Genomic DNA, 576716 nt, shown 5'->3' with positions numbered 1-576716 from the left:
TAGGCTATGGTTCTCGTGTGTTCTACATTCGAATATGTAGTAGACATTTGATATTTGTGGAATGAATAAATGAATGAACAAATATGATTCTAAATCTATCAATAACTATAATAATATTACTTTTCATCACAATATAATACATCTTTAGTGGCAAGAGATTTTGGTTTGATCATTTGTTGTTTTATTGACCTTGTTCTTGGTTTTCATAGCTTCAAAGATCAGTAATTATAGATCCTCAGGCATTAAATGAAAGAAGCAAATGCAATGCCAACCATGGCCTGGGACATAACAGTTGGGTATAAAAAATTAAACTGCCAGAATCCTAATCAAACATTCTGTACAAACATTAATGAGAGATTAAGCAAATGAAGGTGTGGGGGCCATGAGAATGCTCTTCCCAGATCCCCAGCTGAGCGAGCTAATGAACTAACAGCCTCAGTGTTAAAGCCCTGAGACCCATTATTGCTACGGAGTTCAGGCCTACCACGGGCTGCTCCAAAGTTTGGCTGAGTAAAAAGCACACCATGGCATGCCTGTTCCTGAAAGTACTGGGGCTTCTTGGAGGTAAATTTCTCTCTAGGACTTTCCATAGGTCTTTCTGAACTCTCATGACACTGCATTATTTTCTTTGACTCTTCCTCCCAACCAGCTTTCCTTCCTTCCCTCTTTCCTTCCGAGGATCGGATGAACTTCGTAATCTGATGGCTCTCCCAGTTTCCCTCAGATCCCACCCATTTTCACTCATAGGTATTTCTCTTAATAAACCTTTGGAAGTCTAACCCCAAATTAGGGGCTGGGTCTCTGAGGAGCCAAAATAATAAGGGGATATGTGTCTAATCTGCTACCAAGCTACCCAGCAAGAGCCCATGTAACCCTGCAAGAACCAGACCTAGTGCTGCAAGACATCTCCAGAGAAATTGAACAATCTATGTTTTCATGTCAAATCTGAAATTTTGAAATGTTGGTTCAAATTTTCCTTAAAAAACTGTGCCAGGCAAACAATACATCTGCCATGTAGAGTCTCCCACAGGCAGCCAGTTTGTCACCTCCACTGCATAGTGCAGTTATCAATGTAATTATTTTAACCACCATATCTTGGATTTGCCTTATTCTTCTTTATTGTTGTCGATGTTACTTGCTGTCGAGCCGGCTCCGACTCATAGTGACCTTATGTATAACACAATGAAACTGCCCCGTCCTGTGCCATCTTCATGATCTTTGAGGCTGTGTCAGTCCATCTCACTGAGGGTTTCCCTTGTTTTCATTGACCCTCTACTTTACCAAAAATATTCTTTTTCAGCAGTTGGCCTTCCTGATGATATGTACAAAGTAGGCAAGATGAAGTCTCAGAATCCTTGCTTCTAAGGAGCATTCTGGTTATATTTCTTTAAGGCAGATTTGTTTATTCTTCTGGAAGTCCATGATATATTCAATAGTCTTCACAACACCACAATTCAAATATATCAATTCTACTGCCTTTTTTTTCTTCATTGTCCAGCTTCTGCATGCTTACGAGGCAACTGACGAGCCTATGGCTTAGGTCAGGCGCAGCTTAGTCATCAAAGTGACATGTTTGCTTTCTAGAACTTTTAAGAGGTCTTTTGCAGCAGATTTGCCAAATGTAATAAATACATCATTTGATTTCTTGACTGCTGCTTCCATGGGTATTGATTATTGATCCAAGTAGAATGAAATTCTTCCTTTACATTGTTTTAAACCCTCCACAAAAATCAGAGGACTCCAAGAGTTCAAACAAAGGCAGGAGTTCTAAGTAAACGTCTAGCTTAGGGCGGGGGAGGAGATCTCACACTACTGAGAAAACTCCTGAGATGTGGATATGGCTCAAAGGTGGCTGCGGCAAGTTCTCTGAGAAATGTTCGTAGGAACCAGCTGCATTTAAAACAACAGAAATAGAGTGAATACGCATTTTTCCACGAGTTCAAAAATAAATCTTAGACAGCCCTGCCTCCATCAGGGGGTTGTGCCTGAACTAGCATTTAAATGTGCTTTCAGTTGGCCTTTGAAATTCAAGAAGACCATATAATACCCTTGCAATAAAGTCCTTGCTTAGCCTGGAAAGAATGTCTTTAATGGCAGCCTAATAACCTTGGGACAGCTACTGTGAGCCTTCCCAGTAAATCACTACTGCTTATGGGTTTAAATTCTATCATGGTCCAGTAAGTCTTTATCAGTATGAGAAGCTGATTTATTTGGTTTTCAAATTCAAAGTTTCTGTCTTTTTAGAAGACTCAATTAATATTTTTATTTGTCCTCCCCATAAGGCCAGTAATTAGAGCTCTCCAAGTACACATTCCTAGGCATTAGTGAGCTGAAATGGACTGGTATTGGCCATTTTGAATCAGACAATCATATAGCTTACTATGCCCAGAATGACAACTTGAAGAGGAATGGTGTGGCATTCATTGTCAAAAAGAACATTTCAAGATCTACCCTGACATACAACACTGTCAGTGACTGGATAATATCCATACGCCTACAAGGAAGACCAGCTAATACGACTATTATTCAAATTTATGCACCAACCACTAAGGCCAAAGATGAAGAAATTAAAGATTTTTATCGGCTTCTGCAGTCTGAAATTGACCAAACATGCAATTAGGATACATTGATAATTGCTGGTGATTGGAATCCGAAAGTCAGAAACAAAGAAGAAGAATCAGTAGCTGGAAAATATGGCCTCGGTGACAGAAAAAATGTGAGAGATCGAATGATAGAATTTTGCAAGACCAATGACTTCTTCATTGCAAATACCTTTTTTCACCAACATAAGCAGTGACTATACACATGGACCTTGCCAGGTGGAATACACAGGAACAAAATCAACTACATCTGTGGAAATAGACGATAGAAAAGCTCAATATTATCAGTCAGAACAAGGCCAGGGGCCGTCTATGGAACAGACCATCATTGCTCATATGGAAGTTCAAGCTGAAAATGAAGAAAATCAGAGCAAGTCCATGAGAGACAAAATACAACCTTGAGTATCTATCAAGAATAGATTTGACACTTTGAACACTAATGAAGACCAGATGAGTTGTGGAAATGACATCAAGGACATCATACATGAAGAAAGCAAGAGGTCATTGAAAAAACAGGAAAGAAAGAAAAGACCAAGATGCATGTCAGAGGAGACCCTGAAACTTGCTCTCGAACGTCAAGCAGCTAAAGCAAAAGGAAGAAATGATGAAATAAAACAACTGAACAGAAGATTTCAAAGATCGTCTCGAAAAGACGAAGTAAAGTATTATGATGACATGTGCAAAGAGCTGGAGATAGAAAACCAAAAGGGAAGAACAGGCTTGGCGTTTCTCAAGCTGAAAGAACTGAAGAAAAAATTCAAGTCTTGAGTTTCAATAGTGAAGGATTCTATGGGGAAAATAGTAAAAGATGCATGAAGTATCAAAAGAAGATGAAAGGAATACACAGAGTCATTATACCAAAAAGAATTAGTTGACGTTCAGCCATTTCAACAGGTAGCATATGATCAGGAACCAATGGTACCGAAGGAAGAAGTTCAAGCTGCACTGAAGGCACTGGCAAAGAACAAGGCTCCAGGAATTGACAAAATATCAGTTGAGATGTTTCAACAAACAGATGCAGCACTGGAAGTGCTCACTCATCTATGCCAAGAAATTTGGAAGACAGCTTCCTGGCCAACCGACTGGAAGAGATCCATATTTATGCCTATTCCCAAGAAAGGTGATCCAACCAAATGTGGAAATTATTGAACAATATCATTAATATCACATCCAAGCAAAATTTTGCTGATGTTCATTCAAAAGCGGCTGCAGCAGTATATCAACAAGGAACTGCCAGAATTTCAGGCAGGATTCAGAAAAGGACGTGGAACAGGGGATATTATTGCTGATGTCAGATGGATCCTGGCTGAAAGCAGAGAATACCAGAAGGATGTTTACCTATGTTTTATTGACTATGCAAAGGCATTCAATTGTGTGGATCGTAACAAATTATGGATAACATTGAGAAGAATGGGAATTCCAGAACACTTAATTGTGCTCATAAGAAACCTGTACATAGATCAAGAGGCAGTTGTTCAGACAGAACAAGGGGATACTGATTGGTTTAAAGTCAGGAAAGGTGTGCGTCAGGGTTGTATTCTTTCACCATACCTATTCAATCTGTATGCTGAGCAAATAATCCAAGAACCTGTATTATAGGAAGAAGAATAGGGCAACAAGACTGAAGGAAGACTCATTAGCAACCTGTGTTGTGCACATGACACAACCTGCTTGTTGAAAGAGGACTTGAAGCACTTACTGATGAAGATCAAAGACCACAGCCTTCAATATGGATTGCACCTCAACATAAAGAAAACAAAAATCCTCACAACTAGACCAATAAGCAACATCACGATAAACGGAAACAAGATCGAGGTTGTCAAGGATTTCATTTTACTTGGATCCACAGTCACCACCCACGGAAGCAGCAGTCAAGAAATCAAAAGATGCATTTCATTGGGCAAATCTGTTGCAAAGGACCTCTTTAAAGTGTTGAAAAGCAAAGATGTCACCTTGCAGATTAAGGTACTCCTGACCCAAGCCATGGTATTTTCAATCGCATCATATGCATGTAAAAGCTGGACAATGAATAAAGAAGACCAAAGAAGAATTGACACCTTTGAATTGTGGTGTTGGTGAAGAATATTGAATATACCATGGACTTCCAAAACAACAAACAAATCTGTCTTGGAAGAGTACAACCTGAATGCTCCTTAGAAGCAAGAATAGCGAGACTGCATCTTACATACTTTGGATGTGTTGTAGGGGGGAATCAGTCCCTGAAGAAGGACATCATGCTTGGTAAAGTGCAGGGTCAGAGGAAAAGAGGAAGACCCTCAATGAGAAGGATTGACGCAGTGGGTTCAACAATAGGCTCAAGAATAACAACGGTCATGAGGATGGCACAGGATCAAGCAATGCTTTATTCTGTTGTGCATAGGGTCGCTAAGAGTCTCCTAACAACAACAACACAATCATTGTAGTTGTAGTGATGGTTACAGAATATAATTAAAATGGATTCATCAGATCACATTTGTCGTGAGATTGTAACGACAGACATGAATTAATGAAATTCTCTCTCACCCTCCAAGCTCTGAAGCATTTACTGGCTGTCTGTGTGCATCATTCAGAGAGAATTCAGCCTTAGGGAAAATGAACACAAGCCACACTGTACTAACCAGTAATAAACAAGTCTCACATTGTCTAGCTCCTTCCTGCTTTATTCAACAATCCTCTTGAACTTCCTTTGGAATTGCATCTCTAAGTTTCAGAGTGCCAGGGCCAACACTGCTGGGACATCCTGGCTGGTGAGAATCAGTAGAACCATAAAGTGGTACACCTTATTTCTAGCCACTTTGACAACATGCCTCTTTCTCAAGGAAATCCGTACTCTACTGTGTAGATATTTTTTCTGCATAATCTCCCTATCTGCCAAAACAAAAACAAAACGTACTGCTGTTGAGTCAATTCCAACTCACAGTGATTTCATAGGATAGAGTGGAACTGCCCTGTAGAATTTCGAAAGAGCAGCTGGTGGATTTGAACTGCAAACCTTTTGGTTAGCGGGTGAACGCTTAACTATTGGGTCACCAGGGCTCCTCCTTATCTACAGTGGACTTTAAATCCTAGAGGTCAGCTACACAATGCTGTTTTCTTGGCTAAAATTCTAGGTATAGATCTGTAAATACAGAGAAATTAATTATTCTATTCATGGGTTGGAAACCCTGGTGGCATAGTGGCTAAGAGCTACAGCTGGTAACCAAAAGGTTAGCAGTTCAAATCCACCAGGCACTCCTTGGAAACCCTATGGGGCAGTTCTACTCTGTCCTATAGGATTGGTATTAGTCAGAATCGACTCAACTGCAACAGGTATTCATGAATTAATAGTGAGCGATTTGATAACCTGCTCAGGGGCCTGGACTATTCTTGTAATTCTGCCTTAGCTTGTGATTCCAAGAAGTAATAAATTATTTCTGGGTCCTATTGCTGTTCTATATAGTAAGAGGTTACACCAAATAATAGCTAGGTCCAGGTACATATCTAGGTATTACAAGGCCTGAATTATATACAATTTGGGACCCTTACTAAAAAAAAAAAATGCAAAATTATGAGCACCAAAATAGATATAAAGGAAAACATCTATTTGTATAAGAAAATATTTAAAATTACTAATTTTAAAGGCTGACAAATACTACAGACATCAAAAAATACAGAATAACAGTATATTTTTATTAAGTATCTAGTGTATCTCTAAAAAGCAACCCTGGTGGAGTAGTGGTTAAGCTCTCTGCTGCTAACTGAAAAGTAGGCAGTTTGAACCTACCAGCTGCTCCACAGGAGAAAGATGTAGCAGTCTGCTTCCATAAAGATTACAGCCTTGGAAACCTTATGGGGCAGTTCTATCTGTCGTATACGGTCTTTATGAGTCAGAATCAACTTGATGGCAATGGGTTTGAGATATCTCTAAAATATGTATTTCCCTTTATAATTTGGCTGCATACTTTTGATTGTCTCTTCATTTGACAACAATTTTGTAATATCATTGTATACAGACAGAAGAAAAAAATCTTCTAGCAAGGCTTATCAATATTTTTTGTATCATTTGTAGTTTAAACAAGTTTTTTTTAGTTTCACAACTCATTAAAGGGGACCTCAAGTAAATAAATAATATCTTGTCAAATCTCAGAAAAACTCTATGTAGCATTTTTGTATACAGTCCAAGATTTAGAAGAACTTTTCCTAGAGCAGCTTCTGGCTTCATGTATTTGAAAGCTTGTTTTTTCTTCATTATCCACACTCTTCTGAAGCCAGACTCCATAGACAATTCCTAATGCACCAGGATTTCCAGCACCTCTGTAACATGACACTGGGTGAGTCCAAAAGAATAGCTGGCAGGAGTATTCCTGAAAGTCATTCCTATAATGAGACGGCTAGCAATAACTTAATAATACATGGAAAAGACTGAAAACCACATAAATATAGATCATAAAATCCAAACTAAATTGATTACAGTTAAAAATCTTACTTTTTCAAATTTTATGAAAAGATATAACCATGTGAACATATTGCCAGGGCTTCTCTCAGGATCTTGGAAAGAACCCATCTAAATAAGAAGCCCTAAAGTGTAGACTTCAGTATCTTAACGGCAAATCCACCTAAGTCTAAGATTTTTATAATTCCAATAATAGTTCTGAGAAATTAAAATACGTAAAACGTAACCCAGTGTGTTTATCAAAAGAAAAAAAAAATGAGGAAGGAAAAGAAATTGAGGAAGAGTAAGAAATCAGACCATGGTTTAAATTGTTGTCGTCGTTAGGTGCTGTCAAGTTGGTTTCAACCCACAGGGAACCTACGTACAACAGAAGGAAACACTGCCTGGTCCTGTGCCAGCCTCATAATTGTTACTATGTTTGAGCCCATTGTTGTGGCCACTGTATAAATCCATCTGGTTGAGGATCTTCCTCTTTTTCACTGACCCTCTACTTTACCAAACATGGTATCCTTCTCCAGGGACTTGTTCTTCCTGATAACATGTTCAAAGAACATGAGATGAAGTCTGGCCAACCTTGCTTCTAAGGAGCATTCTGACTATACTTCTTCCAAGACAGATTTTTTATACTTCTGGCAGTCCATCGTATATCCAATATTCTTCACCAACACCATAATTCAAAGGCATCAGTTCTTCCTCACTCTTCCTTATCGTTGTACAACTTGTGAATGCATATGAGGCGATTGAAAATACTATGGCTTGGGTCAGGCTCACCTTAGATCTCAAAGTGACATCTTTGCTTTTTAACACTTTGAAGAGGTTTTTTGCTTCAAATTTGCCCAATGCCATATGTCATTTGATTTCCTGACTGCTACTTCCATGGCGCTCCTTGAAAACTCTATGGGGCAGTTCTACTCTGTCCTATAGGGTCACTACGAGTAGGAATCGACTCGACGGCACTGGTTTTGGTTTTTTTTTTTACTTCCATGGACATTGATTGTGGCTCCAAGTGAAATGAAATTCCTGACAACTTCAATCTTTTCTCTTTTTATCATGGTGTTGCTTACTGGTTTAGTTGTGAGGATTTTTTGCTTTCTTTATGTTAAGGTATAATCCATACTGAAGGCTGTGGTCTTTGATCTTCATCAGTAAGTGCTTCAAGTTCTCTTCACTTTCAGCAAGCAAGGTTATGTCATCTGCATATAACAGGTTGTTAATGAGCCTTCCTCCAATCCTGATGCCCTATTCTTCATACAGTCCAGCTTCTCAAAAATTTTCTTTTCAGCTCTTTTCTTCACCATTTCTTTCACTCTCCTCAGCTACTCTACATTCAAGAGCAACTTTCAGAGTCTCTTCTGACATCCGTTTTGATCTTTTCTTTCTTTCCGGTCTTTTTAATAACCTTTTGCTTTCTTCATGTTTGATGTCCTTGATGTCATCCTACAACTGATCTGGCCTTTGGTCATTAGTGTTCAATGTGTCAAATCTACTCTTGAGATGGTCTCTAAATTCAGGTGGGATAACTTCAAGGCTGTATTTCCAATGAATAGGTCGTCGGTCTTGTAAAATTCTATCATGCAATCTCCAGTGTCATTTCCATCACCAAACCAAATTTTCTAACTACTGATCCTTCTTTGTTTCTAACTTTCATTTTCCAACCACCAGTAATTTTAATGCATTTTGAGCACATTTTTGATCAATTTCAGACTGCAAAAGTTGGTAAAAATCTTCAATTTCTTCATCTTTGGCATTAGCGGTTTGTAAAACAGTTAAGGGTATAAGCTGTCTTTTATTATTTGGGGATTGAGTTGACCCTGTTCTGAATTTAATTTTTTATAACTAAGCTATTTTTTTTATAGATTAGTAGCCTACATTTAGAAATTTAGTATTTTTCACTAAAGTTACAACCTTCAATTCTGTGTTACAAGATTCCAAAATCAAACCCATTGCCTTGGAGTCAATTCCAACTCACAACAACCCTATAGGACAGAGTAGAACTGCTCCATAGGGCTTCCAAGGCTGAAATCTTCATGGAAGCAGACTGCCACAACTTTCTCCCACAGAGTGGTTGGTGGGTTTGAACCACCAACCTTTTGGTTAGCAGCCAAGTGCTTAATCACTGTGCTACCAGGGCTCGTTATGACACAAGATAGAGTTAAAAATAGGCATCACAAAAAAGACCAGAATTATTGGTCTGACAAAGACTGGAGAAACCCCAAGAGTATGGCCCCTTGACACCCTTTTAACTCAGTACTGAAGTCACTCCTGAGGCTCACACTTTAGCCAAAGATTAGACAGGCCTATAAAATAAAATGAGATTAAATGGGCACACCAACCCAGGGGCAAGAACAAGAAGGCAGGAGAGGACAAGAAAGCTGGTAATGGGAAACCCGAGGTCAAGAAGGGGAGAGTGTTGACATGTCGTGATGTTGGCAACCAATGTCACAAAATGATATATGTATTAATTGTTTAATGAGAAACTAATCAGCTCTGTAAACCTTCATCTAAAGCACAATAAAAAAATAGGTATCAATGTGGCAGAGAAAGTTTCAGGGTTTTATGTTGTTGTTTGTTTTTGGGTTTGGTTTTTGGTGTCATTATTTAAATTTATAATACAAGTATAGCAGTAACCCATGAATTGATCCCAGCTCTGAAAACACAATCATAAGCTGAATTACCTGTCTGTAAAGATACTTTATTAATTAATGATAAAAGCCCTATACTCTGCATTTATTAGTCCATTCATTCAATGAACTTCTATTAATACTTATGATGTGACAGGCACTGTGCTAGGCAAAAGGATGTATATAATTTGTGACTCTGACAGCCTTTCCCTAATTTTTTGGGCACATTGATTACATTCTTGCCTCCCTACATGTACTGAGTTGGTTAGTGAGGAAAATTAACTGAAATAAAGACACTTGCTGATGCCTTGTGATCTTCTATCCATAGAACTGTAGTGGAAATGAGGTGTTGCAACCTGGAGTCAGAACACCTGGCTTCAAATGCCTTCTCTGCTTCCTACTACCTGTGTAAATTAGGTTGCTGGTCTTCAAAATATTTTATTTACATTTTCTCAAAAATTCACAGAATTTAGATGGATTTTTTTTAACTAAAAGTTTAAGTGGTTACAATGTATGTGACTTTTGATGTACTGTAAATATCAACCTTTTAAATGTGTCCAGTAAATTTAAATATGATAGTGATTGATACTTGCCATCATATGTATTAAAAAATATATATATGAACAAGATCTTCCTTATCGGTTAGAAATTTTACCCCATTTCTTTTTCTTCTTGAACCTAGTTCCCATTCCATTTCACTAAAAAAAAAAAAATTATATAGTGTAGTGCATTATTACATTGAAAATGTCACCTTACCATACTTCTATACAACAAAAATATTTACATAAACTTAAAACAAAGATTTTAGGCTCTGGGTACTAAGAAAGTATTTCTGGGTTCTGCCATAACTACAATTATTATTAGTCTGCAGTTGAATAAAACAGCAAATATATTAAAATTTTAATATATATTCCTTAAATGAAAAACTAATTTTTGGAATTTAATTCCATAATTTTATATTTATATATATATATTGCAATTAGCTCATGTGTCCATGAATGAATATTGCTTATCACTAGAAAGAGACAGGCTTCAATGTCATGTTTATTCCTATTTTTCATTTTTATAGATGTAAATTCTAAGAAAATTTGTTCTCATGACAAGTACAAGGGGATGGAGGAATTTTTCTACAGCAATCTCACCCATTTTTTTTTAATACCTTCCAAGTTATCTGCCAAAACTCATATAGTGATCTATCATCTAAAATTATTTTTAATAGTCTCTCAACTGACAACTTGGTCATTTCCTCCTTGAATTTTGTTGAAAGCCAAGAATTGGAAAATACCTCACTTGCAGAACGATTTGTTATCCAGTCATGAAAGTCATTCACTTTCTCAGTTTCTGGGAAATATACCAAAAAGATTTTACCAAGTCTTATTAAATGACTCTTGGTTTTTCACACAGCGGCACCTTGTTTAAACCAATATCCTCAGAAAGTCTTGAGAAAATCAGAATATTGCTATTTTCAATACACTTCTGGCAATACTAATTTTTAATAAAATACTTTTGTCTTATCATGTGGTTTAAATATATTTTCCTCAAAACCTAGAACTACAATTGAACTCAGTTTATGGAAAATAGCCAGTACATAAACTAACTGGCAATGTCAGCCCTCTTTATCTAACCAATTTGTTGATCTCAGACTTACTTTCTATAAGAAAATGTCTCACTTTAGTTATCAACTCAAATAAATTTACTAATGTATGCCCCTATAATCCCCAGCTGACTTTCAAATTACATTTCTAAATAAATAGATAGACAAATCATGGGGCTTGATCATATATTTTTTTAATGGCTTTCTCTTGGCTTTATGCTCATGAAACTCTCCGTCTAGAATAATGAATTTTTGACAATAGCCAGACACTTAATAGACTATCAAAACTTAGAAAACTGGCTAATGCCAAAGTGTGGTACAGGAGTCCTTGAGTCCTGCTGGTATAATTGTAAGACTAGTAGAGCCATTCTAGATGAATCTGATATAAAACCCAAAAACCAAACCCAGTGCCGTCGAGTCGATTCCAACTCATAGCGACCATATTATAGGACAGAGTAGATACAACTGAGTCAAATCACATACACATTTACCCAATGACTCAGAATTTCCAGTCTTGGATCTATGTGCAAAAGACATTGTCACTTATATGAGAACATGTGTGAAAATGGTTGTTGCACTGTTGTGATGGTGTCGCAGTGTTAGAGGCTATCCGATTACCTGTCACTGGTAGAGTAACCAAAAAAAATAAAAAACCCAGTGCCGTCGAGCAGATTCCAACTCATAGAGACCCTACAGGACAGAGTAGAAGTGCCCCGTAGAGTTTCCAAGGAGCACCTGGCGGATTTGAACTGTCAACCCTTTGGTTAGCAGCCGTAATACTTAACCACTAAGCCACCAGGGTTTCCTAGATAGATATAATGTGGGAAAGGCCCTCCATTAAATAATGTGCAGCAGTTCAGAGCCAATGGATGGATGTGAAAAACACTGTGCTTGTGAAAAAAAAGTAAGAAGCAAAATAACATATATTTCACAAAACCATTTATGTAAGTTAAAAACACAGGCACGTAAGGCAACAATACACATTCTGCAGGTGATGACAGACACTAAACTTACTAGAATTGTTGCCTTGGAATTTATTGAATGATGACAGATGGATATTTTATACATTTTATAAATATATGAAATATGGTCATCACACTCTGCCTTCAGATACTGCTCCACTTCAAACAGGAATGGCATCAACACTTAAGAGTACTGGGTTCTTCCTGCTTGGGTCTTTCCAAGTCAGATGATTGAGGAAAAACTTTCTGCATAAAATAAATTATCCCAAGGGAAGGGAGGATGAAGTCATTAAAGAAGGGTTTGGTCTTGGAGAAAAAAAGGAAGTGATGAAAAACTAGCCCTTGATGAAGGGTAGTGATTGGGTTCCATGGGAAAGACTAAGAATTGGGTTAAGAAATTCCCCTTCCTTCTATTATCTCCTAACCCTGCTATCACATCCTCCACTCACTTCTTTTATATATTCCCACACCAGGATTACTTCATCAAGGACCCTTGGAAGAAATACAAATGACTAATAAACAAAGAAAAGATCCTAAACCTCACTGGCAATTATGGTTTGCTTACTTTGGACATATCATCAGGAAAGATCAGTTGCTAGAAAAGGACATCTTGTTTGGTAGAGGGTCAGGGAAAACAAGGGATACCCCCAACGAGATGATCTTACACAATAGCTGCAGCAGTAGACTCAAACATATCAATGATTGTGAAGATAGTGCAGACCAGACAACATTTTATTCTGTTATATATAAGTCAGAGCCAACTGGATGGCAACTAACAACAACAATATGCCTTGAATGGAATTTAAAATTAGATGAACGTGGGTTGGATTGGTCTGTACAGAAATGTAGACAGATAGGTAAGCAGGTGGGTGGGTGGAAGGGTGGATGGGTGGAAGGGTGGATGGGTGGATGGATGGATGGATGGATGGATGGATGGATGGATGGATGGATGGATGGATGGATGGATGGATAAATACATTTGATTTAAAAGTTTAATTCAGTTTACAACTTTTTAACATCTTAAGATACACACATATATATATCAAGATATAAATGATTCCCCATGTAGATTTTTAAATACAAAAATAATGGGATATCAATAACAAAAATATATATCATTATTTAATTATTTTAAATTACTCTGTATACCAAAAGACTGAAAACACATAAAGCCAGTATTGCAATATTATACTCTTAGTGATTTAAAAACAGGACATGTAAGTTTCAAATTGTGGGAGGCAGAAGCTGAGGTAGAAACAAATCAAAATTCAGTCAATTCATTAATATTGAATAGAAGATTAATTTTCTTTATTAAAAAGAAGAGGTCATTGCATAGTGCCTGGGGTCTTAAAAGCTTGCAAGTGACCATCCAAAGCACAGCAATTAGTCTCTATTCATAGGATCAACAAAGGAAGAAAGAGTCAGGAATAGGAGGTTATGGAATGTGTGGCTAGTTGCCTCTATAAATAACTGCCTCCTTTGTCACGAGACCCAAAAACTGGATGATGCCTGGCTACTATTACTGAACATTTTGATCAAAGCTTCCATAGAAGAATCCAGATCAAATGGGGGAAAATGAAGAACAGGATTTCAGTTCTCATGGACTTCAGACTTTCTGGAGCCATAGGAGCTGGATGAACCCCCAAAACTATTGCCCTGAGATAATCTTTAAACCTTAAACCAAAAATATCCCCCAAAGTCTTCTTAAAACCAAACAATAGTTCGGCCTAAGTAGTAAAAAATATCTGCCTTGAGCATTATGCTTTTTTTTTTTTTATTAACTTTTATTAAGCTTCAAGTGAACGTTTACAAATCCAGTCTGTCACGTGTAAGTTTACATACGTCTTACTCCGTACTCCCACTTGCTCTCCCCCTATTGAGTCAGCCCTCTCAGTCTCTCCTTTTGTGACAATTTTGCCAGCTTCCCTCTCTCTCTATCCTCCCATCCCCCCTCCAGACAAGAGTTGCCAACACAATCTCAAGTGTCCACCTGATATAATTAGCTCACTCTTCATCAGCATCTCTCTCCCACCCGCTGACCAGTCCCTTTCATGTCTGATGAGTTGTCTTCGGGGATGGTTCCTGTCTTGTGCCAACAGAAGGTCTGGGGACCATGGCCGCCGGGATTCCTCTAGTCTCAGTCAGACCATTAAGTATGGTCTTTTTATGAGAATTTGGGGTCTGTATCCCACTGATCTTCTGCTCCCTCAGGGGTCCTCTGCTGTGCTCTCTGTCAGGGCAATCATGGATTGTGGCCGGGCACCAACTAGTTCTTCTGGTCTCAGGATGATGTAGGCCTGTGGTTCATGTGGCCCTTTCTGTCTCTTGGGCTCTTAGTTGTCGTGTGACCTTGGTGTTCTTCATTTTCCTTTGCTCCAGGTGGGTTGAGACCAATTGATGCATCTTAGATGGCCGCTTGTTAGCATTTAAGACCCCAGATGCCACATTTCAAAGTGGGATGCAGAATGTTTTCATAATAGAATTATTTTGCCAATTGACTTAGAAGTCCCCTCAAACCATGTTCTCCAGACCCCCGCCCTTGCTCCGCTGACCTTTGAAGTATTCATTTTATCCCAGAAACTTCTTTGCTTTTGGTCCAGTCCAATTGAGCTGACCTTCCATGTATTGAGTGTTGTCTTTCCCTTCACCTAAAGCAGTTCTTATCTACTGATTAATCAATAAAAAACTCTCTCCCTCCCTCCCTCCCTCCCCTCTTCGTAACCACAAAAGTATGTGTTCTCAGTTTTTACTATTTCTCAAGATCTTATAATAGTGGTCTTATACAATATTTGTCCTTTTGCCTCTGACTAATTTTGCTCAGCATAATGCCTTCCAGGTTCCTCCATGTTATGAAATGTTTCACAGATTCGTCACTGTTCTTTATCGATGCGTAGTATTCCATTGTGTGAATATACCACAATTTATTTACCCATTCATCCGTTGATGGACACCTTGGTTGCTTCCAGCTTTTTGTTATTGTAAAGAGAGCTGCAACAAACATGCGTGTGCATATATCTGTTTGTGTGAAGGCTCTTGCTTCTCTAGGGTATATTCCGAGGAGTGGGATTTCTGGGTTGTATGGTAGTTCTATTTCTAACTGTTTAAGATAACGCCAGATAGATTTCCAAAGTGGTTGTACCATTTTACATTCCCACCAGCAGTGTATAAGAGTTCCAATGTCTCCGCAGCCTCTCCAACATTTATTATTTTGTGTTTTTTGGATTAATGCCAGCCTTGTTGGTGTGAGATGGAATCTCATCGTGGTTTTAATTTGCATTTCTCTAATGGCTAATGATCGAGAGCATTTTCTCATGTATCTGTTGGCTGCCTGAATATCTTCTTTAGTGAAATGTGTGTTCATATCCTTTGCCCACTTCTTGACTGGGCTGTTTGTCTTTTTGTGGTTGAATTTTGACAGAATCATGTAGATTTTAGAGATCAGGCGCTGGTCGGAGATGTCATAGCTGAAAATTCTTTCCCAGTCTGTAGGTGGTCTTTTTACTCTTTTGGTGAAGTCTTTAGATGAGCATAGGTGTTTGATTTTTAGGAGCTCCCAGTTATGGGGTTTCTCTTCATCATTTTTGGTAATGTTTTGTATTCTGTTTATGCCTTGTATTAGGGCTCCTAGGGTTGTCCCTATTTTTTCTTCCATGATCTTTATCGTTTTAGTCTTTATGTTTAGGTCTTTGATCCACTTGGAGTTAGTTTTTGTGCATGGTGTGAGGTATGGGTCCTGTCCTTTTTTTTGCAAATGGATATCCAGTTATGCCAGCACCATTTGTTAAAAAGACTATCTTTTCCCCAATTAACTGACACTGGGCCTTTGTCAAATATCAGCTGCTCATACGTGGATGGATTTATATCTGGGTTCTCAATTCTGTTCCATTGGTCTATGTGCCTGTTGTTGTACCAGTACCAGGCTGTTTTGACTACTGTGGCTGTATAGTAGCTTCTGAAATCAGGTAGAGTGAGGCCTCCCGCTTTCTTCTTCTTTTTCAGTAATGCTTTGCTTATCCAGGGCTATTTTCCCTTCCATATGAAATTGGTGATTTGTTTCTCTATTCCCTTAAAATATGACATTGGAATTTGGATCGGAAGTGCGTTATATGTATAGATGGCTTTTGGTAGAATAGACATTTTTACTATGTTAAGTCTTCCTATCCATGAGCAAGGTATGTTTTTCCACTTAAGTATGTCCTTTTGAATTTCTTGTAGTAGAGCTTTGTAGTTTTCTTTGTATAGGTCTTTTACATCCTTGGTAAGATTTATTCCTAAGTATTTTATCTTCTTGGGGGCTACTGTGAATGGTATTGATTTGGTTATTTCCTCTTCGGTGTTCTTTTTGTTGATGTAGAGGAATCCAAGTGATTTTTGTATGTTTATTTTATAACCTGAGACTCTGCCAAACTCTTCTATTAGTTTCAGTAGTTTTCTGGAGGATTCCTTAGGGTTTTCTGTGTATAAGATCATGTCATCTGCAAATAGTGATAACTTTACTTCCTCCTTGCCAATCCGGATACCTTTTATTTCTTTGTCTAGCCTAATTGCCCTGGCTAGGACTTCCAGCATGATGTTGAATAAGAGCGGTGATAAAGGGCATCCTTGTCTGGTTCCCGTTCTCAAGGGAAATGCTTTCAGGTTCTCTCCATTTAGAGTGATATTGGCTAAAGATGCCCTTTATTATGTTGAGGAATTTTCCTTCAATTCCTATTTTGGTAAGAGTTTTTATCATGAATGGGTGTTGGACTTTGTCAAATGCCTTTTCTGCATCAATTGATAAGATCATGTGGTTTTTGTCTTTTGTTTTATTTATGTGATGGGTTACATTAATGGTTTTTCTGATATTAAACCAGCCTTGCATACCTGGTATAAATCCCACTTGATCATGGTTAATTATTTTTTTGATGTGTTGTTGGATTCTGTTGGCTAGAATTTTGTTGAGAATTTTTGCATCTATGTTCATGAGGGATATAGGTCTATAATTTTCTTTTTTTGTAATGTCTTTACCTGGTTTTGGTATCAGGGAGATGGTGGCTTCATAGAATGAGTTGGGTAGTATTCCGTCCTTTTCTATGCTTTGAAATACCTTTAGTAGTAGTGGTGTTAACTCTTCTCTGAAAGTCTGGTAGAACTTTGCAGTGAAGCCGTCCGGGCCAGGGCTTTTTTTTGTTGGAAGTTTTTTGATTACCGTTTCAATCTCTTTTTTTGTTATGGGTCTATTTAGTTTTTCTACTTCTGAATGTGTTAGTTTAGGTAGGTAGTGTTTTTCCAAGAATTCATCCATTTCTTCTAGGTTTTCAAATTTGTTAGAGTACAATTTTTCGTAGTAATCTGAAATGATTTTTTTAATTTCATTTGGTTCTGTTGTGATGTGGTCCTTCTCATTTCTTATTCGGGTTATTTGTTTCCTTTCCTGTATTGCTTTAGTCAGTCTAGCCAATGGTTTATCAATTTTGTTAATTTTTTCAAAGAACCAGCTTTTGGCTTTGTTAATTCTTTCAATTGTTTTTCTGTTCTCTAATTCATTTAGTTCAGCTCTAATTTTTATTATTTGTTTTCTTCTGGTGCCTGATGGGTTCTTTTGTTGCTCACTTTCTATTTGTTCAAGTTGTAGGGAGAGTTCTCTGATTTTGGCTCTTTCTTCTTTTTGTATGTGTGCATTTATCGATATAAATTGGCCTCTGAGCACTGCTTTTGCTGTGTCCCAGAGGTTTTGATAGGAAGTATTTTCATTCTCGTTGCATTCTACGAATTTCCTTATTCCCTTCTTGATGACTTCTATAACCCAGTCTTTTTTCAGGAGGGTATTGTTCATTTTCCAAGTATTTGATTTCTTTTCCCTAGTTTTTCTGTTATTGATTTCTAGTTTTATTGCCTTGTGGTCTGAGAAGATGCTTTGTAATATTTCGATGTTTTGGACTCTGCAAAGGTTTGTTTTATGACTTAATATGTGGTCTATTCTAGAGAATGTTCCATGTGCACTAGAAAAAAAAGTATACTTTGCAGCAGTTGGGTGGAGAGTTCTGTATAAGTCAATGAGGTCAAGTTGGTTGATTGTTGTAAGTAGGTCTTCTGTGTCTCTTTTGAGCTTCTTACTGGATGTCCTGTCCTTCTCCAAAAGTGGTGTGTTGAAATCTCCTACTATAATTCTGGAGGTGTCTATCTCACTTTTCAATTCTATTAAAATTTGATTTATGTATCTTGCAGCCCTGTCATTGGGTGCATAAATATTTAATATGGTTATGTCTTCCTGATCAATTGTCCCTTTTATCATTACATAGTGTCCTTATTTATCCTTTGTGGTGGATTTAAGTCTAAAGTCTATTTTGTCAGAAATTAATATTGCTACTCCTTTTTTGCTTATTGTTTGCTTGATATATTTTTTTCCATCCTTTGAGTTTTAGTTTGTTTGTGTCTCTAAGTCTAAGGTGTGTCTCTTGTAGGCAGCATATAGATGGATCGTGTTTCTTTATCCAGTCTGTGACTCTCTGTCTCTTTATTGGTGCATTTACTCCATTTACATTCAGCGTAATTATAGATAAATAAGTTTTTAGTGCTGTCATTTTGATGCCTTTTCATGTGTGTTGTTGGCAATTTCATTTTTCCACATACTTTTTTGTGCTGAGATGTTTTTCTTAGTAAATTGTGAGATTCTCATTTTCATAGAGTTTGACTTTATGTTAGTTGAGTCGTTACATTTTTCTTGGCTTTTATCTTGAGTTATGGAGTTGTTATACCTTTTTGTGGTTACCTTATTATTTACCCCTATTTTTCTAAGTAAAAACCTAACTTGTATCATTCTATATCGCCTTGTATCACTCTCCATCTGGCAGTTCAATGCCTCCTGTATTTAGTCCCTCTTTTTGATTATTGTGATCTTTTACCTATTGACTTCCATGATTCCCTGTTACGTATTTTTTTTTTAATTAATCTTAATTTGTTTGTTTTTGTGATTTCCCTATTTGAGTTGATATCAGGACGTTCTGTTTTGTGACCTTGTGTTGTGCTGGTACCTGATATTATTGGTTTTCTGACCAAACAATATCCTTTAGTATTTCTTGTAGCTTTGGTTTGGTTTTTGCAAATTCTCTAACCTTGTGTTTGTCTGTAAATATCTTAATTTCGCCTTCATGTTTCAGAGAGAGTTTTGCTGGATATATGATCCTTGGCTGGCTGTTTTTCTCCTTCAGTGCTCTGTATATGTCGTCCCATTCCCTTCTTGCCTGCATGGTTTCTGCTGAGTAGTCTGAACTTATTCTTATTGATTCTCCCTTGAAGGAAACCTTTCTTTTCTCCCTGGCTGCTTTTAAAATTTTCTGTTTATCTTTGGTTTTGGCGAGTTTGATGATAATATGTCTTGGTGTTTTTCTTTTTGGATCAATCTTAAATGGGGTTCGATGAGCATCTTGGATAGATATCCTTTCGTCTTTCATGATGTCAGGGAAGTTTTCTGTCAGGAGTTCTTCAACTATTTTCTCTGTGTTTTCTGTCCCCCCTCCCTGTCCTGGGACTCCAATCACCCGCAAGTTATCCTTCTTGATAGAGTCCCACATGATTCTTAGGGTTTCTTCATTTTTTTTAAATTCTTTTATCTGATTTTTTTCAGCTATGTTGGTGTTGATTCCCTGGTCCTCCAGATGTCCCAGTCTGCATTCTAATTGCTCGAGTCTACTCCTCTGACTTCCTATTGCGTTGTCTAATTCTGTAATTTTATTGTTAATCTTTTGGATTTCTACATGCTGTCTCTCTATGGATTCTTGCAACTTATTAATTTTTCCACTATGTTCTTGAATAATCTTTTTGAGTTCTTCAACAGTTTTATCAGTGTGTTCCTTGGCTTTTTCTGCAGTTTGCCTTATTTCATTTGTGATGTCTTGAAGCATTCTGTAAATTAGTTTTTTATATTCTGTATCTGATAATTCCAGGATTGTATCTTCATTTGGAAAAGATTTTAATTCTTTTGTTTGGGGGGTTGGAGAAGCTGTCATGGTCTGCTTCTTTATGTGGTTTGATATGGACTGCTGTCTCCGAGCCATCACTGGGAAACTAGTTTTTCCAGAAAATCCGCTAAAAAAAATGCGGTCAGATCCCTGTCAGAGTTCTCCCTCTGGCTCGGGCTATTTGGATGTTAATGGAGCCACCTGGGGAGGGTGGGGGAGGGATCAGAGAGATACGAGGGTAGCACCTCAGAATGTAGCCAGAGTTGCTTGTCTTGCTTGGAATGACTATTATATCTGAGATTCCCACGGGGCGCGTCGCCTATGTGTGCTGGCTGTGTGGAGATTGCCCCCGGGGGGTCTGGCCCGCTGGAGTCACGGTCAGATCCTCTGCTGCCAGCCACACACCCAACGTTAAGGTTCCCCCGCTGGGACGGTGCACTCTCGACTCCAAAATCAGTCGCTGCCTCCCGGGGACTTCTCGTCCTGCCAGCCACGTCGCCGTGCCACCCCCGAGAACCGGCTGGGCCCCCTCCCGGGGTTAGTTCAGGTGAGTGGAGCAGCTCCCCATGCTTGTGCTGTGACCGCGTGTCCCGGCTGGGACGCTGCTCTCCCCACTCCAAGACCAGTCGCTGTCTTCCAGGGACTTCTCCCACTGGCTGCGTCGCCACACCGTCCACGCGAACTGGCTGGGCTCCCTCCCGGGGTTAGTTCAGGGGGGTGGAGCAGCTCTCCGTGCTTATGCCGTGCCTGCACCCAGCCAAAATTCTGGTGGGACGGTTCCCCAGCTGGGACGCTGTTCTCCCTGCTCCAAGATCAGTCACTGCCTCCCGGGGACTTCTCCCACTGGCTGCGTCGCCACGCTGCCCGCACGAACCGGCTGGGCCCCCTCCCGGAGTGAGTTCGGGGGCTAGGGCTGGGTCCCTTGTTTGTGCCATCTGCTCCCCTGGGCTATGCCCCAAATTGGGTGCTGAAGGTTACCTGACTGTTACGCTGGCTCCAGACTCTGAAAACAATTGCTGCTTCCGTGTATTTGTTCGTTCTCCATCTCTAAATCTGTGTTTGTTGTTCAGGGTTCATAGATTGTTATGTATGTGATCAATTCACTTGTTTTTCCGAGCCTTTGTTGTAAGAGGGATCCGTGGTAGCGTCTACCTAGTCCGCCATCTTGGCCCCCTTCCGCATTATGCTCTTTTAAGAACTATTTTTATAGGACCAAAGTGACAACAGCAATTCGAAAATTAGATAGGAACCTTAGGGGCCAGTGAGTTTATGTTAATGTGGGAGGAACAACTCAGAAAAGGAGGGTAAGAATGGCTGCACAACCTGAAGAATGTTATCAGTGTCACCAAATTGCATGCGCAGAAACAGTTGAATTGTATGTTTTGCTGTGTATATTCTCAACAACAAAATAAATTAAAAAAAAAAAAGTAGAGCAGCAAATGGGCAAAAGGTTTGAACAGATATCCTCACAAAGAGGATATATGAATGGCCAATAAGCACATGAAAAGTTATTCAACATCATCAATCATCAGATAAATAAAAATTAAAAGCTAAATTATACACCTCTATATATCCAACATAATGACTGTTCCGGATTGAATTGTGTCCCCCCAAAACATGTGTCAACTTGGGTAGGCCATGATTCCCAGTATTGTCTGCGTGCCCTCCATTTTGTGATCTGATGTAATTATCCTATGTGTTGTAAATCCTAACCTCTATGACGTTAATGAGGCAGGATTAGAAGCAGTCACGTTAATGAAGCAGGACACAATCTACAGGATTATGTTGTATTTTGAGTCAGTGTCTTTTGAGATGTAAAAGACATAACAGAAAGGCTACAAACATTCATCAGTCTGTAAGGTCAGCTCAAAAAAAAAATATGCAATACAACACAATTCATTACTTAAAGTACATTCAGCTTATAGTGTTTTTGAACATGAACCCCAAACCAGCATCTGGGTAGGGGTGAAATCCAAGCTCATTATCAAGGATGTTAAGAATTAGGTTGAAACTTTGGTTTCCAAGAGTTAGATAAAATTATTAGCAGAGAGTTGACCTTCTAGGATTCCTCTGTAACAACCACGTGAAACCTGGTTTCATCTTTAATTCATTTTGCCAGGTACAGACCTAGTTTCTTATTTTAAAAATGTATTACTCTCCCTAATTAAAAAGCATTTTGAAGGGGCTACTGATTTTTTTAATTTTCTTTGGTCAGGTGATGTTAACCAGGAGCTGTCACCTCCCCCCGCAAATTGACATTACTTATTTTCTTGCAAGATTTGGCTATTCCCACCCAAATATGCACTGAAAATAAAAGCAAAGCACTATTCTCAATTACCTTAGAGGCAAAAAGCTGTGCAGAGCACTGTTTTTGGTCTTAATCTGAGTCACAAAAATCTAGAGAGGAATGCAGATTTGGACAGTGTTTTGCTTTGATAAATGTGTATCTTTGCTTCAAGAGTGTTTGCTTGAGGTGGCACGCAGCCTAGTGTTCTGGCCTATCTTGTGACCACCTTATCCTGTCACGGGAGTCTTTAATACTTGTAATGAGATCCAGTGACCACCCTAATGGCTTTTACTGGTCAACCTGTGCCCAAATTTTGCAATTTCTAGTGACCCAGGGCTCTTTGAAAGTAGAATTACCTCCACAGCTGCCAAGGTTTCAAGGACTAGAATAACCTCCTTCTAGATAAAATTGTGTGCCAATCTTAGGACAAATTAAAAAGCAAAGAAATCTGGACAAAAATGAAAGAGAAAGTAATTCTCAATGAAGCTTGGAGAACTCTACACAAAAAGGGCAGAGTTAGGATCCAAGAGTGGCTTACCTGATGCAACGACTGTGGAGGCCCAAGGAAGTGGCAAGCCAAGAGGCACCTGCTGGTACTAGGGCCTGAGTTCTCAAGCCTCCCAGCGGTCACTCCAGTAGCTCTCCTTCTGACACCAAGAAATGTCGTGGAGTAAAAATGGCAGAGTCAGGTTGAAATTAAAAGTCAAGAGCTTTTATTGAGAGGCAAGGCAATTTGCAAATTGGAAATCATAAGGTCCAGAGGATTCTGAACTAAGTGATCCAAGGAGGAGACAGTTCAGGGAGTTTTTATAATATAAGGAACTTCAGTAAAAATTCAGTGATTGGTTGACATTTAGGTAATGGTTACAAAATAGGGTGAGGGTGCATCTGATTGGTAAGAGATTACATGCGTTTCTTTTTTTTTTTTTTTTTAAGTTACAAACTAATCATTAAATTGGGTACATCCAGCATCGAAATAATCATAAGACCCTTCTTGTGTGAACGTAGGGAGGACATATGTAATTGTAAGGTCTATCTCAAGTAAGCATCTATCCTGAGAATTGTTTTGGATCTGGTTTCCTGAGCAGGATGCATTCTTCAGAAAGCAAAATCCTTAAGCAAAAAAATCACATTCTTCTCTAAAATTGTTTAACAAGTAATTTTTTCAGGGTACAGTGGAGAGTTACAGAAATGACAGGCTGCATTCTCAGCACAGGAGTTTTGATTCAAAATGGAGTTTTAGCCTCAGATATTAGCACAGCCACGATCTTATGTTGGGAGCTCTAATTTAATTTGGGATACTCTTACACTCTCTCTCTCTCTATATATATGTGTATATATACACATTTTTTAAACCCGTGTAAGACTAGACATGTTTTCACCGTGTTATGGTCACAAAAATCAAATATGAATTAAGCCACAAAAAAAGTTTCAACAAATTCCAAAAGACAGAAATCATACAAGCCACATTTTCTTATTACAATATAATGAAATTACAACAAAATAAAAGACAAAAAGTATCCCATTGTAAATATTAAGACACTCTTCTAAATAATTCTTCCTTAAAGAAGAAATAAACTGTGAAATCACAAGTCATTTAGACATGCCCAAAATAGGATAACTTCACATTAAAAGTGCTGGATACCATTAATATTTTTATTCAAAAAAAAAAAAAAAACCCACTGCCCTCGAGTCGATTCTGACTCATAGAGACCCTATAGGATGGAGTAGAACTGCCCCATAGAGTTTCCAAGGAGCGCCTGGCGGATCTGAACTGCTGACCCTTTGGTTAGCAGCCATAGCACTTAACCACTACACCACCAGGGTTTCCATATTTTTATTAGGACACAATAAATTTTGAAATGAAATATTTCAAGTCATAGTTCCATAAAAGGAATATTATTTTTAAATCCAAAAATATAGGTGAAAATATTAAAAGGTATAAAATCAACAACAAAGACACTTTTTAAAAAAGGAATATATTCAACTTTGACAAAATTAAAAAGCTGTCAGAAGACATTTAAACAAACGTTTAGGAGGAATATAAATTGAAAATAAGAAGTCTTAACTCTCCCTGTTGAAAATAACTTGTACTTAATTCTTTCTTTGTCCCTTCAAAAAATATGTAAATCTAGAGTGTTAACTCAAAGACCAAGAAATACTTCCCAGGCCAAGAAATGTTATCTTCACCTTTTAGGTTTTTACAATTCATAAATCTTAATCTTAAACCAGGATCAATTTTTGAGTTAGGGGAAGTTGCTATTTGGAATTCTCTATTTTCCTTGTCGCTATGAGTCAGAATCGACTCGACGCCAGTCGGTCAATGGATCAATTTCCCTTGTTAACACCCCTTACCACCACCATCAACACCATCGTTCCTCCTCCAGGATCCTAGCCAATGTCACATACTATTAGGCCTTACTTAGCTTAGTAGTAGGGTTGATAAAAACCCTACTAAACTAATCCCTTTATAAGACACTAGCTTCAGGTTTAAAAAAATTGACTCTTCCATTTTAGTTTGAAAATATTAAAACTTGTATAAGTTGTCCATTGCTACATATCAACCCCAAATTTATACAACGATTTATTATTTACCACAGTTCTGTCCATTGACTGTGCATCAGCCAGTAAACTGGTTGCATCAAGTAGACTCCAACTCACGACAACCCCATTTGTGGATTTTCAATGGCTGATTTTTTGGAAGTAGATGGCCAGATCTTTCTTTGAAGGTGCCTCTGGTGGACTCAAACCTCCAATGTTTTGGTTGGCATCTAAGCACATTAACCATTTGTACCGCCCAGGGATTCTATTTTTGTACACTTCCTCTGTTTCATGTGGCTTACTGATACAATTGCCCTCAGGAGGTGGGTCAGTTGGTCTTGAGGTCCTTGTTGGCTTCACTCATATGTATGACAATGGATGCTAGTTGTTGGCTGGATTGCTTCGGGTCTCCTCCACCTGGGGTCTTATATGTCAGGAGACTACAGCTGGCATCCTTACACAGCAGTCTCATGACAGCATTTCAAGAGGACAAAGGTACAAATTGCAAGGGCTCTTGAAAACTAGGCTCAGAAACTAACAAACTTCACCTCAACCACATTCTATTGGTAAAAGCAAGACACGAAGACTAGCCCAGACTAAGGGAGTGCTTCGCTCCTTTATGGAAAAGCTGCAAAATATTGTGGCCATGTTTTCAATCTACTGTAAACCCAACTATCTTTGTGGTAAGAACTAGCTAGATGCTCACAAACCCTACTTTTACTTTCTGGACATGAAACATGACTGCATTTCCCAGCCTCCCTATAGATAGGCTGAGGCCTAGTGCCTGCATTCTTGGCACAGCAGGTGCAGCATAAAACTCCTTGGGCAATACACTATGCTCTGACTTTCCTGACACAGCAATAATGATGACATTTGTTGAAGATAGCAACATGGCAAAATGGAAGGAGCATGGATCTCTCAATTTTTTGTTGTTGGTTTTGTTTTGAAAGAAATCCACCTGATTTTCATGGAACTGTAACATGAACAATAAACAAACTTGCATTATCTTAAGCCACTGAGGCTCAAACACAGCACAATCTAACCAATCTGAAATGATACAACCTTTGAGAACTAAAAGAATGAATCTCAAATGGCGAAATTTAGGACATGTCGGAAAGCCAGTGATTTAGATTTTTTGTTGCTGATTCTATTGGGGATTAGGAAGAAAATCCCCCTTCATTTTATACCATGTTAGCAGTCTTCTCTCTACTTACTAGAACATCTTCCCTGATGCGATCTACTAGTCTCTTGGGCTATCTTAATTCCCAAGAAAGCACAAACAATGACACTTCCTACTGTGGCAGAACTGACAGTGAATACATTTCTTACCATTAATCTCACAATTAAACCATCTACAATTCATGGTGAGGAGATTACTGCTAGCAGCATGGGGAAACATCTGGGAAGGTAAGCTCTTGACTACCTTAAAAAGACACCACCTTTGCTAATAGCTGTTGCCTTTGAGTCGGTTCCAACTCATAGCGACCCTGTAAGACCAAGTAGAACTGCCTCATAGGATTCCAAGCAGTGGCTCACAAATTCAAACTGCCCACCTATTGGCTACCAGCTGAGCTCTTAACCACTGAACTACCAGGGCTCCATCTTTTGCTAATAGCATCCAAAACTCATTTTGTCTCATTCTTAGTTCCTCTCATCGAACCCTCTTAGATAAATGCTTCTCTATTGGAATGACGTCTGTCAATTTGTCATACTGTGGGGGCTTGTGTGTTGCTGTGATGCTGGAAGCTATGCTACCGGTATTGAGATACCAGCAGGGTCACCCATGGAGGACAGGTTTCAGCTGAGCTTCCAGAATAAGACAAACTAGGAAGAAAGACCCAGCAGTCTACTTCTGAAAAGCATTAGTCAGTGAAAGCTTTATGAATAGCAGCAGAACATTGTCAGATATAGTGCTGGAAGTTGAGCCCCCCCCAGGTTGGAAGGCACTCAGAAGATGACTGGAGAAGAGCTGCCTCCTCAAAGTGGAGTCAACCTTAATGACGTGGATGGAGTAAAGCTTTTGGGATCTTCATTTGCTGATGTGGCACAACTCAAAATGAGAAGAAACAGCTGCAAACATCCATTAATAATCGGAGCCTGGGATGTACAAAGTATGAATCTAGGAAAATTGGAAATCGTCAAAAATGAAATGGAATGCATAAACATCGATATCCTAGGCATTAGTGAGCTGAAATGGACTGGTATTGGCCATTTTGAATCGGACAATCATGTAGTCTACTACGCTGGGAATGACAACTCGAAGAGGAATGGTGTTGCATTCATCGTCAAACAGAACATTTCAAGATCTATTCTGAAGTACAACGCTGTCAGTGATAGGATAATATCCATAATCCTACAAGGAAGACCAGTTAATACGACTATTATTCAAATTTACGCACCAACCACTAGGGGCAAAGATGAAGACACAGAAGATTTTTATCAGCTGCTGCAGTCTGAAATTGATTGAACATGCAAGCAAGATGCATTGACAATTACTGGCGATTGGAATGCAAAAGTTGGAAACAAAGAAGAAGGATGAGTAGTTGGAAAATATGGCCTTGGTGATAAAAACAATGCCAGAGATCGAATGATAGAATTTTGCAAGAGCAACGAATTCTTCATTGCAAATACCTTCTTTCACCAACATAAACGACGACTATACACATGGACCTTACCAGATGGAACACACAGAGTCGTTATACCAAAAAGAATTAGTCAATATTCAACCATTTCAAGCGGTGGCATATGATCAGGAACCGATGGTACTGAAGGAAGAAGTCCAAGCTGCTCTGAAGGCATTGGCGAAAAACAAGGCTTCAGGAATTGATGGAATATCAATTGAGATGTTTCGACAAACAGATGTGGCACTGGAGGTGCTCACTATTCTACGCCAAGAAATATGGAAGATAGCCTCCTGGCCAACTGACTGGAAGAGATCCATATTTATGCCTATTCCCAAGAAAGGTGATCCAACCAAATGTGGAAATTATAGAACAAAATCATTAATATCATACGCAAGCAAAATTTTGCTGAGGATCATTCAAAAATGGCTGCAGCAGTGTATCAACAGGGAACTGCCAGAAATTCAGGCCAGTTTCAGAAGAGGACGTGGAACCAGGGATATCATTGCTGATGTCAGATGGATCCTGGCTGAAAGCAGAGAATACCAGAAGGATGTTTACCTTTGTTTTATTGACTATGCAAAAGCATTTGACTGTGTGGATCATACAAACTATGGATAACAGCGCAAAGAATAGGAATTCCAGAAGACTTAATTGTGCTCATGAGGAACCTTTACATAGATCAAGAGGCAGTTCTTCGGACAGAACAAGGGATATTGCTTGGTTTAAAGTCAGGAAAGGTGTGCATCAGGGTTGTATTCTTTCACCATACCTATTCAATCTGTATGCTGAGCAGATAATACAAGAAGCTGCACTATATGAAGAAGAACGGGGCATCAGGATTGGAGGAAGACTCATTAACAACCTGCGTTATGCATGTGACACAACCTTGCTTGCTGAAAGTGAAGAGGACTTGAAGCACTTACTAATGAAGATCAAAGAGCACAGCCTTCAGTACGGATTACACCTCAACATAAAGAAAACAAAAATCCTCACAACTGGACCAATGAGCAACATCATGATAAATGGAGAAAAGATTGAAGTTGTCAAGGATTTCCTTTTACTTGGATCCCCAATCAACAGCCATGGAAGCAGCAGTCAAGAAATCAAAAGACACATTGCATTGGGTAAATCTGCTGGAAAGGGCCTCTTCAAAGTGTTGAAGAGCAAAGACGTCACCCTGAAGACTAAGTTGTGCTGACCCAAGCCATGGTATTTTCAGTCGCATCATATGCGTGTGAAAGCTGGACAATGAATAAGGAAGGCCAAAGAAGAGTTGATGCCTTTGAATTCTGGTGTTGGTGAAGAATATTGAATATACCATGGACTGCCAAAAGAACGAACAAGTCTGTCTTGGAGGAAGTGCATCCAGAATGCTCCTTAGAGGCAAGGATGGCGAGACTGTGTCTTACATACTTTGGACATGTTGTCAGGAGGGATCAGTCCCTGGAGAAGGACAGCATGCTAGGCAGAGGTACAGGGTCAGCGGAAAAGAGGAAGACCCTCAACGAGGTGGATTGACACAGTGGCTGCAACAATGACCTCAAGCATAATAATGATTGTAAGGATGGTGCAGGACTGGGTAGTGTTCTATTGTGCATAGGGTCGCTATGAGTCAGAACCGACTCGACAGCACCTAACAACATTGGGATGACATTCAGATAATTTTACCCTGAAAGAATTTGCCAACTTAGGATGCTAGTGTCTCCTTTGGTTGATACTGAGGTGACTCAGTATTACGATAAAGGATCAAATGATCACCAAGAAATTTTTATCCACTTTCTGGAGTAAAAACTCCTCCAAGTGTTTTAAAGATGTAAACCTGTACCTTTTCATGTCTGACAACAATGCTGATGATGAAAAAAACCTTCCCAGACCAAAAGGATCTATCCAACATCTATTTATTTTTCCATAATCCCTCTATTTATGTGTTCTCAAATGACTAATGAGGCAATCTGGAAGTGGCAGACTTTGCCACAATTTAGACAGATGGTTTCAGTACATATGCATAAGGGAAGTAATGTTGGAAATGTGAAAATAAAGATGTTTTGTACCATTCTGAGTTTTCCTAAGAGGAAAAAGATAAAATGGCAAGGGGGCGTGGAAAGATTTCAGAGTTACTAAGCCATATGATATGATCCTCTTAGAAACCTCTGGATGACTACCTAGAATCATTACACTAACATTAGATGGTTTCCTTACCCCAAACACTTGGGGAAGTCTAAACATACACTCTAGCATTGCTTCAGAAAGCTTGTATGAGCAATATTGAGTGAACTGTTGCTGATGAAAACATGCCCTCATTGCAAACCTGAGCTCTTCCTAGCATTGAAGCAAAACCAAATATTTTGGTCAATTTGAATATAAACAGAGCTGACCATTTGTCAGGTCTTTGCATAGATGACACACTTCTGAACCTTCCACTTTAACCCAGTTACCCAAATATTAGTGTGACTTCTCTAAGATGGGAAACTCTAGAAGTCTTAGTACATGTTCAATTTATTGCACAGAGCCATTCACTACATACACTCATTCATTCATTCATTTATGTACTCTCTATTAATACTAAGCATGTACTTTGTGTAAGATAAGGTAACTGCTGTTGCAAAATTCAAATATGAATACACCATTAGTCCAGTCCTCAAGAAACTCACAGATTTTATAGACATGTTACAATCTGTTAATTGTAAAGCTCCTTGGAGAACAAATGTATTTTCTGCTGCTAGCTGGCTGCAGTAGTAACAACAATGAGTAAGAAGAGGAGAAAAAGCAAAGTATAATAAGTTTCTTTGAATCATATTACCCAGAAATATGTGCCACACTAGAAACATTAATGATAATTTGCTAAGCATTTAAGCTGTTTACGGTGGTGGTAGTTGTAGAAGAGATAAGTAGGTGTGTATGAATCTGATGTGGGTGTAAGGAGTATGGTGTCTACATTTGCTTACAAGGCCCTTTGAAGCAGGATGGAAATAGGGCCGGGAAGAGAAGGGAGATGTGCTGAAGGCCATGAGTTGGCTATTCACATACTATTCATATTCTACATTCTAACTTAGATATCCAGGTCATTATGAAAATATATTTTTCAAGGTAGGAGGATAGAAAGATATTATTTAATATTTATTTTGCTAGCTAGATTTATCACATTTAAATGTCATGCTTCATAAGGACTCCTATTTATATGCTAGCTCCAGCCTACACACAGATTTGTAAGTTTGGGAGCTTAATCATCAGAGCCACAGACTTATACAGGCCAGGCTTGTGGTCTCTTGTTGTTGTTGTTAGGTGCCGTTGAGTCAGTTCCAACTCATAGTGACCCTATGCACAACAGAACGAAACACTGCCCAGTCCTGAGCCATCCTTACAACTCTTGTTATGCTTGAGCTCATTGTTGCAGCCACTGTGTCAATCCACCTCACTGAGGGTCTTCCTCTTTTCTGCTGACCCTGTACTCTGCCAAGCATGCTGTCCTTCTCCAGGGACTGATCCCTCCTGACAACATGGCCAAAGTATGTAAGACACAGTCTCACCATCCTTGCTTCTAAGGAGCATTCTGGTTGTATTTCTTCTAAGATTTGTTCATTCTTTTGGCAGTCCATGGTATATTCAATATTCTTTGCCAATGCCACAATTCAAAGGCGTCAATTCTTCTTCGGTCTTCCTTATTCATTGTCCAGCCCTTAAGTAGTAATATTCCCTAAAAATCTTTGTAGGTGTTTGCTCTGTATGCTTCCAGTTAATTCCAGTATAAATAATCGTAGTCAAAGGCCCACTGACTACATGCCTTTCTCTCATTTTAATTTTTCTATGTCAAGATCATCTGAAGTGATAGTACTGGGTGTTAACCTGATCTCTGGCATTGTGTTATCTCCCATTTTCTAGGTAAGAGCACATAATGAGAGATAGGTAATAAATGTTTGAGGCACCTCTCTTGTAAAAATTGCTTCTTCAGAGAAACTTCTAATAACTAGTCTGACTCCAAATCACTCTTGTTGGGCTTTGCTAAATGTGCTAAAAAAAAAAAAGGCCATCACACATCAGCACTATATGTTTTTCCAATGAATTTGACCAGACATAGACTCTGTTGGCACGTGGTCTACTTTCCAGTGTATCGTGGATGACAGTTTTATCACATGTTCTACTTTTGATCTATACAGAAGGATCAACAGCTTTCTAGCCTGCAGTGTCTGTGCCCTATGCCTTAAGTCCGAAAGTTAAGCAAATGGCATATATTTTGCATATCTGTGAGATAATGGTTCAATTCTAAGTATCAATTTCTATATTAATTGTAGGAAACAAATTCAACTGCTTGAGACCTAAAATGCAGTGCTTAAGTGAGAGATAAGTTTGTGTCTCTCTTTCATAGCAGTCCAAGATTAAAGGACAACTTTGACGTTCTCAATGTGCAGCTTCTGACTCTAAGTCCTAGGTGACTGCTATACCTCTCATCATGTACCCAATGGTGGGATGAAAGAAAGGGGCAAGGAGAGCACCAATTCACTCATTTTAATGATAAGAGCCCAGAAATAGCCAATCCTTTCTGTTCCCATCCACTGGGCACACCAAGCTGCAAGGGAAACTGGGAAATATAGTCCTTCTCCGGGTACCACATGTACAGCTAAAATTGGGGCATTCTTTTACTAAAGAAGAGGGAATTGATATTGACGAACAGTCAGCAGTCTCTATTACAATTACCCGTTCGTTCAGGATGACAGCTGGGAGACCAAAATGGAATAAAGAACTCACAGGAAGAAGCCATGTAAAGAATTAGGTAGGGACCTTTTCCTGGGCTATATCTTAAGTTTAATACTCTGAGGGTATTAGTTCCTTAGGAATAGATCACGTTAAGCTAAGCTCTCCTTTATGTCTTCTAAGACGATCCCCATTGCCATCAAGTCAATTCCAACTCAGTGACCATATAGGACAGACAAGAACTGCCCCATAGGATTTTCAAGGCTGTAATCTTTACGGAAGCAGACTGCCATCTTTTCCCATGAAGCGGCTGGTGTGTTTGAACCACTGACCTTTCAGTTAGCCAAGTGCTTAGCCACTGCACCACCAGGGCCTTCTTGAAATTATATGGAAGCACATCTGCCACTTGAAGATTTCTATGGTTATTGTCATTCTCTATTGTTTTGTTGGATACATTGACCACAAATAAGAAGGCTTTCCTGTATATGCACAGTAGGTGCTCCGAATTGCTAAGAGGGGAAAATAGCTCACATAGTCTGGAATAGTTTCACAGAAAAGATAGAACTTGAAGTGGACCCAGAGGGAACAATGAAGAAAGGATCAGGGCATCTGTGAGAATTGTTCAGAAAGAATCGTCTCTGCTAATCAGTATTTCCAGGTATGTACAACCTCAGAGAGAAAGACTTTTAGTCAGGTGGTTTAGAATGACTGCTTTCTATAATATAAACCCCAGACTGACCTTGAGCTAGCTACTTCAGAATTCTGTGCCTCGCTTTCCTCATCTATTAAAGAGAGCTAACACTTAACTCATAAGGTTGTTTAGAAAATGTAGGTGAGAAGGTAAATAAAGTGCTAAGGCACATGCCTTGCTCATAGTGAATGTTTAAAAACATTATCTAAAAACATGTAACTTTATGATGTTATTTAAATCATAATACATAAAGGATAGAATATATATATTTTAGTCACTGTAATATTTTTCACTGCCTTAACAGGCATTTGATGAATAAATGAATGAGTGAATGAAAACATTTTGAGGCCCATTAGAGTAACCAACCTACACAAGATTTCACTGGACTCTGAAGTTTTTAGCAGTTCTTAAATAGTAGCTGAAAAATGAAGAATTTATGTTATAAATGTGAGTCCAAGCCCATAATTCCATCAGAACAAAGAAAATCAAAACTGCTTATTAATTTACAGCAAGGCCATAACATCAGTCTGGCAGAGCCAAAACATACAGTAACACAGCAATTTTCTAAAACACCAAAAAAGCTTTAACTTTCTTTAAGAAAATGGAGCCATCTACAGGCCAAATCACTGTACCATCAAACAAGACTCATTCCTTGAGTTAACCATTTTAGAACAGGAAAGTATTCGTCTTTGATTTCCTATTACTCTTATTTTCGTTTCTCTTCTTCTTCTTCTTCTTCCAAATACATGGCTCTTGTTTCAAGGCATATGGAGACTATGACCACATTTTCTACCTCCACCACCCACCCCCTGGCCTGTCCACCACCACCCACTGCCATCGAGTCGATTCCAACTCATAGCGACCCTATAGGACAGAGCAGAATTGCCCCCATAGAGTTTCCAAGGAGCACCTGGAGGATTTGAACTGCCTACCTCTTGGTTAGCAGCCGTAGCACTTAACCACTATGCCATAAGGGTTTTCCACCATCAATTCTCCCCTGAATCAATGCAATAATCTAACTATCTTCAGCTTCTGTCTCTGACCCATTATAGTCTGTGCATAAAATCCAGAGGAATTATTTCAAATGTCAATCACTTATGTATCTGCCCATTAAATTTAAAAATTAATGAGTATCCGCAAATCATATGCAATTCTAAGTCTTGGTGATAAAGTGATTACAAAGACAGTGTGCTTATCTATGTAAAGAAAACAGAAAAGTTTGTGGAAAATTCATTTTATCAGCTATAATAATGTCTAAGAGCCAAGTGAATGATAAGGAAGGATACAATTAACTTCCTTAAAAATGAGATAGAATTTAAGCTGGTTCTTGAAGGACAAGTAGACTGAAACCTTACATTTGGCCTTCCTAGTCAAATAATGCTCCTTGGAAACTCTGTGGGGCAGTTCTACTCTGGCCTATAGGGTCGCTATGAGTTGGAATCGACTTGACGGCACTGGGTAGTCAAATAATAGAATACTAGGCATATCTAGTAACTGACTATCTTTCAGACACAATGCTAAGTGCTTAAATGCATAACCTCATTTAATTCTCACACCCACATAGATAGGTAAAAACTGATATTTAAAGAGATTAGCTAATTTCCTAGAGATATGCAGCTCGTCAGCAGTGGGCCTAAGACATGGTCCCAGCCTATCTGTTAAGGGAGTCTGCACTATTAAGCACTAGGCAATACTCCTTCTATGAAGGGCAGAGATCCTGGGACAAAGCTACTGCAACAGCAAGAAGATTCTCTGTGTCTACTCTGCAGGCCTCTCACAAGTCAGGTCCTGGAACTTTCAAGGTAACCATGCTTGTTTAAGTGAGTGTCCTGCCAATCCCTGCTTCAGCATGACTTTTGACATTCCAAACATACACATACACACATACACACCAACGAACACAGACGTACAGAGGCGGCATGAAACTGAAGTCCAGAGGCTAGAAGTCCCATAAGGCATAAGGGCAGGTTCAATGCCTTGCCTCCATCGTATGCCTAGTGCCTGGCACAGCACTTGGCATGTAACAGATGCTGAATAAATGAACGAGATGAACTTAGACTCCAACTGCATCTTAAAATATCCAGTTAAAAACTGAGAAGTAAAAAGTTCCATCAGTCGACAGATTGTGTAACAGATTGCATACGAGGCCAACAGTTGACTGCTTTTGTTTTCAAGTATCTGAGCCTTAAACAGGCAATTGAGAAAAGAATTCGAATTGGCAATATCAAATTATAGCTTGGCTTTGCCTTGTTCATTTTAAGTCGAATTTTATAATTGCACCTATTACCAACCATAGTTGGGGACATGCATAATTAATACCTGCTTTTAAAAAAAATTTTTTTTTTTTTATTTGGGTAGAGTCTGTGGGCTTCCATGCTGGAGGTACCACATACTGGCATCAGCAGACATCAAGTTCCTAAAGATTATGATGAAGAAAACAAAGACCCTGAATGTGAATGAATGGGACCTTACAGCGTTCATGAAGATCAGCCCCTTGGGCCCATGTTTTCATCAGGACTCTTTCAGTTTCAAGCAATAAAAATTATTCTCAAACTGGCTGAAACAATTACTGGCTCCTGTAATCAGCACATATGTTCAAGGGATGTGCACACCTTTAGAAACCAATAGACCCAGAGCCTCAAGACATTGCTTCTTCCTCAAGCTCCTGCATTCCTCTGTATTTGGCTTCATTTTCAGACAAGACTTTATTTTGAGCCATTAAAGATGGTTTCCAACAGTTTCTGACTTACTTTGTATCAGTTTAGCAAGCCCTGTGGATCAAGGGACCTCTTTCCAATAGTTCCAGCCAATAAATCCTTAGATTCACTTTCATTGGTCCTGCTGGGTCACTTTGCCCATCTCTGAACAACGTACTGTACCCAAGATTGTGCAACACTATGATTGGCTGAAGCCCGAAAGGTAAGATCATCTCTTCCCAAATGACACAGGGTGAGAGTAAAAGAGGATTGATTCTCTAAATAAAATTTGAGGGTTCTTTTGTGAGAACAAGGGGTGCTGGACAGGGAAAAGCAATAATAGAAAAGAGGGATACTAACAGTACAAGTTGAAGTAGGAAAACCACTAGCTGCCATCGAGTCAATTCCGACTCATGCTGACCTCATGTGTGTCAGTAGAACTATGCTCTATAGGGTTTTCAATGGCTGGTTTTTCAGACACCTTGGTTTTTCACCAGGCTTTTCTTTCAAGACACCTTGGTGTGGACCTGAACCTCCAACACTTCAGTTAGCAGCAAGAACATGAACCATTTGTACCACCCACGGACTCCTTGACAATAGCAAAAGTGACATTAAATCTGTTATGTGACCCACAAAGCAGTCACTAAGCATTAAGAGGAAAGTTTCATTGCATCAAGGAGGAAAGTTTGACCAAGTTGTAACTGGACTGGCTGACTGGTTGAGCTGAGAAAGAACATTGTTCATTCATTCATTATAGGTGATTAAATGAATGCATACATGTATGAAAGAATGGAGGAAGGAATAAACAAATGAAGAGTGGCATTTAATGCAGGCATCATTTTTTGTTCTTGTTTGTTTTTTTTTTTTATATTATCCTCCCATTTTATTATTAAGGGAAATGAGGCACAGAGGTTGAACAACTTAGTTAAGGTCTAGGAGCCAAGAATTTTAGCTAAGGACTCAATCTCTGGGGTACCCTTCCTATGTGCCCTAAAAATGAAGTGCATTACAATAGAAGTTTATTACTGTAAATAATCCATAATCCTAAAATTCAAAACTGTGACAGGGACTTTGATAATAAAAATATAGTTTAAATCTGTACTCTTGTCTTCTTCTAGCCAAGGGTTCTTGGATAATTTATTTCATCTCCCTTAGCCTTCATTTCCCCATCTGCAAAATAGTGATAATAACAAATCTCTTATTGTGGGGATTAAATGAGATAATATCCACATATCACCTAAATAATATATGTGAAATAAAATAATAAGAGTAATTAAATAAATGTGAGTTTGTTTTTAAATAAAATAGAAGCCATGGTCCATGCTTTAAAACAAAACAAAATAACAGCAGCAACAACAAGAACAAAAACCACAATTGGCTTTCACCCAAGCACAATTCCAAATCACCCTCATGTTGTTACGTAAGTTAATATAATTATGTAAAAAGAAAAGAAGTGTTTACTAAGCATAAAATGCATAAAAGCATGGCCCCAGATAATTCACTGAAAGCAATTTGGTTCGGTTGTACACCACCTGCAACCTTTCAGACTTCAGAAGCTTTGAATTATCACCGCATCACCTTGTCATAGATCAGGCACAAATACAAAAATTAAAATTAAAAAAAAAAAATCAAACCATGACTCTGGACTCTATCCAGAGTCTGGTCTTGAGGTCAGAGTTTAAAAAAAAAAAAAAATCTCTCTCTGCAAAATAAAGGAGTTATCATAACCTTTCCCATGTCAAAAAAAAAAAAAATTTTTTTTTTCCCATGTCAGACCTCCACAGTATCTTCAGTGCTTTTCTGATCTCTTTCTAATCCTTTTCTATGATCCCCATAGCCTTCGTGATGTTCTTCTCCCATGGCCTCAAAAGTATTTCCTCACTCCCTTCATTTCACTCAAATGCTTTCATCATGCCCCTTTTTATTTCCATCACCCATCAACAGCCATAGAAGCGTCTTACACATATCTGCTACTAGAGGCGGAGCCAAGATGGCAGAATACACAGATGCTTCCAGCAAGCCCTCTTTACAACAAAGACCTGAAAAAACAAGTGAAATGAGTATATTTATGACAAGCTAGGAGTTATGAGCATCAAAGGCAAGCTTAGAAAATGAACTGATGGGCGGAGGAGGAAGAGACTCTTCAGAAGTGGAAAGGACTTCCCAGACCTGAATCACGGGGAGGCCTCAGGCACCACTTCCGAGCAGCGGCGGCAGGCTGGTACTAGCATTCGGCCGCAGTTGCCTCAGGGAGAAGCAGCCAGCCACACAGCCTACTCACACCTCCAGAACCAGAGAAGAATGGCAGTCTTGGCAAAAGCTAAGTACTTGCATATATTTTACTGCGTCCACCCGTCCCCAAGTGGCTTCAGCAGTTGAATTCCCTGGGCCTGAGATAGGCCCTGTTGAGCACCTAGAGCCATCCTCCCAGCCTTGGAGAAGTAAAAAACTTGCAATTGGGGGAAAAGATAATTTGCCAGCTCCCCTAACCGGGGACTTTGAGTACCTTTCCCCTCTGCATGGACCTGTCTGGGCCTATTTCAGGAGAAAAGGCCCTTCTTGGCAGACTCCAACCGTTTCAGCTGTGCGGTGGAGAGGTGGGTGTTTGATGTTTGACATTGCTTTGCCTGTTAAACAGGGTCCTCACCTACTCACATCAGGGGCCTCAGGACTGGTAGCTCCACTCGGGTCACCCAGCCACCCATGACAGGGGTCTAAGGATAACCCCCCAGTCCTTACAACCAAAAATATTGGGTGCCCATGGTCCATCTGCAGAACCCACCCACCTGTACGCTCTAGGGATCAGGGACATGCTTTCTTCAGAGGCATGTGGGGGATGATTCTCAGCCCCCTGTCTTGTTCAGAGTGTGACCCCTCCTGCAACCAGATACCGCTACCTACACCAATCACCCCCAGCCCTCTAAGGCTATAGGACAGAATCTGTACCACATACTTGATGATCAGCTACCTGGACACCTGAGCTCAATTCATAAAAGAAAAGTGAATGGACTCCTTGACTGACACATCTGATAACAGCTGTAGCCATGGGGACAGGACGTCAGAGCTTCAAAGGCAAAAATAATCAAGAAAGCTCACTTAAGCAACCCATCTGGGCATATCAAAACAAAAGAAAGCAAGAAGCTACGATACAGTAAGCAAACACAAAATAAACTAATACAGTAACTTATAGATGGCTTCCAAACAACAGTTAATATCAAGTCACATAAAGAAACAGACCATGATGGCCTCAACAAGCTCTCAAAACAAAGAGTCAAGGGATCTTCTAGATGAAAGTGCATTCCTGGAATTACCAGAGGCGGAATACAGAAGTTTAATATACAGAACCCTTCAAGACATCAGGAAGGAAATCAGGCAATATGCAGAACAAGCCAAGGAACACACAGATAAAGCAGTGGAAGAAATTAAAAAAGGTTATTCAGCAACATAATGAAAAATTTAATAAGCTGGAAAAATCCATAGACAGACAGCAATCAGGAATTCAGAAGATCAACAATAAAATTACAGAAGTAGACAACTCAGTAGAAAGTCAGAGGAGCAGAATTGAGCAAGTGGAAGGCAGAATTTCTGAACTTGAAGATAAATCACTTGGCACTAATGTATTTGAAGAAAAATCAGATAAAAGAATTTTAAAAAATGAAGAAATAACCGACAAGTGATTGGAGTTCCAGAACAGGGAGGGATAACAGAAAATACAGAGAGAATTGTTGAAGATTTGTTGGTTGGCAGAAAACTTCCCTGATATCGTAAAAGATGAGAAGATATCTATCCAAGATGCTTATCGAACTCCACATAAGGTAGATGTTAAAAGAAAGTCACCAAGGCATAATCAAACTTGCCAAAACCAAAGACAGAGAATTTTAAGAGCAGCTAGGGTTAAATGAAGGGTCACCTACAGGGGAGCGCCAATAAGAATAAGGTCAGATTACTCGGCAGAAACCATGCAGGCAAGAAGGCAATGGGATGACTTATTTTAAAAATTGAAGGAAAAAAATTGCCAGCCAAGAATCATATATCCAGCAAAACTGTCTCTCAAATATGAAGGTGAAATTAGGACATTTCCAGATAAACAGAAGTTTAGGGAATTCGTAAAAACCAAACCTAAACTACAAGAAATACTAGAGGGAGTTCTTTGATTAGAAAATCAGGTATCAACTCAAGTCTAGAACACTGGGCTGAGCAATCAGAAGTCAACCCAGACAGGGAAATAAAAAAAAAAAAACAGAGCAAGATTAAAAAAAAAGTCCAAAACAGGGTAACAGCAATGTTATTATGTAAAAGAAGACAACATTAAAACAATAAAGAGGGACTAAGAAATGTAGTCATATTCCTCTTCCATATGGAGAGGAAAATAAGGTGATACAAAGAAATAAAAGTTAGGTTTAAATTTAGAAAAATAGGGGTAAATAATAAGGTAACCACAAAGGAGACAAACTATCCTACACATCAAAATAAAATACAAGAAAAAAATAGAGACTCAGCAGAAACAAAATTGACAACAACAAATATGAGGAAAGGACAATATATAATCTACTCAGCACAAAAAATTAAGTGGGAAAAAGAAATTGTCAACAACATACAAAAAAAGACATCAAAATGATAGCACTAAATTCAAACCTATCCATAATTATGCTGAATGTAAATGGACTGAACGCACCAATAAAGAGACAGAGAGTGGCAGAATGGATTAAAAAACACAATCCGTCTATATGCTGCCTACAAGAGACACACCTTAGACTTAGAGACACAAACAAACTAAAACTCAAAGGATGGAAAAAAATATATAAAGCAAACAACAATCAAAAAAGAGCAGGAGTGGCAATATTAATTTCTGACAAAATAAAGTTAAATCCATGAGGAAGGATAAGGAAGGACACTATATGATGACTAAAGGGACAATACACCAAGAAGATATAACCATATTAAATATTTATGCACCCAATGACAGGGCTGCAAGATACATAAACAAACTCTATCAGCATTGAAAAGTGAGATAGACAGCTCCACAATAATAGTAGGAGACTTCAACACACCACTTTCGGTGAAGGACAGGACATTCAGAAAGCAGCTCAATAAAGACACAGAAGATATAAATGTCACAGTCAACCAACTTGACCTCATAGACATACACGGAACACTCCACCCAACAGTGGCCAAGTATACTTTCTTTTCTAGTGCACATGGAACATTCTCTAGAATAGGCCACATATTAGGTCATAAAACAAGCCTTAGCAGAATCTAAAACATTGAAATATTTCAAAGCATCTTCTCTGACCATAAGGCCATAAAAGTGGAAATCAATAACAGGATAAGAAATCAAACACTGAAACTGAATAATACCCTGCTCAAAAAAGACTGGATTATAGAAGACATTAAGGATGGAATAAAGAAATTCAGAGAATCCAGTGAGAATGAAAACACTTCCTACCAGAACCTTTGGGACACACCAAAAGCAGTGCTCAGAGGTCAATTTATATCAATAAATGCACACATCCAAAAAGAAGAAAGGGCCAAAATCAAAGAACTATCTCTACAGCTTGAACAAATAGAAAGAGAGCAACAAAAGAAACCCTCAGGCACCAGAAGAAAATAATCATCTGCTACTTGGAGTATAAAATAGGACAAAAGAGCACTACGATAACGAAAATGTTCATAAATTGAACTTCAGTAAAATTAAGTAAGCACTTCTGTTCATCAAAAGATATCACTAAGAAAGTGAAAAGCCTGAAAAGTGGGAGAATATATTTCAGTACATAAATCTGATAAAGAACTTGTATTCAGGATTTATTTTTTTAAATCTAGATCTCACTAATAAAATATAATCTAATTTTTAAATAGGCAAAAGATTTACATAAAGAGTTCAAAAATGAGATAAACAAATAGCAATAAGCTCAACATGATGAAGCACTAGAAAACTGCTAATTAAAGCCACAATGAGATATTACGACACATCCACCACGATGCCAAAATTTTAAAAAATAATAACGGCGTACCAGTGTTAGAGAGTATATGGAATACTGGGACTCTCATATGTTGGTGGGAGTGTAAGGCAATACAACTACTTTGGAAACTATTTAATACTATCTTACTAAACTAAAAAAAAAAAAAATTTTTTTTTTTTTTTACTAAACTAAAAGCTGAGTAGATACATATTTTATAACCCAGGAATTTCTCTCTGGGTTTATTCCCAACAGAAATGCGTATGTGTGCACATGTGGGTTGAAAGCACATTCGAGAATGTTCAAAGCAGCTTTACTTGTAATAGCCAAGAATGGGAAACAACCTCAAAGTCCACCAGCAGATGAAAATAAAATTGTGGTGATATATTCGTGTAATAGAATATCATACAGCAGTAAAAAGAGAAAAACTATCACTGTACACAATGGTGTGTGTGAATTTCAAAACCATAATGCTGAGCAAAAATACATACTCTATGATTCCCTTTATGTAAAGTCAAAAGGGGCAAAACTAGTCTTTTATGATAGAACTCAATATGGTAGCTACCTTTGCTGGGCGGTAGGAATGACTGGGAAGGACAAAAGAGTTGTAGGGGCAGTATTCTTTAAAATATTCTATAACTTTATCTGGATGGAAGTTACTCAGTTGTGCTCACTTTGTAAAACTTCATCAAGTTGTACATTTAAGAATCGTTAAATTTATAGAATTTATACATCAGTGAAAAGGTAGAAAAAAGAAACCCACATCCTTCTTCATATCTCTAATTAGGACTTATGAGCTCCTTAGATCCAGCTTCTGTGATTTTAATTTATAAATATGACTCAAATCCACCCATTCACACTGAATGTTCTCATTGTCCACACCCACCGACTACATTTAAAAAAAAAAAAAATCCTCTATTTTTTTGGATCCAATTCAGCTTTTACTGTGAGATAGTTTGTGAGCTATTGTGTATATATACGGAAACCATGAAGTCAAGAGTTTTTAAAACAGTCATCACAATAATAGACAATATGTGTGAATTACTTACTTCATGCTAACCAGTGCACTGGAGACTTCAGACGTATTATTTCACTCAATACTCACAATAAGCGTTTGAAGTAAGTACCAATATCCCATTTTAGAGGCGAGGAACCTGAAGCCCAGAATAAACCCAATTATGTTAATTCACCATGTCAACTCCATATTAAACGCTATTAAAGATTATCCTGTCCTCCTTCTTAGGAGGTGGTGGACAGAAGTGGGAGGACATCTTCTCTCCTCCCTTTCTTCCTAGGGAAGAACTTCACAGGTAGCAGACGGACAGATAGAAAATCATGTAGACATTTCATCTTCAGCACTTCATTCTGGCTGGCAACATGTAGTCTGTTATGGGGCATGTCCTCTGTACAGGAGACATTTTTCTGTGTGGTGGAGTGGAGACAGGACACGCAGACTTTGGATCTGAGAGGTCTCACAGTTCTTCCTCTCTGTGTCCTAGGACAAGTCACTTAACCTGTCTCTACTTCCATTTCCAGGAGCCCTGATGGCGCCAATGGTTAAGCACTCGGCTGCTAACCAAAAAGTTAGCAGTATGAACTCACCCAGCGGCTCCACAAGAGAAAGACCTGATGATCTTTTCCCATAAAGATGAGAAAACCTACGGGGCAGTTCTACTCTGTCATATGGGGTCATTATGAGCTGGGATTTACTTGACATTGCACAACAACAACTTTCATTCCTCATCTATAAAATGAAGATGATCAATCTTTCTTGTAAGTTATTGAGTGGAGGAAAACATACATTGGCTGAAACCACTGCAATTTGGGGGATTATTTTATTTTTCTATTTATTTGTTTATTTTTACCACAGAGGAGCATGGTCTATGCTGTCTAATACACTTTACTTTCTGTCATCTCTTTTAGCTCACACAACAGTCCTGGGATGTCCTCTAGAGAGATGATGAACTTAAAGGTCACACAGTTTTAAGTATTGTCCACTGTAAAAAGGTACCCTGAATTTCTTTTCTCATTCTCACTTATGTAATCTGGGCTGGACAATTTGGAAGAGCTCTCAAGTCTATGTATTTCTCTCCTTTTAAATTAAGAATCCATCCTAACATGCTAAGTTCCTACTTTCTTCTTTTGAGATCTTACCATGACCCTTCTCGGCAACTGAGGATAAAATAATACTTATCCCTTAGGTGGTCCCTTCTTTGTGGCATCTCAAGTCTTCCATCACCTTTGCCCAAAACCTTGTTCCTCTTTCCATTCCCTTTTTCACACGCTGCTGCCATTATCCACCCAGTTCCCCAAGTTAGTATCCTCAGAGTCATCTTTGGTTCTTCTCTCCTCTTCGACCCAAAAAGTCGTCTGTCTCAAGATAGATTCTGGCTTTAGCATACCACCTCAAATCCCCCACACCACTGCCTTAGCTCTAGATGTCTTTTACCCAGAAAACTGTTACATCCCCCAACTGATCCTGCTTCCAATCTCTCTTTTTTCTTTGTTTAAAAATCTCTCATCTACCCTACCTATAGAATAAACTCCAAACTTCTTAAATGGCAAATAAAGCCTGGCACTCTCTAGACTTACCTTTCCAAGCATATATACCACCCTCTGTTATCTCATCCTATGCTTCCGCCACCCCAGAATTATCACCTTTCCCTTTCATAACCTTCTGTGCAAGTTTTTGGGGGTAGGGGTTGTTTTGTTTTGCTTTGGTCTGGAGTATCCTCCTCCAAACCCTACTCCACTTGGAAATCTCCCACACATCCTTCAAAATGCAGCCAGATGTAAAAGATTTCCTCTGTGAAAGCTTTCTCCCCACCCCAAACAGCATAACTGAATTACTTCTACTCTAAGTTCTCACAGCACTTAATATATTGAATTCTCTTATCTACTCTCTAATTCCCACTGTTCCTCAGGAGTAAACACTGTGTCATCTTTATCTTAGTTTCCCCAGTGCTTAGGACTATATCTGGCATATATATCTGGATTAGAAGAAATACCAGAAAAAGAAAGTACATATAATATGAATGAATGAGTGAATGGAGCTTTTTCAAATCCAAACCAAAGATTTGCAATTGAAGAGATAAACTACAATGTACAACGCTGCAAAGGAGAAGAGAATCTGAATGGATAAAGAGCACTGGATTGAGAACCCATACACCATGATATTACTCTGTCCCTACCATCACTAGCCATGTGGAGGTGAGCGTGTGATTTTCCCTCTCAGAGACTTTTAGACTCAATGATCTCTAGCATCTGTTCCTGCTTAAAGATTCTATAAGGCTTGAAAGAGGACAACGTGCTAACCAATCACTTAAACCTTTCTGTGTGTGTCATGAGTTAGCATATAGAGTACATGCTAATGAAATTCTATCATACGCTTATTCTTTTCCTAACCAAGATCACGAAAAAATAGCCACGACATTTCCAAACAAGAGTTTTAAAGACACTAGAACGAGGACTATTGGCTCAGAAGCAAAATAGAAAGGACGCTCTTTGGATGTGAGACAAACCACATGAAGAAAGAGGAAATGCTTTTTTTTTTTTATGAGATGATTCAAGCCAACCCCAACCCCCACCCAAAAAAAAGCAAACTGAACTCCCTTTATTATAGCCAGAAAAATTAAAAATCCATTCCAATGAAAAGCAGTTTCACTTAGGGGAAATTGAATGGTGCAAAGGCCTTGCTCAGTTGGACCCAGAAACTTCGAACCAAAATTAGGGAGAATTTTAACTTTGCCTATGTGCTTTGTGCTATTGCCAATTCGTGTAGTTTTTTCTGGGTTGCCCCTTCTGGCCTGTGTTAGAATTTGGGGGGTAGGAGAAGGGGAGTTAAGAACACAGATTACTCAGTTTATCTTTTTCGAATCCAAGGGAAGAGAAGGTTTGGTACTGAAATGATACATAGAAGGAAAGATGACAAGGATCTGAGCTGTGCTGTCAGCCTTAGGGAAGGCCAGTGGGGGAGGGGGAACACAAGTAAAGGTAGGAATAGACATCTGACGGCCTCACTAAAACCAGAATGTAATCTGGGAACACAACTTTCACTTAGCACTATCTCCAGTACCCAAATAAACAGTCCAAGTTTGTTGACCCACACTCAATTGTCCATTGTTAGAGGTGGACGAGTGGACGGGTGGACGGATGGATGGATGGATAGATGAGTGGGTGGATGCATGCCTTCGAGTTGATTCTGACTCATGGTGATCTTATGTACAACAGAACAAAATGTTGCCCAGTCCTGCATCATCCTCACATTTGCTGGCATGTTTGAGTCTATCATTGTGGCTACTGTGCCAATCCATCTCACCAAGGGTCTCCTTTGTTTTCATTGGTCTTCTACTTCACAAAATACGATGTCTTCCTCTAGTGATTGATCCCTCTCAATAAGGTGTCTAAAGCAAGCTAGTCAGACAGTAGCCTGTTGTGATTAGCTGTTTTCCAGACAGAATCTGAACACTCCAGTGTTAGCATCCTCGCTGATTGTTGGCATTTACACAAGGCTTTGGGTTGGGACCCAGTAGCCTCACAATTGGACCAATGAACAACATCATGATAAACAGAGAAGAGGCTGAATTTGTCAAGGATTTCATTTTACTTGGATCCACAATCAACAGCCATGGAAACAGCAGTCAAGAAATCAAAAGACACATTGCATTGGGTAAATCTGCTGCAAAGGACCTCTTCAAAGTGTTGAAGAGCAAAGACGTCACCCTGAAGACTAAGTTGTGCTGACCCAAGCCATGGTATTTTCAGTCGCATCATATGCATGTGAAAGCTGGACAATGAATAAGGAAGACCGAAGAAGAATTGACGCCTTTGAATTGTGGTGTTGGCGAAGAATATCGAATATACCATGGACTGCCAAAAGAGCGAAAAAATCTGTCTTAGAAGAAGTACAACCAGAATGCTCCTTAGAGGCAAGGATGGTGAGACTGCATCTTACATACTTTGGACATGTTGTCAGGAGGGATCAGTACCTGGAGAAGGACATCATGCTTGGCAGAGTACAGGGTCAGCAGAAGAGGAAGACCCTCAATGACCTGGATTGACACAGTGGCTGCAACAATGAGCTCAGGCATAACAACGATTGTAAGGATGGCTCAGGACAGGGCAGGGTTTCGTTCTGTTGTGCACAGGGTCACTATGAGTCGGAACTGACTCGATGGCACCTAACAACAACAACCCAGTAGGTTGCTAGCCAGCCTGGGAATTGTTCATACTTGGGCCCCCATCAGCTTTGGTCAGAGAAGAATGGTCAAATTAACCAACATTGGTATTTACAAAAGAAATTCCTTAGAAAGATGTTTTGGGTGAGACAGACTCTCTGAAATTTGACCTGTCTGGGACACAATCACAAGGCCCACTGGGATAGCAGAGAGTAGCTTTCTTTGTTTTAAGTTGGGAGAAGCTGCAAGCAACTTCTGAATATATCTTCAAGGTTTATCAGTCTCTTGAATGACCCACTTAGTTATGCCAGCACAAGACCATTTTTCAATGCATTTTCTGCACCAGTTAGCTCTATCAGTTAAATTTCTGTTGTCAGTTGGATAGATTAAGGTATAATAATAACAAGCACCAAATCTTAGTGGCTTACAAAGGGCTGCTTCTCTTTTATGTGTCCATCATGAGTTGGCTTGGGTTCTGTTGAATGTCTTCTTCACTTCAGGAAACAAGCTGACAAAATGACCCCTATCTGTAAGGTGACCATACATTCCAGTTTGCCCAAGACAGTTAGTTTATGCCTATTGTCCCAGAGTAATTATTAATCACATATCATTTCACCCATAATAGTATACCTTCTCACTTTCAAAAGTGCTTGGCTTGGATGATAAATTATGCTGCTACTTTTCCTATCTGGCTCATTGATGATTTCATGGCAAAGAGGAAAAAAAAAAAAAACATGAGGATAAAACACAAGCTGGCTCCAAAAAGATTCTGCTCAGAAATGACTCGAGGCATTTCTGCCCATATTCCATTGGCTAAATCCAGTCATATATCCACTCCCGGGTTCAATAGGGTGAGGAAGCATAATTGGTCCCAATGAGGGGCAGCAAATAATATGAACAAAATTCAATCGACCACAGTGAACAAGGCAAATATAAAGAGAAAATTAAGTGATATCAATGGCTTGCCATGTGAAAGGAGGGAAGAGATGGGCTTAGAGTCACTGCAAGTTAGGTCTTTTATAACTTTATCAGTTTTCTAGTCTTGTCCAATGCCTTCATTTTATAAGATGAGAAAACTGAAGGCCAGGGAAGAGAAGTAACTTGTCTTCTAAGTCTGTAGACCTGTCCATGACCTACTAATGTGGGAGCTTAGAAGTATGGTAGAAGTGAAAGAAGTTAGGTTATGATATAAATCATATATGGCCAAATGTAAAGCAACCCCACGATACTCAATTTGCATAGCATTAAGATAGATGTACAAAACAGGGTGTGCTTTAAAACACAGTAAAGGAGAGAATATCCAATAAATATGAGAGATTTCTTAGAACTTGAACATAATTTAATTCCTCTTTTATGAGACATGATTTTAGAGAGTGTTCTCATCTTATATTCAGACATTTATGGCTTGTAAGTGACAAGTCCAACTCCCAGCTAAAAACCCGTGTGATTTTTCAGGTCTGACCATAAGCAATTACAAAGGCGTTGCCTGGCCAGCTTCAGGGAGGAAAGCTTCTCTCTGAAAACGGAGTTGGCACACAGCTAATATATTAGTCTCTGAAGGGAGTCTGTGTCTGCTGACGCCTCCTTGTGGGGGTAGGAAGGTGTAGGAGGTTGAAGACACCTTCCCCCACTCTTTTCAGTTAAACCAGTTGCATTTCCTGGGGAAATATGGAATAGGGGAGCCAGGCATCATTCTCTGGGTTTGATTTCTTGCTCATATTATCACAGTAAGCGATCAAAGACTTGACTATCACTTTCTTTTTGGCTAGTTGTCTTCATGGGCTACTTTGGACACCTGGCAGCTCAGCGCAGCTCCCTGATGTTGAATCTCACCTCTTTCTTGTCACTAAGTGACAACACTATTCCTTTGCTCCAGGCCCAGCTGTACACAGATCAGTAACTCCTGAACTTGGTTACAAAGTTGAGGGTCCCCAATCCTCTGGATTCTGATTTATGTATTAAGGTATGGGGTGCTGGGAATCACCCCTTATTTAAAAGCTCCCAGGTTATTCTAATATGCATCCAGGATTGAGAGTCATAATATTCTGTGAACTACGGTGAGAGACCTGGTTGTTGGTCTAGCAAACACTCTGATAAGGAGATTCTCATACCATTTATCTTCAAAATTTCCTAGGTTCAACCTATCACCACTAGCATCACCCCAAACACCACACACACACACACACACACACACACTCCACATACATATATACGGCACACACAACACACACACACACACACCCCACACTCCACACCGCACATGCACACATACCCCCCCACACCACACATATACATACACTGCACACACACACACCACACATCACACGCATACCTATCTGGTTTATCTGTTTGCTTGTAATGCACATAGTTGATTGTTCAAGCCAGGTACTTTTGAAAGTGAGAGAGTATACTATTTTCTCCATGTAAGCGACTTCGGTGTTTTTGTTTGAAGAGTGAAAGTCTCTGTAACAAGTATTAGGCTAGGAGTTAAGAGACCTAAGGTCTAGTCTTTTTTCCACAACTCAGCTGGCCACTGGATGTTGACTGAGTAACGTCACCTCTCTAGATCTCAGCTTTATACACCGGAATCAAAATAGATGCTTTTCTAAGACCTTTCCTTCCATGTTAGGTGTCACAAAGGCAGTAGTTCTAACCCTCTTTTTAAAATGGGTTAAGCTTTTCAAAAAATGCCCAGGCCCAGGATCCTCCTCCTCACCCCCAGCCCAACCCGATTTAATTGGTCCAGATCAGGTGAGGCTGATGTACTGGTATTTTTAAAGATCTCCCTCACGGGATTCTCATGACCATCCGTGATTGAAAACCACTGAGCTATTTTGCAAAGTTGTACCAGTAAGCAAACAGATTCGGAAGGGTGAAGTTATTTGCCTAAAATCAAATAGCTTTTAAGTGGCAATGCCAGGACATGAACCCTGGTTGTCGAGCTGCAAAATTCCCTCTGCTGTGGGTGGTACAACTCTAAATCATAAAGCTGAGCTCTTGGCACATTATCAGCCCCTAGTGCCATTTCAAGAGCTTTGGCTTTTGGGTTTTTTGCTGCTTATATTTCGAAGTTTGTTTGACTGACTCATCAGCCACACTCAGCTATCAGCTGCTGCAGGTGCCAATGACTGCAACTTCGGCTTCACTGAGGATCCAGGAAAGGGGAATTTCTTCCATCTGAGCCCAGAAGAATGTACTGGTCCCCATAACTGGGTGTTAAAAGAAGGGTAAGATGTACTGAGATGAATTGTGATTTATAAATAGGAATGTTTATAGATTGCTTTGGTTTCTACATAGAGCCATTTCTGGGGCACGCCACTGGCATTTTGATTAGTGTTACACTCTTGGCTTGTTCTTCAGTTGCAGCAACATGAAGATTTCTGTCTACATGTAACATAACTGTCATCTGAGCTTCCCACTCAATGCAGCTGATAATTGTACATTCTGAACGTCAAGTGTCACAACCAACTAACTTGACAGGCTCTGTTGATTTGGGAAGAGATGGAGGCTGTACAAGTCTCTGTTGTGGCATCTAAGTATAAATAAGAGGCAATTAAGTGCAAGGACTACAATAAAATAACACTGGTCTGAATCCAGGCATGTGAGGACTGAGTAGGAAGATTTGGGGCTTTGGAGCCAAAGAGACCAAAGTTCAAATCCCATCTCTGCCACTTACTAACTGCATGGCCTTGGACAAGTTACTTGGCCCTACTTTTATTTTTAACTGTATGTTTACCAAAAAAAAGTATGTAAAAACATGTGTGTTCTTCTTAAAGAAAATAATAAAAACAAATATTTTTGCATTCATCAACCCAGCTTAAGGAATAGAACTGGCCAGCACTCTTGAAACACCCAGAAGCTCTACCTGGTCTCACATATCTTTTCTTCCCAAAGGTAAATCCAGCCCTTTAGTAATCATTCCCTTTATTTATTCTATAGTTTCACCACTCATATGTATACTCTTGGAGCCCCAGTGGTGCAGTGGTTAAGAGCTTAGCTACTAACCAAAAGGTCAGTAGTTCGAGTCCACCAGCTGCTCCTTGGAAACCCTATGGGGCAGAGGGTTGCTATGAGTAGGAATGAACTCAATGGCAACGGGTTAGGTTTGGTTTGGATATGTATCCCTAAATACATTTATATCACGCTTACCTGTTTTGAATTTTAGACTCATGTTGTATGTGTGTCTTCTGTGTCACGTTCAATGTGTTCCATACTTTGTCCAGCATTAGTTTACATTGATGTGTGTGGCTAGAAATCATTTATTTTAACAACTACATTAAAAAAAAAAAAAACCTGTTGCCATCGAATCGATTCTGATTCATAGCAACCCCACAGGACAGAGTAGAACTGTCCCAAAAGGGTTCCAAGAAGTAGCTGGTAGATTCAAACTGCCAACCTTTTGGTTAGCAGCCAAGCTCTTCACCACTGGTCACCAGGGCTCCAAGTATTCCATTAATTGAATATAAAGCAATGTATGCAACTATTCTGTTGGCAAAGACCATTTGAAATGCTTCATATTATGAACAATGTCAACAGACGTATTTCTGTAAAATTTCTCCTGGTGCACACTTACCAATTTCTCAAGAGCAGGGGTCAGCATACTATAGCTCATGAGCCACATCTAGCCTGCTGCCTGTTTTTGTAAATAAAGTTTTATTGAAAACAGCCACATCCATTCATTTATGTGTTTTTCTATGGCTGCTTCCCCACTTAAAAAAACAAACAAACAAAAGTTGCCATCAAGCCGATTCCAACTCATGGCAACCGCATATGTTACAGAGTAGAACTGCTCCATGGGGTTTTCATGGCTATAATCTTTACAAAAGCAATCCACCAGGTCTTTCTTCTGCAGAACCGCCAGGTGCATTTGAACTGCCAACCTTTCAGTTAGCAGCCATTTGCAAACTGCTTTCACCATGCAGGCTCCTGCTTTCCCACTGCAACAGCACAGTTGAGTAGTTGCTACAGAGACCCGATGGCCCGCAAAGTCTAAAATATTTACTTATTCTCTGGACCTTTAGAAAAAGTGTTCTAATCCTCACTGTAAATACTTGCTTAGGAGTAGAACTGTGTACATTTAAATGTATCAGAAAATTACAAATTTTTTTGAAGTGATATTACCAATTTTTATTCCTGTCAGGAATCTGACAAAATTCCCCTAGTTCCACATCTTCACTAAAACTTAGAACTGTCTGACTTTTTAGTTTTGCTAGTTTAGTGGGTCTTTACTTAAACTATCTAATCCTCCATTTCCTAACCTCCAATAATGTCGGCTTAGAAGGTTTCTTTGCCTTTTTGTGAATTAAAATAAATCACACTTGAAATGCACTTGATCTATCCCTGACATAGAGTAAAAGTCCAAGTGATATTAATATTATTCCTATCATTGCCAATTCACGTAAATAAAATAAATATGTCTGCTCTTACATAGCTACTTCTGTTGAGAGGTAACAGACTTCATCATGTCCTCCAAGTCTCAGAATGCCCCTCTCAACCTGCTTTCTTCCTGCATGGCTAGGTGAAACGACTATATTTAGGATCGGAGTTGGAAAGAATGTCACACAGAGACCCTTGGGTCAGTTTCCTAAACTTGCAGGTGAGCATTCTAAGACACAGGATGGAGAAATATTTTGCTCAAGGTCCTACAGCTCATTAGTTGCAGGACACATTGATCCAAGTTTAAAGATCTTCTAGCCCAGTTCCCACCACCTAGAATCCTCTGAAGGCTTGACAGAGAGCCTAAAGACAAAGGTTCTCATCTACTTGGAGGCTGGACAATCTCCTGGTAGGACTGAGAGCCAGAGATTTGGCTGTGGTTACTCTCCATATGGAGTCCCTGCATAGTACAACCAGCTAACAAATTTTGCTACTAACCAAATGGAGGTTTGAGTCCATCCAGAGGAACCCCAGAAGAAAAGCCTGGAGATCTCCTTCTGAAAAACCACCCATTGAAAATCCTATGGGGCACAGCTCTACTCTAATATACATGGGGTCACCATGAGTTGGAAGGAACTCGACGGCAACAGGTAAACTCTCCAATATCCTGTTCCTCTTCCCAGCCCACCTCCACATACTTCCTATATAGTTTCCTCAAGATTAGTTTCCACCCTGCATGGGAGTCTCTTTCCTCTCGTGAATGGCTTCTCCTTCTCCCAGTACTCAACCGCCAAATTCTTTATCTTTCACTCAGAATGCCCTAGTTTTCAACTCCTCTGACTTGGATCACAACACAGGGCCTCAGACAAAGCAGGAGGAAAAATATAAAATGAAAAATCAATTCACAGACTGATCTGTCTGACAGAGACTGGAGGAACCCCCGAGACTACGGTCCTAAGACACGCTTCTGACCTGAAACTGAAGCCATTTCCGGAGATCACCTTTCAGCCAAACAATAGACAGGCTCATAAAATAAACAATAACGCTCAAGAGGAACTGTTCTTGAAACATTCAGTTATATGAGATTAGAAGGACAGAATTTGCCCAAAAGCAAAGAAGAGAAGATAGGAAGGGGTAGAAAATCCTGACGACATAAAACAGGGAACCCAGGGCAGAAATGAGGAGAGGGCTGACACGCTGAGGGGGATACAACTAATATCACGGAACGCTTTATGTACAAACTACCAAATGAGAAACTAATTTGTTCTGTAAACTTTCACCTAAAGCACAATAATTTTTTTCAAAGCCCTAGTTTTCTCTTTTTTTTGCTTGTCTTTTTAAAATCATATCTTTAATGGTCCTATAAAGAAATAGCCTAAACTATTCGCAGCTGTTTTTAAAAAATAGTTTCCTTTCCTTGGAGGCAAGAAGGTTAAATTTCAAATACCCTGAAAGGTAAAAGGAAATCGTTGTGTTCAGTCGTGGAGATGGAATTTTAGTCCTGACTGGCAGGAAGAAGGGTAAAGAAAGCTGCTTGGAAATAAAAGCGCTGGTGCTTTTACAGTTTTCTCCTCCTGCTTCCTGTATTTCACGCCTGTTCTCTACTTAGCAGCAACCCTCCCCGGGGACAATCCCTTCCTTCTCCTCAGAACAACTCCGTCTAGAAATAACCAAAGATGATTCCATAAGAAACCAATGTGTGGGTGAATCTGGCCTCTGTGGCTACCACAAAAGAATGCCTAGAATCTCACATCATGTGCGTTTTTGGATGGGAATTCCTTGCCTCCCACCTTCACAGCAGATTCCAGTCTCATTCTTCAGAACTTCACTGGAAGTCCCGGAGGTAGCTTCACCCTGAAGCCTGGTATTTCCCGCTGGTAGAAATATGCCACTTCCCGATAAAGGAGTGACTGTGGTTTACGGCAGGTCCTTGAAACTTATTGCCATAGAGACAAGACCTTGGCAAATTTTATACTCCCAGATACCCAGACTTCTCAGATAGGTTCCAAACCTGGCTCTTGCCCTCACATGTTTTAATTAAGCAAGACATCTGGCTATTCATAGCCACTTTTTCGACAAGCACCTTACAAAAGGCAACAACTAGGTGAAAGACAGTGCTGGTTCAGGTAAAAGTGAAATTTAAATAACCTTTATCCTTAAGACAGGAAAAGCTACAAAATTTCTGGGGCCTGATACTGGTGAGGAGTGAACTTCTTGGCTCAAGTAGACACATGGGACCATGTGGGCAGCTCCTGTCTGGAGACGAGATGAGAAGGCAGAGTGGGACAGAAGCTGGTTGAATAGACACGGGAATACAGGGTGGAAAGGAGGAGTGTGCTATCTTATCAGTGGCAGAGCAGCTAGAATATAGCAAGGTGTGTATAAGCTTTTGTATGAGAGACTGACTTGATTTGTAAACTTTCACTTAAAGCACAATACATAAAAATAAAAATGTAAAGTTAAAATGCCAGTACACAAATTTAAAAACAAAAAAAAATTGTGGGACCCTAGTGCAAAACAAAAATCCAGGGCTACTTGTTCAAAAATTCTTAAAACTTCCAGGATTGTGAGAGCAGAACATTAAATCAAGTGCACAATCCTTCTAAACATGGAGTCCTGTGAAACTACCTTCAAAATAGAGTGGATATGATAGACACAAAAACAATTACCTTGTAAGTCAATAAAGAGCAACAAAAAAAAACACAAACCCATTTCCATCAAGTCAATTCCGACTCATAGCGACCCTATAGGACAGTGTAGAACTGTCGCATAGGGTTTCCAAGGAGTGGCTGGTGAATTCGATACACCAACCTTTTGGTTAGCAGATGTAGCTCTTAACCACTGCACCACTAGGGCTTCTAAAGAATGACAATTGTGTTAAATGTCAATACAAGTAATGTATCTTGGAAGAAGTACAGCCAGAATGTTCCTTAGCAGCGAGGATGGTGAGACTTCATCTCACTTACTTTAGATATGTTATCAGGAGGGACAAATCCCTGGAGACGGACATCATGCTTGGTAAATTAGAGGGTCAGTGAAAAACAGGAAGACCTTCAATGAGATGCACTGACGCAATGGCTATAACAATGGGCTCAGAGAAATGATTGTGAGGATGGTGCAGGCCCAGGCAAAGTTTTGTTTTGTTGTCTATAAGGCTGCTATGAGTTGGAACCAGCTGCACAGGACCTAACAACAATAATGTGTATGTAATTCTAAAGGATAATCAGGGTAAGCACCCCAAGGTAGGAGGTTATAAACTAGATTTTAAATGAGTGAAGACATTTATAGGTAGAGAATGTGACCAAATGAATTCTTGACTAGGAAACAGCATGAGAAAATTTGGTGATATTCGCTTTGGTAGAGAACAGGCAGGAAGGCCACAGGGGGCTGAGACAGAGGACGCTGAAGGGTGCTGAGGTGATGTGGTCCAGTGAACCTGCAAAGGTCACTTGAAGACAGTTACTAAGTGCTCTTGAGACCTTGAATTTGGACTTTATTTTGAATTGGATATACTTAGCTTTCCAAGGATTTTTTTTGTGATTTTAAGTGGTAGCATGACATGATCAGTCCTGGAATTCCTGAAAAAAATTCACTCCAGTTATAAGGTGGCAAATGGATTAGAGAAAGAAGAGACCACAGGTAGGGAGGAAATACCAGGAAATAGTTAACGTCCAGGGAGAGGAGACTTATCAGTCTGTGCTATAGATAGAAAAGAGACAGATAAAAGACACACAGCAGTGGTCCTTCCTCCTTGGGAAAAAAAAAAGGGAATTGTTGAGAATGCATGTATTTCTGAGACAGTAAGCTGAGGTGGGGTGGATGGGTTTTAAACATTCATTCTGCTGTCCTGGAAGACTTGATGCCAGGCTTGGGAAGAGAGGTGGTGTGCCCTATCAAGCATGAATAAACAGTCACCCACTCACACGCTCTAGGCAGGGGAGCTGTCAGCAAGGTAAGCCTGTGGCTGTCGTAGTCAGGGACATAAGGACCCACCTGGAACTGCCCACATCACTGTATGTTTGCTCCAAACTGCTGGGCTGTATTCAGGTCTGAAACGCTGAATCCTTACCAAAAGCTTAGATTCTGTAGAGCTGGCAAACTCAGGTAAACTCGCCCAGAAAAATCTTTTTACATATTTTCTATAAAAGGCCCTGAAAGCATAATTTTTTTTTTAAATTGGTGGATGGGTGGGAACCAGAAAAACCATTTTAAAAATGCTCCTTCAGGATCTTTCTAAATACCTAAAGCATCACTTTGCTAAGGAGACGTTTTTAACAAACTTTTTTTTATATAAAAATAGTTGACAGACACTAAAATATTGGTTTCTTGCCCTAATCCAAAATTGAGGCATCTGTAGGGTGTTAAAATGCTTGGGTAGAGAGCCTGGTTCAAGTCAAGGCTCTGCAGCTTACTGGTGGTCTGATCTCACACAAGTAATTTAGCTTCTCTGAGATTCTGTTTCCTCCTTTTGGTGAAAATAAACATGATATTACCTGCTTTGCAAGCCTCCTAAAATTATTATAATTGACAAAGAGAGAGCAGGTACACTAATAAGAGTTGAAGGATCCAAAACACCCTAGAAATCTAAGGTGTTTTTCGAAGTATTACAGACCTTAGTGGATTGGACAATTTTTGTTTAAGTTTTAATATACTTTCCTATAGTAAACAGGAGCCCCGGTGGCACAGTGGTTAAGAGCTCAGTTGCTGAACAAAAGGTCTGCAGTTTGAACCCACCAGATACTCCTTGGAAACCCTATGGGGCAGTTCTATTCTGTCCAATAGGGTCGCTATGAGTCAGAACCAACTTGACGGCACCCAACAACAACAACATAGCAAACAGGGTCCCAAGAAAACAATAGAAACTCGCTTGAGTTGCTGTTCTTGTTGCATATGTATTATTTTGGACAAACTTAGAAAGAAATATTAGCAAATATAATATTTGGTAATAAATATTATAACAGGAAAATGTATAAAACAAAGAGTAAATAGGTAGACCTGCCAGACCCTTCAGTATATAACTAAGAAAATAGGCCTCATGCATGTTGTCTTCTGAGCATATGGGAAATGTTAAAATAAGTGAACCCAGCAAATACTTGTAAATCACATTTCTCTCGCTTTCCTGCCCCCCAATGAAAAACACTCATAAATCACCCATTTTATGTAAAAACACAGTTATGACCTCCTACTTGGCTGCTTCTGACCATGCAAACTGGTCATGTTAAGTCCAACTATACCTGGCATGAAGAATTCAGCTGGCTTGTGCCCTGATATGTCTTAAGTTCAACTAAGTGGATGTGTCTCCTTCTACTGGATAGAAGGGCCTTGAGGGTAGGAACTGTCTTCTTCTCTGTTGTATCTTCAGTTCCTAGCTCAGTGCCTGACATACAATATGTGCTCAACAAATGGTAAGGGAATGGATGTGGATTAAAGACTTCTCTCAGCATTATGTAAAACAGGTTTTCTTTGCCTCCATTGTTGTTGTTGTTAGGTGCTGTCAAGCAGGTTCTGACTCATAGCGACCCTGTGTATAGCAGAACAAAACACTGACCGGTCCTGCACCATCCTCACAATTGTTATGGTTGAGCCCATTGTTGCAGCCACCATCTCAATCCATCTGGTTGAGAGCCTTCCTCTTTTTCACTGACCATCTCCTTTACCAAGCATGATGTCTTCTCTAGGGACTGATCCCTCCTGATAACACGTCCAAAATATGTGAGACACAGACTTGCCATCTTTGCTTCTAAGGAGCATTCTGGTTGTACTTCTTCCAAGGCAGATTTGTTTGTTCTTTTGGCAGTCCATGGTATATATTCGCCAACACCACAATTCAAAGGCATCAGTTCTCCATATGACTATCAAATTTTCATGGGTAGGTTTTCCCTCTGGTATGAGTATTTTTCCAAAGAGAATAAAGACTAAATAAGGCAGTCTTTTATGTTTTTTTAATACAATTCCACCTTATGTACAATTTCAACCTTTAGACGGTTGTATAAGGATTAAATGGGTTTACAAATGTAAAGGGCTTAGAGTTTTCATGATACGTCCTCAATAAATATTAAAGGTTACTATTATTCATTCATTTATGAGCACCAGTATAGTGACTCTGAAGCTAGATTACCTGGATTCACATCACAACTCTGCTTCTGCTTTGCTATAGGACCTCAAACATCTGACATAACTTCTCAGTGCCCCAGGGGCTGGGACACGGGAAGGGTGTTGGAGGTGATGTGGTCCAGTGAACCTGCAAAGGTCACTTGAGGGCAGTTATTGGCTGCTCTTGAGATCCTGAATTCCTTGAATTTGTACTTTATCTTGAATTGAATATACTGAGCCTTCCAATAATTTTTTTTTTTCTGTTTTTCCTGAGCCTTCCAAGGATTTTAAGTGGAACCATGACATGATCAGTTCTGGAATTCCTGAAAAAAGAAGTCCTACAATGAGGGTAATATAATAATACTGTTTACCTCATAACATTGCTGTGAGAATCATCCAATGTGAAAGAAATACAAGAAAATGGAATGTGTGCACACACAGTGCCAGGAACACGGTAAGTGTGCAATAAACATTAAAATATAGAGAAAGCCCAAGAGACATTTGCTAATCACCTACCATATATAAGACACTAGTTTAGTTGCTATGGGAGAGAGATGAGACCCAATCTCAACCCCTACAGACAGAGTTTAGAATCCAGGCAGAATGGGTCTCAGTGTAAACCTGCCAGAGGAGTAATTGGTAACAGGAGTAGGGGGACTTTTCCTTGACTGTTTGGAGCTCTCGATCAGCACATATTGAGAAAAATAGAATTTTATACAGCAGCCACATGAATGGACTGTCAAATGCTCCCCAACACTGTCTGTGCTGAGCATGTTGTATTTGCTCTAACTCATTCCTTACAATAAATTTGCAAAACAAATACAATTACTCCCATTTTAGGGAGCCCTGGAGGTGCAATGGTTAAGTGCTCAGTTGTTAACTAAAAGGTTGGTGGTTCAAACCTACCCAGTGGCTCTGTGGGAAAAAGACCTGGGGATCTGCTCCTATAAAAAATTACAGCCTAGAAAATCCTATGGGGCAGTTCTACTCTGTCATATGGGGTCACTATGAGTCATAATTGACTAGGCAGCACCTAACAACAACAACAACCCCCATTTTACAGATTGAAGTCCAAAGAAGACAAATAATTGCCCAGGGTTAAATATCAAGCATGACCATAGCTAACTACTCTAACGAATAAACCCAAAAATGTATGATGGCTCAAACACAACAGAAGCTTATTTCTTGCTTCTATAAGTAATCACTAAATGCAGTAATCACAATATGATGGCATTAGGCATGGACATCTAATGGCTCAGACACAATGGGAGTTTACTTCTTGCTTATGCAACAACACTGGGATGATGAACAAGTAGGCAGGGATGCCAGCTGCTGGAGGCGCTGCCACCTTCAACCTGTAGATTCTAGCAAAATCAAAAGGACATAATGCAGAAGAGTACATAGGTGGTTTTAATGGGCTGGACCTGGGAGTGGAGCAGATCACTTTTATTAACTTCCCATTGCCTAGAATTTAATAACATGGCCACATTCAACTCCAAGGAAAACTGGAATATGTAGCCCCTAGCTGTGCAGACACTTCCCAGCTCTAATTCTATATTATGGAATGGGGACACAAATATTTGTGAACAGGCACCCTTCTCTAGACTGAAAGTTAGTACCAAAGCCTTAATTCAAACCCAGGTCTGTCTGACTCCAGAGTTGAGGCTTTCCAACACTAATAACTGTAAGAACTGTCATGCCTTGAGCCCATGTGCCCAGTACTGCCCCTAAGTGCTGAGCATGTTTCAAGTCATTTGATCTTCAAAACAACTCTCTGAAATGGGTCCTGTTAACTGATATACAAAGAACACATGGCCCAGAGGGATTAAGCAGCTCATCTTAGTTCTTTCAGGACAATTAGGTGGCAGATTATGTGCTTGATCAGAGCCTGCATCATTCCAGTCCCTAATCTTCCCAGTACTGTTTCCGCTCTGTGTGCAACTGGCAAGCAAAGCTCTGAGACCAGCCTCAAAGAATGTCGTCTACCAGTTATCCCAGGAACAGGATAGAACCGCCTCCCCAGGATGCCACCAGGGGCCTGAGACATGCGATGAGCTATTATTTTGGCCTCTATGATGCCGTGGCTAAATTATCTAACAGTCCAGATAGTCCTTAGTGTGGGTTATACAGGAATCCCACAACAAAACACCCCACTGAGCGAAAAGGGTTTGGCTTTAACACAAAGATTTAATATGTTTGCAGCTTTTGGAATACAACATTTTTCCCAAAAGATTTTCCATGAAACGGTGACATTTGTCAAGACTGAAAACTATAATTCTATTCATGTATTACTTTGAAGTTGAAAACTGAAATTACATTTACTGGACATAGATTTAAAAACTTCTATTTTCAAAGTAACCACAAACCAATTATTTGTAACAGAGTTTTATATCAGAGCAAATTTCATAGTGGTTGCTCCTTCTAAAAAGATTTGATGGCATTGTGCTTATGAGCTCAGGCTTTGGAGCCAGGTTTCAAATGTTAGAAGCCCTGGCGGTGTGGTGGTTAAGTGCCAGGCTGCTAACCGAAAGGTTGGTAGTTGAAGCCCACTAGTCACTTGGCAGGAGAAAGATGCAGCAGTCTGCTCCTGTAAAAATGAGAGCCTTGGAAACTCTATGGGCCAGTTCTACTCTGTCCTGTAGAGTTGCTATGAGTAGGAATAGACTCGATGCCAATGGGTTTGGTTTTTGGGGGGGGTTGCAAATGTTTAAATCCCAGCACCATTACTTCTAGCTGTGTGACCACAGGAGAGGTAAATAACCTCTCTGAGTCAGTATTTCCCAATCTATAAAATGGGAACAATTCAAGTGCCTATTTCAGAGTGTTGTTATGAAGATGAAAGGCATTATGTCTAAAGTAATCACTCAGAAGAACGTCTGGTCTATGGTAAGCACTCTAGTTTGAGGAGGCAGCCTTTCTCCAGGCGTCAAGTGCCTTCCAACCTGAGGGGCTCATCTTCCGGCACTGTATCAGACAATGTTCCACTGCTATTCATAAGGTTTCCACTGGCAAAATCTTCTCAGGAGTATACTGCCAGCTCCTTCTTCCTCGTCTGTCTTAGTCTGTAAGCTCAGCTGAAACCTGTCCACCATGGGTGACCCTGCTGGTATTTGAATACTGTGGAATAGCTTCCAGCATCACAGCAACATGCAAGCCCCCACAGTTTGGCAAACCGACAAAGAACCCTTTAAAGTGTTGAAAAGCAAAGATGTCACCTTGAAGAGTAAGGTGCACCTGACCCAAGCCATGGTGTTTTCAATCACCTCCTATGTACGTGAAAGCCAAACAATGAATAAGGAAGACTGAAGAAGAATTGACACCTTTGAATTGTGGTGTTGGAGAAGAATATTGAATATACCATGTAGTGCCAAAAGAATGAACAAATCTGTCTTGGAAGCAATAAAACCAGAATGCTCCTTAGAAGCAAGGATGGCAAACATACTTTGGACATGTTGTCAGGAGGGACCAGGCCCTGGAGAAGGACATCATGCTTGGTAAAGTAGAGGGTGAGCGAAAAGGAGGAAGACCCTCAATGAGATGGATTGACACAGTGGCCGCAACAATGGACTTAAATATGACGATTGTGAGGGTGGCGCAGGGATTGGTCAGTGTTTCGTTCTGTCGTGCATGGGGTTGCTATGACTCGGAATCCACTCGATGGCACATAACAACAACAACAACGTGGTAAATACATGAGGGCATTGGTGCTTCAGTGGTGGAATTTGTCTGTGGAGGCTTGTGTGTTGTTATGATGCTGAACAGGTTTCAGCAGAGCTTCAGGCTAAGATGGACTAGGAAGAAAGGCCTGGCGATCTACTTCCGACAATCAGCCAATAAAAATCTATGAATCACAACAGTCTGATCTGTATCCAACCCCAAGGATGGCCCAGGATTGCACGGCATGTCCTTCCATTGTGCACGAGGCGGCCATGAGCTGTGGGCCAACTGGGTGGCAGCTAATAACCCCATGTCTTCTATCCACACTAAAGTATTATTAATCCAAAGAGAATTCTGAAAGGAATGTATTTTCCAATGGATAACCTGATTTCTCAAGAAAGGAATTCTAACCAAAGTTCTCAATACAGTGAAAAGGGAGAAACGACACAGAAGGAGACAGCATGATCCATCAAGGCACTAAGCTCGAGTACTTCAGCCTCCTGTGTGTGCTAAGCTGTACCTTGGCTGTTCCCTCCAGCTTTCAACTGGCTTCAATTACCTCTAGCTTTAGCTGCACCAAACAACAAAGTATTCAAAACCTCATTCTCCATTCTTCAAAGTGTATTACTAGAAAAAGTGAAATACAAGGCAACAAAGAACATTTAATCATTAGGATCTTGCCCCTTGCTGTGGTGAAACCACACAGCTTGGCCAATATCCAAGGCTAGAATTAATGAATGAATAAGGTTCTCAGGGAAAGCCTTTAGGTCCAGTCTGCTTGGCCCAGAGAGTGTGTCTCTTTATTGCTCTTGGCATGCCTCCTGCTGTTTCTAATGGATCACCTTCTCTTGGGATATGCACAAAGAGAAAGGTACAGCCTATGAATTCATGTTTCCATTTCTTTTCTTCTCTGTAGAAAGGAACTTAAGGAGATTGAATTATGCCAGAGCAGAAAAGTCTTGCATCTTAAGACTAAGACAGCAATCAGTTGTGTTCCTCCTCTGCTATTTCTCATCGGTGGGGAATTTAGCACTTGCTTGTGGCCGTGGTCCTGGGCTAGAGTATCTCAGACACTGAATCTGTGCTAAGATCCAACCTCATGGTGCACGACAGCATCAGCTCATGTACCCCTCTACCTTGCCACATTGGTCTGGAAGAGGTGGGTCACTGTTATAGGACAAGGTAAGGGCTAGGATGGGCTGGAGTCCTAGGGGTAGGGATTTATTAGACAAGCAAAGTTTAACACTATTTGACTTTTTTCCTAGAAGTCTTCCTTCCTGCTTGCTTCTTTCTCCTGGGCTCCTATAAAGCTACTAGAGGAAAACAGGCTGAAGCTACATTGCAACATTGTGGATGTTGTTGTCCTTGTTAGGAGCCCTGGAGTTGATTTTAACTTATAGCAACCCCATGCGGCTGAGTAGAACTGCCCGGTAGGCTATGATCTTTATCAAAGCAGATTGCCAGGTCTTTCTCCTAAGAAGCTGTGGAATGGGTTCCAACTGCCAACCTTCTGGTTAGCAGCCAAGGGTTTAACCATTGCACTATCAGGGCTCCTTTTGTGGATGTTGGCCACCCAATAATTATATCTTTCTTCTATGAATATCACCCCAATTTCCTTTTTAGGAATCCTCTCTACCCTCACTAGACACAGCCTGTCAATGAATCACTCTGCTCACCCCGAGGCAAGAGACATACATATGTACATAGCAACTGGGTGGCTGTGTATGTAAGCTGGGACCACACATGGGCTCCCCAAAATTTTAATCTTCCACAGAGTGATAAAAAAGACTGAGCAAGTTTAGATATCTTCCTCTGGGGAGGGGGGTTTAGGGGAACATATATTTTATCGGTTCCTACTATATAGAATCCACTCACCCACCTCCCACTGTCCCCAGTGCACGCAGGCAGCTGTTGGGGCACCTTGCTCTTTACTGCTCCCTTCTGTTCCATGAGTTCCATACCCTTCCAGTCAATTTCCTCTTTGCATAAGTTAACCAGAGTCATTTTCTGCTACTTGAAACCAAGCAGCTGCATAAGAGATTCCATTTTTTCTCAGTTTAATAAAACCAACTCAAGGATATATCTAAGAACCTGGTTTCGAAAGATGGACTATGCTTCCAATCCTTCAAGGAAATCTTGATAAATGTACCTTATACTTGTGTAGCACTTTATAGCACTAAGCTTGTGTATAGATAGAGATACATATACAGATATAGATATATATTCTGGTTGGTGCAAGCAGCTAACATACTCAGCTGCTAACCAAAAGGTTGATGGTACAAATTCAACCCGAGGTGCCTAAGAAGAAAGGCCTGGAGATCTACTTTCAACAAATCAGCTATGGAGCACACGCAATGGTCATGAGTTGAGGTCAAGTGCACGGCAACTTGGTGGCTATGTACATATGTATACATGTATGCACATCTATATGTATAAATAAATAAATTATAGACTTAAACAACTTTGTAATATAAGTAGCTATTCTTTACAGACAATATTAACTAAAGCACAAAGTAAAGGTCATTGCTCAAAAAACAGTGGCTTATAACAAGTCTTCAGATCCTCTGGCTCCTGGTCCAGAATGCTCTCAAATAGAATACAAAAGAACAAACTAAATGTTTTAACACTTAATAACGAGGCATTTATTACAGATGCCTTATTTCAATTTTATCCCCTTAGTAACCCCCTAAGATATCATTAGACCTATTTTACACTAGGAGGTGATTGAAGATTTTGAGTACATTGTCCTGATCCTCAGTTAGCACATTACAGAGGTACAAGCCTAGGTGGTTTGCCTGTGAAGTCTCTGTGCTTTACCCTGCACCCTACCAACTCTCCACAACAGAGGAAAACAACCAGCCCTTCACGGATCTGTATCTAAATAGAGTTGCATAAATGGTTTAACTAATAAATTTGGATAAATGGGAAGGGGGTCACATCTCTACCACTAAACAATTCAAAATTAATGCCGGGTAGTTTAAAGAGTTTAATGTTTAAAATGAAACAATAAACCAAGTAGAATTTTAAAAAGAGGGGAGGATTCCTTATGTCAGGGTAAAGAGAACATTTCTAGGCAGAAAAGCAAAAGAAGTATCTCAAAGGAAATCACTGATATATTTGCATACCAATTTAAAACATCTGTAGCGAAAAAAGTACCATAAATCGAAGGCAAAGACAAACAACAGGAAAAATATTGCAAATACATTACCCAAGACATCTTCATATATAAATATTTCTTCTACGACAAAAAGAAAAATATATAAACACTTCAATTTAAAAAAATGGGAGGGGGGAAGATGGTCATAATGAGCCAAGTCACAGAAGAATATATACGGCCTAGTAAAAATTTAGTTTTGTTAATAATAAAAGAAATATAAATTAAAGAAATTGTATGCTGCCATTTTTCATTTACCATATTGACAAAAGTTTTTATTAATATAAATATTATTATAGCCCTGAATATTGTCAAAGGTACAGGAACAGTATAAACCAGTAACATTTCCGTATCTAATGCCTTAAATGATGTCTATAAGACATGCCCCAACAGGCAGCAGTTTTTAATGCTTAATAAAATAACCGGGCCAAAACCAAACCCGTTACCATCGAAGCAATTCTGACTCATAGCAACCTCAGGTGTTACAGAATAGAAATTCTCCATAGGACTTTTTTTTGGCTGTAATCATAAGGAGACAGATGGCCTTTCTTCCACGGTGCTGCCGATTGGGTTCAAACAGCCAACCTTTCGGTCAGCACGGGAGCTCAAACCATTTGTGCCACCAAGGGATTTAAACAAATACTTAGCCCTACTCCTTTCTGAATTCACTTTAGATAACTTGTAATCGTAAATTATCTCTCTGTCTCTTTGAAAAGTAAATCGGACCTGACAGCCATCTCTTTGAAATGTTATTTCTTGTAATCCTACCCTATCTTGCAGCTTCCTGGAAGGAGATTAGCATAACCCAGGCCTGGGATCCAAACTGCAAATCTGTCCCTGGGCTTGAAGATGCTGGGAAGGTAGGAGTTTTATCTCGAAAGCATAAATGCACTAGGCTTTATTCATTCAGCTATGTAAGAGATTTTTTCTGTCTTTGCAGTCTCTTTAGTGGATTGCTGTGATGTACAAAGTTCTGATTTGTTGCTTATTCAATAATAAAGCTTTTCTTTCTCTTCTATTTTTGTGGAGAGGTTTTCTGGGTTGGAGTAGATTTTGCTTTTATTTATACTTCCCCAACAACAACCAGACTGCTGAGCAGTTTCCAAGTTAGGGGTTGTCTCACCTTCAGCATGGATATTTTGTCCCTGAATTCTAACTCACTTACTCTAGGCAGCCTGGTCAGCAGAGTTTCAACGGCCCAGCATCATCCTTTGTTCCAACCGGCTCCACTGAATCCTGCAGTTCACTGTACACCACGTTTTGTATGACTTAATGTTTTATCTGTAATTATAGGGCCTCCAGTGGAGTCCCTGGGTGGTGCAAAAGGTTAAGTACTGGGTTACTAACAGAAAGGTTGGAAGTTGGAACCCACCTGGAGTCTCCTAAGAAGAAAGGCCTGGTGACCTTCTCCTAAAAGGTCACAACCATGAAAACCCTGTGGAGCACAGGTCTACTTGGCACACATAGGGTCACCATGAGTTGGAATCCACTTGATAGCAACTGATTTGGTTTGGGGTTTTGCTTTTTTATCTTTCCCCTAAGCTTGTAAGTCATAACTTGGACCAAAAAAAATACACACGCATATATATATACACACACATTGCTTATATTTGGAGTTTCAAACCCTAAGCAATAGTAAACTGTAAAAACAGGTTTATATACATTTTTCAAGTGCTATTTATACATGGAATTTCTTCACACGTTTAGCAACGGCATCTGTAAAGGCCTCCAGGTGCTAGTATTGGCTCCCACACAGCAGCGCCTTGTGTTCATCCAGCTGATACTTCCCTAGTGCAGGCTGTCGGGGCACAGAATCATCTGACCCGCAGCTAATGTTGGGGCACTGGCATGCCGAGGGTAAGTGACTGGCCTCCCATTTGGAGACAGTTCACAGAGTGCTGAAAGACTCGCTCAGGCTGGGTCAGATGACTCTACAATAACCTGTCCAAAATCAGCCATCTCAGTGCAAAAAAAATTGCCCAGCTTTTAGAGGAATTTCAAGTAACAACCAGATGACTGTTTTGCTCCCTGCTTAACAGTCATGTTGTTTAACACAGGCCCAGACTTAAGAAAAATACCATTTAAACCAGGATATTAACCGTGAACATGATGCAAAGAGTTGGACCAGAGGGTCCTTTATGATTCCAGGGTTGGGAACAAAACTCAAACCATCTGCTGCGGGAGAACTACCTTTATCAGACTTTGGGTAGAACAAAGGAAATCATAATCATGATTGTCCCCACAGTAAAAGCTCTTCCATGTAATTACATCACACTATAGTGGGATTATGGTGGTTGTACGTAGGTTAAAGTATCACCTACATTGCTGGCAAGATTCTCTTAGGTTGTACTGTTAGTACAAAAAAAAAAAGAATTACTGTTTTATACAGTCAATTACAAAATAGCACAGGAAGTCCCTTGTTAACAGTTAACAAACTCAGCTGCTAATTGAAAGGTTAGAGATTCAAGTCCACCCAGAGACACCTCAAAAGAAAGGCCTGGCAATCTACTCCTGAGAAATCAGCCATTGAAAACTCTATGGAGTAAAGTTCTACTCTAACACAACAGGAGGTTCCTAGGAGTTGGAATTTGCTCAATGGCAACTGGTTATTAAATAGCACAGTTGATCTGATCAGCTGTGTCATATATAAAAACTAAAAAAAAAACTACGCCATTCACTAAAACCTACCTAGTCTGTTTATTCCAGCATAGAATTGATTTTAGATTAGATTCAAGTAACATAAAATATGAAGGAGAATTGAAAATGATATGGAGAGCCTTTATGCCAAAAGTATAGAATTTACATTAATCAAAGTACTGTATTGGAAAATTATTAATCCCCCCAGAAAGTCCTGAGACAGAAATACGAATGCTAGGTGGAAAAACTAACTAAAAACAGAGCCAGGTAGTGCGTTGCTTGTGTCAAGCAGGGCTTTCAACTTGTTCTTCCCAGTTCAGTCATGCCCAAGGAAGCCATACCAGAACAGACACAAATTTTTAGAATTTGGATGAAATGGAACTGTAACTAGAATGGGAAAAATCACAGGCTGAAGTCCTGCTAGAAACTTACTCTCCCTCTTAGAAAACAAGGGCAGCATATGTGTTGCATAGCAACAAAATCTCTTGCCAGTCGGACTTCATGCAGAGTAGGAAAGAGAAGTGCCCTGCTCAAAGGTGGCGGCCAGCCACTCTGCTTTGAATGCGTGTTGCTCTCCACAGTCCTGCCAATAATCCAGCCTCATACATTAGGATCCTGAAATGGCTCACTACTCCTTTTCCAAGTCTCCCACTCCAGAGCTTCCACCCGTAATTTTTTCAGTTTCGGTTACTCTTCCAGATCACCCACATTGTAAAAATTCGGGTCTGTTCTGGTTTTGCTTCGTCGGCCATAACTGAACCAAGAAGAACCAGTTCAAAGCTCTGCTGTCAAGAAAATAAAGACCCACAGGGGGGTCTCTGAAGAACCCACCAATGCCCCACCCACTAAAATAAAAACCTACATTTGAACACCTGCCAGGATAGAAAGCACTCGGTCAGATTAAAATAGCACCAAACACATGAGATATTTCCCCTTTCCTTATCCTCTCCTCCCTGACCCAACACACTGGAGAAGAAAAAAGGGAAACCCATGAGCAGGACACTGAGAGAGGGAGGGGCGCCTACACTTCAGCAGGACCGTGAACTACAGAGCAGACCTGAGCTTGACAGCGAAAAAATTATTTAGGTTGGAAGGTAGAAGCTGTGAGTCAGTGCAGAGTAGATATTTTAATACCTGAAATGGGACTTTTTTTTTTTTTTCCTGTTGAAAGTGTCATGGCAGCTACAGGATTTTCCTAAGATGTTATCAAGTGACAGGGAAGAGAGAGCCAACAGAACACAGAAGGCAGCAGTTAGCAAAAAGTAATATTATCATTCCTATTTGTACTCAATTATTAAAATCAAGAAAATGGTTTCACAATCTTTGATGGTTATGAGAGAGGGGAGGGATGGGAATGGAAAAACACTAAGTAGACAATAGGTAAGTGGTAACTTGGGTCAAGGGTAAGACTGGACACAATACTGGGGAAGTCAGCACAACTTGTATAAGGCAAGGTCATGGAGTCTCCATAGACACATCCAGACCCCCTGAGGGACCAAAATGCTGAACTGAAGGCTATGGGGACCACGGTCTCAGGGAACATCTAGTACAAGTAGCTGGTGCCCAGCTACCACCACCAATTGTTCTGACAGGGGTCATAATAGAGGGTCCCAGCCAGAGTTGGAAAAAAAATGTAGAACAAAATTCTAACTCAAAAAGAAAGGCCAGACTTGCTGGCCTGATAGAGAGTGAAGAAACCCTGAAAGTATGGTCCCCAGACACCCTTTCAGCTCAGTAATAAAGTCACTCCTGAGGTTCACCCTTCAGCCAAAGATTGGACAGGCCCATAAAACAAAACAAGACTAAAGAGGCACACCAGCCCTGCAACAAGGACTAGAAGGCAGGAGGGGACAGGAAAGCTGGTTATAGGGAATCCAGGGTTGAGAAGGGAGACAGTTGACATGTCGCGGGTTTGTTAACCAATGTCATAAAACAATATATGTACTAACTGTTTAATGAGAAACTAGTTTGTTCTGTAAACTTTCATCTAAAGTGCAATAAAAAAAATAATAAAAAGAGATAGAGAGCAATTATTTAAACTTTCTGAGCCTGTTTCCTCAAAAAAAAAAAAAATAGTTTCACTTGGTACTAGGAGTTTACAATACCACAGAAAGAGAGAAATCCTCTCTCATGCAATATTAATATCAATGACCCCAACACACCACACAGACACACGAAGTATTTCAATGGGTCATATGCTCTCCTTGGGCCAGTCACTGCCTCCAGGGAAAAACGTTTCTCTGTTCATCAGTCCAAGTTATGCACACATTCTCTCACTGACGGCGATCAAGCCACAAGATTGATGGTCCTTCGGGTCCTACTGGGAACAAGGGGGAAAGGATAAGGAATATTTTCCCAAAGGGAAGAATGCCAAAAATTGTTGTTAGATTCTTTCTGATGGATCCTGGCTCATGGTGGCCCATGTGTGCAGAGTAGAACTGCTCCATAAGGTTTTCAAGGAAACCTTTCAGAAGCAACTCTTTCAAGGTGCCTATGGGTAGATTTGAACCACCAACCTTTCGCCTAGTAGTCAAATGCTTAGCCATTTACGCCACCCAGGAACTTAGATGGACATTTCAACCAAACCCGTTGCCGTCAAGTCAATTCCGACTCATAGCAACCTTATAGGATAGAGTAGAGCTGCCCCAAAGGGTTTCCAAGGAGCAGCTGGTGGATTTGAACTGCTGACCTTTTGGTTAGCAGCCAAGCTCTTAACCACTGTGCCACCAGGGCCATAAAATTCATTGATCAAGTTATCTAGCTTTTTTTCATGTGAACATGTTCAGGGCACTCTTCTGGGTCCTTACCACATATCTCAGTGAAAAATGTGGGGCAAATTACATCAGCCAACCCCCAATTTCTGATTTTTGCCTCAGTTGTCAAGACGCATCTCCTGCCTTTTTAATTAATCTAATTTTTAAACTTTTTCTGAGAATTTTAGGAGTGATCAGAGGAATCAAGAAGCAGCATGTGAAAGGCAGAGTGAAAGTGGGGTGGACTGAAGGCCAGCTCGCCAAAATTCAATTCTGGGTTCATCCACGAACCTGTATTACTTGGGGCGAGTTGCTGCATATCTCCAAGTCTTATGTCTCCTAAAAATCTTACAAAATTAACCTAAAAGGGGAAAAATGTAGTCAGCTAATGGCCATATGAGTGACCTCAAAAAAACTTAATTAGGTATTTGGTTTTCCTGAGAGAAATAAATATCCATCCAATCACTGGATTGTAAAGAAAAATCATAGAACTAAAACTTACTTTATTAAACAATAAAGATGACAACTTCTGTTCATTATAATAATTTGTCCAGGTAAAGGGATAAATAAAAAGAAAAAAACAAGAATGTTAGAAAAAGAGATGGGAACAGATAACAAAAATCCCAAGAAAGAGTAAAAGATAAAGTCAATCAAATTAAAAAGAGAAATCCAGAAAGACTCAACAGGGTCACAAAAATGTGAAGGGGAAGTACAGAAAAACTGACTTCTTTAGAGAACGAGCGCCTCCTTGTGGAATTCAAGGATAATGCAGCTGAGTGCTTCCAAGGCCTTAGGCCATTTTCTCAACTGGGGCATATAAAAAAAAAAAAAAAATAGTCTTTGCAAATAGTTATCACTTTCTTGGTGCTTCTCCAATGGACCGAGTAAAATTAAACAGAAGGATATGCCCATTGTATGGATTTCAGGGTCTGTATTTCTTCTTGGGAGAAACAATGCGTCTTTCCAAACATTAAAAACATGAGATACACAGGAAAACATTCAAAACAGATCTAAAGACAATAAAGTTTTAAAGGAAAATTTTCTTTAAAAGTTTTGCATGTCTTACTTCTCTCTCATTTACCTCCATTAATTCATTTATTCATTCAATCCATGAATAGATATTGACCATATATACGTGCCCCAGACACCACTCTTGGTTCCCGGGATAAAGCAGGGAAAAATACAAAGTCCCTGCCCTTGTGGATAATCAAGAAATAAGCAGATGAATAAATCAGAGTATGGCAGACAGTAAGGATGGGCATGAGGTGGGAATGCCTATTTTATATGGGGCGGAGGAGGTGAAAATTGAGCAGTTATGAAATAAGTGAGGGAGTGAGCCTGGTGGGCACCTGGGGGAACAGAGTCAAAAGTCACTAGCAAATGTAGGCACTTGGGCTCTGGAGTCAGACCCCTGAGGCAGAATTCCAGTTCTGCCATTTACCAACTGCCTTGGTGTCACAGTGGTTAAGTGCTCAGATGCTAACCAAAAGGTTAGCGGTTTGAACCCACCCAGCAGTTCCACAGGAGAAAGACCTGGTGATCTCCTGTCGTGAAGATTACAGCCTAGAAAACACTACGCAGCAGTTCTACCCCATCACACGGGGTTGCTGTGAGTCGAAAACCAACCTGACTGCACCTAACAACAACAGCAGCAACGTTGGTTTTCTAAGCTTCAATTTCTTCATCCACAAAATGGGGGAAAAATATGTTTTCTTCCTTACAACACTGGAGAATTAAATGAGAAATGTTGTAAAGGCTGTTGTGGTCATGCACCTTCAAGTCGGTACCGACTCATAGAACCCTGTGTACAACAGAATTAAACTCTGCCCAGTACTGTGCCACCCTCACGATCGTTGCTGTATCTGAGTCCATTGTTACCACCACTGTCAAACCATCTCGTTGAGGGTCTTCTTCTTTTCCACTGACCCACTACTTTACCAAGCATGATGTTTTTCTCCAGGGACTGGTCCCTCCTGTTAACAGGTCCAAGTATGGGAGACAGTGTGCCGCCATCCCCACTTCTAAAGAGCGTTCTGGCTGTGCTCCTTTCAAGGCAGATTTGTTCGTTCTTCTGGCAGTCTACGGTATATTCAGCCTTCTTCACCAACACCATGATTCGAAGGCATCAATTCTCCAGTCTTCCTTGTTCGTTGTTGAGCTTTCACATGCATATGATTGAAAGTACTTTGGCTTGCATCACACGCGCCTTAGTCTTCAAGGTGACATCTTTGCTTTTCAACACTTTTAAGAGGTCTTTCCCAGCAGATTTGCCCAATGCACTGCATTGTTTGATTTCTTGACCGTTTGACTGCTGCTCCCATGGGCACTGATTATGGATCCAAGTAAAATGAAATCCTTGCCAGTTTCAATATTTTCTCCGTTTATCATGATGTTGCTTATTGGTCCAGTTGTGAGGATTTTTGTTTTCTTCAAGTTGAGGTGCAATTCATACTGAAGGCTGTAGTCTTTGATCTTCATCAGTAAGAGCTGCAAGTCCTCTTCACTTTCAACAAGCAACGTTGTGTCATCTGCATATTACGGGCTGTTAATGAGTCCTCCTCTAATCCTGATGCCCTGTTCTTCTTCATAGAGTCCAGCTTCTTGGGTTATTTGCTCAGCATACAGATTGAATATGGTGAAAAGACACAACCCTGACTCACACCTTTCATGACTTTAAACCATGCAGAATTCCCTTGTTCTGTTCAAACAACTGCCTCTTGGTCTATGTACAGGCTCCACATGAGCACAATTAAGTGTCCTGGAATTCCCATTTTTTTGCAATAAAATCGTTCTGGTATTCTCTGCTTTCAGCCAAGATCCATCTGACATCGGCAATGATATCTTTCATTCCATGTCCTCTTCTGAATCCAGCTTGAATTTCTGGCAGTTCTCTATCAATATACTGCTGCAACCACGTTTGAATTATCTTCAGCAGAATTTTACTTGAATGTGATATTAATTATTTTGTTCATTAATTTCTGCATTCTGTTGGGTCACCTTTCTTTAGAATGGGGACAAATATGGACTTCGTCCTGTCGGTTGACCAGGCAGCGTGCAAATTTCTTGGTACAGATGAGTGAGTGCTTCCAACACTGCATCAGTTTTCTGAAACAATCAGTAACCCATAAGCCCCTGGAGACTTGTTCTTCGCCAATACCTTCAGAGCAGCTTGGACTTCTTTCAGTGCCACTAGTTCTTGATCATACGCTACCTCTTGAAATGGCTGAACATCTTTTTGGTACAGTGACTCTGTATTCTTTCCATCTGCTTTTGTTGCTTCCTGCATTGTATGATTTTTGCCCATAGAATCCCTCAATATTCCAACTCGAAGACTGAATTTTCCTCCAGTTCTTTCAGCTTGAAAAATGCTAAGCATGTTTTTCCCTTTTGGTTTTCAAACTCCAAATCTTTGCACATTTCATTATAATACTTTGTCTTCTCAAGCTGCCCTTTGAAATCTTCTGTTCAGTTCCCTTACTTTATCATTTCTTCCTTTTGCTTCAGCTATTCTACATTCAAGAGCCAGTTTCAGAGTCTCTTCTGACATCCATTTTTGTCCCCCTTTTTTTTTCCCCCTGTCTTTTAATGATCTTCTACTTTCTTCACATAAGATGTCCTTGATGTCATCCCACAACTCATCTGGTCTTCGGTCATTAGTGTTCAATACATCAAATCTATTCTTGAGACGTTCTCTAAGTTCAGGTGGGGTATACTCAAGGTCATATTTTGGCTTTTGTGGACTTATTTTAGTTTTCTTCAGCTTTTACTTGAACTTGCATACGGCCAATTGATATTCTGATCCATAGTCGGCCCCTGACCTTGTTCTAATGATATTGAGCTTCTCCATAGTCTCTTTCCACAGACATAGTCAGTTTGATTCCTGTGTATTCCATCCAGCAAGGTCCATGTGAATAGCTGCCGGTTATGTTGGTGAAAAAAGGCATTTGGAATGAAGAAGTCGTTGGTCTTGCGATATTCTGTCATGTGATATCCTGCGTCATTTCTATTGCCAAGGCCATATTTTCCAACTACCGATCCTTCTTCTTTGTTTGCAACTTTCCCTCTCCAATCACCAGTAATTATCAATGCATCTCGATGGCATGTTTGATCAATTTCAGACTGCAGAAGTTGGTAAAAATCTTCAATTTCTTCACATTTGCCATTAGTGGTTGGTGCATAAATTTGAATAACAGTCGCATTAACTGGTCTTCCTTGTAGGCATATGGAATTATCCTATCACTGACAGTGTTGTATTTCAGCACAGATCTTGAAATGTTCCTTTTGACAATGAATGCGACACTGTTGCTGTTCAATTTGTCATTCCAGCATAGTAGACTATATAACTGTCTGATTCAAAATGCCCGGTACCAGTCCATTTCAGCTCACTAATGCCCAGATATCCAGCTTTATGCATTCCATTTCATTCTCGACAACTTCCCATTTTCCTAGATTCGTACTTCGTACATTCCACATTCCGATTATTAATGGATGTTTGCAGTTGTTTCTTCTCATTTTGAGTCATGTCACGTTTAGCAAATGAAGGTCCTGAAAGCTTGACTCCATCCATATCATTAAGGTCGACTCTACTTTGAGGTGGTAGCTCTCCTCCTGTCGTATTTTGAGTGCCTTCCAACCTGAGGGTTCATCTTACAATGTTCCACTGTTATACATAAGGTTTTCACTGGCCAATTTTTTCAAAAGTAGATTGCCAGGCAATCAGAGTGTCACTTAGATCAGTGTCTTTTAAAATATCTAGCTCAAGACCCACTGTAAGAAATACATTTCACATCGCAACACTGTCTTAGTAAAGGCTAAATGCATATAAATTGCTTTGCACAGTGCCCCAAAAAGGTTAAATGCATATAAATTGCTTTGCACAGTGCCCAGTACCTGACAATTATACAATAAGCACCAGCTACCACTTGTGACAGTTTTGACTAGGTTAATGTGTAGACACAGATATTTGAAAATATCTTCTTAATTCTTACCTTTTTATGGGACTTTTGGATAATAATAGCCAATATATCCCTAGTGCCATCGAGTCGATTCCGACTCATAGCAACCCTAGAGTACTTACTCGATGAGCCTTATATCACATCTTTATAATAAATCTAAGAAAGGGTATCATTATTTCCATTTTCCAGATAAGAAAAACGAGGCTCAAAGAAGTTAAGTAACTTCCCCAAGTTCATTCACACAGCCAGTGTGAGCCAGAACTCAGACCCAGGCAGTCTGACTATAGAGTCTATGCTGTTAACCTCAACCATATATGCGTACAAGGCAAGTGAGGAGCTGAAGCCAAAAAATTCAGACTTCTAATTTCTTCCCACTCCATTTAACTCTCATTCAGAATTACATGACTCAGTCATGCTGTGCTTCAAATTTAACAGTAACACCAAAACCTGCACCTATATGCTACCAAAACAATGGGTCAATGAAAAGTAAGATTTAAAATTTTATTGTTCACATTTATAGTTTTTTCCAACTATAGAGAGAAACCATTGGGGAGCTTCAAAATCAGATTAACGACTCGCATACAGAGGGCAGCGAGTTTCTGTTAAGCCTTATGGGAAACGTGGAAACAGTGGTAATGTTTGCCCCACGTGATGAACATTGTTGCTGTCGCTGAACTGTAATGTGTAAAAAGGTTGAAGTCACAGATTTTTTGTTTATATATATAAAATATATATATTCACCACAATAAAAATAAATATATATATATTTTTTAATAGATAAAACCTAAATTATTAGAGTAAGGAACACATACCAAGGAAAGGTTTTTTTTTTTTTTTAGTGTTTTATTTTTTGTTGCTATTGCTGTTGAGAATATTCACAGTAAAACATCAATTCAACAGTTTCTACATGTACAATTCAGCGATATCAGTTATATTCTTTGAGTTGTATTTTTAAGTAAACCTTTGTTTCAGTTGTGTGTGTGTGTGTCTCTGTATACGTATGCGTATGTAAATACTTATGCGTGCTCTGGGTTGTGATGTGAGATGCATTTCTGATAGTGGGTCTCCAGATAGGTATTTTAAAAGACACTGATCTAAGTGACACTCTGATCATGTCAGGATAAAATCCTTGGTGGTTCCATTATTCTTTTTGCTTTCCGGTCTACTCTGCTGAAATCTTGTATCGACATCATGAGATAAATCATCAAAACGGAGCTTTCATTCTTTGTTCAGACAGGTTGCTTTCATGGACAGACCAGGTTTTTACCTACATATTGTTAGCATGTCTGCAACAAGAGTAAAATTTTCACTCTTTTAGCGGTTAGGATTCTCCCCAAAAACCTGTAAGATTTTTTTCTTTCATTGAGGAGACAAGTTATTTTTTTATCAAACACATACAGACTCATTTTGCCAATTACAAAATTTATATCACACGGTGACAAAACCCTCATTTCAGGCCTTAAAAAGAAAGGCTGGATTTGCAGCCAGGAGGTGACTTTATGGACCATATGTTCAGCTGGCCCCAGGCATTTCTCAAAGTTGGCAACCTCAGGCATTTCTACGGTTTATTTTTTTTATTAACAATAATTGGAACATTATGGTCTGATTATTTGCTAAAGTAATTTAGACAATTCAAGCAGTTGAAAGCGAAGGGTGCAAAAAATATCACCTGATGCCAATAAAATTTTATTACTATTTTTGCACTTACATAATTTAGGAGCACCTATTAAAAATGAAAAACTAAATAGCTTCCTTCCTTATACAGAAATTTAATCTTAGCTCACACATTTCAGAACATGACATAGGCTTGATTATGTTAGAATTTTGATTCAGGGCTAAAAATATCAATAATCAGTTCTGGTATTAAGAACATCTGAGGGAAAAAGAAAAATAACAGAAAAGCTTAGATGTGTCTGGTATTTTAGTCCCATGCTTGGGTTGCCCTTGGTATCCTCCTAACATTGTCAGAGAAATTTCTAGAACAAAAGAACAGAGATGAACAGAAATCTTCTCCACTCATCCATTTGATGCTACCGCCATCTCTAATTCTACCATTTCTGCAATTGCCATACCTCCAATCTTCTCTGGATAAAGTGTGAGGACTTTAAAGTTTGCCATCAGCTCATCAGCCCTCTGTTATATTTCATTTGCTTCCTTCCTAGCCCCTGTAGCTTGACAATCCTATTCCTAAACCATGGCCTACTGTAGGACTCAATAAATATTTGTTTGATTAATACATGAGTGAATCAACAAATTCCATTCTGATGGAAACTTAAAACTTTTCTCTTTCTGCCTCCCAAACAATTCAAATGTAACAAGTTATTATTCTGAGTCCCTCTGTTTAAAACTGTTCAAATTTGAGATGTCAGAGTCATTGCTGTCTATGGTTCTATGACTCTTGCTAAGTTTTCTGTGTGCTGTAGCAAAATAAAAATGAACCGGTTGCCCTCGAGTTGATTCTGATTTCAGGGTGGCCCTTTTTTGGTCCACGCATGTCAAAGTAGAACTGTGTTCCATAGGATTTTCAGTGGTTGATTTTCCAGAAGCCGATCGCTAGGCCTTTCTTGCGAGGCACCTCTGGGTGGATTCAGACCTCCAACCTTTCGGTTAGTACCTAACACATTAACCATTTGTACCACACAGGGACCCCTTTCCTAAAATGACTTGCTAAAATCCTCTGTCAACAAACTGGAATTAGTCTTTGCCTCCCTTTGCGGGTTGTATGGAGATTTGTAAACACTTGGCAGATGCTCCAGAGAGAATAACTTCCAGATGCATTATGGGGAGTATCTTTCTCCTTAATGTTTAAAAAAAAAAAAAAAATTACTCCTTGATTAATTCCATTGTTGCTGTATTAAATCTTTCTCTCCTCCCTTCGTCCTCCTCAGCCCACCTCGCCACCACCTCCGAGGCCTAGAGTTTCATGACTCTGCTACTGGAGAACATCAGATTCCTTTTCAGATTGATAGCTAAGTACCTTTCATTTCTGTGTATTCCTTCCATCCTCTTTTGAAGCTTCCTGCATCTTTAATATTTTTCCCTGTAGAATCCTTCACTATTGTAACTAGAGGCTTGAACTTTTTCTTCAGTTCTTTCAGCTTGAGAAATGCCGAGCATGTTCTTCCCTTTTGGTTTGCTAACTTTGCTTGCTAAAAGTAAAGAGGACTTGAAGCACTTACTGGTGAAGATCAAAGACCACAGCCTTCAGAATGAATTACGCCTCAACATAAAGAAAACAAAAATCCTCACAACTGGACCAATAAGCAACATCATGATAAATGGGGAAAAGATTGAAGTTGTCAAGGATTTCCTTTTACTTGGATCCACAATCAACACCCATGGAAGCAGCAGCCAAGAAATTAAATCACACATTGCATTGCACAAGTCTGCTGCAAAAGGCCTCTTTAAAGTGTTCAAAAGCAAAGATGTCACCTTGAAGACTAAGGTACACCTGACCCAAGCCATGGTGTTTTCAATTGCATCGTATGCATGCGAAAGCTGCGCAAAGAATAAGAAAGAAGAATGTTGAATATACCGTGGACTGCCAAAACAACAAATAAATCTATCTTAGAAGAAGTACAGCCAGAATGTTCCTTAGATACGTGGATGGTGAGACTATGTTTCTCTCACCTCGGACATGTTATCAGGAGGGACCAGTCCCTGGAGAAGGACATCATGTTTGGTAAAGTAGAGGGTCAGCAAAAAAGAGGAAGACCCTCAAGGAGATGGACTGACACAGTGGCTGCAACAACGGGCTCAAGCATGACAACGATTGTGAGGCTGGAGCAGGACCGGGCAGTGTTTCGATCTGTTGTGCACAGGGCCTCTAAGAGCCGGAACCAACCTGACAGCACCTAACAATAACACCTTTTATTTCTAACCCCGTGGTCAGTATTTTTCTCATTTCATATTATTAATGACCCCCTTCCTGTCCTGTGCACAACGTGAAGCACTGCGCCTTTCTGTTGTTAATTTCCTTTGATACTGTCTTCTTTCATTGTCTTGCCCGCCACCCCCCATAAAAAAAATAAAAACTCTTCCTCTTTTACCGGATGACCATTTTTTGATGGCAAGAACCACAGCTTGATGCAAAGTACTCATGGCCTGTTCACTTGCCCCAGTGTTATTCCGTGAAAAAGAGGCCCCAGTAATTCTCTCTGGGTCAGAAAACGAGCTGCTGTTGTCCGAGCAGTAATTACAGGATTTTAATATGAGAGGCAAAACCAAGTTATTCCTTGGGGATATGGCAAAGGAATGCCTGTGACGAGGCTTAGGCTGTTCATGTGGAATTCTAGAGCTGGTTCTAAATCTCTAGAGCCAGGTCTGGATATATATGTGTGTGTGTGTATACACACACACACACACAGTAGCTTGGCTGAGATGATAACAGAAAATGAGAAGAAAAGGCCTATATGCTTGTAACTGGCCAGATTCTGTAGCCACCATCTTAGGGTAATTTCCACTGGCTCTGGTGGCAAAGTGGTTAAGCATTTGGCTGCCAACCAAAAGGTCAGCAGTTCAAATCCTACCAGCTGCTCCTTGGAAACCCTATGGGCAAATCTACTCTGTCCTATAGGATCGCTGTGAGTTGCATTCAACTTGAGGGCAACAGGTTTCAGTTTTTTTAGATTTTTTTAGTAGCAATTATGAATAGACAATTTGTCTCATTGCTTTTATGGATACTGAGTGCTAATAACATACCTGGACAAAGTTCAGGCTGAGAAGAAAACAACAGGGCCCCAACAACTAGGGATTATTTTTGAGAAATAAATCATTTAGATCCAAAATAGATTCAGTTAACAGCCAAGTGTGTTAACCCATTGCACCACTCAGGGACACCAGATAATAGGCAAAAAAAACCTGTTGCTGTTGAGTCAATTCCAACTCATGGCCATCCCATGTTTTATAGGGTAGAACTGCCCCACAGAGTTTTCTTGGCTGTAATCTTTACTTAAGTAGATCACCAGGCCTTTCTTGTGTGGTACCACTGGGTGGCTTGAACCTACAAACTTTTGGTTAGTACAAAAACCAAAACCAAACCATTGCCGTCGAGTCGATTCCAACTCATGGCAACCCTATGGTTAAGCACAAACAGTCTGTACCACCCAGGGACCTAGATGATCAGCAATGGTGATTAAGTCAAAGATCCATGAGAATCTGGCTTTGGTTCAGGGGATTACTCCAATGGAAGATTAAAAGGGCTTCTCAGGAAAAGAGTTTTAAAATAGAGTGAACAGGAAAAGAAGAGCCATAATCAATAAGCAAAGTTAGAAGACATAGAGAATTGTGGGAAATGGAGTGTGGCGCTCAGCCAACAATCAGGGCAGGGCAAAGGGAAAGCAACAGGGTCAAGGTTAAAATTACTCCTATTCCTCCTCCTACTACTAGTAATAATAGTAACATGTATTGATCACTGAATAAGTACTATGCATTGCTTCACTGGCTCTGCCTATATTAACTTATTTAATCCTCACACCAATCCTATGAGAAATATTATTTCCATTTTACAGATAAAGAAAAGGAGGCAAAGAGAGGCTAAGTAATTTGCCCAAGGTTACCTAAATTGTTCTGAAGAGTCAATGCCCCATCATCCATATAATCCAATTCAGTTACTTCTATGTCACCCACAACATAGAGTGCTGGCTCACGCTGAGCTTTGGCTAGAGCAGAAATTTGACCACTCTAAAGCCTCTGCTATGTGGAAAGCAATCCCACTACCAGTAAAGGCGCCCAGATTTAGAATCAGGCTGCTAGATTTCTAGTGCTGTCTCTGATTTGTTAGCTATGTGACCTGGGGTATCACTTACTCTCTCTTAAACTCAGTTCCCTTGTTTGTAAAATGGAGGTAATAAAGCCTGGTCCATAGTAAGCACTTAAAAAGTAAAATTGTGATGAGTACAGACGTGACCTACCTCACTTTGTTTATTATTCTGAGCATCAATAAGTTAGGACATAAAAGATGTGCTCAGGAAATTTGAGCATAAAACTCACTGTGTTGGTTATTGCTGCCATAGCAATAAACATCTTTTTAGCCTTTTAATTTGCCCAACGCATGCATGTTGACGTTTGCTACGTTATATTTGAACTTGACCAGATATCTAGTTAAAAGCAGAAACTTTAATCAACTATTGAGATATTCCCAGATACTAGAACCTGGTAGAATCATGCCTATTTGGTAGGATCTAGAAAATGAATTTTTACATTTTAACTTTATGAATTCCTAGTTAATACATCTCAAGAAATCTTTTTTTAATCTTCATGTTAATGAAATACGATTTGTAAGGAAAAAAGCTTGCTCTGGTTAGGGAAAAAAAACAACCTTCATTTAAGACCACATAGAACAACTCATGTATAGACAGATACAGACACAATGTATTTCATATTTTACGAACACACGGACACATATACTTTACACATACACACATATCTACACATCCTGCACTTCCTTTTACATTATTTAATAAAGTTTAACTTCACCTTGTGCCCACAATAATGTAGAACTCATAATACTTATCTTCTTGGAGAAGGCAATTAGCTTTGAACAATCAGCAAGAAAATGTTTACTCAGCACATTCCGTTACGAAGATTTGGAGAAGGGAACTATGGAAGACTGCTTTAACTATCCTATGTAAGAAAGCAAAATTTTTCACGTATTTTAGAAGCATCCATTTGAACACAAGGTGTTTTCATTTGCACGTAGAGAGTAAAATTACTCCGTAACTCAGTAAAATTACTCTGATTAGGAATATTCTGCAAAAAGATTTAGATAAAAAAAAAATATTTCATTGCTCTAATGCATTCATAAATATACTTGGCATAAACCAAAATATAAACAAGAAAAAACCTTGGGAAAAGCAACATTAAGACAGAACAAGTTACCTTTTACCTTTGGGTTATACACTCCAGCATTTTAACCTTGAGCTTTTTGTTGTTGTTCTTGTTTACCCTGCTAACCAGCACATCTGGACCAGGTACTCCTTTTCTTCTCTTAAGAGAACCAAAAAAAAAAAAAAAAAAACCAAACCCATTGCCGTCGAGTCGATTCCGACTCATAGCAACCCTATAGGACAGAGTAGCACTGCCCTGTAGAGTTTCCAAGGAGCGGCTGGTAGATTTGAACTGATGACATTTTGGTTAGCAGCTGTAGCACTTAACCACTACACCACTAGGGTTTCCTAGGACAACCCAGGGGGTGCAAATTCATTTTTGCAGAAGCCTAAGAAAATAATTAGAAATGGAGAATTTCCCCTGTCCAAATCATATAATATATTGCAGAAGCAATTATCAAAAACCTGGGTATTGTCTGCTATTTTCAATTAAATGCCCCATTACTTCCTTTCACTTTATGGATTACTGAGAGTAGGTGGTTTCACACTAATTTAGAACTTTTCTCAATATATAACGCCAGAGGCTTGGCCATTCTCGCTTGTGCTCTGAGGAATGTAATTCACTGACCTTTTTACAGATGGGAACAACTTACATGATTAATGATACCGTTTTCGTAATCTTGCTCAAGATCTCCATAAAAGGCACAGAACACCATTTGAAGAAAACATCTGCTGTACCCCAACATCGGCATTATGCTAAGAGACAACATTGTTTGAGTAGGTTTTAGATGTAGGGATAGTTTTAATTTAAAGAATGTTTTGTGCTTAGTTGATGGGAGGGAGTGAAGCAATTGGATATTCCTCCAATTAATAGCACAAAATGCAAGAAACTGATGTGATCCCCCAGCAGAATAAAAAGTTGCCATCGAGTCAACTCCGATTCTTGGTGACCCCATGTGTGTTAGAGTAGAACTGTGTTCCATAGCGTTTTCAAAGGCTGATTTTTTGGAAGTAGATCACCAGGCCTTTCTTCCAAGGCACCTCCGGGTGGACTCAAACCTCCAAACTTTCATTTAGCAGGAGAGCATGTTAACAGTTTGCTCCAGGTACTCAAAAATAAACACATCTCAGCCAAAGAACAGCTCTGCAACTTACACACTGTGTATTCTTGGTCAAGGCATTTAACCCATCTGAGTTTCAGTGCTTTCCTATTAAAATGGAGATAAAAGTTGTTGCTTTGAGAATTAGAGATAATGCACACAAAGGCACAAGCACGAAATAGATAGATGGCCATGAAATGGTGGCTTAGTAAAAAGGTCCTTAGTTAATCCATGCATACAAGGGTTGAACATACATGGGACAATCTAGAAGAAAGCATCCTTCCTCCACCACACTTCTTGGGATTTCTCAAGGCAACTTTGATATTTGGATGACAGTTGGAGTACTGAGCTGGAGTACAAGGTCTTTTTCCAAACCTTACCACACAGATATGTACATAAACTCAAAATGTTTGAATTTGTCCTTCTGAATTCCAAGGATGGCACATACGCCCTTCTCTTTTGGCTAGTAAAGGACCTTGTAATCAGCGTAATGTCCCTGGCCCTTAGCCTTAAAAACAGTGAAGTAGTTGTCGTTGTTAGGTGCTGCTGAGTCAGTTCCAACTTGTAGTGACCCTATGTACAACAGAACGAAACACTGCTGGATCTGCACCATCCTCACAATCGTTGCTATGTTTGAGCCCATTATTGCAGCCACTGTGTCAATTCATCTTGTTGAGGGTCTTCTTTTTCACTGACCCTCTACTTTATGAAGCATGATGTCTCTGATCGTTAAGATTGTGTGTCAACTTGGCTGGGCCATGATTCTCAGTGTTTATAGGTGATCACTCCCATGATTGGATCTGCTGTAAGTAGTCAATAAGTTGAAAGGGAGTTACCTTGGGCCATGTGACCTGTATCTGAATATAAGCGGGCATTCTGGCTTTTGCCTGCTCTGGATCCTGCAGCTGGCTCCTGTTCATCTGACCTCCAGTTCTTGGGACTTGCACTAGCAACTTGCCTGCCGATCTTGGGATTCATCAATTCTTCACAGACTGTAAGAGCCCTGCTTTCCAACCTGCCAATCTTGGGTCTACCTGTCGCTGTGGCTATGTGAACCAGGAGAAGCCTCTATCCTGAGCCTCGGACTTGGGACGTTCCAGCCTCTGTAATCCCATGAGCTGTTTCCTTGATGTTGTTGTTGTTGTTAGGTCCTGTCGAGTCGGTTCCAGCTCATAGCGACCCCATGCACAACAGAACAAAACACTGCCCGGTCCTGCGCCATCCTTACAATCATTGTTATGCTTGAGCTCATTGTTGCAGCCACTGCGTCAGCCCAGCTCATCGAGGGTCTTCCTCTTTTCCGCTGGCCCTGTACTCTGCCAAGCATGATGTCCTTCTCTAGGGACTGATCCCTCCTAACAACATGTCCAAAGTATGTAAGACGCAGTTTCATCATACTTGCCCCTAAGGAGAATTCTGCCTGCGCTTCTTCCAAGACAGATTTGTTCGTTCTTTTGGCAGTCCATGGTATATTCAATATTCTTCGCCAACACCACAATTCAAAGGCATCAACTCTTCTTCGGTCTTCGTTATTCGCTGTCCAGCTTTCACATGCATATGACGTCATTGAAAATACCATGGCTTAGTCTTCGGGGTGACGTCTTCGGTCTTCAACACTTTGAAGAGGTCCTTTGCAGCAGATTTACCCCGTCTTTTGATTTCTTGACTGCTGCTTCCATGGCTGTTGATCACTGAGTCGGAGTCAACTTGACGGCAGTGGGTTTGGTTTTTGCACCTCAACATAAAGAAAACAAAAATCCTCACAACTGGACCAATGAGCAACATCATGATAAATGGAGAAAAGATTGAAGTTGTCGAGAATTTCATTTTACTTGGATCCACAATCAACCGTTTCTTTGATATAAATCTCTATATATAGTCAGAATTGACTCAACGGCACTGGGTTTGGTTTTTTGGTATATGTATATTTATACACTTTGCTGGTTTTGGAAACCCTGACAGTGTAGTGGTTAACAGCTTGGCTGCTAACCAAAATGTCAGCGGTTCAAATCCACCAGTGCTCCTTGGAAACCCTATGGGGCATTTCTGCTCTGCCCTATAGGGTCTCTAGGAGTTGAAATCGACTCGACAGCAATGGCAATGAGGTTCCTTCCTTCCTTCCTTCCTTCCTTCCTTCCTTCCTTCCTTCCTTCCTTCCTTCCTTCCTTCCTTCCTTCCTTCCTTCCCTCCCTCCCTCCCTCCCTCCCTCCCTCTCTCCCTCCCTTCCTTCTTTCTTTTTTACTGGTTTTGTTTCTCTTGAGAACTCAGCCTAAGACAATGTCCTTCTTCAGGGAATGGTCACTCCTGGTAACATGTCCAAAGTACTTAAGACAAAGTCTTGCCATCCTCCCTTCTAAGGAGCGTTCTGGCTGTACTTCTTCCAAGACAGATTTATTCATTCTTCTGTAGCCCATGGCATACTCTTTACCAACACCGTAATTCAAAGGCATCAATTCTTCTTTGGTTTTCCGTGTTCATTGTACAGCTTTCACAGGCATATGAGGCGATTGAAAATATCATGGCTTGGATCAGGCTCACTTCGGTGCTCAAGATGACATCTTTGTTTTTTAACACTTTAAAGAGATCTTTTGCAGCAGATTTTCCCAACGCAGTAAGTCATTTGATTTCTTGACTGCAGCTTCCATGGACATTGATTGTGGATCCCAGTAAAATGAAATCCTTGACAACTCCAATATTTTCTCTGTTTATCATGATATTACTTATTGCTCCAGTTGTGAGGATTTTTTTTTTTCTTTATGTTGAGGTGTAATTCATATAAAGGCTGTGGTCTTTGATCTTCATCAGCAAGTGCTTCAAGTCCTCTTCACTTTCAGCAAGCAAAGTTGTGTCATCTGCATATTGCAGGTTGATAATGAGTCTCCCTCCAATCCTAATCCCATGTCTTCATAACAGCCTAGCTTCTTAGATTATTTGCTCAGCGTACAGACTGAATAAATATAGTGGAAGGATACAATCCTGACCCACACCTTTCCTGATTTTAAATCACTCAGTATCCCCTTGTTCTGTCCAAAAGACTGCTTCTTGATTTATGTACAGGTTCCACACGAGCACAATTAAGTGTTCTGGAATTCCTATTCTTTGCAATGCTATCCATAATTTCTTATGATCCACATAGTCAAATTCCTTTGCATAGTCAATAAAACACAGGTAAACATTGTTCTGATATCCTCTGCTTTCAGCCAAGATCCATTTGACATCAGCAATGATATCCCTGGTTACACATCCTCTTCTGGTTCCAGCTTAAATTTCTGGCAGTTCCCTGTAGATGTACTGCTACAGCTATTTTTGAATTATCTTCAGCATAATTTTACTTGGGTGTTGTATTAATGACACTGTTTGATAATTTTTGCATTCTGTTGAATCATTTTTCTTTTAGCATAGGCACATATATGGATCTCTTCCAGTCAGTTGGCCAAGTAGCTGCCTTCCAAATTTCTTGGAATAGAGGAGAGAGCACTTCCAGCGTTGGATCTGTTTGTTGAAACATCTCCATTGGCATTTGGTCAATTCCTGGAGCCTAGTTTTTCACCAATGCCTTCAGTGCAGCTTGGACTTCTTCCTTCAGTACCATGGGTTCATAATCATATGCTACCTTCTGAAATAGTTGAATGTCAGCCAGTTCTTTTTGGTACAGTGACTCTGTGTATCCCTTCCATCTTCTTTTGATGCTTCCTATGTCATTTAATATTTTGCACATAGAATCCTTCAATATTACAACTTGAGATTTGAATTTTTCTTCATTTCTTTCAGCTTGAGAAATGTTGAACATATTCTTCCCTTTTGGTTTTCTAACTGCAGGTCTCTGCACATGTCATTATAATACTTCATTTTGTCTTCTTGAGCCACCCTTGGAAATCTTCTGGTCAGCTCTTTTACTTCATCATTTCTTCAGTTTGCTTTAGCTATTCTATATTCTAGAGCAAGTTTTAAAGTCTCTTCTGACATCCATTTTTGTGATGAGGTATCTCAATAAAAAAAAGTTAAAGAATATAAACACATTATTCTTCAATCCCCTTGTTCAGTGCCTCTATTGACAATCAGGGCTACAATACCAATAGCTAACCCCAAACTTCGGATATTGCCGATGCCCCACCAATAGTTACTTAATCACCTCCTCCTTACTTGCTAATGTTTTCTTAAAAACATTTTATTGTGTTTTATGTGCAAGTTTACACAGCAAATTCAGTTCCCATTTAACAATTTTTATACAAATTGTTCCGTGACATTGGTGATAATTTTCAAAATGTGTCAGCATTTTCATTATTTCTGTTCTGTTTGTTCTGTTTTCATTGATCTAGCTTCCCTTGCTCTACTTGCCTTCTTATCTTTGCCTTTGGATAAATGTTGACCATTTGGTCTCATATAGTTGGTTGTTTAAGGGAGCACATTACTCACAGGTGATATTGTTTATTTCACAAGCCAATCCATTATCTGGCTGAAAGGTGAACTCCAAGAGTAGCTTCAGTGACAAGTTCAAAGTATATCTTAGGGCTATATTCTCAGGGGTTCCTCTAGTCTATTGGTCCAGTAGGTCTGACCTTTTTCAGGAATTTGAATTTTCTTCTACAGTTTTTTCCCATTCTATCCAGGGCCTTCTATTGTGTCCCTGGTCAGAACGGTCAGTAGTGGCAGCAAGGCACCATCTAGTTCTTCTGGTTTCAGGTTAGAATAGGATTGCTAACTTTTTTAAGGAAATGACTACAGAGTTTTCTTGGACTAATCTGTCGGTAAAAAAGGCAAGGGTCATTTCAGATGGCAACTCCTAATTACAACTGACTCCTTCAAAGAAACTCATAATCCATATGCCCTGTGACCAGCAGGACACCCGCCTCTGACTACTGCACCATTCACCAGAGTTTGGATGCCAGCTGCCTAACAACTGTACTGATCAGCCACTAGTCCCTTAACTGCAGCTGTCGTAGGTAGTTGAGAGGAGGTAGTCCTTCAGATGGCCCAGATGGCTATAATTACTCACCATTCCTGCTAGCATCTTTGGGCTTCAGAACAAACTATTGCACCTCCCCCTCTGAAGCCTACTGGTTTGTCTAAATAAGCAGCAGGACTAAAAGATACAATGCCAGCCTAACAATTCTAGATTGGCACCCCCAGATCTAACTACCCTCCTCTTCAGGTGACCAGGTGGGACTCTGTGCAGTGAAATATACAACTCCTGAAATTAAAAGAAAAACAGGTGAGGGAAGATCCTCAGGGTACATAGACAGGGGCACCCATGGATGTTTTTCATCCCGCCTGGACAGCTTTGAGCAAGGGAGGACTGCTCATGATGGAAAACTTTACTTGTTATACACTGTTGCTTTTACTATTGCCAACACTATGTACATGTCTCTTGTGTACAACCTGATCAGGGTAAGTGGATATAACACCCATGGAGTGATTGGTACCACTGGGTAGAATTCTCATCCCAGTGCTCTGGTGAGTAGTTGGGGCCTGGAGAGAGTCTTCAAGGCAACCAGCATGTGTAACACAGTAGTGTTCTTGTTATCATAAGTATCCTTCCAGTTAAAAGTAGTAAGTCTCCCCATGATAGTTCCGTTTCCAGCAAATACACTCCGCATGGAGTAGAAGGAATGCTACAAATACTAAATACTGTGGTAGTTGGGTAAGTGTTAAGGAAATGGATTCCACACTCCTGAACAGAAGTCATTCTGTGGATCCCACAGAAACATACCACATCAGTTGACCATATCTCAGAGTAACCAAAACGGCATCACCTTTTAGATTTAAAGCACATACCAGGTAACTAGGATAGTACCTAGTACATAACTAGTTGTTCAGCAAACATTTGCTATGCTGTTGTTGCTGTTGTTAGGTGCCATTGAGTTGCTTTTGTCATAGCAATCCTATGTACAACACAAAGAAACACTGCCCAGTCCTGCTCCATCCTCATAATTGTTGCTATGTTCGAGCCCATCATTGCAGCCACTGCGTCAATCCATCTCGTTAAGGCTCTTCCTCTCTGTTGCTCTTTTGCTAACGTCATTAAAATGGTGGGCAGAAAAAACAAATTTATCAAGTTCTTTTATTAAGATGGAAACCCTGGTGGCGTAGTGGTTAAGTGCTATGGCTGCTAACCAAGAGGTCGGCAGTTCAAATCCACCAGGCGCTCCTTAGAAACTCTATGGGGCAGCTCTACTCTGTCCTATAGGGTCGCTATGAGTTGGAATCAACTCGACAGCAGTGGGTTTGTTTTGGGGGGGGGGGTTTATTAAGATCGTTTCCAAATAAGAAAACTAAGGCAAGTGTTTTGATTAAATTTCCGGAATAATTCAACTATTTCAACATCATAGCCAGGGACAGATTACCCAATAAGCAAGTTATGCAAATACGCACAAGTTAGCCTGTGTGTACCTTGCTTACTGAAAGCCTCTTCGTGTCTTGCTTCCTGGTTAATCTGCCCCTGATCATAGATGGAACATTGTGCAAGTAAAAAATGCTATATATAAAAAAAAAAAAAACCCACAAGGAAAGTATGCAAAAATTGGAATTTCTTTTGCAGCACAGAATTGATTATCCATTTTAATTAACCATGGTAATAAAAAAAAAAACTTTAATTACTACTGCTCTGCATATTTGCAGCTTATGCTTCCCACAGCTTCTCACTTCTACCCGGAAATCCTCATTCCCACCTAGTGGCCAAATTGATGAAGTGATGCAGGCTAAATTGTTCTGAAAATAAAAATGCTACCTGGAAGAATATTATGTATTTTCAGTGTCGTTACCATCTCTAAATGAAAAATGACTGCCGTTTTACACACTTCACTCTCACTTTATTTGAAAGTATGGATGGTGTGATGAATGGAACTTTTAAAAGTTCAAGTTTCAGGGAATAGTAAAGCAAACACCCATGTGTTCACCACCCAGAACTCTGATTTGTTAATATGTTTATATTTTTTAAATATCATTGTTGTTAGCTGTTGCCAAGTCTGTCGCCAGCCCATGGCAACCCTGTGCACAACCGGATTGGACCATTGTGGTCCATAGGGTCTTCACTGGCTAATTTTCAGAAGCAGATTGCCAGGCCTTTCTTCCTAGTCCATCTTAGACTAGAAGCTCCATTGAAATCTGTTCAGCATCATAGCAACATGCAAGCCTCCAGGGACAGATGGGGGGTGACTGCACATAAGGTGCATTGTCTGGAAACCACACTGGGGTCCCCCATACAGAAAGTGAGAATTCTACCACTGAACTGCCAATGCCTTACACTTAATCCATCAGCTCTCTGAACAGAGTACACTTAAACTGCACTGGGAACATGTAAGGGCTTGACTGGACCTCCTTCTTTCCGTGGAACCCTCCTCTTTCCTTAGCACATCTCATGAACTGTGACAGGTAGAGCATGCGACAATCCACATGTTAAATATAGGCACTCCTTGCTTTGCACAGCAGCTCGGAATCATAAAAATGACTGTGCAAGCTGAACTCATGCAAAACAATCCTAATCATAATGGGAAAATTATTATTTTTCTATGAAATTTAAACATTTTTGTCAAAACTCTAAAAACTCTCATAAACCACCCCCCCTCCAAAAAAGTAAAACCATTGCCATCGTGTTGATTCTAACTCACAGAGACCCTATAGGACAGAGTAGAACTGACCCATAAGGTTTCCTAGTCTGTAATCTTTATGGGAGTAGATGTCACATTTTTCTCCCATGGCGTGACTGGTGGGTTCAAATCTCTGATCTTTCAGTTAACAGCTGAGCACTTAACCACCATGCTACCAGGGCTCCTTAAAAACTCTTATACTGTCAATTCAATTATAAATGTACAGGGAAATGAAAAGGAAAAAAAAACCTAACATTTAATTAGTACTCTGTCATGTGAAACATTAGAAACATTGAGAATTAAATGTTTATCTTTTGTAAAAAAAAAACTTAACAAGGCAGTTTGAACCGTGCTTGCCTTTTTCTTTCCTGATATGGAGTAAGCATCTTTCCTACGTCTTGGGGCAGAGTTACACAACTTTCCTAGTTCGGATCACCTTCCACTATCTCATCCTTTGTGCCTTCAAGGTTGTGAGATTCCTCAGAGTGTACTTGAATGTGAAGTTTTCTCACCAGCGTCACTTTCTCTGCAACATCTTCAACCTTTTAGTCACAGCCACCGTCTTCATTTATGCCAACAAATTCACCTTCGCTTATGTCAGTACGTTCCTCTGGCTGTAGACGCAGTGTCTCGTCAACAGCAGTAGTGTCAAGGCATTCACAGTCCGCTATTCACACTGGATCCGAATTTCCCTTCCAGCATTATTACTTTCTGTTCCTGTGTGGCACTTCCGCTCTCCTTGGCTGGTACTCTCTTTCGAGCCTGCCTTTTTGTAAAGCCACGTGGGTTTATCGCTGGGAGACAAAGAGGCCATCCAGCCCCACATTTGGCTGTTTGTGTGTGAGCTAAGTAGCAGGTGCACGGTGACAATTGCTGACACACTTTGAGATAAGTGACGTGATTCGTCAGTGGCCATGATGAGCATCTGTTATTTACTCTGTGGACCCCAGAGCTGGCAGCAAAGCTGGTTCTCTGTCCACCTGCTCACAGCCAGTATGCTGTGGGAACTGATAAAAGAACTGTGCTACTCGGGGGCTGGCGTTAACTACGCCGTCCTAACTGAAATAAATCCATGCGTATCAAAGCTGTGCAAAGTAAGGACTGGCCGTTGTTGAAGCTCGTTTTCATTCTTTTTGTTAGATTTTTTCCAAATAGAAATAGCCATGCTAGTATTTTTCCCTTGCCCCAAGTGCTGTCTTCTGCCCTTTTGGGGGCTATCTCATGTGCCTGTGGAACCACTGCAGTAGATACAGGAGTTCCTTCAGAACAGAACAGTGCCATACAGATCCCTGTGTCTCCAGTGACTAAAAAGTATTAAGAAATAATACATTCATGGCACTTACTATAAGCCAGAAGCTGTTCTAAGGGCTTTTGCCTGTACTGACTCATTCAAACCTCCCAACAACCCTATAAAGTGCATTCTGATATTGTTCCCCTTTCTCAGATGAAGAAACTGAGGTACTAAATGGTTACGTAATTTGCCCAAAATCACACAACTGAGGTCCAACCTCAACTAATCCACTAAAATCCAAACAGTAAATATTTATCAGGTAGCTGAATGGAAACAAAAAGGAGGCATGGCTCTGCAGATATATTAAAGACTGGAATGTTGGGTCAAGTAAAATTGGCATTGACCCTATTTTCCTGAGCAGAGTAGAGGAGAGTACGTGTGGACTGAGAAAATCTGGAGTAGGAGGAATAGTTCTGACTGTGCCGCCAAAGGGCTTTCATGAATCTTAAAGCTAAGGCAAAGCAAATTAGGAAGTCACCATGAGCCTTAAGCATAGATGGAAGAGTTTTAGCCTTGGGATACGTTAATAGAGTCTGGACAGAGACTCTGGCTACCTGAAGTAACAGTAAATTTATTGTACGTTAGCACTTTTGATAAGGAGGGAAAGAATCTTTACCACATGGTCCTACTGAGCCCCAGAGGGTCAACAGTGTCTCAGGTGGCACATGGGACTGTTCAGGCTGATTCTTCAGGACTCGTGTGTATTGATCCTACCCTAGTGGCCTGCCATTAAAGTAACTTACTCTCTTTGGCTAATATGAGTGCTCAGTAGATATGTTGGAGAAGAACTGGCTTAGGGTTATCCTCCCCAAACATAATGGGCTCAAAGAGCAGAGCTAAAGAAATAAAAGCCCAAGCTGATATCTCAATCACCAATCAGTGGGTGTTAATGATATTTGAGGGAGCTTCAAGCTTTCCTATTGCCTCTGAAGTCACATCACATAACAAATTATCTCCTCTTCCTAATGTACCTGGCCTCCTTCTAAGATCGCTGGTACTGCAGGGAACAGGAAACCACCTTGTCTTGACTTTGTCTTGACTTTTACCATCCGACACCATTAGATGGCAGCAATGGCAAATAACTGTGTAGTCAAGACAGTTACTTGGCAGCACAGAGCCACATCTGGGAAAGTAAAAAGGTTTGTACGGTGGAAAGTGAGAAGTACTCTACAGCAGCCTTTAGTGGCCTAAGATTTCATTTTCCTCCAGTATTTCTCACAAGATAGAGCCTTTTGTATACACCCTTCTACATTCAGGACTACTACCTGTCTGCCAGTTTGTCGTGCTGTGGTGTCTTGCACGTTGCTGTGATGCTGTAAGCTATACCACTGCTATTTCACATACCAGCAGGGTCACCTATGGTGGACAGGTTTCAGCGGTGCTTCCAGGCTAAGACACACTGGGAAGAAGGACCTGGCAATCTGCTTCTGAAAACACTGGCCAGCGAAAATCTTATAGACAACAGTGAAACACTGTCTAATACAATGCCCACAAATGAGCTCCTCAGGTTGAAAGTCACTCAAAACACAACTATGGAAGAGCTGCCTCCTCAAAGTAGAGTCAGCCTTAATGATGGAGTAAACCTTTTGGTACCTTCTTTGTTGACATGGCACAATTCAAAATTTGAAGAAACAGCTACAAATATCCATTAATAATTGGAATGTGGAATGTACAAAATACAAATCAAGGAAAGTTGGAACTCGACAAAAATGAAATGGAACACTTGAAGGTTGATATCCTAGGCATTAGTGAGCTGAAATGGACTGATATTGGACATTTTGAATTGGACAATCCTATGGTCTACCATGCAAGGAGTGATGAAAAAGAATGACATCAAATTCATCATCAAAAAGAACATTTCAAGATCTATCCTCAAACACAACGCTGGCAGTGATAGAATAATGTCTTAGTTATCTAGTGCTGCTATAACAGAAATACCAAAAGTGGATGGTTTTAACAAATAGAAATTCATTCTCTCACAGTCTGGTAGGCTAGAAGTCCAACTTCAGGGTGCCAGCTCCTGGTGGAAGCCTTTCCCTGTCTCTCTGCCATCTCTGGAGGAAGGTCCTTGTCATCAATCTTCCTCTGATCTAGGAACTTCTCACAGCAGGGACCCTAGGGTTACTTTCTTGGTGATATGAGGTCCCCATGTCTCTCTGCTCCCTACTCTCTTTTATATCTCAAAAGAGATGGACTTAAGATACAACATAATCTTATAGATTGAGTCCTACCTCATTAACATAACTGCCTGTAATCCTGCCTTATTAACATCATAGAAGTAGGATTTACAACACATTGGAAAATCACATCAGATGACAAAATGGTGGAAAATCACAGAATACTGGGAATCATGGCCTAGCCAAATTGAGACACATATTTTTGGGGGACATAATTCAAGCCATAACAGAAAATATCTATACACCTACATGGAAGACCAGTTAATATGACTATTATCCAAATTTATGTACCAATCACTAATGCCAAAAAAAAGATGAAGAAATTGAAGTTTTTTACCAACTTCTGCAGTCTGAAATCAACGTGCAATCAAGATGCATTAACAATCACTGGTGATTGGAATGTGAAATTTAGAAACAAAAAAGAAGAATAGGAGTTGGAAAATATGGCCTTGGTTATAGAAACAATGCTGGAGATTGTGTGATAGAATTTTGCAAGACCAACCATTTATTCTTTACAAATACGTTTTTTCAACAAAATAAACAGTGACTATACATGAGGACCTTACCAGGTGGAATACACAGGAATCCAATTCGCTGTATCTGTGGAAAGATATGATGGAAAAGCTCAATATCATCAGTCAGAACAAGGCCAGGCACCAACTGCAGAACAGATTATCAATTGCTCATGCAAGTTCAAGTAGAAGCTGAAGAAAATTAAAACAAATCCGCGGGAGCCAAAGTACAAACCTGAGTATATCCCACTTGAATTTAGATGCCATCTCAAAAATGGATGAACTGATGAAGTAAAAGAGCTGAACAGAAGATTCCAAAGGGCAGTTTGAGAAGACAAAGTAAAGTGTTATAATGAAATGTGCAAAGACCTGGAGTTAGAAAACCAAAAGAGAAGAACGTACTCAACATTTCTCAAGCTGAAAGAACTGAACAAAAAATTCAAGCCTTGAGTTGCAATTTTGAAGGATTCTATGGGCAAAAAAAATTGAATGATGCAGGAAGCATCAAAAGAAGATGGAAGGAATACAGAGACACTATAACAAAAAGTATTGGTCAATGTTCAACCACTTCAGAAGGTAGCATACGATCAAGAACCAATGGTTTTAAAGGAAGAAGTCCAAGCTGCGCTGAAGGCATTGATGAAAAACAAGGCTCCAGGAATTGCTGGAATACCAATTGAGATGTTTCAACAAACAAATGCAATGCTGGAAGTGCCCATTCTATGCCAAGAAATTTGGAAGACAGCTTCCTGGCCATCTGACTGGAAGAGATCCACATTTGTGCACATTCCAAAGAAAGGTGTTCCAACAGAGTGCAGACATTATGGAAAAATATCATTAATGTCTACATGAAAGTAAAATTATGCTGATGCTAATTAAAAAGTGATTGCAGCAGTACCTGGACAGGAAACTGCCAGAAATTCCAACTAGATTCAGAAGAGGATGTGGAAGGAGGGATATCATTGCTGATGTCAGATGGATCTTTACTTAAAGTAAGGAACACCAGAAAGATGTTTACCTGTGTTTTATTGATTATGCAAAGGCATTTGATTACATGGATCATAACAATTATGGGTAACACTGCAAAGAACAGGAATTCCAGAACACTGAATTGTGCTCATACAGACCCTGTACATAGACTAACAGGCAGTTGTTAAACAGAACAAGGAAATACTGCATGGTTTAAAATCAGGAAAGGCGTGTGTCAGGGTTGTATCCTTTCACAATATTTATTCAACCTGTATGCTCAGCAAATAATTTGAGAAGCCGAACTATATGAAGAAGAACACAGCATGAGAATCAGCCTGAGATATGCAGATGATACAACCTTGCTTGTTGAAAGTGAAGAGGACTTGGAAGAACTTAGTGATGAAGATCAAACACTAAAGCCTTCAGTACGGATTACACCTCAACATAAAGAAAACAAAAAACCTCACAACTGGACCAATAAGTAACATCATGATAAATGGAGAAAATATATTGAAGTTGTCAAGGATTTCACTTTACTTGGATATAGAATCAACACCCGTGGAAGCAGAAGCCAAGAAATCAAATGATGTATTGCACTGGGCAAATCTGCTGCAAAAAAAAAAAAAAAAAAAAAACTCTTTAAAATGTTAAAAAGCAAAGATGTCACCTTGAGGACTAAGGTGCACCTGACCCAAGCCGTCGTATTTTCAATCGCCTCATATGCATGCAAAAACTGGACAATGAATAAGAAAGACCAAAGAAGAATTGATGCGTTTGAATTATAGTGTTGCCAAAGACTATTGAATATACCATGGACTGTCAGGATAACAAACAAATCTGTCTAGGAAGAAGCAGAGCTAGAATGGTGAGACTTCATCTCATGTGCTTTGGACATATTATCAAGAGGGACCAGTCCCTGGAGAAGGACATCATGCTTAGTAAAGTAGAGGGTCAGTGAAAAAGAGGAAGACCCTCAACAAAATGGACTGACACAGTGGCTACAATGAGCTCAAACATAGTAATGATTGTGAGCACGCTCCAGGACCAGGCAGTGTTTCGTTCTGTTGTACATATGGTCATTATGAATGGGAACCAACTTGTCAGCACATAACAACAACAACATATTCTGAAGGACCAGGCAATGATACTTTCTGTTGTACACAGGGTCACCACGAATTGGAGCTGATTCTAGAGCAGCTAACAACAACAAATATTCTGGAAAAGACTACCTCTGGGTATTCAGTGTGTGAGGGTTCCAAAGAACAATACAGCATGCTATCCCCTGAAGAATAGAATTCTATAGTGTTTTTCCTTGCTGTAAGGTAGCCTTTTGACTATGCAAATGATACTGGATGTATCCATTATATTTATTTGGATGAAGCAAATATGATCTTGTAGTAGATCACGTAGGTTAAAGTAGATTTGATTTAAGGTGAGTCTAGCAATAATTATAGGTAAATCATCAATTCATTTGCTAAAAGCATTTCACCTAAGTAAAACTTTGATGTGACTAGCTTCACTAAACACGACTTAATTCTGCCCCACATGGAGCCAAGGGTGAGGTCACAACCCAGGTAGAGAGTCATTTTCAAAAGTAAAACTTGAACTAAACAAGGTGCTTTAACACCTCCTATGATATGAGCAATGACTAGTGTTAATAATAATAACAATAAATGTGAGGGATGTGCAAGAAAATAATTGGTAATTACCACTTCACTTTAGGAGTCTCTGGGCGGCACGAGGAAAGTTTGGAGGCTCAAATCCACCAGAGGTGCCTCAGAAGACAGCAGTGGTGATCTGCTTTCGAAGGCTCACTGTGAGTCTGAATCTACTTGATAGCAACTAACAACTTCACTTTTTCACCACTCATCTGTCAGTTTGTGTACTATGGTGGTTTGCTTGTTGCTATGACGCTGGAAGTTATTTCACTGGCGGACAAGTTTCAGCAGAGCTTCCAAACAAAGACAGACTAGGAAGAAAGGCCTCATGATCTACTTTTGAAAATCAGCCAATGAAAAACTTATGAATCACAACAGAATATTGTCTAATATAGTACTCGTGATGGTTAAGGTTGTATGTCAACTTGACTGGGCCATGATTCTCACAGGTTTGGCAGTTATAATGTAGTTTAGCAGTCTTATAATGACGTAATCCCCTCCATGATGAAATCTCCTATAATGTGACCACCTCCATCATGGGATCTCCTGTGAGTAGCCAATCAGTTGAAAGGGTGATTCCTAGGGGGTGTGGCCTGCATTCAATATAGGTGAACTTTCTGGCAAGTCTCATGGGCTTTTGCTTCCTCTGGATTCTACAGCTGGCTCCTGTTCATCTGACCTCCAGTTCTTGGGACTTGAGCTTGCAGCTTACCTGCCATCTTCCCTGCCAGTCTACAGCTATTTGAGTCAGAAAAAGCCTCCAGCCTGACCCACAGACTTGGGACTTTCCAGCCCCTACAACTGCTTGAGCCATTTCCTTGATATATATTTTTATACACTTTACTGGTTTTGCTTCTCTAGAGAGCCCAGCCTAAAATAGTACTGAAAGAGGAGACTTCCAGGTGGGAAGGCACTACCTAATGGCCACAACAATAGACTCAAACATGCCTATGAAAATGGCACAGAACTGGACATTATTTCGTTATATTTTACATAAGATCGCCATGAGTCAGAGCCAACTTAAGGGCAACTAACAACAACTTCACTTTTGCTGACCTGAATCTTTTAGCCAGGATTCTGCTCTCACTGACTAATCACAATTGTCTCTCCGACAATCGTCTCTCCGACAGAGAAGGAAGCAAGCAAATAATGACTTGTAGGAAACAACTACACAACCCCCAGGCTCCGACTGTCTTTGAGTAATGAGATCCACAAGTCGTTTTGTTATTAGGAAAAGTTCGTCAAGCACTTGGATAACGTTATCTCCTGTAGCACTCTAGCAAATTAGGAGGTAGGCAGTGTCATCATCCTCATTTTGTAGAAGAGGAAGCTGAGGCTCAGAGAGATTAAACATGCCCTTGACCCTACAATTACTAAGAGGTAGAAGACTGCAGATTCATAATTACCACACACCACAGCCTCCTCTGTGGTCAGACGTGGTAGAGCAGAAAGAGGCTCTAACAGGCACAGGACGAGGACTCTGACTGAATTCTGCCCAGGTCCTGCTCCCTGCACCCCCGGTCAGCTCCCCATCCTGCTCAGCTGATGGAAAAGATCAGAAGAGTAAGAGGTAGGGAAACGTGGTCCTTACCTCCTGCCATACTTGGTCCAGAAAGCCTACTAACCCCACCTCCACCCAAAGCAACTGGGTAAGCTTATGTCTGTATTCACAATGCAGAAATCCATTTTTATCCTACTACACTGTTTTTCTTGTAGTATTGAAATTGCCTTCTATTTACTTTGTTTTGGGCATTACATAATCAAAGTTTCCAATTTTGGGCCAAAACTAGGATTTACCTGCAGATGATGAACTTAAAGTTAATTCATCCCCATGGCACCCTTTCTCGTGATTGGTGATAACTACCAAATAGTTGCTTGTACTCGGATCTCACTCAGGGCGGTGAAGCCAGGGTATGGCTTCCGCAGTGACAGTCCCCCAGATGCCAGGCCCACAGTCTTAGAGCCTTATTGTTTTATGGCAGGCACCATCTCACAGAAAAACAATAGATTCTTTCAATGAACCTTCTGTTGCTATTCATCTTCTTGTGACCTTGATTATTCTTTACAAGAAAATGGGCAAAGTTTCAAACGCCCGGCAGCCTCCTATGTCTGATAGTACAAGGCAGGGTTTGGGACGTGTGAGAAGCTGAGGAAAGCTCTAATCTGTCAGAGGGAGCTGAAAAATCTTAGCTTCTATTTCCTTCTCTGAACTATTGGCATTGGGAGGGGAGGGGAGCACCTCGTATGGCTATACCATGTATGCCCTTCACAAAGGCTTCTGGGTAAAGGAATGAGGAGAAGCTGACATCTAGTCTGAGTCTCTCCCTCACTATGCACCCGGCAAGTCCTATTTGTAATTTGTACCCCGACACTCTATACACTTGCAGCAGCACCACATAGATGGCCAGTGAGAAAAACAACAAAGCCTGCACTTCAGCAGGCCCAGGCCCTCCCTCCTGTTCCGTTTCCACCCTTCTCCTTAAAAGCCACCTTTTCTCCTCATTTCTCTGGCTGCCCATATCAGGCTCAAAGTTTGCTCCCCATGCTTCTATGTGTTATTGAGGAAGAAAGTTTGATCTCGGAAACGCAATTTAGATTAAAAGATAAAAGGAAAGGAACTGATGTTAATACTGGCTGCTACACGTTAAAAAACAAATAGGTGCTATACTTACCTTTAATTTATCCACAAAAGAAGACTACAGATTAAACTCCCAGGTACTCATCCCCAGCTTCAACAATTTACAATATTCTGCCCGTTTTGTTTCCTATACGCCTCTCCCGCAGATTTTAAAAAGCATATTCCAGACCAGTGCTCCTGAGCCGGTCACTGCTTCTAAGCCTTTTTAGCAAATGTCACTAGGAAATCTGTAATTTTTAGAGAAAGAAAAATACGTCATAATTTCATACTGATATTACTAATTCAAATTAAAGATTACAGAGTTTTCACTTTAATGTTTTCATTTTAAATTTATCTTTTCATTATTCTGCAAATACTATCTCAAGTTTTGGGTTTAATGATATTCATTAATTCCTTAGTTGCTGTATCCCACTCTACATAATATTATTCAGATAATAACATCACCACTAAAAACTAGCCTACAGCATTCCAGTTAAGATCGTTTTGTACTTCTTATTGTCTTGAGGATTGTTGTTGGCGTTAGTTGCCATTAAGTCGATTCTAACTCATGGCAACCCATGTGTGCAGAAGAGAACCGCTCCATAGGGTTTTCACGGTTGTGACCTTTCAGAAGCAGATCACCAGGCCTGTCTTCTGAGGCTTCTCTGGGTAGATATGTACCCCCAAAAACAAAAAGCCAAATCAGTTCCTGTCAAGTTGATTCTGGCTCGTAGTAACTCCCTGTGTGTCAGAATAGAACTGTGCTCCACAGGGTTTTCAATGGCTGATTTTTTCAGAAGTAGATCAGCAAGCCTGTCTTCCGAATAGACTTAAACAGCTAACCAACCTTCTGGTTAGCACCTGAGTGCTTAATCATTTATGCCACCCGGGGATGTACGATCCAAAAATGTGTTTTAAAGTCGTCAAAATAATTCTTCTTCAGACGATTATATGCCATGAAATTGATATGCAGTTAGGTTTTTTTTTTCAGTTTGTTTTCAATTTTTATGGATTGTTGTGGTTTTGTTTTGTTTTGTTTTCTGTCTTCAATTTATCTTTGTTTTTAATTATGTAAAACATTTGCATGATTACTAAGACAAAAATATCATATAAGAGATACAGAGATGTCTGGTTCCCCATCCTACCCCCTACATCACTGTTTCCTCTATCCCCCCAAAGGTCCCCATTTTTTATTAGTTTTGGTTTATCCTGCCTTTGAAATTATAAATAAGTATGTATTGCCTATTTCCCCTCCTTTCTTATCCCAACTGTTAGCATACTATAAATACTGTTATATGGTTTGTTCTTGTTACTTAGCAATATATTCTGGACACCTTTCCATGTCAGCATATAGAAACCGTTCTCATTTATTTTACAGCTGTATAATATGGCATTGGGTGAACTCTTTAATTTATTTAACTAGTATGTCTTCAGAGCCTTGGTGGTATAGTGGTTAAGAGGTCGGCTACTAACCAAAAGGTCGGCAGTTCAAACCCACTATCTGCTCCTTGGAAACCCTATGGGGCAGTTCTACTCTGTCCTGTAGGGTCACTATGAGTTGGAATCAGCTCAGCAGCAGTGGGTTTGGTTTTGGTTTAGTTCGTTCTCTCTTTGATAGACATTCAGGCTCTTTCTGGCCTTTCATTATTGAAGTTCTACATCTGTCTTATTTAATCCTCCCAAGAGTCCTGCCAGTTTGGTTTATCATCATCATTTTTATAGAGGAGAAAACTGTCACATTTGCAGTTAAGACTTGACCAAAGTCATAGAGTTGATACAGAGAAGAGGGAACAAGGATTTTCCTACTTGTGTAATTTCCATTCATTGCATGTCTGTATATAATTCATACTGTTGTATAAATATCTGCTCACACCTTTATTTAGGGCTAAGGGAAGGAGGAGGAAGCACATGCTTTGGGGTAGATTGTGAAGGAAAATTTAGCCTTAAGTTCAAGGCTGGAATTTCAGGCATCAGCCAGCCTGGGGGAAGGGTATCTGAGGGAACAGCTGGCCTCTCTGGCTTTTTTTCCACTTAAAAGAATGCCAGACATCTACAAGCAGGTGGGTCTATTTTTGGCAGAAGGGCCTTCTCAGTGCCTGCTAAAATCACATCACGTCCCTTCTATTGCAGTGTGACTTCAGCCTCATTCTCCCATCATGGTAAACCCACCAAAGACTCCCGCTGAAGGGCCTAGAACAATCCATTCTCTCCCCTTCCACTCATGACTGACCACTCGCAGTCCCCCCTTCTGACTGAGTAGACCAGAGATCAGTTATATATACCAAACAAAACAGAGGAAGCACAGTTTAGATTTCATATTACAGTCTTTTTAGAGGAGAAATTCAGCTGCGTTCTGAAGAGGCCTTAGAACTTTTACCAGAATCTTTCATTAATTTCTCTTTTTTTCTTCACTCTATTTTTTTTTTTAAAGGAAGAAGTCAGTTCTGAAGGAAAATAAATGCATATCACCACATTATTTAATAAACAGGCATCAAAGCTAGGGCCTAGTCTCAGAACACTTTTAGCCCAAACCCGTCCCACACCCTCTTCTCCAAAATAATCATGTTTAGAATAAGGACCTGAAACCACTGTAAGATATTGGGATCATCACCTTTGCAATTTCAAGACACAAATCATATTGACTGCACAGTCCTTACTAAGGCAGAACAGAAGGCCACTACATTTTATAGAGATTTTCCAAAAGGGTTTAAACAAAGAAGCTTTCTTTCTCCGCCACAGTAGCTGGAATACTCCATTCTCTGGGCAGTCCCATTAATAAAGGTTTTATTGTCCCATTGCTGAGCTTCTGAGACCAAATGGCACAAACTAATTAGCCACAAGGTCATTGCTACTACCGACTGGGCTGCAGTGTGCCTGGCCAACCACGTGACAATCTGACCTCATCACAGAGATGGCCAGTTCACTAGACTGGCTCAGAACTCACCAAGTTCAGCTGTGCGGACCTGCTCGACAAAGCCAATACTCATAACTCCAGTCTTCATCTTGCCAAGACACGAGCTTCGAAATGCGAGTCAGAACCTGAGGATTCATTAACTCGGCATATAGTAATTTCCTTTTTGCAGTGTTCCAGGGACAGGGAAGAGTTATAAACAAGACACACTAGCTGTTGTCTGGGTTTAATAGAGGGAAATAGAAATATAAAAAAGAGTACTATACAAGTTAATAGTTATCCATCTATCAGTTTGTCATATTGTGGTGGCTTGCATGTTGCTGTCATCCTGGAAGCTATGCCACCAGTATTTCAAAAACCAGCAAGGTCACTCATGATGGACAGGTTTCAGTGAAACTTCCAGGCTAAGACAGACTACGTAGAAAGTTCTGGCAATCTACGTCCAAAAATTAGACAATAAAAACCCTATGGGAAAAAATGGCCAAATTAACAGGACCACTGAGACCAGAGGACTCCCTGAGACTATCACCCTGAGACACTTTTCAAATCTTAAACCAAAACTACACCCAGAGATCACCTTTAAACAGAAAAGCAGAGTGACACACAAAATAAAGAATTTTACCCATTAGATTGGTGCTGTGCTAAAAAAACATCTGTATGAGTCCAAAACACCACCATTTAATCCAAAGCAAAGATGAGAAGATAAGGGGGCAGGGAATCTAGAGTACTGGAAACAGAACAACTAGAATACAATTAATGAGAATGTTGACACAATGTGAAAAATGTAACTAATGTCATTGATCAATTCATACACAAACTGTCAAAGGGGAACCTCACTTGCTGTGTAAACTTTCATCAAAAACACAATAAAATATTAATTTTTAAAAAAACACCGTATGGAGTTCTTTCACAAAATGACAGCCAGCTCTCCCAAGAGTGGGTGATCCGAGAGAGAGAGACAAAGGACAACTATAAATGTAAAAGGTTGTAATGTTCTTTATGACCTAGTCTTTCTTGGAAGTCACACATCATCAACTCTGCCACATTCTATTCATTGAGCCCACACTCAAGGAGAGAGAAACTAACTTCCACCTCTTGAAGGGAGGTGTCTTTGTCATCTAGTGCTGCTATAACAGAAATACCACAAGTGGATGGCTTTAACAAAGAGAAGTTTATTCTCTCACAGGCCAGTAGGCTAGAAGTCTGAATTCAGGGCACCAGCTCCAGGTGAAGGCTTTCTCTCTGTCAGCTTTGGAGGAAGGTCCTTGTCATCAGTTTTCCCTTGGTCTGGGAGCATCTCAGCATGGGAACCTTAGGTCAAAAAGATGTGCTCTGCCCCGGCACTGCTTTTTTGGTAGTATGAGGTCCCCCTGTCTGTCTGCCTGCTTCTCTCTTTTATATCTCAAAAGAGATTGGCTTAAGACACTATCTAATCTTGTAGACCTCATCAGTATAACTGCTGCTAATCCATTTTATTATATCATAGTGATAGGATTTACAACATGTGGGGAAATCACATCAGATGATAAAATGGTAGATAATTACACAATACTGGGAATCATGACCTACCCAAGTTGACAAATATTTTGGGGGGACACAACTCAGTCCATGACAAGAGGCATATCAAATAATTTAACATATTTGGAAACGTCCACAGACCTTATTTTAGGGAGCATTGTAGGTGGATCACCCTGATGGTGATGTTGTTGTTGTTAGGTGCCATCGAGTCGGTTCCAACTCATAGCAACCCCATGCACAACAGAATGAAACACCGCCCGGTCCTGCACCATCCTTACAATTGTTGTTATGCTTGAGCTTATTGCTGCAGCCACTGTGTCAATCCACCTTGTTGAGGGTCTTCCTCTTTTCCGCTGACCCTGTACTCTGCCAAGCATGATGTCCTTCTCCAGGGAATGATCCCTCCTGACAACATGGCCAAAGTATGTAAGACGCAGTCTCGCCATCCTTGCCTCTAAGGAGCATTCTGGCCACACTTCCTCCAAGACAGATTTGTTCATTCTTTTGGCAGTCCAAGGTCTACTCAATATTTTTCACCAACACCACAATTCAAAGGTGTCAACTCTTCTTCAATGGCGATGTGCTGGATGGATATAAGAAGGGCAAGGCTGGCAGCAGGTAGACAAATTAGGAGAATTCTGAAGCAGTCCCAGGGAGAGAGCAAATGAGCCTACAGCAAGGTAGTAGGCAGTGACGATATAAAGGAAGAGATGGGTTTGAGAAAGAAGGTAAAATTGTGCTATGAGAAAAAGAAAGGTATCCCAAAAACGACATCATATTTCAGACAAGCATGTCTCATTAGTGATGGCAACTGAGAGAGAAAATCTCTGAGATAAGCAGGTTGAGGAATAAGAAGGTGAGTTCAGCACTGGACATTTTGAGTTTCCTGGTCTAGTGGATATTTGCTGCTTGCCATTGCAGCATTAATTCCTGCCGTATTTTCATAACAGCCTCCTTTTTGGAGGGTGACTTTCCCTTACTCACTTTCTGACTTTATGCTTGGGCAGGTCTGTACCAAGTGGTGTGCTGGTAAACCAGCACTGCAAAAGAAATAAATAAAGCTCTACTTCTTGGTGTTTGCTGATGTCTGTGGTGTAAATACTCCCACCATTTCCAATTTTCTGCTACCAATAGTTTAACAAACAGCTCAGAAAATTCCTGAACATGTAATAATTAGCTGACTCCAGCATGCCACAGACTATAGCAATGAATCACATGACCCAGACCTAAACCAACAGTGCTTTGACTCCCTTACAGTTGTGGTAACTGGTTAAGAGATGGACATGTAAGCCCATCATGATGAGAATCTCTCTATATGTCCTGGGAACAGACTTTTACTTTGCCCTGACACGTTTAAACAGGAGTTGGTGCAATAGCACCATCACACCATGTGAATTCAAAGACTCATGCCAACACTGTACAAAGCAGACTGAAAGATGGAAAGAAAGTAAACCTAGATGCCATTACTTGGGCTATAAATCTAAACGTAGCTAGAACTAGCTCTGCTCATTTAAAAAAAAAAAAAAATACTTGCCGTAGAGTAGATTCCAACTCATAGCGACCCTATAGGACAGGGTAGAACTGCCCTGTAGGGTTTCCAAGGAGCAGGTGGTAGACTCAAACTACCAAACTTTTGGTTAGCAGCCATATAGCTCTTAACCACTGAGCCACAGGGGCTGTCATAGACTTTTCAATTAAGTGAGCTAGTAAAGTTCCTTTTAGTTTTTTTGTTGTTGTTTAAATAACTTCTCTGTTGTCTTTCCTTTACATTCAGAGCTGATATACTGTGTCACATCCAGATAGTCGGTTATATGAATCTGAAGCTCAATGAACAAGTTCAGGATTGTAGTATTTAGTAATAATTTAATCCATGAGAGGGAACAAGCTCACCAAGGGAGAGACCAACCCTACTAAACTTAATTTTCTTAAAATATTATAGACTCAGAGAGCTAGGAGCAACGTTAGAGATTATCCAAACTCCTTCGTTTAACAAATGTGAAAACCTTCCCTAAAAGATTCCGTAACTTGTCCAAGGTCATACAATAGGTTACTTCAAGACAGAGAGATGACTAAAACCCTGGTTTTCCAAATCATCACAAATTCTGAGTTAAGAAGACTGAATTGAATTCAACAAATGTGTGTATTATGAATAATGAAATGTATACTGTAACATTTTACATTTTAATGGACAGCATTTTACTATTTCAAAGAACCTTGTATAATTTAATCTTCTTGCTAACCCTGTGAAATGGCTGGGACAGGTATTTTAGAAATGAGAAAATTTAGGCTTAGAGGGCTTGAATGACTTTTCCAAGGTCAAATAGCCAGTGAGTAGCAAAGCCAGTACTAGAATCTAGGACATGTAACTTCTTCCAAAGCCCTTCCCTCTGCCTGTCTTTCAACACAATGATGTTTCATTACAAGTGCTTACGGTGTAAACTAGACAGCACAACTGCCCAGGATTTGAGACGACTTCTCCGAAACTTCAGAAAACTATACTCCAAGACATTCTCCATACTATTCTCTAATTCTTCAGGCTGCTAAGCCTCAGACTGCTTAGTAGTCAACAAGCCAGCACAGATGGCTTCATAGAAGGTGTATTAGCTTCCTAGAGCTCCTATAACAAACTACCACAAATTTGGTGGCTAAAAAAAACAGAAATGTATTCTCACAGTTCTAGATATCTGAACCCTGAAATCAAGGTATCAGCAGGGCCAAACTCTCTACAGAGGCTCTGGGGAGACTCTATTCTATGCCTCTTCTAAGCTTCTGGTGGTTGTCGGCTCCCTTAGCTTATGACCACATCACTTTAATCTGTCTCCATCTTCACATCGCCTCCTCCTCAGTGTGTTTGTCCTCTGCGTGTCTCTTAGGGTACTTGTCAATGGGTTTAGCTAGTCAAAGATGATCTCCTCATCTCCAGGTTTTTAATTATATCTGTAAAGACCTTTTTTTCCAAATAAGGTCACATTCACAGGTTCCAGGGATTGTTGTTATGTGTGCCCCTGAGTTGATTCTGACTCAGTGATCTTATAGGACAGGGTAAAACTGCCCTATAGGGTCTCCAAAATTGTAATATTTATAGGAGCAGATCACTAGGTCTTTCTCCAGTAGAGTCCCTGGTGGGTTCGAACCACCAAACTTTTGGTTAGCAGGCAAGCACTTAACCATTGCATCACCAGGGCTCCTTCCTTCTGAGAATTAGAACATGGATGTATCTTTTTTTTTTTGGAGAATTATTTACTCAGAGCCCAAGAGTTTGCAAGTGGAGTGAATCAAATCTCAGCCCAAGGAGAGATAACTAAGCATTCACCATCCCGAAGGTGATCTTCAGCTTTGGCAACTAGCCGTGGGTCATGGTTTGGAGGGTGAGAATGTATCCAGCAAGTCGTGACTGGCTTAGATGCTTGGACAAGTGCCCTGTTCATATGACACCCTCTTCTAGAGTTAACTTCATGCCAAGAGGCAAACTTGAAAAGCCACTGTTGAAACAAGAGCTCTTGTTTATCTCTGACCAGCGTAGCAAGTTCTCAGTCTCTCATGGAGAGTCAGCCACTAAACTGGCTGAGCCTCTCCTGCTGCTTCTTTAAGTAAATAAAGTCTGATATATGCTCATTCTCACTCCAGAGTCTGTGATTTGTCACAATCTATAGAACTTAATATAAGGCACAGTTTTCAGAGACCAGTAACACAATTCTAAAATAACTAACCACCTACCGTTGATTCAATTCCAATTCATGGTGACACTGTGTGTGTAAGATTAGAACTGTGCTCCATACGTGTTTCAATGGCTATTTTTCAGAAGTAGATTGCCAAACTCTTCTTCTAAGGCACCTCTGGGGGAACTCGAACCTCCAATCTTTCAGTTAGCAGCCAAGCACATTAGCGGCACCATCCAAGGACTCCAACACCATTCTACAGTATGCTTGTTCTTGCATGTGAAAGACATCCTTTAGTTCATGTTATCGGAAGGAAATGAGGAGAAAGCTATTAACACTCATTGAGCGTGATGGATATGTTCAGTTTGCCCCTATCCTTCACTCGGCTCTGCGCCCCAGGAGGCTGACCTTACCGACTCTCTTGCCAAATGGCTTCAAGTTTAGCCAATAGATGACTCTCACGGTAACTGGCAGGAGGAAGGAAAGAAGAAGGGAGGTTGCGCTATTCATTTCCCAACCCCCATTGGTTGCCAAGAGCTGGTCTTATTCCTGCACAGCAGGTCTCAGCAACCCCTCTACAGAGCCTTCTCTGTCTCCAGGTCCCAGGAAACACTCCTTCTGTTTGATTCTTTGTTGTTGTTGTTGTTAGGTTCTGACTCACAAAGACCCTATGTACAACAGGACAAAACACTGCCCAGTCCTGCACCATCCTCACAATCGTTATGCTTGAGCCCGTTGTTGTAGCCACTGTGTCAGTCTGTCTTGTTGAGGGACTTCCTCTTTTTCACTGACCCTCTACTTTACCAAGCCTGATGTCCTGCTCCAGGGACTGGCTTCTCCTGGTAACATGTCCAAAATATGTAAGACAAAGTCTCACCATCCTTGCTTCTAAGGAGCGTTGTGGCTATACTTCTTCCAAGACAGACTTGTTCCTTCTTCTGGCAGTCCATGGTATATTCACTATTCTTCATCAACACCGTAATTCAAAGGCATCAATTCTTCTTTGGTCTTCCTTATTCACGGAATATTGTACTATCTTTTGCAGTTTTCTATACCCAGCCTATACCTTTTTTAAAAAAAATCCTGCTTAAAAAAAAAAAAAAAAAAGTCCTGCTATTACACTCGCCTTAAATTTTCCTAATCCGCATGGGTCATCTGTTTCGTAACGGGACTCAGACTGATGCATTGAGTCCCAGTCCTTTCAAGATCTCTTCCTAGGCATTTTATTTCTGTGGTCATAATAGCCCTACAGAGTAAATACTATTAACCCCATGTTTTAGATCAGAAAACTGAGACTTGTGGAGGTGATGCCAGTTGTTCAAGAAGACACAGCTAGAAAGTGAGGAGTCAGGTCTCAAACCCTGATTTGTCTAATTTCAAAGCCCTTGTATTTTCAGTCATTCCTTTCCATCATTGAAGAAACGTCTTAAAAGATGGCTGGAGAAATAGGGAGTTTTAAGGCACCAAGTGCCAAAACAGTTTAAGTGCTTTATTCAAAGTTAAACTTTATAAAGTCATTCGAAGTCCCCAACTCTCCCTATTGCACACAAAAAACATCTACCCAGCAGCCACAATAACTGGAATGTAATTTGCATCTTTACTATAGTTTCCTAAAAGAAGGCCAGGAGTAAGTTATATTTATACTGCAGAGTCAAACTTCTTTAAAAATCTCTTTTCCTCATCATTCTCTCTGTCTATACACCTCATATTTATATTTTTTGGGTGGCTAACCACAAAATCATTTTCCTAGCCAGCTCCAGTCTCTCAAGACCTCTCCTAACAGAGTCTCTCTACCTCCTGGTTCTTTCATCTTTTCTGGTTTTATTATTTTTTTCTCCTTCCAGTAAAAAATCTATCTGGTCTCTTCCAGGTTTCTCCAGATTTCCTTTTGGCGCCTTTACCCCAACTAACACAACTGAAGAGCTAGATTAATAGCTCCTGGGCAACACAAGCATCTTCTTGTGAGAGCAGACATGTTGCTAATATTTTAAAATATTTATTAATATTTTTCTGCTATATAATGCAGATTTCAATAATTCCAGTTATTCAAGGAAAAGAGATTTTGGTACCTCATATGAAATCATGCAAAGGATAAAACATAAATTATAAGCACCTGAAGCAAGAGAATGGTATTAGAAAAGAATGAAAGGAATATTCAATTTAAATCATATTTGTTACCTCAGTTTCTCAATGGGCTACTGTATAAATATTTGTTTAAACACAATTGTTTGAAGCTGCAGATATATTTTCCTTGAGAACTGGTAAACTATATTTTTTAATCCATAATAAATGTCACTTACACTTAAAATTATAATTGTTAATTAATAATGGCATTGATTTTCCAATCAATAAATTCACCATCTATTTTCCTACATCCCAATCTTTCTAAAAAGACAATCACACAACCATTCTGACACCACGCCAGTACAAGCTCCACACACTGGAGAGTGGTTATAAGGAACACTGCATTTCAGTCTTTCTTAAACACCTTAATTTCAGATATCCAGTAAAAGATAGACTATTTCAGTATACAGGACAAGCTAGAAAACACTGGTGGAGTAGTGGTTAAGTGCTAGGGCTACAATCCAAGAGGTCGGCAGTTCGAATCCTCCAGGTGCTCCTTGGAAACTCTAAGGGGCAGTTCTGCTCTGTCCTATAGGGTTGCTATGAGTCAGAATCAACTCAGTGGCAGTGGGTTGGGTTAGGACAAGCTACTGGCAGTAGTTTTGCTGTTTGTTTGTTTGTTTTTGTTTGTTTGTTTGTTTGTTTGTTTGTTTGTCTGTTTGTTTAATAGCATTGATGGGATAGGCCATGGATTGAATTGTGTCCCCCCAAAATATCTGTCAGTTTAGTTGGGCCATGAGTCCCAGTGCTGTGCGATTGTCCACCATTTTAGGTGATTTCCCTATGTGTTGTAAATCCTATCACTATGATGAAATGAGATGGATTAGTGACAGTTATATTGTTGAGATATACAAGATTAGATAGTGTCTTAACCCAATCTCTTTGAGGTACAAAAGAGAGAAGCGAGCAGAGAGACCTCATACCACCAAGAAAGCAGTGCTGGGAGCAGAGCACGTCCTTTGGACCTGAGTTTCCCGTGCTGAGATGTTTCCAAACCGAGGGAAGATTGATTACAAGGACCTTCCTCCAGAGCCAACGGAGAGAGAAGCCTTCCTCTGGAGCTGATACCCTGAATTTGGACTTGTAGCCTACTAGACAGTGAGAGAATAAATTTCTCTTTGTTAAAGCCATCTACTTGTGGTATTTCTGTTATAGCAGCACTAGATGACTAAAACAGGATGGAAGTAGATTATCCGTAAGCTTCTCTTTGGCAAGGCAAAATGGGGAGTAAAAAAGATAAGAGGTTGCTTGGCTCTGAGACTTGAAGGATAGGCCCTCACAGGAAAGTTAGGCAATGAAGTCAGCTCATCCTGAATCTACCTATGGTTCATAATGATGACAAGTATTTTCATCTTTCTGGCCTGAGGAGAAGCATCGACCAAAACTGAGAAGGAGCTTGTTTGTTCTTTTTCTAGAGCCCTGCAGAGTGGAAAGTACAGAGGCCAGGATATGAAGAATATGTTTATTGTCTGGCCCATCTGCCTCCGCTTTCCAACTAAATTGTAATGCCAATGGGAACAAGTTGCTTGTCAGTCCATTGCTGAATCCCCAAAGCCTAACACAGAAGGAGCTCAATAGAAATACATGGAATTATGCCCCAAAGCAAAGACGAGACAGCAGGAAGAGACAGGAAAGTGGAACGGATGGAAACGGGGAAACTGGGATGAAGGGGAAAGTGTTGACATATCTCAGGAATTGGCACCAATGTCACAAAAGAATCAATGTATGAATTGTTGAATGAGAAACTAATTTGCTCTGTAAACTTTCACCTGAAGCCCAATAAAAGAAATATACTGAATTAAAGGATAAGCAAATGAGTTCTTTCTGACTTTAAAGCCCAGGGTTATTCCACTCCACTTTGCTTGTGGCCAGAAAAACAAAAGGCAAAAAGAGGGAGCCCTTAGATTTTGCGATGTCTCCACTGAAGCTTCTCGGTGCCAGGATAGGGTTTCTTCCTTTATAAACCAAACCACCGGTCCATATAAGTTACCGTTGAAAACTACTCAGTGTCATCAAATTAGATATGCAATCACAATTCCTGTTAGCAAATAAACCCATCACCCTTGATGATGATGTGTCCACTCAACCTCTTCCCCTACAGTTAACTTGGAAGCAAATTGGAAAGCCTAAAGAAAGTTTAGCAGAGACAATTACATCATATGAGAATTCTTGTGAAAGCCTCATGCTGTTTTAGGGTCACTTTGGCTGTGTTTCCAGCCAAAACCCAGTCATTCAACCAATTGTTGGCCTTACGCTACACCAAACAAGTGCTTTGTCTCATTTTTTTTTTTTTTTTTCCTTTTCTTTTTGTCACGGAATTGATGAATTGCTCTGGCATCAGGTAGCCAGCTTCTATCTTGGGAAATAATCTTCTACTGAGAGAGCGATTCAGCTGTGTGGCAGGGCTTTATCACCGGCGGTGCACAAGTGGTGCAGTTCACAACTTGATAAACGCGCACTCTGAGGCTCAGAGGTCCCCACACACAAGACTGATATGTAAACACAATCAAATCATGCTGTTAACCAGGGGACCCGACTGTGATTGCCTATCCTTCTCTGTCTTTTGTGACTCCTCGGGAAAAGTCCTCCCTCATTCCTCGTTCAGCACAAGAAAAGCACCGGGCATTTTTCAGTCTTGGGTAGCACTAGGATGAGTGTCAAATATTTCCCATATTTTGTAAACTGAATTTTCACCTGGAGAAAACCACATCAAAACGATTTCATAAGAAACCAGTGCACTTTCGAAGGTTTGAAGACCGTTTCAGAATCCTGGGGAGTCCCTAAGGAATGCAGAAAAGTAGCTAATTTTTTCAACTTTTCTTCACCAAAGCTTGTGGAGTCATAGAACTTCAGGTAAGTAGGGGCCAGGTAAGTACAGACAGACAGACAGACAGACACACACACACACACATGAAAGAACTGTACAGTATATATCATTATCTCCACTTTAAACTTTATGAAACTGAAGCAAAAGATTAAGCAACTTGTTGTAGGTCATACATTTGCTAAGTGCCCGAGCCAAAATTGGAATTCAGTTCCATCTCTAAGTCTTAACTACTACACTGCACTGCCTCATCTTGACAGTGTTCCTGCTAGCCTATGCTTGAATCCCTTGTCATCAGCCCAGCCCACACTCAGACACCTCTGCTGGAGTTTTCTGCTCTATGGGGTGAATTAAAAGTTGTCTTTCTATAACTCCTACCTACCAATCCTAGGTCTGGCCAGGAGCTTTACTAAATAAGTGTAATTCTTCTTCCAACTGACAGACTCGTGAATATTTAAAGGGTAATGATATCACCTGGAATTTTCTTTCTTGTCGGTAAACACTCCCAGATCCATCAACCATTTTTTCACATAACACGGTTTCACTTTCATGATTGCCTCCTATTTTATGTGTTCCTCTCAAAATGTGACACAGAACTACACAAAAGATTTCTGGAATCATCTGGCCTCAAGGAGAAGACCAGAAAATTCACCATCCTCAATCTATTAATGTAGGAAAGAACAAATTACAATCTTTTCAGACATTGATTCATTAGACATTAAGTGCTCATGGTATCCAGGCTCCCTGAAGCCCCGCTAGTTCTCCACTGATCCTCTGGTTTTAAACTTATGCCCCATGGGCACTCATCTTTGACTCACAGTCCCCCAACTCTCTCACATGATGCCAGACTTTTATCACTGCTCTTCTAAAAATGCTAAGCAAATTCTATGTGCAATTAATCAGAGCACCCATTCTGTGTTATGAAACCCAGTGCACTTAAATATCCGCTCTCCTCAAAACCACATGGCCCTTTATCATTGGGGGATTGAATTGAAAATAGCGTCTCAGAATGTTAGATAAGAAGCTTAGGGGGCAGTGACTTCACAGTGGCAGAATAATTTGGAAAAGGATGGCAAGAACGATTACACAACTTGAAGAATGTAAACAATGTCACTGAATTATATATGTGGAGTTTGTTGAAACAGTATATCCTTTGCTGTGGCACCATGCATTTTCTGTTTCTTCATTACTTTAGTTCACCATGGCCTCTCATGGCTTCGACTCTGTATCATGACTTTTCTTCCTGTAGGAAAAGTGGTTAAGAGTGTAGTGTCTGAGGTCAGATTAAAACCAAAAACCAAACTCATTGCTGTCAAGTCGATTCCGACTCATAGTGACCCTGTCAGATAGAGTAAAATTGCCTTATAGGAAAGCAAGTACTTTAAGAACCACTGACTATGGGACTGACACAATTTCAGGTTTGGAAACTATGGCTAGTATCATTTCATTACCGCTGGCAGCCACTGAAATGACTTTGGGACAACCTCTGAGCACTGCTTAGCCAGCATCCCTACGAGCTGGCGGCTAAAGGCAAGTGATATTTTAATACACCCTGATAGCCTAACCTAGACTTGAACTGAGCATTTAAAAAAAAAAAAGATGGGGACAGAAGAACAGCTCCGAGAGCATTGGATCAACCCCCTCCCACATCTTAGGCCATTCTTCTTCGCCCTAATGATGCCTGTTACAAAACACAGCAATAATAGGATCTCCTTGCCAAGCTACATGCTCCTTCTGGTCATCAGATAACCCGGAGGGGTGGATACCTCATGCTGGTAAAATTGGGCACTCATACTTTTTGTACTAGCACGTGCATGCTTTGGTCTTGAGAGACGCTATAGCTTGTGTTGAAAACACATTTTATAGGCCAAACCGGCGTCCACCTACCTGCCAACCATATGGCCTTAGGCAAATCACTTAATCTATTACAATTTTGATTTCTTCACCCACAAATTGTAGATAATAATATGCACCTCAGTCGATATGCTGAGAATTAAATGCAACAATGAGTGTACACTTCCTTCTTCACTCATTTAGGGTTCAAAATAACTTCCAAACCCAGCTACTTGAACAACTAAATTAAATTAACTTCACCTGCCTCAGCCCATCTTGCAATCATAAGAAGTTTATTCTGGCCTCTACCATGCTCCTGCTCCCCTGAGGGCCCTCTCCAATGCAAATACTTAGTCTTGGTTGTCCAGAGGAAACCCTGGTGGCACAGTGGCTAAGATCTACGGCTGATAACCAAAAGGTCGGCAGTTCACATCCACCAGGCACTCCTTGGAAACCCTATAGGACAGTTCTACTCAGTCCTATAGGGTCGCTAACTGAGTCGGAATTGACTCTAGGGCAGTGCGTTTGGTTTTTTGGTTTTTGGTTGTCCAGAGAGAGAAGCTGATCAACCTGACCAGTGGCTGCATTTTTCAACGCTACTGCAGCTGTCACCGTCTCAGGGTGAAAGCCACTTGACCTCCTTGGTGCAGTCACTGCCATAGCATCTCCCTGTGCTGCTGGGTGCCCCCAAACCACCAAACCCATGAGGCCAAAGAATCTGAAGGAATGGTCCAGCTCAGCGCAGCTGGTGTGGTCGGCAGACATCTCTCAGGGAGGCAGAGGGCAGCTCTGTGGATACAGGAGGTCTCTCTCCCCTGGAGGCATATTCTGCCACGGAAGCTTCGTCCCTTCATCTTGAGGGCTCAGTTATCAATATTACAGGTTTTAGGTTGCCCAGTTCCGTTAGCTAACACACACTCTCAGCCACTTTCCAAAAGCACACGGTGAATCCAGCATGGCCAAGTTGAAGGCATTTCCAGACTCAACGGCAACATGCAACTGAGCCATTCTCTCTGTAACGCCTTCTTAAGTCCCGAGGGCCCCCGACGGTAAAGAAACTCCCTCCCTCTCACCTCTCACACTCTCGAGGAAGAGAAAAACACTTTTTTTTTTTTCTGATTAAAAAAAACCATGTTATGACGCTTAAGCATGATTTCAACATGTAACAGCTTTCTGAACTTGAGGCAGTTCCTCAAGCTTTCTGAACTTCTGTTTTCTCACTTATAAAAGAGGGAACACTACTTATTTTGATGTATTGATTTGAGAAATAAGTGAGCTAATGTCTGTGAAGGTGTCTAGTATGTGCTAGTTAAAAGAAGGTATAAGGTATGCATTTTAAATCATTAACGTTCTGCCAATTGCTGTACTTTTGAGGGCTCCATTGGACTTCGTCCCAGGCTTCAGAGCCCTGAATTTACCTAAGAAGCATGGATTACGTCCACAACACAACTGCCAGACAGAAGAATTTCACTTGGGTCTCTTCCTACAAAACCACATCAAAGTGTGGGATGGATTCAATCTATCTTCCCGTGGTGGGCAACACAGGAGCACCCACACACTCACTGTTACAACTGCGGAGTCAACTGGCAGTAGAGCAGCTCACTGCTTGTCTGCAGTCTTGCTAATTACAAAAGGAAACATGAGCTTAAATAGCTTCCGAAAACACTATCACAATAAAGGATGAGGGAGTTTGCCTCAAAGTAGCTACCAAACAGTTTCCCTTTCATGATGAAAGAGAATGAACTTCCTGCATTGAGTTTCTAATTAAACTTCTCTGCAATTGAATAAGCTTTAGAGTCTCCCCATTACCCTGAGTCTTAGGATGCCAGGGCCTGCAATGTGACTTGGAGAGAAGGAAGGGTACAATTAGGGATGGAGCACCCAGACTCCTACATCTGCTTCCCTTGACCTGGAAACTGGCTTGTATGGGAGACAATGGCCCTCAGTGATGTACATTACCTGCAAAACAGCCAGGAGTGTAACTCCCAGCAATCTTTTTAAAGAGAATGTTGTGTATAACCTACCGCAGGAAAAAGATTATCTTAATATCTTTGAATTCTCACTCAGTACCAAGCATAGCCCATGATACATAGTAGGTAGTCATTGTTCGATGAAAGAATGAAAGAAAAATCAAATGAAGGAAGTTAAGTGGAAGTAGCTGAATTAATAACTGATCGAATGAGTAAATGAATGACAAACGACCAAACACCAGTTGCTGTCAAGTCAATTCTGACTCATAGCAACGTTTTAGGGCAAAGTAGAACTGTTCCATAGCGTTTTCAAGGCTCTAATATTTACAGAAGCAAATTGCTACATCTTTCTCCCACAGAGCGGCTGGTGGGTTTGAACTGCTGACCTTTCAGTTAGCAGCTGAGCACTTAACTCTACGCCACCAGGGATCCTTGACAATACACTAGAGAGTCTAAAAGGCTGCTCAGTAGGGCTTTTCAAAGAACCTAAACACCAGAGATGTGTGTGAACCTTGGGTTTACATACTCAGGAACTAGGTTTTATCTGGAGTTATGACATTGTCAGGGACTTAACTCTTGTTAATCAGAGTCATAAATCAGTGATTAATTAATCAAAGTGACAAATTATTAACTTAATATGAGAAAACTTAACTTTTAACAAACAAATGTGCAGAGCCCAATTTTTGACTCACAGTCAGCACACAAGAACTGTTGACAAGGTATAATATTTAATCAGCTCACAAATATTTAATGAGTCCATACTGTGAGCAAGGCACTGAGCTTAGCACAGGGAATACAGCGGTGAACAAATACAGAAATGTATGATGCACTCTGGTTGTTGGAGACCTGGTGGCACAGTGGTTAAGAATTCAGCGGCTAACCAAAAGGTCGGCAGTTCTAATCCACCAGCCACTCCTTGGAAGCCTTATGGGGCAGTTCTACTCTGTTCTGCAGAGTCACTATGAGTCAGCATCGACTCGGTGTTTTGGGTTTTTGGTTTTTGGCTCTTGTTATTAGCTTCCTTAAGTCAATTCTGACTGATGGTGACCCCATGTGCTACATGGTAATATTCTCCAATAGCAGTGGAACATTGTCTGATACAATACCAGAAGACGAGAACCTCGGATTGGAAAGCACTCAAAATACAACCACGGAAGAGCTGCCTCTTCAAAGTAGAGTTGACCGTAAAAACGTGTGATGATTAAGATTGTGTCAGCTTGGCTGGGTCATGATTCTCAAGTGGTTTCGTAGTTGTATGATGTTCTGATCACTTTCATTATGAGATCTGATATGTGATCACCTCCATGATGGGATCTGCTGTGAGTAGCCAATCAGCTGAAAGGGAGTTTCCTCGAGCATGTGGCCTTCATTGAATATAAGTGGACATTCTGGAAAGGTTTGTGGGCTTTTGCTCATTCTGGATCCTGCAGCTAGCTCCCGTTCATCTGACCTCCTATTCTTGGGACTTGAGCTAGCAGCTTACCTGCTGTCTTGCCTGCCAATCTTGGGATCCATTGATCTTCACAACCTGTGAGCAAGAGCCCTGTTCTCTGACCTGCCTATCTTGGATTAGTCAGCCGCTGCAGCTACATGAATCAGGAGAAGCCTCTATTCTGACCCACAAACTTAGGACATTCCAGCCTCCACAACTACGTGACCCATTTCCTTGAACCCAGTCTAAGACAACTTGTATGGAGTCAAGCTTTCAGGACCTTCATTTGCTGATGGGGTACCACTCATTTAAAAATGAGAAGAAACAGCTGCAAATGTCCGTTAATAATCGGAACATGAAATGTAAGAAGCATAAATCTAGGAAAACTGGAAACTATCAAAAATGAAATGGAATGCATAAAGATCAAGATCTTAGGCATTTGTGAACTGAAATGGACTGGTACTGGCCATTCTGAATCAGGCAATCATATAGTCTACTATGCCAGGAATGACAAATTGAAGACGAACGGTGTCACATTCATCTTCAAAAAGAACATTTCTAGGTCTATCCCAAAGTACAACACTGTCAGTGACAGGATAATACCCATACCTCTACAAGGAAGACCAGTTAATAAGACTACTATTCAAATTTATGCAACAACCACCAAGGCTGAAGACAAAGAAATTGAAGACTTTTACCAACTCCTGCAATCTGCAATTGATCAAAGATGCAATCAAGACACATCGATAATTACCGACAATTAGAATGAGAAAGTTGGAAACAAGGATTAAACCCAAACCCAAATCAGAAACCCTGGTGGTACAGTGGTTAAGTGCTACGGCTGCTAACCAAAGGGTCGGCAGTTCAAATCTGCCAGGCGCTCCTTAGAAACTCTATGGGTCAGTTCTACTCTGTCCTATAGGCGTTGGAAAATATGGCCTTGGTGATAAAAATGATGCCAGAGATCACATGATAGAATTCTGCAAGACCAAAGACTTCTTCATTGCAAATACCTTTTTTCAACAATATAAACAGCAACTACACACATGGACCTTGCCAGATGGAATACAAATCATTAAAAAGATAGGAAAGAAAGAAAATGGATGTCAGAGAAACTCTGAAAGTTGCTCATGAACTTAGAGTAGCTAAAGTGAAAGGAAGACATAATGAAACAAAAAAGGTTAACAGAAGATTTCAAAGGGCAGCTCATGAAGACAAAGTATTACAATGAAATGTGCAAACACCTGGAGACAGAAAACCAAAAAGGAAGAACACGCTGGGCATTTTTCAAGTTGAAAGAACTGAAGAAAAAATTCAAGCTTCGAATCACAATACTGAAGGATTCTATAAGGAAAATATTAGATGACGTGGGAGACATCAAAAGAAGATGGAAAGAATACACAGAGAAACTGTACCACAAAGAATTGGTCAACGTTCAACCATTTCAGCAGGCAGCATATAATCAAGAACCAATGAAGGCACTGGCAAAAAAACAAGGCTCCAGGAATTGACAGAATACCAAATGAATGTTTCAACAAACAAATTCAACATCGGAAGCACTCACTCATCTCTGCCAAGAAATTTGGAAGACAGCTACCTGGCCAAACAACTGGAAGAGATCCATATTTGTACCCATTCCAAAAAATTGTATTCCAACAGAATGCACAAATTATTAAACAATATCATTAATATCACATGCAAGTAAAATTTTGTTGAAGATCATTCAAAAATGATTGTAGCATTACATTGACAGAGAACAGTCAGAAATTCAAGCTGCATTCAGAAGAGAACATGAAACAAGGGATATCATTGCTGATGTCGGCTGAATCTTGGCTGAAAGCAGAGAATACCAGAATGATGTTTACCTGTGTTTTATTGACTTTACAAAGGCATTCAACTATGTGGATCATAACAAATTATGGATAATTTCGCAAAGACTGGGAATTTCAGAACACTTAATTGTGCTCCTGTGGAACCTGTAGATAGACCAAGAGGCAGTTGTTCAAATAGGACAAGGGGATATTGCATGGTTTAAAGTCAAGAAGGGCGTGCATCAGGGTTGTACCCTTTCACCATACTTATTCAATCTGTATACTGAGCAAGCAATCCAAGAAGCTGGACTATATGAAGAAGAATGCAGCATCAGAATTGGAGGAAGACTCATTAACAATCTTCCATATGCAGATGACTCAACCTTGGTTGCTGAAAATGAAGAGGACTTGAAGCACTTAACTGATGAAAATCAAAGACCACAGCCTTCAGTATGGATTACACCTCAACATAAAGAAAACAAAAATCCTCACAACTGGACCAATAAGCAACATCATGATAAACGGAGAAAAGACTGAAGTTGTCAAGGATTTTCATTTTACTTGGATCCACAATCAACACCCATGGAAGCAGCTGTCAAGAAATCAAATGACACATTGCATTGAGCAAATCTGCTGCAAAAGACCTCTTTAAAGTGTTGAAAAGCAAAGACGTCACTTTGAGGACTAAGGTGTGCCTGACCCAACCCATGGTGTTTTCAATCACCTCATATGCATGGGAAAGTTGGACAATGAATAAGGAAGACCGAAGAAGAATTGATGCCTCTGAATTATGGCGCTGATGAAGAATATTGAATATACTGTGGACTGCCAGAAGAATGAACAAGTCTGTCTTAGAAGAAGTACAGCCAGAATGCTCCTTGGAAGTAAGGATGGACATGTTATCAGGAGGGACCAGTCCCTGGAGCAGGACATCATGCTTGGTAAAGTAGAGGGTACGCAAAAAAAAGGAAGACCCTCAATGCGACGGTGGGCTAAAGCATGACAATGATGGTGAGGATGGCACAGGACCGGACAGCGTTTCGTTTTGTTGTACATAGGGTCGCTGTGAGTTGGAACCAACTAGACAGCATCTAACAACAACAACACTCATTTTGGCAGGGCATCTTATTTTAAGGAGAGTGGGCTCCAAGTACTCAGACCATGAGTATTGTATCTCATCCTGGGTTGTTCTTTTCCTGGAATCTCTTTAGTTCAAAGCAGAGTGTTACACATTATCTCCTTATTTTCCTCATCTCTATGTCCCCAAAAACCTTGCCCAGTGCTTGGCCTCCACTGGGTATCGAGTACACGCTGAAAAACCACAAAATGATGGCTATATATTCAGAACCAGAGATGCAGGCTCACAAGTATGGAAGGACTTATAAGGATAACAATACTATTCATGCAAAAAGGAAGCAGAAAAAGTTGTGATTCACAGTTAAAGAAATCAAATGGTAAATAAGAGAATATTACACATGTATCTATATCTACATATCGATATGCTATAATTCATAGAAAATTTTTGCACAAGTGCTAAAAAAATTTCAGCCTCTGGGGACTGGGACTCTGAGTTCAGGGGATCTTTATTTTTTGCTTTCTACCCCTCTTTACTATTGGCAGGAGTCCCTGAGTGGTGCAAACAGTTAAGTACTTGGCTACTAATCAAAAGGTTGGCAGTTCAAGCCCACCCAGAGGTGCCTTAGAAAAAGGGTGGAGATACGCTTCCCAAAAGTTGCAGCCTTGAAAACGTTATGGAGTGCAGTTCTACTCTGTTGCCATGATTTGAAATTGACTAGATGGCAACTGGTTTTGGTCTTATACTATCTGAAAATTTTAACTGTGAGCATATACCATTTTCCGGATTTAAAAAATTACAACCATTAGTGTCTTCTTGAGTTTTTCTTAATTATGTAATGAGAAATAGACAACAGATCGTTTAAGAGGGACTATATAACCCTCCCACACATTTTGTGTCTCAGACAAATACTTCAGGATTTGTATAACTCAGAGGAACTCTAGATTCTGTTTCTAGTGAACACAGTGTTTTACTAAGCCATATAATCAAGGTCGTAAACTGTCTGGACCTGGACTAATTTAATCCCATTTTGGACACAATGCCCAGTATGTTTTTGGCCCTCAATCTGGGCTGAAAAGCACTGTCTGTGACCCATTTTTGAGTCCCCACAGCTTATTGGCTAATATCAAACCACATCTCTTCTGTTCTTAAAAAATGGATTAACATGGAATTTGCTGTCTCTGCTAAGATCCCTTAAAAGAGCTGTGATCGCAGAGTCAAGGAAGGCCATCTGAGGCAGAGGCTCATTCTTGCTCCTTGTGTACTTGGCAGTTTTCTCTGAGCAGTTCCCCAGCGCCATGCCTCTAAGGCCACAAGTGGGTATCCAATGGTGCCAGCCAAGGAACTTCAGTACGTGCCTTTTGTTGGTGCATCCAAGGCCAACGCTGCACAAAGTGTATTTCAGCTGTCCTTTGGCTCAGTTCTCACTCCTACAGGGAGAAGAGTCAGCTAATGGAAGCCTCGGATTTCATCGTCAGTGTGAGTTCGTGTTGAAAGAAGAGATTTTTTCTTATGTAGAAATAGAACCTGTTCAGTTCATTAGTTAATCAACAACTTGTGTTTTCATTTAGATTTTTCTGAGAGGCTTGTAAATGCAATGACTAGTAATGTGGACATCAGAATCAGAACCACTTGGATCTGAGTACTGGCTCTGTCAAATATTTCAGGTTGAAACACATGGTATTTCCAGGATTCGATCATTCTGAAATATAACTTGAGGCAGTGAGGAGGCACATTCTCTCTTAGCATAGCAAAATCAGGTAATTTATAAGAAATGGGTCCAATATTACATTAATAGTAAGAAAATTACTTTCTCATGAAGGATAATAAAACTCTTCTGAATGAAAGTTATACTTTAGAGAAAAGTTATAGTGTACATTATTCTTTTTGCCTGCCCAGCACCTTTGAGCTCCTACACAATGACATTGTCAGAGATCAGGTTCTTTCTATTTCCTTGTCCCACCATCTTTATCACATGACTTTCATCTTCATGATGGCAGGGGAGCTGCCACACCTCCAGCCATCACACCTGCTTTCCAATCAGGAAGAAGGTAGGAGAGTCCATGCTTTCTAACTAATGGAAGCCCTACACGTCAGACCTAAGCTTATATTTCAGTGGCTAGAACTGTGTCACATGGTCACTGCTGGCTAAACTGTGGCTGGAAAAACTGAATACTTAGCTCTCTATCCTCTATGTTAGAGGAAAGCAAAGGAGACAGTGTTTGAGAATGAGAGGTGAAAGAACCAATCCTTGACCAAGGTGGACACGGGGGATAAGATGTCAGTTATTTAATGAACTATTTATATAAAATATTTTTATTTCCACATTAAGATGAGGAAAAGGGCGCTCAGGGATGTTATAACTGCCCAAGATGCAGAGGCAGGATTCAAGCCCCAGTTATCGTGTCTCCAAAGTTTTTGCTCTTAAGAGGAGCTTTGCTTGCTTTTGACAAGCATCTAGAGTCTCCCTTTTAGTATCTTAGGCCAGAGCAGTGTTCTGTATTAGAATGTAGGTGGAACAATCCCATCCACTGTTGGCAAAATATCTGGTTCACTGGCTTGAGGACACAGCAGGACTGACAATTCAGTTGATCATTCACGATAGAGGCTAGTAAACCCTACCAGGCCATTGCACCTGCTACTCTCTCAGTGCAGCAGGCAAAAATACATCCATTCTGTAGCCAGCAATAAGATCTCCAACTGCATTTACGTACCAGTAACTGTCACCATCTCTAGTAATTGACAAGTTAATATGCCTTTTACAGTCATTTTCTTTAAAGCAGTAGGCAGAATCATGTTTAAACCATTTTCCTCAAAGAAAAAAAAGCCAAAAAATAATATGGTTCTCAGAACTTATATAAGAAGGCGATCAGCAAGGCACTTATAAACTGATTGCTAAAGAGATTAGTGATGAGCAGGGCTGGAAGGGTTTGAGTTGGCTTCCTGATTCTGTTAACTGTGGGCAAACTGGTGCACAAAGACTATGAAGAATAAAATGTCAGATAGAAAATAAACCACAAGCAGCAAAGAGAGTCCGCATACCATTCAGGAGACGAGGTCTGCTGACAACAATGGCTGATCCTTTAGGTGGAAGGCTTATCGTCACAGTGTGTTGCCTAATGGTTAAGGCTATACTTCGTGGAATCCAGAGACGCATCATTTCAAGATAATATCTATCCTCAGAAGTTCCTGCATCAGAGCGCAGGCTGAGTCACTGACAAAAGCTCGACACTGACGTCCTTGAAAAAAGAAACTAAACTGCCTGGTACATAGAATCAGGTGTGCAGCTGCAGAGCCAGGAGCGCAAGTGACAGAATCAGAGAATCAGTTCTGGATATTGGGCCACAGTAAATGACTTATTCACCCAATGCACAAATCTTTATTGATCACTTACTGAGTTAACCACGGGGACCCTACTTGCTATAACCTGATCACAGGCTAAGGGAACAGCAGCTTGCTTTTGAATGAGGGCCCAGTTAAACAGGCAGGCACCATTTGACTTATTAAGAGCGACCTTGTGGACAAACTTATCTTATCACTCTTCTCAGGAACAAAGGGAAAATGAACCCACTATAACTGATAGCATGAAAGCTAATTCTTACGACAGCTTTTAAGGCATTAGAAGCCATAACAGGCAGGAACATTTTGTTAAATAATCAAAGAATTAGGAAATATCTGAGAATCACAGGAAGGCTTATCCCAAAGCAAGCAAACTAAAGCTTTAGTCGCCTGCTGGTTATCCAATTGTTTATTCAGCGCGGTCTTTGAAATAATCTAATGTATATAAACTAAACTTCGAAGGTATTAATCACCATGAAGTGTGACCTGGTGACCAATTTCCCATAGCAATTTTCTGAATTAAGCACTTGATGCCGGCTCCAGATTTGCCACTTCTTCGTGTGCACCAACACTCATCTCACCTAATAGCAAATTTCATATTGTTAGAGAGTCCCAGACAGAGCAGGAGAAAAATGCAGAACAAAATGCAAATGCACCAAAAAAGACCAGACTTACTGGCCTGACAAAGACTGGAGGAACTCCAAGAATATGGCCCCGGACACCCTTTCAACTCAGCACTGACAAAAAAAACCCAAAACCAAACCCAGTGCCGTCGAGTCAATTCCAACTCATAGTGACCCTGTAGGACAGAGTAGAACTGCCCCATGGAGTTTCCAAGGAGCGCCTGGCGGATTCGAACTGCCGACCTCTTGGTTAGCAGCCGTAGCACTTAACCACTATACCACCAGGGTTTCCCAGCACTGAAGTCACTCCCAAAGTTCACCCTTCAGCCGACGATTACACACATCTGTAAAATAAAAAATAACACACATGAAGAATGTACTTTGTAGTCCAATCATGTATGCAAGACTAAATGGGCACACCTGCCCAAAAGCGAAGACGAGAAGGCAGGAAAGGACAGGCAAACTAGAAGAATGGAAACAGAGAACCCGGGGTGACAAAGGGGAGAGTGCTGACACATTATGGGGATTGCAACCAATGTCACAAAACAGTTTGCATATTAATTGTTGAATGAGAAGCTAATTTGCTATATAAACTTTCATCTAAAGCACAATAAAAAAAGAAATAATCAGCAATTATGAAGACAATGCAAAATCAAATTAAGAAAATTTTGAAAATTAAAAAAAATTGTTTTCATATTGTATTGAAATTGGCTGAGATGAGTTCCTGGTGCCACAAATGCTTAAGCACTTGACTACTACTCAAGTTTGAACCTACCCAGAGGTCCCTCGGAAGATAGGCCTGTCAATTTGCTTCTGAAAGGTCTCAGCCTTGACAATCCTATAAAACAGTTCTCCTCTGTACACAGGGGATCAATTCAATGGCAACTAACAACAACAATAAAGGGCTGGGAACTTTGCTTATTTGCTTGTGTAGTTAACACAAAACCAAATATGTGGTAGATTCTCAATAATTCATCTTTTAAGACTCTCGATGAGACGGATTGACACAGGGCTGCAACAATGGGCTCAAGCATAGCAACAATTGTGGAGCTGGTGTAGGGACAGGCAGTGTTTTTTTCTGTTTTACACAGAGTCGCTGTGAGTCAGAACCAGCTCGAAGGAAGGCACCTAACAACAACAATGAGCTAAGGAGACCCAGTGGTGCAGTGGTTAAAACGCATGGCTGCTAACTGAAAGATTGGTGGTTGGAACCTCCCAGTGGCTCCCTGGGAGAAAAATATGGCAGTCTGCTTCCGTAAAGATTATAGCCTTGGAAACCCTACACTGTCCTATAGGGCCACTGTGAGTTGGAATTGACTTAAAGGCAAGAGGTTTGGTTATACATGATCTAGTTTCTCTCCCAAATGTAAAATGCATAATTGGTCTGAGAAATCGCTTGAATCAGAGATATATAAATAACTAATATTAAATTGACTTTAAGAGACAAAACATAATAATTTTATTTGAAACATGCTGGTATATTCTTCTTGAGGAGAACTCCCAAAATCCTTCCATATATTCACATGAAAGGGAGAAAGATTTTTCTAAGGTGAAGTCTTGAGTGGTGTCTTTTCTCCTAGGTACCCTAGACATGATTTACAACTCATACAATATAAACCTAGTCCACAAAACTTTGTCCCATTGCTTTACCACTTACTTATTAAATATTTATGCAGGGTCTCACCAAAACATGCAGGCACTCTCAGCAACTAATAATTCGGTATTGTTTCAAAATAGTGTTCAATATTTATTTAGTCTGGCAGGGAAAAACAGATTTTCCTCTAAATAAAATTTATACTGAAATAGAATCACTTATTAATCCAAATTCACTTGCCAGAGCACAGAAATAATTTGGCAAAATCATTTTCTTGTCTCTGCAGTTCATGTTTCTTTTTTGTTATCTTGTGATACTTAATGAACAAAATACCTTCTTGGGAGGCATATTAAAGGGTTGAAAATTTAGATAATAAAAATTCTAGGACACAGCACTATATAATGCATCATTCATTTTTAAAATTTCAGGAGACTTTCAACTATGGACACGGAAGTCACAACAACACTCATCAGAGGTGGGTGCCAACAAGGAAGCTTCTTCTCTTTTCCATTTGTGGAAGCTCTCTATTTTAGCAGGAGTAGAAGTAATTAAACCTCGTAAATTATGTGTTATAGAAATCCGAGACACCATAATTCCAATTTATTCTAAGGATACTGTCACCCTACCACCACCCCCACCCCCGCCCCCATGGATTCTGAGATGCTGCTTACTTAACGTGTCCCTTCAGTTTGGTTGATATCTGAGACAGATATTAAAGTGATGCCTCAAAGAACCCCATTCAGTCAAACCATAGAGCTTCTGAAGAGTTTAAGAGTGGTGTTCCTCAGTAGCCTCAGAAGAATCCCAGAAGAGAAAAGAACTTATCTCAAAGACATTTGTAGGTGTAACTTTTGTCTAGTAAAGCAAAGCCCAGTAAGATTCACAGGACACTCACAAAGTTTTTAAGAAAAGGAATTGGCAGAAATAACACCAGCCTGGGTTGAAAGGAACAGATACAGACAAAATGAAAGAGGTCTTTAGACCCCACTAGAAAACTACAAACCTAAAAGCATGGCTATGTTTCCTAAAAAAGGAAGAATTATTAAGAAGGTAGAAATAAGATCCCAGAAGGTAGAGTAAAGAGCCATAAGGAATTATTCCTAAGTCTTTATTTCTATTCAAGGAACTGCCAGTCTCTGTCCTGCTGGATTTCAGAATTGCTATGGACTAGTGACTCCTATTTGTCTCTTATTTTCCCCTTTTTCGAATAGGAGTAGGTACAGCAGCTATCCTATGGTATCTAACTGTTGTATGTTGATAAGTGCAGGGAATTATAATTTTTAGCTCACTGGTCTTCGACTTGATGGAGCTGTACTCAATAAAATGTACTTAAGGAACACCCTAGAAGGCCCTTTCATACTTGGACCTGATTTAGATGACAAGTTTCTGGGCTTTGAGCTGATGCTGTAATAGAATGAGACTTTTGTGGGCCTTGGGAGGGGTTAAGTGTATTTTGCACGTGGGGGAGTTATGCATCATTGGGAACGAGAAGATTGTGATTGTCAGCCTTCAAGATGACCACAAATGGATCTCACCTCCTGGTATTCAAGCCTTTATGTAATCCTTACCACATTTATAGGGCTGACTTGTTTAACCAATAGAATATTGCAGAAATGATGGCGCATGACTTCTGTGGTTTCTACCTTGCTCTTTCTTGAATCACTTACTCTGGGAGAAAGCAGCTAGCATGCTGTGAGGACATGCAAGGAGCCACATGGTGAGATCTACATGGCAAAGAATGGCTAACATCAATTTGCCAGCCATATAAGTGACAGACATCTCGGAAATGGATCCTCTATCTCCAGTCAACTTTTTAAATGACTTTTTAAAGACTGAGGCCTGGCTGGTATCTTGACCATAACCTCATAAGAGACAGCAAGTCAGACACACCCAGCTAATCTGCTCCTGAATTTCCAACCAACAAAACTGTGTGGGATAACATACATTTACTTTTGCTTTACACCCTAAATTTTAGGGCAATTGTTAGGCAGCAATAGATAATAAATGCAGGTTTTGGTGTACTCCAAAGTAGCGTGCTCTAGGTTTGTTTTAAAGTACAAAAGCCAACTGGCAGTGATCTCCAAAAACAGAATCTGAAGTATTTCAAAAGCCATTTTTATCTCATTTCCAAGAATTAAAATTTCCCCCCACATGAGACTGATTTGTGAAGAATATAAAGTTGGCATTAGAATTCACAATTATAAAATGTGAAGTACACTAACACACAAGAGATATATCATATTTGCTCCTACCTAAATGATTGGTGGAAAAGCTAATCAAATTAATCCCTTAATAGTTATCAATTTTAAAGTATTTAAATTAAAAATACACTCAATGCTAAAGATGAATGAAAGTACATTAATAATCACATCTTACATTTACATAATTTTTTATATTTTCAAAGTATTCCAGAGCCATGTGGTCCTTATAACAAGCTTAAAAAAAAAAAAAACAAACCCATCATTGTCCAGTGAGTTCTGACTCATAAAATAGGTGTGTCAGTAGGTTACCTAGGTTTTGCATCAGTAAATAAACAACCCCAAAATCTCAGTGAGATAAAACATACATTTCTCTGTCATACAAAGTCAACTACGAGGTCCAATAGCTTTTGAGCTTCTTTCTTCCAGGAGATAGCTCAATATTGTGATTCTATGTCAACATATGTCTCTAGGATTGCAATGTCATGGGGAGAAGGAACACAGGGAATTTGTGTCTTGTCTTACAGATTTTGCCTGGAAGTGAAGCACATTTAAAGGGTCAAAGCAAGTCACAGCCAATCTTATAACACTATAGCAAACCACTTCCTGTTGTCCCCACCAGCACTTTCTGAGCTGGAGCCTCAGAACAAGTGTTTACTTAAGGACTTCTGCAAAAGAGATTTTATCTCCAAACTTCTGTTAAGACAAACTAAACCAAAAGTTAAATGTCTTATAGATACAGCTCAATCTTTCCAAGAGTGCCAGCACTTGCCAAAGTACCTACCAACAACTGCTAATTTAATTCAATGGAGAAAATACCATCAGCAAAAATGGCGGAGCAGGGAATTCCGAAGTTTATCCCTTCACAAAAATAGTGAATAAAGTGGCAAAACTTTCAGAAACAACTTTATCAATACTCTGGAAAAATAGTCATAAGCTTACTGAAAACAGGGAAATATCAAGAAAAAACAGTTGAACTTTCATAAGAGCTTTGTTTCATTTTACCTTACTTCTTTTTCATATACCACTCCTCAACTCTGAAGCAACCTTGACAACTGCATCTTGCATTCCTGGTGCGGCTACCTAGAACCAGAAGGAGCAGAGGGAACCATATTGTCAAAGAATTGTAGTTGTTTGTTTTGATCTGTCTAGTGGCTCCCTGAAGAATCAGCTCAGAGAGCTTACCCTTTCATATAACTCATAACTTTCCCAAAACTGCGGCAGCTACCCAAGGGATGTTTGTCAAAGCATTTAAAGGCAAATATATTAGTCACTGACACTTAGGGCAAGGGATAACAATTGAGGCAAACAACAGACTAAACAAAAAGCTTTGGAAAAAAAGTCCAAGATATGAGATGCATTGGGGAATAAGAGCTTTGAAACCCCTCTGACATATTCCTGGGAATCTACAAGGCTGTTTCGGGGCTGGCATATCCTCAGAAAAACCTGAAAAGGCCCTAAGTTCTCACCTCTGGCTACTCTTCAGGCTCTGTGCAACCAGGAAGTAAAGGTTAAGACAGAGTTGTAAACTGCCAGGCTGAGTGTTGGAGGTGTACCCCAACACACAGAGCCCATCTGCAAAGACTAGAAAATGTTTGTTGCTGTTGTCTCAGGCATTTAAAGAAATGTGTATTGAATCACTATCTTATCACTAAGCTAATGGCAGAGTCTTTAGGGACACACGCACACAAAAATACAGACTTAAAATTAGTTCAAAACAGTCATGAAACAAAAAAACAGAAATAACTATAATAAGTAGCAACAACAAACTCTGAGGAGGAGGGAGAATCTGATTTCTAGAGTAGCCATATGATAATGTTCAAAATGTTCAGTTTTCAAAAACAATTACGAGGCTTGCAAAGGAATAAGAAAGTATGGCCATGTATGGGACAAAACAAAATTAACAGGAACTGTCCCTGGGGAAGCTCAGACATTGAACTTACTAGAAAAAGACTTGAGTTCAACTATTTTAAATATGCTCAGAGAGCTAAAGGGAACCATGGGCAAGGAACTAAAGAAAACCATGAGAATGATGCCTCACCAAATAGACAATATAAATGAAGAGAAAGTATAAAAAGGAACCAAATAGAAATTCTGGAGTTGAAAATAAAATAACTGAAATAAAAAATTTACTGCAGGGGCTCAACAGTAGTTTTGATAAGAAAAACATTAGTGAACTTGAAGGTTGATCAATAGAGATTACCCAGTCTGAAGACCAGAAAGCAAAGAGAATAAAGAAAATGAACAGAGACTAAGAGACCTATGGGACACCATCAAGCACGCCACCGTATGCAAAAAGGGAGTCCCAGATATAGGACAGAGAAAAACAGCAGAAAGAATATTTGAAGAAACAGTGGCTCCAAACTTCCCAAATTTGATGATAAATATGAATCTACACATCCAAGAAACTCAACAAACTCCAGTTAGAATAAACTCAAACACACCCCGAAATCCAAAGACAGAAAGAATCTTAAAGCAAGCAAGAGAAAAGCAACTGGTCACATACCAGGGATTCTCAATCATGTTACCTGATTTCTCATCAGAAATCATGGGGGACACAATATTAAAGAATGACATATTTAAATCACTTAAAGAAAAAAAAATTCAACCGAGAATTCCATATCCAGAAAAACTATCCTCCAAAATTGAAGAGAAATTTAGTGCAGTGGTAAAGAGCTCAGCTGCTAACCAAAAGGTCAGCAGTTCAAATCCACCAGTCACTCCTTGGAAACCCTATGGGGCAGTTCTACTCTGTCCCAGAGGGTTGCTATGAGTTGGAATCAATTCAGTGGCAAGGGGCTTGGTTTTTGGTTTTAAACAAGCAAAAACTGAGAGCTCATCACTAGTAAACATACCCTACAGGAAATGCTAAAGGGAGTCCTTCAGGTCAAAATGAAAGGATGCTAGATGGTAACTCAAATCTACATGAAGAAATAAAAAGCACCGATAGAGATAAGCACATAGATAAATATACATGTCAGTGTTAATGTATTTTGGGTTTGAACTCTTCTTTTTCCTGCATGAATTAAAAGACAACTGCATAAAAGAATACTCTAAATATGTTGATGGTCACACAATGTATAAAGATGTAATTTGTGAAAATAACACAAAGGGTGGATGGAGCTACAGAAGAGCCAAGTTTTATATACTATTGGATCTAAATTGGTATTAATTTGAACTATCCTGTTATAAATTAACATGTTATCTATAACCTCCAGGGAAAACAATAGAAAATCATTTTGAAATATACACCAAAAGAAATGAGAAGGGAACCAAAATGGTACACTAGAAGATACCTGACAAGAAAGAAGCCACTAATGGAGAAATTGAGGAACAAAAACAATGTAAGAAATATACGAAAATACATGTAGAAAACAAATAGCGAAATGACAAATCTAAGTCCTTCCTTATCAATAATTACAATATGGTACAATGTTAAATAGATAAAAAGATGCAATATATAGAGTATGATTTTAAATATGTAAAAATGCCTCTGTCCCAGCAAATAGTCCTTTGAGCCTATGCCTCACTCTCAACTCCATCTTCCCAGAACTGATGAGGATATTGTAGAAGTTAAATTAAAAGTTAAGAGATTTTAAAAATACATGTACAGATGTAATAAACTGAGATCACAGGCAAGTAATGTTTTCTTGCAATGGAGTATAACACAAGCATATGGAAGGAATGTTTTTCCCATTTCAGTGATTAATGTTGGAGCACGGAAGAGCTGTCAGAGGCGACCTCATATGCAATGCAGAACCAGCAGCTCAGTGGAGAACACTGGGTGTGAGGGCGTGATAGAGGTGGGGGAGGCCAGCAAACAGCAAGGAAGAAATCAATACCTAGGGACACACAAGTCATTGCGTTTTAATGTTTACATATTGAAAAAGATGGGAAGGTGATATACAGAAAATAAAAACCGTGTTTTAGGGTGAGGAGATTAGAGGTGTCCTTTTCCTTTCATTCAAAGATTTTTATGCCGTTATTATCAATTTATGACTTTTGATAATAATACTTTTAGCTCAAATGTTGCCAGCTGTATCAGTGTACAGTCAGAGAAGCAGAACCGCTAGAGGATATAAACATACACATATCTTGTCGTGGTTTTAGTTTTATGTACCATAACCTCGACCGTTAACTAGTTGCTGATTGTGTGGGTTCTGACTCACGGCAACCTCAAGTGTGTCAGAGTAGAACTGTGCTCCACAGTGTTTCCAATGCCTGATTTTTTTTGGAATAGATTTCCAGGCCTTTCTTCTAATGTACCTCTGGGTGAACTCATATCTGCAATCTCTCAGTTAGCAGCAGTGAGCATGTTAACTATTTTTACCACCCAGGGACTCCATGTGTATATCATACACATGTTCAAATATATCATATATGTACTTATATATATAGTACACAAAGACACACACACATTTGTTATAAGAATTTGACCTTCCGCAACTGTGGGTAACTGGCTAAATATACCATAAGGCTGTTGTTTTTCCGCCTGATAGTGGAGCTTGAAGCAAGATCAAACTGGAGCACACAAGCACAAGCTGGAACTCACAAGAACGAATTGAAACTCGTGTCAGTTCTTGTCAATGTGGGTGTTCTGCAAAAGCCAGGGTGTTCCCTCACAGGGCTAAACACACACACCTGACCCAAGAGTTGGAGAAACTGAAGGAAGATACAGCAGAAAGAAAAGTGGAGTAGTTCAGGCCATGCTTCTGCCTCGCACCAAAGAAGTGAGCCAGCCCTCCAGGGACAATACGTGTGTGAGCTACAAGATGGCTGCTGCCAGGTATTCATCCAAGAATCCCTCTTTTGCTCCACCCTAACCCGAAACATACACAAAACGGAAACTCTGGGAAATGTAGTTCAGCCTAGTCAAGTTGACACATGGCAAAACCACCACAAAATCAAAATGTGCTTTTTGTTGAGAACACAGATAGTTTTAATAACAACAACAAAAAAAAAATAACAAAAGATTGTAAAAATCTGGGCTAAAATGGATCTCTTCTTTTTTTTTTTTTTTCCAGGCTATCTTTAGTATTTATCCAGAGGCAATTTATTTAACCTCATTAAATTTCTTCCTTTATTGTAAAATGGGGTTAATATTATCAGTAGCTTTAGATAACATTCTTAGTTAAGAGCCACAGAAACTAACTCTAATACGGGCTTCTCAAGCTCAGCTCTATTGACAATTTGGATGAGATAATTCTCCATGGTTAAGACTATTCTGTGCATTGTAGGATACTTCATAGTATCCCTGGCCTCTAGCCACTAAGTACCACTATTCACTCCTCCCCTCACCCCAGTTGTGACAGCCAACAGTGTCTCCAGACATAGCCAAATGTCCCCTGAGGGGCAAAATCACACCCAGTTGAGAGTCACTGCTGTGCTGAAAGGGAATTTGTTATAAGAGTAAGTTGAGTAGTTCACAGACTTGCTGGAACAATAGTTAACCACGCTTGAACTAGAAAGCAAGGAACCTTTGCCCAAAAGTACGCCATGGAACCGTCCAGAGAAGAAAATATTGCTGCTGGTTTTAAACACTGCCCACTGCAGCCTGTACTACCAGCACCACTGGCCCTGGACGTCTTACCACCCCCTAGCTCCCTACCTCTGTTGCTCAGGGACCATCTGGCTTCCTCCACTGCTGCTCCACTTTAGTTTTCCAACTCCCGTCGCAAACCTTCAGAGGAGGCGTGTGACCAGAGAAGACTGGACTTATGCCATCTATCACCCTCCTGAACCTCATGAGCGGCAAATTTCCCACACATAGGATGGGTTTTCTAAAACTGGGGAGCCCAAGGGAATATCCACTAGCATATCAGGCTGATTGATCTGAGGATTGTCTCAGATGATGGATGTGAAGGGCTTAGCAAGCACCTGACTATAACTACAGGGGATCTACGCATGCCTAGCAGGATGCTAAGTACTGTGTTGGGTCCAAAGAGGAGAGGAATCCTGAGCTTTAAGGTATTACAATCAATCCCATAAATTCTCAAGATTTTGACCATTTGGTCAAGCTGAGGTCTTGAATATTATCCTGTGTCTTGGGAGAGCAAAGTCTACCTTTCAGTTTTGGAAGACTTAATTATTGTTATTGAAAAGATTTTCTGCCAGAGGTAAGCAATGGAATATTTCCACTTTCTTGTTGGGAAGAAGGAAGTGAATGAGCATGGGTGTGATGGCGATGTGATGGATGGGATAAGGAAAGGCTCTCACCATGCTGTGATGGCCCAGAAAAGGCAACAAACACATGCGTGATGCTCATTACTGCTAATGGGAGTTGGGCTCTGGCATCCAGAGAAGAACATGCCCTTGGAGTTGCACTTCCCTGGGGACAAATTGACATTGAGGGAACCTTTGCTATAAATAATCCCTGTTATTCAAGAGAACATTTAGCCCATTGCTGCAGAGGGAAGACAAAAGAGTCAACGAAGTTTTCAGAAGCAACTCACAGACTCGGAGCTCTCTTCAGGAAGACTAGCAAAGGCGTAACAGCCATCAGAAATGCAATGATGAATAAAGAAAAATAAAAAACCGGTGGTGAGTTACTGGGACACATGATGGGTATAGTATGTGCATAATGCCCAATATCCAGGTACAAAACAAAAAATTCAGTTACGAATCCCAAAACTGTATGCAATATTTCAAGTTACTTAAAAAAAAAAAAAATGCACAACAAAATAGTGACTCAGGGTCACAGTTCGTTCAACCAAGGATCCTATCCCTCCCAGAGCATTCAAAGGTGTATAGCAATATTGGCCCATGTTATATAAATGCATGCATACATACATTTATACATACATACCCAACAGCCCCATTGAACCTCTTTGCCCATCACCCACCTCCAAGAATCCTTCAGGGAGTTCATTTTAGACTCTTCTAAAAGAGTTGAAGATTAATGATCTAAACTCTTCCTGAAACTACTGAATTTTGAGAGTAAATTGCATGAGACTGTCAAGTACTGTACATAGTTCTTTTACACACACAAAAAAAAAGCAAGACCGCGTTTAAATCAAAGTTCAACAGCCTATACCAACCCTTCAGCCTCCTCTTGTCCCACATCCCTACCGCTTATTATGTTCTGACCACATTGGGCTTCCCTCTATTCCCTGAACACACTCATCTCCTGTCTGTCTCAGGAACTTTTAATATATATATATATATATATATTTTTTTAAATCAAACCAGTTGCTATCAAGTCAATTCCTACCCATGTGTGTCTCAAAAGCAGATAGCCAGGCCTTTCTTCAGAGGCATCTCTGGGCAGGTTTGAACAGCCAATCATTTGAGTGCTTAATTGTTTGTGCCACTCAGTGACTTGCTTTCACTGGCATGTACATCAGAAAATTCTAGGTGGAACTTGGTCTGTCTTGAAATGTCCCTCTCTCTCATCTATGGCTTGCATTTCCATTTGTGTTTTTGTTATCTCCCTGGAACTTAGTAGGTGAATGTGACATCTACTACCTAGGCCAAAAACCCTACACTGAGGCCAAAAGAATTATTCTGAAGATTATATTCCCTACTCATTGTGGTTAAAGCCTTCCCTAGCATTCTAATGCACATTTCTTGGACAGAAAAAGGAAGCCCACAGTGGAATATGCGGTGTTTTAGTCTGGGTTCTCTAGAGAAGGAAAACCAGTGAACTGTATATTTTTAGAGAGAGAGTTGTCTCCAAGAAATGGCTCATGCAGTTATAAAGGCTGGCAAATCCCAAGTCCATGGGTCAGATGCTAGGCTGGAGGCTTCTCCTGACTCATGTAGCTGCAGGGGCTGACAAACCCAAGACCCGCAGGTCAGAGGGCAGACTGCTGCCTCATAAACTGTAGGAGCTGGTGAATCCAAGACCAGCAGGTAAGATGGCAGACCTGCTGGCTCACAGGCTGTGTATGCCAACGAATCCCAAGTTTGGCAGGCAATACGACAGGCCAAGAGCTGGAGGTCAGATGATGACAAGTTATATGCAGAGTCTGGAGCAAACAAGTGAGTTTTGCCAGAATGTCCATACATATATATTGGGTGCAGGCCACACCCCCAAGGAAACTCCCCTAACAACTGATTGGCTAAACATATTAGATCACGTCACTAAGGATAACTACGTCATTACATGACTACCAATCTACATCTTTACATAACTGCCAAATCACTGAGAACCATGGCCCAATCAAGCTGACACACAACCTTAACCATCACATGCAGTATTTTGAGGTCATTGTGTATTTTGAAATTTATTTACAGTAAAGTAACATCTCTGTGTTCCGTACAGTTTGACTTCTATTTCCATTAAATCAGATTGCAAAATAGGGTTTGAGAGTCCTTTCCTCCTTTGTGCTGAATAGCCTAAAAAGATACCATATGCCCTCCTAATTCACAAAGAAAAGCAATCAGATTAGCATTTCTTTCACCTTCTTATCACCAAACATACAAACTCACCTGCATGTGTGTCCATCTCGTCTTGCTTTCATGTGGTTCACTCATCTTGTTTTAAGGCTCATTACTCCATGTGTGTGGTCAATGTTACCCCCCCCCCGCCCCACAGTGTCCTCTTGCATCCATTGATCTATAGATTATTCCTTCCATTTTCTTTATCTTCAGTCTCTTGTTCTTAAATGGCTCCTTCCCTGTGAAATTTAAAAACACTTGTGTATTTGTATTTAAGAAAAAAGATCATTTCACATGACCTTGCATCCTATTCTAACTTCACTTTATCTATCGCCTCTTTTTCATGAAGAAACTTCTTTTTTGTGTTTAGGGGAGGGATAGGCAGAGATTCTTTATTCTCTCATGCATTCCCTCTTCCTAAGGTATACTTCCTCTCCATTTTGATTTGGATTTTTTATTGTTGTTGTTGTTGTCGAGAACATATACAGCAAAACATACACCAAGTCAACCATTCAGTGACATTGATTACATGCTTTGGGTTGTGAAAACGTTCTTGCCCGCTTCTTGATGGAGTCAGTACTCTCCCTATTTCCTTAATTCCGTCTACAGTACACTTCTGCAATCTAGCTTCCTTCTTCTCCAATTAAAAACAAAATAAACAAAAACCCCACAGCTCATCAAAATTGTCACTAACCTCTTTATTCTTAGAATCAATCAAATATTCAGCTTTTTTATTACTTCAACTTTAATCAATTACATAATATTTGGGCAGCTCCTCCTTGCGGCGAACTCCTTTCCTGCTGTTGTCAAATACACATTATATGGTTTTGCTTACATCTTTCTAAGTTCCCCTTCGTGCGCTCCCCCTCCTCTGACATCCCTTAATTCCACGTATTTCTCAAGGTCTGCATCGAGGTCCTCTTCTCTTCGTCTTCTACATATTATCCGTAGGTGTTCTCAACCACCATAGCTTTGGTTTCCATCTTCATGCTGAAGACTACCAGACTTGTCGTTGTTGTTATTGTTAGGTGCTATCCAGTCGGTTCCAACTCATAATGACCCTATGTACAACAGAATGAAACACTGCCCAGTCCTGTGCCATCCTCACACTCATTGCTATGCTTGAGCCCATTGTTGCAGCCACTGTGTCAATCCATCTCAGTAAGGGTCTTCCTCTTTTTCACTGACCCTTTACCAAGCATGATGTCCTTCTCCAGGGACTAATCTCTCCTGATAACATGTCCAAAGTATGTGACACATAGTCTCACCATCCTTGCTTCTAAGGAGCATTCTGGTTGTACTCCTTCCGAGACCTATTTGTTCATTCTTTTGGGAGTTTATGGTATATTCAGTATTGTTTGCCAACACCATAATTCAAAGCCATCAATTCTTCTTTAGTCTTCCTTATTCATTGCCCAGCTTTTGCATGCATAAGAGGCGATTGAAAATACCGTGGCTTGGGTCAGGCGCGCTTCAGTCTTCAAGGTGACATCTTTGCTTTTCAACACTTTAAAAAGTTATTTTACAGCAGATCTGCCCAATGAAATACTTCCTTTGATTTCCTGATGGCTACTTTCACGGACTTTGATTGTGGATTCAAGTAAAATAAAATTCTTGACAAGTTCAATCTTTTCTCCGTTTATCATGATGTTGCTTATTGGTCAAGTTGTGAACATTTTTATTTCTTTATGTTGAGATGTAATCCATACTGAAGTCTGTGGTCTTTGTTCTTCTTCAGGAAGTGCTTCAAGTCCTCTTCACTTTCAGCAAGCAAGGTTGTATCATTTGCATAATGCAGATTTCCATCTTTGTGCTGATGACTCCCAGGCTGGGTCTATATTTTCAGCTCAAATCAATTTCTTCAGCTCTAGTCTCATACATCTAACTGCCTCATAGACATCTCTACTAGTCTGTGTCCTATAAGCACCATTTCTCAACATTTCCCAAACTCACACCATAATATCCCACTTTCCCACACCCAGCATCCAAGCAAAAAAATCGGACAGCATTCTTAGCTCCTTCCTCTCCTCACATTCCACATCCACTTAGTCACCATGACATATAAACTCTGCCTTCTTAAGTCCATACCTCTCAAATCTATTAACCTCTCTCCATCCCTATTCCACTGTTCCAGGCCACCATCATCTCTTGCCCAAATTCCTCAAACAACCTCACAGCTGTTTCCTGCCTCAATCAGGCCACACCCTAACCTGTTCCCTATATGGCAACAACCGTGGCATTTCTCAAATGCATGCTATGACCCTACTGGAAACCTTTCAGTGGCATCCCTTTGCCCTCAGAATAAACTAGAAAATCCTTATCATGGGCCTGTGTTCATATTAACACAGTGCCTGCTTACCTCTATGATTTTTATCTCTCACTTGCTACCTTTCTTCCCATACTATGCTCCTGCCATCCTGAAAATCTTTTAATTCATCAAGGTTAGCCTTTGTTCATTCTGTTCGTTTTGCCTGTAACATTCGGCTTCCCTCAAGACCACTCTGGTATTGGACATAGACTGAAGGGAAGTGTTTTAGAGATTTAGGAGATAAAAAAGAACAGTGCTTGGTGATGCATTAGATATAGGAGTAAAAGCAAAGAAATTCCCTAGAAGAGGACCTGTACGCTGCTTAAATGCCAAGGTCTGTTTTATTTGGTAAATTCTCTTGGCCATCATCTTCAGTAATAATGTATTTCTTCCAAACGCATATATGGGTCCAACCATAATGAAATAGACCTTGGTATTTCAGCAGTGTGAACTCAGAGTCCATTGCTGAAAATAGTCCTAAAAGCTGACTCATGTAATGAAATAAAAAAGAATAGATAACCTGTATTAATAATCACTCCGCTTTTTTTAACTGAAAGTGCTCAAACAAAACTCCCCCAAAACACAGTGAAGACTTGTTTCTAATACTGTATTAAGCTATTAAATGGACGAGCAGAAGGAGGAGAAAATTAGGAAACATACAATTTTGAACACATTTCCCAAAGCAGAGAGATCGTGGGTTCATGAAGTCATATCTAAAGATTATGAGCGCAAGCAAGCAATCTGATTACAGAAACAATTTGGACTAAAGAAAGCTGAAAGCAATAACCTAAACTAAATGACATTGGGAGAGAGACGAGAATACTATCATTAGGCTTTTGAGCTAAAAGATTCTTCAAATAAGAGCAGCAACTATATTCTAGACACTGAACTAAGCACATTACAAACATTATTCCATTTAATGCTCACAAACAACCCTTTCCATTTGACTGCTGAGCAAGAAGCAGAGAAAGGTTAAGTGACATGCCATTTAGTCCAACCTCTTGAACTTTCTCTTTGTTCCCACAGTGTTGGGGGTGGGCAAAGAAAAAACAAATTTCAGATCTCACTGAGAAAATCTGTGCTTGAATATAAAGGCAGAAGTATAAAGAAGCTTTTAGAAATGCCCACCTATCCCTTAAGACTAGATGACTTTTGTATTTTTTTAGTAATTAATATAATTGCTAACAATGTAATGTATTATTAACTGTAATATTTTATATTACCATATGCTAAATTTTCTATCCTTTTGATAAGAGGAAAAGTTTCCAATAATAATTCTGGCTAGGTGAAGCTCGAACCCTCATTGATATTTGAGTATGCTGAGTGTATCAGTAAGAGAATGATAGGCTCAAAAAGTTTAAATGAAGAGAATTCAATGAAGAAACTATTTGTAGAGGTGTGGGCAGGGTTGAAGAAAACCAAGAAGTTATGGTGAGGCCCCCAGGGCTAGCAGCACTTCAGACTAAGCAGTATTCTAAAGGGCAGCTTGAGGGGGCAGATGATGGATCTTGGGGAATGGAACATACCAACGAATTTGTCATATCTCCGCTACAAATGTTCTGAGGGCTAGAAACCTCATATGAAAGAGAACAACTTGGTACATGTTCCGAAAAAAGGACAACAAATCTAAAGCAGAAAGACCTGAGCGTCCTGGATTTTGGTGGGGACAGATTTTCCATGGAAAGATGGTATCTACCATCAATTCCACATTGTCATTAGAAAAATGATACACAAGTACAATCTGCCTGTGGTTGGCAATAACTGTTACGCAAAAACATTCTGGAGACTGGAGCATCTAAGCAGCTGAAGATGTGAGGAGCAGAGAAAGAACCCAGGAGAGACTGAACTGAGACCTTTTATGACCTGAAATATCCTCTACAATTCCTCACTTTATAGATGAGTAAACTGAGGCCTAGAGAACCAATGGTTTGCTAGGACACATTCATAAGTAGTGATCACCTAGGATGAAAATGCCATTACAAGATAGCCTGCCGCCCAGTCCACTAACCTTCTCATTAAAGCACCCTGTCTTGGCTTCCCAGTGTCATTTTGCCATTGCTAAGATAGTGACATTTTGTTTGAACTGTTTCGTCTGAACTGTTTTCAAACACACATATCATAATGAACAAGAAGTTGACACATAAGCCTGCGGCCCTTACATGTTCCCTTCACTACCATTCAAAACATAAATATCTTAATGCCTTCAATGATGTGTTTTAGTTGTATCTCCTTGAAACTTTAAACGTGAGCTACTAAGCAGTAGTTTTTATTGTAAACTACCTAGTTTTTCAATTAATTAAGATTTTTGTTTTTACCTAAAATCATTTTTAAAATGGCCTAACCAAAACCCGCTGTTGTTGAGTTGATTTCGACTCATAGCAACCCTATAGGGCAGAGTGGAACTGCCCCATAGGGTTCCCATGGCTGTAAACTTTATGGGAGCAGACTGCCACATCCTTCTCCCATGATTTTTGAAATAGTGTAACCCATAAAATCAGAAGCCCTGATGACACAGTGGTTATTTTATGGGCTTTTTAATACAAAAAATAAAATAAATAATTGAATAAAGAAATAATGGAGAAGAGACAGTTCGTTCTTACATTTACCATACACCATATTAAAAAAAAATTAACATAATGGATCATAGACATAAATAGAAGAGATAAAACTATGAAGCATCAAAAATAAAACATAGAAGAAAATCTTAGTGATTTTGGTTGAGGAAAAGATTAAATAGATTTAATAAATAGGATACAAAAGGCATGGAATATAAAAGGAAAAAGTGGAATAAATTTTTTGGTAAATTGGACTTCATTGAAATTTAAAGCTTTTCTCATCCAAAGTCTCTGTTAAAGAGTGACATCAGTGAAAATGGTGGTAGAGGGAACTCCAAAAGTCCATTCCTCCACAGAAGCAGTTAATAAACTGGCAAAAGCTCTCAGAATCAACTTTTTTGGAACTCTGGAAGCTAATCAAAAGCTTACCAAGGGGAACACTTAATCAAGAAAAAGTCACTAAATCTTGGTAAGAGAGCTTTGTGGCATTTTAACTTACCCGGGTACCATCATCCTTCACTCCCCAGCTCAGAAGTGACCTTGAAGACAACAGCCACATTCCAAGTGTAGGAACCTAGTACTCAAGGGAAGAGAAAAACCCTACTCTCAAAGAATTATGGCTATTTGTTTTGACCAGTCTGGTAGCTCCTAAGTTGCCCGGGCGGTGCAGTGCTTTCATGCTCAGTTGCTAACCAAAAGGTTTGCTATTTGAATCCACCAGTGGCTCCGTGGGAGAAAAATGTGGCAGTCTCCTTCTGTAAAGATTACAGCCTTGCAAACCCTATGCAGCAGTTCTGATGCGCTGGAATCTACTTGGCAGCAATGGGTTTGGTTTTTGATTTGGTAGCTTCTTGAAGGACCATTTCAAAGAGCTTGCATTTATTTTGCCTAATTTGTGTCAAAAACCTAAATGTTTAGAGAAACTCCAAAAATTAGTGTAACAGAATATATTTATTGTGCGTAGACACGATTAGAATCAGGTAGTGGCAACCTGAGCATATCTGGAAGGCTCTCAGAAGGCGGGACAGTGAAAGCAAGTAATATAGGTCAGTGTTATGTTAATTTCTCAGAAGATAGCATCAAAGCACAGGGCTGGGTTTCAGAATCTGTCAGTTACGGAAACTGAATCACCAAGAACATGCCGTACATCCTAAAACACAGCCTCCAGTCAGACCCTGGACTTCCTGCTTCTCAAAGCTAGCTGCACATAGATAATATCCCAAAAGAACACAATGCCTAAGGCCAAACAGTCTCTGCTTTTACTAGGCTATTGCTTACGGCTTACTAGGCTATTCTTTGACCTGAAAGTGACTCTAGGGACCCCAGTTCCTTCAAGGTTCAAAAGCACACCTAAGGGCAGATGGCCTGGATGGGTCACCCTAATTCCATGAACCTAGAAATCTGAACTCCAGGACAATCAAAACGATTGTGTCACTTAACTTAGAGCTCCCAGGGCTGAGATGGTTTCTGGGGGATTGGGGCATTTGTCAAAAACATTTAAAAGCAAATGTATCAGTTGCTGCTTTCTAGAGCAAGGGATAACAATTGAAGCAAACAATAGATGAAGAAAAATCTTGGGAGAAAAAGCTGGAAAATGAGATGCTTTGGGTAATAGAGCTTTGAAAGTCTTCCACATATTCCTCGGAATCGAGACGACCACACAGATATCCAGGTCTGGGAGTATGCTCATAAAAAAAAAGACCTGAAAAGGCCCCAGGCTTACACCTATGGCGGACCTTCAAGCTCTGCACAAGCAGGAAGTGAAGGCTAAGGCAGAGGTGTGAATTGCCTGGCTGAGTATTAAAGACACGGCTCAGTACACATACAGAACCCATCTGCAAAGACTGGGAGTTTTTTTGTTTGTTTTGTTTTGGGTTTTTTTTTTTTTTTTTTGTAACAGAAGTTTAAGGAAAACTCAGTAAAATCACAAGCTGACTAATAAGCTAGTAGAACAGAGACTTCAATAGCCATACATAATAAAGGTCTTGTGTCCAAATAAAATATACAAGAATTTCATAACTGCTTTTTTCATAATATCCCCAAACTGGAAACTAATTCAATACCCAAAAACAAAACATGGAGAAATAAATTGTGGTACATTCATAAAAAGGAACTCCTGAGTAATAAGAAATGGAATACTGCTATCCACAACAATACAGTTGAATCTCATAGACATAATATTGAGAGGAAAAAATACACACATACCAAAATCCATTCAAATGGCATTAAGAATAGGTAAAAGTAATCTAAGTTGATAGAAGTCAGAATGGTGCTACATTTGGTGGGGAGTATTGTCTGGGAGGGGGTATGAGGGAGCCTTCTGGAATGCTGGAAATAGTCTACCTTGAGCCCGGTTGTGGCAACATGGCTGTATATAAGTATACAAGTAAATACATGTAAGTATGTAAGTAACATAGCTGTATATAAGTAAAAATTCTTTGAAGTACGCACTTAAAATCCATGCACTTTATTGTGTACATATGAGACCATCATTTAAAAGTTTCAATCATGCTTTAAAAAAGGCTTAAGAGGAAAGTATCTAAATCTGAATGAAGGTTTTAAAAAATCATAATATGCATAGCCTTGGTGTACTACTTACCCTAGTTCTGTGGCTAAGTGGGGAGGGTAGATGTTTTTAGAACATTCTCTTTGTAAAAATCCTTGTGGAGGGTATCAGGAAATTCCCAGAATCAAATAAGATGAGCCTTCAGGCCATTTAAGAAATAAATTTTCAGTTAAGTAATTAAAATGTCAATACTTCTTCCTTATTGCTCCAGAGGTTATTTCTTCTTAGTGTTCTATAAGAATTAATAGTGGACAGACCCAGCCTGACTGGGAGTCGGCAGGTCTTAGTGTTCTATAAGAATTAATAGTGGACAGACCCAGCCTGACTGGGAGTCGGCAGGTCTTACTTTAAGGCCCCTCTCAGTTTCACTTCGGGAAGTCAGTTATCTGCCCTGTGATTTCAGATTCCCAACTGATAAAAATAATTTTAGGAATGATGAGAATAGCTTCTATCAGCTTGATATCTCTTTGAAGCTGGACACTGTGCTTAGTACTTTCCACACAGTATGTTCAATCTTATATGGCAGGCCTTGTAATTGAGAGGCACTATGCCATTGTGCTCTCTGGAGTTAGATTGCCTGAGTTAAAAGCCTGACTCTGCTCCCTCCTAGTTGTGTAGCCTTGGGCTTCAGTCTCTTCATCTGTAAAATGGGATAATAAAATTGTCTTCCTTCCAGGATTGTTATGAGAATTAAATAGACTGATATACATAAAAAAAAATACATAAAGCTTTGACAAAATGCCTGGCGTATGGTAAGGTTTGCTAAGTAAAATGAGGAAAATCATTTTAAAGGTAAAACTCAAAATCATAGAGGTAGTGGCATACCCAAGCTGGGGCAGTGGGAGCGGTACAGACACAGGAAATGAGGGAGTACATTGTCGGGATTTTTTTTTTTTTAATAAGAAAAATAACACTTTATTGTTACCAGGCACCAGCAATTAAAAACAATTTCAGAGATAAAATACTCTTCTGGGGTCGACTGTTCCTACACCTCACCCACTTTGGATACCAGTGCAACAAGGTTAAGTAACTTGCCCCAGGCCACATGACTACAGATGGTGGAGCAGGCATTCAAACCCACATTCATCAAATCCCCAACTCTATACTGAATAAATTGCTTTTAAGGTCCGTTGTTGTTCTTAAAACATATATCTTAGAATTCCTACTTAGCATGCAGACAGTCCAAGGCTTCTCCTTTGAAATACTTCTTTTATTCAAGAAATAAATAGGAGAACCTACCATGAACTGGGTTCTTCTCTAGCCACTGTCAATACAGCAGTGAACAAGATCATGTACTTCCAATCTTACAGCTTACATTCTAGTAGGTGAAACAGAAAATAAGGAAATAAATACCTGCTGCCGTCGAGTCAATTCTGACTTATAGTGACCCTATAGGACAGATTAGAACTGTCCAATAGAGTTTCCAAGGAGCGTCTGGTGGATTCAAACTGCTGACCTTTTGGTTAGCAGCCATAAAACTTAACCACTATGCTACCAGGGATTCCAAGGAAATAAATACCAACCTGTTATTTACAGATGACAAGATGTACTATAAGGAAATAATACTGACGGGCTAGTAGCTGCCCAATACAGTACCCATTAGCCACATGTGGCTATTGAGCACTTAAAATGTGACTAGTCCAGGTTGAAATGTAATGTCAGTGTAAAACACACATAGGATTTTAAAGCCTTAGTACTAAAAAGAGAATATAAAATATCTCATTAATAATTTTTATATTTTTATTACATGTTAATATGTGTCTTTTTTATTTAAGCACATATTCACTATTTCCAGTGCTTTTTATTCCTTGGTATAGTTTCAAGTTTCTACCTGGTATCATTTTTCTTCCACAAGAGAAACTTCCTTTTATGTAGGTCTGCTGGCGATGAATTCTTTCAGCTTTAGTTCATCTGAGAAAGTCTTTATTTTGTCTTTAATTTTTGAAGATCTCTTCACTGAAAAGAGAATTCTAGGTTGACAGGTTTTGTTTTCTTTCTTTTAGCATATTAAATATGCCATTCTATTGTCTTCTTGTGTATGGTTTCTGAGAAGTCTGTGGAATTATCTTTTTCCTCTGTATATAATGCATATTTTCTGTCTCTGACTGCTTTTAAGATTTTCTGTTTATCACCAGTTTTCAAAAATTTGATTATAATACACCTTGGTGTGGTTTTCTTTGTGTTTTTCTCTTGGGGTCCTATGCAGCAGCTTGGATGTATGGATTTATAGTTTCCATCAAAAAAAAAAAAATTTGCCAGTATTTCTTCAAATGATTTATTTCTGTTTCTCTCTTCACTTTCTCTAAAACTCTAATTACACTTGTGTTGACCACTTGATATTTAACGCTAGGTCACTGAGGCGCTGTTTATTTTATTCAGTTTTTCTCTCTCTCTGCTTCGGTTTGCATAGTTGCTACTGGTATGCTTCCAAGTTCAGAGATTGTTTTCCTTCTGAGTATCTGATCAGCTGTTAATAGTATCCAGTGAATTTTTCCATTTCAGATATTGTTTCATTTCTACAAGTTCCATTTTTTTATCATTCACCCCTCTCTTTGTTAAGATTATGATTCCCTTTAAATTCTTGAGGTATTTGTAACAGCTGTTTTAAGGTTTTCTGCAAATTCTGTTATCTCTGTCATTTCTGGTTCTATTTCTAATGACTGATATTTCTCCTTGTAATGAGTTGTATTTTTCCACTTCATCTGTTTAATAGTTTTTATTAGAGCCTGTACTTTGTAAAGAGGAGTGCTGGTTGCTCAGTGGTTAAAGCACTCATCTACTAACCAAAAGGTTGACAGTTCAAACCCACTAGCCATTCTGGGAGGAGAAAGATGTGGCACTCTACTTCCATAAAGATTTACAGCCTTGAAAACCCTATGAAGCCTTTCTTCTCTGTCCTACAGGGTTGCTATGAGTCGAAATCAACTCAGCAGCAGTGGGTTTGGATTTTGGATACGTTGTGAATTTTACATTACTGAGTGTTTGGTTTTTTTTATTATTATTATATTTCTGGGGAAAAAATTGGATTTTGGCAGCAGTTAACCTGTTGATCAACTTGAAGTTCTCAAAGTTTTCATCTAAGTCTTTTAGGGAAGGTTTAGAGTGTTCTTTACTCTAGAGCTAGTTTAGCCCTTCTCATAGGCATGACCCTCAAGTGTCTCTGCTGACGCCTCAGAGCTTCAAAAAGGACTCTTCACTCTGTTTGGCCAGACCTCAAACATCTCCCACCCCTAGGGATTCTTTGGTTTACAGCTCCTTAATTGTTCTTTGTCCAGCCCCATGGAGCCTCTCTTCATATCTATGGCTTAGTATTTAGTACAATACTCAAGGAGGTCTTTATGCAAATTTTGAAGCTCTTTTTTTTAGGCAGCTCCCTCCTCTCCAGTACTCTACCCCTCAAATTCCAGAGGCCTCACTCACCCCCAAATTCAATCTCTGTCTCCTCCTATGTTCTTCTTGATATCCTCTTCCCTGCATTGCAGCCTGGAAAGTGGCTTCAGACAGAAAGCCAGAATGAACATAGAGTTCACTTTTTTTTCCCTTCTGTTGTGAATCACAGTCCTGTACCAACTACTGTCTAATCTCCAAAAATAGTTGTCTCATATATCTCATCCAGTTTTCTAGTTGTTTGCTGTGAGAGGGTGCCTTAGTTATCTAGTGCTGCTACAGCAGAAATACCACAAGCGAAAGGCTTTAACAAACAGGATTTTATTCTCTCACAGTATAGAAGGCTAAAAGTCCAAATTCAGGGTGGCAGCTCCAGGGGAAGGCTTTCTTTCTTTGTTGGTTCTGAGGGAAGGTCCTTGTCATCAATCTTCCTTGATCGAGGAGCTTCACAGCCCAGGGACTCCAGGTCTGAAGAACATGCTATTCTCCTGGCTTTTGTTTCTTGGTGATATGAGTTCTCCTTGTCTTTCTGCTCACTTCTGTCTTTTATATCTCAAAAGAGATTGATTTAAGACACAACCTAATCTTGTAGATTGAGTTCTGCCTATTATCATAACTGCCTTTAATCCTGCCTCATTAACATCACAGAGGTAGGATTTATAACACTTAGGAAAATCACAGCAGATGACAAGATGGTGGACAATCACACAATACTGGGAATCATGGCCCAGCCAAGTTGACACACATTTTGGGGGGACACAATTTAATCCATAACAGAGGGTAAGTCCCATCACAGTTACTCCATCACAGTTAAAAGCAGAATAAGTCTGAAATTTGCAATGTATAAATATAAAAATGATTTCTTTAAAAAAAAGAAAATAGATTCCAAGGATATCACATCATAAGAAATACCTAGCCTGGTAAGCTGATTTTCAAATTTGGTTGTACAGTGGAATAACGTGGAGTCCCACTCCCACAGTTTCTGATATAAATGGTCTGGGATGTTGCTTGGACATCAAAATGGCTGTTCTACTCTGCAGCCAAGCTTGAGAACCACCAACTTGGTATACTGAAGTATTTGGTGGCTGCCATTTCACTACAAAGGGATGGATGCAGCATGTGTCGGGGTGAGGGGGAGGTGTTTATGTGTGCACAACTGGGTGTACACGTATACATGAAGTACACCCTCTGCCCAGCTCTCTAGATCCTTAGTTCTCAAGCATTACTGTTGGGAAAGCACTGCTCAAGATGAATGCCCAGCAAAGGATATTTTTCCAGCTCATGTGGCTAGTGGCTAGTGCCTGGCCAGCTCTAAGAACGGAGTAGGGAATGCTATTCAAGTGGTCGAAGGCTACTAGGAGCAGCTGTTTGTAAATGGTTAAGGGCCTACATGTCACAGTTTAACCATTTGACCATCTGCTTATTACCTTCAGTCGGAGTGGCTACAATTAAATCCTACCAGAGAAGCATATGTTTGACATGCCAGGGCTTACTGTAGAGCTCAGACCTTCTTTTTTACCCTCCAGTTGTTTCAGTTTTTCAGACCAAAACCAAGGAGTTACTGAGGGTTAATTCATCTCTGTTAAATCAGGGCTCGAATTGAAAGACTTCACAGGTGAATTGAATTTTATTCTCTGACTGTACTAAAAGAAGAATAAGGAAATGAAGGAGACATGTATTTATTTTATATATTCAGTCTCATTAATAGCACCAAGTCTATGGAGTAGGATAGACTCATTTTAAATAAGAAGAAATCAAGTAAAACTTCAGAACATTTACTCTCATGATACTATTTGGTAAACACAGAAAAAAGAACAATACAACTGACTAAAGTATATCTTCTCTCAATGAAGCAGGGGAGGAGGTGTAAGGCTACCCTAATATCTCATATTCTTCTCATGGGAATCCCACACTTTGATGTGGAGCCCTAGGCTCCACTAAGCACAACTTGAAAACTGTTTACAAAAAGAACTGTTCCAGGTCTAATGTCCTATGACACCCCAAGTCCAGCATCTTACCTAAGGTAGGTAGTCAGTGAATTTTTATAGAATATAACTTTTTCTTTCTTCACCCCACTGTAGGGTTCTTCTTAATTAAAATCATAAACCTCTTAATTTTCCATGAATACCCATGAAGCTTGATATTCTGCAAAAACATAGGTATTGGACAGACCTGGGTTCAAATCCCAGAAAAACCTGTTGCCAGCTGTGTCAATGTAGAAAGTTGCCTTAAAAATATCTAAAACTCAATTACTCCATCCGTTCATAGAAAACAAGATATTTATGGCACCCCTAAATTTGGTAATGGAGAACAATTTAATACAAGGATTATTTACTAGGTGTGAGCAGGGTGTGTGGGAACCAACAGTGAATACCTAGGCCTGAAGGGGCAGGGGAGGGTGCAGTTATTGAAACCAAGCTGCATGGAGTGGACTGCCTGTTAGGGCTGAACGTTTTGAGAGGGTGATGCAGCCAACTCATAGTGACCCAGAGAAATAAATACTCTGACCTCATTTTCCTCTCACCTTCTATTTTCCACCATTGCTTCCCATTGACCAAACCCAACAGGTCACTAGAGCACAAGGGAGTAGAATGGAGAAGGATAGAGGGCACACCCTTGACCCGGGGTGGGGGGGGTGGTTTGGGGAAGGGATAAAATTGCACAGCGACTACATAGTGCTGCTCTGAGGACTAAATGAAGTAACTGATTTAATGCCAGGTTATACTAGCCGTACTTAGGACTCTATAAAAACCAAAACCAAACCAATTGCCTTTTAGTCAGTTCTGATCCATGGCGTCCCCACATGTATCAGAGTAGAACTGTGCTCTGTAGGGTTTTTAATGGCTGATATTTTGCAAGTAGATCACCAAGGCTTTCTTCCAAAGCACCTCTGAGTGGACTCAAACCACCAACCTTTTGGTTAGCAGATGAGTACTTAATCTTTTGCACCACTCAGGATCTTAGTACTCTACGTTGTTGTTCGTTGCTGTCTAGTCAATTCCAATTCACACTCTATCGCACACTACAGGCAGTACTCTAAAAAAAAAAAAAAATAGTGGATGCATATATGGTAACTCACTTCCCTTTCCCCTCTGGCATCCATGATCCAATTTTATGGAGCAAGTTCAAAGTTCACCCCCCTCCTCCACATCATTCTGTTAAATATACATCAACCCATTCCCAATCTCATCAAAGGCTAGCCAGTATTCTTCATCTACTCACCACTGCTTCTTCTTCAGTTATTTACTCAGCAGCCACTTTCTAGCTCAAGCCATTTTTCCAGCAAAAATACAGAAGTACGTGAATTTAAACCTAATTGTCACACATTCTAGGTGCTTCAGGTGGCCTAAGTAAAATAAACCTAAAAGACATGTAGTCATAGGTGGCTTAAAATACACTACAGTGATGCCACCATATTTGTAGACAATTCACCTTTCCTACCGGAAATTGTGTCAACTTGCCATTTCTTTATGAGACATAAAGGGATGTCATAATCAATTGTCACTTTTTTCCGTTTGGCAATTGGTTTATTAATTTCCTTCTGACTCCATTATGTTCTTCTTGCTCGAGTATCTTTTGTCAGCAACTATTTTGAACAAGGCAATACCATCTGCTGTGGTAAAGAGAATTAAGGCTAATCCGTTGACAATTTAATCTTTGCTTCAGTTTCGTAAAGGAATGTGGAACGTGTGTGTTCCTCCTGTTTTAGAAGTTTAGATTTATTGGCTACTGCTACAGTCCACTCCAACTATTCCTTGGTAATGACAAGGACATAAAAATATTTTTAAAAGCCTTTCACATCATTTTCTCATTTAATACCTATATATATATAAAAAAAAGAATTATTAAAAGTTACATTTTATGCTGTAGAAGCCCAAATGAGGCTTATGTTTTTAATTCATTCTACAAACCCATGACATACCGGGGAGTTAAATCACTAGGGGTTAAGCCTTTCCCAATGAAGGACAGGAAACAAGAAGGAACCAGCAGATAAATTCATTCTACAAGCATGTGGTGAGCACCTGATACATCCCAGGCACTACATCAGCTTAATGATGTAGCATGGAACTTTGACATAGACCATATTGTTCTTTTTCATGGTCAAAAGGAAATTTTTTCTCCTTTATCCTGGAAGTTACTTAAACACTTAACTGGAACAAAATAAAAGGGCTGGCTATGCATAATGTCTTTCAAAAACAGCCATTTCACTTAACGATAGCAAGTCTTGGAAATTTTTTTTATTGGACATTAGGAGAAAGTTTACAGAGCAAATTAGTTTCCCGTTCAATAGCTTGTACATACAGCATTCCATGACATTGGTTTCATTCCCCACAATGTGTCAGCATGCCCCCCATTTCCATCCTAGTTTCCCATTTCCTTTCATTCTGAATTGCTACTCCTTCCTGCCTTCTCATCTTTGCTTTTGGGCAAATGTTGCCATTTTGATCTTTGTATAATTGCTTGTTCTAAAAAGCACATTCCTCTCAGGTGTTATTATTTATTTTATGTGCCTGTCTATGGTTTGGCTGAAGGGTGGTCTCCGGGAATGGCTTCAGTTCCAGTTCAGAAGGCGGTTTTAGGACCATATTCTCAGGGATTCCTCCAGTCTCTCTCAGAACAGTGACCCCAATCTTTTTTGTGAATTTGATTTTTTGTTCTGTAATTTTTCTCCTGCTCTGTCCTTGAGCCCTTTTTGTGATCCCAGTTAGAACGGTGGGTAGTGGTAGCCGGGCACCATCTAGTTATTTTGGTCTCAGAAGTTTTGGAAATCTTGTTGCATGCTACATGAGTCCATGAGTCTTCCGAAGTAAACAAAGATCTCATCTTTCCATAATGATAATATCAAGTGAAGAAGAAATTTTAGAGATCAAGTGTGCCACGAACATGTCTAAAAACTAGGAACTAACACAGAGATGCCAAATTTCCAAATTTTTTTTTAATTTCCAAATTTTTATTTTGCTAATGAAAGCATTCAGAAGCATATGAAACTGCTATTACCATAGTGTCGTAATACAAAGGACATTTTAAACCCAATATGAAGGAAAGTATCTCCAAATTCTAAAATTCTGGTATGAACTTCACTTTATGAAAAACTCATTAAATATTCTTATTTTCCTCTTTTCACTATAGACCTATGAAAATTTATCAGTACAACATTGGTGTGAGAACCAACATCAAGGAATGACTGAATTCAAACTTCGAAATATATATACTATATCATTTACTTTTTATATAGTGCGTATTATTTATGCTCTTTATCACCTTACCAGAATATAAGTTCCATAAAGGCAGGAATCATTGCCAGCTGTTTTAATGATGATTCCCAAATACCTAAAAGGGTGCCTAGCATAAAATAGATGTTCAGTAAGTATTTGCTGAACAAGGAAATTACTTTATGGATAAAAAGATGAAACCCTACATTAGTTTTTGTTTTTGTTTTTCTTTAATGGAACAGGAAAGAATTCAATACAGACCTTAACACTGTGCCTGGTAAATAGAAGGTGTTAATAAATGTTTATAGTAGAAGTAGAGAACAGTTGCTACCAACTAACCTTCAACTGTCCACATCAGGGTTCTTGCTGCATGAGAAAAATAAAGCCCTTCATTGTTAAAGAACCATCTAGATTCTTAATATATGTAGTCAAACTCAATGCCTAACTGATCATTGATACAGATGTGTCTTAAAAAATAAAGGATTGAAAATGCAGCTGTACATTGAGGAATTATAAGGTCATCAGGTAAAAAGACATTACAGTGTTTTGGATGTGCAAATGTAGGCACTGGGAAATATCGAGAGACGTAAGTAGGATGCTTTCTAAGGCGGAAAGATGGAGTGAGGGCAAGAGAAAAGGGAATACTGCAGTGAGTGGAGATAGGACAGATGATAGATAACAAAACTGAAAACAAGATCCTCAGTCCTCGGTGAACTAACATGAACTGGAGCCCTGGTAGGAGCCCTGGAGGCTCAGTGGATAAAAAGTCAGCTGTTAACCAAAAGGTCAGCAGTTCAAATCCACCAACTACTCCTTGGAAACTCTGTGGGGGCAGTTTTCCACCCTATAGTTTGCTATGAGTCCAAATCGACTCGATAGCCACAGGTTTGGTTTGGTTTTGGTTTTTGTTGTTTTTTTTTTTGGTTTTACTACATCTGTGGACAGATGGAGTCTTCCTACCCAAGTAAATCTAATAGAGCAGCATAAACTCTCCTCTCCTGATAGCACTCATCCGCTGAGTATAGTTCCCCAACATCTCCTCAAAATTATGTAGTTTAAGCGTAAGCCAAACCTTCTGTACATCTGGTGTGTAATAGAAAGATTGGGTCTGAACTTATCAATAAGGATACTAGAGAGTGGGTGAGTCAAAAGTTAGCAGGACTCTGGGTCCTCGGTCATTGAACAGACTCATTGAGTGTCTAGTATGTTCTAGGCACGGCTAGCAGAAGATGGAGGGCTCTAGGTGCTCTCAAAGTATGATTTTCAAAAAGTTAAAAACATGATTTACATATAAGAGAGAATAATCAGTTCATTTAATGATAGGTTTATTTAACCAACTAAGGGGCAAATCAGAGACTCATAAAACATTATCAAAGAGCATTTGAGAAACTGAGAATTTCTAGGAATTAAAGGAAGAATCTTGGAACAAAATTGTTAGCTTACACATGAAGCTAGTAAACTGCCCTCTGCAGTTAAATTGTCTACTAGAAAGAAATTATTTGCCTCTTTGTGGGACAAAAATCTCCAAGTTATAACATCGCAGAGTCAGAATCCTGACTAGTAGTAAATGGGATATCAAACACAGGCTTATTCCCCTAGATCATTAAGTAATAATAAATCCTTGGGTAGAATTATAAGTCAACACTCCAAAATGATACTGAAAGGACATAGAGTCCTCTTTGCCTAAGTACCAGATAATTTTTTCTTAAAAATGCATTAGCTGAGAACAAGAGCAGAGTCTATGGACTGATCTATTATTTCCCCAACTGCAGGTCAGGAAAAAAGGGACTAAAGAGAATTCACACTAAACCCTCAATGTAAAATACCCAGAACTTACATATGACACTTCATTTAATTCTCACCCAGCCAAATAAAGTGGTTGTCAGTAACCCAATTTTAGAAATGAAAAAATTGAAGCAGAAAGTATTGAGATCACACAGTAAGATTTGTATGTCTGTTTCCAATCTTCAAGCTCTTCCACTAGGTCACAGATTTGTTGAACCATTCAGTCCTTCATTAATTCCACAATGTTTATGAGAATTCACTACAAACCCAGCACTCGTTCAGGCGCTGGCAACACAGCAGTGACTTAAACATTTTCTACAGTCCAAACCCACCCAGCTGCTCCATGAAAGAAAGGCCTGGTGATCCGCTTCTGTTAAGATTACAGCCAAGAAAACACCGTGGAAGTGTTCTTTTCTGTACTATACAGGCTTTTCATGAGTCAGGAACTAAAACAACAGGCTTAACTCAGTTCACAACCTAAGGGGCACCGGACTTTCGTTTTACCCAGTCAACACCCCAAACATTTCTCCTGGACACATTTTTTAAAAAATTCTAACTTGAAGTGGTTCCTTTTTCTTTTTTAAAACCATGTTCCTCTTTCTGCCATCTCAGCCAAGAGATGCCTGCCCTTTTCACTCAGTGGCCTTTGCCTTTGCTTGCTCCAGAGAGTTCCTCATGAGTCAGATAGACATCTCAGACACTCTATTCAAAGGTTAACCTATTGCCATTGAGTTGACTCCAACAGATGCCTGAATGACTAGCAGCTGCTCTTGGGAAACTCCAGCCAGCAGCCCTTTCAAACAGATTGCTCCATGTAGCCCCTCCCCTCTGGCGATCAGTGCAGGCTGGGCGGGGGTGGACAGAAAGTCCATCCAGGATTGTTGGCCTTGGCTTTCACTTCAGACACATGTTCGAGGAAGCTGCTCCTTATTACAAAATGTCACAGCTCTGAGCTGCTGTGTGAGCATAATTTGGGCCAGTCCTCTTGGTGGTCATTCATAAGGCATTGTGTCACCAGTAAAACAGAACCCAAAGCCTCCCTCCTCCAGGGATTCAGGTGTGGAAAAGGTTCCCTAGGCATTCAACAAGAATGCAAAATAGCGAGAGAACAGTCTTCTTTAGCTCACGCAGATCTTTCCCTTATTGCTTGGAAATTGTGGTAAAAGTCATTTCCTGCCTTTGAGCTGCAGTGGCCTGTAATTGTGCAATGTTTAAGCAGCAGACCATAGAATCCTAAACATCTAGAGCTGTAAGCCTATACAAAAGCATGTCTGCTATTCCCCTGCACTCAGACAGTACCACGCCTGAACCAAAAAACCAAAACCCAAACCAATCCTGTTGCCATCAAGTAGATTCTGACTCATGGTGGCCCTATAGGACAGAGCAGAACTGCCTCATATGGTTTCCAAGGAGTACCTGGTGCATTTGAATTGCCGATGTTTTGGTGAGCAGCCGTAGTTCTTAACCACTACGCCACCAGGGTTTCCATATACCTGAACCAGTACATCCAAATCAGGGAAATCCAACCATAAGCCGAAGGGAGGGGAGGATGGCAGCTCCCACCATTTCGCTCAATCAGCCATTCCAACGGTTAAGAAGACCCCACTGCAAAACACGTTTTCCTGAGGGCATCTGCGAAATCCCTCAAACCACAGCTTAACAGCTTCTCCTTCCTCTCGTTCTATATTAGTGGAGATGTCAGGAGCGACTGGTCAGTGTCCACTGAAGTATATCCCGTCGCAAACATTATCTTCCCTATTCTAAATGTTCTCAGTCCCTGAATGCCTGGGGCTACATGGCTCTGACAGGTTAGCCGTGAGTTTGCATCTGAATCCAGTGAACTTGTCTCAGTTGAGCTCACTTGGGTTCTGAAACCGGAACTTCGTCCAGGAGAGATGGGGTCAGGTCTACTACTATCGCTTGTAGGACCAAAGGACAGGACAAATGGAGGCCCAGATACCGTATGTCAATATATTTTAAAGGTATAAATTATACTAAAGAATTGTTTGCTAAAATATATTCTATCCTTCTTCTTTGGAAAATGTACCTTCATAAAGAGTAAGTTGAAAGATATTTCTAATGCTATTGATTTTAAATAACTGAAAATCAGTATATTATCATAGATAACTGAATTTAAGTTGGGGTATATTGTTGGTAGGCTGGCAATGTTGGAATGAGTTCTAACATAAAGACAGAATTCAATTATTATATATTTCTTCCTCAAAAAAAATATATTTTCTTGGCTTTATTTCTGCACACCATGAATTACGTTACTACAGATTTTCACATAGTTTGTGTTCTATTGACAGCAACGTCAAATTAGTCAAAATTTCTTGAGTCATTGCAGTTCTTTAGTTTTTGGAATGAAATGAATTTCAATTTGGAGAAATTTTTCTCCTCTGAGGCAATAGTAATCAGAATTCTCAAAAAATTCCTTAAGCAATCTTAGATTTAGAAGTTAACCACAAATTTTACACATCATGTTCAAATGTTCTGATGCGGTCATGTAAAATAAATGATCATCACAGAAATGTCGTAAAATAACTTTATCACATAAATCGCAATTACCTTGCAATTTTACCATCTATGAAATATTCAAGGGCAAGCAGTATTTTTTAAGATCTTCAGTGTTTCATTTATCTCTTCTGTATGTGTGTGTGTTTTATGTCGTCGAGTCGATTCCGACTCGTGCTGACCCCGCAGGACAGAGTAGAACTACCACATTAGGCTGTGATCTTTAGGAAGGCAGGTCACCAGGTCTTTTCTCCTGTGGAGCTCCCGATGGGTTTGAACCGCCGACCTTTCTGTTAGCATCTGAGCACTTAGCCATTGCACCAGTAGGGCTCCTTTTTTTTTTTTTTTCTTTTTAATCCCTTCTGGTGACTCTTAGTATCTGTCTAAATTTAATCTAGTTGCTTGTTCAGCATTTCGTCAGTGTTCCCAGCATGTGCCAAACAGTGGTTGTGAGGTCAGACTTGATATGTATTTCATCAAGATGTCCCTCTTTGACTAGATCCAGAAAATACCACATACAACCTGAATTTTTTCCAATGTCACTGCTTCAGGCATAGTTGAGGCTATTCTCCAGTAACAAATTCAAACTCTGTATGTACCTTATATGGCACAAAAATCTGTATTCTCAGCCAAAGCTCTACTTTGCACACATTTTCCTTTACCTACCAAGTTAGTGCCATTATTCCAGGCTGGACCTCAGTGATCTTTTAGCTACTTAAATAACAAAGCTGGATGTTTTTATTTAATTTTTTGAACATTCATTAAAATATATTGAATATTTTTGGAAAAGTAAAACTACTTGCAATCCTAGCTTCAATACAAATACAATTGCTCATGTAAAAAACCAGTATCATGTTTCATATTTGTTACAACTAGACCAGTACTATCCAATAAAATTTTCTGCAATAATGGAAACTTCCTATACCTGCTTTGTCCACTACAGTAGTTCCCCACCACATTGTGCCTATTGGGCACCTAACATGTGGTGAGTGCAACTGAGGACCTGAATTTTTAATTTTGTTTAAGTTTAATTAATTTAATCATAAATAGCTACATGTGACTAGTGACTACCATATTGACAGCACAGATCCCAATCTACATATAAGCAAATTTAGGAGTCATATTAATTTTTCATAATGCAAAATATTTCACAGTTCCCAAATGCATCCACTACAAATACTGTGTGAATTAATGAATATCTACTTATCTCTACTGGGCAACTATAGTTCCTTATGCAAATTTTATCAACTTCATGCTGGGAGGAAGCACTTGTTAATTAATTCATCTTTCTCTTATTTAAGAGTACTGCCACTCAAATTTTTCCCATACTCTGATATAGTATCTGTCTCCATTACTTCCCCACCCAGGACAGAGATATGGAGAAGTGTTTTGCTGGGGTCTAACTGCTTTTGTGATATGAGGGACTTCCTAAAACAGAGTCCCAGGACTAGTGCCCATCTTGCCCCTAAAAGTAGGGTGAGGCGTGTGGATGAAAAGGAAGAATCTGAGTTGAAAAAGGAGGTGAGAAGTAAAGGAAGGGTAAGATGAGGATACCTAGACTGGTTTATCCTGTCCCTTCCTCTTGCTGTCTATAGTCAAGATGCCCAAAGATCGAGATAAATGGTAGTTGGGAATTTCAGATCAAATTTTCCCATGAAAAGTTTCGCTATTCTTAGAGAGGATGTCAGAACCATGTATAATAAGTGTTGAATATATAATCATTGATTAAATGAATGGATAAAACCCGCATTCCATATATACCACCCCCACCAACACCGGGGAGGGCTTTGCAATCATTCACTTTGGGGGGCCCAATAATTTAACGTATTAGCCATAGTTCTGAGCAGACTTTGGTAAACTATATCACCTCCCTGGGATTCAGCATCATCTGTACAATCAGGAAGTCCACATTAAAAAAAAAAAATCCATCTTCGCTAAGATATTATGCTCACTGTCTGGACATCTAACAGAATTATAGTATCTGTTGCGTGAGATGACTACAAAAATGACACAGAAACACCGCTTCAGGGACACATTCCAGATTTATCTATGTGTTTTCCGAACATTTCATGTATTTCCCAGGAGGATCGTGTATTATTTGCATTTCGAAGATGAAGTAAGAGGGGTAAAAAATAACCTTCCTAAGTTTACACAGTTATTTTCAACATTAATTTCCTAGCATTCTGATTTCTAGGCCAGTGATTTTACTCCAAGAGCAGATGCTATTACCTCTTCTCCATACAAGATTTATTTTTCTAAAGCCTCTTTTATTGCCCTTCTAATTCCCATCCAAAAGCCACTCAGTCTAACCTGATCTTTGTGCCCATAAAAATTCCAATCTGGTCCTTTGTTATTGTGTGTGGTCTGAAGAATAAGAACTCTTCACAGAGCTTGACTTTGGGTTTTGAGTTTACATGGAGGCAAATCAGATGGTTGGTGACCCTGAACCTCAAGGTGAGCTTGGATTCCTCAGAGTCACAGTAGTTTCCCAGGCAGCTGGCTCATGGAATTGCTGCACTTCCACAAGGACAAACCAGGGAATTGGTGGAAAAAGCTGAGGATCAGAAATCAGGCAGAACCTGCCAAAGGTTCTACCATGCCCACTTATGTCTGTGTGAACTTGGTTGGTCACAGAATATCTTAGACTTAACGATATGCCTCAAGAAAAAAATGGAGCCCATCAAAATGTATGTAAAAGCATTTTATAAATCATAAAGCATTATACAAGCGCTAGTTCTTTGTGTAGTAGATAGATATATTTCACCTCTGTCCCATCGAGCATTTGAGCTAATTATACTGGCCCCACCATGGTGGAGTATGAGGTGCTTTTCCTTCCACTACCACCTCCAACCTTCTAGGTTCTCAGACCACACCCCACACTTCCTGAGGCACCTGACTATGAAAAACGTGTTGTGCACCTGGGGTGGGTCAGAAAAGGGCTAGAGAAATCTGAGACATAGTTGGGCCCCACTCTTGTTGCATGGCCGGCATGTGTTGAGAGGGCTGCTATGGATGACAGGGCCTGTCCAGAGTAGATGGTCTGAAAATGATAACTGGGCCCCACACTGCTTCCTGGCATTAGCACCAGAGGCTCCTTGCTCAGGCCTGACGTTGTAACTCTACCTTATCCATGCCCTCCCTTCTTTCTCTCTCTCCTGCAAACTGTGGAATCTTCATCCAGTTAAGGGTAGGGAAGTTTTCAATACGGCCTGGAGAAGGAGACTGTATCAAATAACCTTCCAGCCCTTTCTGAAATTTTCAAAGCCAAAGAGCCAAGAGTTTGCTCTCTTTTCAGTTCTTCACTGATGAACTTCTCTTGAGTTAACAGATAGTTCATATTTAGATACCTGACAGTAGGAAGAACCTCAGGATCAAGAAAAGTAGACTGGGAGAAACATGTCCATTAGCTCTTTAAAATATTGTTAGTACTATCATTATTCAAAGTTCTGATCAATACATAATTCATATCGGTGACTCCTCTGACCCATTACAAGGCAGAATCACAGGGTCAGACTCACTCTGTGAAAGCCGTATAGTACAAAAGTAGTCAAAGAGGTTTACAGTGGGGAGCAGGAGCCAGGGGGCCATCCTGTGCTGCTATGATCAGCTGTGGAGTCTCCAGCTGGTCCCTTGACACCTATAGTAATAGATTGAAAAATGGACTCCGAAGACATCAGATCCTAATCCCTGGAATCTGGAAATGTTACCTTACTCGGGGCGGGGGGGGGGGGGGGAGATCTTTATCGATGTGATTAAATTGAGGAGGATCTTGAGATAAGGAGATTATGCTGGGTGATCTAGATGGGCTTTAAATGGAATCACAAGAGTCCTTATCAGAGAGAGGCAAGGGACAGAGAGGAAAAGATGATGGGAAGACTCTACAGAGAGATTTGAAGATGCTACACTACTGGCCTTGAAGCTGAAGGAAAGGTCCATGAGGCTGGGAATAGAAGAAATACGAGCAGCCACCAGAGCTGAAAAAGTCAAGGAAATGGCAGCCCTGTCAACACCTTGATTCTGGCCCAGTGATACTGATTTGGACTTCTGAACTCCAGAAGTTTTTTAAGCCACCCAGTTTATAGTAATTTGTGACAGGAGCCTTAGGAAACTAGTATAATACCTCTGGGTTCAAGTTTCCCATGTGTTAAGTTGAGCTGGAAAGGCAGGTAGATGGGGAGATAATAGATCAGTGTTTCTCAACTGTGGCTACACAATAGAATCCCCCGGGAAAGCTTTTCAATTGTTCTGATATGGGTCCTACTCCAGGGAGTCTGATTCAATAGTCTGAGGCCTGAGTGTTAGTATTTATAAAAGCTCTCTAAGCAGACAGATTTAGAAGCCGCTAGACTAGCTGGCCCTTCCCAAATCTAACATGCCCTGGTTCTTGATCTCCTCAATTTAACACAAATTAGCTATTTGAATGTGGGATAAGAGATCCCTGGAGAGGGCGGAAAGGAAGAAGATCCTCCCAGGAGAAACCAAGGGAATAGTGAGTGATATGTAGGAGAATCAGAGAGACATCACAATAAATTCTAGCATGTCCCCTTGGTGCTGAACAGCCTTCTTCTCCTGGGAAGGGTGAAATCACCCCCAGCAGCAAGATAGCACTTTAGAGGTGCCTGATTTTCAGAAAGCCTGTTCTAATAAAAGTCAAATTCTTTCTGTGCTCTGACAGGATGAAAATCAAAGGAGCAGCAGGAATTCAAGGGACTCCTCTTTCTTAAGTCATTCAATCCATTCAAAAGGTATTTATTGGTGTTAGTTTTACACCATTCAACACCCAGTCATTCACCAAACAGTTTCGGACATGTACTGTGTATTAGGCACTGTTCTAGGTACTGGAGAACTGCCAACCTTTTCGTTAGCAGCTATTAGTAGCTCTTGACTACTGCACCACCAGGGCTCCTGAGATCCAATAGTAAATAAAATTCAAAGACCCTACCTACGCTCCATGGGTGCTGGGAAGAAACAAGCTGTGATGAAAAATAATCAGGGGTCAGGGATAGAAAATGGGGCAGGGAGGGTATTGTGTGTATTTATGCAAAGAAAGGCTCAACCAAGAGATACTTGAGCCAAGCTGAAGAGAGTGAGGAAAAGAGCTATGGGCATCCATCTGGTTCAAGAGCTTTCCATGCAAAGAGGATAGCAAACACTCATGGCCACTTTTTCCAATAAATCTAAAAAATCATTTCTTTTCAGAGCTTGATTACTTAATTAAAGAATCAATGTATTCTCTTCTGCTTTCCTTTATTTCAAAATCATTTGGAAATGGAAAAAAATGAGAGTCCAACTGTATATAAAGCTTAAGTGTTGTGGGGGGAGGGATACTGCTTTGGGGAAAGATTTGTTCCACCGATAGGATTTTTATTTATTCTTTCTAGCAGTAAAGAGAGCCTTTTCAAGCAAAAATCTCCAAAATAAAAGTTAAAGCCTTGTGGGGCTTCAACCTCTCCAAAGGACAAATTCCTCAATGGAGGAAGAGTGACCGGGTGGCCAATGCCACTTAGCTCCACGCTGATTTCCAGGGCTGCGATGTGATTTCCCTTTTGTCATTTTTGGACCAGTCCCCTTTCCAATTAGGGACCACAGCTGCTAAGAAAAAAGTGGCGTCTGCTAACTGGCAGAAGGCACAATGGCCCACTCACACCATCAATGGGAGTCATTGTTCGCAAAATACTGCCACTGAGATTTTTCAAAATGCTAATGGAATTAATTTCTCTTTCAAAGCTGATTGTCTTCCAGTTTCTTTTTTTTAAGTGGAGGTTTTTTTTGTTTTGTTTTGTTTTAATTGTAGCAGACCAAAAACATTTCTCCCGAAAAAAGACAGAATTTTAAAATTGCCAGGGACCATTGATGCTCTCTAATTTAACCAATTCATTTATAGAGGAAAATATAGCCCAGAAAGGCTGAGTAACAGGCCTTAAACAACACTGCTCAGTGATGGCAGAGCCGGAACCAGAAATCAGTCTTCACTCACTATCCAGTGTTCTTTTCCCTATATCAGGTTGTACTACCAGAAATATTTTTGTTAGATCTGTCACTCATCATTTTCTTGTTATTAAGTCAGTTGTCATTTCATTTACTCAACTCCAACTCATGGACACCCTAGTGTGTCAGAGTAGAACCATGGTCCATAGGGTTTTCATTGAATGACTTTTCAGAGATAGATCACCAGCCCTTTCTTCTGGGCAGACTTGAACTACCAACCTTTCAGTTAGCAAGAGAACATGTTAAGCCTTTGTACCTCCCAGTGTCCCCTCTTTGCCATTAAAAAGTGCCAAGTAAGATTCTTGACCCAGCAATTTTTCTGAGCACTCAAATATGAAGTCCAGTAAGGTTTCTCATGGTCTTCTTCCTGAGTCAATGCCATATTTTCCATTCAAGGGAAGGAAATCCTTGTATACTGTCCCACCTAGAGGAATCAAAGGAATGCCTTCTTTCAGATAGAGGCAAGTTTCTTCATGCAGCATGCTCTGTGGTTTGTGCAGACTTCAGATCTCAAGACTAAAAGAATTCAAAGGTACTTTCCCTTCAAATGACCTCATCAGTGGTTTGTTATACGTAAATCACTCCATTTGGATAGCTGAGGGTGCTTCAGCCATCTGAATGTGGTGCCCTGATGATGGCACACACAGTGAGCTATGTTTTAAAAGGGGGTCCCTCTAACAGTCTGGAAAATATAATTATGATTCATTTCACAGTTACATTAAGCAAGTTCTACTCTATCTGACCATCGCCCATTTGTCAGTTTGTCATACTGTGGTGGTTTGCTTGTTGCTATGATGCTGGAAGAACTGCCACCAGTATTTGAAATACCAGCAGAATCACCCATGGTGGACAGATTTCAATGGAGCTTCCAGACTAAGACAGACTAAGAAGAAAAGCCCGACAATCTGCTTCCAAAAATCAGCCAATGAAAATCCTATGGATCACAACAGAACATTGTCTGATACAGTGCTGGAAGATGAGCCCCCTAGGTTGGAAGGCTTTCATAATACACATTGCCTAAAACAATGGACTTGAGCATACCAACCATCATGAAGATGCTGCAGGACCCAGCAATGTTTCCTTCTGATGTACATGGGGTTGCATGAGTCAGATGCAACTCAATGGCAACTAGCGACAAAAAGAACACTTTGTGTGGCTGTCCATAATTCCACCTCTATTAGCAGCAAGTACTTTTTTTTTTTACTACCCTGGTTTAGATATGCAGCAACAGTAAAAATAGCAATGAATTTGGAATTCAGAAAACACTGGTTTCAGTTACTTCATTCACTCATTTATTCAACAAGAATCTTATTAAGACCTACTCAAAGCCAAGCAGTAAGGAAAAATGTTTAGCTAAAACAGGTTTCTTGCTCTGCCATAATTTGCCTCAGTTTTCTCATCCATGAAATGGGAATTTTAATACTTGGCCTCAGCTCTTCACATACAAAAAATAGCAACACTTTATAAATTGTGAATCACTTTTCAAATATTTTAAATACAGTCCTTTTGGGATGCTAATTAATAGTAGTAATGTGCCAGGCACTGCTGGAATTGTTTAATCATTCCAATACCCTTCCAGGCAGACAATATTATTTCCTTATAACCAGTAGTAACTGACACCCAGGAAGATGAAGTGTTTGCCCAAGTTCCCAAGGCCACATCCTAAACCCTGACATGAAGGTCATGCATATAGGACCTCTACAAACCAGACCTCATTTCAAAAATTTAGCAAAAGAAAACAATTGGCTGTAAAACTCTTGGAGTAAACTGGCCAGACTGGTTTGTAAAATGTCAGGTGCTTACAGTGACTGTACATCACCCCCTCAAGCAACAGAAAATGTCTCCCAGGGCTAAATGGTTTATCTCCTGATACAAATTCCAGAACTATGAAAAGCAATAGTTGAAATCATACCTTCAAGTCAATCAGTCTACAAATTTGACGGCTTAATCAAGAGATATATGGTCTCTATTGTCTTTTTTTTTTTTTGGTCTAAACCTAAAAACCTAGTGCTGCTGAGTCGATTCCAACTCATAGCGACCCTATAGGACAGAGTAGAACTACCCTATAGGACAGAGTAGAACTGCCCCATAGAGTTTCCAAGGAGCGCCTGCCGGATTTGAACTGCCGACCTTTTGGTTAGCAGCTGTAGCACTTAACCACTACGCCACCAGGTTCCCTTTTTTGGTCTAGGGCCAGGCAATTTCAGTATTATAAATTCAGATAAAGTTTAACTGGGGCTCTTGCAAAGGATTTCAGGAACTGGCCTTCTTTACAGGTTTAGACACTTTTTTTTTTTTTTTTAAATCATAAGAAAAAGATAATTCTGACAACAACAAAAACTTCTAAGAACTGTTTTTTAGAATGTTAAACAGCCTGTTAAGAGTTATCGGGATCCAAGCTTGTCTGTGAATTTGCTCCCATTTTTCCTTTACGATGTCATTGGTGGCCATGCATACAAAAGTAGGCTGAAGTCCACTTCCCGTTTGGTTCATGTGGCCTGGGCAAATTTGCAGCTACGCTACTGTTCCCAAGCGATCATCCAAATCCTGACTGTGTCAGCCTTGAAATTTTAGTTCCTTTGTGTCTTAGATAGGAGACGTATGTTAGGGTAGATAAACCAACTCATCAAATGTGATTATCTGGCAAAGTGGCTTTCTCTAGGAGCCTGAAGCAAGTCAGTTGAGTTGAAAAGAGAAAAACAGAAAGCAAAGACCAATGCCGAGATCCAAGCCCGCAGAGCAATAGTTTTAGTGTTGTTGTTAGGTGCCATCAAGCTGATTTTGGACTCGTAGCAACACCATGTAACAGAGTAGACCTGCCCCATAGGGTTTTCTGGGCTGTAATCTTTACGGGAGCAGATCACCAGGTCTTTCTCCCACAGAGTCACTGGGTGGGTTCAAACCACCAACCTTTTGGTTAGCAGCCAAGTGCTTAATCATTGTGCCACCAGGGCTCCATTTAGAGTTTTACGGTACTCAGTTCCAATGACTCTCTAGAACAAAAATTTATTAACATCATCCTTTCTCGACTCTGAAAGTGATTTTTATTTAACTCAATCAAATAATTCAATTATAGCATTTTAAAAATTCCCATTTTTAAGGTTTTTTTTTTTTTTCCTGTTGCTTTTTTTGGGTACTCCATCTGCCAAACTGCAGGGAGAGTGCATCAGTTAAACACAAGCCCTCACTTGGGCTATATGTATGCAGCATGTATGTTATATTTACAATGCCAAGTAGTACAAAGCTGGACATAAAATGTATCCATTACTGTGCTATGAAATGTATAAAGACATCTGTATAGCTTTTCAGCCATAACAAGTCCCTGACATGTCATGTCTATTTCTTTTGAGCCTTAAAACAACCCTTCAAGGTTACAGAAGAAGGTGCCATTACTCTTGCTTCACAGATGAAAAAACTCAGGTTTTAAGAGATTAAGCTATCTCCATGATAAAGGCTAAAATCAACTCAGTGGGGTGGTGTAGGAAGAACTCAGATTTAGGAGCTGAGCTTTTACTTCCTCTCTTTCTCCTTTTCTCCAGTCCTTCCTTTCCCTGGTGTTCCATAACTACTGAACTCCTTGAATGAAGCTAGGCAGACATATGGTTCAGTCGTTGCTTGGCAAATTTGCGGCCATACTCCCATTCCAATAATCCAAAAGCAATAATCCAAAACCTGACCCGTGCCAAACTTAACATTTTAGTTCCATTACTTCTTCCAAAATCTGACCTTCGTTGTTGTTGCTGTTAGGTGTCACTGAGTCAATTTTCAACTCATAACAACTCCATGTGACAGAGTAGAACTGTCCTATAGGGTTTTTTAGACAGTAATCTTTATGAGAGCAGATTGTTAGGTCTTTCTCTTGCAGAGCCACTGGGTGACTTCGAACTGCCAACTTTTCGGTTAATAGCTAAGTGCTTAACCGTTGCACCACAGCTTAGCTATCACAAGTAAACCTGGCATTGTATTTTTGTTGACTAATATGGATACGGAAACCCTGGTGGCATAGTGGTTAAGAGCTACGGCTGCTAACCAAGAGGTCAGCAATTCAAATCCGCCAGGAGCTCCTTGGAAACTCTATGGGGCAGTTCTACTCGGTCCTATAGGGTCACTACGAGTCGGAATCGACTCGACGGCAGTGGGTTTAATATGAATACGTGCATATACTCTTTAATGGTACACATAATTTGCCCTACAACCTTATCTGTTGTGATCACAGAAACATTCGTTTGTCCCCAAGAATCCTTGAGAACAATGACTTAAACCGACAAAATTTGAGGGAAATGAAAAACTGAGCAGAGCCCCATCTGTGAGAATGGCAGACTCCAAGCTTAGAGAAGGAGGGGGTAGTGATTTTGCTCTCTCAGTGCCAGCAGGCCCGCCACCCTTTTAAACACCCTTACAACACAGCTGCTCCTTTTTGATTTCAGGGTTAGTGCCTTGTCCTTGCTCACACGACCTCAGGCAAGCTTCTGACGCCCTCATTTGTGAAGTGAAGACACATACCAGTTGCTTCATTGTAAGATTTGAATGAGACTATGTTTGAGAGCAATAGGCATTTTTATGATTAGTATCATTAGCAGGGGTCACCGGGCTCGGAAAATAGGAAATGGAGGGGAAAAGGAGAAGCAGTAGCATGGGAAAACTACAAAAATGTGCTTGTAAGTGAATTACCAATGACCGCATTTGGCTCTTCCTTGAAAGGAGGAAATGAGTCTTTCCCAGAGTATGTGTCAAGAAATGCTACTTCTGCAAGATGTTAACAAGTATTACCAGATTTTAAAAGGGTATGAGGGCCTATGACCAATACTGGGATGAATAAAAATTGAAAGCTCTATTTCAAAGAACGCTCTGTGGAACACACTTTGCTCAGGTATGTTTAAAAAAATAAATAAATAATGGAAGAGACACAATAGAGGGTCCTGGATGGAGCGGGAGAAAAATGTAGAAGAGAAAAATCAAATTCATAAAAAAAAAGGCCAGACTTACATGGCTGGTAGAGACTGGAGGAACCTCCGAGACTATGGTCCTAAGACACCCCTCTGACTTGGGACTGCAACCATTCCCGGAAACTACTTTCTAACCAAGCAGTAGACCAGCCTATAAAATAAACAATAACACCTGAAAAGAACGTCCTCTCCAGAACAAACAATTAGACGAAACCAAAAGGGTGACGTTTGCCCAAAAGTAAAGATGAAAAGGCAGGAAGGGATAGGAAAACCAGGCTAAAGGAAATGGGGAACCCTGGGCAGAAATGGGGAGAGTGTTGACACGGTATACAGTTTGCAACCAATGTCATGGATCATTTGAGCACAATTTGTTGAATGGGAAACTAATTTACTCTGTAAGTTTTCACCTAAAACACAATAAAATATTTTTTTTAAATGCAAGAGACGAGAACTACAGCTAAAAGTATAGATGAAATTGTCTCATTCACATAGTAATTTGCAGTTCAGCAAATACGTGACTGACATAATCTCATTACGTGATGTTTTTGTCTCATTGTCCCTTAAATTTTATCTAATTCCGTTATGACCCTCAACTGAAGTAGCTCATGACACATGTAAATAGCATCAGAATGCTTTTTCTGTCTCCTTCTTATTTCTCCCATTTTTGTCATTCTTATTTTCTTTAAAGATTGAATATAGGGCCAAAGGAAAAGTCACCCACTTCCTTCTGGACTCCTGCTCCAGCACCTTCCTCTCTTCCAGTAGGATCGGGGAGAGAAGGGGAGTTCTAGGAGCCCAACTAGTTATTAGTTCAACCGATATTTACTGAGTACCCAGTACTAAGCAATGCTGGAAAACTAACAAATCATGACTATCCATGTATAAAGATAATTTCAAGTTAGATTAATAGTCCATCTTCACTGCTTCACTCTTGCTGACCAAGAGAAGAAGACTTGTCTTCTGCCACTTTATATTATAGACATTGCTATTTGCTGTTTTCTCTGACTAAGGATAAAGCAGGTGAATGGAATTACCTGGTAACCTCTGTAGTTTTTACTAATGTGGCATCTGTAGGAAACAGCTAGCACTTTTTGTTTGGCCTCTCAGTGTCTTTCTTTGGACAGCCATGCCCCACCATGCCTCTACCCAGCTCTACATCCATTTGATTTGCTAAGAGTGATCCAGAGGTGGACACATGGCCTAAGAACTCCACCCCCTGGTCCAAGGGATCAGCTGAGGGACAGGCATGTGACATCAGCCAGGTCAGTGCCTGTTAACCCTTAGGACTTTGGCTGAAACCTAGAAAACAGGAGCTCTTTGTTTGCTATCATTGCCAGCTCTAAGAAGGATGTAAGCCTAAAAATTTGGGGGGCCATGTTAACTACCACACAAGAAGTGATTTCCTGAGAATGAAACCGAAATTGAGGAAGGCAGGGCAGAGAGAAAGAGAGGAAGAGAGAAAGAGAGCAATTTAGCAATGGCATTGTTTGAGCTAACTGGAGCCAGTCCTCCTGAAGCTAGAAACGCTTCTGAAGTTCCAAGTTTTACGAGCTAATCTTTTTTTTTTTTTTTTAACTCTGGAGAAGCTTGATTTGAGATTGTAACCAAAGGGATTTTGATTAAAAGAGTTTAGAATTTTAAAACTTTAGAAAGAAACCAAAGTATATATCATCATTTATATGATGATGATTCAAAGAGAAATCAAAATGTTTGCCTTCTTTAGAAACTTAATATAAAATACTTTAAAATTTAATGAAATTGTTGATTTGGAAAAATTATTTGGCTGTCATTGTAGAAACTGTTCATTTCCTTTTATTTTTAAAATTTACTGACCTACTAGGAAGCTTAGGGGGCAATGAATTTATGCTAACAGCGGGAGGGAACAACTTAGAGAAGGAGGGTGAGAATGGTTGCAGAACTCAAAGAATGCAATCAATGTCACTGAATTGTACACGTAGAAACTGTTGAGTTGGTGTACGTTTTGCTGTGTATATTCACAACAATAACAGCAGTAAAATATAAAAATATATATAGAAAAAATATATATATCCCCTGAAGCCTTATTAAAACCAAACAATAGTTTAGCTTAACTAGTAAAGAATGTTGTCTTGAGCATTATGCTCTTTTAAGATCAAATTCACAACAGCAACTCAAAAGATTAGATAAGAACCTTAGGGGGCAGGGAGTTTATGCTAATGGGGGAGAAACAACTCAGAAAAGGCGGGTGAGAATGGTCACACAACTCAAGGAACATGATCAGTGTCATGAAATTGTACATGTAGAAACGAACTGGTGTATGCTTTTGCTGTGTATATTCTCAACAACAGCAAGAACTAAAACAGATGATTAAAAAAAAAATTTACTGACCTAAAAATTTCATTTTTTAAATCTCCACCCTTTATAGTCAGTTTTATATATATTTGAGGCTATGTTATTAGCTGCATACACGTTTAAAAATGTTACATTTCCCTAGTAAATTGTTCTTTTCATCATTTCATTGTGACTATATCTCTACAAATGATTTCCTCCTTCAAGTTCTATTGGTCTAATATTAATCAAGATGTATCACCTTTTTTAAGTGGTAATTCACGAGTGTATTTTTTGACATTATTTTATTTTGAACCAGTCTATGTCGATTTTGTGTTTACCTCTTACAAAAAGAATCCATCTGAAATTTTAAATCGAACCTGAGAACCACTATCATTTAGCCTTTGATTTTACTCCAGATATATTTAGAGTAATTACAGAGATAATTTGTTTTATTTCAACCTTCTAATTTTGTGTCCTCTATTTATTCTTTTTTTTTTTTCCTTCGTACTTAAAGTTTTTTTCCTCCATTCAGATCTTCACTGAAGTGATCAAGTTTCCTTTAGGGCCTTTTTTGTCTCTTTATTCGCCTAGAAGTATACATTCCGCTTCTGTTATTTTAGCAGTTAGCCTTAGGTTTTTAACATGCATCCTTGTCTGAACATAGTCTAAAGCTAGTATCTCTTCCTTCCTTCCATAACACTAAGGAGACTTGAAAGCTTTCATGCTGATCGTGCCTCTCCTTTTTATATAGGTTAGTTTTCCACCATTTTCCTTCCCCTTTGTATTTATACCCCCAAATTAATCAAAAAAATTTTTTTTCTTTTTTTTTTATTGTTTTTTATAGCCATTGCCATTTAGATTTAACCACAATTTTATCTTCTTACTTTTTTTTTTTTTTTTTGCCTTCCTAACCTTTTGTATCACACTCCTTTCTTCTGTATTCGATTTTGTTTTACCTAAAGTTTATTAGGAAACCCTGGTGGCATAGTGGTTAAGTGCTACAGCTGTTAACCAAAAGGTTGGCAGTTTAAATCTACCAGGCGCTCCTTGGAAACTCTATGGGGCAGTTCTCCTCTGTCCTGTAGGGTCACTATGAGTTGGAATTGACTCAACAGCAGTGGGTTTGGCTTTTGGTTAAAGTTTTCTATGTCAGTTATTAATTTTTTAATAATATTTTTATTGTCTTTTTGGTGAAAGTGTACACAGAAAAAAAGATTCTTATTCAACAATTTCTACACGCAGTGCCTAGTGACATTGGCTATATTCTTCACATTATGCCAACATTCTCATTATTTCCATTGTAGTTGTTTCATTCCTATTAACCTAGTTTCACTGCTCTTCCTCACCCCCAACCTTCTCATCTATGCTTTGTAGTAGTTTTTGACCATTCGGTCTCATATAGATGATTATTTTAAAGAGCACAGTACTCAAGGGTGATATTCTTTATTTTATGAGCTAACTTGCTATTTAGCTAAAAGGTGACTTCAGGGGATAGTTTCAGTTCAAGGTTTAAAGTGTACCTCAATGCAATAGTCTTGAGTTCTCCAGTCTCAACCAGTCCAGTAAGTCTGGATTTTTTGAGAATTTGAAGTTCTGTTCCACATTTTTCTTCCTTTCTGTCAGGATGTATCTATTGTGGCCCTGATCAGAATGTTCGGTACTGATAGCTGGGCACTATCTAGTTCTCCTGGTCTCAGAGTAGAGGAGGCCTTGGTTCATGTAGACATCTAGTCCTGTAGACCAGTTCCTTCTCTGAATCTTGGATTTCTTTCTTTCTATTTTGCTCCAGATGTGTACAGAACAATAGTTATACCTTAGATGGCCACTTGCAAGTAGCCCCAGACACTACTCATCAAACTTGGATGTAGAACATAAACTTTATGAACTATACCATGCCAATTGGCCAAGTTGTCCCACAAGACTGTGACCCTAATTCTTATAACCAAGAGAACTAATCTCATGAGGTGATCAGTTATGTCTAAGAAATATCAGTATCTGTGACTTCTATTTGTTTTATTTTATATATGTATTATACCTAAATATATATTTATATTTTCTATATATTGGATCCTATAAGGTTGCTATGAGTCAGAACTGACTCGACGGCACTGGGTGGGTTTTTTATATATTGGAAAATTCTATACGACATAGCATTTATCAAAACATCCTAATTCTTGTGTACAACTTGATGGCATCAGTTATCTTGGTCAAGCTGTACACACTTCACCCACGTTCCATGCTACCTTTCCCATCACCATCAATAAAAAGTAACTACTATCTAGAGAATGGAGCCCTGGTGGCGCAGTGGTTAAGAGCTTGGCTGCTAAACGAAAGGTCGGCAGTTTGAATCCACCAGCCGCTCCTTGAAAACCCTATGAAGCAGTTCTACTCTGTCCTATAGGATCGCTATGGGTCAGAATTGACTCAACCGCAACTGGTTTGTTTTTTTTTGGTTTGATCTAGAGAATGATTCCCCCCTGCCCCCACACCTGGTAATCACCAATGAACGTTGGTCTCTGTATACATACCTATTCTTGTTATTTTATAAAAGTGATATCACGCAATATTTGTCCTTTCATGATTGACTAATTTCTCTCAGCATAGTGTCCTCCAGGTTCATGTACATTGCAAGATGTTTTGAGAACTCATCTTTCTTTATGGCTGCATCAGTTATTAACTTATTGGTTCTCAGCTACAAATTCACCCTTCGCCACTTGCTCTGTAAAAATGGATGAAATTCCTTTAAGCATTTCTTCTTATGGTTAGCATGATGTTAGGATTTCTTGGTAGAGGGCACTGGAGGGGCACTGCAGGAGAAAGGGGTTCTACTGCTGTTTCTGGATGCACCTTCAGTCATAGGTATGGGTGCGAGGACATCTGGTGGTGCTTTGCCCCAGAACATGTGGTCCCTTGGTGACCTTGCAGCCACAGCCTGGCCTGATGATCACCTTTTAATGGTACTCTCAGCCCTTACACTGTGAGCTCCACCTACATCAGCACTCTAGCTCCCTCTGCATGCCCCACTCTCAAGGTCTGTCTCCTATGGTCCTTCTGATGCTGTGGACTGTGCTTCACTCTTTCCACACAGACAGGTCCCTGACTCCCTCTATTTGCCCCTGCTCTGCGAAGCTTGTTTCCTGAGCCCTTCCAAGAAGGACAACACACAATGTGCTCCAGGCCCTCCTCAGTGCCCTCTGCAAACACGCATGCCTGGCCAGTATCTGTGGCGTGCTTCCACCTTGCCAGCACCCTGGAGGTTTGATTCTTGCCTGCCTAGAGGCTAGGGAAAAATCTGGCCTGAGCAAATCAGCAAAATTCTCTGCCTTGGCAAATCAGAAAATTCTGATCAGGGTGGCAATAGATGGATCCTGATAGAATAGAAAGGGAGAAAAACATGGAACAGAACTTCAAATGTTCAAAAAGAATCCAGATTTACTGGACTGCTTGAGACAGAGGGCTCCCTGAAATTATTGCCATGAGATACTCTTTAAACCTTGGACTGCTGCAAGTGCATCTCCAATGAGATTTGAACCTCAGTCTTGAAAATGTGGCCTTGGGAGAGCTCCCTTCCAAGTTTTCCTTTCCTAGTATTCTCCTCAGGTCCCTTTATATCTTAAAACTACTCTTTTTTTAATCGCAGTTTAGTAATTCTTTATTTAAACTCCTCCAGTTTAAATCACTGTGTGATTTCTGTCTTCTAATTTGACCAATAGTAATACACTTAGTAATTCTTTCAGCAAAGACCCGTGAATGACAAAATTTTTCAGTTGTGGTCTAAAAATGCCTTTATTTTACCATCACACTTGCATAACAGTATAGAATTCTAGATTAATTCTAGATTAATCATTATCTTGCACTTAGAAAGTATTCTTATTCCACCACATTCTGGCTTTATTTCTTGGAGGTGTGCTATCAACCTAACATAGTGCTGAGGGGGGAAACCCTGGTGGCGTAGTGCTTAAGTGCTAACCAAGAGGTCAGCAGTTCAGATCCACCAGGCGCTCCTTGGAAACTCTATGGGGCAGTTCTACTCTGTCCTATAGGGTCGCTATGAGTCAGAATCTACTCAACGGCTGTGGGTTTTTGTTTAGTGCTGAGGGGGCATTTTGTCTTTTTCACTCTTGTTGCTTTTAGGATCACCTCTTTATCTATGGTATTCTGCATTTGACAGTGATGTATTTGGTCCCCTCATTCCTCCATTACATTCTTCCCGTGCTTCCAATTATAAGGGTTCATGATGTTCATAATTCTGAAATATTCTCACCCATTATCTCTTCAAGTATTGCCTCTTTCTCACTCTATCCTTCCTGCAGGGACTCCTATAAGACATATCTTATGCCTCCTCATTCTAACTGCATCTCAGTAACCTCTTTTATGTTTTCTATTTATTTTTCTCTTTGTGCTGTACCTTCTTAATAATTTCCTCAGATCCATCTTCCTCTTTCCCCAATTCTCTCTTCTAATGTGTCTAATTTTCAATTTAATCCATCCATTGAGTTCCTAATACAAATTACTCCAGTTAGTTTACATTTACAAAAGTCCTATTTGATTCATTTTCATATTTGCCTGTTCATTTTTCATAGTTTCATGTTCTTTTATTAAATGTCTTTTGTAGTTCTCTAATCATTTTAGACATACTTATTCTATAGTTTTTATGCAACAATTGCATCATTTGAAGTTCCTGTTCTTCGTTGTGTCTGTTGATTGTCATCGTAAATTATTTCCTTAACTATTTTGTAAGTTTTCAGTTTAAATTTGTCTTCAGAAGGATTTATCTGTAAAAATCTTATGTATTACCCACCAACGAATGAATGAGAAGTAAAGTGTGGTGCATACACACAATGGTATACCACTCAGCAATAAAGTAAAAAGAGTCCCAAAATGTCTTGGAACATGGATGAACCTGGAGGACATTATATTGAGCAAAATAAATCAATCAGAAAATACATATATAAAATGTTCCCTCTTTTATGAAATGACCTGAACAGATAAATATATGGAAACTAATGTTCATTAGTGGTAACCAAGGATGGGGTAAGAGAGGGATATTCACTCTCTAGATAGTAAAAAAAGTAGACACTTGTTATTTTTGGTGATGGGAAAGGTTACACCACATGACACCACATGAGGGTGAAGTGTACAGAGCTGGACAAAGGTAAACGATGTCACTAAAATATACACAAGGAAAAAGGACCTCTGGGTAATTGCTATGGCATATATAATTTTGAAACAACAACAATACAACAATCAAAAAATATATGTGTAAGTATAGATGCGTGTATGCATGTATGTGTATAAGTATGTATATGTGAACATATATTTGTGTGTATATATATAGGTGTTTGCATAGGTATATGTGTATGCATGTATTCGACTGTATGTGCATATATTCATATATATATAACAAAGCATATGGGGGCACAGTTACAGATACTTTTTAGACATAACGAAATACCTCACATGATTGGTTTTCTGGGTTTGGAAGATTAAGATCATATTCCAGTGAGACATTTCAGTCAAATGGCATTAATATAGTTCATAAAGTTATATTCTGCATCCTAGTTTGGTGAGTAGTGTCTTAAAAGATTGTGAGATACAATTACTGATCTCTACTTATCCAGAGAAAAAGAGAAGGAAGAAAACCAAGGATTCAAAGAAGAAACTAGTCTATGGGACAGTCTACAGGAGCCATGACCTCTTCTACCAAGACTGGAAGAACTAGATGGTGCTTGGCTACCAATACCATTCATTCTAAACAAGGCAACGATAGATGGATCCTGATAGAATGGGAGAAAAATGTGAAACAGAACCTCAAATTCCAACAAAAAAAAGAAAGAAAAACCAGACCTACTGGACTGGTTGAGACTGGGGGACTCCCCAAGACTATTGCACTAAGAAGACAACACTTCAAACTTTGAACCAAAGCTAACCCCTGAGGTCACCTTATAGCTAAATAACAGATTGGCTCACAAAATATGAATATCACCCAAATAAGTACTGTGCTCATTTTAAAAATCACCTATGTAAGACCAAACAGTCGATAATTACTTTAAAACAAAGATGAGAATGTAGGGGGCAGGGAAACTAGACTAATGGAAATGGAAAAACCAGAAGAGAAATAAAGAGAACATTCACACATTGTGAAGAATATAATCAATTGAACAATTTGTGTAGAAATTGTTACATGGAAACCTAAACTGCTGTGTAAATATTCACCAAAAACACAATAAAGTATTATTTTAAAAAATTTTATGTTTGGCCTTTGCTTCCATCAGAACCAGTTTTTTAATCTGTTTTCATGAAATTCACAGACCGTGCAGATAGTAAAAAGTACAATCTCTTAGCCAGGTGATCACACAGTGGCTTGAATAAGAAAAAGGAACCCTGGTGGCGCAAACAGTTAAGCACTGGGCTGCTAACTGAAAGACAGGCGGTTCAAACCCACCCAGCAGCTCTGTGGGAGGAGCACCAGGAGATCTGCTTCCATAAAGATTACAGCCAAGAAAACCCTGTGCGGCAGTTCTGTTCTGACACATGAGATCACTGTGAGTCAAAAGCGGCTCAAAGGCACCTAACAACGACAATAAACTTATCAGAAAGATTTTTTTTTTCCACTCAGAGCCCAGGCCAAGACAGACAATCTTCTTTGTTATCTCACTGTGTCAATGGACCATTTTTGTCTAGTCTATCCTTTCACTAAATTTTAGCCATTGAAGGGTCCAGGCTTTATACAATGATCTCAGTTACCATCCTTTGTCTCATGTGCCCATTTTCTTCTGTCCTGATGTGGGCACCTAACACTCTAGGCAACCGCCCACCCCTAGAACTTGCACAGTTCCACAATATCAACTTACTTTTTATCGCTCACTTGGTACACAGTGTTTTCCTTTACTTATTTATAATCTAAGTTATGTATGCAGAAAGATGTCTCTATTTTAACTAGCTTTACAAGATGTTTTTGTTAGGAGAGTTTCAGGTTATCTATACCACCATGTTTCCAGTTGTAAAGTATGACTATTATTTTCAAATATGTTTTCCACAGTGAAATATAGGTTGTCCTCATTCCAACACTCTGTCATTAAAAGGTCGTATTGCAACTGGCAAAGGAGAAATGTAATTTTCCTGTCGATCACATTTCCCAAAGTGTCTCCGTTCAACTAAAAGTCTAAAAGCAGAGAACATATTTTTACTTGAATTTTTGAATCACATTAATTAGTCAGTGTTTTCAAAGTGCCTTTTGAGATGAAACCATTATTCATCATCAAACCCAAGTTTTTTGTTATCATAATGATGGCTCCTTTTAAAGATGCTAATTGGCTCACCTGCCATGAAAGAACAATTTTACCTTTGCATTAGTGACTGGAAACAACAAACCTAGGCATCCTGTTAATGAATTCAGAAGTTAAAACTTCATAGCAAATATATATACTTCGACTGTTACAATAGCAATGAAAAGGCACTGCGATAAAAGAGAACACTTGGGCAAATGCTACGCACCTGCTGAAAACAGAATGTTGCTTTTGTGGGACCCATAAGAGAAAACCTACTATTCTCGATGTTTCCATATCATCGTTTCTATATATATGAGAACTATCTCCTTATTTCTCAGCAGAGTAGACCTTATTGAAGTAGTCCATTCTCAACACCTGTCCTATGAATAATGTTTTATGCTATTTCTATTCTGTTTCTCTCGAGAGGGAAGAATTATTCAATTATATTATCAGCATTTAAATAAGGACTCAATCCATGAGAAAATAAATCAAAAAGAATATTAAAAACCAGCCTTAAAGAACCTGAGAAATGTTTATCAGTCTGAACAGTAATGAGAAGAAGGTTGCATTCAGGTTCTTTTCTGACATGCAAACAGAGAGTATTATTGCTCTATAATGTTATCTAACTATTGCTTGGCATTTTTTTCTGAATTGTCTTTTTATCCATGCTGTATTTCATTGGATATCAATTGTTTGATATTACTTAATTCTTTGCCAAGGGCTAAAATGATTTTTTATAAATCTTCCCTACAGAATGAAAACTATTTGGAAGGCAACATTCATAGTCATCAACTGACAAAAGTGAGAGGGATATAAAAATCTAGCATAGCTAAGCACACTACAACTCTCATAAACCTTAAATCTGAAAATAAACTTTTTCTATGACACTTGTTTAAAGAAGAGAGTTGTTCTAAATGAATATTCTAGAAATAAATTTAATTCAAATACCTCTTCTTTAAAAATGAGTTTTGAAGACTTTGTTCATTAATAAAATAGCCTAGTGCATGAGCAATTCTCTAAGAAGCCCTGGTGGCAAAACTGTTAAGATTCCACGGCACCAAACAACAAAACACGAGCAATTTGCTAGTTGTAAGGCAGGCATTTGGGGGCCCTGGGTTAACTCCTTTTGGATCAAGCTGCCCTTGGATGGGCTGAACTACTCATTTATTAAAATGGGGCCTTGAGGTCACAATAGCTACTGGAGCATGGAAAATCACCAGAATTATTGTCAGCAACCAGGTGCTATCCAGGGATAATCTGTCTGGTTCATATATAGAATGAGTCCAGCTGAAACTTTTTTAAACCTGATGATATTTCATGTTGAAAATCTATCTTCTAAACAGAAGTCTCACTTCTTAATTTAAAAAACTAATCAGGTTGCTTCATGAGCTTTCATACTATACATGCTGTCTTAGTCATCCAGTGCTGCTATAACAGAAATACCACAGTGGATGGTTTTAACAAAGAGAAACTTATTTCCTCACAGCAAAGTAGGCTAAAAGTCCAAATTCAGGGCTTCAGCTCCAGGGGAAGGCTTTCTCTCCCCGTCGGCTCTGGAGGAAGGTCTTTGTCCTCAGTCTTCTCCTGGTCGAGGAGCTTCTCAGGTGCAGGGACCCTGAGTCCAAGGGATGCACTCTGCTCCCAGTGCTGTTTTCTTCGTGGTATGAGTTCCCCATTCTCTGCTAGCTTCCCTTTCCTTTTATCTCTTGAGAGATAAAAGGTGGTGCAGGCCCCACCCGAGGGAAACTCCCTTTACATTGGATCAGGGATGTGACCTGGTAAGAGTATTACAATCCTACCTTAATCCTCTTTAACATAAAATTACAATCACAAAATGGACAACAACCATAGAATACTGGGAATCATGGCTTTGTTACAAAGTTGATACGCACACTTTTGGCGGGACATACTTCAATCCGTGACACATGCCTCCATATATCGAAAAAAGGAATTTGAAACATCTTAGCAAGGAAACTCTCTACCGTCCAGGAAGTCAATTAGATGCATCTGAGGGAGCTACAGGCGTGTTTGCAACTTAAGACTTTATACCTTTATCTGTGGTATGAGGTGTTGGGTATAATTATTCTGAATCTAGAGGGGAGGCAACCATGTAAACCCAGTTATGAGACAGAGTAATGTATACGAAGACAGAATACTCTCCTGAGTGGCTTTATGGCAGAAAGAAAAGAGCAATCAACTTCACTTGGGAGGCTCAGAGAAGACTTTAAGAGGAGATGTTTGTACTCGGATTGAAAGATGAGTCGGAGTTCTCTAGGTGGACAAGGACAATAAGGGGCATCCCAGTGCAGGAATGAAATATGATGGTGGATTTGGAAAGCAATGTAAGTTCACTATAATTGAAGCATTAAGCATACTCAGGGGAATGGCAGGAATCAAGGTTCTAAAGACATACACACACAAATATCTACAGTTTAATGTTTTAGTCATTTTAAAAAGTTGCCCAATGGTCAGAATATGTTAAGAGTAGTATATTAGTTTTCAATGGCTAGGTAACAAATTACCAACGACATAGAGGATTAAAACAAAAAACATTTGTTAGCTCACAGTTTTCATAGGTCAGGAGTCTGGCCACAGCTTAGCTGGGTCTTCTGCTCAGGGTCTCACAAGGCAACAGTCAAGGTGCAGATTGGGCTGCATTCTCACTTGGAGGCTTGCTTGGGGAAGGATTCACTTCTGAGCTCATTCGGGTTGTTGGTAGAACTAATTTCCTTTCGGTTGTCTAAGTGAGGGTTCCAGCTTTTGGTGGTTGTCAGCTAGAGGCCACCCCAGGTCCTGGAGTCTGCCTGTCATTCCCACCATGGGGCTTCTTCCAGAAGGGGTTCACAATATGGTAGTTTGCTTTTCCAAGGCTAGCAGGAGGGCCTTTCTTTCCAGTCTTCTAAGGCAGAGTCTTGTATAATGTAGCCTAATTAAGGGACACCAAGGCCAATCACCTGGCTGCTAACCTACACTTTAGCGGTTCTAACTGAGTGGCTCTGAGAAGAAAATACCTGGCAATCTACTCCTGTAAAGATTACTGCCTAGAAAACCCTATGAGGCAGCTCTACTCTGTCACACGGGGTCACTATGAGTGGGAATCAACTCAACAGCATCCAAAAACAGCAATAACTATCAAGGAAGTGACAGTCCAAAACCTTTGCCATATTCTATTTGGTTATAAGGCAGTCACTAGTTCTGCCTACACTCAAGGGGAGGGGTTTACACAAAAGTGTGACTTATTGGGGGTCACCTTAGGGTGTGCTCACCTCAGAGGGCTTGAAGGATTCTCAGTGCAATCAAATAGAAACTAAGTATCTAAATGATATATTCTTTTGATTATCTTTTTCAAATCCTAGTTTTCCAATGACTTGCATTATAAAACTGGAGGCATGCTCTTTTGGACAAATGTTTGGCACTAAGATATAATAACACGACACAGAGAGACACAGCAAACATTCTCAAATCAAAAATAATGAGAAAATAAAATCTTGATGAATAGTGCTCAAAATAAGCCATAAAAACTCAAACACAAAGTAGTATTAATTCTGTGTTTGATGTAGCAAACCAAATATCTAAAGGAAAAAATGACAGTGCCACACTGGATTCCATCACCCCAGCTCCTCTTCCCATGGCCCACAAGAAAGTCATAGGTGCTGAGTGCTATCCAACACTTTCTGGCAAGTATTTGGCCTCTGGGAATGATCAAGATTGAAAGGGGTACGAAATAAAGCAAGAGAAGTGACAATTCCAAATCCAAGAAGTGATTATGTGGGGTGACTTAGATGCTAAAATGAAAAGAGAAGGGAAACCTGAAAATTTTATGTATTCACCCAATAAAGATTGACACTTCCTACATGCCAGGCACTTTGTAAAGCACTGGGAACATGGTGGCAGTCAAAGCAGACTCAGTCCTTGCCTCAGGAGCTCTTGACCTTGTAATATGCAGGTATGAAGGAAGCTCCTCTAGACTTGCTCCGCCCAGTATGGTAGCCACAAGCTACATGTGGATATCGAATGCTCGAAACATAGCTAGTCAGACTTGGCATGTGTTGTAAGTGTAACATACACGCTAGATTTCAAAGATGTACTACAAAAGAAGAGAATGTAATCTCATTAATAATTTATTGAATACATATTAAAATGATATTTTTGAAATGTTGCCCTAGATAAAATATACGAAAATATATAAAATATATTTGAAATTAATTTCACCTGTTTCTTTTAATATGACTGCTAGAAAACTTAAAATTACATATGTGGCACACATTTATGGCTTACATTCCATTTTCATATCTTTCCATTGGACAGCATTCTAGACTATGGGTTTCTCACATCTGTATGCTTTCTGCTTAACTTCATATCTCTCCCATGAGGAGGCAGAGAAAAGAAACAGAAGGACCACCTTGGACACTGAAATACAGTAAAAGACAGTTGTTTTCAAATTATTTCTCTCTGAAAACTGGTATTCTTGGAACTAGATTGTGGTGGATCACTACTTTTGTTGTTGTTGGGTGCCGTCAAGTCAATTCTGACTTATAGCGACTCTATGAGACAGAGTAGATTGACCCATAGGGTTTTCTTGATTGTAATCTTTTTGGAAGCAGATTGCAGGTCTTTCTCTCACAGAGCTGTTGGGTTGGTTTAAACCATGAACCTTTAGATTAGCCACCAACTGCTAACCATTGCACCACCAGGCTCCTTATCCATCACTAAAAGATATTAATGATGGCCCCTTCTCACTTTTCAGGGGAGAGAAAGTTAAATCAAATAATTTTCTTTGACTATTATTTTTTCTTACTAATTTTCCTTAAGCTTTTGTTACCAGTTACTACTTTTATGCTATAAAAGAAATAAATAAGAACTTAGTGTAAGAAATGAAAGCACTGGAAGAGAACCCCCATTCACCAAACACTGAAAGCGTCCCCAGACAACATTTTTCCACACCTCTCTGTTAACTTATTTTCAAACATTTTCCAGTTTAGTCCAGTTTCCTCCTGGCTGCTGCACTTTGGTTTCATGCCTTGTTTTGGATCCTCTTCTGCCCTTTGAACAGAAGTCAATATTTGGTTTTCCTAGCTTTGAAGTTCCGTGTTACTATAGATTTTGGTCTGTCTCCCCACTGCCGGCCTTGGGCAGAAGGAACCATATGCCATTTCTGCCTCCTAGACTCCCCAGCTAATTCTTTGTACCCCAAAGAGGGGATTCAGAAACATAAGGTGTCAGACTGAGGAGACACCATTGTTTTGAGCTCTCTGCCTGGTAAGAGTCATTCTTTATGAAAGAGCATCATCTCTTACAGTACACTTGATATCAGGGATGAGATTGTCTTACTCCATACAAGACAGTAAAATTTTCTGCCCAGAAATTTATGGTATTTAAGTATTTGAAACACTGGTTAGCAGCTTTGGAAAGTCATAGAAAATCTAAAAAGTAGCCTGTCCTTCAGATTGCTGTTCAGAGTGGGATTCCGAGAAAGGAAACCTACATAGTGTAGAATGTGGAAACTAAAGGCTATAAGAAATACCACTTCTTTTATTTTCTTTAATTCAGATTTTGTGTCCCATCCTAACAGACTGCCGAAATACTTAATCTCAGGCACTATCAGGGTCCCTTTTCTGTCCCAGATTTGCACCAGAATATGAAATACATAAGCAAGATCTAAAATAACAGGGATTGCATTCTAATTCCCAGTCTATATAGTGACTACAGATGTGTCAGAGTCCAAGTCCAAAGTAGTCTCCCTCACATCTGACGGTTGTTGACTTCTGTGCTACCCACTGGTCTGGGAAGTTCTAAATTCTTGTCCCTTCCTCAGAGACTGCCACAGAGCAGAATATTCAGATCCCTGCTGGTCTGGGAACAGAGATCTCTCTCTTTCTCCCTTTCCTTGCCCTCAACGGCCTTTACCCTCTCACTTCCCCATCTAGGGCATGATATTTTTAAATGCCCTGTTGTTGTTGTTGTTGTTGTTAGCTGTAATTGGCAACCCCTTGCACAACAGAACAAAATGCTGCTCAGTCCTGCGCCATTCCCCGGATCAGACCATTGTGACCCATAGGGTTTTTACTGACTGTTTGTCAGAAGTAGGTCATCAGGACTTTCCTCCCAATACATCTTAGTCTGGAAGCTCCACTTAAATCTGTTCAGCATCCTAGCAGCACTGTAAACTTCCACTGACAGGCAGGTGGTGGTTGGGCCTGAGGCACATTGGCCAAGAACCAAACCCATGTCTCCCATATGGAAAGTGAGAATTCTTCCGCCGAGACACCACCAGCCCCATGACTGAGTGGGTAGATGTGTCTAATACTGTAGCTCAGTTTCAGGAAGCAACAGCCTCCAACCTAGCTACAAAAAAAAAAAAGTTGTCATCAAGTGGATTCCAACTCATGGTGACCCCAGATATGTCAGAGTAGAACTGTGCTCCATATGATTTTCAATGACTGATTTTTCAGAGGTAGATCACCAGGCCTTTATAGGACAACTATAACCCCAGCTGCAGAACAGGCCATCAATTGCTCATATACAAATTAATGTCGAAGCTGAAGAAAATTAAAAAAAAAAAAAAAAGTCTACAAGAGCCAAAATATGACCTTGAGTATATCCCACCTGAATTTAGAGACCATCTCAAGAATAGATTTGACACATTGGACACTAATAACCAAAGACTAGGTGAGTTGTGAGATAACATCAAGGACATTATATATGAAGAAGACAAAAAATCATTAAAAAGAAAGAAAGAAAAAAAAAAGACCAAAATGGATGTCATAAGAGACTCTGAAAGTTGCTCTTGAATGCAGAGTAGCTAAAGTGAACGGAAGAAATTATGAAGTAAAAAAACCAAACAGAAGATTTCAAAAGGTAGCTAGAGAAGACAAAGTATTGTAATGACATGTGCAAAGACCTGGAGTTAGAAAATCAAAAGGGAAGAAAACACTCAGCATTTGTCAAGCTGAAAGAACTGAAGAAAAAATTCAAGCCTCGAGTTTCAATATTGAAGGACCTATGGAGAACATATTGAATGATGCAGGAAGCATGAAAAGAAGATGGAAGAAATACACAGAGTCAGTGTACCAAAAAGTATTTGTCGACATTCAACCATTTCAAGAGGTATCAAGACCCAATGATACTGAAGAAACAAGTCCAAACTATACCGAAGGCATTGGTGAAAAACAAGGCTCCAGGAATTGGCAGAACACTAACCGAAATGTTTCAACAAACGAATGCAGCACTGGAAGCGCTCACTCATCTATGCCAAGAAATTTGGAAGACAGCTACCTGGCCAAGCAATGGAAGAAGTCCATATCTGTGCCAGTTCCAAAGAAAGGTGACTTGACAGAATGTGAAAATTATCGAAAGATATCATTAACATCACGCGCAAGTAAAATTTTGCTGAAGATAATTCCAAAAAATGGTTGCAGCAGTACATTGACAGGGAACTGCCAGAAATTCAAGCTGGATTCAGACAAGGACATGGAATCAGGGGTATCATCACCAATGTCACATGGATCTTGGCTGAAAGCAGAGAATACCAGAAGTATGTTTACCTGTATTTTATTGACTACACAAAGGCATCCGACTGTGTGGATCATAACAAATTATGAATAAAATTGAAGAGACTGGGAATTCCAGACCACTTAACTGTGCTCATGCAGAACCTGTACAGAGTACAACAGGTACTTGTTCAAACAGAACAAGGGACACTGTGTGGCTTAAAATCAGAAAAGATGTGTGTTAGGATTGTATCCTTTCACCATATTTATTCAATCTGTATGCTGAGCAAATAATCCGAGAAGCTGCACTGTATGAAGAAGAACAGGACATCAGGATTGAAGGAAGACTCATTAACAACCTGTGATATGCAGATGACACAACTTAATAGCTGAAAGTGAAGAGGACTTGAAACACTTCTGATGAAGATCAAAGGCTACAGACTTCAGTATAGATTACACCTCAGCATAAAGAAAATAAAAATCCTCACAGCTCAGTGGGCACACCATCCCAGGGGTGAGAAGGCAGGAGGGGACAGAAAAGCTAGTAATGGGGAAATCAAGGTCGAGAAGCGGAGAGTGTTGATGTGTCGTGGGATTGGCAACCAATGTTGCAAAACAATATGTATATTAACTGTTTAATGAGAAACTAATTTACTCTGTAAACTTTCACCTGAAGTACAATTTAAAAAAAAATCCTCACAACTCAATCAATAAGCAACATCATGATAAATGAAGAAAATATTAAAGTTGTTAAGGATTTCATTTAACATGGATCCTTAATCAATGCCCATGGAAGCAGTAGCCAAGAAATCAAACAATGTATTGCTTTGGGCAAATCTACTGCAAAAGATCTCTTTAAAGTATGGAAAAGCAAAGATGTCACTTTGAGGACGAAAGTACACCTGATTCAAGCTGTGGATATTTTCAATCTCCTCATATGCATGAGAAAGCTGCATAATGAATAAGGAAGACCAAAGAAGAATCGATGCATTTGAATTATGCTGTTAGCAAAGAATATCGAATTATGCCATGGACTGCCAAAAGAATGAACAAATTTGTCTTGGAAGTACAGCCAGAATGCTCCTTATAAGCAAGGGCAGCAAGACTTCACCTCCTGTACATTGGACCTGTTATAAGGAGGGACCAGTCCCTGGAGAAGGGAATCATGCTTGGTAAAATAGAGGGTCAGCGAAAAAGAGGAAGATCCTCAACAAAATGCACTGACACAGTGGCTGCAACAATGGACTCAAACATAGCAACCATTGTGAGTATGGTGTAGGACCACAGAGCATTTCGTTCTGTTGTACATGGAGTTGCTATGTGTCGGAACTGACTTAACGGCACCTAATAACGATAACAACATAACCTTGGCACCGCTGTGTAGTGTTCGTATTGAGGTCTTGGGAATACAAATACCAGTAAGTCATGGTCCTTTCTCTCAAGAAACTCATGGTCCATAATAGGGACCAGGCACATAAACTTATAAGTACGTTTTAATGCGCTCAGTAGTGACTAAGATAGGCTCTAGGTACCATGAGAACACAGAAAAAGGACACTTAATCCAACTTGAGAGGGTCAAGGAAAGCTCAAGCAGTAAGTTGAGTCCTAAATGAGAAGTGAAATTTAGCCACCAGGACAGTAAATAACTAAAATAACTACAGTTTACTGACTACTGACAATGTTCCAAGAAGTATATTAATACTTTATGGAAATCATCTCATTTTAATGCTCACAATAGTCTGTGAAATAGATCGGTATTACCCCCGTATGAACAATGAGGAAACTGAAGCTCAGAAAAAGTCGTTTTTTTTTTAGCTCATACAGCTAATAAGTGATAACGGTGGAGGTGTGCATTTTTGACCCTTTGAATCGGGGTGACCAGTGGTTTTTTTTTTTTTTTTTCTCTACTGGACCAGAAAGCAAATATTCCTGGGTTTGTGGACCTTGCAGTGTCTGTAGTAATTCTGCTGTTGTTAAGCAAAAACATCCATGGACCACATGTAAATGAATGGGTATAGCTGTGTTCCAATAAAACTTTATGGACACTGGAATTTGAATTTCATATAATTTTCCTGTGTCGCAAAATATTCTTCTTCTTCTGATATTTTCAACCATTTATAAATGTAAAAGTCCTCCTCAGTCACACAAAAGCATGTTGTTCACAAACAGGCGACGGGCCAGATTTGGCCCTCGGGCCATAGATTGCTGATCCCTGCGTTAAATCACTTTATGCCCTAGTTCCTAGCTATATTTTGCTTGTATTTTTTCACCTCCTTTGTGATTGCTTCATTATTTTTAACGAAGGGTGAGTTACTGGATTTTCTTTGATGTATTCTAAGGTAGAAAATAATTTCTCGCCTTTTCCAAGTGCCACTTAACTGAAAGTAAGAATGTTATGGCCTATGGAGGTGCCAGTTAGAACCCACTACAGTCTGTCTGCCCCGCTGTGACTCTGAAATATTTGTCAGAACTTTACTTCTTGTTCTTTCAGCCCATTTTACTTTTCCCTCCCTATTCTCCAGCACAGGAAACCCTGGTGGCATAGTGGTTGAGAGCTATGGCTGCTATCCAAAAGGCTGGCAGTTCAAATCCACCAGGTGCTCCTTGGAAACTCTATGGGGCAGTTCTACTTCGTCCTACGGGGTCACTCTGAGTCAGAATTGACTCAACAGCGAAGGTTTTTTTCAGTATTCACCAATGCATTCCTCTGAGTTAAGAAGTTCTTTCCATTATAAATCTGGATGGGAGGTCAATGATAACTGAAATAATGTATTCAGAAAATGACCCTTCATTCTTTACTATACGGAGGTGCTGGAGCCCTAGGACAATCCTGTGTTTTAAAGATGTGAAATTAAAGGCCGTCGTAGATGCTTTTGTGTGGAATCCTTCTTGTAGGAAAGTCCCAAATCAAGTGAAACTGACAAAATTCAAGTCTGACTCTTACAAAAATTGTGAAAGGAGAGGAACTTATTTTCTGCACATTTCCATCCTTTCTTAAGAGTCCTTTATGCCTGCTTAGCATCTGCTTACCTTCCCTGTACTCTTAGGTGCCCCATGTCCTCAAAACACCCTGTGTTCAGCTGCTCAGATCAAAGTCAGAAGCATAATGGCCTTCAACATTTCAAAACTATAAGAACTGTGTCCTTCCTGGCACCCAGGAAATGGGTAATTTTTGGCAGTTGATTTCTAGTTGCCTACCTGAAAATCTATTTTTCCCTTCTCCTTAGTAACAGAACCTCACATTGTTACCCAGGCAAAGGACTTTCTAGAATAAAAACATTTTCCCAACTTCTTTTCAGCCAGCTGTGAACATATTACTAAGTTTGAACAACAAGTGGAACTGCCGTTTAGCAGCTTTCAAGAAACATATTTAGGCAACTGGCAAGTACCCCCACTTCTCTTTCTTTTTGTCCCTTTTCTTCTTGAAATAAAGATGTGATACGTGATGAGTAAAGCTGTGATAGCCAGCTTGACCAGGAACATGGAGGCCACACACTACAGATGGGATGAAGACCTGGAAAAAGCTTTGGTTCCTGATTTTAAGCAGCCACCAAGATAGACCTGGAATTCCTCCGGATTCCTTTTCCATAGACAGAAAAATTTAACAAACCTTTATCTTATTTAAGTAATTCTTCTACTGGGCTCCTATTATGCACACATCTCCCTAACTCTAACTGAGCCAATAATCAAGTTAGCCAAGCTGACATGGGCAGACATGTTGTCTCCCTGTCTCTGGCATTTGGAGGCAGTTCAACTCATCCACTACTAGGTACCCAGTGGCTGATAAAGGTGAGCAGAGGTACTTGCGAGACAATTACAGCCATCACCTGGCTCATACTTGTCAGTTACAGATCAGTCCTCAGCTCAGCTTTGAGTTCAGGGGTCTTCCATCTTGCTTAGGGAGTCGGGGTCAGATTGAGGTCAAGAGCATAAACTCCAAACTTTCTAGGCTCATACTTGCTCAACCACTTACTAGCTGCGTGTCCTGGAGTAAGTTAACCTCTTTATCCATCAGTTTCTCATCACTAAAATGGTGATAGGAAAAGTAACTAACTCATATGATTATTGTAAAGTTTAAATGAGCTAATGTCTGTAGAGTGTTTAAAACACTGCCTAGCACCAAGAAATGTTATCATCATCATCACCATCATCATCATTATTATATCATTAGTACCTTCAATGCTTTGGACTTGATGTTGAGGGCACCTGATCTTCGTAATATGTGGCTATTCCTGCAATTGTTTTTAAATATTGTTTTAATCATACGAGAAATCTAATTCAATATTGAAAACATTTTTAAAAAATCAAAAGGCTCCTTACTACACTGACAGTAGTAGCTATCAAAGGCAGAAGCTCCATTGAGGGCCTTTTCTTGGCAGTGCTTTCAGAGGGGAGGGATCTAATTTATGCTTCTTTATATCATCAGGTCCTAGTCAGGTGCCTTTCTTGGAACAAATGATCCATGTTTGTTGAGTGACTTTCTAATGGAATAAATGAACAAATAAATCAGATGTTTCTTGGTAATCTCTGACTTTCTGGAGCATCTCTAAGATCTCTTGATAGCAAAACACCCAAGATTTCCCCTGAGTCCCTGTCTTCGGAACAGGGGTGAGCATAGACTCCTCAATGTGACCAGAAGCAAATAACTGCGGCCAATTAAAGATCATTTTAAGATGACCACCCAAAACCCAGTGCCATCGAGTTAAGATGACCATACAGTTAAAAAAAAAGAAAAAAAAAAAGCAGTCAGTGCTAGCCGCAAACTGTCCTGAAAGACAGCACAGTTCTGGGTTAGTGCTTGGACTTCAGAGCTATAATACCTCCCCAGTCGAGTCGCATCATCCCCTCCCTGTGCCTCAGTTACTTCCTCTGAAGAATGAGGATAACCATAATTTCTACCTCATATGCAAATGGTTAAGTGCTCGACTACTAGCCTCAAGGTTGGCAGTTCAAACCCATCCAGAGGCGTGGGTGTGGACAGGTCTGGCAGTTTGCTTCCAAAAGGTACAGCCTTGAAAATACTATGAAGCAGTTTTACTGCGCACATATGGGGTTGCCACGAGTTGGAATCAACCAGACAGCAACAAACAGCAAGAAGAGTGTACTTAGAATTCACGTACTTAGAACGCTGCCTGGAACATAATAGTGCTGCATAAATATAGCTACTGTTATTACGAGGGAATATAGGTCCAGAATTGCCAGATATCCTGATTTTATTTAAAGAAAGTAGAAATCCAGATTTTAGGTAAAATTTCCCAATTTTTCAACATAGGCAGAACAAGCAAAATACATGTATCTGTGGTTCACGAGTTTGAGAGGTACAAAATTTGAATCGCTTTTTCAAAGAATTTCTACAAAGCCCTGTGTTGTATACCATGTGTATGTAACATCCCCCAAGAGGCCACTTAAACTCTTTTTCACCATTCCCTAAGACCAGATAGGGCTCAACCCACTCTTCCTGACTCAGGGGAGCCCCTTCTCTGTGCTCCCACAGATGTTGAAAACCTTGCTTTTCATTCACCCTTGGGAGTACCTGAACTTAGGAAGCTAGGGCACTAAGCAAAAACAACAACTTCCCCTTTAGAAGAAAGAGGCACAGTTATGACTCCAGCTCCAAGAACACACCATGCCATCCTGTACCTCTCCAAGCCCGGTAAGCCATCTGACCTCTAACGGTGACTTTGGATTACACAACACTAACCAATCAACCAGTCATCACTCAAGTTTTCCCAACCCACCCATGTCCTTCTCACCACTGCCACTGGGCTTGCACCAATCCACACCCAACGTTTCTTTCAAGTTCCAACCCAACTCTCACTTCTCTGACCCGCCCTTCTCTGATGATGCCTCACTCCCACGTTCCCCGGGCACAGGTGTAGTTCTTTTCAAATCCAAATTGCACATCCCTTGAGAACAGTTAAATTCTATGTTCTTCTTAATCCCGTAAGTCTAGCACAGGCTGTTTACAGAGTGGTCAATAATTGTTCCTGAGATTACTGGACTGTTTACATAATACTGAGGTCTAAACGAGAGGGACATGTGAATCAGGTTTAAAAATTGATAGCCTCAGCAGAATTGGATCTGTATTGTATACAAAAGTGATTCTCAAGCCTGTCTACTAAACAAAAAGCACTCAAGTTTAAATTAGAAAACCTAGGTTATAGCAAAGTTGGGTAAACTTACATAGCCCTGCTAAGCATTTGTGTCCTTATGTAAATAAATCAGGTTTAACAGCACCTGACCTGCCTGTATTTCCTAGTTGGTTGAGGATCAATTGCCTTTATCTATACAAAAACATTTTGAAACAGTAACATAATGTAAAAATGGAAGACCTGAGAAGGTTGGATACTTTAGATTTCTAGCAATTACCTAAGAAAGGAAGAAAGAGGCAGCCTACTTCTCCTGAAGCATTGTTAGAATTTGAAGCCAAGGTTTGTGTACATAACCTGATCCTTCCTTGAATGACCGAGGGTCAGGCTGTACTCCCCAAGGCCACTCACAACCAGATCAGCTTGCTTCCAACACTCTACCTCTGGACCTGGGTTAACCCTGCTGCGGCTAAAGCTAATTTCTAAAATATTAGGGGCATCTATAGGGGGCAAGAAACCCTGGTGGTGTAAAAGGTCAGCAGTTCAAATCCACCAGGTGCTCTTTGGAAACTCTATGGGGCAATTCTACTCTGTCCTATAGGGTCACTGTGAGTCGGAATTGACTCGGTGGCAACAGGTTTGGTTTTTGGTTTTTTGTTTTTTATAGGGAGCAAGGAGTCCTGGTGATGTGGTGACTAAGAGCTCAGCTACTAACCAGAAGGTTGGAAGTTCAAATCTACCAGCCTATTCAGGCACTTACCCAGAAATATTCTCCTCTGGGTTGACTATATTTACAGAGCACACAAAGTACAGAGAATTTTGAAATCTGTATAGATGCAATTAACCTAAACCTCATCTCTATACAAGTCTGTCTTTTGGAGCATTTTTGGATAATGTTGTTTTGGTTTCATTTGTTTTTGTTACTAGTCTGTAAAAGTTTTTGTATCTTGAGAACTGGGAGTTTGGAAGGAGGTGGAAAATTGCTGTCTGACCACTGTTCCTTGCATTTTTTTTGAAAGAACCTGATATAAAGGCAGCTGATGTTAAACCATACAGCAGAAAGCAAAATGTCTACTATCTTATTTCTGTCAAGAATTTGGGAGCTGGTGTGGGCCAAAGGTGCATAGCAAGAGACAGAAGGAAGGTTCCCCTGCCTAATTGCTGAAAAACCTACCCTGCAGCATTACACTGATTGTGTGAGCAGATGTACCTCTTGGAGCTCAGAGACTTGATTCTATCAGAGCATTGAGCTTGGATGAGTACTGAGGATAGACTTACAACATATAAACAACCAGGACATTGATGTGTAAAACCAGACTTGCAGTAAAATTACTTATATGGGGGGCTGGAAGGGGGGAGGTGGGGAATACAAATTGGTGCTCCAAAGACCAAATCCATTTGCAGAAGCTTTTTGGTTTCCTTGTTTTATTTTATTTTATTTTATTTTTGGGACCAAATGATATTTTACACAAATTTGAAACAAATTAAAATATATATATATTTTTAAAGTATATATTTCTTGATTGTCTTGGAAAATTGGAAGATCTGTCTCCAGCGTTTTCCCGAATGGCAACAATCTGCTGACTAGGGCTGAGCAAGGCTGCCCCTTTACACAGTTTGCACTCTCCGGTTTTACACGTTCCTCACCACTTTCAAATACTACCCAATACTGGGATCGGAACATATTATTTGCTGTTTATCATGGCATTTGGACCATTTTTCTTGTAACAGAGAAATATCCCTTCTACAGTTACATCTCCAGCAAAATTTAGAAAATTAAATAGAGCGCTAAAGGGCAGAGTAATTCACAAAATTGAAAGAGGTCATACTTCCTTTTGGAGGAGAAGCATCGACAGCCTGATCAGAGACAGATATGCATGTGAGAAGCAGCTACAGAAGCAGAGAGAGCTGCCATCGTCCGATAGCTGCCATTGTCCTTCTCCTCCTGTGACCATTTCACGTCACTTTAGCTTTGAATTCAGAACTCCTTGATTTGTGACAGAATCAAAATTTGCTCTAAGCCAATTCTATTGGGCTCTTTCTTAAAAAAAGAAAAGAAGGAAGGAAAGGCAAAAAGAAGGAAGAAAAGAAAGAAGTCTCTAACAATCCCCAAATTTTTCAGTTGCTTGACTTTCTGGAAAGAAAATAAAAGGGAGTCAAGTGTTTTCCCTTTCAGCCTTGGCCTTCATACAAAAATAGGACTGTCTTGCTCTGGCTGTAACCTAAAGCTGCTTTTACTTGGGGGCATTAGTGTTGGCGACACTGAGAGGAACAGCCAGAGGTTTTTTTTTAACATTTTGGAAAGCCTGTGGGACAGAGTTTAAAACATAGCAACGTTAGGGCTGCCAAATACTCACTCTTTGGAAAAGAAGTTTGTCCTTTTGGGGGCTTCCCTTTAAAATGGTTCTAAAGGCCCTCATTCAGAGGACTATGGACATAAAATCTGAGTTTCAATCAGCTGAAGGCTGAAATGTGGCAAGGGTTGCAGGGTGGCCCCACAGCAGGGAAAGTCCATCAAATTTTAGTCTGAATTCCAATCCTTCAACCCACAATTTATGTGACCCTGAGCGGGTTTCTTTATTATTCTGTGTCCCAAATCTCTTCATTTTGGAAGCTTGGATAATTTCACAGAGTTGATGGGAAGATTGCATGAGAAAACACTGTAAACTGCCTGGCCCACTGAAGGCACTCTCAAAAGTTCGTTCTGACTCTCTTGTGTTTCTTTTTTATATAATAGTGAGAGCTACCATGGACTGGAATGCTTACCATTTGCCAGACCACTGCCCTTTACCCTGACTTCCAGTTTTCCCCTGCTTTGAAGAATTAAAAAAGAAAAAAAAATTTGCTTTTATTCTTGCTTGAAGTTACTCCAGTCCTTTTCCCAGCATCTTAATACATTGGATGAAGGGTCAGTCTTTTTCTATAAAGGGCCAGATAGTAAATATTTCAAGCTTTGCGGGCCATAGGGTCTCTGTCACCACTGTTCAGCTTTGCCTGCTGTTGTAGCCCAAAAGCACTCATAGACAATACATAAATGAATGTGTGTGGTTATGTTCTGATAAAACTTTATTGATAAAATCAGGCTGCTGGCCCGGGGACCACAGTTTGCCAACCCTTGCACTAGGCTATGGCTCTTCAGCATCCCGTACACAGTTCTTGCTATTTTCAAGCACTGTTATAAATTCAATTTGTTTTAGGAAGGAGGAAGGGAGGGAGACAGGTAGGAAGGAAAGAAACAGCTAGAGAATGCAAAATGAAATTTTAGGTTGTTCTGTTGTGTGCTATCAAGTCGATTCCAACTCATTACGACCCTATAGGACTGAGTAGAAATGCCCCCATAGGGTTTCCTAAGCTGTAATCCTTACAGAAGCAGATCACCAGGTCTTTTCTCCCACGGAGGTGCTCGTAGGTTCGAACTACCTACGTTTTGGTTAGCAGTCAAGTGCTTACCCACTGCACGGCAGGGCCCCTTGAAGTTATATGTAGTGCGCTATTATATTTAAATTTAGAGAGGAGCTCTGGTGCACAATGGTTAAGCAGATTCTCCTCACATTTGTCTTAAGCTGGATGTGTTAACTAGGATGTTTACCACTCACTAGCTCTGTGATCTCAAACACAGTAAGCCTTGTCAACATTTTTTGATCACTTAACTCTGTGTTGCTCTCACATCAAGTGCCTTACATTCACTATTTTATTTAATCCTTACAACAATCCTATGAGATAAAAATAATTTGTGAACATGTATTTTACAGGCGAGTAAACTGAAGCTTAAAAAGGTTAAATACTTTCCCCATATCACACAACCAGTAAGTTGGAGAGTTGAGCTCAAGCTTTTGCAGTTCGAAGTCACGGTTGCTTAACCTCTTAGCTTCAGTTTCTTTATACAAAAAAAAAAAAAAAAGGTTTCTCAATCTATGCCTGGCTGATTTCTCAGAAAGATTACAAAAGTTAGTGTCTGAAAGTGCCTGGGTCAGAATTAGGGGACACTAAGTCAATGACCTTTTTCTTTCTTTACCATACTGAGTGTTAGCAATTATCCAGCAGCTATTAAATATTTATTTAGTACCCAACATGCTCTGGGGTTGACTGACCTCGAGCCACCGACTACTAGGAGAAAGAAGTTTTAGTCCTGACATTACCCCCAAGTGATGTGTGAGCTTGCAGATTCTTTGGCCTTGGGTTTCCATATCTGTAAAATGAGATGTAATGGCTCAGTCTTTCTTACAGTGCTACCTTATCTGCATTAGATTCCTTGACAAAAATGTACATTTCCTGACCCTATCCAAGACCAGAATCGTCCAACTCTCTTTGGGTGAAGATTGGGTTTCTGCACTATTTTCCTCAACTCTATTTTGAGGAAATGTCAAGCCTACAAAAAAATTGAAAGACTCGTACAATGAATGCCCATTTACCCAAATGACACTTCATCTCTTGTTAATTTTGCAACATTTGCAGCATAGACCTCTTTCTCCTTCTCTTGCTCTCTCTCTATACCTGAAAGTCAGTTTATAGTTTGCCACATTGTCTTGACAGTTCTCTCTCCACGTGAAAGTCAGACATCATTTCACCCTTAAAACAACAGTCTTCCAAGACATTCTTCCAAAAATAATATCATCACACACAAGAAATTTAATTAACACTGATGCAATTATATTATCAAATACATAGTCAATATTTCAATTACTTTAGTTGCCACAAAAACAATCCTTGTATTCTGCTTTTATCCATGATTTAATTCACAATCCCTAGGTGGTGCAAATAGTTTGCAGTTATCTGCTGCCCTAAAGGTTGGTGGTTCTAACTCACCCAGCAGCACTGAGGAAGCAAGGCCTGGCAATCTGCTTCTATAAAGATTCCAGCCAAGGAAACCCTATGGGGCAGCCTACTCATCTCCTTCTATTCTGCAACATGGAGTCACCATGATCAGAATCAACTTGACAGCAATGGGTTTGGTTTTTGGTTTTTTGGTATGATCTAATTCAAGGCTTTGCATCATATATATACACATTTTTTTCCTATCAGATTTGGTTTTGATGTATCTTCAGGGTCCTTTTGTCTAGAACAATTCTACCCTCCTTTTGCCTTCTGGGATTTGACATCTTGGAATAGGCCAGGCCACTTGTTTTGTAGAATATCCCACAATCTGGATCTGCCTGCTTCCCTGTATTTAGGTGTTTGGATGGCAGATTTAGATCAAGCATCTCTACAGCATTTATATACCTTTATTGGAATATATCCTAAGAATAAAACAAACTACAAAGAAACTTAGTAGATTTGTTTTTGATAGTGCTATTGGATAACATTCCTGAAACAATTTCAGAATTGTGTGTATACTGTAGGATACAGCAAAGTAAGTAAATACATTGACATTTTTGAAAACTGGATTGCTCAATGTCGGAGAAAGGAGATTCAAACATGGAATAAAAGAAGGTGAGGAAGCGCCTATGGTTTTGGATTTCAATCAGAGATAAGAGTATGAACTCTATCTATCTACAGTATATCTATCTATGATCTATCCATCCATCCATCCATCCACCCACCCACCAATCAGAGATACTAGTATGAACTCTATCTATCTACAGTATATCTATCTATGATCCATCCATCCATCCATCCATCCATCCATCCATCCATCCATCCATCCATCCATCCATCCATCCACACACCCACCCACCCACCCATCCATCCATCCATCCATCCGTCTGCCTATCTACCCCAGTAGCAATGGGCACACTTAGTTCCAGATATTTATTTCTAAATATCATTCTCCACTAAAAGGATCCAGTGCTTCTTAAAGGAATGCCTGATCCCAGGGCTAGACAGATAAAATACAAGTCAGCCCTGGAATGGCTGGTTGTGCCAAAAACAAAACACAAAAAAAGTGCTCAAAGACAATGGGGACCTGTAAAAAGAACACAGGAGCCAGTTCGAAGGGGCTCATCCTGGCTGAATTTGAGACACCTAGGCAGCAAACAGAATACTGATGATAAGGATTATAGCACATTAAATAAAAATCTGTAAGTCACAGTGAAATGGAAAGACAACAGCTACAAAAATAACTGTGTATGGAAGCTCTTCATTATAGAAGTATGTCTGCTAATAAACATAGAAGGAACTACTGAATTAGATATCTGCATTTTTAACATGCACTCTAAAACCAAAGCAAACAAAAAGACACAAGTCATTGAGTTGATTCTGACTCCTAGCGACCCCACAGGATTTCCAAGGTTGCAGATCTTTATGGAAGCAGACTGCGAAGTCTTTATTCCGCTGAGCCACTGGTGGTTTTGAACCGCCAGCCCTTCAGTTAGCAACTGACCGCTTTAACCACTGCACCACCAGGGCTCCATAACATGCACCCCAGGTGAGTCTAATTCCCCCTAAAGTTTGGGAACCACTGTTAGATGTTACCTTGCATCTCCTTAATTGTTTAATGACTTTAATAGAATCTTAAACACAGCCCTTGTCCTTCAGAAACTAACATTTACCACAAATGTATAAAAACAGAAATTCTAGCCAGCCTGTGGCAATTCGTCTTTTCCTTGAAAATACCTCTGAAAGTATTTTTACTTAACGTTTTATAATCTTGCCATTCTTCTCTCTTGAATTCTCCTGAGAGAATCCCTTGTTTCTTATTTCCACGACAATTTCTCTCCCCTGCAATGCAGAATCTTTACACCCACAGAAATGGAGAAGGAAGCTGCTAGCTGGAACTATCTCTAGGCTCAGGCTTTTCCTTGTTCTAGTTTTCTTCGTTCACTGGGCAGACTAGAGCTTTTGGGCAAGCTGATTGCCTCCTTCAAGTTTAGTCCAGTGGACACTGTACATAAATGCAGTGTTTTCCGATAACTCAGAGTACTTGAATTTCCATTTCTGAAGTAGGACAGTAGCCCTTTGCTATAAAATGTGTCATCTGCCTCTGGGTCTCCAAGTGTTGTGGTTATTTGGGGCTATTTTTATATTTTAGTTTAATCACAACAGAAGAAATTCAAAAGTTAGCACATGCTTACATATTTCTCTCCTCAGAGCCAAGTTTTCCTCGCTGCCCACGTCCAAGTCCACTATCAGACCCTGTCCATTCTGCTTTCAACAGTTTTCAGGCATCATCCTTTAATTGTTCATTTTCTTGTCATCATTGTCCAAAAGCCACTGCTATTTTCTCTCTAAAGTTTCTCCCTTGATCACGTTGGTCTCTGACGTTGGATATGATCGAGTTGATTCTGAGTCATAGTGACCCTACAGGGCAAAGTAGAACTGCCCTATATGGTTTCCTAGGCTGCAGTCTTTACAGGAGCAGATTGCCACAACTTTCTACCACGGAGTGGCTGGTGGGTTCCAACCTCTGACCTTTCGGTTAGCACCCAAATGTTTAACCATTGGGCCACCTGGGATCCTATGTTAGTCTCTAGTCTGTGAAAATCATATGAAAATGTGCTTATCTCAGTCCTTAACTTCAACGTCTTTAGAATACTACATGTTATGTGCTCTACCATTCCCTCAAATTCAGCAAATCTAAGATGAACCTGTGCCACCTCCTGACCAGCTTGCTCATCTTCCTGGCCACCTAAGCTCATACCTAGTATATAAAAAAACAAAAACCCATTGCCATTGAGTTGATTCCAACTCATAAAAAAAACTCATAGTGACCCTATATATAAACCCAAAACGAAACCCACTGCCGTCGAGTTGATTCCGACTCACAGTGACCCTATAGGATAGAGTAGAACTGCCCCACAGAGTTTCTAAGGAGCGCCTGGCGGATTCGAACTGCCGACCTTTTGGTTAGCAGCCGTAGCACTTAACCACTACTCCACCAGGGTTTCCGACTCTATAGTCACAGTTAAACACCACGAGCTTTGGAGTCAAACAAATCTAAGTTAGAACTAGGTTTGAATTCCAACTCACACACTCACAAGCAGCGTGACCTTGTTGAGCTCGAGATTTTCATTTGTAATACGTGGATAGTATTTGTTGTTGTTAGATGCCGTCAGTTCGGCTGTGGCTTGTGATGACCTCATGTACAACAGAACAAAATACTGCCCAGTCCCATGCCATCCTCATGATTGCAGGCATGCTTGAATCTTTTACTGCCTTCCAACCTAGGAGGTTCGTCTTCAGCACTATACTGGACAAGATTCTGTTGCAATGCATCAGGTTTTCACTGGGTAATTTTCAGAAGTAGCTCTCCAGACCTTTCTTCCTAGTCTTAGTCTAGAAGCATTGCTGAAAACTGTCCACCAGGGGTGACTCTACTGGTATTTGAATTACTGGTGGCATAGCTTTGAGCATTATAGCAACATGCAAGTGACCACAGTACTGACAGATGGGTGGTAGGGAAATAATATTACCTACCTCAAGTGGTCACTGTTTTGAAATCAATGGCATGTGTTATGTATTTGAACTGCCAGCCTTTTAGTTAGTAGCCATAGCACTTAACCACTACACCACCAAGGGTTTTCAGATACAGGACCTAGCATAGTATAAAGATTTAATAAAAGCTAATTGTTATTTAATTGGCTTCTCCTCTTCTTCCTAGTTCTCCATTCAGGAAATTATCATAACCTGCTCAGTATTTAAGTCATCTTTCTTATTTCCACACAAATTCAAATTCTTAGCTATCCTTGCCTGGGCTAGCAGACAACCTTCCTAAATTGTTTTGCTGCCTTCAGTTCACCAATGATTTTATTCCTATTGTGTGCCAAGGAATCACGCTAAGGCACTTCGATCTTTCCCAATTAATCCATTCCTCATTCTGTCACCAAGTTAATCTTCCCCAGTATCTGTTTTCATTTCACCTCTGCCTTGATTAGGAAGAATCAAGGGCTTCCTAGTGTCTTTAGGATAAATCCTCAGTAAGGTCCCAATCTCTGTGGTGGAAAGTCATCATTTGGTCTGGTCCAGCCCTCTTTGTGCAGTTTCCTGGTGAACTGCTCACCATCCCCACTCCAGCCGTGGGGCCCTGGTGGGGCTGACAATCATGGTACCTATCTGCAGCCACCAGGGTGGACTTGTGACTCAATCTGAGCTGGCTGAGCTTTCTCTTCGTTTGGATTTTTTTCCCTAATTGAAAAAAAGGGAAAGAGTCCTTTCCTTCCCAGAAGCCAAGGTGTGCGCTGGGAATCTTGGAGCTTCCAGTGGCCATTGCCATGGTTTAGCCATGTATAGTCTGAAAGAATCAGGTGTGTCCATGTTACGTTCCAGCTGTGCTTGAGAGTAGCTTTTCCCTTGTCCTTCTAGTAAGTTGGCTATGTGGACCCGTGGATTTCCCTTTCCATCTAAGCTGAGGACAGTTGGGATTCTACCATTTGGAGCCAAGCATCCTGACTAACAGCACTACCTTCTCACCTGATTCCTCCTGTCTTACTTCTTTCCCAAAACCATCTAAGTTTGGAAAATCTGCACATTCTCTTCATCCTGCCTTTGACCAAGTCGATCTCCCTGCCATGAATGCTCTCTCTCGTCTCACTTTCCAAAGCCTGTACTCCCTTCAAGGCTCAACTCAAAAGCTAAGTCTTCCATAAAGATCAGTTTGTCTGCACAAGAGAGTACTTCCTTAGTTAAACGTCTAAACTTTAGATTCTGTAGCCTAAAAGTACAGGTCATTTGATATTTATTTAATTGGACCATTAACTCTTGCTAATTTCTAGTATGTAGTGGGATATCTTGTCTACTAGGATTGCAAGCAGCCGTTATGTTTGACGTGTTTTTAAAATAGGGTCTAACTTACCAACATATCGTTAAAAAAAGGATGAAACACATAGCCCCTTAGGAATAATGATTTAATATATACCATGAGATATAAAAAGACTAGCATATGGTTTGTTTCAATAACAGGCTGTTATAGACTAGATGTGAAAGAAATGGAATTCAAAAAGAGAAGGCAGAGGATAAACATCTAACTACTTGGGGCCACCATGAGTTGGAATCGACCCAATGGCAACCGTCAACAACAACAACTTGACTATTCTGCCTTGGCTTAGCCCTGCTCCCGCAAAAGTCCCCACTACAAAATTCTAAACACAGTGAGCCATGAAATAAATCCTCTCACCTGAATGACTGGCTGGTAGATAGTCTAGGCAATAGTCTTTCTAGTTTACCAAGGGCCCACCTGGGGAGTGGCAATGCAGAATGCTTCCCAACCAATTGATGATGGACCTCTTGGCTGTCTGGGGCACATCAGAGAAGAAAACATCTGCTCAGCCTTCCATTCATGCATTGTTCCTCAGCCTTAGAACTTCACCTCTAAAATAAGAATCATTACCTCAGTATTATGATTTAGAATCTGGAGGGTGGTGATTTCCATATGCCTTTCACACTCAGCACACTCTCTGTGAACGTATCTGTCTTCCTGTCTTAATCGTGTTTGCACTCCTGGGTGCACCTGCTTCCAGCACCTACCTTAGTCCTTTACGAGAGTAACCTGTTGCCGTCAAGTCGGTTCCAACTCATAGCAACCCTATGGGACAGAGTAGAGCTGCCGCACAGACTGCTGCATCTTTCCCCTGAGGAGCAGCTCGTGGGTTTAAACTGCCAAGTTTTTAATTAGCAGCTGAGCGATTAACCACTGTGCCACCAGGGCTCCTGGTAAAGGTTTAGTCAACAGGCAGGCCTTGCCTTAGGAGTTTTGCTTTCCAAGCATCCCTCCTGTTTTTTTCTCATGCTGTTCTCTAATTTACACCCAGCTATCCAAAAAAAAAAAAGTACTCCATTTCCTCTTCTGCGCTATTCACCTCGTATCCACTCTTCATACCATAGATTTGAAAAATCTCCCCTAAAGATGTTCAACCAACTCTTCATTCAAAAGTGCCAAAAGTACAATGATCATATTTTGCAAATCTAAGTACTGGAGGACATGTTCAAACCAGTAGAAGTTTACTTAAGGGCTAAGAGAAAGCAATATTTGAAGTCGGGACTGTCCCTGAAAATCCAGTGTGGTTGCTGAAGCTTGAAGGGAACAAGCAGATGGCCTGTGTGGTTATCCTACAAGGCATTATCTATGTGATCTGGTCCAGCCCATCTCCTGATCTCCTCTCCTGCCTTCATCCTCCTCCCATGGGCTGTCCTAGCTAGTCTGACCTCCTTTTGGTCCTTTAAACCAGACAAGGGTGGTTCTGTCTCAGCTGCTTTGCATTGGGTCTTCCTTCTCCCTGGAAGCCTCTTCTCTGGATTTCCACCAGACTTCCTTCAGCTTGTGATTCATGTCTCAGTCCAATGGCACTTTCTCATAAAGGCTTTCCTGACAGCCATAGCCCCCAGGAGCCCTTGCCCCCAGTCACTCTCGATCCTGTTACTCTGTTTTAGTTTCTTCATGGCATTTACTTCTACACGGAAGTATTTTATTTATGCATCTACAGTCTGTTCCACTTCCACTCTACCACCCACCGCAACGTGAGCTTCGGAGAGCAGGTTGTTGCCCATTTGTCTGCTGCCAAATCCCAGCACCTAAAACAGTACCTGGGACATGTAGGTGCACAACAGGACTGTGGAATAAATGGGTGTAGACTGCTCCTTCTGCCACATGCTGCTGTTCTCTCATGCACCCTCGGCCCCCGTGAAGCTGAGGATTGTGTGACCTGCTCCTCAAGTCTAAGTTCACCCAAAACCTGTGAGAAAATGTCTGTCCCACAGAAAAAGGTACAGCAGGATCCTGGTTCTGGCTGGATGGAAAGGGAAGTCAAAAGCTTAGGACAGAAGAAGGACACAGAATAGGAAACAGGCCTAAGCAAAAACAAACCTGGTTTAAAAAAGGGGGACAAAGGTGATTCCAGGTATATTTTTTGGAATAGTGAAGTTGGAGTGGTAGTCAGGGTAACCCAGACCTAGGCTTAGCTTTGCCACAAACATACCATGTGGCCTTGAGTTGGTATTGCCCTCTCTCATCATATATGCACACCTTATAAAATGAGGGAGTTGAGGTCTCTTAAGTTCTTTACAGTGACCATTTTTTAAAAGGAAAGAGCATTGTTAGCTGCTGTTGAATCACCCTGACTCATGGTGACCCCTTGAACAATGGAATAAAACACTGCCCGGTCCTGCATCATCCCATTGATTGTTTGGGAATCAGACTATTGTGGTCCATGAGGTTTTCATTGGCTGATTTTTTGGAAGTAGATCACCAAGCCTTTCTTCCTAGTCTGTCTCAGTTGAGAAACTCTGCTGACACCTGTTCAGCATCATAGCAACTTGCAAGCCTTCACTAACAGACAGGTGGTGGCTGTGCGTGAGGGGCGTGGGCTGGGAATTAAACCCAGGTCTCCTGCATGGATGGTGAGGATTCTACCACTGAACCACTAAGGCCTCACAAGAGAGTATAATCTGTCCTAAGTGTAAGTATCATGGGGCCACAGTGAAGCAGCCCCCCAAGAATTAAGAAATGAGGTAAATACTGTTTCCCTTTGAGAGTCGGTGTTAATAATCAGGGTCCAGATATGCAGAGTGGTCTGCAGGACAAGACATGGCCTCTAAGGCCAGAAGGACAGCAGTCGCCAGTATCAATGCATCAGCGTGTCTAAAAAAAAAAAAAAAAGTGTCAATAACGTGTCCTCTAATATTGGAAAGAAGAGGTCATGGAAACTGCTGGCTCTACTCTTCCACATACTGCCTGGAGAAGGGGATTTCGCCCGTGGTGCTTTGTCCCCAGCGGAAAGGCTGGCCTTGTGTACAGATGGACATAAAGGCTGTAGCTGACATGTTCTGAGTATTTTCAAGAAACAGCGTAGGACAATGGTGAAGAGTCCAGACTCTGGAGTCAGACTGACTGGCTTTAAACCTTGGCTTGCACTTGCTACACAACAGGGACAAGTTGTTAAACCTCTCCATATCTTCACTGGCAAAATGGGAGTGATGAAGGTAATAAGTACCTCCTGGGGTTGCTGGGAGGATTAAGTAAGTTAATATAACTATATGTATTAAGTTAATATAACTACACATATTAAGTTAATATAACTATACATACTAAGTAAGTTAAAAAAAAAAAAAAGGTAAGTTAGTACTTATTAACTTATTTAATCCTCCCTGGAACTCCAGGAGGTACTTACTATCTTCAGCACCTTGAACACTGGCAAAGCCATCTCTGGCTAAGATGCATGTCTCAGGCCTAATTTGTATTAAATAACAGACTCCCCTCATTCTGGTGCTACTTTCAATAAGCAACCTACCTCTTCCCATGCAGGTTTCCTTCCACAGGGGAAAAAAAATGTGTTAATCATAGAGATGCTGAGGATTTCCCAACCCAGAGCCTGTAATTTCTCATGACAAATCAATAAATTATCTCTGCTTGTGCCTAGGCCTCCCACATTGCTTGTCCACAGGGAGCAGATGCAGACACGACGTTGACGGCAGCTTTCTGGTCCAGGGTCGGCTTTCTTTGGATTTCTAAATAAACACACTGGCATTCTAGTGCCTACTCCCATCTTCCCTTGCTTTGGTTAGAAGACAAGCGCTCAGGCTTTAATTTTCCCTGAACAGTGATGTGTATGAGTCCGAAGCTTCTACGGCAAACCCTAGCTGACTTTCCCCGGACAGTGGTACTGCCTACATCAGCTCCCTGCTGATCCTGCACACGGAGGGCTAAAGGGTCCTTGTGGCTGCTGTCCCTGCTGTAGGGGGCCTTTGCACGAAAGAATAAAGAGCCTTGGAAAACCAGCTGGTTAAAAAGCTATAGAAAAGGTGGGAGCTCCAAGCAGAAGTAGCCATCCAAAGGCTCCTCCTTGTCAGTCTGCAGTGCTTCTCCCAGCTCAAAAAAAAAAAAGGTTCATTTTCTTCTGTGACCCTGCCTGCAACTCCATGCTTTAGAGATTCATCTCAGTTTTAAGCATCCTTGATTAAAAGAGTAACTCTTGGAAGGGTCCGAGAACGTCCAATGATGCTGCTACACGTCAATGTGAACCTGTTCTATGAGGCTTCTTCCTCCTGACACCTTGCTTCACCGGGTTTAACCCTGAGGAACTCACCGAATTGCGAGTTATGTTTTGTTATTGCAGAGAGGGGAGAGAAATGTAGGAAGGGGAGATAAATAAGAAGTGTGGAACACTTTGACAGGCCCACGAGGCTTGCTTTGGGTGGGTGGAGAACCAGAGAGGTTCAAGGTCCTGTGGCCCCCCTGCCAGGAGGACATTGAGAGGTTGGCTATAACATGGGTTATGTTGGCTTTTCTGGATTGGCCTGGAAAGGTAACCAATAATTATAATATTGTTACTCTAGAAAGACAATGGTTTAGCTCCAAGCAAGTAACCTGTAAAGGAACTTTTGAGATACAACCCACTGCAACTGAGTTCTTAAACTGGGAGACTTCCTGTACTGGATCTTGGGAAGAAAGTGAAAGCTCCAGAAGGCATTTGGTGTGGCCCTGGGGGGAAAACACAGATCAGAAGCGCAGACCATTTAATGTGTTAGAGATGGACGAGCATTTCTCCTTGGAGTCTGGGGCAGGCAGTGACCTGCTGGAGCCCAGGCCAGCAGAGACTCCTCTCCAGAGGCCGGGTAAGAAAGATATCCCACATCTAAGGAGAGGAGGCGTAGGACGCTCGATTCTACTGACGTTTCACTCTGGGTTCTTGGAATAGCCTTCTCTCCTTACATTTTTTTCCTTACTCTCAGAGAGCCGAGGGCCTCGGTTTGCCTTCCTCCTGACTCCTTGAGGAGAGACGAGCCAGGTAAGAACTTAGCAGAGGAGGCAAGCCTCGGTTTGAGGAAGTCAGAGATAGGAGACCGGTTCAGGTACACTTGGGGGAAGGAAAAAAAAACAAAAAACAAAACTAGGGAACAATTCCACATTGGTGTGAAAGGGAAGCGGGATCAGGAGGATGGAGTGAAAGTGCTCAGGCAGGACATACAGATCCGGCAAAGCTGCGAGGTGGGGGCCTGAGGAGAAGGGAGAGTTGAGGACAGAGGGCTGGGACCGGGCAGAGAGAAGTGGGACTGGGAAGGCGCGCGGGAAGCGGTCCTCGCCGTCACGCGGTCCGAAGGGGAGGCGGACCGAGTCGGAGCCGGCGGGCGACCGCTGAGCTGCGGCGCTGGAACAGGTGAGCGGCTGCCTGGCAGTCCCCGCCCTTCCGCGAGCGCGCCTCCTCCTGCCACTCTCCCCGCGCGCGCTTCACTGTGCCGCGGCGCCCCTGGGTTTGGGGTTTTGCAATTGAGAGCCGTTTTTTTCCCCCCGTCTCTTTCTCGCCTTCTTCGTTTAGAGGCTCCACCCCGCCCAGGATCAGGCGAGGGGAGTGAGCCCGGCTCCAGCTGCCAACTCGCGGAGCGCGTCTCCGAGCTCCCGGAGCGGAGTCCCGCGTCCCGCCTCCTGACCGCGGGCGCGCCCTCTGCGCTCCCCCAGGCCCAGAGTCCAGCCCCCGCCCCACCCTTCCCCACTTTTCCCCGCTTTGCAATCACATGGCATTTTAAGAATGCCGGAAAGATGGCGGTAGCGGCGGCGGCGGCGGCGGCGGTGACGACCGGGCCGGCGGGCGCGGGAAGCGGCCGGGCGCAGCGGAGCGGACTGCTGGAAGTTTTGGTGCGGGATCGCTGGCACAAAGTTCTGGTGAACTTGAGTGAGGACGCCCTGGTTCTGAGCTGCGAGGAGGGCGCGGCGGCATACAACGGCCCCGGGACCGCCACCAATGGCTCGTTCTGCAGGGGCGCCGGGCCCCCGGGCGCGGGCGGCGCGCAACCCCCGGACTCGCCAGCGGGGGTCCGCACTGCCTTCACCGACCTGCCCGAGCAGGTGCCCGAGGCTATATCGAACCAGAAGCGCGGCGTGAAGGTGCTGAAGCAGGAGTTGGGCGGACTGGGCATCAGCATCAAGGGGGGCAAGGAGAATAAGATGCCCATCCTCATCAGCAAGATCTTCAAGGGGCTGGCGGCGGACCAGACCCAAGCTCTGTACGTGGGCGACGCCATCCTGTCGGTAAACGGAGCTGACCTGCGGGACGCCACCCACGACGAGGCGGTGCAGGCGCTGAAGCGCGCGGGCAAAGAGGTGTTGCTGGAAGGTAAGGGGTTAACACGGCGTGGGATGCGCCAGGCGCGCCCACACCCACCGGCACACTCACACCACCCACAGGCTCTCACATCCCGGGAGCATGGGGAGGACAGGTGGCCAGGAGTTTCGACAACTTTTACCCACCTGGGGGTAACTTCTCCAGCGCCTGGAGTGGTGACAGGCTTTGACCCAGTGGGTGTGTATGAAAAGGCAAGGCTAGCAGGGTGTGCTGAGCCCCGACTGCGTGTCACGCACGGGCTGAGTGCTTAGTGAACGCTGTCTCATTTTACCTGGGAATAATCCGAGTGTAGCGGAGAGGCTGGGAACTGGAACGGGAAGCGAAGGGTAGACTCAGACACATTCACCCATCCACGTAGCAAAGTGGGTCCAACTTTTCCGCTTTAACGAAAATTTCCCCCTTAGAAGCCTGGGTAACCCAACTGAAAGAGGTTGAATCATAAAGAGGCCAGAGAGAGGTGGCAACGTTAGAATGCTAAAATTCCAATCACCCTTCTCCCTGTCTCTCCTGCAAATTGGACACTGGGGTTATGCCTAGGGAGTTGTGCCAAGGGCTGAGGAATACGGCGCAGTTTTATGCACCAGTTCACTTGTCCTGCAGGGTGCCGGGCCGGTCAGTCTGGATTCCAGGTTGCTCTGGCTGGAGAAGTGGTTTTTTTTTCTGCCTGCATTTTCCCCGGCTTGTTTTGGAGTGGTGTGGAAACAACATTGCATTTCTAAATAGCTTCCCCGACTTGTTAGGCGCCTTAGAAACTTCTGTCATGAGATCAGAGGCTCCCAGTCCCCTAAGGATTGAATATGGATAGGATAGGAATAACAGTTTCATGTTTGTGGATATGTGGAAGAGAAGGGCAATAGGGTAGTAAACCCATAATTCATTTTCCTTCTCTTTGCAGATACATTGCTCATTTGGAATCTGGCTCTCTGCTCCTCAGCTCTTTGTACATACCTTCTCTGTCAGCACTAACCTTGTATTCTTTTAGTTCCTTACCCAGCCACCCCCTAATTTGAGATTGAGTTGTCTGGGGGTCTTTTATCTGTTCTGGGCCTCCCTTGAGCTTACGTGCTCACCAGCATGCGTGCTGAGTGAGTGAATAAATGAATGCCTAGCCACGGAAATAGAACATGTCAGCAGCGACTTTGTAAACTGGTGGTTGATTGAAGTCCTGAACCAAGGACATAAATCAATTTCCTGCTCACCTCGTGGCAGTGCTGGTGTGTGAAACTGAGAAAGTTAAAAGTAGGGAAACCAACTTTGCTACGAGTGACAGCCAGTGCAACTCCCTGGTACATGGTGGCCCACCTCCAGGCCTAGAATACAGAGCTTTTTTGTTTGCTTGTTTTTTTTTTCCTTATTTGTCTAGAGGATTTGTGTTGTCTTCATATTTAATTGCCACCCCAGATCCAGAAAGTGGAAGGCAGTTTGCTTTGGCTTGATGATTAACATAAGTAAGCAGAAAAAAAAGTTTTCTGGGCTCAACTATGTGTTGGTTTATGTGGCAAGGGGCAGGTGGGATGTGGGGCAAGGGTAGCCTGAACTATAAACTCCTGGGCATCTTCCAGCTTGTGCTACTGGCTATAAAATATCAGGGGGGACCAAAGCCAGGTCATTTTTATTTCAGTCACTGTCCTCTGTTATGTCCCTTCTCTTCTTCCTCTCCTTGCTTCTAATTGAATGAATAATGACTTAACAGAGAGATAAAAAATCTCTCTCCCCAGAAAGAGGAAGGAAAGGTCACTCTGTGCGTTTGAGAATAAACATAGGCAAGGGGATACAACAACAGTTATGTGACTTTCTCTGAGACAGCCACTGAAAAGTGAGTTTTGTGAAAACCTCTAACAGGATATTCTTAGGATACATGTTACAGGCATTCCCTTTCCAGGAAGACCTTTGAGCATCCTAGACATGAACCATCTTGGCTCAGTGTGGTATCTGCTCCACACTAGTTTCCAGAAATCGACTGCTCTTAAGAGAAGCAAGTGGAGGTTTTGCTCAAAACAGTGTCCCTTGTTGTGAGTTAAGTGTTGGCCCTACCTGCTGCGGGAAAGATCATATACCATCAAGTCACATGTCACAGATCCTCTCTTTTGTAGCTTGGCCTAGTGCAGGGGTTCTCAGCTGGAGGGACTTATCAGAACCACCCAAAGGGCTTTTGAAAGTCATGCACATCTTTGGTATGTTCTCAAACCCAGCGTTGATTCAAGAGTTTCTGCATAGGAGAGGCTTTGGGCGTGTAAGGTGAGAGGGCTAAGGAAGATGTTTTAAAGTTATAGTCGTATAGCGAACACACTTTTTTTTACTTAGATTGCTTTTTTGGAAAGATTAGTCCCCCAACAGCTGCAGATATGCGCCCCATGATGTGATGTGCGCCGCCTTGTGGAAAGTCACTGCCACTACTAGTGGAACACCCCATGAAGTGAAATCCAGGACAGAAGAGTTAACACGCCTTCGTTGTAGTGGCAGATTCTGCCACAGAATTAATCTTATCTGAGCCTCAGTGTCTTCATCTGCAAAATGGGAATAAGGAAACCTGCTGGACCTGCTTACTTTACAGGGCTGCTATATGGGAGAGTATTCTGAGAAGAACACACATGTATCAAATTCTTGCTGTGATTAGTTATTTTTACAATTCAAATGAAACGAAGATTGCATTACCCTTTCTAAGGGATAACCTTTTCCTCTTCCTTTATTAGAGTTTATATTTAATTCAGCCCTATTTTTGTGTGGTATTTTAAAACCAATACTAGGAGACCATTCCTCTGGGAGCCACAGGAGTTATTAAATAGAATCTGGGGAAAGGGAATCATAACAATAGCTAACATTTCTTGAGTGCTTAATATGTCCAGGCTTTAGTTGCAGTTGTTCATGTTACATGAGGCCAGTAATATTATTGTTGTTAATTCTTCTGAGGAGAAAACTAAAGTTTCCTCATATACCAATTCAATAATTTTGGCATGTGTGATTCCATGACATTGATTACATTGTTCAAGTTATGCAATCATTCTTACCCTTCTTTTCTGAATCATTGCTCCCTCAATAACATAAACTCACTGCCTCGTAAGGTTCCTATCTAATGTTTTGAGTTGTTGTTGTCAATTTGGTCCCATATAGTTCTTAAAAGAGCATAATGCTCAAGGCAGACATTTTTAACTAGGAAGTTAAGCTGTGGTTTGGTTTTAAGAAGACTTCAGGGGATATTTTTGGTCTAAGGTTTAAAGATTATCTCAGGGCAATAGTTTTGGGGTTCATTCAGCCTCAGTGGCTCCAGGAAGTCTGGATTCGATGAGAATTTGGAATTTTATTCTGCATTTTCCCCCTTTTGATCAGGATTCTTCTATAGAATCTTTAATCAAAATGTTCAGTAATGGTAGCTGGGCACCATCCAACACCCACTTTTAGTAATGAATATCTCGTTACACCCCTTATTATCGTGAGACAAATTTTATAAATAATAGAACCTAATGCTGCAATGATTAAAAGTTGTGGGTGCTAACCAAAAGGTCAGCGGTTTGAATCCACCAGCCACTCCTTGGAAACACTATGGGGCATTTCTACTCTGTCCTATAGGGTCGCTATGAATCAGAATCAATGGCAGCAGGTTTTTAGGTTTTAATGCTAATTTAAGTTTAAAAATCAACATAATAATGCCCTAACAGTAATATAAAGGGAAAATAAAGTAAATTATACCTTTTTTAAAAGTGTTTCAGTCAATAAATGCACGAGCACAACTGTACCACAGGTCATAGTGTAGGAGTCAGAAGCTAGTCCCCGTCTGTAAATTCACCATCAATGCACAGCTACAGATGGAAGTGGATGGGGTATCATTTGGGATCTGGAAAAGTCTTGCCCTGTGAACGACCACCCGAGGGACTGCAGAATGCCTAGGATCCCTGGCTCCCATCACTAAATGCTGGTAGTGTGCCACCCTATCCGACCCCCCATTACTTGAACTCTAAAATGCCCCGTGCATTTCTGAACTGCCACTGGGGGCTGGAATTTGAACCTCCACTCTCTTGAGAACGAGTGTTTTATAAGAAATGCAAATTCTACCTAATGGCTTTATAAAGCCTAACCTTTCACAAACGTTTTACACATGTAATCATAGCTAACGCTTATATAATAGTGCTTTGTGCCAGAGCCTGTTCTAAGTGCTTTACACTGATTAACTCATCGAATCCTCACGATAATCCAATACTATCAGCATCCCTATTTTATAGACGAGAAACTGAGGCACAGAGGTTTTAAGTCATTTGCCAAAGACATAACAGTGATTAAGTGCTGAGGCTGAGATTCAAGCACAGGCCATATAGCTTTTGAGCCTCATCAACAGCCCTATGATAGAAGCAGATTAAGGATGATGTTGTTGTGTGTCGTCAAGTCGATTCCCACTCATAGCTTCCTGATAGGACAGAGTAGAACTGCCCCATAGGATTTTCTAGGCTGTAATCTTTACAGGAGCAGAACACCAGGTCTGGCAGCTGAGTGCTTAACTCTTGCACCACCAGGGCTCCTTAGATTAAGGATGCTTATCCCCAATTTGTTGATCAGGAAGGTGAAGCTCCAAGAAGTGGAATGCTTTGTCTTCATTAGGTCTGCTTTCTTGTCAGGTGTATTCATATTCATTTTCTGTTGCTGCTATAATGAATTACCACAAACTAGTACCTTAAAACAACACAGATTTGTTATCTTAGAGTTCTTTAGATCAGAAGTCTGCCTCGGATCTTACTGATTAAAATGAGGGTCTCACCAGGACTGCATTACCTTTTGGAGGCCCCAGGGGTGAATCTGTTTCCTGACCTTTTCCAGCTTCTAGAGATTGCCCACATGCCTTGGCGCATGGCCCCTTCCATCTGGAAAGCCAGCAGTGGCAGGTTATGTCCTTCTCACATCCTATTACTCCTACCTCTCTTCTGTCTCCTTCTTCGGCTTTTAAGAACCTTTGTAATTACATTGGGCCCACTCCGATAATCCAGGATAGTCTCCTTATTTTAAGGTCAGGTGATTAGCAACCCAGAAAAGAGCTTAGACATCAGCTGTAGCTCAGTGTGGCTAAGAGGGCGGAATGTAACCTTTGGACCTTGCTTAGAGGGAAGTGTGGGGAAAGACTAGGAAATTGAGCAGGGACTGAGGCATGTAGGCCTTGTTACAGAGCTGGGTTTCATTCTGAAGGTAAAGTGTTTTAAGCAGGGGAATGTCATACCCACTTTTGCATTTCAAGAAGGTAACTCTGTAGAGTCATGCCTCTAGCATGAGATTGGCAAGGTTCTAGTGAAATGCCCAGTGGCTCTGGGGATCAGCCACTCTACCATGAATATACTCAGGCATATAGTCCAGGTTTAGGTTTGTACAGTGGCTTCACCCACATTATGATATTGTCATCCGGTTGACCCTCTGTGGCTGCTCAGACTGGGGTCATGATTACCCTTTTGTACAGAGAAGGAAACTGAAGTGTCAGAGATTAGGTGATGTGCCTGAGGTCACCTTTTAAATGGTGGAGCTGGAGCTGGAATTGGATTATCTTACACAGCATCCAGTGCTTGTCACAGACCGAGACATTATGCAGTGGACAAAAGGGAGTGGAAGAAGTATAAGGTTCGGCCTCTGATTTCAGGGAGCATACAGTATTTGAGGAGGTAGGGTATTTGAGGCTGGTGGTGAAGCACTCAAGATTAGTGATATGTATTAGTGTGGTTTTTACTCCAGTATGTAACACAATACCTGGTAGACAGTAGGCTCTTCACATGTGATAGAAAGGAAAAAAGGAAGGAAAGAGGGAAGGAGGGAGAAGGAAAAGGAAAGGAGGGGGAGGGAAGGGAACAGAAGAGAGAAAAAGAAGGAATTTGGGGATTTAGTTGCTCTTTTTATGACTCCTGTCATCCACCACTCATGCTACTGAACTGTGATAATAAACATTAAACATAAGGAGCTCTGGTGGTGTGAAGGTTAAGTGCTTAGCTGCTAACTGAAAGGCTGGTGGTTGGAACCCACCCTGTGGCTCCGGGACAAAGACATGGCGATCTGCTTCTGTAAAATCCACCACCTAGAAAACTCTATGGGGCAGTTCTACTCTGTCACATGGGATCGCTATGAATCAAAAATCGACTCAGCAACACCTAACAACAACCATAGAAAGCTCACCTTGCTATATAGAGAAAAAAAAAGAGGAATGGAAAAATCGACTCTGTAGGTCTAAAAAGCACATACTTAACATAGACCAGTCTCGAAAGACAGTAAAAGAGGAGCCAGACATGGTTTTAAAAGTTATAGGAAAATGTAATTACCCATTTAACGTTGTATTTATCACCACCTTTCTTTTGCTCCGTGTGGCTCAGGGACCTACAAGTCTGAATATGCAAGAACCCTTTCTACGTGAGGAGATGAAAACTATCTGCTTAGATATTTTAATTGTTTCTTTTTTAAGCTTATGCATCATTCTGAGAATCCAGACAGAATTCCTGAAGTGGCGCTGATCTGAACGGTCCTTCAGTCCCTTATTTCTTCTGTGGTGGGGTAATGGTTTTCATGTTCAGCAGTGAGTTTTAGTAGTCCCCCCGTGGAGTGTGTATTAAAAATAACACACTGCACGCAGCTCCATGTTTGCGAAAGGCATGTAACCGAAGCTACCAGTGGTCTGTTCGGTGAAGGAAAATTAGGCTCCGACAGCTAGTGGCCTGCTAAGAGTTCTATTTCAAATGATGCATTTCAAAGCAGTTAATGCTAAAGAAAAGCCAGATTTGCCCCTGCGTTTATACCAAGTGTTTTATGTACCAAACCTCATTACCCACTTCACTGGCCTTGATCTATAATAATGCTTGCCTTTGGCTCTGGCCTGCAGAGTGAGACTTAAAAGAAAATATATAATATGCACCACAAAATAGAAATCCTAACAGACCCATGCAAATGAGCCCCATACCCAAATTGGAGTAGACAAGATGGAAAAGTTCACAATGAACAGTCAGTGATCATAATGGAAATTAAAATGATGAACCATGGCCACAATAGATGGACCCTGATTGAATGGGAGAAAATGTGGAACAGAGCCTCTAGTTCGTAAAAATAAAAGAAGAACCAGACTTACTGGGCTGATTGAGACTGGAGGACTCCCCAAGACTCTTGCTCTGAGATATTCTTCAGAGCTTGAACAGAAACTAACCCCTGAGTTTACCTTGTAGCTAATTAACAAATGGGTTCAAAAGATAATGACGGTCACCCAGAAGTACTGTGCCCCTTAAAAAAAAAAAATCACATGTATAAAACCAAATGGTTAACAGTACTTTAAAACAAAGATGAGAATGTAAGGGGGCAGGGAAACTAGACTAATGGAAACAGAACAACCAGAACGGGAATAGAGAATGTTCACGCACTGCGGAGAATGTAACCAGTGTCGCTGAACAACTTGTGTAGAAATTGTTGAATGGGAACCTAAACTGCTGTATAAACCTTCACCGAAAGCATAATAAAATATTCTTTAAAAAAAAAAAACAGATAAGCCATACTTCAGCCCAGTGAGACAGAGTTGACTTGACAGCTGCTAACAGCAACAACCAATTTTTAAATTACTATACTTCGCTGTGGTTGGAAGCATCTTAGTGTGTTGAGGAGTGTGGGAAAATCTACCTAAAATGTGATTAGTTGCTGAGTATTATGGCAGTTGACATAACCAGTTTATTTCCATTGCTGTTCAAATTGCCACTGTTCCTTCCACAGTCAAGTTTTTTTTTTTTTTTTCTTTTTCTCAAAGCACTATACTGTAGTGGTTTAGAGAGTGGGCCATAGATTTACTCCATCTGGGCTTAAATCCTTATTCCACCTCTGTGTAATCTTGGGTAAATTACTTAACTTCAAGCCTCAATTTCGTAATCAGTAAAGTAAGTCAACTCTTCATTGGTTTATTGTGAGGTTAAAAGCACTTAAGTATGTAAAGCAGCTTGCTCATTGCCTGATACTTAGAAAGCACTAAATAGTTACTAACTATAAGCGTCACAAGGAGCCTTGGTGGTGTAATGGTTAAGCCCTTGGCTGCTAATGGAAAGGTTGGTCACTTGAACTTACCAGCCACTCCACAGGAGAAAGATGTGGCAGTCGGCTTCCATAAAGATTTTCAGCATCGGAAAACCTATGCAGCAGTTCTGCTCCGTCTACTCGACGGCAGAGGGTTTGGTTTGGTTTGGATATGTGTCACATTCTATGCTGAGCTACGTATAGGTTTCAAATAGAGGGTTCTATCATATAAGTTTTAAAAAAAAGGCAAAATCATATAAGTTTTATGAAGTCTTTTGGGGGCACCAAGCTACGGTTTGAAGTCCGTAGGTGGTGCACGTGGTTAATATGCTCAGCTACTAACATAAAGGTCGAAGGTTGTAGTCCACCCTGAGGCACGCCTTGGAGGAAAGGCCTGGCTCTCTACTCCTGAAAAATTAGCCATTGAAAACCGTATGGAGCACAGTTCTGCACTGACACGTGGGGTTGCTGGGAGTTGGAGTCGACTCAGTGGCAACTGGCCTGGAAGGAACAATCTGGAATTTGCCATGTTGAGAAATTGCGTGGTCAGACCAATACTCAGGGGAGTTCATTTGCTTTGTATGGGGGAGGGTGTATTTTGTTGATGATTTTTAGCAGCATCGGATGTTTTTCATCAACGAGACCACGGTGTGGACTGCTGTGGATTGTGATGGGTAAATGAAATATGTCTTCAAACGCTAATCATGCAGGAACATGCAGAAAATTGTTTTGCAAAGAGCAAGTTGACAAGTGAGGATTTCACCTACACAGCAAAATTCAAAATGCTTTGAAAAATTTTCAAGTAATTCTAGGAATGTGGAGATCTTATTTGCCAAAAGCAACTAAAATGTCTCCTTTATGAAAAATGTAATGCATTTATGTAGCTGTTACTAAATCCACAAGACTTTAGCTTTTTACTCTATTATATTGTTCTGTATTTCACGCAGTCCAGAAACCATCCAGTGGAAGATACATCATTGTTTTATTTATCCTTAAGGTATTAAAGAAATGTCTAAGATGGCGAGTCTAACAGGATGCTTGCTTAACGTTGGGGCACCTTCCATGCCGGGATAAGTGGAAAATAAACTCATCAAGCAGAAAGGGACCAACAAAGAAACTCCAAAGTCTCAAACGTTGGTATCGGTAGAAGGAGGGAAAAATATCTCCCTTGAGATTTTAAGTCAAAAGACAATGCTAATCAATAGTTAGGTCTGGATTTATGGTATCAGGGTGATTAAAACAAAATGCTCAAGCAGATAATTTAAAGCACTCTCAGGCTGTCAGGCTGTCTCAGGTGACTGACAAGGTGTGGTAAACCCTCTGGGGAAGAACTTGATTTCCGTCCAGACCTCCAGTTACTTTAAGTCGCCGGCATTTTTAGGGCAGGTTCCTAAATTTGGAGATGATAAAATATAAAAGAAAACAGGCAATTTGGATTGATTAATTGTACTGTATAATACTTACATAATTATTAAAATAATTCATCTCAATGTTTGTAAGGCGGGATCTTGTTAGTAGATTAAAGCAAAAATCTGTAGAGGAGTGAGGTGGAATTTCTGTTCTTCTAAACTAAACCCACTGCCGTCGAGTCGATTCCGACTCATAGCGACCCTATAGGACAGAGTAGAACTGCCCCATAGAGTTTCCAAGGAGCACCTGGCGGATTTGAACTGCTGACCTCCTGGTTAGCAGCCATAGCATTAACCACTACGTCACCAGGGTTTCCTCTTCTAAACTAAAAAAAAAACTGGAACAGTCTAAAAGGGAGACAGATTACATTTACATAAATAGATTACATTTATGTAAATTATAAGTAAATGATATAATAATAAGAAATGATACAGGAATAAATCCTGTAAGAGAGTTTGTGGAATGACCAGAGAAATAGTTACTAAGGATATCTGAAGCTGAGAGGAATGCTTCGCAGAGAGGTGACGTGTAGGATTATAGACAGTGAAATTTAAAACGTTGGCAATTTCTTGGCTATTTGGGGCCCAAATACTTTTATCTGCAACATCCTTTCATCTGCAGTGAAAAGCAAAGTCAATGACTTCATCTTTGCTTGCAGTATGTATGTTTTCCACTGTTCTCTACTTGGTTTTTAGATTTTTTTTTCTAAATCACAAGGCTTATAGCATTCCTTTGCCCATCCTTCTCCACAGCCCCTCACGATGCCCAGAAGAAACCACTTCCAACTATTTTGGTGGTGGTTGTTCTAATAGTCTACGTAATGCGCTTATACTGCTACATCTTGTTAAATCAATTTTAGGCATTGTTGATTGAAAAAGGGAGCCCTGCTGGTACAACAGTTAAATGTTCGGCTGCTAACCGAAAGTTTGGCAGTTTGAACCCTCCTATAGCTCTGGAAACCCTCCTATAGCACTGGCAAGCCTGGTGGCGTAGTGGTTAAGTGCTACGGCTGCTGAATCAAAGGGTCAGCAGTTTGAATCCACCAGGCACTCCTTGGAAGCTCTATGGGGCAATTGTACTCTGTCCTATAGGGTCGCTATGAGTCGGAATTGACTTAACGGCACTGGTTTTCTTTTTTTTTTATAGCTCTGCAGGAGAAAGACCTGGCAGTCTTGCTTCTGTAAAGATTACAGCCAAGAAAACCCTGTGCTCTGTCACATGGGGTCAGTATGAATCAATATTGACTCTACAGCACCCAGCAACATTGACGACATGCTTTTAAAATTATGACCATTGTTCTCTTCCCAGCCAAATAATATCCTATGATTAGGTTTCCTGGAGTTACTGCTACTTTTTTTTTTTTTTTTCGCACATTTGCATAGTTTTCCTATACCTATATCAACAGTTTCTTTTCCCCTCCCAAATGTAACATTAAATTTATCAAATTCCTAGCAATAATTTTTTTTCAAATGCTCATAATATCAAATAGTGAACCCATTCATGTCTTTTTTTTTTTTTTTTTGGAGCCCTGGCACTCTTGCCTTGATGCATGGCAGTCTCCCTTGGGCTTTCCTTGACCATTCCTGGATCCACTGTTACCTTCAATCTTGGTTTACTCCCTGGTTTTGCTGGAGCACATTCTCCAGTAGCTTCCTGAGAAAGAATGCTTGAGAGGTAAATGCCTGAAAATATTGTTAATCTATCCCCTCACTGGATTGATAATTGGAGTGTGATATTCTAAACTCAGTATTGTTTTTCTTCAGCAGTCTCCAGAGTTGCTGGTGAGAAGTCTTCATGCCATTCCCATTCCCTTTCTGTTATATGTGGCCTGTTTCTTCTTTCTGGAAACTTTTAATAACTCCTTTTTACCAATTAATAGTCTCAGTTGTATACAGTGATTTGCCTTGGTGTGAGTCTTTTGCTAATCAATTTGCGGAGGATTTGATGGGCACTAATAGGCAAGAGGAAACCCTGGTGGTGTAGTGGTTAAGTGCTAAGCGGCTGCTAACCAAAGGGTCGGCAGTTCAAATCTGCCAGGCGCTCCTTGGAAACTCTATGGGGCAGTTATACTCTGTCCTATAGGGTCACTATGAGTCTGAATCGACTCGACGGCACTGGGTTTGGTTTTTGGTTTTTAATAGGCAAGAGCCATAGTTCCCATACTGTGCACCTAGGCACCCTGGAATGCTATGAAGTTCTTTTTATTATTATTGTTATTATTATTAATTTTCCAAGGAAAACATAGCAACATCTCTCAGACACCAGACAAATGCCAGTAACAATGTTAGCTTGCCATGTTCTCCTCAATGATGTCATATCTTTGCAAAACTGGGTTTTGTGATTTTAATAACCACTGTGATTAAAAAAAACAAAATACTACTTGAAAATTAGTGTGAAAGAGGGAATGAGAGTGTCAGTATCCGGTACGATTCCAAGGTTTAAGAAGTTGTCTAGTGCCCAACAGGCACTAAATTTTTAAGCCACAAATACTTATTACACTCTTTATATCTAATACTTAATAAATGAAACTGTTAAGTCTTGCTTTGAGTCGGGAAAAAATAACTTAGACACTCTAAGGATGTCATTTACTGAGAAGGTTTGTGATCTCTGCTCTGAAGACTTATACTTTAGTTCTAGAACATGTTCCTGTATTATTTCTTTGACAACTCTTTCCCTCCATTTTCTTTGCTCTCTGTCTGTAAAAATTCTTCTAGCTGGATGTTGGATCCCCTGTTTGGACACACTAATAAACTCTCTTATTTTTCCTCCAATTCTTTTCTTTTAATTGTTACTATTTTTTTAATGGAGAACTGCTAGATTTTTACCTACAATTCTTGTATTGATATATTTTTTTTTTTTTTTTTTACATTTTAGCTGTCTTGTCTCTTAAGTTCCAAGAGTATTTCCTTATTCTCTGATGGCTCATTTTTTCTAGCATCCTCTTGTTTTGTGGATGCAATATCTTTACTGTCTCTCTGAGCATAGTAACAATAGTTTTCTGAAGTTTTTTTTTTTAACCAGTATTGACTCAGGTATCTCCAAGTCCCTTTCTTTCCACTTCATTTTTGAGTGTGTTATGCATATCTGATAATTTCATCTGTTTTGAGATTTGTTCCAAGGTTATGTTCCCCCTGAGGTAGTGCCTGAGGATCTAAGTGCAAAGAAGCTTATTTAGGAGGTAATCCCAGGAAACACTGGTAGTGGAGTGGGGAGGCGAAACAGTTGCAGAATGAACCAATATGGTGCAGCAGTTAAGCATTCAGCTGCTAACTGGAAGGTTGGTGGTTTGAACCCACCCAGTAGCTCCTGGTGATCTGCTTCCATACAGATTATTGCCTTAATTATCTAGTGCTGCTATAACAGAAATACCACAAGTGGATGGTTTTAACAAAGAGAAATTTATTCTCTCACAGTCTAGGAGGCTTGAAATCCAAATTCAGGGTGCCAGCTCCAGGGGAAGGCTTTCTCCCACTGTTAGCTCTGGAGGAAGGTCCTTGGCATCAATCTTACCCAGTCAAGGAGCTTCTCAGCACAGGGTCCCTGGTTCCAGAGGATGCGCTATTCTCCTGGCTCTTGTTCCTTGGTGGTATGAGGCCCCCATGTCTCTCTGCTTGCTTTTTTCTTTTGTATCTCAAAAGAGATTGATTTAAGATACAACCTAATCTTGTAGATTGAATCCTGACTCATTATCATAACTACCTCTAATCCTGCCTCATTAACAACATCGAGGTAGGATTTACAACACAAAGAAAAATCACATCAGATGATAAAATGGTGGACTGTCACTCAGTACTGGGAATCATGGCCTAGCCAAGTTGACAGATATTTTTGGGGGGCACAATCAAATGCTTAACAGTTACCCAAACCAAAACCCTATAGGAGAGAGTAGAACTGCCCTATAGGGTTTCCAGGGCTGTAAATGTTTACAGAAGCAGACTGCTGTATCTTTCTTCCTCAGAGGGCTGGTGGATTTGATCCACTGACCTTTGGGTTGGCAGCTAAGCACTTAACCACTGTGCCACCAGGACTCCTCTGTAAAAATTACAGCCTAGAAAACTGTATGGGGCAGTTCTCCTCCATCGTCTAGAGTCTCTATGAATTGGAATCCAGTTGACAACAACTAACAACAGCATGAGAAACTCAGCCTCTCTGGAGTTCAGCATACCTTAGCTGAGGTAAGGGAGCCAGGTAAATTGATTCACCAACTCTCTGTCCTCATTTCGTTAAGAACTGCTTCTGGGGGAATCAACTCTCCGGTACTTCTCACTGGCCCTTTGTGTGCTGTTGTTCTTAGCTGCCGTTGAGTCTGCTGTCTCATGGCGACCTTACACATGAGCGAACAAAACGTTGCCTGGTCCTGTGGCATCCTCATCATCACCAGCGTGTTCTAGTCCATCGTCACAGCTGCAGCTATTGTGTCGTTCTGTCTCACTGAGGGTCTCTCTTGCCCTTGTAGGCCCTTGACTTCACCAAACACTATGTCCTCTCTAGTGATAGGTCTCTCCTGATGACATGTCCAAAGCAAGTAAGTTGGGCAGTGTTCTGTGGTTTTCATTGGCTGATTTTTGAAAGTACTTCACCAGGCCTTTCTGACTAGTCTGTGTTAGTCTGGAAGTTCCGCTGAAACCTGTCCAACGTGGTTGACCCTGCTGGTATTTGAAATAGTGATGGCCTAGCTTCCAGCATCATAGCAACAAGCAAGCCACCACAGTACGACAGGTGATGGAAACTGACAGATGGGCGATGAGATCCTCTGTGTACTCCCTGCCCCAAAGACGCCCTCAGGCAGAGAACTCCAGGTATTCAGTGTACTCAGCCTTCACCGAGTAGAGGTAAGTGCAGATACAGCCTGCTAACTTCACTCTTCATCATAAGCACATTTCCTCATTTAAAATGTTCAGAGGTAATCATGGTCAAAGGTGCGTTGCTCATATAGAAACCTTTCTCTCCCAAATCTTTTGTAAAAGGCTGATCGAGACATGATCAAGAGTGAGTACATTATCCTTGGGAAGCCTTGCAGGGCAAAATTTTTGGCCACCTAGACCTGATTTTTCATTTCTGTGACTGTGTGGGAGGCAGAGAATCTTTCAGATCTAGTTGCTAGTTGATTACACAGCTTCTGCTGATAGGTTACACACAAATTAGGTTAACTGAACTGAGTGAGGGTATTTTACACACAGCGCTTGTCTCAACTTTGGCACTGTTGTCATTTTGGACTGGGTTATTCTTGGCTGTGGGGGGATCTCTGTACATTGTAGGATATCTGGCAACATACCTGGCATCTACCCACTAGTTGCCAGTAGCACAACCCCAGTCCTGAAAACCAAAAATGCCTCCCAAACCCATTGCCGTCGAGTCAATTCCAAATGTCTCCTGGTTGACAAAATCGCCCCTGCCTGAGAACTGGTGGTATACAGCCTACAGTACTGGTTCTAGATCTTGACCATGCATTGGAGACACCTAAAGAGCTTTAAAAACTGCTCATAACTGGATCCCTCCCCCAGAGATCCTGATTTTAATGTGTCTGGGGTTCAGTTGGGGCGTGCGGCAGTCTAAAAGCTCTCCAGCCAAAAATATCTGGTCATTAACTGCAAAGTAGTGAAACATATGGAGTGTAAGACAGATAATTAGAAATGGTGGGGCCTGTGGTAGATTGGAGCGATCAGGGCTGTTCTAAGGGAGGCAGCTTAAGCTACTTGTTGCCATGTGAAAGATGTCACTTTTGTATGTGCCTAGAGTCTATGGGTCTTGTGGTTTGATTTACCTTTATTTGTGCTTTGGCATTTCTAGAAGATATTAACAGTATATTTCTCTTTTAGTAGTACTGTTCCTGGTAATAATACAACAAGAGAACTATTGAGTCTCAGAGTGACAGTCAAAAGCATGGACTAGACATGGAGCAAAGTAGACAAACTAGATTTGTGACCTTGGGCAATTGCCTTACCTGTCCAGGCCTCAGTTTTCTCATTGATAACATGGGAATAACAATAGTACTTTCCTTGTAGGGCTGGTATGAGAATTAAAAGACTTAATTCATGTGAAGGTTCAAGAGAAGGGATCAGGCCTTATCCATCTTAAATCTTCAGTGAGCTGAACAGAACTGACCCATTGACAGTTGTCTGTTGGTCACTAGCCATGGCCATCACGCAGCAGGATTGGGGCAAAAGTAAGAAACAAATGGCTTTGGCTGGTGCGATTTATCAAGTATGAAATAATGTATGTGGCCTTCTGTCAACAACTCTATTCAGGAATGTCCATAGGCCAAGGACTCTGTTATATCGATTCCTGGTTAAAGGGGGCCTAAATTAACACAGCCAGATGTGCTATCCAGATCCTTACTTCTAAAACCTGGAAAATCGAAATTGGCAATGGATTTACAGGCTTTCAAGTATTTTCTACACTTTAAAATTTTTTCCTGGGTAGATTTTATGTTAAATTACAACTTGTGCCACAGAATCGATGTCTCTCCGTTTTGCCAGTAAATATAAAACCGAACCAAACCAAACCTGTTGCCATCGAGTCAATTCTGACTCAGCAGCCCTGTAGGACAGAGTAGAACTGCCCCATAAAGTTTCCAAGGAGTGCCTGGTAGATTCAAACTGCTGACATTTTTTGGCTAGCAGCCATAGCTCTTAGCCATTGTGCCACCAGGGTTTCCAGAAAATATATTCTCCACAAATTCAACTTAACCTCAATAATTATGAAATGACAAGAGACCATATTCCTATTATGATATTTATCAGCCTGCACTGATCAGGGAAGGAAAATGAGAGCTTTGTTAACTGTTCCAAGGCATTGAATGAAGTTGCATATGCTTTGAAAATTCCTTAAGGCCTGGAGGAACTATCTGAAAGAAGAAACTTTTTAAAGAAGGGATCTCAGAAAAAAAAAATTTTTTTTTCTTTTTTAAATTCCATTTCAGCTACTTTACTCGTTTGGATGTGTGCGTATTTATATACTTATGTGTATACAATGTAAAATGTGCATAAAAAGATACTTTTCAAAAACTGAAACGTTTCCTGATACAGTTGTACAGATGGAACATACATGTAAAATATTCGTAAGACAAACACCTCATTAAATAAGTGTTACTGTTAGTAAATGCTGTGAGTATAAACAGGGAGGAAACCTGAAAGTTGGGGACAATAAGGAATGCTTCCTTGCAGAGCCAGGGCCCCTTTATATATTTACCCTGCTTTCTTCATAAGCACATGATAGAACATATCTTTCTGTTCTCTAGTATATAGAGAGAGAAAGCATACACTCTATACTGAAGTCCCTGAGTGGTACAAACGGTTAATGTGATCAGCTGCTAAGGAAAAGGTTGCAGGTTTGAGTCTACCGTGAGACACCATGGAAGAAAGTCCTGGCCGCTTACTTCCGAAAAATCAGCCATTGAAAACTCTATGGAGCACAGTTCTACTCTGTCACATACAGGATTGCCATGAATCAGAGTCAACTCAACAGCACCTGGAAAAACAGCTCCACCATATGCTTATCAGTTTCTTGTCTGTCTCCCCCTGTTCACAGCTATACTCCCAGTGCCTAGAGGAGTACTTGTAACTTAGTGGACACTCAATGAATATTTGTTCAATGGGTGAGTGAACAAAGAGCTTTCTTTAAGTAATTGAAGGCTTTACAGAAAACCCTCTAATTAGTCAATCCATAAGACAGGGCTTACCCTTTGCATTTTCCTTGTAAAGGTCTGAGAAATTTCAGCTGCTGTGACTTAACTTGGGCTGGTGGGGGGTGGAGGTGGTGTTGAAGGGAGTGTGGAGAGGGAAAGATCCTTTCGTCAGCAATTTCCAACATTCAGTTCTAAATTATGGAGATGTGTCATGCTTCAGGATAGCGTATGGTCTAAATGACTTCTCAGAGCCTCTGCAGTTTCTTGCCAACTGTTTGTGACGTTAACCTTCTTGATAACTGAATTCACCAGCTGTTTGCTCATCCTTCCAGTTTGATTTATGGGAGGAAAGGGAGCCACATGGAAAGAGAGCTTCATTTCCTGGATCTCACCCTATAACTGCCATAGCTAAACCAATTGCAGGATATTTTCTTTCCACAGCATAAAAAATATTCATGTCTGACCTATATTAAAAAATAAGTTGGAGCATATATTTATTATTGAGAAAGTCACACTTTTAAAAGTTCTTTCATGTGCTTCAAATAGCAAAAATATGAAGGAAAAAACCCAAAACCTTAATCATTTTTTTTTGTTGTTGTTCTTTGGCAGCAGCATTAAAATTCAGACTCAACTTTGATTGTTAGTGTGCTCTGGAGTCTTGTAAATAGGATTTTTTTTTTTTTAATCACCTTAGAAAACCTGTATTTGACTGGTTAAAACAATGTAAGGCTTGAAGTAGGCTGATTTGCAGTTGCATAACTCTTGGACCCTGACTGCCCAAATCTTCATAATTCCAGTTACAGCTGGAAGACAAACAGTTTTTGAACTAGAGTTAGTCCTTTGAGTGGAGTAACTGGTAGATTGTATACTGAGAGGTTTTGGGGAACAGTGTTTCTTCATGGGCAGCTGGTGTCCTGTCTTAGCTCTCAACTTGCCTTATCTCTTTAGCAACATGATTAGAAGTGGTTGCTGCAAAGGCTGTGGAAAAAATCCACCAGGAGGTTATTGAATTTAATGTTTCAGGAAACTTCCTTTTGAAGGCGATAACAGTATTTCTTAATCACGGTGCTGTTGGGCAAGCACAGGTGTGTTGCCTACCATTAAATCTCTCTGTCCTTAGGACATAATGTTGTTCTTTGAAAGTATTTGGCTCCTCTTCCATCACTCTTTCCTCCCACCCACTCTTGATGCCAAAGAAGGCACAGTTCCCAGACTTACTCTCCACACCCAACAAGGTAGTCTTTCAGAAATCCAGTGTGATTTTTTTTTTTAACCCATTCCACCCCAGTTGCATCTCCAAGCTCATGATGCGTATTTCTATTCCGTTCAGTCCTGCAGATATTTACTGAGAGCCTCCTATGTACTGAGTACTCAGTTAGGTTCCAGGGATAGGAATGTAGAACAAAACACCTGTCCTCCAGGTGCTTTACCAGGGGAAACAGGCGTATAGAGAGGCTACCTTCTTCCCTTCTGCTAGTGTTTGCTTTACTTTAGAATCAGAGGAAGCCATAGTATAACAGCCAGCTCAATTCTGATTTAAAAAAAAAAAAGTGAGTTTGAATTGTATGTCCGTTACTGTTGCTTACATTCAAAGTATGATTCTTGAAAGGCAAGCAGTGGTGAAAGAGAGGACTTCTTGATGTGAATCAGTCAGGAAACATTCTGTAAAACCAGCTACCTTTCAATTTTAACTACAGAAGAAAGCCGAAAAATCTTTGGTGTGCCATGGTAACCTGCCACAATCTTAGTGTCAACCTACGTTCCAACTTCTCACGTGAACAGTATGTTTTAGCCACATTACTGCTTATGTCCTAAAAACAGTGTATAATATAGGACCTGACACAATGCTTGGTTGGTAGCAGGCAATCAGTAAATATTTGGAGAAGGAATGAATGAGTAAATGAATGTATGCGAAGGTATGCATTTCTTATTCCATGCTTTTTTTTTTTTTTTAATTTTGTTAAGTATATATATAAAACATAAAAATTGTCATTTTGGTGCAATTCAGTAACATTAATTACATTCATAGCATTGTGCAACCACCACCACTGTTTCCAAATGTTTTTCACCACCCCAAACAGAAACTCAGTACCTCTCAAGTAATAACTCCCCAGTCCTCTCTCTCTTTAGCCCCTGGCAACCACTAATAAACTTTTGTCTCTATGCATTTGCCTAGTCCAGGTATTTCACATAAGTGGGATCATATCTTCCGTGCTGTTTTTTTTTTTTTTTTTTAATGCCATTTTTCACAGCATTCAACAACCAGACTGTTTCCTGGAATCTGATGCCAAGGCTGGGGTCAGCTGTCTCTCCTTTTCCCAGGAGGCTGTGTCTAGGAAATCAGCCACATGGCCAGGTGCTTACTCAGCAAGGATTCTGTGCACACTCTCTGAGAAGGGAATCATGGGTAAAGTATGGCTGCCACACCTCTGAGTAGCTTAAGGATCTGAGTCCATTGAGAGATTGTAGGCGCTCAAATATCTAGAAGAGGCTGTAGGGACCAAGGAGTCCACTGATTTTTTTTCTTCTTTTCCCTTGAAGTTGGACAGAGGTTAGAGGAGTAGTCAGAATTGGAATGGGTTACAAAAGAAGTGCCATTTTCAGGGGAAGGCCAGGCTTTCCTCAGGGCAAATAAGAGGAGGAGGAGGGAGTGTTTGAAGAAGAGATTAAAGATTAGGAGAAAGAATTTTTCATAAGAAAACATTGTTTTATTTTCTGCTCTAATTACTAGTATTGACATAATCGACATAATCATTATGATTAAATATGCATTTAGTGTGCACACAAGACCAAGTCTATATGTATAACATTGTTTTTATTTTAAACAATACATTCCAATTCTGAATAGCAGTATTATACATTGAAGGAAAACAACCAGTTTTTAGGTTGGGATTCACCTATGATCGCTGAATGAGTGGCTAAGTGAAAAAGTAAGAGAGCGAGTGAATGACTGAGTTAGTGAAGACAGATAAACTGAGAGTGAGAAGTAGATATATTTGGAAAATTATCAGTTTTGTATCAGGTATTCTCATGAGAAATATTTGCTGTCCTCTATTGGTTTGCTAATAAATGGAGCCCTGGTGATGCCGTGGTTAAGAGCTCAGCTGCTAACCAAAAGTTCGGCAGCTGGAATTCACCAACTGGAAACCCTACGGGACAGTACTACTCTATCTTATAGGGTCAATATGAGTCGGAATCGACTCAACGGCAACTTTTTTTTTTTTTTTTTAATTAGTTTGCTGGCAGAGCTTGCATTGAAAATTAACCCAGAATCATTATCCTAGGTTAGAGACCTACATTTGCAAAGGTTTTTTAGGTTAATATGTAATGGCATTTTATAGGAGAACTAGATAGATCTGATAAGAGGAACATTTCCCCCCCTTCACACTCCCTGTAAGAAGAAATGTCTTTGCTATAAAGATGTGCAGGGAGTTGACTGGAAATCAGAGGCAAACCTGTTACCCTTGTTTTTATTTGAGGGAAAAGCAAAGGTAAATATTGTAGTTGGATGGAAAAGTAAATTGGATATTAAATTCTTATGTGTATTTCCCCAGTTTGAGGTGCTCAGACTTCATTCAGCTGTACGGTTAAAATTGACAAGACCCCTTAAAATATGACATGTCCACTTGGGAGTTTAACTCTTCAGTGTAGCTATTGAGTGAGCTCTTATATTATTGGATGGTGACTTTGTTGTGTAACATTTGTTATGTGTAACATAACATAATTTTTATGTTTGTGTGTGTGTGTATCTGTTGTTCTTGTTAGTCGCCGTCTAGTCTTTTCCAATTCATAATGACCTCATATATCCAGAGTAAAACTCCTCCATAGGGCTGTCAAGGCTGTGACCTTTTAGAAGTGAAGCCTGTTTCCTGAGGTGCCACTGGGTGGGTTCAAACCGCCAACCTTTTGGCTGGTAAAATGGTAAAAAAAAAAAAAAAAAGGACCAAACCCATTGCCATCAAGTCAATTCCCACTCATATCAACCTTGCAGGACATAGTAGAACTGTTTCATAGAGTTTTCAAGGAGCACCTGGTGGATTCGAACTGCCAACCTTTTGTTGAGCAGCTGTAGCACTTAACCACTAAGCTACCAGGGTTTCCTTTGGCTGGTAAAAAAGCATGTTAACCATTTGTGCTACCCAGGTACCCACACACACACACATATAAAAAAAATTAGACATATGTAATACCAAATAAAATTGAGCTGTGATATAATAATTTGCCAGGAGGTCCTATAGTATCATCTGAAACTTCTTAAGAATGAATCAGTTTCCTGTTTTGTCAAATTCATACAAAGGGGCATCTTGGGGGTAAGTGGATAAAGCATGGGCCTAGCAGGGCAGTTGGATTCTCACGGTGCTCTACGATGCTTCCTGACCTTGGGTAGCTTACTTCACTTATCTGAGCCTCAGTCTTTTTCTTTGTAAAATAGAAGATAGCCTCTATGTTTTTGTGACTCTGTGAGTCTAAATTTAAAAATCTGTATCACTTAAGACAAAGTAAGCATATATGTATCAAAGTTACTAGTTTTTTTTTACTTTTGTAATTAACCAAGTAGAAAAAAAAATTGCAAAGCACAGAATGTCTTATGATGAAAAGCACAGTCTCCTGTCTCAGCCCTCCCCACCCTTCTCAACCCCCAGCTCACTTCCCAGAGGAAACCACTTTTAACAGTTTCCATATTTAGCTCCTTCAGCGGTTACCACCCTAACGTTAATAATACGCTTGTGCTACGTTTCCTTGATGATCAACTCCAGACATTATCTGTTTGCTGCCCACCACTTACTAGTTTTAAAGTGAAGAAGCACTGATTCAGCAGACCATCTTGATAGCCTGTAGGTCAGTGGACCTCTTTCTTTAGGACTTTCTGTGGATCTAATTTAAGGAAAGAGCTCTAGCTTCAGTGAAGAGAAACGAGGGATTAGATGAATTCCATGGGGTGTAATGCACGACCAGAAGGGGTTCAGTTTAATTACTCAAGTTCCAATTGGAATTGAGTAGTTAAATGCTTTTACTCTTTTATATTTTTCTGTCTGAGTATACTTATTTTAAATGAGATAAAATAAAAACTAAACCTAAAATATCATATGACTTAAAAAAAATCTTTCCCGAGAGTTGACAAGTAAAAGTAAAAAATAAATACTACTTATTAAGAGATGTTTGACAGGTGAGGTGCTTTTATTTGTCAATTTTAAAATCTAACCAAACTGCTATGAAGGTGTCTATTAATGTTTATCTGTGGTAATAATTTGTTTTGGTTTTGCAGCTTTCTCTTGCCAGGAAGTTGCAATTGGTTATCCAAAGAGTAAGACACAAGAGAGAAAACAAAGTTGAAGAAACTATTACTGTTCCTTGGAAACAGAGAATTTTGACAATTTTGATTTTTCTGGGTAGGTTATTACATAAATGACTTTGACTTATAATTTAGAAAACCTCTTTATCATCCATGATGACTATAAAATATGTTTTACAAAGGTTTTATGTTGATGTTGACCAATTGGGGTTCTTTGACCCTGTTCAGATGACCTGACACATATCTGGTACTCATTTTGAGTTCCTGATCACGTGGGGGTGTCTCATCAAAGTGGCGAGAGGAAACCCTGATGTTGATGGAGTTTATACACACACACCATAGCCACAAGTAAGTATTAAAGGCATAGCCTTTATTAAAGGATAGATTAAAAAGAAACATTAAAGGGTGTGTCAACAAATGAGGTAAATTTGGTGGTGGAATGGGGAAAAATGTAGAAGAGGTTGCGCTTGCAGCATTTTTGTTGCTTATCAGCCTCCTTTCTGCAAAGTCTCTCTTGCCTTGTTTTGTTTGCTTTATGATCCCACTCTTTCCTGGCTCTCCTGCTCAGCCACAGATCTCTTCTTATGAGATCACCTTTCCCCGTATGGCCCTAACAGACGTTTTTTAAGATTGCATCCTTAACCTACTTTTCTACTTCTGTGGTTTCAACTGTTGCTCGTTACCGACAGCTCTCGAATCTCTTTCTCTAGCCCTTGCCTCTATCCTGAACGTCAGGCTGCCCACTGGACCTTCTTGCATGGATGCCCCAGCAATGTCTGAAATCATTATCTTTCACCCTGCTGCTCAGGGTTCTCTCCTCCCAAGTCCTCTTAATTTGGTAGACTCACTGTCTTTTTACCCAAGCCTGAAAACTGAGGCTGGCCCCTATCCCTGCCCGCCCCTCAAGGTTCTGTTCGTTACACCCCAACGTTTTGCAACTCTTGTGTCTCTTTCACCTCCCTCACTGCTGTTGTGCTAGTCAGGTCTGATTGTCCTGATTCTAGATGTAGCATTACGGTAGTAATCGGACTCTCCATCCCTAGCTTCTTTAACCCTCCATTTTGTAATTTTCTTTTTGGCCAGAGCTACTTTACTGAAATGAAGTTCTGATCATGTCGTTTGCCTGCTGAAAAATCCTCAGTTAGATCCCTAGTGACTATCAGAATATGGTTGGAACACCCTAACAAACATCCCACCGGTTTTCCATCTGTTCCCCTGAGCCATTTCAATGTCGTATTTCCAGGGAGATATATGGGACCCAAAAACCCATGGCCATCGTTCTATTCCAACTCATAGCAAGTATACAGGATGGAGTAGAACTGCCCTGTATGGCTTCTGAGGCTGTAATCTTTACAAAAGCAGGCTGTCACATCTTTCTTCTGCAGAGCAGCTGGTGGGTTCAAACCTCCAATCTTTCAGTAAGCAGCTGAGTGCTCAATCACTGCACCACTTGGGCACCTTTGGCACACAGTAGAAGCCTGATAAATATGAATGAGTGATTGGTTGAATGAATGAATGTCTCAACAGGTATTGAGTCTACCAAACATACCCATGTCTTACATTGCTTGGAAAGCTATTTTCCTCTTTCTGAAATGGTTGAAGCTCTATTCAATATGTCATTTTTGTGACTTTTTCATGGCTATGGCAGTCTCATCCATTTTCTCCTAATTTATAATTCTGTGATATTTTACTCATACCACAATCACAGTAGTTAATATGTTGCTGTTGTTTGTTGTCATTAGTTGCCATTGAGTCGACTGCAAGTCCTGGTGACTGCAAGTGAAACATTGCCCGTTCCTGTGCCATCTTCATGATCATTGGTGTGTTTGAGTCCATTGATGTGGCTACTGGGAAGTGCCTTCCAACCTAGGAAGCACTATATCACACTATATCTGCTGTGATCCGTCAGGCTTTCACTGGCAGTTTTCAAAAGTAGATTGCCAGGGCTTTCTTCCTAGTGTCTCTTAGCCTTGAAGCTCTACCGAAACCTGTCCACTATGGGTGACCCTGCTGGTATTTCAGATACTGGGGCCATAGCTTCCAGCATCATGGCAACACGTAAACCACCACAGTACAATAAACTGACAGATGAGTGGTGGAGTTAATATGTGCCATGGTCATTTTTGTGTTGGTTGTGTGTTCAGAGACTGAGACTTTGATGGCAGTGAGGACCCAGCCTCTAACAAGCCTGGCACATAGTAGAACATCCATCCATGTTTGATTGAACTACCACCTACAGTTTCTTTCAGAACTTCATTATATTTCTCCTCAAGTTCTAAGGCAGCTTCCTAAGTGTTTTCCTCACCTCCGTTCTCTCATCCTAAAGTCTATTCTTCAGAGCCCTGCTTTTGTTCTGATAACGAAAATTTAGCAAAAATGCTAGAATGCCGATGAAACAGGGGCCAGGACTGTTGGTTTAGGGCCAGTTACAGTTAAGTGCTTGGCTGCTAACCAAGAGATTGGCAGTTCAAACCCACCCAGTGGCTCTGCAGGAGAAAGACCTGGTGATCTGCTTTTATAAACATTATAAAAAAAAGAAAACCCTGTTAGAGCAGTTCTCTTCTGGCACATGGGGTCACTATGAGACAAAGTTGACTTGATGGCACCTAACAACAACGACCTTATTTAAAGAATCCGAAATTTTCCCTTTTTGGTGACTCTGATCGTTTTAGAGTTTTGGGCACCTTAGCTGACAAAGTAAATACCTTTTGGTGGGGTAGGAGAGATCTTCCAATAAATTTAGCTGCCTAGCCATTTCACATCAACTTGTCCTTTGAGAGTAAATACAGAGTCAGGAAGAAATGTTCCTGGGAACAGGAAAGAGACATATCTCAGCCTGAAATGAAATTAATAACTCTTTTTTCCCTGCCAACAGGAGTCTTGGAAACTACCTGAGTTGTAGCAAATACAGTTACTGCAGTCTGACTAGGTCATGTTCACATGCACGTAAAGTTTGAATGTGGCCGGAGTAAATGACCGAACAGAACTGTAGTTTGCAAAACAGCTAAATCGGTTTTGAACTTGAGAGAGAGCGGGAGAGTACAGAGGGACGTCAGTCTCACCAGAGCATGTCTGCTGCTGCTGCTGCCACTGTTAAATGGAATTGCTTTTTACTGCGGTTACTTTCAGTAGTGCTTCGGGGAATACTGTTGCCTTAATGTTGTCTAAATCTGTCCCTGCCACCAGCGGCTGGACAACCTAGGGTGCTTTAACTGGCTGCTAGTTTCCTGTATTAGAAGTAGATATTTCTCCTGGGATTATAACCTTCTGTTCCAAGCTCGAACCACTTTGGTAGGAAAAATGTGGTCCTAATAACGTCTGCCAGTCACCTGTGGCTTGCCAAGGACTTAATGCTTATTAACTCATTAATCTTCTCCATGAAGCCGGTGAAGAAGTTAGATGTCAAGTAGTGTTTTCCAAGGGCTGTGCATTCGAAGCACAGACTTGCAGAGGCTGTTTGGGGTACACCCATGACGAATCCTGGGAAAGGACCCTGCCATTTTGAGGTTTTGAATACCAACATTTAGCAGATGATTCTTTTTTTCTTTGCTGCAACTCCAAGGCAGCTCTCCTCTCTACTGCCATCAATCAGAAGTCCTTATTGGGTAAACATAGCCAGAGGTATTGGCTAAAAACTCAAACCTGAAGGGCAGTAGCACACCCGCTCAGAATGCATACTTGTAACATCAAGGCCATGTGCGATCTTAGAGTTTTTCCAAATTCAGCATGTCGGTGGGTCTTTTGAGTCTCCCATTTACCTATGGGGTAAAGGTTTCCTTAATCAATTGTTTCCTCATCCCCTCCAGAGGCATTTAGGAAGCACACAACTGCGGACAAAACCGTGGTAGGTTCTCTTTCAAAGAACCTAGTCTCTGCCTTCTGGAAAGTGTTGTCCTTCTGAATGGTAGAAATGTTTCCTAGTTGAAGGTTGGTTTTAAGTGTTCATGGCTGAAACTGAAGTGTTATTCCTAATTCTAGTTAAGAGCCTCACTTCTGTCCCTTAGATCTATTGGTTCAGGGTGATTTGGGGGGATCTGGGAGTCCCTGGATGGTGCAAAACAGTTAACACACTTGGTTGCTAACTGAAAGGTTGGCAGTTCAAGTCCACCCAGAGGCATCTTGGAAGGAAGTCCTGATGATCTGCTTCTGAAAAATCGGCAGTTGAAAACCTTATGGAGCACAGTTCTACCCTAATACACATGGGGTTGCCTTGAGTCAGAATAGACTCGGTGGCGACTGGCCCAGCCTAACTCTAGTCACACGCTTCTCAGATAAGCATATTGCAACCTTGATTATTTTCCTAATGACCCCCACGTGTCTGTCAGTTTGTTGTACTGTGGGTGCTTGCGTGTTGCTGTGATGCTGGAAGCTATGCCACTGTTACTCAGATACCCGTAGGGTCACCCACAATGAAGTATGCGGAGCCCAAAGACATGTCGACTTTTTATTCATTCATGTGTGCATTTATTCATTTAGTAAGTACTTCTTTATTATCCACTATGGCAATGATGTGCTGAGCTCCTGGGGCTACCAGTATGGTCTGTCTTATGGGGAAAAGCAGGAGAAAGGCCTGGTGATCTGTTTCTGTAAAGATTACAGCCAAAAAAACCCCTATGGAGCAGTTCTACTCTGTATCACATGGGATCGTCATAAGTCAGAAACAACTCTAAGGCAAGGGGTCTGGCCTTTTTTTTTTTGGTTTTAAGAGTCGGCAGGTATGCTGTTTAGCCCTAGGTTTTCTTCATTTTCATAAAAGGCCTCAAATTGAGACTCTTGACATTGTTCCCGACTGAAGTGTGTGTGTGTGTGTGTGTGTGTGTGTGTGTGTATTTGTGTTTTGGTTGTAAATAAACGTGATTTCTGAAACATAATCATTTAAAACTATATGAGAATTGTGGTAATCCCGTTTTCGCATTTGTTAATTTCATAATATATTGGGAGTTTCTCAAAACAGAATTAACCTAGGCCCCTCACCACCTCCGAGAGTTTGGTGAAATGGCTCAGCTGCCTGCCCTGTGTCTCATTACCCACATAAAATCTGGCATCCTCCCCCACAAGAAAGAAAGAAAGAAGGTGGCATGCCAGGAGAAGAGACCAGCCCCTTGAGGCATCGTGGAATAGAAATGCTAGAAAACTAGACGGGGCTGACAGGGGCCCCCATGCCACCCCTTCATGTGTCAGGGGAATAGACCTGGACGGCTGCAGTGACATCCTAAGGCCACACAGGCAGCTTATGGCTCAGTGAGACTAGAATGGAGGTTCCCTAATCTGATGGGACTGTTTTTTCTCCATAGAACAGGACACTCAACAAGAGAACAGTGCCAATATTGTGCTTTTCCTCCCTACGCAGGCCTCCTGCGTCGCTCCTGGGACACAGGGTGATGGCAGTTTCTTTCCTTCTTTAATTGAGCACATCCTGGTTTTATACACATTGCCAATGTCTTTCTGCTATACTACCCCATTGTTCCTACCGACATTAGGGCTTGGCCCACATCAAAAACAGAAAGTTTGGTTTTAATTAGGACTCTGTTTGCATTACGAGCTTTGATCTTCACTCTCCTGCCCCCGGGCCAGAGCAGGACTTCACCACAACAGTAAACCCATGGCCTGGCTTCTCCTCTCTGGAGCTGGGAATGCCAGGATGCGGTTAGTGAGCTGCAGACTGAGTATCGCTTGGATTAAGAACGTGCTACCAGTTTTCCCTCAGTAAGTTCCAGCTAAATGAGGAAGAGGAGCAGAAAAAAAAAAAAAAAAAAATCCACACAGAAACAAACAACTCCCTCCTCCCCCACCCCCAAAACACCAAGAAGACAAACCAGGCCTAAGTAACTATTTACCTGGTTCCTCATGATTTTAGTACTTTTTTTTTTTTTTTCTCTGAGTTTTAGACAAGTGCAGAAAGGCAAAATTTTTACTGTGTACTTTCCTTGGAGTTCCAGAATTATCTTTGCTCTGCCTCGTGGATACCCTATGCCGTTGAGTCGATTCGTGATGGCACTGTTCAAACGTGCCAAAAGCTTTCAAATTCAGCACGGTAAGACTGAACTTACCATCTTCACCTGGAAACCTGCTCTTCTGTTTTCATAATCCAGCTCCAGGCTCCCAAGCTAGAAGCCTTGGGTTCATCCTACACTCCTCTCTTTCACTCCCTGCGTTCTGTCAGTTCTACCACCTAAATGTCAGGGAATTTAATCACTGCCTCCACGATGCCTCCCCTCCAATCCATATGCCACGTGGCTGCCACGGAGATCTGTCTGAAGTGCAGGTAGGATTGTGCCATCCTGCTTAAAAAGCTCCGAGGACCCCCAGACTCAGAGGATCCCGTGCATGCCCTTAAGCATTATATAGCCACGTGCTTCTTCACATCCTGTCTGCAGCCTCCCAAGCCAAGCACCATGTAAACCACACTGCAACCACACCAGATGCCCAGCCATGCCTTTATAGGGCGCGCCTTGATTGCCTCTGGGTCTTTGCTCCTGTTAGTTGCTCTACCTGGAATATTCTTTCCCTTTCTTTTACAACCAATCACATCCAGCTCTCCCAGATCCCACTCAACTGTCTCCAGTTTCATCAAGTCTTCTCAGGCTCCTCAGGGAGTAGGTTGCTTCATCCTTTTACCTGGAGTGTGGTTGACTGGAAAGAACATGGACTTCAAAGTTAGGCCAAACGTATCTGAATCACAGTTGCCTCATCCGTAACATAGGCATGGTACCAACTTCATAGTATTATTGAGAGAATTAAACTAAATAATACTGTTTCCAATAAATAAGTTTCCTCTCCCCAGCACATATTTCAGAGGAATAGCTGAAATGGTTAAGTGCTCAGCTCTTAACGAAAGGTTAATGCTTTGAACCCTCCTAGGAGCCATGATGGCACAGCAGTTAAGAGCTTGGCTGCTAAGCAAAAAAGGTCAGCAGTTCGAATCCACCCGCTGTTCCTTGAAAACCCTATGGAGCAGTTCTGTTCTGTCCTGTAGAGTTCTTATGAGTCAGAACCAACTAGACGGCAGTGGGTTTGGTTTTGGTTTTTTTAGTGGCACGATGGGAGAAAGACACGACGATCTGCTCCCGTAAATATTACAGCCTAGAAAACCTTATAGGGCAGTTCTTCTCTCTCACATGGGGTCACTGTGATTCGGAATCGACTCGATGGCATGTAACAAGAACAGCATTGTGGTTAAAAGAATATGGCCCTGAATCCAGAACTTGTTGTTATTAGTTGCTGTCAAATTGATTTTGACTTAATCCCAGCCCCACTGCTTACTTATATAGGTGACTTTGTGTAATTGCATTTGCTTGAGCAAATTGCTCTCCTTTTCAGTGTCCTCATCTGTGTAATAACAGTACCTACTACTTCACAGGGTGGTTGGGAACACTGAGTGAGATAAATGTAGATTTATTGCAGTAACGTTTGGTATGTGGTAATCACACACTGGTTGTTGGCGGTAGTCATTTTGTCCTGCACCTGCCGTTATCATATCGTAATTTTTTGTTTACATAGTTCTTTCCCTAGTAGCTTGAAAATTCCTAGAGGGGCCAGACCTTATCTTGCCATTGAGGCAGCATGTGACAGAGAACTGTCCCACAGAATTTTCTAGACTGTAATCTTTACAGGAGCAGATTGGCAGGCTTTTCTCCTGCAGAGCCACTGGGTGGGTTCGAACCACCAACCTTTCAGGTAGCCGCCAGGCTCTTAACTCATGCTTGTGTCCTCAACCACTACCGTGAAACGCATTGTGAGCGTTCAGAAGTTGTTTCTTCTGATGGATAAACCCAGAAGCATTTCATCTGAAGTTTTATTCCTTTACCACAGTTAAAAACACAATCTGAGTTTCTTCCAGGATACTGCCCATCATCATATCCATGTCAGTCACCCATTAAAATCCATTTCAAAATAGGCCTCTGTGGCAGCAGATTTTTTTTCTTCCCCTTCTTCTTTTTTCTCTTCCTTTTTCTTCAAAGGCCCCTCACCTTTGATTAATGTTGTTGATCTCTGTTTCAGGCCCTGGACCACTGAGACTATCAATTCCAGGTCTGTGTCTCCTCCCTCCTGCCTGTGGCGGGCCCAATTCAGAGTGTTCCCCACCCTTGTCATTTCAGCTTAGTTAATTTTGTGACCCAAGTATTTTTTTCCTCTTAATTTTTTGTCGATAGTATGTGTTTTCAGTAATGGAGGGCATGCTGAATCATTGAGTGTGTCTAAATTTTTGGTAGATAAAATTTTTTGTTGTTATTTTAGGCCTTATTCCACAAATCATACCGAGTCCAGAGGTACATGTATGTATCCCTTGTGAACACAGATTCTACCCCTATAGTCCAGAGGTACTTATGTGTACCAAATAAAAATTTTCAAAAATATTTTTCCTACCAAAAACTCAGTGATTCAGCACCAGCTCATATAATACCCTATAAAAACAGTAATCTGCTGCACACACCTGTTTGTTTGTTTTTTTTTTTTCCATTTCAAACTGTTATATAGGACCCTGCCTGCCAGCAGAATGTACTATCAGTGGAACAGCAGCTTCCCAATAAACCCCAGAGGTACAAAAAAGTAAGTGGTAGCTATTTATGCTACCTGTCCTGAAAGAGTTAACTTCAGCGGTATTGGATACCAGCAGACACTTACCTGCCTTCTTTGTTATATGGTATATTAAAAATAAAGAAGTGTGTCTATAGCCTCATCTCTGAGAGGCATTCCAGAGGATTCTGAACAGGACACAAAAAGAACAGAGATAAAATGTATGTTGAAATGTCATTTCCCAAAGGGACTCCTGAGAGCAGCGTATTTCAGAAGATTGCAGCGAGTGTGGCTAAACTCTGTTGAAAAGATGCTCAGAGAGCTCAACGTCAGTAAAAGTTCTTCGTGTGGGATTAAATTCCAAAAAGAATAACATGGTTAGGTTTTGTTTTGTTTTAAGCACGTTTTTCCATTGTTTCCAAGTCGGAGTCCTCAGCTGAAAATGATACTTGACTAGGAAGAAAACAGAAGCCAATTAAAGGTTTCTTCCATCCGAACTGATTGGCTGCTATAAAGAAGTATAAGCATGTCACACTTGTGTTTACATACCCTGAATTGCATTCATTTTCTTAGCAAAGAAATTTAAGCACTTGTGATTCAGTGGAACAGAAATTATACGTTTTCCCCTAAATCTGTCTTCTTCTTTACTTTTGTAAAGAAACAGAAAAGTTTCAGGTACATTTTCCTCAAGAATAATTGTTTCTGCACTCTTCAAATGAGAGAAATAGTGGAGTCTTAGAGAACACTACCCATTGTTTCCTTAAGTTGCATAAATTCTGATCATGTTTTATCTCATTCTCTCAATCCTGAGATTCTAATTATTGACTGAGTCCCTGGGCCTTTCTCTTTTTTCAAAACCTTGTTTACCTCCCTCCGGGACAGGGCGGTTTCCTTTCCTGGGGTTATTGGGCTGCTGGCTCCATTGCATTCCAGCCACAAATCCTTTATATGGCCTCCTCATATAATGACTTCTCTTATGTTCCCATTGAGTGACCGACCTCCTGGTTAAGAGAAGACAACCTGGAAATCCATGAGCCAAAGTAACCCTTCCTGAAGGTTGGGGAAGGGGAGACTGTGAGACTAGGTTAATGGGAACAGAAAACTAGAGAGGAAATAATGAGAATGTTGATACAATGTGAAGAATATAACCAATGTGACTGAACAATATATATGGAAATTGTTGAGTGAGAACATGTTTTGTTGTGTACACTTCCACCAAAAATACAATAAAATATTATTTAAAAAAAAAACAAAAACAAAGTGACCCTTTCTGTTAGAATTCCAGGGTCATTACTCCATACCTCTTACTTTTTTCCACTTCCCAGCAAAGGTAGATAAAGATTGGTACCAGAGAGAAATCAAACTACATAAGACAAGTTAACATGCTCAGCTGCTAGCTAAAAGGTTGAAGGTTTGTGTACATCCAGAGGCACCTTGGAAGAAAGCCCGGGTGATCTACTTCCAAAAAATCAGCTGTTAAAAATCCTGTGGGGCACAGTTCTCCTGTGATAGATGTGGGGTCACCAGGAGTCAGACGGGAACTTTTTTTTGTGTGTGTGTGTGTGTGGTTTGCATGTGTTCATTTTATTTAAGTTTGATGGTTCCACAGTTAAGGGTTTGAATTTTAGAGGGACATCTTGCTAACAGGATTTATATTTTCCCTAACCAAAGGGTCGGCAGTTTGAATCTGCCAGGCACTGGGTCTGGGTTCTATTAAGATTGAAAGTTAAACTGTTGAAAGGTCCAGATTTCAGCGAAGCACTTGATCAGGCAAATAAATGCCCTGTTATTGGGCCTGGCCCATATCATGAAGATGGGAATAGATGCAGCCTGGAGGGAAAGAGGTGAGAGAAGTTGAGGAAATGAGCCACACTGGGCCTTGTTTTCTGGGAAGTGAATGGTGGGTATTTGTTCCTGTCTCTGTGTCACTACTTGTTGGGAGGCAAAGCCACCTGGCAATGTAGGATTCATAGGAGAAGGCTTCCCAAGGGTGATTAGTCTGAAGTCAGGTGTTGAAACACCTATAGACATTAACTGGTACGAAGAGATGTGTTTCATGGTAGAACAGACAGATAGGCTGCATAGAACTGGTTCCTACAGAATACAGTGGCTGATTATAACCATGTGCCCACTGGTTGGTAAGAAGAACAGCTTCTTGAAGTGAAGAGGGCAACGGGTTAGGCATTCAAACCTGCCTGTGAATGTAGGCCTTGCCCAACAGCATATTTCCTGTAGGAATTTGGGTAAGTCATGTAACAATAGGAAATCCTGGTGGCGTAGTGGTTAAGTGCTATGGCTGCTAACCAAAGAGTCAGCAGTTGGAATGCACCAAGCGCTCCTTGGAAACACTGTGGGTCAGTTCTACTCTGTCCTATAGGGTCGCTATGAGTCGGAATCGACTCCACGGCACTGGGTTTGGTTTTTTTTTTTTTGGTTTATGTAACAATATCAGCATCATGTATTAGGCATGTTTTGTTAGTCATTTTATCTGTTCTGATTATCTGTTGTTGTGTAGCAAACAATCCGAAGCTGAGTAGCTTAAAAAATTATTATTCTGTCTCATGATTCTGGGAGTCGAGGTGATGAGCTGGGCAGTTTTTTGGGGGTCCCTCCATAAGGTTGCCCACCACTCGTCTGTCAGTTTGGCATACTGTGGTGGTTAGTGTGTTGCTCTGATGCTGTAAGCTACGCCACTGGTGTCTCAAATACAGCAGTGAACAGGTTTCAGCTGAGCTTCTGGAGTAAGACAGACTAGGAAGAAAAGCCTGGAGATCTACTTCTGAAAATCAGCTGATGAAACCCCTGTGGCTCACAACGGTCCGATCCACAACTTATCATGGGATGGCATAAGGCCAGGCAGAGTTTCATTCTGCGGTGCATGGGGTCAGCATGAGTTGGGGGCAGAGTTGACAGCAGCAGCTAACAACAACATGCATACACACACGCCAAAAAAAAAAAAAAAAAAGTTGCCATCAAATTGACTCCAATTCACTGAAACCCCATGTATGTGAGAGTGGAACTGTGCTACTTAAGGTTCTCAATGGCTGATTTTTTGGGAGTAGATCACCAGACTTTTCTTCTGAGGCTCTTCTGGGTTGACTTGAACCTTTAACCTTTTGGTTAATAGTCAACACATTAACCCTTTGTACCGCCCAAAGACTTTACACACACTCACACACACACACACACACAGAGAAAAGTCCCTAAAGTCCTCTCCTTATTTTTTGCCATATCGCTATTACCATCTGACATATTCTGTGTGCGCTTTTTCATCTGTTGGTTGTCTGCCACCCCGATCAGATGTAAATGATGTGGTTGGAATGTAGAGGAGGTGCAAATATGACTGGTATTATTTGCACACAGGACGTACCGCTGTGCACCCTGTAGTGCCCAGTCAATCCCTGCTGCTGTTTGGTGAAGTTCTGAGGATGTGGGGTGCTGTGAGTCAGTCGCTCCTGGCTTTAAGGTACTAGCACCCAACCAAAGGGCTAGTGATTGGTGCTGTTTTGCTGGAACTCAGTTGTGTGAGGGTGATGTGTTCTGTGGGAGACTGTGGTGCAGGATCTACAGGTGGGGTAGTTTCTATTTCAGGTACATTGTTCCTGGCTTCAGTGTCGTTTTCTGTGACTGGCCTGTTCACAGACAGGAACAGCTGCCTTTCTCTCCAGCATGGCACTTGGAACATCAGAACCACCATTGGGCTCTTGGACAGATGAACAATTCAGTTGAATGCAGTTGCATTTAAATGATCTGGGCCACAGAAAGAGTTGGGGCTGTGTTGTGTGGGTAATCCCTCCAGGGCTACTGGGGAGAGTGGGGAAATAGTAGCTCTCCTTTCATTCATCAGAATCATCATTTACTATTTTATCACAAAAGAGTTGGAAAGTGTCAGCGCATTGGAAAGAGCATATAGGCATAAACAGCAGTTGTTGTTGGGTGCCATGAAGTAGACTTTTGACTTATAACGACCCGATGTGACAGAGTAGAACTGCACCATCTGGTTTTATAGGCTGTAACAGAAGGAGGCCTGGTGGTACAGTGATTAAACACTCGGCAGCTAAACAGAAAGTCGACAATTCTAACCTACCAGCTGCTCCACGGAAGAAAGATGTGGCAGTTTGCTTCTATAAAGATTTACAGCATTGGAAACCTTATGGGGCAGTTCTACTCTGTCCTATAGAGTCAATATGAGTCAGTAACTTAGTTACCTAGTGCTGCTATAGCAGAAACAACACAAGTAGTTGGCTTTAACAAATTTATTCTCTCACAGTGTAGGAGGCTAGAAGTCCAAATTTAGAGCTTCAGCTCTAGGGGAAGGTTTTCTGTCTTTGTCAGCTCTAGGGGGAGGTCCTTGTCTCCTTTCAACATCTGTGAGCCTGGTGTTCCTTGGTGATCTCCGTGTGTCTTGGCATCAACCTTCCCCCGGGCTGGGAGGTTCTCAGTATAGGAAACATGGGTCTGTATGACACACTCTGCTCCTGCCTCTTCTTTCTTAGTTGATAGTGCAGTCCCTCTCCTTTCGGCTCTCTCCTCTCTCTTTCTATCTCTTGTAAGATTAAGAAGTGTGGCTCAGGCAAGGATGTGACTTGAGTTACACCCCACACTAATCCTGCCTCATTAACAGAGGATTAAGATTTACAGCCACAAAATGGAAGATAATTATGCATTACCACAAAATGGAGGACAATTATATCAGATCACAAAATGGAGGACAATTACCAACACTGGGAATCATGGCACAGCCAAAAATTGACACATATTTTGGGGGGGACACAGTTCTATCCATGATAGTAAGTATCTACTCAATGGCAACAGGTTTGGTTTTTTTGGTAATCTTTACGGGAGTAGATCTCCAGGTCTTTCTCCCACAGAGCCACTGAGTGGGTTTGAACCACCAACTTTTTGGTTAGCAGGTGAGTACTTAACCAGTGCACCACAAGAGCTCCTTACTAACAGATTGGCAGCAATGCCACTGTGCTAAAGAAACAATAAAGCATGGTAAAAGCTTAATAATAGAAGGGACTGAGATAATAGAAGGCTGAGAACAACCCTCCAAAGTATTGTTATTATCCCCAAATCACAGATGAGGAGGCTGAGGCACAGAGAGGCTAAGTGACTTGCCCAAGCTCACACAGCAATAAGTGTCAAAGCCCAGATTGAAACCAAGAGCCTGGCTCTAGAGACTGCGTTCTAAACAACTACACCAATAGATCCTCCGCTGCCTCTTTTTTTTTGTTTATTTATTTTTTTTTTTAGCATTTTCAAGGTACAAAGGATGTACAAGCAAGCCAAGGACTTCATTTAACATGAAAGCTCCTTGTATTATTGAAATATATATTTGGTGAGTATGTGAACGCTTTACGTCCTTTGTGTGCAGTTATAAAGTGCATTGGAGTGGGAAGGGATTTGAGAAGCAGTTATCCCAGCTTCCCACCCAATGCGGGGATCCCCAGAGAATCATCCTTCAGCTTGGCTTGAACTTTGAGGCCAAGTGGATAAAAATCCTTACAGCCAACATAGGAGCTGATGCTATTAATTGCTGTAACTATGGAAACAAAGCCAGAATACAAAGGACAAGCTTCTTAACGTAGAATTAAAACAAGAAGAAGAAGAAGGTAGGGACTAGGCTTGGGTAATGAAATAAATGAATGAAGGCTGGATAACAGAGGGGAGGAGGCTGAGACAAGTGTAAGCACTAAATTCCTGGTCATTTATAAAACATAGTCAAAGGCTTTTTTTGTTTGTTATTTTGTTTTGATTCGATAAATAAGATTTCTGTGTTTGTGGAAAAACTCTACGATAACCATTGCTATAATTAAAAATAGGTTGCCTGTCTTGTAAATTGGTATAGAATATAAAACATAGCCTGTACGGAAAAAAAAAAAAAAATTGTGGAAAGGAAACAAAAGTGCAAGAGCCGTAAACCCTGAAGTGTAAACATATGGCAAATATGTAAGTTTAAATTTTCTATTAAATGCAAAATGTTTCAGAGTAACTAAAAAACACAGTGCGTGCATTTGCATTCGTTATCCAGTGAAAAAATTTTCTAACCAATTATTGTACTGATAGTATTTCATTGGTTAATACCTTTAAATTACTTGAGCTTCTTGAAACCAAGCTCTTTGTCTTACTTGGTATCGCCAGTCTATGGTATGTCTATGGTTGGTGCGTGGGTACATTTGTTAAATGATTTAATGACTAGCACAGTAATCAGAAGATAACAATATGAGGAAAAAATAGTGTTTATTCAAAAGATATGTGCAAGAGAATGGGTGATTTTGTGTTGACAAATGGTGTAATCAATAGTGAAGACATAATAGATTTGAAACTTTATGTGCCAGTGAGCATCACTATAAAATATATGGAGCAAAACCTGTTGGAAATACAAAGATAAATTGGTTGTAAGAATATGGGCTTTGTAATCAGTCGTACTTGGATTTGAATCATGGTCCCGCCATTTATTAGCTCTAGCAAATAGTTTATTCTTTCTTAGCCTCATTGCCATCATTTGCAAAAATGGAAATGACCTCATTCTTGTGAGGATCAAGTGAGAGAAGATAAGTAAAAGTCCTGGCCCACGGTAGCCACTTTGCTTCCACATCACATCCTTTGACTTATTTTAAAAAAAGGAAGGAAGGAAGGGAAGGAGGGATGGAGGGAAGGAAGACCAGGTAAGCACCATTTCTAAGTCGTTTTTGCAGTCCCCCAGTGCCCAATAAAATACCTTGTTAAAGCAGACATTCAGATGTCTGCTGAATATTGAATAATTTAAAAAATGGATATTTAACTTAAACTATATTTGTTGGCTTAGTAACAAAGATCTGATCATAGTAGCTTAAAAAATTAAAGGCTTATTTTTTTACACAAAATTCGAGACATATGCAGTCCAGGAGTGGCTCCATGAAACTATCAAAGACTCAAGCTCCTTCTCTCCTTTAGTTCCACCAACCTTAGACTTTCCTTCCATCCTCAAGTTTACAAAATAGCAACTGAAGCTCAGCCATCACATCTACAATCTAGGTCAGAGGCTGGGAAAGGCAACAGTAAAAGGTACTTCTGCCACGTGAGTCATTTCCCTTTTAAAGCTCTCCTAGAATCCGTACTGGCAAATTCTGTTTGTATCTCATTGCATGCACTGCTCCCTACAAAGAAAGCAGAGAAATGTGGGATTTGTTTTTAAATCTGGGTTCATTGCTACTCTAAATAACATAGAGGTTAGTGGTACAAATGATTAAGCATTCGACCAATAGCCAAAAGTTTAATGGTTCAAACCCCCTCCAAGGCACCTCAGAAGACAGGCCAGGCAATCTGCTTGTGGAAGGTCGCAGCCTTGAGAACCCTATGGAGCAGTTCTGAACCCTATGGAGCACACATGGGGTCGCCATAGGTTGGAATCAACTTGACGGCAACTAACAACAGCAACAATATTGTTAGGGAAGAAATGGCGAATTGATATTAGGGAGCAACAAGCAGTTTCTGTTACAAGAATTAATGGTTTTCTTGGATGAAAACCTCATACATCAGTTATGAAACTCTACACTTACATTTTATTTATTTATTTTTTTTCTTATTGGTTTGCCTTCACATGAGTTTACTCCAGCTGGGTGGGGCTTGGGGTGAGCCCCAGAAGTGATCTCAGGTGCTTCCTGTTGTGGATTCCACCTGGTATATGTTCTGAAAGAGATTGAGTTTAGAGGTCAAAGGGCAGTTTAGGATGGCTAGGGATTATTATGGAAGGAGCCCTAGTGGTGCAACAGTTAAGCGCTTGGCTGTTAACCTAAACTGTTTGAACCCATCCAGTGGCTCTGGGGGACAAAGACCTGGTGATCTGCTTCCATAAAGATGACAGTAAAAAAAAAAAAACCCTATGGGGTAGTTCTGCTCTATCACATGGGGTCACTGTAAGTCCAAATTGACTCAACGGCACCTAACAACAACAACAACAGTAATTACTAAAAAAATGTTTATTAATTTATTTAACTGATACGACATGCATATGACACAAAGTTCAACAGGTGCAAAAGAAGTCCAAGTGAAAAGTAAGTTTCCCTCACCCTTGGTTTCCAGTCAGTCAGCCTTTTTCCTAGAAGTAAGCACTATTGCTATTAGATTTTTATATAGATTTCTGGACATATTTTCTGTATACTTGTGTGTGTGTATATATATATATACATTTTTATACATATAAGTATCTGTATTCTATTTTTTTAAGCAAATGAGCTCACACCGACACTGCTGAGTACAATTTTTCTTGAATACCTTTCCAAGTCATATTTGTAAAGCTACTTCTTTGTTTTTAACAGCTGACTGTATATCACTGCATATATGTGCTATTATGTATCTTTTGAAGAGTTTGTACATAATGTAATTTAACTAGAACTCTTCATATGGACTTTAAGTTGCTTCTAGTATTTTCCTGTTATAAACAAGACTAATGAATATTTTTGGAAATATGTCATTTGGCATAGGTGCAAAAGTACTTCAAGAATTATAATTTATCTTGAGACAAAAGGTATGTACTCTTTTGACTTTGAGAGACATTGCCAGATTAGTCTTTGTAAGTATGGTGACAGTTCACACTCCACTGAAAACGACAGAGAATGTGATTTCCCTCACATTCTAGCCCCTTACATTGGGTTTCCAAGCTTTTTGATCTTTGCTCATCTAATCAAGTGAAAACATGGTATCTTGTAGTTTTGATATACATTTCACTTATCTTGAATGAAGTTGAGGATCATCTTGTATGTTTAAGAACCTTTTAATTTCTTTTACTGTTTATATTCTTGGCCTTTTGTCTCTTAGGTCAATTAACTTTTTCTTATTGTAGATATTCTTTATAGTTTAAGGAAATTCATCTCTCATTAGTTGCAAATTTTTTCCCATTTGTCTTTTGACTTTGTTGATGTTGATTTTTTTTGTGAAGAAATTTTTTTTTAAGTTTGTGTATTCAAATGTATTAATCTCTTTTTAAGCAACATTCAAGTTTTATGTGAAAAATAGAAACACCTTACCTCAAGATTATTTTTAAAGGTCAATTTTCTTCTAATATTTTATGCTTCCATTATTTAAGTTTACATCTTGATCTATCTGTATTTTGTTGAAGGTACATGTTTTAAAATGACCTACAAATTTTATATCCTAAAAATCAATTGTACTATTAATACCATATCTATTGGTGTCTAAAACCAGATTGGAAGGATCAGGCAACTACCTAGCAGTATGGTGGTCAAAAAGGAGAGAGTCAGTTCTGTTTCTCCAGAGGGGAGAACAGAGACAGGCAGAAGTACAAGTTATGAGGAGGCAGATTTCAGCCCCTTCAGGAAGAAAGAACATTTTAACAATTAGAGAACCTAACAGTGGAAGTGGCTCCCTGAACTGCTGTTTTCTTCCTGGCTTAGTGAGTTAGCCTTTTTTCTGAGTATTCCAGGAAGCCTGCATTAATTCTACAGTTGTCTGTCTGCTTTTCAAGAAGAGCTTTACATTGTACAATGAGAGTCATTACCAAGCAGTTTTTTGGGAAATAAACACAAATAGTAATGGGATACAGAGAATTCATGATGTCTAAATATCAAAGGAAATTGTGTGGCCATCATGTAAATTATACAAGAGGGAAAAGTTCCTGAGATAGTTCAAAGTAGTGTTAAGACCCTGGACTTCAGAGTCAGAGGAGCTGTTTCAGTCCCAGCTGTGCCGAGCCTTATACCTCTGAGCCTCAGTTTCCTCATCGATAAAATGGGACTATCAATAGTACCTACCACATAGGATTAGGAGCCCTGGTAGCACAGTGGTTAAACACTCAGCTGCTAACTGAAAAGCCAAGCAGTTTGAACCCACCAGTGTTTCCATGAGAGAAAAGACCTGGCAACCTGCTCCCATAAAGATTACAGCCTAGGAAACCCTATGGGGCAGTTCTTCTCTGTCTTATAGGGTCGCAATGAGTCAGAATCAACTCGATGACAGCAACAATTATATAGGACTGTTGTCAGGCCCTGTCCTAAGTTTAAGTGCTTACATATCAGATGTTTTTATTATTGTTCTGCTTTGGTAAAATACCATTGCCTGGCATTTTTTTTTTCTTTTAACAAGCATTTATTGAGTACCCACAGTGTACTAGACGCTGTACCCTGAAGACCACAGCCTTAGGTTGTGGAGAAGTATTGGGGGGAAATCTTAATAAAATCCACTGTCAGATCAATAAAGCCAAAAGCACTACCCATTAATAGCCCAACTAGAAATGAATGGCACCTATGACAGGGAAGCTTATGTTGGCAACAAGCCTATGAATGAATAGCAGCTGGTTTGGACAATCAAGTGGAATCCTTTCCCCGAGCCCAAACAATCCCCTTTTCTCATGCTGGCACGAGAGTTGACAGCACAGGATCAGGTCCTAATGCGCAGCCTTTCGTGGCCCCAGCACCGAGTTGCATCCTAATTAGAGAATAAAGGAAATGGGTTTCCTGGCTGGTCTCATCCTGATAAACATTTTGCCTGCCTTGCAGAACCACCACCCTAGTTAAGTGCAATTTGCTGGACCTGCGTTGGTTGAACACAGCAGGGCCTTTGTGAGCGAGCAGAGCTGTAGTGACAGAGAGTACATTTATAAAAATCCTGGTGGATCCCGTGCCCTGTGCCAGCTGGTGCTATTCATGCTCTTTTATGTGACCCTTGAAACGCACTACAATCAATCCTCAAAGTTAAGCCAGGGCATAATGAGTAATCAAATTCCATTCTCTGGACTCCATAGTTGTGGTGGCTTCTGAACATAGGCATTGTCCCGCTGAAAGTGGAAAGTGGAAGCTGAGAAAAACAGGTTTTTCTTGAAAAATGCATCAGAGACATTTGGAGAAAAGAATCATTTTGGCTGTGTTCTGGTGACTTTATTTTTATTCAGTCCAGCAATATGTGAGCTGAAGTACTTGAATAGCTACAACGCAGCCTTTATGGGAATCCTTCATTGTGGACACTTGTTAACATTGGGATAAAGAGAAACACTGCTATTAAAGTCTCTCATTGCTCCGTGGACTACCCTATACCTATTCAGAATTATAATTACGAAGATTGCCCAGCAGCATGGAAATGTATGAGAAGGGATTGCTTAGAAGAGCTGACTCCGCTGCCATTCACCATATGATTGCCACTATATGCATATGGACAAGGGCTGGAAGAGATCTCGCCAGTAAAAAATAGTAATATGTTTGGGTAATGGAATGTATTCATAGTTTTCTCTCTTTCTCTTGTTTTCTTCATTTTATCTATTGTAAAAAAATAACACAAAGTGATTAAAAGTAAAAAAAAAAAAAAAAAAAAAACTGGATGGCTATGTCTACCGGCTACCCATTACTTTCCGTCTGGGCAGGACTCAGATCTGTTTGCTCATAGGGGCCTGAGCTTCCTCTTTGCTGCTGTGGAGTTGTTGTTGTAGTTGGGTGCCGTCGAGTCAGTTCTGACTCATAACAACCCTCTGCACAACAGAATGAAACACTGCCCAGTCCTGCGCCATCATTACAATCGTTATGCTTGAGCTCATTGTTGCAGCCACTGCGACAATCCACCTCGTTGAGGGTCTTCCTCTTTTCCGCTGACCCTGTACTCTGCCAAGCGTTATGTCCTTCTCCAGGGACTGATCCCTCCTGACAACATGTCCAAAGTATGTAAGACACAGTCTCGCCATCCTTGCCTCTAAGGAGCATTCTGGTCGCACTTCTTCCAAGACAAATTTGTTCGTTCTTCTGGCAGTCCATGGTATATTCAACATTCTTTGCCAACACCACAATTCAAAGGCGTCAACTCTTCTTCGATCTTCCTTATTCATTGTCCAGCTTTCACATGCGTATGATGGGATTCAAAATACCATAGCTTGGGTCAGGCACACCTTAGTCTTCAGGGCGACATCTTTGCTCTTCAACGCATTGGAGAGGTCCTTTGCAGCAGATTTGCGCAATGCAATGCATCTTTTGATTTCTTGACTGCTGCTTCCATGGCTGTTGATTGTGGATCCAAGTAAAATGAAATCCTTGACAACTTCAGTCTTTTCTCCCTTTATTGTGATGTTGCTCATTGGTCCAGTTGTGAGGATTTTTGTTTTGCTTACGTTGAGGTGTAATCCATACTGAAGGCTATGGTCTTTGATCTTCCTTAGTAAGTGCTTGAAGTCCTCTTCACTTTCTGCAAGCAAAGTTGTGTCATGTGCATAACGCAGGTTGTTAATGAGTCTTCCTCCAATCCTGATGCCCAGTTCTTCTTCATACAGTCTAACTTCTCGGATTATTTGTTCAGCATACAGATTAAATAGGTATGGTGAAAGAATACAGCCTTGACGCACACCTTTCCTGACTTTAAACCAATCGGCATCCCCTTGTTCTGTCTGAACAACTGCCTCTTGATCTATGTAAAGATTCCTCATGAGCAGAATTAAGTGTTCTGGAATTCCCGTTCTTCACAGTGTTATCCATAGTTTGTTATGATCCACACAGTTGAATGCCTGTCTTTTCAATGATCTCTTGCTTTCTTCATGTATGATGTCCTTGATGTCATTCCACAACTCGTCTGGTCTTCAGTTACTACTGTTCAACGCGTCAAAGCACAACTCGTCTGGTCTTCAGTTACTACTGTTCAACGCGTCAAATCTATTCTTGAGATGGTCTCTAAATTCAGGGGGGATATACTCAAGGTCATATTTTGGCTCTCGTGGACTTGCTCTGATTTTCTTCAGTTTCAACTTGAACTTGCATATGAGCAATTGATGATCTGTTCCACAGATGGCCTCTGGCCTTGTTCTGACTGATGATATCGAGCTTTTCCATCATCTGTTTCCGCAGATGTAGTCAGTTTGATTTCTGTGTGTTCCATCTGGCTAGGTCCATGTGTCTAGTCGCCATTTATGTTGGTGAAAGAAGGTATTGGCAATGAAGAAGTCGTTGCTCTTGGAAAATTCTATCATTCAATCTCTGGCATTGTTTCTATCACCAAGGCCATATTTTCCAACTACCGATCCTTCTTCTTTGTTTCCAACTTCCGCATTCCAATCGCCAGTAATTATCAATGCATCTTGGTTGCATCTTCGATCAATTTCAGACTGTAGCAGCTGATAAAAATCTTCTATTTCTTCATCTTTGACCCTAGTGGTTGGTGCGTAAATTTGAATAATAGTCGTATTAACTGGTCTTCCTTGTAGGCATATGGATATTAACCTATCACTGACAGCGATGTACTTCAGGATAGATCTTGAAACGCTCTTTTTGACGATGAATGCAACACCATTCCTCTTCGAGTTGTCATTCCCAGCATAGTAGACTATATGATTGTCTGATTCAAAATGTCCAATACCAGTCCATTTCAGCTCACTAATGCCTAGGATATCGATGTTTATGCGTTCCATTTCATTTTTGACGATTTCCAATTTTCCTAGATTCATACTTCGTTCATTCCAGGTTCCGATTATTAATGGATGTTTGCAGCTGTTTCTTCTCATTTTGAGTCGAGTCACAGCAGCAAATGAAGGCCCCGGAAGCTTTACTCCATCCACGTCATTAAGGTCGGGTCTACTTTGAGGAGGTATCTCTTCCCCAGTCATGTTTCGAGTGCCTTCCAACCTGGAGGGCTTATCGTCCAGCACTATTTATCAGACAATGTTCGCTGCTATTCATAAGGTTTCCATTGGCTAATGCGCTTCAGAAGTAGACTGCTGGGTCCTTCTTCCTAGTCTGTCTTAGTCTGGAAGCTCAGCTGAAACCTGTCCTCCATGGGTGACCCTGCTGGTATCTGAATACCGGTGGCATAGCTTCCAGCATCACAGTAACACACAAGCCCCCACAGTACGACAAACTGACAGACACGTGGGGGCTGCTATGGAGAGTAGTGTGGAATTACTAGAGCTGCTGGTGTGATGGGTTGGGGCTAGTAGGGTGTGTTGGGGGGGGCATGTAGCAAAACTGAGGGTGCTGGATCCAACTTAGAGTTTACAGAATGAGACATTGCCCAGTCCTGGGCCATCTTCGTGATCATTGGTATGTTTGAGTTCACTGTTGCGGCTATGTGTCAATCTTTGTCATTGAGGATTTCCTTCATTTTTGAGGACTTTTCCTGGTAATTCGTCTTTCTTGATAATGTATGCAGAGTAAACAAGCCGAAGTCTCAACATCCTTGCTTCTAAGGAGCATTCTGGTTCTATTTTTTCTAAGACTGATTTGTTTGTTCTTTTGGCAGTCCATAGTATATTCAGTATTCTTCGTCAGCACCACAATTCTAATGCATGAATTCTGTCTTCCCTTTTCATTATCTAGCTCTTGTATGCATATGAGGCAATTGAAGAGTTTAGCATGGTTTGTTGTTGAGTGCCATTGAGTCAGTTCTGACTCACAGCGACACCTACAATTGAACGAAACACTGCGCCATCCTCACAATGGTTGCTGTATTTAAGCCCAGTGTTGCAGCCATTGTATTGGTCCATCGCATTGAGGATCTTCCTCTTTTTTGCCGACCCTCTACTTTACCAAGCGTGGTGTCGTTCCTTCTCCAGGGACCGGCCCCTCCTGATAACATGTCCAAAGTACATGAGACAAAGTACATGGGCCAGGCACACCTTAGTCCTCAGGGTGATGTCTTTGCTTTTTAACACTTTAAAGAAAGCTTTCAAAGCAGATTTGCCCAGTGCAGTACGTTGTTTTATTTCTTGACTCCTGCTTCCATGGGTGTTGGTTGTCGATCCAAGTAAAATGAAATCCTTGACAACTTCAATATTTTCTCTGCTTATCAAGATGTTGCTTATTGATCAAGTTGTGAGGATTTTTTTTTTTTTTTTACTGTTAGGGTGTAATCATACTGAAGGCTGTAGTCTTTGATCTTCATTAGTAAGTGCTTCAAGTCCTCTTCACTTTCAGCAAGCAAGGTTATGTCATCTCTGTATCGCAGGTTGTTAATGAGTCTTCCGGTAGTCCTGATACCATGTTCTTTTTCATATAGTCCAGCTTCTTGGATTATTTGGTCAGCATACAGATTGAATAAGTATGGTGAAAGGATACAACCCTGCTTCACACTTTACCTGATTTTAAACGAAGCAGTATCCCCTTGTTCTGTTGGAATGACTGCCTCTTGGTCTATATACAAGTTCTGCGTAAGCACAATTAAGTGTTCTGGAATTCCCATTCGTTGCAGTGTTATCCATAATTTGTTATCATACACACATCAAATGCCTTTGCATAGTCAATGAAACACAAAACATCTTTCTGGTATTTTCTGCTTTCAGCTGAGATCTGTCTTATATCAGCAATGATAGCCCTCATTCCACGTCTTCTTAGGAATCCAGTTTGAATTTCTGGCAGTTCCCTGTTAATGTACTGCTGCAACCACTTTTGAATGATATTCAGCGAAATTTTACTTGCACATGATATTAATGATATTATTTGATAATTTCCATATTCTGTTGGATCACCTTTCTTTGGAGTGAACACAAATATGGATCTCTTCCAGTCGGTTGGCCAGGTAGCTGTCTTACAAATTTCTTGGCATAGAAGAGTGAGTGCTTCCAGTGTTGAGTCCGTTTGTTGGAACATCTCAATTGGTATTCCATCAGTTCTTGGAGCCTTGTTTTTTGCCAGCGCCTTCAGTGCAGCTTGGACTTCTTCCTTCACTACCAGTGGCTGTTGATCACATACTACCTCTTGAAATGGTTGAAAATTGACCATTTCTTTTTGGTACAGTGACTCTGTATATTCCTTCCATCTTCCTTTGATGCTTCCTGAGTCATTCAATATTTTGCTCATAGAATCTAATGTTGCAACTCGAGGCTTGAGTTTTTTCTTCAGTTCTTTTAGCTTGAGAAATGCTGATCTTTAAATTCAGGTGGAATCTACTCAAGGTCATACTTTGGCTGTTTTGGATTTGTTTTAATTTTCTTCAGCTTCAAGTTGAACTTGCATAAGAGCAATTGCTGGGCTGTACTGCAGTTGGCCCCTGGCCTTGTTCTGAGTAATGTTATTGAGCTTCTCCACCATCTCTTTCCACAGGTGTAGTGGATTTGATTTCTGTGTATTTCATCCGACGAGGTCCATGTGTAAAGTCACCCTTTATGTTGTTGAAAAAAGGTATTTGCATGGATAGGCCATTGGTCTTGCAAAATTCTATCATGGGATTTCCAGAGTTGTTTCTATCACCAAGGCCGTATTTTCCAATTACTGATGATTGTTATTTGTTTCCAACTTTTGCATTCCAATCACCAGTAATTATCAATTGATTGCTTGTTTGATTGCATGTTTGATCAATTTCAGACTGCAGAAGTTCGTAAAGATCTTCCATTTCTTTATCTTTGGCAATTGTGGTAGGTGTGTAAATTTGAATAATAGTCATATTAACTTTTTTTTCCTTGTAGACACGTGGGTATTATTCCATCACTGACAGCATTGTGTTTCAGGTTAAATCTAAATGTTCTTTTTGACAATGAATGTGATGTCGTTCCTCTTCAATTTGTTATTCCTGGCGTAGTAGACTATGTGATTGTCTGTTTCAGAACCGCCAGTGTCAGTCAACTTCAGCTCACTAATGCCTAGGTTATCGATCTGAAGCGTTCCATTTCATTTTTGACAACTTCCAATTTTCCTAGATTCATACTTTGTATATTCCATGTTCCTATTATTAATGGATGTTTGCATCTCTTTCTTCTCATTCTGAGTTGTGCCACATCAGCAAACTAAGGTCACAAAAGCTTTACTCCATCCGTGTCATTAAGGTTGACTCTACTTTGATGAGGCAGCTCTTCCCCAGTCGTATTTTGAGTACATTCCAACCAAGGGGCACTGAGTTTAGCATCCAAAAAAAAAAAAAAAAAAGCCAAACCCATTGCCGTTGAGTTGATTCCGACTCATAGTGACTCTTTAGAACAGAGTGGAACTGCCCCATAGAGTTTCGGAGGAGCACCTGGTGGATTTGAACTGCTGACCTTTTGGTTAACAGCCGTAGCTCTTAACCAGTACGCCACCAGGGTTTCTCAGTTTAGCATAGGGGTCAGCAAACTATGGAGGACTACGGACCAATTCCAACCTATCACCTGTTTTTGTACAGCCTGTGAGCTAAGATTGGTTTTTGCGTTATTAAATGATTGAAAAAAAAATCAAAAGAATAATATTTTGTGACATGTAAAAATTACATGAAATTCCAAGTTCAATTCTGTTGGAACACAGTCTCACTCGTTCATGTATCGCCTATGGCTGCCTTTTGCTACAATGGCAGAGTTGAGTAGGTACAACAGAGATCGTATGGCAGGCAAAACCTGAAATATTTACCATCTGGCCCTTTACCAAAAAAGTTTGCCAATCTCTAGATTAGCATACTCTGGACACAGGCTCTGATTAAGTTCACATCTCTTTGACACAGTGTGCTTCAGTTGGAAATCAACAGTTATTCAGCAGCTCTCAGATGCTGGAGAGGATCATCGCATTCAGAGATATATGAAGATGTAGGCCTGCCCTTAAGTTGCTTGCAGACTGTGGGGGACACAGGAAGGCTAACCAAATAAGCATTTACTGAACTGGTTGAGAAGGAAAGACACTGGAGTGAATCTTGGGCCATTGAGAGTCATTGGAGCTCACCCTATTTGGTGGAACAGCAAGTATTTGATGATGGGCTGAGGGAATGCTCTTCTTAGGAATGTCAAAGTCAGGAGGTCATCAGTGTGCTGCAGCTTCTGACTCAGCTTTGAACATTGTCCCGCAGTAATGAACACCCTGGAATCGACGGCAGTGGGTGGGCTAATGAACACCCAGGTGACTGCTTGGGCACCACAGTATTGTAATGCCACTTTCAAAATGCATATCGTGTTCATTGTGATTTTCAACTCTTAGTTACCAAGAAGTATATTAGTTTGGGAATTGAGTGAACTGCTTTAACAGAAAAGTGTTCCAAGGAAACCATCAACCTAATCTCAGGTGATATTGATCAGAGAGAATTTCCTAAACATTTATAAATGGGTGAATATGCTTGAGGAGTCCCTTGGTACAAATAGTTAAGCACTCAACTACTAGCCAAAAGCTTGATGGTTTGAACCCACCCAGAGGCTCCTCAGAAGACAGGCCTGGAAGCCTACTTCCAAAAAGTCACATTCTTGAAAACCCTACGGAGGAGTTCTACTCTGCACATGTGGGGTCGCCATGAGTCAGAATTAACTTGACAGCAACTAACAACAACGACAGACATGCTTGAACGATTCTGGGTTGGTCATTAACTCTCCTGGTAGTGTTTGCCTGCATGCTCAGTTCTCTGAAGCCTGCTTTGGATATCATGTAAAAAAGAAACTGAACCACAAGCTGCTTAGCTCATGTATATCCTGTAATGCTGAGTGAGTCTGTTATGACCCCTATGGAGAAGAGAAACTTCAGAACTCATGACCTCGACCTTTTGTAAACTCTTTCCATCCTTACTGTTGTGTGCAACAACTGTAAGACATCGGAAACACTCCCTTATCTAAAGTGGGTTGATACTGTTGAAGATCCACACAGGGCTTGTATACGTGTAATAGGATGAATGCAGACAACGGAAAATATACAGTCTGTATTTCCATGTTCATTAAAGATGAATTTTCTGAGACCCAGAGTCCTTAGAAAGGCCTAGAGGTAACCACACTAACCTCTTGGGCATCCTTTGGAGGCCACTATATTAAGGTCAGCTTAGTTCACAATTGAGTCAGGCTACGTCCCCAAACTGCAACTCTGATGGCACACTACGTAGTGGCTTGGCATGGAAATAAAGGTGTATTCCCTTGCCTTTTTCTTATATTCTTTATCGGAGTGCTTGTAAAATCCCCCCCAGGAGGTCTTGTAAGTGGACCATCAACAGATCACTTTGTATGTTAATGGAGTTCGAGAAATAGTGAAGCAAATGACCCATGCAGAAGTGACTGAGGCACAAATAGAGAGCATGTTCTTGCCTGTCTTGCAGTTCTCATAGGATTTAGACTTGATGAAGACCTCCAACTCAATGCAAAGTTCACCTTAATAAAACTTGTGTCATTATTATCATCACCCGAAAACTTGCTGCCGTTGAGTTGATTCTGACTCATAACAACCCTATAAGACAGAGTAAAACTGGCCCCATAGGGTTTCCAAGGAGCAGCTGGTGGATTTGAACTGCTGACCGTTTGGTTAGCAGCCGAGCTCTTAACCACTATACCACCAGGGCTCTGTTATCGTCACCCAGACCCCTGTTAAATGTGGCCAGAGGTGGGAATTCACACACTCACCCAACAACCCGTGAGCAAAAATGACAGTGAATTACTCAGGGATCTTGTGCTTACAAGTGACAGCATCCATCTCCAACTAGTTTAGGTAAAAAGCAACATTTATGAGCTCTCTTAACAAAATTTGGGAAGGGTTAGCTTCAAGGATGAGTAGAAACAGGGTTCGAATACTAGAAATCAGTCATTTTCTTTGTCTCTTCCCATTCGTTCCTTTCCTCCTTCCCTCTTTCCATCTCTGATTTTCTCTGTTCTTTGTCTTCGTTCCTTCAGATGGGCTTTGTCCTCTTAGTGGAAAACATGGCCTCCAGAAAACATGGCCTCCAGTCATTTCTCAAGCTCACAGGCCCCAGCTTCACAATTAGAAAGGGTTTGGGATTTGTTCCTTCTGTTTCCATGTTCCCCATGCGGAAGAGAATTCCAGTTAGCTTAGCTTCTGCGAGGTGTCTATATACCATGCAGTTACAGTGGCCAGGAAGGAAGGACACCTCCACTAGAACATTATGGTTGGAATAGGGGAAAGCGTTTTTCACAGAAGAAGAGAAGAATATTAGGTTGACAAAACTGGCGATGGCCATTAGAGACATCTTGGGTGATTAGAGATGGTTTCATAAATTAAAACTGAATGCTTTCTACTTCCTAGTTTTGCTTTCTCTTAAAATGCAAAGTGAATCAGCTCTCTCTTCCTTGTGACCTTTCAGATATTTAAATACAGTCTGGCCACTTGGCCTGTTACAGAAGTCTCTTGGCCTAGTTCTGTCTCTGAGGCACTCTCCATTTTTGGCTTTCAACTCCTAGAGGACCCTCTTAGACTTCTCTCCACTCTCTCCTTTTCTTTAACCTCCTCAATCACCTTCCACCTCATCCCATCTCACCCTGCTCCAGTCATCAGAGATCCCCTTACTCATTGCTCACCTGGCCTGACAGCTGCAGACCTATCACCAAGTATCACCAAGGAATGCAGTCCTTTCGGAAGAAAACAGGTTTGGGAACCTGGTAGATGTGTTTTGATTCCACTCTCTGCCACTGACTAAAAATGTGACCTTGAGAAATTAACTTAACCTTTTGCAGTGTTAGCGGAAGGATTGGAGACTAGTGATACCTAGCGCCAAGGAGCCCTGGTGGTGCAGTGGTTAAATCTCTCGGCTGCTAACCAAATAGTTAGGGGTTCTAACCTACCAGCTGCTCTGTGGGAGAAAGATGCACCAGCTGCTCCGCAGGAGAAATATGTGGCAGTCTGCTTCCATAAAGATTTAAAGCTTTGGAAACCCTACAGGGTAGTTCTACACTGTCCTATAGGGTGACTATGAGTTGGAACCAACTAAGCACCTCAGTGGCGGTGGGTTTTTTGGTTTGGTTGACCCTTGCCATTTACAGTCCTAACAGCCATTGTTGCCTTATTGTGTTTGTATCTAGTTCAAACCAAACCTAGACCTTGGGTGCTTTGGGGCAGGGATGGTGTCCCATCCTTTCCGCCCCCACTTTTTTTTTTAATAAGCCTCCGGCACTTGGCACAGAATCAGCATTTGCTACATAGCATTATTGAGTGTGCCCAAGGCCACTGACAATAGCAACCAGACTGGGTGAAATCGGAACAACTTGCTTCAGATCAAAAATGAGCTGGTTTTGGAATAGAATCTTTTATTATGTCAGCTTCTTCCATGTGCAAGCCAAAATTGTGTCTCCTTTTAATGTTCCTCCTGACTCATAATCTTGCTTATCATGTTTTCCCTCCTCATTTACAACTCTACAGACTGTCATTTATGAAATAATGGAGGTTTCTGGCCTAATGTTGGGGAAGGAAAGGAGTGACTGAATCCTTCGACTTTTGTACCCTTTTTTAGTCTTTGCGTGTGATATTGTTTATGCCCCAGCCACAGATGGTATATTGAAGAATAGGCCTTCAAACTAGCTTGCTAGCATTTTTGTTTTAACAGTAACGGCAAGTAGTGTTTATTGAGCACTCACTGTGTCTTTATGTATTCTATACGCATATACTTTACATGCATGATGTCATTTAATCTTTATAACTGCCCTATGAATTTGAAACAATTATTACAGCTTTTACAGATAAACAAAATTGAGATTTAGTTAAAGAATAGCAATCCCAGAGCTGGATTTCTTAACTACTCCCCTTATCTAGTGCCATAAGGACCTGTGTGGCAATGAGATTTTTAAGACTTTGTTTTCCATGGGATGTAGTCTCTAGCCACATAGTCACGGTTTCAAACAAGAAAGGAATTACTGCTGGCAGGCTGGAAGTAGAAGAATTTGAGAAGTTTGTGTCTTCTATTTATAGGGTCGCCATTATGAATTTTTTTTTTTTTATTATGAGTCGGAATTGACAGCAACGGGTATTTCATTGACTTACAAATTCTAGTTTTAGGTGTCTCTGCTTTAAGTAATATATCTTCAAAGTTAGGTTTATGAGACAAATTGTTGTTGTTGTTGTCATCAGATACCGTCAAGGTGGTTCTGACTCATGGTGACCCTATGTACAACAGAACAAAACACTGCCCGGTCCTGCACCATTCTCAGCATCTTTGCTATGCTTGAGCACATTGTTGCAGACACTGTGTCAATCCATCTCATTGAGGAGCTTCCTTTTTTTCGCTGACCTTCTACTTTACCAAGCATGATGTCCTTCTCCAGGGACTACTCCCTCCTGATAACATAACCAAAGTATGAGAGATGAAGTCTCCCCGTCCCTGCTTCTAAGGAGCCATTCTGGCTGTATTTTTTCCAAGACAGATTTGTCCATTCTTCTGGCAGTCCATAGTATATTTAATATTTTTCACTAAAACCGTAAGTAAAGGCATCAATTCTCCTTCGGTCTTCCTTATTCAGTGTCCAGCTTTTGCGTGCATATGAGGCGACTGAAAATACCATGGCTTGGGTCAGGCACACCTTAGTCTTCAAGGTGACAGCCTTACTTTTCAAAACTGTGAAAAGGCCTTTTGCAGCAGGTTTGCCCAGTGCAATATGTCATCTGATTCTTGATTCTTGCTTCCGTGGGTGTTGACTGTAGATCCAAGTAAAATGAAATCCTTGACAACTTCAATTTTTCTCCGTTTATCATGATTTGGCTTATTGGTCCAATTGTGAGGACTTTTGTTTTCTTTATGTTGAGGTGGAATCCATACTGAGGGCTGTAGTCTTTGATCTTCATCAGTAAGTGCTTCAAGTCCTCTTCACTTTCAACAAGCAAGGTTGTGTCATCTGCATATCACAGGTTGCTAATGAGTCTTCCTCCATTTCTGATGCCACATTCTTCTTCCTATAGTCCAGCTTCTCTGATTAGTTGCTCATGAGACAAATCGGGATGGCTGTATCTGCTATTGAGGGATTAATCGTAGGATACCCTTAAAAGAATACACTCTTCCCTATCTTTTAATATTTCAGTTTGACTTATAAAAATTCATGGTATACCTGAATTCCCAGATACATATCTGTTGCTTTGGTATCTATTGCATTAAAAAAAAAAAAAAAAAAAAGATACATATGTAGTTCCACTGGTTAAAAATGTTAAATGTGTAGCACATTTCATCATGCAGTCCTTCTGAGACATACTGCTGTTTGCTTTCCAGGACAAACTAATCTTTGTTCTGTTGACCCCGCAGACCTTCAACTCAACCTGATGCTCTCTGACCTTATCGCCTGCTGTTCTTTCCCTTGTTTATTCTTTTACAACCACATGTGTACAGCATTTGTTGCAAAGAGGTACTGAGTGAGCACTGTCAGAGTGAAGTGCTGTCCCTGCCCTCAGTGAGCTTCCATTTTAGATGGAGTGGCAAGATTTAACATCCTGGTGAGAAATGGGGCAGATCTTCAGCAAGAACTTGGAGGTATGAGATTTGAACTGGAGCTTGGATTTGATGGGTGGAGGGAGGGGATTGGAGTCCAGGTTTGGGGGGTGGAAAGATTTGGAGGAGGAGCTAAGACAAGATAAAGAAAGAGCTTTTTGAAGTAACTTAATTGTACTCTTCCATGTGTCAAAAAGTCTTGAAGGTGCTATGCTGGAAGGAACCTAGCTTGTAGGCGGGGCTGGTCTCATGCACTTGACCATCTTTTCTTCGGTGTGCAGTAGATGAGGTTCACGTTGTTCCTCAGGGATTCACATAGGACCTTTCTGGCCAATGACTGCCAATGCGTAGTGTTCCTGCAGTGGCCTCTGAGGCAGGCACACCCTGTGCCATCAGACTCAGTGAACCCAAAGACGATATTGGGAAATGAGCCTATATTATTTTAGTTCTGTATAATAATAACAAGTATTTAAAGATGGTCAGGAAAGTTATTTTCACTTAACTAAAGAGGAAATTAACATTCATATGTTGAGATATAAGGATGTTATTTTTAAAAGTTATATATGTATATGCGTATATACATACATACATACAGAAACCCAAACCCAAACCCAGTGCTGTCGAGCTGATTCCGACTCATAGCAACCCTATAGGACAGAGTAGAACTGTCCCAAAGAGTTTCCAAGGAGCGCCTGGTGGATTCGAACTGGCAACTCTTTGGTTAGCAGCCGTAGCACTTAGCCATTACACCACCAGGGTTTCCACATATATATAGAAGTTAAAAAATATATATAATTTGTTGTACTAACCCCAGGGTTCCTTGGGGGCTTCTGTGGATCGCTTAACTTAGCCAAATTGCCAGACCTGAGATTGAATTGGATTTTTCATTACCTTTTGGTCAAATGAACCAGGCAAACCTGTCCTTCTGTTAGTCTTGACTTTTGTTAATTACTTTCAATTTGGCATTCTTATTTTCTCATTGTGTATGTCGTTTTTAATGTGACAAATACATGAGGCAGTGTTTTGGGGAGATTTATGGGCAAGGAAAAAGATAAATAAATAAAAACCATCATCAACAACTGGTAGCAGGTTATAATACCAAGATTCCCTAAAGTATTTTAAATGATATGCTAAGCTGTGTGCTGGCTTGCACCATTCGTGGTTAACTGCTTTAAGCGAGAATCAGGTGGACACATGAAAATGGGCTGGAAAAGGCTGCCTGATCATAATAGGTGACATTCATTGGGCACCTGCTGTGTGTACACACTGTACTCAGCTGTACATGGTTTGTCTCTTTTAATCGCCATGACAGCATTATGAAATAGGTACTCTAGGTACTGTTATTATTCCCGTTTTACAGGAAAAGAAATTGAAACTTACATAGGCTAAGTAGGAAGCTCAAGGTGATATAATCAGTAAGTGATGGAGCTGCTTGGTGGGAAACTTTTTTTTTTAATAGTCAGTTGGACCACAAAGGAAGGAAGCTTTAATCATGAGCTAAATGCATAAGGGAAAAGCAAAAATAGAGGGTCAGCTGTAAGACCAGATGTTTGCTTCCAGTGCTAATAACAGTATTGCCACCACTGCAGGTGGGAACGTGGTAACAGGGACAGGGTGCTTTTATATAAAATCTAGCCTGTAAGATTTAAGTTCTATGGATGTCTGAAGACGCTATATAAAGAAACAGTGGAAATAGATATAAGTTAGCAGTGCCTTGAGGAGCATCATAAAATCCTCCTGTTCCAAATTGTCTCCTCTACCCAGTTGTCATGTCTGAATTTCCTTCATTAGTGATTAAAATCCTTGCATAGTGTTTCTCGGTGTCTGCTAATGTGGGCAACACATCCACTGCCTATCAGATTTCTTCACAGTTCAGAGTTTGTCTGTTCACATCCACACCCTGCCCTTCCGACGGTGAGATAGATTAGTGTCGTCATTTGGCTTTCTGCTTCTCCGCTGACTCTCACTTCATGGTGTCTTCTCCATCAGAATTCCTCTATTCTGTGACTCTTTCCCTCACCACCTTCTTCTCTACAGCTGACAGGGGTGATAAAGGGCCAGTTATTAGAGGGAATGTCTTAGCCTTAGCTAATGTGATTCCTCTCCTTCCTAGAAAACTGTGTTGTAATATTTAAGCAATGGGCTGATTCTATGAGTTTTCAACATCTGGATGGTAATATATTGGGTTCGGAGGAGATTCCAAGAAGGGAGCAGAATTTCTTTAAATTCACCAGAAGCCTTTCTACATACTGGAATTGCAGCACTCTTTGCTTATGCATAAGCTGGTTCTGCTTGGAAAATGGAAGCCAGAGCTTTATTTTCCTCCTGAGCTGAATGACAGATGGAAATGTCCCTTCTCCTTCTCATCCTTATCGCTCAGCATCCTTCTTCTCTGAACAAATGAGCATTCGTGACCCTTAGTGAGTCATTTCTATTTGAACAGAAGGCCAGATACAGCCTGGTATATTCAATTATTTTATAATCAGTTCCCTTCCCTTAAGCATCATTCTTCCAAGGGTCAGAGAGCACTTTACAAATGGAATTGGCAACATTATCACAACTCTAAGCACAGTGACCAGTATCTGAGGACAGTGATTTAGGAGAGATTGATTATGGGAAGACAAATTTCTATTTTAATGAATGAATTGATAGTCACTTTGTGGTGTTACCCACATAAAGTGGCACCTAGAGAAACACCTCAACAAATAAATCACCAATGAAGAATTTTAGGCATGCCAGTCCTGGTGGCACAATGGTTAAGTGCTTGGTTGCAAACTGAAAGGTTGGCCGTTCAAACCCACCGAGCTGCTCTGAGGGAGAAGGACCTGGCAATCTGCTCCTGTAAAGATTGCAGCCTAGGAAACCCTACGCGGAGGTTCTGCTCTGTCACATGGGCTTGCTCGAAGTCAAAATTGACTCAGTGGCACCTAACAACAGTTAGTGTCGGCAGCAGTTAGGAGCCCAGCAAGTCTAAATACTTAGTAAATTGGTATTGAATAAATGCATTAATTCAAAATATTTGTTGAGCTCCTGCTGTGTGCCAGACACTGGGCTCAGCCCTGGGGATACAGAGGTTTAAGGATTTGCCATGGATGAAGTGGAGAGTGAATACAGTGCGGTCCATGTCTTCAAGAAGCTTCCATGAAGATGCATGAGACAAATGAACATAATGAAGACTATTAGGACATATAAGAAGGATCACGATGAAGATTTATAATGCCTTGCTCAGAGTTTAAAAACAAGTGTTCTTTTGGGCCAATGTTGAAAAATTGGGAAAGTGCGTACCCATGCACAACACACAAACACACATGCCTCCCACAAACACTCTCAGATCTTGAGCTTCTTTTTAGTAGATTAAATCTTTTGTAACATGAGGCCCCTAATTCCCATCGTAACTGCTGGTTGAAGCTGAGTAGCCCTTTATGTAGGGCAGGTGGTCTCCGGTTAGTGACAGCCTCCACCATCACCTGGATGCAGGACAGCAAGTGAGCCCCTTTTGCAGATGCCTCCTTGCCACCTTAAGCATTTCAGCTTGAAGAAGCCTCTGTTGGGTGCAGTGGGAAATGGAGAAGGGAGCTGTCAGTCCTATTTTGAGAGGTGTCAAGGAGGAAGTGACTCTTGAGTATCGTTAAAAGCCGAAGTGTTAATTAGGTGGAAAGTAGTGAATGGACATTCCAAGCAGAGGAAGTTAAAAAAGGAAAGGCAAGCAAATAAGCAACTATTAGGGGAACCTTGAGTTCTTTGCCTGAAGCATAGTGTTGGAAAGAGTTTGGAGAGAGAGGGAAAGGCCAGATCTTGGGGGAACCTTACTTGGCAAGCTAAGAAATGTGTACACATTTATAGCCTCTTTCTGTCTGCCAACACTGAATTATAATTCTAAAAAGGAATGAAAGATAAAGCCACTTAGTTACGGAGGCCACAACTGTGAGCCCATCCTTCACTCTCCTGCCCTACCCCTTCATCAGTTTATTACCAAGCCCTGCCAATTTTACCCTCTAAATATTCCTAGAATTCCACTCTTCTCCTTCCTTAGCTCACACCTCTCTCACACACTGCATTCCTTCCATGGCCTTTCACGGTCGCTAGTTGTTTCTTTCACCTCAGGGCCTTCCTCTATTTTGTCTCCCTGCCTATTTCTTAAATTTTCCTCGGCAAGCTCTTACCTTTCAGGTCCCAGTTTAATTGTCTCGTACTCGGGATACCTGGCCCGACCTGTCCCTGCTTCTTCTTGAAGAAGGTTGTGGTTGTTGCTGTTAGATGCTGTAGAGTCGTCTCCAACTCGTGGAGACCTTACGTATCACAGAACGAAATGTCAGTAGGTCCTGCAGCCTTCTTCATGATCATTGTTATGTTTGAGAATATTGGGCAATATTCTGTTGCGATCCATAGGTTTTCATTAGCCTTTTCTTAAATTGTGCATTAGCTGAAAGTCAACAGAGCAAATTAGATTCCCGCCCAATAGTTTTTACATGAAGTGTTTCATTACCCTCAAAGTGTCAGCACTTTCCCCATTCCCCCCCGCCCCCGGCTCCCTGTTTCCTTTCTTCCTGATTTTCTACCCCTTTCTGCCTTGTCATCTTGGCTTTTGCGCAGTAGTGCCCTTTTGACCCCGTACGGTTGATTATACTAAGAAGCATGTCCCTTTCAGGTGTTCAGGTGTTACTGTTTATTTCATAGGCTTGTTTATTGTTTCACTGGAAGGCAGTCTCTGGGAATGGCTTCAGTTCCAGGTCAGAAGGTATCTTAGGACCATAGTTTTGGGGGGTTCCTCTAGTCTCTGTCATACCAGTAAGTCTGGTCTTATTGGCTAATTTTCGGAAGTAATCCACCAGGTCTGTCTTCTTAGTCTGGAAGCCCTGCTGAAACTTGTCCACCGTGGATGATCTCACTGGTATTTGAAATACCAGTGGTTCAGGGGCACTCACCATCATTCAACTGTAAGTTCCAAGAGGTCCAGGGTGGTGTCTGTCCTGTTGCCCACTGCATCTCTTCCCGAGCATAAAACATGGCGACTGCCACATTGTAGGGTGTGGTAATAACAGAGGGGCTGGCTGTATGATCTGAGGAACCTTGTTTATTCATTCATTTAAAGAGCTTATGTTGGAGGATCACTATGTGCCCACATTGTTTTAGGAACTAGGGACAGAGCAGTTGTGCCTTTGTAGAATGTACTTTGATGAATCCATAAATGAGGAAGGCAAGAAAGGATGAGTAGGAAGAGAGGGAGGGATGACAGGAGGGAAGGAAGATGGAAAGAAGGAAAGGAGAGTGGAAGAGGGAAAGGGAGGGAGGCAGAATTATTGTCTTAGTGATGGAATACTTGGTCTCTTAGGGAGAACTGCCCTTGAAAGCTTAGCTGAGCTTTCCTAATAATACATCTTAATAGTGAAAATAATGGTACTTGATGATTGAAAAAATTGGAGGTGAAAATTTTGTTCTCATCCCTTGTGATTGCTAGAGTATTTTAAAATTGAAAACTTTGAAACTTAGAAAGAACCATGTCAGAGCTTTAATTCAAAGGTTTGGACAACCTCATTGCCTGAAGAAGAACCAGAGTCTGGACTCACGAAGAGTTTGGGAAGTTCACAAATGGGCATTTGGCAGATGGGGATTCCAAAGACGAGCACAGACCTTTCCATACTAATGTTTCAGCCCGACCCAGGCTTTGCAGTTGCTGAGCCACACCTAGGCTTTCAGCGGAAATGTAGACGAGAAAGATGTTTGACGTCTCACTTCCCTGAAGTCAGTTTCAGTTTCCTTCTTTGCAAACCTTTATCAACATTTTTTCACAAGATTTTTCTAATAAGCAAAAAAACTCAGCAGGCAACCACAAGAGAGGGCCTCTTCACAGCATATGGGCAACGGCAGGATACGACCAGAGAAGTAGAATAAGATGTACTAGGTAGATACATAGATGAGCTGTAGTGATTTCTGTGCATTGACCCAGCTTCTAGACATGGAAAAATCAATACATTTAAGTAGTCTTTTAAGAAAAGATTTCACTTCTTAATAAGGGGTCTGGTCAACTACTAGCATAAAATGAAAAGAATAATTTAAGACTTAGCTTCAGCCACAACTGGGTTCTGCAAACATGTACAGAAGAAAGAGAACTCTTTTCCTTTCTCTTTTACTGTCTCCTGCAACCAGTGGACTATTGAAGGTTTACCTAACTAAGCAGGTAGTTGAAAAAGTTGGAGAAAACAAAATGGTAGAAGAACTAACTAGAAATAGACTACTGTCTTGACCTCCTAACTAATTTCTGGAAGGCTGACTGCTGATTATTTTTTAGGCCTTGCTTTGATTCTGAGTTTGAAAAATCAGGCAAATTAGATGATTATTATTATAACCAGTATTATAAGTAATAATAGCTAGCTTTTCCTATTTCCTCATTAGGTGCCAGGCACTGTACTACCCTTATGTATATAATTTCTAACAATAACAAAATCACTGTTGTGGTGGTGGTGATTTTTGTTAGCTGCCGTCAGGTCAGTCCCCAACTCATGGTGACTCCAAGCCCAGTCTTGAGTCATCCTCATGATTGGTTCCATACCATAGGTTATGATCCATAGGTTCTTCATTGGCTGGATTACCAGGCCTTTCTTCCTAGTCTGTCTTAGTCTGGTGCTCCACTGAAACCTGTTCAGTATCATAGCAACACACAAGCCTCCACTGACAGGTGGGTGGTGGCTATACTTGAGTTGCACTGGCTGGGAAATGAACTCAGGTCTTCCACATGGAAGGCAAGAATTCTGCTACTGAACCAGCCATTGCGCCCAAAACAAAATCACTACAAGGTTGGTAATATTATTTCAGTTTGTAGAAGAGGAAATTGAGGCCTAGAGAGGCACAAATTACTTACTCAGAGTTCTACAGCTGTGAAGTTGCATGGGTAGGATTTAAATGCTTGGTGTGTCTGGCTCCAAAGCCTGGGCTATTTCCATCCCACCATGCGTCATGGAAACAGAACACTGCCCTATACAGTGAAACAACGATATGTCATCAAGTCCATTCTAGTCTTCTGCTGGGCACTGAAGTGTTAACATTATCACTGGGAGAATTTTTCATATTTTATTTTCCTTTGGAATTCTCTGTCTTGAAGCTGCCCAATAAATTCAAGAGCTAACATGCCTCCCCTTCTTCTGGCAGCCCCAAAGTGTTCCTATGGGGTCAAAGACCCCTAATGCATGAATGTGGCTTTCCCAGTAGACAAATCACTTTCCCATCCCCCTTCCTCTCTAGGCTTTACAGTTCTTCCATGGGCCAGATGCTTCAGAAAGCAGATCTTTTGAATTTAATTTCCAGCCCACAATTCCCAGACCACAGAAGGATGAGGACCAAATTCATTGTATTCCGTCATCTCTATTTTTGTGGATAGATATATTTTTAGAGCATGTTAAAAAGGAGAAAAATAAACCCAACCTAGAACAAACAAGCCCCTGATCTAATACAGAGGATGCAGGAGTCTTCACGTTCAGTAGCACAGACAGGATGTCAGCTGTTGCTACAACAGACCTTGTTTGAACAGAGTCAGGCTGTAATTTATCTGAGAGAACGCACAATTGCACAGGAGAAAGGTGAGTGAGAGGTTTGGGATAATTACAGAAGCCAGTGGTTACTCTTCAGTGAGTATCAAACAGCTAAAACTCTAGCAAACAAGTTCATTCAGGATCTCATCAAATAGAAAATGACTGGTAATGTGTAAAATGTACTTCCTGTGGGGGGAAAAAAGTAGAAAAAGAAAAGGAAAAAAAAAATACACTTATTTTCCCACCCAGAGGCAACTATGTTTAAAAATTGCTATATATCATTCTAGATTGTTTTGTTTATATATGTACATATGTGTGCCTGTATATTTATTTTAAACAAAAATAGGCCGTAGTACATATTCTTTCTGCCACCTGTCTGTCACTTTGTCATACTGTGGTTGGTTGAGTGTTGCTGTGATGCTGGAGGCTATGCCACCAGTATTTCAAGTACCAGCAACGTCACTCATGGTGGACAGATTACAGCAGAGCTTCCACACTAAGTCAGACTAGAAAACAAAGGCCTGGGAATCTAGCTCTGAAAATTAGTCAATAAAAACCCTATGGATCACAAGAGAATATTGCCTGATATATTGCTGGAGGAGACCCTGGTGGCGTAGTGGCGTAGTGGTGTAGTGGAGGTCACCAGTTCGAGTCCGCCAGGCGCTTTTTGGAAACTCTATGGTGCAGTTCTACTCTGTCCTATAGGGTCGCTATGAGTCGGAATCGACTCAACAGCAGTGGGTATGGGTTTTGGTATATTGCTAGAAGATGAGCCCCCTAGGTTAGAACCTTAGAAGGCACTCAAAATACACTGTGGCCACAACAGGCGTCTTGAGCATAGCAATGATAATGAAGATGGCCCAGGACCGGGCAATATTTTTTCTCTTGTATGTGGGGTCTCCATGAATCTGAGCTGACTCAACATCAACTAACAACAATATGTATTCTCTATTTTTACTGTTTTTTTTTTTTTTTTTTACTTAAAAATACACTGGACATCTTTCTGTGGCAAAAAAAATAAAATAAATCTGTGTGATGACTTTTCATTGCCACTGAGTATTAATTGAATGGGCGTACAATAGTTGTTGGCTATATATGTTGCTTTCCATTTACCTGTTACAAGCTATCTTTTTAGCTGATTCTTTGTTCAATACTTAGTTTTCTTAGGATAAATTAATAAAAGTGGAATAAATGAGCTAAAAGCACAGCACGAATTCAAGATAATCAAACTGTCTCCCAGAAAGGTGGTTTCAGTTTACAGCCTGAATATAGGAATACTATTTCTCCAATCTTCACTGAGTATTTATGATCCTGAGTGATAAAAAGAAAAAAAATTATTTTAAAAGCTGGCTACATATTCATCTTGATATCCTGGTCAATGGCAAAATTAATCTGAGGGAAGACTGCAACTTTGATTGAGGAAAATACCTAACTGGCTTTTTTTAATTGTGAAAGGCTAGACTAGGGGGTGGCAAACTTTTTCTGTAAAGGGCCAGACAGTAAATATTTTAGACTCTGGGGGCCATACAGTCTTTGGCACAACTATTCAGCCCTGCTGTTGTACCATGAAAGCAGCCATAGATAATGAGCATGGCTGTGTTCCAATAAAACTTTATTTCCAAGAACAGGTGGATTTGACCTACTGGGCTGTAGTTTGCCAACCTCTGGGCTAGACACTTGGGCGTGGTCTTTAAAGATAAGACAGAGCAGTAGTACTGTGTATAGTGGAGTAACTGGTACTTGGAGAAACTCTTAGAAGAGGCAGCAGTTAGGTGGTGCAAAGGTTTGGGGAGAAGGGAGAAGATTTGGGGGTGAGAGAAGAGGTTCAGTGCCATGGCAGCTAATAAAGCTTAAGGAGAAACCTTCCAGAAATCCCCTATGGTGTGGTGGTATGGGTGGCTGAATAAATCTGGCCAAGGAATTTTACCCTATTAAGATTAATATTAACTTGTTTCCTGTTTTGCGCCAAATAGGATTCTCCTCCATCTTTCTCAAGCCTTCGGTACAAATTTTGCTAAAGAAAACACATTGTGGTTGCATCCTTTGGAGGAATGAGGGCGACAGGAACTGTTCCATGGTGAAAAGAAGAGAGCATAAGCGGGGGCATGATGGCTAATGGAGTCTTTGAGTATTAAGCTGGCAGAGGGCCTGCAGATCCAGTGGTGAGGGGAGAATGTCACCCTGCCTGTCCCAGAATCCTCAGAAGCACTGGAGGAGGGCTGGTCCCCTCTCAGTCTGTTGGAAGGGGCCATATCAGTCAGGGTCCTGGCAGCAGACAGATGGCATGCTGGAACAGAGGAAACATAGAGTTTAGGGAGCCAACCAGGGGTGGGGATGGGCCTAGGGACTAGCAAGAGTGAGGAGTCATCAGCGCCTCTAGGTGTGGGGAGGCAAGGACGAGAGTCTTGTCTCCAAAGACTGATGAGAGCTGGAGTCTAGGGAAAGGTGCCCCTGCAGCACTTGCAGCCAAGGTCAGAGCTACACCTCAGTGGGCGGGGCTGTTCAAACCATCACTCAGATCTCTTCCTTCCCTCCTTGATCCCCTGCAAGTGCCCAAGTACCTCCCAGTGACCAGACCCAAAGGTAGTCAGAGGGCAAGGGAGACCGGGTAATAGAGGCCACAGACGTCAGAGTGGATTTGGGGCCAAGGAGTTGCAATGGAGAATTGTCAGCCATTTTATGTGGATAGTTGAAGAAAGATTGTCATCACAAAGCTGGAGGGCTTGGGATATCTGGGTTAAAAATATATGCCAACAGCTTACTGGATAAATGAATCAGGAAAGAGGAAGGAAATTTCTTACTCTGAGAGGCAAATCCACACGAGGGTATCATTTAAAGCTCCTGAGAGGAACAGCTGAATAAAATGCCGGCCTTGTGGCTTGAAATAGTTAACAGATGTCCAGAAGATGGAGAACTTCTTCCCCCAGCAGTAGGAAGAAGCTCAGCCAGGAGTCACATAGCTGGGGTAGGGATGCTTAGGGGGTGCCCCATCCATTAGTCCTTCTGTACAACGTCTGTACAGCTGAAAACAAATCACCTCAGGCAAATGCCATGCATTGAGTTTGTCACAGCCTTCAGAACAGGGGGGCTAGTTGCCTCTCTCAATAATTTACCCCTAACTTAATAAACCTGGGTTAATAACACATTTCCTTATATCTCACAAAAATCTTTTTATTGCTGTTCAAACCAGTGTAACACAATGGCCAGGAGAGGCAGGAAAATGTTTTTTAAAGGTACAGTTTTCTTCCTCAAAATCCTTTCGCTTAAGCCAGTAGCCATAAACTGGCAGGCAGCGTTTCGCTTGGCTGGCAGAGGGCTGGGTCGTTATTATTACTTTTCAATGTCTTTGGTTCTGTTCTTATTTCTGTAGGCCCTCATTTCCTGTTGTTTTTCATCCATCCCATTCCTTTATACATTCTACCTGCCCAGCTTCTATAGATATTTGGGTTTGTGACTTGATTTCTCCACTTTGTTTATAGAAGACAACATTTATGTAGTTATCTCTGTGTCCCCTACCTCGGTACTGACCCTAGAATGCTTTTGGAGAGTGAGGAATTAACATGACATATTTTTCTCCCATATGTTTGGGTAAACTGTGGTAGTGTTTACCCATTTCCATGGTGCGAATACTCTCACCATGGCCTATTCCAGGCAACCAATGTGAAATCACTAAATGTTGATTTGGAAAGAAACGCGCATGGTTGGTTGTGCCAGCTCCCTCTAGCACACCACGTGTGGTTGCTGACATCCTGGCTGTGAGCTCTTTCTGATTTATTTCCTCAGATGTTGGCTAATCGGATGAAGAGGACTTTGCTCTGATTATGGCAAAGGAATGGAGAAGCATGCTCAGAGAAAATAAGAAACCAGTTTCTCTGGTGAACTTTAGATATGATATAGAACAAAAAAAAAAAACTAGTGCCAGGGATCAGTAAATTATTTTCTGTGAAGACCAAATAGTAAATATTTTAGGCCACATACATTTTTTATCTCTTCTTCTTCTCTTGTTCTTCCTTTTCCTCCTTCTTCCTCTGCTACCTCTTCCTCCTCTCCCTTCTTCTTTGTTGTTGTTATGTGCTGTCTAGTCAATTGTGACTTATAGCAACCCTACAGGACAGAGTAGAACTGCCCCATAGGGTTTCTTAGGTTGTAATCCTTACAGGAACAAATCACCAAGTCTTTCTCCAACAGAGCAGCTGTTGGGTTCTAACCAGGGCTCCTTTTCTTCTTCTTTACAACTTTTCAGAAATGGAAAAACTATTCTTAGCTTGCAGACCATACCAAAACAGGCCAAGGGCCAGATTTAGCACATGGACCATAGTTTGCCAACCCTGGATATACAAAAATAAAAGGGGAAGAGGCCCAGATTCATATTTTTTTTTTAATTAGGAAGGGGTAGACTACTATATTTCTGATTTATTTGTCTTTACTAGTACACAGAACATGAATCAAAGTAACCTAGAGAATTTTAATCAGGGAAGTAAAAATCAGTGAGTAATTGTTGCCAAAACTTGGTAGACTTGGACATACATCTGGGATATGATCGTGCAAGGATAACGGCTCACCGCAAAAGAAAAGAGCTACAAAGACTGGAGGTGGAGACACACTGAACACCAAGAAAATGCGTTGTTGTGTGCAAACTCACTGCCCAGCAATAGGGTATAGACGGAGGCAGATGTGAAGTCATTATGATGTTATTGCATGAGCTCTGGATTCAAATTCTTGCGCCATAGGCTTAAACTCTCTGAGCCTCAGTTTATATATCCATAAAATGGCAGTAATAATTTAACCACTTCATAGTGCTGCTGTGAGCACTAAATGAGTATATGAAGTGTTTAGAATGTGTCTGATACATAGTAAAAAACAAAAAACCAAACCCATTGCCATCGAGTCGATTCCAACTCATAGCGATCCTATAGGACAGAGTAGAACTGCCCCATAGAGTTTCCAAGGAGTGCTTGGTGGATATGAACTGCTAACTTTTTTTGGTTAGCAGCCGTAGCATTTAACCACTATACCACCAGGGTTTCCCTGATACATAGTAAATAACTATAAATATTAGTTATTATTATTGTGATAATTATCAGTATTTGACTGCCAATTGAAGGAAATGGACAGTGTCTTCCTGAGAGATCACAGTATAGAAGAAAGATGCGGTGGTGTTGGGGGACCTGAACCTGGATACTTCATTGTATGTAAAATATAACACATGCTGACTTCTCCATCATGACAGCTTCATGGCTCAGAGAAGCAATAAGAGCAGCAGCTCCTATGAACTTCATCTGTCTTTGGCCATACTTATAAGTGGTACATCACTCTCTTCCCTTCCTGCTCTCCTCATGTCATGAATTGAATTGTCCCCACAAAATATCCATGAGTTTGGCTAGGTCATGATTCCCAGTATTGTGTAATTGTCCACCATTTTTTCTTCTGATGTGATTTTCCTATGTGTTATAAATCCTATCTCTATGATGTCAATGAAGTGGGATTAGCAGCAGTTATATTAATGAGGCAGGACTCAATTTATAAGATTAGGTTGTGTCTTAAGTCAATCTCTTCTGAGACAGAAAAGAGAGAAGAAGCAAGCAGGGAGATAGGGGGCCCTCATACCACCACAGAAATAGTGCCAGGAGCAGAGTGCATCCTTCGGACCTGGGGTCCCTGTGCTGAGAAGCTCCTCTGCTGGGGAAGATTGATGACAAGGACCTTCCCCCAGAGCTGACAGAGAGAGAAAGCCTTTCCCTGGAGATGGCATCCTGAGTTTGGACTTCTATCCTCCTAGACTGTGAGAGAATAAATTTCTCTTTGCTAAAGTGATCTATTTGTGGTATCTCTGTTATAGCAGCACTAGATAACTAAGACACCTCATATCACTAAAATTAAAGAATCTAGTATCCTACCGGTGGCAAAAATAGATCATAGAAAGGATGCACGCAACTGATTTCCTGGTAAATTTCTTTTAGGACACTTGACCGATTTTCTTGAGTCCAGAGTGGTTACTCTCGGAGTATGAGTTCGTGCATAACCGTGTCATGTTCGCTAGTGGCAGCCTCAGTTCTCCCACTGCAGTTTTGAATTGCAGCTTTGCATTGCAGTTTTGAGTAAGTCACGTGGCATTTATGACCCTTCACTTCCTCACCAATAAAATAGGAGTAATAACATCACTTCCCCATCTGGGCAGAAGGCAAAAATTTAAAGAATAATTAGAAAGCACTCCGCCAGCCCAAGTGCTTTGTAAATATTTAATACTTAGTAGTTGAGGTAAATGTCAGGAGAGTGTGGAGCCCAGCCTTCATCTTTTTGTTATGACAGCTCTTTAGATGTGTTTAATTCCCTAGTCCAAACACTGGGACCCTGAACTTTTCTGACCCTTTTCCTTATTTTCCTTCTTCCGCTATGCCCAGACCTTTCCCTTCCAGTATCAGCAGTTCATACTAGTTCCTCCACACGGAGTAATTTTACTTCAGTTTTTTAGGAGCCCCAGTATACTGCTTCTCCATTTCTAGTTCCTGAGTGCATGCATAGAGGAGCTTAGGCTTCACTGGGAAATACCCGTTTTTTGACAAAAGTACCCCTTTGTGTCCTAGCCAGACTGAATGAATGCCTTTGTCCCAGAACAACCCCCACTGTTGGAAGTTGTCTCTACTTGTTAGGCTAGCTTGTTTCCACAGAAGGACAGCTAGAATGCTCATTAGAAACAAGGACGGCAAGACTTCGCCTCACATACATTGGACATGTTATCAGGAGAGACCAGTCCCTGGAGAAAGACATCATGCTTGGTAGAGTAGAGGGTCAGTGAAAAAGAGGAAGACCCTCAATGAAATGGATCGACACAGTGGCTGCAACGGTGGGCTCAAACATAGTAATAAATGTTAGGACGATGTAGGACAGGGCAGGGTTTCGTTCTGTCGTACATAGGGTCACTATGAGTCAGAACCCACGACGCGGCACCTAACAACAGTTCCACTGACGGGTTAAAGTAATTTCCCTTCAACTTCACAGTCCTCCTGGGACCTCTTAACTCAGGAGACACTGCATTTGGTACAGTTGGCAGGGTTCACTGATAGGAGGGTGTCGTAGTCAGTGCTGCCGTAACAGAAATACCCCAAGTGGATGGCTTTGCAAAGAGAAATTAATTTTCTCACAGTCTAGTAGGTTCCAAGTCCAAACTTGGGGCGTTGGTGCCAGGGGAAGGCCTTCTCTCTCTATCAGCTCTGGAGGAAGGTCCTTGTCCTCAATCTTCCCCTGGTCAAGGAGCTTCTCAGGTGTGGGGACCCCAAGTCCAAAGATGCGCACTGCTTCTGGTGCTGCCCCTCCTGGTGGTACGAGGTCCCCCAACTCTCCACTTGCTTTTCTTTCCTTTTATCTCTTGAGGGATAAAAGGTGGTGCAGGCCACACCCAGGGAAACTCTCTTTGCCTTGGATCAGGGAGATGACCTGAGTAAGGGTGGTGTTACAATCCCACCCTAATCCTCTAAACATAAAATTATAATCACAAAATGAAGGACAAGACAACCACACAATACTGGAAATCATGGCCTAACCAAGTTGATACACACATTTTTGCAGGGGCATAATTCAATCCATGGCAGAGGGCTATAGGCAGATTGGGGAGGGAGAGGGATTATTTTAAAAATACTTTTAAATATGCACGGAACACACGCTTGATTAACTTGGTTTTTTCTCTTGAAATTACAAGCATTTTACAGTAAACACTTGTCTGGACACAGTTTCACAGAATAAATTTGCTACACTCTAAGGACAGCTTAAGGAGCCCTTGTGGTGCAGTGGTTAAGCACTCAGCTGCTAACTGAAAGGTCAGCAGATCAAACCCACCAGTGGTTCTGAGGAGAAAAGAGCTAGTGATCTGCTTCCATAAAGATAACGGCCTAGGAAACCTTGTGGGGCAGTTCTACTCTGTCCTGTAGGGTCACTATGAGTCAGAATCAGCTCAACGGCCTACAACAACAAGGATAGCATTGGCTTCCCCTGGTCAATGCTATGCCTGTGCCACACCCACCTCAGCTACTAAACAGAAGAACAATTCTTATGAACAATGATTTGCTTTGCAGCTTTACTTTGTTCCTAAATCGCAGAAATGGTTGATGAGGGAAGTCTTCTGGCAGCTTTTTACTGAGACAGAGTGGAGCACAAAATTGGAAATTCCTGAATCTTCCATGCGTTTAGTAAAAATACTAGTAAATTACTTTAAAATTATTTACTATTATGAAATTGGAGCCCTGGTGGTACAATGGTTAAGAGCTGGGCTGCTAACCCAAAGGTCGGCAGTTTGAATCCATCAGCTGCCCCTTGGAAACCCTGTGAGGCAGTTCTGCTCTGTCCTGTAGGGTTGCTGTGAGTTGGAATTGACTTGACGGCACCAGGATTGGTTTTGGTATTATAAAGTTAAAATTAGAAATTTTGTCCCTTTCTGTTTTGCTTTTTTTTTTAACTTTATGATGATGTATGCAATTATCTGAAGCTAACCAGTTGCTGACACGTTGATTCTGCATGGCAACGGCATGTGTGTCAGAGTAGAGCTCTGTATGCTCCATGTGGTTTTCAATGGCTGATTTTCGGAAATAGATCACCAGGCCTTTCTTCTGAAGTGCCTCTGTGTGGACTCCAACCTCCTCTGTGTGGACTCCAGCCTCCTCTGTGTGGACTCCAGCCTCTTCTGTGTGGACTCTAACCTTCCGTCTTTTGGTTAGCAGCCGAGCATGTTAACCGTTCGCACCACCCAGAGACTCAGATCTCTGGATGTTGCATGTGATTAGATTTTTCTTCAGTTTTTTTTTTTTTTTCTTCTATGAAAAATTGCCAGCTTATAGGGGATCGTGTCAGGTTTGGACCTACGTTATCCTTTCCCTCTTAGAAAGTGCCAATTATAGGGACCATCTCAATAGAAGTCATGAGATTTGTTCTAACTGAGAATCAATGTATAGCTAACTGGCACTTCTTTGGTGTCCCATAGCTAAGAAGGTATTTTTTCACATATGTTGTATCATTTATTTAGAGCCTTAACGCTGTGAAGTGGGTATCTTCAGTATATTTGGGAAATGAAGGTAATAATACATACCAACATAAAAAAAATTGATAGGCTTGAGTGAAACAACATCTGTAAAGAATTTAGCATATACGTCCCCTGGTATGTAGAAAACATTTCTTTCTTTTTTTTTTTAATTGTGCTTTAAGTGAAAGTTTACAATTCTAGTCAGTTTCTCATACAAAAACTTATACACACGCTGTTATGTGACCCTAGTTGCTTTCCCTAAAATGGGACAGTATACTCCTTCTCTCCACGCTGTACTTCCCATGTCCATTCAACCAACTCCTGTCCCCCTCTGCCTTCTCATCTCAACTCCAGACAGGGGCTGCCCACACAGCCTCATGTGTCTACTTGAGCTAAGAAGCACACTTCTCACCAGTATCATTTTAGAAAACATTTATTTCTAATGTCTCTATTTTATGAATGAAAAAAACAATTCACGGAGGCAAAACTCTGTGGATAACAGTGATCCAATCTGCATCTGATCGTGGAGTTAGAGCAGAACCAGGCAGTGTTTCCTTCCGTTGTGCATGGGGTCACTACAAGTTGGGGGCCAACTTGACAGCCACCAGCATCAACAACAATGGTGTGCAAGGTCACAGGGTGAATAGAAGTTGTGTCCCTAACTCAGCTATCACTCCACCATGCTAACATGTCTATGAACAGTTAAACCATTTGATATTTTCAATTTGGATTGCATGATACAGAGAGAGGGAGAGAAGGAGAAACATTAAAATGGTGATGGGTTAAGACACAGGTGAGAGATAATGATTACCTCATCCAGGTGTGATTAGGATATTGTGTAAAAAGATATATGTGCCTGTGGTTTAGGTATGGTAATGTAATCAGAAGGATTTCTGGGAAGGAAATGCATTTAATTTTCCTCCAGCTTCCTGAATCTAAGGCTTCAAAGTTTTGGCCCTACCACATCAGCCTTTGCATATTAATGGATGGTTAGCAATCCCTGGGGAGCCTTGGACAAGGGAGAGGCTCTCTGTAATAAAATCCAGGCTGGTTCAGTTGAAGGTATTTGTGAAGCTTTTTTATATCTACTTTCTCCTTCTTGGCCTTCCAATATATATCATGAAAATGTTATTTCCAACCAGGGAATTGTGGGTCTTGTGCAAAATCAGCTCTTGATAGAATTCTGAGGTAGACAGATCCATGTGCATTGGCTCCTAGCTTTTCTTTATACTGCCCCCCTCCGCCATATGTTTGGAGTCCCTGGGTGGTGCAAATGATTGGTTAATGTGCTTGGCTACTAACTGAAAGTTTGGAGGTTCAGATCCACCCAGGGTTGCCTTGGAACCTTTTGAAAAATCAACCATTGAAAACCGTATGGAGCACAGTTGTACTCTGACAAATATGGTGTTGCCAGGAGTTGGAACTGACTTGACAGCAACTTTTTTTTTTTTTAAAACCATATTTATAGCATCTCCCCTGACATCTGCCACAGACATTCGACTGTGTGGATCATAACAAGTTATGGATAACATTGTGAAGAATGGGAATTCCAGAACACTTAATTGTGCTCATGAGGAACCTTTACAAAGATCAAGAGGCAGTTGTTCGGACAGAACAAGGGGATACCGATTGGTTTAAAGTCAGGAAAGGTGTGCGTCAGGGTTGTATTCTTTCACCATACCTATTTAATCTGTATACTGAACAAATAATCCGAGAAGCTGGACTATATGAAGAAGAACGGGGCATCAAGATTGGAGGAAGACTCATTAACAACCTGCGTTATGCAGATGACACAACTTTGCGTGCCGAAAGTGAAGAGGACTTGAAGCACTTACTAATGAAGATCAAAGACCACAGCCTTCAGTATGAATTGCACCTCAACATAAAGAAAACAAAAATCCTCACAACTGGACCAGTGAGCAACATCATGATAAACGGAGAAAAGATTGAAGTTGTCAAGGATTTCATTTTACTTGGATCCAAAATCAACAGCCATGGAAGCAGCAGTCAAGAAATCAAAAGACTCATTGCATTGGGCAAATCTGCTGCAAAGGACCTCTTCAAAGTGTTGAACAGCAAAGATGTCACCCTGAAGGCTAAGATGTGCCGGACCCAAGCTATGGTATTTTTAATCCCATCGTATGCATATGAAAGCTGGACAATGAATAAGGAAGACCGAAGAAGAGTTGACACCTTTGAATTGTGGTGTTGGCAAAGAATATTGAATATACCATGGACTGCCAAAAGAACGAACAAATCTGTCTTGGAAGAGATACAACCAGAATGCTCCTTAGAAGCAAGGATGGCGAGACTGTGTCTTACATACTTTGGACATGTTGTCAGGAGGGATCCGTCCCTGGAGAAGGACATCATGCCTGGCAGAGTACAGGGTCAGCAGAAAAGAGGAAGACCCTCAATGAGCTGGATTGACACAGTGGCTACAACAATGAGCTCAAGCATAACAACGATTGTAAGGATGGCTCAGGACCGGGCAGTGTTTCGGTCTGTTGTGCATAGGGTTGCTATGAATTGGAACCGACTCGACAGCACCTAATAACAACAACAACATACTTGAGGTCTCCATGAGTCTGGGGTTAACTCAACAGCAGCCGGTAGCAAACAGCAAGAGTTGGCGTCAGTTGCTAAGTAAGGTAACATACAGCCTGGCACATGGCAAGTGTTCAATAAGTGTTTGCGTTCATGATTTTTTTCCCCTGGTGTGCCAGACCCTGTGCCAAGTGGTTTATTTGTATTATGTCATTTAATACTTAAAGGAGCTGCATGAGGTAGGTACTAGTATTTTGGTAGAACAGGAAACTGAAGCTAGAAAGGCTCAATAACTTGTCCAAGGTCACACATCTGCTAAGTGGCCAAAGTGAGATACGAACCTGTTGTTGTTAGGTATCATGGAGTCGACTCTGACCCACAGCAACGCAGAGTAGATGGAGTAGAACTACCCTAGCTTTTATGATTATTATGCAAATAAAATTTGGTGAGAGACTTGAACTTCTTAAGTTATAAGCCTTCTTTCTTCTCTTTGCATGCCTCTATTATTTTTATTCAACAGAATTTTATTGAATATTGGTTATGTTCAAGGCACTGTGCTAAGGTCTTTGTGTTCATTGATCTTAGTTAATTCCTCACAGTAAGCCTTGAGGTTGGTATTATTCCTTACAGAAATCTACAATCCTGGGGATATAGTCTGAACAAGCCAGATATTGTATCCTCCTTTACAGAGCTTAAAGTCAGATGCTCAACCAGTGATTACAATAAAGTAATTATACAAGCCTACTCCTCCGTTAGGCAGTGCCTACTGCTCCATAGTGACTACTGGATCCTGGAGTTTAAACAGTTTGCGTTTGCTTTACTGTTGACAAGTGCTGTGTGTAGTGAAATTATACCATCATCTTCCTGCATTCCTTAGGTGTCTTATTTATGAAAATCCTGAAGGCTTAGGGATGGAAGCCTTCAGATGGGAGGGATGTGGTAGTTTGTATTTGCCTAACCTAACAAATAGTTCTAACCTAAACTAATTGTTTGTCATTACCTAGTTAACAAAAGATGCAGACCCATGCTCCATTCCCTCTTTAAAGTGACAAAATAGCTTGGGATGCCCACCCAGCAAATGCCTTATGGAAGGCATTTGAAGAAACAGAAAAGTTACTTGGTTGGTTAAATGGGAGTTTACACAAGACCTACTACTTAGAAATCAGAAAATCTGAGTTTGGACCTTGCGATTCAGTGGAGCTGTATGCTGAGGACAGAGCCAAGGTGGGGGAAAGTGGTGCAGACCCGTAGGCATGTACCACCAGGTGCCAGCCAAGGCTCCCTTGCCCGTCCCTCAGCTGAAAACCACAGCCCGAATTTTAACACGGGTAGACATTCTCCACCTTACAAAGTGACCCCTCAGGTTTGATGAGTCACTCCAGGAAGAGGAAAGGAACAGGCCACCCAATAATTCCCAAATAAATGAGCACACATATTTTTCATTTTGTGAGCGTTTCTCGGAGAAGACATTTGTCTACGTTATAGTTTGCATACATATAATTTTATTCCCAGTCGGGGCCTGTTGGATAAAATTGGTTTTCTCCTTCACTGCTGAGGGGTTTGTCACGTGGACTAGCGTTCTTGATAACTGCCTAATAGCTATTACTCTAATGAATACACTCCAGTAATGTTGCTGCTTGCAACAGATATGTTTACCCCCAAGTATCAGCTCCCTAAAGCATAGGCAGACAAAGTTGACTCATGACTGTTAGGTAAGCTGTGTTCCCTGTTGATAAAATATTCCTTTGTTCAATGTACGAATGATCAACTGAAGTGAATGGTATATTGATCTGAAGAGGAAAAGAAACCCTTTCATGCATAAGAACCCAGAACCCACATCCTCAGAGTGACATTTTTTTTTTCTGCTCTTCTGGTTAAACATGAGGAATAACCAGAAAAGTCTACTTTGAAGTGTAAGTAAACTCTGCTCGAGACAGCTAAAGTCATTCTGTCTGCCCCCCTTTTTTTTTAAGCCGTATGCTGTAATGCTGTCTTCCTCTTAGTGGCTCAGGTTGCAGAAGTGAGTGAAGTTAACCTAGGAAGATATTTAATAATCAAGAAAACTTAAAAAAAGTAGCTAATTTAGCAACTGGTCATTTCAGCACTTTGAAGAACACAGCCTCCATCTCCTGTTGAAAGTGTCAGTGATAAAACTCTTTACAAAGGTTTTGAGATTTCTAACTTTTAATTTCCATACCCTCGTGGAGAGATTAACATCTTGAAAACAACTTTTGAAAAGAGCCAAATTGCCACATATGGCTGTCAGAGGAGGCCTTGGTTTTGAAACACTGCTCAGTGCTTAAACGGTCCCCCCATTTTAATAAAATAAAATGGTTATACTCGTCCCCTCTGCAGAAATTATACAGCATTTGGGAACGCTGAGTGTTTTCAGTTATGTTCATTTTAGAGGAATTTAAAAATTCAACAAGTCATGATGGTAAGCTAGCATTAGGCCCATGGTAGCTAGTAACCACTGGGCTGCCCTGATAGAGATCTGCCGTGGGCATCTGTGGGCCTGGCATCTGGTTCCGGGTCTGCTACTAGCTTGCTGAGTGATTCATGGTCTCTCCTCTCAGTGGGCCCCAGTTTCCTCCCCCATGAAATGAGCCTGAGGTCTGGCCAATTGCTGAGGTCTTTTCCTGCATTGATATTCTATATCTCTTGGTAAGGGAAAGACTCTAACCTTTTCTAATGAAATATTAAGCAATCAGGACAAAAAGTCTCGGAAGTTGTCTCTTCCAAACCTGATCCGTCCAGAATTTCATAAATTGCCCCAGAGGGATGATATTGATCTTATTTCTAAAGCTCTGCTGTTGGCCACCTTTTGCCCCTGGGGGTCTCAAAATAAGGAGCTTCTCTCTTTTTATTGAACATGTGTGGTTCCTGAATATTGTGGTTTTATAGTGTCTTTGACTTGTGAAAGAAAAAAAAGACAGAGCTAAACATTGTCTTTTTTTTTTTTTCCCCCTTGAGCAAATTCAAAGAGTATCATTTGACTTGGGTTTATAAAAATGTAGTTTATTCATTTAACTGAAAACTTTTACATTTTCTTCTTAGCTATTGTTTTTTTAAGCAACCCCATGACAGGCACTGTGCTAAGTGCTATCTTTCTCTCTCTGTCTCTATATATACCATTTAAAATCTTCAAACACCGTGAAAGATAGGTGTCATTATTCCCACTTTTCAGAAATTAAAGTTCAGAGATATTTAGTAACTCGCCTAGGGTCACTTGACTTGTGATGAAACTGAGATTCCAGTCCACCCCAGTGATCCCAACCACAATGTACTACATATATGTTCATGTATATGTATGTGCGTGTGTGCAACATTAAGAGATGGAAGTAGGGGTACCATTTGTAAAACCATTTGTTGCAAAATTAAAAGACACATTTTGAGGTCTCTTTCCAGCTCACCTCTTAGAATTCAGTAGAACAGTTCCTGGCACTCAGTTCGGTTGAATAGGTTATACACTTGGGTTTATGAAATGGAATCTCTGTAAGGAACGTTGCTGTAGGGTTGGTGATAGCGTTGGCAGCACATTTGCTGTGTGGTGAGCTGGGGTGATTGTTTTTGCAATCTCTGTTGGGGCATGGTGTTTGCTGGGCTAGCAGGCACAGCATTCAGAGCCCCAGGATACTAAACCCCATTCTCTGCTTAAAAATGTTTTAGTGGAAAGGTTGTATTTAATAAACCAAGTTTCACTTTAGAGTAATGTTTTTCAGTAGGCCTGCTGTTCTGTGAGAGTGATGATAGCAGGCATGGTTCCTGCCCTGCTCCTGAGTCTGCTCCCAAAGCAGCAAGACTTTCATTTTTGGGCTCTTTGATAAGCATAGATTCATGCAGATGGAGCATAGAGCTAGTAAGCATAATTAATCATGATTATAATTTTAGCTACATAGCAAAATATGATTAAAAAATAATTTTAATGCATGCATGGTGTCCAAAATTGCACAAGTGCCAAAATCTCACTTCTGGTCCCCACTCTCATTCACCCAATTTCCCTTCCAGAAGCACCCACCATCACCAGTCACTTCTGTATACTTCCGGAGATATTCTAGGTATGTGTAAGCACTTATATACTTGTACATCTTTCCCGCAAAGTAACACACTACAGGATTCTGCACCTTGCTTGAAAAATAGAATTTTCTTTTAAAAAGACAGTGTCCAGCACATAAAAGGAAAAAAAAAAAAAAGATAAAAGATGTCCTTGAGTTGATTCATCCATCACATAGGAGTAAATATCTTCTGTAGCAAATTAATCCATAAAGGCAACAGGCAAGAAGAAGGGCAGGGGAGGGACGTGATTCTGTACGGTGATACCACCGCACACTAAAGCCCAGAAGTATTTGCCCAGAAAGCTGGAGTTCTTAATTCCCGTCTGTTCTTTTTTGCTAGAGTAGGAAACTCTGTATTGTAGCAAAAAGAGCACAGGACTTGGAATCAGACACACGCAGAATTTGTTAGCCATTAATTTGCCCAGTAATCAGCAAGCCTGAGGATTCTTATAGGAAGCCCCTGACTCATATAGAGGATTCTACATGGCAACAATAGAAGCCTCTGCTCTGTTATCTGTCGGAATCTCCTGTGCAGTCATTTGGTTCTACTTCATCTAGATGTTTCTGCAGTATTCTACATACTGGGAAAAAATCTGGTAGTAGTTTTCCTCTTCTCTAAAAGTGGCAATACTTAACGTGTACTGAGTGTTACTATATGCCAGGCACATGATCACATTTATAGCCATTATTTTTCAGGCTGTAAAGTAACTTGCACACAGGTAAACGTCAGCCATGGGACTTGAACCCTGACCCTTCAACACCAACGTGCATACTCCTAACACCACTGTCCTGGCTCTCGTTTGGATCAGGTCACTTGATACTCTGTACACACAGCCCATAGATACCACCGGGAAAACTATGAGCTTGTTACCATCTCAGCCCAGTTCTCTCTCAGTGCACGTCCCTGAAGCTTCATGTAGCTTTTTGCAAATTTTGACTTATTGTGAATACAAATAACAAGACTTGAATCTCTCTCTGCCCCCGCATGTCCAAGATCTCATGTTGTTCTATCCTGTGTTGGACCATTTGTATTGTACATTTTCTGATCTCTCCTACCCTGGCCTTCCAGCCTTGTGTCTAGGAGAACCTCTGTGCCTTTTTGTCTCTTGATCTCAGCAGGCTCCCCTACAATTCCTGCAGCGTAATGCAAAAAGAAGCGGAGAAAAGCGTTGACTGAGAGTTCTGGCAAACATTATTTAAGCTGAAGAGGAGCGCCGCAGATTGACTATGAGACTATTAGTGCTGGTAATGCCAGGACGCTTCATTGTCAGCATTCCAGTTTCAGATGTTTTTTGACTGTTTAATTTCCACCACTATTCCGCATGGCCAGCATGGGCCACTTGGATACAGGACTGCAGGACCATTGCCCATTACAACCAGCTACGTGCATTCCCATCACTGTCGCTCTTGAACAGATTTCTTCATTCCATAGCACTGCCAGAAATAGTCCAGATAACAGTTCTACTCTCCCTTTTAAAACTCATAAATTTTCCTTATGCGCCATGAAAAAAACTCTGATAGAACTGTTTTCTTTCTGCTGAAGAATGGATTTCCTTGTTAACGATTCTTTTAAAAAGGAGTCTGTTTCAAAATTCTCACCGTCAACTTCCATGGGATCTGAAATTAATTCATAAACTTATTCTGCCATTTGAATAATGTGGGGAGTTGCACAGATGACACCCGGGTTGAGAGAGGAATTGAATCCATGGAGGGTGAATTTATCAAGAGAATAGCTGTGTTCTAGAAATGTGTGGTTCTCTTTCTTTACGGAGCGAAAAACCGAATCCTCATCCAGTAGAATTTATACCCACTGATGTCCCTGGGAATCTGAGACTGGAATAAGATTCATGTGTTTAAATGGTAGCTAATGATTTTTTTAGAAACGTAGGTGTTCGCAAATAGATTTTGCAAACTGAATGAACACAGGGTTCTTAAGGGTGAGCAAAATAGTTTGGCTTATACTGCACCAGTGAGCAGGGAAAGCTTTATTTCCTGTCTTTTAAAAAAAAAAAAAAAACCCCATTGCTATAGTCCATTCCAACTCATAGTGACCCTATAGGACAGTGTAGAACTGCCCTGTAAGGTTTCCAAGGAGTGCCCAGTGGATTTGAACTTCTGACGTTTTGGTTAGCAGCCATAGCCCTTAACCACTACACCACCAGGGTTTCCACTAAGCACATGGTAAAAACAGAATCCCTTACTGATGTTGGGAAGGGAGAAAGGCGGTAGTTTCAATATAATGAGTAACTGACCTGAATTCTGGCATGCTCACCTCCCACATGGTTTCTATCAGATTGATGACATTGGTTTCTAATAACTCAATAGTGATATCTTTTTTTATGCTTTTGGCACCAGTAGTCTAATTTCATATCAGTGATAACGATAATTATTAGCTTCATAGATTTTGTTAATGGTATTGAGGAATTTTTACATAGCAATATTTAAGAAAGAGTCTCCTGCCTGGCATGATAAAGTAGCTGGCTTAAGGTAACAAGACTGACCAGACAGTGTCTTAGGATTCCTTTCAGCCTTATGTTACTATGATTAATTTTGTGTGTTGTAGAATTTTGTCATGGACATACAATCTGTTCTTTTTGTCTTGTGGCTGCTGCTGACACCAACTTACTTCCTTCAGTCCTCTTTTAGTTTGGATTTCCCCTGAAAGTAGAGTCTGAGACAAGGACCTAGGTGTGGGTATTTTATTTGGGAGGCGATCTCAAGAAGCTAGAATTAGGGACAGATGACTGATACAGGGTGAAAGCGTCAGTCCATACAGAGTGCACTATTAAGCTGTTGCCACGACAATGGACTCAGACATACCAGTGATCATGAGGATGGTGCAAGATTGGGCAACGTTTTGTTCTGTTATACAGAAGGTCGCTATGAGTTGGAGCCAACTTGATGAGAACTAACAACAGTTGAGCTGGTTACCATTTTGAGCAACTGGGGCTGAATATCATGGGAGACCCTTTGGGGAATTTCTCAGAATGCATCTATATGTCTCTCCATAAGTTTGAAGGCTGAAGTATTATCCACTAACTCCTGATCTTGCCACCACCCTCTCCTACCTCCCACGTCCTAGCCTTGCATCAATTCCTCTACCTTTGGCTGAATGAGTTTTGCAGCTTTGGAGAAAATTCTGAGGCAGAGGAGCTGAGAGGTCTTAAGATGGGCAGCTCTCAGTATGGAAACTGGCCACAACAGCTGCAGCTGAAGCCACAAGTGGCTCAAGTCAGAGGTGGTCGAAGGGATGTGGCTTGAAGCCCCATTAACAGCTGCCATGTCACTCTTAAGTCCTCTGACTTAGCTGCCCTTCGACTTCACCTCCTAGCTTGCTTTGCTGCCGTTCACACTTTCCCTTGAAATCTTCATCCCACTGGCTCCCGTGGTCCCTTTTCTAGCCTCCTTGCTGTTCTCTTCATCCCCATCTCTGTCTGCTATATTCCTAATTCAACGGAGCAATTCTGCCACTCTGCATTTCTCCCTAACTGATATCCAATTTCTTGAACCTTATCTTTCTTACCTGGTTTACATTTCATCAAAACAACACCAGCCAAAAAGAAAGTGGCTTCTGACACTCAAATCTTCCACTGAGCTAGAGATTTTGCAAGATATCGAGAGCTCATTTGCAGCTATGTCTTTAAAATCTAGTGCTTCCTTTCCATCAAATTACTCACATCTTCTCCCCACTCCCTGCTCCCTAGAAGAGATTCACTACTAAAAATATCTTTGAGAGTTTGAAGGCTGGAATGTGGTGTGGGATGAGGAGCTCAGCTTGATGCCTGTGTGTATGGAGAGAACTTTATTCTCAGAGTTACAGGAGACATGTCCTCCTGCTTAATTAAGAGGTGTCATGAGATGATGGGACTCCGTGTACTACAGCAGCACTGAAGAAATGTCCTCCAACTAGAGCTAATTAAAGCAGGCAGGCCTGAGCCCATGGCTCTCACTCATCTCTAAGCTTGAGCCATTGGCCACATCACTGTTCAGCATCCCCAAAACAGGGTGTCTTTGCAGGGTACCCATGCTGAACCTACAACAGAAAGACCAAAGGATCACCAAAGCCTTCTGCTCTCTGCTGTCTTCTGTAGGTTTCCTCTCCAGCTACAGGGACCCAAAAGCTCTTGACAGGGAGGGCCTGCAGTTATCACTTCCTTTCATGAGCATGTGTTTTAGACTCCTTAGTTCCATCAGATGCGCCTACTTTGAGTTCCAGAAAACATGTCCATGGTTCTAAATCAGTGATAACTGGGTTGGAGTATAATTTATCTGTTCATATGTCTGCCTTCCCTACTAGGTCAGGAGCACTTTGTAGCAGAATCGTTCCTAGTAATAGTAATACTGTTGCTGTTGTCAGCTGCCATTGAATCTGCTCTTACTCCTGGCAGTCTTTGTTAGTATGTTTCAATCCATTGTTGTGTCTCTTGTGTCAATCCAACTCATTGAGGGTTTCTCTTGTTTTCATTGGCCTTCTACCAAACATGATGTTCCTTTCTAGTTGTTGGTCTTTACTGATGACGTGTTCAAAATAAGCTAGCCAATGTCTCGGCATCCTTGCTTCCAAGGAACATTCAGGTTGTATTTCTTCTAAGACTGATTTGTTGGACATTCAGAATGCGCTCGGCATGATACTAGGGATTTAAGCACATTTCATTTTCTTTACAATAGGCCTGTTGGGTATGTATTAGTTTTCTTCATGTTGTAGATGAGAAAATTTTGAGTTTTGAGAGAGTCCATGTATCTTGCCCAAGGATATGCAGCTTTTGAGGGATAGAATGGGATTTGGACCCAGTTGCCTGCTTGTCTAAGGAGCCCTGGTGGCACAACAGTTAAGTGCTCGGCTGCTAACCAAAAGGTTGGTGGTTCGAATCTACCCAGCAGCTCCATGGCAGAAAGACCTGGTGATCTGCTTCCATAAATATTACAGCCAAGAAAGCCCTATGGGGCAGTTCTGCTCTGTCCTGTGGGATCACTGTGAGTCAGAACCAACTCGACAGCACCCAACGACAACAAGCCCACTTGTCTAAGCCAGTGCACATAACCAGAGAGCTGTGCAGCCACTTCACAGCTTATGTGCATGTGTCTCATTGCCAAGCAACCAGGGAGGCGTGGATGAAAGAATGCACGTAGTGCACTCAGCACACCCCAGGATCGTCTCACACATTACTTACTCTTCCATTCATTTACACCCGTCCTACTACATTGAGGAAATGTCATGTTTCTCTTGTTTTATTTTCTAAAAATAATTTTAATTGGCTTTTTGTATAGTTTATCATTGGCATATACACTTTTGGTCTTGTCTAAAAGTATATAATATGTGGGGTGTGTCTGTGTGTATCAAATATTATTCTGTATGTAGCTGTTTTGAACTTGATTTTTTTCATTTAACGATATAACCATGACTGCTTTTCCATATTAAAGTATTATTTCTCTGACATGATTGGAACAAAAGTAATAAAATAATCAGATCAGAAAGGTCTTTTTGAAGTCACCATCCACCTTTATCTAAACCAGTAGTTTCAAACATTTTTAACCATGACTTATTAAAAAAAAAAAAAAATCTATATAGAACATCAATAAATATCATAAATAAAAATGGCACTAAGGTTATATTTGTATAAATTTATTTTATAAGTGTGACTTTATCACATTTACTTATTAAGAAGTCAGCCAATTAGAGTAGAAGTCTGTTTTGGTTAGACAACAATTTTTAATTGGAAGTTAGGGATGGCAGGTGCAGGTTTATATAAGCCTCTGCATCTTGTTTTGAGTATATGGTAGTGAGAGGATCTGGGTCCACACAGGTACGTGTTTGTAAGTGGTCGTCATTATGAACGGATGGCACTGCAATTAGCTAAATACGTGCTTCAGGAGAAGCTTTCTTTCAGAGTCTGCCCAAGCATGAGTTAGTCTTGTAGCAGCAGTCAAAACCTTGGTGTGTTACAACATGGTAAAGTTTCATGTAAGACACTTTTATGTACGGATTGTGTATATATATGTGCCGCTTTTATTATTTTTAATAGTCGAAAGTAAATTTACACTAAAATATGTAATCTTTACCAAATATCTGCATCATCACATAAAACATGCTTTATAGAAATCTAGGGTTCCATGAAACCCTAGGGTGTTCCAGAATTCAGCTAGGAAACCACTGATTTAACATCCTCTGAAAGTCGAATCAGTCTGTAAGACCTGCAAAAAAAGGGAGGCTACCTGTCTTAGTTTACCTAGTGCTGCTGTACCAAAATTACCACAAATGGGTGACTTTGAAGAAGAGAAATTTATTTTTTTTTACAGTTCTTGAGGCAAGAAATCAATTCAGGTGCCAGCAGGGCTATGCTGTCTGACTAGAAGTCCAAATCAGTGCCTTGACTCTAGGGAAAGTTTCTTCCGTGTCTCTTTCAGCTTCTGACAGCCCCAGTCATCTCTTGGCATTTCTCGCCTTATAGGTGGATTCTCACATGGCCTCTTACCACTGTGCGTGTATGTCTTCATAGCATATCTGTTTTCTGTTTTTATAAGACACCACGCAAAAGGAATTAGGTTTAGGACCCACTGTACTCCCCATGACCTCATTAACATAACAAAAGAAATGCCTGTTTCCAAACAGGGTCATATTTACAAGTTGCTTCATGTTCTCGTGTGTGGATACCCCAACCTACATAGCTTTATCCACCCCTCCCCCGAAAACCTCTGTCCTTTGGCCACCCCTTGAGGCTAGAAGTGTGCAGACTGGGGTACAACCCACCCGCAGGAGGACAGGCAGGGAGCTGGGATCCTCACATGCCCTGGAGTTGGGATTGAGACCATTTGGGCAGGACATTCCAGGTACTGAGGGAGGGAACACACTCCAACTGGGCATGTCCCCTGGGACTGGAGGACTCCTCTCTCTGTAAGGAAGCCTGGGGCTGGAGAAGAGGCAGAGCAAACCCTCTGGTTGTGGAGCCTGGGCCGTGGCCTCTCTTGCCAGGTTCAGGGGCAGCAGTGGTCAGGATGGTGGATGGGAACATGTCTATCATCTCTTCCACCTCAAACCTGTCTCTCCTCAGTCACTTACTTTACTGCTCTCTTCTTTGAGCAATTTGAGGGAAGGGGACCCTGTTTTATGTTTTACTTTTGTTTTCTTTAAAAATGCCCGAGGTCTCACTGGGTAGTGCAAACAGTTAAGCACGCAACTACTAGCCAAAAGGTTGGTAGTTCGAACACACCAGAGGTGCCTCGGAAGACAGGCCTGGTGATCTGCTTCCAAAAGGACACACTACTCTGCACATGTGGAATCGCCATGAGTTGGAATTGACTCAGTAGCAGCTAACAGGAACAACAACAACAAAATTGCCCTGAAGATCCTCCTTTTAAATGTGGGGGTTCAATAAGCAACTTCTGCCCCGGCCCTGTTTCTGCGTCTGGGGCAAGACAATAAAACAACCATCTTGACCCTGGCTCCCTTCCCACCTACAGGGCACACTTGGCCACTTAACCTCTGCCCCATAGGAGGGACCAATCTGACAGTGCAAGTCAACTGTTCAGACTTCTCCCCGCCTCTCCAGCAGCTGGAAACGTCCGCATATGGAGAAAGGCAAACCTCGGTGCTCTGGAGGCTTAGCATGATTTACTAGTGGAGCATCCCCATCGGCAAAGCCCAGATTGGAGAGGGAGTGTTGTGGCAAAGTCGGAGCAGAAGAGCAGCTGAGGAGCAGGAACGTAGTCATGTGCTCTGGACGACTGGAGTCACCCAAGCATTCCTTTATCGTGGGCTGCCTCTCCGCAAGGGTTCGGTGGTGTAGTTCTCGACTTGTGCAGTGGGAGAACAGCCTTAATATAGAGCAGGCCCATCTGAGTGGGGCTCGGTGGGCTGCGTCCCAGGCTCTGTGATGATAGCAGGTGATACTTCATATCGTCTAGGCAGAGCTGAAAGGAACATGAAACTGCATTTCCATTATCAGCGAGGTCCTTAGTGGCCCGAGGATCAGAATGGGAGCATTCTAATCAGTCTGCCTGCTGTTTTCCTGGGCAGCCTCTTACAGGCGTGTGATGAGTTTGCACAGGAAGGCTGAAACACCTTTCAAGGGGAAACAGTGATCTGCCAGAATGCCTGAGGAGGGATGAGTCAGGTGACAAGCTAAAGGACCTTGTGCTATGAACAAAAGGATCATGTAAGGGAACCTAAGAATTTCTGTGAAAAGGATTGGCTCCCTTGGCTGGAGTATGAAAATCCACAGGAACCACAGGACCGCTGTGAGATGAGTGAGAAAACTGGCCTTCTGAGGAGCACGGGCTCCACTCCTCTTGGCGTTTGTCCCTCAGGTGAATTATTTGGTAGTCCCACAATTACTTAATAGTAGTAGTAAAAACTTTGCTTTCCAATTCTGCAGCATTAAATTATAGAATTTCAGGTGGAAGAGAAGGCCAGGGGCATCTAAACTGAACATCAATCTGATGCCCAGTTCCTCTACAACATGCTGCCAAACGTGCATCCACCCTCCATGGGAAACCTCCAATGAGAGGGGATTCATGGCTTGTAAGTGTGGGCATTTCTGAATGTTAAAAGTTCTCCTTGTTACCTACTGAAATCCTCAACTGTCCCAAAACAGAGACTTATGTCTTAACCTTCAGCGTCCTTCCCAAGTCAGGGAGGATGTGAAGTGTCATTGCAAAGCCAGCTGCTGCAGTAGATAAAAAAGCTTCTAGTATTGCCCTTCAGAAAATAGGATTTTTTGACAAAAATATTGACTACAGAATCAGTTTTGTGTGAGCGTGTGAAGAAAATAACACTTTATTTTATGTGAATAGTTTAAGTCGGGTTTAAAACTTAAGGTTACTAATACGTGAAAACACATTGAAGTGCGAGTGAAAATTGTCAATAATAATAGTAGTAATAATAATAATGGAATCCTGCACAGAATATGTTATTCATCCTTCATCCAGGCAGTCGGTCTGTGGCGGAATGGCCTTGAGATTAGAAAATGTATTCTTGATTCATTCATACATTTATTAAATGTTTACTGGGCACCAACTATGGGCTCAACAGGGATGAAACACCCAAGTTTCTTCCTCTAAAAAAGGAGCCCACAGTCTAGTAAACCATCCATTAGGACTCACCAAGAAATGTATGCCTGAGGTTCTCTGGAGACTAAGGAGTTGTCATCTGGATTAAACCTGAAGGAATTTCCCAAGGTAAATGGGAACTTCACAGATTACTATCAGCTGGTTCTCTTCATTGCTTCCCCCAGGAGCCCCAGCTTCTTGATAAGTTAGAGAGATTTGGCTTTTTGATTAGCCCAGACCTTGATTACTTTCTCAAAAAATTTCCCACATTGCTGTGCAAGCAGGACAGTATCATGAATAAAGGGGATGCTTAATAAATAAGAAAGGAGGAAGAAAGGAGAAGATTGCCACCTCTCCTACCTGTCATTTCAGCTCTGGCAATGGTACCCTGTGGTCTGAGCCAAGTAATTCCATTTCAGTCTTGGCATCGCAAGCAATCTTGCATAGAAATTTCAAGTCTTATTCACTGTCTTTGTCTGTCATGCCTTCTAGGCATCTTATTTTATCGCTCCTTTAATAGGGACACTTAAATCCTGAAACCCAAGTCTGTCTTTTTCTCTCTTTCAACCCCTTTTCTCCCCCAGATGCACAACTCCTGTGATGCAAACTGATTCGCTGTTGTTTTTTGGGCTCTGTTGAGTAACTACCACCTTTACATTTAAAAAAAATAAATAAATAAGAACCAAGAAATTTGAGTATTGGGTGAAAATAATGTGTGAAACACACTTAAATATAAACAATTTGTCCTTTATTAACAGTTAAGGTAATAAACCAAATTCTCTTCTTATTTCCCAAGGATACAAAAAAAAAAAAAACCAGGTGCCCTCAAGTCGGTTTTGACTCAAGGGAACCGCAGGTATTGTAGCGTGGAACTGCACTCCATAGGGTTTTCAAGGCTGTGACCTTTCAGAAGCAGATCACTAGACTTTTCCTCTGAGGCACCTCTGGGTGGGTTTCAGCTGCCAACCTTTCCGTTAGCAGTCAAGCGCTTAACTGTTCGAACCGCTCATGGACTCTTCCCAGGGATATCGTATGCTTAATAAGAGACGAAGGCATGTTTTGACTCTCATGCATTTAGGCTAAGTTTGTTTTGCGGAAGTGAATGGGTTAAAAATCAAGACTGAGTAACTTTGAATGACCTTGAGGTGGTGCAATGCAAGTAGAAGAAAAGGAAAAGAAAGCTGTAAGATAAAGGTTGGACATATTTTTTTTTTTACAACTTTTATGGGTGGGTGTTGAAGGAGAATTCCACAGTGATAGTGATTTATGTCTTTGGGACATGTTAAATTTCTCCAATTTGTGCTATTATATGGCTCATCTTTTCACAGAAATCCAAGACTGCTGACAGATCAAGAGGTTTAACATTTCAGATCCCTTCAGCATCCAGCAAATACAATAAATATCAGAGGTGGCTCGTGTTGAATGTAAGAACAGATGTTGCTTCTGCAGGAAGCAGGATGGAAACATACACCCACAGGCTTGCAGTAACCTGGAGAAGATTTCCTTCTATACCTTCTTCTACGTGTGACATGATACCTTCCTCTGTGATATCTTAATAAATTTTATATATCTTGATGCTTCCCTGTAGGCACCATTCTTGCCCAAGTTGCCACTTGGACGAGAGGTCATTTCCAAAGCTGATCTGTTAGTTTAGTTAACAAAGGCTCCTAAACCTTTTGCTTAAGGTTTTCAGAATTTATGTTTACACCTCACCCTCTAAGACTGAATCTTGGGAATAATCTTTCAGCATGGTGCCTGCTCCCAACTTAGACTTGCAGCTCCTGCTTTTAATGAAGATTGCCTTTGCCAGAAAGAAGGGACTTAACTATGTGGCTCGATGATTCTTTTTCCTTCTGGAGTATGGATTTGTGTTCTGTGGCCAAATTGCCTTCCGTGAAAAATGCAGTATTGGTATCATACTTGTGAGGGCCAGGCTCCAATTCCTTTGGAAAAATTGAATTACACAGCTGGCCAGAACTGAAAGCAAGAGCTTTGACTCCTATGGGAGGCAAGTGTTACAGATGGTTTTTTACCTGCTGGTCTCTCAAATATAATCTTCTGACGTAGTGTGGCTCCATCTCCATGGTGGGTAAAAGGGAGTATTTCATAAATATACTGAGAAGATGGACACTGTTATGGATTGAATTGTGTTCCCTCAAATTATCTGTTGTAAATCCTTACCCCTACACCTGTGCTTAGGAAACCCTGGTAGCATAGTGGTTAAGAGTTCAGCTGTTAACCAAAAGGTTGGCGGTTCAAATCCCCAGGCGCTCCTTGGAAACCCTGTGGGGCAGTATTACTCTGTTCTATAGAGTTGCTGTGAGTCAGAATCAGTGGCAGTTGGTTTGGTTTTTGGGTTTATACCTGTCTTTATAATCCCATTTAGGAATAGGTTTTCTTTGTTATGTTGATGAAATAGTATTTGTGTGTAGGGTGTGTCTTAAATCATTCTCTTTTGAGATGTAACCTTTTGCCTTCAAGTCTATTCCAACTCATAGCGACCCTATAGGACAGAGTAGAACTGTCCCATAGGGTTTCCAAGGCTGTAATCTTGGAAGCAGACTGCAAAATCTCTGTGGAGCGGCTGCTGGGCTCAAACTGCCTGCCGACTTTTCGGTTACCAGTCGAATGCTTAACCACTGCACCACCAGGACTCTTTTTTGAGATATGAGACATTAAACAAGCCAGTGAGCAAGCAGAGATAGAAGATAGGTGCCCAGCCACATGAAGATTACCCAGGAGCAGAAGCTCAAAGAGACAACGACCTTCCTCCAGAGCCAACAGAGAGAAAAAACCTTCCCCTAGAGCCAGCACCCTGCATTTGGACTTCTAGCCTCCTAAACTGTGGGAACATAAATTTCTGTTTGTTAAAGCCATCCACTAGTGGTATTTCGGTTCTAGCAGTACTAGATAACTAAGACATATACTTTTGGCGTCTCTGCACGGTAAAAATTAATTTCTGGACTATTAAGCTCAATTCAACTAAATTTAACCAAAAATGTCAAATACACATATTTCTGGCATGGGATGTGAGACACTAATAATAAACTCCTTTCCGAAAACCATCTTTTACACAAATAACACACGCCTTTTGCGTTTGTTTGCCTGCTGCACCTGATAGCCTCGAGATATTTTCATAAATGCGCTATGCTAATTTTTTTCACAGCAACATGTGGAAGAGGATTCCCATGGCAGTGCTTGTGAGGGTGCCTTGAAGAGGAAGGACAGGCCCTGCAAACAAATGCAGAAGGCATGCATTATTCGCGTTAAAATACGGTATACTCTAGCCTATGATAGATTTAGATAATCCTCCTCTTGGCTTTATCACTCTCCTGCTCTGGGTTCCCACTTTTGAATAATAATAGCTTTTTTTTGGGTGGCGCTTTTTAAGGGTAATAATATACCTTATTTCTTTTAATGCTTACATCACGTTATTGTTACTAGTAATATCTATTATTACATGCTAGACTATGGATGAATCTCAAAAATATGATGCTAAGTGAAAAAAGTTAGACACACACAAAAAAGTACATACCATATGATTCCATTTATAGAAAATTCTAGAATAAGCAAATCAACTCAGAAATCAGATTAGTGGTTGCCTTTCAGGCCAGACTTCTGAGAGCCTTTAATATGCTGATGTGCATTGTGCCTCTCCAAGAGAAAATATAAAATAAAGGATTTGCCAATTTTTTTTCTAACACTCATGGAATACAGTTTGGGAAATACCAGATTCAATTGTTTCTAAAAGCCTATTCATTTAAAGTTTTGTCTTTCTAGTCTATATTCTGAAGTATATCTAAGTGTGATGTGGTCTGAGTCTTTGAAGAAGGAATGATGGTCCTCTCAGAGGAGTAGGGGTTGACTGTGAAGGGAATGAGAGGAATTTCTAGGCTGATAGAAGCGTTCTGTGTCTTAATATGCGTTCAGTCAAACTGATTCAATGAGACACTCATGATCTAAGCATTTCGTGCTATGTAAATTATGCCTCAATTTAAACATTATTACTTCTGTTGGATTTATAAGGAGCCCTGGTGGCACAGTGGTTAAAGCAATTGACTACTAGTTGAAAGGTCGCCGGTTCGAAACCACCAGTGGCTCCCTAGGAGAAAGATGTGGCAGTTTGCTTCCCTACAGATTTACAGCCTTGGAAACCCTATGGGGTTGCTATGAGTTGGAATCAATGGCAGTGGGTGGTTATAGTGGTTGGGTGTATATAGAAAGATTAAATGGCTTGTCCATTGCCACGCAGCAGAAAGAGAGCTGTACCACAACCCAGGTGATCCTAACTCGTAAGTCCAGGTTTTTCTATCCTAAAACAATTCCAAGAATCATAATATTTAAGGTTTATAACACTATGGAGTAAATACATTTTCATATGTTTTTCTTCATGGCAATAAAAATGGGTGTCTGAAAACACAAATGGGTACTGGGAAGAGGAAAGAGAAGGAGGCCAGATACAAATACAGATATTCTTAGACTGGATAATGGATAGTGCACAATTTACTATGCCACAGTTTACTACACATGTGATGTTGGGCAAGTAAACCTTATTCAAATGTAAAATGGGCTTAATAATATGGTTGTCATGAGGCATAAATGTGATAATTGATGGACAGTTCATATGTGTCTATGAATTATCAATGAATGCTTGCCATTATTCACAACCTTGGTTAAAGGAGGAAGAAATGCTTCTGTGGTGTTAACATGTTTACCACATCATTACAGTGTCTTACAATGTGAAATCTTTGTCTCTCCTGTAACTTTACCAGTAGTTACATAATTAATTTATCATCATATTAGAAAAATGCATATAAAGCTAAGATTCAGTAGTTCCAATGCTTCTTTCCTTGACCTCCTTGTTTGGCAGCAGACATTGTTGAACAATTTAGGGTTGTATTTACCTCATTTCTTGAGTGAGTAATGTCTTGTATTTCCAAGTTCTGGTAGAAAATTCATTCCAAGTGTAATTCACTTATAAATCTACAATTCCATGAACTCTGGGTATGATTCACTGAATTACGTCTTAGTGTTTGCAAATGACAGTGGTGGAACTGGAAGGAAGCATTCTTGGAAGTAATCAGTATATTATGTAGTTTAATATGGGTAGACTTTCTTAAAGCAGACGATTTCATTTAAAAGAGTTTGGAAATTACGTACAATTAAAAAAAGAAGAAAAAAGGAAGGGAAGAATTGTTTTTATATATGACAAACAGGATGAACTGCTTTGAGGGCAAAAGTTTGTTTTTCAGGTTCTGCCTCTGTTGGTATAGATAGCATATTTTCTATAAGATATTAGACTATAAATATTTGATTGTGTATCAGTAAAAATCAACTCAGAGCTCTCTGGAGTCTGCTCAGGTCGCAAATTCTGCATGACTTGTATAGGCTTGTCCAACAAGGTAATATATTTAGATAAGTGTTATCAGGTAAACAAAAAAAGAAGAACTTAAAAGTTCGGAGCCTGTTAGAAAGTAAAGCCTTTATATTTTTCCATCTAGAAATATTTTAAACTCTCTCATTTTAGATTGAAGACTACACCTGCAGCTACTGTGAGCGTGGCACGTAGGAAAGCCTGCACGCCCACCTGGATGATGAGAGTAATTCACAGCCAGAATTTCCCATTTAGCCACCTTTAAGCTTTGGTCTGTGGGGAGCAGAGGAACCTGGCCTCAGAGAAGCCTTGGGTGGACTTTGCCCTACAGAAACAAAAGTTAGAGCGTATAAAGACTTTTTAAACATGGCCTTTTTTTTTTTTTTTTCAATTATGCAATAGTTATGTGTTATTTACATGGAAACAGTTTAAGTCCTCTTTCAACCTGTAGAAACTGTTGCGTTTCATACTAGAGTCAGTTAAACATATCAGTATATTAACACTTGTCCATAAGCAATATCGGAAACCTTAGTGGTGCAGTGGTTAAGAGCTACGGCTGCTAGGTTCGCAGTTCAAAATCCACCAGTGGCTCCTTGGAAACCCTACAGGGCAGTTCTGCTCTGTCCTATAGAGTCGCTATGAGTCGGAATCAACTCGACGGCAACAGGTTTTAGAAGCAACATCGTGAATTACACAGTCGACCTGAGATGTTTTTAAGGCTATGGCCTTGGGCTCGTTAAAACTCTGGCTTGGGTCTCTGCCAATGAATAGCTGAGTCCCAGTGGTTTGTCCCTTACATGAGCCCAAAAGGTTTTTGCTTTGGATTTTTCTCTAAGTACAAGCAGATATACCCTAAAATATTTCCAGTGATTGTTTTGAGATTCATATTGGTGCTTAAGCAAAGTCGCCTTTTAGAACATTTCTGAATGTGTGTTAAATATTATGCAATTTAAATACTTGGAAAAAATATGTGAGTTTTGTGTTATTACAGCTGCAGATCCTGAAGCTTAGGGAGGCCAGGTAATGTTCCATGTCTCCATTGGTAGAGGAATGAGAGCATAAGCCAGGCTGGTTTAACTCGGAAGTCTATCTTTTATCTAAACTGTATCGTTCTCGAGTAACCCAGTAAGCTTCCTGTTGTTTAGCTTAGGCTTTCCCCTCACAACACCCACAACGTCCTCCCTCTCCTTCTGTGCTTCCAAGTTTAGATCATAGAGCATAGACGGTGTTTGAGATCAGGAGGAAGGGTTTAAGTCATCTGTTCAGTTCAAGACTATTTCCCTCCTCAGCTTTGATCTTTACCTTTTCCCTTTTGTTTGGCTCCAGGATGTCTGCAGAGAAGGTGGGAGGATGGTGGGAATATGGATAACATGGAATGTAAGAAAATACCACTAAGATTAAACAAGCAACCAACAAAAACCATACTCCTGAGCATCAAGTTGATTCCGACTCATAGGGATCCTATAGGACACAGTAATACTGCCCTGTAGGGGTTCCAAGGCTGTAACCTTTACGGAAGCAGGCTGCCACGTATTTCTCCCACAGAGCAGCTGGTGGGTTCAAACCACAGGCCTTTTGGTTAGCAGCTGAGCGCTTAACCAGTCCGGCACCAGGGCTGCTGTCACTAAAATTGGAACCCCTAAAGAGGCTCCAGGGTGTTCCTTATCTGCCAGATCTTTCTGTCCTTGTTCTTCAGGTCTGTCCCTGGGAGGTTTGCTTTGGGCTGAAAGCACAAAGGAAACTACCGTTTATAGTACACTTTAAAAAAAAAAAAATACTGGGCAATTTACATGTATTATCTAGTTTAATACACATAACAACCCATTATCAACTGCTAACTGAAAGTTTGGCAGTTCGAAATCCAGTGACCCTGTGGAAGAAGAGGCCTGATGATCTGTTCCCATAAAGATAACAGCCAAGAAAATTCTATGGAGAAGTTCTACTCTGTAAAACATGGGGTCACCATGAGTAAGGGCCAACTCGAAGGCAGCTAACAACAACTAGAGAAGAAATCTGAGGCTTAGAGAACTTCAGTAACTTGTACAAGTTTAGATCTGATTCCAAAAGTCAGGTTAAAAAGGAAGGGCCTTGGATTCCAATCAAGGCTTGAGTGGAACAGATTGAGACTGTAGGTCTTAAAACCCAACTCGTTGACATCGAAATCAATTCTGACTCATAGCGACCGTATAGGACGGAATAGAACTACCCCATAGGGTTTCTAAGGAGTAGCTGGTGGATTTGAATTGCTGACTTTTGGGTTAGCAGCCAAGCTTTTAACCACTGTGCCAAGTTAATTGACTTCTCTGTGCCTCAGTGTACTCATCTGTAAACTTGGAATAATAAGTGATCCCATCATACAAGGTTGTTGTGAAAATTAGAAGAGGTAACCCATGTAAAATCCCAGATGTTTAGTTAACACTCAGCGTTGGCCATTACTCAATGGCGTCAACCTTCCATGAAGACTGAGGTCAAGCTCTGATGACTCGTCAAAGCTTCACACCCAAAATTGTACTGCCTGCTTACCTTTGTCTTTTCATGGATGTTCTGCCCATAGCTCAAACCTTGTATCTCCAAAACTGAAATAGTTCATTCTCATCCTCTCAACCTATCCTTCTTCCCTTATTCTCTGGCCCTTTTAAAGACATCACTGTCTACTTAATCAAGGTAGTTAAAAGCCTTAGTTGTAAAGATAAGGAAGCTTAAGAACAGTTGAGTTTAAATGATTTGCTCATAACCACACAGAGAATTAGGACCCCAGCCAGGATGAAAATTTAGATGTAGTGAGCTCTAGGTGCGTTGTCCTACTATCTGTTCATTCATTCATTCACTCTCTCACTTATTCATTCATACATTAGTTTATTGTTTTAACCATTCAATCCTTATATTTTTAGGTGCTCCTTCTTGTCTTGTAGCATTGACTAGCACCTCCAGTAAAATACTGAATAGAGGAAATAATGGGTATCAGTATTTTGGTCCTGATTTTCAAGGAGATACTTTCAGCATTTCCCTTTTTAGAATGTTTGGTGTCAATTGTTTTTTAATGGTTACTCTTTATCCAGTTAATGAAGTTACTCTCTATTTCTGGTTTACGAGGTCTTTTTTGTTTTACTGTAACTGCCTGGCATAAACCTGTCTTGGAAGAAGTACAGCCAGAATGCTTAGAGGCAAGGATGGTGAGACTGTGTCTTACATACTTTAGACATGTTGTTAGGAGGGATCAGTCCCTGGAGAAGGACATCACGCTTGGCAGAGTACAGGGTCCACGGAAAAGAGGAAGACCCTCAACGAGGTGGATTGACACAGTGGCTGCAACAATGAGCTCAAGCATAACAACGATTGTAAGGATGGCGCAGGACCGGGCAGTGTTTCGTTCTGTTGTGCACAGGGTCACTATGATTCAGAACCGACTTGACGGCACCTAACAACAACAACATAACAAACAACAGTGTTTAACCAGTTTCGCAGTAAACAAATAATCATACTGTACTGTCTTCTGCACATATTACTGGACTTGGCTTGCTGATATCTTGTTTAGGATTTTTGCCTTTAAATTTATGAGTGAAATAAATGGCAATTTTCCTTTTTGAAATTTTCCTCTCCTGATTTTGTTATTAAAGTTATAATAGCTTCATAGAATAAATTGGGGAGGTTCATTCTCGTTCCATTCTCCGCAATAGCTTGATTAAGTTTTGAATCATCTATTCTTCGGCTATTTGGTAGAATTCACTAATAAACTCTGACTGTGACTCTGACTTTGTGGGGAAAATTTAACAAGTGCTTCCATTCCTTTTTTGTCCCCCATCCTTTTAAGATACTGGGATTAACCAGGCTTTCTATTTCTACTTAGGTTAACTTTAGTAAGTTTATTTTTATAGGGATTTGTGAATTTAATCAAAGTCATCAAATCTATTATCATAAAGCTGTCAAAACTAGTATTATTTTTATCTCTGTTGTACATTGAAACCTGTGAGAGCGGGAACTCAACAGGACGGCCTTGTTTTTCCAGGTCCTACAGGTTTTCCACCTTTGGCAGGATGCAGTCCCCACTTTTCTATTTAGTGGAAAATATTTGAGTCTTCCTCCTCTGACAGGTTCATACCTTATACACTTTCCAGCTTTGGCAGGTTTTACCCTTTCATTTATCACAATGTTTGTGTTTCCGTTACCTCTTTTTATTTCCATCGAACATGCCAGGGGGTTGTCCTTTTTTTTTTTTAGCCTTTTTTATACTATGTTTAGATTTTTCCCTTCTGATGACGTTGAATATTTTGATGATTTGAATTCTGATATAGTTTCAGAGTATGTTTGCCGATTTAATTTTTCCGCAAGATCCATGGATTTGCTCAGCATCGATAGCAAATGATTGCTCATCGGCGGCAGTATTCTAGCCCGTGTCTCCATGCCATCCAAACCACTTGTATTGTTACAGCCTGGTTATGGGGAAATAGACTTTCAAATTAGATTTAGAAGCTGTAGACTCAATGTCTGGGTCTCTTGCTTACTTAAAGTAAGATGCTTGAACTCTCTGGGCATCAATTTTCCCACCTTTTTTATTGTTAAACTTTTCTGTGGGTTTATTTATTGTCAAAAGTTTTATCCATTTGCTGATGTGCTCACCATTATCCCGTACCTACCTCTTTTAAAAACAAACTTGTTCTATCTTGACCGCTTAGAGTCAAGCAAAGCTACTGAAGTTTTAGAGAAATACTTGGGAGCTTTTATTCTCATGGCTCTGACAGTCAGATCCAAGAAATTTGCTTTGGACTGTCTGGCATCCTAATCGTGTTCTTGGCAATCTTTCCCAAAAGAGTTTCAGGCAAAGCCAATCTAAGTTTGACCTTTAGGAGAAAATCCAGTATATTAGGTGAATCCTATAGGCATTAGTTTTGTTGAACAAGATGTATTTGTGAATATGTGTATGTGGCGGGGGGAGGAGGGGTATTCGGAGTCCATGGTGGTGCAGATGGCTAACATGCCCCACTGCTAATCGGAAGGCCGAAGGTTCACGTCTGCCCAGAAGCACCTCCGAAGAAAGGCTTGGAGATCTACTTCTGAGAAATCAGTCACCGAAAACACTATAGAGCACAGTTCTACTCTGACACACATGGGGTCGCCATGAGTCATAACCCACTTAAAGCAACTAGTCACTGGTGTGTGTTTGGGGAGGAGGGAGAACTTCATGGGGAAAGTTGTTAGGCTTTGCCTCCTGGGTCATGGAAGTTGCAAGCAGATAAACACACAGTCAGATTCCTAAAACCTTTTAGTTTATGCGTATTTCTGATGGAGATGACCGTAAGCATCAAATGATACCGTGCATGTGGAAATGTTTTAAGCTTTTAACGCATGTTCAAGATAGCAGGTACTCAAATTTTTTTTTTAGTTTCGTGGACCCTGATGCTTCAGAGTCTGCCCTCCCCGTCTCCCTTCCCCTCAGCTGCCTCTAGCATTGTTTTGGGTCTACAGCATAGCCAGGGTAGATTGAAAAAAAAAAAAATCTCAGACCTGTCCTGTACCTGCCCTTGGTAATGATATTTCGTTTACTTAATGTAGTTTCCTCTGGAAAAGCCTTGTGACCCTGGGCTTCTGCCACTGAGAATTAACTGCATATTTACTGAGCCCCAAGCTACACCTGGAATAATAGAGTTTTATTTTCCAGTAATACCTGTAAAAGGATAAGTGAGGGAGGTACTTCCTGCCTTTTGACGTAAAGGCCCATTCACATATGATTGTCTGTCTAGGAAAAGAATGAAAACATATGAGGAGCTGAGTATTCAAACATCCTTTCTGCCTCTTACTCACTTCCTGTCTTCAGAGGTTAGGATATAGCTGCTAAAATAGTTACTGCATTTTCCCAAGGAAAAGAAATTATGATTATTTGCGACAGTGAGGAGCCTGCTGGCAAATTGTTGAAGCATCAAGCCTGTAGACTTGTTTGTAAGATGATCAGCACAGCTCGGCATAGAATAAACCATCATCACGTTTATGGTCCTGATGCTGATGATATCAGTGGAGATCACCACATAACATACTTGGAGCTTAAGGAAGTCATGCCTGAGGAGTCTGGAATGACTTCCAGAAAGAGGTCTTACCTGAACTGAGTTTTAAAGGATGTAGGGAAGAGTTTGCCAGAAAGGTTTCCGTGCAGAGGTGGCCCGTTGTGCAAAAGATCAGAGGTAGGAGAGAACACGGGTGTTCAGAGACCTAAACAGTTTTTCGCTCTGGCTAGCGTGTGAACCCTGGGTACCAAGAGGTGGTTGGGTGATGAGGGCAGGAGGTGGCAGGAGTCAAACAATGAATGCTTCTATATGAACTGAGAAAGACTTAAGCCCTCTTGTATGTGTCTCTTTGAGAATAATATCCTATATTTGACTATTTGTTAAATAGACAACTCTGCCCCCAAAACACACATGTACTCTGAAATGTAACCACCTTAAGGGCAGAGACCTAATCTGTCTTGTTTAATAACTCCAGTGCTCAGAACAGGGCCATACCCATAGCTAAACCAGTTGCCATTGAGTTAATTTCTACTCATGGTGCCCCCATGTGTGTCAGACTAGAACTGTGTTCCAGAGGGTTTCTAATGGCTGATTGTTCAGAAGTAGATTGCCAGGCCTTTCTTCTGAGGTGCCTCTGGGTGGGCTCCAACCTCCAACCTTTCAGTTAGCTGCCTGGCATGTTAACCATTTGCATCTCCCAGAGATTCTGTGTCCATCGCAGGAGCTCCTTTAACATTTGTTGAATTAATAAATGACTGATCAGTATGCTCCTAGGTAGTTAGTTGTAGCACTGCCCCATGGGATGGGATGCTTTCATTGGGTCCACTGGCTTACTCTGGGGGCAGTTATCTTGCTTTGTTGAAGAATCAAGGCAGATCTCATGGAATGGCCGGACTGTTGAAAATAGAATAATTTTGAGACAGTCTTTTACCTGGGGGCAAAAGAACATTAAAAAAAATGAACATCCAGTTTATTTTATTCCTAACTCCACATAGTAATGCTCCACCCCTTCTCCCATAATGCTCTCTGACCTCCTGAGACCCTCTTGGCTATACTCACAAAACAAAACGAACCCCTGCCACCAAGTCAGTTATGATTCTCAGCCGTATTAAAATTCTGCCTTCACGGACCCACCTGACAGAATGGAAATGAAATAAATATTGGTGGTTGTTCTTGGTGCCATGAAGTTGCTTCTGACTCACAGTGACCCTATGTACAGCAGAACAAAACACTGCTGGGTCCCATACCATTCCGCACACTCTTTGCTTTGTTTGAACCCATTGTTGCAGCCACTGTATCAATCCATTTCATTGAGGGTGTTGCTCTTTTTCACTGACCCTCTACTATTCCAAGCATGATGTCCCTCTCCAGGGACTGGTCTCTCCTGATAACCTGTACAAAGTACATCAGACCAAGTCTCGCCATCCAGCTTCTAAGGAACATTCTGGCTATACTTCTTCCAAGACAGATTTGCTCATTCTTCTGGCAGTCCATGCTATATTCAATATTCTTCGCCAGCACCATAATTCAAATGCATCAATTCTTCTTCAGTCTTCCTTATTCATTGTACAGCTTTCACATGCGTATGAGGAGATTGAAAATACCATGGCTTGGGTCAAGTGCTCCTCATTCCTTAAAGTGACGTCTTTGGTTTTTAACACTTTAAAGAGGTCTTTTGCAACAGATTTGCCCTTTTTTTTTTAATATATCATTTGATTTATTAACTGCTGCTTCCATGGTCACTGATTGTGGATGCAGGTAAAATGAAATTCTTGACAACTTCAATCTTTTCTCCGTTTATCATGATTTTACTTATCGGTCCAGTTGTGAGGATTTTTGTTTTCTTTATGTTGAGGTGCAATCCATACTAAAGGCTGTGGTCTTTAATCTTCATCAGTAAGTGCTTCAAGTCCTCTTCACTTTCAACAAGCAAGGTTGTGTCGTCTGCATACCACAGGTTGTTAATGAGTCTTCCTTCAATCCTGTTGCCGAGTTCATCTTCCTATAGTCCAGCTTCTCAGAATATTTGTTCAGCATACAGACTGATTAAGTGTGGTGAAACGATACAACCCTGATACACACCTTTCCTGGTTTTAAACCACATGGTATCCCTTTGTTCTGTTCAAATGACTGCCTCTTTGTCTATATGTACAGATTCTGCATGAGCACAGTTAGGAATTCTCATTCTTTGCAGTGTTATCCATAATTTGTTAGGACCCACACAGTCGAATGCCTCTGCACAGTCCGTAGAACACAGGTAAACATCTTTCTGGTATTCTCTGCTTTCAACCAACATCCAGCTGACATCAGCAATCTTATCACTCGTTCCATGTCCTCTTCTGAATCCTGTTTGAATTTCTGGCTATTCCCTGTTGATGTACTGCTGTAACCATTTTTAAATTATCTTCAGCAAAATTTTACTTGCATGTGATATTAATGATATTGTTTGTTAATTTCTGCATTCTGTTGGGTCACCTTTCTTTGTAATGCGCACAAATATGAATCTCTTCCAGTTGGTTGGCCAGGTAGCTGTCTTCCAAATTCCTTGGTATAGATGAGTAAGCACTTGTAGCATTGCATCCTTTTATTCAAACATCTCAATTGGTATTCCATCATTTTCTGGAGTCTTGTTTTTCGCCAGTGCCTTCAGAGCAGCTTGGACTTCTCCCTTCAGTGCCATTGGTTCTTGATTATATGCTATCTCCTGAAATGGTTGAATGTCAGCCAGTTCTTTCTGATACAGTGACTCTGTATATCCCTTCCATCTTCTTTTGATGCTTTCTGCACTGTTCAATATTTTGCCCACAGAATCCTTCAACATTGCAACTTGATGCTTGAATTTTTTCTTCAGGTCTTTCAGCTTGAGAAATGCTGCGCGTGTTCTTCCCTTTTGTTTTTTTTTTAACTCCAGGTCTTTATGCATTTCATTATAATACTTTTGTTTGTCTTCTCGAGCCGCCCTTTGAAATCTTCTCTTCAGCTCTTTTCCTTCATTTTTTCCATTTACTTTAGCTACTCTACATTCAAGAACAACTTTCAGAGTCTCTTCTGACACCCATTTTGGTCTTTTTTTCTTTCCTGTCTTTTTAATGACCTTTTGTTTTCTTCATGTATGGTGTCCTTGATGTTATTGCACAACTCATCCGATCTTTGGTCATTAGTGTTCAGTGCATCAAATCTATTCTTAAGATGGTCTCTAAATTCGGTGGAATACACTCAAGTTCATATTTTGGCTCTCGTGAACTTGTTTTTTCTTCAGCTTCAGATTGAACCTGCACATGAGCAATTGATGGTCTGTTCTGTAGTTGTCCCCTGGCCTTGTTCTGACTGGCGATATTGAGCTTCTCCATTGTCTCTTTCCATAGATGTAGTCGATTTCATTCCTGTGTATTCCATCTGGTGAGGTCCAAGTGTATAGTTGCTGTTTATATTGTTGAAAAAAGATATTACCAATGAATGAGTCGTTGGTCTTACAAAATTCTATTCATGCAATCTCTGGTGTCGTTTCTATCAACAAGGCCATATTTACCAACTACTACTGGTCCTTCTTTCTTGCCAGCTTTTGCATTCCAAAACCAAAAAAACCCATTGCTGTTGAGTCAATTCTGACTCACAGCGACCTTATAGGATAGAGTAGAACTGCCCCATAGAGTTTCCAAGGAGCGCCTGGTGGATTTGAACTGCTCACCTTTTTGGTTAGCAGCCTTAGCGCTTAACCACTATGCCACCAGGGTTTCCTTTGCATTCCAATCACTAGTAATTATCAGTGTATCTTGACTACACGTTTGATTGATTTCAGACTGTAGAAGTTGATAAAAATCTTCAATTTCTTCATCTTTGGCAATTGTGATTGGTGCATAAATTTGAATAATAGTCGTATTAACTGGTCTTCCTTGTAGGCATATGGATATTATCCTATCAGTGATGGTGTTGTACTTTGGGATTGATCTTGAAATGTTCTTTTTAATGATGAATGCGGTGCTGTTTCTCTTCCATTTGTCATTCCTAGCATTGCTGACCATATGACTGTCGGATTCAAAATGGCAACTTCTGGTCCATTTCAGCTCACTAATGCCTAGGATATCGATCTTTAAGTGTTTCATTTCATTTTTGACGACTTCCAGTTTTCCTAGATTCATACTTCGTACATTCCACTTTCCTATTATTAATGGATATTGCAGCTGTTTTTTCTCATTTTGAGTCATGCCACATTAGCAAAGGAGGGTCCCAAAAGCTTTACTCCATCCACATCATTAAAGTTGACTCTATTTTGAGGAGGTAGCTCTTCCCCAGCCGAATTACAGTGCCTTCCAACCTGAGGGAAACCCTGGTGGCGTAGTGGTTAAGTGCTACGGCTGCTAACCAAGAGGTCAGCAGTTCAAATCCGCCAGGCGCTCCTTGGAAACTCTATGGGGCAGTTCCACTCTGTCCTATAGGGTCTCTATGAGTTGAAATTGACTTAACGGCAGTGGGTTTTTTTTTTTCCAACCTGAGGGGCTCGTCTTCGAACACATATCAAACAGTGTTGCGCTGCTGTTCATAGAACTGTCTCTGGTCAGTATTTTTAGAAGTAGTTTGCCAGGTCCTTCTTCCTAGTCTGTCTTAGTCTGGAAGCTCTGCTGAAACCTGTCCACCATAGGTGACCCTACTGGTATTTGAAATACCGGTGGCATAGCTTCTAGCATCATGGCACTACGAAAGCCACCATAGTACAACAAACTGACAGAGTGGCGGAAATATTGATAAGTGGTTGAAAATAATAATTCTTCTAGACAACTCTGCCCAACCAAAGAAAAACTAACTTGAGTACATAATCTCAACATAGGCTTATTTTTGTGTCTGTTAGGTGCCTATAGGGTTTGATAAAACATCAGAAGACTCATTTGCCTAAGGCCTTTGACTAGAATTCGGCACTGATTTAATAAGACTATTGGTGATAACAAATAGTGAGATAAGAAATACCCTTTTTTTTTTTTTTAATGCTGTCACAAGAGGCAGCTTCCTAAGGAATCACAGAGTGTTTGAAGGGTAGGGACCTTATTTCCCTCACTTGACAGATGAAAAGGAGGCCCGGGAAGGTGAAGTGACTTGCCCAGGTCTGGAGAGCTAGTTAGTGGCAGAGCTGGAACTGTAATCCAGTCTCTGACTCCCAGGGTCAATTCTCATTTCCCCACATTATTCAACCTCTTGTGACATTAGCTATAGTTTCCTGGGAAACTTACATTATGTCTTTCATTATGTCTTGGTCTTTTTGGAAATATTGGTGATCTCCCCCTGCATTGTTCCTCTCTAAGATGACCTAGGAAAATGCCATTAAGGGAAAGTCTTATTTTCCATTTTGTCAGCGAATCCTGTCTTTACCTGTAACTTTAGGCATTTGTCTTAACCTCTCTCCCCCACCTGGAGGTTTCCCACCAAATGTGTGAATACCCAGTTTTATTGCCTCCAAGAGATCCCCTCTCCCCTTAATCACATTAGAAAATGGACATTTTGTGTTCACATACACTACCCATAAGAACTTATTGCCTTTGAGTTGATTCCAACTCATAGCGACCCCACAGGACAGAGTAGGACTGCCTCATAGGGTTTCCAAAGCTGTTATTTTACTGAAGCAGAGTGCCACATTTTTCTCCCGTGGAGCAGCTGGTGGGTTTGAACTGCCAACCTATCAGTAGCACTGAGCACTTAACCATTGTGCCACCAGGGCTCCCTAGCCACATCTCCTATAGTAATGAAATGTTTTTTCCTTCTTGTCTAGAAATCCCTTTTTTGTGCCACATCTCCTATAGTAATGAAATGTTTTTTCCTTCTTGTCTAGAAATCCCTTTTTTGTTGTTTTTGTTATTGTTTTTAAAAAGAAAAAGTTGAGAACGTATTAAACGCCACTCCTGGCTTTTTAATAGCTGGTAGGAGAATTGATTGGATTTGCCTAAAGCATTTCCTCATTAGTCGTGCATACACACACACACACACACACACACACACTGTCTTTCCCTTTCAAATGTCATCTGGCCAGCTGCCCCAACAAAGGTTTAATTATAGCAACTTGGGGCCTTAGAAAACTTGGGCTTTACTGAATGTTCTTTTGAAAGTTTCACAACTGCTCGTCCTTCAAAAGGAAAAATACAAATATTGAAAGTGACTTGTTGGATTATTGGTTTAGAAACCACTTCTTACTGCTCTCCTGCGCTTTTTTTGCAACTAAAGGTTGGAATTTTAATTGCACACCTGGTTTTTAATTTATGATGCCCAGAAAGGGCATAGTTTATTAATTAGTTCAGATTATTAAGTGCTCTGAACCTGGGCCTGGTGGCTGCTTGATCATTTTCAACAGCTCTTTGCCCAAGTTACTGTCTATAGGTACATAGTAGGAGCCCTGGTGGTGCAGCAGTTAAGCGTTCGGCTGCTAACTGGAAGGTTGGCGGTTTGAGCTCTCCAGCCACTCACTGGGAGAAAGATGTGGCAGTCTGTTTCCATAATGATTTACAGCCTTGGAAACCCAATGTGGCAGTTCTGCTCAGTCCTACAGGGTTGCTGTGTGTCAGGATTGACTCAACAGCAGTGGGTTTGGTTTTTGGATTGGTAGGTACGTGGAGGTATAATCATGCAGACACCAACAGTTCAGTGTGCCAGGTTAGACCCTCTATTATGAATACATATTAGTGTCTTAAGGAGCATTTATTGAAATGCCATTGTTTAATAGTTCAGGCTCACAGAATCAAGCTTTCTTATGTTACAGGCAGCAGCCTCTTAATTGGATGTTGTCTTGTTAGCGCTGCTGTAACAGAAGTACTATAAGTGGATGGCATTAACAAAGAGAAGTTTATTTCCTCACAGTAAAGTAGGCTGAAAGTCTAAATTCAGGGCGTCATCTTCAGGGGAAGGCTTTCTATCTCTGTCAGCTCTGGAGGAAGGTCTTTCTCGTCAACCTTCCCCTGTCTAGGAGCTTCTCCTCGAAGGGACCTTGGATCCAAAGGACACTCTCTGTTCCTGTCACGTCACTGCTTTCTTGGTGATATGCGGTCCCCCTCTCTGCTCGCTTCCCTTTCCTTTTTCTCTCTTGAGAGATAAAAGGTGGTACAAGCCATACCCCAGGGAAACTCCCTTTACATTGGATCAGGGATGTGACCTGGCTAAGGGTGGTGTTACAATCCCACCCAAATCCTCTTTAAGATAAAATTACAATCACAAAATGGAGGACAGCCACATAATACTGCGAATCACGGCCTAACCAAGTTGACACATATTTTGGGGAGATACAATTCAATCCATGACAGATGTTTTCTTCCAGTACATGCAAACCTTGGCTTAAACACTCACCCCCAATTAATTAAAAAAACATAAAGCGGGAGAAACAGTGTTGCTTCATGGACTCTGGAGCCAGGCAACCTGGATTTAGACTCACACTTCTGCTGTTTCTAGCTCTGTAACTTTACCCATTTGTTTTAACCTCTTTCTGTTGCAGTGTCTGTGGGTAAAATGAGGATGATTATAATGCCTGTATCATGGGGTTGTTGTGAGGTTCAAATGAGTTAGTGTACAAAAAGCAGTTAGCGACGTACGTAGAACAGTTATTGTTGTCTTTTTACTGATTACACTAACAAATTTATTTCTATTTCTGTGCTGTAGAGTCTAGTTGTGTTAAGCCCTGACATAATTAGGGATGCCTCTCCATGTAAAAAGCTGAGAGTTGTCCCCAAATGTCTGTTCTCTCCTCCTTTCTCGTTAATAGCCCTCTTTCCCACCAACTTTTAGCTAGGTTTATGAATGACTCTTCTCTTTCTGTAATTGCAACCTGTGCTGATGGGTTTGCAACAGCTGTGGGACTGTTTCCTACTTAACTGCACTTACATTCCATTGACAGCCTGAAATCTCTTTTTTCAAATAAGCATCGGTACTAAATGGCATCTCCTCTCTCCTGTGTTAACATGACTGCTTTTGATATCTGTGGTGGAATCCCCAAATGTATATCCACACTGTGTGCATCTAGGTATGTTGGTCTGCTTATTGGATGGTTGTAAACCTAATCTGTCATTCGAGCTCCTAGATCTACTTTTCCTGTGGTCCTTCCAAGGTACTTTATTCCTGTTATAAAACTTAGCTCATTCTGCTTTGTGCCATAGTTCATGCACTTGTCTTATGTCCCTGTCTTAGATTGAGTTCCCTAGAGGCAGAGCCTGTTTGGGAAGTCAGGCAGCAACCGTGTAGCTCCCCAGCCTTGATGGCTTCTCGTGGGCCAAGAGCAGTTCTCCAGAGTAGGGGGCAGCTATGAGGTGTTCTCTGTCAACACACAGTAGCTGGGGTAATGGTATCGTAGATGGGAAAAGAGTTGTGGCTGAGATCCAACAGCATCCACTAGGGCGCTCATGATGTTGTACCTCTTGAATGAGGAAACCACATATTGTTCACCTCTGCTAGCCTCCAGAAACTCAGCTCCTGTCTCACAGGTGAAAGTGCTAGTTTGTAGAATTGAATCATCAGAGATCTGTGGGAAATACCCCTGGTTTACACTCTTCAATCCACTGCCATTTGTAATCACAGATACCTGTGAGGGACTTAGTCACATCTCCCCAAGTAGCCGAGAACCAAACTGTGTAGTGATAGAAGGATATGGAAATTTATATTGCATGGTCCAAGAGTCTAGTAGCCTTGTTAACTCAGCTGTCTAAGAACTAAATGCTTAAATTAAGAATAGGCAACTAATTTCTTCAGAGTAAGAAATACATCTCAAAGGAGAGAACTTCAATCTAAATTATGTTTTTTAATTTTATAAAAGTGATAGATGCATATGGTCAAACATGTGAATGGTGTAAAAGGGAAATAAATGATTGGTAAGGTCTCTTTCTCAATCTTCCCAACTTGTATTTCTACTCCCCAGAGCTAACTACTGTTAACATTTCCTTGTGCTTGTGTTCAGAATTAGTTGTACACATACAAACATATATATTTATGATTTTAGAGATTACAGTACATGTACTGGTCTTCACTGTTCTGTTATTCACTAACAGTAGGCCTTATGGATCTTTCTACATCAACACATCTAAAGCTAATTGGTTTTTTTAAATGACTGTGCAAATGTCTCACAATTTATTTAGCCTGTCCTTTTTTAGTGGACATTTAGGTTGTTTCTGGTGTTCCTGTGATGAATAATGCTGTCACTGTTACAAATTCTGTCTGTGACAAAAAAGTTCTTACGTGTATTTCTTTGCATATATGCTCTCAGCATTTTTAAACTGAAAAGCCTATTTGTGCATCTCAGTAGAAAATGGTCAGTGTGGCTACATCTATATCGAATAATTATGTGTCTGCATTCCTAAGTAATGCATTTTCACTCTGTCCATTTGTTTTTTACTCTCTTTCCCAGAAAGCAATTTACAATCAGCAAAGATAGATGTTGTCACAGTTTAAAAAAAAAGCTCAAAGCAATTTTCAATGGTAGGCTGTCATGCTAGTTGGAAGAATCGTGTTATTACGTAGTTAAATAATAGGATAACTATGTTGAGAGGAACAGAAATTCTGAGTCTTGTTCAGAATTGAAGAGGTCCAATGTTAAAGAGTGTGTCCAGTGTAAGTTCTACTAACACAATAAGATTTTTCAGAGATCAGCCCGGATGCGCTTAAAGTGCTCATTGTTTTTTTTGCTTGCAGTGAAATACATGCGAGAAGCCACGCCATATGTGAAGAAAGGCTCCCCAGTGTCCGAGATTGGGTGGGAAACTCCTCCACCAGAATCGCCTCGGCTGGGGGGCAGCTCATCAGACCCTCTGTCGCCACAGTCCTTCTCCTTCCATAGAGACCGGAAAAGCATCCCCCTCAAGATGTGCTACATCACACGGAGTATGGCCTTGGCTGACCCTGAGAACAGGTAAAGAGGGCCACAGCTCTACCCCGCATCTCTGCAGCTCTTTGGCCTTTGGGATCAAGAGAAGGCTTTGTCAGCCTTTGCTAGAATTCTGAAAACACTCAGTAGTTTCCAAAGAACGGCACCAAAGGGCCATGCTGAGAGAGTGAGTGGGTTCAAACCAGGCTTCCCTCTTCCTTCACTCTTTTCCTCTCTTCTTCCTTCCTTTCTTTCAGTTACATAGTGATTTGAAGGATCTGTGTGCTGTGCTCTGGTTCTGGAAAGAGTTGAGGAACTGGAGTTGAGATGCTGAGTTTCTTCCCTGACTCTGCCATTGCCAGTCTGTGTGACTTTGGGCAAGTTATTCAAAACCACTCACCCTCAATTTTGTCATCTGTAAATGGAAGTAATTAAAATAGGTATACCTTTTTTTCATTAGGTTATTAGGATTAAATGCGTAAATGCACGTAAGGTGCTTAGGGCAGGGAAACCTCCTATGAATGTAAGCCGTAATAGTAATTATAATTAATTTTAGGTAGTAATAAGCAAACCAGCCTCTCTGGGCCTTGATGGGAGTCCCTGGGTGGTGCAGACTGTTAACATGCTTGGCTGATAACCAAAAGGCTGGCAGTTTGAGTTCACCTAGAGGTGCCTTGGAAGAAGGACCTGGCAATCTACATCTGAAAATCGGTCATTGGAAACTCTATAGAGCGCAATTCTACTCTGACACATATGGGGTCGCCATGAGTCAGAATCGACAGCAGTTGGTTTGGTTTTTTTGGTTTTTTAGGCTTCAGTGCCCTGAACTGTGTACTTGGAGGGTTGGATGAAATGATCCTCAGAGCTGTTTTTCACTCTAACCCTCCCTTAAGCTCAAGAGAAACAAAGGAGTGGCTTTGGTATAAGCCTGGAATGCTGTTTCCTAAAGTCTGTGCGTGGTTTCTCATGCCACAGGATAGATGTATCATCTGGCCTCATGGATGTTATTAGGAGTCCAGCCACGAGCAAGCAAATATTTGGGGTTCCTGTCCCCCGTAAGGAGCCCTAGGTGCACAGTGGTTAAGCGCTCAGCTGCCAACCAAAAGGTCAGCGGTTTGAACCCACCAGCCCATCTACAGGAAAAAGATTTGGCAGTCTGCTTCCATAAGGATTACAGCCTTGGAAACTCCATGAGGCAGTTCTACTCGGTCCTATAAGGTCACTATGAGTTGGAATCAACTCGATGGCAGTGGGTTTGGTTTTGGGTTTGCCGTCCCATTAAGTCTTATTTTAATTCATCAGAACTCAAAAACATACATCTTCTTGGAGAAAAAGAAAAATAAGAGGCATGTAGAAGAAGAAAGAGAAGAGAAAGGACATGAGCCAGCAAACGGGAATCTTGGTGACCTTTGCATCTGCATTAGAATGCTAAAAATAGGACCGGCTCTACTGGCCCTTATTTATAACATGTGTGGGACAGCTGCAGCCCGCCGGAGTAGGAAATAGTTGGCTGGCTTCAGAGTTGCTGGTGGGGAAAAGCCAAAGGGAAAAGGGGCAGGGAGAAAGTGGCGTCCTTGGCTCCCAGCTCAATGCTTTTTTTCTCTCCCAATAAACCAACTCTAAGGAAGCTGCTAGGGCCCTTTTGAGTCCAGCCAACTAACTGTGTCTTTACTCCCTTGCTCCCTGGCCCTGCCACACATCCTGTGTTGGTTATATCTGCAGAGGCATGGATTGCATTGGTTGTATGACAGTATCAGCAAAACAAGAGAACCAGAGCAGACCTAGGCCTTGGAGAGATTGGGGAAGAAGCAGAGTTACATGACCCCTTTCTACTGTTTATTGTTCCCCCTGGATTTCTGCCAGTTTCTGGGGCCTTCCGTTGCTGTCCTGGTTACTCTCAGGGTCCTCTTCCCTGGCTTCTCCCTCACCCAATCAAGCAAGTCCTTTCCCCCACGAATCTGATGGCTAAGGTTTCAGATCTGATGAATTCATAATTTAGTGTGTTGCCTATCTTATGCTAGGCATTCTGCTAGTTAACTTTAGACCAGAGACTGCAATGTGGAAGCCTCCAGGTGTAACCAGTCCGCAGATAGGCCTTTTTGTGGTTTATCCAGTGTTTTAAGAACATATGAATTCATTGTTATATTGAATCACCGAGAAATAACACATTAAAAAAAAGTCAGGTTTTTGCTCTTCTAGAAAAATTGCAAGATCTGGCGATATTGGGCCCACATTGCTGCAGGCAGGGCTACAGTCTATGGCAGCCCAGTACAGCCTTCTCCTTTGACAAGAACACACTCTTCTCATCACTTCTATTGCCTACACTTAAGGGATCCAATTAATTATCTGCCTGGTCCTTCACATCACCTGCCTGGGCATTATGGACCTTTTTGACGTTGGAATTTGTAACCATATTTAGTCCTCATAACAGCCCTCTTAGTTTCTATCATTATCTCCATTCTGCAGATGGAGATAATGATAGAAACTGGGGCTTAGAGTGCTTATGAGTTCCCAAGGCTATATAGCTACTATATGGTGTAGCTGAGTTTCAGACCCATGCCTGTAGGAGAGGTGACAATGGCCAGAAAAATGCAAACAGAGTCTGGAAGACGTACTGGAACATCATAGAAGTGATTAATGCATTGGGGAGAGAATTTGAGTAAATGATACCTGCTGTTCTTTCAGCTGTGATCTTCTATGCTATAGTTCTCCCAGGTTATTTAATTGTATTTTAAAGACTATTTCAGGAGACATCAGGCCTTCATCCAAACATTGGAAATTCCACTCTGTATGCCAATCCAGTAGAGGAGAATGAGTGTTTAAGTTTTTATGTTGGTGCTCTTCATGTCCACCATTGTCCTCTATTGAGGAGTATATATAAGGTCCCCACTACCCCACGTCCCACCAGGATATGAGACCCAGTGGGGCAGACCTGAAAATGCAAGCCGGCTAAGGCACAGAGGTCAGGAGGGGACTATGGGTCCTGACAGGTCCAAAACTATTGCTGACAAGGGAAATAAAGACAACCCAAGACATACAAAGACATAAGAAGCCTAGGTGAGTCTTGCTCATGATTGAGGAAGAGAAGAAAAAGGAAACACATATTTTATATGCTAGGCCCAGTATTTTTTTTTAGGCCCAGTATAGTGTAGCAGTCAAAAATAGGGACTCTTCAAAAGCCAGCTCTTGCCTATGTACAAGACACTCCTAACAGAAAGTGATTAAAAAAAAAAATAGAGAGAGAGAGATGGGTAAAAGCATACAAAGTGAATACAAACTAACAAAAAGAAAGCAGCCATCTTCATTCTGATATGTCACAAGGTAAAATGCAGGCTGCAAAGCCATCAACCAAGACAAAGAAGGACTGATTTATGCTAAAGGCCAGAATTCCCAAGAAAGATTGAACAGTTATGAGTAAGTACCAAACAACACAGCAGTACCTTTATAGCAGAAGATGGGAGAAGAAATAGAAACATACTAATATTAGGTGATTTAACATACCACTTCCAGAGACAGGGGAAATAAATAAAAATAGGTAAGAACATCAAAGCCCCTAACAATATAATTAGTTAGGTAGATCTGGTTTCGTCACAAACTTTGTACCCTGATAACAGAGAATACACTTTCTATTCAAATGCACATAGAAAAATCACAAAATTCACCATGAATTAGTCTCACAGAGAAAATACACTGATTTCCATGAGGTCAAATTAATACAAACAACTTCTGATGGCAGTGGAATAAATTACCAAACCACCAAAAACCTTTCTCCTTGGATTTTTAAAAGCTCTGTGTAAAATAACTCTTAGTTCGTAGGGGAAGTACAAAGTAAAATTGTATAAGTTTTCCCAAAAGATGAAAACAATGCATATATTAAATATAAAGGAGACAGGGCGAGTGTGGGCTCTGGAATCTGCTGGACCTGCAGGAGACCCCCAGTTCTGCCACACATGCATGAATTTAAGCAAGCGTCTTGTTTAATCCAAATAACGACCTGTAGGTGCTCTAATCTCCATTTTATAGATAGTGAAACAAAACTCATGCAGATGGTAGGTTTGGGATTCAAACCCAGGCCCGGCTGACTCCAAGCCCAAGTTCTCAGTCATACTTCCCTCTGACTTCAACACTTAGGCCAATAGCTCACCTGAACTGTAAGCACCGTATCCAGGAGTTAATGGTCTCCTGGGGGCTAAAACCTGAGAACTGATGGCAAATGCCACAGCATCTCAGAGCTAATCCCCATGGCTGGTGACACACAGCTGCTGGTAGTTTGCATGAAAAACGCTAATGTTCAATTTCTCAAACAGAAACAGCCATACAACAGCAGGCAGGATTACTGCTCTTCGCTGAAGAAGGTCACTCAGCAGGTAGTGAATCCAGAAGAATATGTCACTGCTCCGTGAGTCGGAATCGACTCGACCGCGCTGGGTTTGGTTTTTTTTTTTTTAAAGTGGCTGTCAATGATTACAGCAATTTTTTTTTTGTTCTACCTCTTAAATATCTCTTGTATCTTATATTCAGCTGTCCTGCACAGCCACTGCCCTGGTCTAGAGCTACATTCTCCGACCTTCAGAGTATTTGAACACATTTCTACTTATAGCTTTGTTTCTGGTTCCGTCCCTCCCCACCCCTCATCATCCATCTGACACCCAACTAGCCAAGGGGACTTGAAACACTCAAAATTTACTCATTTTCAGGATGATGGAAAAATTTGGAAAAAGATGGTGAAGGTTACACAGCATGGTGGATGTAATTAATATCAATGAACGGCAAGTGTGAAAAATGTCGACCTGGCAAACATGTTGTTATGTGTGTACTTAACACAATTTAAAAAAAAATTACTCATTTAATCGCAGTGGCTCCTTGTCACCCGTACTAATAGCTAAAGTCCTCAGCATTGCATTAAAATCCCATTAGGTTTAGGATCTTCTCTAACTGTCCAGCTCCTCCTCACCTTACACCTGAAGCTTCAGCAACTCTTAAAACAATCCATGCCTTTTCTACACTTGCTTCCTGATAGTTTCCTAAACCAGTTGCCGTCAAGTCGATTCTGACTTACGGCGACCCCATGTGTGGCAGAGTAGAACTGTGCTCCATAGGGGTTTTAATGGCTGGTTTTTCCAAGTAGATTTTTATCCCATTGGCACTCCAGCCCTCTGAGCTCCTGCAAGTGGTACGCAACCAATGGGTTCACACCTTACTAGACTCCTCCTTGTAGGTGCTTTAGGCTGCAACTTGCTCAAGGGCATCAGTTACCTGATTCCATCGCTATTTTTCAAACTTGTATTAAGCTCTTTTCTCTCTTACTTTCTGGTAGGTTTGCACCTACTTTTACTGGCTTTTTTCTGAAATCTTGCAAGGCAGAGCATATTAACATGAATGGCCAAGCAGCTGTGTTTTTTCCCAATAAGAACTTTTGCATAATTTGCATCTAAGAGTGCTCAAAGTTTCATTTTAATGACCTGAAAAAACATTTTCATAGCCTTGTTGTTTTTAAGAAAATCTATCTCCCGCATAGATAAACTTGAATATTCATCCTAATTATCATACATTTTTAATTAGTGGGGTATGAATTAGTAAGGTTTCACTGGCGATGGTAAGCTTGTTAAAAAATAAATTTAACTCTGGTTGGTTGGCTTGAGAAAAAAGAGTTGAGGAGCAGGCTCAAGGAGCGTGGTGCTATGATTTCAGCAATACAGAGCTCTTTACACAGTCACGTTAGCCTATCCCCATGCCTGTAAGCACAATTCCAGGAAAATCTCAGTTCCCCTCTAAGTGCACTTTGAGAGGTTGAAATTGACCGTCTTGTTTCTGAGGGATTTTTGCTAAAGATGACTCTCAGTATTTAGGCCTTGATCACTTGCTCTCAGTCTATTAATTGAACTCCATTTGGCTTGGAAAAAGCCATCTCAGGATTTTCCAGCTGAGATAATGAAGCCTCTGAAAATAACCCCAATAGGATCACGCAGGCATCACCTACCCTAGTGATTCTGCAATGTGGTTCAGAGAGGCCCCTGCCCTCCCTTTCTTCTGCACTTATGGAATTTAGTTTTTATTCGTGGAGGGTGGATTTGGGGCACAGAGAGCTGCTGATGCATTTGGAACACCTACTTGGATATACATGGGGCACTGGTGACTCCATAGGAGAACCTGGCCAGTATACCTCATCCATGGCCACCAACTCCTTCCATGGAGGCTCGCTTATTGCTGTGATGCCAAACAGGTTTAAACGGAGCTTCCAGGGTAAGACTAGGAAGAAATGTTTAGCTGTCTACTTCCGAAAATCAGCCAATGACAACCCTATGGATCACAGTGGTCTGATACACACCCAATCATGGGATGGAGCAGGTCCAGGCAAGGTTTTGGTCCATTGTGCATTGGGTCGCCATGAGTCTGGGGCTGACTCAACAGTAGCTAACAACAACTTGATATGCAGGTCACGCGTCTGTTGATAGATCCTCCCCTTATTCCTAAATAATATTCAAATAGGAATACTGACGTTGTGGGTACTTTACACCTGATTGGAATTTCTTTCCTTTTCTTGAATTTCTAACAGAAGGTGTTAATTACTCAATTTCTCTGCTGCAGTGACAGAGTTCTTGCCCCAGTAGAGCTCACCCTCAGGTAGAGAATGTTGACAAGTATATTGACAAGTAAGCTGGTGGTTAAAAAACAATATTATAGAGAGATGATGAGGGAGTACAGGATGCTATGGAAGCTCCTTTACAGGAAAGGCACCTAATGCAAAATTTTCTTTTGGGAGGGGTGGGGATGATGTCAACAGGGAATGATTCTTAGAGGAAATGATGTCTATGCTGAGACTTGAATAATATAATAGAAGTTAACCAGTCAAGGGTTGGGGAGGGAGGCAGGAAGGGTATTTCTGACGATGGAAATAATATGAGCGGAGGCACAAGAAAGACCATTGTTCTGTTGAAGAACTGGAAGTTTGGTCTTTCTGGAGCAATCTGTAAGAAGGGTGTATCAAAAGAAGAGATGGAGAGGTTATCATAAACAGAATTAAGCCATTTTATAATTTAGATTTTATCCTAAGGGACCTGAAGCAATGGAATGATGCAACAAAGATCACTCTGACTTCAGCGTAAAGAGCGAATTGACCCCAGACACCCTTGTAACTTAATACTGAAGTCACTCCCAAAGTTCACCCTTCAGGCCAAGATTAGATAGGTCTATAAAACAAACAATAACACATGTGAGGAATGTGCTTCGTCGCTCAATCATTTATATGAGACTAAAGGGACACACCAGCCCAAAACGAAGGATGAGAAGGCAGGAAGGGACAGGAAAAGTGGAAGAATGGAAATAAGAAACCAAGGTGGAGAAGGGGAGAATGTTGACACATCATGGGGTTGGTAACCAATGTCACAAAACAATTTGTGTATTAATTGTTTCATGAGAAACTGATTTGCTTTGTAAACTTTCACCTAAAGCACAATTAAAAAAAAAAAGAGTGGATTGAATTGAGGCAGGGGCTCGAAGGCAGTGTTAAGGAAACCAATAACACTGATGAAGCACCCAGGATTTAGCAACAGCAGGCAGGTGTTACTACCGGTAGGACTGAGGAGCAAAAGGCCCAAGTCACCACAACCTGGCAAGGACTGCAGCCCTAGGAGAGGAACAGATGGGGAGGAATAACTTAATATCTAAACCATTCTCTCCTGCTCTAGCATCTCCAATGCCTCCAACTGGCTGCACACAACCAGGTGCTAAGGAGCCTGAGTGATGCTGTTTATTCCATAGAGTTCGACATCTTGGAGCACAGATCAAGGCAGAGAATGAATCTGGAGGCATAAAGTAGAAAAAAAAAATCACAAAAAGTATATTTATATTCCGTCTCTTTGAAAACAGGTCTTGTGTGTATAATGCAAATGATGATTCATTGTAAGAAAATGTGGTTAACCCAAGCACTTTATTTTGATAAAAACATCTTACCAGAAGAACAACCTGTTGCTGTTGAGTTGATTCCAACTCATAGCAACCCTATAGGACAGAGTAGAGCTGTCCATCTGGTTTCCAAGGAGCGGCTGGTAGATTTGAACTGCTGACGTTTTGGTTAACAGCTAAACACTTAACCACTGCACATCTTGGACAGTCTCAAATTAGTACTTATAGAGTCCTGTTCAGTAAAAGGAGCCCTGGTAGTACAGTGGTTAAATGCTAACCAAAAAGGTTGGCAATTCGAATCTACCAGCTGCTCCTTGGAAACCCTATGGGCAGTTCTGCTCTATCCTATAGCATTGGTGAGTAGGAATTAACTTGACGGCAATAAGTTTGGTTATATTTTTTTGTTTTTGTTTTCTTTTTTGGTCTAATAAAAGGTGTTATGCCCCACCTAGTTTTAATAAGGAGCATTGGTGATGCAGTGGCTAAGCGCTTGGCTCCTATCCCAAAGGTTGGTGGTTGAGACTCACCAGCAGCTCTGTGGGAGAAAGATATGGCAATCTGCTTCATAAAGATGAAAAATTACAGCCTTGGAAATCATATAGGGACAGTTCTACTCTGGTCACTGTGGTCACTGTAAGTCAGAATCAACTCTACAGCAATGTGTTTGGTTTGGTTTACAGTTTTAATAAAGATTTTTTTTAGCTTCTCCTGGAATCCAGACTTTCTGGAGCCACTGAGACTTGATTAACCCCCAAAACTATCACCCTGAGATAATCTTTACACTTCAAACCTTAAACCAAAAATATCCCCTGAAGTCTTTTTAAACCAAACAATGGTTAAGCTTAACTAGTAAAGAAAGTCTCCTTTGAGCATTGTACTCTTTTAAGAGCTGTCTATGTGGGATCAAATTGACAACAGTAACTAGAATGATCAGCTAGGAAACTTAGGAGGCAGTGAGGTTATGTTAATGGAGGAGAAACAATTTGAAAAAGGAGGACAAGAATGGTTGTACAACTTGAAGAATGTCGTCAGTGTCACCGAATTGTACGTGTAGAAATTGTTGAATTGGTGTGTGTTCTGCTGTGTATATTCTCAACAAAAATAAAAATAAAAAAAAGATTTAGCCAAATGTACCCCTTCCCTTTCCTGTGATTTCAGCTGGATATAGAAGAGACAATTTAGAGACCCAGAAAAAAAGAGCGTTTTTCATTCAAGATGAAAGTTGCATCCAGACAGTGCCATAAGGAGAGGACAGGACAGTTTAGCTATGACATGGGCTCGGTGATGGATTTTTTTACTCAGAAAATGGCAGAGGTCTGGGAGGGAGTGTCTTCTCCCATTATGGCACAACTGGGGACTTCAGAGGGTGCAGGTTAAGAGCGCTGCTGTCTCCATATCAAACCAGTTTGACGGTGAAATATTCATAAAAAGGCAGCAGAGAGAGAGGTGAAGATGTGAGAAGAGAAAGGGGTACCTTTGAGCAGGAACCGTTGATTAATGGGAGTCAAAACGCTGGGCTACCAAATCTTTTTAACATTAGTTTCCTTTCATCTAAAATGCCAAATCAGTTACCCTTTATGTACACACTTTCACTTATAATGTGGTGCTTTTTTTTTTCCTAGAATTAACCGCTCCCCCGCCTCTGTTATGAAACACTCAGCAAAGGCCAAGTAGTGCAATTTGTTTTCATTTCCTGTATTATTACTAAACATTCAGACAATCAGAAAATGTTTCTTCATGTTACCTGGAAACGAAACACTAGATCCAGCCGTTGGAATTCTTGAAGCTATTTTCTCAATCTCTCTGGCAATATTTTTTACAAGATGCAGATGCAGTCTTGAAAAAATGGTTGACTTTCTGGCCAGGCCAACCTGGGTGTAATTGCTGGCTTTTCCACTTATTCTCTTGGTGACTTTAGGCAATTTGCATCTTTAACTTCTTTGCATCTTTTTTTTTTTTTTTTAAATATATGACATGAGGATAATCTCTCTCTCTGTGTACTGTTTTGAGAATTAAGTAAGTCGATATTTGCCTAATGCCTGGATGTGTTGTTGTGGTTAGTTGCTGCCACGTCGATTCCGACTCATGGCGACCCCATGTGTGCAGAGTCGAACTGCTCCATAGGGTGTTCAAGGCTGGGGCCTTTCAGAAGCAGATCGCTAGGCTGTCTTCTGAGGCGTCTCTGGGTGGGTTCAAACTCCCAGCCTTTCAGTTAGTGGTTGAGACGTGATTGTGATTCCTGCCTGGGACATAGGAGGTAGATAAGATAATCAGTTGCTGTAGAGTTGACCTCAACTCATGGCGACCCCGTGTGTGTCAGAGGAGAAGTGTGCTCTCTAGGGTTTTCAGTGGCTGATTTTTCAGAAGTAGATCACCAGGCCTTTCATCTGAGGCACCTCTGGGTGGACTCACACCTCCAACATTTTGGTTAGCAGCCGAGTGTATTAACTTTCCACTCAGGGACTCCCAATACATAGCAAATGTAGTCTCTTCCCCATTCCCTTTTCTTTTAAGACTATTCAGTGCTCCTAAGATTATGAAAGGATTCCTTCAGTGTCATGCGATGTGTTAAGAATTTTTAAAATAGTTTTATTAAGTGCTAGGAAAACCAGGGGTAAAATATACTCCTCAGAATATATTTGGGTAGATGAAAATCACATTGTGACTTTACAAATTCCTGCCTGATCCCACATCTGTACTAGCTGACAGTTTGAAGAACTGGGCCAGTTTGTAAATACCATCTCTAGATTAATTTCTCCAGGAGACACTGAGACAGGATTTGAATCACTAAGAAGGAATAAAACCATACCCAGGCCACATGCAGTTTTAGAGAAATATTCCAATCAGTCCTGGTGGCAGGCTTCTCCAGCTTTACTGTCAGATATGTGGAGAAGGAAATTGGCAGATAAAAGAGCATGCATGAGCCAGAGTAGAAATATGAACCAAAATATTTCTGCTGATGCCATAGTAATCCTGGATACTATTAACTTCAGCTTGCATCAGACTACCAGGTTTCACAAATCCATTATTGTAATATCTGTGTACAAAATTATGATAGTGCTGTTCATGTGCAACCATCCCTGCAGAATGTAAATTTTAGTCTTTTTTTTCCTTGTACTGGAACTGTTTTGGTTGTATTCCACCTACATTTTCTTTGTAAACCTTTGTAGGGTGAGAAATACAGCATTTTGAGACAGATGAAGTTTTTTTTGTGACTGTGGAAGAGCGAACACTGGTACATACTAGCATTGAACTAAAAGTTCAACCAAACTCCTAAAAATTGATGCTCATAGCAGCTGAGAGCTAATGAATTCTTGCTCTCTTGGTATTCTGCATGATGTAGTGGAAAGAACTTGTGACGTTGAAAATAGAAAGACCTAGGTTTGAGCCCTAACTCTTTGTAATCTTGGCCGCCTTGTTTTACCTTTCTCAGTCTCATGTAATCCAAGTGTGAAATGGACATAATAAGACCTGCTTTTCAGAATTAATTTCGGATTAAATGACCCTCAAAGGGAGGTATGCATAACCTCTTGAGTAACATGGGTTTTACTAAGGAATATATAAAGCCCTTGAAGGTAAAGGTTTACCTTCTAGTAACATGAATTTTATTTCGAATTTTGGAAGAATAGAAATTATTATAGATTTCATTCACAAGAATTTTAAAGCTAAAACATGAGACTTAAACAAAATTTTTGCTTGTAGTTATTTTAGATCAAACCCAGTTCCCCCAAAGTACAAGTTCACTCCAGCAATTAAGAATTCTCAGAGACATGTTAGAAGTATTTATGTATATGAAAGCATAAATGTTAACAGTGAGGTTATTGTTGTTGTTAGCTGCCGTTGAGTCAGCCCGTAACTCATGGTGACCCAGGCACAACAGAACAAAATGCTGCCCAGTCCTGCACCAAACTGGGTCTCCAACCAAAGGAAGGCAAGAATTCTACCACTGACCCACCACTGCCCCCTAGCAGTGAGTTTACACTGAAGGAAATAGAAATCAATCTAGGTAACTTAAGCAGAAAGCAATTTACTGTAATTAACAACCTGGGATATGCAGATGACACAAACGTGCCTGCTGAAAGTTGAAGAGGACTTGAAGCACTTACTGATGAAGATCCAAGACCAGAGCCTTCAATATGGATTACACCTCAACATAAAGACAACGAAAGTCCTCACAACTGGGCCAATAAGCAACATCACGATAAACAGAAAAGGTTGACGTTTTCAAGGATTTCATTTTACTTGGATCCACAATCAACACCCATGGAAGCCGCAGTCAAGACATCAAATGACATATTGCATTTGAGCACATTTGCGTCTGCTGCAAAAGACCTCCTTAAGTGTAAAAAAGCAAAGATGTCACGTTGAGGACCAAGGTGTGCCTGACCCAAGCCATATTATTTTCAGTTGCCTCATATGCGTGCAAAAGCTGGACAATGAATTAGGAAGACCGAAGAAGAATTGATGCATTTGTACTGTGGTGCTGACAAAGAATATTGAATATACCATGCACTGCCAAAAGAACAAACAAATCTGTCTTGGAAGAAGTATGGCCAGAATGCTCCTTAGAAGGGAGGATGGTGAGACTTTGTCTTACGTACTTTGGACACGTTATCAGGAGGGACCAGTCCCTGGAGAAGGAGATCATGCTTGCTAAAGTAGAAAAAAAAAGAGGGTCAGCAAAAAAGAGGCATATCCTCAATGAGATGGATTGATATAGTGACTGCAACAGTGGGCATAGCAACGATTGTGAGGATGACTCAGAACCGGGCAGTGTTTTGTTCTGTTGTACATAGAGTCTCTATGAGTCAGAACCAACTCAAAGGTACCTAACAACAACAGTTAGTTGCTTACAAAACAAGTGGGAGGGTTCAGGGAAAAGGCTTTAGATTGGGTCTCCATTAATAGTTCCTGGGACTCTACAAAACAAAATCAGGAAGTGGGAAACCAGGAGGTTGCCATGGGGACCATTGAAACTATACAACACCAAGTCTGTGATCCAGGAATTAGGGTGCTGGGATGAGAGAGCTAGCACCTGGCAACAACTGCCTCTTGACACTAAGGAAACTGGTGATTGAACATTGAAGATCTGAATTCAGGCAAACCAGAAGCATGGCCTCTTTGTAAGAATTGGACAGCTTTAAGGTGGTGAATAGCTCCAAGAAGCCTCCCTGCTTCCTTGCGGCCAGTGTTTTAATTGCAGTTACAGCCCTTTAGCTTAGAATTGCCTGTCTTAAAAAAAAAAAAAAAAAAAAAAGCAGGGGTTAAAGGAGGGGTTACCGTTGGGACTGGCCTTGGGAGGGACAGTAGAACCACCTGGAGCCGGCAAATTGGCTGGAGTCTCTGGGCCTGACGAGCCAACCAGTTGTAATGGAGCTAGAGGGTCCTGGGGATCTAATGGTTTGTGCTGGCTGACCGTGCACTGCCCTTCATAGCCGAAGCAGAGAGGATGGCTTAAGACGGAAGAGAATCAAAGGACATCCTGGGAAGGTGTTTCAGTCAGGATGCAGCCAGGAAACACAGAGGGGATTGAATTTAAAGCGTTGGTTACACTGGTGAAGGAAGAGTTGAGAAGCCCTCACGAGATGATGAGGGCACCGAGAGGTTAACAATAGCAGGAAGCCCCTAGGTCTTTTAGGCTAGAGGCACAAAGTCTAGGGAGGGGTGTTATCAACATCCAGGGTGTAGCACCTCTCTGCAAAAGCTGGAACCAAAGTGGCCTGTCCAGCAAGCTGGAGCCATGAAGAAGATGCAGCTAGAGATGCCACTATAGGTGGGCAGGTTGGAAGGACCTTGGTTTTTCCCTTCCCCCTTCCCTTCAGTATCTCCTAGCTCTTCCTGTGGGAGCCTGAAGGAGTCATCCCTCAGTCATACTGAACGAAATCAGGGAAAGTGTAAAGAATGGATGTATGGAGGGCAGACAAGCCCAGGAGAGGCCCAGGAAGGCATCTGATTCATCTCTGTATCTCTAACCCGTTGTCATGTAGCCGATTCTGACTCACAGCGACCTACAGGGCACAGTAGAATCGACTTGACAGCAACAGGTTTGGTTTGTCTTTTTATTTTTTTTTAAGCTCCTTCCTGGAGCCCTGTTGGCATAGGGGTTATGAGCTTGGCTGCTAACAAAAACGTTGGTTAAAAAAAAAAAAAGTCATCTAGCCAGTTCTGATTCATAGTGACCCTATAGGACAGAGTAGAACTGTCCCATAGAGCTTCCAAGGAGCAGCTGGTGGATTCGAACTGCAGACCTTTATGGTTTGCAACCAAGCTCTTAACTACTACGCCACCAGAGCTACGGGGTGTTGATAGTTACTCTGTATGCTACAGGAACAGCGGCAGCATAGGCATCACCCGGGGGCTTTTGAGAACTGCAGGCCCCATCCCAGCCCTGTTAAATCAGAATCTGCATTTTGGTAAGATGATTTATCCCATAACAATTTGAAAGGCATTTTCATTTTGGGTAGATCAGTGGGCTTTCACCAAACTAATCCCTCATCCTTCTGTTTAATGTCCCTTTATTGTTTTTTTAGAGATGAAAGTCAATTTCCCAGTGAATCCACACGTGTGAAGAACTTACTAAGGAGGGGATGGTGGTGGTGAAATTAATTAAATTCGCTCAGTGCTGTGGAAATGAAGCTTTAACAAGTGATCGGAAAGTTCCTCCGGTGCAGACTGAATAACTGATTTCTCTTTTAGAAGAGTGTCCACCCTGGCTCATACCCAGGAGGAATGTCAGTCCTCCAACTCTTTAAAGGTCAACATATTGCCTCAAACAGTTTTTTATGGAATGCTCTTCTCAAAGTTGGAAGCAATATGCAGATCGTTATATGTAACCCAACCCCATGATGTCATCAACCTTGTACCCTCACCCCAGACTGCTTCATTCCGTTAGGTTCTAGGGTGGAGCCATTTGAAACTTAATTCTCTCCTATGTGAAGTACAACCAACTGCCTATTACGGTCATGGGAGTAGGGTAATAGCATGAAACAGAAAATCAACAGCTAATCAGCATAAAGTATTTCCCCCTAGAGTTTCAACTTCTGCCCCTAAGTCTTTTCCTGGATCTGCTTGCAATTAGTAAAACTATGAGATTTGAGTTTTTATTTCCTCCAGCTGTCCTTGATGCAAAATTAGTGAAGGTGCTGGCAGACGCCAGAAGAAAGGAGAGAGTATTAAAGACTTGGATAATATACAAGCCCATAGTCTGTTCCTTCCACAATTTGCTATATCTGAAAACTGATGCCAGGAAGGCAGAGGTCCTTTGGGATTAGTTCCTCTTTCTAGACACAGTGCCTGGCACATATTAGCTGCTCCATGAATGCTTTTGAACAGGAACTGAGTAGAATCAGAATAGGATAGAAATGAGGTGCGCCCCAAGGTTGCCCCAGCTTACTTCTTTGAGGAGGGCAAGGGAAACCCACGCAGAGCCCAACGCTTCCCTAAGTTGAGGAGACAGAGCTGAAAGTCTGGGAGACCAAAGCAGCTAGCGTTTACAAGGCGGACTACCAAAGAAAATACAGCTGCAGAGAAAGAGGATTCTGGAGACTTGATTGAAGAGGGTCCCTGTTGAGTTCAGCTGAGTACTGTTCACCTGTCTGTGAGGAAATTGCCTAAGGGTAGGGGAAAATCTGCCCCCAAAGGATTAGAGGTAACAGTGTTCAGTGGTCTTGTAAATTTGGAAATAATGCCTATTCTACCAGTTAAACTGGAAAACCTCATGATTCACAGGACATTGGGTAGTGTACAAAAAAGGACCTTGCTTCAACAGGGGGAAAGATTTAGCCCTAGATGGAACACTGCTTAGGCCTGCTTAACAGCACTCAAAAGCAAGACCTGAAAAGATCAAACTGTTTCCAAGTAACTTAACTCTGCCCCAGAAAAAAAGATGCCGAAGAATATTTTTAGGAAAAAAATATCCACACCCAAGGAGGAAAAATTCAGTGTCTGGAATCGAATAAAAATATTACCAGTCATGCAAAGAAGCAAGAAAATATAACCCATGATGAAGAGTAAAATCAAATAACTGCAGCTGACACAGATGTTAGAACTAGCAAACAATGAAGTTCAAACAGTTATTATAAATGTGCTCCGTATGTTCAAAAAGGTGAGTGGGTACATGGAGGCTATAATAGAAGATCCAAATCATACTTCTAGAGATGAAAAGTATAATGCCTGAAATGAAAACCACGTTGGATGGAATTAGTAGCAGATAAGACATTACAGACCAGATGACTAGCGAACCTGAAGACCTAGTTATAGAAACTACCCAATCAGATACCAACTATACACATATTAATGTGGCTAAAATTAAATAGACTGATGATACCAGATGTTGACAAGAATGTGGAAGAACTGGACCTTCATACACTGTTTATGGGAATGAAAAATGGCACAACCACTTTGATAAACAGTTTGGCAGTTTCTTAAAATGTTAAACACATCTACTATATGAACCAGAAATTGCACTCCTAGGCATTTACCCAAGAGAAATGAAAGCCTTTGTCCCTACAAAAACACAAGTTTTATAGCAAGTTTTTTGTGTTAGGCAAAAAACTAGATACAACCCAAATGTTCACCAAAAAGTGAATGAATAAATGAAGAGTGGTTTATCCGTAAAATGGATTTCTACTCAGCAGTAAAAGGAATGAAGTACAGACACCTGACACAACATGGATGAGTCTCACAGAAATCATTATGTTCTGTGAAAGAAGCCAAAGAGGAATACTTACTATATGATTCCATTTATTAAAATTCTACAAAATGCAAACTTATCTATTTAAAAAGAAAAAAAAAATGAACCCACTGCCTTTGAGTCAGTTCCAACTCACAGCAACCCTATAGGACAGAGTAGAACTGTCCCCATAGAGTTTCCCAGAAGCGCCTGGTAGATTTGAGCTGCCAACCTCTTGGTTAGCAGCCGTAGCACTTAACCACTATGCCACCAGGGTTTCCAACCTATTTTCTGTCACTAACTTACCTATAGTGACAGAAAATAGGTTAGTCATTGCCTGGGGATAGGAGAAAGAGTTATGGGAAATGGTCATAAGTGGTCCCCAGGAAACTTTTTAGGGTGATGGATATGATCATTATTTTGAATGTGGTCTCACAGATGTTAACATATGTCTAAATTTAATTCACTTAAAATATGTACAGTTTGTTGTATGTCAGTTATACCTTAATAGATCTGCTTAAAAAATTAAAGGTGAGGTATAGAATAGCTTTCCAGATAAGCTGGACTATTTGCTATTTCTTGAACACTCTGCACTTTCATGCCTCTCTGTTCCTGGTCATCATGTCCCTGTAGACTGAAATGTCCTCCCACCATTCTCCACCTGTCAGAATCCTTTTATTCCTTAAGCCTCATCTCAAATGCCTTTGTCTTCATGAAGTATTTCCTGATCCCTATACTCCACAGGAGCCCTGGTGGTGCAGCGGTTGAGAGCTACAGTGAGCTATGGCTGCTAAGCAAAAGGTTTTGGCAGTTCAAGTCCACCAGCCATCCCTTGGAAACCCTGTGGGGCAGTTCTACGCTATCCAATAGGGTTGCTGTGAGTTGGAATCGACTTGACAGCAACGGGTTTGGGTTTTTTTTTTTTTTTTGGTTATACTGCAGCATAAGGAGCCCTGGTGGTGCAGTGTTAAGGGCTCGACTGCCAATCAAAAGGTTGGCAGTTCAAACCCACAAGCTGTTCTGTGGGAAAAAGATGTGGCAGTCTGCTTCTGTAAAGATTATAGACTTGGAAACCCTATGGAGCAGTTCTACTCTGTACTACAGTGTTGCTGAGTCAGAATCAACTCGACTAGCAGCAACGAGTTGGTTTTTTTTTTTTTTTTTTTTTTTTGATACTCCAGTTTGCCTTTCCTTCCTTGGATACTCTATGCCTCTTTAGTGGTACACCTATTTTTCCACATACTGTAATTATTTTAGTACCATCCGCCTCTCGAGGCTATAAAAGGCTTGGACTGAATCCATTTTATCTTTGTAACTCCCAATCCCCATGCCTAGAAGAGCCCCATTACCCATGAATGAGTATTTCAATATTTGGAGGACACAGTTTCCCAAAGATTTAAAAAAAAAACAAAACTGCTGCCATGGAGTCGATTCTGACGCCTAGCGACCCTATAGGACAGAGTAGAAGTGCCCCATAGGGTTTCCAAGGAGTGCCTGGTGGATTCGAACTACTGACCTTTTGGTTAGCAGCCATAGCTCTTAACCACTATGCCACCAGGATTTCCTTCCCAAAGATAGAACCGTTAATTCAGAAATCAAATGGCAGTGAGAGAATGATCTCCTTATTGTGCTAGAGTAGAACAGTATCTAGAGTGTTCTCTCCTTTGCATTTCTTCTGCCGCTACCTGGATAACTGCTGTGCCTCCCCAGCCTCCAACAGTAAGCTCCTTTTTCCTCAGTATCTCTAGCACCTAGCAGACTGCCTGGCATAGAGCAGGCATTCAATAGATACTTTTGAATGAATGATTCAAGCATGATTAAGGTTACTTTTACTTGCTCCACTCCAAATTCTGGCTTCTTGGCGTTTCTTTTTTTGGAGAAGGTGTATTTAAGTCTTGGCGAAAGCAGTTCATGTTAATTGATAAGCAGCCCTCACGCAGATTGCCCAAGGACATGATGCTGGATCTAAAGTTTAATCAACTGACTCACACATCTGGAGGGAACACATGTTTGGAATGTTCTGAGACAGAAGAGGCTTTGACCGTCCCAGGGGCTCAGAAGAGCCCCCTGGCAGCAACCACAGAAATCCCAGCATTCCGCTCTTCAAATCCATAGCTTGATCTTACCCCTACCCCCGTGTACCTCCCTGTGGAGAAGCAGAAAGCTTTGAGTTAATTTCCTTCATTTGTAACAATTTTCTTATTCTGCTGCTTTAACACTTATTTTCTTAAAGAGGGGGGGAACTAATGAAGTCAAAATAAAATAAAAACCCACAGCTTTGCTGCTTCCCAGAGAAACCAGATCTCTTCAGAACTTGCCTGGCACCTCGGCGTTTACTATGAGAGTGAGGAAAATGTCCCCTGAAGTCATCTTTAAACTAAAAAATAGTTTAATTAGTAAAGAATGTTTGCCTTGAACCTTGTGTTCTTTAAAGAACAATCTATATATGATCAAAGTGCCAACAGCAACTCAAAAGTTTAGATGAGAAGCTTAGGGGGGCAGTGTTTATGTTAACGGCGGCAGAATGGTTTAGAAAAGGATAGCAAAGAATGCAATCAATGTCACTGAATTTTATGTGTAAAAATTGTTGAATTGGCGTATGTTTTGTTGTGTATCTTTTTGCCCAAAAAATGAAAATAAAAAATACAAAAGAATTTAAAAAATGCACTACGAGAATAGTTCAAGCCTCCTTAGTGTGCAATACCAACGAAAAATGGCTGGACTGAGGCAGAATGGATTCTCACCAGCCATCAGTTAATTCAATGCTATAAAAATCTGCACAAATTTGTCACAAGGTACAAATAGCAGTAGATCAAGAAGGGGGATGAATACATATAGAGACTCAGACAAATATAATTGTTTTTCTCTAAGAAGTATAATTTTGATCTGTTTTCTTTTCCTGTAATAAACTGTACTTGTGAGTAAAAAACGAGTGAGGGAAGTTTAATGTCACGTAGCATGACCTTTTAAAACTCGGGATGAATATTTGCATTATTCTGATTTTCGCCCTCTTGCAACCAGTACAGAGCTGCCTGACAATTTAAAACTTGTCTAGATAGTTCAGATATAGATTTTTTTTTTAATGTAGCAATTTTGTGGGTAGCCGATTTGTTTGTGCTTGTTTAAATCCTTCAGGTAATGAAAATGATTACTGCTGTCTACAAAAGAGGTGAAAGTGTCTTTGAGCAAAGGCCTCCACAGAGAAAATAATTATGAAGCTGCCATTTCCATAAATACCTCAAAGTGAAATAGCTACAAAGTACTGCAATGTTTCCAATACAGAAAGAGCCACTAGCCCGAAGTTCAGGACCATTATTCTAGAAAAATGTAAAAAAGGTTAGATTTGCCTTCAGCAACTCTGCATTCTTCACTCTTTCCCACTCTCTGAAAGTTGGAAAACAAGTAAACTTGATTGTCAAGAAATCTACATTCAGGCTCGCTAACTCTATAATCTGGAAGTGTGACCTTGAATAAATCATTTCCTTTTTCCAAAAGTTAGATTTTCACCTCTCAAATGAGTGGTTGGATTAAATGACCTCTAAAATCTTGCCTTCCATTTGGGAGACCTGGGTTCGATTCCCAGCCGATGCATCTCAAAGGCAGCCACCACCTGTATGTCAGTGGAGGCTTGTGTGTTGCTGTTTTGCTGAGAAGGTATCAGCAGAACTTCCAGACTAAGACAGACTGGGAAGAAAGGCCTGGCATTCTTCTTCTGATAATGAGGTAATGAAAACTCTGCAGATCACAATGGTCTTTCCGTTGTGCGTGGGGTTGACATGAGTCCAGGGCTGACCCTTTGGTACCTAACAGCAACAGCAACAACATTGCTAATTCTGTCTTTGGTCGTTCATTCATTCATACATTTAACTAGCATAATTTGTTTCTGCCTTTTCTCCATATCTAGTTCTCCCATGTGAACTAAAATTGCCTGTTGTCTTTTCTACTTGCTGAACTCAGATTTCCTGGTTACTGTCAACCTCTTCAAATCCTTCCTGTCCCATCTAGTTTTTGGATCATCTTCTTTATTCTCTCTGGTCCTCTTCTCTGCTAGTAGCATCTCCTGGTCCTCCTTGCTTAAGGGTTCATGGATATTAAGAATTGATATCTTGCCTTCAACCTTAAGTATCTGGAGTGTTCTCTCCTTTGCATTTCTACTGCTGCCACCTAGATGACTGCAGAGATTTCCTAGCTGGTCTTCTTACCATCAGTCTGCCTCTCATAAGGGGCCCTGAGTGGTACAACAGATGAGCACTTGGCTGCTAACCAAAAGGTTGGATGTTTGAACCCACCTAGTGGGTCCATGGGAAAAAGACGTGGCAATCTGCTTCCATAAAGATTACAGCCTAGGAAACCCTATGGAGCAGTTCTAGTCTGTCACGTGGGTTCACTATGAGCCGGAATAGACTCAATGGCACCCAACAACTTCAGGTGAAACATCTTTATGGATGTAGGAGGCCTAGAGATACAATGCTTGGGCCTTTATCTTCTTCCTTTTTCTTCTGCTCCTTCCCTGCAAAGTACAAAATAAAACTGAGTGGATAAGCACTATTTTGGTGATGGGAAAGTACTGTTACTAAGAGGCAATATAAGCAGTTGCCAACTCACAAGGTAATTATTGCTTAAGTAATTTATTGATAATTTAATAAAGAATCTTCTGCTCTTAAAACAGAAACCACGTTTTTATCTTACATTATTTCAAAATGTAAGGAAGTGTTCACTTGTCCAGAATTGCTGGACTCTAATCTCAGTGATTAAGGAGCCTGGGTGGCGCAGTATCAGTGGTTCGAACCCACCAGCTGCTCTGTGGGAGAAAGATATGGCAGTGTGCTTCCATAAGGATTATAGCCTTGAAAACCCTATGAGGCAGTTCTACTCTGTCCTGTAGGGTCACTATGAGTCTGAATCAACTCAATGGCAGTGGGTTTGGTTTTGGGTTTAATCTCAGCAATTTACAGGCACTGTTCCTGCATTGAGTCTTCTTGTCCCCACCTGCCCAGTGCAAAGCTTAGTAAGTACTAGGCATTCAAGAGATGGTTGATAAATTAACAATTGAAAAAGCATTTTTCTCATAGTGGTAAATGGTAAACTGTTTTGTTATTTTACATGAACTCTGACATATGTGTTAGATGCATTCACTGCTGTTGTCATCTTTTAGCTATTAGCACTTTGAATTAATATTCATAGTTGCTTTACTTCTCTGTCATCTTTGTACCCTGCTTTGCTCATTTACAAGACTGTCTGCTTTTACATCTAATCTAGGTAAAGTGGACAAGGTTACAAGTTATTCTCTTAACCCAAGATAAACATGTGTATTAAATTGGGGGGCAATCAGGAGAAGCAGAGGTGGCCTGTTTCTGGAGAGCTATGTGACAAAATCTACCACCCATCTGTCAGTTTGTTGAACTGTGGTAGCTTGCATGATATTATGATGCTGGAAGCTTTGCTACCAGTATTTCAAATACTAGCAGGGTCACCCATGGCAGACAAGTTTCAGCAGTGCCCCCAGACTGAGAAAGACAAGGAAGAAAGGCCTGGCAACCTAATTCCAAAAATTAGCCAGTTAAAACTGCATGGATCACAACAGAATTATTGTTCAATATACTGCTGGAAGATGACCCCCCCTAGGTTTGTTGGCAGGCAGTCAAAATACACAGCGGCCCCAAGAATGGACTCGAGCATACCAACAATCATGAAGATGACACAGGACCAGGCAACACTTCATTCTGTTGCACATGGGGTCGCCATGAGTCGGAGTCAACTCAGTGACAACTAACAATAACAACAGCATGTCAAAATGCTTTCCAGAAATGTCAGGCAGCGTGGGCGCTGCCAGTCCCCACTCTCATGCCCCTGGCAGACATCAAGAAATGATTACGGCACTTTTTTTCTATTTGAGCCTAGACAAGACCTCAGAATCGTTTCTAAGACATCATTTTAGGCAACCACTACCATTTGATCAAAGTCAGCTTAGAAAACAGAACTTACTAGCTTCACTGAGAAACCTTGATAACTTAGAATCTGGCTCTTCTGAACTAGAAATACCATCAAGATAAAAGGACAAAATGTGGAGACCAACTGGATAGGGGGAGAAGAGGATAGGGAGGCATCAAGGATGATCAGGTCATCCAACCTGGATTATTAGGAGGCTGTTGATGCCATTAAATTAAAAAAAAAAAAATAGAAGAAGCAAACTCTTGGAGAGTAGCCGGTATGTGTATATTCTACACATTTGAAACTAGAACAAGACATCTAGAAGAAAATAGAGACGTCCAACCAAACTCAGAATGTTTCTTCCCAAGTCTGGACCATTTTCAGTTTTCTGTCTTATTGAGTGTCACTGTCATTCATTCAGTTGTCTAAGCCAGAAACCTAGGCAATATCCTTGACATTTCTCTCTTCCCCTTCCTTCATAACTGAATTCGTGAGTCCTGTCAGTTTTAACCTTCTCTGCATTTTTCTAATCCATGTACTTCACACCATCTCCACTGCTAGATATTGCTTGGGACAATTTTATATTAAACAATTATTCATTGTTTATATGAAATTCAAATTTAACTGGGCATCTCATATTTTTGCTTGGTAAATCTAGTAGCCTTAGCCCGAGATCATCTAACTCAAAAGAAGCGTAGACACTAAGACTCCATATATTCTGAATTTGGTCCGTGGGGCGGATTGTTTGTTTCATCACTGTAAGGTACTGACATACGAGGGACAAAGGTACATTTATTTAACCTGCATAGCGTCCTATGTATTTTGATCCCTTATTTTTTCATTTATTTATTTTTAATCAGTTGAGCGAGGGCAAACCACAGAATACTTTATGAGGTACAGATGAAATGCGAGGCGGAAAAAAACAAAATGCTTTCTCTAGCTTTGACATTAGCTGACTCCTCTTCTAAAACTTTGATAACAATATCATTCCCCTAGGAAAGGTCAGAGTGCTGAAATTCTTCACATATTTTGTAAATTTATGTGTAACTGAAACTTAAACCAATGTGAGAGATATTCTCAGATTTCCTCAGAGCTTTGCAAAATAGTATATCATGCATGACCTGCTCTTGAAAAGGGAGTTTGTGAAAAACAGCAGAACACCTTTTCCTTCTTTTCTTCCATTAACTGTTCACACCTGATGCATTCCTGAGGCAATCTTATTAGTTCCCACCATGACAACTAGATTCCCAAATCTACATTCTTAGCTGGATCTTTTTAGTTTCAGTTAATAGAATCCACTCTGACAAAACGTATTGAAGGGTACTTAGGATGCTCACAAATTTTCCAGAGGGCCCAGAGAGCCAGCCTAAGCTCAGTGCCCAAACACATTGTGAGGGCTGCTCTAGGGAAGATACTACTGTTTGCCACCACGTAACAACACAGCTCACATGAATGGCTCAGCTTCTACCGATGGCACTTGGGACTGGCCGAGGTCTACCACTGCTACTGCTAACGGCTGATGCCTCCAGCACCATACTTGCCAAAAGATGGATTCCAAGATTCTATGTACGCTTACTTCCTGAAGCTGCCTCCTTCGGAATTGCAGTTTTGTATGATTGGATCTGCCCTAGCAGCAAGGAAGGCTAGAAACTTGAATTCTGGCTTCTACCTTGAGAAAGCCCAACTCAATGTGGATACCTTTCCGAATACACAGAAAAGTGTTCAAAAGATACTGAGCAGCCACAAACATGAAAAACGTTTCCTACTCTTTTTAAGCTCTAAGCTACTCTTTATAAAAACATCCTACTAAGTGGGGCATAATGATTAAGAACACAGGCTTTGGAGTCAGATGGCCTTGGGTTCCAGTCCCAGCTTCACCTCTTACTGACTGGAAGAGATGGGACAAGATGGCCCCTGTGAGGCACTATCTTCTCATCTATGATATAGATGCAGTAATTCACTTCAGAGAGTTGTTGTGAAGACTGAGAAAAATGAACAAGTTCGGTGGTGGGGTTTGCATCTTCACAGGACATCCTCATTACAATTGTTGTTACTACCAATCTGTTTATGCCTTTCTTTGAAAATCTTTCAGTTACAACCAATTTTAGACTTTTAAAAAGGATCTAATTTTTTTGTTAGTGTTTTCTTTTCCCCATTAAACTTTCTCAATGAACTTTTTTGCTAATGACATTATTGCAAAAGTTTGCAAACATTCTTTTTTAAAAAAGAATTTTTTTTTCTGTTATATTGCAGAAATTTGGAAAATAATAGAAAAGCAAAAAGGTGGAAGTCAAAATAATTCAAAATTCCACTACCTAATTTTTTTTAGGGATAACCACTGTTAGTATGCTGTTGTCTTCGTTTCTTAGTGCTATTGTAACAGAAATAGCACACATGGATGGCTTTAAAAAACAGAAATTTGTTTTCTCATAGTTTAGGAGAATGGAAGTCAGAATTCAGGGCACCAGCTCTAGGGGAAGGCTCTCTCTGTCGGCTCTGGGGGAAGATCATTGTTTCAGCTTGTGTAGCCCTGGCATTCCTCAGTGCCTTGGCGATCTTCACTTGACATCCATCTTCCCAACATTTGTGCTTGCTTGTCTCTGTGTCTCATCTGCTTTTTTTTTATAACTCAGAAGTGACGAGGGTTAAGACGCACCCTACACTGGTATGACCTCATTAACATAATATTAGATTGCATTACATTGTATCCACAGGTACAGGGGTTAGGATTACAGCGCATATTTTAGGGGGCCACAATTCAGTCAAGTACAACCAGAATGCTTCTTAGAAGCAAGGATGGCAAGACTGTGTCTTACATACTTTGGACATGTTGTCAGGAGGGATCAGTCCATGGAGAAGGACATCATGCTTGGTAAAATACAGGGTCAGTGGAAAAGAGGAAGACCCTCAACGAGATGGACTGACACAGTGGCTGCAACAGTGGCTCAAGCATAACAACGACTGTGATCATGGTGTAAGACCGGGCAGTGTTTCGTTGTGTGGTACATAGGGTCACTATGAGTCGAAACTGGCTTGATGGCACCTAATGGCAACAACAACAATTCAGTCCATAACTCCCGTATATTTTTTGTTGAGGACTATTTTTTATCAGGCATAGGAATCCCAGATTTATATAACGGGAAGCACCAGAAATGACCATGTGATTTTTATTCCCTTTTTTTTTTTCCCCTCCAGTTGCTATAAGGCAGCAGGGCCCATCCTCTTGACTACCTTTATGTCTGCTTTCTCCAGCTTCGCTTTGCAAGGGAAAGGTCACTTGAAACCTTTGTTGCCACGTTGCAGGATTTGTTTTAGTTACTAATTTTGTGTTAGGAGACTTCAAGTTTTATGTGTCAGCCTCGTGCCTTCTAAACAGGAGATGTGGAGAATGCTGGGAAATATCACTTGGCTCACTGGATGCCTTTGAGAGAGCGAGAGGGGAAGAAAATTACTCTTTTATTGTGAGGTTCGCCAAATGATCTCTGAGAAGCTGTGATATCATTCATATGCTGTGCCAAGCTGGATTGAAACTGCTCATCTTGGCAGACGTCTAGAATGAGCATCTAATTCCTTGGGGTTGGTATGGGCCTTTATCAGAAATAGTTCCATAGGCAGTATTTACATAACTGTGGTGGAGTGTGAGAATAAACACAGCTGTGGCATTGCCCTAAATATTTCTGTTCGGCGGGGAATTAAAAGAGAACTTTATCGCTGAACTACAGATAAACACAATTCATCAAGCAGTGGTCAGTTCAACTGGGGAACAAAATAGGAGTTATAAAAGACTGGGCAGCTGAAAACAGCTCCAATCAGCCATCCTGACTTTATTGCTCATTTGCTCCTCTCCTCCCTCCTCTTCACCTGTTCCAGAAATGTAGGTCTCCTCAGCTAGCAAGGAAATTGTCTAGATTTTCCTTACCCCAAGCAGGAAGTCGAGTGTAGGCCTGCTATGGGCCAGCAGGCTTCCAGGTGCTTTGTATTTGTCATCTTATTTCATAAGGATTTCATTTTTCTTTCTGGACTATGGAATTATGTTTGGTGGGAGTAAGATTTTTTTTTTTGCCAAGGTGAAGACTCCTTAACTCTAAATGTGTTGAAATGGAAGCATGAATGCCATGTTCTAAGTGATCTGCATTTTACAAGTTACTTTAAGCCTCTGCATATTTTAAACATTAATGTGGTCCCCATTCAGCTATGCACAAGAAGATATTTACATGGTATATTAGTTTCTTAGAGTGACCACGACAAAGTACCACAAACTAGGTGGCTTAAAACAACAGAAGTTTATTCTCCCACAGCTCTGAAGCCAGAAATCTGAAATCAAGGTGTCAGCAGGGTTGGTTCCCTCTGGAGGCTTTGAGGGAGAAACCATCCCATGCCTCTCTGCTAGCTTTTGGTGGTGGTTGGCAATCCTTGGCATTCTTTGGTTTATAGTCATATCACTCCAGTCTCTGTCTCCATCTTCACAACGCCTGTGTGTTGTTTTTTGTCACTTATGAGGACACTTTTATTGGAATTAGGGCCTACTCTAATCCGATATCGTTTTATCTCAATTCTTACCTTAATCACATCTGCAAAGATCTTATTTCCAAATAAGCTGACATTCTGAGGTTCTGGGAGGATATGGAATTTAGAGGAACACTATTCAACCCACTACACGTGGTGAACTTCTTGAGGACAGGGACCATGTACTCCACTTGTCCCTTCTGTACCCAATACCATGCTAGACATGTGATAAGTATTCTGGAATACTTGCCAGTTGGACGTCATGTCTTTGTGTGCACGTGTGAAGAAATAACAGTATTTTTAACTCCATTTGGTAGCCAAAGAGATTGACTAGGATTTTTTGTTTTGATATGTATGCCCTGTCTCTTTACTAATAGTGTATTATGAAATACTACAGTGTAGTGTAACTAGGTTTTCAGGACTTCAGTGCTACGAGGTTCTCATTATTTGCTTAGATAATAGGGCAAAAAAATAGGGCACATTATCATTAATAGAGGAGGTTCATAGACCTCTTCTTTCTTCCCCTTTGGGTTTTGTTGGAGGCATGGGGGAAAAGGTAATCTAGATTGCTGATTTCTTTCATTTATTCATTCCACAAATAATTGGCATCTTCCCTGTGCCAAACGCTTGCAATGGCCAGCCAGGAGTCTTTATCTCATCATCATTTATGGTGGTTTCATGCTGTCCCCATATCCTGTCAATGAAGTCTTCTATCTACTCATGGTTGGTGTTTTTCTCATTGCTTCTGTTATCATCTGATCCCTATCTTGAGTCCACTGTCTGTCTCTTCTTGTAACTAAAGCTACACCTTAGTCAGAAGAAATGGTCTTCTCCCTCTACACCCAAATCTGCAAGCTCCCCATAGGCTACTAGTTAACAGCCCTCAAAACTGGAAATACTGTCCAACACCCATTCTTGATAAAAACTCTCAGTAAAACAGGAATAGAAGGGAAATTCCTTAACATAATAAAGTGCATCAATTTTTTTTTTTATACAATACCAACAGCCAGCATCATTCTCAATCAAGAGGGGCTGAAAGCATTTCCCTTGAGAAAGGAAACAAGACAAGGATCCCCTTTATCACCACTCCTATTTAACATTGTGCTGGAAGTTCTTGCTAGAGCAATACGGCAAGAAAAAGAAAAAAGGGCGTCCAAATTGGAAAGGAAGAAGTAAAACTATGCCTAGTCGCATATGACATAATTCTATGTATAGAGAACCCCAGAAATTCCACAAGAAAACTACTGGAACTAATAGAAAGCTTCAGCTGAGTAGCAGGATGTAAGATCAACATACAAAAATCAGTTGGATTCTTAACCACCACCAACAACAACAACAAAAAACTGTTGGATTCTTATGTACCAACAAAGAGAACTTCAAAAAGGAAATCAGGAAAACAATACAAAGAAGATAAAGTACTCAGGAATAAGTCTAGCCAGGGATGTAAAAGACCTATACAAAGAAAACTACAAAATGCTATTACAAGGAACCAAAGAGGTCTACATAAATAGAAAAACATACCATGCTCACAGATAGGAAAACTCAACATTGTGAAAATCCTACCCAAAGTGATCTACAAATATAAGGCAGTCCTGATCCTAATACCAACCCCATTCTTTAATGAGACAGAAAAATGAATCACTAACTTTGTACGGAAAGGAAAGAGGCCCCAGATAAGCAAAGCATTATTAAAGAAAAAGAACAAAGTAGGAGACTTCACACTAGCTGATCCCAGAACCTACTATGTAGCGATAGTAGTCAAAACAGCCTGGTACTGGCACAATGACAGACACACAGACCAATGGAACAGAATCAAGAACCCAGACATAAATCCATCCACCTATGGTCAGCTGATCTTTGACAAAGGACCAAAGTCCATGAAATGAGGGAAAGAGACAGTCTTTTTAACAAATGGTGCTGGCAAAACTGGATGTCCATCTGTAAAAAAATGAAACAGGACCCATACCTCACACCATACACAAAATCTAATGCAAAGTGAATCAAAGACCTAAGTATAAAACCTACAATGATAAAGATCATGGAAGAAAAAATAGGCCATAATATATGGCATAAAGAGAATACAAACCGTAACTAATAATGCACAAACACCAGAAGATAAACTAGATAACTGGGAGCTCCTAAAAATTAAACAATTTTGCTCATTGAAAGACTTTACCAAAAGATAAAAAGAGAACCTACAGACTGGGAAAACTTTTTGGCTATGACATATCCGACTAATCTCTAAAATCTATAGAATACTTATAGGTATCTGACATAGCTCTAGAATCTATAGACTACTTTAACAGCTCAACAACAAAAAGACAACCCAATTTTAAAAAAATGGACAAAGGATATAAACAAACACTTCCCAAAGAAGACATTCAGGCAGCTAACAGACATTCATGAGCAAATGCTCATGATCATTAGCCACTAGAGAAATGCAAATCAAAATTACAGTGAGATACCATCTCACCCAGGCATTACTGTCACTAATCAGAAAATAAATGTTGGAGAGGTTGCGGGGAGATTGGAACTCTTACGCATTGCTGGTGGGATTGTAAAATGGTACAACCATCATGGAAAATGATATGGAACCTCCTTAAAAAGCTAGAAATAGAAATACCATAGGTTCCAGCAATCCCACTCCTAGGACTATATCCCAGAGACATAAGAACCATCACACGAATAGACATATGCACACCCATCTTCACTGCAGCATTATTCACAATAGCAAAAAGATGGAAACAACCTAAGTGCCCATCAACAGAAGAATGGATAAACAAATTATGGTACATACACACAATGGAATACTATGCAACAATAAAGAACAATGATGACTCTGCAGGACACCTCAAACATGAATGAATCTGGAGGACATGCTAAGTGAAATAAGTCAATCACAAAAGGACAAATGTTATATAAGACCACTAATATAAAAACCCAAGAAAAGGTTTACACACAGAAAAAGACAATCTTTGATGGTTACTTGGGAGAGGAGAGATGGGGAGGGGAAATCACTAACTAGATAACAGACAAGTGTTAACTTTGGTGAAGGGAAAGACAATGCACAATATAGGGGAAGTCAGCACAGCTTGACCAAGGCAAAGTCATAGAAGCTTCCTAGACACGTTTAAACACCTTGAGGGACATATTTACTGGGGCAGAGGGCAGGGGACCATGGTCTTGGGGGTCATCTAAGTCAATTGACATAATAAAGTTCATTAAAAAAATGTTCTACATCCTACTGGTGAGTAGCGTCAGGGTCTTAAAGTTTGCAGGCAGCCATCTAAGACATCTATTGGCCGCATCACATTTGGAGCAAAGGAGAATGAAGAAAACCAAAGACACAAAGAAAATATTAGTCCAGAGGACTAATGGAGCACATGAACCACAGCCTTCACCAGTCTGAGCCCAGAAGAACCAGATGGTGCCCTGCTACCATCACAGACAGCTCTGACCTGGACCAATAAGAGGGTCCCAGACAGAGCAGGAGAAAATGTAGAACAAAATTCAAATAATTGATCTAAGTGATCTTGTGTAACTTCAGAGACAGGTCATAAAAACTATAGTGGTTCCTGCTTGTTCTGAGGGAAGCTAACTTCCATGTCCTGAGGGTACTCATACAGCCTCTGGAGAGTCCCAGGTGGCTAGGAACTGAGGCTTCCTGTCCACAGCCATGAGAGTCGCCATCTTAAAAGTGGATCCTCAGCCCATTAAGCTTTCAGATAACCATAGCCCCTGCTGACATCCTCACAAGAGACCCTGAGCCAGAACTACCCAGCTAAAGCATTCCCAAATTCCTGACACACAGAAATTGTGAGATAATAAATGCTTGATGTTTTATGACACTTAATTTTGAGACAATTTCTTAAGTAGCAGTAGATAACTAAAACGCTCTCCAGAAACTCGTATTGTCTTTCTAGTGATAGTCACCTAGAGGCTCTGCTCTTTAGGGAGCTCAGGCTGGGGCTCAGAGACGTTTGCCATGGTCCTTAATCTGTATAATTTGTGGAACATTTAAAGCATATACCCAGGGCTTAACCCCTAGAGATTCTTACTCAATAGGTCGGGAACGGGGTCCAGCACCTGTATTTAATTTAATGATTAAAAAAAACAAAAACCTATTCAAGGGTTCCTGAAGAATGCTTTTGGTTGAGATTCTCTGCTGCCCTTTTTTTTTTTTTCTTACACTACAAATGCAAAAAGCAACAGGTCTCTCTTCTCTGTGCTCTCGGCCCTTTCTTTGAGAACTGATGTAGGGAGTGGGGAGGCCAAGCTCAATGCAGCTTTCAGCAGGTCTACTTCGGCCCTTGGGGAGCCTGGCAAACCTCCAAGCTCAGTGTTTTTTCTTGAGAATTTTTAGGCAACACTTCTCAAACTTGATTTGCATCAGATTTACCTGTAGGGCTATTGTTGGGCCCCACCCCAGAATTCCTAATTCACTTGGCCTGGGGTGAGAACACAAGTTCCTGGATGATGAAATCCCTCTGTTCTGGGCTACTAACTGGAGAGGCCTGGCGGGGAAGATCACAGCTGTTGACTACCCTATGGAGTACAGTTCTACCCTGAAACACAGGGCGTTAACAGGGGTTGGAATCAACTCCGTGGCAACTGGTGCGGTTTTTTTTTGGAGGAGTGGGCCAGTGAGAGCAGAGAATTTGCATTTTCTAACAAGTTTCCGGATGATGCTGGTCTGGGGCCACACTTTGCGAACCATTGCTATGAAGTATCTTATTGTTATTTGCCATTGAGTCAGTTCCGACTCATGGAGACACCATGTGTGCAGTGTAGAACCACTCCGTAGGGTTTTCAAAGCTGTGACCTTTTAAAAGCAGATTGCCAGGCCTGTCTGTTCAAATGCCTTTGAGTGTATTCAGGACCTGGTATTTAAACTTTGCCTTAGAAATAATCCAAAATATGCCCTATACCCCAGGCAACAAGAGGCAAAAAACAAACAAAAACCTTACCTATTTTGCCATAAAAAAAACAAAACCAAACCCATGCCGTTGAGTTGATTCCTACTCATAGCGACTCTATAGGACAGAGTAGAACTGCCCCATAGAGTTTCCAAGGAGCACCTGGCAGATTCGAACTGCTGACCCTTTGTTTAGCAACCATAGCACTTAACTACCAAGCCACCAGGGTTTTCTATTTTTCCATAAAAAAATTTAAAAAAAATTTTAGGCGAGAATAATTCATGGGAGTAGAAATCCTAATAATGGTCATTTTGGGAGGTAGTAACTGGAGAGGGTGTACAAGAGGGGCTTCTGGGATGCTTGTGTAAATCGTTGGCATATCTAGGGCACTACACTGGCTCTGGGCACATGGCGCCCCTGACCAGTTTCTATTAACCCAGTATAGCCCAACGACCTTCCCTAGGTACCAACCAGAAAACCAAACACACTACCATCAAGTCAATTCTGACTCATAGAGACCCTATAGGACAGAGTAGAACTGCCCCTTTTGGTTAGCAGCTGAGCACTTTTAACCATTGCGCTATCGGGGCTTCCTTCCTCAGGCATGCTAATATGTTAACTAAAAGATTACCGAGCTTGACTTGTATTTTTGAGATGATATTATGGTAAAATTATCTGAAAGAGAGACGTCAGGTGTTTGAACAGGGGCGCAATTTCAGTGCTTGCTATAGGCACAATTTTCCATAGATAATGCCACAGGCCATACCAGGTTAATAGAAACTGCTCAGTGGCACCACAGCACCCAGAGCAATACCTGCCATATCCTAGTTATACCTCTGCAGTCATATTAAGACAATAATAGAAATTGATTGAAATTTATTTAATATAAAACCCATTAAACCCATTGTCGTTGAGTCAATTTTGACTCCTAGTGACCCTATAGGACAGAGTAAAATTGACCTATGAAATTTCCAAGGAGCACCTTGTGGATTTGAACTGCTGACCTATTGGTTAGCAGACGTAGGTCTTAACCACTATGCCACCAGGGTTTCCTTATTTAATATACGATTTGCAAATCAGAGTAACATTTCAGAGAGTCAAAAATGTTCTGAAGATAAGAAGAACTTCCAAAATTCTTATATCAAATCTTACCGGCATTGCCATGGATGTAACTGATAAAACTGTTTGTGGTCAGCAAGAATTTCATACAGTATTGTCTTGAAGAACAAGTAAAATAATTACTGATTTACCCTATAACATAACTCCCAGTCTGACCTTTGGAGTCTCTGTTTTCCAAAACTGGCTGAATTCTTCAAAAGAGCACAATGCCCAAGGCAAAATGGTATTACTAGTTTATCTAGACCATTGTTTGACTCAAAGGTGATTTACTAATTTCAAGGCTTAAGGTTCAAAAGGACACTTAAGGGCAAATGTCGTGAGTGGGTCGCTTCAACTCCATGGACCCAGAAATCTGGACTACAGGAGAATTAAAACAGCTTCTCACTTGTAATAGTCAATTTCTTGATCTGAGTGGTGATTACACAAGTAATTTTTATCTTTGTAAAAAAGCATGTAAGCTGGGCACTTTTCTGTCCCTGTGTTATATTTAAATAAAAAGCTTACTTAAAAATTAATAGTAAATATTATCAAAAATTGGGAGAGCCGGCCTCCCCATCACTAATAGCCTGAACCTCTGTTTACAAGTCTCTTTGTCCAAGCAGCATGCTGGCAGCCCAACGAAGAAAAAAGTCTGTTTTTCTTTCTTTTTTTTCTGCTGGAGTCAATTTTTTTGTGATACCTGGGGAATGACTGCTTCCCAAGTTGTCATCTCTTTAGAAACAATTCCAGGTCTTCAAAGGAAAATACCATAAATGAAATATTTAAGTGTTTTAAATTCCTAGAAAAATAGATATTGGTAGGTTAATTTGAAAAGCGGGGTTTGAGCTCTTTTTAGTGCTTTTGGAGAATCTTCGTTTGTTTTCTAGTATTAAACTTTACAGAAGAGTAAGAACCTCGGGAAGGAGGGAACACTCCCCCTAGATTTACTGCCCATTTCTTTGAGAAGTGCCTAAAAAGCCTGAGATGTTTTCTTCTGGGTGAGGACAAGTGACTTTAAAAAATTCCCTGTTTCATCACATAAAACCTCTGGAGGCTTAGTGAGAAGTCTTGTTTTGCAAATTTCTTAAACGGAATGCTAATTATTGCTAAAACACCTCCAGAGACTTCCCTCTTTTCGAAATCCTTCCTTTCCTACCGTTTAGGTTTATGAGTAAAAAGGTCTACTCACTCTAAAAGTTTGGTCTCAAGGGTTAATGAGGCCAGATTGCATTGTGGGTGCTAACGTTCAGGTGGTCTGCAAAATTGTTATTTTGGAACTAAGTAGCTAAGTAGAGCACCATTGGGCATATTTGGTGATGATCAGATCCCATGCCAGATAGCTTCATCTTATTGGATGTTGTGGTAGTCAGATTTTTTTGTCCAGTCTGGTGGAGAGACATTGTAATGCAGCGCTTAAATTCATGGACTTTTGAACCTAACCATCCTGGTTTGATGGTAACCCCGGAGGTGTAGTGGTTAAGTGCTACGGCTGCTAACCAAGAGGTCGGCAGTTCGAATCCACCAGACGCATCTTGGAAACTCCAGAGGGCAGTTCTACCCTGTCCTATAGGGTTGCTATGAATCGGAATCGACTCGACGGCAGTGGGTTTGGTTTTTGGTGGGTAACCATTTGAATCCCAGCATCACCAACCATAGGAGCCCTAGTAGCGCAGTAGTTAAAGCTCTCAGCTGCTAACCAAAAGGTCAGAGGTTTGAATCCACCAGCCAGTTCTCGGGAGAAAGATGTGGCAGTCTGTTCTGTAAAAGATTAAAAGATTACAGCCTTGAAAATCCTATGGGGCAGTTCTGCTCTGTCCTACAGGGTCGCTAGGAGTTGGAATGGACTCTACAGCAGTGGATTTTTTGGTATCACCAGCCATGTGCCCTTGGGCAAATTACTTCTCTCTCTCTCCCTTTAAACTTCAGTTTTTCCTCTGTAACTACGGTTAATAATATCAGTCATAGAATTGCTATTGTTAGTTGCAATGTTATAGATTGAATTGTATCTCCCAAAAATGTGTGTCAACTTGGCTAGGCCATGATTCCTTGTATTGTTTGATTGTCTGCTATTTTGTCATCTGACGTGATTTTCCTATGTGCTGTAAACCCTACCTCTATGATATGCGTCCAGTGCTTCTCTATGATGGTAACAAGGCAGGATTGGAGGCAGTTATGTTAATGAGGTAGGACTCACTCTCCAAACCCTTCCCCACAGCTTTCAAGCTCTTCTTGACCTGGCCTCTGCCATCTCTCCAGCTTTGTCCTGTGTCACTCTCTTCCCCTTAGATATCATGGTCCAGTCACATGGGTCCTCTCGCTTATCGCCAGACCCACCAAGCTTTCTCCTGCCTTAAAACTTTTCCGTGTAGACATGGTGGTGCGATGGTTAAGTGTATGGCTGCTATTAGCAGTTCAAACCCACCCAGTGACTCTGCGGGAGAAAAACCCGGCAATCTGCTTCTGTAAAGAACACAGTCTAGAAAACCGCTGGAGCGGTTCTACTCCGTTACATGGAGTCACCATAAGTCAGAATCGACCCGAGGGCACCTTACAGCAGGAAAAACAACAACAAGGGTTTTACGTGCTCTGTTCTGTCTGCCTGTGATGCCCTTTGAGATCTTGCATGGTTCAGTCCTTCGTGTCATTCGTCCTGTTCTCTGCTTAAAGGTCACTTCCTCCGTAAGGTCTTCCTGACTATGCCACTCCCTCTCATCTGTCCACCTTCCCCTCAATCCCTTGCTTGCTTCATTTTTCTTCATAGGATTGTAACCCTCTGAAATTATATCTACATTTGTTCATTCCCTTGCTTATTTTCCTTTTCTCCCTGGACTATGTGGTCCCTGAAAACAGGCGCTTTTCTGTCTTATTCACAGCTATATCCCCAGTGCTTAGACCAATGTCTGAGTACTTCAGGGACACTCAATAAATATTTGTGAATGAATGAATGATGGGACCATTAAGCTAAGCCATGTGAAACTGGCAAAGCTTAAAACAAAGAATAAAGAATTAGTTTATCTTTGTGGCCCAGGGAACCTTCTAACCCTTCTCTCTTTACTTCTGCAGGCAGCTTGAAATCCACTCTGCAGATGCTAAGCATACGGTGATCCTAAGAAGCAAGGACTCAGCCACTGCCCAGGCCTGGTTCAGTGCCATCCATTCCAACGTCAGCGACCTGCTGACCCGAGTGATTGCTGAGGTCAGAGAGCAACTGGGGAAAACAGGCATTGCTGGGAGCCGAGAGATCAGGCATCTTGGCTGGCTTGCAGAAAAAGTAAGAAAATTCCTCCCTCTGAAATAGTCATTTTTTTCCTCCGGGATCTCCCAGCGCTTGTTGCAGCCACTGCAGTCATTTGCCTCCATTCCATGGGCTGATTGTCTCATTCGGTCTATTTGGCGTTCTCGTCCATCTCCAACAGGCCGCATGCCTTTGCATTATACATTTGTCTTAAGCAGCTTGGACTCCCCACATACAGCCAAAGACGTTGCGAAGTGCAGGCGTTCACTAATTGTTGAATGGATGAACACGTGAGTGAGTGGGTGAAGAGTTTGATTCTCACACGAGGGGCAGGAAAAATAACAAACACACAACTGAGCTGTTGTCTTGGGAAGCAAGGACATTGAAATTGTTCCTTTAAAAGGGGGTTTGTGTGGGTTTTGATGAACACGGATACTTTAGGGATGATCGAATTACCCATTTACAAATAATACCAGCAACAGTTAGGATTTCTTGAGCATCTACTATATTTTCATATATTAACTGTATTCTTAAGCAGCAGTCCCCAAAAGTCATCATTTACGAGCACCTACTTTGTGTGAGGCACAGTGCTAGACAGGAGTAGAGCGGAGTGTGTGAAGATGAATAAGGATTTCATCGCTGTCCTCAGGGAGGACAGCTGGTGTGAGTCAAATTAACACTGTCACTCTGACTTTTTTTTCCCAAGATATGTGATCTGTTGAAGATAGTAAAAGTCACTTTGCAGCCCTCTCCTGGGAGTTAATCCCTCTCTTCATTTCAAAGGATTGAACCTTTGCCCTTGTCCTCACACCTGATTGCTGTTCCTTGAACTTGACCTTGAGAGCTCAGCAACACTGGGCTTTGGGGACAGCCTGACTTCCCAGTGACTCTCATTCTAATAGGTGGTAAATGGGAATATTGATAGTCACAATAATAGCTTTCTTGCCAATGAACCTTGTCATCTGAGAAGGCCCAGTCAAACAGTACTTGAAAATACTTGAATTCGGCTGTTTTCCACCATTGTTCTTTGTTTGCAGTAGTTCAGGCATGAGTCTCAGCCACAAAGTTCAACACAAAATGGGTTGTTTGGCTGGGTACTGTTCCATCTCTCACAGATTTCAGAGAACTGAAGGGACAGAGCAGGTGGTGGAAGCACCAAAGTCGTAATAAAAACAAGCCACAGCTTGCCTCTCTTGACCTTCTGTGTTTGGGTTCTTGATGAAAACAACACTAAATCTGGATGATTGACATTAATTTTAAAAGTTACTGTCTTCTGTTCAGAGCAAAGGAGAATGAAGAAAACCAAAGACACATGGAACATGTTAGTCCAAAGGACTGATGGATCACAAGTATCACAGCCTCCACCAGCCTGAGCCCAGAACAACTAAATGGTGCCTGGCTATCACCACTGACCACTCTGAGAGGGATCGCAATAGAAGGTCCCAAACAGAGCGAGATAAAAAGGTGGAAAAAAATTCAAATTCACAGAAAAAGGCCAGACTTACTGGTCTGACAGAGACTGGAGGAACCCTGAGTCTATGGCCCCCAGACACCCTTTTAACTCAGAGTCAAGTCATTCTCGAATTTCACCCTTCAGCCAAAGATTACATAGGTCTATAAAACAAACAATAAAACACGGAAGAACATGTTTCTTAGCTCAGTCATGTAAATGGGACCAAATGGGCAACACCTTCCCAAAAGCAAAGAGGAGCAGACAGGAAGGGACAGGAAAACAGGGCAAACGGAAATGAGGAACCCAGGTTGGAGAAGGGGAGACAGTTGGCACAACGCACAAATTGCAACCAAGGGTCACAAAAACAATTTGTCTGTAAATTGTTGAATGAAAAACTAATTTGCTCTGTAAACTTTTACCTAAAGCACACAGACACACACACACACACACACAAACAAGTTATAGTCTTTAACACGCTCCACTTTTTACTCCCTGCAAATGTAGGTATTTTTATTAGGAGAAGGCCTATTAGGAATCTTTCAGCTGCAAGTGACAGAAAGCTCAACCCAATTTAGCTTGAGCAAAAAGGGGGATGGACCATTTCAGATAACTAAAATGGCCACTGATAAATGTCAGGCATGGCTGCATCCAGGAATTCAGATAACATTAGTAGACCTTACTCTTCATCTCTTTGCTTCCCTGTCCTCTTCAGTGGTTTTATTCTCAGTCAAGCCCTCTGCTCTTGGCCTGATAGTTCCAAACGTGAGTTTTTTTCTTACGGCTATCTCAGTGACTAAATGCCTTTTTGCCCCGGTAGTTCCAACAGAAGTCCTGAGATTAAGTTTAATTGGATTGACTTGGATTATATCTCCAGCCCTGGGTTGGGGCTGAGATTAGTGTCAACGAAGGCATGTGCCCTGTGAGATGAGGAAGGGTGCTTCTCTAGTGGAGGATTAGGATGCCATGCCAGGAGAACGGTGAGTGGATGCCGGGGATGCAAAAATTAAAGACATTCACTATAGGAGGAAAATGGGAGGAGTTGATTGGGATGAAAAATATCCCCACTTGGTTAAAGTCCTAATGGACTTGGACATATACTCTATATTTCAGAGTTCTAGCAGTAAATGGTGGCACACTCAAAAGAATTGGATGGAAACGATTTAATGAGGGATAATTTTTAAGGTGTGGCGAATACAAAGGAAACCAGTGAGAGATACCAGGGCTAACAATAGCAGGAGGCCACTACCACCCCCTGACTTGCGAAGGCAAGGAGAAGGAGCAGTTACCTGAAACTGGCAAGATTTATAGCTGTAGAAGCCACCATCCAACCAGTTGCCAACGAGTCGATACCAACTTATGGTACCCCATGTGTTGCGGAGCAGGACTGTGCTCCATAGGATTTTCATGTCTGTGACCCTTTGGAAAAAATCACCAGGCTTTTTTTCCAAGGTGCCTCTAGATGGGTTTGAACCACCAACGTTTTGATTAGTAGCCCCGCACTTAACCATTTGCACCACCAAGGGACTCACTCCATAGCTGTAGAAAAGGGTAATTTTGTATAGCCCCTGATCTACTGTTGGTGCCTCCCACTGGCTAAAGCAGTCTGAAAGCCAGGGGGTCAGGGAGCCCCACTGATACACTGTGTTAAGGTCAACATCCCAGGCACAGGGCAGGGTGGAAAAGAGTAGAGACTGAATCTGGGAGGCAAAAAGCAGGCTGTCCAGCACACATCTCTTCACCTTTCAAGGAACAGAGATGGTCTCTATTCTCCAAATTACTCTTCTTTCATCACTTTAAGCATGAATTACCATTAAAATCTTTACTGTTTAGATAAACGAAAAATGGCATTGCATCATTATTAGTGTTATTAAAATTTTTTTCCAAAGATTCTGTGTTCTCACTTGTAAATTATCTGCTTATTCCCTTTGCTTATCCCAATTTATCAGTAGATAAATCATTATTAGGTATTCCCATGGAACTTAACAAATGCCCATAAAAAGTTTTATTTGGGGGTCCTGATTAGAGTGGAGAAAAAACATAGAACAAAATTCAAATTAATAAAAAAAAGACCAGATTTACTGGTCTGAGAGAGACTGGGGTAACCCCTGAGACTGTATCCCTTAGACACTCTTCTCACTTAGAACTAAAGCCATTCCCAGAGATCACCTTTCAGCCGAATAATAGACAAGGCTGTAAGTAAACAATACTGCACCTGAGGAAAGTGTTCCTTAGACAAACCACCTACATGAGACCAAAAGAACAACCCCAAAAAGCAAACTCAAACCCATTGCCATCAATTCCGACTCATAGCGACCCTATGGGACAGCTTAGAATTGCCCCATACATATTCCAAGGAGCACCTGGTGGATTTGAACTGCCGATCTTTTGTTTAGCAGCCATAGCTCTTAACCACTACACCACCAGGGTTTCCAAAAGAACAACATATGCCCCAAAACAAGGATGGAAAGGCAGGAAGAGGCAGGAAAACCAGACGAATGGAAATGGGGATCTCAGGATGGTAATGGAGGAGAGTACTGACACATTACAGGGACTGCAACCGGTGTCACGGAACAACTTGTGTATAAATTATTGACTGGGAAACTAATTTGCTCTGTAAACCTAAAAAAGAAAAAAAAGAAAAAAAAAACCAGTTGCCATCGAGTTGATTCCGACTCATAATGACCCTGTAGGACAGAGTAGAACTGCTCCGTAGGGTTTCTTTTCAAGGAGCAGTTGGTGACATTTTATTTTTGGAATATTATTGTTATTTGATGGAATTTCAGGTAACCATTACAAACGGCTCTTTAAATTGTGCTATGCAGTGTATCCTTATAAGTAATAATAACTTGTAATGACAGTTATTGGGAGCACTAATGTCTTTTATTGCCTTCATGTTCAAAACTTTTCCAAAGGTTATCATAGATCAAGTCCAGGGGAACAAACCCAAATTGGAATTTTTTTTTAATAAACACTTAATAATGAACCCTAGTGTGGAGACATATGAGTGGTGTTTGGCAAAATGTTACAATGAATGGCAAATCCTTAACACTGTGCCTGTCTTATAATATCACAAATATCAGTGAATTCGCTTGGTATTTGTAAAGATATAAAGTATGATCCCATATATATTCAGCTGCGATTTACCTTAAATTGATGTCTGTTGTCTTTTCCTGTACTGTTAAACTTTTGAGTTTGTGGATTAATAGCAGTAGCTCTGAGACAAGACTGTACAGATTATATTTAATTTCAAGTTTTGAGAACCAGCATTTAAAAGAGCTAAAACAATATGAAACAACAGCTTTCCTTTAAAAAAAAAAAAAAAAAAAAACCTGTTCAGAGGAAAACTTAATATTAAAAAATATTCTTTGTGAAATGGTCCGAGGAGGCTGCATGAAGGAGATGGACTTAAAAATGGCTCCGGAGAAATGACTGGATGTTGAGTCCCTGGGTAAAGCAAATGATTAATGTGCTCAGCTGCTAACAGAAAGGTTAAAGGTTCTAGTCCACCCAGCAGCACCTTGGAAGAAAGGCCTGAAGATCTACTTCCAAAAAAATCAGCCACTGAAAACCCTGTGGAGCGTAGTTCTACTCTGACATACATGGGGTCACCATGAGTAAGAATCAACTTGGCAGCAACTGGTTAAATAAGCATTAGCTCTACTTTTTTTTTTTCTTCATTTTCCTATACATTTATACCAGAAGGATGTTTGCCTGTATTTTATTGACTATTCAAAGGTATTCGACTGGGTGGATCATAACAAATTACGGATAACATTGCAGAGAAGGGGAATTCCAGAACACTTAATTGTGCTCATGTGGAACCGGTACACAGACCAAGGGGCAGTCGTTCGAACAGAACATAGGGATACTGCATGGTTTAAAGTCAGGAAGAGTGTGTGTCAGGGTTGTATCCTTTCACTGTTCTTATCCAGTCTCTATCCTGAGCAAATAATCCACGAAGCTAGACTATATGAAGAAGAATGTGGCATCAGGACTGGAGGAAAACTCATTAACAACCTGTGATATGCAGATGACACAACCTTGCTTGCTGAAAGTGAAGAGGACTTGAAACACTTACTAATGAAGGATCAAAGACCACAGCCTTCAGTATGGATTGCATCTCAACATAAGAAAACAAAAATCCTCACAACTGGACCAATAAGCAACATCATGATAAATGGAGAAAATATTGAAGTTGTCATGAATTTCATTTTACTTAGATCCACAATCAACTCCCATGGAAGCAGCAGTATTGCACTAGGCATATCTACTGCAAAAGACCTCTTTAAAGTGTTAAAAAGCAAAGATGTCACTTTGAGGACTAAGGGGCACATGAGCCATGGTCTTTTCATTTGTCTCATATGCATGTGAAAGCTGGACAATGAATAAGGAAGACCGGAGAAGAATTGATGCCTGTGAATTAGGCAGTTGGTGAAGAATATCGAATATACCATGGACTGCCAAAAGAAAGAACAAATCTGTCTTGGAAGAAGTACAGCCAGAATGTTCCTTAGAAGTGAGGAGGGCAAGACTTCGTCTACCGTACTTTAACTTGTTATCAGAAAGAACCAGTCCCTGGAGAAGGACACCGTACTTGGTAAAGTAGAGGGTCAGCGAAAAAGAAGACCCTCAACAAGATGGATCGATACAGTGGCTGCAACAATGGGCTCAAATATAGCAACGATTGTGAGGATGGCCCAGGACCAGGCAGTGTTTCATACTATTTATTATACATAGGGTCGCTATGAGTTGGAACTTACTCAACCGTACCTAATGACAACAACATGCATTTAGAACTGACAGTAAAACAGTTTTTAATGTTTTGACAAAAAAACTTAATGGTCATGGAACAATCCTAGTTTTTTAAGTGATTATTGAGATCACCATGTATGGTTTCAGCTTACATGGTTAGTTTTAGGATCCAACACTAACTACTGTGCAAAAGATTGTTTTTATGTATGTATACAATAAACACCAAGTGACAATATAGAATTTTTTGTTTCATTCTATTGTAGATAGGGTTTCTGAGTTGGAGCCAACTCGACAGCACCTAACAACAACATATATGTATTCTGTATTCTCATGTAATTCACTAGATCATTAATTTTCAGTTCCAACAATAACAGTTTATTCATCCCCCAAAATATAACTGAACAAGTGATTTCATCCTCTAGCTACATTGTCCAGCTATATGAGAAAAATCTTAAGAGTGAATGTAAAATGGCCCTGGCCAGAATAAAGCAGGCTGCTGGTAGTTAAGATCTTGACAGTGTAATTAATGGAATGATATTTCTGGAAACTCTAAATATATCAGCCGTACCATCTGCCTAAAAATCACATAAGTAGGAATTTCCCACCCCTTCTTCTAGGGAGAAAATAGTCTCTGACCTGAGGGAACTCCCATCTGATAAGAAATGGAAATAGTAATGTCCTGGCTGCTCCTGGCTTGCATCATCCCTGAATCAAGACCTATGCTGGAAGACACAGGCTGTTAATGCAATTAAGTGCTAATGGGTCTGTTGTGTTGCTTTAAAAGGCAGTCATCGAGTTCCTGAGTTAATCACCTCTGAGATGGAGCAAGACTGAGGAAAACCAGGCAACAGCTTGGTTATCTTCCTGTTAGTCTTTTGCTGCAAAGTGTTTAGACTAAATGTTCCTGTGAATTTCATCCCGATTGCCCCCGTCTTCCATTCTCTCAACTAAAACAGCAGAGGTTTTAAATTGGAATGGGTGAGTGGGTGGGTGGCATAGACAGCCCTAATGAAAACATGCCCATTTTTCTGCTGGATTTCACAGTGCTATTTAGTAATGTGAGTCAGCTTTACCAGGTGGAAAGCCAGAGCTGCCCATGTCAGAGAGATGGGGCATGTACACTTCAGTCTTTGTAGGCTGAACACATCGAGACAGAATCTCTGTGCCTGGCTGTATGGACTTTAGACTGCTGAACTTTTTTTTTAATCTTATTGCACATTGCAGATGCTATTGTTGTTAGGTGTTGCTGAGTTGATTTCGACTCATAGCGACCCCATGTGACAGAGTAGAACTGCCCCATAGGGTCTTCTAGGCTGTAATCTTTAAGGGAGCGGATCGCCAGGTCTTTCTCTTGCGGAGCTCCTGGATGGGTTCGGACTGTAAACCTTTCAGTTAGTAGCCAAGCACCTAACCATTGCACCACCAGGCTTCCTTACATTGGAGATAGCCCTTGTTATATGAAAGAGATGACTTTCAGACAAGCTGCCTGTCTTTTGTAAAGAAGAAATGATTTTCCTGTTGATTTCCATTATTGATCAGTGTCTTGGGGTTCTTTAGGAGCAGAGTCTGAGATGGAGATTCTTGGGGAGTGATTTAGTGAGGAAGACTCTTAGGAGAAACCTGTAAGGAAGTGAGAGAAGCAGGATAGGCAGGAGAGGAAACTGACCAAAGATGTGTGATCGGCTGAAATCTGGCCTCAGCCTGATCCCACGGGGAGCTCTGGACCATGCATGACTCCAGTGCTCTCCCGCCTTAAGCCAGTAGGGCCACGATTTCATTCCCCCATCTAAATCAGCCGTTGGCTGTAGGCTATAGGTGGAAAAAGGTCACTCCTATGAGCCAAGAGGAACCCTGGTGGTACAGTGGTAAAGAGCTCAGCTGCTAATCAAAAAGGTCTGCAGTCTGAATCCACCAGCCACTCCTTGAAAATGCTGTGGGACAGTTCTACCCTGTCCTCTAGGGTCACTATGATTCAGAATTGACTCGACAGCAATGGGTTTGGCTTTGTTGTGTTTGGTGAGCCAAGAGCAGTTCTCCAGAGACAAAGAAGGGTTAAGCTGTGAGCAGTCGGTACAGCAGGTGAGGTTGGGTTCACCAACCTAGCAAAGGGAATTTTGGCGGAGGACCAACAGTATTTACTGTAATCAGTGATATGTTCCCACGGGAAAAAAATTCCAACAGGTGTACAGGGGACATTTAGGTGGAAGAAAGATAAGGATAGTGGCCAGTTCTGTGTCATGCTGAAAATTATAGCTTTCACCTGTTTTGGGGTGGCATCGAGTCCATTCCCAGTCGTTACGACCCCATGTGACAGGGTAGAACTGCCCCATAGGGGTTTCTTGGCTGTACAGGTAGTCCCCAACTTACAACATATTGAAGTTACACCGAACTGCTCTAATGACCATCTTTTTTTTGTTGTTGTTGTTCATCTTATCGTTAATCATATGTACTACATACAGTGTTGCAGCACGTAATTCGCTGATGTTATCATTCTCAGATGTTCACTTGCAGGTGTTCAGTGTTATGATTTACTGTTGTCAACACTGCCGACTATGAAAGCTAAAGAAAAAAGAGGTATTCGACATTACATCAGAACCAATTTTCGACAGAGTCTTTGGAACAAAACCCTGTCTTAAGTCACAGACTACTTGTAATCTTTACAGGAGCAGATAGCCAGGTCCTTCTCCTGTGGAAGTGCTAGTGGGTTCTAATCACCAAACTTTTCGTTAGCAGCCGAATGTTTAACCATTTGCTTCTCCAGGGTTCCTTGTAGCTTTCAGCTAGAAGTTTACTTTTATCTGTACTCTTATTCTAGCAACTCACCCTGGCATTTGCTCACTCCTTACTCCCTTACATCATGGAAAAATTAGTTTTTAATGATTTGAAATTCCCAGATGTCATTTTCAGAGTCCGTTTGCGTCCTTATGTTTTTGGTTTGTGCTTTTTATTGCTTCTAATAGGACTGGGCTGCAATGTAAAAAATGCAGTGCAAATTAACACATTTCATTTTCCATCTGGAGCATGCATGATACCCCAGTGCTCTCCTACCTTAAGTTGGTATTTTCTGGTTTTGAGAGCAGAATCAGTTCCTTTATCAAGTCAGTAAATTTGAAATTCTTTGTATTGATTTTATTTAGAAGTAGGGGTAGAAACAGAGATTTATCTAGAGTTCTAGGCTCTGATTTAAGAACATCCATATCTCATATTGCCGCATCAGCAGGTAGGTGAGGATCTTTCTGGAGCCTCAAAGGTCAAGCAGGGATCTCAGAATTATCACAGTCACTTCTCTTTTATAATGACTCAGAGAGATGCCTAAAATATTTTCTGATCTGTAGTCATCCTGTGGGTTGTAACCCTGGAGAAGAAAGAGGCGGTTTCTTAACTTATGTCTGTAGCTGCATTGCTCGGACAGTGTCTGGGAAATAGTAGGTGGTTAATCTGTTTGTCAAATGAATTAGTTGACCAGTGGTAGTAGCCAGAACATGTATTCCCTGTTGCCAGTAGATGCTGCACCACTTCTTCTTGGGAAATTGACGTACAATTTCACGTTGTGTGTTCCAAGCGGCTTGGGAGTGAGGTGTGGTGGGAGGCTAACCCACATATCTCATCCTCATTTCTGTGTTCTAAACGATCATCCTTTCACAAAAGAGCTCTTGGACCATGAACTCTGTGTAATATAGGGATTTCCTAGGGTTGCTATTAGCTGGAATCTACTGGATGGCAGTGGGTTTTTTGTTTGGTTTTTTTTACCTGACATGCATGTGTTTCACAAAAACTTCAGATGAACATTCACTTTTGTGTATACTGACCCTTCCAACACAGACATAGAACACACACTACTGTAACCTGTGGGCAAGAGTGTCAGTGCTCGAAACACAGAAATATATCTGGTATATGTATGTATTTGTACCGCATGATTCACCTGGTTATATATTAGCTGTTGAATTTTACCACCAAGCATTCTGGGTAAAGTGAAGTTGGAAAACCTAGAAATAAGGTTGGAGACAAATAAGTCCAACAAGAACTTTGAATGACTACTCTGTAGAAGGCAGGGGAAGGCAACGGGTGCAATTCAGCGTTAATACAAAAGAAGGAACAGGGGCTTTGGAATGGGACCTACTTGGATTTTAACCCCCACTTTGTTACTTACCGGTTGGGTGGCTTGAGGCAAATTTCTTAAAGGCTCTTATCCTCAGTTTTTGCGTCTGTGAATAAGAGATATTAACCATTCCCAAAGCCAACCCTTCAGACAGGAATTAGACTGGACTATCGATGGCACTAGTTTTTTTTTTTTTTTTTTATAAGATAGAAAATGATACTGGTGAGGAGTGAGCTTCTTGGTTCAAGTAGACACATGAGACGATGTGGGCAGCTCCTGTCTGGAGGGAAGATGAGAAGGCAGAGGGGAACAGAAGCTGGCTGAATGGACACGGGGAATACAGGGTGGAAAGGAGGCATGTGCTGTCTCACTAGAGGGAGAATAACTAGGAGTATGTAGCAAGCTGTATATAAATATTTGTATGGGAGACTGACTTGATTTGTAAACTTTCACTTAAAACACAATTGAAAAAAAGAGAGAGATTAACACTTACCTCATTGTAGGACTGTATGGTTTAAATGAGATATGATATGCACAATGTTGACACAGGGTCTGACACATAGCAGCTAATAAATTTAATGCAACATGTGAGAGCAGCCAGCTCTCTAGCTTGCGCATCTTATTAAAGAGACGGCACTCACTTTTTAAGACATGTTTTCAGAGTGAAATTTGTATAGAGACCTTTACGAATCTCCAATGCCGTGAATGCTACCAATATACGCATATATTTTCTTCTATTAAAAATATATATTTTCTTCTATTACGTGTAGTAAAAAGGATATAGGATGATGCTTTCACCAAAATATTGACTTACCATGTGGCTGAGAGCTACCAATTCAACATTCTCATTTTTAATTTACCCCAAACTTCTAGTTTCTGGCAAAGAAACATCACTTTCATAGAGCTTCCATCATGAATACTGTCATTGGCTTTTTGGGCCATTTTACAAAAAAAAATATATAGTGGAGTGTATATGTGGTATGTGTGTCTTTAGTGACTTCATGTGAGGGGAGAGCGGCAGAGCCATGTTGATGCTTCTATGGTGGGCACTCAGCTAGGCTCACTCCAGGACTGAGTGTCAGCTCACGTTCAAAACTAGCACTTAGCAAAATTAGACATTGCTATAAGTCATTGGCATTCAGGGTCACACATTAAAAATTGTGAATGTTAATTCCATGAAGGCCAAGGACCTACTGGATGTGGCAGAGTGAAAACTAAACTTAATGAAGAAACCGAATGCATACTCAACAATATGAAAAAACCAGTTGTCATTGGTTCAGCTTTGACTCATGGTGACCCTATGTATGTCAGAGTAAAACTGTGCCCGGACCATGAACTCTGTGTAATTTAGGCTGATTTTTAGAAGTAGATCCCCAGACGTTTCTTCCAAGGAGCCTCTGGTGGACTTGAACCTCCGGCCTTTCGCTTAGCAGCTGAGCGTGTTAACTGTTTACACCACCCATGAACTCCTTACTGCCAAAATTAGGGAGGGGAGAAAATTGTGAAATGGGTTTCCAGAGAAAGCTTGGAAGGAAATATCAGCACCAACAATAATGCTGCCAAAATTAGGGAAGGAGAGAAAACTATGAAATGGGTTTCCAGAGAAGGCTTAGAAGGAACAATCAGACTTGAGCTGGTCTTCAAAAAATGGAAACATTTGAATGGGTTGTAACAAGCGCATTGCTCAGTTTCACAGAGAAGGCCCTTAAATAAAGGAGCAGATTACCTGATGCCTGGAAAAAGTGTCATAAGGCAAAGTTATGTAAATCAATTCCAATTGCCCTATAAACAGAATGTAAAATTCAGGCTGAAGTTTTAACCAAGAACTGTTACCAAGTTTCTAGAAGTAATTCCGTATTTAATCAACTGTAAACTGTAAAAACACCTTTCTAAAGTTTATATTAACTTGATTAAGTGAGGCGATTGTCATTAAATGTGTAAGAATGAATTTTTAGCAAAGGCATAAAATAATGTATTCTTAGCATCTATCTCCCCCACCACCCATTAGAAGACAGCAGAAGTTGAAGGAACGCGTAATATAGAAAGTCTAGGGTTCTTGATAGCTTTTGTAGAAACTAGCTCATGGATGTGTATTTCTTTTGTTTTCTCTATTCTATATTAAACTTTTTTTGTGGGAAACAAAAATGTTAAAAATGAGTTGCTGGTTATTCTAAAACCCCTTGCTGTCCAGTCGATTTCAACTCATAACAACCCCGTAGGACAGAGTGGAACTGTTCCACAGGGTTTCCAAGGCTGTAATCTTTACAGAAGCAGACTGCCACATCTTTCTACCATGGAGCATCTGGTAGGTTTGAATCACCGAACTTTCAATTAGCAGCTGAGTGCTTAACCACTGTACCACCAGGGCTCCTTGCTACTCTTTCTACTGCCTTTCAAACAGGTTTGTGGAAGCTTCACCCTGTACCCTGATAATTTTCTGAACAGGTAGACCTTAGAAATGTAGGAACAAACTTCTGGCACTGGGTTTTCCACCATTTTGAACCCTTGCCAAATTGTTATTCCTCCATCCCAAGCTTCAAGGCTTCAGCTTGAATAATAACCAGATTTAAAGGGAGTTTTATCCAGAGTCCAACAGCCATGAGACCAGAATGAAAACTGTCACAAGGACTCTGTTTTTTTATTTCAGGGACTGAACATCTGTTTGGCTATAAATAATCAAATGATTTTGAAAATCAAATGTATGACTAGTCACTTGTTCATCCATTTGATAAACATCTATAACTCATTCAGTCAGTAAATATGTATTGAACCCATACCCTATGCTAGGCAGGTCCAAGTACTGGGAAGATGATGGTGAACAAGATAGACAGGGTCCTTGCTGCACTAGACCTTACATTCTAGCAGCAAAGATAGAAAATATATAAGGAAACACAATTTCTGAGAGTAAAAAGTGCAATAAAACTGGGTGATGTGGATGTGACGGACCAGAGAATTGATTTTAGATAATTGTTTATGTTGGACAAGGCACTGAGTTGGAGATGAAAAGATGTTCTTCAGGAACTCAAAAACATGGGAAAGATAGACCTGGAAACTAAGAATTACAAATACAGAATGGTACATGTTGTGATTTATTTCTGTTAAACCTTGTGAGGTCTCATAGGAAGCAATGAGCTAACTTGGCCCAGGAGGTAAGAAAAGCCTTAACCTGAATCTTAAAAATGAGGCAGAGGGAGATTTTCGGGGTAGCAGGAATAATATGTGCAAAGACTTAAAGTGCGTAAATGCCTGGCCTCATTTAAGAATAGCCGTTAATCATGGGTGGCTGGAGCATTCAATACGTATATTCAGGTGATACTGCCTTTCTTAGCAACACCCTTAGGCAGTTTTACATTCAATATGCTGCTGCTGTTGCATTTTTGGGGTTCTTCTTTGGTATTGCCTCCAAAGACAATTTCTTAGGAATGTATAAAAATCTACTTTAGAGTCTCATGGTCATCCCTGTGGTCCAAATGTGTTCTTTTTCTCTCCCTCTTTCACCCTCTCCCTGCTTGGCTCAGCTCAGCAGCCCTCCATACCTTTAGACAATAGCTGCAGCCTTGCAGAGCTGGGGACCTGGAGATGAGCTTTGAGCAGGAGCCTGGTTGGGCATGCTATCGTGCTAACTAAGGCTGATCAAAAGGAGCACCCCATCGAAAATGAATCAGGAAGCTGAATGGCATAAATTCCTTTGGACAACAATTCAACAGCATTGTTTGATGCCTGCCACTGGGCCAGGCTCTATTCTAAAACAAACAAACAAAAAAAACAAACCCAGTGCCGTGGAGTCAATTCCAACTCATAGCGACCCTATAGGACGGAGTAGAACTGCCCCACAGAGTTTGCAAGGCGCGCCTGGCGAATTTGAACTGCCGACCCTCTGGTTAGCAGCCGTAGCACTTAACCACTGCGCCACCAGAGTTTCCAGCTCTATTCTACTTTACTACTATTTCTGTTGTGTCTTACCTGTTAATTCAGTCTCCATCCACATGTATAAATATCTGTAAACTCAGGACTATCTTTTTTTAAAGAAGTTAGAGAACTGTAGCATACGGCTTTTTATAACTCTAGTCTAGGGCTTCATGGATTGTACCAAAATAGAATAGGGGGTGATCACTGTCTTATCCCACAAAAATGTTCTTCCTCGGTGCCCCACCTCTGTGTTATAACAAAGGTTGTAATAACACAGGCATTTACTTAGAGCTTCAGAGAACGATTTCTTGTCCATTATTTCCTTTAACACTCCTAAGAACTGTTGGATAGAAACATCTTTAAAAGACAAAGATTCATCAACAGATGAATAGAAGAACAAAAATGTGGTGTATACATCCAATGGAATATTACTCAGCCATAAAGAGAAATGAAGTTCTCATACATGCTACAACATGGATGAACCTTGAAAACATAATGCTGAGTGAAGTTAGACACAAAAGGATCAATATTGTGTATCCCACTGATACAAAATACCTAGAATAGGCAAATGAATAAAGAAAGAACTTTTTTAGTGATTACCAGGGGCCCAGGAAAAGGGGGAATGGGGAGATATTGCTCAAGGGGCCCTAAGTTTCTGATTGTTGTTGTCGCTGAGTGCTGTCGAGTTGCTTTTGACTCCTACCGACCCCATGTGACAGAGTAGAACTGCCCCATAGGGTTTTCTAGGCTGTGACCTTTACAGAAGCAGATGGTCAGCTCTTTCTCCTCCCGCAGAGCGGAGCGTGAAAAGCATTTGGAGATGGCTAATGGTGGTGGTTGCACAACATGGTGAATATAATTGATGACACTGAGTTGTACATTAAAAAATGGTTAAAATGGAAACTATTTTGTCATATGTATTTAACCACAATTAAAAAAAAACCACACAAACAAAGGAATAGAGACTTAAAGAGGTGCAATGACTTACCCAACAGCACTCAGGAAATGGCAGAGTGAGGCTTGAACCCAGGTTTTGGACTTCTAATTCAGGGTTCTTCTCACCGTGCTATGAAAACAGTATTCTACACCATCGAACTACCCTGACGAGGGAGCAGGGGCTGAGTGTGAGGCTGTGTAGCCAGTACAGAGCGTGGGCGCCCAGCTCCACAGGAGCCATCTTCCCTTTCAGGAGGATCACAGGAATCCTCAGCCATGTCGTATGTACCTAATGGTTGTCATGGTGCAAAGTGCTCATTGGGATTCTGCCAAAAACGGTGTGAAATTTGAGAATAAGAGCTACTCTTGGAATTGTTCTGACAAAAAAGCTGATCCTCAGTGTTGAAATGATTAGTATGATCTTTTGTTTTTAAGGGTTTTTATGAAAGCAGGAGCCATACATGCTCTGGTGGTACAGTGGTTAAAGTGCTCAGCTGCTAATGGAAAAGTAGGCAGTTCTCCGTGAGAGAAAGATGTGGTAGTCTGCTTGCATAGAGATTACAGTCTCGGAAACCTTATGGGGCCGTTGTACTCTGTCCTGCAGGGTCGCTATGAGTCGAAATCCACTCAACGGCAACGGGTTTGTTTGTTTGTTACATGCTCGATAATTTTAAACATAGAAAATTTTCTTTTTCAAACTGTTACTACAAAAATCAAGCTAATTTTAAACACCACTCTTGGGTTAGGTAATTAACCTCTAAAATCACCAACGAATCACCCACAGCTAGTAATCTCTGCCTTATTGCTCTGCCCTTGAAGAAACGGAAATGGTTAGTAATAGAATGGCAGTCCTACCCAAAAGGTACTACTGCAGAATTACCCTGAACATGACCGACTGGAGATCTGAGGAAGCCTTTCTTTGCTAATATAACTTTTCTGCTCCTAGTCGAGTTTGTTGTCCTCTGAGAAAAGATGATAGTAGGCGTGTAGGCAGTGTTGGTGTGCCAGCTGATGCTTTACAGGGGATGAGTTGAGAGGCCTAACTCTGGGAAGAAGAGTTAGTTTTTTAAGAGCTATTTGTTGCTATATCCAGTTACAGAAGAAATTGGTTGGAAGGAAGGAAGGGAGGGAGGGAGAGAAGGAAGGAAAAGAGAAGAAAGGAGAGAAGGAAGGAAGGAGAAACACATGCTGTAATCATTTTCCATCATTAGATTAAAACCAGTTTACGCTATTCAGATTATAAAAATAACATTTGGATTTAAAGAGACTTGCTTTAAAATGTTCAGCCATGACCTTGGAGCTGCTCACTTGGATCCCTAATGAATGGTATTTGATTCCTGGAAATACGAGCATGCCATTTAGATGTTCCACCTTCTTTTATTTTGGTGATAAACCTAATAAATTCTTCATGTGAGCAGAAAGGCAAATCGATAACCACAGAGACTCATGGGTCCTGCAAAAGGATTTTTCCTCCTCTTAATTTTTAATGAGGCCCCATATCCGTCCCCTTCCCCAATGGCTGCTTTGCGTGTGTTTTGCTCAGTGTGGGCTGCAGAGCTGGTGCCAAGCTGCTGACCTTTGCATTCATTGAGTCCTCAGCTGAGACTCTGACCCAAGCTCAAACATATTGTTGGATCCATCATGTTGATTCTTGGCTCTGGTACTAATGAGTTGCATGTTGTACATATTAACCCTGGCTCTGGCAATGCTAGTACCGGACACACAGTGAGATGGGGCTGGGTGAAGGGCAACCAGACCCCCGGTGCTCTGGCACCTGAATAGACCTGAGCAATTAGAAGAGCAGTGTTGCAGAATCACCATTTTGTAGCTTATGGGAAGTAAGAGGTGGAAGAAGCATGCTGTCTCCTAAAAAAAATCTCCTCTTAAATAAAAAACCTTTCCACATCGCAGAGGTGCTTTATGGACTGTGAAATAGGGAGGAGGGTTGAAATGTTTAAAGAGTCAGGTAATGGCTTTTTTTACCAAAGGCACACTGACTTCCAGCCCTGCTGTTGAGTAACAGTAAATTTAAGACTTTTAGGCATGGCCATGTGGCACTGACCACAAGGACTTTGATGACATTTCGAGGCATGCTATGCTGTCTGTTTTTTCAGGAGGTGGCAGGCCAGAGCCAGGGCACAAAAGGTCGTGCTACTCTGGCCTTGGAAGCAATTTTCCAAAAAGTAGTCATGCAAAAGAATTTCTGCCAGCACATCCTGGAAGACATAATATGCCAGAAAAGAATTTTTTTACTGCAACCTGAGTGCCTAGTACCACCATTCTGGCTCCTAGCAGCTATTCAAGGCAGGCTGGTTGAACCGGTTAAGGAGTAAGAAAATTGATGCTAAACTCAGCCATGCTACTAAAAATACTGTTTGACTCTGGACAAGGTATCTCTCTTAAATTTGTTCCAACTGCCTCATTTTACAGATGAGAAAACTGAGGCTCACAAAAGATAAATGACTTTTACTATATTGCGTGGCTTCCCTTAAGCACGGAGGTTTATATGGGAAAGAACGGTACCTGCTGTGATGCCTGAGAAACTCAGTTCCCAACCTCACCTGCTCTTACGAGCTGTTTCTTCTTGCACAAACCACTGATAGTTCCCTGGGCCTCCATATCCTCTCCTGTAAGTGGCAATAGAAATGCTTATGAAAACACTTTATAAACTGTAGAGCCCCATGCAAGTGTAACCTATTATTGTTAATTTATTTTCCAAGACACTGGTTTCCAAACTCTGTTACTACAATTTAAAATGGGCTATGTATTAGAAGAAGAAGAGAGAGCAAGGTCAATGATCAAATAACTGAAAAATGCTTTATTCTGCCTTTGAAGTAAACAGGTAATGCGCTTTGCTGCTAACTGAAAGATTGGAGGTTCAAGTCTACCCAAGTGTGCCTTGGAAAAAAGGCCTGGTGACCTACTTCTGAAAAATCAAGCCTTGAAAACCCTACAGGTCAGAGTTCTACTCTGATACACATGGGATCACCATGAGTCACAGTTGACTGGACAGCAACTGGTCCTGGTAAAGGCACCGAGAAGTCTGCATATAAAGACATCCGTTTGACTTTAACATAGTGGTTCCTAAAATCAGTCTCCCCACTGTAATTCTCCATCTTTACCCTCGTAGAGTCAGAAATGAAGAATGCTGTGTACTGATTTTGTATAAATGTCAACAAACATTATCCTTACTCATTCACCATCACTGGTCGAGCATTTAGTACCCCGTGGTGTATTTCTTAAGAATGGTCTTTGGAACTCACATCAGAATTACCTAGGGAGGGGATGGTGCTAGTTAAAAATGCAGATTTCAGGGCCCTGAGTCAGAATCACTGGAGGCAGGGCCTGGACATCTGCATTTTCAGCAAGCTCCCAAGAGATTCTGATGCACACTGAAGTTCAGTAACTACCACCATCTAGTGTGGTGAAGAAGAGCGCGGACTTTGGAGCCAGCCACCTCTGATTTTATGACTTACTAGCTCTGTGACCTGGGCGACCTACTTTAAGCTCAGTTTTCTAATCTATGAAGAGAGTATAACAATAACTACTTTGTAAGGATTTTGTAAAGATTACATGATAATGTATGCAAAGTGTTTATCACAACGACTGACATAATAAAAAAAAATATATAAAGTCTCATTAATTAGAGAAAAAGTAGCCCTGATGATGCAATGGTTAGTGCTTGGCTGCTAACCAAAAGGTTGGTGGTTCGAATCCACTTAGTGACTCTGTGGGAGAAAGACCTGGCAGTCTGCTTCCATAAAGATTACCAAAACAAAACCCACTGCCGTCGAGTCAATTCCAACTCGTAGCAATCCTGTAGGACAGAGTAGAACTGCCCCAAAAGGTTTCCAAGGCTGTAATCTTTACGGAAGCAGACTGCCACATCTTTCTCACGTGGAGTGGCTGGTGGGCTTGAACTGCTGACCTTGCAGTTAGCAGTTGATGCCTTAGCCACTGCACCACCAGGGCCTGGCAGCTGTCCCCAAACATGCTCTCATGATGATGTGACTCTTCAACACTTTAAGGCAGCAGATTGTGATGAGACTTTGAACCTTACAGCAATAGTCCCTTCTGATGGCTCAGGGTGTCCTGGTCCAGCCCCTAAAGCCCCATGTAGGACTACTACTGGCAGGTGGTTGTTTGATCACCCACACAGGTCAGAGGCAAGGGAGGAGCTCAAGCAGCCTCATGCTGTAGGCCTGGTCTTCCCATCATTTCCCTCAGTTTAAGTAACATGGAACATTAACCACACAAGGGGTGGCTGGCAATTCTATACCAAGCTCTTCCTATATTAGAAAGTTTGCTTTTTCTTTTTTTTTGTTTGTTTTCTTGTCTGCTACTGGATTATTTTGTTCTCTTCATTTGTTTTATTTTTCCTTTCTATGTACTTTGAAAATTACATATTCTTTATCTGTTCCTTTAGTAATTACCTTTTACTTTTTAATATGCATATATGGCTTAACAACATCTACACGAAATTAATATTTCTAACTCACCCTCCCAAAACACAAGGATTTTAGAAAGCTTTCACTCCACTCCTACCTTATATATTGTGTTCAGTGTTTTATCATCTCATTTTGTTATTGTTGTAAGTTGTCAGGCTGGCTCCAATTCATGGTGACCCTGTGTACAACAGAATGAAACTTTACCTAGTCCTGCTCCGTCTTCACGATCGTTAGTATGCTCAAGCCCATTGTTGTAGCTACTGCAGATCCTGACTGCCTTCCAACCTAGAGGGGAGCCCTGGTGGCACAGTGAATTGTGGTGTTGGAGAAGAATATTGAATATACCATGGGCTGCCAAAAGAATGAACAAATATGTTTTGGAAGACGTAGAACCAGAATGCTCCTTAGAAGCAAGGATGGCGAGACTACGTCTCAAGTACTTTGGACATGTTGTCAGGAAGGATTAGTCCCTGGAGAAGGATATCATGCTTGGTAAAGTAGAGGGTTAGCAAAAAAAAGAGGAAGACCCTCAATGAGATGGATTGACACAGTGGCTGCAACAGTGGGCTTAAGCATAACAACGATTGTGAAGATGGTGCAGGACTGGACAGTGTTTCATTCTGTTGTACATAGTTGCTGTGAGTCGGAACTGACTTGATGGCACCTAACAACAACAACAAGAGGTAGGCAGTATAAATTCCAACTCCAGGCCCTCATGAGATGTAAGCATGTGGTTATAAATTATCAGAGGAGACCTTTTATTCTATCCAGATCTCGGGATGTTGGCAAGACATTTTTTTTTTTCTATCTACCCTCTCACTCACTATGCAGCCCTTCAAGGATCCTGAAATCTGTGATTGCATGAATGTTAATTACAACTTCCCACCTGTCAGGCATGACCACCCATACAGTTGTGTAGCAAGAACCCAGCTATTCCCAACTGGTGCTAAAACCTCCTTTTGGTTATGGAGACCAATACCTCCTGTCTTTCTTTCTACCTCAGCCTTTCTGCCCCAGTTTGGCCACAGCATCAACTCATTGCTTACCATCAGTTCCCTCTTTTTTTTTTCTTTCTTGCTTGCATCTGAGACTTTTAGCTGTTCGTTTAAGAGGATATTTGTTAGATTTGATAATCCAGCAATTTTAGGTATTTTATAACACAAGGGTTTTCAAAGATAACCCGGTGGATATTCGGTGGTCGAAGGGATTCACTGTGATTACATTCAATTTTTAGATTAATTTAGGGAAGAGTTACATCTTTATTGTGATGAGTGTTTCCTTCTAAGAACTGGCCATTTGTTTTGTATGTGTGTGTGTGTGTGTGTGTGTGCCTCCATTAGGTTTTTAAAGTTTCTTTATGTAGATTTGAACTTCTTTTTGTTTTGCTCTTCATTTACTTCTTTTATTTGCTTTTAGCTATTATACATGGGCTAGTTCCTTCAATTTTAACTACTACTGACTATTGATGGTATATATGAAGGCTATGATTTCTATATATTAATTTTGTACCATTCCAACTTGTTGGATTCTTTTGTTGTTATAATAGTTTCCAATTGCGTCTCTTGAGTTTTGCAGGTATACAGTCATCTCCACCACAAATGATGATGCTTTTTCCTCTCTCTTTCTAGCTTTTTATACCTTTATTTTATTTCTCTTGCTGTATTGATAGTACTTTCTTTCTTGTATTTTCCCTGACTTAAATAGGAATGCTTCTCATGGGTTCTTGTTACACTCGGCACTGGCTAACTTGCAGATGAAGGTGACTGACAATTATGTAGATTTTTAGAATTTACAAAACACTCTCCTGTACATTGTCATATTGCATTCTCAGTACCACTTGCTATGTGAGACACAGAAAATGCCTACTTTGCACAAGTTCCCTTTGAAGACAACTTACTGAAAATTTTACTTCAGTGGTCAATGACGTTCAATTGTACCTCCACATGGAAGTTTTATCCACTTGTGGTTACCAGATGTAGTCATAAACCCATTGCTAGTGAGTCGATTCTGTGTTATAGACACCCTACAGGACAGAGTAGAACTTCCCCATATGGTTTCCAAGGCTGTAATGTTTACGGAGGCAGACTATCACCTCTTTGTCCCTCAGAGTGGCTGGCGAGTTTGAACTGCTGATCTTTCGGTTAGCATCCAAGCATTTAACCACTGTGCTGCCAGGGCTCCTTAGACGCAGTGATAAAACCTGCCTATTCACACACTTTCTCTTGTCTGTTTTTACTGAAAACTCAAACCTGGCCCTCTTTAACTAAAAAGCAAGTGAGCAAAAATGAAAAGCAGGATGATTCAGATTAAATGTATACGTCTTTGTATAAACTTTTAGGGTAATATCTGTTGCTTTTTAAAAGGCTTGTATACCAAACTCATGGCTTGTATAAAGCACTGCAAAGTGCTGGCCATACCTGTTTGTATTTACACAGTTGATGGTATTCCACTAAGAACTGCAGTGTAAGGTTATACAGTTTGTGCACTGCACAAAGGTGCCCAGCAGAGAGGACAGATGGGGCAAAATCCAACTGTCATTCTCCTTGCCGGGCTTCACGCCATGGCAGGGTCTGAATTCATCAGAGCAGGAGACCCATTTTTCCTCAACACATAGATGCAGTCTGTACTAGCTGTTGGACCTGCAGGGCTGTGTCTTCCCAGAGTGGGTGCTTCTTCTAATTCACTTGAAGATTTTATGGAGCCCCTAGGTAGTGGAAATGCACTTGGCAGCTAACCAAAAGGCTAGAGGTTCAAGTCCACCCAGAGGTCCCTCAGAAGAAAGTCCGGGTGGATCTACTCCCCCAAAATCAGCCAGTGAAAGCTCCATGGAGCACAGTTCTACTCTGACGCGCACAGGATCACCACAAGTCAAAACTGACTTGATGGCAACTGATCTGGTAAAGATTCTATAAGGCTGCTATGACAAGTTATGGATTAAACTCACTTTCCTCAAGCAGAATTCTATACACAGCTCATACAAGCTACACTGCAAGCTCACACAAGTGTCGTATTGGGCACTTGCCTCACCTGAACATTCTTTTAGCAAATGTGAGATAATCCTCACAAAATATTTCCATTTTGTAAATCTTGGTTTCAAAACATTATGCCATCTTTATCACCATCAACAACAAACATCTACTAAGCAAGCCTCACTAGTAAGCCCATTAGACATAAAAAGAGTTGAACTTATAACTTTGCATAGCTACTCAACCACCAGCCAAGGATATGTGTCATGGTTTGGCTGGTGAATGGTCCTACTCTTGTCTGAAGTGAAATTTCTAAAGAAGCACAGTCAGACATGGTAAATCACCATTGGAAACTATACATTCCCAGCTGTTAGCTTTTAGCTGTTGTTTGGTGGGAATTTGCAGTCTGCATAGGAGAAAGAGTAAGTAAAAATCCCTCCCTCGCAGTTTGTGCTTTTATCCACGGTAAAGTTCTCGGCCCATGGACATAGTTCCCTATCACGCGGTTTAAAGGCAACTGGACCTTAGCGGTCACCTTGTCCAACCTCTTCTTTTGACAGAGAAGTAAACTCAGCTTAGAGAGAAAAATCTCCAAGCTATTGCTTTTTTTTGCCTGGAAGCAAGACACAAGAACTACAAACAGACTAAGAATGGGGTGACTTTGATCTTAGGGCTCCCTCCCAATACAGGCATTGTGAGAGGGGACCCACTTCCACCCATCGCTTGCTGCCCCTCCAAACTTCAGAGAAAGGGAAGTGCTGAGTTAGCACTGCTGAATCAAATGAATAGAAAGCCAGACGGATATTTTATATGTCACCTGCTGCAGACATCTCATGTATGAAGGAAGGCAGATACTGTGACTAACCCAGGGCCTCATACTTGTTAATGGAAGAGTGGAGACTAGTCTGCCTTGATTGTTGTGCTCTTTTAAAGAATTACCTATGTGAGATCAAACTGACATCAACTCATAATAATGAACGTGCTACTTTGTGACACTCATGAACATGTTGCATAGTTTGGAAGTGTTTCTTAAGTGTTTTGTATGCATACCCATTGCCATCGAGCTGATTCCTACTCATAGAAACCCTATAGGACAGAGTAGAACTGCCTCATAGGGTTTCCATGGCTGCAGTCTTTATGGAAACAGACTGCCACATCCTTTTCCCTTGGATTGGCTGGTGGGTTCGAACTGCTGATCTTTCAGTGAACAGCCAAGAGCTTAACCACTGCACCACCAGGGCTCCTTTTTATATCATAGAAAGGTAAAATATATACTATATACTAAGACAAACATTTGACTAACTGACACTGAAAGAACCGTATGTACCTGTTCCGGCGTATCTACAAATTTGACGGACTTAGGGACGGATCTCATTCACAACTTGGGGACTGCCTGTACATACTATGTGTCTTCTTAGTCTTTAGATGATTAATGGTGTGAGTAAAGAAGCACGTCTTGCTGGAAAAATTGCCAGGCTTTGAACCCTGACTTATCTCTTTCTTACCAAGAAAAGATTATTGTCCTTCAGTTTTTAGACCTGATGCCTCCATTCGTGGAGTGGAGGTAAGAATATAAAACACAAAATCATAGGCGTCCATTCCATAGACTGATCAGTGGCCTATGATCTGGCCTCATGAGAAAAGATGAATTACTGTATGGACTGCCGCAAGAGTGGGCTACTAAGCTGTGAAAGGCTAACTGAAAATCCATGGAGACTTGGGTATCAAGAGCATCACCATGAGCCATGAGAATCAGAGCAAACTTATCTGCAGAGACAGATGACTGAACAGATGGAGAAGCAAAGTGATGCTGAAAGAGGAAGAGAGGGACTGCTTTAGCTTCTGATGGCTTTCCTGTTCTCAGGAGGCCTCTCTCAGCTTCCTTCCTGGTCTTGGGTTCCATGAGATCTCTGCATTCTCTCCTTGCACTGTTTTCTTTGTTTGGACCCGTTTGAGTCATCTTTTGTTCTTTGTCATCAGAGTGTCTTGACCACAGCAGCCTGCCATTGGCAGACTCTTGGGCGTGGAATCCTGGGAAAGCAGGATTCCTTTTCGTTGTGTCCAAAAGCCTGGCCTGACAACTCTCTTAGTGCCTACAGAGAAAGGCTACCGTTACCTCCTCTTCATCATCTGTGGTCAAAACTCCACCACTGAGGAGATGGGAACTTTATCCATTTACCTCCTAACTCCGTTAGAAAGAGCTTTGTCCCCCTAAGTGATTAGTTAATTGATCGTTGAACTGAACTTTAGGTCTAAACATACTGTGTGAGGTGATTTCTGAATGACATCTGGATCTCATGGGACCTCTGGGTGATGGACCTAGCAGATGCCCTTTCTCCTTCTGGAGCACAAAGGAAAACCAAGAGCAAACCACCACTGTCATGGATTGAAATGTGTCCCCCCAAAATATGTGTCAACTTGGCTAGGCCATGATTCCCAGTACTGTGTGATTGTCCACCATTTTGTAATCTGATGTAATTTTCCTATGTGTTGTAAATCCTACCTCTATGATGTTAATGAGGCAGGACTCGGTCTACACGATTAGGTTGTATCTTAAGTCAATCTCTTTTGAGATGCAAAAGAGAGACACCAGCAGAGAGACAAGAAGACCTCACACCACCAAGAAAAGCAGCGCCGGGAGCAGAGCACGACCTTTAGAGCAGAGGAAGATTGATCACAAGGACCTTCCCCCAGGGCCCACAGAGAGAGAAAGCCTTCCCCTGGAGCTGATGCCCTGAATTTGGACTTCTCACCTCTAGACTGTGGAGAATAAATTTCTCTTTGTTAAAGCCATCCACTTGTGGTATTTCTGTTATAGCAGCACTAGATGACTAAGACAACCCCACCGGACCCCTTGCCCTCATGCCACGCCCTGTAGAGCAGTGGTCCTTACACTTTCTCATGCATCAGAATCACCTGGAGGGTTTGTTACAGCAGATTGCTGGACTCCACCCCCAGAGTTTCAGATTCTGTAGGTGGGGCCCAAGAATTTGCACTTCTAAGAAGTTCCCAGATGATGCTGGTGATGCTGGTCAGGGACCACATTTGGAGAACCATAGCTTTAGAGCAATGCTTTCAAAACACAAGTGATAACTAGGAAATGACTCCTAATGGGTGTACAGTTTCTTTTGGGATGATGAAAATAATTCTAAAATTACATTACAGTGATGGTTGCATAACTCTGTTAATATAGCAAAAATCACTGAATTGAACACTTTTAAACAGGTGAACTTTATGGTATGTAAGTTATGTCAATAAAGGTGTCTTTTAAAAAGCCATAATTTAATAGTGGGCCCTGAATTAGTTTAGACTGCAAACAATATTTTTCTTTTCATTAGGTAGAATAAATAGAAAATAGAATAAGAGTAGAGCAGAATAGAAAATGTCACAGTGTGTTTTACATAGTAAAAGATAATTTTGGGAAATTTTTGTTTCATTTATACACACACACACATACACATGAACTGGCTTGTGATTTAAAATGTCTTCATTACTGTGAGTTGCAGATAAAGTACAAAAGACACTTCAGAAAACTTCCTAAAATAAACAAACCGAAAACCTGCTCTAATGCATGTGGGAAAGCGTACTAAATAGAATTCAACGAACTCTTTTGTGCTTCCAAGTTTAAGACCCAGTGGAAAGCAAATCGTCTCCAGATTTCCAGAACGATATCTGGCCATCACCTTTATTACTCTAGACAGCCCATATGCTTGTGACTGTCTGAGGGCTTGTAATGCTAAGCCTGGGATGACCGAACCAAGTGGGAGTCTGTGTAGGCTGGCATGCATGTCTTGTATAGCGATCAAGATGATTAAGCTGGGCACAACCACTTGCTGTGGTTGTGTCCCTCTTTCATTAACATGCAGCCATGGCAGTTCACTTTGAGAAGGCTGCTCTGACGTGGCAGCTTCAGAACATAAAGCCACTGTTGTTTCTTACGTGCTTAACTGACAGCCCTGACCTCTCACCCCACCCCCTAGCAGGGCGCACAGAAAGAGTGGGTAACCGAGTGAGTGTCAGGAAGTGGATGAAGTTGTCTGTATGCCCATTACTTTGTATGTTTTTTGTTTTGTAACAGACTTTAAGTCTGTGTTTTTTAGCATAAGTGATATGATGGTGCACTAAGCTGGAGGAGAGATGAGGTTAGGTAGGGGTGTAGGGTAAGAATGCCTATAAGGTATTTTTTGTAAAGCACTTATTATTTAAGTTTCCTTTTTTAAAGGTAATTTCAAGTTGTGTCATCCAGGTAGCCATGTCAGATGCCCTCATCCACATGAGACTAGTGAAATCTAAATCCTAACATCTAAAGCCACCATCCTTGGGTATATAATGAGCTCATCCACGTGCTAACCCTCCCCCACCTCCACCACCCACCTCAGACAAGCCTAATGCTGACAGCAGCAGCAGCAGGCCACATTCTTTACTGACATTTGGGACCATTCCCCAGAGTGAAAGGACCCATCATGCCTGACTCATAAGTGTTCCCAGTAATGCTAGTGGACAGCACCTCCTGACCTAACCCTGTGGGAAGCCAGCCTAGCTGTCAGGCCTTGCCCCCTTTGTCTGGGTCTCTTGAGCATCGAGGAGCCCTGGTGGCACAACACTTAAGTACTCAGCTGATAACCCAAAGGTTGACAGGTCAAACCTACCCAGCTGCTCTATGGGAGAAAGACCTTCCCATAAGATTCCAGCCTGGAAAACCCTATGGGGTAGTTCTACTTTGTCACGTGGGGGTTGCTATGAGTTGAAATCGACTCTGCAGCACCCAACAACAACAGGGCACCAAGAACTGGTGGCATGTTTTGCTCTCCATCCGAGCTGTTTGCTTTTCAGTCCTGCCTCAGGCAATCCAAACCCCTTTTCTGAGGCTGGGCCTGGCTGTGTTGGGCTCTCATTCTCCCCTACTCTCTTCACTCAGCTTTCCCAGGACAGCCCGGTTCTGTGTCTTGAAGCTGGTCCCCATCCCACTGCCTCAGGACCAAGCCCACTTTTCACGTATTCCCTTGATTGTCCCATTTCATGGCCAGCCAGAAACTAGACTGCAAGACTATGGAGCCTGCCTTCAGAGCCACTACAGTATGCTGACCAGGACAGGTTATAGATTCATTTAAATGATAAATTGATAGAGTAACAGTCAAACAGAGACGTTCAGCTAACTACAATATTGCTAAGTAATATCTATCTCAATTAAATGCTTTCTAATTGGGGTTATTGTTGGTGCCGTCTAGTTGATTTCTACTCAGGACCCCAGGTGACAGAGTGGAACTGCCTCATAGAATTTTCTAGGCTGTGATCTTTATGGGAGCAGATTGCCAGATATTTCTCCCATGGAGCCACAGTGTAGGTTCGAACTGCCAGTCTTTGGGTTAGCAGCTGAGCATTTAACCTTCACCAGGGCTCCCTTTAATTGGGGTTAGAGCTTAAAAACAACCATTTTATTCTCTTTCAAGATTCTGTGGGTTGACTTTTGCTCCATTTGTTATTAGCTGGGACTACAGTCATCTGGAGACTTTCAGTGAACAACATCATCCAAAATGGCACCCAGATATGGCTGGCAGTGAGTGCCGCTGGTCAGCTGAGAGCTCAACTGGGATTGTCAATGGAAGCACCTTTGTTCTTCTTCATGTGGCCTTTCTTAATGGCTTGGACTTCTCACAGCATGGAGACTGAATCCCAACTGGGAGTCTTCTAAAAGCAGAAGTTACAAATCTTTCAGTACCCAAACTTGAAAATTACATAGCATCACTTCTCTTGCATCCTGTTAGTCAAAACAAGTTCAGAGCCAGGCAAAGAGAGGGACATAGACTCCACTTCTTAATAGAAGGAGAGAAAAAGAATTTAAGGCCATCTTTCATCTACTCATGGTGGCCCTATGTGTGTCAGAATATACCTATGCTTCCTAACATTTTCAATAGCTGATTTTTTAGAATTAGATATCCAGGTCTTTCTTCCATGGTGTGTCTGGGTGGACTCGAACCTCCAACGTATTAGAGGCATTAACCTTTGCACCACCCAGGGATTCCAGTCTATCACATGTTGTTGTTGTTGTTAGTTACTGTCGAGTGGGTTCCAACTCATGGTGACCCCAAGTACAACAGAACAAAACACTGTCCAGTCCTGAGCAATCTTCACAGTCATTGTTACTCTTGAGCCCATTGTTGCAGCCACAATGTCAAACCATCTTTTTGAGGGTCTTCCTCTTTTTCACTGGCCCACTACTTTACCAAGCATGATGTTCTTCTCCAAGGACTGATCCCTCCTGATTACATGTCCAAAGTATGTGAGACGAAGCCTCGACATCCTTGCTTCTAAGGAGCATTCTGGATGTACTTCTTCCAAGACAGATTTGTTCATTCTTTTGGCGGTCCGTGCTATATTCAATATTCTTCACCAGCACCACAATTCAAAGGCATCAATTCTTCTTCGGTCTTCCTTATTCATTGACCAGCTTTTGCATGCATATGAGGCAATTGAAAACACCATGGTTTGGGTCAGGAGCACTTTTGTCTTCAAGGAGGCACCTTTGCTTTTCATCACTTTAAAGAGGTCTTTTGTAGCAGATTTGCCCAACGCAATGTGTCTTTGGATTTCTTGACTGCTGCTTCCATGGGTGTTGATTGTGGATCCAAGTAAAATGAAATCCTTGACAACTTTAATCTTTTCTCCATTTATCATGATGTTGCTTTTTGGTCCAGTTGAGAGGATTTTTCTTTTCTTTATGTTGAGATATAATCCATACTGAAGGCTGTGGTCTTTGATCTTCAACAGTAAGTGCTTCAAGTCCTCTTCACTTTCCGTAAGTCAAGGTTGTGTCATCTGCATATTGCAGGTTGTTAATGAGTCTTCCTCCAATCCTGATGCCCTGTTCTTCTTCCTATAGTCCAGCTTCTTGGATTATTTGCTCAGCATACAGACTGAATAGGTGTGGTGAAAGGTTACAACCCTGACATACACCTTTCCTGCTTTAAACCACATAGTATCCACTTGTTCTGTTTGAACAACTGCCTCTTGATCTGTGTACAGGTTCCTCATGAGCACAATAAGTGTTCTGGAATTCCCATTCTTTGCAACGTTATCCATAATTTATTATGATTTACACAGTCGAATGCCTTTGCATAGTCAATAAAACCCAGGTAAACATCCTTCTGGTTTTCTCTGCTTTCAGTCAGGATCCATCTGACATCAGTAATGATAGCCCTGGTTCCACATCCTCTTCTGAATCTGGCTTGAACTTTTGGAAGTTCCTTGTCGATGTACTGATGCAACTGCTTTTGAATGATCTTCAGCAAAATTTTACTTCTGTGTGATATTGTTGGATAATTTCTGCATTGATTGGATACTTTTCTTGGGAGTAGGCATAAATATGGATCTCTTCCAGTCAGTTGGCCAGGTAGCTGTCTTCCAAATTTTTTGGCATAGACAAGTGAGTACTTCTAGCGCTGCAACTGTTTGTTGAAACATCTCAGTTGGTATTCTGTCAATTCCTGGAGCCTTGTGTTTTGCCAATGCCTTCAGTGCAGCTTGGACCTCATCCTTCAGTACCATCAGTTACTGATCATATGCTCCTTCCTGAAATGGTTGAATGTCGACCAATTCTTTTTGGTATAGTGACTCTGTGTATTCCTTCCATCATCTTTTAATGCTTCCTGTGTTGTTTAATATTTTCCCTGTAGAATCCATTCCTCTTCAAGTTGTCATTCCCAGCATAGTAGACCATACGATTGTCCGATTCAGAATGGCCAGTACCAGTCCATTTCAGCTCACAAATGCCTAAGATATCAATGTTTATTCGTTCCATTTCATTTTTATGTTTTCCAATTTTCCTAGATTCATACTTCATACATTCCATGTTCCGCTTATTCGTGGATATTTATAGCTGTTTCTTCTCTTTTTGAGTCGTGCCACATCAACAAATGAAGGTCCAGAAAACTTGACTCCGTCCATGTCATTAAGGTCGACTCTACTTTGAGGAGGCAGCTCTTCCCCAGTCATCTTTTGAGTACCTTCCAACCTGGGGGCTCATCTTCCAGCACTATATCAGACAACATTCCGCTTCCATTTATAAGGTTTTCACTGGCTAATTCTTTTCAGAATTAGACCACCGGGCCCCTCTTCCTAGACTGTCTTAGTCTGGAAGCTCAGCTGAAACCTGTCTGTCATGGGTGACCTTGCTGGTATGTGAATACCGCTGGCATAGCCTCCAGCATCACAGCAACACACAAGCCCCCACAGTACAACAAACTGACAGGCACGTGGGGGAAATCTGTCACATAGAGATAGATAAATAGATGGATAAAGCCAAGTCCCGATGTGGATGAGTCAATTCCCACTCCTACTACTCATAGCGATGGTATAGCAGAGTAGAACAGCCCCATAGGGTTTCCAAAGTGTAATCTTTATGGAAGCTGATTGCCACATATTTCTCTAAAGGAGCGGCTGGTGGTGACCTTTCAGTTTGCAGTTGAGCACTTCACCACTCTGTCACCAGAAGAATACGTGAATTGATGTATTCCAACTAAAATTTTTAAGAGATAGATTAGATAATGGTGATTTTTTTTTTTTTTTTGTAATCCTTATTGCTCCCCTGTATTTTCTGGTTTTTCAAACAATAAATAAATTGCTTCTTTTAACTTAAGTATACTAGACTGTACCCATGCACGTATTGTTAGTACAGCTTGGAGAATTTTAACAAAATGAACATATCCATGTACTAGCATGCAGCTCAAGAAAGAGAACATTAACAACACCTTAGAGATCTTCCTCAGTCTCTGTTATTTTTGCAAAGAGAAAAGCATTTAATTTTTAAACAAACATCTGTTACAAACACACACAAAACAATTCTAAAATTTTCTGTTCTTTACAAGTAAAACACATCTTCGACAAATGCAAAATAATCACAACCTTTAACTGTTCCCCAAATTATAGATCTCAGGGCTCAGTTGACAAGTACTCAACCATTTGTGAGACGTGAATAGAAGTGGGTTTTCCTGGAGTTGAATGCGTGGTCTGACTGTTTGATGAATTGACTGATGGCCTGTATCCTTATCAAAGCTTTTATCATTGTCAAAATGGTATTCAATTCTTTGGACTTGTTTTGAAATGAGGCATAAGTACACATAACATCAGGATTTTTTAACAGAAGCAGTCAACCAGCAATTAGCTTCAGAAACAAAAAGCAATCTGTATGTGTGCAGTGTCATCTTGTCTGCCTGTTTCAAGCAAAAATAGCTAGATTCTAACATAGATACGTATCACACATGTATACAACTCACTGTTATTTATAAATTTAACTTCAAGCATAAGATTTTGATTAACTTTTAATATGTATTTAGATGTTAAAATAGGCATTGATGAAGAATCAAGAGCCAAGACTTGTTCTCATTCTTTAGGACTTGGCTTAAATGTTCCCTCATCACATTAACCTGCCCTGGCCAGCTTATTAAAGGCAGGATCCTCCTTCCCGCCTGACTTATTTTCTACATAGTACCTGTGATAGCCAGAATAACGGCCCCCAAAGATGTCCAGGCCCCGAGCCTTGGAACCTATGAATAGTACCTTATATGGAAAAGGGTCTTTGCAGATGTGATTAAGGTTACCCCAAACTTGTTGCTGTTCAAACGATTCCTACTCATAGCGACTCTACTGAACAGAGTAGACCTGTCCCATAGTGTTTCTAAGGCTGTAAATCCTTATGGAAGCAGACTGCTGCCACATTTTTCTCCCTCAGAGTGGCTGGTGGATTTGAACTGCCAACGTTTCAGTTAGCAGCCGAGTGCTTAGCCACTGCACCACCAGGGCTCCTTTGTGGTTAAGGATCTTGAAACGAGGAGATAACCCTGGGTTAGCTGAAAAATCAGTTGCTGTCGAGTCAGCTGCGACTCATGGCGACCCCGTGTGTCAGGGTAGAACCGTTCTTCCTAGCGTTTTCAAAGGCCAATTTTTCGGAGGTAGTTCATTGGGCCTGTCTTCTGAGTCACCTCTGGGTGGACTTGAACCTCCAGGATTTTGGTTAGCAGCCTAGCACATTGACTGTTGGCACCACCCAGGGTTATCTGGATGGCTGTAAATGTAATCACAATTATATAAAAGGAAGTCAGAGGAAGACTTCACACAGAAGAGGAGGCCAAGTAATAGAAGTCAAGGGAAGCATAGTCAAAGAGAGAACATACCACCCAGCTGGCTTTCAAGATGGAAGATGGGCCCCTCAGCCAACAAATACAAGGAATGCCCCTCTAAAAGTTGGAAAGAGACAAAGAAACAGATTCTCCCCTAGAGCCTCTGAAGGGACCATGACCGTTCCGACATCCTCAGTTTGGCCCAGTGAAAATAATTTTGGATTTCAGACCTCTAGAACTTTAAGACACTAATTTCCTGTTCCTTTAAGCCGCCAAGTTTGTGGTAATTCATTACAGTCAACAAAAAACAAACAAACCCGTTGCCATCGAGGATTCTGACTCATAGTGACCCTATAGGACAGAGTAGAATTGTCCTATAGAGCTTCTAAGGAGTGGCTGGAGGATTTGAACTGCCATCCTTTTGGTCAGCAGTCATGGCTCACTGTGTTTCTTAACCACTGTGCCCCCAGGGCTGCATTTGTTACAGTAGCCATAAGAAACTAATACAGTACCTATCACAATTTGAATTCCTTGTTTGCTTATCTTTTGTTGTTATTTCCGTTGTTGGGTTACAGGCTCTTGAGGGTGGAGTCCTGGGCTGTCTTCTTCACTGCTATGTTTACTACCCTAGCTCCCTGCTTGGCACACAGTATATGCCTACTAAATGTTTCTGCATTTAGCATGCATCTGACATGTCTCTGCGTTTAGTATGCATCTGACACGTTGGAGAAGGCTTTTTGGAGGAGGTGCATGCATGTTAAATGATGGGTAAAGCTTGGCCTGACATAAAGAAGTAGGGACCATATAATTTTGTCCTTTTGTGACTGACTTAATCTCACTCTTCATAATGTTTTCAAGGTTCATCCATGTTGTAGCATGTATCAGGGCCTCATACCGATTTTGTTTATCCAGTCATCTTTTGATGGATATTTAGGTTATTTCCACTCTTTGGCTATTGTGAGTAGTGCTGCAGTTTGTTAGTGGGCACCAGGGGTGAGAGGGAGGGAGAGTCATCTCTTGGGGAGGTGGAGCGGGGATAGAGAGAGCACCGAGTTTCCGTTAATGGTGATAGAAATTTTTGAAAAGCGACAGTGGCGATGATTGCACAATACAGTGAACGTAATCAGTGTCACTGAATTGTACGTGTAAAAAATGTTTGAATTTTTGGTTGATTATATATATATTTTCACAACAATAAAATAAAAAAAAAGTAGGGGAGGACATTACATACAGGGTGCTGTTGTAAACAAATGTGCAAAGCTGAAAATGAAGAATTAACATGGGGCTTTGAGGACTCAGTGAGAAAAATGGCCAGCTAAGCCCTGAGTTCCTGTTGAGAAGCAGTGGGACTTTCCCCTGAAGGATGACATAGGCCAGATTAAGCAGGACGTTGAAAGCCTTCATGAGAAGCTTTCGGAGTGGAAAAGGGACCCAGTGAAAGCTGGAAGTGGTACTTTAGGCCGGATAGTTTTGGATTGGTGTACAGAGATGCTTTATCCAATGGACAGTTTGAACACCAGCGAAACAGGCCCCATCTGCCCCTCAAAAAGAGAAAAGCTAACCTTTGAGGAATTAATGAAGAATTGTGCAGGTGTACAATTCAACCGAGATTCAATTTCAACTTAATTGAGAAACTCTTTTAATTTCAGCATACAATGCAAATTCTGGATTTTAAAGCTCTCTTATTTTTAGTTTGAGTTATATATAGACAAGTAGAACCACAGTCTTTCAGGACTTCAGGCCCAGGTAGGTCTTAAGCTTTTGAGTCTGCAGGATGGGCCAGAAGAGTGGACTCATCATTGCAGAGGGCCATGTCCTGTTGCTGCCAAAGTGGCTTCACTTTGGCAAACCAATCGGCAAATTAGCTGGCTCTGCCTCCTCCCAAACTCCTTCCTTACATAATCAACTGATGACTTACATCCTCGTTAAAGTCTTACTAGGGAAAATGGTGACCAATTAGCAAACTTATTAGTTAGGATCCTCTTTGTGGTTCCATTGTGAATGATGCTCATTTATTGACTTAAGTGAGGCCCTGGTACTCCTAAAGATTGCCATCCTGTGAAGACGCCAATTTGGCAAGAACACTATGAAGCAGGAATGTTGAAACCACAGGTAGAAATCCATCACACTGTTTGGAAGCTCTGGTGGCACAACAGTTAAGCACTCAGCTGCTGTCACGGATTGAATTGTGTCCTCCAAAAATATGTGTATCAATTTGGCTAGGCCGTGATTCCCAGTGTTGTGTGAGTTCCACCATTTTGTCATCTGATGTGATTTTCCTATATGTTGTAAATCCATCCTATCACTATGATGTTGATGAGATGGTTTAGCAGCAGTTATGTTGCTGAGATCTAGAAGATTAGATTGTGTCTTAAGCCAATCTTTTGAGACATAAAAGAGAGAAGCAAGCAGAGAGACAGGGGGACCTCATCCCACCCAGAAGGCAGCACCGGGAGCAGAGTTTGTACTTTGAACCCGGGGTCCCTATGCCTGAGAAGCTCCTCAACCAGGGGAAGATTGACGACAAGGACCCAGAGCCGACAGAGAGAGCCTTCCCCTGGAGCTGATGCCCTGAATTCGGACTTCTAGCCTACCAGACTGTGAGAGAATAAATTTCTTTTTAAAGCCATCCACTTATGGTGTTGCTGTTATAGCACCACTAGATGACTAAGCAGCTGCTAACCAAAAGGTTGGCAGTTCAAACCCACCCAGCAGGTCTGTGGGAGAAAGACCTGCTTCTGTAAAGATTATAGCCCAGAAAACCCTATGGGGCAGCACTACTCTGTCACATGGGTTCTTTATGAGTCAGAATTGACTCAATGGCACCTAACACTTGTAGTAGGCAGATTAATGGCCCCTCAGAGATGTTGTATTAGTTTCCTATGGCTGTTGGTGGCACTGTGCTCCCTCCGGAGGCTCTGGGGAGAATCCCTTCTTTTCCTTTTCCAGCTTCTGGTGGCTGCCAACATTCCTTCATTTGTAGCTGCATCACTCCATTTCTGCCTCATGGTCACATCACCTTTCCTTTTCTGAAATCTCCTTCTGCCTCCCTCTTATAAGCACACTTGGGATTGCATTTGAGACCCACCCAGAAAACCCAGGGGCATCTCCCCATCTCAAGATCCTTAATCACATGTGTAAAGTCTTTGCCATATAAGGTCACAGTCACAAGTTCCAGGGAGAAGAGGAATGAGCCAAGGAATGCAGGCAGCCTCAACAAGCTGAGCATGGCCCTCAGCCTACAGCTATCAAGAAAACAGGGCCTCAGTCCTTCAACCACAAGGAACTAAATTCTGATGACAACCTGAATGTGCAAGAAACAGATTCTCTGCTCAAGCCTCCAGGAAGGACCACAGTCCTGCTGATGTCTTGGTTTTAGCCTGTGAGACTCATGTCAGACTTATTACCTACAGAAGTAGAAGATAATACATTTGTCTTGTTTTAAGCTGCGTGGCTCTTGCCTTCACTTTTACATGCAAGATATAAAGAGAGCAGACATTTCCCTCTGAAGTTCTAGAAGGGCACGGAAGGAAATTTAAATTTTGAACTAATTTGAAATAAATATGAAAACCATTTGAGACCTCTACATAAAGACTTGAGTTCTTTAGAAGAGATACCTCCTCCCTTTGTAAAGGACAAAAGTAATAAAGGCTCATAAAAACTCAAACGACACAAGGAAAAAAAAAACAGTGAAAGTCCCTCCTGACTCCCCGGCCTAATCCTGTCCTAAGAAGGAACCCCAGGAGCGGGTTGGTATGTACCCTCCCAGACAAGGACTTTTTTGTATTTGTGAATTTGGGCCAACTTTAAAAATAGGCTCCCCGGCCAGCTTCCTAGATGAGGTGATTTATGGGATTAGGAAAAATCTCTGCCCAATGTGCCATCTCCCCAAATAATTCTCTCATTATGCCATTTTATGGCTGAAATCCCATCATTAACAATTCATTTCTTTGGCTTAATGAATTGTCCCTTCTTAAGATGCAAATACCTCTCCTAAGACTACCTCTTTAAGCCTTAACAGTCTTATAAGGATGAGTTTATTTAAATTAAGACATTCCCACTCCCTGCTCTGTTATCTCATCATTTGCTTTGTTTTTTGTCCCAATTTGTAACCATTTGTTCACTTGCTTTATTGCCTATGGCCACTGTTACACTCTAAGTTCCATGAGAACTGCGACTAACAAAAAAAACTGTCTGGTTGATTCCAACCCATAGTGACTCCATATTGTCAGAGTAGAACTGCGTTTCATAGCGTTTCAGTGGCTGATTTTTCACAAGTAGATTGCCAGGCCTTTCTTCTGAGGTGCCTCTGCATAGACTTGAACCTCTAACCTTTTGGTTAGTAGTTGAATGTGTTAACCATTTGCATCAAGGGCAGAGGCAACTTGTGCCTTACTCATCATCTGTTTTGTAGGATGGAATCACACAGGATGTGCTCAGTAAGTATTTGATTGGATGAAAGACCTTAAAATAATGGCATCAGACATGAGACCCAGAGGCGCTAGGACGTAATGGTAGCCAGAAGAAAAGTGGCGTGAGAGGGTGAGGCTGCTGCCAGCACGGCTCTTCCGCTGTGCACACTGGTTCCACCGCAGGACTTCTTTCCTGATGGTTCCTGCTTCAATTTGTGCTTGTGCCGATTGTTAAATATTATGAATATCACCCCTGTGCCACAGTCAAACTGTAGTGACCACACAGTTCTCTCCAAAACCCTGTGAATCAGAACTCTCTGGACCTGATTTTTAAAAGTTTGAGAAAATGAAAAACCAGTGCAGTAAAGGAGTATTTTTTTTTTAACAGACCCAAAAGTTGTTCTTTTCTTTTTCTGTTTTCTTTTTTTAACAGCTGTCTAAACATTTGCCCCAAAAAAGCCATGGGAACAGGATGTAGGTGAAGGATCATATGCAAAGGAATCTGCTGTTTTCAGAAATATTTACAGAGAGCCAGTAACTTTATCGTAAGGGCTGTGTACCTGTTATTCCAGGTGTGCATATCACATCCACTAAGTCAGTACCTGCCCTTAATGGCATTTAACTCAAAGAATCATCTCAGAATTAAGAACAGCAAAGCTCCACAGTAGGAGAAAGTGGACTTCACTCAGGAGAGTTCTTAATTAGCCTCTTGATGAGTGGCAGCAGTCCAGTTTTTTTTTTTTTTTTTTTTTTTAGCCATAGCCTTGGAAACCCTGGTGATACAGTGGTTAAGCGTTGTGGCTGCTAACCAAAAGGTCGGCAGTTCGAATCCACCAGGCGCTCCTTGGAAACTCTATGGAGCAGTTCTGCTCTGTCTTAAAGTCTTTGTAATTCCCATGAAATGACAGGGTTGTTGTTAGGTGCCTTCGAGTCGGTTCTGACTCATAGCGACCGTACGTACCACAGAACGAAACACTGCCTGGTCCTATGCCATGCTTGCAGTCGTTGTTATGCTCGAGCCCACTGTTGTAGCCACTGTGTCAGTCTATCTCTTTGAGGGACTTCCTCTTTTTCGCTGACTCTGTACTTTACCAAGTACCATGTCCTTTTCCAGGGGCTGGTCCCTCCTGGCAACATGTCCAAAGTATGTAAGATGTGGTTTCACCATCCTTGCTTCTAAGGAGCATTCTGATTGTACTTCTTCCAAGACAGATTTTTCATTCTTTTGGCAGTCCAAGAATATTCAATATTCTTCACCAGCACCACAATTCGAAGGCATCATTTCTTCTACGGTCTTCCTTACTCATTGTCCAGCTTCCACATGCATATGATGGGATTGAAAATACCATGGCTTGGGTCAGGCACACCTTAGTCTTCAAGGTGACATCTTTGCTTTTCAACACTTTAAAGAGGTTCTTTGCAACAGATTTGTCCAACACAATGCGCCTTTGGAATGCTTGACTGCCACTTCCATGGGTGTTGATTGTGGATCCAAGTAAAATGAAATCCTTGACAACTTCAATCTTTTTTATCATGATGTGGCTTATTGGTCCAGTTGTGAGGATTTTTGTTTTCTTTATGTTGAGGTGTAATCCATACTGAAGGGTGTAGTCTTTGATCTTCATCAGTAAGTGCTTCAAGTCCTCTTCACTTTCAGCAGGCAAGGTTGTGTCATCTGCGTATTGCAGGTTGTTAATGAGTCTTCCTCCAATCCTGATGCCCCGTTCTTCATATAGTCCAGCTTCTCAGATTATTTGCTCAGCATACAGATTGAATAGGTATGGTGAAAGGATATACCTTTTCTGACTTTAAACCACTCAGTATCCCCTTGTTCTGTCTAAACAACTGCCTCTTCATCTATGTACAGGTTCTTCATGAGCACAATTAAGTGTTCTTGGAATTCCTATTGTATAAATGAGGTGCTCGTGGCCCACCAAGGGGATTGGATAGCTTGCTGATAATAAGATGTATGGCTCTTTTGTGGGTATGGGATCACACAAATAAGGTAAACGGAACCCTAAGGAGGGGATTAGTCAGTTTTGCCATCCTGCCAGGCTTAAAGTGAGGCATCCTAGAGGCAGGAAAGGAGGACCTGAACACCACCAAGAAAGAAGAGCCAAAAGTGGAGCACATCTTTTGTGGAGAAAAAGGAGATGCAGACAGAACTGCGTAGGACACTCAAGGGGGTGAGACTGGAGAGGTCCCGCAGAACCAACTCGAAGGCACCTAACAACAACCCTGTCATTTCGTGGGAGTTACAAGGTTAATATGCGACTAGAAGAAGAGGTGCAGAATGAGTGAGATAGACTCATAAAACAGAGCAATTGTTGATACCAGCTGCAGTATACCTACAACCCATAGGGCTGTCATGGATAATGGGCTTTCTATCCAAAACCTTACGCTCCCCGGCGATGAAGTGTAAAGCCAGAGTTATTCTTAGACATTCCTTCCTGGCAAAGAACAGGGAGGTCCCGGGGTTGCTGTGCTTCTCTGGGGGTTCTATCTAGACTACCGTCTATGCCTTTGATCCTCAGGTCTTAAGATGCACAGAGAAAAATAGTGAATAATAAAAAAAAAGTTGCCAATTCTGTAAGGGTCAAAAGGCAGAGATGAAGTGGACTAAGTGTAACAGTTTGGTAATGAAAAGCATATAAGCAGATGCTGTATGGAGACATACCTTGTTGGAATCAAAAGGTGAAAAGAAAAGAAACGTGTTCTGAAGTTTGGGATGGCTAATTTTCAGAAGGTAACTGATGATCTGAGACTGATGACAGCTCGGGAGTGGAATGGCTACGAATTGGTGATGCTGAGTTTCAGTGTGTGCTTCGTGTGTTGCCCACTTCTGCAAATGCTTTCTTTCTCTATGGAAGTTGAATGCCTCACAGACATCCCATTCCAGTGAATCGAAAGTGGTGGCATTTATGCTAGGTTGAAACCTATGATTAGCACAGGGGTAGCAGGACCAGACTTGGCTAAGAGTGTGCTGATGTGACAGTGGACATCCTTTCATGTTTCATGGACTCTGCAAGGCAGGCAAGGAATGTGGAGCCTCCAGGAAACATTATTCATAATGGTGTACACATTTACCAGAAACCCTGGTAGCATAGTAGTTAAGAGCCACGGCTGCTAACCAAAAGGTCGGCAGTTGGAATCCACCAGGTGCTCCTTGGAAACCATATGGGGCAGTTCTACTCTGTCCTATAGGGTCACTATGAGTCAGAATCGACTCAACGGCTATGGGTTTGGTTTTTTGTTTACACGTTTACCACACTTGCTGTTCCAAGTGGAGTCCCTAGGTGGTGTGAATGTTCAGCGCACTCAGCTGCTAACAGGAGGGTTGGACGTTGGAGTCCACCCAGAGGCACCTCAGAAGAAAGGTCTGGCAATCTGTTTCCAAAATAAGTTAGCCATTGAAAACCCTGTGGAGTACAATTCTACTCTGACACACATGGGGTCACCATGAGTTGAAATCAACGCAATGACATCTGTTTTTTTATTGTTGCAAGTGCTCTTATATAATACTTAACAGTTCTTCCTACTTTTTGTATGTTATCTTGTTTAATTCTCACAATAACCCTATGAAGCAGATACTGTTATCTACTGAAGAGAGACCAGTCTGAGGCACTGGTAGGAGACCAGAAGACAGGAGCAAGGAGAAGCCAAGGTCTTTCTCCTCTCTACTTTGAGAGAGATCTCTGAAAGAAGCTGTGTCTCATGTGCTTCCAGCTCCTTCTTGACAATGTCTTCTTGGTGGTCCACACTCCCAGCTGCAGTTCCTGCTGTGCTTCCAGTCCCGCCCAGGTGGCCCCAGCTTCTGAGTTCTGACAGCATCACCTCCTCCCTTGGTCCCTTCAGCTGTATGGTGGTAAGAGCTTCGTGCCCTTGCTGACTCCTGGGTTGCCTCCTCATCCCCACTTTGGCTCTTTAGCCTTTGTAACAAGCTCCGTATATTCATTCAGTCCTCTCTGAACTACCAGGCAAAGCTCCACTTCCTTGCTTGGGGTCTGAATGATACGTGTAATAAACTGATTTTTGTTACGTTCAAGATACATGCTGTTTTCCTGATGACTTCGGATGAAGTGTCAAAGAGAAAAGGTGGTTCACTCATGTTCCCAAGGCACGATCCCTAAAAAAAGAATGCCCAAATCCCTAAGTAGCACCTGAAAGGGAGGTGTATGATGACAGAGAAGACTCAGCACACAATCCTTGATCTGACATTGGGTTTCCAGTGACCACTGGGAGGGGCCCCTCCACTTGCTTCTCTTAAACCTTAGCATCCTGGAAGGAACAAGAAGTATACATATATATTTGTGTGTATGTATATATGTATATATATTTACATATATATTGGTCTATATACTAAACATTGTCCTGGATGCTAGGAATAAAGCAGTGAACAAAATAGTCTCCCCTCATGGATCTTATATTCTAGTCAGGACTACCTACATAATTCGTGAGACCTAATGCAGAGGAGGAAACCCTGGTGGCGTAGTTGTTAAGTGCTACAGCTGCTAACCTAAAGGTCAGCAGTTCGAATCCACCAGGCGCTTCTTGGAAACCCAATGGGGCAGTTCTAATCTGTCCTGTAGGGTCGCCATGAGTCAGAATTGACTCGATGGCAACAGGTTAATGCAGGGGGACCCTGGTGGCGCATGCAGTGGTTAAAGCAATTGACTGCTAACCGAATGGTTGGTAGTTTGAAACCACCGGCAGCTCTGTAGGAGAAAGATGTGGCAGTCTGCTTCCGTAGAGATTTACAGCCTTGAAAAGCCTATAGGGTCGCTAGGAGTCAAAATTGACTCAACGGCAGTGGGGTGAGGTTTAATGTAAAGTGAAAATGCACCTTGTTCAAAATTTATTAAGAATTTCAAGACGGTGATAGAAAATATTAAATCAGACGCAAGGCCCTTCTAAGCACAGGCTGCTTACCTTTGAAGACAGCCAACTACCCAACAGAAACGTAAGCCTAACGGGCCTCTGCTTTCATGGAGAAAACGTGAAGGGAAGCCATTCTGTAATTGCAGTCTTTTCCCCAGGAAAGGTTTTCCTGTTGATCTATTACCACACAGTCTTTTATATACCAGATAGACACTGAACATGCACTGTACGCTAACACTGAATTAGATGTCGGGGATCCAGCATCCTCTGTGTATTTATTGATAATAAACAAGGAAGTATTGTTGTCTTAAAAAAAAAAGACTTTGGAGTCAGCCAAACTTGAGTTCATTCTCATGTGCTATGCTATGTAAACTGGGCCTGGGGCTTAAGATCTCTGAGCAATGAATGGTTTGCTCAATTGAACAATGATAATAATAATCACATACCTCATAGGATTGTTTTAAAGATGAAATAAGGTGATGCTTATAAAGCAGCGTGTGGCACTTGGTAAATATTTTTAAAAAATGTAGGTATTATAACAATAACAAAGTACACAGAAGGTATATATATAAAAAAACAAAACCATAGACTCAATTTCATAAAAACATACTCAGATACTGCTGTGGTGATCGTTTACCGTATGTTTAAATTAAAACCCAGGGCAACTTCTTATAAAGAAAGTTCTTTGTATCTCAGTGCTGAAGTGCTCATTTAATAAAATTGGGATGTTATCGCAGAATGAAGTGGGGCCGAAGAGAGTAGCTAAACAAGTACAAGCAACAATTCTGTTGGAATAATGCCAAGTCAGGTATGACAGCTTATCTTGAGGGTCAGCACTGGGGCTAGAGTTATGAAAAAAAAAATTATGATGTCAAGAAAAGCAAAAGAGAATGAGCTAAAAGTTGAGAATACAAACAAGTGTCCAAGGTGTTGCCTTAGTGGAAAGCACTAGCTAAGCAAAGGAGAACATTATCAGAAAGGTGAGTGAGTGGCTAAGGGGTTGGAGATAACACCATGGACTCTGTTTTAGAAAGATGTAGTAAGATATTCTGGTTGTAAGTTAACAAAGGCAAAGCAGAAAGAGTGGTGGTATTAGAGGTGGGAAAAGAAAGAACTGACCACTCTATGGATTTGATTCTTGCCACACAGCCAATCTCTCTCCCAACATCAAAGCCAATTATGTAGATACTCTGTCTTTCCTCTGTCAATTTTCTTTTTTACCCATCCCAAGTGGCCAAAAAAGTAAAGGTCTCAAATTATACCAAATCTGCTGCCATTGAGTGAACTCTGACTTACAGTGTATTGTTCTCGCAATAACTTTAGCATTCTATTAGTGAAAGACGAGAGAATAGATATTGAGTGGACAGCTAGCAGTTATTCCCATAGTAGTAACAAAAAAAAAAGTTGTGCAAATGGTACATTAATGACCAGAGCTTGGAAAGGCTACTGTGAAGGATTCAGATGTTCATAGATATAGAATTAGAAAGAAATAAGGAAGGGGAAATCCTTGAGCGGAGCCAATCATTGCTTAGAGTTTTACTCGGTGGATGCATCTTTATTTGTTAGGTGCCGTTGAGTTGGATCTGACTCATAGCAACCCCACGTATAGCAGAATGAAACATTTCTCAGTCCTGCCCCATCCTCACAATCGTTGCTATGCTTGAGCCCATTGTTGCAGGCCACTATGTTGGTCCATCTCATTGATGATATTCCCTTTGTCACTGACCCTCTACTTTACCAAGCATGATGTCCTTCTGCAGGGACTGATCCCTCCTGATAAAATGTCCAAAGTAAGTGAGACGAAATTTATTTAGGTTAGCTCATTTCAATGAGCATTCATCATGGTATCCTAGACACTGACAAAAGGTTCCCTGAGGGACAAAAGCAGTTTGTGATTGGCTGCTAGCCTGAAGTTGGAGGTTCAAGTTCACCCAGTGGCACCGCAGGAGAAAGTCCTGGTGAACTGCTTCCATAAAGATTATAGCCAAGAATCTTGGCTATGGAACAGTTCTACTCTATAACACAAGGAGTCACCATGAGTCAGAAGTGACTTGATGACAGCAGGTTTGGTCAGAACGAGTGACATGGGCCAGTGTATCCCAAGCCAGGCTATGCACCAGGATCCTCAAAAGAGGTTGTGAAAATACAGGTGTGTGTAGCCCTCATCCCTAGATATAAGGATCAGTGGATCTGGCACCCAAGCATGTGTATTTTTAACAAGTACCCCAGTGATATGATGCAGGTTATCCAAGGGGACTGATCTCTGGAAATCACTGGCACGAAATGAGTGGTACATGATCATGGTGATGATAATTGGCATTTATTGCTGGTCTTCTCAAACAATAGATGCTTAAGACTATAAATCTATAAATGCAGGTTCCTGGGGACTACCTACAGCGCTTTTGCATAATTTGGTCTTAGAAGACGAGGAAATCTGAATTGGTGACTAGTAGACCAGCTGATTCTGAAGCAGGTGATCTGCAGACCACATTTTGAGAAACACTGTCTTTTGAGTATTTACTGTCTGCAGGCACTGTGCTAGCCCTGCATATACATTACCTGATTCTATCTTCCTAATAGTCCTATGAAGGAGCCCTGGTGGTACAGTGGTTAAGTGTTTGGCTACTAACAGAAAGGTCGGTGGTTCGAACCCACCAGCAGCTCCTCAGGAGAAAGATGTGGCAGTCTGCTTCCATAAAGATTACAGCCTTGGAAACCCCATGGGGCAGTTCTACTCCGTCTTATAGGGTTGCTATGAGTTGGAATTGACTTGCTGGCAATGGGTCTGGGGTTTTTGGTTTAGTATTCCTGTAGGAGAAGGGCTTTTATTACCTCTGTTTTACAGATGAGGAAACTGAAGCATTGGAGAAGATAAGGAACTTGTTCAAGATCGCACCATAAATAGCTGAGCTGAGTTGCAAAGTGAAACTGTCTGACAATAAGATTTATGTTCTTAATAGTAGATTGCCTGCTTGCTGCCAGGGGGTCAGAAGAAAAAAAGTAAAAAAAGAATCTTTTTAGTCGGGCAGGTTTTATGAAGGCGTTTAAACTAAAGCAGAATAAATGGACTTTGGAATGGAATTTTCACATAGCCACACAGTTCACCCAAGTTTAGAGAGTTCTCTAAAACAATTTTTTTTGTTTGTTTAGTCACGAGTCTTTGATAAGATCCAACTAAGAGCAAACATATTGGTGTTTTTCATACAGTAAATAATGTTATGGTGTCTGACATTATTGAATACCCTTCGGGCTAGACCAACACTTCAGAAAGTGCTGATGTGGTGCTGAGGCTGGAAACTCCCTGCATTTTAACAGTCTCTTCTTGCAACCCTGGTGGTGTAATGCTTAAGTGCTATCGCTGCTTACCAAAAGGTCAGCAGTTCAGGTCCACCAGGCGCTCCTTGGAAACTCTATGGGCCCATTCTACTCTGTCCTGTAGGGTCGCTGTGAGTCACAGTTGACTGGACAGCAGCGGGTTTGGTTTTTTTGTTTTCTTCTCGCAACGAACTTTTAACCTTCTCTTTTGAAGAGTAAATAAAATGAGGAAATAGACCAGGAAGCCCACAAACACACCCATTCTTTTATCCTCTGAAAACAAAACAGAAGACACCAAAACATAGACTTTGTTTTTGTTTTTCATTTAAAGCTAACCCTTTTTGGATATAGGTATACTGTCATCTGCCTTTCAAAAGGTCTTTTGAAAAATTATGAATTTCTGGTGCATATCAGCGTCTCTTTAAAGGGCATTTTCTCAGGGGTTAGGAAAATAAAGGCTGTAAGTCACAGATAACTTGGTCACTAAACAGGGAATGTAATTGAAATGGCCCTGTGGAGTTAATGAAAGTATAAAATAGCTTTTCTCGAATAGATTGAAAGGATTCTAATGGAATTGTCTGTGATTGGCGCAAATTAGAAGTAGCCTTTTGTCCATTTTTGGATGCTGAGTATGAACAACTCACATATAGTGAAGGAAAGGGAATTAGAACCATGGGTGGGCGGAAGAAAGTCCATGAAAGGGCACATAGACCCAAGGCTCCTGAGCTCTTTAAACAACGTTCGTTAGATGTGGTTTACGGTGTTTATCGGGGGGCCTAAGACGCGTCGGAATGGCTTCAGGCGTTCGGTATTCCACCAGAGCCTGCTGAACACCCAGTATGTCCCAGGCATTGTGTACATGCCAAAGGTGTTGTTATTGTTGTCAGCTGCCATTGAATTGGCACCCAACTCATGGTGACTCCATGCACAGCGTAAGGAAATGCTGCCTGGTCCTGTGCCATCCTCATGATTGATTTAGGATTGGACCATTGTGATCCATAGGGTTTTCATTGGCTGACTTCTGGAAGTAGATTGCCAGACCTTTCTTCTTACTCTGTCTTAGTCTAGAAGCTCTGCTAAAGCCTGTTCAGCATCACAGCAACACGCAAGCCTCCACTGGCAGACAGGTGGTGGCTGCATATGAGGTGCATTGGCCAGGAGTAAAACCTGCGTCTCCTACATGGAAGATGAGAATTCTACCACTGAACAGCCAATGCCTCTGGGCACCACGGATACATACATAAAATAAGGAACCCTGGTACATGGAGGACAGGCATCCCATACGCGATGAGACTTCCCACAGGCCTTCTAGTGAAGATGAGGCTATAGCTGATTCTTCAACAGCTGGAGGGTATTGGTAAGGTGGTTTGGAATGGAGACCAGGTTAGGGACAGAGGATTAGCATTACAAACTCTTGCCATTTGTAAGAGCTGAATTTCAAGAACCTTGAGAATCCCTGAACTCCTGAAGCAACTGTATAAAAATTTCTTCCATAAAACTTCAGTTTTCTAAGAAAGACCACTAGCGTACAATTTTCAATATCTCTTCACTTGTAATACCTGCATTAGAAGTTTTTTTTTTTTAATTGGTATCCCTTTTTCATATAGAGACAAAGATCAGATCTCTTTAAGAGAGTCACTAGCTAAGCCACTGTGGAGTTTAAAAAAAAACTACAAACATGTTTTGAGGATTGTTGTTAGGTTCCGTGGAGTAGGTTCCAACTCATAGCGACCCTATGTACAACAGAACAAAACACTACCTGGTTCTGTGCCACCCTCATAGTGGTTGCTGTGTTTGAGCCCGTTGTTGCACCCACCATGTCAATCCATTTATTTGAGAGTCTTCTTTTTCCCTCATCCTCTACTTTACCAAGCATGATGTCCTCCTCCAGGGACTGGTTCCTCCTGATAACATGTCCAAAGTGTGTGAGATGAAGTCTCGCCATCCTTGCTTCTAAGGAGCATCCTGACTGTACTTCTTCCAAGACAGATTTGCTGGTTCTTGTGTCAGTCCATGACCATAAGTCAAAGGCACAAATTCTTCTTTGGTCTTCCTTATTTATTGTCTAACTTTTGCATACATATGAGGCAACTGAAAATACCATGGCATGGGTCAGGCACACCTTAGTCCTTAAAGTGACATCTTTGCTTTTTAACACTTTAAAGAGGTCTTTTGCAGCAGATTTGCCCAGTGCAATAAGGTTGTTTGATTTCTTGACTACTGCTTCCATGGGTGTTGATTGAGGATCCAAGTAAAATGAAATCCTTGACAGCTTCAATCTTTTCTGTTTATCAGGATATCATGATGTTTCTTAGTGGTGTAGTTGTGAGGATTTTTGTTTTCTTTATACCAAAAAAAAAAAAAACCACTGCTGTTTTCTTTATACTGAGGTATAATCCATAATGATGGCTATAGTCTTTGATCTTGATCAGTTAAGTGCTTCAAGTCCTCTTCTCTTTCAGCAAGTGACATTGTGTCATCTGCATATTGCAGGATGTTAATGGGTCCTCCTTCAAGCCTGATGCCCTGCTCTTCTTCATGTAGTCCAGCTTCTCAGATGATTTGCGCAGCATATAGACTGCTCAGCGTATAGATTCAATAAGTATGGTGAAAGGATACAACCCTGATGCACACCTTTCCTGACTAAACCACACGGTATCCCCTTGTTCTGTTTGAAAGACTGTCTCTTGATCTATGTACAGGTTCCACATGGAATTCCCATTCTTTGCAGTTTTATTCATAATTTGTTACGATCCACACAGTCGAATGCCTTTGCATAGTCAGTAAAACACAGGTAAACATCTTATATTTTCTGCTTTCAGCCAAAATCCTTCTGACATCAGCAATGATATCCCTCCTTCCGTGTCCTCTTCTGAATCCAGCTCCAGTTTCTGGCAGTTCCCTGTTGATGTCCTGCTGCAACCGTTTTTGAATTACCTTCAGCAAAATTTTACTTGCATGTGATATTAATGATAAAAAAAAAATTGATATTGTTCAATAATTCCTGCATTCCAATTGGATCACCTTTCTTTGGAGTGGGCATGAATATGGATCTCTTCCAGTCAGTTGCCAGGTAGCTGTCTTCCACATTTCTTGGCATAGATAAGTGAGCACTTCCAGCATTGCATCTGTTTGCTGAAACATCTCAGTTGGTATTCTCTCAATTCCTTGATCCTTATTTTTCAGCAATGCCTTCAGTGCAGCTTGGACTTCTTCCTTCAGTACCATTGGTTCTTGATTATATGCTACTTCCTGAAATGGTTGAATGTTGACCAGTTCTTTTTGGTACAGTGACTTTGTATATTCCATCCATCTTCTTTTGATGTTTCCTTCATCCTTTAATATTTTCCCTTTAGAATCCTTCAATATTGCAACTCGAGGTTTGAATTTTTTCTTCAGCTCTTCCAGCTTGAGAAGTGCTGAGTATGTTCTTCCCTTTTGGTTTTCTAACTCCAGGTCTTTGCACATTTAATTATAATACTTCACTTTGTTTTCTTGAACCTCTCTTTGAAATACTCTGTTCAGCTCTTTTACTTCATCATTTCTTCCTTTTGCCTTAGCTGCTGTATGTTCAAGAGCAAATTTCAGAGTCTCTTCTGACATCCCTTTAGGTCTTTTCTTTCTTTCTTGTCTTTTTAATGACCTTTTGCTTTCTTTGTATATAAAGTCCTTGATATCATCCCACAACTCGTCTGGTCTTCTGTTGTTAGTGTTCAGTGTGTCAAATTTAGTCTTTAGATGATTTCTGAATTCATGTGGGATATACTCAAATTCATACTTTGGCTCTCATGGACTAGTTTTAATTTTCTTGAGCTTCCACTTGAACTTAAATATAAGCGATTGATGGTCTGCCCTGCAGTGGGCTGCTGGCCTTGTTCTGACTGATAATATTGAGCTTCTCCATCAATAGCAGTCCCTATCCTCAGATTGTTGAAGAATCTCAATTTGAGGATAGGGACTGTTATTAAAAGGTATCACTCAATAGCTAATAGCCCAGCCTCACGCCTTAGCCTTCTCTTAACTCAGTCACATTTACACTTCAGCAGAATGCCACTTCAGACTTTGAGAGCATCAGGGACTAGGTGAAACTGTTTGTTAAATCCATGAATGCCTTTGTGACAATTATGTGTATGTGTTTGTGTGTAGTTCTGAGCAGGTGGGTGCTTATTATTAAACAGCCTACTGGTAGTCTGTGGATAGTATCTGGCTTGCAGATGGTCCTCCTATTGTTTACTTTAAATTTTTTTAGACAGGAATTTTCAGATTTTTACATACAATACAATAAAAAGTAGTAACGAGCCTCCAGATACCCATAGCCTAGTTTCAACAATTGTCAGCCTTTTGTCTATCTTGTTTGTCCTATCTCTCCATCTTTTCTTGGGAATGGAAGAAGGCATGCTGGAGATTTTAAAGCAAATACTAGACATCGTATCATTTCACTCTGTATAAAATCTGTCTTGGAAGAAGTACAACCAGAATGCTTCTTAGAAGCAAGGATGGCGAGACTGCATCTTACATACTTTGGACATGTTGTCAGGAGGGATCAGTCCCTGGAGAAGGACATCATGTTTGGCAAAGTACAGGGTCAGCAGAAAAGAGGAAGACCCTCAACGAGGTGGATTGACACAGTGGCTGCAACAATGAGCTCAAGCATAACAACGATTGTAAGGATGGCGCAGGACTGGGCAGTGTTTCATTCTGTTGTGCATAGGGTCGCTATGAGTTGGAACCGACTCAACGGCAGCTAACAACAACTGACTAGAAAAAAACTACAACAACAATATTTTCCTAATTTGAATTAGTTGCCAACTGTGACAGGGAGAATAATGGCCCCAAATGATATCCATGCCTTATTCCCTGGAGCCTGTGGATTTGTTATCTTACACGGGAAAAGGGATTGTGCAGATGTAATTAAGTTGTTGTTGTTGTCAGGTGCCGTCAAGTCAGTTCCAACTTACAGCAACCCTACGTACAACAGAATGAAACACTGCCCAGTCCTGTGTCATCCTCATAATCATTGCTATGTTTGAGCCCATTGTTGCAGTCACTGTGTCAGTCTATCTCGTTGAGGGTCTTGCTCTTTTTCGCTGACCCTCTACTTTACCAAGCATGATGTCTTTCTCCAGGGACTGGTCCTTCCTGATAATTTAAGTAGTAATTAAATAGGTAAGTTAGTAATTAAGTTAAGGATCTTGAAATGGAGATAGTGTCCTGAATTATCCAAATGGGCCCAGTAAGTCACAAGAGTCCTTATAAGAAGGAGGCAGGAGGGTCAGAGTTAAGAGGAAATGATATGACATTGGAAGCAGAAGGAGAGTAGACAACATAATGTGGTGCCACAAGCCAAGAAATGTAGGTGGCCTCTAGAAACTAGAAAAGGCAAGGAAGTAGATTCTTCCCTAGAGCCTCCAGAAAGAGTAGCACAGGCCTGCTGACACCTTGATATTAAGGCAGCTGACCTCCAGAACTGTAAGGTAAAAAATCTGTGTTGTTTTAAGCCACTACGTTTATGGTAATTGCTTATAGCAGCAATAGGAAACTAACACACTGACTTTTGAAAATTAGGGGGTGTTCACATAAAAATCCAGATTTCTGGCTTCTCTTGAAGAATTAGAAGAAATGGCAATGCTGTGTCCACCATCGCTCCTGGTAATAAGCTAATGCCGAAAAGAGGCTCCCTTATCCCTTGGTTGGTGGTACTTGGTCCTCTGTAGTCATCTGAATTTGTGACTCCTTGCTTAGAAGATTCTGTGGTCACTGTAGACACTGTTACATTTCTGAAAACACGTGCTTAGCTAGAAGGATGAGTTCCTAGTGATTCACAGATCTAGAAAAGCCTGGTAGTTACAAATGTCCAAACCCTGATTTATAGCCTGTAATCATCTGTTATATGTTGCTAAGCATAGAATATATGTTTGACCCTAAACTGCACACAGCACATTAAGGTAGACTTCATTATCTTGGTATTTGTAAATATGTGTACTAAGGTGAGCACCATGAGCCCAGACAAGGGTTTGCTGAAGTAACAATAACCTGCAAATGAAATGTATAATGGGATGCTTGAGAGAACAAATTGTGCTTCATTGACTAGCCCTTCAATTGTGCAGTGAAGAGTAAATATAAGAGATTAATTTTGTCCCAGCTCCTTGTTATAAATAGAAGTATCCCTTAGTAGAACAGCATATTAAAGGTTATAAGTCATTTACACCTTAGTCTTGAATTACTTTAATCAGATGTAAGACTTTGTGAATAAAAAGCTTTGATTACATTGAGCGAAATTTAGGAACTTGGACCAAACTGTTGATGTGTGTCCTGAGTGAAACCCCATGCACAAGGAAGTGAGAAAGAAGGGCAAAAAGGAAGGAACCCCAGGGGAAGCATACCTGCTGTGTGGGGGCACAGAGCTGGGCCTCATGCACACCAGCCAGCAGGAGACATGACTGCTGAGTTCCCAGCTGTCTTCACTCCAAGGCTCGCTTCATTTTCCCACATCGTCCTCCCTTTCCATTCTTATGGGAGGCAGCTTTGTGTCCTGTGGGCTTTGAAGTCAGGAAGGCACATACGTGCCTTTATCACTGTAACCATGTGCACTAGGTTGAGTAGTATCCTCCAAAATGCATGTCCACCCAAAATCTCACATAAGAACATGACCTTATTTGAAATAGCATCTTTACAGAAGTAATTTCAAGTTAAGTTGAGGTCATAACAGATTAGTGGGGGCCCTAAATCCAATAGAGGCTTGCATGTTGCTACGATGCTGAAGAGTTTTCCATGAATCTCCCAGACTAAGACAGACTAGGCAGAAATGCCTGGTGATCCACTAAGGAAAATCAGCCAGTGAAAACCCTATGGATCATAGCAGTTCGATCCCATTAGGCTGAGTTGGTGGTTGACTCAACGGCAGCCAACGGTGACAACAAGTCCAATATGGCTGGCGTCCTTATAAGAAGAGAGAAATTTGGGCACAGAGACACAGACTCAGCGGGAAGCCGGCCATCCGAAGGGGTAGGAAGAGATTGGAGTTACGCTGCCACAAACCAAGAAATGCTTGCGGCTGCCACAAACTGGAGGAGGCAAGAAAGGATCCTCTTCTAGAGGTTTCAGAGGGAGCATAGCCCTGCTGATGCCTTCCTTTCATACTTCTAGCCTCCAGAATTTTGCGAGAATAAATTCGTGTTGTTTTAAGCCACCAATTTGTGGTACTTTGCCATAAGAAACCAATGTGACATGTAACCTTGGCCAGTACAGTACCAGTTTCTTCTTCTGTAAAGTGGGGTTAATAATAAAAGCCTCACAGCGTTGTTGAAAAGATTAAAAAGAGAAGGCAGAGCATGGTGCTCATTGGAGTAGGTTCTCGGTACATGTTACTCCCCCCAGCCTCATCCTCCCCTGACAAAGAGAATTCTTTTCCTGTCATGTAGATATTTAAACCTCCAGATTTAAATGAGTCAAAATCCAGTATGTTAAATTCTCTCTAAACCTTTCTCTTCTAACTGCTCTGTATAACGTAATTATTATTACTATTATTTTTATTGTGGTTTAGATGAGGGTTTACAGAGCAAATTAGTCTCTCATTAAACATTTAATATACATATTGTTTTGTGACATTGGTTGCCAACCCCACGACGCGTCAACACTCTCGCCTTCTTGACCTTGGGTTCCCCATTTCCATTCATCCGGCTTTCCTGTCCTCTCCTGCCCTCTCATCCTTGCCCCTGGGCACGTGTGCCCATGTGGGTGGTCTCATATATGGGGTTGACCTATGTGTGTTATTGTTTGTTTTATGGGCCTTCCTAATCTTTGGCTGAAAGGTAAACTTCAAGAGTGACTTCAGTACTAAGTTAAAAGGGTGTCTGGGGGCCATACTCTGGGGATTTCTGTAGTCTCTGTCAGACCAGTAAGTCTGGTGTTTTTTTGTGAGTTAGAATTTTTGTTCTACATTTTTCTCCAGCTCTGTCCGGGACCCTCCATTGTGATCCCTTTCAGAGCAGTCGGTGGTGGTAGCCAGGCACCATCTAGTTGTCCTGGACTCAGTCTGGAATAGACTGTGGTAGTTGTGGTCCATTGGTCCTTTGGACTGATCTTTCCCTTGTGTCTTTGGTTTTCTTCATTCTCTCTTGCTCCAGATGGGATGGGACCAGTGGAGTATCTTGGATGGTTACTCAGAAGCTTTTAAGACCCCAGATGGTATTCACCAAAGTGCGATATAGAACATTTTCTTTATGAACTATGTTATGCCAGTTGAGTTAGATATCCCTCAAGATCATGGTTGCTGGCCCTAGTAATTTAGTCCCTCAGGGAGTTTGGATGTGTCTATGAAGTTTCTATGACTTTGCCTTGGTCATGTTGTGCCAACTTCTCCAGTATTGTGTACTGTCTTACCCTTCACCAAAGTTACCACTTATCTATTGTCTAGTCTAACGTGTTACTTTTTATAAGAGACCCAAAGGTACGTCATGGTTGTTAGTGGCTGTCAAGTCGATTCCAACTCATGGCAACCCCGTGCATGCAGAGTAGAGCTGCACTTCATAGGGTTTTGATGGTCGTGACCTTTCAGGAGCAGATCACCAGGACTTTTTTCCAAGACACCTCTGGGTGGGTTTGAACTGCCAACTTCTTAGCTAGTAGTTGAGCACTTGACCGCTTCCACCACCCAAGGAGTCCTACCCAAAGCTACAGAAAATCCCAAACAAAACCGATCTTACTCAATTATAATATTGTATAATTTAGGAAGGGCATAGAGTTGAAATTTGCTTTTAGGCTTTCCTCAGAAAAGGATGAGCTAAGCAAAGAAGTAAACAAGATTAAAAAGAAATGTTTTTAAATTCCGGTACCCAGGTTTAAAAGAACAAACCGTTTTATTCAGCATTCTGAGAAATTCATTTTCATACAAACAACAGGTCTCCATTTTAAACAGCTGGTGTTTTGAAGCTGTCTGAAAGAGTGGCCATGTCCTGGGGAAGGACCCAGGATATTCCCAGTTGGACCCAGGCATGGGTCACATATAAATATTTTGATTAAATAGAATCCTGGTGAGACAGCCTCTCAGTAGTTGAGCCTCACTGGTTGGAGAAGGGACAGACAGGGGTGGGTAGGTCTAGATCCAGAAAGTGTGTCCAGGTGTGGAAAGCGTGTTCATGGTCATGGAACCAGGGTTTCTCTAGAGGGAGGGAGAGAGAGTAAGCAGGTTAGTAAAAACTAACTCAAGCAGGGAAGAAAGCAGGCAACATTATTCAAAGTGGATGACAAAGGGGACACATAGCAGAATCCAGGCTAGTGTCCAAGTTTGTGGCCAGGGTCTCTCATCAGAATACTAAGTGGTGAAAGTACAGAATAGGATTTTGGCATGTAATTACTCACCCCTTCTCCCTTCTGGGGTTGCCAAATGAGAACCAGGGCGAATGCTGTACTAATGAGAAACAACAACAACAACAAAACACATATGTTAATAGCTGGGCAAGTGTCATGGTGGCGCAGTGGTTAAGTGTTTGGCTGCTAACTAAAAGGTCAGCAGTTTGAATCCACCAGCTGCTCCTTGAAAACCCTGTGGGGCAGTTCTACTCTGTCTTATAGGGTGGTAATGAGTCAGAATCAACTTTTTTTTTTTTTGTGGACTACTACTGTTAGATAAGGAAACCCTGATGGTGTAGTGGTTAAGTGCTACGGCTGCTAACCAAAAAAGGTCGGCAGTTCGAATCCATCAGGTGCTCCTTGGAAACTCTATGGGGCAGTCCTACTCTATCCTATAGGGTCGCTATGAGTCAGAATTGACTCGATGGCAAGGAGTTTGGCTTTTGGTTTTTAGTGTTAGATAAACTCTAATGCCAAAGTCTGAAAAGCACTGAATTATACAGAACATGACTATGTGATGTTTCTTGCCTCCTGTGCCCTCTCTTGAATCTAGGATGCCTAGGTTTACAAAATGAGTCAACCATGTGGACCAAAATGGCCAGCCTGCCCCTGGAGTCACCTTGGTATATATATTCTCACCACAGGAATTTGAAAATGACCCCAGACACCCACCATTGACAAACATGACCTTGCCTGCTATTAAAAGAGACCCAGAGTGTAAAATGGGGCAGGTGCTGTAGAAAATAGTTCGGTGGTTCCTTAAAAAGTTAATGTGGAATTACCATGTTGCTGTGTCCCGTAGAGTCAATTCCAAACTCATAGTGACCCTATAGGACAGAATAGAACTGCCCCATAGGGTTTCCTAGGCTGAAATCTTTACAGGAGCAGCTTGCCAGGTCTTTTCTTCTGTGGAGCAGCTAGTGGGTTCCAACCACTGACCTTTGGGTTAGCAGCCAAGCATTTAACCATTTCACTATGAGGGCTCTTTGTAATTACCATGTTGTTGTTGTTAGGTTCTGTCCAGTAGGTTCCGACTCATAGCGATGCTATAGAACAGAGTAGAACTGCCCCATAGGGTTCCAAGGAGTGGCTGGTGGATTTGAACTGCCAACCTTTTGGTTTGCAGCTGAGCTCTTAACCACTATGCCACCAGGGCTCCGTAATTATTATCTGACTTAGCAATTCCACTTCTGGTTATATACCCAAAAGAATTGAAATCAGGGACTCAAACAGATTCTTGTGTAACAGTGTATATTGCAGCATTATTCACAATAAGTCAAAAGGTGGAAACCACCCAAGAATCCATCATCAGATGAATGGGTAAACAAAATGTGGTATATACATACAGTATAATATCATTCAGCCATAAAAGAAATGAAGTTCTGATACATACTACGACATGGATAAACCTTGAAAACATTATGCAAGTGAAATAAGCCAGACACAAGCAGACAAATATTGCATAGTCCTACTTATACGAAATATCTAGAATAAGCATAGAGAACAAAGAAGGTTAGAGGTTCTCAGGGACTGGGGGGAAGAGAGAAGGGACAGTTATTGCTTAATGGGTACTGAGTTCCTGTTTAGGGTGATGGAAAAGGTTTGGAAATAGTGGTGATGATTGTACAACCTGGTGAATGTCATTAATGTCACTGAATTATACCTTTTAAAAAATGGTTAAAATGGCAAATTTTATGTTACGTATTTTAGCACCGGAAATTTTTTTTTAATTAATTTTTATTAAGCTTCAAGTGAACATTTACCATTCCAATCAGTCTGTCACATGTAAGTTTACATACATCTTACTCCCTTCTCCCACTTGCTCTCCCCCTATTGAGTCAGCCCTTTCAGTCTCTCGTTTCGTGCCAATTTTGCCGTCTTCCCTCTCTCTCTGTCTTCCCATCCCCCCTCCAGTCAAGAGTTGCCAACACACTCTCCAGTGTCCACCGGATTTAATTAGCTCACTCTTCATCAGCATCTCTCTCCCCGCCGCTGACCAGTCCCTTTCATGTCTGATGAGTTGTCTTCGGGGATGGTTCCTGTCCTGTGCCATCAGAAGGTCTGGGGAGCATTGCCTCCGAGTTTCCTCTAGTCGCAGTCATACCATTAAGTATGGTCTTTTTATGAGAATTTGGGGTCTGTATCCCATTGGTCTCCTGCTCCCTCAGGAGTTGTCTGTTGTGCTTCCTGACAGGGCAGACATCGATTGTGGCCGGGCACCAACTAGTTCTTCTGGTCTCAGGATAATGTAGGTCTCTGGTTCATGTGGCCCTTTCTGTCTCTTGGGTTCTTAGTTGTCGTGTGACCTTGGTGTTCTTCCTCTGCCTTTGCTCCAGGTGGTTGAGACCAATTGATGTATCTTAGATGGCCGCTTGTTGGCATTTAGGACCCCAGACGCCACATTTCAAAGTGGGATGCAGAATGTTTTCATAATAGAATTATTTTGCCAATTAACTTAGAAGTCCCCTCATACCATGTTCCCCAGACCCCAGCCCCTGCTCCGCTGACCTTTGAAGCTTTCATTTTATCCCGGAAACCTCTTTGCTTTTAGTCCAGTCCAATTAGGCTGACCTTCCTTGTATTGAGTGTTGTCTTTCCCTTCACCCAAAGCAGTTCTTATCTACTGATTGATCAATAAAAAAGAGGTCCCAGAACAATAAAATTAACGACACCTCTTTCCTTGGGAGGGGCGTTAGTTAGACTCAAATGGACAAAGGAGCAGAGAGGTAGTGGAATACCTCCCAGTAGAAAGATGCATCAACAAGTCTGGCATTCTGCTTTTCAAAAGAAAGGGTGGAAGATCATCCTAAAGTTAAAGAGGAATAGGCTGCCTGGTGAATGGGTCAGGTTCTTCCAATGTGTTGGTCCAACTTGATGACTTTTTCCCTAAACTCTTAGTTAAATAGAGCTACAGCATAACCCAAAGAGAACCCAGCAACCTTTTTAAAGTAAAGACACATTACTGGAATGTGTCTTAAAAAGTTGTCATATAGAAGTGCTATCTCATTAGCAGTAAGCAAACGAGGCAAAGCTTTTGCGAGGCCAGGTTCAGGTGGCTGAAGTGCCCCTGTGCTGTCATGGAGACCAGGTCCTTCTCTGCCTTCTACCTTGTCCTTCGGCGATGCTGTCTGATGAGAGGGTATTGACATCACTGGCTGTGCACCTTTCTCCTTGGATATGTGCATGATCTGCCCTGAGGTTGACTTCGTTATGAAACCCTGGTACCCAGGCAGTACTTTTAATAGAGCCATCAAAGGGCTCTGTTAGAGTACGTTAGCGTTTGACCTTCTACATACTCAGTAAATAAGATAACTTTCAAAAACCCTACCCCATGTCTGCAAGTGTTCAAAGGAGAAAAGAAAACTGGGACGTTGACTGAAAAGGTAGTGGGTTCTGCCCATTTTCTTATGATTAATTTCCTGGCTGTATACTTCTATAGGCAGGTGCTCTGCAGCCAACCATTTTTTAAAAAACAATTTAATTGTAATATTCAAAAAATTACGTATTTTTTGTTCACTGGTTAAAAATTAATGATTTTAGCAAAAATAATTTAAAAAATCACCCCAAATCCTGCCATCTGGGGAGAAATACCTCTGTGTATATTCTTTTCAAAAGTAGCTATCATGATGTATGACTGTTTTGTAGGCATTTTCCAAACAGCAATGCATATATATATATAAACCCAGTGCCGTGGAGTTGATTCCGACTCATAGCATATATATATATATATATATTTTTTTTTTTTCCCTTTCCCAGGCAACCACTATTGTTCTTTCTGTCATTATAGATCAGTTTGCATTTCCTAGAATTGTTTTGTCAGGGGATTATACAGTACATACTTTCTCTCTGGCTTCGTTTACTCAGCAATATTATTTTGAGAATCATCTACATTGTTGTGTTATTAGTTCTTGCCTTTTTGTTGTTATTAAGTGTTATTCCATATTAATTGATATATACAACTTATTTATGCGTTCTCCTGTTGATGGGCACTTGGGTTGTTGCCAGTTTTGGGGTGTTACATACAAAGTTACTAAGAACATTTATGTGCAAGTCTTCCTATGGCCACGTGTCTCATTCTCTTGATTTACTACCTAGAAGTGGAATGGCTGGATCAAACAGTAGGTGTATGTTTAACTTTTTAAGAAACTGCTAACCTCTTTTCCCAAATGTTACACCAGTTTCCATTCCACTGGCAGTGTATGAGTTTCCATTAGTTCCACATCCTCACCAACACTTGGTGTGGTCAGTCTTTTTAATTTCACTCATTCTAACACGGGTGTGGTGATAGCTCGTCTGGCTTTCACTTGCCTTGCCCTAATGATGTTGCACATCTTTTAATGTGCTTATTTGGCATCTATATATGTCTTCTTTGGTGAAGTGTCTGCTTAAATATTTTGCCCATTTTTATTGAGCTGTTTTCTTATTGTTATGGAATTTTGAGGGAACTTTATATATTCTGGATACAAGTCCTTTATCAGATACATGCTTTGCAAATGTTTTCTTCCAGTCTGTGACTTGTCTCTTCAACCTCTTAACAGCTTTCAGAAAGTAGAAGTTTCTAATTTCAGTAAAGTACAATTTAAGATTTTTTTCCATTTGTGGATCATGCTTTTGCTGTCATACCTAAGAAATATTTGCCTAACCCAAGGTCACAAAGATTTTCTCTCTTTTCTTCTAGAAGTCTTATAGTTTTACATTTTACAGTTAGGGCTATGATCTATTTTGAGTTCATCTTTTTATATGATGAGAGGTACAGAAAGAAATTCTTTTTTTTTTGCGTATATACCCAATATTTCCAGGACCATTTGTTAAAAGAGTGTTCTTTCCCCACCGAATTGCCTTTCTCCTTTTTTGAAATTTAGGTGTGAATCTGTTTCTGTTTTATTCTCTCTATTCTTTCCCATTGATCTGTTTATCTTTACACCAATACCACACTCAATTACTGTAGCTGTATAAATAACTCAAAGTCAAGTAGCATTATTTCTCCAATTTTGTTTTTCCTTTTCGAAGATGTTTTGTCCATTCTAGGTTTTTTGCATTTCCACATGAATTTTAGAATTGGCTTACTATTTTCTACAAAAAGCCTGCTGAGAGTTTTGCTATGATTGTGTTCAATCTATAGATTAATATGGGGAGAATTGATATCGTAACAGTATTGATCTTGCAGCACGTAGACACGGGATACCTTCACTTTTGTTTCTGTCTTAATTTTTCTCCGAAATGTTTTGTAGTTTTAGTATACAGGTCTTGTGCTTTGTTTCATTTATCTCTAAGAAATTCATATTTTTATGCTAGTGTAGAAGAGTATTACATTTTTATTGTTTTCAATTTCTAACTTGGTTGCCAGGATATAGAAATAGTATTGATTTTTATACATTGATCTTGTATCTTGCAACCTTACTCAACTCACTTATTACTTCTAGTAGCTTTTTGGTGAGTTCCATCAAATTTTTTACATAGATGTTCATGTGGTCTGTGAATAAAGACTTTTTTTTTTTTTAATTGAACTTTAGATGAAGGTTTACAGAACAAACTAGGTTTCTCATCAAATGGTTAGTACTCATGTTGTTGTATGACATTGGTTAACAACTCCATGACATGTCAGTCAATACTCTCCCTTCTCAACCGTGGGTTCCGTGTTACCAGCTTTCCTGTTCCTTCCTAGCTTCCAGTCCCTGCCCTAGAGCTGGTGCACCCCTTTAGTCCCTTGTATTGTTCCATGGGTCTGTTCTTTGGCTGAATGGTGAACCTCAAGAGTGACCTCATTACTGAGCTGAAAGGGGAATAAAGACAGTTTTACTTCTTCCTTTCCAGTCTGGACGTCTTCTATTTCTTTTTCTTTAGCTTAGAGTCCCATTGTATGTCCTCTGTTGTGGAATTAACAGTGAGGTGTTTTCTCTGATTTATCTACAATCTCAGCACCGAAGTCTCCACTATGCTAGCTTGCACTTTGACTTTGAAGAGGCTTCCAATTATGACCCTGGCATCTGGAGCTTTATTGAACAATATAAAGTCTAGAACCCATTTCAGGTTTTTTTGAGGGGAAGCAAGTTTGAAACGGGTGACTGCAGTTGTTGGTTGGTGGAAGAGCTGACATATAAAAATAATTCCACGCTCAGATTATCTTTGTTTTAATTATCTAGTGCTGTTATAACAGAAATACTATAGGTGGGCAGCTTTAACAAAGAAAAATTTATTTCTCACAGTTGGGAGGCTAGAAGTCCAAATTCAGGATGCCGACTCTAGTGGAAGGCTTTCTCTCTCTATCTGCTGTAGAGGATATTCCTTGTCTTTTTTCAGCTTCTGCTCTTTGATGATCTTTACGTGGGTTGCCATCTATCTTTCCCCATCTCTGCTTAATCTTCTTCTTGTATATCTCAAAGAGATTGACTCAAGACACATCCTACATTAATATTGCCTCATTAACATAACAAAGAGAACCCACCCAGTTGATTCCCACCCAGAGTGACCTTATGGGACATAGTAGAACTGCCCCATAGGGTTTTCAAGTTTGTGATATTTATGGAAGCAGACTGCCGCATCTTTCTACATCAGAGTGGTTAGTGGGTTCAAACCATTGACCTTTCGGTTAGCAGCTGAGCGCTTAGCCACTGCACCACTGGGGCTCCCTAACCACAGGTATAGGGGTTATGATTTACAGCACATTTTTTTTATATTTGGGGGGACACAATCCAGTTCATAACAGCCTTCTTTAAATGTTCCAGTCAGATCACTGACATTCCATGTATTTCACACTACTTTCTCTGGAACAGTTTTTACACTATCATCTTAACACCCATCAGACAGAATGTTTGCTCATTCTGCTCTCCACTCTAAAAAAAATTAAAAAAAAAAAAAACCCTAAATTCAGCAGTGATCCAGACCTCAAACAACTTGGGATTTGTGTGAGGTGAGGGAAATTTGTCTTAATAATTTGAGGCCTCCACAGAACCCTGTTTTGAACATTTTCTTTCTATCCTTTTCCGCTCCTCCATTACCTTCTCCTCCTTTTCATTCTCCTTTGCATCCAAGTGTAGATGTCCTGTCGGGCTCCTGATTGCTTGTCTTGGAGGTTGTTCAGGGCTAACTGTAAGAATTGGGAGTTGGAGTGGCCTTGCTTACTGTATTCCCTGTGGCCTCATTTAAAAGTTCCTCCTCTTCTTTGAGTAGAGATGATCTTTATCTGCCTCCCTGAGAGTGGTGCAGGGATTAATTATCTAATGTTTGTAAAGCACTTGGAAGTTGATAAATGTTAATTATTATTACACTGGTATCTTGTCCTTTGTTCTATACACCTAGGAAACTGAGGTAAACAGACTTAAATTAAAAAGTTGTCAAGATAACCATGATCTCCAAGACAAAAGTGTGATTGACCTTCCTTTGTGAACTTTTTCACTCTGTTCTTAGTCACTGTCCCTCCATCTCAGTCTCCCTCCCTGATCCATATAGCTGGAAGACTGTAGTGGTAGCAGTTTAATAGTCTTGAGGACTCCCATGTTGGGTGGGGGCAGTGGTGGTTTAGTGATGGAATTCTCATCTTCCATGGGGGAGACCTGAGTTCAATTCCTGTTTAGCACACCTCATGCAAAGTTACCACCCATCTGTCAGTGGAGGCTTCCGTGTTGCTATGATGGTGAACTGGTTTCAGTGGAGCATCCAGACTAAGACAAACTAGGAAGAAAGGCCTGGTGATTTACTTCAGAAAATCAGCCAATGAAAACTCTGTGGATCACAATGTCCAATCCACAATCAAGCAGAACTTCCTTCTGTTGTGTGTGAGGTTGCCATGAGTCAGGGACCAACTAGACTACCGACTCAATAGCCGTTAATAGCCACCATCTTGGAGGTCTTTTGTATAGATTGTCTTGTTGAACACTCCTGTTAGCAATAACTTAGTCCCATTTGGAAGGTGAGGAAATTTAGACCCAGCAAAGTCAAATAATACTTGTCCAAGTTCACTCAGGTCTTTAACTTGGTATTCACTTAAACTACCTTAACGTGATAGGGAGAATAGCCTATTAATTTAGTTATTAAATATAAATTTTTAAGGCTTATTTGCTACGTGGAGACCCTGGTAGTATAGTGGTTAAGAGCTGCAGCTGCTAGCCAAAAGGTCAGCAGTTCGAATCCACCAGGCGCTCCTTGGAAACTCTATGGGGCAGTTCTACTCTGTCCTATAGGGTCGCTATGAGTCGTAATCAACTCGACGGCACTGGGTATTTGCTATGTGCAAAACACATCTCTAAGCTCTCTACAGGTACTGAATCATTCTAATCCTTACAACTCTGTCTAAGAGGCACCAGTAATATTCTGCTCTTTGGAAGTACCTGTAGGAAAGACACTGAAAAGTTTCAGCACAACAGTCTCTTTGAAAGTAATCTGCAGACTACAGGTACTTTAGAGGAGTCTAGATCAGGAGTTTTCAAACCATATTCCACGGAGCACTGGGAACCCTACTAGGGAGAGCGGGTGGATGTAGGATAAGGAGATAACGCGACTGAGGTGTAGCTTCCCAACAAGGATGCAACCTCAAAAAAGCTGTGCTTTGATCGCTTTCCTGTTGTGCTTCCACTTGCAGTGTAATTGGGACAGAGGGTTCAATTAATTTTAAAAGTTTGAAAATAACTAAACTAGATGATTTATGAGACCTGTCTCAAATACAAGATTCAATGAATCCACTTTCCACAGTTCTTACTAGTAACTTCTTACAACTATTCGTTTTGAATTCTTCCCATACTATAAGCCTTTTCTCTCACCCTCTGTGGAGATGAATATGGGGGTTAGTCACTATATTCTGCGTTTAAACACATGTCTTGGGTGCAAATCCTTTTTGCATCATTTGGATTTGATGGAACATCTTTCCAGAAAAGCTGGGTAGAAATAAATTTTTGCCTTCCTTTGAATGGGGTTCAGCTCACCAAAGTCATGCTTCAGAATAATTTTTGAACTGAATGCTTATTTATCTCTTTCCTTCCTTTGCCTTCTTCATTGGAAACATGATTAGTTCTTAATACACTGACAATTAAAGCATCCAGTGGCAGGAAACTGGGATTGAGATGGACGTCATCACGTCACGTCACATCACATCACATTACATCACATCACATTTTACTAAAAGGTAGACACATCCCAGAGCCGTTATCTTAACACTGAGATATCTTCGGATTCCAGGAAACTGGGATTTGTCATGGAAGTTGTCACTAGAACAATAACACAAATACTTGAGTCTGAAGAAAATTATTTGAACAACTGAGAAGGCTTTGAAATGTGGTGGCACAAAGTATAGTTTAAAAACCGTGTTCTTCAACATGAAATTTTTCTCCTGGGAAAGTCAGTTGTCCTCATGGGCACTTCTACCTTGAAGCATTCACACAGTAAGAAAATGGCAGCTGTCCACACAGGAATGGTGAAAAATGCCCACCCCAAGTGTTCTCACAACAGAGTTGATAATATCCAAATGACGCTGGACTCTTATAAATTGAAAAATATTATAGGGCTTTGGAATTGCTCCGACTTACGTATACCACTTGATATGTGTGTGAGTAAGTTTGTGATCCCACCAGCAGAGAGTTCTGCGTTTTCACTGTTAGTATTTATCGTTGAGGTTTATTTTGCAAACTTAATGCTGTTTTTGAAAATCATGCTCAGTCGTGCTCACATTTAAATGACTGATTCCAGTCCAAGTTAATGGATCAGATCTGACTAGGTAAGTAACGGAATCGCTTCGGGAGGATCATTTTAACTTTTTCAGCCCTGTTTAATGAGCTGAAAAAGTAATTTACTAAGTTTAATGTAGAGGATGGAAAAAAATTTATTCTGAATCCCCCAAACAATTTTTATGCCTTGAGACCACAGCTTATTCACCTAGTAAAATCTGGTACATTGGCTTCTCTAACAATCCATTCTGATCTCTTGAAGCTGCTGTTGGAGAAAAATCTTCTTATAAAAGCAATAGGCTAAAGCTAGATTTTTTTGTAAATGCATAAAGGGAGGAGTAAGCCAGGCAGCCATTCACATTCTAGTCTAAATAGCTTTGAAGTGGGTTTCTTCCTTCTAGAAATGGAGTTTTTATTTGGAATTGTTGGAGGGGGGCATTAAAAAATAAAGGTCATCATTGTCAAATGAGTTCTTCCCAGGACAGCTTTCAAGAGGATGGGAGCAAACGGTATTAAAATTGTCAGCACCAGTGATATTTTTGGCTTGCTTTAAATTTTTTCCTAAAAATTATTGGTGATGGCTGCACATGATTAAAGTAATTGGTGTCACTAAATTGTATATGTGAAAAACATTGATTTGGCAAATGTTTCATTATGTACATTTTTACAGCAATAAAACTCCCCCCGCCCAAGGAAAGTCATTGCTTTGTATTGTTGCCATTTCCAAAAGATAATTTTTTTTTTGACACATTTAAAAAATCAGCCAGTCAACCACAGTTTCCCTACCTTAAGTTTTCCTGAAGGCTTTGCCGTCTGCCAGGCACAGTGCTAAGCACATCATATGCACTGTCTCTTTTAATGCTCACTGTAGCATTATGGGAAACCTGGTTGCATAATGGTTAAGTGCTATGTCTGCTAACCAAAAGGTTGGCAGTTTGAGTCCACCAGGCGCTCCTTGGAAACTCTATGGGGCAGTTCTACCCTGTCCTATACAGACGTTCTGCCTTGGAATTGACTCGACGGCAACAGGTTTGGGTTTTTGGTTTGGTAGCATTATGAGGTTAAGTGCTACACGGTGCTTACGCTTCACTGTGCTAAAAACACTTTACAAGTATCAATTCATTTAATCCTACTAACAACTCTCTGTTATAGGTACTAATATTTTCTCATTTTACAGATGAAGAAACTGAGACACAGAAAGATTAACTGACTAGCCCACAGTTAGTAAAATGTGGAGCTAAGATTTAATTCAGGCATTCTAGCTCCAAAGTCAGCCCGGTTGCTTGCGATATTATCCTTATCATCAAGGGAAATAAAGCCCAAAGAATAATACCTTGCTCAAAGTCACACAGACAATAAGTGGCGGAGCTGGGACTGAGATTCAGGTAGTCTGAACATATAACCTACAAGCTCAGCCCTCCCACCATCCCACACATCTTCTTCTTGATGATCGCGTATTCCTGATATACTGGTCATGCGTGTTAGCTTACAGCAAAAGCCATCCACACCTGCTTCCACCTCAATACGGATTTCACTGTGGCACTGAAGAAAATAATAGAGAGAGAAAAATCAGCTTTATCATTTCTTTAGCTTGCTGTCTAGTTTAGTTCATTTCTGAATAGATTTTGGATGGTGGTTTGTTATGAGCAGGTTGCGTCATCACTGAATTGTTTGTCAGCGTCAGAGAGGACGTTAACCTTATCTAGAGCAGCCCTTCTTAATCTTTAATGGGTGTATGAATCAAGCACCTGAAGATCTCGTTAAAATGCAAACTCTGATTCTTTAGGCCTGGGGTAGACCTGATAGTCTGCACATCTTTCTTTTCTTTTTTTTTTTATTGTACTTTAGATGGACGTTTACAGAGCAAACTAGTTTCTCATTAAACAGTACACATATTGTTTTATGACATTGGTTGCCAACCCCACGACATGTCAACACTCTCCCTTCTCAACCTTGGGCTCCCTGTTACCAGCTCTCCTGTCCCCTCCTGCCTTCTCGTCCTTGCCCCCGGGCTGTTGGGCCCCTTCAGTCTCATTTTGTTTTATGGGCCTGTCTAATCATGAGCTGAAGGGTGAACCTCGGGAGTGACTTCATTACAGAGCTAAAAGGTTGTCCGGGGGGCATACTCTCGGGGTTATTCCGGTCTCTGACAGGCAGGTCAGTAAGTCTGGTCTTTTTTTGTGAGTTAGCATTTTGTTCTACATTTTTCTGCAGCTCTGTCTGGGACCCTCTACTGTGATCCCTGTCAGAGCAGTCGGTGGTGGTAGCTGGGCACCATCTAGTGATAGTCTGCACTTCTACCAAACTCCCAGGTGATACGGATGCTATTGGCATATGGTCCATGGCTTTGAGTAGCAAGATTAGAGCATTGAATTTTTCCAAACTAAGCATAAAGATTTACCCCAGCCCCAGGGTTCAAATTGGAGGGAGGACATTTTCATATATGGAGAACATTTAGAGAGTCCGGGAAGGGTCAACACTGGCCAGAGAGAAAGCTCATAAGATAAAGTCTGAACTACAATGGACTTTAATCGTCACCTGGTCTAGTCATCCACTGAGGCTTGAATCTTCTCATATCCCTGCCAGGTCATCTCAGCCCTGAGTTAGAGAGTTATCTGCAGTGAATAGAATTTACCATTCATTAGAACGAGAGAAATTTCCAGATAATAGTGCCTGAATCGCAGAAACAGTCAGAGAGAGACTAGGGGAAGAGATGGTGGTGTCTCACACCTGTTCCGATAGACACTTGCCTCAATAGTACATTTTTCAGAGCCTTTGGATATTTACTCAAAAGCTTTCAAATCTTACCCTTTCATTTTTTAAAAAATGCATTCTACCAGGGAACCAGCTGGGAGTGCTTATTCCCCTGAGCATTTGCCTCCCACGACGAAATAAAGATTTCTGCACAGACTGGCAGGTGAGAAACAGTGACAGCTGTTTGGCAGCTGGGCTGCTTCTTGGCTGCACTGACGATACGTACCAGGGACTTTGAGACAACAGGTGTTTTCAAGGATCAGGCATCATGAGACCATGATTCGCTTCTTCCCATTTTGATCTTGCAAGTTGAACCAAAGACAGTCCTATTGTTGGGTCTTGTGATGGGGGGATGCCAGCGTCTCCTTTCCAGACACCCCTTTCTCAGTCTGTTGTTTGACAGTTTCTGTTTTCTGTTCCAGGTGCCAGGGGAGAATGAGAAGCAGTGGAAGCCAGCCCTCCTTGTACTGACGGAGAAGGACCTTTTAATCTATGACAGCATGCCCCGGAGGAAGGAGGCCTGGTTCAGCCCAGTTCACACATACCCTCTTCTTGCCACCAGGTAGCCATGGCCTTGTGTTGGAGTGTGGCTTGTTTGCAGTTTGATCCTATTTTAGGCAGTTACAGTTATTTTAGTGCATTATATTATTGTTCACTGTTGCTGCAGGGGCTGAGAGCTCCTCAAGCATATGGTTGTAGTTGTTCTTAGCTGCCGTCAAGTTGACCTCAACTCATGGTGACTCCGTATACAACAGAACGAAATGCTGCCCAGTTCTGCACCATCCCCATAATCAGTTGCAGATCAGACCGTTGTGATCCATAGGGTTTTCAGTAGATCACCAGGCCTTTCTTCCTAGTCTTTCTGGGAGCACAGCTAAAACCTATTCAGCATCACAGCAACACGCAAGCCTCCACTGGCTGACAGGTGGCGACTGTACATAAGGTGCACTGGCTGGGAACTGAACCCTGGTCTCCTATGTGGAAGGCAAGAATTCTTACTGAACCACCAATGCCCCTATCCTCAAGAATTAAAAAAAAAAAAAAATTATATAGCCACACATTTTTAGCCAGATAAGTTAATTATCATTTATGGCCGAACATGAGATAACACAAAGAACAAAATGCTCATAATTGTCACCATCTGTGAGATGGTCCCTGTCTAGCCACTTTCCTGGGCCTCTGTCCACCCCTCTTTGAGATGAGGAAGACACGTGTGTAGGCACTCGTGAAGTCCAAGTAGATTCGTTAAACAAGGGAGCTTCACTTGGTGGCTCAAAGAATGTCCCATAGGAATGTTTCACTAGAGCTTTTTAAAGCTTGTTCAGCATGAGAAACCTCAGCAAGTTCTTTTTCAGTTGTGTAATGACAGACAATGGGACTGCCGGCACCTGTCTGGTTTTTAGGACCTTCAGAGCACATTTATGGTTCATGTGAAATACGGTGTTAATGCATCATATACTTGTCTCCTCCTTCGAAGAACTATTTGCTGAGCAAATCAGAGCTGACTCTTGCCATCAAGTAGCTGACAACTTTTCGACCTGGCAGAAGACAGCTCTGTTTCTATGTACTTTATGACAATGGGCACAACTTTTATTCCTTCTATGCCTCTGTTTCTTTACCTGTATTTGTGGCCTCCTTAGCATAGTACCTGGCAATATCAGTGCCTAAAATGTCTGTTGGAAACCCCATGGTGTAGTGGTTAAGAGTTCACCTGCTAACCAAAAGGTCGGCAGTTTGAATCTACCAGCCACTCCTTGGAAACCCTATGGGGCTGTTCTACTCTGTCCTGTACGGTCACTGTGAGTAAGAATCGACTCAATGGCAGTGTTTTGTTTTGTTTTGTTTTTTAGTAAAATGTCTGTTGAATTAATTATTGAGTGATGTGGGGTAAACTCTGGAAGGAGTTTGGTACAACTCCTGTTAGGACTAGAATGAACTTTAATGGTCATCTGGTCTAATCATCCAACCAATGGTTGAATCTTCTCACATCCCCACCAGCTCATCTCAGCCCTGACTTAGAGAATTATCTGTGATGAATGGAACTCAGTATTCAATAGAACGAGAGAAATTTCAAGATAGTGCCTGAATCGCAGAAACAATCTAAGAGAGACAGACTAGGGGGAGAGGTGGTGATGTCTGAAAGTAGCTTATTAAGCAAAAGCTCCCAGGAGAAACCTGGAAGCAGGTAAGGGAAGAATAGGGAAGGGGAAGAAGTCAAGGAAAGGTAAAAAACCACTAGCGACATGTGGCTAATGTAAATTAATTAATTTTAAATAAAATTAGTATTTCAGTTCCGCAGTGGCACTAGCCACATTTCAAGTGCTCAACAGCCACATGAGGCTGGTGGTTACTATGCTGGACAGCACAAACCAAAAGCGTTGCCCGCATCACAGAAAGTTTTATTGAACAACACTGCCCTCGAGCATGAATCACTACCTCAGCATTTGTCCTGACTCAGCAGGTAACTGGGCTTGCACCCTCCCTCAGCAAAGGTTGGAGAGAGGACGTATGCCTGATCTCTGCCTCAGAGTCGTCAGCCTAGGGTTGTTGATCTTGGTTTTCCTTCCCCCCTTGTGAAATTCAAGTATTGCCAGGTGGAAACCCCAGATTCAGCTTGGCACAACTCGTCTCAGCCAATAAACGAGAAACCAAGATGGGAGAACAGAAAGGCACTTTATTTCATTGCACAAAGAAAGGAAGAGTTGGGGCGAGAGGGAAGGTTACTTTTATGAGGTTTATAAGCAGGAAGTTCATACAAGTTACATTGGCAACATTCTTAATCATACTACACAGGTGCAATGAGGTTCACATAAAACTTCATGCATTGCATGTTCAGAAAATGGCAGTTAAACTCCACGCAGAGGTGGGGAAGTTACTAAGTATGAGGTATGAGGTATTTAATGCACTTAAAGGTCATCCAGAATGTCAACATGGCGCCTAAACCGGTTTCCATTGATTTCCTCCGGTTTCAGGCAGCAATTAAGGAAGGGGAAGCCAGAATATTAATGTAAATCTACAGGGGGTGCCAAGCAAGCTGCTTGAGGCAATGGAATTTTCCACAGCCTGAGGACCTCTGTCTTAAGAGGAAGTCAGACACCCCTGCCACACCGTTCTTACAGGTTTCCTAGGCTGTAATCTTTACAGAAGCAGGTCACCAGGTCTTTCTTCCACAGAGCCACTGACAGGGTTCGAACGCTCAACCTTTTGGTTAGCAGCCAAGTGCCTATAACTGTTGTGCCACCAGGGCTCCTTTTGTGATCATTTAGACCCAAAGATACAGGATAAGAATTCAGGGTCTACAATTTAAACATAAAGGAGATGAAGCAATAATTGCCCTCCCAACTCACTGTCCCCCCAAATTACCCAGCCTGACCACTGAACTGTAAAATGAAAACTTGTTATTATATATGTATATTAGCTATATGAGCAGTGATAGCACTAGGCCCGTAATAATTACCATTTTCCAGCTGGCAGCCGGTGAGGCACAGTATGTTCAGGGTGCTAAAGTGACACTGGATATTCGTTCTTACTTCATCCCCCTCCAGCTGGATGGTAACTTGCTGTTTGCTACAGACAGCAGCCTGGAAATAAAAGAGCTGGACTTCCCATCCTGGTCTTCCGCCCACCAGGCTCATAACTCTCCTTTAGAGCCTTTTTCTGGTAAATGAATTCCGCCCAATTTTGTCTCCAAAGCCACAGGGAAATGTACTTTGGTGAAATATGTCTTAACAGACCTTTTGGCTTGTGTACCCGCCCCCATAATTTGCTTGCTCTGGTCACGGTCAGCTTCCCTCCCGACACTGTGGATGTACCCAGAAAAAGGCTTTTTGGAAAGCAAACAAACAATGAGAAAAAAACGACACAGCCCTTGCCTGTGTAATGAGGCTGAGGAGATGTACACAGTCCTGTTGCAGCTCCAGGCTGGGCTTCCGAAGGAATTGCTAATGCGAAGCAGAGTTCCCACCTGCTGAAGATTTATGCTGTTCTATTCTTGCTTTTTTTTTTTATTCTTGCAGATAAAGCCCTTTCCCTGAGGTGGGGGGCTGGGCGGAGGCTGTTCATTTATGACAGTGGGACTATGCACTCTTACTTTCTCAACATCCCCAAAATGGTTGAGGTCAAATTTAGTTGTTGTTGTTAGGTATCGTCGAGTTGGTTCCAACTCATAGCGACCCTAAGCACAACAGAACGAAACAGTGCCCGGTCCCGCGCCATCCTTACAATCATTGTTATGCTTGAGCTCATTGTTGCAGCCACTGTGTCAATCCACCTCGTTGAGGGTCTTCCTCTTTTCCACTGACCCTGTACTCTGCCAAGCATGATGTCCTTCTCCAGGGACTGATCCCTCCTGACAACATGTCCGAAGTATGTAAGACGCAGACTCGTCATCCTTGCCTCTAAGGAGCATTCTGGCCGCACTTCTTCCAAGACAGATTTGTTCATTCTTTTGGCAGTCCGTGGTATGTTTGATATTCTTCGCCAACACCACAATTCAATGGTGTCAACTCTTCTTCGGGCTTCCTTATTCATTGTCCAGCTTTCACACGCATATGATGCGATTGAAAATACCATGAGGTTAGAGGGAAACCCTAAATCCTTCGCTTACAGAAGTCATCCAGTACCTGCAGGGCTGCTGACCTAGCCCAAATTTATGTTCATCAAGGAATCTGTCCTTCACTTCCTGTGTGTTCCACACTGTCACTGTGTCCTTTTATATATAAGCATTTGGGCACATTGCTGTCAAGTTGCATTGTCTTTGATTGTGTATGTCTAAAGAAGGGAGCTATGTCTTTTTGTTTTTAAAACCTTTTTTTGAAGTATAATTTATAAATAGTAAATTTATAATATAAATATTTAGTAAACAGTAAATTTACTATTTGTATAAAAAACTTACATAAATTGTAAAATTAATGTAATTTGTAAATAGTAAATGTTGTGTGTTGATTCGCAACTTACAGTGACCCTATAAGACAGAGTAGAACTGCCTCCTAGGGTTTCCTAGGGTGTAATCTTTATGGAAGTGGATCTCTAGGTCTTTTCTCCCTCAGAGCCACTGATGGGTTCGAACCGTCAAACTTTCAGTTAGCAGCCGAGCGCTTGACCATTGTGCAACCAAAAAACAAACAAACAAACAACAAACCCATTGCTGTTTAGTCAATTCTGACTCATAGGAACTGTCCTATAGGGTCTCCAAGGAGCGGCTGATGGATTCGAAATGCCAGCCTTTTTTGATTAGCAACTGATCTCTTAACTACTACGCTACCAGGGCGCCATTGTACGACCAGGGCTCCTTAAGTAGTAAATGTTGTTAGGTGCCATTGAGTCGGTTCTGACTCATAGCAACTCTATACAACAGAAGGAAACACTGCCCAGTCCTGTGCCACCCTCACAATCGTTGCTATATTTGAGCTCATTGTTGCAGCTACTATGTCAATCCATTTTGTTGACGATCTTCTTTTTTGTAGACCCTCCACTTTACTAGGCATGATGTCCTTCTGCAGCGACTGGTCTCTCCTGATAACTTGTCCATAGTATGTGAGACGAAGTCTCACCATCCTTGCTTCTAAGGAGCATACTGGCTGTACTTCCTCCAAGGCAGATTTGTTCATTCTTCTGGCAGTCCATAGTGTATTCGATATTCTTTGCCAACACCACAATTTATAACTAACACAAATCTTAAATATATAACATTAGGTTAAATTTTATTTATAGATATAAAAAGCCATGTCTTTCAAAATTTTATTAAAGGGTATGTATTATTTAACCATCTTGGTGACATTATCATGGAGCCCTGGTGATGCAGTGGTTAAAGCTCTTGACTGCTAATTAAAAGGTTGGTGGTTCAAACCCAGCAGCTGCTCCGTGGGAGAAAGATGTGGCAGTCTGCTTCCAAAAAGATGTACGGCTTTGGAAACTCTCTGGGGCAGCACTACTGTCTCCTATAGGGCCACTATGAGTAGGAACTGATAGTAGTGGGGTTTGGGTGACATTATCAAGAAGACCATGGTAATGCCTTTCGCAAATTAGACCAAGATGGTAATAAACCTACAGCTGACCAGTGTGGAGCACGGGTTGAGATCACGTGCTTTGCATGGATCCTATCAGGGTTTTGCAAATCTGGCCCAATTTAAGAGTCATTTTGCTGCTTGTTAGAGATTCAGGTTCTCAGGACCCTGCTCTGGAGATTCTGGCTCCGTGGCCAGAAATGAGTTTCAGGACTATGTGTTTCTAACATGCATCAGACAAGTGTAGAACGGGTAACCACAGTTAATTCTTATAGCCCTGTGAGATGTAGCTTTTAAAATACCTAATTTACAAATGTGCCTTGGTGGTGCAATTTACAGATGTCATGGGATCATGCTATCTGCTGCTAACCAAAAGATTGGAAGTTGGAATCCACCCAGAGGCGCTTCAAAAGAAATGCCTGGTGATCTACTTTAGAAAAATTAACTACCAAAAACCCTATGGAACACTGTTGTTCTCTGACACACGGGGGGTCACTATGAGTTGAACTCAACAACAAATGGTTTGGTTAATTTGCTAATAAATATTACTAGTAAATAATAATAATACTTATAAGTATACTAATAAATATAAGGTTATCTGGGGAACCAAAAGGCTAAGTGAGTCATGCACAGTCATACAGCAGGAAGTTATGTGCTAAGATTCTGATTCCTGAATCTCCCTTCCTAGCTGCTATTCTCTGCAGCTTCCCAAGAGCACATTGTTAATCCCTAGTGTTTTAGTGGCTCTTTGAATTTGCTGGGTTTTTAAGTAAGCATATAAACCTTTCCATAGCTCTTCTGACAACTTAATCCTGCATTGAATGTCCACTGCTATCCCATCTTACAACTGAGGAAACTTAGCCCAGATCACTCAACAGAGTAAGGATAGAGGGGAAATCATCAGAAACCTAGAGTTTCTACCCATGGTTTAGATCAATGGTTCTCCAGGTGTAGTCCCTCCCCATACCAGCAGCATCAGCACACCTGGGATTTTGTTAGAAATGCACATTCTTGGGACCCACCCCAAACTCACTGAATCAGAACCTCTGGGGATAGGGCCCAGTCCCTCAGTGTTAAGCAAGTCTTCTGGGGGTTTCTGATGCAGGCTACAAGTTTGAGAACTACTGGCTTAGAAGACTACATCTTTCTTCCTGTCTTTCTTCAAAAGTACTGTTTTGCTTCAAGCTGTGATGACGACCGATGAATCAGTTCACAGGGCTGACTCCCCTGGATCCAGGTGCTCAGAGTCACCAGGAAGCTTCCTCTCTCATCTTGGTTCTGCTTTCCTCTTGTATTAGTTTCCTATGGTTGCTGTAACAAATTACTACAAATTCAGAGGCTTAAAACGAACAAACAAAAATGTTCTCTTACAGTTCTAGAGGTCACAAGTCTGACAATACGGTCTCACTGGGCTAAAATCAAGTTGTCGGCAGGGCTGAGGTCCTTCCGGAAACTCTAGGTGAAGATCCATTTCTGATCTTCGATTCCTCTCTTGGAAATGGTCAACCTAGCTTACCCTTAAATGTTGTTGTTGTTATACCAGTACAGTCGGAATGCTCCTTAGAAGCGAGGATGATGAGACTTCATCTCATTTACTTTGAACGTGTTATCAGGAGGGACCAGTCCCTGGAGAAGGATATCATGCTTGGTAAAATAGCCGATCAGTGAAAAAGAGGAAGACCCTCAGTGAGATGGATTGACACACTGGCTATAACAATGGACGCAAACATAGCAGCAGTTGTGAGGACTGGGCAGCATTTCCTTCTATGGTACATAGGGTCATTATGAGTCGAAAACGACTCAATGGCACCTAACGACAACAATCAAAAAAACCAAACCCCTTGCCATCGAGTTGATTCCGGCTCATGGTGATCCTATAGGACAGAGTAGAACTGCCCCAAAGGGTTTTCAAGGAGCACCTGGTGGATTCGAACTGCCAACCTTTTGATTAACAGCCGAAGCACTTAACCACTACACCACCAGGGCGCTTACCCTTAAATATCTAACCTCTAATATGCATCCACCACCTGTCTCTCAGTTTGTTGTACTGTGGTCGCTTGTCTGTTGCTATGATGCAGGAAGCTGTGCTACTGGTATTTCAGATACCAGCAGAGTCACCCATAGTGGAAAGGTTTCAATGGCGCTTCAGGGCTAAGATAGACTAGGGAGAAAGGCCTGCCAATCGACTTCTGACACTTCCACATTGATCATTGTCACTCTGTAGCTCAGGGTTTGGCAAACTGCATCTTGTAGACCAAATATGGCTGACTATGCATTTTTATGCAGCCTATCAGCTAAAAATGATTTTTACATTTTTTAATTGGTTTTAGGGAGCCCTAGTGATGTGGTGGTTAAAGTGCTCAGCTGCTAACCAGAAGGTTGGCAGTTCAAACCCACCAGCTGCTCCAAGGTAGAAAGATGTGGCAGTCTGCTTCGGTAAAGATTTACAGCCTTGGAAACCCTATGGAGCAGCTTACTCTGTTCAATAGGGTTACTATGTGTCTGAATCAAGTCCATGGCAGTGGGTTTGGTTTGGTTTTGAAGTGGTTTCAAAAAATAAAAAAGAATAATTTGAAATAGTGAAAATGATATGAAATTCATACTTCAGTGACCATCAGTAAAATTTTATTGAAACATAGCCACACTCATTCATTCACATATTGCCTATGCTGCTTTTGCACTGCAATGCAGAGTTGAGTAGTTGCAACAGAGACCAAATGGCCCACCGAGGCTAAAATATTTGCTATCTGTTCCTTTTAAGAAAAAGTTTGCTAATCCTTAATCTAGTTCAAAGGAGCCTTGATTGCACAGTGGTTAAGCACTCGGCTGCTAACCAAAAGGGTCAGCGGTTCAAACCCACCAACCACTCCATGGGAGAAAGGTGTGGCAGTCTGCTTCTGTAAAGATGTACAGCCTTGGAAACCCTATGGGGCAGTTCTACTCCTCCCTGTAGAGTCGCTATGAGTCAGAACCTACTTGATGGCGATGAGCTTTTTTTTTTTTTTTGGATCTAGTTCATCAGCAACTCCTAAAATATGGTGCATTGCTGCCCAGCTTTTTAATTAAGTGTTATCTTCTAGGCATTTTCCCCTGTCACTTTTGTACTCTTCCCTGCTTCATTTTACTGGCTGCAAAATGTCCATCGCATGAATGCTCCACTGCACAGGTTCTGGAAACTTAAAACCTGGCTTCAAATCCCAGCTCAGCTATTTTCCCAGCTTTAGAACCTTCAGCAAATTTCATAAACTCTTTCTGCCTCACGTTCTTCATCTGTAATATTTACCTACCTGCCACGTCATTAAAGGATTGTATTAGACAATGTAAAGTGCTTAGAATAATTGACTTAACACATGGGTAGTGCAAAATAATTTAGCTATTATTACAGTTATTTTCTAACCAACTCTCTATTGTTGAGTTTATAAAAGTACATTGGCTAATTTTTTTAAACAACTTCATCACAGTGAAAACTGTAACCACGTAAAATCCACAGGTCATCATCATCATCGCACCTTCTAATAAACCCTTTAAAATTTGTCCTGTTAGCAAAAAATGAAAATAAGTAAGCAACAAAAATATGTTAAAGAGCATCTCCTTTTTTTAAAAAAAAAAAAAAGGAAACCACTTTCTTTACCGGTGGTGGAATTGTTGGGTGCTGTTGAGTTGGTTTTCCACTCATCATGACTCCACGTGACAGAGTAGAGCTGCCCAATAGGGTTTTCTAGGTTGTTATCTTTATAGGAGCAGATTGCCAGGTCTTTCTTCCACAGAACCGCTAGGTGGGTCTGAACCACCCACCTTTCTGTTAGCAGACGCTTAACCATTGCAGTGCATTTACTGGTAGAGAAGAAAAATCATACTATTAGATTTGATACACCTGGGTTCACACCCCAGTTTCGCCCAGCCAAATCGCAGTTTATAGGCTGTTTGAATTTGAGGAAGTTATTTCTCCTCTCTGATCCTCAGCTTCCTCATCTGAAAATTAGGATCATGATGTGTACTGCAGGGTGAATGTGAAAATTAAGATACGATGACAGACATGTGGTCTTACTTAGCATTATGCCTGGCATGTGGCAGGTACTGGGTGACTGTCAGTCCCCTTAGCAGTGGTAGGAAGCTTTGTTCAGGATGTTGGAAACAGCCTTCCCTTCACATGAAGAGTCGGCCAGGACTAGAGCCAGCAGGAAACAGGTTCTTCTAAATTGAGTTACTCCCTTAGACAGTTCATAGTTGGTGTATTTTTTTGTTTGTGTGGGTGTGTATCTGTTTTAGGTCCCCTTCCTGTTGCCGTCAAGTTGATTCTGAATCATAGCGACCCTATAGGACAGAGTGGAACTGCCTATTAGAGTTTCCAAGGCTATAAATCTTTACTGAAGCCGAATGCCAACGTCTTTCTCCTGTAGAGCAGATGGTGGATTGGAACTTCCCACCTTTCAGTTAGCAGCTGAGCCCTTAACCACTGCACCACCAGGGCTGCTTTAAGTCCAGGCACGTCTAACTTATATTTTTCTGGAAGATGAAAATTTGATTGTGCTTTATAGCAGTGGCATCAGAAACACTCATAACCTGGTCTTGGTGTTGAGCACAATGCGGAGCGGCTTACCAGCAGCCCTCTCTCCCACTGACAGACTTTGGTGGTGCCTCTGTGTATCTATAGTGTAGTTTATAGCAGCATACTTGGGAAGTTTGCAAACATGTTGTCATTTTAGCTATTCTCATCCCTCAGCTTTTTATGAGTCCTTGGGAAAACATTTTTTTCTTAAGCCAAAGCTTCTTGGATGTTGCTGAACATTAAAAAAAAAAAAAAAAATTGCCCATATGGAGTAAGAGTCTTGCTTCTTGTTTCTTGTCTCTGTCATCATTATTGGCAAGTGAGATGGGCCTACAGAGAGCAAGGATTAAGGTCAAAATCTTTCTGGAAGTCTAGAGGAGATTTAGCCCAGAAATTCAGCACGCTCAGTCCCAGTGGTTGGCGAAAGGTTCAGAAACACAGAGCTTGTAAAAAGTGTTGCCGTACTGAATCCTGCTTTCTGACTCATGGGCCTGAGAGAAGGATTTGGAGTGGCTGTGAAAGAGGAACTGACGAAATGTGCCCTTCTCTACCACCCCACCACTTGGGAGCTGAGGACACTAAGCATTTCCAGTAAACGTGTTGGGTAATCTTTGGTGCCTAAGGGACTAACCTGCTTCTAAGTGCTAAAAGTAGTTGCTGCCTCAGGCCAGCCTCAGAAATTTTAGGAACTGTTTTTCCTTTGGAGAAGTTTGACCAATCAGCTTTGTCAGACATTAAATTACAATCAGCCTGTGGTTTGCGTGCTAAACCTGAGAGACATCCCTCACTCAGAGAATGTGAGCATATTCCATGGTCATTCCTGCGGTTGCCATGACAGAATCTACACACTCAAGTCAAACTGGAAAGTGTGAGGTTTGCCTTCCACACTTCCCCATCTCACTTGCCCCCATATACTAGTCCTCACGCCAGCTGCTGGCCTCCTGCCCTTTCTGTACCAACCATGAGCTCCTCAGGGTTGGAAGGTGGAAGATTAGCAGAATGGGAAGATGGGCATTAGAATCAGCCAAGCCAGGAGTTGAACCCTGAGGCCTCTGCCAGCAATGAGATCTTGGGCAAGGTATCAGTGTCTCCGAATCCAAATCTCCTCGTCTGTGTGAAGGGGGCGATAGTATCTTCTAGCTCACACAGTTGTTGATGTGACTGATTAAGTTAGTATATGTAAATGTCAGCATGTGACTGAAAAATAATAGGTAGTTAATAAATGTTAACAATTGTTAGGATCAGAGAAAACAATTGAAATTCAATTATGAATGACTGATAAGTAATTTGACATATTTCACCCTCCATGTGAACTTACATTCCATCAGGGACTCATAGTGTCTTAAATCAAAGTCATCGAGATACAAGAACTGGAGGTAATGAGGTATTGGTTTGTTTGTAGGGATGGGACTGTGTGAGGTGTGTACTTCACTACACAGAACCAGAGATTGCTGGTTTATAAAACGGAGATGATAATGCTACTTTCAAAGAGTCACATGGAGACTAAATGAGATCATGTGCCAACACAACCATTCACATAGTAGACCTCCACTTTCCTCTCTCAGTGATACTCCTGGAGGCTGGTCATGAAAGTAATGAAGGTGCTAAAGAAGCTTATTGAGGACAGTCAGTCATCTCTGGAAACCCACCCGGATAATACCATTAAATAGTCAAGAATTGACTCCAACCTCTTTTGCCACATTTTCTATGTATTAAGTTGGCTTTTGCATATAATCAATATCCATCAATATTATCAACTTTCTGATAGCTGAGCCCTTAACCCAACTCTTTCACTACCATATTCAGATGAAAGAAGTTGAGAAGATAGAAATGAGGCAATGAGTCAGCTATTTCTGGCTGGGATGAGGTGGTGGTTCCTGGGCGGCCCCTTCCACCCAGCAGTTGACACTTTGTGATTTTTTGTCCGTGACTTCTTCTCTACAGAGTCTATTGAATGCTGGGTTGCATTAGGGTGGCCAGTGGATGAAAGTATAGGAGATGGCTAGAATCATTTAAGGAATCTGACCAGTTGCTTTCTCTTTTTTCTTTTTGTATGTGTGCACCCATGTGTGTATCTTGCCAATATTGTGGCATCTGCTGGGAGAAGCTAATTACAGCAATTAAGTAAAATGAGGATGTAATATTGCTTAGCAACCCAGGTACCTAATATGTAATTTTACTAATTTGGCTGAATCTGTGTGCTGCAACTGTTTGTGTTTTAATTAAGGATATTAATAATAATGTTTTTGCATGGAAAATTTTATGCAACATTCTCTAATACCTATCCCAAATTAAATTAATGCATATGTATTACTTATGAGACAGGTTCTCCTTTTTTTTTTTTTTTCTTCTTCTTCTCAAAAATAGCCAGGTAAAGAAGCACCCCTCAGAACCCAGAAACATTATGCAACCCAACCAAAATCAAACCTATTGCTGCAAGTCAATCCCAACTCATAGCGACCCTATTCCTCAGTTATTGGTAGAGAGGGGGACGTTCGGCTGGTCTTCCATAGGAACGAACACTTCCACTGCCAAGCTCCCCCACGTCTTGAACAAAGACTTGACCACCCTGAGCCTCATGGAAGCCACCACTTTGGGCACTTGAAGTAATTTTAAAAACGTTTTCTCTTTTCTTTTTATCTGGTTTAACCACTAACCCGTTGAGGTCAAGTTGATTATGACTCATGGTGACCCCATGTGTATCGCCTTAGAACTCTGTTCCATAGGGTTTTCAATGGCTGATTTTTCAAAAGTAGATTGCCAGGCCTTCTTCTGAAGTGCCTCTAGATGAACTTGAACCACTAGCCTTTCAGTTTCAGAGATCTTTAGGTTAGCAACCAAGGGCATTAACAGTTTGCACTGCTCGGGGACTCCTATGATAATAAAACCAAAAACCCACTGCCGTTGAGTCGATTCCGACTCATAGCGACCCTGTGATAATAAAAATAGCTGTTACTAAATACTCACTGCCAAGTGCTGTTCTACACAGTGTTTATATATTAGCTCATTTAATCCTCACAACAACGCCATAAGGTAGGCGTACTGTCATTCCCAGTTTGCAGGTGAGAAAACTGAGGCATGGAGAGTTTAAGAAACTTGTCGAAGTCACATAGCTGGTAAATGACAGAGCTGAGATTTGAATCCAGGCTTCTGAGTCTTTGCTGTATCACCTCGTACCTATGGCTTCATTGCCTTGCCCCACTCTCTAATATCATATGATCCTATTTATTTTTTCCACTTGCTGGGGTTTGTGCTTTGCCTCCAGTCATGTGACTGTGTACCTGAATGTTTAGAACCATGGAACAAAGCCTTTCCTGGGCTTCTCAAACAGTTTCAGATAAAAGTTAGAAATTGGATGTGAATTGCAGCTTGAAAACCTGTCCCCAGTGCCAGTATTTTTTTCTGGTGAGGTAAGAAAGTTATGTTCTCTTGGGAGACAACATTGTCTTCGTTGTTGTAGTTTAATCCCTGCCACAGATAAGAGACAGATGGTCATATTTTTAAGGATACACAAATAGCTTAAAATGTGAAATAATTGAAAGATAAATAATAGCTATTTCATATTCCTCCTGAGATCTGTAGGTCAGGACAGATCTTTGGGAAGAATCTTGGGAGGAGTACATAAAGGCGGTTCTTGGTGGAAAGGGGAAGACTCAAGTAGAAAGATTTTATCCTCAGCCCTACCTCTTCAAATGTCCAAATGCTGACTTTTAAAATCTTAATGACCAGCTGACATTTACTTGGCACTTAGTGCCCAGAACCTGGCTACCGTAACGTGTTCTGAGTGAAGAGCCCTTAGGAGACCTTTTCACTGGCCCCAGATTTCAAAACATTTCAAAAAAGGTCAGCTGTGTGTGTGTGCGCGCGCGCATATGTGTGCTAGTGTGTATTTTGCATTGCGAAATGGAACTTACAGTTTAAAACTGTTTTTAAAAATATGCATTCATGCAGGTATTCAGCCAACATTTATGGGATACCTACCATGTTTCAGGTGTAGTCCTATACACTACAGAATTAAAGAGAGGTGAGGGAAAACTACTACCCTCAAGGAGACCAGGGTCTAGTGAGCGAGATAAGAAAGTAATCATAAAACAGTGGAGTAAGCAAATTGATAAAGATGAGTGGAAGTCCAGAGGACAGGCACCTACATCAAGGAGATCTTGCTATACTTGGTGTTGAGTTCCAGCAGATCACTTTGCTCGGCACCAAGTTTGTTCCCACCTTCCCTAGGAGCTGTCCACCTTGATACATGAGCAACAAGCCCCATGGAGTGGGCACCTAAGAAGACCTGTTGGCTACCAGCTTAGGCAGTCTCTGCGTAAGTTTCTGTATCAGCCAAGGCTCACCAGAGAAGCAGAACCAAGAGGAGACAGATAGACAGGCAGATAGGAATAGAAATGGACATTTATTTTAAGGCATTGACTCATGTGATTGTGGGGCTGGCAAAGCTGAAGTCTGTAGGGCAGAGCAGCAGGCTAGAAAACTTTAGCAAGATTTCTAAGCTGTACTCCTGAGGCAGAATTCCTTGTTCTTTGGAAAACCTCAGCTTTTGCTCTCAAGGCCTTCAACTCACTGGATGAGGCCCACCCACATTATTGAGGGTAATCTCCTTTATTTAAAGTTAACGGATTGTAAATGTTAATAACATCTATAAAATACAATCACAGCAACATGTAAACTAATGTTTGATCAAACAACTGGGCACATAGCCTAGCCAAGGGTGACACATAAAATTAACCATCACAGCTCCCAAGAGGCAAATCATCTGCTCCACGTGTGGTTTTCCTTTATGGGCGTAGGTTTGGGGGGTAGCTTTGATCAAACCATACATTCTCAAGGTGAGAACACTGTCTGATATCCTGCGAAGTCACTGACCAGCCTGTGCTTGAACACTTCGTAAACACTGTGGACGTGCATGCTTGTCCCATCCCTCCCACCCTAAGTCTTATCTTCTCCCGACAAAACAGCTTACAACTATGTTCTTTATGAAGTGGTTTTGAATGTTTTACTATTTTAATCATTGTCTTCTGATATGATGATGTTTGTATAGAACTGTATTTCAATATTATCAGTTTCCCTTGTAATTCTGTTTACTTTATTTCATATATTTATAAACGTTATTCAGGGTAGAGGTCTATAGGCTCCATTACACTGCCAAGAGGGATTTATGGCACCAAATAAGATTGAGCAACTCTCTGTGAAAGCTTGGTGCCTGGGGCTGAGTGCTGTATTTCAGGTGTGGTCTGATCTGCGCAGAGGAATATGGGATGATCACCTCTTTCGTGTCATTTAACGTACCATAAAATCACACTAAGTTGCAGCTCTGGGTTGCATCTATCATCAAATAAATTTCCAGTAGTGCTTCTATGTCATGTCTCCCCTATTTTAAGTATGTTTTTGTTTCTTGTTATGGGCTCCTGAATTTTTGGCTCTAAGTGTGGTGCCTAAAAAATTTGCATCTTGATCCTGTGATTGTTCTTCCTGTCTTCTTTTGGTCCATCCTTACTGATTTGCTGTTTATGTCCTCTACGCTTTCATATAAGTCATTGATAAAAAATGCTTAGCACAGTAGGTGTGAGGACATAGCTCTGCCTCCATCTCTCATTACACTGACCCATAGTAGGTGTGGTCATTTAAGAAGGTACTCACCTGACTAATAGTAAGCTTTGTACCCAACATTTATTCCTCTGTTGTGTCCCAGTTAGGGAAACTTGGTCAATATGCTTTTTCTGAAGATTCACTTCATCTGTTTACTTTGCTAGTAATCTTGTTTCTGAATGAAACTTTTGAATGTAGGGAAGCCACGCAGGTCCTCAGGAATGACTGCTTTCTCCTTTCCAAAGTAAAAAAATGATTACTTAAAAAAATCTGTTCCAGAATCTTGCCTGGGGACAGGTCCTACAATCTACTTTATTCCGTGTTCTGAAAATCAAGATGCAATTTCCACTTTCCCAGTCTTCCAACATCTCTCTTTTTCTCCATGATTTTCCCAAGATTCCCCTAGAGTTTCACTTATGTCCTAGTTAAGTCCTCCCAGTACCTTGGTGTGTAATCTTCCCAGGCAAGGACTTGAATTCACATGAAGTAGAAGGCGCTGTTTTAGAAATACCACTTCCATCTGGGCTTCCATTGGATCTTATTCAGGTTCAAATTTCAGTCGTTCTTTTTATAAAGGAGCAAAGCAAGAATTTATGAGTTCAGTTTCCTCTGCCCATCTATCAGCATCAGTGTTAGCCTGAAGGTACAGGCCTGCCTCTTCCTTTGTCTTCTTTCCATATTAAAAAGTCGCAACTCATGTTGTCTTTGGCGTTGTTAGGAAGCTCCTCTCATTTGGCCCCTCAATCTGAAAGGCTGTTTCTTTTGAATCATGTTTTCATTCCCGGTGCAAACTTCTTTCTTCTGTGATGACCATGGCCCTTTGAGGATCCTGGTGCTACTCCTGTAGGGTCGCCATGAGTCGGAATCAACTCGATGGCAGTGGGTTTGGTTTTTGCTTTTGCTGGGTTCTTAAGACCTTAAGGACCTCATAAAATACTGTTTTCACTTATCTGAGTGTCTGTGGAGGTGCTCAGTGAGCAGGCTATTGTATTTACAATATCCAGTATTACTGGCTGGGAATTGGCAATAGGCCAATGCAAATTCATCTCAAGATAAATCTCACAGGGCATTTATCAGCTGAATTTTTCCACTATTTTTTCCTCTCTCTTCCTAGTAGCTGCCACTCCTATTACCATGGCAGCCCCCATAACAAAAAGAGGTAAGCAGGAAGGTCTTAGTCTTATCTAGCAGCCTTGTCTTGTCTTTGCAATGCCATGATTTATAAAACCACCAAGTCTCTGTTTGGTCTCCTCCCGAAGGTGAAATAGCAGTGAATGTCTACATTTCTATGTATCATCCTCAACTTATTGCTGTCTCTTGACAATCAAAAGGTATGATATGAAGAATAAAAAAAAAAGCTATTATTTCCAGCATCTTGATAGGAATGCAGTAACAAATATGCTGATAAATGTGGGGGTCCTTCTTTGTCCTTGTGCCAGAGCCCACTGCTTTCTGTTCTTGTGAGAGAGCTGCTTTTCTTGGAGGTTTAGATTCACCCCCTGGAGGAAAATCTTCATAATGATTGGGTTACCCCAACAAGGAGGAATTATTCTCCACTTGAATGCCCTACCCTGGCTCACATCCTCCACTTGTCTTTGCAGGAAATTGGCCCTGACGCTTTTCCATATTTCCCAGGAGTGAGTCTCCCAAGGACTGGTGCTGAACCTGGAGTGAACGTCTGTGGGAATTAGAAGGGGGAGAGACCTTCTCCCCTGAAACTGCATCTCCTCAAGGCTTGGGCCGTGTTTGTTCTGCTCACACTCTGCCTAGCCTTGAGTCTGGCATAGAGTAGGCACTAAATATCTGTTGAGTACATAGCAGGTGAATGGTGAAATCTTTATGGAGTGAATGAATAAATTTGTTGTTGTTGTTAGGTGCCATCGAGTCAGTTCTGACTCATACCAACCCTATGTACAACAGAATGAAACACCACTCAGTCCTGCACCATCCTCACAATCATTGTTATGCTTGAGCCCAGTGTCACAGCCACTGTGTCAGTCCATCTTGTTGAGGGTCTTCCTCTTTTTGGCTGACCCTCTACCAAGCAGGATGTCTTCTCCAGGGACTGATCCCCCCTGATAACACGTCCAAAGTATATGAGACATAAACTCGCCATCCTTGCTTCTAAAGTACATTCTGGTTGTCCTTCTTCCAAGACAGAATAAATTAGTGATTTTGGGTGTTCAGTTAGAGGGTGGGAAGAAGGGACTTGAGCAGATCAGGAAGCTCCTCTAAGACTCCTCAGAGCACCTCTGAGTCCAAAGATATCCTGTAACTTCAATTCACAGCTCTCAGCATCTCTCCTGTCTCCTTTGCTGGAGGCCAGTTGGTTAGTATAAGGGAATAATGAGGCCACAGGTGTAGGTTCATTCCACATGGATCAGTTAGCTTCATTCTGAGAAGGGCTGTTCCATAGCCACAGCCTGCAGGTGTTAGGAGTTAGACATGGACAATATAGAGTAACCCAGACACAGGCAAATGCACTGGGGCATCAAGGAGCACAGCCAGTATATCAGCACTGAATTGCCACTAACATTAAACAAACAAATCAGATAGGTGTCTTACACTGAGTCAGTGCAACGGAAGTTCTGATTCTAAAAACCAAAGTGAAAGACTTTGGTTTAATTTCAGCCCCATACCCTTTTTAAGTTAATCTTTAAGTTATGCAGTGTATGTTTCTTAGAGAAAATTTGAATAATAAAAAAAAGAAATAAAATTGCCCATCACATTCCTCAATATTTCAATGGATTTGTTGAGTTACATATTCAGAATATATGTATACACACACACACACACACACACATACATACATATACAGAGCTCTGATGGCGTGGTGGTTAAGAGCAACGGCTGTTAACCAAAAGGTCGGCAGTTCAAATCCACCAGCTGCTCCTTGGAAACACCATGGGGCAGTTCTACTCTGTCCCATAGAGTTGTTTTAAGTCAGAATCAACAGCAACAAGTTTTTAGTTTGGTATATATTATATATGTACATGTGTATACGTATGTACAGTGAAAACCAGAACTTCAGGGCACTGCCTTGTTTTTCCAGGTCTTGCAAGTTTTCTGCCTTTGATAGGGTGCATGCAGTCTTACCACTTTTCGGTCACTCTCTATTAGTTTTCCTTCTCTGATAGGTTTCCGCCAGTTCTGGTTTTCACAGATTTTACTGTATGTGTGTGTGTGTATAAATGCAGATATATATATTTCCCCACATTTATACATAGTATTATAAGATAATTCTCAAGGTCTGTGTAATACTCTATTGAGAGGATGTACACCCGCAGGCACGGTGTGAATATCTGCTGTAGTTCACTTGCTCTAACCTGGAAAAAATACTCTTTTGTTGCTAGTACACACTTGTTGTTCTTAGTTGCCATGCAGTCAGCTCCAACTCATGGCAGCTTTATGTATAACAGAATACAGTATTGCCCGGGTTGCTGGTATGTTTAACTCAGTTGTTGGGCACCTTCCAACCTAGGGGGCTCATCTTCCAGCACAGGGAAATATTCTCTTGTGATCCAGAGGGTTTTCACTGACTAATTTTTCATAGTAGACTGCCAAGCCTTTCTTTCTAGTCTGTCTTAGTCTGGAAGCTTCACTGAAGCCTGTCCACCATGGGTGACCCTGCTGGTGTTTGAAATACCAGTGGCATAGCTTCCAGCATCATAGCAACACTCAAGCCACCAGAGTAGGACAAACTGACAAACGGGTGATGGAATATACCCACTAGGTAGTGGAAAAGACAATTTGCTTTATCTCAGAGTTTACACAGAGCACTGCACGTTTCATTAAACCAACATTGGCATATTTAAAAGAACACACAAATCAGAGTGTCTGCTAACCCGCAGACAGCAAACCAACTTGTTCTTTAGCATGAATACTAGATGATTCACACTTGGTTAGTTGAAAAATCAATATTTTGTCTTCCCTTTTCTTTTTCAATCCATAAGTATTCAGTGATGGGACTAATAAAGTACATTGATAGTCCTTCTGCAAAGGCTCTTTTTCATCATTACTTCCTGTAACACTCTGGGTTTTCCCATCAAGTATACCCTGTGCATGGTGCTGGTCAGCTTGATACGGGGCTTGCTCATGGAGTTATTTTCTGTTAGTAATATCATCCCTAACGCTCTGAGCTACCAAATGAGAATTTTCTAACAAACTGCATTTTCTCATTATTATTAGTTTAGATTGTTTAGCCTCTCTGGAGAAAAATAAATAATGGTAGGAAATTCACAAAAAAAACAGCATTCTCCTCGAAGGTGGTATATCTTCTTTTCTCTTCCCCTCTGCCTCTATAATACATTCATTCACCCTGCCTCCAGAGTATGGCAGAGTTGCTGTCCTCTGTACGGATATTTAGGGGACGGAAAGTGAGAATAGAAAGTGTAAGAGAACCAATTTTCATTGAATGAATACTATGATGTGCTAAATACTGGGCTAAGTTCTTTATTCATTTTATTATATACCAAAAGCACCAGTTGCCATTGAGTTGACGCTGACTCATGATGACCTCATGTTTGTCACAGTAGAACTGTGCTCCATAGGGCTTTCAGTGGCCGATTTTTTGGAATGAGATCACCAGGCCTTTCTTCCGAGGTGCCTCTGGGTAGACTTGAACCTCCAGCCTTTCAATTAGCAGTGAGTGTATTAGTTATTTGCACCACCCGTGGGCTCCAAAATAAAGCAGCCTGTGAGCCTGTTTCTTTCATGTTTTAGATGAACAAGATAACTGCTACACTACAAAACTTTATTATATTTAATCCTAATCCTATGAAGTAGGAATTATATTTTTAAAATTAGAAAACTGAGGGTAGGGGTAAGGGATAAAAGTAATACTTATTGAGTATAAATCATGTTAGGTTCAATGTTATGTACAGTACCTGGACTATTTCATGTAGTCTTCACGATACCATGTTATGAGGTAGTAATTCTTAGAAAATTTAAATAAATGACAGAATGGAGTTACAACGCAGGTTTTTAATGCCTCCTAAACCTATGTCAGAAACCCTGGAAGTGTAGTGGTTAAGTGGTACGGCTGCTAACCAAAAGATCAGCAATTCAAATCCACTAGGTGCTCCTTAGAAACTCTATGGGGCAGTTCAACCCTGTCCTGTAGGTTCGCTATGAGTCAGAATCAACTTGATGGCAACGGGTTTGGTTTTTTGCTTTAAAACCTATGTCTCTTTTCACTTTTCCATGCTGCTTCCTCTCTGTGCTCAACTGGTACAGGTTTTAAAAAGGCTGAGCTGGATATATTTTTCAAAGCAAGTAAAATTTAAAACATTGCAACTCTGAGTACAAAATCTTATGAGCAACTAAGAAAGCACAATATAAATTCTTGCTTCCTGTAGACACCTTTTCTTAATAAAATTTTACCTGACCCTCCAACCCCTTTAAAGCCTGCATTTGGTTTTTGAGAAATGCTTTTGGGTTTTTATAGCCTCACTTTGATCTTGAAATCTCTGGGAGCTTCACAATCCACTCCTGCTCACTTCACATTACAAAACACCCAGCTCCCTCTTGAGCAGTTGGGCTCAGTCTCAACATGTTAATCCCTGTGTGTGGGCACCCATGTCAGCAGACATTTCTCTTCACACTTCTCTAGACTCTTCTCTCAAAGAGATTCATAGAATTTCCCTACCTACCTTTAATTTTACAAGCAAAAGACTTCTCAACTAACCTTTGTCTTCAAGTTGACATTGTAAACCACCCTCCCACCTAATTCCAACTTTGTTAGTAAAAAAAAGCTCTCCAGAGTTACACAAGCTTGTTGCCAGAAATTCAAGAGGCAGTATAATAGGTTTTGTTCCACTGATAATTTTGGCTTACAACATTTAAGTTTACAAGAGAAAGTAAGCTTTTGGATTTCCTTTGTGCAATTTTTAATCTAGAGGTAACGAGCCCTTTGCCTAAGAAAATAACTCTCCCAACCCACCATAGGGATAGACACCTGGCATTTCTCTAACACATGCTAAAGTGTTTCTTTTTGTATGAAAAGATAAGACTGAAAATGCAAATATCCTGGAGAGAAGTAACATTTGCTCAATTATACTTGTGTTTTACCCTGCAAATGGAGCCCTGGTGGCATAGTCATTAAGACCTCAGATGCTAACCAAAAGGTCAGCAATTCGAATCCACCAGCCACTCCTTGGAAACCTTATGGGGTAGTTCTACTCTGTCCTATAAAGTTGCCGTGAGTTGGAATCGACTCTATAGAAAAAAAATAATAATAAAAAAAAAAAGCAACAGGTACCCTGCAAATTTGTTAGAGCCTCTCTCAAAAGGAGTGCGAGGTACTGAGGAGTAGGTGAGAACATGAGAAATCCAAGTGTCTAATGGGTGGTGGGGGAGAGTAAGAAATAGGAGCCAATGCCTGCTCAGAAGGTGGTAATCAGAGACTTCAATTCCTCATTTTTTAAGTCTGGCCTTTCAGAAAATATTTACTAGAGGAGTCAGATTTTATGTTGAGAATAAGTCTTAAAGTCAGCATGAAAATCATGTGTACTTAAAAATTACTCTTGAAAATCCCTTAAATCCCCCCTAAAGTGCATTTTGTTACCATTTCTCAAGAAGCCCAGCATCTTCCAGTTCTTTCTCAAGCCTTAAAACAGATTCCTACATTTTTAACTGAGTTCCAGGTGGTTTGCTTGCATTTGGCAGCTGTGTGCATGAAAAATGTGTACTTAAGAGTACATTCAATGCAACCAGATGCTCCAGCTACAAGAGACACAGGGGAATTTAGCTTAACCCAGGAAACAATAGATTCGCGGTTTCACGGTCACTCTGGGACATATATATGCTCAGGAATGGAATGGTGGGGAGGATATTATATGCTGTTTAAATTGTTCTCTCTTGTGTACTTATTCCTTCTTTTTCTTTCTGGTTGAATGAGAATAGTTGAATTTGCACAAGTTAAAAAAAGTTGTATTATTCTTTGCATCGTCCCCCAGGTGCACAGCTCTTGGGCAGTGTCTTAATCTCACTTGACCACCGGGGAAGAGCTAGGTAGAGGACCTGGCAGGAAACCATGGAGAGCAGTAAAGTGGGCCCCTTTGGTTCTAGGTCAGAAAAAAGAGAGCAAGTCACCATTTTTGGCTTTTCTAAGTGATATGCCAGATGGCTAAAATAGTCTCCACTTTGATGATTATTTTTCTCTCACTCTCTTTTTAACTTCCAGGCTGGTCCATTCAGGCCCTGGGAAGGGATCGCCCCAGGCTGGTGTGGATCTGTCCTTTGCAACCCGAACCGGTACCAGGCAAGGGATTGAAACACATCTCTTCAGGGCAGAGATCAGCAGGGACCTGTCCCATTGGACAAGGAGCATAGTCCAGGGTTGCCACCACGCGGCTGAACTCATTACTGAAGTCAGCACCGGTGAGTAGGGCTGGCTCTGGGCTACCTATGTCTTGCCATTACAAGAAGGATGCACCCTGAACTCCGTCCTAACGTCAGAGTAGTTTCCATTACTGGCCTTTGGGCTACTTAAAATTCCAGTGATAAACATAAACTGAAATTCTTCTAAATTAAAGGCACTGTGTGCCTTACTAAAATGTAATTTAAGGTTTTCATTGCCTTGTCTCATTTTCATTCCAGGAAAGTTGGTAACTTGGATAGACAGATGTCATTTTCCTATATATAACTCATGGGTGGCTTCCTGGAGGGATGAACTTTGAGGCATACACTAGTTGGGTTCTTGGTTATATAAACAACAGAAACTGTTTCTGGGTAATTTTTCACAAAATAAACCTATTGGAAAGATATTACATAGCTCACAGAATTGAGCAGAAACTGGAGAACCAGGCTGTGAAAAAGGGCAGGAAGCAGAGGCATCTAGGTGGGGGTAACTGAGCAAAGGCATAGGCTTGGGAAGTGAGCCCCTTCCCCTGGCGTGAATGGAGAAGTAGAGGCAGGATGGAAGGATCACCATGTGAGTCAGTCCACATTCGTGTGGAGCTGTAAGAAAGTACTAGTTAGTGGTAGAAATGGGACGTGTGCATAGAAGGAAGAACCACTATTTATTAAGTACCTGCTCTAGACCAGGCATTTTATATACTGTCTCTTGGTGTTTTTCATCCTGTGAGAAAAAAAAACCTTTAGTGGGTTCTGAAATAATTGAAGGAAGCGAGACCAATATTTTGAAAAAAGAAATAAAATGAAATAGAAATATTATTCTAAGTGTTATTTTGTGGAAACTTTCATTCAGCTGTGTGTGAGTGTGTGTGTGTCCAGGGTCACAGTGTGAAGTGAATATCTTACTGTGGCTTATAAACCAAAAGCAAAAGGTTTGAATAACACTGTCTTATCTAATTCTCACAGCAGTTCCCTTGTAAATCTGATTTTACAAATCAGGAAACAAATTCTTAAAGTTAAGTAACTTGCCCAAGATCACACAACTAATAAATGGCAGAGCTGACTTTAAGTGATACTCTAGAGTCCGTTCTCCATCCACTGTAGTATCTGCAGAGACCTGGGACTTCCCACTGTTAGGCCAGTGATTCAAAAAACAACAATCCTGTTCAGGCTTCTGTGATAAGCAATTTTCATGCCACTCCCCCAAACAGATAGGTAGATAGATTTATGGATGGACGGATAGATGGATGGGTGGGAGAGTGGGTAGGTGGATGGATGAATGGGTGGACAGATGGTTGGGTAGATGGATGGACGGATGGATAATTTTAAAATTAGAAAAATTGGGCTTAAGGAAAATAAGATACAGGAAAAATAATATGAATCTAAGATCACATTAATAAACAAAATACATGCTATAAGATCTCGTACGTTCATTATGATGGACTCCATATTTAACCCAGTGTTCTTCATCAGCCAGCACAATACACAGTTAACTGTATCCATAATCCAGTTATTCCTGGTTCTGAAATCAGGTCTCCTGTGGACATTCATAAAGAGGGTGCATGTGGTTAAGCTAACCGAAAGGTCAGCAGTTCAAACCCACCAGCTGCTTCAAGGGAGAAAGATGTGGCAGTCTGCTTCTACAAAGATTACAGCCTTGGAAACCCTATGGGGCAGTTCTACTCTATCCTCTAGGGTCACTATGAGTTGGACACAACTCTACAGTAATGGGTTTGGTTGGTTTGGATAGTATCCTCAACAACAACAACAAAAACCCATTGCTGTAGAGTTGTTTCCGACTCATAGCGACCTTATAGGGCAGAGCAGAACTGCCCTGTAGGGTTTCCAAGGAGCAGCTGGTGGATTCAAACTGCTGACCTTTAGATTAGCAGCCAAGTTCTTAACCACTGCACCACTAGAGCTCCTCTTCATGTATAAAACCAAAACCAAACCAAACCCAGTGCCACCAAGTCTATTCCGGTTCATAGCAACCCTATAGGGCAGAGTAGAACTGCCCCATAGAGTTTCCGAGAAACGCCTGGCAGATTGGAACTGCTGACCCTTTGATTAGCAGCCGTAGCACTTAACCACTATGCCACCAGGGTTTCCCTTCATGTATTGGAAGGGGGCAATATTAGTACCTACCTCATATCGTTGTTTATAAGAATTTAGAGGTATAATTCATGTAAAACACCTAGCACAGTGTTGGGCACATAGAATGTGCTCAGTGAGTATAATTATTAGTTGTTCTTGTAATTGTTATCTTCAGTCCTGCATTGTCCAAGAGGCTGACCTCTGGGCACATGAGGCTTTTTTAAAATTAAATTAAAATACCAGTTCCTCAGTCCCACAGCCAGATGTCGAGTGCTCAGTAGCCGCATGTGACTAATGGCTGTGATGTTGGACAGTGCAGATCTAAAACATTTCCATCATGGCAGAAATTCCCATTGTACAGTTCCGCTCTAGAGGAACAGAATTTTCCACCAGACAGGAACAGTGCTTCTCAGAAACTCCAGCTGCATTAAAAAAAAAAAAAAAAAAAAAAAAGAACCCTCAGAAGTCTCAGATTGCTGGATGCCACCTACAGAGATTCTGATTCAGTAGGTCTATGGTGGGACCTGACGATTTGCATTTTTTACAGAATTTTAGGTGGTAGTGATACTGTTGGTCCATGGACCGCTCTCAGTAGTATTGCACTAAGGTACAACTTCCTCAGTCAACCAGTGTTACTCTATACTTGATCTTAGTGGTAACCAATAGTATTCTAAAAGATAGGGAACATTGCTCACTTCGGCAGCACATATACTAAAATCGTAATGATACAGAGAACATTAGCATGGCCCCTGTGCAAGGATGACATACAAATTCGTGGGGCGTTCCATATTTTAAACAAATAAATAAAAGATAGGAAACAGTGATGTATGGCGGGGTTTCTCCACATTTCCTCTACTCGTGTAATTGTATTGTTTTGGAAAGCGATGGCAAACACTTGGGGGCATTCTGGGAGGATTACTGCAGCTTTTGTTTTTGATTCCTATTCTGTGTGGAAAGATGGACTAAGGTGTTGAACTTGAAAATTAGAAAAGGCCCAAGCCACCTGAAGATTAAATTTAATAAAATTATATGTGCAATGAGAGAAGCTCAGACTCCTTGCAACTTCCAGAGTGTTCTAGGCAAGAATGAAGCTGGTAAAAGGGATCTGATTTAGTTTACATTCAACAAATTTTGTAAAATATTTCCCTCTCAATAAGCTGAACTCTATTTTACAGGAAAATGATGAGGCTGTTGATAGACTAGAAAAAAAAAAAAAAAAGACAAAGGAGAATAAAAATTTGTGTGGATTGGCATTAAATGGATGGCAAGAGAGAAGAAATCATGGAAATGACCAAACGTGCCAGCCAGTTCCAAATTGAAAGATGCTTGCTGAGAGTTGGGGGAGGGGGTTTATGTTTTAATTAACTTGATAATGTCTTCAGTTTATCCTGTGTAGACTGAGAGCATTTTCAAATAGCTGATTCTATTATATAAAGGCCAAGAGTACCATTTGAGGTCAACTAGAATTAAAACCCACCTGCTGATGTCAGATGGATCTTGGCTGAAAGCAGAGAATACCAGAAAGATGTTTACCTGTGTTTTATTGACTATGCAACAGCATCAGACTGTGTGGATCGTAACAAATTACAGATAACATTGCAAAGGATGGGAATTCCAGAACACTTCATTGTGCTCCTGTGGAATGTGTACATAGATCAAGAGGCAGTCATTGGAACAGAGTGTGGGGATACTGCCGGGTTTAAAATCAGGAAAGGCGTGTGTCAGGGTTGTATCCTTTCACCATACGTATTCTATCTGTATGCTGAGCATATGATCAGAGAAGCTGGACTATATGAAGAACACAGCATCAGGATTGGGGGAAGACTCATTAACAACCTGTGATAAGCAAATAACACAACCTTGCTTGCTGAAAGTGAAGAGGTCTTGAAGCACTTACTGATGAAGATCAAAGATCAATCCAGCCTTCAGTATGGATTACACCTCAACATAAAGAAAACAAAAGTCCTCACAACTGGACCAATAACCCACATCATGATCAACAGAGAAAATAATGCAGTTGTCAAGGATTTCATTTTACTTGGAGCCACAATCAGCGCCCGTGGAAACAGCATTCAAGAAATCCAACGAGGTATTGCATTGGGCAAATCTGCTGCAAAAGACCTCTTTAAAGTGTTGAAAAGCAAAGATGTCACTGTGAGGGCTAGGGTACGCCTGACCCAAGCCATGGTATTTTCAGTCACCTTATATGCATGCAAAAGCTGGACAATGAATAAGGAAGATTGAAGAAGAATTGCTTCCTTTGAATTATGGTGTTCTCAAAGAATATTGTATATGCCATGGACTGTCAAAAGAGTGAACAAATCTGTCTTGGAGAAGTACAGCTAGAATGTTCCTTAGAATTGAGGATGGCAAGACATCGTCTCACGTACTTTGGATGTGTTATCACGAGGGACCAGTCCCTGGAGAAGAACATCATGCTTGGTAAAGTAAAGGGTCAGCGGAAAAGAGGAAGAGCCTCAGTGAGATAGATTGACGCAGTGGCTGCAACAAGGGGCTCAGCGTGACAAGGATTGTGAGGAAGGTGCAGGACTGGTCAGTGTTTTGTTGTCTTGTACATACAGTTGCTGTGAGTCGGAACCAACTTGATGGCACCCAAGAACAACAATGGAAACCATGGTGGCATAATGGTTAAAAGCTAGAGCTGCTAACCAAAAGGTGGGAAGTTCAAATCCACCAGGTGCTCCTTGGGAACCCTATGGGACAGTTCTACTTGTTCTATAGGGTCGCTATGAGTCAGAATGAACTCAACAGCAACGGGTTTTTTGTTTTGGTTAAGAACAACAAGAAGAATTAAAACCACTAATTTTTTTTTTTTTTATCAGTAGTTGATTATCTGATGGCATATCTGATGGCATCACTTTGAAGTTCAAGCATGAAGGAAAAACTAAAAGCCATGTGTAGAGCCCATTCTTTCAAATGCTTTACAGCTGGTAGAAATAAAGAGGGTCAGCAAAGAGGAGCCTAAATGGGAAGGGTAGCTACCTGTGTGCTAGTTTCTTTGCCAGTCATCCTTGGACAGAGGACTCGAGCCCTCTGAGAAGGTAACTTAAAATTTACCAAGGGTCTCTGCCCAGAAGGACTTATAAACTTATTAGCGAGTGTGTCTTTGGAAAATAGCAACCCTTTGCTGCAAGTAGAAAGACGTCTGCAGAGAGTAGGGGAAGGGTCGGATGTTTTAGTCAACACTTCAATAAAAGCAACCTCAATCTATGAGCAGATGGACGCTGTATGTACTTACGCATACGTGTTGTTGTTGTTCTCGTGTGCCACAGAGTCGATCCGACTCATAGCCAACTTATAGGACAGAGTAGAACTGCCCCCATAGGGTTTCCTAAGCTGTCATTTTTATGGGAGCAGATTGCCGGGTCTTTTCGCCCATGGAATGGCTGATGGGTTCAGAACCACCGACCTTTCGGTTAGCAGCTGAGCACTTAACCATTGCACCACCATGCCTATTTATTCATACTTATTTATTCTAAACCAAATGACATACTGACTCCAGCCCTAACAGACCCCTGCTTCTTTCTTCCCCCAAGCCTGAAGACCTCCCACACCCCACCGTCATTATTCATGAGGAGGAGAATTGAGAGACCCTTTGCCAAGGTCCCTCCACATCTCCCTCCATATCCTAGGTGCCAGAGAGAGAAAGACACATGGGACCCAGTGGACAGAAGTTGCGTTTTGAAATCTGAGCAACCTGGGTTGTGACATATTCACTTCTCTGTGCTTAAAGCTGATTTATAAAGCTGAGTGGAGCTAATGATGATAGGGAGTAAACTCAATCAGCAATTCCCTTCTTTTTTGTTTCTCCTCCCTTCTCATCCCAGCCCCAGTGTCAGCTCAGAAAATGTCCTGGTTTCCCTAAAGATCTTTTAGATATGGAGCCAATTTACTTGCCAGGGTCTGTTAAATGTGTGGCCCAAAATTCGATCTGATTTGTAATACTCTTGCAGAATTCTTTATCAACGGTTTTAAAAACTCACAAGTCTTTTGCTAAACAGGAACTAGGATTCTTGTGGCAGGCCCCTGTCCAGCTTAAAATAAAACTCTATAGGACAGAGTAGAGCTGCCCCGTAGAGTTTCCGAGGAGCACCTGGCAGATTTGAACTGCCAACCTCTTGGTTAGCAACCCAGCACTTAACCCCGATGCCACCAGGGTTCCTGTCCATCGAGCTTACAAGCTTGAAATGCTAGTCTGTCTTCCTGAACACAGTGAGAATCCCAGATAAAAGCTGGCTTCTGACCTGCTCCAGAGGCTTTAGCTCGGTGCCTCTGGATAGGAGGACACTACATGGACTACCTGAGGGTCCAGGATGCCACACTGGGCCCGAGGGAGAAATGGCATTCCCAGCACATCTGAGATCTGTCTGCACCAGCAGCTTTTCCAGCATCCTAGATCTCCCGGGAAATTAAATGAGCACCCCTTTCAGTTTATAAGGGGCCTTAGTGGCACGGTGGTTAAGAGAGATGGCTGCTAATCAAAAGGTCAGCAGTTCAAATGCACCAGCCACTCCTTGGAAACCCTATGGGCAGTTTTACTCTGTCCTGTAGGGTCGCTATGATTCAGAATTGACTCGATGGCAGAGGATTTGGGTTTTTTAGGTTCAGTTTATAAAATGACCCCTATTAGACTTCTTAGAAACTGCAAATTAGATTATTTTAAAGCTACTCACTATAGATTTCCTAAATATGTAGCATTTGTTAACTTTGGTAATGAGATGTGGCAGTGCTCACTTCTTTCACCAGGTTGCAGACAAGACACCGAGTGTGGTGTGTGTGTGTGTGTGTGTGTGTTGATGATGATGGTGATTCCAAGGTGGCTTGTTGTAAATCTAATGTCAATTTTTTTTTTCCTAGCTTGAGGCAAGGCTCGTCTAGCCATTGGAAGACAAGTACACCTGTACACCTGCCTATTGTCAGATGGTCAGATAAGGCTAGAACCCAGATACAATTCAGTAGATCCCAGCAGAATAAATTTCCAGAAGAACCTCTTTCAGATTATTGTCCATTGTTCCATGGGGAGGTTAAAGTTACAGTATCAAAATAAATCCAAGGAGAATAGTCTCAGGAGCAATTACTATTTTTCAACTTTAGTAAGAATTTGTGGATACTTTAAGTGTTGAGTGCCTGGGAAAATGGATTGACTTCCATGGTCATGTTTGTCCCTCTGTCTCTCTGTCTGTCTCTCTCAGCTTGCACCTATAAAAACCAGGAGTGCCGTTTGACCATCCATTATGAGAATGGATTTTCTATTACTACTGAACCACAGGAGGGTGCCTTTCCCAAAACCATCCTACAGTCTCCTTATGAAAAGCTCAAGATGTCTTCAGATGATGGGATCAGGATGTTGTATTTAGATTTTGGAGGCAAAGATGGAGAGATTGTAAGTGTGCCTATTTTTCAGGCAATGTGATTTTGTATCTTTCTCTTTGCAGCACACACCTATGATGACTCACAGACATAATGCTCCCTTACATTTGTGTAGCGTTGGCCTGTTAACAAAGTACTTGCAAATCTGTGTCTTCCATGATCCTTGTAAAACACAGATCGAATCCAGACATTCCAAAGCTCTTTACTTTGGTCTCATTAGAAGACATCATAAATGTTTGAATTAAAGAATTCTTTACAAAGTCAGTATTAAATCCTTATCAAATAGGGCCCCCACCAGCTCCAAAATGTACCATTCATTTTTTAAAAGTACCGAGCATCTATTATCACCTCAGCATTGTGCTAAGTATTAGGGATGCAGGGATGTAAAATCAAGGCTTCGAACCAATTAGTTCTGGTTTGAGCCCGTGTTGAGAATTTGCATTTCTAACAAGTTCTCCCCAACCCTCCCCCGCCCCAACACAAAAAACCAAACTTGTTGCCATCAAGCCAATTCTAACTCATAGTGACCTTATAGGACAGAATAGGACTGCTCCCATAGGGTTTCCAAGTTGCAACTGGTGAATTTGAACTGCGGACCTTTCGGTTAGCAGCCGAGCTCTTAACCACTGCGTCGGGTGATGCTAATGCTGCTGGATAGGGACCAGTCCTGAGAACCACTAATAGAGACAAACTAACCAAACCCACTGTAGTGGAGTCAATTCTGATTCATAGTAGCCCTATAGGAGAGAGTAGAAGCACCCCATAGGGTTTCCAAAGCCATAATCTGTTCAGAAGCAGACTTCCACTTCTTTCTCCCGTTGAGTGGCTGGCGGGTTCGAACCGCCAAACTTTTGGTTGGCAAACAAGCTCTTTAACCGCCACACCACCAGGGCTCCTTTCCTAGTAGAAAAGTGGTTCTGAAGTGATTCTTACTGTACATAAGAATCAGGGATCTTGTTAAAATGTGGATTCTGACTTAAGTATCTCTGAATTGGAAACCCTTATGGTGCAATGGTTAAGTGCTATGGCTGCTAACCAAGAGGTCAGCAGTTTGGATCCGCCAGGTGCTCCTTGGAAGCTCTATGGGGCAGTTCTACTCCGTTCTATAGGGTTGCTATCAGTCCGAATGAACTCCATGGCAGTGGGTTTTTTGACGATGGAAATGCAAATTCTCAGCAGGGGTTCAAACCAAAATGAACTGGCTTGAAACCTTGTGTAAAATACACAGGCCCGACACCGGGGAAACTCTCAGTGGAGCAGAGAGGATAGAGAGCAAACAGCTGGGGGTGGGCGAGGGACAGAGGAGAAGGTACAGCAGAGAAACCAAGGAAAAACAGGTCAGCTCTACCCCAGTGGTGAGAGGATCAGATGAGGATGCAGAAGTTCTGGGCTAATGTCAGATAATATCCAGTAAAATTAGCAAATTCACCACTTAAGGTAATATTCAGGAATCCGTGGGTGATGCAAGGAAACCCTGGCAGCACAGTGGTTAAGAGCTACGGCTGCTAACCAAAAGGTTGGCAGTTCGAATCCACCACACACTCCTTGGAAACCGAATGGAGCAATTCTACTCTGTCCTATAAGGTTGCTATGAGTCAGAATGGACTCTATGGCAGTGGGTGTGGTTTTTGGGCAGTGCAAATGGTTAATATGCTTGGATGCTAACCGAAAGGTTGGAAGTTCAAGTCCACCCAGAGGTGCCTTGGAAGAAAGACCTGGTGATGTACTTCCAGAAAATCAGCCATTGAAAACCCTGTGGAGCACAGTTCTGCTCTGACACATATGGGGTTTTCATGAGTCAGAGTCAACCCGATGGCAACTGGTGTAACTAGTAAGGTGGTATTTATACTTTTTATATCAATGCAAATAGTCCTTCTGTTTAAATTCATAATTTTCTGTGACCACTACTACCTGTCAGAGTGGAAAATTATACTACTTCCATTTCACCGAAGGGTGAGAATTCCCTCTTCTTTCTGGCAAGTGTAGTTCTTGGCATTTCTCAGGAAGGCAGAGCATCTCATTTAAGCTGTCAAGTCTAAAACTTCAAGGAGAACCTTGGTTCTGGTGGCACAGTGGTTAAGAGCTCAGGCTGCTAACCAAAAGGTCAGCAGTTCGATCTACCAACTGATTCTTGGAAACACTGTGGGGCAGTTCTGCTCTTTTGTATAGGATCAGCATGAGTCAGAACCGACTCAACAGCACCTAAAAACAACAACGTCATCTGTCTAGGTCCTCCCTAGACACCTGGTTAGTCAACAAATATTTCTTGCCTTCCACTTTATAACAGGGATGAGGAATATGGAAAACACAGAGAGTAAATCTCAGTTTTAGAAAAGTCCAGTAATTTTAATTTAGCTCCTGGCTTTCAATTTAGCTAATCCCTCCTCCCCTACCCCCAACTCTCCACAATCACTTCAGCCATTGCTTCTGTGGAACTTTGCTGGTAATTCTCGTAAAACCATTTGGGATTAGCTAGCAAGGGCTTGGCATTCCTGGGTGGCACCAATGGTTAACATGTTTGGCTGCTGACTGAAAGATTGGTGGTTCAAAAACATCCAGAGGCACCTCGGAAGAAAGGCCTGGCAGTCTGCTTCTGAACCATCACAGCCATTGAAAACCCCATGGAGCACAGTTCTACTCTGAAACACAGGGTGTTGCCATGAGTTGGGATTGACTCAGTGGCAACTGGTTTGGGGTTTTTATTTTTGTTTTTGTGTTTTTAGCAGGGGCCAGAATTGACTCAACAGCAGTGGGTTTTGGTTTTTGGTTTACTGAGGTAGAGGCCTAGAACAACACATAACAAAAGAACATTGCTGTTGTTGTTAGTTGCTTGCCACCTAGTTAATATTGACTCATGGTGACCCCGTGTGTGCAGAGTAAAACTGCTCCTTAGAAGAATGAAGAAAACCAGAGATGCAAGGGGAAGATTAGTCCAAAGAACTAATGGACCACAACTACCACAGCCTCCACCAGACTGAGTCCAGCACAATTAGATGGTGCCCGGCTACCACCTCTGAATTCTCTGACAGGAATCACACTAGAGGGTTCCAGACAGAGTTAGAGAAAAATGTAGAACAAAATTCTAACTCACAAAAAAAAGACCAGACCTATTGCCCTGACAGAGACTAGAGAAACCCCGAGAGTATGGCCCCTGGACACCCTTTTGGTTCAGTAATAAAGTCACTCCTGAGGTTCACCCTTCAGCCAAAGATTAGACAGGCCCATAAAACAAAACAGGACTAAAGGGGCACACCAGCCCAGAGGCAAGGACTAGAAGGTAGGAGGGAGCAGGAAAACTGGTAATAGGGAACCCGAGGTCGAGAAGGGAGAGTGTTGACATGTCGTGGGGTTGTTAACCAATGTCATAAAACAATATGTGTACTAATTGTTTAATGAGGAGTTAGTTTGTTCTGTAAACCTTCATCTAAAGTACAATTTAAAAAAAAAAAAGGAAAAACAAACCTCCTTAGTGTTTTCAAGGCTGTGACCTTTCAAAAGCAGATCGCCAGGCCTTTCTTCTGGGGTGCTTCTGGGTGGATTTGAACCACCAACCTTAACAACTAGTAGTTACGCACTTAACTGTGAATTGCGGAGTTTGGGCACTGCTCTTCTAGATCATGCCAATACTGCCAGCCCGGCCCCAGTGCAGTAGCAGAGTTCTTACTCTGAGTGCCACAGGCAGGCTTGAGGAAGCTGATTCCCTGTGCTGACAGTAGTCTGTTTTCACTTTCTGAGAACGAGTTCCAGCCAGACATTTTTTTAACCTTTAAAATGGATCCACGGAATTTTATTAGATTTTTTTGTTTATTTGTGTTTTTCGAGTTTGGCCTGAAGCACCAGTTTGGAGATGAAGTAATTTGAAAGTACAGTTTACTAAGAATACTTCTAGTTTAGTGTTGCTGCATCAATCACCCAACTGTGTACTTTTTTTCCTAAAGGTGACAAAAAAAAAACCAAACCTGTTGCCATCGAGTTGATCCCTAGGAAAGTGGGTAAAAGTGTCCTGTTTTACCATTGGCTGACAAATTCAAGACTATTTGTGCCTGTAATTATGACCTGACTTGGAAGATTTAGGAGGGACCAATTTCTTTTGCTCTCAGTATATTGGGGTGATAGGCTCAATTTCAGACATAGCGCCCCCAATGCTTAGCTAAGGGGAAGAGAACAGAGACGAGTCCTGGGAACAGTAATAAACTGAGAGTCAGGAGACATCTGAGTTTGTAACTAACTCACTGGGCAAGTCCTTTCATTCCTTTGGATCTGAGTCTCCCCACCTGTTAAATAAAGGGACTGAAGTAGGTATCTTTTTTTTTTAATATATATATTATAGTAAATAGATATGTAACAAATTATTTGACATTTCATCATGCTCTTTCAACCAGCACCCTTATCTATTCCCAAATTATATCATCGCCCTTAACAGAAGCTCAGTGCCCCCTAAGCATTGTAAGGTAGGTAATCTTTACAGTTACTTTCAAAAGTTAAGTTCTGTGTCAGTGAAATATAATGTTGTGGTTAAGTGCCTGGCTTCGGCATCAGAGCTAGACCTGCCTTGGAATCTGTGCTTTCTATTTACTATAAGGTCTATGATCTTAGAAAGGTTTATAAATTCTCCAAATCTTAGTTTCCCCTTATAAAAACAGAAATAATGACATAGCTACCTTATAGGGATTTTGTGAGAATTAAATAAGATAGTGTATAGAAAATATTTAGCACAGTGCCTGGTTTATAATAAGTACATCCTTAATTTTGGTTGTTGTTGTTAGTTGCTGTTGAGTCAATCCCAACTCATAGTGATCTCATGTGACAAATTAAAAGTGCCCCATAAGGTTCTCTCGGCTGTAATCTTCATGGAAGCAGATTGCCAAGTCTTTCTCCCACGGAGCCGTTGGGTGGATTTGAACTGCCAACATTTTGGTTAGCAGCTAAATCTTTAACCAATTGTACCACTAGGGCTCTTTTGATAGATACTATTATAGATTTGACTGATGATATTGAGCTTTTCCAATATCATCAGTCAGAACAAGGCCAGGGGCCATCTGTGGAACAGACCGTCAATTGCTCATATGCAAGTTCAAGCTGAAACTGAAGAAAATCAGAGCAAGTCCATGAAAGCCAAAATATGACCTTGAGTATATCCCACCTGAATTTAGAGACCACCTGAAGAGTAGATTTGACGCATTGAACACTAGTGACCGAAGACCAGAGGAGTAATAGAAGGACATCATCCATGAAGAAAGCAAGAGGTCATTGAAAAGACAGGAAAGAAAGAAAAGACCAAGATGGATGTCAGAGGAGACTCTGAAACTTGCTCTTGAACATAGAGCTGCTAAAGCAAAAGGAAGAATTGATGAAGTAAAAGAACTGAAAGAACATATCAAAGGGCGTCTTGAAGAGACAAAGTAAAGTATTATAATGACATGTGCAAAGAGCTGGAGGTGGAAAACCAAAAGGGAAGAACACACTCGGGGCTTCTCAAGCTAAAAGAACTGAAGAAAAAATTCAAGCCTCAAGTTGCAATAGTGAAGGATTCTATGGGGAAAATATTAAACAAGCAGGAAACATCAAAAGAAGGTGGAAGGAATACACAGAGTCATTATACCAAAAAGAATTAGCCGATGTTCAGCCATTTCAAGAGGTAGCATATGATCAGGAACCAATGGTACTGAAGGAAAAAGTCCAAGCTGCTCTGAAGGCATTGGCGAAAAACAAGGCTCCAGGAATTGATGGAATATCAATTGAGATGTTTCAACAAACAGATGCATCACTGGAGGTGCTCACTCGCCTATGCCAAGAAATATGGAAGACAGCTTCCTGGACAACTGACTGGAAGAGATCCATATTTATGCCTAGTCCCAAGAAAGGTGATCCAACCGAGTGTGGAAATTATAGAACAATATCATTAATATCACATGCAAGCAAAATTTTGCTGAAGATCATTCAAAAATGGCTGCAGCAGTGTATCGACAGGGAACTGCCAGAAATTCAGGCCAGTTTCAGAAGAGGACGTAGAACCAGGGATATCATTGGTGATGTCAGATGGATCCTGGCTGAAAGCAGAGAATACCAGAAGGATGTTTACCTGTGTTTTATTGACTATGCAAAGGCATTCGACTGTGTGGATCATAACAAGCTATGGATAACACTGTGAAGAATGGGAATTCCAGAACACTTAAGTGTGCTCATGAGGAACCTTTACATAGATCAAGAGGCAGTTGTTCAGACAGAACAAGGGGATACTGATTGGTTTAAAGTCAGGAAAGGTGTGCATCAGGGTTGTTTTCTTTCACCATACCTATTCAGTCTGTATGCTGAGCAAATAATCTGAGAAGCTGGCCTATATGAAGAAGAATGGGGCATCAGGATTGGAGGAGGACTCATTAACAATCTGTGTTATGCAGATGACACAACCTTGCTTGCTGAAAGTGAAGAGGACTTGAAGCACTTACTAATGAAGATCAAAGTCCACAGCCTTCAGTATGGATTTCACCTCAACATAAAGAAAACAAAAATCCTCACAACTGGACCAGTGAGCAACATCATGATAAACAGAGAAAAGATTGAAGTTGTCAAGGATTTCATTTTACTTGGACCCACAATCAACACCCATGGAAGTGGTAGTCAAGAAATCAAGACACTTTGCATTGGGTAAATCTGCTGCAAAGGACCTCTTTGAAGATGTCACCTTGAAGACTAAGGTGCGCCTGACCCAAGCCATGGTATTTTCAATTGCATCATATGCATGTGAAAGCTGTACAATGAATAAGGAAGACTGAAGAAGAATTGACGCCTTTGAATTGTGGTGTTGGCGAAGAATATTGAATATACCATGGACTGCCAAAAGAACAAACAAACCTGTCTTAGAAGAAGTACAACCAGAATGCTCCTTAGAAGCAAGGATGGCGAGACTGCGTCTTACATACTGTGGACATGTTGTTAGGAGGGATCAGTCCCTGGAGAAGGACATCATGCTTGGCAGAGTACAGGGTCAGCGGAAAAGAGGAAAACCCTCAACGAGGTGGACTGACACAGTGGCTACCACAATGAGCTCAAGCATAACAACGATTGTAAGGATGGCTCAGGACCAGGCAGTGTTTCGTTCTGTTGTGCGTAGGGTCACTATGAGTCGGAACCAACTCGACGGCACCTAACGACAACAACAACAATTACAGGCTCAAAGCCCTAATGGTGAAGTGGTTAAGAGTTCGGCTGTTAACCAAAACATTGGCAGTTCCAGAGTCGCAGGGGCGGGGATCTGGGGACCAAGGTTTCAGGGAACATTTAGGTCAACTGGCATAACAAAATGTGTTAAGGAAATATTCTGCATCCCACTTTGGTGAGTGGTGTCTGGGGTCTTAAGCACTAGCAAGTGTCCATGTAAGATGCATCGTTTGGTCTCAGCCCACCTGGAGGAAAGGAAAATGAAGAACACCGAAGACACAAGGTAATTATGTGCCCAAAACACAGAAAGGGCCACATAAATCAGAGACTATATCAGCCTGAGACCAGAAGAACTAGATGGTACCCAGCTACCACCGATGACGGCCCTGACAGGGAACACAACAGAGAATCCCTGATGGAGCAGGAGAACAGTGGGATGCAAAATTCTCGTAAAAAGACCAGACTTAATGGTCTGACTGAGACTAGAAGGACCCTGGAGGTCATGGACTCTAGACTTTCTGTTGGCCCAAGACTGGAACCATTCCCAATATCAACTTTTCAGATGGGGATTGGACTGGACTATAAAACAGAAAATGATACTGGTGAGGAGTGAGCTTCTTGGCTGAAGTAGACACATGAGACTATATGGGCAGCTCCCATGTGGAAGGGAGATGAGAAGGCAGATGGGGACAGGAGTTGGCTGAATGGATACAGGGAACACAGGGGGAGAGGAGGAGTGTGCTGTCTCATTAGGGGGAGAGCAACTGGGAGTACATAGCAAGGTGTATATAAATTTTTGTATGAGAGACTGACTTGATTTGTAAAATTTCACTTAAAGCACCAAAAAAAAAAAAGGGTTGGCAGTTTGAATCCTCCAGCCACTCCTTGGAAACCCTACGGGGCAGTTCTACTCTGTCCTACAGGGCCGCTATGAGTCGGAATCAACTCAAGGGCAATGGGTTTGGTTTGGTTTTTGGTATTATAAACTCAGGCTGTATTGCCCGACAGTGTCATCATCAGAATACAGTTGGGGAGAGCAGAAGAGAATTGGGAACAACTCCCCCAATTTTCCTGAATTAGGTCAGTCGATAAAATTCAGCTTGTGAAGGTGTCTCATGCTCTGACCATGTGTACTTGTGGGCTTGTAAGAACACACAGAAAGAAAGATAAGACTTCAGAGACTGCCTTAACAGATACGACATAAATGCTTACAACTCAAGAGTAGAAGGCAGTGAGGACTAGCTGCTTAATGTCAGTTCTGGGTGTTACAGCTTACAAGGTACTTTTATATACAGAATCTCCTTCATGCCAATTACCCTGTGAGTTTGGTAGGACTGAGAAAAATTTTAAGTGACTTATCCAAGATTATACAGCTGAAGTTTTAGAACCAGGACTCAGTCTCATTCTTCAGTTGTGGAATTTAGTGCTGCTTCATGCTGTTGGAAACCCTGGCAGTGTAATGGTTAAGAGCTACACTGCTAACCAAAAGGTCGCCAGTTGGAATCCACCAGGCGCTCCCTGGAAGCCCTGTGTGGCAGTTCTACTCTGTCCTGTAAGGATGCTATGAGTTGGAATCGACTTGATGGCCATGGGTTTTTGAGGGTTTTTTTGGTTCATGCTGTTAACAAATCCACCATAATATCACTATTGTGGTCCCAAACAGAGATGCTTTAGACAGTAAAGAAGGGCAACATCAATATTGATGGTATTGGTGTATGTTAATTTCACAGGAAGTATTTAGGTAAAGAGATGCTTGAGGTGAGATGTAAGGAGTAAATTCAAAGAGTTGTTCCTTTATCTCACTGGCGGGCAAGAATTTGAAAACATAATCGCTGTAGTTAACACTTAGAAGTAGAAAGTGCACAGATTTATTGGATGTGTGAATCACTGTTCTGTATGAATTACTAATTTAAAATCTCTGATGCTCCCTTCTTTTTTAATTTCAGCAACTGGACCTTCATTCCTGCCCCAAACCGATTGTGTTCATCATTCATTCCTTCCTGTCAGCTAAGATTACAAGATTGGGCTTGGTGGCTTGAACAGAGGCGACTTGACTTTGAGGAAAGGAGGCTGGGATGCCACCAGCAAGTGCGCCATTTGTAGTGAGCAGAGCACCCGATGAAGCATGCTGCGGTCAGCTTTAGGTCTCAGGAGTTGTGTCTAAGTGTCCCAGAAACCTCTGTCTTGTCCATTTCAGCAACTACAAAGGGTATCCTAAGGAACCACGATAAGGAACATCAGACTAAAACTGTCTTTTTAGAATAATAAATGGTTAAAGGGATGAGGGCGATTGGAAATAACACAGCATAGCTTTTAAATGACAACCAACGACATGACCGTTAGAACAGCATGCCCAGATCTTAATCATACCAGCTTCTAGACAACTGGTTCACCCAGGTAAGTAAGGAATGAATAGATGAGAAAGGGACATTTCACCTCTCCCCTCCCAGTAACAATGATGTCTTGTTTTATTGTGATTTCTTTCCTACTTCTAACTCAGCATTTCCCTGGTAGGGAATGATGAGCACTTCAAATGGAAACCCACCTTTCATTTAACTATGAAGCAGCTTCTCTTCTTCTTTTTTTTTTTTTTAGTGGATTATCTTTCAGAGATGTAGAATGATTCGGAAGTGTTCTTATTAGCATATGCCAAGCAGGAATTAAATAAAGCATCAGACGCTAATCTGAGTGGTAAACTGGTGGAATCTGAGCCAAAGTAGACTGCTTAAATTGCAAAGCTCTGCTGCAGAGTTGTGTGCATGGAAGATGATTAATTCTGGGACTACACTCACACCAAGGTCTGCTGTCTTATAGCCAAGATTGATAGCTTTATTTATAGAAAGCAAATTATGGGTATTTTTTAAAAAGATTGTCATCTGATATCTATATATAAATACATAAAACAGCTCCCGTGGTTGGGGTTAACTAATTATCCCCAACTCGTGGCTTTCAGTGGAAGTACGGAGCAGTCAATCTGTTTGCTCAATCAACCCTTTTTTCTGCCTGTGCTTGAATGCATGCATTTTCAAACAAGTGGTAGTGCAGCCTGATTTCATTGTGGGTGATGCTGGCTTTTACAGATACACCCAGCACTATAAACAAATCTGTTGAGAGCGTCTGCAGTTCTTTTGGAATTCCAGGGAACTACTATAATGACCTGATATTTTTCTACAAGAATATTTTCAGACAGCACATAGCGCATTATTGATTTAATACTTTTGTTTTTGTCTTTCGAAACACATTCACTCAAAATAACCCCGTTATTTGATTTTGGAATCACTTTTCTCAAACCTTTGAAAATTAGCTCTCGAATTCCCGTAAACGTATGTATCACTTCATTCCCCTGTCATTGAGATAGACACATGTTTTGGGGTAGACCTGTGTGTTTTTTTCAGAATCATATTTTAGCAAAAACCTATGCAAAGAGGTTTGAAAAGTGAAATTGTTTGAAAAGAATGTGATTTTTGCTCACTCAAACGTATGTGTTTATTGAGTTGGAGAGTTTTATTTTAGATCAGTGTTTCTCCCAAGTGTGTATCATGTAACGCTAGTTCCAAGGGCCACTGACGGAGTGGTGCTTCGCGGGGAAAGGGAATAAGGTGTTTGGTAATCAGAAACATTTGTTAAATGCTCCAATAAAACATGTTGAACAGATTCCATCATTGCAGGCCCCCTCAAAGACTTTAATCTACATTGTGATTCTTCAACGGGGGGATCTGGTGTGCCATTCCCCGCACTTAGCTGCACAACTCCTTTCAAGTGGAGCATCTTGAGAACCTAGTGTTTTCTTACCAAAAAAAAGAAAACCAACTTTGAGAAATGCAGGTTTAGGACATGGATTTTTTTGTTTCTTATTTTAAAATGCTAGAGAATGAAGTCCCAGCCCGAATACTGTAGGAAAGCTTTGCTGCATTTGTAAGTTAGACTGCACTCTTTCCTTATATATTTTCAAAATCACTGGAATGTTGTCATACAAGATTATTATACTTGTATATTGTAAATAGCATATTAAAATACATATATTAATGCCAATAGTTTAATTCAAAAATATGTAATCTAAGGTGCTCAGTACTACATGAAGTATGAGTTCATTACTCATAATTAAGTTGCAAAGATCCTATTATATTTATAGACAAATTAAAGTCATCACAGTTGCAAATATTATTTCTTCATCACTTAACCAGTTTTGGACTGATTAATATCTGGGTGGGGGTCAACAGAAACTACATTCTCAGCATTTATAAATTTAATTTAAAATATTTATATTTTAGAAAAAATATATTTGAATAAAATGAATGCATTTTTCTGAAGTAAACTAAAATGTGTTATTAGCAAGAAATAGAAAATTTTACCAAGAGAATTGTGTATACGCATCATTTTTTTTTTTCTTCCACATAAAAGTGTCTCCTAACAGTGGCTATGATGAATCAATTTCTAGTACTCTTTTTTTTTTTTCAATCTGAAGTCAACAAGTTACAGTTACTTTACACTGTCGATTTTAATCTTTATGTGTGTTAGTGTGAATGACACAAACTCCTAAGTTTGGACCACGCCTGAGTACATTTAGTGAATCAACTGGGTCATTAGGGTAATTTGTTTTTGTCCAATTCGCTCTGTGCCCAATCACCTCTGTACCCAATCTGTTTCCTATTTGAATTGATGACTTATTAAATTCACACTGTTTATCTTTAAATGGAAACCAATACAAATGAATGATGTTTTAATCTACCTTTTGTGGAAAGCTGCTCATTTGTCAGTAGATGTGATTAGATGCGCTCTTGGGTGTGATGAAGTCTCTTTAAACCATCTCATAGGGATTTAAAGAGGCCAAAAGGAACACAGGTATCAACTTTTCTGACTTGAACTAAGTGGGAGAAACAAAACGATAAGTGAAGCCGTTGAACACTATCTGGGAAGAAGCATTTAATTAAGATGGCAGTGGGTAGGGGATCAATTGATGAAATTAAGATGCCGCAAGCATGTCCTTTCATCTGAAAAACTGTTGACCTTCCTTGGTTGAAAGTCAGAAAGAATGGTCTTAACTGCCAGAGGATTCTCCTAAAATAATGGGCAGGGCCTTTCTGGCCCTTGTTTTACAAAGATTGGATATTCCACCTTGAAAGGACTGGAGTGGGATGGAATGAGTAATTTTTTAATGTACCCTGATTTTTCAAAAATGTGCCTATAGCTATCATGTAAAATTTATATATGAATTAAATAAATATTCACCTCTGAGTTCTAGTGGAGTTTATATTACATTACAGAAACATCATAGATTGGTTGGTGGCTTCATGATATTTAGAGGGCTACGGGGGTATGGAAACATCCTGCTATTCTCTTCCTTATTAGAACTAGACTTAAAAAAAAAAAAAGAAAAAAACTTGCCCTTGAGTCAGCATTAAGTCCTGGCAACCCCACATGAGTCAGAGTAGAACTGTGCTCCATAGGGTGTACAGTGCCTGATTTTTTGGAAGTAGATTGCCAGGCCTTTCTTCTGTACACCTCTCGGTGGACTTGTATCTTCAGCCTTTTGGTTAGCAGCCAAGCATGTTAACCATTTGCACCGCCCAGGAACTACAAGATTGGCCTGAGAAGGTGCAAGGGTAAAGGGGATGCAACTAGCAATTTTTTTATGTGCACTTATTTCATCCCCCCCCCCCACCCCGCCCCATTATCTTCCTTTTCCTTACTGGTGCTTCTTAGTCTTTTTCTAATTTTTTAATCAGTAGCTCTATTTTTTTTTTTTTAATTGTGCTTTAGGAGAAAGTTTACAGCACAAATTAGTTTCTCATTCAAAAATTTATACACAGATTGTTCTGTGACATTGGTTACAATCCCCACAATGTGTCAGCAGTCTCCCCTTTTCCACCCCAGGATCCCCATGTCCATTCATCCAGTTTTCCTGTCCCTTCCTGCCTTCTGGTCGTTGCTTTTGGCCAGGTGTTGCCAATTTGGTCTCATATACTTGATTGAACTAAGAAGCCCATTCTTCAAATGTGATAGTTTGTTTATAGGCCTGGGAGCAATAGATGTATCTTATATGGCTGCTTGCAAGCTTTTAAGACCCCAGACGCTACTCACCAAAGTAGGATGTGGAACATTTTCTTGATGAACTACGTTCTGCCAATTGATCTAGATGTCCCCAAAGATAACGGCCCCCAGCCCTCAGCCCCAAATAACTCAAGGTGTTTGGATATGTCTGGGAAGCTTCTGTGACTTTGCTTTGGTCAAGTTGTGCTAACTTCCCCTATATTGTGTGTTGTCTTTCCCTTCACCAGTTAAAACTTGTTTACTATGTAGTAGTTAGTGATTTCCCCTCCCCACCCTCCCCTTCCTCATAACCATCAAAGATTGTTTTTTTCTGTGTGTAAACTTTTCTTGAGTTTTTATAATAGTGGTCTCATAAAATATTTGTCCTTATTGTGATTGACTTATCACTCAGCATAATGCCCTCCAGATTCGTCCATGTGGGGAGATGTAACATAATTTGTTTATCCATTCATTTATTGATGGGCTATTAGGTTGTTTCCACCTTTGTGCTATTGTGAATAGTGCTGCAATGGACATGAGTGTGCCTATGTCTATGTGTGTGATGGCTTTTATTTCTCTAGGATATATTCCTAGTAGTGGGATTGCTAGATCTTATGGTATTTCTATTTCTAGCTTTTTAAGAAGGTACTGTTTTACATTCCCACCAGCAATGCATGAGTTCCAGTCTCCCTGCAATCTCTCCAACATTTGTTATTTTCTGTTTTTTTGATAACTGCCAGTAATGTTGGGGTGAGATGGTATCTCAGTGTAGCATTGATTTGCGCCTCATGTGAATTTCTTCTTTGGTGAAGTGTCTGTTCATATCCTTTGCCCATTTTTTATTGGATTATTTGTCTTTTTGTTGTTGAGGTGTTGAACGTTTTATAAATTTTAGAGATTAGACTCATCAGATGTCATAGACAAAATTTTTTTCCCAGTTTGTTGGCTCTCTTTTCACATTTTAGTGTTTAATTTTTAGGAGCTCCCAGTTATCTAGTTTATCTTCTGGTGTTTCTGCATTATTAGTTATGGCTTATTAGTTATGGCTTATATTGTCCCTATTTTTTCTTCCATGATCTTTATCATTTTAGGTTTTATATTTAGGTCTTTGATACATTTTGAGTTAGTTTTTCTGTATGGTGTGAGGTATGGGTTCTGTTTCATTTTTTCATAGCTAGACATCCAGTTATGCCAGCATCATTTGTTAAAAAGATTGTCTTTTCCCTATTTAATGGACTTTGGTCCTTTGTGGACGATGAGCTGGCCATAGGTGGATGAAGTTATATCTGGGTTCTTGATTCTGTTCTACTGGTGTATGTGTCTACTGGTGTATGTGTCTGTTGTACCAATACCAGGCTGTTCTAAGATCAGGTAGTGTGAGGCCTCCTACTTTGTTCTTTTTCTTTAATAATGCTTTGCTTATCTGGATCCCCTTTCCTTCCCATATGAAGTTGGAGATTAGTTTTTCCATCTCGTTAGAGAATGCTAATGGGATTGTATTGATTGTATCTGTAGATCTTTTTTGGTAGAATTGACATTTTCACAACATTAAGTCTTCATGAGCATGGTATGTTTTTCCATTTATGTAGGTCTTTTTTGGTTTCTTGCAGTAGTGCACTTATTTTTTTTTTCTGAATCCCTTTAAAATATACAGGTTTTCCCATTGAAGCAAACTCTGACAGACTCTAACAAAAATATTAGTATTGTTGTTCTAAGTTTATTAAATTGGATATAGCATCAGGATGAGTCTTCACCTAGGGCTAACGGCTTTCATTTTTAACTAAGTTTTCATGGGCTTCTTGACTGGAATACCAAGCTCTAAATACTCAGATTCTCTGTTGTACTAGAACTTGGTTTGTGTATAAGTTGCTTGTAATAAATATAACACAGGCTAGGGTTTAGAAGTCTTTTTACCATTAGGAACATTAGTAGTATCAAGATTTGATTAGCAATACTGAGATTAGATTTAGAATTTAAAGAGACCTTGGATATCGTCAAGCACCTTCTTGCCCAAAATTCAGTCATTTGTGTCCTTGTGATTTTTGTCATATTCACAAACCATCTGTATCATTATTCATTAATAATTTTACCAATACTATCTTAGCACTTTAGGATATATGATTTATTGGTAATATAGCAAAACAGTATATATACATATAAAAATGAATATATACTATTAAAGTTAAAATAATGTTTGTATTACCTGAAGTAATCCCACATCCCCTATGGTCTAGGACTACATTTTGGGAGACATTGTATAATATTCCACTAAACTCAGGCATCTATCCCTGAACATCTTTGGACAGCATTCATCCCACCTGAAATTGAAATCCCAGTTCCTTATCTTTCCAGGCAGCACGGGCCATTGTTGAATGGCTAGAGTTGTTTGAAGGTTCCTACAAACTTAGAGCCAAAACTTGCGTGTGCCCAACTTCCAGTCATCACTCTAGTTCGACCTTAGAAAATGCTGGATGTCTAACACCTCTTTCACGTGACAAATCTTCAGATATTTAAAAATCTTCTCTGGTACCCTTTCCCCTTCTCACGTTCACTATTCCAGATCATTGCCTCTTTCTTTACTAGTTTCCTTAAATATTACTTTTGATAACATTGATTTTTAGACCCTTTCAGACCATTGTGCTGCTTGCCTAAGACAGCTCAGGTCTCTCATGTTGACCCAGGATAATGATTAATAGTGTTCCCTTCCTCTCAGAACTGCCTTGGTCAGTATGGTAAATTACATGGTCACCCTACTCATGAAGTTCTATCTTAACATTTCAAAAAAAGGGCTAGAGGAAGTAGGATGGGGCTTCTGAATATGAGAAAGCCTTTAGCCTCATTATATTCTTATGAGAACCCCAGGTTAATCTGATTATATCCTTAGATTTGGAGGAGGAGCCGTTTTATTTTGATGTTTTTCTTCTAAATATTCTTATTTAGAAATTATAAAATACATGTAAAAAATTAAAATAATACTAATTAAAGTATATAAGGTAAAATTACCATCCTCTTATTGTTCCTTTCCTTTACAACTCTCTCCCTGCATCTTATTTTGAAGTACTGTTAATAGTTTGGCAAACAATCATATATATATATATATATATATAAAATCTTACTTAATTTTTTTAAACACAAGGAATTGGTTCTTGAACTTGTTTACTGTCTTTAAAATTCTATAAATTAATGCCCAGTATTAAAAGACAAGTCAAGACTGGAAGCTGCTGGGTAATGTATAATGATCTGAAAATGGCTTTAAATAGTACGTTTAAAATTCCTTGTTTTCATCTTTAAAGAGCCAGTTGACAAAGGTTAAAATCATCTGTAATACTGGTCGCCATGAGTCAGAATTGACTTGATGGAAACAGGTTTTTTAGAATACTTAGGGATAGGAAATAATTGAAAAAAAGATGTTTATGTACTCACAAATAGGAGTATATTTGGCAATAATTTGGGGGACAATTTAGAAATATCCATAAACATTTAAAAATACATGTACCCTTTGACTTGTGGGAATTTCCTCTAGAGATATGATTCGCAAATGCATAAAGACAAGTGTAGGGATCATCATTGCAGCATTGTTTGTAACAAAAAGCTGAAAAGATCGATATGACCACCAACAGCTAAGCAAATTCTAGCACACTCATACATTACAATATTCTGCAACTGTTACAAATAATGATCCACCTGTATGTGCTAATATGGACAAAATTTCCAAATGCAAGCTCGTTTTATATATATATATATATAATGCTCCCATTTGTTTAAAAAAAAAGTGCCTCTCAGGAAGAGTAGCATTGCCTCCCCATGGGGCATTTTGGAAATTTGTGGTGGTGGTATTTGACTGTTGTAGTGTTGTTGGGTTAAGAACTGCAGCTGCTAACCAAAAATTCAGCAGTTGGACTCCACCAGCCACTCCTTGGAAACGGTACGGGGCAGTTCTACTCTGTCCTACAGGGTGGCTATGAGTCAGAATCAACTCGATGGCAATGGGTTTGATTTTGGGTTTTAGTGTTGTTGGGGGGCAGTACTGGCGTTTAATGGACAGGAGTCAGAGTCGGTAGATGTCCTACATATGACGGCAGTCCCCACATCAAATGAAACCATTTCCCACACAATTTTTCAGTGTTCCCAGTCATTCATGTAGGTGAAAACCTGTTTACAATTAGTTGAGCCTAGACTGACTCTGTTTTAGATTTGAAAACATTTTACATTTTTTGATCAATTCAGTACATTGTGAATTTCTACCATATATATGGAAGAAAGATTGGGTTTTGGTTTTGCTTAGAGTGTTAAAAAGAGTTGTCCACATTTTGAAAAAACAGATCACCAATAGCAACTCTGTACTTGGTACCTGAGTCACCAGTACAATACAAATACCTGTATTTGACATTTATATCTGTCTCACTCATGGTAAATCTGGGTAAAAGTCAAACATTTGACTACTTTGTCTTCTAGTGTATTTGTACCCCAGCATCTCTATATTAAAATGTATTTTATTATTATTACTTTCCTTTTCTTTAAACTTCCTACCTTATAGTTAAAAAAACAACTATTGCCATTGAGTCCATTCTGATTCATGACCTTACAGTTAGGGGATGTTAGTTTTTTTTTTTAAGCTCCTGAGTATATGTAGGTTATATCACTGTATTGGGCACATCCTATGAATCTCCTTAGATTCCCTCAATGCCGTTGTCTTGTCCCCTCGACCCTCAGCTGCTTGCTCAACCTCAGGCACCACCACAGCTGGCTCTGCTTGGCCCAAGTTTCTGCCATGCAAAACCAGCCAGTTGCTTGCCTAGAAATGTGCCTTTCCCCACCTCTTTCATTGGCTCCTTGCCAGGCAACCAGACTACCAGGATGCATACTTGAATTTCTGGGTTCTGATATCAGTTCCAACCTTGGGTGAAAAAGTCACACTGCAGGGCATAGGAACTGGCTTCCTGAGCAGCTGGTAAAGGAGCCAGATGATGCAACCCAGAATTGGGGGAGATTTAAATCCCTGTGGAGCCAAACAGGACAAAATAATAGAAAGCAGCCTACCAGATGAATAATCTCCCTGTTTTCTATGTACTTCTCTGAGGCCTGGCTTCTCCATACACCATATATCCTGAGACATAGCCCATGTGGCTGGAAAGACACCTGCTGAGTGCCTGGCTGTGTCTCTTGGGCCTCATGAAGCAGTGGCCAGTGTATTATTGCATTGCTTTCTAGCTTCCTTTACCTTTTTTCTTTCAGTCTTGGAGCCCTGGGATAGCACCTGTCAAAGAAAGCGTCAACACTCAATCCTTGCCTCAGGCTTTGTTTTCTAGGGAAATGGGGGTAAGATCATTATTTATTACTTTCATGACAGCCAAGGAGACATTAAAACTACAGGCAATCTCCAGGTTGCAAATGTACAACCCATAGTTAGAACCAACCCCGTAAAGCCCATTGTATTAAAAATTCAAGGTACACACGCTGGTTTGTAATAACAAAGGGGTGCTACTTCGCTATCTGCATCAAAACATTATTATTGTTAATATTATGTTAAAGATGTTTTAGCATATGTGGAAGTGTTTCTTTAATGTTTTCTATGCATAGAAATGTACACTGTATACTAAGACAAAAATCTGGCTAACGTTAGAAACAAACTGTGCCTAACTGTTCCGACTTATGTACAAATACAACTTAAACACAGACTTAGGAACGGGATTTGTTCCTGATCCGGGACTGCCTGTACTTACAAAGAAGGGGCATTGGGTCTGATCAGGTGAGATACACTGGACACCATGTATAACATGCCTGCACTTACATAAAAATGTCTGGACGGATACGTTTTTTAAAAAGCCCCTTACATCAGTGACTGCTGGGAATTGGGACCAGGGATCATGGGAAAGGGGAGAGCGTTACCTTAATATCTTTCTATATGACATGAACTTCTCAAGTATGCATTTTTTTAATTATTTTTTTTGAAAGTTTCTTTTTTATGGATAGTGTTCTGATAATGGTTAATATTTTTAACCTGTTCATAAAATCTTGACTAGAACTATTTGAATGTGTGACCAGAAATCATTATCATGTCACCTCCAGTCCTCTAAATCACATTAAATTCGACTTCACTAGGGGAAGCAAGTCTAATGCCTCATTAAAATGACTAAACCTTGTCCAAGGAGGGTATGGAATCACGTCTGTGCTATAACAGAAAGCAGTGGGGACCTTTATTTTGGCTTTTTATTCTTTACCCGTTTTTATTCCTTGGCCATACGTAGGGCTTTTTCTCAGAAGAGTCTCAGACTCTGTACTGAGAACATGGCTCAGACAGTGTCACAGCAAGAAGAGTATGGCAGAGATGGGGTTGGAGAAAAAGAAGGAAGCCCTAAGGGAGCAAGAGGCAGGAAAGGGAACCGACGCACAGACTCTCCACTGTCTTTCGGCAATGCCGGGAGGAAAAGGCATCCCTTGACAAAGCCTCCGACACTGACCGCCACCTCGCAGGCGGAGGCCATCCTGCTTTCACGCTTGGCCTGATGGCTGCAGTTCCGCTTTGGCTTGGACCAGGGCCTGGCAATGTGAAAGAAAACTTTGTTCTCTTCAAGAAACAAAGCCGGTTATATTTACAGCAACTTTCAATCATAATTCTTTGGATGAATAAGGCGTATTTCCTCCCAAGAACTCAAATGCAATGGCCCAGGGAAAGACCTTCAAAAATGCCTCATTAATTGTAGCTTCCTGCTTTGTAATTCTCACCTGAGGAAGGGTAAAGAAACTTGTTTCTCTGCAAGTTTTCTGGGTCTCATGAGAAAGGGAAATCCAGGCTAAACAATAAGCTTCTTCAAACTACAGCCTTAACAAATGAAGTGTTTTACAACTTTTTAAAACTTTCCTTCTTGTACTTCTTGCCCTTCAGTGAATTCCTGCATGTGAATGGACTCCAATGTTTAGGCAAAACAAAACAAACTCATTGCCATCGAGTTAATCCTGACTCATGGCAACCATATAGGACAGAGTAGAACATTCTAATTTTCTGTTAGCAGCCAAGCACTTCACCACTGTAACACCAAGGCTCCTAGGCAAAACAAACCACCTTAAAACCTAGTGGTTTAAAACAACAACAATTTCTCATGATTCTGTATGTTGGCTAAGCAGTTTCTTGCTGGTTTTGCCTAGGTTCACTCATGTGGCTGCATTCAGCTGGAGAGTCCGCAAGAATGGAAGGTTCAAGATGCCTCTCTCACATGTCTAGCCGTTGGTGCTGGGGCACCTCAGTTCTGTTCCATGTGGCCTTTCATCTTCTAGTAAGCCAGAGTGGCTTCCTTATGTGGCAGATACAGGGCAACGTTCTACAAGAACAAAGCAGAAGCTATGAGGTCCTCAAGACCTGGCTTCCAGCTTATACTGTGTCGCTATGTCACATTCTATTGGTCAAAGCAAGTCACTGTGCCAGCCCAGATGCAAGGGTTGGGGAAATGAACTGTATCTCTTGATGGGAAAAGCTCAAAGCATCGTGGCTGTATTTAACCTACAATATTCCATCTGCTAGCCACAATTATTTTCATTCCTCCCACATGCAAAATATGCTTGCTTTGTTTCAAAACAACCTCAAAGTCTGGTATTTCATGACCTTTACCTGGTCCAGATAGGGACGAGGCTGCAAAAGTAGGGAGTTTCTTAATCCAGAATGCTGTGACCTACAAAAACAAGTTAACTTCGTTCCGTACATTCAATATACAATGATGAGGCAGGGGCAGGGTAACTGTAATAGACACTCCCTCTCATTAAGCAACTCATCATTAGTCCATAGTAATTCTGAAAACCGGCTGGACACGTGTCACCAGTTCTCCCTAAATCAGAAACAGGGAATGTTCTTTGAATAGGGTTCATTTTTGCTATCTGGGAGTGGTTCCCTACTCCATAATTCTTCTGGGCTCTGCTCTCAGAGAAGTCTTTCTTTTCCATAAGAAAAATGCCATGTTTGCAATTGAATAGTTTAACTATTCCGCATCAGGGCAAACGCTAGGAATAAACAAAGAGTTGCCAATGTATTAAAAACAAATGTTCAACTTTACAGTTTTCAACTATAAAAAAAGGAAAAGGGGACTCTGCTAGTGGGAGTGCAAATCCATCTCTCAGGAAGGCAATTTGGAAGTATTTACCAAAAACCTTGTTGTTGTTATTGTTAGGTGCTGTCGAGTCAATTCTGACTCATAGTGACCTTGTGAACAACATAAAGAAACACTGCCCGGTCCTGCACCATCCTCACAATCATTGCCATGTTTGAGCCCATTGTTGCAGCCAGTGTCAGTCCATCTTGTTGAGGGTCTTCCTCTTTTTCGCTGACCCTCTATATTACCAAGCACGGTGCCCTTCTGCAGAGACTGGTCCCTCCTGATAACATGCCCAAAGTATGTGAAGTGTTATCGGGAGGGCCCACTCACCTTGCTTCTCAGTAGCATTCTGGCTGTACTTCTTCAAAGACAGATTTGTTCATCCTGGCAGTCCGTGGTTGTCTTAATTATCTAGTGCTGCTATAACAGAAATAGCACAAGTGGATGGCTTTAAGAAACAGAAATCTATTTTCTCACAGTCTAGGAGGCTATAAGTCCAAATTCAGGGTGCCAGCTCCAGGGGAAGGCTTTCACTCTCTGTTGGCTTTGGGGGAGAGTCCTTGTCCTCAATCTTCCCCTGGTCTAAGAGGGACCAATCATCCAGGGAACCCAGGTCCAAAGGATGGACTCCCCTCTCGGCTTGCTTCTCTCCTTTATATCTCAAAAGAGATTGACTCAAAATACAGCCTAATCCTAGAGATTTTGCCCTGCCTCATTAACATAACTGCCTCTAATCCTGCCTCATCAATATCAAAGAAGTTAGGATTTACAACACGTAAGAAAATTACATCATTATCACAAAATGGACAACAACCACACAATACTGGGAATCATGACCTAGCTAAGTTGACACACATTTTGAGGGGGACACAATTCAATCCGTAACAACAGTATATTCAATATTCTTCACCAACACCATAATTCAAATGCATCAGTTCTTCTTCGGTCTTCCTTATTCATTGTCCAATTTAAGATTCACAAATTCCACATCTAAACAATTATACTAAGGAAATAAGATTCATTAAAGTTTTATTTATAATAGGGAAAAACTGGATCTAAATGTCCAACAATGGGGGACTGGTTAAACGAATTATGGTTCATGTGTACCATGCAGTCATTAAAATAATGACAGGATATAAAATTCGGGACATGTGAAGGGAAAAACAGGCTATAAATTTACAGACACAGTATGACCACAATTTTGAAAATATTTTAAAAATAGTCCATATATATTTTTCAAAATATTAACAGTAGTTCCCTCTAAATGGTGGGAAGAATGTTAGTAATTTTGTCCACTCTGCTTTATATTTTCTGTATTTTCCAAATTTTCTGCCATGGGAAAAGGTATTTTTGAGTAAGGAACAGTCTTCTCTGGGAGTCTATATCCAGAATCATTTTCTCTAGGACTCATTTTCACAATTTCTACCCTCTCCTCATTTTGATCCCAAATAAGCATTAATATCTCCAACAATCAGGGGTAAGGGAAAATAGCTACCTATGTGAATGTTTGGCCCATAGTTCCTAATTTGGGAACAATCCAATAAACTATGCTGTTGGAACACTTTGGAGAAACCCTTGGCAACATCTCACTTGACATGTAGGAATTTAAGCAGTTCTGACCAAAAAAACATTTCACCCAAGATGTAAAGAAATATTTTTTAAATATTTATTGTAATAATTAAATAAGCAAAGTAAAAAATTTAAAACATATAAAATATTAACTTTAAAAATTAAAATATAGTGAAATTGTATAAAATACATATACAATTAAAAATACATTAATTGAACATCCCAACATCCATATTAAATACAGGATATTTATGAAATTCTTCAGAAATGTAGAATTCTTCAGAAATGTATTTGATGAATAAAGCTTGAAATGTGTTTATAATTTCTAAAATAAGGAAGAAAATCGTAAGTAACAGTTCCATCCATTCTATAACTGTCAAGAGAGAATGGTCCTGTGTCATTTCTTGCTTGTCTTTTCTAATACCCATTCAATCACCTAGGTGGAAGAGAAAAAAATGATTGTGGTATATTTCTATCAAAAACATAAATAATAGAAAAATATATTGTTAAAACCTCAAAAGAGCAGAGTAGCAGTTTTAAAATGAAGAGTAACATGTCCAAATTTTCAAGTTAAAACCCATTTTATGTTCTAACTTAAGAACACTTTTTGCTGAATTTCTAATGCAGAGTACAATATTGTTCTCACTGAGTAAAATGAAGATTCTGCTCCATTTTCTCACCTTTATTTGAAAATATGTTTAAAAAGTGTTACCAGAAAGAAATTAAACCAAACATTGAAAACAGCTTATCAAAATGGATTAGTTTTTCCAGTCCTGTGGGTTATTTATTTTTTTCTTTTTCTTTCTTAACTTCATTTTAGAAACTTCTACTACCACAGCAACCTACTAGTACCTACCACCTGTTGCTGTCGAGCCGATTCCGACTCTAACTGCCCTTATAGGGCTCCCAAGGAGCAGCTGGTGGATTCGAACCACTGACCTTTTGGTTAGCAACCCGAGTTCTTAACCACTGCACCGCTAGGGTACTACCCTACTAAATACTATTAAATACTCTGCTTGAATAAGTCTACTATGAAGTATCTTAAATCAAAAGGTTTCATGAGGCAGAGTTGATAACAACACGCACTAAAATTTTCCTGTGTATACAATACTATCATAAATCAAAAAAAACCAAACCTGTTGCCATCAAGTCGGTTCTGACTCATAGTGACCTTATAGAACAGAATAGAGCTGCCCCATAGGGTTTCCAAGGAGTAGCTGGTGGATTTGAACTGCCAACCTTTTGGTTAGCAAATACAATCATAGCTGCCCTGAAATAAAACACTAGTTTAGTTTAGTTTCTTGGGAATAATTCACTTGCCTGTACAACGTTGCTGTTTGCTGTTTTCTTCATTTCTTCAAAAAGACCCCTTGAAGTTTTAAGATCCTAAATATATAAAAATACAGCATTTTACAATGCACACATTAAATTACATAAAACAACTCATTGTTATTAAATAAAGTTGAGATTATTCTAAGCCATTCTACAAGTATCAATACTATGAAAATCAGAGCAATAGATTATACATACATATATACATAAGTCCTAGGAAACCCCGGTGGCGTAGTGGTTAACTGCTACGGCTGCTAACCAAAGGGTCAGCAGTTCGAATTTGCCAGGCGCTCGTAAGTCCATGTAGCTCTCATCTCATAGTCCCAGTAATGCTGACCTAATATAAACCCTACTCTTAACTGAGTATCATTACTCTATTATTCAGGAAATCAATATGCAGTTTGCATTTATTTTTCAGAGGAAGCATTTTTTTTTTCTTTCTCTTTTTTTGGGCTACTTTGTTCCACCACAAGGATGGAATGACATAGGAAAGAAAACTGAAATCTCTGACTTTTTAAAAATCACTGTTTATATTTATCAAATTAGATGTACAAAGTAAAAAAAAAGTCTAATTATAATAAGATGCTTATATTAAAATTAAAAAAAGGCAGTCCTCTACTGCGCCTCCAAGTTACGCTCCATAGAGGCAGCCACTCTCAATTCCCTTAGCCATATGATGTATACTTTCATATTTCTAAATATGACTGTACTGCTATTTTGTGGTTTAGGAATTTTAGACCATAACTGCTGACAGCAGTTAAAGTGGCTGAGAATTCGTCTTGCACACACTACCTCTTTTCTCATCCTCTCAGTAACAGGGGCACAATTTTTGATTAGTACATAGTCAGTGCTTGTAGTATTACGACTAGGTAAATGACATTCAGTCCTGAACTAATTAATATATTTAGAGATCCTCTTTCAACTAATATTTTGTTTATCCTATAGTTAATAACCACATGTCTATTTTTATATTTGTTTGGTTTTCCATGTATGTAATTTTTTTTTCCTTCGTCCTCTTAACTGCTGTAATAGATTGATCCAATGTACAGCAAAAGTTTTTTCAAACATCTAGGTATACTGGATAATCTCATTTCTGTTTCTTATTTTTTTGTTTAATAATATTTTATTGTGTTTCAGTGAAGGTTTACACAGCAGCTTAGGTTCCCATTCAACAATTTCTACACAAGTTGTCCTGTGACATTGGTTATATTCTTCACCATTCGTGAACATTTTCATTATTTCCGTTCTGGTTGTTCCATTATTTGTTTTAACCTGTCATTTTAACCAGAAATCCATACATAGCTGTGATTTAAGCCAAAAACTCCTAAGGCTGAAGATAACACCATTTAAGTTTTAGGAAACTCTCATCTGAGTGACTGACCTGCCTAGTGCCTCACAGCTAGCTGATAACAGATCCAAAACAAGAAAGAAGTCCAGTAGCCTTTTTACTACACTAGAAAGTTACCAGACATGAAGCTTATTATCAACCTAAGTCAAAATCAGAAATAAGTCCATCAGCCTTTTCACTATGCTAGAAAATTACCAATTAAACATGTTCTGAAGCTTATTTGGTAGGGGAGATATTGAGGATACCAGTTAAAATGCAGTTTTCTATGTTTGAGAACTAAGATAAAATAAATATAAAATATTTTGGCTTTGCTTTTTCCATCTCCTTTTTTTTTTTTTTAAATCTGGCAACTAGTTATATGCTATCAGTTTAAGAGATACTCACTAACATTATTCTATGTCAAACAGGAACACTGAATAACTTCTGGCATTAGTAGAGAAGACATTGTACCTTTAGATAGAACTTCGAGATTTCAAAGAGACGTTGGCTGCAGGCAGTGAAGCATTCATGAGTCTCAGTAATACTATGTTTCCTCAGAGTTTCAGTAACTACTTCTTTCAGTATCTTGAATAGAACATAATATATGATTGATATTTCTTGGAAAAGGTACAAACAAGTTATTTCAGCTTTAAAGTTCAATCCTGTGAATCACACAATCATTTAGCTGTGCTGAAGAAAGGTAAGCTCATTAAGACAAGACAACTGGCAAGAAAAGGTATCTGCAACATGGGCAGGTCACATGATAATGTGTTACCAGGAAATGTCTGGACTCTGTTAAGAGGGGAATTCAAATTATGAGGTCCGAATTGAAATCTGAGTGTAAAAGTTACACACGGCAGGGATATATAGGTGTGTATTTATTTTTCATTATGGCAAATTTCAAACAAAAAAAGTAAAGAGCATATTTTATAGCAAATTCCCATCTGGAATATATCTATCCATCAACCAGCTTCAACAATGATCAGTTCCTGGCTAATCTTGTTTCATTTGTACCCCACTCGCTTTCCCATCATCTCTCTTGCAATGGATTATTTTAAATTCCAGACATCATTTCATTTCATCCATAAAATTTTTAGGCCATACATCATTTTAAAGCAGCCCAGTGAGGGAATTTCTTCCCATGTAGACTAAAGACAGATGGCAAATGAATCTTTACCCGCGTGTGTTTCTGTGATCTTGATTCCTTAGTTCGCCTTGATGTTTTCGATTCTGGCACATTTTTTTGACTGGATCTGGCCTCTGTAGTGGCCTTTGCAGTTTCCGTGCTAGGAACTGGGACAGATGGATGAGTCATCAGTACTGACCGCTTTGCCTGAGGCCTTCTGGATGTCACTACATGATGGTTATGACTATTGCCATTTGTTTGAGAAAGAAGAGAATCTGAACTTTCAGATTTCACGAGCCTATGTGGGGAAGAAAAGCAACAACATACATTAAGTGAATCAACAATGAAGTCCATTTTCTGTCCTAAATATTGCAAATACATCCACTTAGACATAAACTCCAGAAAAGCAAACAAAATTTCTTGCTTCTACTGCCTTAAACAAGAATCAACATATTATAAAGTTGTTCCTTTAATTCTTCAAATGAGTGATTGAAACCTAGAAAACGGAAACTAGAATTTCAGCTAATACCGAAAATAAGCAATATTACTATTTTTTCCTCCCTCGCTTACAACTTCTCACATAAATGAGCTATGACGCGCAAAACCAAAAAGACCCAAATCGACTGCCGCTGATTCCAACTCATAACGACGTGCAAAGTGGTGCTATTTGTACATTCAATATTCACTATCTTAAAGAAAAATATAAAAATTTATGCATTTCCATTAAGATGATTTTAACGAGAAATCCCATTTCCTAATAAACGTATACAATTGCCTATACAAAATAAATAAACGTGTTAAAACAAAGATAACTAGAACTATAAAATGGGTTCAGGTCTCAATCTTTTAAAAATATTTACATTTGCTTCTGCCAAGACCAAAAGTTTGCCTTTTACAAGACAGGGTCTTATAGCCTTCATTCTGCTGACCATAGATCATAGTGTGCTTTGTTTTCTAGAACACCTACATCTTTTTATTAGTCACAGGTCAGAAATAAAGAACACAGTTAAATACCGTATCCCAAATGGTAAGGAATTTGTTTCTCCGGCTTTATAAGGTGTAAAGAGCACCCTGAATTTATAAAGTCCCCGGGAAAATATTTGGGTCTCTCCATATCAGGGAAATAGTATTCTAATATTTTTAACTCTTCAAAGAAAAAAAAAAAATGCAAGTTTCATTTTCACATATTTCATTACTTTTTTAAAAGGTTTAAAGTACTGCATACTTAAACTTGAAGGAGTTTCTAAAGATTTATCAGCTCTGGAAATTGGAGTGCTTATTTCACAAACTTCTAAATTCTAATCAAGTCTTTGAACATTTTATTTCGCTAGCAAAAAAAATAAAAATAAAAAAGGCATCTAGAAAAGTTTCACATGACATATTACTACGTAAGTTTTAAAGCTATATTTTACATGTAACAAGTGATTTTAAAATGGTGCCTCATGAAACCCCATAAGGGACCAAGGCAAGCAGCAAGCTGTGAGAGAAGGAAGAAAGAGCTGACAGAACTGCCATCACCAAATATCTTCAACAAGAGCAGCTCAGCTGCTTCATCTATTGGGTAAGATCTCTACTGCTAAACTGCTTAAAAACTTTACAATCCATTGTGCTAATGGGCTGTATATTGGCATATAAAGCAAGAAACAATGAGTTTTTTTCTAAGTCATTTTTTTTTTATAACAGGAAAAAAAAAAACATCAACTGTATACAATAAAAACAAAATTTCTCGTATGTAGGAATTAAACAATCTAAAATCTATCCAGAAAGCAACTTAAAAATATAGAAGACTGTTATGGATTGAATTCTGTCTCCCAAAGGTGTGTGTTGTAAATCCTAACCTGTACGCCTGTGGTTACAATCCCATTTGGGAATGGGCTGCCTTTGTTATGTTGATGAGGCAGGATTAGTGTAGAGTGTATCTTGAGTCAATCTCTTTTGAGATGAAAGAGATTAAACAAGCCAGCAGAGCAGAGATGGGGAGAGAGATGCCAAGTTACAAGAAGACTGCCCAGGAGCAGAAGCCCAGAAGAAACAAGGACCATCCTCCAGAGCCAACAGAGGGAGAAAGCTTTCCCCTAGGGCCAGCACCCTGAATTCAGACTTCTAATTTAAGCTGCAAGAAAATAAATTTGTATTAAAGTCATTTGCTTGTAGTATTTCTGTTATAGCAGCACTAGGTAACTAAGACAAAGACTAATATGAAAAGGAAGTTAACTCTAAAAACTAACATGCTTTCCTGTCAAGATATTATTTTTGTGCGTTTAATATATCACCTTTTTTTGGGATAAAGGCACTTCAGGTCCTTTGATCGCCGTTTCAGTTGGGAGACTTCAGTTCGGAGTTCACCCTGTAAAGCTTCTCCGTCAGGAACACTTCCAGGCTCTGACAAAACAGCAGGAGACGGAAGAGGGCTCAACACAGTCGGTATTGGAAAACCTTCTCTGGTGCAGGTAGTTTGAGTTTCATAACGAATAAGACGAGATTGAAGTTCAGAAAATCCCCCATCTCTTTCTAAAGCTTTTCGGTCATCCAAGCAATACCTAAAACGAGGGAAGAAAGATCATTAAAATCAAAGTTTCCATGACAGCAAAGGGTTTTTCCCTGCCAATTGGAAAAGAGCTAAACGTTTACTTTTAAGGAAAGGCGTAGCAAGTTCTTCAGTTACTAATGACTTTGGAAGGTTCAGTGAATGGCCTATTTCCCTCACAAGTTCAGCTTTTTTTAGCCTGCTACATGACATGGCAAAAGATTAAAAAATTGAAAGTACAATCTGATTCCTCTTTCCCTGTGTTTCTGAGCAACAGATGAAGTTAATCAACTGGTTTATTTTCAAAAGAATACTATTGCTGTTTTAATACTTTCTAAAGCTCTACCAGCCTCTGATTTTCCAGAATGGGCGCTATGTCATGACTGTAAAATGCTGACTTACGTTAGAAAGAACAAGTTTATTTCAACAGAAAGATTAAAAGAGTATAGAACCATTCTAAACTGGCTTACTGAACAGAGCTCAGAACATTTTGATTTTGTTTTCTTTGAAACCCACTTTCCACCTTCCCGGCTGACTGATAGATTTTTCTTCAAACACTTTAGCCCACTGTGCATCTAGTTTCTGGCTAAATCTGATTTAGGGACTCAAGTAGATGTTAGCTCAGTGAATGCTTCTGAACTCAGAGAAATCCCATGTTGTTTGGACAACAGGCATATGAAGAAAGCCACCTATAAACCTCATGACCTTGGAAAGCTATTCACTTTCTTTTCTACACCTGCCTTCTCAAGGCAACACAAACGTAACTCATAGTGACCCTACAGGACAGAGTGAACTGCCCAGTAAGGTTTCCTAGGCTGTAATCTTAAAGGGAACTGGTTGCCGAGTCTTTTCTCCCACAGAGCAGCTGGTGGGCTTGAACCTTTCAGATACTAGCACAATGCTTAACTGTTTCACCACCAGGGTTCCCTATGTGATAGTTGTTGTTGTTAGGTGCAGTCGAGTCGATTCTGACTCATAGCGATCCTGTGTACAACAGAATGACACACTGCCCAGTTCTGCGCCATCTTAGCAATTCTTGTTATGCTTGAGCCTATCCATCTCATTGAGGGTCTTCCTCTTTTTCGCTGACCCTCTACTTTACCAAGCATGATGTGCTTTTCCAGGGACTCATTCCTCCTGATAACACATCCAAAGTATGTTAGACGTAGTTTCTCCATTCTTGCTTCTAAGAAGCATTCTGGTTGTACTTCTTCCAAGACAGAGTCGTTCGTTCTTTGGGCATTCCATGGTATATTCAATATTCTTAGCCAGCACCACAATCCAAAGGCATCAATTCTTGTTCGGTCTTCCTTACTCATTGTCCAGCTTTCACATGCCTATGAAGCAATTGAAAACACCATGGTTTGGGTCAGGCGCACCTTAGTCATCTTTGCTTTTCAACACTTTAAAGAGGTCTTTTGCAACAGATTTGCCCAATGCCATGCGTCTTTGGATTTCCTGACTGCTGCTTCCATGGACCTTGATTGTGGATCCAAGATGAAATCCTTGACAATGTCAATCTTTTCTCCATTTACCTTGATGTTGTTTATTGGTTCAGTTGTGAGGATTTCTGTTTTCTTTATGTTGAAGTATAAGGCTGTGGTGGTGTTTGATCTTCATCAGTGAGTGGTTCAAGTCCTCTTCACTTTCAGCAAGCAAGGCTGTGTCATCTGGTAACACAGGTTGTTAATGACTCTTCCTCCAATCCTTATGGCCCGTTCTTCTTCATATAGTCCAGCTTCTCGGATTATTTGCTCAGCATACAGACTGAATAGGTATGGTGAAAGGATACAGCCCTGACACACACCTTCCCTGAGTTTAAACCGCGCAGTTTCCTCTTGTTTTATTGGAACAACTGCCTCTTGATCCATGTACAGGTTCCTCGTGAGCACAATTAAGTGTTCTAGAATTCCCATTTTTCACGTTGTTATCCATAATTTGTTATGATCCACACAGCCAAATGCCTTTGCATAGTCAATAAAACACAGGTAAACATCTTTCTGGTATGTAATAGTAGGACTGTAAAAATTAAAACTTTTCCCTGTGTCCGTTCTTTTTACCTGCAAAACTCTAAGATGCTTCCTAAAATCAGGTTTTACAGCCCATAAACTTTTAGTTCAACTTCTAAAGGGTGTATCATCGCCCTAACATCTGACTGCTTGACGGAGGTTTTAAGGACTTTATCTTCCTCATGTCAAACTGACATATTTGATTTCTAAGAGTAAGACTATGGAGCCAGACTCCCTGGATTTAAATCTGACCTTCACCACTTACTAGATGTGTGAACTTGGCCAAATTACTGAACTTTATCTAAGCTCTGTGTTTTCATCTGTAAAATGAGAACTGTAGTCGCTATCTCAAAAAGCTATTGTGGGAATTCCTTGAAATGGTACATGTAAAGCATTTAGGGCCAGTGCCTGGAACTTGGAAAGCAAAGCACTCAAAAAATGTGGGCTGCTATATTATTATTGTTATCATCATCATCATTTTATGTTCTACCACGGCAAATCTTATCGTATGCTTATAAAATGTAGCATAGTCGGGATTTAAAACCAGATCAGGGACTTTAGAGCCTGACCTTAACCATTTTACTCTTATCTCTTATGTCATTGTTCAAACAATGTATTGCATTGGGCGAATGTGCTGTAAAAGACCTCTTTAAAGTGTTAAAATGCAAAGATGTTACTTTGAGGACTAAGGTACACCTGACTCAAGCCCCGATATTTTCAATTGCCTCATATGCATGTGAAAGCTTGACAATGGATAAGGAAGACTGAAGAACTGATTCCTTTGAATTATGGTGTTGGTGAAGAATACTGAATATACTATGGACTACCAGAAGAACAAACAAATCTGTCTTAGGAGAAGTATACTCAGAATGTTCCTCAGAAGTGAGGATGGAGACTTTGTCTCATATACTTTGGACATGTTATCTGGAAGGACCAGTCCCAGGAAAAAGACATTGTGCTTGGTAAAGTATAGGGTCAGTGAAAATAGGAAGACCTTCAACAAGATGGATTGATATAGAGGCTGCAACAATGGGCTCAAGCATAGCAGCGATTGCAAGGATGGCGCAGGACTGGGCAGTGTTTAGTTCTATTGTACACAGGGTCACTATGAATCGGAATTGCCTTAACGGCATATAACAGCAACAACAGGACAAAGCAGCTTTCACTAAATTTGATTAAGGTAAATTTAGTACAAATAAAAATACAATTTTGTAATCATTGCCACAAAAGCGTGTATGGCTAAAAATATGAATAATTTAAATACAAGGTTTAGCTAAATTCGAGACTATTTGGAAAACTATCCCTAATCTTTTGATGTTAGAGGGAAAACAATAATTTTCTCAAACAAGACGTAAAAAGCTGGAACAAGTGGTATTTCTATCTTTATACGATTCAGTAGATACCTCTGAGCCTTTTTGCTGTTCACAAAACAATTTGGAAAGTATTATCTGAACAATTTAGATTCAAATTAATATCTCATACAAGGCTTCTATCAGAAATGATTAATTACTGGATGTTGTAGTTCTTATTGCTCATTTTAAAGTCTTCAAATTCTTATTTCAATTGTTTTTTCCATACTCAGACACTTAGATGTTTAAGGTCCAGTAATTACATTACTTTTGATACTGCCAGAGAACATGAAGCAAAAACTACTGACCTAAAAATAGCCAAGAGACACCTACAAGTGAATAGTAGCATCTATGCCTAAGCAGTTACAGTAAATGAAAAAGTACCTTGTGTAATTTATTTTGAGTTTTAAATGTAGTGCTTCAAATTATCGAAAATGTCAGCAGTGATTTTTAAACCCAAAATATTCAACTTTAAAGAAAATTTTTTTACCCCAAAATACCTATGAACTAAATTATGCTATGTAAAATGATTACCTTGTGAGAACAATATGTGAAAAACATGCTAAAAGAACCCAACTAACTGGATAAGTGGTTTAATTCGCCCTCTTCCAAATTCCATCAATGTTCCCTGTAGAAAATCTGGAAGTTATAAAAACGTATAAAATAAAAATTACCTTAACCCTGTCTCACAAAAAAAAATGTTAATAATCTGGTGATTAATGAGCAGACTCAAATTTTACTACAGTGCACATACGGTTTTATAACTCAATTTTTAAAACATGATTCAGTGAGCATTTCCCCATATCAAAACTTAATTTTCACTAGCTGCATAGAATTTCCTTTCTAATATTTTATTATGAAAAATTCAAACATATAGAAGGTTGAAAGGTTTTACAGGGAACAGCTGTATACCCACCACCTAGATGTTATGGTTAACATTTTCTATCCGTGCTTTATCTACCTACCTGTTTATCCCTCTATCTATCCAACAAGGAGCCCTGGAATCACAACAGTTAAGCACTTGGCAGCTAATTGAAAGGTATTTCGAAGCCATCCAGCAGCTCCACGGAACAAAAGACCCAGCAATTTACTCCCTAAAGATGGCGGCCTAGAAAACCCTACAGGGCAGTTCTACTCTGTCACATTGGGTCATACATATTATGAGTCAAAAATCGACTCGAGACACCTAACAACATCCATCTAACAATTCATCTTATGTTTCTGACACATTTCAACGTAATTTGCAGACTTCTGTACGCTTTTTCAAGAAGCCCTGGTGGTGCTGTGGTTAAGCATTCAACTGCTAATCAAGACTTGGGCGTTCTAATCCACCAGCCACTCTGCAGGAGAAAAGCCCTGGTGATCTGCTTCTGTAAAGATTACATACAGCCTTGGAAACCCTGTGGGGCAGTTCTACTCCATCCTATAGGGTTGCTGGGTTGGAATCAACTTGAGGGCAATGGGTATACTTCTTCCTAAATATTTCATCATGCATATCATTCACTAGATTTCAGTATTTGTTTATTGATTTTTCCTTTTGATGAAAATTATGCATACAGTGAAATGCTCAATACTTACATCTGTATACACCAAACCCTATCAAGATGCAGGATGTGACCAAAGTTCACTCCAGCCCCTTGACAGTCATTCCCTGCCCCCAACTCCAGAAGGAACCACTATTCTGGTCTTTTTTTTCTGGATGTTCCTATTTTAGAAAATCATAAAAATAGAATCATACAGTATTTCTTTTATATCTGGCTTCTTTCACTCAAAAGAATTTTTTGACATTCACCCATGTTGTTACATGTATCAGTAGTTGATTCCTTTTTGTACTGAGTAGTATTGCTTTGTTTAGGCATACCACAATTTGTTTATCTGTTCTCCTATTGATGTAAGTTTAGGCTATTTCTGGTTTTTGACTATTATGAATAAAACCACTATGAATGTCTCATACAAGTCTGTTTGCAGACACATTTTCATTTCTCATGGGAAAATACCTAGTCTTGGAATTGTTGGGTCACAGGGTATGAGCAGGTTTAGTTTTATAAGAACCTGCCACATCCTTTGCTGAAGTAGATATATCATTTCACAAGCCCACCAGCAGTGTAGGAGAGTGCTGACTTCCACATATTTGATGATAATTAGTGTTATTCATCTTTTTTAATTTTAGCCATTCTGGCAGCTACACAGAATTTTATTTTATGGATACACTAAAATTTATTTAACCAATCCCCTAATGTTGGACATTTAGGTTGTTTCCAATGTTTCTTATTTTAAATGATGCTGTGATAAATACCCTTGCATTAATACTTCTGTAGTTTTCCTTATTGTAATTCGTTGGCTAAAACATACAGGATAATGGCTAAAAAAAAAAAAAAGGGGCAATAACAGTAGGTATCTTTTTCTTGCTCCTGATTTTAATGGGGAGTTTAATTCTAATGCCAGAAAATAAAGTAACTGCATATGCCGACTCTAGTGTCAAATTGTCCAGAAAATATTCTTTAAATGAGCCAAATACTATTTAAACATGGCAAGAAACCTAAACACTGCTAGAACGACTTCTGTGTCCTTCTGTATAGTCTCAATTGCATCACCATCCACCCAACGCGACTAAGCTAGAAACCCCAGAGTAATTCTTAACGTCTCCTTCTTGCTCATCCCCAACATCTAATGGGTTTCAAGTTTGCATTTGCCTCTAGATAGTTCTGTGTCCTCTCCTTCCTATTTTCACTGTACTGATAGTATTTTAGCCCCTCAATATCTCTTCCTTGAAATACTTCAATTTAATTTTTCCAGCCACAAATGAGATTTCTTTCAATGACACAAGTGCAAGCATTAAAAAAAAAAAGGTTTTTAACACCTCAAAAATAAAGAGCAATTTCACTGCCATGCCAGGAATGATCTTCATGACTTCATGATTTGGTCTCATTACCGTCCAATATGCTGGAGGCCTGGCTAACTGAAAGGTTGGTGGTTCGAACACCAGCCACTCTGTGGGAGAAAGACGTGGCAGTCTGCTTCCATAAAAATGACAGCCTTGGAAACACTTTGGGGTGGTTCTACTCTGTCCTACGGGGTTGCTATGAGTCGGAATCGACTTGATGGCAAGACGGTGGTGCGATATACTTCTTACTCTTATTCAAAACCAACAATATTATTTCCTCTGCCTAGAATCTGTACCTCTGAGTCCCCTTCCTCCTCCAGATTACTTCCTTTTCTGCCAGGTAAACGCCTACTCATTCCTTCAAACTCGGTTTATATGTTTGCTCTGAAATTCTGTCAAATAATCCCTGGCATTTATTTGCTTCATCCACTGGGTTTCCTCAGCACAGTTATACATCTGCATTATAACACTGTTTATACTGTACTAAAATCATGTTTTTCTGTCTCCCCTAGTACAGCACATGCTTCCTAAGGACAGAAGCAGTTGCCTCATAATCCTTTGTATCTTTAGCTCCTGAATGAGTATTTTTAAAGTCTGTATAAATTAAAGATTAAGTTTGCAAGCCAGTCAAAATAGAATTTTTCAGTTCTTCACTGATAAATTTGCTTCTTGAAGATTAAGGTAAAATCAATCCCCTCCTGTTTTTATTTATGCAAAGTTAATTAAAAAAAAAAATGTTTTACGATGCTAAACCAAATCCAGTGCTGTCGAATCCATTCCAACTCATAGTGACCCTATAGGACAGAGTAGAACTACCCCACAGAGTTTCCAAGGAGCACCTGGAGGATTCGAACTGCCGACCCTTTGGTTAGCAGCCATAGCACTTAACCACTATGCCACCAGGGTTTCCTATGATGCTAAACATCTTGCAAAATGGTCACTAAGGTCTTAAACATTTTTCATAAAATGTATCAATTTCATTCAATTTCTTGTCTTTATAAAAATGGTAGGTGTACACATGGCCTCGGAAACTGCTAATACCTTTAAGCAAAAGAGAATTCTTTGAAATTTTTTTCTAACTGATCAACTAAAATTCTATAAAAATGCACATATAATTAACATGTTACAAACAGGAACAAATTTTATCTAATTTAGTTACTGAGCAATTACAAGGTAATTTTAGTGACCAGAGAACACTAAGGGAACCCATAGTGTAAATACCCATTTATAACATAAGGCTTAAAGTAATTTTGATTAAAATATCTAGTAAACAATAATGAGATATTTGAATGTTAAAAAAACTGATTAATCTTCAAATGACTTTTTTTCATAGAAGAAAAATTATTTGTGCATGCATTGCTGTTTTTTGAGATTTCTGACATACTTTCTCTTTGGTTCTGTGTCTCAATTTATACTATTTTATTACAATCACTCTTCACACTCATATGAGAGAAGCTACCTGAAAAACACACTGAAGAGTTAAGAGTAAAAAGAAGAACTTACTCAATTCCATGATAATGGCATACTGAGGCTTTTTCAAAAGGTAAGACCCGAAGTTTCCTAGGAGTAAGTTCTGGTGTCAGAACAAAAGTCTTTTCCCTGAAACAAAAAGGAACCGTTTGTATTCAAGTTTTCTTTAGTGCCAAAGAGAAATTTCAAGAAAGTGTCAAAGGAAACAAATCTGACTTCCTCTTCTATAACTGAATCTTACATGGGATAAAAGTTAAGTTTCATCAGAAAACCTAAGAAACGAAGCAAAGTTAAGGCTGGGGGTTTTGTTACTTATTCCTGTGCTTCACGTTTCTGAAGTTATGATGTTAATTATTTCAGAAAACTATTTTAAGAAATGGATAAATCAACAATGGAAAATTATTTGTAATGGAAATTCCAGAAGCAGCATTTTTCCTGAAGGGTTTTCCCCCCCTTGGTGGAGTTAGCCAATGTTTATGCATTTAGTTAAATCTTTTTTTGCAGGGGAATAATTAAAGTGAACTTGAATCTTTGGTAACAAAAGAAGTATTTACATCCTTTTTTTATAACTATACTATATATATATATATACTATAACTATAGGGTCGCTATGAGTCAGAATTGACTCGAAGGCACTGGGTTTTTTAATAATATGTGAGGAAACCCTGGTGGTATACTGGTTAAGGGCTACAGCTGCTAACCAAAAGGTCAGGAGTTTCAATCCACCAGGCGCTCCTTGGAAACCATATGAGGCAGTTCTGCTCTGTCCTATAGAGTAGCTATGAGTCACAATCAACTTGACAGGTAATGGGTTTGGTTTGGTTTTTGGTATAACATGTAAGTCCCAGACCTTTCTTAGCCTGGAATGTAGTTTTCTTTAAGAGTCGGCAACCGTATAAATATCAGTGGTATACAGAGTAACTCATAGAGACCCTATAGGACAGAGTAGAACTGTCCTCTAGAGTTTCCAAGAAGCACCTGGCGGATTTGAACTGCCAATCCTTGGGTTAGCAGCTGTAGCACTTAACCACTACGCCACCAGGGTTTCCGGAATCGACTCGACGGCACTGGGTTTTGTTTTATACAGAGTAACTGCTAATTTCAGGTCTTTTGTAGTAGGTTTTCAACTAGCAGATACATCAGAATAATCAGATGGAAGCTTATAAAAATATTTACGCTCACCCCTCCCACCCCCAGACTGCAGGGGTATATCAAAATCTTGAACAGAAGGAGGTCAGTGCATTTAGATAAAGCCCTCTGGATTATCCTGATAGGTGCCTTCCTTCTCTGCCTCAGTTGGGAATCACTGTTCCAACATAATGGAGTATGCTGCATCGCTCAGAACAGGTTAGGAGGCAATGGAAGAATTATAACATGAGTATTCTTTATATAACAAGCAGAATGAAATATCAAGAGTTTGGATTCAGAAGACTTAGAAATGGTATGGAGAAAGGTAAGCAGACAGTAGAATACCAAGGATAAATTTGCTATCACATTTTTTCCCCTACAGCCTTAGTAATGAAAACTGTCCACTTGCTGCTGAAAATTATCTAGCATGCTATGATAAGCATTTGAAATTATTACATTAAAATGTAAAAGATATGCTAGTTAATGAATCCTGGAAAACAGAATTTATATTCTAATGTATCCACATAGGTGTTCCAGCATAAGTAACGTTGATAAATTGCAATGATCTGGGTATTTTGATGACTGACTGTTAAAATAAATAATTCTATAATATAGAACTCTTCAGGGATCTTCAGTCTCTCTCAGCAACTTTACTTAGTTTTCTTTAATTTCATTCACACCTTGTCCTTTCTAGAAGAAGCATTTAGTAAATCTGTGTTTTGTCAAGGCTCAGCATTTCCTTGGTATATACACAGGAGTCATGCCTGCACTGTAATTTAACGTATACCATTCTTGATGGTTCCTTGCACAGGGAGACATGTAATACCAGTCCTTAGGTTCTTGATTCATTGCCGTGAAAGCTCATCTTACTTAGAAGATACATTTGATAATGAGGCACTTCTTTACTAACATCAAAGAATCATACCAAACTTTTCTAAATAAAATGACTTGTGAGCTACACAAAGAATACATCTCCCCTATACTGCACCTAGAAAGGCATTGTCTTAAAGCAATGAAATTTCTTAAAGCAATGAGAGAAGAAAAATTACCCCCAAATTATAGAATTTTTCAAGCTTAAGAACAAGCACTAGTTCTACATGTTAAAAATAGAAATGTCCAAATTTTTTTTTATCTTAATGATGGTATCTTTAGATCCTTAGAGTCATTAAGTTGTCAGAGTTACTCCCTATATGTCTCTCTAGTGAACATATACAAATAAAGGCAACATGCTCTAGCATTATTTATTTATTTTGCTGTTGATGTTGAGAATATAAACCGCAAAACATACAGCATTTAAACAGTTTCTACATGTACAATTCAGTGACGCTGATTACATTCTTGGAGTTATGCAGCCATTCTCACGGCTTTTCTGAGTTGTTTCTCCCCCATTAACTCACTGCCCCCTAAGGTTCCTATGTAATCTTTTGAGTTGCTATTGTCAATTTGATTCCATACAGATAGTTCTGAAAAGAGCATAATGCTAAGAAGACTCAGCAAACACAGAAACAAAAGCAAATGAAAGGAAAAGAAAATCGATACACAAAAAGAACTCAACACAGAAAGTAAATATGAACAAATAACCATGCACGCCATAAAAAAGTGGAAAATGGCAGCAGTAAATCCATACCTATGAATAATCACACTGAATGTAAATGGATTAAATGAACCAGTCAAGAGGAAGAGAGTGGCAGAATGGATAAACAGACATGATCCATCAATACGTTGTCTACAAGAGACACACTTTAGACACAAAGACATAAACAAGTTAAAAATCAAAGGATGGAAAAAATGTATCAAACAAACAGTAACCAAAAGACAACAAGAGTGACAATATTAGTATCTGACAAAATAGACTTTAACTCAAATTCCATTATAAGAGACAAAGAAGGACACTATGTAACGATTAAAGGGTCAAATCACCAAGAAGACATAACAATTATAAATATTTATGCAATGATGCAAGTGCTCCAAAATTCATAAACAAACTCTAAAAGAAATTAAGAAATAGATCTACAATAACAGTGGATTTTAGCACATCATTCTTCATGATGGATAGAGCTAGAAAGAAAATCAACAAAGATACAGAAGGCCTAAACAACACTATCAACCAGCTGGACCTCATAGACATATATAGAACACATCACCTGGCAGCAGAAAAATACACATTCTTCTCCAACATACACGGAACGTTCTCCAAAACAGAGCATATTTTAGGCCATAAAGCACGCCTCGATAAATTGAAAAATATTGAAATTATACAAAGCATCTTCTCCGACCATCACGGTATGAAACTAGAAACCAATAACACGAAAAACAAGGAAAATAAATACAGAACTAAAAAATAACACATAACTAAAAAACTATTAGGTAACAGAAGAAATCAAAAGTGAAATTAAAAAAATACTTAGAATTAAAATGAGAATGAAAACAGAACATACCAAAACCTTTGGGACACAGTAAAAGCATTGTTCAGATGGAAATGTATAGCAATAAATGCATACATTAAAAAAGAAGGTCCAAAATAAACAACTTAACCCGACAACTAGAACAAATGGAAAAGGAATACCAAAGGAAGACTGAAGTTGCTAGAAGAAAATAATACAGATGAGAGCAGAAATAAATAAAATAGGATCAGAAAACAATAGAAAGGATCAACAAGACTAGAAGTTATCTCTTTGAAAAGGTCAATAAAAATAGAAAAACCACTGGCCAAATTGACAAAGGAAAAAAATGATAGGACACAAATAATCAAAAAAATAAATGAAGTTGGAGGCATTACAACAAATCCAACTAAGATAAAGAGGATCATAACAGAATGCAATGAAAAACTGTATTCCAACAAATTCGAAAACGTAGACAAAAGGGACGAATCTCTAGAAACACATTACCTACCTAAACTAACACAAATAGAGGTAGAAAATCTAAACAAGTGCATAACAAAAGAAGTGACTGAAGATTCCATCAAAAACTACCTGCCTCCCCTCCCCCGCAACCCCGTGCGCCAAAGTCTTAGCCCAGATGGCTTCACTGGGGAATTTTACCAGATATCCAGAGAAGAGCTGACACCAATTGTACTCAAGCTCTTCTAAAACATAGAAAAGGAAGGAATACTCCCCAGCTCATTCGATGAAGTCAGTACCACCTGATACCAAAACCAGATAAAGATACCACAAAAAAAGAAAATTACAGATCAATATCCCTCATGAATATAGACACAAAAATTCTCAACAAAATTCTAGCCAACAGATTCAACAGCATATCAAAAAAAGAAAAAAAAAATCATATATCATGATCAGGTAGGATTCATGTCAAGAATGCAAGAATGGTTCAACATTAGAAAATCAATGTAATTTGTCACATAACTAAAACAAAGGAAACGAATTACATGATCACCTCAGTTGATGCAGAAACACATTTGATAAAATCCAACACTCTTTCCTCATAAAAACTCTCAGCAAAATGGGAATAAAAGGGAAATTTCTCAACAAAATTAAGGGCATGTATGCAAAACCAACAGCCAACATTATTCTCAGTGGAGAAAGACTGAGAGCCTTCCCCTTCAGAATGGGTATGAGACAAGGATGCCCACTATCACCACTTTTATTCAACATTGTACTGCCAGAGCAGTAAGATAAGAAAGAGAAATAAAAGGTAACCAAGCTGGAAAGGAAGAAATAAAACTATTTCTGTTTGCAGATGACATGATTCTTTACATAGAAAATCCCGGAGATTTCGTAGGAAAGCTACTGGATCTAACAGAAAGATTCAGCAAAGTGGCAGGGTATAAGATCAGCACACAAAAATCAGCTGGGCTCCTTTCCACTATCAACGAAAAATCAAAAAGGAAATCAAGACAACAATACCATTTACAATACCTGGGAAAAAACCTAACTAGAGATGTAAAAGACCAATACAATGAAAACTGTAAAATACTACTGCAAGAAACTAAAAGTGACCTTCAAAAATGGAAAAGCATTCCATGCTCAAGGATTGAAAGAATTAACATTGTGAAAATGTCACTCTACTCAAAGCCATCTATAGATATAACGCAATCCCAATCCAAATTCCAACAATATTCTTTAATGATATGGAAAAGCATATCACCAACTTTATATATATAAAAAAATATAAGAGATCCCAAATAGCCAAAGCACTACTGAAGAAGAACAAAGTAGGAGGCCTCACACTCCCCGATCTCAAACCACACCATACAGTCATAGTAATCAAAACAGCCTGAATCAATAACAGAAACACAGGCCAATGGAATAGAACTAAGAACCAGAAATAAATTCATCCATCTTTTGACAGCTGGTTTTTGACAAGGGGTCAAAGCCCATTCAACGGGGAAGAAACAGTGCCTTTAACAAATTAAAAAAGTGCTGAAAAAATTGGATATTTATTTGCAGAAAAATGAAATGAGATCCATACCTTACACTATACATAAAAACTAACTCAAAATGGACCAAAGACCTTAATGTTAAAGCCAAAACTATAAAGTTCCTGGAAGATATATAGGGACAAAACTATGGAGTCCTGGTGGTGCAGTGGCTAAGAGCTCGGTTGCTGACCAAAAGGTTAGCAGTTTGAATCCACCAGCCACTCTATGGGGCAGTTGTACTCCATCCTTAGGGCTGCTATGAGTTGGAATTGGCTTGACGACAACATGTTTGTTTTTTTTGGTTTTGCTATGTTCACTGCAGGATTATTCACAATTGCAAAAAGATGGTAACAACCTAACTGACCATCAACAGATGAATGGATAAACAAACTTTGGTACATAGACACAATGGAATAATATGCAGCCATAAAAAATAATAATGAGTTCTCAAAATATACTATAACATGGATGAATCTGGAGGACATTATGCTAAGTGAAATAAGTCAAGGGACAAAAGGACAGATACTATAGGATCTCACTATTATAAAAAGACAAGAATTGGTATACATACAGAAAGCAACATTCTTTGGTGGTTACCAAGGATGGGAGGGAAGAGAGGAGGGATCACTTTCTAGATAGTAGACACTTGTTTTGGTGATGGGTAAAAACCCATTGCCATCAATTCAATTCCGAATCATTGCGACCCTACAGGACAGAGTAGCACTGCCCCATAGAATTTCCAAGAAGGGCCTGGTGGATTTGAACTGCCAGCCTTTTGGTCAGCAGCCATAGCTTTTAACCACTACACCACCAGGGTTTCTGGTGATGGGTAAAGCAATACCAAATAAGAGTGAATTCAGTACAACTTGACCAAGGTAAAAGATGACACTAAGAATAAGGGACAATTCTGATAAAAGCTACAACATATACAATTTTGCAACAACAGTAATAACAACCAAAAAATACGAGTGTGGTTACACAGGTAGATATGTATGCTTACATACGTATAGATAAGATAGAGGTGCGCATGTATAGTTGTTTCTGTCGGCAAATGTATATATACATGTTTGTGTGTGCTGTAAACATATTCATGTACAATATAAAGCACATAGGCTTATAGATGCCTCCTAGGATTTGGTTATTGGGTTTCAGGGCTTAGAACCATAGTCTCGGGGAGCAACTTGGTTAATTGGTATAACATAGCTCATAATGTTCTACATCCTAGTTTGCTGAGTAGCGTCTAGGGTCTTCAAAGCTCGCGAGCTGCCACCTAAGATACAATTATTGGTCTCTACTTAAAAAAAAAACAATACTAGTATGGAGCAAAAGAGAAAGAAGGAAACCAAAGACTCAGAGAAGAAATTAGTCTACAGGATTCAAAGTCTACACGAAGACCAGCTTCAACTACCATGAGATCAAAGAACAAAATGGGGCCTGGCTACCACTACTGACCCATCTGGCCAGGGATACAATAGATGCTCCTGGACAGAATGGGTGAAAAATGTAGAACGAAATTCAAATTCCTAAAGAAGGCCAGACTTACTGGACTGTGAGAGACTAAAGAAGTGCCTAAGACTATCGCCCCGGGATACTGTTTAAACTTGGAACCCAAACCACTCCCAGAAGTTACTTATTAGCCAAAAGACACAGTGGCTCATAAAATTAATACTATCACTCGTGAGTACTGTGCTTTTCTAAACAATCATCTAAATGAGACCTAATGGTCAACATTTACCCTAGACCAAAGATGAGAAGGTAAGTGGGCATAAGGAAGCTAGATTAATGGAAACAGAACGGCGAGAATGGAAACAATGAGAATGCTGACACGTTATGAAAAGTGTAACCAATGTCACTTAATAACATGTACACCAAAACCAAACCAAACCTGTTGACGTCGAGTTCATTCTGACTCATAGCAACCGTGCAGGACAAGGTAGAACTGCCCCATAGGGTTTCCAAGGGGTGGCTGGTGGATTCGAACTGCTGACCTTTTTGTTAGCATCTGAACTCTTAACCACTACACCAGGGCTCTGAATAATATGTGCAAACATTGTTAAATGAGACCCCAGTTTACTCTGCAAATTCTCTCCAAAATCATAAGTATTTTAAAAATAAAAATAAAAGAACATGATGCCCAAGGCAGACATTCTTTGCTAGTTAAGCTAACCTACTGTTTGGTTTTAAGAAGACTTCGGGGGTATTTTTGGTTTAAGGTTTAAAGATTATCTCAGGTCAATACTTTCAGGGGTTCGTCCAGCCTCTGTGGCTCCAGAAAGCCTAGGGTCCATGAGAGTTGGAAATTTCGTTCTGCAGTTTCCCACTCTAACATTATTTTGGAGTCCTGGTGGCATGGTGGTTAAAGAGATCAGCTGCTAACCAAAAGGTCAGCAGTTCAAATCCACCAGCTGCTCCCTGGAAATCCTATGGGGCAGTTCTATTCTGTCCTATATAAACCAAAAAAAACTCATTGCCTTAGAGTCAATTCCGACTCATAGTGACCCTACAGAACAGAGTAGAACTGCCCCATAGGGTTTCCAGGGAGCAGCTGGTGGATTCCCTGCCAACCTTTTGGTGAGCAGCCAAGATCTTAACCCGTGTATCACCAGGGCTACCATCAAATAAATCTTTCCCAAAATTTCCATTCAAAATCAAGATTTATCACCATCTAATTCAAAACAAGTTTTGTAAAAGCAATCAAGGTGCATTATAATTTTTAAGATCCTTTAGAAAGTTTTCTAAATTAAGGATTAAACAATTATAGAGAAATTGAGGGTAATGAGAAAATTCTCAATTCTCTCTTACAAGTACTTAGAATGAAACAGTTTTAACTATAATTTAGTCAATATCAGCAACATCCAGCACTGATTATCTTGTAACGTAGTGGAAGTTACCTCGGAAGTCAAATTAAATGTAAATGATTCATGGAGACAGTGAATTGTTACTGGTACTGTTGCAGATTCAAAAGCATTTTTTCTTATACTTTCCCATTTCCTTCAGTTAAAATGCTGTGCTTTTCTTTACTATTGGGCACGACTAGGAATGTTCATGCCAACTAGTGGTAAAATCAGAAACTAGAGAGTAATTAATACAGTGAAGAGAATTAAAAAAAAAAAAATTCTCACAAAGTCAAATTCTAAATTTTTCTTTAAAAGTACTGTCCTTTGTATACAAAAGAATGAAGTTATTGGCTTCAGTAGGGAATAGGCTGAGGCTGCTTTTATTATTCCCGTTTCACACAAAATACCAAAAAACAGTAGAACATTTGTGGAAGGTTAAATGTGAATTGTGAAGTCAACTGATAAACATCAGGATCGAACTTAACGGATTTTGCCCAACTAGCGCTGGGCATTTTTAACAGAGAAAATGAGATACAATGTTATCTAAAAATAATTACTAAAAAAACTAATTGCAAAAAGAAGTTTATAACTTACCCCTTTTGAATTTGTAAAGGCTGAAGATCTCCAATAGGTAATCCATCTGAGGTAAAGTGTTTAAGCAATTCTTTAGCATCCAATAATGTTATCGAGTCCCGTGGGCCCTCTTTGTGGCCCAGCAACTGTTCAGTTGAACGAGGTAATGAACCAGTTCTGTAAAAATAATGTTAATAGATTTATTAAAGGAGAATTAGAATTCACCATAGTCAGGAAAAGATGATGGCAGCAGAAACTAGAAAAATGCACCAAGAAAACTGAAATTACACATTTAGGGAAGAAAACAAAGTAAAATCTTTACAAATTATTTAGTGTCAAAGTACTAAAAAAATCTGTAAGTCACAGTAAAATCTGCAGTTAACAAGTCAACAATATTATCACTTAAATAACATAAATGTACTGATATTCTTTGTAAATGATAGGATGATGAATTTGTCAGTAGTCTAAAGTTATCAATTCTGGAAAATTTAATCTGAACACTCTTATAAGTTCTGAAACCCCCCAATATTGTAAATTATCAGGACAGGTACTGAATGTTCCAGTTTCTTATGAACTTGTAAGATTACTTGAAGCCCAACAATGAAATGTGACAATAATCAGAAATATCTCCAAGGTATCTTCTAGCCATGACATTATGAATAAGCACTGAATCATCATTGTAATACTTGAAATATAAGCAGTACTTTTCAAACTACTTATATATACAATATATTGCTTGATCTTCGCAAAAACCAAAAAATCAAACCCAATGCCATCGAGTCAATTCCGACTCATAGCAGCCCTATATGACAGAGTAGAAATGCCTCATAGAGTTCCCAAGGAGCGCCTGGTGGATTCAAACTGCCGACCCTTTGATTAGCAGCCGTAGCACTTAACCACTATGCCACCAGGGTTTCCAAACATCCTAAAAAAGACAGAATAGGTCTCATCTCAAAATGAAGTAACATCCAAAGAAAAGTACTTTGTAAAGTGAAAATCAGTATACCAACCCGCCAAAAACAAATACTTTTCCTATTTTTCAGATAAGGATAATAATGTACAATAGGTTACATTACAAACCCAGAGTGACACAGCTATTTAAAATGACAGTCAGAACTAGAATCCAGATTTCCTGACTCCAAATTACGCATCATTTCCACTCTACCATTCTACAAACCAAAAAGTTCATAGAAAGTTTCAAAAACTGGAAAGGAGAAAATCTTTTTGTTTCAAGAAGTTTAAAGGTTTTATCACGCATTGAGTCACAGATCACCATACTGTCCAGTCAGCATGGCATAATATAAAACCTTTCTCTACTGTACAGAAAATTAATTTCCTGACTTGATACTAAGTAGGCTATTTCCCGATTTTTTATTATTCAAATTAAACATATAATTACATGATTAACATATTGCCATTATGGTTTTAGACTGATATTTCTATACATTAACGTAAGAACAGTACCTCTTCTCCTTCCTATTTTTCTTTTTTAATTGAAAACATAAACCTAATAAAAATAGCCAAACAAGAAAACACTCAAATGCTTTCTCTGAACTTTATACACTAGGAGAGCAGGAACTGTATTGAGTTTAATTTAATTTCTGTATAGCTACTCTCTAATAGTGACTCATAAAGATTTCTTAATGAATATTACTCTCAATCATTTTACATGCTAGATGCAATGGGGAAATGTATAATTTGCATTTATATAGAACCTTGGACACAAGGATAGCAAAGCAATTTAAAACCCTTACAAATTTAAATCACATGACAAAGATATGTCTCAGGTTAAAAAAAAAAAAAAACCAGCACTGACAACATCTTATTTTGTTCAGTGTTTGCAAGCTTACAAAGTACTTTTCATCCTTTATCTCATTAAATTTTCAATACTCTGAATACAGTCATTGGGACTGTTATCCCGATCTTAAAGATGAGGCAACAAAGTCACACAACAGGTGACGAGTTTGTCTAAAACCAAAATCTCATGATTTCTAAATTTCACTCTATAATACTTCTTTATTCTCCAGCTAAACTTGCTTGAAAAAAAGTTTTGAAAATGTGCAACATCTTTTGCCCCCAAATATGAATTCAATGGCATCTCCTATGATTTGAAGTGTCCCCAAGTATTTACTAAGCATTTGCCTTCTAAAGATCACCATATTTACACTAAAAACAGTTGACAGTTTATGAAAAGATGAAAATTTATAGACCCATAATCCCTGTCCATAAACTAACGTATAAAGATGAATTAAGAGGGAAAAAGGAGGTGAGGAGAGTGAGAGGCGATAAATATACCAATGTAGAATGAGATAGAAAAGGTAAAATAAGTTTCGTGAAAAATATCATAACATAGTCCTCAAGTGTTTAAAGAAGGATGATACATTCAGTTGCAGCATTTATAAAAGGGCTTAAGAGGCAAGATTACACCTGACCTGGACCTTAAACGGCAAACAGGCTTCCAGTTCAAGGTAGTGGATTAAACATACACATTAGCCTCTCCACCCAAACAAAGTGTACTCACAGTGTTGACGTACCAAAGAATAAATTCATAATAGGGTTGGAAAAGGAAGAGGTGGAAAATGGTGCACCAAAAAAATTCTGAAGAGGATAAAATAGAGCAAAAGCCTCAACCAGAACCAAGGAGAAACCTACAAAAAAAAAAGTAGAATCTGTTTTCTTCTTCCCACCCAACAAAGCCACAGCAAGACTCCAAACTTGGGGCCCGAGGGTGGCAATGTGCAGAAATCAAGGTGATGCATTTTAAGGCCTGTATATAGAACAACTGTGCAAGTACCATCCTCCTACACCCCCCTCCACTTTACCCCCGGGCTTTTACCACCAACTAAGAAGCAGAGAAACTGCTCTTTGAAAATACAGAACCATGTGCCTGTCGCACCCACGGTGATGGCCCAGAATAAAGCCCTCCCTGTTTTGGGGTTCGGTGAACGGAGGGTTGAGGCTGCTTGGCTGCTGATAAACTCAGGGGTATTCAAGAGAAGATTTCCAGGCACGCTCTACTCCACCTCTCCCCCTTCCATCAACATTAATTCTGATGAGAGCAAGTGGGGAACAAGACTACAGATATAGAGAGAAAACACACGCCAGTTACCCAAAGCCCCCTAGTCCTAAATTCCTAGCTATGAACAAACAGATAATCAAGGACCACCAGACACCGGAGAAAATCGACAAAGGAGAGAAAGACCACAGAGAAATAAATAAAACATATCCAAAGGAAAATGAGATGATTTAAGGAACAGAAAAACAACTTTAATGTAGAGGACAAGAAAGAGTTACTAGCAATTTAAAATATGACAGCCAATTCAACAGAAGAGGTGAAAGCAAAGGGCAAGAAAATATCTCAGAACATAGAGCATAAAGTGATGGATTCTTGAGAGAAAAATTAAATTTGAATGGAAAATCAGTTTCGGACATTTAACGTTAGTTAAAACAGGTATTTCAGAGAGAGAAGAAAAAAAGAAAAGAAGAAAAATGGAGGAAAGAATATTACCAAAGAAATAATAGAAGAATATTTCCCAGAGCCAAAAAAAAAAAAAAGATATAATTTCAGAACATAAAAAATACTGAAGGTTTCAGAGACGGAGTAAGTTACCTATCAAGGGACAAAAATCGATCTGGTGTCAGACTTCTTAGTAAGACATGGGATCCAAGAAAATAAAGGCCTAATCTAGGAATGTGATTTAAAGAAATTCCAGGATAACAGTTGTGCAGACAGGGTAGAAAGGGTCCGTCCAAATTCAAGTAGGAAGTCAGAAAGGTAAGAGAAAAATGACTTCAAGAAAAAAGAATTGTCTACTGCAAATAACATAAGGTTCTGAAGTAGAAAACCAAATCAAACCCGTTGCCATCAAGTCAATTCCGACTCATAGTGACCCTACAGGACAGAGTAGAACTGCCCCATAGAGTTTCCAAGGAGCGCCTGGTGGATTCGAACTGCCGGCCTTTTAGTTAGCAGCTGTAGCACTTCACCACTACGCCACCAGAGTTTCCTTCTAAGGTACAGGGAGGCTATAAAGTAGAGAGAAACAGGGGTGTTAACTTCCTCATCTTTCAGAGTGGGAAGTTAAATGATACCTTCTAAAACTGATGTGCAAGAAGTTGAGGTTCTTTTGTGGGTAACCTGTCCTTTTCTCACTGTTCTTTCTGTAAACCTCAGAGATATCCAGGCAATGATCATAAGCCCTCTTCTCTCTAAAGTCTCACCGAGTGATCTCACCCACTGTTTTGTATTTAAAAACCTCATTTAATGATAACTCCAAAAAAGTTCCAGACCTCCCCTCCAGGTCACTTGGTACCTCCACCTGGACAATTCATGTATCAAACTTAACGTGCCCAAAGCAGAGCGCTTGGTTTTTCTCCCCAAAACTGTCCTTACCCCAACTTCCTACCTATCTGCCTCGTCCTAGAAATGAGAACACCATCCACTCCACTGTTTAGGCCAGAAACCTAAGTTATCTTTGATAGCTCTCTTCTCCTCTCCGCTACAACATTCCATCACAAGACGTTTTCTCAAGCTGACGGCTGAAACACATCACAAAGTTGTGCCCTGCTACTACTCTAATTTCAGATCACAGTCATCTCTCACCTCGCCTACAGAAAAAAGCCCCTAAATCATTTCTCTGCTCCTAATCTCTCCCTCCTGTAATCTATTTACCACAAAAGAACAAAAGTAACTTATGCAGAATATCCCATCACTTTTTGATATAAAATTCATAAAAATAAAACCCAAACTCTGTATGATAAAGTCCTGCCTCAAAAGACGAGGGTACTTTTGCTTCATTTTACGTGGTCCTGTATTATTATTATTATTATTATTATTTTAAATAAATTCATACGCTTGTCTATATCTCTGGAAGATGGTCTGGGAAGCTATAGGACAAAACGTTAACTGTGATAACATCTGGGAGAGGAGGGGTAGAGAGCAGGGGGAAGGGAAGAGCATTTCTCTGTTAACTGATATGCTACTCTGTTGAAAATCTATGTATTTCAATTATACTAAGACTATAAACTAATATCTCACAAAACAACTTAAGGATTAAGAAAGCCTCCATTAAATACTGAACTATAACATGCTTTACAGTGGATTCAAATATTACCTCGTTTTCTGTTTAGCTTTTTCAAAGGTTTCCAAATTTTGAAGAACATGCCTTTCTGGCCATTCCAGAGGGTTGGTTTCCATTAGACTTGAAGAATCAGGTTTCACTGGGATGGCATCTAAAGAGAAAAAACACACGTAAGTACTGAAAAGTACTAACATGCTGCATTTTCCTTTCTAATACAGACATAAATCTGTACGTGTGGGCCTAGGCGCCGTCCATAAAGGCCTCTTGTGCTAGCTGCGCTGCACTTACCTTAGGTGTTTACTAGGGCCTCTCTGATGACCTGAACTATGAAAAATGCCATAGAAAAGTATGTTGGAAACAAACAAAAAAAATCAGTGTTAAGCTTTATTTATTTTACTACGTTGTCATAATAAAACTTATGAGCTAGAAATCAGAAAGCTGAACTAAGCACTATTAGGACTTACATTGAAGAGAAACACAATTTTGCTTTTTAGTGAAATTAGTTCAAAATGAAAAAGAGGCCACTCTGTGGAGAATATATTGGGTATATTATGTGATTTTGATACTAGAAATAGGAATCAGCAAAAATGTCCAGAAAAATTCCATATCTTTTAAAAAAGATCAATTGCCTCAGTCTCAAAAGTTGTTGTTGTTAGATGTTGTTGAGTTGGTCCCAACTCATAGCAACCCTTTGTACAACAGATTGAAACACTCACTGCCCATTCCTGTGCCATTCTCAAAAGTAAATAATATAAAAAATAAATAATTTATGATGGCTCAGGAAAGCCTCTTTGAGAAAGTGACTTTTAAGGCCTGAAGAATGATTAGAAGTTAATCACGTCAAGACTGGATTAAAACATTTGAGACAAAGCAAATTGCATTGGTAAAGGTCCTAAAAAGGAAAGGAATGTAATACGTTCAAAAAACAAAACAGAAATATGCCACTAGAGAAAGATAAAACACTGTATCTTTATGCAATAATGCATGCCTTCTACATTTGTTTGCCAACTGTGCCCTCCCCCCTCGAGGTATTTTTGTAAGCCTGCTATGCTAATTTTTTTTTACAGCAACATGTATAACAAAAACAGGCATAGCAGCACTTATGAAAATACCTCGAAGCGGGGAGGGTGCAATTGGCAAACAAAGGTAGGAGCACGTTATTTGCATAAAAATATGGTAAGCACTAGGCCAGATATCAGTCAGGGTTTTTATAAAAAAAAAAAAAGCCATGTTAAATAAAGATACCTGGAAAACAACCAAAAAGGTTTTAGCAAGACCATGACAATCTGATTTGTATTTTAAGATGCGTAGCTCCACGTGTTAACAGTGTCCTAGAACTGGACTTTACACAGGTAACTATAAGATATAGTTCTATAAATGTATATAAAAGGCTTTGCAATTATTTGGGACCTTCCATTTTCAACCCTACATCCTATACAAATCCTCTGTTTAAGCCAGTCTTTCTTTTGATCTAAGTTTGCCCATTCTTATCTCAACAACTCTGAGTATGTTGCTTCATCTACCTAGAAAACACTACCTTCTCTCAACACAGATCCTATGCATCACTCAAAACCTACATCAAGTCCTTCTGCTCCTGACAAAGCCTTCTGTAACCATTCTACCCTAGTTATTCTCTTCTCCTTTAAATTCCTATTTATTTATTTAGCCAAGGAATACATAGCACCTACTTCATGCCAGGCAACAGTCTAAGCAATTTACAAATAACTCATTTCAAAACGACCTACGTCACCCCTAATTTAAATATAAAGAACCTGAGGTACAAAGAGATTAGAACACTTGCCTAAGGGCACATAGCAAGTAAGCGGCGTAGCTGGGATTCAACCTTTTAGTCTTGCTCCAGAGCCCAAGCTGAAACCACAAAGCTACATTGCTTCTCACTTACCGAACTCATCTCCCATTTATAAGTAACCTTATACTGTCTCCAACATCTTTCATATGAACTCTATACTGCCATTTAACTTTGTAACTTTGGTACTGATACTTAACAATGATGATAATACAAATAGCAGTTAAAACTTTTTGGTATTTATTATGTTCTTAAGTGCCTTTCAAATATCAACTTATTTAATCCTCACAGTAATAGAAAGTAGGTAATATTACTACCTGCATTTTAAACACAGGGAAATGGAGACACAGAGAGGTTAAATAACCTGCACAAAGCCATCTAGCTAACAAGTAGCAGAAATGAGATTTGAACCCTGGCAGTCTGGCTCCAGAGCCTGTGCTCTTGAACGTGGCGCTCCGTGCTGTGTTTACATCTTGTTTTCCAAAGAGATCATTGGCCCCTTGAAAGCCAAGCATGAAAATTTTCACTTCTTTGTGTTCCTTCACCGTGTCAAACACAGAAAAGGCACTCAACAAACACTGTCCTTAACTTTATTCTGTGGTCATTTTCTCATTTACCTATGGAATAAAAATGATTCTCACTGAATACAAACAAAAAATTGTTCTGTACATTTAAAAATGTATCAGGCAATCCTTGAATTTTTCTTAAGCTTTCCAAAAGCTTCACTCTATTCAAATTCATTGCAACGACAGAAACCATGAAAATCAGAAGAAATGCAAGTAAATATAAAAACGAGTCTGTCTCCCCCAGTGAAGTCTGGTGACTGTTCCTGCCATATTGTTTGTTGTTAGGTGCTGTCAAGTCGTTTCCAACTCGTAGCGACCCTATGTACTACAGAGCTAGGAAAAAGCCCTGGCAGCCTACATCTGAAAAGAATTAGCCAGTGAAAACCTTATGAGTAAGTAGTTCCTCCCATAACGAATGGCAAATACAGAGCATCTTACCCTAGTGGTTTTTTAATTATATTAACAGTACAGGTTCTTCTTTTCTCACTTTATGAAAACACGGCTTAATAGAAATTCACTAATTTTAGCAGCTTAGAAAGAGCAGTTAAGAGAGGGATCACTTTAAAACACTCTTTTCTCTGTTCAAAAACAATTACCCAGAACATGCTTAAAGCAAAAAGTCAACAGAATGTTTAAATGATGAGAAACACAGCTCATTATATATATATTATACATACATACTTGTATATACAAATATATATCACTATTTCAGTTTATAAAATACATTTTGATTTGACCAATACATTTTATAGATGTCACATACCAAAAAAAAAAAAAAAAAAACCAAACTCCAAAATTTAAAGTAATAAAAAACTCACCATTTAACATGTTGGAGATTTTTATTTTGTCTGTCTTCATTAGAGGTGTTTTAGGAACAATAGCATTAAACTGATCTAAAAATTGTTCCCTTGTGAGCATTAACAGAGTTTTGAGCTCATCAACAGAAACGGATTCAGGCTGCTTTGCCAACTTCCTCCTTTCTATAAGACAACAAATTGATACAATTAACTATATGACTGTTATTTTAAGTTTTTCTAGAGCTCATCTACTACTCTTTTATGGGAAATGTTTTTCAAAAGTGAAACAAGTGGATTTCTCCAGTAAATCACCATTTCTGTATAGGCTTGCTTTCATCTTAATTCCATTTGCAGCTAAGGGCAGAATTTCCAGTTATGAGATAGACAGATACAGAGTAATCTGTTAACACCAAAATGCTGATAAACAGTAATGGTAAATGTATAAAAGTTTTAAAATATATAATGCAGAGCATTTAAAATGGCCTTGTATTAGTGATTTATGGGAAAAATAAAACCTGTTAAGATTTTCAGTTAAATGTGGCAGCTTGGCTATTTCCAATTATTCTTTCCCAAACCTAAAATCACAGCAAAGGAAAATAACAGGACAAGGAAAGGAGAAATGATAAATACTGACAGCTTGCAGCAAATTTCTGGAAGATAGAAAGATGATGGGGCAGGGTAGCTTAGTCAGCAGAGCAGAGGAACTGTCAACTAGGGTGCCTGCTGAGGAATACTGTTTATGAGGCATTAGGAAGGTGGCAATCAGGTACTGGGCCAAGAACAGGCCTGCATGTATCAGGAGCAGTTAGAAGTCCTGCTCCCTACTCTGCCCTCCAGCCTTCATAGTCAGGCAACTCTGCTGTCTTTTTTGGATGAATTTGAAAGAGATGTTCCAGTCCCTGGAATATCAGGTACAGTGGAAGGTGATCAAGCTGGGGTTAAAACTAAAGAATTCAATAAAAGTCTACATACTAAAAGGTCAGATGCCCAGGCCTGCCCCTAGGAAGCCCACGATCAAAATGTTGGGTTGTCACCCCACCATCCTACAACAAAGCTTGCCAGATAATATAATTGGTCATATAAAACTTCTAATTTAAAATAGGACAGATAGAATCTCTAGGTATATAAAGAAAGCTATTGGACAGTGTGTGGATCTTCATTACCCTGGCCTTATTCTGACACGTGCAAAGACTGCCTTCAGGAATACTTTCAGCCCAGTCCCATCACTCACTGGAGAAGGAACGAGGCATGCTCTCATCAGCCCCCTCCTCTCAACCTTTCATCTGAGCTTGTCGGTATTCAGGATGTAAGTTCTCTGCAAGGTGCTAAATGTCCTGCCCTGCAGGGCTGGCCTGCAGTTGCCTATCTCTGACAGAGGCTCCATGGAAAATTTTAATTCTGGATTCAAGTATGAGAAAGCTCACCTGGCCACAAATCTAAAAAGCCATACCCTTCAATCAGACTTTCATGTGCAATGTATCACCACCTGGTTATAGGAATGTTAAAACCAACCAGTGATTTTAACCAAAATTCATGAATTCACTGTAAGGGGTAGAAAGGGAAAGTAAAGATGATGTGGGAAAGCTAATACTTTATCATCCATAGCGGGAAGTTAAGACAATGTCTGAAACTGGTAAATGAAGAAATAGCAGCAGAAAAGTGAAGAAAGTGCCAGGAGAATGAGCTGGAAGAGCTGAGGGTAGCTGGCTGTGGACAGAGAGAATGAAGGATGGGGAGGCGTGGGAAGGATACTGCTGTTTTCCGTTTAAGCTTTTTAGTACCAATTGAATTTTTAAACCATACCTATATATTATTTTGATAAAAATATTTAATTTTAAAGAGCTTCTCGACTAATACCATTTTCTTCCATAATAAAGTAGTAACCTATAAATTCACAGAGAATTCAATTTAACAAATATTTGTTGAGTACTCCTCGCCTGCAAAGCATGGTGCTCTGCCCTTGGAGAAGGGATTAAAGCCTGTTACATTACACCACGTGAGGCTGGTACATAAATAGTGCAAGGAAGAAGGCTGAGAAGGAAGCAGTCAGTCTCAAGGTTCTACTTTAGAATCTACTTTAAAATCAACTTGAGTATCGACTTTAGAACACACACCTCTTTAAAATTCCACCTCACCAACATGGGTATTGGTAGGGGCCTTCCAGATCTCACCCAAGATAAGCAACACGTGGCTTCTGTGATCATGAAGATTAGTAATGGTAATGTGCGAATTGTAATATATGCTGCTTTTATTAAGTCTTCTTAGTGAGAAAATGAAAAGCTGATTTTTATTTTCTGCATAATCTGCTGCTGGGAGCCATTCTAAAGTGAAAAATTATCAATGGTTTGTTTTCTTCTGAAAGATGATAATGAGTAATGTGCTTCAGAAACTGGCTCTTACATTTTTATTTATGCTAAAAATATACTTAAATTATGAACCTGACCTATGTTTATTAAAACTGTCAATTATATTACAACATTGGGCAATTTGGAGAGCACGCTAAGACTTCATATTAACCTTAATAATTGAGAAATACAGAAACAAAATACATGGAGTTAGATAGGGTTATGAGTAGGATAATTTAACGAGGGAGAAAAATAATCTCCAGGCAAATGACTTTGCATACAAGTGGAAGAAAAATCATTGGGAGAGAAATACTGGACCAAAATCTAAAAACAAAACAGGAAATAATACCATTCCTTAAAAAACTAGTAATAACTAATGATTTATTAAAGGGAAGTAAACAAGTAGAATATCTAGAAGCACCAGCAGAATAAACATCCATCAGGCTCGCACTGAGTTCTAGAAATTTAAAAAAGATATGGGGAGCTCCTCCAGAGTAGTGACAGCACTCCTGGAACAAAATGACAATACTGCTGCCAGGTATTTACCTTCTCTCAAACTAAATATAAATAGTCTTTTCTTTAAAATTTATTCAGCATCCTTAAGCTCTGCCTTGAAAAATCAGGGGAACGAAAAAATGTTTAATATTTCTTAATATAAAAAGTTACAAATTACCGAAAAGAAAAATCAGGTAAAATATAAATGATAAAAGAATAAATTTTAAATATCATCCTTTTAATACAACGGCATTAGATATGATTGATAAAAAGAAAGAAAATAAAATTAATAAAAATTAAGCATTATTAAGAAAATAAGCTAAACCTTAAAAGAAATTTTATTTGATATTTGTGTTATTTTAAAAAACAAAGTGGCTGAGTGCAGTGTCATTGTTGAGTTGTGGGCACATTTTTGTGCAAACTTCTCTAGCTGTACTTTCTGATTCCGTACTACCCAGGGAAATAGTGAGACGCCAGTCATCAGTTTACTATAAATATTTTTTTCTTACTCCATGTCTTGCTGGTAATTTTGAGGAAATCTTTTTGAACAACTTTTTGTTTTTCTGCAAGTACTATAATCTTTGCATTGATGTTGAGTTGTTCCCATTACATTCTTTAGTTTCCATATAAACGAGTTAACTGAATCAGTTTAAATCTTCTATATTCATATTGCACCTGTTTGAAAATTGCTAAATCTGGTGGAAAAAAAAAAAAAAAGAAAGTACAGCTCTCTTCAACTCCATATCATCTCTATGCAAAAATAGTTTAATAAATGAATGTCTTGCTTAAAAAACAAAACCCAAACCCATTGCTGTCGAGTCGATTCCAACTCACAGTGCCTACAAAAACTGTACAAGTATAATAGATTTAGGTGAAAATGAAGATATATTATTTATGGACAAGCCAGCATTCTTACAGGAAGATGAAACATACAAACATAGAAACTGTTACTTACTCAGACATTCTTTCAAAGCCAAAGCTTGAATGCTGGCTAGCCGTTTCTCTCTTTGTACTATCTGCTCCCCAGAAAAATGCGGAAGGGACAAGAAGTCAAAAGGAAAACCTGAGAAGTAGAAAAAGTCAATATTGAAGTATTAATACTAAGTTCCCAGGAAATTTATTACACAGTTAAGAAAAAAAGGCAATCACTTACCTCCCTTGTTACTGCATATTTCAAAGTAAATTAATAGCAATTCAGGAGCAGAAAATAAGCATACTAACTTACTTTGCAATTTAGACTTTGACCTGTTTCTTAAATTGAGGGAATTCAGGTAGCAGAGAATTTTCTGCAACTTCCTCAGCCTGCTTAGCTATCGAAACTCCTTCAGAAAACACAAATGGGATTCAGAAGCTGGTCTCTAAAGATGGCCCCCCAGGGAACTACATCTTCTGTTCACCTCTGGTATAGTCCTTCCCACTATGAATCTGGACTTTTCGATGTAACCAGCAAGGTGTAGTGAAAGCCACAATGTATGACTTCTGAGGTTAGCTCATAAAAAACCTTGCAGCTTCCACCTTGTCTCCAAGAACAGTGCTCCAACAGAAGTTAGCCATCATGTGGAAGTCTCAGACCACCTTGAGACCATGATGTGAGGAAGCCAAAGTCGGCCATGAGGAATGGGCAAGTGCAGAAAAAGTCCACCCTCATCTGTTCAGCCATCCTAGCCCAGGAGCCAGTCATATGAGCGAAGAAGATATCTTGGACACCAAGGCCAGTTGAGTCTCTTCAAATGACTCCAGCCCCAGTTGCCACGTGACTGCAATCAATCGAGAGACCTCAAAATAGAACCATCCAGCTGAGCTCAGTCAACCCACAGGACCATGAGCGACAATAATATACTCTTGTTTTAAGCCATTAACTTTGGGGCAGTTTGTCACACAGCAATAGAAAATCAAAACATAGAGCTTGGGGAGAAAAGAGAAAGGCAATGAAATAGAACAAGAGAATTGAGATAAAGTAAATGAAAATAAGAAATAAAGAAAAATATGTGTTTATAGTAGAAAACACCGAAAATTTCATATTTGGAACTATAGGCTGGCCTATTAAATTTTACTTGGTATTTTTTTTTTTTTTATATAATGTAAGAGAAATTAAATTTTTGCCCTCTAAACCACTAAACTGTAAAAATATTTTACAATACATCTAAAATAAAAGGTAAATTTATGGAGACGAATTGGAATTTGGGGAAAGTAAGTTCATTAAATGTCTAATATTTCTCCAACTTAAAATCCTATAAATTAATAACACATACAAATATAAAAATATTTTTCTACCTAAAGTTAACACTTACTCAGTTTGGTTTCTTCTGTCTTTGCTTTCATCTTCCCATGAATTAAACTGAGTGCAAATGAGCCATTGATCTGGTTGGCTGAGTGAATCAATGTCGCTTTACACCTTTTATTGCCATTACCTTGTAACAAGAAATAATAGCTAGAACGCTCTCCTTTCACTTCAACATCTGGAACTAAACAAAAACAATTAATTATATAACTATGTGAAAATTCAGCACAAAACATGGCAGAATCGTCCATTTGAACCATAGGATTTAATGAAGTTTTACCTGTTACCCAAAACATTTGGGGGCAGGAGTTGTTTGGTTAGTTGAGAAAACTGTTAAGGTACAGAATAATAATAAATGATACTCACAAAATATAAATACTTAATTTTAAATTAAAAATTGTATGTATTCATTAATTAACTTTTGATGTGGCTCACCAGAGTTATTATATGACCACATCCATAACGTATCAACTACTATTTCCAGCTTCAATTTCTTTTAAGTGGAATAAACTGACCCCTGGCAAGCACACAACTCAACTGGTGGGAGTAGAAGTGCACAGATATTCCTAAGAGTAGCTTTCTGCCTCTCTTACAGGCATCTAGTAATGTATTTTACAGAGGGAGTAGAGAGCCTTCATGAATCTGGCACATCAGGTAAGCAAAGGTCAGTTACGACTAGTTCTAGTACATTTTAAAAACAAATCGAGTGAGAGTTACAGTGAAGGTTGAAAAAACTGTGAAGTCTTTTGAAATTAAAAATAGAAGTAGGGTCCTTTTTGTTGAATCAGACATAAGCATTTATTTTCACTATCTCCTGAAATGCCACTAGATGAGATTAAAAAGATTTTTAAATTGCATAAATCTACAGGACCAGTACCTGGGAGAAGAGAGAACAGCAACTAAATTTTGAAAGCAGGAAAGAAGATGAACAATTGGTAATTGACTCTAATCTATCAACTGCTAAAGGTGCTCAGAGGCAACACAATTTATACTGCAAGCCCCTCCAGAAGGTTCTGGAATGGTGGCTCCAGATAGTGCTGGAAGTGAAGCAAAGGGAGAATATGAAGATAGGTTAAAAGTCTATTTGAGAAGGAGGGGTTAGCCCTCCTTATTCTATTCAGGCAAGTGATTGTCCTCTCCCCAGTCTAGAAGGAGACTAGAGCTTTATTCCCTGGAGAGAGTAAAACAAGGCGTCTCTGTCCTGGGAGATATCAGACAAAAAAATGTGGGGTTTCAAACTGATTATAGTAGATTAAGGCAAAGCTTATATACTAAATATTGAGGTACCCTCACCCTTCCACTACTTAGCTTACAGAATTCTGGCAGCCAAATAGCTGAACTGAGACTTCTTTTAGAAATGTGAACAATTCAAGAGGAAAGATTAAATAATCCCAACATTGGGCATCACTTAATGCAATGTCCCAGAAAAATCACCCTAAAATGAAGACCACAGTCAACAAGCTCCAGGCATGCACTCAGATGTTTCAGTTTTCTGGTAGTCTCTCTTAAATGTGAGCAGGTGGCCAAAAGTATCCGAATAAACATTTTTCCAAACATATATACAAATAGCCAATAAGTACATAGAAAGATACTCAACATCATTAGCCAACAGAATTATGTAAATCAAAACCATAATGAGATACCATATCACACGCCTCGGATGGATACAATCAAAATAGCAGATAATAACGAGTATTAGTCAGGATGTAAAAAAAAGTACATGGAACCTTTATACATTGCTTGGTGGGAATATAAAATAGTGCAGCCACTTTGAATATGGTGGAGGAACTGGCAACATTTCATTTTATTATACATAAGGTCACCATGAGCCGGAGTCAACCCAACTGTTAATTGGCATGGGATTTCTTTTTAAGACGATGAAACTTGCTTAAAATTGGCTGTGGCGACGAATGCACAGCTCTGTGGATGTACTAAAAACCACTGGATTGTATACTTTAAATGAGTGAATTGTATAGTAAGTGAAGTATATCTCAATAAAGCTGCCTTTTTTTAAAAGGAAAAATTATCTTTATCTTGGGAATGTATGGTTCTACTCATAAAAAGAAAGCTCTTTACAGTAAATAAACCACAAAGCACATAAAAGGGTCTTCATAGAAGTATTTATTTCAAAATACTAAGGTAAAAAAAAAATACTTTTCTGTGTTTTAATTACAATATGAACAGCTTATTTCTGGATATACTGTGGGTTAATGCCTATCCTAAAAAAAAAAAAAATTAGGTAGTAAAAAAAAACAATATCTGGAATTAGCTTATAACAGAGGTGTTAATGCTGTTCATAACATCAGTTTTATAAAAGGAATATATATACAGGAATATATATAAATGTTAGAAAGGAAAAACACATGTTGTTACCAGGCATATTTGACAATTTGAAACTAATGTTTGACAAGAGTTAGCATGATCTGAATTCATTTACCAACTTAGCCCTTTGCCAATTCAAGTCGTGTCTCTTCAGCCTATGGCATCCTTTCCACCTTAAATTCCATCACTTTATTTACATTTTAATCACTGAAGCCTGCAATTACCACAATATAATTTTCTTAAAAAAATTATTAAAAAAATTCCCTTAACCATAATGACTTATGCAGTCATTTAAAAAATACTGCTGCAGATATGGCAGGTGTTAATTGAAGACTTACTAACTTTTATGTAAACACTGCTGAGGGTAACAGGTTTACAATTAGTATAGTGATTCAGTTCTCACTGCTGTTCCTAAAGAAATAAGGGAATATGATTATAATAGAAAGTTTCCATTTTTATTTGTTATTTTTACACTATCAATTTAAAAGGGGATATAAGGCTTGAGCCCCCACACATATGTCAGTACTGTGGGGGCTTGTGTGTTGTGATGCTGGAAGGTATGCCACTGGTATTCAAATACCAGCAGGGTCACACATGGTGGACAGGTTTCAGTTGAGCTTTCAAAGACAGACTAGGAAGAAGGGCCTGACAGTCTACACCCATGAAAGCAGCAGTCAAGAAATCAAATGACGCTTCGCATTGGGCAAATCTGCTGCAAAAGATCTCATTAAAGTGCTGAAAAGCAAAGATGTCACCTTCGAGACTAAGGTGCCGCTGACCCAAGCCATGGTGTTTTCAATCGCCTCATATGCATGCGACAACTGGACAGTGAATAAGGAAGATCAGAGAAGAATTGACATCTTTGAATTATGGTGTTGGCGAAGAATATTGAACATACATGGACTGCCAAAAGAATGAACAAATCTGTCTTGGAAGAAGTACAGCCAGAATGCTCCTTAGAAGCAAGGATGGTGAGACTAGGTCTCACATACTTTGGACATGCTATCAGGAGGGACCAGTCCCTGGAGAAGGACATGGTGCTTGGTAAAGTGCAGGGTCAGCAAAAAAGAAGAAGACCCTCATAGAGATGGACTGACACAGTGGCTGCAACAATGGGCTCAAGCATAACAAGGATTGTGAGGCTGGTGCATAACAAGGATTGTGAGGCTGGTGCAGGACTGGGCAGTGTTTCGTTCTGTTATACATAGGGTCGCTATGAGTCAGAACAGACTCGACAGCACCTGACAACAACAAGGCCTGAACAAACCTTCTCCACCAAAAACAAACATACATTTTAGATCAACTATATTGAGAGAAAGAGAAACTACCAAGTGTCCTTTAGTTGCATAAAATTTTACAAATAATGTATAAACCATAATGAAAAAATGTCATTACTAGTATTTCATTAGTAAAATAAAATTCTTATATAATAAAAACCAAGTCATGCTCTTTATCAATAAATTTCTTAATGGTTTTTAAAACCCTAAACGTCCCCTTTCTTTTCCCAGTTCAACAACATAAAAATATAACAAAATCATATTAGCCTAAAGGGAAAATAACACTGTATGCAATATGAAAGAAAATAGCCGAGGATGATTAGGGAACAAGGTATTCTGGTTAAGTGAGCATTCTGGTTTACTGACAGTTATCATATTCCATATCCATCGCCGTCGAGTTGATTCCGACTCGGAGCGACCCTACAGGACAGAGTAGACATGCCCCCACAGGGTTTCCAAGGAGCGGCTGGTGGATTTGAACTGTTGATCTTTTGGTTAGCAGCCGAGTACTTAACTGCTCTGCCATCAGGGCAGATTACTTTGATAATCATGCCAAAAATTAAACAATAAAATAAAATCTAGTCTTCAGTGTAGGCATCTTAGGAGACTATATACTTTCCAATAATGTTATCTGTGATGGTTAATTTTAAGTATCAACTTGGCTAGGCCACGGTGTCCAGCTGTTTGGTCAAACCCTACTCTAGATGCACACATGAAGTACTCGCATGAGATTAAATCAGTTGACTTTAAGGAAAGCAGGTCACCTTCCATAGTGTGGGTGGGCCTCATACAATTTGTTGAAAGCCTTAAGAACAAAAAGGAGGTTTCTCCAGAGGGAATTTTGCCCCCAGACTATAAATAGACATCTTGTCAGAATTTCTCTCTGCCCCACCACCAGACCTGTGGATTTAGGAACACAAGACTGCTAGAATTTCCTGCCCATGGACTGATTTAGAGATTTTGGACTTGCCAGTCCCCACAATTGTGTACACAAATTCTTCAAAATAAATCTCTGTATACACAAAAAAACCAAACCAAACTTGCTGCCGTCGAGTTGATTCCGACTCATAGCAACATACACACATATATACCTTACTGGTTCTGTTTCTCTAGAGAGCCCTAAGACAAAACCATTGTTAAGACACTCTAGACTCAACTTCTGAAACTGCCCTTAGGGTCAGGTAGACAGGCATAAGGAAAAAGAAAATCTAGTTATATTCATAAAGCATCTTCAAACATGTATTCCCTAGCTTGATCCCCTACCTTATTCAACAGACTAAGCTTTGAACAATTTAGGATAAAACTTAGTTGCCACTGAGGTTGTCCAAAAAACTGCCTGTGGCCCAATTCTAGAGAAAAATCTAAAATGGCATAAGAAATTAGAGTATTCTTGAATACATCCATGAAGCCTCCTACTGTGAAGATGCAGGAGAATTTATAAATTCTACCATGATTATCTTAAACAATTAGATAACATTATGATCATAAACTGTATATATTTCCTCTTATATAAATATATTGGATATATGGTTGCTGAGTTGGAATCAACTGGAGGGCAATAGGGTTTTTTTTTTTTAACATTTATAATAAGCTAAAATAAACAGCTTCTAAGCTACAATGAATAGAGAAGTTATTTCAAGATCTTCTTATGAACATATCTCTGTACTATTTCACAAACGGCATGCAAGATTGGACAGAATAACAGGAAGCCACTACAGAATGAAGGTTCATTATCAATAGTGACTTAAGGAAGTCTGTGAACTACATTAAGTAAGCATTATCTTCATGTCCTAGATGAGGAATTAAAGGCCCAAACCAGTGACCTGCAATCCTTTTACACCTCGAAACATCTGAAGACCCCTCTTCAATAACAGTCAGTGACTCTTGCCTAGGGTTAAAGACAGCACTACCTAGGCAGTGGTTCCCAACCCTGGATGCACACTTGAATCACCTGGGGTGCTTTTACAAACTATTGATGCTGTGGATCCCTCACCAGAAATCTGAATTTAATTGCTCTGGGGTAGGACCCAGAGCCCTGGTGGTGCAGTGGCTAAGAGCTCGACTGCTAGCCAAAAGGTCGGCAGTTCGAACCCACCAGTGCTCTGCAGAAGAAAGATGTGGCAGTCTGCTCCTGTAGAGATTTCAGCTTTGGAAACCCTATGGCGCAATTCTACTTTGTCCTATATATGGTCGCTGTGAGTCAGAATCAATTCAACAGCAATGGGTTTGGTTTAGATGGTGTTAAGAATCACTAACCGAGAAGGAGAGACAAAAAGGTCAAAGGAACTTCAGGTGAGTCTTAAAAAAAAAAAAAGCTTCAATGAAGCTATACATACCTATATCACACTCTAAGTTTGACAAGTTTATATAAATTTATACAATTGTGTATCCTTCACTATAACCCAGTTTGGGAAAACATCCATCAGCTCAGAAAGATCCCTACTGACCTTCTGCAATCAATCCTCACTCCCTCCCACAGCCTCAGGCAAACACTGACCTGTTTTTTGTCTCCTTTAGCCTTTTATAGAAATTTCATATCAACAGAATCATATAGTAACTAGCCTTTTGTGTCTGGCTTTGTTTATAAATTTAGCATAACATTATCAGGAAGATCCAAAACTTTTTACACCTTCTTATTGCTGAGGAGTATCCCATTGTATCAACAAAACAAATTTTGTTTATCCATTCACCAGCTGACGAACATTTGGATGGTTTCCAGCTCCTTGCTATTATGAATAACGCTTTTATAAACATTTGCTTACAAGCCTTCGTGTGAACATATGCTCTCATTTCTCCTGCGTAAATACCTAGGAAGTGTTGGGTTAAGTTTAATGTTTTAAGAAACTGCCGGACTGTTGTCCATGGTAGCTGTACCATTTTACATTCTCACCAACGATGTATGAGGTTTCCAGTTGCTCTATATCCTTTGCAACATTTGATAAAGTCAGCCTTTTTAATTTATAGCCATTCTAGTGAACGTATCGTGGTCTCACATTGTGGTTTTAATTTGCATTTTCCAAAAGACTAATGATGCTGAGAATCTTCTCATGCACATGCTTGCCGTCCATATATCTTCTTTGGTGAAATGTCTATTCAAGTCTTTTAGCCATTTATTAACTGGGTTATCCTCTTATTAAGTTGCAAGAGAATGTTTCTGGTATATTCTGCTATTGGATATATGATTTGAACTAGTTTGTCTTTTAATTTTCTTAACCCAAACCAAACTAGCTTCCATAGAGTCAATTCTGACTCATGGCAACCCCGCGTGTGTGTCAGAGTAGAAATATGCCCCATAGGGTTTTCAATGGCTGATTTTTCAGTTGGTTGCTAGGCCTTTCTCCCAAAGCACTTCTGGGTGGACTCAAACCACCATCATTTCCGTTAGTAGCCAAGCGTGTTAACTGTTTGCAATGTGTTTCAAATAGTTCATGTTTTTAATTTTGGTGGTTCTAATTCTTGTTTTTTTTTTTTTTAATGGATTGTGCTTTTGGTCTATACCTATGTCTCTTTATAAAAGTTTTATAGCTTTAGCTCTTACATTTAGGAACACAACTCACGCATATGCAAGCAAATATGTATAAATGCTCACACACACAAACACCTTGAGTTGTTGTTTTTAACACAATGGTATAACTATTGCACACGCTTACTATTATTTTTTCTATAATTTCTGTTTGCTTGCTTTCTCTCACTAATATTTTCAATGGGGGTGCTACTGGCATTTTGAGTGAAGCAGTCCTTCACCGTGCTGAAGGGTCCCCTAAGGAGTTCAGCATCCTTACCCTTCATCAGTCCTATGCTAACAGTTCTCTTAGTTATTCTGAAAATCCTCGGCAGCCCACACTCTGACTGCATAGTCCACAAGGTACTAATACAAAATTTTCTAGGTTTCCCTATGCAAATTCAGTTACTTTGTCAATGACTAAGTCAGCTTTTCCCTCTCTACCACCCCACAAAGAGCTATGTGGAAAGGACTTGGTATTGTTTACCACTGTATTCCTAACTCCAGAATAAAAAATGTCTTGCACACAGCAGATGCATGATAAATACTTGTTAACTGAAATAATATTTTGCCTTTGCCACTAAAATTTCTTTTGGTACCTTTTATCAGAGTTGATTAACTGTTTTTCAGTAAGGAAATTATTTATAGATCAGGCATCCCATGTTAATTTAACCTTATTAGTTTCAGCCCGCAATTTGGAAATACTTTAATCAGGCTGATTTGAGTATGAAGAAGGCACATGTTTCATCACTTTAAAATATTTCATAAGCGCTTATTACTCTAGTCCCTTTAAAAATTCTACTTCAACAGAAGCTCTACATGATATAACAACTCAATCACATATAGATGGATCTTAAAAGGGCACAATGCTCAAGGCAGACATTCTTGACTAGTTAAAATAAACTACTATTTGGTTTTAAGATTTCAGAGAATATTTTTTATTTAAGTTTAAAGATTATCTCAGGGTAGTAGTCTCAGGGGCTCATCCGGCCTCAGTGGCTCCAGAAAGTCTGCATTCAAATTGACAACAGCATCACAAGATTAGATAGTAAACTTAGACAGCAATGAGATCAGGTTCATGGCAGAGGAACAACTCAGAAAGGGAGGGTGAGGATGGTTGCACAACTCACAGAATGTAATCACTGTCACTGAATTGTACATGTAGAAACTGTTGAATTGGTGTATGTTCTGTGTGTATATTCACAACAACAAAAAATAAAATAATTTAAACACATACACATGTAGAGAGAGAGAGAGACTGAATATTTAATGCATATGCAAGCAAATATGTATAAATGCTCACACACACTTGGAGTTGTTCTTAACACAAATGGTGTAACTATTATTGCACACCCTGCTTTTTTTGACTTAATGTCTCTTGGGGATTGTTTCTAGTCCATTGCTACTAAACACAATGCTATAATAAGTAAGACTTATAATTACTTCTCACTATCTATTTCTACATTACAGTATAAGTTCCATGAATGGAACAACCACATCTATCTTGTTGACCACTAGTCCCTGAGCATAGTGCCATGCCCGCTACATAGCATGTCTTCAATATTCAATAAAAGAAATAAAAGGTAAGACTAAGTGAATGAAGAACAAGGTCAACATGGAATAAAACCAGATGATATTTTTAGAAAATAGTGTAAAGTTTAGCTGGGGGACGTGGGACATGAAGAGCAACAGTTGGACATAATTCAGTAGGTTATAAGGCAACAGTTATGGTTTAAGAGAATGATCTGAAAGCTGATATATTATTTGTGAGAGTGAGAGAAGCTTTTCACTTGGGAGCTAAGGAATGGGATATAGCATTTTTCTGATCCAAGAGAAATTAAAACTTTTACACTAGCTAAACCCTGGCTACTCTTTTTACTAAAGGAGTTCTGTTAATGAGATAGATAAGGTAAAGAATTTCCCCTACAAAAAGGGGATGTGGGCAGAACAGAACTTAATAATCAGCTGTTCAGTTTGATTTTGCTTCTACTGCTAAGATTAAAAAAAAAACAAAAAACTACTGTGAAGTATCAGCATGATCTGTCCTTAATGATACAGTCTTATCAGTAATCAACAATCTGGTTTCTATATTGTCATGTGATATATGCACTATTATTATTCAGATGTTACTAATATTAATGCTCAAATTTCAAGAGGTGATAATTAAAAAAAATATTACAAGCTGTCCAGTATATACTGATGTTTAGTTAGGAGATGGTAATTTTTAGCTTATATTAATTGGTCTTAAATATATGAATATACAGTTTCATTTCTATAGTATTTTTATTTTTATAGTACAATATACTATATTATTTTTATAGTACAGTAGTCATTTTTATAGAATGATTTCATGTAGTGTAAGTGAAATTGACTATTCCCATCCAGCAATCCTACTTCTGATTTTGTTTTAGCATTTGCCCAAATCACAAAGTATACTTTTATTCCCCGTGAGGAGTCAAGAATGGTCAAAGCCGCACTTCCTCACGGACTAGTCAAGTGCAATTAGCTTTATTAACAATCTCTCTTCCTTTAGGAAATGGCATCTCCATTTCAAATTTGATAAGTTCATTATTTAAGTTGCACCACTAAAACGATTTTAAAGATTTACTACTTACCAGTCATTGTCTTGGGCTTTTTAGCTACATAGTCTTTCCATTTCCTTGAACTGAGTTGGTTGGGCGGTGGAATAAGTACGTTACTAACAGTACAAGGCAGTACAAAAAGAGCACCAACCTGAATAAAACAGAACATGTTTTAAAGTGACTGCACACTGAGATTCACTCTTGAATGGTGCTATATGATGCTCTCCCACTCATCTCTCACCTATTTAACACACCTTTGATAATAATCTCTTCCAACCACTACACTGCAAAGACTAAAAAAAAAAACCACCAAAAAAAGGAAAAAACAACGAGACAAACGACATAAAGGCATTCTAAGCTGCCTGCTTCTCTTTTTCATTGAGGTGTAAATCTCTAAAAACCTTGTTATTCACAAAACTTGCTTCAAGTTTGGGTTATGGGTATAATTTCTTTATCTACGAACTAGAGAGATTGAGAATTCTTTCATCAAAAGATTTTGTCATCATCAGCAATCATTTTAAAACCTTTTAACTAGGTGAATTACTGTCCTGACTTCAAAATAAGGACATATCTGAAGGCAACTTAGAAACTTTTGTTCCTAGAAATCAGAGATTCAGAGCCAATAGGTATAAAGTGCAGAGGGGACAACGAATTGTGTGCTAGAAAACATAGAGAGGCCTATAACTGTTTGAAGAGCAAATTCAGCATTCATCTTTGTATTCCCAGGGCTGGGCATATGGATGCTTATTAAATATTTGTTTAAAAAAAAAAAAATCACATTATATTCAGGTAAATTCCCAGTTTGACTAAGCATTGAATAAAACCAAATTGCAATTCTGAAAGCTGTATTTTGCCTGTTATTTTAGAAAATGAAGCCATAGCAACCAGCATATCCCAATAAATAAATAGCACTAATTCTTTTAAAACTTTGGGGACGTTTAGGCAGAGCATTTGCCAGAGATTTTAAATCGAATGCAAAGTCACTTTAAATTGTATTATCCAACGGACTGGTTACATGAGACATGCGACATTCGGTTAATTTCTATTTCAACGTGCCAGTTTCGTTGCTATTTTTTATTTTTATTTATGTATTCTTAATGAACAGATATAAAAATATATGATTTATAAGAGCAAACTAAGGCAGGTAAAATTAAATATGCTTAATTGTTTTCCTTATTACTACAGTCATAACAGAGCAAGTCAAATGTATCTTACACAATCAGGCATTAGATGTTAAAAAGTGAAAATATATAGCAACAAAAAGTAATCATTAAGCACAAAAGTTATACATCTAATTTTCTAAACACTAAATCACCATTCTTTTTTCTTGTATAAATGAGACTTCATAGCCCAAAATTCATGACAAGACTGTATGGTCCAAAAGGTAACAAGGCTATAATGTGAGTTTGCCAGATCAGGGCCTGTGTTAACTTTCTTAACACTTTTGGGATGCTAGGTGCAGTTCAACGCATAGTTTACAGCTTTATATAAATGCACTATGACCCACCAACTGAAGAAGTAGCTGCTATTTTGAGATAGCCTATTTTCAATTTAACATGTGCTACAAATATGAAAATAAACATGTTAGAAGTCCCACAAACTATTATTTTTTACAAAATAAATTTATAAGTCAACCATTTACTGCATTCATAACAAACTGAGATTCTGATAATTTCTTCTCACTTATATACTAATCATTCCACAGCCTCAGAGAGTTTGGAGGATGATCCTTTTAGGCTATCTTCAGAATTTAAATGCCAAGAACATTTTAAACCTGAGTTTTGACTCAATCTTTTCCCTAGAAACACAGTAGTTTAATAAAGAACCAAAAGAAAAGCAAGCTTTCACTTTTTCCCGTTGACAACGGTAGTTAACTTTAGATAAGTCCATGAAATAGATAACACAAGCATATGAATGTCTTCTCACAGAACTGAAATTGACTGCATTAACAATAATCTAATGAGTTCTGAAATTTTAAAACTTGAAGCAATTATCAGTCATAAGGGTTATTTCTGAAAGGCTCATCTCAAAACAAAATCTCACTTCACATCTGCAGAGTACTTTAGAATTATTCTGGGAAGTTCAAAATATCTTAATATGAATTAGGCCCAAAATTACATGTTATATTATGTTCAAGAAACCAATTTACCACATAAAATCAGATTAACAAGCTACATTTCCTTTTCCCACATATGCTTACCAAAAAAAAAAAAATCTTTTATACCTTGCCACACAGAGAAGAAATCTGCTCCAACAGCAATGTGGAATTCTGTCTGTTATTGTTTTTTGTCAGTCCTCTGTACTATAGAGTTAAAGAAATAATGGAATGATAACTATGAAACAATTCTACTCATAAAATAAGTTTTTATTCCTTTGTATTGTTGTTTAATCCACAAGTTGATTAATTCATTTATTAAAAACATTCACTGTAGGAATTCACAATTACTCCTTCCCTTAAGGATAATTATTTTTCTGATTAATGGTTTGATTCTAAATATACAGTAAGAAAAGGTGGTACTATGAATAGTATTACTATGAACTTCAGAACAAGAGACTTGTAAAAACCATAGTTTCTAAATGAAAATTCAAGACCTACATAGTGTTCCATTTCCAGCAATGTTTTTTATAAAAAATGTTCTATTATTAGGTATATTTCTAAAAACAAAGATGGACTTCAAAAAAAATTCTTAGATATATTTTCCTAAAAAAAGAGTTTAAATACATTGAATATTCACAGATACATGTTATAGTACTGATAATTACTAAGTATATTAAAAAAAAAATACATCAGCAAGTCAGAACTTATATAACCATTATGCCAATGGCAGGAGAAACACCTGGACACTTCAGGAGTTGATAAATTACTGTTTTTCTCCAGATTCCTAACATTCCTCTGTCCTCTCCATCCCATTAAGAATGAGTAGCAATACCAGTAAGTCCTCTGTCTATTCTAGATGCATAAATATGGCACATGAGGAAGGATTTTTTTTGCAAGTGGTAGAACTACTCTCAAAGCCAAACAATGAAAAGAACACTAAGTATTATAAAAAATAGCACGACCAAACATCTGACTATGGGGTGATAGCAGGAAAATAGCATAAAGTATGTTTTCCAAACAGTTTTGGTACAGATACTTTTTTTGAAGTGAGATCTAACCTGGAAGCCCAAGATATAAAATAGGGAGAACATGTGCCTGGTGCCGCTCAACTAACCTTAGAATCCCACTGCCCCAGAGAGCTTTCTCTGAGCCTTAGGTTTTCCTTGGAAGACAGTTTGAAAATTCCTTGTCTAAAGCAAGGATTTAATGACATAAATATGCCAAATGTGATCTAGCTCCTGACCTATACATGGCTAATGGATGAAGTAAGAGAAAAGAACACTGGTAATTATTTATGTCTGAAAGTAGAGTTATACTGCCAGGTGGCATGCTAGTTACATGGTTCTGAACAGGCATTTATTAAGTTGTCTGATACTCATGGCATTATAAGGGATAAAAATCAAAATAATTTTGATTTGGGCACTGATCCTCAACATAGGTAATCATCCTACAGTCCTTTGGCCTCCTCACTTTCCCCACAGATCATGATGTCCTCTTGGTTTGTATCCTAAACACATCTTGTACCTTTCCCTGACTCGCCATTCCAAATGCTACTTCTTTAATTCAAGCTCTACCAAGTTTTCCAAAATGCTACTAGAATGATCTAAAATTTCCTTCTGACCAAATTACTGTATGGCTTACAATCCTTCTACGGTTTCTCGTCATCTTTCAGATAGAGTTTAACTCCCAAGCATGGTATATGATGTCTTTTAGGATCCAATTGATCTGATTCTTATCAGGCTCCTAACAGGCTTAAAAAGCTCTTATCTCTTAGAAACCTACCCTCAAAGAGAAAACAAAAACCCCACTACTCTGGTGATGTGACTATAAACAGTTCCCATCCGGGTGAGGCTCTCCGATGACTCTCTAAATGCTGTTCCTTCTGCAGAAGAGAATTTGCGAAAATAAAATACTAAGCATTTTGGTTTGGACAGACATAATATCAAGTCATTTGTTCCACAATACTTACTGTGCCTACTATGCCTACATGCCTACTACGTGCTGTGATAAATTTCACTTATAGATTTCTTTCCTAGAAATATCATATCAACAAAAATAAAGGAAGCATGGAGACGCATTCCTGGATTTCAGGAAATGGGAAGTTATGATTATTTTTCTAATTAAGCACTAAAACAATAGCAAAGGTAACAGAAAATGTATCAAATATTAAATACATATGTGGGGCTCTTTGGGCAGAGGGTAGGAAGAATAGAGTTTTAGTTAGTGCTAGAGCAGGTGAGAAAGCAGGTCTGACCTGTGCTCAGGCAGAGAAAATTACACCTGAGTCTCAACCACTTCTGTATTATGTCTACATTCCTAGCCAGAGCAGATGCTCAATACATATTTAATGAAAATAAAGATGCTTAACTGGAGAGAAAGATCTGTGATTGTATAGAGGATCCAAGGTGTGGAAAAAGCAAGACCTTTCCTTTCCAGCAATTCCAATGATATTCTGGCAGCCCAGTTGCACATCAACGTTAAAGCAATAAATGCAATTAAATAAAAATAAATGTACACCTACCAAGTACATTTACCAACCAATAGCAGAATATTCTACCTGACACAGAAAATGTAATCTAAAAATGAACATGTAAATGAAAGGATACAACTCAAATTCAATGTCCGACATGTAACAGGAGGGCAGATCTGATAATTTTATCATCTGTACAAATTCTAAAGCTGGGCCATAATAATGGAAAACCTAGAAAAAAAATCAAAATCATATACTACTTTAAATACTATAAACAAAATGAAATGAATAAGCCAGTGATTAAGATTTTAAAACTTCACAATGAATCTTAAAAAAAATGTTTTTATGCTTTATGGAAACCAAACATTTGATTCTCTGTAATAGACAAGAATTTCTTCTATTTTGATTCTACCTTTCCGAGTAGAGAGCCAGACATAGACTTCTTAGGAACCAGCAAAAGTTTTAATAAGGGAGAAAATGAATACAGAAAAAGTCAAGCGGCAGAGGACAAGAGTCCTCAACTTTTCCTGTTTATCTTCAGCAAGACAGACAAGAGGCTAGAATGTGGAAGAAACAAATTAGCAAGGCTGCAGGGCTAAGAAAGAGAAAGAAAAGACATTTCAGATGAACTTGAGGAGGCTGCAGGGCTAAGAGAAAGAAAAGACATTCCAAATGAACTTGGGTTGAGTGTCATGCTGAGAATTGAAAGAAAAAAGATTCGTAAAGACTGAAGAAATTAAAGAGAGAAACAGACGTGCAAATTAATCAAGGAAGCTTCCATAAGAGAAATTAAACTGTAGTATTTCTGTGGATAGAGTCCAAAACTAAATTAGAATGTTGTTGTTGTTAGGTGCAGTCGAGTCGGTTCCGACTCATAGTGACCCTATGCACAACCGAAGGGAACACTGCCTGCTCCTAAGCCATCCCCACAATTGTAAATAGAGTAAGGTAGTAGGAAAGAACAATTATTTCAAGAGTTGGGGCGAGAGTGCCTCAGTGGTAGGGAAAAAAAAAAAAATTCTTCTTGAGGAAACTATACAATGTTTTAAAATTGCAGAAAGCTAATTTGACCATATATAGTTACGTGTGTGTGTGTGCAAGCATGCGCATGCATGAGTGTGTGTGTATGTTCACACCAAACACATATATCGGTATGATTTGGAATCAACTCCATGGCAATGGGTTTTTTGTTTTTTTGCCTTGGTATTACCCATTAATTAGAAAATATTACCCATCAATCTGACACCCTTATAACTTCATGACCATATTTTTTACATATTCTTTTAAAGTGGACTTCTAAAGTACTTCCATATAAATACCTCTTATATTATTTTTGCAATATTAAAAAAAAAGGTCAATGGAACACTTTTCTAATTATTATATTTTATAATTCAGCATTTTAAGAATAAACTACAGGTGATATGGAATGAGAACTAAAATTTATTAAGTAGTTAATTGGGCATATGCCCACTGTTGTGTCAGATGCTATTATGGGTAGAATTGTGTCCCCCCAAAATGTGTGTCAACTTGGCTAGGCCATGATTACCAGTACTGTGTGATTATTCACCATTTTGTGATCTGATATGATTATTCTATGTGTTGCAAATCCTAACCTCTATGATGTTAATGAGGCAAGATTAGAAGCAGTTATATTAATGAGGCAGGACTCAATCTACAGGATTCTGTTGTATTTTGAGTCAATCTCTTTTGAGATATAAAAAGGAGAAGTGAGCAGAGAGGAGAGGGACCTCCTACCATAAAGAAAGAAGAGCCAGGAGTAGTACACCCAGGGTCCCTGTACTGAGCAGCTCCTAGATCAGGGGAAGATTGATGACAAGAACTCTCCCCCAGAGCTTCGGAGAGACAAAGGCTCCCCCTGGAGCTGGCACCCTGAATTTGGAATTCTAGTCTCCTAAACTGTGAGATAATAAATTTCTGTTTGTTAAAGCCATCCACTTGTGGTATTGCTGCTATAGCAGTACTAGATAACTAAGACAGATGCTAATATCTTACCTCATGTAATTTTAATAATAACTTTGTAAAATAAGGGTATTAGTATTGCTCCCATTTCACAAATAAGTTAATCAACCTACCCGAGGTCACAATATCTCACCAGTGACAAAGTCAAGTTTCAAACCCAGGTTCACCTAACACAAAAGGTACCGTACTCTCATAAAACTGAGTCTTAGAAAGGTCACATAGTAAAGTTTAAACCAAAGGCAGTTTCAGGCCTATACTGACCTAAAATTAGGATAATTCCATTAAAAAAAATGGCATGGCTAATCTAAAACATTGATAATATTTCAACTCTGATAATACAATCTAATTCAAGTATATAATCATTAAGACATAAAAAAATTATGCATGTGAACACACTAAAGCACATGTATTAGTAGTATTAATTCAAGATTCAAGCATATCTTACAGCGACAAAATAAGCACAAATACATGATTGCAAAAATGATTAAACACACAATTACCTTGGGCAAAATATTCTTATCCTTTGATGGTATTATCTTTTTGGCAAGAAAGCAGGTATTTAAGTTACATGTGCTAAAATTCTTAGGTGTGACTCCCCTTAATGAAAATTCAGGAAAACTAATTTCAGATCCAAACTGAAAAGAAACCAAAAGAACACAGTTACGAGCATCATGAATAAAGTTATGAAGATGACTACATCTTATTATAACGTAAAAGTTGACAGGAAAAACATATGTGAGTTTATTTTTGATTCCTCAGCTCAAAGTGTGGTTCTCCCATTTATGTGCACATCCTTCCTGTATCAACTTAGACTTCGATTTTTCATGAAAAGCCCTCCTTGGCTTAGAGCAGGCCACAAAAATATGTTAAGGCTATTCTCTGCAACCACAGCACTAAGTAACCTCCTTTATAGCATATGCTTGTTCAGTATCTGGCTTCCCACCAGTCTGTAAGTTCTGCAAAGATAGAACCTGTCTGTCTTATTCACTGTTAGATCCCTAGAACAGTGCCTCACATATACATGTGTTGTTGATGAAGAGATTAATTCCAGCTTAAGTAGTAATAGTAAGGGTAGCAATAATAATAATAATAGGACTAACAACATGATGGTCAGTACTTATCGCGTGGTTACTTTGTGCTTTAAATAATTTAATCCTCATAAAGATCTATACGATAAAAACTATTACTACCCCTATTTTACAGATGAGGAAAACTTTGGCATCAAAAGCTTAATTATTACTCAAGGTGTCACAAAAAGAGCAAGAAATGAGCTGGGATTTGAATGCAGACAATGTGGCTCTAGAATCTATGTCCTTAATCAATATACAATACCTCTTGGCTAAAAGCTAGTCTTCATACACACACAAAAAAAAGTGATTTCAAGTTCTGAATGCATTCTGTGGTGGTATGGACACTTAATGTCATAGTCATAAGAGAATCCCATGAAAAGAACTCTGCTATTATCTGTAAACATGCAGTTTCAAACAATGCATACGAAAGTAATTTTCATAACTAATCATATCTTCCAGTACTTCACTTGGTTATTTGGTTTTGTCTATGTTAAAATCACCTGCAGAGAAGGTTCACCTGCAGGTTTAATCTCTCCAGCAGGGTACACTCCTAAGACCATGATAAGCCAGTGTGCAAACAAAAGGGACCCAGCCGCATTAATTCCAGTTGTCTTATGAGTTTTGTAAATAAAGTTGAAAGGCCTGTTTTGCAAACTGTGACAATTAAGAAATCCATTTACCTTTCTTTCCCATATCTGAATCTTTCCCCTCCATAACTCCTTTGAGTCAACTGCATTTCTGAGATCTTCTAAAGACACAACATTAGCAGAAAGGTACTCTGCAATTTTCTGGCAATTTCTACAAAATAACAGATTATGGTAATTAAGTACAGGGTTTTATATTTTACTTAGATTTGGCGGTTAAAGTCAACCACAAATCTAAGAGGCAAAATTGCACAGCTCCTATCACTTTTTTTTTCTAGTATTATAATACAATCATTGTTATATTACAATGGAACACTCATTAAATGTCAGTCTGAGTGAGTTGCTGTCACATGTTCATTTCATCCCAACACCTCCATGACTTAAAAGCAATTATTCCGAGGATTACAGATGAGGAAATGGACTTGCCCTTTACTCTTGGCTTAAAGCCGTCAAATGTACACACACACACACACACACACACACACACACACACACACACCCCTACACTCAATGTCAGCTCCTTATCTTAAAAGGAGAGCTGCTCGCCTTCTAAAACGTTGCTATACAGCTTTGTCCACAATTCTATAGCAGCACTTATTGCAGAATATGATGACTGCTGGCCTTCCTGTCTCCTTCTGCTCTTAGAGGCCAAGGATCGGGTCTTTGCACTTTCTTAACTGCACTAGCATCTATGGCTCTGCTTGGAGTAAAGTCAGTGCTCAATAAACACGTCTTGAATGAAAAATCATGAATAAATCTCATTTCAATACTTACTTAAGGATCAAAACTTTAATAGATGATTGAGCCTTACTACAGTGTCATAAAACACAACAGTATATGTTTATTTCTATACTGGCGCATAAAAACAAAACAAGGGTGCCATTACAAATCAGGGCTTCGAACCAGTTGATTCAGGTTTAGGTTCACCCCCTGCTGAGAATTTGCATTTCCACCCCAGATATACCAAATTGGAACCTACAGTTTAACCAGGTCCCCAGATGATTCTCATGGAGCCCCAGGGATCACCTGGGGACCTTGTTAAAATGCAGATTCTGATTCGGTATATCTGGGGTGGAAACGCAAATTCTGAGCAGGGGGATGAACTAGAATCAACCGGTTGGAAGCCCTGTTACAAACCCAGTATAACCACGTGTCAGTGGTTATTTGTTACGCTGCTTACTGGATAACACACACCTATTTACAATCACAGTGTATTGGGAGAGTTACTGCTCAATAACTATCACAAGCAGCATCCACAGTTTTTACTAAAAACTGAAACATCTCAGAAATATAAAGTACAAAATAAGAAAAATCTAAATTCTTCCCAAGATACGTCTCTTGGATCACAGTATGACATTCAACCTTATCTTGTCACATTAAATTTAAAACGTGGTAGCCATGTTAATAGCAAAAACAGGCAACACTGACAATAATCAAATACAAACAAAGAAATTTACGTTTCACAAGGATTTCCTGCTATCGTAATTTTTGCTGAATGCCATTCCCTCAAATGTTTCAATGCTCCTACGGTAGGTAAACAGTCTTTCAGTTTAGGAGGATCTTTGTCAGAGGGCAGTAGTATTACGTCTATCATTGCTCTACCTGGAAAGAGAAAAAGACATTTTTGTAATTTTTTTAAAGATGTTAGATCTGAAATGTTTCAGAACAATCCCTGAACAATTGAATTTTGTTTCTTTATAAGATAGAGGATGACTTTAATTTCCAAAATTCTTCAAAACAATCCACATCTTCAGGGGCTCAAGATCTTTAAAAGTTCATCATATGACTTAAAGCCATGTTATCCTGAAACAGCTGGCATGTGCCAGGAAACAATAAAGTACATCATAATTACCTGCCTATTCCGCAGCATTGGTTAATTATACACATAGCTCTTGAGATCATGAGATCATCAATGCTATTGTTGTGCTGAACAGAGAAAACAAAAACCTGTGCAATTTCATTGTATTTTTCTCTACTTAATTTTGTTAGCAGAAGAGAATGGATTAGTATAAAATTATAATGTACAAATAAATTACTTCTCTTTTAAAAAGACAATAAAACATTCAGAAAACGCAATTATACTGACAATATCATTGCAGTTCGAAAAAGAAGAATAACTTCCTAAAACTTTAAATTTTATAAAAGTATGAATTTACTGAAGGACCAGAAAAATCAAAATGAAACAGACACCAAGTAAAAATCTGATAATCAAAGTATTCCTAAATGTAATTTATCAAGTTCAAAGAATGCAATGAAACCTAGTTGCCAAAACAGCAACTAGGTTTCATTGCATTCTTTGAACTTGATAAATTACATTAAGAAGTTGATATAGAAGTTTACTGTTTTATTTTTCATTTGAGACCTTTCACATTAAAATAAGATCCTTGGATATAAGGATTCCACTGCCTGTGAGCTACGCGCTCTTCTACGGTGATCACACATGCTTTACTCATCATTGTATACTCAGCTCCTAGTTTAGTGCACAGCATATAAGAGACACAACAAATATCTGCTTAATAAATGACCTTCAATAGTGAAAATATATATTTAGAAAAGAAAGCTCTTCAAAAGTTATCGTGGATGCCAAATTATACCGAGTTTTAGATACCAGCTACTTGATTAACACAAAGAAAAATTAGTTTAAGGCAACAGTTTTAAGAATAATATGATGCACTACTTCACAAAATATGCTTTCCGTTGGAAGGGGAAAAAAATAGGCTCAGTTAAAAAAAAAAAGTTAAGAGCTTCTTTTACTGCTTAACCTTTCATTTGATAGTGACTTCAGGAGCTCTGGTGGCACAGTGGTTAAGCGCTCAGCTGCTAACTGAAAGGTTGATGGTTTGGACCCACCAGCTGCTCCACAGGAGAAAGATGTGGCAGTCCCCTTCATAAAGATTACAGCTTTGGAAGCCCTGTGGGGCAGTTCTACTCTGCCCTACAGGGTCATTATGAGTCAGAATCGATTTATCCGCTCATAATGACGGATTTAGTTTTATAGTGACTTCACCATAAGAGAATGTTACCCAAATCATCCAGGTTAAAGAACCTCTTTTTCCAGGAGTTTTCAAAGAACTGACATTCTATAGAATGTGCTCTGGAAAAGCAATGGCACACAGTGAAAAGGCCCTTCTTCAGTAATAACTAAAGAAGAAAGCAGAGATGGGTCCTTAATTTTCTAAGGTCTAATTTTTGTCTAACTAATTGAAAACAGTAGAATTGTAATGTCTCGATGATGATTTTATTAAAGGAATGGAGTGTTTTTAATACATTCAATTTCAATTAAGAAATCATTTTCCATCCTGAATTTCAAGATTTGAAGTGAGAAATAAAGACTGAATTTATCACTTATTCACAACAAGTATAACATCAGACACAAGTTATTGGAAGTGGTCATAAAATATTACCAGGCGCAGGAAGCTTGTCTGACAGTTGATGCAGGTTTTCTGCAGATTCTTCATACAGACTAAAATTAAAAGGGAAATTAGGGAAAAAAGAAAAAGCACACAGACATATTTTCAGCAGATAATCATAGTAATTACATGGCAATATTATTTAAATGTTTCTATGTACCAGACACTGTAAAGTATGTTAGATACATTATCTCACTTGACCCTGTTGGCAATCCTATGGGGTAACACTATATTACTACTACTCCTCCCACTTTCAATAACTTCCCTAAAGTCACATAACTAGTAGCTGGGAATCTTAGGATTCAAACGCAGAGTACAATTCTTAGCTACATCCAACAACCAAACTAGCCAAATAAATAATGCCTTAAATTATATCTAGTGTATTAACAGAAATCCTAACTAAATAGACCAGGCATTTTCCTGAACCCTGAAAGTAAGGTATTGCTAAGAGTTTGCTAAAGCAGGATGCTGCCTTTTTCTGAATGGTACATCAAGATTCAGCCAAGCAAGGAAGCACAGCCCAGCCCTCGCTAGAGAATATGATATTGTCCTTGGACTTCTTCACAACTTACTAGTTTTATCCATATGATGAATTTTTTTTCTCAAAATAGTTTAAGGCATTTTTTTATGTTCTAGTTCTTAGGCTCCCTCTTGTGGAAATAATTATTACGACACTTCCCAGATACACTTTTACACTTTTAATGCAGTTGCTGTCGAGTCGATTCCGACTCATAGCGACCCTATAGGACAGAGTAGAACTGCCCCTTAGGGTTTCCTAGGGGCAGCTGGTGGATTCAAACTTCCAACTGTTTGGTTAGCAGCCGAGCTCTTAACCACTGTGCCACCACGGCTCCTACTTTTACATTAAAAAAAGTCGTCTTTTAATAGTGGTAGGGAAAAGCACACAGTGATAAAGCTTTAAGGCTGGAAAGTACCTTATACATCATCTAAAATGACTCCAGCATCTTATGGACGGGAAAACGAAGGACCAGAGAAGCTAAGTGATCAGCCTGGAAGTGACTAGAGACCTCCACTACCTGGTTCAATGGTCTTTCCACCATTCCACAATGTCCCCCTTCATCACCCATTAAACCAAACCCATTGCCGTCGAGTCGATTCCGACTCATAGCGACCCTACAGGACAGAGTAGAACTGCCCCATATGGTTTTCAAGGAACGCCTGGTGGATTCGAACTGCTGACCTTTTGGTTAGCAGCTGTAGCTCTTAACCACTATGCTACCAGGGTTTCCCCCTCTTCATTACTCAGCATAAATACAATCTAAAAAATGGAAAAGGGAATATTTAAAGTCTGTAGGTATTTGTAGAAATACTTCTATACACAGCTACTGAAATAAAAGCAGTTTTCTATTATAAAACACTATGGAAGACTACAAATAAAATGTATTAACTCTGAGACATACACAGGATATCACATGAAGAAAAGAAACCATAACAAAATATTATCACCTGGGTCAGCTTATAAATAATACTATAACTCAAAAAACTTAAAACTGAACTGAATTATGTATACAATCCTCAAAAATTTTATGGATTTTAAACAAGTATCTGAAATGCTGAAAATACACATAAATTGAAGAAATCACATATTTCTTCCTCAAATAGCAAAATGAAAATGGTGCTTTGTTTTGAATGTCAGCTAAATAGGTGTCTATTCGAGTTCTTAAAATATAATACCACACAGAAATATAGCTTCAAGAAAGTGGCATTTAATTAAAACATCACTTTTCTGTGATTCCTGCAATTATGTAACCTTAAGAAGGTAAATATTTTCAGATACCAACTTTTACCTTTTAAATAACTTTATTCAAATAAAAGGCCTGAGTTGAAATTTTCAATTAGTTAAAACTTCCCCACTATTGCTGCTGGAAAATCTCCTCGGCATCCTTATGGCCTAAAATAACAGACGCTATAAAAGCACATAAACATACTCAGCCAAGCACAAGGATTCCCTGCCGTTACTATCTTCTTCCTCAAAGCAATCAACAGCACTCAAACACTCTTCGATATTTGTTTGAAGAACATCTTCGATTTCATCTTTTTCTGTATCAAAATGTATCTCTTCCCAGTCAGAACTACAAAACTAATAAATCAAAACATTGCATTAACTAATGGATTCGTGGAATTAGTTACATTAACAAAGACATTCTCCAACAATTACTTTTTATTTATATTACCTGATAAAATCCACACATTGCCTGCACTGCAAAGAACCACTTCCTGGAACCAGGTATACCACCCACGGAACAGGCTGGAAAGCAGAATCACACTTGTTAGTAGACAGGCACGCCACGAATAAGCACCTATCACAGCATATACGCTCAGGCATCACAGCATAACTTGATATATATTACAGAGTTCTCTAAGTTACATATGTTTTGTGTGTCTTTTTAAAAACTCTGCTGAAAACGCACAGAACAATTGCCTAAATAGCAAAAGTCTTCACTCACGATGAATACTCTGCTTTTTTTAGTTCGTTACAATTCAAAATCCATGTTCATTATTTTCATCATGTCAAACATTAAAACCTACTATAAAGATGTTGAAAAATACACCACCAAATAATAGAAAAAAATCACACACGTCATTTTAGTGAAAATGTTTCCCTCGTCAAAGACCATGTAGAAATTGGGGTTTGGTTCAGCCTGACTGGAAACAGAGCATTAAAGAGCAACTATGGCTACAAGAGAAGGAAGATGCTCTTCTCAGAGAACAGCATGTTATATGAAGAAAAGAGGTGAAGAGTCATCAGGGTGCAGGTCAGAAGTGTCGTGAAGAATTTAGAACTACGCACAGCAGGAGGATTCAGTGGGGCAAGGAGAAGTGTGGTAGCTATCCACAGAAACTAGGTAAGATGCCTAGTGCTGAGATGCCAAGCCTTCTACAATATCCCAGCAGAAGACTCTACCTCCTACTTCTTTAATAGGAGCTATTAGGGAGTAACTCTCATAAGATCCTGTTATTAAACATGCAACCCTGCTTGCGTTCCCATTCAGTCTTTCCTCGTTCCTTCCTGTTAACATGTAAGATGCATTACCCTCTCAATTCCAGACCACCCCTCAGACCTCCTCTGGGACCCAGGCTGGTTGGTGATTGTACTATTTTTTCTCTTCAGTCTCTCCACTCTGCCAGTTCCTTCCCATTAGCATTAAATATGCACAATAATATGCACAAATTATTTTTAAGAAGTGGAGGGGGGCTCCATTTAAACCTACCTCCATCTCTCTGGTTACTATTTCCCTTTCTTTACTCTGCTTCAAGGATACACATTTTGAAAGTGCTGTCTACAAGACTGCCTCCATTTCCTCGTTGACTTTCCCACCCCCACAAATCCACTGCAGTCTGAAGCTACACTCACCTGCCGCCAACAGCTGACATATTACCAAGCCTAACAGACATTTTTAGTTCTGTTCTCACTGACCTCTCCGCATAGGAGTAAGAGGGAGGAATCAAACAGGACACAAGTCTTAGTCATCTAGTGCCGCGAAACAGAAATAACACAAGTGGATGGCTTTAACAAAGAGAAGTTTATTCTCCCACAGTTCAGTAGGCTAGAAGCCCGAATTCAGGGCACCAGCTCCAGGGGAAGGCTCTCTCTGTCAGCTCTGGAGGAAGGTCCTTGTCATCAGTCTTCCCTAGGTCTGGCAGCATCTCAGCACAGGAACCTCAGGTCCAAAGGACACACTCTGCTCCTTTCGTGTTGGTGTGAGGTCCCCCATGTCTCTCTGCTCAATTCTCTCTTTTATATCTCAAGATAGATTGGCTTAAGACATTATCTAATCTTGTAGACCTCGTCAGCATAACTGCCACTAATCCATTTTATTACATCATAGTGGTAGGATTTACAACACATAGGGAAATCACATCAGAAGATAAAATGATAGAAAATCATACAAGGGAATCATGACCTAGCCAAGTTGACAGATGTTTTGGGGGGAAACAATTCAATCCATGACAATGCATTTGACTACTTTCCCCTTGAGACATAAGGAACTTGAGGATTGTGACAACTGTCGTTCTGGCTGCTCCTCCTCATTCCTTTCAGTGCTCTTGTTCGGTCCTCAGGATTCCGTCTGAGATCCTCTCCCCTTCCCACTGTGCATCAGCACTGCCATCCTCTCTCACTGCTTCCGCTGACATCCATCCATTGCTGATGCTATAATCTCTGTCTACACCCTACTCTGACTTGGGAGTTCCAGATACAGGTATCCAGCTTTTAAAAACATTTCCACTTTGACATCTTACAGGCAACTAGCCACATGTTCCAAATTGAAAATGTTTCAGACTAATCACAGGTTTCAAATTGAACATGTCTCATTCCCTCTAAATCTGTTCTTTCTATCTCACTAAATGCTACCACCACACCTTTACCCAAGCCAGAGACCTAATGTCATCCTTGATCCCTTTCTCACTCTTCCCTTCTCCTAAACCACACCAATTTACCACTAAGTCTGGTGGAGTCTACCTCCATTATTTCCTTCGAATCTATTCATTTTCCTCCATCATTTCTCAGCTGACCTTCTGCAGCAGTCTCTTCATATTCATATTCTCCTCTAACCTGTCTAGTATACTGCAGCCAGAATACTTCCAAAGCACAGACTGGATCATGTATCTTGCTTCCTTAACGCTCTGAATGGCTGCTGATTACCATTAGGAAAAAGCTCAAACTCCATGACATGATTTGAAAAACCCTCCTCATAGCTATGCCTGTCTAGCTTTATCTCAATTTCAGTCATGTTGCACTTCTTGTTCCTCAGACTTGCCATCTATCGAAAGCAAGGATCCTAGCGTGGTAGGAAATGCAGTACAGGCAGCTCTCTCTTTGCACAACTCCGGTAAATTCAGATTTCAGTTACCATGATTTAAACAGCACTAGTCCCCCATCGGAAACCCTGGTGGCATAGTCGTTAAGTGCTACAGTTGCTACCAAAGGGTCGGCAGTTGGAATCTGCCAGGCGCTCCTTGGAAACTCTATGGGGGGCAGTTCTACTCTATCCTATAGGGTCGCTATGAGTCGGAATCTACTCCACCACACTGGGTTTTTTTTTTTTTTTTTTTTTCGTCTTAGTCCCCCATCAGACCCCTGGTGGTGTAGCGGTTAAGAGCTTAGCTTAAAAGGTCAGCAGTTCAAATCCACCAGCTGCTCCTTGGAAACCCTATGAGGCAGTTCTACTCAGTTACCAGGGTATATTAACTGAAATCTATAAAGTAAAACTTCACTGCTAGCTTCTCAGTCCACAAATCATTACATAAATAAAAGATGTGCACATCATGATCAGTGGCCAATCACAATACTACTTTCAAAGCTGGCCACTGATTGGTCACTGCACATCTGCTGTTCAGTTCACATGCAGATAGCAAAACATGTCATTGTGTTGCCTCCTTGCCTCCTAGTGATAAACCCATGTGGTATTTTACAAAAATGGTAACTGGAAGAGGGAATTGGCCAAAAAAGATGAAAGTACACAAAGAAACAAAGAGTAATATGCTAGAAGAAGTTCTAGATACGCACGCAGAGGAACTTAGTTAATGAGCAAAGTGGTTGTGATGAAAGGATGAAGATGTCCCAGAGAAAATGATGCTGGCAAAAAAACTTCCCGTTAAAGCAACTCGGAAATTACACAACACCAAAAGTGCAAAGGATAAAACGTGGGAAGAAGATCCAAACTCAGAAAGAAGTCTGACAACTTACCAAAGGAAAAAAAGATGCACTGTTCAAACTACACTTGATAAGGTTTTTACGAAGAACTAAATCGATTTAATTCTCAATGTTTTTAATGTTTAAATTACTGTATTAAATATTAGCTTTACTTTTTTTGTCATTTCCCTATACATTTATAAACATTTCCCCATACATTTATAAACAACAGTAAGAGAATTTGTAATGCTTTGACAAATATCTTAAAGGTCATGGATTAACTAATTTTCCCAACTGATTATTACATTAAGATTCTTTGCGAAGTTTCAGCTTGCACAGTCATTTTTATGTGCGTAATACCATGCAAAATGAGCTTGCCTATAGAAAAAACTTCTACCCACACGAATGGAAAATTAAACAGCATTAGAACTCCTAGAATGTCCCAAGAGCTGTTTTACATATATAAATGAGGCGTAAATAAAATTAAGTATTTCTTGTAGTAATAGCGGTACTGACTTAAATTATACCAACGTGAAAAATTAACTGGAGTACTACTGGGACTTAGAAAACAGGGTAGAGCAGCACAGATATATTAGAAATCGTTTCTCAAAGGTGATAGTTGAAATTGAGAGATGAGAGGTTCTCTATTAAAAAAAAAAAAAAAAAAAGAGAGAGAGAGAGAGAGAAAGCAGCCAGTTGTATTACAGTGACCCTACTGGCCAGAGTAGAACTTCCTCACAGGGTTTCCAAGGAGCAGCTGGTGGATTCAAACTGCCAACCTTCTCATGAGCAGCCTGAGCTCTTAACCACTGCCCCACCAGGGCTTCATAATAAAAGAACAAAAGAGAAAGCAGCCAGTTGTATAGTCATAAGATCAAATTTATCAAAATGAGCACACTCTGCTTGGCATTTCCAGAACTTTCCTTCAGTTTTTATAGGAGCCCTGGTGGCACAGTGGTTAAGCATCTGGCTGCTAACCAAATGGTCTGCGGTTCGAATCCACCAGCTGCTCCTTGGAAACCTTATGGGGCAGTCCCTACTCTGTCCCATAGGGTTGCTATGAGTCAGAATCGACTCGATGGCAACCAGTTTGGGTTTTTTTTTCTTCAGCCTTTAGAGACTGATCTGTTCTGGCATTTCCATTTTCTGAGCCTTTACAGGGCACTCTCAGATAGAGGACAAGAAGAAGAAAAAGAGAGAAGACAACTATTAAAGAAGTAAGTAGATAGATTTGTATAATGCCAATAGAGACTAAAGGTCAAAAAAGTCACATATTGCAAAAATGTCAAAGCAAATAAGAATCAAGGTCATTGTGTTTAACAATTATGAAATACTTTAAAGAGAATGAGTAAGAGATAAAGATAGAAAAAGATAAATGACAAGAAAGTGGGTGTGGGAGCAAAAGCAATGCGTTTGTACTCTGGACGAGATTGGAAATTCTCCCCATAATCCCACATTACCCTATTTTATCCTGACCTAAAGAAAGGCAGGAAAATTCCATGAAGGGGGAAAAAACTGAAGATGAGAATCTAGAATAATTTTCATAACAACTTTATGACATTCAAGCAGCAGGAGGAGAGGGATAACATCTTTTCCAGTTCTGTATTCTCTTAGGTACTTCCCTCTCCCAGTGCCTGGCACACAGTCCACAAGTATTTTTTATGCTCCTAAATGACCAAATTAATTTAGTCTCCAACACAAATGCTGTGATAGAGAAAATGGGCGTACATTACACTTTGAACTCTAGTGTTCCAATGATCATGAAGATGGCACCAAAACAAACAAACAAAAAATGTTGCCATTGAATTGATTTTGACTCATAGTGACCCTGCACGACAGAGTAGAACGGCCCCACAGGGTTTCTAAGGCCGTAATCTTTACAGAAGCAGACTGCCACAGCTTTCTCTCGTGGAGCAGCTGGTGGGCTCGAACCACGAACTACCAACCTTTTGGTTGGCACCAAGCTCTCTTAACAACTGCACCACTAGGGCTCCTTGATGATGGCACAAGAGGGGGCAATGTTTCATCTGCAATACATAAGATCGCCATGAGTGGGAGCCAACTTGATAGCAACTAACAACAAAATGTTATACTTACCAGGGAAAGTGCTATCCTCTAGATTAATTGAAGCACTAATGCTTCTTTTCAGGAGGTGATAAACATTTGCAGCTCCTGTTAAGTCTGGAAAAGAAAAGACAGACTAACTGAATGAGTTCATAATCTAGGCCTATTCCAATTTCACTACCAGAGATTCTCAAGACCAGGAGGTTGCACATAAAAGAACTCCATGCTACTCAAGATCTATTTGAGTTTTGCTGTAGGAAATCTAAAGCACACAGAGAAAAGAAGAAAGCCGGTTCCTGGTTTGTACATGCCAGCCAGTTAACACAAATCCCAAACTCCTCCAAAAGAACGGTATTAAACAGAGGGAAGGGAAACCTTCATTACAGACCCTTCCTCCACAAAATGCCTGCTCCTTCAAAACAAACATACAAATAAAATGTAATACAAAGTCTAAACAGGTGCACCAAAAAGCAGTGGAATCGAAAACGGTTAAAATTGTTTTACACTTAGCGTTTGCTTTTAAACTAACGTTATTTGTGAGACGTCTCCTCCCGTTAAAATGTAAACTCTAGGAAAGCAACAACCGTTTTCATCTTATTCTTTTCTGCATTACCTGCATTTGAAACACAGGAGATAGGAATAGTGAAAGAATGCACCCATTACCAACAAACAGAACTTCCTTTATTAACCCGAAACAAACCCAAACCCGCTGCCGTCGAGTCGATTCCGACTCATAGCGACCCTACAGGAGTAGAATTGCCCCGTACAGTTTCCAAGGAGCGCCTGGCGGATTTGAACTGCCGACCTTTAGGTCAGCAGCCGTAGCACTTAACCACTACGCCATCAGGTTTCCTCCTTTACTAAAGCGCAGGGAATTTATTCAATTAAAATTTTACTGAGGCAGACATACTTATTGAATGCATACATTTCCAAAGAGCAGAATTCTCATAACCAAAATATGGGGAATTTAATCAGATACATTTTTACAGTGCCAATAACTTCTGAGCACTGGAATCTTGCATCCACAGATTCGTCTCTATTTTTCCATGAAGACGATGGCACTTGTTCCGCCCTTATTAAATCTGCCGAGATCGGCTCGTAGCTTTCCGGGACAACTCAAACACACCTGGACCACAAACTCCACCTTCCCCGCCTCGCCTGCCGTTCCCGCCCTTTCCTAGCCCAGCGCTTACCTGGCTGCTTCTCGTTGCCCTCAACCCGGGGCGCCCCTGGCCCGAGCTCCGCCTCCCCACTGGCCGCCGACAGGACCTTTCCTTCCCCCCAGATCACCAGCAGCAGGTACCGATCCATCTGCCCGAAGCCGACCCTCGTTTTAGGGCTCGGCTGACAGATCCGAACAGCCGCGCGCTAGTGACACACTTCCGGTTCCTAACCCTTTAGGTCGGCTGGAAACCGTGCGTCTGCTATCGGATTTCCGCAGCTCTTTTTCAACAAGTAGGGGCGTTTTGGGGAGTATACTTTCAATAACTGCCTGGCTTCCTCATTTCCTGACAAGATCGCTACCTGCGAGAAGATTGCAGGGGGCCCAGAAAAGGCAGAGAGGGAGACGAGGGCTGGGCTGGCTAGGAACTGTCATGCTTGAGTATGTGTGTTTCCCGCCGGGCCGATTGTGCTGTGTGACCGGCCCGGGGTCCTGGACAAAGGAAGAAGGTGGGGCTAGTGAGAGACCATGGCGAGCTTCTCTAAGGCGTCCCAGGTGAGCGCGGACTCTTGTGGCTTGATGAGGTTCATTACGTTGACTGAAGGAGGTTGATGGTTCGGGTGAGTTTAGTAGTGTAGCTGAGCCGCCAGGGAACTTCAGACCTTGGGCCAGGAGGTGCGTCGGGAAAGCACAGACAAATGTGTCGTGACTGTGGTCACCGCTTGCTCTTGTTGGCTCAAGACTAAGAGAAACTAGGGAGAAAGGCCTGGCGACCTACTTCTGGAAATTAGCCACTGAAAACTCAGTGGATCACAAGAGAATATTGTCTGATAGCGTGATGGAAGATGAGCCCCCTATGTTGGAAGGCACTCAAAAGGCACAGTGGCTGCAACAGTAGACCCGAGCGTGCTAACGACCGTGAAGATGGTGCAGGACGGGGCAAAGTTTCTTCTGTGAGTTGGTGCCAGCTCCACAGCAGTGACAAGACAGAAGTTTGCCTAGCTTGAGGTTCAGCAAGAAAGCTAGTGTGACTTGGGTCAGAGAGGAAAGAAGTAGCAGGAGAGGTCAGAGAGGCGTATCACATAGGGCCTTGGACACCATAGTAAGAATTTGTTTTGTACTCTGAATGAAATGGGAACCTATTATAGGGTTTTGAGCCAAGGAGTGACATGATCTGACTTAGATGTTAAAAGGAGCTCTTTGGATGCAGAGTTGAGAATGGACTGTTCTGCGATAGGGACTGGTGGAGTATAGGAGCAAAGAACCCATTTGGAGGCTATTGTAGTAATCCAGGCTAGAGAAGATCGGTAAAAATTAGGCTAATAACAGCGGAGTGTAGAAAAATGGTTGGGTTCTGAATACGTTTTAAAGACGGAGCCAGTAGGCTTTCCTGAATGATTGGTTGGGGACTGACAGCAAGAGGAGCAGAGATTACACTAGGGTTTTTTGTTTGAGTAACTAGACAGGTTTGTCATCAACTGGATAAGGAAGGCTGATGCTGAAGCAGGTTTCAGGTGGAAGAGTGAGAGTTCACTTTTGGATAGGTTGATCCTAGATGCCTCTTAGCTCAGTGATGCTCAAATTGTGGTTTCTTCCTTAAGCTGTTTGTTACCTGTCCATGATGAGGCAAATACAGAGTGTGAAAGTGTTTAGAAACTTATAGCAATTTGACATTATGGCAGCATTTTCGGGGTTTTTTGGCCTTTTTTTTTTTTTAAATGAAAGTATTGGTCTGCAGTAGATTTTGAAAAAACTGAACTTTCGCTACAGATGATTTGAGAAGCACTATCGTGCAGATGCCATGTGGGCAGTTGGAAACAAGTCTGGAGTTGGGGAAACAGGTTCAGGCTAGAGATGTATATTTGGGAATGATCAGCATACAGATGTCATTTGAAGGTATGAGACAGGATGAAGTCTTTGAGAAAATGAGTATAGATATAGAACAGAGGACGACAAAGAAATAGGTCCTGGGATATTTAACATTTATGAGGCAAGAGACAGGGAACAGCAAGCAAGGTAGGGGAAAAAACCAACAGAGGGTGGTGTCCTGGAAATCAAATGAAGAAAGAACATTCAAAAGTTAAAAAACCAAACCCCTTGCCGTTGAGTCAATTCCAACTCATAGCAACCCTATAGGACAGAGTAGAACTGCCCCCATAGAGTTTCCAAGGAGCTCCTGGTGGATTTGAACTGCCACCTCTTTGGTTAGCAGCCGTAGCACTTAACCACTACACCACCAGGGTTTCCCATTCAGGAGTTAGGAATGGTTAACTTTATTGAAGACTCAGAATTTACCCGTGGATTTAGCAACATGAAAGTCATGGTAACCTTGACAAGCAGTAAAGTGATGGTGATAGGTGTGGGGGTACAAAAGCCAGGTTGGCGTTCGTTGAAAAGAGAAATTAGAGTAAAGGCACTCTTTGGAAGAGTTTTGCTGCAAAGGAGAGGAAAGAAATGAGGCAGTAGCCCATGGGAAGTAAGGTCAAGAGCTGCTTTTTTTTTTTTTTATTATAGGGAATTTTAAACATATATAAAAGTATCACCCAGTTTCAAACAAACAAAAACTCATTTCATCTGTACCCTCATCTATTTCTCTCCATCCCTTATTATTTTGAGGTAAATCCCAGGCTCATATTATTTCACTGGTAAATTTTGAGTATGTTCTCTAAAAAATTAAGACTTTAAAAAATGTAATTTCAATACTGTTTAACAAAGCTAAAAGAAAAAGTAACTATTTCCTTAATAGGATCAAATATCCAGTAAGAGTTCAAAATTCCAGTTGTCATAGGTAATATATATATGAATATACATATATAATTAATAGACATGAAAGGGACATGTCATACTCTTATTTGTCCAGCATATCTCAGCATTCCTTTTTTATTTAATTTTATTGTGAAATAAAACAATTTAACCATTTTTTAGTGTCCAATTCAGTGACATAAAGTGTATTCACCACGTAGTGCTTTTTTTTTTTGAGTCATTCTGAACTCAGGAGTTTAAACATATTTGATGTGCTTCGTTCCATTGCAGTCTTTATTCTTACTGATGGCCAAAACAAACTTGTAAGATGGGCGAAGTAACAGCATATTTCTGGTGGGAAAGGTCCGTAGTTCTATAACTTTTTATTTATTTTTTTAAATGGCTGCTGATATGCCCGTAAGTCATTCATCCGTTCCCCCACTGGTGAATCTGTACTGTTTCTAGTTTTGCTGCTCATGCAGTGTAGTGATAAGTATCACTGTTTGGAAACCCTGGTGGCGTAGTGGTTAAGTAGTAGGGCTGCTACCCAAAAGGTCGGAAGTTCGAATCCACCAGACGCTCCTTGGAAACTCTATGGGGCACTTCTCTTCCGTACTATAGGGTCGCTATGGGTCGGAATAGACTCGAAGGTGATGGGTTTGGTTTTTTGGTGCACTCAAAAAAAAAAAAAAAAAACACCCAGACACATTGCCATCCAGTTAATTCCAATTCATAGCGACCCTGTAAGACAGAGTTGAACTGCCTCATAGGGTTCCCAAGAAGCACCTGGAGGATTTGAACTGCTGACTTTTTGGTGAGCAGCCATAGCTCTTAACTGTGCACTCAGATATGTATTTATACTAGAGCTTTTATTTCTCTAGATTTCCTAGGATGGAATTACTGCATAGATGTTTTTGTTTTGGAAGAGATTTTACTAGATACCACCTGTATCTTATATTAAGTTCCTCAGTTCTATTTCTGTAATCTTTATTATGTTCTTCTGATCTATTTGACTGTTTCTTTGCCAATAATATGCTGTTTTGATGTACTGTGGCTTTAAAGTATTTTTAAATCTGGAATGGCAAGCTGCCCTGCTTCCCCGTTAGTATTCTTTGTCATAACATTCTTGGCTATCCCAAGACAGTTACACATTTATTTTTCCTGAAGATTCCCCCCTTCCACTAGATTCTAAGTCTAGTGGAAGTGGTGATTGAAAGAATACTCTGATGCTTGGATAATGCTTATTGGGGAAGTGGAAGGGCAGAGCAAGACTAGAAGCAGGGAGGCTAGTTAGGAAGCTATTGTAGGCCGTATGAGACATGGTGATGAGCTGAATTAGTAGGACAATGTCGGTGGAGATGTTGTCAGATGCTGCTGACAAGTCAAAAAGTTTTGGACAGAAAAGTAACCAATGAATTTGCAGCAAGAGTCAGACAAGGCGAAGATGAGTACATATGCTAGCAGATTTATTGTTTTGATGAGAACATGAGTTCTCATTTCAGTAGTTTTTTTTTATTTTTACTCTTAATTCAGTTAGATCATAAACTGAGCATGGTTGGGAAAGAGTTTGGGCTAGAAACTGTCTTTATTTGTAGATGTAGTTGTCTTTGTAGAAAATCCTGTGGAATCTATAAAAAGCTACTAGAACTTAAAAAGTATATTTAGCAAAGTTGCAGGATACAAGGTCAGTATACAAAAATGAAGCGTATTTCTATATACTAGCAACAGACAATTAGAGATTGAAATTTAAAACAGTACTGTCTACAGTAGCATCAAAATATATGGAACACTGAGGACTAAATCTGACAGAAGATGTGTGGGGGAATGAGGTAGATGTCAAGAGAGAGAAACAGTCCAACTGCTGAGCAGGTTTATATAAAGATCTTTTTTTCCAGTAATAGAAATGAAAACAAAACAAAAAACTTCTTCAGCGATAGTTTCTTTTTACAAAGTAGTTATTGACATTAACTGTACAATACATGTGATGGTATAGTAATAAACTCATTTATTTCCATTTTAATTAGAATTTTCTTTATCTTTTCTTCGTTTTTTTTTTGTCCCAAGCAATGGGCCACTTTTGGGCGAGTGTGGTATCTCTTAGATGGGAAAATGCAGCCCCCTGGCAAACTTGCTGCTATGGCATCAGTAAAGCTTCAAGGATTGCACAAGCCCGTGTACCATCAACTGAGTGAGTATTATTTAAGACCTTTCTGTTATTAACAACCATCATTTTCATGCCAGAATAGAATCTTGGAGACAGTTGTCTGGGCTGCTTTTCAGGGCCCCCTTTTTTTTCTGGGTACCCTTTATTCCATTCTTGCTAAAAACTTAACAGGCACTAAATAATCTGGCTTATTCATAGGAAAACCATAGTGATCAGTTTGCCTGGGACAACCCCAGTTTACAGCATTACCCTAGCAAAATTTTCAGTAGCACCTCCTTTCCCTCTCAGAAGTACCCTGATTTGGATGATAAATGGTCACTTTTATACAGGTCTCTTCACATAGTGGCATTTGCATTTTCATAGAAAGTTTTTGAAAATGAGGAACTAAGCTTGCGCTTTCTTCTAAAAACTATTCCGCCTAGAAAAATAGAGAGTCTTCTCTTATAAAACCGTTTCCTCTAGAAAAATATATAGACCTGTGTAGGCATAGAAAGTTTACTCTTCACTCTTTTGAAACGATAGCTTTGCTTTTTGTATCCTTTTTTTTTTTTTTAAAGCAAAACAGAAGTTGTTTTCATACTGGAAGGGTTCTGCTTATAGGTGTTGTCATGGACTGAATTGTGTCAGCTTGGCTAGGCCATGATTCCCAGTAGTTTGTGATTGTCCTCCATTTTGTCATTTTCCTACGTATTATAAATAATAATCTCTGCCTGTGGTTAAAGAGGATTAGGGTGGGATATAATACCTTTGCTCAGGTCACATCCCTGATCCAATGTAAAGGGAGTTTCCCTGAGGTGTGGCCTGTACCACCTTTTATCTTACAAGAGATAAAAGGAAAGGGAAGGGAGCAGAGAGTGGGGGACCTCTTACCACCAAGAAAACAGTGCTGGGAGCAGAGCGTATCTTTTGGACCCGAGGTTCTTGCGTGGAGGAGCTCCTAGTCCAGGGGAAGATTAATGACAAGGGCCTTTCTGCAGAGCCAACAGAGGGAAAGCCTTTCCTGTGGACCCCCTGAATTTTGACTTCTTAGCTTACTAAAAAAAAAATAGACTGTAAGAAAATAAATGTCTCTTTGTTAAAGCTATCCACTTGTAGCATTTCTGCTATAGCAGCACAAGATGACTGAGATAGATGTTAAAGTAATTTTGGTTGACTTCACTTACCTAAGCACTTGAGTGACCACGCTACCAGGTTCTGTTGTCAATTCTTAGTCGTCATCTTCCTAGACCTGTCAGCAGCATTTGCTGCAGTTGATCACATTTTGTGTAATTTTTTATTGTGAAACGTATCAAACATACAAAGGGGTATATATAAATATATGTATAGTTTAAAGGAAACTGACAATAATAATTACAAACTCATAGAATTGTTTAGTTGTTTAGTATTTTAGATATTTTGTTTAGCCCCCTCATTGACAGATGAGAAAACTAAAATCAGAAGGATAAAGTGACTTTCTCACTGTCACTCGGCTGTATTATACTTGAAACTGAGACTAGAACCCAGCCGCCTGATTCCTCAACTAGGACTGATTCCGCTTCACTGGGGTGATTCTGCATCTAGTTACACTGTGTTTGGCTTTCGTGCTTCTTTGTTTTTTTCTTAGCAATGGTATTGGCAGAGTAATAAACAAGATCTCTTAGGTCGTCTTAATAGAAATTCGAATTGTACAAAACCTGAGGGAAGGTAGAATTAGAAGTAGTCACCTAATTTCTTTCTTCAAGTATAGCACTTACCTGTCATTTGAAGTTTTGCCTCCTTAAAAAATAAACCAAACCTAACCCGTTGCCGTTGAGTGGGTAGTAACCCTATAGGACAGAGTAGAACTGCCCCATGGAGTTTCTAAGGAGCACCTAGTGGATTCGAACTGCCCGCCTTTTGGTTAACAGCTATAGCTTAACCACTACGCCACCAGGGTTTTCTCTGCCTCCTTACAAGTAGGTTATTTTTGCAAATGTATTCCTTAAGTACTGATGAATGAGCTTTCCCTCAGAACAACAAAAGAGCCGTGTGACTGCCTGGGAAGTCATCCCTTTCTAGTAATGGAGAATAGGTATTTTACAAAATTAGAAATTAGTGTTTTAAAGACTGGATTGCATTTTTGTTTCATGATTTTTAATATGTAATTTATATCAGGAAAACTTCTCATGTCCACAAGGTGTCACTAAAATCAGACTTAAAATTACAAGCAGTTTTCAGTTTATAAGTATGTTTTGTTTTAAGAATTTATTGCTAATGTTTAATAGTTTAATAAGTGTCTTTCAGTAACTAGTATATGCTCATAATCATTGTAAACATATTTATTTGAAAATTGACCTACACTTTCCCAGAAAAATATTATTGGTGGGTATGATTAACCCATAAGATATCTGAACAAAACAGGTAGGATGTATTAAATGGACCTTCATGAACTGTTCTGGAAAAACAACCTCTCGTAAGATTATTTTTTATGAAAAGTGTGGTCTGGGTCAAGATGGAAATGACGTGGAAACAGGAAAAGAGTTCCTCCTAGTTATAGCTGCCCTCCGGAATTTGGGACTTGGAAGCTCTTGATCATGTTTCTCTTTCACTGGTAGATGACAAGAAAGGGTACCTAGTGACTGCAGGAGTGTGACCTACTCTTCATGAGGACCCCACTCCTTTTACTGCCCAGGAAGTAATTAGTTGAGGAGGACTATGAGTGCATTTATCAGAAGCTGGGTGACCTTTCTTTAGCCTTATCTAAAGGATTTTGGAAAAAGATAGGCTTAATTACATTATATTTGATTCTGATGAGGTCAGAATTCCAGTATCGTTACTACTAATTTCTATATATTAAATGCAACTCTAAATATAAGTGAACATTTTGGCAAAGTTTACCTAGTGAGAGCAGCTTCCTATGGGTTGTATAATACCCGACAATGATAAGATACAAAGAAAAGATAAAAGAAAAAGGAAAGATAAAACAGCAAATATTAATAGGTGAATGAAACAAAATGTTTCTGATTTTAAATTTCTCTGATGTCAAAAAATAAAAAAGCCAAATTCATCCTAGACACTAAGCTCTTTTAAAATTCTTAATTTCTAAAAATAAATAAATAAAATTCTTAATTTTTAACCATTTAACATTTTCAGGTTCATAGTGCTTAATATATTACTAGGTTAAGTTTATAGTACTTGAAACTCATAAGAATTCAATGTTCTAAACATTTATAGAACACCAACTATGTATAAAGAACCATACTGGCCACCAAACACATAAAAAGATGCTTATCATCATTAGCCATCAGAAATGCAAATCAAAACCACAATGAGATACCATTTCACTCCTACTGGGATGGCTAAGATAAATCAGAAAATAACAAATGTTGGTGAGGATGTGGGGAAATTGGAACCCTTATCTTTTACTGGTGGGAATGCAAAATGGTACAGCCATTGTAGAAAACAGTGTGGCAATTCCTCAAAAAACTAAAAATAGAATTACCATATGACCCAGCTATTCTACTCCTAAGTATATACCCAAAAGACTTGAAAGCAGAGACTCAAACAGATAGTTGTACACCAGTGTTCATTACAGCACTATTCACAATAGCCAAAAGGTAGAAACAGCCTAAATGCCCATCAACAGATGAATGAATAAACAAAATACAGTAAATACATGAAACGGCATACTACCCAGCCAGTAAAAGAAATGAAGTCTTGATATATGCTACAGCATGGATGGAGCTTAAAAACATTATGCTGAGTGAAATAAGTCAATCACAAAAGGACAAATATTGTGTGACCTCACTTATGTAAAAAGACAAGAACGGGCAAATGTATAGAGACCAAAGTTTCTTAGTGGTTACCAGGGGCAAGAAGGAGGTGGGGAAAGGAGGCTTATTGCTTATGGGGTACTGAGTTTTGGCTTGTGGTGATAGAAAAATTGCACTGATTTTAAGGGTAGGGTTGCGTAACCCCAGTGGCATAGTAGTTAAGAGCTGTGGCTGCTAACCAAAAAAAAAAAAAAAAAGGTTGGCAGTTCAAATCCGCCATGTGCTCCTTGGAAACTCTGGGGCAGTTCCGCTCTGTCCTGCAGGGTCACTATGGGTCAGAATCGACTCGACGGCAACAGGTTTGGTTTTGGTTTTACGGATCTGTAAGTTGTATACCTATACAAAGTTGAATTGGTAAACATTGTGTGATACATGTATTTATAACAATGACCAAAAAAAAAAAAAAAAAGGAGAATAGCTGCTGAGGCTGCTTATGTACAACCAAAGACCTCATGGGATTTGGTTCCTTGGTTTGGAGGTTTAGACTCGTGGTTTCATGGGACATCCCAGTTAATTGGCCTAATAATGTGTTTAGTGCCTCTGTTCTACCTCCTAGTTCCTGGTGTAGTGTCTGGGTCTTAAAAGCTTGCAGGTGGCCATCCAAGGTACAACAATTGGTCCCAATTCGCCTGGAATGAAAAAGGAAAGAGAGTCAGGAATAGGAGGAGTAAATGGCACGTGTGGCTTATTGCCTCCGTGAACAACAGCCTCCATTGTCATGAGACCAGAAGAACTGCATAGTGCCAGGCTACCGTTGCTGAACTTTTGATCAAAGATTCTATAGCAGAATCCTGATCAAAAGGGGGAAAATGCAAAACAGAAGTTCAAAATCTTACGGAATCCAGATTTTATGGAGCCATGGAGGCTTGATGAATCCCTCAAAACTATTGCTCCGAGATAATCTTTAAACCTTAAACCAAAAGTATCCCCTGAAATCTGCTTAAAACCAAACAGTAGTTTAGCTTAACTAGTCAAGAATGTCTGCCTTGAACATAGTACTGTTTTAAGATCTATCTATATGGAATCAAATTGACAACAGCAACTTGAAAAATTTGGGAACTAAGGGAGCACTGAGTTTATGTTAATGGAGAGGAACAACTCTGGAAAGGAGGGTGAGAATGGTTGCACAACTTGAAGAATCAATATCACTGAGTTGTACGTGTAGAAAGTTGAATTAGTGTATGTTTTTGGTGTGTATATTCTCAATAACAACAAAAAATAAATTATTAAAAAAAGAATCATACTGGTTTCTGGAGAATAAAAAGATGGGTCAGATACAGTCACTGCTGTCAAAGAAATTGTTATGAACAAGATAAACAATCACAGAGTAGCTTAGAATCATAATCACAGGCTAATAGCATTTCAGGAACTGAAGATCAGGCTCGGTGTATTTTTAGAAGCTCCGAGTCCCTATTTCTGAATAATAAATCAGAAAGTTGTCAGAGTCATTTAAATTTACCAAAACTACTTCACCTGGAATTGGAACAGAGCCTGAAAAAGGATCTCAAGATAAACTATGGTACATTCACCTGTCAGATTGCAGAGATTTGAACCCCAAAGATATTTAGTGAGTGCTAGCACTTATTTTTTTGGTGTGTTTGTAAATTCTGAGTCTTTTCTGGTCATCGGCGTTATAGTACATGTCAAGGACTCAAAGAAAATTCTTCCTTTTTCATGTGCTTACACATCTAGGAATCTGCTCTAAGGACTTAATCAGAGCTGCATATGATAAGATGCCTAAAATGATGCTATTGTAACGTTTTTATAATGGTATTTTTTTTAAAAACCTGTTATTCCGAATAGCCATACGATATGTATACATGTCATGAAATGTTTAAACTTTGTTTTTACATGACATTTAACATGGGATATTTTTATTAGTATAAAGCTTAAGTGGAAAAAAAAGCAGCTATAAATAATTGGAATTTTATAAAAATTTTATGAAAAGTATGCTTATTGATAAAGATGCTTTGTTTTTTAGAGTAATTGGACATTTACACATAAGATATGCTGTGCACTTAATACACTGCGCTTCTCAAGGCCGGCCACTTGTCTTTTTCTTCTTCATTCCCAGTACATAGCACAAGGACATATCTGAGTTTTTTGATTATTACTACAATTATTTCATTATGACGCTTTATGGATGTTTTTATACATGATTTTGGAATTTTCCTTTTTAAGTTGAGGTGGTAACATTGACATTCTACTTTGAATTTATTCTCACAAGATGTGTAGCATTCCCAAATAAGTTTTACTCTTAAAAGACTCCTGGTCTACATGGAATAAAATAAAAGCTGCACACAGTTCTGAAAGGTTAATGTTAAGAGTGCTAGAACACCAAATGATTCAACAAAGATTAGGGTTATGATCTGATCGAATAACCTAATCTCTCTTATTCTGCTTTGTATTATTTATATAAATTTATAAGGACTTGTTAGGAGAAATAGTGTCTTAAAGTTATGTAACTGGCACACTTTTCTTTCTATTAAGTTGTCTATTCAAAATGCTAATTATCACATATTTATACTTCAGCTCACTCCTAGAAAGTAATCTCACAAAGCACCAAAGGAAATTTTTACTCCAGGTTATATCTAGAATACTCTGGAAAAGAGTGTGGCAATTTCCTGTAAAACTAAACATGAGCTTACTATACAACACAGCATTGCAGTCTTGGGCATTTATCCCGGAGAAATGAAAACTTATGTTCACGCAGAAACCCGTACGGAAAGGTTTGTAATAGCTTTATTCATAATGGTCAAAAACTAGAAACAAAACCAAACGTCCTTCAACTTTTTTTAAATTTGAAAAATTAATTTCTTTTCAGAATATCTCTTGATCAGACAGGGGAGCTCTGAATTACATATATTTGGTGCATATTATATTTTAAGTATAAATTTTCCAATTAAAAATTTTTATATAGAAATATTTCTATTATTTATTATAACAGAGTTTAGACAGAAACAACTGTATTATACGCAGGGTTTCAGTCTTTTACAATAGTATTAGCTTCTGTGTTAATATGTAATTCAGTTAAAAGCAAATCTTCACTGATCAGTTTTATTTAGAGTCAGTAAAAAATGCTTCTAAGAATGTACTTGATGGAAATTTGGCATTTATAAAGGGAGGATACTTTTTCCAGATGAGATGTTCCTGCCTTAGAGATAAAAGTACGTTATTTTTGTTTGATTTGTGGTATTCTGTCTAATTTCTCTTGGAAGATCCTTTTTGATCTCTACAAATGTTTTTTCGAGTGGCTGAAGATGATTTGTGCATATTTAAAGCTTGAAGAGCCATGGTGGCCGAAGGGTTAAGTGCTCGGCTGCTAACCAAAACGTCGGTAGTTCAAACCCACCAGCAGCTCTGCGGGAGAAAAGACCTGGAGATCTGCTCCTGTGATGATTAATCCAAAATCAAACCCAAACCAAACCAAACCCACTGCCATCGAGTTGATTCAGTTTCATAGCAACACTAGAGGACAGAGTAGTACTGTCCCACAGGGTTTCCGAAACTGTAAGCTTCACGGAAGCAGACGGCCACATCTTTCTCCCTCAAAGCCTTTGATCTGTTTGAACCATGGACCTTTCAGTTAGCAGTTGAGTACTTAACCAGTGTCACCAGGGTACCCTCCCGTAAAGATTACAGCCAAGAAAATCCTACAGGGCAATTCTACCCTGTCCTTTAGGGTCTTTCTGAGGTAGAATCAACTCAGCTGTACAGAAGAACAAAAAAAGCGTGAACATTTTAAAAAATAAATTCAGCTTTAGTGGGATATTTAAAGATTCCATTATTCCTCCAAATAGATATCACAGAAAGAGCCTAAACTGGGTGTTAGGTACCTTGGTGTGTAAGCTTTGGCAAATCAATTAGTGGGCCTTGGCCGCTTCTACTGGAAGATGTGTGGATGAAAGCTACGCTGATTTCAGCATTCCTTGAGGCTGTATAGATAACTTCTCTCTCTGTGTTTCCTCTATGGTTCGTTTACCCAGCTGCCTTAGTAGTCCCTCATGTGTCATTTTCAGGAACTTTAGTCACTTAACCAAATACTGTCAAACTATCCCTCCCAGGCCACCAACAACAACCTTCCCCGATCTTTCCATCACACTCTGTATTCCCTTTCACTCCAGCCCAGAAAACCTACCTGCTTTATCCTTTGTCCTTCACTCTTGTCCTATGTAGACTATGAACTTCTCTCTGCAGATTCTGCTGTTCCTACTCAAAGCTCTCCATAGAATCTTAAAATCTGTGGTTTCATACACTGTACTTACTTATAGTTCATATTTTTTTCAGCGACTTTTTTTAAATAATAAGCTTCTAGAATCTTCTGAAGTTTATTTTTCTGTTAATAGAATAAATAGACATATAATGCATGCTTCTGGTACTTGACATTGGCAGTTGAAATTTAACTTGTAAAATGTGGTTGGAAAAAAAACCTTGGATCAGTGGTTAAACATAAGATCATAGTGCTTTATTGTTCTCGAAATTTGAGAAGAATAATCAATTGTGATGTTTTACATTTGTTTTCAATTTACCTATGGTAAAACATACCTGTTTACATCCATATGCGTGTTGTTTTCATTTTCCTTTTTGTTTTTTTTTAAATTAACTTTTATTAAGCTTCAAGTGAACGTTTACAAATCCAATCAGTCTGTCACATATAAAAATGTATCCAGTATTTAAAGGTACTTAATATAAACATTTTTTAGTAATATAAACATTGATGAGAAGAGATACTAGGAATAATAGAAGTTTGCCTTCAGAAGATGTGTTGTCATTGTTGGCATCTTTATTTGGTTTTACCTTCCAGTGTGGAGATTTTCAGATGAGCAGCCAACTCTTTATATACTCAGATGTTGTATAAAAGACTAACAAAAATTTGTTCAAGGATTTTTGTGGTTGCACTGTGACTTGCTTTATATTTTTAATGTCTTGTTTAGATGTTGATAAGCTTTATAAATAACCAAGGCCACTTTTTCTTAAGGTCATGACTTCTCATATAAAATCCCTTCCTTCTTTCCACCCTCCTCCCTCCCTCCCTCCGTCTCTCTCTCTCTCTTTCTTTTTTCTTTTTAAATCTAGGTGACTGCGGGGATCATGTTGTCATAATGAACACAAGACACATTGCATTTTCTGGAAACAAATGGGAACAAAAAGTATACTCCTCACATACTGGGTAAGATAATGACATTTTCCAGGAGGATATCCAGTTTAAATGTATTACTTTAAGAATACTAATAATCTAATTTAAAAAGAAAAAATGTATTTTCAAAAATTATTTTCTCAACAGTACTTATTTAGTCATTTTTCTTGAGGACAAGATCCTGTCATATTTGTGTATCTGTCCCCAGCAGCCGGCGTAATAGACATTCAGTAAGTGTTTATTGAAGTTATTTGAATTGAAAACTCTTAGCTAGCATTTAACACAAATTTTCTCCTACTCCGTTTAGGCTACCCCATGCTGGAGGAAGAAACGTAGTTATTTTTTCACCAGTAGGAAACCAACCAAGCATTGCATTACTGAAGTCGTCCTGTACTCTGAATTTTTCATTAGCACTCTGTCTTCCAGGATAAATTCCAGACCCTTGACATACAGCGTAAATGTAGTGTGCTTTTAGAATTTGCCATCTCAGTGTTAAAAATAGATAACTTTTAGTGTAGGAGTAGTAAAGTAATTTTTTCCACGAGGAAAAAGCATACAGGAATAGAAACCTAGACAGGTGTTCCTTTGTCTGAAACAGAAATTCCGCAAAATAAACAAAAGAATATCAGTTTAAAAATTAATCCATTCTTTCTCAGCAAACTTCTAGATTTAATTCTTAAATTTTATTTCTAAAGTGTGGTTCCTTAAGTCACCTTTAAAATGTTTGTAAGTCTCCTTGAAAGACATTTATGAAGGAATCACATTTTAGATAATCTGAAGGTTTTTGCAGTATCCTCTGGCTTTTCAAGTTTTGTTCCCTTCCTCAAATTATTTGGGCTTTATTCATCTATTCAAGGTAGTAAAACCCTGTCTTTGTTTTAATTTTTCTTAGCACTTTCACAAACATGTTCTCAATTGATTCTCATAAAAGCCCTGTGAAGTAGATGGCACAGGTTATCTTTTTTCAGATGAGTATTTAGAAAGGAAGAATGAGTTGCCTAATATTATTCAGGAAGCCACTGACAAAACCTAGATTCTAGACCTGGATCTTGGGTATCCGAGTCACTAAAATGTGTCTAGTATTATCTCAAATCTTTTTTTTTTCTTTTGAATCTCCAGTTTGTCCATTTTAGATATAATGTTTGATCTTAACACAATGAAATGTTTTATTACTTAGGGCCAACATGATCTTACATAGCTCTCAGTGGCCTTTTACCAACTGTTAAGAGCAAACGGTCACCTGTTTAGAGTATCAACTTGACTTTAGAACCAAGTGGTATACCAACATTTTGCCCAAATCTTATGCCTGACTCATGTAGGCCTTTTAAGTCAGATTTGGCAGGCAATGTGAAATATTCTAGCTTATTGCTCTTTCTTTTAATTTCAAGCAATAAAAAAGCTACCCCCCAAATAAGTGAATGAATAAATGATGAATAACTTAAAATTCAGATAGAAGTATAGTTACACAAAGAAAAATTTTAAGACGTGAAACTTTTTATGAAACAATGGTTAGTGACTACTTCCAGGAGTATTTCAGTCTAAGTACATAATTTTTTAAAGTATTTAATGAACAGCAGAATTTCTAGAAACAATTATAATTTCATAATAAAAATAATTTTATTATTATAAGAGAAATGTTCAGTTTAAGAATACTGTACCATAATCCACTCTCAGTTTAATGTTTTTGCTTCTTGTAACAGCTACCCAGGTGGATTTAGACAAGTAACAGCTGCTCAACTTCACCAGAAGGATCCAGTGGCAGTAAGTCTATTGTATTTTTGATTATTTATCATCTGTAGAAAGACTGATTCAGATACTGTTTTTTTCAGTCTTCCTGTTCTTTTATTGTAGCTAGCATTCAGAGATATAAATTCTTCATCTTAGCTGTATCACAGAAGTTTTAATAGATATGATTTGCTATTATCACTCAATTCTGTGTGTTTTCTAATTATTATTTATTTGCTCTGTGTTTTAATCCAAGAATTATGCCTTTCTTTTTAATTTGTTGACACCTGCATAATCACCTAGAATATGATTAAGCTTGCTTTGAAGATATATATATATATATGTATATATGGGTTTTTTTTTTTTTTTTCTCAAATTTGCTGGTCAGTTTTGATAGTCTCCTGTCCCTTTGACATATTTCAATTCCCTCGTATATATTTAAGCTTATTAAACATAACTCTGTGGCCTTCGTGGGTCTGCAATTTATTATTTCTGCTCAGGATATTTGGTAAGCTCATAGCTTATGTATCTTGGAATTTCATTTGTGGAAATTCTTTGAAGCCTATGTTAAAAGTGAATTCCTTCAGAAAAGATTTACTTAGCTTCTGGCAGGTGCATGGAGCTGTATCAACCTAAGATCACTTTAAACTATTCACTTACAGGGTTTTGATCTCCATAAGAAAGATGAGTTTTGGGTTCCAAAGCCTTGTGAGGTCAGGTTTATAGTTAGCAGACTTGGTGCTTTTTCTGTTACAGCAGCAATAGATAACACAGAAAGTTATTTCCTCACAGTTTGGGACGTTCTAAAGGCTCTCTTTCTGTCCGCTCTGAGGGTAGATCCTTGTCTCTCTTCAGCGTCTATTCCTAGGTTCACTGGCGATCGTGTGGCATGTATCTTCCCTCTGTTTGTGCTTGTTTGCTTGCTTAATCTGCTCTTTTATATCTCAAAAGAAGTTGATTTAAAACACACCTACACTAGTATTTCCTCATCAACATAACGAAGAAAACCCATGCCCAAATGAGATTACAGCTGCAGGTATGCCAAACCAAAAACCAAACCCATTGCGGTCAAGTCCAATTCAAATTTATAGTGACCCTATAGCACAGAGTAAAATGCTCCGTAGGGTTTCCAAGGCTATAATCTTTACAGAAGCAGACTGTTGCATCTTTCTCCTGCAGTGTGGCTGGTGGGTTCAAACTGCCAAGTGCTTAATCACTGTACCACCAGGGCTTCTTCATGACAGATGCAGGGGTTAGGATTTACAACACATGTTTTGGGGGAACACAATTCAATCCATAAAACAGACCTATCAGGGAAGACTTGTTTTTTATTTCCCTACTCTACAATGTGAATGTTGCCTTTTGGAGAAGATTCCAGGTTTATTTGTGGGGTAGAGCGGGTTGACCCTGTCCCCAAAGCAGTGGCGCTTTAAAACCTTAGCAGTGTACTATCAGCAGTTCGAATCCACCAGGCACTCCTTGGAAACCCTGTGGCCCAGTTCTGTCTTGTCTTTTAAGGTTGCTATGAGTTGAAATCGACTTGATGGCAATGGGTCTCATGGCAAATGCCTGCCCTAGTTTGATCTTTTCCCTTTGGTGCTTTCTCATTTCTGGCCTCCAGTTGGTTCCATGATTTAAAAAAAAAAAATTATTTAGAACATTTATTAACTTCTACTAATGTTTATCAATTATTTTATTATTTGAGTTCTCTACTAGAAGTTTCTAACACATATATAAGTTCTCAATATTGCTGAAAGTAAAGTCTCCTGTTGCCATTTTACCATGTTATTTATCTTTCCTTAGCTCTTGACAACCAAAACCAAACCTGTGGCCATCAAGCCTATTCTGATTCATAGTGATCCTTAGAACAAAGTAGAATAGCCCCATAAGGTTTATTTCCTAGGCCCTAGGAGATTAGAACGCAGGTCTTTTCTCCTGCAGAATGGCTGTGGGTTCAAACTGCCAACCTTTTGGTTAGCAGCTGACGATTGACCACTGCGCCACCAGGGCTCCTTTAGCTCAATACCAAACCCGTTTCTGTCAAGTAGATTCCAACTCATAGTGATGCTATACGACAGAGTAGAACTGCCCCATAAGAGTTTCCAAGGAGCAGCTGGTGGATTTGAACTGCTGACCTTTTGGTTAGCAGCCATAGCACTTAAGTACTATACCACCAGGGTTTCCTAGCTCTTGATAGACCAGGCCTTTTAACTATACTCACAGGATAGGTAACAGTTTCCCCAGTGGGACTATTTAACTTTTTACATAAATACATTCACAAATGAGCAAGTATTAGACTGTGAAGACACTTTTTTTTCATAAAGTGGTGAAAAAAATGAGTATTGTCAGGACACAACCAATTGTTTGGTATACCACTGCTTAAAATTTTCTTGGTAAAGGAGAGGGAAATATTTTATTATGATAAAGCTTGACATACATTTAGAAGTTTCATGCTTTACTATTTATTTTTATTTTTTATATGTCATATCTGTTTTATAAAAACACGCTCAGAAATTGCTTCATAGGAGAATATTAAATGCACTGTTTCATAATTAGTATGTTTTTCAACTATTAAAGGTCAAATAAAGTATCCTATTTTGACTATTAAGGTATTTTGCATATAACGGTATTAAAAAGTCGTAATGTCTTCTGATAAGATGTACCATAACTGTTACAGCAAATTATAGTTTTCCTTAATACCTTATATTTTTAAAAATATAAATATTAGTTCTATTTTACTCAAGTATGCTAAATGTGCACTGGGAGGCAGTATGGTTCAACTTTCTAGTGTTAAGAGTTTGGCACTAGATATTTGTTCACATTATTTCAGATGACTTTTTTATGAACAAAGATGTAAAGGTATTATAAAATGTTTGATAAGAACTTAGAAAATAGTTCATTCTTGAGTTCATTTGAATGATTACCACATGAAAAGATGGTAATTTTTTTTTAAGGTCTTAATGTGACTTTGTATTTTAGAACAGGATGGCTTCTTAGGGAAGGAGTCAGTTATCTTCCTTCCAGTTCACACACTGTTACATGGAGCGGCACATCTTTTGCCAGCAGACATAATTTGCTAAGCAGTGCTTGCTTATGTGGCTTTTGAGAGGATTTGTTTCCTAATGCAGCCTTCTGATTATCAGTACAGTCTTGGAATTTTATTTGTAAAAGATAATATATTTAAAATGTAAGCACTTTTTATTTTCATAATTACATACAACATGGTTAATTCTAATCTCACATAAATGTGTTGAGCCAGCGTTTCCCTTATGAACTTTATCTACTCTGTCATGTACTTCAGTTTCTTTAAGAGTTTTCTCCTTATATTTTTCTCCTAACATGGTTGCTTTTCCCCCCTCCTGCAGTTGGTAAAGTTATTCTGTGTGTAACCAATGGCACATGCCCTGCACTGTAGATTATACGAGGAAGATCTTTAGCATGGACTAGCCTTACCTGGTTCTGCCTTTGAGGAGCCCTGGTAGAGCTTGGCTTCAAACTGAGAGGTTGGCAGTTCAAACCCACCAGCCACTCTGCAGAAGAAAGATGTGGCAGTCTGCTTCCGTAAAGATTAGAGCCTTGGAAACCCTATGAGACAGTTCTACTGTATCCTCTGGGGTCGTTACGAGTCAGAATCAACTCCATAGCAATGGGTTTCAGTTTTTTTTGGTTTGTTCTATCTTTCCCACTTTCTGAGTTCTTCAGAGCTTATGCTTAAGTCTACACAGCTACAATTGCTTATACGTGTTGTGTCACATTTATTTATTTTTGCATATATATATATATATTTAGATGTCTTTTTTTCTCCCCTATTAGATCATAACCATTTCATGTTTTCCAGCTTTCCTTTGAGTATTGTAACGTGTTTTTTAATAGGACAGATTTTAAAAATATTAACTCTGTTACTCAAGTAAATACAACTAAATTTTAAGAAGGTGAAAAAACCAAATGCCGTGTAACTCTACTAATACAATTGCTGCTACAGTGATGTTCAGAGGATTTGATGACTTACTTGTTCAGAGAAGATGCTGAGCAGCCGTAACATGGTCAGTTTCTACTTAAGACTTTTTAAACCGTAATATCTAAATCAGTGTTTTTCAATAGAAATTTCTGTGATGATGGAAGTGTTCTACATCTACACTGTGTTAGCCACTGGCCACGTGGGGCTGTTGAGCACTTGAAAAGTGGCTGGTGTGACTGAAGAACTGAAGTTTTCATTGTATTTAATTTTAACCGTATAAATCTAAATTTTAAAAAATCTCCAGAAGATAAAAACTTTAACAAAACATGGAAAATAGAATATATATACTGTATGCCATTAGCTTTTATATGTAGTAAAGGTTTTATAGTCTGATTTGATTAGCAAATAACAAGCATTAAGAAATCCTTTTAGAGTGCCTCCCTTCTTACATATATTGTTTTAGTGGATTTAACTTCAATACACATCAAATTATACTCTTGGAATATGAGTACAAATGATAAAAAATGATTTAACTTTCCAAAAGCCTCTACCAGTACTTTTATGAAGAACTTGCAGTCTATTTATGTGTATACATTCTGTACCAGGTGGACCCTTAGGAAACTGTGGAGCAAGGGTGACACTCTGTGGCCTTCTCTTGACAAACACATAAAATCACTTTGTTACCAATTGCCAATCTGACACAAAGGGTCCTTGTCTTTTCCGGAGTATGAATACACGGGAAAGACAGACTTTCATCTTCAGCAAGCTTTATTTTGCTTGAGTCAAGCAAAAGGAGTCAGCGGGGATCTAAGCCTCTCCAAAAGACTGACTTGAAAAGGGAAGCAAGGCTAGGGCTTATAGGGGTTCAGTGGAGACAATAATGAATATTTAGAGGGCCTCTTTGAAGGGGCAAGCACTTCTCAGAATGGCGGTGTATGCTATTTAGGTTGCCCGCACATCTGGAATCTAAGATAGGACCCACTGATATTCAAGACAGAGTCCTCTCGGCAGCCCTTGGCATCACTTTCTATGGGATATAGCGCAAGCGCACTTGACCTTCGGCACTACATCGCCATCTTCGGAGGGCTAAGGAAGGTCAAATGGCAGCCACACTCTGCTCCTCTCTGTGTGTGCATGTGGAGCCTGCAAAGGAGGGGACTAGAAAAACACTGCCCCCGTCCTGACTTCTGTTGACAGGGTGGGTTCCTGTTTAACCAGCTTCTAGATGGTAATCTTTTAAAAGCTCTTTTGTTCCACCAGCACAGTTAACCCTATCTGTCTCAATTTACCAACCTACAATGAGGATAACCTTAAAAGGGGAAAGGTAAATCATGGAAAGGGTAGTTTGCCATCTTGAGAATTGGTATGTAGGGAGAAGGGACTTCATCTTCTTGTAAGTTATGGAGAGAAACCTGTTGTGGGTGTAACTGCACATACTATGTGTCTGGGAGTAAGACTGCCTGGTTTGAACTCCAGCACTACCACTTACTAAAAAAAATACTAAAAAAAAAAAAATACTAGATACGTGAAATTGGGAGAGTTCTTTAACCTTACTGTTCCCTCATCTGGGAGATGGGGTTAATTTTAATTACTACTTCACAGCATCATAAACAGGATAATAACTTACCACAGTACACAGTGTTTTCAATACATTTTAACCATTACCGTTGTTACACATTTGTGGCTTATAGAGTCCGTCTCATAGCTGTGGTCAGGCGTATTATGTTGTCATGGATTGAATTGTGTCCCCGCAAAATATCTGTCAACTTGGTTAGGCCATGATTCCCAGTATTGTGTGGTTGTCCCCATTTTGTGGTTGTGATTTTATGTTAAAGAGGATTAGGGTGGGATTGTAACACCCTTACTAAGGTCACATCCCTGATCCATTGTAAAGGCAGTTTCCCTGGGCTGTGATCTGCACCACCTTTTATCTTACAAGAGATAAAAGGAAAAGGAAGCAAACAGAGAGGCAGGACCTCATACCACCAAGAAAGCAGCACCAGGAGCAGAGCGCATCCTTTGGACCTGAGGTTCCTACGTTGAGATGCTCCCAGACCAAGGGAAGACTGATGACAAGGACCTTCCTCCAGAGCCAACAGAGAAAGCCTTCCCCTCAAGCTGACACCCTGAATTTGGACTTCTGGCCTACTAGACTCTTAGAAAATAAACATCTGTTTGTTAAAGCCACCCACTTGTGGTATTTCTGTTATAGCAGCACTAGATGACTAAGGTACACGTGAATTGGCAATCTGATCTCCCACTTGGAGAAAACAGGATTAAGTCCCAATCCCCGCTCCCCACACCCTGTACCACTGCCACCACCACCCAAGTCAGCTTGGACCACCATGTGATAAGAGTATTGTAGGCACGGGTTTGGATACAGCTTAGAGCATTTCTTCTGTTCCACCTACCTTCTGTGTAAATTGGCAGATAAACACAGGTTATTTTTCATCTCCTCCTTTTCTGTTTTTTTTTTTTCCCCACTTTTAAAAAATAAACAATAAATGAAACAAAATGAGCCTAAAGAAAATAGTAATGTGCAAAGTGATAAAATTGCCTTTTCTGTTGCTGCCATAAATCTTCTTAGGTCTGAGTTTTGTGCCTTTTGTATTCTTATGGAGTCTTAATCCACACGTTCTTACCACTGTTTCTAATTGTGTTTGCCTTCTTTATATCCCAAGTCACAGCTTTTTATTGAGTCCTATATGTATCCTTTTTAGATTGTTAAACTAGCTATTTATGGTATGCTGCCAAAAAACCTTCACAGAAGAACCATGATGCAAAGGCTGCATCTTTTTCCAGATGAAGTAAGTGTTGTTTGTCATTATAATGGTACATGTCCTAAATTTCAATTAAATACTTTCTTTTCTCTTTAAATAATTGGCATAGAGTTGCTTCATAACTCAACTTCTGAAATTTATTTTCAGTTTTTGAAGTGAGTGCACCATAATACTAATTATTCCTATTTTAAACCATAAAATGAGCCATCACTGGGCTAAAAGCCAAAAGTCTGGAAGTTCTACTTGTTATTTTGATTAACTGCTTTCTTTTGAACAAGGAACCATGATCAGATCCTCTGTTAAATTGAGAGTACTCGTTAATAGTTTCATCAACTATGAAAAACAGTATGAGTTAATCTACTTTTTATGTGGCCAGCTGCAGAACTTCTAGAATCATGGCCTAATAACTTAGCCTTGGGTTGTTGATTATTCCCCGTGATATAATTTTAACTGTAGAACACTCATTCCTACTTCAGATTTATTCAGCTAAAAACAAAAACAAAAAAAAAACTTGAAAAAAATTAAATATTTTTATTGATTACTGTTATACTGTTTTTAAATACTTATTTTTCCTCCTTAATAAAATATAATAAATCATCAGGAGCTCTGTAATAAAATGGTTGAGTCCACAATATGGAATCAGACTGCCTGGGGTTTGAATCCTTGTCCCACCATTAGCTAGCTGTGTGGCCATGGGCTAGTCACTATTATCTGTTTCCTCATCTGTGAAATGGACATAATAATAGTACCTACTTGATAAGATTGTTAGAAGGTTAAATGAGATAATATCTGTAGAGTGCTTAGAACAGGACTTGGGGCAATGAATATTGGTTGTTGTAGTTACCAATATTTGAGTCTGGACAAGTCTATGAAAAGTGAGGCGGTTGATGAGTCAGAAGCCACGGGTGTACGTAGAGAATTAAAGTGGGAGTGAACATAGTGGTTTGCTAAGGAGTTAGAACTTTATCCTGAGAGGTTTTGAGCAGTGGTTTTTAAAAAAATCACAAGCCTTTTGAGGCCGTGATCTTTTTACTTACCATTACATACTCACCAGCTAGCAAAATTTGTGGTTCATAGAAGGAGCTCCGTAAATGTTGAATAAATGACTCAAAAATCTAACAGACTCATTTTTGAAAAATTTTTCTGGCAACAACATAAAATATAAATTGAGAGGTAGTGACGTGGGAAGCAAGAGCACCAGTACATACACTAATCCAGGCGAAAAATCCTGAGAGTGAACCAAGGCAGTGCCTTTTTAACACTGAGTTACTAAAGAAGATACTCCTCTCGGGTGGATTCCCATTGATAGGAACCCTCTAGGACAGAGTTTAACTGCCCCATAGCATTTCCAAGGCTGTAAATCTTAATGGATGCAGATTGCCACATCCTCCTCCCACGAACGGCTGGTGGGTTTGAACCCAAACCGCTGACCTTTCTCTTAACAAACAGGAGAGTGCTTAACCACCACGCCACTAGGATTCCTTAAAGAATACATATAAGGAAGCTAAAAGCTAATTTTTTTTTTTCTAATGTAGGATATTCCAGAAGATATTCTTAAAAATTTAGTAGAAGAGCTTCCTCAACCACGAAAAGTACCCAGACGTCTAGATGAATACACACAAGAAGAAATAGACGCTTTCCCAAGACTGTGGTCTCCGTAAGTTTTTCGTTTCTCCTTCCTTCCTTCTTTGTTTTTGTTTTAAGCTGAATTTGATATCCTCTGTTTCTTCAACAAAATTATGTGGTTCTTGGTGGTGGGAAGTGAGAACTCTTTTTTTTTTTTAATTTTAATACTCTGCAGCTCCTACCTGCAAATAAATTCTAGATTTTAGAACAAAAAATCTTTAAGTTAAGACCTTGTTAAGTAATGTAAAACCTTGTTAAGTGTAAGTGTTCAAAGCTGCCTATAATTTGTCAGATACTTTGGGATGACTTTACTTGGATTGATTATAGACTACTGGAATGATAAATGAATTGTCATTAACCTAAAACAGAGTGATTCTCAGCTTTCCAGATTTCGTCACCAAGCCAAGGATATCATCTAATGAAAAGTCATTAATTCTGGATACTAGTTGTCTTGATCCAAATAGAAAAATAATAAACAGCACTTTTTGCTCTCCTCCACAGTTTCCTCTACCTAAAATCTGTAAAGCTGCTTGGATTTTCCATGTTGTCTCCTGTCTAGATTTCCCAGGCTTCTTTGCATGACATCTTTGCAAGGCTCTCCATCACCTGGCTCCTCCCTAGTTCTTCAGCCTGATTGCCTCCCACTGCTCTGCACTGTCCTACTGATAGCATACTATTTAAGACTAGTCCTCTTTTAATACAATTTAACTCTTTCTTGCCTTTGTTCTGCTATTCTTGTTGTTATTGTATGCTATCAATTCCTACTTATAATGACCCTATATGACAGAGTAGAATGCCCCGTAGGGCTTCCTGTGCTGAAATCTTTATAGGAGCAGATTGCCAGGTCTTTTCTTCTGCGGAGCAGCTGGTAGGTTCGACGACGTTTCAGTTAGCAGCTAAGCAATTAACCATTGCACCACCAGGGCTTCTGTTCCGCTATTACTTCCATCTCATCTTATCCTCTTCTCCAGGGTAACCCTTACTCATTCTTTAGACATTAATTCAGATGTCATCTCCTTTAAGAAGTCTTGCCTGAACATTAACACTAGACTAAACGCCTACCATATGCAGACATAGCACCTGCTACATAACTCTGTGATTACCATATTAAGCTCCTCAAGAGCAAGGGCTACATGGTGGTCATCATTGCACTCCCAGTACATAGAACAGTACCTCATATGATGTTAGGCACCACAGCTTACAGCAAAACAAAACACTGCCCAGTCCTGTACTGTCCTCACAATCGTTATGTTTGAGCCCATTGTTGCAGCCACTGTGTCAGTCCATGTCATTGAGGGTCTTCCTCTTTTTCACTGACCCTCTACTTTACCAAGCATGATGTCCTTCTCCAGGAAGTGGTCCTTCCTGATAACATGTCCAAAGTATGTGAGATAAAGTCTCACCATCCTGACTTCTAAGGAACATTCTAACTGTATTTCTGCCAAGGCAGATTTGTTCATTCTTCTGGCAATCCATGGTATATTCAGTATTCTTCACCAACACCATAATTCAGAGGTATCAATTCTTCAGTCTTCCTTGTTCATTTTCCAGCTTTCACATGCATATGAGGCAATTGAAAAAAAAATGGCTTGGTCAGGCACACCTTAGTCCTGAAACTGACACATTTGCTTTTGGAGGTCTTTTATAGATTTGCCCAGTGCAATATGTCATTTGATTTCTTGACCATTGCTTACGTGAGCCTTGGTTGTGGATCCAAGTAAGATGAAATCTTTGACAACTCAAATCTTTTCTCCATTTATCGTGATGTTGCTTATTGGTCCAGTTGTGAGAATTTTTGTTGTCTTTATGTTGTGGTTTAATCCACACTGAAGGCTATAGTCTTTGATCTTTATCAGTAAGTGCTTCAAGTTCCTTCACTTTTGGCAAGTAGAGTTGTGTCATCTGCATATCGCAGATTGTCAATGAGTCATCTTCCTATCCTGGTGCCACGTTCTTCTTCATACGGTCCAGCTTCTCAAATTATTTGTTCAGCATACAAAATGAATAAGCATAGTGGAAGGATAGACCTTAACGCACAGCTTTCCTAATTTTAAACCGCGTAGTATCCCCTTTTTCTGTTTGAATGACTGCCTCTTGGTCTGTGTACAGGTTCCACATAAGCACAATTAAGTGTTCTAGAATTCCCATTTTTCACAATGTTATCCATAATTTGTTATGATCTACACAGTTGAATGCTTTTGCATAGTCAACGAAGTAAAGTATTATAATGAAATGTGCAAAGACTGGAGTTAGAAAACCAAAAGGGAAGATACATTTGGCATTTCTGAAGCTGAAAGAACTGAAGAAAAAATTCAAGCCTTGAGCTGCAATATCGAAGGATTCTACGGGCAAAATACTGAACAGCGCAGGAAGCATCAAAAGAAGAGGGAAGGAATACACAGAGTCACTGTACCTCTCATAGTAGGCCCTCAGAAATATCTACAGAATTTACATAAGTGTAGAGACAGGCTACATCCTTGTTCCTTGATCCTACACAAGGCAGATGATCTTCCCAAAGATACTGTTCTCGATCCATTTTCCCCTTTATATTTGCAGCACAGCAATGTATGTACATGTAAATACTCAAATAGTACAGAAGACTTATGTAACAGGAAAAAAAAACCAATAGTTCTCTGCCCCATTCCTAAGCCCTAAGTCTACTTCTGAAGGGCAATACTTTGTTAATATTTTTAATTTTTCTGGTAGATTCCCAACTCTAAGGAACATGTTCATACTGCTAGTTCCTGGTTTATCAATAGCAGACATTGACTTCCTACACTGAAAGGTGGGAATTTACACTAAAGGTAAATTTAGCTTGCTCACACTTGATCACCCTCACATCTTTACTTCCCTCTAGTTTTTATGTTTATTCTTTCAGTTTTCCTATTTATATCTTTGTACTTTCGTTGTAGCAGCATCCCATTTTTACAAAAATCAATTACCAAAAGAACTTCCTTTAGCATTTCTAGTAGTGCAGTTCTGCTACTAACAATTTTTCTTTTATTTGAAAATGGCTTTATTTTTACATCATTCTTGAAAGATACTTGCAGTGAATATAGAATTCTGGGTTACAGTATTTTTAAGGAGACTTTTGGAGAAAGTTAGAGCCTCTTGATGCCTTTTTGAGTTACTGCTACTCTGGGGATGGGTTTTCCTGCCCTTTCTCTTCATATAAAATTTCCGTATGGCAGGAGTATGTGTTAGACCCCAGCCTGTCCTTTTTGCTCTATTAAAGTTGTGATCTTTCCTCACAAGCGGCCACGTAACTTACGCTGACTTGTGTTCCCAAAGTAATATTGTAGGTATACACTTACTGAAATTTAAGGATAATCTCGTGGAATAGGCGTACTAGTCATTTAACATAAGTCAGCTGACGTTTTATTCTCCCTGCACGTCAGAGCAGACATCAGATCCAGTCAGTCTTTGTTACTGGGGGTACTTGGGACCAGGAAGGATGGATTTTGGATTAATCAGACACTTGTTGTCTAAGAAATAGGTGATTTTTTTTTTAATTCAGGTTGTCCAATAAACTTTCTGCAAAGATGAAGAAGTTCTGTATCTGTGCTGATGCAGTAACCACTGACCACATGTGGCTGTGGAAGCATTTGTGCTATTGCTAGTATGACTAAGGAAGTGAAATTTGAATTTGAATTAACTTACATTTCAGTAGTCTCATTGCTAGTGAGTATCTTATCGGACCATGCCATTTTAGTTGTTTGCCTTTTCATAAAGTTCTAAAGAAGTTCATAAAGACCAAAGAAGAATTGATGCTTTTAAATTATGGCATTGGTGAAGAATACTGAATATACCATGGACTGCCAGAAGAATGAGCAAGTCTGCCTCGGAACAAGTATAGCCAGAGTGCTCCTTGGAAGCAAAGATGGCCAGACTTCATCTCACATACTTTGGACATGTTATCAGGAGGGACCAGTCCCTGGAGAAGGACATCATGCTTGGTAAGGAAGAGGGTCAACAAAAAAGAGAAAAGACCCTTAACAAGATGGACTGACACAGTGGCCGCAACAGTGAGCTCAAGCATAACAACGATGGTGAGGATGACGCAGGACCGGGCACTGTTTTGTTCTGTTGTACATACATAGGGTCGCTATGAGTTGGAACCAACTCAACAGCACTTAACAAGAACAACAATATTAAGTATTATATACATTGGAATTGGAGTTAGAATATGTGACATACCATGCAGTTCAATCAGTTGAAAATGGCATTTCTTGCTACTGATAGATTGGCCTTTATAAGAGAAATCTCCTTTTGGAGGAGGAACTTAAAATATGTTTTTGTTCCAGCCAGCATAGCTAAGCCGAGAATATCATCTTCCTTTGGAATGTACTAACTGGGATTTATTTAAAGACAGAGCTGATGGTGACTCTGCAGAGACTCGACTGAAACAGATGTACCTGGATTGCACCATAGATAGACACAAAAATAGCTTACTTTCGTTTTTGTTTCCCTAGCAATAAAACTTAAATATGTTTATAATATTAAAATGTACACTTTGTAACTGGAGCTATTATTAAATTTGTCTAAATGTAAGTTTATTAGCTTTCAACGAGAGGCTACAGGCTTTTGAACAATAGTAACAATTGTCAAACTGAACTTTGAACTTAGTAGGTGGTTAACAAAATTGTTTTAATATTAAATACTATTAGTGTCAGGACTTCACTTATCTTAAATCTGATACAAAAGTTATATTCTTACTCTCAGGCATAATATCAGAATGCATTAGATTTTCTTTTACTAGTTTTTAGTTGGCAAAATTTTAAATATATATTTTTAAAACAATGTAAAATACCTTTCAAAGAGAAGCAATAAACATTATATTCATGAGAAAATTATAAATATATTTTTTAAAGCTCAATTACTAGAATCCATTTTCCCAAATGAGTAGTATTGCCTACACATCTTCTTCAATTAGTGGATATACCTCGTGTGTTATTATTTTTGTATCTCATTGATACATAAATTGTATGAGACTGTTATGAGGTTTTATGTTTCTTGACGGTACAAAGTAGATGTGTGTTTGCCATGTAGAAACAGTGATTGTAAAGTTTACACTTAGAATTCATTTCTCTTTTTTCTTTAAAGGAAAAAGGAAACAGCACTCTCCATTCTTCACAATTCAGCTGCCAGGGATTGTAGCTTTCAAATCATCAATTTATTTTAATACTATCAATAATTACTTCCATGATTATTACAGTTTTGCCAGCACATTACAAAACAATAGTAATCACTGAAAACATAAAATATTCTCACTCTAATGAAAATTTTCATTATGATAAGCTAAAAATAAAAGTTGATAATTTTAAACTTTTTTTTAAATTTTCATCTTTACAAAACTCTGTTGGAGAGTTTTTCTTAGGAAAAGCTAGGTGTTTGGAAAATTTCAATTTGAATTACTTTGCGTTATCCAGAGTGATGTAGCACTCATGAAACAAGGCCAAAAAAAATGTCTATTTTTTGCTTCTCACTTGTTAACTTAGTAGTGCATTATTTTAAGCAGAACCTTTGCTTTTGTAGTGAAACTGAAGTGTGGGAAGTTTCAGCATCAATGAATGCTTGGTAACGGCTGTTTATAATGAAAACCTGCATTCTTGGTGTTTAATGCTCATCACAGAGTGCAGAGTGTGCTGTTAGAAGTATGTCGCAGAGGAGAGAGGGCGGTAAGGATGAAGGTGAGGAGACAGGAGGACAACGATGATAGTCCTTGGAATTGTCTTTCCTGAAAGTGGGAATAGATTTAAGATGCTTCATAGGTAATCCATCTACCTCCTAACAGGAAAATCGGGTTCCAGAGGCTGGGAATACTAGCACTGGAGAAGGAACTTGGTGAGCATCATGTCCAGCCCAGAGCTCTACAAGAGGGCAAGAATTTAAGCAATCGTAGCGCACGGATGCAGAAGTTGCTAATCCTAAAAAATCTACACATTTTCAGTTTTAGTAGATTATTGAAAAAAATATGATTTTACCTGTGCCTTTTAAATATGTTGCTTTAGATCAGAGAGTTAATTAAAGATAGTAGAGAAGGATTTTTACCTTTTTGAGTCCCATAAGGACCTGGGATCTAGACATCTTCAAAATTTTCCATATTTCGTGCTCATCTAGTCATGTGGCATTTTCCCACAAGATTTAACTTAATTTGCCGCTCTCCGATCAGAAGTTAATAGCTGGACTTGGGGAACAAGGTTACTTTCCAACTTTCCCACTCATTTAAACCAGCTCAGCGTTGGCTTAAACCATAGACACCTCAATATTTCCAGCGCTGAGTTTTGCTCAAATTAGTCATTCTAAACTGTACTGTTCTTTTGGAGATGAACAAATCAGGACTGGTTGTTAAAATAAAAGGCAATCTCTCTATTTAACAACCAAAACCAAATTATTTACAGTCTTAGCCAGTATAGATAACTTAAAGTGCTCATTGAATACAACAGCAATTTCTGTTCATTTTGATTTAAAAAATAAATAATTTGATTTAAAACATTTCAAACAATCTTAAGAATTTAGTTTTTCAAAAAGGACTGATGAGGAGGTGGTACAGTACCTAGAGATGTGAGTATAAAGTCGCCTTCACTCTGCCTCACTCACCTGCATGTCATGTTTAATTCAGGAAATATGCAGTGTCACCAGATTTCCTCAAATGGCTTATTCTAAATAATCCCATCCATACCATGGATAGAATTGATACAACTTAATTGAACTGAGCTTTTATTTTTAAGATTAACTCACTGTCCAGAATTTATTTTTAGTCTTTTAAATGTCCTGTTGGAGTAAACACTATATTAGGAAATATTATTCAAGAGTGGAAAAAAGGTAAGACCTATGGAAGAATAAAATATTTTTAAGATTTATTACAATTATATACAATTTCATGGATTTATGACTTTAATTGGAATGCTTTTCTTCTTAGAAAGTAAATTATCCTAATGGGACAAATAATACAAATGTCTCTACTTGAGCTGTGGCATAAACTGTGTGCTTTTTTGTTTGTTTCATTTTATTCACAAACCAAATGTATTTTCCCACCATTTTACAAAGAAAACTAAAATCTCCAAAAAGCTTTTTCCTGAAATCAAAAGTTAAATTCTTTTATAGAACTAGCTCCATATTCAAGTAATACTTCTTAAAACTATACTGTTTGAGGCCATTTTCTGCATGTGATATTATTTGTGAAATAGATAGTTACTACTGAATATTTAATAACTATGAAAGTTTAGCAGAATTTAGAAAATGAAATAACGTCTTATGCTGGCCGATTCTGTGAAGGTTCGTTAATCTCCCAGGTTTTTCCTAAGCACATATATGAAAGCTTAAAATTTTTCGCTTTCAGTTCCCAGGTCAAAATGTGTGTGCGTGTGCACGTGTGCATGTCCCTGTCCCTATTAGAAAATGTGTTCCCCAAAGACAAGGACTTTGTCGTGCTCACTGCTGCATTCCTGGTGTCCACAGCAGGACTGAGACTCAGGAAATATTGTTGAATGCTTGATTGAACAGATGAATGGAATCAGTTTTTCCATAAAAGTGAAATTGACTTTTGATGCATAAATTGTGGTAAATTCATATTTTGGTCTTTGCAGCTAATTTGAAGTTTGCTTAATAACGATAGTTAAAATAGGAACTTTTCTTAACCTTGTGTGCTTTAGTGCAACTCTGATATATTCAGTTTTTGTTACTTTGAAACAAACTTGGGCTTTATTAGCCCTATTGCCTTTAGGTCTGTATCCATGTTTAGTTACATGGCAGATTACACCCTTCACACACATTTCCAGTTGTACTTCTAAATGTCGCTATAAGATGGTACTGTCATTTCATTTGTGTTTAATGAACTAACCTTTGGTGTGGAAATAACTAGACCATGACGAAACACATTTAATTTCATTGAGTAGGATTGCAGAGACTTCTTGTGGGACATTAACTTAGTACACACTTCTTTCTGGTCACATCACCACCAACCCTTTTGTAATTATATGAACCAGCTGGACAAGAGAATAAACTGTTTCCTCAGAAGCACTGTTGTCTCTCGACTAGGAGCTGCTTTAACTGTATTGAGTCACGTACCAAAGGTTCAAAGGGTACACTCTGGAGCCACTTTCAGCCTATCATACGTCACTTCCAAATACGGATGCAGTTTTTATGTATGGACAGATATTTCAAACACCGAGTAACAGAAGTCTGCAGTTTCTCTTCATATGAATTCTTGCAGAGGCTGATAAGGTGAAGCATATTTGGCTGCTTTCCCAGATCAGTGCCTGTGTTCCTCAGAGTTAAATAATCGGCAATTTAAAACTGTCATGTAGTTCATTTTCTCAGCCACTGTTGGTCGTCCCAACTGGGCTCTCTGGTATTCTGTGAATATTCAGTTTCAGTAAACACACTGTAAATGTAGAAAGGGTCTAGATAAGTTGCTTCTGGGAAAGCAGAGTTCATCTACTTTTTAAGGAAACTCAAACTATCAAATATTTTTACGGCTCTTTCAGAAATACCCAGTTTATTTGTTACTAACTTGTTTCAGAAAATTTCATATGAGCCTAGTACCTACAAATGTACTATTTAAAAGATAACAAGAAACTTTATTTTTTTTTTTTTTGCATTTTATACTTTCCTTTTCTTCACTTTATTGTTATGCTGTAATAGCTCCTTGAAAATTTTTTGTTTTATTACTGGAAGTAAATTTCAAGAGTGGTTAATCCAATGGGTATATAAACAAGAAAAAGGCCAGTTATATATATGTGTGTAAAAAATATATAAAAGGACTGGTATTTACACATTTTATTTTTTATATGTATCATAATGGAAATTAAATTTAGCATATGATAAAATAATGTAAATTAGAAAACTGCACATTGAGAATTTGCCTTTATAAGCTGAAACCATATCTTTGTATGAATTTTAAACTCTTTTAAAGATCACACTAATCCTTTCTATGAGAAGAGTTTTATGAAACCGTGCTTAAAAATATAACAAAGAAGTTAAATTCAACTTAACGAAGTTACGAGATCTTTTCTTGCGTAGGCACATTTATACCCTCAGAGGATTTGGGAAATTGTCACTTCACTGTTCCACTTTGTGGTAATTTGGCTTCAGTGTTTTTAACCAGAAACTTAGATACAGTGTTTGTAGGTACTGCTCGGGGAAAAGTTTCTTTGCTTTTAAATTATAAAATTAATCTTCCTTCATCAGGCATTGAAACAGCAGTTCATGACAAAATCAATGTTGATTTTGTTTTTCAGACCTGGAGATTACCGGCTGTAAGAGGACAAAAATTGCTGAAAACAGCAAGAAGATGGTTGAAATTTCTTCCTAATGAGTTTCTCCTAACCAGCAGGACGGAGCAAAACAGCTGCTGCATTTTGACAAGTAACCTGTTACAGGTGATGACAGTTGCGGGGAAAGATCAGAAAGAGATAGTCCTTCAGCAGGAAATTGCAATAAAGATTATTTTATAGAATTGTTTTATTATGTAATCTGATTTGAATGTTAATAAATGATAAAAATAAAATTTCTTACTTGGTTAATTGTTCAGTGTTGCCTTTAACGCAGACAACAGACTCGTTGCAGTTACAGTTGCCATCAAGTGCCCGTCAGTGCAGATTTCCGCAAGTTCTGGATCACTGTTCTTGCATCCTGAGAGGAGAACACCTGACCTTTACTTTTCCTTTCAGTGGTCCTTGGATCTGATCTCCCACCTACCCAGTTTCTTCTTTCCAGCTTAGTAGGGGAAGGTTTGCCCAGAGGTATTTACAAACTTGTGTCACCTTTTTCTGTGCCCCATCTAGCCTCCTTGACACTGGAATAACAAAATAATGCTGGTCTACTCCCTGAAAGAAAGCAGAGCTTCAAGTTAACATCCCAGTGTTATCTGCTTTCCCGAGAACTGGGTTAAAGATAACAACTTCTAGTCTAAGAGAGCACTTTGTGTCATTCAGTCTCATTTGGAGCCATACAAACAGCTGCTTTATGAGAGAAGGCAATTCATAAAGCTAGGTTTCTAGTTTAAGCTGGTTCAGAGGAAAGAAAGAAGAAAAGGACAATAAGCCACAGCCATCCACCTCTGATGGTTCATTTCATTCAACACAATCTTCTGCCTGTTCCTTATAGCTCCAAAGCCACAACCCTTCACTACAAACACCTCCCGGCCAACTACATGTCTTGTCAAGATAAGGTTCTGTGTTTAGTCTTCATTTACTAGGAATTCATTATGTTTAAAATTATGGTGTTTTGTTTTTTTTTTTAACTGTATTATAAGACTATACAAGTTAATAGCTTTCTGCAACAATTCCATTTTCCCCATTAGCCCAGTTATTTTTGGACTGCAGAATTCCATTAAGCAAGGACTTTAGGATTGCGTATGCCATGTTATAGGAGAAATGACTACTAGCTGCATTTATGGGTTCAGCACGTCTTCCTGCCAGTCTGGCTTCTCTTCCAGAGTGCTAGCAGAGGCCACACTCCCCCAGGCCCAGCAGATTGTCCACATGGGAGATACTGTACAGTAAGTCTGGTGGCATCCCTTGTCATGCCCAAGTCAGAGTAGGGAGCACCTCACTGGTGTCTCCGGAATGGCCAGAGCCTCCCCTCATCTCTAGGCATGAAGGATCTTGGGGTCATCGGGACCTAGCATCTGGGCCACAATACTAGGTTCTAAAGTAGATCTTGGCGCAGACTGTCAACCTTTCCTACGCTAATGTTTACTCTAATTTAACAGGATGAATTATGATGCCGTCTGGCATCCTGTTTAGTGATCGCAAGACTGAAACTATGATTGGTGGGACTGACACATAATTTCTCTTCGTTGAGACACAAAAGCTAGACTTGGTGGCAATGAAGGAATGCTGCCATCTTGAAAAGTGATTGAAGAGCAGAATTCTGTTATACTTGTAAGGCTTAACCTAAAGTGGGTTTTTTTTTTTTTTTTAATGCATGTTAATTACACAGTTTTTCTTTGATTTGTGCTAATTCCCTCCATGCCGTGTGTAAACACTGTCACTATGCACGTCCCCTGTCCTTCTATGCTACAGTTGACTGATTTGTTTTCCTACCTTTCCTGCCTTCTCTGCGGCCAAGAACAACATTTAATGCCCAGGTCTCTCCTGGCTGAAAGTTCTCCCATGGAACAGGTAGCAAAGTCTGAGTCTACAAAGCCCAGAAGCCCCAGGAGGCATTCTGCTGCCAGCCTCTACAGTGCTGAGTTTGAATTGGCTAGAACCCTATTTAAGAATGTATGATCTTTCCAAGACAGACATGAAAGCTCCATTTCAACTTAAATACAGGCTCTTGCAGAGAAAATGCGATTTCTCCAACTCTGCCCAAAAAGTCTAAAATGAGAGATTTGAGTAGTTCTGCAGCATCACTACTGCTCAGGGCTTCACTTTGGAAGAACGTAAATCTGAGATCGGCTACTGGTAAAACAGACAACACTACCAGAGGGCCAACTTTTATTAGGTTGGCTGCCAGCAAGGCTTAGGATATATTTTCCACATGAAGACAGCATAGCAGGACCTCTGAAGGAGACAGGCATTTGTATCAGTGCCATTTGGTCCACGAGAAACTCTTTGATTTCAAACAAACCTGCATTTCAAGACTTAACTCTGTCTTTGCTGCCCTCAGTCTTCAATTCCAAAGTTAATACCTATTAAAGCCTTGCAAACAGTGGCTGCTAGAAGACCACACTGTTACTGGTGGAACACCTGTGTTTTATGGGTTGATGTTAATGAGCTCTAGCTCGTCAACCTGTATTAGTTTAGAAACAACACTTTAAAATCATGATACCACCTGGCATCTTCTCTAATCATTACAGGACTAAAAATGGCCCCAATATCTAGAGGAAACTCTGAATTTAAAGCATCTTTTAGTTTTTGGCAAATTCATGAAGTCCAAATAGAATATTTTTGTAACCTGTTAGAAGAGCACTACCAGTTACTTTATGCTTAGTGAGCTGTGATACAGTGTTACCAGCATGATACACTGTTACCAGCATGATACACCTTACCAGCATGGTGTATGTGCAGAGCCAGGAAACCTTGGAAGCAGTGATTAATCAGCTAACTACAGTCATCATTAACAGATCAGCTGCTGTATTTCATTCATTCATTCAACCAATATTTATGTCCTAGACGCTTTTTTAGGGGTTGGAGATACATGTACGAATAAAACAAAGTCTCCTGGAATCGAAGAGCCTACATTCTAGTGAAGGGAGAGAGATACCCCATTGCCTACAGCAGCAGTTCTGAGAATGCACCCTTACACTGGCTTTTCCTCTTCCCCTGTCTCACCCTGTGCTCTCACAACTGCTTCCTTGGATCACCTCCCAAATAAACTGCCTGCCCCCAAATCCTTGTTTGGTGATCTACTTTCAGAATTACCCAGGCTAAGGCATGGTTTAATCCATCCTCACATTGAAGCCAAGGAGATATTTCTAATATAGAGGTGTCATCATATCACTCTCAAACTAGTTCAGTGGGTCTCCATCCAAACCAGAAAACCAAACCTGTTGCCATCATGTCAGTTCCAACTTAGCCTAAAATCCACACCCCTATAAGAGCTACTATAGGGTCGTTGAGTCGGAACCAACTCAACGGCACATAACAACATAAGACCTACAAGGAAAGGCCTATAAGACCTTTTCTGATCTCACCTTTGCATCCTCATCTCCATCTACTCCTAATTCCAGACTTTACATTCCAGTCCCTCTTAAATATTGGTAGTTCCAAAACAAACCTGCCCTCGTGTCTTGTCATGTTTAAAACACCTCCCTCCAGCTCTCCTCTACCAGGTCCTCTTCTGCCATGTCTCACACATCTCCGTTCTTCCCCAGGTACGCTTACTTTTTCTCCCTTGCTGTGTCTGTTCCCAGCACATACGCCCATCATAACCATTCTCTTATTGTGTTATAATTGCTTGTTTGTAAACACATTTCTCCATTCACCTGTTGAGTTTGTTGAGGACAGAGAATGTGTCTTTTTTGTGTGTATCCCATACCTGTTGCCATCAAATCTATTCCAGCTGACAGTGACGCTATAGGACAGAGTAGAACCACCCCATAGGGTTTCCAAGAAGCAGCTGGTGAATTCAAACCACTCCGCTACCAAGCTCTGCCTGGCACATTGTTGTTAAATGCCGTCAAGTCAGTTCCAACTCATAGCGACTGCATAGGACTGTAGAACTGCCCCATAGGATTTCCAAGGAGTGGCTGGTGGATTTGAACTACTGACCTTTCGGTTAGCAGCCGAACTCTTAACCACTATGCAACCAGGGCTCCACCTGGCACATAGGAGGTCCATAATAAACACCTGTTGCATGAATGATGGCAGCTATATTAGGTTTGGCAATGTAGCAAACACATCCGTGGGCTTTTATTGTACACAATAAGTTTATTTCTTATTCATGTAACAATACAGGGCAGGTGTTCCTGATCAGTCAGAGGCCTTCCACAAAGTCACTCCAGAACCCAAATGCCTTCCATCTTATGACTCCACCCTCCTGTAAGACCTTGGAGTCCTACGTTCAGGTGGCAAATGCGAAAGAAGCAGGGAGAGAAAACACACATACTTCTTAACCAACTTTGCTCAGAAGTCACATACGTATTTCTTTGATGAGAACATGCCATGTAGACATACTGAGGGGGCCTGGGAAATGAGAATCTAATTTGTACCCAAGAAACAGAGAAAATTGTTTTGACTGTACCCAGGTAGCTTCTGACACAGTGGCCAATAGGAAATCATCTGTAAACTGGATGACGTCTCCTTGATGATACCAGAGTTAGAGAGATGAAAATTCAGACTTAATTAAGGAAAGAATGTATGGAAACAACTCCGAGGTAATGTAAGTCCAGAAGCGCTTTTGTCACTATGCCGTACCGTGGTGGCTTCCATGTTGCTATGATGCTGGAAGCTATGCCATTTGTTATTTCAAATACCAGCAAGGTCACCTATAGTGGACAGGTTTCAGTGGGGCTTCCAGACTTAGACAGACT

The 576716-nt window shown here is 40.2% G+C and overlaps 3 protein-coding genes and 1 non-coding gene across 12 annotated transcripts; 3 read left to right on the top strand and 1 right to left on the bottom strand.

The window, feature by feature from the left end:
- Positions 1-206954: 206954 nt before the first annotated feature.
- On the top strand, positions 206955-462094 carry SNTB1 (syntrophin beta 1). Of its 4 annotated transcripts, XM_023545677.2 has the most exons (8): positions 206955-207862; positions 314946-315162; positions 351208-351415; positions 418846-418985; positions 441759-441955; positions 449239-449429; positions 453799-453867; positions 458524-462094. In XM_023545677.2, the coding sequence occupies exons 1-8, from the start codon at positions 207289-207291 to the stop codon at positions 458614-458616; spliced, it is 1689 nt and encodes a 562-aa protein (XP_023401445.2). In that variant the 5' UTR covers positions 206955-207288; the 3' UTR covers positions 458617-462094. The 4 variants fall into 4 exon arrangements, with proteins under 4 accessions (XP_023401445.2, XP_064124093.1, XP_064124092.1 ...); XM_064268021.1 differs by lacking the exon at positions 453799-453867 and having other exon boundaries at positions 207274-207862; positions 458524-462090; XM_064268022.1 differs by lacking the exons at positions 449239-449429; positions 453799-453867 and having other exon boundaries at positions 206956-207862.
- Positions 444713-444819, top strand: LOC111750118 (U6 spliceosomal RNA). Its single transcript, XR_002785273.1, has one exon. It is a non-coding gene; the product is annotated as a U6 spliceosomal RNA (small nuclear RNA).
- A 9670-nt stretch (positions 462095-471764) lies between the features above and the next one.
- On the bottom strand, positions 471765-539126 carry MTBP (MDM2 binding protein). Of its 5 annotated transcripts, XM_003408168.4 has the most exons (22): positions 538841-539122; positions 537681-537764; positions 532123-532196; positions 531877-532028; positions 529922-529980; positions 527975-528119; positions 526554-526671; positions 525304-525438; positions 522960-523054; positions 520480-520552; positions 518289-518406; positions 508583-508756; positions 507247-507354; positions 503473-503634; positions 500315-500432; positions 495222-495377; positions 486318-486413; positions 478319-478585; positions 476097-476343; positions 475391-475504; positions 473581-473646; positions 471767-472696 (listed from the first exon to the last, which is right to left on the bottom strand). In XM_003408168.4, the coding sequence occupies exons 1-22, from the start codon at positions 538956-538958 to the stop codon at positions 472658-472660; spliced, it is 2718 nt and encodes a 905-aa protein (XP_003408216.2). In that variant the 5' UTR covers positions 538959-539122; the 3' UTR covers positions 471767-472657. The 5 variants fall into 5 exon arrangements, 4 of the variants coding, with proteins under 4 accessions (XP_064124088.1, XP_064124087.1, XP_064124089.1 ...); XM_064268018.1 differs by lacking the exon at positions 486318-486413 and having other exon boundaries at positions 471765-472696; positions 538841-539124; XM_064268017.1 differs by lacking the exon at positions 522960-523054 and having other exon boundaries at positions 471766-472696; positions 520480-520557; positions 538841-539124.
- A 116-nt stretch (positions 539127-539242) lies between these two features.
- Positions 539243-572243, top strand: MRPL13 (mitochondrial ribosomal protein L13). Of its 2 annotated transcripts, XM_003408278.4 has the most exons (7): positions 539244-539364; positions 543616-543739; positions 552583-552676; positions 554344-554404; positions 561047-561133; positions 562642-562763; positions 571975-572243. In XM_003408278.4, the coding sequence occupies exons 1-7, from the start codon at positions 539338-539340 to the stop codon at positions 571994-571996; spliced, it is 537 nt and encodes a 178-aa protein (XP_003408326.2). In that variant the 5' UTR covers positions 539244-539337; the 3' UTR covers positions 571997-572243. The 2 variants fall into 2 exon arrangements, with proteins under 2 accessions (XP_064124090.1, XP_003408326.2); XM_064268020.1 differs by lacking the exon at positions 561047-561133 and having other exon boundaries at positions 539243-539364.
- The last annotated feature ends 4473 nt before the right edge of the window (positions 572244-576716 follow it).

Source organism: Loxodonta africana, chromosome 14 (assembly GCF_030014295.1).
Source record: "Loxodonta africana isolate mLoxAfr1 chromosome 14, mLoxAfr1.hap2, whole genome shotgun sequence".
NCBI classification, from domain to species: domain Eukaryota; kingdom Metazoa; phylum Chordata; class Mammalia; order Proboscidea; family Elephantidae; genus Loxodonta; species Loxodonta africana.
This window is presented reverse-complemented; position numbering and strand designations above follow the sequence as displayed.

Coding starts and splice junctions, on each gene's coding strand:
- SNTB1 (XM_023545677.2), top strand. CDS start 207,289: ATGGCGGTAGCGGCGGCGGCGGCGGCGGCGGTGACGACCGGGCCGGCG. Junction 418,986..441,758: donor TACCCTCTTCTTGCCACCAG/GTAGCCATGGCC, acceptor TTTAACTTCCAG/GCTGGTCCATTCAGGCCCTG. Junction 453,868..458,523: donor TGCCCCCTAAGCATTGTAAG/GTAGGTAATCTT, acceptor TTTTAATTTCAG/CAACTGGACCTTCATTCCTG.
- MTBP (XM_003408168.4), bottom strand. CDS start 538,958: ATGGATCGGTACCTGCTGCTGGTGATCTGGGGGGAAGGAAAGGTCCTG. Junction 507,355..508,582: donor GACAGAAGAAACCAAACTGA/GTAAGTGTTAAC, acceptor TCTACTTCTCAG/GTTTTCCTTTTGACTTCTTG. Junction 475,505..476,096: donor GATCACAGAAACACACGCGG/GTAAAGATTCAT, acceptor GTTCTATTCAAG/ATACTGAAAGAAGTAGTTAC.
- MRPL13 (XM_003408278.4), top strand. CDS start 539,338: ATGGCGAGCTTCTCTAAGGCGTCCCAG. Junction 554,405..561,046: donor ACCAGAAGGATCCAGTGGCA/GTAAGTCTATTG, acceptor TATCCTTTTTAG/ATTGTTAAACTAGCTATTTA. Junction 561,134..562,641: donor TGCATCTTTTTCCAGATGAA/GTAAGTGTTGTT, acceptor TTTCTAATGTAG/GATATTCCAGAAGATATTCT.